At 36.0% G+C, this 576,716-nt stretch overlaps 34 protein-coding genes and 1 long non-coding RNA gene across 55 annotated transcripts in view; 21 read left to right on the top strand and 14 right to left on the bottom strand.

Annotated features, from left to right (window-relative positions):
* The window catches only part of LOC148958257 (uncharacterized), a 2,327-nt gene extending 1,363 nt beyond the window's left edge, over positions 1 to 964 (top strand). Inside the window, exon 2 of the mRNA XM_089112938.1 lies at positions 427 to 964. Coding sequence (XP_088969064.1) covers positions 427 to 964 — 538 coding nt within the window. The remainder of the gene's footprint in view (positions 1 to 426) is intronic.
* A 9,736-nt stretch (positions 965 to 10,700) lies between these two features.
* LOC135682820 (uncharacterized) lies at positions 10,701 to 66,038 on the top strand. Of its 3 annotated transcripts, XM_065197877.2 has the most exons (71): positions 10,701 to 11,002; positions 19,498 to 19,514; positions 20,642 to 20,689; positions 22,469 to 22,513; positions 22,847 to 22,939; positions 24,085 to 24,156; positions 24,865 to 24,909; positions 25,583 to 25,636; positions 26,099 to 26,152; positions 26,615 to 26,668; positions 27,006 to 27,059; positions 27,832 to 27,885; positions 28,444 to 28,488; positions 28,837 to 28,890; positions 29,229 to 29,273; positions 30,689 to 30,886; positions 31,364 to 31,417; positions 31,816 to 31,860; positions 32,261 to 32,314; positions 33,770 to 33,823; positions 34,186 to 34,239; positions 36,365 to 36,418; positions 38,026 to 38,079; positions 38,385 to 38,429; positions 38,662 to 38,715; positions 38,969 to 39,013; positions 39,268 to 39,321; positions 40,180 to 40,233; positions 40,366 to 40,419; positions 42,123 to 42,176; positions 42,682 to 42,735; positions 43,267 to 43,311; positions 43,633 to 43,677; positions 44,286 to 44,339; positions 45,734 to 45,787; positions 46,068 to 46,121; positions 46,738 to 46,791; positions 47,290 to 47,343; positions 47,910 to 47,963; positions 48,408 to 48,461; positions 48,568 to 48,621; positions 49,023 to 49,073; positions 49,951 to 49,998; positions 51,011 to 51,064; positions 51,277 to 51,330; positions 51,489 to 51,542; positions 52,035 to 52,088; positions 52,784 to 52,837; positions 53,366 to 53,419; positions 53,648 to 53,755; positions 54,086 to 54,139; positions 54,604 to 54,711; positions 54,937 to 54,990; positions 55,553 to 55,606; positions 55,924 to 55,977; positions 56,401 to 56,454; positions 56,893 to 56,946; positions 57,120 to 57,155; positions 57,805 to 57,822; positions 58,681 to 58,698; positions 59,177 to 59,221; positions 59,861 to 59,896; positions 60,080 to 60,115; positions 60,799 to 60,831; positions 61,774 to 61,866; positions 62,013 to 62,042; positions 62,723 to 62,855; positions 63,305 to 63,408; positions 64,481 to 64,558; positions 65,021 to 65,245; positions 65,664 to 66,038. In XM_065197877.2, the coding sequence occupies exons 1-71, from the start codon at positions 10,918 to 10,920 to the stop codon at positions 65,808 to 65,810; spliced, it is 4,317 nt and encodes a 1,438-aa protein (XP_065053949.2). In that variant the 5' UTR covers positions 10,701 to 10,917; the 3' UTR covers positions 65,811 to 66,038. The 3 variants fall into 3 exon arrangements, with proteins under 3 accessions (XP_065053949.2, XP_088969160.1, XP_065053952.2); XM_089113034.1 differs by lacking the exon at positions 60,080 to 60,115; XM_065197880.2 differs by lacking the exon at positions 60,799 to 60,831.
* Positions 66,039 to 68,256: 2,218 nt separating this feature from the next.
* Positions 68,257 to 81,712, bottom strand: LOC135682818 (uncharacterized). Of its 2 annotated transcripts, XM_065197871.2 has the most exons (11): positions 81,573 to 81,712; positions 79,320 to 79,418; positions 76,209 to 78,712; positions 75,419 to 75,657; positions 74,297 to 74,471; positions 72,781 to 73,313; positions 72,192 to 72,397; positions 71,044 to 71,204; positions 70,595 to 70,724; positions 70,173 to 70,298; positions 68,257 to 69,841 (listed from the first exon to the last, which is right to left on the bottom strand). In XM_065197871.2, exons 1-11 carry the CDS (start codon positions 81,637 to 81,639, stop codon positions 69,411 to 69,413), a joined length of 4,671 nt encoding a protein of 1,556 aa, XP_065053943.2. In that variant the 5' UTR covers positions 81,640 to 81,712; the 3' UTR covers positions 68,257 to 69,410. The 2 variants fall into 2 exon arrangements, 1 of the variants encoding a protein (XP_065053943.2); XR_010515724.2 differs by lacking the exons at positions 68,257 to 69,841; positions 70,173 to 70,298 and having other exon boundaries at positions 70,600 to 70,724; positions 70,952 to 71,204.
* Positions 81,713 to 83,114: 1,402 nt separating this feature from the next.
* On the bottom strand, positions 83,115 to 92,109 carry LOC135682827 (uncharacterized). The gene is made up of 11 exons (XM_065197892.2): positions 91,948 to 92,109; positions 90,199 to 91,005; positions 89,034 to 89,105; positions 88,359 to 88,458; positions 87,975 to 88,012; positions 87,280 to 87,388; positions 86,590 to 86,675; positions 84,835 to 84,948; positions 84,454 to 84,476; positions 84,078 to 84,178; positions 83,115 to 83,418 (listed from the first exon to the last, which is right to left on the bottom strand). Exons 1-11 carry the CDS (start codon positions 91,993 to 91,995, stop codon positions 83,360 to 83,362), a joined length of 1,557 nt encoding a protein of 518 aa, XP_065053964.2. The 5' UTR covers positions 91,996 to 92,109; the 3' UTR covers positions 83,115 to 83,359.
* A 2,427-nt stretch (positions 92,110 to 94,536) lies between these two features.
* LOC135682830 (nascent polypeptide-associated complex subunit alpha) lies at positions 94,537 to 100,568 on the top strand. The gene is made up of 6 exons (XM_065197897.2): positions 94,537 to 94,688; positions 94,837 to 94,907; positions 97,685 to 97,995; positions 98,576 to 98,608; positions 99,657 to 99,872; positions 100,266 to 100,568. The coding sequence occupies exons 2-6, from the start codon at positions 94,838 to 94,840 to the stop codon at positions 100,278 to 100,280; spliced, it is 645 nt and encodes a 214-aa protein (XP_065053969.1). The 5' UTR covers positions 94,537 to 94,688; position 94,837; the 3' UTR covers positions 100,281 to 100,568.
* Positions 100,569 to 104,434: 3,866 nt separating this feature from the next.
* On the bottom strand, positions 104,435 to 126,179 carry LOC135682824 (alpha-N-acetylglucosaminidase). Of its 6 annotated transcripts, none has more exons than XM_065197890.2 (8): positions 126,060 to 126,179; positions 115,843 to 116,061; positions 115,233 to 115,500; positions 114,777 to 115,023; positions 114,069 to 114,230; positions 113,106 to 113,496; positions 110,112 to 111,593; positions 104,435 to 105,399 (listed from the first exon to the last, which is right to left on the bottom strand). In XM_065197890.2, exons 2-7 carry the CDS (start codon positions 115,974 to 115,976, stop codon positions 110,966 to 110,968), a joined length of 1,830 nt encoding a protein of 609 aa, XP_065053962.2. In that variant the 5' UTR covers positions 115,977 to 116,061; positions 126,060 to 126,179; the 3' UTR covers positions 104,435 to 105,399; positions 110,112 to 110,965. The 6 variants fall into 6 exon arrangements, with proteins under 6 accessions (XP_065053962.2, XP_065053959.2, XP_065053958.2 ...); XM_065197887.2 differs by lacking the exon at positions 126,060 to 126,179 and adding an exon at positions 125,649 to 125,814; XM_065197886.2 differs by lacking the exon at positions 126,060 to 126,179 and adding an exon at positions 116,576 to 117,370 and having other exon boundaries at positions 104,435 to 105,394; positions 110,095 to 111,593.
* Positions 118,016 to 161,236, top strand: LOC135682819 (CLIP-associating protein 1-A). 5 transcript variants are annotated; one of them, XM_065197873.2, is made up of 43 exons: positions 118,016 to 118,507; positions 121,578 to 121,656; positions 122,634 to 122,677; positions 123,096 to 123,155; positions 123,331 to 123,422; positions 123,764 to 123,839; positions 124,256 to 124,353; positions 124,721 to 124,788; positions 137,225 to 137,274; positions 138,256 to 138,358; positions 140,653 to 140,720; positions 142,120 to 142,212; positions 143,251 to 143,343; positions 143,725 to 143,774; positions 144,143 to 144,233; positions 144,719 to 144,763; positions 145,079 to 145,152; positions 145,437 to 145,496; positions 145,892 to 145,969; positions 146,406 to 146,450; positions 146,828 to 146,998; positions 147,415 to 147,449; positions 147,562 to 147,732; positions 149,858 to 149,969; positions 150,439 to 150,578; positions 151,609 to 151,646; positions 151,921 to 152,061; positions 152,301 to 152,404; positions 152,628 to 152,691; positions 153,296 to 153,459; positions 153,734 to 153,812; positions 154,322 to 154,397; positions 154,714 to 154,781; positions 155,217 to 155,303; positions 155,863 to 155,898; positions 156,197 to 156,685; positions 157,035 to 157,125; positions 157,425 to 157,615; positions 157,724 to 157,852; positions 158,173 to 158,310; positions 158,444 to 158,512; positions 159,163 to 159,282; positions 159,704 to 161,236. In XM_065197873.2, exons 1-43 carry the CDS (start codon positions 118,322 to 118,324, stop codon positions 159,758 to 159,760), a joined length of 4,323 nt encoding a protein of 1,440 aa, XP_065053945.1. In that variant the 5' UTR covers positions 118,016 to 118,321; the 3' UTR covers positions 159,761 to 161,236. The 5 variants fall into 5 exon arrangements, with proteins under 5 accessions (XP_065053945.1, XP_065053944.1, XP_065053947.1 ...); XM_065197872.2 differs by having other exon boundaries at positions 118,017 to 118,507; positions 157,419 to 157,615; XM_065197875.2 differs by lacking the exons at positions 118,016 to 118,507; positions 121,578 to 121,656; positions 122,634 to 122,677; ... (3 more) ...; positions 124,256 to 124,353; positions 124,721 to 124,788 and adding an exon at positions 126,351 to 126,614 and having other exon boundaries at positions 157,419 to 157,615.
* A 1,467-nt stretch (positions 161,237 to 162,703) lies between these two features.
* LOC135682828 (sperm-associated microtubule inner protein 4) lies at positions 162,704 to 177,728 on the bottom strand. Of its 2 annotated transcripts, none has more exons than XM_065197894.2 (6): positions 176,016 to 177,728; positions 171,852 to 172,031; positions 171,449 to 171,520; positions 169,569 to 169,881; positions 167,447 to 167,677; positions 162,704 to 164,383 (listed from the first exon to the last, which is right to left on the bottom strand). In XM_065197894.2, exons 1-6 carry the CDS (start codon positions 176,096 to 176,098, stop codon positions 163,682 to 163,684), a joined length of 1,581 nt encoding a protein of 526 aa, XP_065053966.2. In that variant the 5' UTR covers positions 176,099 to 177,728; the 3' UTR covers positions 162,704 to 163,681. The 2 variants fall into 2 exon arrangements, with proteins under 2 accessions (XP_065053966.2, XP_065053965.2); XM_065197893.2 differs by lacking the exon at positions 176,016 to 177,728 and adding an exon at positions 174,212 to 174,627.
* A 184-nt stretch (positions 177,729 to 177,912) lies between these two features.
* LOC135682823 (uncharacterized) lies at positions 177,913 to 191,454 on the bottom strand. Its single transcript, XM_065197883.2, has 12 exons — positions 191,237 to 191,454; positions 188,456 to 188,629; positions 188,020 to 188,080; positions 187,749 to 187,819; positions 187,290 to 187,391; positions 186,222 to 186,423; positions 185,597 to 185,824; positions 184,394 to 184,886; positions 183,669 to 183,871; positions 181,345 to 181,815; positions 180,279 to 180,403; positions 177,913 to 178,956 (listed from the first exon to the last, which is right to left on the bottom strand). Exons 1-12 carry the CDS (start codon positions 191,372 to 191,374, stop codon positions 178,822 to 178,824), a joined length of 2,403 nt encoding a protein of 800 aa, XP_065053955.2. The 5' UTR covers positions 191,375 to 191,454; the 3' UTR covers positions 177,913 to 178,821.
* A 139-nt stretch (positions 191,455 to 191,593) lies between these two features.
* On the top strand, positions 191,594 to 193,122 carry LOC135682829 (nicotinate-nucleotide pyrophosphorylase [carboxylating]). Its single transcript, XM_065197896.2, has one exon. The coding sequence runs from the start codon at positions 191,594 to 191,596 to the stop codon at positions 192,515 to 192,517; it is 924 nt and encodes a 307-aa protein (XP_065053968.2). The 3' UTR covers positions 192,518 to 193,122.
* On the bottom strand, positions 192,847 to 204,249 carry LOC135682822 (uncharacterized). The gene is made up of 8 exons (XM_065197881.2): positions 200,699 to 204,249; positions 199,478 to 199,679; positions 198,608 to 199,184; positions 198,038 to 198,222; positions 196,507 to 196,662; positions 195,756 to 196,165; positions 193,291 to 193,518; positions 192,847 to 192,985 (listed from the first exon to the last, which is right to left on the bottom strand). The coding sequence occupies exons 1-8, from the start codon at positions 201,424 to 201,426 to the stop codon at positions 192,847 to 192,849; spliced, it is 2,625 nt and encodes an 874-aa protein (XP_065053953.2). The 5' UTR covers positions 201,427 to 204,249.
* A 4,088-nt stretch (positions 204,250 to 208,337) lies between these two features.
* LOC148958256 (uncharacterized) lies at positions 208,338 to 209,138 on the top strand. Its single transcript, XM_089113134.1, has one exon. It carries the CDS (start codon positions 208,338 to 208,340, stop codon positions 209,136 to 209,138), a length of 801 nt encoding a protein of 266 aa, XP_088969260.1.
* Positions 209,139 to 210,004: 866 nt separating this feature from the next.
* On the bottom strand, positions 210,005 to 211,075 carry LOC135695147 (uncharacterized). Its single transcript, XM_065214136.2, has one exon. The coding sequence runs from the start codon at positions 211,073 to 211,075 to the stop codon at positions 210,005 to 210,007; it is 1,071 nt and encodes a 356-aa protein (XP_065070208.2).
* A 41,050-nt stretch (positions 211,076 to 252,125) lies between these two features.
* LOC135682744 (methionine aminopeptidase 1D, mitochondrial) lies at positions 252,126 to 303,874 on the bottom strand. Of its 2 annotated transcripts, XR_016144702.1 has the most exons (11): positions 302,344 to 303,874; positions 300,381 to 300,636; positions 299,889 to 300,037; positions 299,186 to 299,228; positions 298,583 to 298,746; positions 297,613 to 297,710; positions 295,212 to 295,259; positions 294,196 to 294,274; positions 274,628 to 274,694; positions 258,815 to 268,512; positions 252,126 to 253,801 (listed from the first exon to the last, which is right to left on the bottom strand). XR_016144702.1 is itself a non-coding variant. In XM_065197760.2 (10 exons), the coding sequence occupies exons 1-10, from the start codon at positions 302,379 to 302,381 to the stop codon at positions 253,703 to 253,705; spliced, it is 1,041 nt and encodes a 346-aa protein (XP_065053832.2). In that variant the 5' UTR covers positions 302,382 to 303,874; the 3' UTR covers positions 252,126 to 253,702. The 2 variants fall into 2 exon arrangements, 1 of the variants encoding a protein (XP_065053832.2); XM_065197760.2 differs by lacking the exon at positions 258,815 to 268,512.
* LOC148958255 (uncharacterized) lies at positions 270,584 to 289,189 on the top strand. The gene is made up of 2 exons (XR_016144703.1): positions 270,584 to 272,272; positions 286,569 to 289,189. It is a non-coding gene; the product is annotated as an uncharacterized LOC148958255 (long non-coding RNA).
* Positions 303,875 to 304,074: 200 nt separating the features above from the next.
* On the bottom strand, positions 304,075 to 324,711 carry LOC135682743 (V-type proton ATPase 116 kDa subunit a 1). 2 transcript variants are annotated; one of them, XM_065197757.2, is made up of 24 exons: positions 324,450 to 324,711; positions 321,468 to 321,488; positions 320,645 to 320,723; positions 320,398 to 320,495; positions 319,012 to 319,140; positions 315,778 to 315,893; positions 314,998 to 315,207; positions 314,635 to 314,728; positions 314,435 to 314,512; positions 314,067 to 314,201; positions 313,346 to 313,496; positions 312,305 to 312,444; positions 311,757 to 311,908; positions 311,087 to 311,189; positions 310,559 to 310,677; positions 310,306 to 310,351; positions 309,845 to 309,928; positions 309,134 to 309,220; positions 308,865 to 308,966; positions 308,364 to 308,492; positions 306,501 to 306,618; positions 305,819 to 305,920; positions 305,254 to 305,323; positions 304,075 to 304,639 (listed from the first exon to the last, which is right to left on the bottom strand). In XM_065197757.2, the coding sequence occupies exons 1-24, from the start codon at positions 324,543 to 324,545 to the stop codon at positions 304,546 to 304,548; spliced, it is 2,553 nt and encodes an 850-aa protein (XP_065053829.2). In that variant the 5' UTR covers positions 324,546 to 324,711; the 3' UTR covers positions 304,075 to 304,545. The 2 variants fall into 2 exon arrangements, with proteins under 2 accessions (XP_065053829.2, XP_065053830.2); XM_065197758.2 differs by lacking the exon at positions 315,778 to 315,893 and adding an exon at positions 315,653 to 315,717.
* Positions 324,712 to 329,751: 5,040 nt separating this feature from the next.
* LOC135682745 (zinc finger protein 830) lies at positions 329,752 to 344,652 on the top strand. Its single transcript, XM_089113124.1, has 11 exons — positions 329,752 to 329,906; positions 331,733 to 331,828; positions 332,558 to 332,596; positions 332,936 to 332,977; positions 333,550 to 333,589; positions 334,387 to 334,455; positions 337,598 to 337,682; positions 341,627 to 341,708; positions 342,475 to 342,552; positions 343,747 to 343,823; positions 344,220 to 344,652. The coding sequence occupies exons 1-11, from the start codon at positions 329,829 to 329,831 to the stop codon at positions 344,380 to 344,382; spliced, it is 849 nt and encodes a 282-aa protein (XP_088969250.1). The 5' UTR covers positions 329,752 to 329,828; the 3' UTR covers positions 344,383 to 344,652.
* Positions 344,653 to 348,256: 3,604 nt separating this feature from the next.
* LOC135682882 (rac GTPase-activating protein 1) lies at positions 348,257 to 384,668 on the top strand. 3 transcript variants are annotated; one of them, XM_065197962.2, is made up of 24 exons: positions 348,258 to 348,429; positions 349,420 to 349,520; positions 351,610 to 351,650; positions 352,260 to 352,320; positions 353,399 to 353,541; positions 354,978 to 355,053; positions 356,300 to 356,350; positions 356,859 to 356,909; positions 358,200 to 358,235; positions 358,627 to 358,774; positions 361,333 to 361,417; positions 362,035 to 362,082; positions 362,189 to 362,258; positions 362,602 to 362,652; positions 363,438 to 363,483; positions 363,620 to 363,705; positions 364,018 to 364,074; positions 365,105 to 365,169; positions 379,164 to 379,224; positions 379,779 to 379,890; positions 380,886 to 381,118; positions 381,730 to 381,865; positions 382,665 to 382,746; positions 383,748 to 384,668. In XM_065197962.2, exons 1-24 carry the CDS (start codon positions 348,303 to 348,305, stop codon positions 383,809 to 383,811), a joined length of 2,031 nt encoding a protein of 676 aa, XP_065054034.1. In that variant the 5' UTR covers positions 348,258 to 348,302; the 3' UTR covers positions 383,812 to 384,668. The 3 variants fall into 3 exon arrangements, with proteins under 3 accessions (XP_065054037.1, XP_065054034.1, XP_065054035.1); XM_065197963.2 differs by lacking the exon at positions 348,258 to 348,429 and adding an exon at positions 348,943 to 349,113; XM_065197965.2 differs by lacking the exon at positions 356,859 to 356,909 and having other exon boundaries at positions 348,257 to 348,429.
* Positions 384,669 to 389,343: 4,675 nt separating this feature from the next.
* LOC148958254 (uncharacterized) lies at positions 389,344 to 392,602 on the top strand. The gene is made up of 2 exons (XM_089113296.1): positions 389,344 to 389,964; positions 391,067 to 392,602. Exons 1-2 carry the CDS (start codon positions 389,816 to 389,818, stop codon positions 391,518 to 391,520), a joined length of 603 nt encoding a protein of 200 aa, XP_088969422.1. The 5' UTR covers positions 389,344 to 389,815; the 3' UTR covers positions 391,521 to 392,602.
* A 4,274-nt stretch (positions 392,603 to 396,876) lies between these two features.
* On the top strand, positions 396,877 to 403,156 carry LOC135682893 (cyclic AMP-responsive element-binding protein). 2 transcript variants are annotated; one of them, XM_065197977.2, is made up of 5 exons: positions 396,877 to 397,025; positions 397,620 to 397,941; positions 399,188 to 399,434; positions 400,644 to 400,777; positions 401,390 to 403,156. In XM_065197977.2, the coding sequence occupies exons 2-5, from the start codon at positions 397,622 to 397,624 to the stop codon at positions 401,532 to 401,534; spliced, it is 846 nt and encodes a 281-aa protein (XP_065054049.1). In that variant the 5' UTR covers positions 396,877 to 397,025; positions 397,620 to 397,621; the 3' UTR covers positions 401,535 to 403,156. The 2 variants fall into 2 exon arrangements, with proteins under 2 accessions (XP_065054049.1, XP_065054050.1); XM_065197978.2 differs by lacking the exon at positions 396,877 to 397,025 and adding an exon at positions 397,047 to 397,275.
* Positions 403,157 to 403,296: 140 nt separating this feature from the next.
* On the bottom strand, positions 403,297 to 416,774 carry LOC135682887 (uncharacterized). The gene is made up of 14 exons (XM_065197971.2): positions 416,664 to 416,774; positions 415,907 to 416,016; positions 415,264 to 415,446; positions 414,646 to 414,786; positions 414,282 to 414,329; positions 413,651 to 413,719; positions 413,145 to 413,236; positions 412,824 to 412,918; positions 412,128 to 412,188; positions 410,215 to 410,299; positions 409,304 to 409,418; positions 408,817 to 408,863; positions 404,710 to 404,773; positions 403,297 to 403,503 (listed from the first exon to the last, which is right to left on the bottom strand). Exons 1-14 carry the CDS (start codon positions 416,707 to 416,709, stop codon positions 403,346 to 403,348), a joined length of 1,314 nt encoding a protein of 437 aa, XP_065054043.2. The 5' UTR covers positions 416,710 to 416,774; the 3' UTR covers positions 403,297 to 403,345.
* Positions 416,775 to 416,838: 64 nt separating this feature from the next.
* LOC135682885 (26S proteasome non-ATPase regulatory subunit 3) lies at positions 416,839 to 426,178 on the top strand. Its single transcript, XM_065197969.2, has 15 exons — positions 416,839 to 417,054; positions 417,189 to 417,338; positions 418,257 to 418,426; positions 418,566 to 418,702; positions 419,576 to 419,630; positions 420,769 to 420,825; positions 421,183 to 421,261; positions 421,632 to 421,735; positions 422,024 to 422,138; positions 422,395 to 422,488; positions 423,929 to 424,058; positions 424,553 to 424,615; positions 424,946 to 425,038; positions 425,437 to 425,487; positions 425,999 to 426,178. The coding sequence occupies exons 1-15, from the start codon at positions 416,949 to 416,951 to the stop codon at positions 426,071 to 426,073; spliced, it is 1,479 nt and encodes a 492-aa protein (XP_065054041.2). The 5' UTR covers positions 416,839 to 416,948; the 3' UTR covers positions 426,074 to 426,178.
* Positions 426,179 to 427,428: 1,250 nt separating this feature from the next.
* On the top strand, positions 427,429 to 430,673 carry LOC135682895 (enkurin). The gene is made up of 5 exons (XM_065197980.2): positions 427,429 to 427,577; positions 427,987 to 428,056; positions 429,245 to 429,320; positions 429,670 to 430,030; positions 430,341 to 430,673. The coding sequence occupies exons 1-5, from the start codon at positions 427,507 to 427,509 to the stop codon at positions 430,555 to 430,557; spliced, it is 795 nt and encodes a 264-aa protein (XP_065054052.1). The 5' UTR covers positions 427,429 to 427,506; the 3' UTR covers positions 430,558 to 430,673.
* A 1,259-nt stretch (positions 430,674 to 431,932) lies between these two features.
* LOC135682888 (uncharacterized) lies at positions 431,933 to 436,107 on the bottom strand. Its single transcript, XM_065197972.2, has 4 exons — positions 435,955 to 436,107; positions 434,390 to 434,477; positions 434,095 to 434,136; positions 431,933 to 433,543 (listed from the first exon to the last, which is right to left on the bottom strand). The coding sequence occupies exons 2-4, from the start codon at positions 434,475 to 434,477 to the stop codon at positions 432,504 to 432,506; spliced, it is 1,170 nt and encodes a 389-aa protein (XP_065054044.1). The 5' UTR covers positions 435,955 to 436,107; the 3' UTR covers positions 431,933 to 432,503.
* A 3,607-nt stretch (positions 436,108 to 439,714) lies between these two features.
* On the bottom strand, positions 439,715 to 446,883 carry LOC148958253 (uncharacterized). The gene is made up of 5 exons (XM_089113294.1): positions 446,636 to 446,883; positions 445,611 to 446,081; positions 445,048 to 445,428; positions 441,198 to 441,575; positions 439,715 to 440,055 (listed from the first exon to the last, which is right to left on the bottom strand). Exons 1-5 carry the CDS (start codon positions 446,724 to 446,726, stop codon positions 439,856 to 439,858), a joined length of 1,521 nt encoding a protein of 506 aa, XP_088969420.1. The 5' UTR covers positions 446,727 to 446,883; the 3' UTR covers positions 439,715 to 439,855.
* Positions 446,884 to 452,497: 5,614 nt separating this feature from the next.
* On the bottom strand, positions 452,498 to 459,416 carry LOC135682017 (rhamnose-binding lectin). 2 transcript variants are annotated; one of them, XM_065196715.2, is made up of 5 exons: positions 458,821 to 459,416; positions 457,617 to 458,027; positions 456,613 to 456,750; positions 454,358 to 454,750; positions 452,498 to 453,905 (listed from the first exon to the last, which is right to left on the bottom strand). In XM_065196715.2, exons 1-5 carry the CDS (start codon positions 458,915 to 458,917, stop codon positions 453,604 to 453,606), a joined length of 1,341 nt encoding a protein of 446 aa, XP_065052787.2. In that variant the 5' UTR covers positions 458,918 to 459,416; the 3' UTR covers positions 452,498 to 453,603. The 2 variants fall into 2 exon arrangements, with proteins under 2 accessions (XP_065052787.2, XP_088969421.1); XM_089113295.1 differs by lacking the exon at positions 456,613 to 456,750 and having other exon boundaries at positions 458,821 to 459,405.
* Positions 459,417 to 463,466: 4,050 nt separating this feature from the next.
* Positions 463,467 to 470,212, top strand: LOC135682018 (uncharacterized). Its single transcript, XM_089112937.1, has 5 exons — positions 463,467 to 463,617; positions 464,286 to 464,352; positions 465,646 to 465,708; positions 466,074 to 466,748; positions 469,499 to 470,212. The coding sequence occupies exons 2-5, from the start codon at positions 464,289 to 464,291 to the stop codon at positions 469,966 to 469,968; spliced, it is 1,272 nt and encodes a 423-aa protein (XP_088969063.1). The 5' UTR covers positions 463,467 to 463,617; positions 464,286 to 464,288; the 3' UTR covers positions 469,969 to 470,212.
* Positions 470,213 to 476,088: 5,876 nt separating this feature from the next.
* On the top strand, positions 476,089 to 484,389 carry LOC135682890 (ankyrin repeat domain-containing protein 54). Its single transcript, XM_065197973.2, has 2 exons — positions 476,089 to 478,004; positions 480,328 to 484,389. The coding sequence occupies exons 1-2, from the start codon at positions 477,189 to 477,191 to the stop codon at positions 480,397 to 480,399; spliced, it is 888 nt and encodes a 295-aa protein (XP_065054045.2). The 5' UTR covers positions 476,089 to 477,188; the 3' UTR covers positions 480,400 to 484,389.
* A 4,409-nt stretch (positions 484,390 to 488,798) lies between these two features.
* LOC135682884 (insulin-like growth factor 2 mRNA-binding protein 2) lies at positions 488,799 to 502,752 on the top strand. The gene is made up of 16 exons (XM_065197968.2): positions 488,799 to 488,994; positions 492,535 to 492,577; positions 492,914 to 492,968; positions 494,794 to 494,915; positions 496,119 to 496,205; positions 496,376 to 496,418; positions 496,954 to 497,051; positions 497,514 to 497,569; positions 497,952 to 498,021; positions 498,588 to 498,750; positions 499,083 to 499,172; positions 499,314 to 499,436; positions 499,645 to 499,821; positions 500,451 to 500,579; positions 501,187 to 501,294; positions 502,419 to 502,752. Exons 1-16 carry the CDS (start codon positions 488,799 to 488,801, stop codon positions 502,485 to 502,487), a joined length of 1,629 nt encoding a protein of 542 aa, XP_065054040.1. The 3' UTR covers positions 502,488 to 502,752.
* A 124-nt stretch (positions 502,753 to 502,876) lies between these two features.
* Positions 502,877 to 508,537, top strand: LOC135682886 (uncharacterized). The gene is made up of 4 exons (XM_065197970.2): positions 502,877 to 505,170; positions 505,642 to 505,770; positions 506,404 to 506,877; positions 507,089 to 508,537. Exons 1-4 carry the CDS (start codon positions 504,781 to 504,783, stop codon positions 507,425 to 507,427), a joined length of 1,332 nt encoding a protein of 443 aa, XP_065054042.2. The 5' UTR covers positions 502,877 to 504,780; the 3' UTR covers positions 507,428 to 508,537.
* A 136-nt stretch (positions 508,538 to 508,673) lies between these two features.
* LOC135682881 (uncharacterized) lies at positions 508,674 to 519,467 on the top strand. The gene is made up of 15 exons (XM_065197961.2): positions 508,674 to 508,788; positions 509,457 to 509,595; positions 509,722 to 509,861; positions 510,041 to 510,210; positions 510,712 to 510,774; positions 511,353 to 511,374; positions 511,656 to 511,703; positions 511,892 to 511,958; positions 512,380 to 512,426; positions 513,059 to 513,125; positions 513,508 to 513,553; positions 513,831 to 514,001; positions 514,714 to 514,840; positions 515,195 to 515,358; positions 515,639 to 519,467. The coding sequence occupies exons 2-15, from the start codon at positions 509,496 to 509,498 to the stop codon at positions 518,778 to 518,780; spliced, it is 4,374 nt and encodes a 1,457-aa protein (XP_065054033.2). The 5' UTR covers positions 508,674 to 508,788; positions 509,457 to 509,495; the 3' UTR covers positions 518,781 to 519,467.
* A 2,482-nt stretch (positions 519,468 to 521,949) lies between these two features.
* LOC135682883 (activin receptor type-2A) lies at positions 521,950 to 531,433 on the top strand. Of its 2 annotated transcripts, XM_065197966.2 has the most exons (7): positions 521,950 to 522,102; positions 523,208 to 523,525; positions 523,646 to 524,367; positions 526,221 to 526,359; positions 527,323 to 527,379; positions 527,613 to 527,743; positions 529,236 to 531,433. In XM_065197966.2, exons 1-7 carry the CDS (start codon positions 522,036 to 522,038, stop codon positions 529,449 to 529,451), a joined length of 1,650 nt encoding a protein of 549 aa, XP_065054038.1. In that variant the 5' UTR covers positions 521,950 to 522,035; the 3' UTR covers positions 529,452 to 531,433. The 2 variants fall into 2 exon arrangements, with proteins under 2 accessions (XP_065054038.1, XP_065054039.1); XM_065197967.2 differs by lacking the exon at positions 527,323 to 527,379.
* Positions 531,434 to 537,198: 5,765 nt separating this feature from the next.
* Positions 537,199 to 552,644, top strand: LOC135682894 (myeloid differentiation primary response protein MyD88). Its single transcript, XM_065197979.2, has 6 exons — positions 537,199 to 537,965; positions 541,510 to 541,551; positions 542,821 to 542,871; positions 546,233 to 546,496; positions 548,710 to 548,890; positions 551,056 to 552,644. Exons 1-5 carry the CDS (start codon positions 537,653 to 537,655, stop codon positions 548,868 to 548,870), a joined length of 831 nt encoding a protein of 276 aa, XP_065054051.2. The 5' UTR covers positions 537,199 to 537,652; the 3' UTR covers positions 548,871 to 548,890; positions 551,056 to 552,644.
* A 9,481-nt stretch (positions 552,645 to 562,125) lies between these two features.
* On the top strand, positions 562,126 to 565,018 carry LOC135682897 (rhodopsin, GQ-coupled-like). The gene has a single exon (XM_065197982.2). The coding sequence runs from the start codon at positions 563,494 to 563,496 to the stop codon at positions 564,502 to 564,504; it is 1,011 nt and encodes a 336-aa protein (XP_065054054.2). The 5' UTR covers positions 562,126 to 563,493; the 3' UTR covers positions 564,505 to 565,018.
* Positions 565,019 to 572,187: 7,169 nt separating this feature from the next.
* LOC135682891 (blue-sensitive opsin-like) lies at positions 572,188 to 575,183 on the bottom strand. Its single transcript, XM_089113150.1, has one exon. It carries the CDS (start codon positions 573,209 to 573,211, stop codon positions 572,258 to 572,260), a length of 954 nt encoding a protein of 317 aa, XP_088969276.1. The 5' UTR covers positions 573,212 to 575,183; the 3' UTR covers positions 572,188 to 572,257.
* Between the last annotated feature and the right edge of the window lie 1,533 nt (positions 575,184 to 576,716).

Genomic DNA, 576,716 nt, shown 5'->3' with positions numbered 1-576,716 from the left:
AGTGAGAGACAAAAGTCCCAAACTGAAGAAAAAGTCAAAACTATCCACAGATCAAATCATCTCCCCATCTCTGAGCCACAGCTGAAGGAATACAGCGAGAAACCAAATGTGACAGCACTTTGCAATCACTGAAGGAAATAATTTTGAATGGGTGGCCAGAAAGAAAAGAGACCCTTCCTCGATGTATACACCCATACTTCTCAATTAGAGACGAGCTAGCAACACAGTAGGACGTATTATTCAAGGGTCAGAGAGCAGTTGTTCCAGCGCCAAAAGATCCGGCAAAAACTACATGTGACACACACAAGAATATAGAGCTGCCTCAGAAGAGCCAGAGAAGCAGTCTATTGGCCTGGCATGAACAAGGATCTTATCGACTTCATCTCGAAATGTGAAATCTGTAACACATCCCAAAACAATCCCAAGCCGCCCCTGGCAAATAATTGCTGGTGACATTTTCACAGTCAACAACAAAGACTTCCTCTGTACTGTGGATTGCTACTCCAACTACTTTGAGATAGATCGTCTATTTTACAAAACTGCTGAGGAAATTAAGAAGAAGCTCAAGAGACACTTCTCTACTCATGGCATAACAGATAAGCTCATGAGTGACAACGTACCTTTCTCCTCTAAAGAATTTCAGGATTTTGCCAAAGAATATGAATTTACCACGGGGCTAAGCTCGTCAGAGTACGCCCAAAGTAATGGCAAAGCAAAAAATGCCGTCAAAACTGCAAAGATGCTAATGAAAAAAGCGACTGAATCGGGCAATGACTTCTATCTCGTGCTGCTAGAATGGGGAAACACGCCGTCTGAGGTGATGAAAGCTCTTCTTCCCAGCGTATCTTTAGTAGACGAGCTAAAACTCTGCTTCCCGTGTCGAAGAAGCTCCTTAAACCAAAGGCTGTCACTGGAATCCAAGAAAAACTTCGAAAGAGGAAAGAGATGCAATCAAGGCAATTGAAATTTTACCAGCCAGTAACGACAGGGGTCGACCGAAAGGTAATTCTGCCTGACTACCTCGCTGGAGACAACTTCTGATTAGCAAACGTTAAAGACAATCAATTTTATTATGTCACTGTTCTGTGGAGGAAAGGTGTGACGTTATTAGCCTCGTATTTACGATATGTTGTGCATGCACCCATCTCGTTATGTTATGTTGTAGGCGTGAGACTACAAATTGGAGTATTGAAGTCCGAGTTGAGGTGTTCTTCGTTGTTCTCCACCGGATACTTTTACACTGTCCAAATAAATCTAATATGAAAAATGAAATAAAGAAATAAAACGAATGACAAAATTAAAGCGTTTTGTTTCTACGTTTGAATTTGTAAGAAAGAGTTTGTAAGAAACTGCAAAGCAAAAGATTTAGTTAATTTTAAAAGACACCCCTTCGAGATGAAGGAAAAAAATCATTGCAAATCAAAGATCAAACAATTGACACCCTTCGAGATCAAACCATTGCAAATTTGATATAACTCCTCACTTTCCATCTATATCACCATCAATATTTAGCTTAAAAAGAATTGTTGTCAAGGCTGAAGGGCTAGAACCACTTAATTTCTATCTCTGAAAAAGATACATACGATTGCTTGCTAACAAGATTTAGGTTTCTGAGTTTGTTGCAATTTTCAAGCTCCCACTGAGATGAAAAATATGGAACGAAAGGCGATTTTCTTATTTGGCAAAGAAGGTACTTTTTCGTGTAGAAGGAAAACGGCATCCTTTAGGCAGCCGTCGTACATTTTTTGTCAATCAACATAGATCTAGCATTCAGTATTGATTATTTTTTGTCGATAGCTAAATCCCCTCTTTCCGATTTCAAATCCCATCAGGGATACCGCTATAAAGTTGTTATCAAAAAGTCATGAATGTTCTCTGATGTTCTAAAAAAGAGCTCGTCCGGGCGTGAAATAACTTTGGCGAATAAGTATAAAATATTGACAAGAAAAGCTCAAATATCACGTAACTCTTTGTTTTACGAGATAAGGTGCAGTTGTCTTGCATTGCTAGCTGGATGCTTCAAAGCAAGCATAAAGTCAAGTGTATAGCAAGGTTTTGAAAGAATGTATCCCGTCATACATCTTTGCATGCCATTCCATTCTTGACTGTCTTGTAATTCAATTCATTTTTTGCCTTCCAGCTATCAATGCAACAGGCCAGTTGCGTTGCCAAGGGGTGGTATGCCCCCCCCCCCACTTTTCTGAAAATATGGTCTACATATTTCTTCTAAAAGCGGATTTAAAAGCACTGGGTACGGATAGATTTAAAAGCAATTTTTTAAGGAAAGTTAACGTGGTACAAATCACTGAAACGAGGCAAAAGGGGCATTGTCCCACTGGCCGCGCCCATTACCCTCCCATTCTTTAATAGCTGGTGCCGCCACTGCAACAGGCTCCAGTTAAATCGTCATGTACGTACTGTATAAAAAAATTCTGCCACCCACTAGGTCACTTTGCTGAGTTAAGTAGCAGTTCGTTGCAATTTTTTGATAATAAAAAAATGTTCTTTTGATTTGTTTAATTTTTTGACACTCGTTGCACTTTCACTTGGGTAGTGAACAAAAGAATTGCAGGGCGGAGTTCAGTCCCTACGTTTATTGACGTTTGTCGAAAAATAATTTACAGCCAGCCATTACACGGAGTAGGGTATTCGGTTGAAAACAAAAATCAGATGTTTGGTCAATTTTCAAAAGTCAGAGGTTTTAGTGGTAGGAGCAGGAATATTGAGGTATCTGATAGTAATAAAGGGGAAGGTATTAAAGGCAAGTTGAAAACGTTCTTTGTTCTGGTTTTCATGGTTTTAACAACTTCTTTGGTGTTCCAATACTGATCGTATCTAGATTTTTACTGTATTCGTGGCTTCCCATAGTAAACGAATGTTTTCTTTTGGATAATTCTTGAGAACTCTTGTCAAGACAGTTTGGTTATTGCAAATCCCCCGTGGTTCTGCTATGGTCCATTAGTGCCCAATAGAACTGACCGCATTCGTCGCCCACAGCAAGGAAAAACCAAACAGAGCTTGCCTTATACCGAATCCTTGTTCTCCTTTTTTCTAAAAGTTACGCCCTTTTGCTGAAGTTTTGTTTTTCTCAAAACAACTGTTTTTGATGATGGTTGTGATGGTTGTGTTGGTGACGGTAACCCTCCTCCCCAAAATAGGGATCGCTGTAGAGTTAGAACTATAACTGTATTGATGGAACCATTGAGCCACACGGGGTCTTGTTACATGATGTACACAAATCCCATGTAGTGTACCGACTTTTTGCAGCAACTCACCCCTACCCCCAAAATGTCTAGATTTAGCAATCGGAGAAAAGTAATTGAAAATCTGTATGTAAGAAAAAGAGTTTGTTTCAAATTGAATATCTAACGATTATTTGCACGAAGGTAACTAATTTTAATTTTATCAGGACTGGAACAGGCTCTTTGTCGCCAATTTCAGACGCTTGAATTTCACAATGCGCTGCCAAGAGATTGATACGAAGTCCTTTGTTTACAGCAAAAGTTCAGTATTTTCAGCGAACTTGATTTTTAATATTTTCGTTCATATTTCACTTGAGAGTACACAGGATAATTACAAAGACAAGAAAGACCTGTCGCTTTATCATTCTTGGTAAAGTGTTTGTTACTGATTAATTTTTGATGTGCATGTTAATGTATGTTACAGTTTAAGATAAATGTTTACAAACGCTTATTTCAATAACATCTTTTAGTCGCGTTTATTGCTGCTGTATCTTTGCTTACAAGTACTGGCTTTGTCTGAAATGAGGGAAAGAGTCAGGCAGAATGAATTCTTGAATATTTTTGACAAACGTGCCGTCACTTCCAATGCATTGTTTGTTGTATCAATTCCTACGTCCCGGAAACCCAGGCATACATATTATCGTAAAACATTTCACAAGATGATTCCCCAGAATTTAAAAATACCTTTTCAGCCCAAATTACAGCAAAAACCGTCAAGATTTGTGGCATCATTTTGAATCATGGCATCATTGTATCCAACTGTTATCTATTACATCAAGTATATCGCTTATTGTACAGAATGATTCAAGTAAGTGTTGGATAATATTAATTGTGCGTGTGTGCCAGATTTTGGCTTTTTGTGCGTGAACTGGGCTGAATAATATTTAATTTTGGCCTTTTTTGCATACACTAATTTTTTTTAGGAAACAAAGGTCAATGTTGAGTACTCCAGTTTCTTAATGTTCTGGAAATTTCACTATTAAATTTTTCTTAAGAGTTTCTTGATTATGATGTCATGAATGATATTATGAAATGTTTGTGACCTTTTTTATCACGTCAAAAGATTCGCTTCCGTTCTGGTGCTTTATTTAGATGTGGGAAGTATAATTTTGTCCCTTGTTTCTTAAGTTTTAGGCCAACAGGGCAACCATGTTCTTGGATTTTTCCAAATTTCGTTGTTCTCAGTTTTATCATGATTAAATTGTTTCTTAATTTTTTGCTTCGAGTAATGAAGTTTCTTAATTTTTTCTGACTGTCCTGTACTCGTTTTCTTATAGCTAGTTTCTTTTAAAAAAAGTGTATACCAGCATCTTGAGGTAAGTGTAAGTGTATCTTGAGGTAAGTGTAAGTGAGGTAGGGGGGGGGAGGCTTCAGCCCATTTTCGGGCAGCTGATTTTTTCGGGCAAAATTTCAGGCAAGAGACTTCTCTAAAAAGAACTAGTAAAAATGCACTTTAAACATATTTAAAAATCTCTGAGGTGAAAAAATCAAGTGGTTGTAATCGTGAGCGCTTTCGGAAGTAACGTAATATGGTAAAAATCTGTTGGGTGATAAAAACAAAAAAGGGACAAGAACAGCAACAGCCCAATTAGTGCCTGAAAAGATTGTCGAAAAAGATAAAGAAAGCGGCTGTAATGCTAACATAATTGATGAAATATCTTACTTTCGTCAGCACGAATGAATATCAGTTTGTGTCATCTTTGCACTGAATGGTGTCCGAAAGGAAGTTTTTGCTAAATTCTACAAAACTCAGTCTTCAGCAATTGTACAAATTGGGGTTGAAAGCGTATGGAGAAACTTGTTGGCAAATGCTCCGAAAATCTAAAATGAGCGGCAAAGCTGAGGACTTGGGAAAATGAGCGGAGGAATGTTTTCCGCTGAGCATCACTGTCCACTGCCTTGGCCATTAGTTGAATCTTGCAGAAAGTGAGTCAATGAGAAATGGACTTGGTGCTATTCAAGGTCTCTACAATTCCATTGAGGCTGACCCCAAAAGACATGTTATTTCAAGAAAAAAGGTGAACATGAACAGTCATATAGACAAAGGGGACAAAGCGCAACGCACTGGGCTTGCTAGAGGGGGAAGGCAATGGACAGGACACTTACTTTCTTTGCAAAAATAGATCCCAAAACCCATCTAGAAAGCAATGTAATGGATAATGTTTTGGAAGAAATCCATGCGCGATTTAGTGATAGTGACTTTTGCATTTTATGTGCTTTGGCGTAACGGCGGCATCTCGGGAGCTAAGGAAAAAACTGCTAAGGGACTTCTATTCACGGACAGCAAGAAGGTCACATTAAATGGTTTAGAGCATGCCAAACAAAATAGAAAAAGATAAAAATGAGAGTTATTTTCTCGTTAGATAGGGAGAACTGAGTTTTAGAGCTTCAGTTGAAGAGCTTTCAAAGTTTTCAAAAGTTATTTGAACTTGAGAAAAGCTTTAAAGGTCTGGACGTAAAAGCACCCTTTTGGTCAGGGCCCTTGGTTCTCATACTAAGGCAATGTTTTCAACCACTGTGTCACAACATACCAGCGTGCCTTGAGGTATAGCCTAGTGTGCCATGGAAAAGTCTCCAATTTCACTGAATTGGTTTATAAAATTAAAAAAAATAATAACTATCCGCAAAAAATGTACAGTGGATAGAAAAGGTTGAAAAACGCTGAATCAAGGTGCCCTAAACTGCTTTATGGCACTGGCCCGTGATAAAGGAACGCAAACGTGAATGCTATCTCTTAGATAGAAATCACCATAAAGGTTTTCTTTTCTACAAATAGATTATGAGTTTCTGACCACCCTGAAATTAAACATAAACTGTTCAATGATCACAAGAATAGGCAGGTAAGCAAAAAGTGTACAAATTGCTGAGAATGTGTGAAGTTTGAAAAATGCTTATTAGTTAACATTATTTTAATTACGTTGCATTTAAATCTTTTTGACTAGTATTAAAAGCTCACATGTGTTAGAGTATACTCCATAAAAATTCGGGCATTATTATTTTTCGGGCAAAAAATTTCAGCCCCCCTACCTGAACTCACCCCGTACGCCTATGCACCTTCTTTTTGTATTCAAAGGCGGCCTGTATATTGATACAGGGAAATATTATCGTGCTTTCCACTGAGAGTTGAGTGCGCAGATCGCAGCAAATAATTTTCGTTTAAGAGAACCTGTTATCTGCGGAACTAACTGCATTACGTCCAATCTAACTTGGATAAGGAATTATTCGAAATCCCTGAGAGTAAGTATCATTTCCTTTCAAACCCTTCTATTCTCTGCCAATCATATTTAATACCATTTTCTGTGATTGTGAATACTGGAGAATCCACATGTTGTAAAAAGTTTACTGATGTATGAAAATATAGTTTTTCACAAGGGGAAGTGGAATCGTTTAGGAAACAAAGGGGAAATGTTAGCTACCGGCCAGAAGTAGATAGCCAATCAGGTACCATGATGTTGATACCCAATAGAATACAACTAGTTGATAAAATGGAATTCCCCATCGGCCAACAAATATTTGTTGTTATCAGACATGGCTGAACAGTCCAGGTCTATCAGTTCAACGTATTAATTGTATATATACCAATCTTTGTTAAGACTTAGCATATTTCTTGCTTTAATATATCTCTCACTTAAAGTCATTTTTATAACAAAACTTTCTGTAAAATTTATCTGACTGTAAACATATAGTCATTGCTAGCGAAAACCATGCCAGAACTTTAATATCTGACATAATAGAATTGACTGTTTTAGCCCTGTCAAAGCCTTCAAACCACTAAAGTAGTTTTGACTGGTTTTTGACAATGCGGTACTTTTACTCAAAGAAACGTGAAAACAATCTGCTATTTTAAGTGGTCTGACTTAAGAGCTAAATAGCTTCAAACCCTATGACGAAAATCTACTTTTTATATGGACATTAAATCTACAATGTGGACATTAAAGTTAAATTTTATTTCGATTTAACTAGATTTTAGCTTTATGTTAACTTTCATTGAAAGTGTCAACTCTGTCAGGTACAGCCTTTTCGTCCGGTTCAATACATAAATTTTAGACTAAAGATATTGCCAAATATAAACATTGATTTACAGGTCTTGTTGATTCACAACCAACAATATACGATCTTTTTTTTAATGCCCCCTGTCATTTAAAAAAGTTAAGTATATCAATTGCAATAGCTTTCATTGTGAAGGTCTTGAGTTCAAATGCAGTGTGGTCAGTCTATCTGCTACAACAACCATCTGTTGTCAGTGTTTTGTTCATTTATGTTTAGCATTCAAAAGCATATGTTAGTGACTTATTTACAGTTGCTGTTGTTAAGAATATTTGCTGATGCACAAGAGGGAGGGTTAACTGGAGCCTGTCGGTACTGCATTTAGCACTGGAATGTAGGGCACTGCATCTAGGGAAGGGGAGAGTAAAAAGGAAGCTCGATTGCGGCAAAAGGTTTTTTCAAAGTCTCTCTGAGAAACGTGAAGTGAATTGCCAAAGAAAGTTTTTGGAGGCAACATCCAGGCCTCGTCACAAAAGCAAGCATTAAAACCTTCAGGTTTGTATGCTTGAACTGCACTCATCAAACTCAAAATGGTAGAAATGGATCAGATGATTGGGATTTCAGACTGGCGTCCAAGCTCAGTTGTAAAGAAATTCATGCATTTATTGCAGTCATTTCTAGTGTCTCTCAGGTATACAGAGATTTTCGAGCGGCATTTGATAACAGAACGTAACTTTATATTCCAATCTTCGTCTGGATTTGGTATATATTTGCGAAACGTGGTACAAACGTAGGAAATTATTGTCAAATAGCTATATGCTGAAAGATGGAAGAGTTCTGGATTAGAAATTGGACACTGCAAAGAAAAGAAGAGAGGTTGCAAATAGAAAAACAGCTCAAAGAGAACAGATTTTGTATTATTCGAAAAGGGGAGGAAATGATTTGATTCTTCCAATGAGCGAATCAATTAATTGAATTGCGTTTACTTCGGAAAAATAGTGCATACGAAAAGGCTAGAAAAATATACAAAGACTGAGTTGAGATTTTTCCACTTTTGTTCTGGATTGCGGTAATGTGCATGCATGACAACAAATCATTCAAATTCAAGTAAGATTAAGGAACAGATGCGCTTGTTATTATTTATTTATTTTTTGGCAAGCTGTACAAAAAATGATATTTAAAAGAGGAGGCAACAAAAAGTACATTGTAAGATGTGTGTGACTTCAACATAGAATGTTAAAGAAATTTACTGCAGAAAACATTACCATCATACACCTTTGTTCGGGGGACTAGCAAATTACCGTCTGAAATTCAGGCTAAAATGTACCATTAAATCTGAAGATACGATAACAGAAATAAACAGAATTCAAGAAATCTGAGTTAAAAGATTTACTTTGTAACAAAAAATCAATGACCTGTATCTAGAAATCAAACGATGTTAATTGATGCTCAAAAGACATTTCATGAAGTTTGTGCAGTTATGAAAAAGTTATTGAGACCTCTGAGAAAGACCTATCCTTTGCCTTAAGTTTGCTAAATGCTCTTTCTCCTAAACCTTGTTCCTTCTCCTACAGAAAATATTATTCCCTGTTATGAATTGGTGTAATACAAAGCATGCATCACTGAAGCATTGTTCAATAGTGTGTAGCGAACGATACAAACTTGAGCTAGTTTTGCTTGTCACCTATTTTGTCATATACAATTTCAAAGCCTTTCAAGAACTCGAAGATAGAATCCTAAGTATCACAATTAAAAAGGAGGGAAATTTGATCCTGACTTCTTCAAAAGTGAATTATCATTAATGCAAAGGATTACTTCACAAGGAAATCTTATCCAAAGCTTCATTAAAAATGGCTTAAATAGCGATTCAGATACGCATGAACGACAAAACAAGGCGATTTCAAAATATGACTGAGCTAGATTTATTTTTCATCAACGAGAAAGCTAAAATGAAACAAGTATTTTTAATGAAGAACGTCAATCACTGCAAGAGACTTTTCATTTTTTTTAAAACATAAAATTGAGCATTTCTATTGGTCATACACTATTGCAGTATTTACATCTAAATTTTCATTGGAACTGACTACTTACTACTATGATTTGTATGGTTAAACAATTTACTTTGTAGACTTGAATATAGCCTCTTTTTGGGGTTACGGAGCAGGAACGAGGAAATTTCAAAGGGCGGTAAATTTCAAAGGTGAATTTTCTATCAAAGTAGCCAGAGAAAAAATGGAGGATCCGCAAGAGCTAGTGAAAACGTAAACAGGTGTGTTACTTTCTTATAGCATTTTGGTTTTTGGCAAAGATTCGAAGGCTAAAAAATATAGCTATTTCAATGTTTTATCTTACGGGCCTAATTGTGCTTTGTTGAATGTACAAAAGTTGGCCTAAACCAATACCTGCAACAATCTTGAACTGGATGGAATGATGTAGCACCTTTTCTGGTTGCTTGACAGGTCGATAAAGCCTGAAATTTCCCATTAAACCTGCATTTAAGAACATTGGCATCATGACTAAACAGCTCAGGTTTAAAGGACACTTACAATTTACAAGGATATTCTTGTTGCCATGTGAAAGCAGGCTCGTACCGGGGGTGGGGTGGGAGGCTGTTGGGGGCTGGAGCCAAACTGTAGTAAATGTCAAACTGTAGTTCCTATTTCCTTTATAACAGTGTACTGAATAAGAAGGAATAAAATGGGTAGCCTCCAATATGAATTTCGTTCTGATAGCACTGTAAAGGCAAATGTCCTCGATGTTGAAAATCTGTAGAAATACAAACTTCTGATTCTGACTCAGCTTACATCCATCGGGGCTTTTTGACGTAACCAACAAAATTAATTCCATCTAGGACGAGAGAGATGTCCTCTATGAAAAGAGAAGTTAGCAACTCGTTAGCAACCACCTGCCGTAGGTACTCCCCAAAAATTGATAGGGAAGACCGGGTTTGCTATTGATAGGGAAGATTGGATCAATTTTCTAAACGTTTCCCAGGTAGAAAATGAAGTCTTGCCGATGATTTGCCCCCAATTCATGTTCCTATGTGAGCGTCAAGAAACGATCGACGATCTCCTCAAATTGGACAAATGACATATATCTGAGATAAAACATGACAGGTTTTTAATTTCCCAAATGTTATGTGGTAGCAGACGTGTTCTCTGTAAAAGCTATTTTGCTGAAGGAACCAATATAAAGTGTGCCCTCCCAAAAAGCACTTTCATTTCGAACGGATCTAATGTATGCAAAACTAACCTATACAGTTAGCTTTTATTCTAAAGGCTGAAAGTTACAGTGAATCTCCGCAAATAATACAAAAGGAAAGACCTTCGCCGCTGATATCCAACCATGCGATCACATTGTGTTCAAACTGCTCCCTTCCCTTTTCACGTCCGGTCTCCTTCTCAGGGTTGGACTCGAGCACGTTACCCAGGAGATCAAGCCTTGCTCAAGATTTTTCCTCCAGGCATTTAGCCTTTTTATAAAACGGCCAAGTATCGCGTTTATATGTTTTGAGTGTTTCTCCATAGATGAATGCACAGGAGCCGAATAAACATGCTTGAAAAAGCCTGAAGGTTTCGTTGACCTTTAAGTTTGTTCGGAGGCTGGTTAAATCGCTATATTTCCATTGGAACGTGCCTGGCAAGTTGCTGTGCTTGTAACACGGTAGCTACTGCCTACGTTCGAAAGGATGGAGAAATTTCACACAGTTTCTTGGCTGTTCTTTCTCGGCAATTTGTTCATATTGGCTGTTATTTCTGGACACACTGCATACGGTATGTACTCACAATAACATACATTGTTTATTTACTTTCAACCGATCTGTGATAGGTTATATTAAACAGATACTGTTGAGGTTAATTTGACTGAGAGCAAGTTTCAGAACTAATCTTAGACCAATGACACGCCGTAAGAAATGTTTACATAGTAAATCGATTCAATTACCTAGGCCATGCACTCGTTTATGAACGACGATGGCTTGTATCAAACATGTCCTAAGAGGAACCCCCGAGGGAGGTACAAAGGCCTCAGTCATCTCGGTAGTCAAGTAAAGATTATTTTTCTTTACCAATGTATACTGTTGAATATAAGGATAATGTAGTTTTCGTAGAAGACTAGTGTCAATATAACACATCGCTAGGACGGTTCCTATGAGTATGAAACGTGAGAATGGCTGACATCGTCACTGACAAATTAGCCTATTTTGGTTGGATGTTAAAAGCATTAGAATATATCGGAGCACTTCAAGAATTCTGTAAGGATACCCAAAACAGATCAACTGTGGGTAGATGCGGAGGGTCACCGGGTCAACCCATATGATTGTCGAGTGCTTATTACTAGGGTTTGAGTTCGCGGTGCAGGATTATTCGCATCAAACATGCTTGAATGTCGCCATGAGGAAACCGTAAGATTAAGGGCTATAAACATCGTAAAAATCTTGCATCGAGAACAAAATCGCCAGGCTGCAATGATCTTAACTTTGACGTCCAAAAACTTGCCTTGGAGGCATTCTGTAACAAAGGCTTAGTACCAGTACTATTAAGTTTAGTGATCGACCCTCTGCTTATCCGACAAGGGCCTATTCTGATTACTTGCTTTCATATTTCGTGATGTGCAGTGCTTAATGACATTGTTAGCTGCCACTTCCTGTATCATAATAGGTTTCCGGGGATTCCCTCAGCATACAGTTACCAAACCGCACAATAAAAACTCCCATCGTCAGAAAGAAAGTAGACGCCCTCTCTGTTCTTGGAATGAAACTGTTATCATTGTTACCAGAGTACAGCATAGCCAAGACTTCTAGATCTTGTTTTTGAAGTTTTCACAAAATGCCGATAATCTGCATCATGTTGGCCACTCTGGCTGGGTCAATGAAACCACAGCTTTAAACCTCTGCGTTCGTAAAATTTCCAGCATAAACGGAAGTTTACAAACTGAATTGGTAATTTTGGCTACTTTCGGAGCTAAATCCTTCTCTCTAATAGGCTTATCAAGGAAATACCTTTGATATTACAAAATGATAACTTTAAGGCCTATTGTGAAAACATCGTGACATTTACTACAGGGCAGGGCTCCCTTTAGTCAAGAGCCGCTAATTTCTGACGATTCCACTACGTTTTTATAACGATACCGTCGATTCTCAGGAAATTATTTGAGTCAAAATTCTGAAGAATTATGCATCTAGCGATCCTGAAATTTTATCAATCTTTATAGAACATCAAAAAATCATACTATAGAGAGAACTTCTCAACTCATCGTAATGAAAGTGAGTTGATAACTTACCAGCCACATTTCGAACACTATGCAGTTCGAAATTCCTGTGACTAAGATGCAGGGGCGGACACTTGGTTATTGGGGGGGGGGGGGTAGCAAGCCTATAGTTTTGATCACGTTTTGCAATTGTTTTAGAACAGAAGACCATTGTCCTCCAAAGTATTGGGGCGGGCGATAACCCCCTCGCCCCCAGGTGTCCGCCACTGCTGAAGTGGTCAGGCCCGTCGCTAGATCGTTCTTTATGCCGACAAGTTTAGAAATTTGACGACTAAGCACCCTTAGGTGGCAAAAAACTCCTTGTTTTGCAATGCACTCTGTTGCGACGGACCTGGAAGTGGTATACTGTAAATTAATTTGATAAATGTTTTGTTAAAACCCTGCAAAGTAACTTATATGCGATAGCATAGGGTAACTATTAAAATGCTCCCTTGTGCCCTCACAAGCCATCCTTTTTGCATAAGTTCAAATCAAAGGCGAAAAGTAAGCGAGGATGACTAGGAAGGGAAGGGATATGCACCCTAATGTTTTATGCTTACCAGGCCTTTTTAAAATCTTTGATGTATTTTATATAAAATCTGTTTGAGAAGCCATTCGCCGTCCGCTAGTGCAAAACGTGTTACAAATAGCAATTTTTTTATCATTGATCATTTTTGTAAGATGTTAAAATCAAAAAGTGTTTCTACCAAAATTGGCTTTTTTCTTTAATTCTGAAAGGCTGACACAAGACAAGATGTCCAACTCAATCATGGTTTCACAATACTTGTCCAATGATATTTTAAAAACGTATTAGGTCTACATGGAACAGTTTTCAATATTCCGAGTCTGATACAAACTTCTGATATATTTCGTTTGGGTCGAAGTGAAATTTTCGGGTCTATGTATTTTAGGCCGGACTTGCACACTCCGTACTGCTCGCATCTATCTAGAAAGACACAGAAAAGGTCACGAGGCAACATTGAAACTGTAACCGACATAAGTGTCAAGTCAAGGCTTATGCTCTCGGTCAAGGTGGTCTGAGTTTTCATTGTTAAATGTGTCAGTAAAAATATGTAGCTATAACGGTCGATATTTCGCCCTTTTGGTTTTCTTTCAAGATCGAGAAATAGTTTCTAGCTCTGTAGCATTACTTGCTGGGGATACGAATAAAGGAGTCTTTTATTGAGTGAGGCAACCCTCCGTTCTGGAGTCAAAGAACATGTGCATGAAACGAAGTCATTATTACGCGTGCGTTCTGCCTCCAGGACATTGGGTTGCCCCATACATTGAGGCAACCCTCCATGACATTTAGGCAACCCTCCGTTCTGGAGTCAAAGAGCATGTGCATGAAACGAAGTCATTATTACGCGTGCGTTCTGCCTCCAGGACATTGGGTTGCCCCATACATTGAGGCAACCCTCCATGACATTTAGGCAACCCTCCGTTCTGGAGTCAAAGAGCATGTGCATGAAACGAAGTCATTATTACGCATGCGTTCTGCCTCCAGGACATTGGGTTGCCCCATACATTGAGGCAACCCTCCAGGACATTTAGGCAACCCTCCGTTCTGGAGTCAAAGAACATGTGCATGAAACGAAGTCATTATTACGCATGCGTTCTGACCCTAGGACATTGGGTTACCCCATACATTTGAAAATTGTCTCTTCTGGTTCGTCTCCCCAACAATTACCAATGATAATTCTGCAACTAGAATTATATATGAAAATTTTCGAGCAATGTCTTTCTAAAGATAATATCATTGCTCCGCAATCTGTTCTTTTTTCCATTTGGACCACAGTATGATGCAGGTCAAGCCAATGCTTGATTTTCTAGGTTACGAGGGTGTTTTCCAGTATAAGAAGGTATTACAAAGAAAATGTGCATTTTAAGCCATTTTGCTCGGTCTTTGCGAGACCTATGAATCCAGAGCGGTTTGGTAGATTTAAGGGATGCAAAAACAAAAAATATAATTCATGGAATGTTTTTCACTAAAACAATCTCGTCGTTACTCTGAAACATTAAAAGTATCTCCAGCTCTTTACGAAAAATGTTATTTATTTTAAGGATATAAGAAAAAGTTTCGCTATCGTGCAACTAAAACTTTAGGTCATAATTTGCCATTATAATGCTTTAGACGAGAATTCAAAGAATCAAGTTTTATTTTCAGTACGACACCCCTTTTGTCTCATATCAAAATCATCTTTTAATAAAGCAATAAGGGCTTTTAGTTAATATTTTGTAAAATTTTTGCTTTTTTCAAAGCCATTTTCAAAAAATCATCTAAAAGATTTCGAGCTCTAGGATTACTAAAGTATTAAGAAACAAAATTACTGATCACCTATTCATTTAAAAATGGGGTGGAAATGATTCTCTTCACGATTAGACACCTATTTCCTTGTTAGTCGACGTAAATGAAAAAGGAAGATCTCCTTGTGACCAATAAGGCGTTCTTCGTGTTATCTCGTTTTTGTATTTTCAAAATGTGGAACGTTAGAAATTTGTATTTAAGAAACCTTCAAGAACTTTTAGTGCCAATTCTGAGCTGGGTTTTCTTTTAAGTAATGAGTATATTTCAGAAAAATACGACAAGGATTAGTCAAGTTAAATCTTTTATACAATGACTTGATTAAAGTTGCGACGCAGAGCATGTAAAATAGTGTAATAGGCCTTGTGTTTAAATCCATTTTCATATAAAGTCACATTTTCATCTGCAACATGTTTTTTGAATTTCTTCTACGCAAGCTAGGTTTTTATAACTATATTTCCAATGAATGTCCATTATAACCAATGACCAGTGTTCATGTCAGTGCTTAATCTTGTGTCTATACATACGTTTTATAGTAGGCCGTTTATAGAAGTTCACTCATGCGTACTGTCAAAGAAGGTACCTTTTCGTTTAAATAGAGGATGATAATTGTTTTCAGACACATTTAAAGATTTGTGGTTGTTTGCTTTGGAAAGACATGGACATCAGCAAGGCCTTACTGATGAGCTTTGTGTCCTTATAATGTGAGACGGGTGATAAAATGATCCATTTAAATAATTGTTGTGTAGAGAAAATGGATTTTGGCACGTTTTTTCAGTAACAAAATTAGGCAGGACCTTTGGTCTTCGTTAGAGCATTATGGTTTGAGAGGAATTGCACATTCGTGATTTACGTCGACTTTATACGACAGAACTAAAGCAGTATAAATAGTATAAATGCAAATAGCTATCAATTTGGTGTTCCACAAAGCATTGTACTTGCGCCACTACTGTTTCTACTTCATATGAATGACATTATTAACTCTTCCCAGACTCTTTAGTTTTGGCTATTTTCAAATGACTAACATTTCACTTGCCAACAAAAGTCTTGATGTATAAAAAGAAACGATCAATTTTACGGAATGGTTTCTAGCCAAGAAATCCGTTCTAAATGAAACCAACTTCCTTCTTATATGCTCTTGTAAAATGAATAAAATCACAAACTCAAAAATCAGCCATGAACCTCATTTAAAGAAGATTACAACAAATATATTTGATGTACTTATTAAAGTAGTGTATTTTGCTGTATATACATTATCTGAAACACAAGTGGTTTTACTTGTCAAACAGAATGAGGCTTTTAGTTCAAGTTAATTTTCACCCTAGAACTTTGTTGCCATTTTCATTAATGCTTAAATGCTGAAAGTATTTTCAAAGTGAACGCTCTTTCTAGCCTGGAAATTATTGTTTTCGAAATACGATGACTAGCCTCTTTAAGTGTATTGAATTACAGTGTATGAAACCTCTTGGTAACAGAAACCTGTAGGGCTCGAGCAGGATCCTAGTTAGAGGCATGGGATGGGGTGTTACATTCCCTTCGAAAATTTCCGTTTCAGAAACGAGGGATTTTGCAATTTAGGTGTGCGTTGCCGGTGAATCCTTAATCTTGTGGACAAATAAAGGCCAGTTCACCCGCTTGTCGGCGCATTGGATCAAGACACCCAATCCCTATTTCCTACCCTTAGCTAGGAAATAGCTAGTGATGGGCCTTGACTTTAGTTACCATTGTAGGGATGCATCCGTTGTAGGAGGTGTACGTCGTTGGGTGGTGTTCGTTATATAGAGGTTACTAGTTCCTAGGCATGCCCCCTTTACCTCTGTCGTCAAGGGCCTTGTATGTTACTCAAGGCTGTGATGGCTTGAATATAATTTTAGCGCAAAATTGTTCGTCTGTCGTTTGGAAGTGTCCGTTACTGGAGGTTTTGCAGTATAACACGTAAGCCTGCACTTAAAATACTTATTGAGATAGATGAGAAGGTCGATGCAAGACTCAAGACTTTATATAAAGCCACAAGATCCAACCACTAAGCCCATTTAACTTAGCTTATTAAAACTGGATGACAAATCTTCATCGACTGAAGCAACCAAAGAAATTCGCTTTTTGTCCGAGAGCCTGGTTGGTCAACAAGACTTGAAGATCTTTATCGTTGTTTTACAGAGGACAGCCATTTTATAATCTTTAAAGTATTTGGGACCATGATTTCTCGGAATTTTATTGTAAAAGAAGAAATAGTTAGTGTTTTCACTCGCTGCATAAGAGACAATTCAATCAAAGTGGGAATCGTGGAGGATCTCAGGGGCTAATTTACCAAACCTCTCTCCACATTAATGTGGTAAGAGATTAATAAATGTGGTGAAGTTATAAATATGGCTTATTCATCGTGTATGGTTTGTTGGGATAACTTTTAAGGCCCCTCCAATCTCGGTGCCTGGCCTGCTTACACCACTCTATACAGTGGCAGATTAAAGGGGGGGGGGCAACTAGGGACAGTTGCCCCTCTCTCGCCGATTTGAAGCAAGTCTGGCGCCCTTTTTTTGAAATTATGCGCCCCTTTCGAAGAATGAGAATCAAGTGACAAAGGTTTCTGAGACTTAAAGGTTAATTTACTTCAAGGATTATCTCACAGTATGCAACAATTATTGTGAAAATTTCCTTACAAAGTGAATAGAGAGCCTTCTGTCAGTAGTAAGGGTCTGAAATTGTTGTATACAGCTTACACTCATCACCAATTTCTGAAAAATTTTCAGCGCCCTCACTACTTTCTGCCCCTTCTTCAAATATGCTCTGGATCCGTCCCTGACTCTAAAACAGACATTGACTGTGTTGGCTGCAGTATAAAGTAAATGTCTCTGGGTAATTTACGGAGCTCCGGGTAAGGCTGAGTACTGAAAATTCTTTAACACACGACCAAATTTGGGTACTCTTGGCAAGTTGTTCCTTCGTATTATTTCGAAACAGTTTCAGGAGAAAGTTTATATAGACTCATAAAGATGTCAAAAGACAAGTATAGTGAACAATTTTGAACTGTTTATGCATGTATATGATCAACTTAAAGAAACTTAATATATTCAATGAACATATTCAGTGCATTAAAGGTTCAAATTTTCATGAGATTATAACCTTGAAGATGAAACTATAGGAAATATGCACGAAACTATATAACAGAATCAAAGGAGCATCAATGTATAAGTCGGCGATCAAATAGACGAGTGCCAGGCAGAGTTGATCTGAACGAAATCCTGCGAAGTTGTATCGCCAATTAAAGGCTTTTAATTCAAGATACTCTTCATATTTTTTTGAGGCAAGTGCCTTAAATTCTTTGTCCAGTTAAATTGTTTGTGAGGAACTTCTTTTAGATGATGAAATAAGACTATACAGAAATGAAATTAGACACTCAAGTTATAGGAATTTTCAAAATCTGGTCGTTGCAGTAACAGGCTTTTTGTTATCCAAGAAAGGACATATTGTGTACGATTGAAGTGCCCCTTGCGATTATTGTCCGGTCTGAAGGCACAACAATCGTGCAAAATATGATACCAGCATGAAAACTTCACAACCTATGTAGTTTGAGATGTAGAATATGATGCGAAACAGACCCAAGCTGAAAAATGCCGCTAAAAGCTATTTTTAGAACATTTAACTTGTTCCCAGTCCTCATAATGAAATAAGTCACTTGCGAACGATTTAACAAGTGTATATCTGCAAAATTTGATATTCATATACAATCTGAAGTTTAAAATGTAGCCTGTGGTAAGTTGCTTACATGCCAAGAAAATAAGGTCCATAAATTACCTTATTTCATATTTTTAGAACATTGAGCTTGGTTCCAGTCTTTGAAATGAGAAACGTCACTTTCGGGCGATAAAACGAGTGTATGTCTGCAATATTTGGTATTGGTATACCATCTGAGGTGTGAAACATCATGCCAAGCAATAAGGTCTATAAATTGCCCCATCTTCTATTTTTAGAACAATGAACTTGGTCCCAGTCCTCAAAATGAAAAAGTCGCTTGCGATCGACTTAATGAGATTATGTCTGCAAACTTTAATATTTATATACAATCTGAAGTTTGAAATGTCATGCCATAAATATGAGCTCCATTTTTAGAATAATTTGGTCCTTACCTGGTATCATATTTTGCACGGTTGTTGCAAAATTTTGTGTTAACAGACCTAACTGTTAGGGTTTTCTATACATGGCAATGATATAGAATCGCCGAAGGCGCTAGATGTCTAACTCGAGATAATATGTATCGTTGAGAGTGAGGCAAAATCACTCAAGTGGAACTGCTGGCAAGAAGACGATCTCGCATAAAGGGCTCAGCGCGGGGCTTAGTATGGGAAATGGCAAGGCGGACGAAAAGAACCAAGAGCTAATTAATCAGCAACGTGCTAAAGACTTTTTAATGATGGAGATTTCGATTCTCTATTTTAAATTTCTATATCTATCCGAAGATTAAAATGTATCAGAACATTAACCTGCAACTGACAGTCTTTGCTTGGAACTCCACCTGTTTTTCACATGCAAAGCATGTTTCTTCCTTAGCTACTTTTTAGATTATTGCAGGATTTTGAGAACACGTATAAATCCACTTAGTTCCATATAGACGAAACAGATTATGTTGATTTGACTAGCCGGTTCTCGTGGGAAAGCCCCAGGCTTCTAGATCCCACAATTTTGAGTTAATTGTAATCTTGCTTTCTTTTTCTTTTGCAGCTCAAGACAATTCTCAGGTGAGGTATTGCTCGTATCTAACTAAACAAAATTCTGCGGTAGTACGATAACCCAAGGCAAAGGACAATGTCACCTGAAGCTACATGGAGTACACTCATTTTTTTATAATAAACAAAGGTCGATGTTGAGTTTTCCAGTTTCTTAATGTTCTGGAAATTTCAATACTCAAACGATGTTATGAAATGTTAGTGACCTTTTTTATCACGTCAGGAGATTCGCTTCCGTTCCGATGCTGTATTTAGATGTGGGAAGTATATTTTTAACCCTTGTGTCTTAAGTTCTAGGCCAACAAGGCAATCTTCCGCCAACAAGCTCGTTGTTCTCAGTTTTATCACGATTTAAAAGTTTCTTATTTTTTTTGCTTCGAGTACTGAAGTCTCTTAATTTTTTCTGACTGTCCAGTACTCGTTCCTTATAGCCAGTTTCTTATAAAAAAATGAGTGTACTCGAGCAGCCACAGCTAGACTGGTTGGATTTGCGAGTTTATAAGTTGACGAGACCAGTTGCGCTGACTGATCATGTTTCTATTCTGCTCTTGCAATTATACGAAATTTATTTCAATATAAAGGAACTGCGTGCAGTAAAACCTCTTGAAAAAAATTGAATGGATCTGTGTTCTCAGGCAAAAAATATCTAATGATATCTGAAGTATGTATTCAATAACAGTTCTTATCTCTTAGACAGCGGTATTGCGGCGGGTCAAAGAAAATGTTTAAAAATATGTTACTGCCATTTCATTTAATGTTTGGAAATATCTGTCCACCTTCTACAATATATTATTGATCAATTTACATGTTTCTTACTAGAGGCTTTTTTCTTTTATTGCTTATTTACATCTGCGTACAAAATAACTAACGGCAACAAATTTCATTGAAATGTATTTTCTCCTCAAATAGAGACGCAAAATTTATTAGAAAAATTTTAAGGTATATGAAAAGAATGTATACACTTCCGAGAAGTTAATTAAATAGTATCTTTGAAGTGGCTCAGTACAAATAATGATTTCTCATCATCAATGCTAAGTTAGGTAGGACACACTGCCTGAGTTACACTTTTAGATAAACATGGTCAAACTTAGATGAAACGAATGCCTTTCTTGTACATAAGCTGCTTTCTTTCATTTCAGGCGAATGGAGCCGTTATAAGAGGCGATCCTGGTCCAAAAGGAGATCAGGTGATTTTCGACAGAAATTATTTGTCGTTTTGTTACCATTGCAAAGTGTATTTTGGAAACAAAACATGGGGCAGAAAACATATATTTATTTTTTGGGGAAGCGGTAATCGTCATTTCCTGGAGTCGGGAATCGGGAAATGGCAATTTTTGTGATCGGGATTCCGGAATTATTAACACCGGGATTCGAGAATTGATGATTCGGAATCGGGCTAAAATCATAGCGGGAATTCGAGAGTCAGGGGACCTATTGGGTACCCTCACAAAACAATGTCCAGCAACATGTCAAAGGCATAGCACTTTAATACTGGAAATTCCACAGTCCAAATAATGTTGTCTGCTACAGTCATTGACATAGATACAAACTCTCTTCAATCTGCAAAACTGCAGTTTCCCCCATCATTTACTTATTGTTAACTTACCACGCTGCATTTGCCAATTTATTTATTCATAACATTGATCATATTTGTTTCTTACATAATTTTTTACCAAAAACTTCTTTACCGTGTAGTTTTGTGTGGAGTAAAAATTTACCTAATGTATATATATATATGATTTATTTTTCTATCAGTAAGATAGTATTTAATAGGATGCCAGGGTTCAGGGCAAAACTCGAGTTCGTAAAATACTTTGCTAGCTATGATGCATGTATTGATCTTCAGAATCTTTGCCTTAGAGTATTTTTGACCTTGAACGTTAAGGACGGGATAACCCGTTAAGATCTGATGTTATTATTACCTATGAGTTTTGTTTTGGTATTAAGATGTATTTCCGGTCTCATTGCAATCTGTTTGCAAAACACAAGATATGATACAGAAGTCGCTAAGATTAAATGGATAGAATCCTTCTCTTCTTTATAAAGCAATTTAATGATGAGCCGGGTAATGTAAAGCTTGCTATCACATAAACACGACGTTAACAAAACTAATACTCAATCGCCTTTAAATTCCAGCCAATGGCTGCTATATTCTTATTGGTTCATTTATCCTTTTAGCTAGACCACGAATAAATGAACCGAAAATTCTGATAAGCAACGTGTCATTTATTGATAAGAAATAGACCGTCTTCAATTGTTCGTTTATCCGACAGACGAGAGGTGTTATCTTCACTTGCCTCCCAGCTCTTTGCGTTATATAAGGGCTGATTGTAATGTAAATCAAATTAATTACGTTGAATTTTGAGCTCAACGCCCAAAATTTCAACGAACCCTCTAATTTTATTGCTTAGTAAAGCTAAAGATACGACTTTAATGGAAGGAATTAGCCTTGTTGTATTCAAACATCTGCGTAGCTATGAGTTCAGAACATGTAGGAAGGAAATTTTCAACCAAAAGTTTGAGTAAAGTCCAGTATTGAGGGTTTCATGGTCGGACAATTTTTCCATTAAGGATTTGAGTGTGGGACAATCATTGATTTTCCAGCACAATTCTAGGATGCAGTATCGATAAAATTTCATGCAAAAGAATTTCTTCGATGCCTTCGCTATGTATTTCTGCAATGTTGGTTAGTAGATTGTGAGTATCAGCTGACTCTTGTCTTACTATCTGCTGTGTTTATCTGACGCTGTTCTCCCTCTCTGCATTCCAGGAACGCATCTTGTTCCTTTTCGATGAAAATTGCCCAGTAAAGCTTATAAGGCGGTTAAAGAAAAAAGGCTTCAGAAGCTGTGTATATTAATCCAATTCTTAATATTATCAGAAAGGGTTTGCCTTTCTCTGAAATGCTAAGATAGTTGTATTAATGTAAGATTTGAAGTAACAAGATAAGGTTAATTCATTTGCAGGGCAGTCGAGGGCCCAAGGGTGATAAAGGACCGAAAGGCGAAAGTGTGAGTCATATTATTCGTAGAAAAACATGTTTCGATGTAGCCTTCTATATTGATCGAAAAATTTACTAGTTCGCCTAACTGTAATATTTAAATTCATGTTGAGTTATTTGTATCATTTCACATCCTTAAGGACTTATCAATGTACTTTTGAATTTCTTGTGAAAGATCGTTCCATCCATCCAATTCATTTTGCAAACCAGATTTTAATTATCTTTATCAAAGCCTACTCGGTTCAGCAGACAAAGTTTTTATGTCAAAACGTCGAAGAGTAATGTTATCTCTCTTTGTTATTCATTGTTATGAACTGTTCAGTGATCATGTGTTCATTTCCAGGGAGGTTTTGGTCCTATTGGTGATTCTGGATTGAAAGGAAAAAAGGGAGAGCCCGGAGAACGTGGACTGCCTGGTCCACCTGGAAACATCCTTGTCAGTAAACTCTTCAAATTTTATTTAACCTCTAATGACCATCTCTTTGAAGCAGGTCATCGAGCAGGGCAATGCGATTACTTTGGGGCTATGAATAAGTGAATATGAATCATTACAACACAATGTTTATCTCTAGCTTAAAATAAGCATTGCCCTGCTCATCATATTTTCCTGACCTGCCTTTGACGTATATTGAAAAGCCTCTTAATAATAAAAATAGCTATTTCGTTGTATTTTCTATCATTGGGAGCTTGATGTTTTATCCATTTATATTGTTAACGAGAAAACAATATATTTTAATCAATTGACTTGTATTGATATTTTCAATCCCTTCATCGAGGTTGTGCATATTTTGCTTAACCGATACAGGACTTGCCGATGAACTCATCCTGACCTGAAAAGGCTAGAGATAAAATTGTCTATTAAATAAGATTCTTCTATTTCAAGAGAGACAGCACTCGAGTAAACGAGACACGATTCCCCTCTTATCATATTGACATCACCCTAGGTTAATTTTTCAATCCGCATTTTGAAGTTTCTCAGTTAAACTTCCCTAATTTAATAGAGTTTTTCAATTTATATTTACTCTTATCATCCCTTTTGCCAAGTTAAAGACCCTTTCGACCAGAATCAAAAGATTTCATGAAGATTATAACTTGTTTCTGAATCATTTGACAATTTGGTTTGCAAAGCATTTCCGCCATTATTGGAAAAGGATTGTCAAATTCATGATTGCTTTGAACTATGAACTCTGAAACTGTTTTCGACCGTGAAAGTAAATCGTTTGAGAGCCAATATTACGGTGGCCCACAAAGGCAATACAAACATTTTTAAACGCCTACAAATATTTCGAAGCTAGCACAGGAATCTAAAACTTGATGTAAAACACTATGGTTTTACTCGCCATCGAACGTTACTAAACAACAACAATATTTCCTACTACAAAAATAGATTCCACTACAAAAATAATTGTAGTCGTTTAAACATTTTTGTATTGCCCTTGTGGGCCACCATACAATTTGACTTATCCAAATAGTGGGATTTCAAGTTTTGAAAAGTTAGAGAAAAACCAGAAAAATATGAAATTACTTGCTAGATTGTTGTTTTATTCAGCAGCACGTACTTATTTCAAACTTGCTTTTTAGGAGAAAGGACCGTCTAGTCTTCTCCTCCGAAAAGGCGTCTTAGGCCAAATTGTCTATCGTGAGGGCCCTCAGGTAAATTCGATGTTCAATCCTTTTGCATCGCTTTTGCAGAGCTGTTCAATCTTAGATTTTGTGTGTGTTTTGTATCAAAACTACATATAGGGTTTATTTAATTTGTTTAGCTAATCCAGCACTACCAAAGCTGTCAAAATATTATATACACAAGAGATTTAGGGGCTATTTCAAGCCTGTATATCATGCGAGGCCTGTTTTCACTAACTTACCAATCAAAACCTCCAATTAGCCAATGGATAATTGAGTATTTGCCGAATTTGCTACTAATGATTAGCTACTTTCACTGAAAATCAATGAATGTCTTGGTGAGAAAGTCAACTACCATTAAATACTTTTTCTATTTCTGGTAAATGATTATTTTCACAATGGGATGGGTTTTACGAGGGCTTGGTTTATATATCCGTATGATAGGTTATGATATATTAGATGGGAGTTCCCTTTCTTGGAAAGTGGATTATTTTGAAAATCTCAACATTGTCAAGAAATTTCAGCAAAAATGTTAAATTCCATACAACCAACCTTTCAGTAAAGCGGAAAGCAAGTTTATGGAAGGTTTCCTCAGCAAATACCCAAAGAAAATCTGACAAAACTCGAGTGTTGAATAATACTCACAAAGGAGTTCAAATGTTTATCAATCTTACAGAGAAATAATTCATCGACTTGTTTTTGTGTTTCCCGAACAGTTAGCATATTGTTAATTTGTAGGGACCACCAGGAAGTCGTGGCTCACCAGGCCCAAAAGGAGAGAGGGTAACTAATTTAGATTTTATTTGCATCAATCGAAACCAAACTATTTGCATTAATTCGAAACTGTTAACCAAATTCTGTTTTGTAAAGTTTTAGAATATCAGGGGTTTCAAGGACTTTTACTTTCTGTGCTCAAGAGAGAGTTTGCCAGCCACCAAATTCTTTTATCGATGCTCAAGTGACCCCTTTCTCCGACATGCTTTTGTACCTGGAATTTCAGCATAATGATGAGACAAAATTTGGTTTGATGGAGAGCTACTGTTGATATCCTTATATGGTAGGAAAACTTCATGCTTCCACCCCCTCCCCCCATTTATCCGTGCCAGTGTCAGCTATGTTTTAGAAATCGCTCCCCAGTTGTTGAAAGTTTCTCTATATCCGGTTTTTCTGTTATAGATCTCATCCCTAAATATACCATATCAAGATCTTATTTTAATCTTAAAGAGAAAGTTAATTATATATTCTTGCAAAAGTTTCTGAAAGTAGATTTCAGATTTTTGAAAGGCAACAGTTGAAATATTACTGCAGATTTTGGGGTCTCAATAAGTTTTAAAGATGGCTTTATTGGAAAGCACAGCTGTTTCCTGACTATAGAGTAAATCTCCTTTAATTAATTATCTCGCGTTTGTGAAGTATGTTGAAAACAGAAAGATCAGACGATTAAGTCGATTTTCAGGGAGATAATGGCCCAAGAGGAGACAGAGGAGAAAAAGGAGAAAAGGGAAGAACGGTAAGACGTTTCTTCGTGGGTGTTTTTATTCGCTTATTGGAATGAATCTTTAATTTTTCTATGCTTTTGTTATTGGTGTAATATTTATATGCCACATATTTCCTTTCAACTAATCCTTTAAAATTTGCCAATCCGTTATACGCCGTGTCACAAAACTTTATCGTTGCCAATTTCTCTTAGAAAACCAAGAAGGTTTCGTTATTGCATAATTTTCTCACGAAGAGTTCAATTTTGCAATTATCCCATGTCCAATTTGTCATTTTTTTCTTTCAAGTTTGGTTTTTCATGCAAATATGGCATCAGGATCTATCCTTTGCCACATTAATTCTTTTGCCCTTTCTACGCAGGAAAGCCCTTATGTTTACCACCAACGTACGTTAACTTTGCCTCTTTCTTAAAGAGCTTTCAATATGACCTTATCATGCAAGTTATAGAAATTGAATGTCAATTCCAATCATATAGGGCAATTATGGACCAATTGGCCTTCCAGGTAACCCAGGAAAGAACGCGAACAAGGTTAGATCTTTGTAAGCTTTACTTTCGTTTTTCTTTTGTCATACACCGGCAACCCTTCTTGTCCCTGACTGATTTTGCTACATTCCTTACATTTCATCTTGCATATCAACATCTTAAATCATTCTTTTTTCTGGAATGCGTAGAAGAACTGTTATCTTTCTGCTGTCACAGCTTTGAATGAAAACCTGCGCCTCTTTTTCCTGACGTAGGAAGGTAAACTAAGCTATATTTTTTCTACATAAAATCATTCAATTACTTTGGCCAGTCTTTGCGGAGAGTGCAAGAAGTGGAAATGCAAAGTGCCCGAAAGCAGTATACATTTGAATTTCAGTTACTTTACAAATTCTTTCTCTTGGCTTGATAGTTAACTAAGTTGTTGCCATTCACAATCACAGTTATATGATATAGACATCTGAGTTCACCTCTAAAGTCCCTCTTTAAAAAGTCAAGTTTTCCCCACAGGGAGCCAAAGGAGAGCAAGGAGAAAAAGGTGCCCAGGGACAAATGGGAATTCCTGTGAGTATATCTTTGGTTTTAACCGTAACATTATTCAGGAAACAAAAAGAAGCACAGGCCCAGGATGGCTCAAAAAATTACCGAAACGATTTCAAGATTAAAATATATTAAGGTGTAAGCTTCTACATTTAAAAGTTTTTTCTTTTCTTGTTTTCTATTTTGCTAGAGAACAAAAGGTGTGTACAGTAAGTCTAAAGGAAGACATTGATTAAGAATTTTCTAATTTTTGGAAATGAATATCGCTCAAAATAGGAAATTATGGTTAAACAGTTTTCATCATCACCGTATTCCTAGATCTTATCAGTTATAGAATTGTTATGCTGATGTTTTTTTATAGGGCATGAACGGACCTATGGGACCACAAGGCCCATTTGGCTGGAAAGGAGGTTCTGTAAGTTTCGTTATCGCTGACTGAGGCATTGATAAATAATTATGTAACGTTTTGAATCAAATTATTACCCACAGTTAGAGAATTATGCTTCAGCATGTCCTGGTAGAAGCATTGTTGATTATCTATACAATTCTCGATGATTGGGTTTTGAAAATTGAAATTGGAGCCTCCTTTTTTCAAATATCTTCCTGTGAGAAAGATGGAAGCTCATTTTGACGAAATTTTTTATTACGTAATAGACGTATGAAGTAGGCTGGCTTAGTCGTCAGTGTTTGCGCTTCCTGCAAATGGGAAGTCGCAGATTCATTTAAGTGTTCTCACCTCTTACGGGAGAAGTCACGGTTTCAAGCCCACAATCCGGAGAAGTACCAACCCTTTCATTTCATGTGGCTAGCATTTCATCTGCTGGCTTGTCATTCTTAATAAGACCATAGTCAATAGAAAAACCGTGGTTGGTTTGGGGAGGCCTATTGTTCTGTAGTTTCACGGGATTTTGGAGCTTATTGGTGCACAAAAGCTTAGATAGTTTTATCAACAGTATATTAGGCGAGGTTATTTTGATAATTTAGAAACCGTCTAGCGAATGATTTCATATACTTTTGTGGTTTTTTTTCTAACTTTGCCAAACCAAAATATTCCAACTGATACTACAGGTAAACGAAAGTAAGTACTTTGAATTGTATAAAGTTTAACCTTACTGCCCCAATAGCAAATCCTGTGAAACTTGAGATGACAACTCTTGTTTACAATAAAGTTGTTTTTGCTTTCATAGGGTATTACTGGCATGCCTGGAGTGCCGGGAGACCCAGGTAAACCAGGTGAAAAGGTACAGTTACTGTTTTTGACATTTCTTAAACCTCAGTCCCCTTATCGTCTCGAGAGAACAATAACTATTTTTTGTCAAGAGACAGTAAGTTTTTCTCCAGTCACTGAAATAATATATTTTTGTTGTGATGTCGTCACTGTTTTTTCCATGACTGTTATTCATTCCTATTCTGTTCAGCTCATTTAATCACCTTTGGAAGGGAAAAGTAAATATGAAAATTACGTAGCTTGAGGGAGATCTATAGCCACCCTCCCTGCTCAATATTTTTGTTGAATCTGGATCTTGTATAATAACTACAATTGATCCTTTCACATAATATAATGTATTAAAGTTTCACATAATATCTTTCCAAGGACCAAGTAATCAACTCCTTTATAGCATATTTGTCATCTTAAAATATTCTTTTTTATCGTCAAAAGGTGTATAATTTCATGTCCGTAAAACTTTGGACCATAAAGTAATGTTTTAGATATCTATCCAAAAACAGTCATCTATCCAAAATGCTTTGGGAACATTTAGATATGGACCATTTTATTGTTTTGTTTTCATTGAATCAAGGGAAAACAAGGAGACAAGGGCAAGACTGGTGACTATGGCAAACAGGTTTGTCCTTTTCAATTGCACGAACTTTCGTTTACAAAACGGGGTATTTCTAGCATAGAAACAATGTTATGAAGAAAAAGAATGTCTGTAACCTGGGGAAGGGGGGTGATGAATTTTGGCGAACCTACCTCTTCAGTTGCAGACATAGCTGACTTGCTACAGAGGTAAGCAGGCGCAGAAACTGTCTGCAAATTTGACCATAATTCTTTCTATGCTATTTGTCAAATTGTATCATTTGAAAATCATTCACAATACTTTCCTGTCTAGTATTATTATGTCTTCTTCTTCGACCCTTTCTCTCCAAGTTAATCATACAGAGTTTTAGATATCATCGATGCTATTTTCTAGGGTGAGCAAGGTGTTCCAGGTCAAGATGGGCCTTTGGGGCGCAAGGGAGCACAGGTTTGTACACCTAATCTTGTTCTGTATTCTTTTTGTCAACTGATATTTGCATTAGTTGTATTCCACTTGAGTATAACCTAGTCGGCACCACTACGTCGCTATCATGGTGGGCCTAGTGAATGCTGACACGGATTACACACCCAGTGTGTAGTTTCGATAAGATGAACACCTATATCAAGTTTTACGTTACAAATGTTTATCTTATGTATATTAAATATTTTCCATCTAATCAAAGTATCAGTTATTCTATCAAAATTATTCTATTTTAACAAAATTGCAAGGTAGCATTTTTTTATCTCATATTATTGCATTGTTATATTATTGCATTGCTTCCCCAGGGTATGAAGGGTATTCGCGGTGCACCCGGAGAAATGGGCCTTCAGGTACTGCCGCTAGGTATTGTTTTCCTTAAAACACGCATCTTTGATTTCATATTAAATACCTCTTTGACATCAGCAGTCATATCTTTGCTCATTTTATGCATCCATATTTGAAAAATTCGTCTAAAGCTTCATTATTGCTTGTAAAGTGCTATATTTGTGCCCGTAAGTTGTTCCTTGTAGAAATCTCCGAATGATTTCACTGCTTTTTTTACCAGTTACAATATAGCATTGACTGACGGTTAAACGCTTTTAACTTACACCTTGGGCACCTGTAAACAAAGGACATATGTCTCTGTCCCATTTTTTGGGCGATCAAAGTCTTGTAGAAGATAGACATCGGACACAGACCTAACGTATAGATATCTTGTAACGGACCCTAACTTGCGTCCCACCGGTCTCCAAAGAAAAAGGTTTTTGTGTTAAATGTCTTCATATTGCACTAGCTTATCAGTTTATTGCATCATATTATTTCAATATTCGGCGCATTTGATCTAAAAGCAAAGTCCTTGTACCAACTCGCCTGTATTGATTTCATTTAGAAGGATATGATTTTATAAATAGCCTGTAGTAACAACATTACGTGTCAAGCTTACCTTTTAAAGACACGGATTTGTGTAGGTCTATTTTCTGTCATAACCTAATTTAATATAGCCGAACAGAATGTTTGTAAGCCCTTTGAATCGAAACCACATGGTTCGGTTTCACGTTCGGATGTAAATGCAAATGCGATATTATAGAAGACAGGTGTTTCCTGTAAAACTGTGGTAGTTGAGGAATATTAACCATGTACTGGGTAATCACTGATGCAACTCCTTATTAACAAACTTTGAAGTATATATTGGCTTCAACATGTCAAAAACATATTTATCACGTTTGAAAAGACTGGTACTGCTTGTTTCCCCCCTTTTAATATTACCCATGCAAACCCACATTCAAAAAACATCAAAAACACCTTCTACCGTTCAGTTTTAATATGGTTATATTGATCAGGGCACCCTCTCATCGGAATCTGATTGTCTGTTTTGTCAGGAAATGTTGTGATCCTGTTTCGTCATATAATAACCTCTAACTTAGATTTTTCAGTTGATCAAAAACTTTTTTGCCACAAAGATATTTTATATAGATGTAAGCTTTAAAATGCAGGATAGGAAACGGCTACTAAGGTGGCCAAAATACGTTTAACTTGACTTGACAATACACAACACTCTCTTTGACAATTGAAACTTTTTAAGATACAACCGTTTTGAGATCTTCCTGAAAAGATTGTTTTAAAAGCTGAAAATTTATTGAACCTAAGCTAGTCTTCATACACCAAAGCATGTTGAGCGAGAAGTTACAGTTAGCGTGAATATGTTGCTTTGAGTTGTTAATTATTGATATTGATACTCTCTGACGCTCATTTGTTCTACTACTAGGGTCTCAAAGGACTTCCTGGTATCCCTGGTGAAAAAGGAGAGTCTGGAAGGTCAGGAGTAAAGGGGCTCGCAGGGCCACTTGGTCGACCTGGACCGCCTGGATACACTGGTGACTATGGCCCACCAGGCCAAAAGGGTGTACCTGGTTTGCCAGGCCGGTCAGGGAAGCAAGGTCCAGTTGGGCCTAAAGGAGAGCGGGTAATTCTGACTGCTTTGTCTATATGGCATCGTGCATTGTGCAACAGAAGGGTCAACAGTAGTCTTCGTTTATCTTCGCACTATACATTTATTGCTATTCCTATGCTTCACGCAGCGTGGTTCTCTTAACCTCTTTTTTGACAGACTTTTTCCCAAGATTATAGCAGAGAACACTCTAGCTTTTTTCCAAAGATGAAGAGCAGGTTGATATTGCAATGTCGTGTTATTCCTAGACACAATTGGTTGTTTCCTATAGAATCCGTGCTTTTGTAACTGTGTTTCTTATCAGAGATGACAGGTTACGCACTTTGCGAAAAACTCATTACTAAATTGAAACTGCTCGGTGGCATATTGAGAGACACAACTTGACTGATGTATATGTGAGAAATAACACCATGAGATAATGTAGACTGTGTTTTTTTTTTACTTCATGGTATTCTTCATTAGGCTAAGAGCGAACATAACTATCCCTTATAGGGTGCTGTAGGGTCTCCTGGCATCTCCGGCATTCCTGGACCAGATGGCGAGACCGTAAGTAGACATGTTTATCTTACTTGACACTCGAGAGTCAAGAAGGTATTCATCCTACCTCTGGCCATAATGTCAAATGCTTCAAAACTTTCCTACTAGGAGCAATGAAAACAGGGTGTTGCTAAGGTGTGGTACTTAAAATTCATTGTTTTCATTGGCCTTCCTCCTGGCTGATGGTCGTTTGATTGCCATTCTTTCTTGACTCTGTTATTTATTTACCCTCATCACTCACTTACTTGCATCTATATCCCAACTCTAAAATCTTCTAAACGGCATATTTAACTATTTTCAAATAGCGAAAATTCGAAACTCAACGTTTTATCTATATACATTGTTGATTTGCCTAATGTATTATCGTATCATCAATTTCTACAAATACTGTTTTGAATTTTGTACAGGGTCCTGCTGGTAAAGATGGAGAAATTGGTCTTACAGGAGACCCAGTAAGTAATCGCTTGTTTAACTCTGAGTAATCGCTTGATTATCTTTTGTAATGAGACAGTCCAGTGTTTCGGTTTTTCTTTGAGGTATTTTCTACAAGCAAATAAAAGCTCATGTAACTGATAAAATATGGTTTGGTATAAAAGGCTGCATTTTATGTGGTGCATCATTTTATTTTTGAGGACTGCCACCTGTTATCATGCAAGCATCTAGAAAGTTATTTTTAAATTAGTGGCGCAACAATTTTTCAAAATACTGACTCTCTAGTATTAAAGCTTTTACCTTTCTTCAAGTTAAGAGAAAAGCTATTTTATGATGGTGTTATTTTAAAATATTTCTTATTGCTTTGCACTTGGCAGGATTCATCATCCCCTAATCATTGTTTTGCATATATTAAAATAGGGAGCGATTGGCAGGCCTGGGAGCTATGGAGGAACAGGACAAAAGGGAGACCCGGTATGATAAACATACCTTCACATTCTTTATCCATGGAGGGTAAACGTACCTTCGCATCAAAAGCATTCGACCGATAATTTAACGGCTTTATTTATCTGTCAATCAACAAGTGGCCAATCAATTAAGCGTCGCACTACACCAAGCTTGTTGACTGGGACTAGTTTATTGACGGATGGCGTGTTACTGTGCATGGTACAAACCGAGTAGCTCCCTTTTTTCAAGACATGGGCGAACCCAGCATTGACGTTGTTTTCTCAGCTTGTCTCAATTTTCAACTTCATCAAGAAGTAATAATGCAAGCACTTTGAGTGCAGTAGTCATCTTCTATCTTCCTAAATATCTCCTAAAGTTAGTTGGCTAAGCGCGCGCAGTTGGTTAAAAAGCGCCAAAATTCAATCATCGCATCGTTGTTGTTTTCTTGCGCTGGTTACGTTCGTTTCAACAATCGCGTTTGCTTACAATCAGTTACACTTTAATTATGGACAATATAATGAAATATAACAAATTCTGTGCGAAAGAAGAGGCATCAAGCGTCAATGAAGAAACTGTAGCGCAGAGGAGCTACAAGAAAGTGCAGGGGGACTGATTTAAGCCACGGCTTTGATGAGAGATGCAACGCTCATCCTGAAAGACCACGATGACTGTGAACATATCTGAAGAGAAAGTGAACAGATAAGGCCGCGATTGCCTTTCGTTTTTCGGATCGTAATGTCGCAAAACTGTTCAGCCTTTAGCTCGCCTTTCTCGTCGTCGTATAGTGTCTTGTCAGATTCTGACATTACCTGTCACAGCATGATATAAAATTCTTTTTTCTGCCAATCGAATAATGTCTACGCCTCTTCTGTCTAAGCATTTGCCTATCCAACCGAGAAATGTCTGTCTCTGTCTTCCTCTATCTCTTTTTCCTTCTACTTTCTCTTTTACCCTTTGGTATTCGATACCTCTTTTCCTAAGTACGTGAAATGTTGGATCGTTTGACCACCAACGTTGGATCACATTCCAACATAAAAGAAAAATGTTGGGCAAAATGTTGGGTGAAATGTTGCATCCTTTGACCAGGACTTTACGGTCACATGAAAAATGATAAGCTTAAGAGGTGTTTGCCGCCCTTTCAACCAGATGTTCACGATGTTGTTCATTACGGTAGCATGATATTGATAGGCTTGTTATGTGTTTGCTTGACTTTTCCACTTTGTATGCTTTTCAAAGACCATTATCGAGATCTTGTGTATTTTTTCTTTGATGACTAAACACTTCATGATTTTATGTCAAGTTCGATTCAGTCTTCAGTTTTTCACTATTTTTTTTATCTTTTGGTATACTTATATATGTTGTATAGTTAAAACGAAGAATAAAAATGTTTTGCAACCCACGTAAGTGCAATTTAATGAGACAAGACGAATTTGAAATTCTTTCCTATTCTGACTTTTTTGCTATAAAAAATTGCTTTTACAGGGTGAATCTGGTCCTCCTGGACAAGATGGGGAAGCTGGCTTGCCAGGAAAAGACGTGAGTTTCCTTGTTGCTATCGTTAAAAAAATGAGGGTTTGTTTAAGTTTCAAACGTACCTTTTTTGCAGTGTGCTTGAACTAAAAAAACTGACAGATTTGCAACTTTCAATTTTTAATGTACTACAGGCAGCGCAAGTGACTCGTTATTTTATTTTGATTTTAGATTGAGGTTTGGTGAAAGTACCAAATCTTAAGTATCAAAATTGATTGATAATTATGCTTGTGTTGGTACCTATATGACCAAGTCATTCAGTTTACTGTACGGGTACTAGATATTCCTCATTCATTCAATTCCAACCGTACCTAACTGGTTTCTGATGACTAGTTGACAAAAAACCTGAGCTGATTTTTGTGTTTTAGGGAGAGACTGGGACTCCAGGAAAGTCTGGTGTACGTGGAAAACAAGGTCCTAAGGTTTGATTGAATTACTCTACTTTTTGCTAATGTAATGTCGTAAATGTCCCTGCGATTACTCATGCGGCCAGTATTAGACAGAATAAGCCGCTTTCGTTTTAGTGTCGCTGTCCTAGATTCCGTATTAGCCAAGATTAGTTTGGCTTGTCTAGGTTTGCCCACAGTGATTCATTTTCCATCGTTGTGTTTTCATGTGAGATTCTTTAGAAATAATCAATTGGCAGAGTCAAAAGCATTTAATCCCTTCAACACAGAAGAGTCTGTTTTGATGGAGAAAGAGACACAAATTTCTAGTCTGATATGAATAAAGAAATTGGCTATTAAAGTTTCATGATCTGAAAAAGTATGCCAACGGCTCGGGGGAAAAAACCAAACCAAGAATAAAACAACGGGGAGTGTCAATGCCTATTGATAAAAAAAAAAGTTGGGGAAAGAATGATAATTTATTGTCATCAATTATTCTGAACTTGGTGTCAAATTTCACCCGATACACTCAACGTAACATTTGATAAAATTTTCTCATCTGTTATCTAAATCTAAACATTTTCGAACCAAAGTTATTTTTTTATAATGTTTTTATAATATTTTTTGCAAATTACATGATAATAAAAAACTTTAATAATGCAGTGACGTAGAAATGGTGATTTCTAAGATTGGTTTTTTTAACTATCTGATACAGGAAATTTGGTCTTTCAATGTTTGAAATTAAATCATTTAATAACATATCTGAATCCATAAAGCCGCTATCAAAGTCGCTCCCGGTAGACAATGCCCCTGGGGAACTAACGTCACTTTTGGACGCAAGCTACTGAAGAAAGGTTTTACACTAGAAAGACCACTGATTGAATTCATTAAAACAGTATAGCCCTCATAGTTCCACTATGTAAATCTGTTCGCATAACGCTGAATGCATCAATACTTTAATAAAAATGTTACATTTTATTATCAATGCAGGAATATTTTGCATTTTATTTTAGCTTCCCCTGGAGCATTTTGATCAAGCCTTAAAAGTGGCTTCAGTATCATACTATTTAATGGCTTGGTGAACCTAATAATATATGAGATTATTTGTGGTACAAGACTTTAAAATGGCTTCGAAAAAAGCAAACATTTGAGTATACTAAAGCTTTTTATCTTACGCTCTTCAGAGTGTAAAACGTCTGAATATAGATCGAAAATTAAATGCTAGAAAATGTATATACCCAGTTGTGAATCGGAATAAGCCAATCAGAAACGCGACCACATAAATGCTGAGGTTGCCCAATCAGTGCCGCTTGCCTATTGGGAATGTAACCAATGGATTCCTAAGGTGAATAGCGGTTTTTTCATGCTTATGTAGATAGATTCCAAAACTGCAAGATGGAACAGTAATCCGAAACATGTCGCCATTATAGTTTTTCGCACAATCTGAGTTTTCCAGTAAAGTGCTACCCGATAGCGGAATCGCACGTTTTAGTTGTAGTTTTAGATATATATATTGAGATTCTAGATTGTCTTTTCTTTTGTTTTCCAGTAATCCTGCCCCCCCCCCCCCTTGGTATTTTTATGTGATAAAGTACAAGTTTCTAACTGTGAAAATTTTTCATGTATAGCCTCATTTACCGGTCTACCATAAAATGCTCGTGTGAACACTAGGCATCTGTTCCTCATTTGTGTAAAAGTTAAATTTTTTATTGAATTTTCATTTATCTGTTAACAGAATTAGTGCTTTTCTATACCCGGCACCTTTAAGCCGTCGAAACCTGTCTGGTCTAAAATCATAGGTTTTTATTCACTGGCCCATATCTTCATACTTAAAGTAACGATATCTGAAAGACATCTGAAAGATATCTGAAAGATAGCAACATTTTGGAACAAATCATACTATAATAGGCCTTGAAAAAGCAAGTAGGTGATGTAGAAAGTCCAATTAGAATTCTGGATCCCGAGAGTTTGGTATGAGCAGTAACTAACTGCTATTTTGTTAAGATAAATTTTTCATTGGATTAATTAACCAATCTCCATTAGGAAACCACAGTCCCTCGACCAGAATGTTGCAGCCACTTAGTGGCTGCTTTTAAGGTCAACTTCATCTATTAATAAACGTACCGATTTTTTTCTTGAGATGATTGAAATTTTCTTGTAGGGTTCTCACGGAAATCCAGGGAGAAACGGATATCCCGGGAAACAAGGTCAGAAAGTATGTATTATTATTTTCTTCTGCTTGCCACTGTGCCATCTGTTCAACACAGCCAACCAATCTTCCCTATGAATGTTTGTTAGAAAACCCAATCTTCCGTAGCCACTGATTTTATGCGTCTGCGTGTTTTTACCAATAAATATCTTGAATGATACCCTTTGAATTGAAACATGAACCCTTCCGTTGAAGTTGACTTAATTGAAATATTTGCGAATACGTGAGTAAAAAATTGGAGGAGCCTCGGCGAACTCAGGTTAGAGTTCTACGAGGATCCTAGTAGCATCGATGTCGGCATAAATTATTTGACCGTAAGATGTCTCCTAACAGAACGTAATAAACTGTGCTCAGCACAGTGAGCCTCGATGCGAAGAGGAGGTGAAGTAAAACATTGATTCCAAAGGATGACTAGAAGTGCTTCATTTACCTTATCGCTGTCGGAATTTGCCTTTTGATACAGTAGATTTAATTCAGTAATAAGAATATTGAAATGGCGGAAACTTCAAGATATACTAATAAAGTTGAAAGAATACGCCAAAAACGCATGATCTTGAATCGATTATCACCATCCCAACAATTTTCTTGTTCAAAGACCGCTTTTAAAGTTTGATTTAAAGTCCTTTCCTTTTTGGATAGATATGATTGACTCGGGTTTTTATTCATGTGGTTCGTCTTTGTACTTTGCTGAAAGAAATTGATTTATGCAATGATAATTTTTCATTAAATCGTCATTTACGCAACCGCACAAATTATCTTAGAAAATGAAAAATAAAAGCTAGAAAACCTAGAAAAATTTCCTTAGAATTGTTTTTTGAACTTTAGAAAGCATTTCCAGGAACTAAGCCAGGTCAAGTAATAGAGAAAGAGGTCAACCTTATTATTGAATAATTAGATGGAAATCGGGGTCCTTATGTTTTGCTATAATCCACAAAACTCAAGATAGACTGCAAAATTCATAAAGTAAAGTATTAGGATGAGAAAATAGCTGCCTATTTTGAAGTAATGCAAGCAAACTATTTCAGATTCAGCATGCTGTCTGTGGCCAATTACTAATACTCTGCTCAGTTTTCATAGTTCAGAATCCTTAAGTGGTGACGTCGCAAAAACCTGTCTTTCGTATTTTAAAGTGTTGACCTGAACCTGAACGACCAGTATGAAATACCTTATGTGCCAAATTAGTTTAATATGTTACAAATTGGCTGAGATATGTCCACCTGCTGACAGGATATTGCTTCAACCAACCACATGCCGCAAAGAAAAAGACAATTTTCTAAGATCTATGGACCAAGCCAAAATAACCGTACTTCATTAGCAAAGCACAGTTCTTTCGCTTGTTATATCTCAGTCAACTTGCAACATATATAACTGATTTTGCTTTAATAGTAGTATTTTGTGTCGTTCTTTGGGGTAATTAATAAAAAATCAAAACTCTTGCGTTGTGAATTCTTTTATAACTTCACACTAAAGGTTGCATACTGAAAGCGAACAAGTCCAGTCTAATTTTTTAGGTTCTATTTTAGTCATTGACGGAGGAACATTTTAATTCTTTGAGTATAAAGTAAACGAGAAAACAGGCCCAACTATTGATCACTTATGCATTCTCGTTTTAGGGTGATGCTGGGGAACGAGGCGGTTTCGGGAAACCTGGGCTAACAGGAGAGAAGGTAAATTCCCATCACTTCTCACTTTATTTGCAAATTCTTAGACTCAAATTACCAGGAACTTGAATAATAGTATGAACACTTTAAACATCAGTTTGAACGATGCAATAATATGAACGCTTTAAACGTCCGTTTGCCATTTTTTCTTTATTTGAAGCAAGCCCATACTATCTTAAACAAAACTATATAGGCCTTTTTTCAATGTGAAGCAAGCTCTTCGTTTTAGTGATAACATAGTAATGATAAAGAGCTACTCGTTGATAAGATTTGATGATTGGAAAAGACGATGACTGACTCTTTTCTTGCAGGGCAGCACAGGAGAGCCTGGAGATCGTGGAGAGAAAGGACTAACAGTACGTGAAATGTTTTTTTCAGTAAATAGGCCATGTATCTATACTTTTTCCATTTCATTAACACGCTATTCATTTTCAAACAGGATACATGAACGATATCTCAAATACTCTTTTATTTTGTTTCCTTTACGACTTTCTATTAATCTTGAATTGTCTTTTCTCATAATGAATTTTGATGAAAGTAAATTCTTTATTTTTAATCTCAAATTGTTTTCTTCTCTCTTATATCAAGGGCTCACCAGGCATGAAAGGCTCTGATGGTCGTGACGGTCGACCTGGAATAATGGTATGTATACCCAATTGCAAAAACATTACGACTTGGAGTCAAATCCAATGTTTTGCAGCATTTATGTACCCTGTCCTTTTAATCACAATTACAAAATTTTATAATCTGCAAAATACAGCATGTCTTTCAAGTATATAAGCTCAAGTCTACTTCCGCGGTTTCTTAGTATATATTATTTTCCACCCCCTTCTCTATTTTTTCTTTTCTAAGTGATTATATCGTCCAAGAATCCCTAATGAATCGTTTCTTTCAGGGTTCTCCCGGCCAGCCAGGAAAAGTAGGAGCTCAAGGACCAAGGGTATGTTCGGTCAGGTTTTTCGACAAATTTTGTTTTAAGTTTGTCCATAATTGTTGACGGTTCCAAATATATATGTCAAGCAATGTCGTTTCCTGTCTTTTGATAGTGTGATTCATATTCAGTATTGCTCGTACAAGTTATAGCCGCCACTATTGTCGTGTCAGTTAACAGCATTCAAGAACATGTTCAATTTTGCATTGCAAACACCAATCGCTACAAGAATCACATCTTATTTCGTTTTTATTTTGCCACAGGGACCATCAGGACCTCCTGGGCCTATGGGAAGTAGCGGTCCTCCAGGCGATCAGGTAAATTTCTTTAGTTTTGTTAGCGATGGTGGCAGTCATTTGGCTTGTGAAAGTGCTTATGGTTTACAAATTATTGATAGTTGACAGTAATGACAAGATTGAATTCTAAGTTTAACTCTTTCTCTTGATTCGCAATTCCTGATCCTCTCTCTAATCTCTTCTATCCATTCAAATTATTTCAAAACCTTTTGATAGAAAAAATTGAATATAACTGTTTTTTCTGTAATGCAATTTAGTTCAAATATTATTGTTCATAGATTTTGAGTAAGATATATTTATTATCGCCATTAATTTTGTTTATTAGTAAGTACTTGCATACAGGAATCTACAGTATTGCCTTTCATCAGTAAGTTATTTTTTGATCAAAGTTGAACGGAAAGTTTATCTAGGTTTTTTTAAGCTACTTATCTCCATTTCCAAGGTTTAAGCCATTGTTTCTTTGGAGGCTTTTTGAAAATAGTCGAGTTGCTTATCATTCTTGGACTAAATTTTTAAGAATTCTTCAATGCACTCTGCTTAAGAATGAAAGTTTTCAATTTTGTTTATTATTTTTAGTAGGTATCTTAAGAAAGGTCATCAAATATAAACTTTTAAATTTTCAAACTAAATTGATCCTTATTAGGTTATGGCCCGATTCCAAATTCTAGTCTGTAGGTTCCTAATCTAGTAGATTTATGTACGCGGGTGTTTGCTGTAAATTCCCAAATATTCTCATATTAATGTACTTCAAAAGTAACGTTGCATCTTGTTAACATTCTTAACATTTCTAATCATATATTTATAGAACATTAATCTTTACTGCCTTTTTATACGCTGAAAATTTTGTTCATTCTTTAACGTGTATTTCTTCTGTCGCAGGGAACGCCCGGTAAAAATGGCGAAAATGGCAAGAAAGGCCAGAAAGGCACTACGGTGAGAAAAATAATTGATGCGTTCTAGTTTGTAATTATAAATTGATTTTTGCCTTAGCAGAAACACTATATTGCAGTATTGCCTTAGTATAAACTCCTATTCCAGAATACTGTACTAACTTCTATTTTTAAGGGTCCTACTGGTCAAATTGGGGAAACTGGAAAACCAGGAGAGCAAGGCGAAGATGTAAGTTGCACCATTTAAGGATTTCACAAACTTATATTTAATTTAATTTACCAGCACTAATCTTCTTATATAAAATTTGATTCCTTGCACAAAAATTTGTTTTTTTACGTTATCAATCACAACCATTATTAATCACCACCACAATAAATCACCACCACTATCAATCACTACCATTATCAATCACCGCCCTTAATCAATCACTACCATTATCAATCACAACCATTATCAACCATCACCACTATCAACCACCACCACAATCAATCACTACCATTATCAATCACTACCATTATCAATCACCACCACTATCAATCACCACCACTATCAATCATCACCACTATCAACCACCACCACAATCAATCACTACCATTATCAATCACCACCAGTATCAACCACCACCACAATCAATCACTACCATTATCAATCACCACCAGTATCAATCACTACCATTATCAATCACCGCCCTTAATCAATCACCACCACTATCAATCACCACCACTTTCAATCACCACCACTATCAATCACCGCCCTTAATCAATCACCGCCCTTAATCAATCACCACCACTATCAATCACCACCACTATCAATCATCACCACTATCAATCATCACCACAATCAATCATCACCACAATCAATCACAACCATTATCAATCACTACCATTATCAATCATCACCACTATCAATCATCACCACAATCAATCACCACCACTATCAATCACCACCACTATCAATCATCACCACTATCAATCATCACCACAATCAATCACCACCACTATCAATCACCACCACTATCAATCATCACCACTATCAATCATCACCACAATCAATCACAACCATTATCAATCACTACCATTATCAATCACCGCCCTTAATCAATCACCACCACTATCAATCACCACCACTTTCAATCACCACCACTATCAATCACCGCCCTTAATCAATCACCGCCCTTAATCAATCACCACCACTATCAATCACCACCACTATCAATCATCACCACTATCAATCATCACCACAATCAATCATCACCACAATCAATCACAACCATTATCAATCACTACCATTATCAATCATCACCACTATCAATCATCACCACAATCAATCACCACCACTATCAATCACCACCACTATCAATCATCACCACTATCAATCATCACCACAATCAATCACCACCACTATCAATCACCACCACTATCAATCATCACCACTATCAATCATCACCACAATCAATCACAACCATTATCAATCACTACCATTATCAATCACCGCCTTTAATCAATCACCACCACTATCAATCACCACCACTTTCAATCACCACCACTTTGAATCACCACCACTATCAATCACCACCACTATCAATCACCACATCTATACATCACATCAATTATCAATCATCACCATTGTCATTCACCACCATTGTCAACCACAGCTTCTTTTAATCAAAGCAATTTTCAATCACATCCATTATCAATCATCGCCATTATAAATCGAAATCATCAACCATCCACATCGTCATCAGTTATCATTGCGCCATCATTTTATTGTAACCTATTTTTGAAAGATAAAACGTCTTATCAAATAGCTAAATTGCTTCCTTATAATCGTATTTTCTAAACTATTTGAATGATAATTAAGGTAACCAGCATTTGTGCTATATCAATCCTTCAAGATGTTTATTGCTTCATTTCTTTTTTCAATGGTCTTAGGGACCTGCAGGACTCCAAGGTCTTCAAGGGGAAAGAGGAGAAGCTGGACAAGAGGTGTGTAGCTATCTCACTAATATTTTCAACACATTTTTAAAGGATTTCTTTCTTAATCATGCTAACATTGAAAGGCATGAATTTGTTGCCATTGCTATTTTTGTCATAAACCTGAATCCAAGGGACCTATGGCCTGTCCACGTTTGTTGCATGAACGATAGTGATATTGTGAAATTGGTTCTCCAGGCATTCATTTGCTTCGTCCCATGACTACAACTGCCAATCACAGATTCAAGTTTTGAATTATGATCTTCATCAGTCAATGTCCTTGTATTGGATTGTATTGGATTGATCTTCAATTTATGCCAATGTCCTTGTATTGGATTGCAAACTTAGAACCTTCATCTGTAACGAAGGCCGTGTACATTAACACTCAGACCTTTTGCTGTCTGAAAATTCTTCAAAAACAGTTGCTGAGTTCTTTCTGTCATTTTCACACTTTGAGAAGACAGGAAAATGTATTGTCCGCTGTTGATACTAATGAAAGTCGTCTTTTGTTTCAAAGGGCCCAGTCGGAAAGCAAGGACCTGCAGGGGACCCTGGCAAAAATGGAAAACCGGTAAGATGATTAAAATGCATAATTTGATGATTACAAATAAAAATTATACTTGTAAGTTAAGGACTGAACGGCATTAAAACAATTTTGAATTTAAGCACCTTTGTTGTTGCGATCCACTCTGTAAAAAGGTGGCCTAAATGTTAAGTATCGAGAATGAATAAACATTCAGGTCTGTACACTAATGTTCATAAAGGAGGGCAAGGTATGAAAAAGTATATTTTTATGCTAAATTTCATGTTTATTTTTCTATCTTTAATCATAAATATTTGTTAAGTATATTTCATCTTCTTGTTAATCAATGACGTAGTTTAACAGCTGATATGTTTGGCAAAAGTTTCTCTCTAGACGTTGTTTGGTCTCTAAGGCCATTTGTCCCTCACCAAGGGAGGGGATGCTGTTTGGGTAGTTTGGTCTATCTGTGTTACATTTACCCCCTCCCCCCAAGACGAAATGATTAAAGTTACCAAAAGCTGTGTTAAGTTTTACTGTTTAGCAATGTTGGACTGCTGATCAATTCAATATTATTTTCAGGGTTCTAGAGGAAGGAACGGCAGGACTGGACCTCCAGGGAAAAATGTTTGTATTATTTATGCATGTAATATCTGTTGCTTATTTCATTCATTTTTATGGCAGATAGAATCCAAGTTATTTTATTTTTCCCGATTCGCGCTCAATCGGAAACACGCTGCTGAATTTTTGAGTTAGTTTTTCAAGCAGAAGACACAAGAGAAGAAATTTTGCAAAAGCTTATTAGAAACCACAAACATATTTAACTAACCACGGCTTAGTTATTTAACATCCACAGATGTTCGTTAGAAGTTTTGTTAAATATCGTTGTGAACACATAAACTTGTATGTTTATAAGAGTTCCAGTTGAAAAGTTCCAGTTACTCCTAGGGACCGCGTGGCCCGCCAGGAAAAATGGGTTTTCAAGGACGACACGTGAGTAATGAAAGCTGTGTTTAGTAAGATGCCTTTATTTCGTTGAAAATTTTTATTTGAGGGCAATAAGAGAGCACCGCCTTTAGAAAAGCTAACTTGTTCCTGAATTGTTTATCGATTACTGTTTATCTATATGTCCATACAGTATGTCCATATCCTCAAACGATGAAGATTACTGTTAATCGGTTTGTTGCAAAGTACTGTATAATGTATGGATAGGGCTATACACATTTCCAAGTGCAGCTCTAAGGTGCTAATCTTGCGCTTCACCCTTACATGTTCTTATATAATTAATCAACAACAATCGCTCAGTTCGATGGTGACGTCATTCGTCGGCCAGGACCGGAATGTGCACTCTATTGAAAGGTTGCCTCAATCGTAAGAATTTTAGAGAGTTCCAGTGCAGCCAAACAGCAAATCATCACCACATTATGATATACATAAATGATTGGCTGACGTAACGTTTACCGCTTTGCCAGTGGCAATATCCGAAATATCCCATTTACTTGAATTCTGTTTCAAATCTTACTATTTCATAGGTTAGAGAATGCAGTAATGTGATATTCTAACCTCAAGTGTGTTGTCATTAATGTTTTCTCGGGTTACAGGGAAGGACTGGTGAACCTGGAGAAAGAGGTGAAGATGGTGCGCCAGGATCACCCGTGAGTAATATCTATAAAATTTGGATGTTTTTTCAATGATACTGTTAAGTTGCCAGATTTTGCTTTCCTTTGTTGACCCTGTTTTGCCCCAGTGTAGCTGTATGATCTCTTTTGAAGGTACTCGAGCCTTCTCAACACAAGAACAAATGTGCACCGTTTATTGTATTCAGTTCTAGTTTATAGAATTCAGTTTCACGGAAACGGTAGGGTTGCACATTGCCTTGACTTTCAACCTTCATGGGAATCATAAACTAGGACCACTTAAGCTAATTACATTTAAGGAAAATCACTACAGAAATATAGATTCGTAGGGAAATAAAAGCTTTTTAAACACCGCATAGAGACTTTTTAAATCTGTATCGAAAGTAATAGAGGATCGTTTGTGCTTTTTTCTCCATCTCATATTGCTCAACAGACTTTGTTTGAAGTCTCCTTAGTGTGCTAATTTAGATTCTAATCTCTGTGAACACCAAAATCCTTTTTACAATTATTCTAGTCTCTTGAAAACCATTTACTTCATCAAGTTCCCCTAATTTGGTAGTGTTTCTCAATTCGAAAGAGGCACCATTAGCGTTTATTCACCTGATAATAACCTTCACTTTTATCGTAATGGATCTAGGGGTATCGTTCTACTTTTGTATCACTCCATAATTGTTTCAATTTTTGGAACGGGAGGATACTACTTGACTCATTTCCGTGTAACCAGACTCCTGTGCGTTCCATTTTTTGGAACAAACTAGTAGAAATCTAAGTTATTAAAACCGTTCTCGTGTAAATACAACCTTAGTATGAATGGCTTACTCAGTAGTACATTAGTTTTTCTGCTGTTAAAGTACAATTATGTTCTTAATTATCTAAAAGGAATATGGGCGTCTTTGAGGATAGCAAACTATGTTTAAATCCGCCAAGTCAATCAGATGTTTCTTGGATATACATTTTTTCATATGACTTCCTGACATCTTGAGCAAATGACAAATTTCGTCCAGGCGATAAAGAAAGGCTGTCAAAGTCGGTTTTCTGATTACATTCAGCTAAAGCAGACCAAAATTGTTGTACTTTCAATTGACAGACAAAATGGAATAAAGATACACTCCTAGAGTTGGTCCAGGGTGAATGAGTCCTTTTTTAGGCTAATGTCTATCCGCGTTCAGAAAATTTCATTCCAAATTAAAGATGTTATTACTGATAACCTTACTTAATTACAGCCTTTCTTGACCTCTTTATCTCGTACATTGATAGCATTGTGGTCCTCCTTTAATCGAATTGTTTACAGATTGGCTGCACAGGTCTTCTACACTGTAACCAAAATGGTTGTTTTAGTTTTTGAAATAGTTAAATTATAAAAATATTTGTGTAACTTTATCCAGTATAAAAAACATGAAACTTCTTTTCAGGGTGATCGGGGAGAGGTCGGAGAAAAGGGACACAAAGGGCTTCCTGGAAAGATGGTAGTGATTTGAAATTGAATTTAGATATACATATTTTGTGTCTATTACTTAATCATTTTACTTGCCTATAATTAAGTGCTGTGTCTACAATTTTATCTAATAGATATAGTTAGATAAGTTACTCTACTTTGGTTTATCACCACAATTATTTTTATTGAAACTGCAAACAAAAATTTCTGATAAGATTTCTAATTGAATAGTTTTTTTGTGCGAGTAAACCTTAGACGATGAATCCTGAAAAATTTGATAATAGAATTTGATTTGCTGTTTTTTAATCCAGGGTCCGATGGGATTACCTGGCAAGCAAGGATACAAAGGAGCAAAAGGTGAAAAGGTGAATCATTTTTGTGATGCACTGCAAAGATGAATTAACACTAATCGTTTAAAATATGAAATATGAAGAACTATGACAAAGCATTTAGAATTATGAAGTTCCCAGTAATTTTACCCATTCCATAAACAGCATTTCGTCAAACAAGAACTAAATCTACACAAAACACGAAATATCCATGAACAATTATTGAGGGACCAACCATGATATGTAACATTTTAGCCGTGGCGATTAGAGTTTTGTTTGGTGAGATTTTGTCAAGTTGTTTTATGCAGGTAATGTCTTAACGTGAAGATAAAAAGAGACTGTTAAAAGATTTTCACCTTTTTCAATGGAAATATTTCCTTCCCTCTATGTTAGTTCCTTAAGTGGTTCTTGCTTTGGTAAAGCGAATAAGTCGTACGGGGACAATTTTGTGTTGTTTTTTTGTCTTTCCTTAGAAAATTCCGCTTAGAAAATTCGGCTTAGAAACTGCCATTTTGGCTTATGAACAAGCTCAAAATCTTGCTGCCATACCGAAAATGGTCTCATTGTGTGGCACTTGCTTTTTTGAAACCTTCCTTCCAATCTTTGCTTTCTTTTTTGCCTTTTTATAATCCATTCATTCATTATATTTCAGGGAACTAAAGGAGAAATTGGTCTCTCTGGTAAACATGGCAGTGAAGGAAGAAAGGTAGTTTTATTTTCTTACATTGACAAACTCTTAGACGCTGCCGAACTTTTACTCACTTTTTGTAATCTAAGTTTTTTAAGAAAAATAATTTATTTTGAATTGAAGGACTAAAACTATTTTCTTCCTCTAAGATGGATATGTTCACTTGTGAATGCACATGATCTACATTTTCGCAAAGTTGATCATCAATGATGATAAGCTTGTGTCTCTAGCTATTCATGCAAAACTTAACTACATGCGACTAGACAAGCCAAATAAACTGATCTATTTCGTGGTTTGGTTCCAACAAAGTTGTCGCAGTTACATAACATATCTCTTTATAAAGCTAGCCAACAGCTTATTGGTGAACAATGTATTTCAGTCGTTTAAAGAAACCACATTCTATCCAGTTTTTTATGTGTCTGTCTGAGATTTCTAAAGCCAAGAAGCTTACGTAGAATGTCAAGAACATAATTATCTAAGATATTCTGCTAGGTAATTTGTTTCCTTCTTCCCTAGGGTGTTCAAGGCGATCCAGGACCAAGAGGTTTGCCTGGAAATCAAGGCCCACCCGTTAGTATGAGTACATGATATTGAAACATTAGTTAGAATGAACATCTTTATAACAAACTTCAATTGAAAGACCACGAGAAGTTTAATAATAGGCTTCATATCAGAATAGGTTATTACTTTTGAAACAGTTTATGCGTCTATTTTATTAAAGATTAAAATCGTTTATTACTACTGAACTGCCCTACGTTAAAGAGCACTTTGGCACTCTATCCCTCTGTACTCAATGTTATGTTTAGTGGAGGAATTTCATGTTTGATTGACATTGCTGAATAAAAAGCAATAATAGCCAATCAGAGACGACGTTAAACAGTCCAAACCTCTTTGCACTTATCAGCAATTTATTGATGGGACTGGCAACCTTTCTTAGGTCGACCTTAAAAAAGGGGAGGGGCATTGCTTTTTCAATAGCACCCAAGTTTTTGTTTCTATCAATGCTCATCACACCCTGTTGTCAATGCAGTTTAAGTAAATCCACAAGCACTCTTCATTGTATAATTGAAGTGTCTTAGTAAAATTGCTATTGCTTGTTCGTTTATAAACTTAAATAAACCTAACTTTCAATACAGGGCTCTGAAGGTAAAAAAGGACTTGATGGTATACCCGGAGGCGTTGGTGAAAGAGTGAGTATAGTTTTCATTTTTTGCCCATGTGATTTATAACCTTAACAGTTTTGCAGTTATTATCCAACAGCAAAGCTGAGGACGTGGAGATCAGGGAGAAATTATCAGTCCATGTTTCCTCAAAATTTATCTGTATGATTAATTTTTACGAAATTTGGAATCCTAACATGAATAGGTATTTTATTTAATGCTAAGGAGCTTCTGCAAAAGGAAACAAAAGCAGCTCTTCTGTCATGATTTGAAAACTGCTGTCAGTGCTTTTCTTAATAATCACGAAAGCATGATGATTTCAGTCAGTTTTTCTAGCATATGTAATTTCCTATTGAACGTACTGTTTAAATTCGATTTTCCAAGCATTTCCTGTTAAGCATCGAAAATCAAAGCCTTTAGAGGTTTAGATCATATTAGAGTCTTTTTTTCAGTATTTTTTCCCCCAATTTTCAGGGCGAGAATGGTGAGCCTGGCCTAGTTGGAGAGAGGGGAGCAGCTGGTTTCCCGGTACGTGCTTATTAAATATCTTAATATTTGTTTTGTTGTTTCCTAGTATTTTATACAGCTTTGTTATTCAATTGCATTATAACATTTTCTCTGTCTTTCGTTTTAGGGAAACACTGGATCCCCTGGCTTACCAGGACCAAAGGGGGAGCATGGAGATCCGGTAGTGGTTTCCCCCTTTTTCAATATACCTTTGACATACCCAGCTTTGTGTTTATGTATTAATTTTTTGAGTCAATTTATCACCAGAACTGGCTTAAATTAGCAAGATTAGAAGAGCTGTTAGGAGTATGTTTTGTACAAAGTCTCCATTTATCGCTTTTTCGAAAACCTTGTGGAAACATGCAACAAGAATGTCAACGCGGGGATGTAAAGGAGAGCAGTTCATTGAGTGAATAGCTCTTTTGCTTTTAATTATAGGTGTAAATAATAAAAGCTTGATCCAAACCCACCACGATGTTATCTTTATGATCTACCGGCTCTTGTTAAACTTACTCTTAGGTAGAAATTGTGTAAGACAAGATACAATGGCATTTAAGTGACGTCATTTTTCTTTTTGATAAGGGTAAAAAAGGCAGCAAAGGCATCGTCGGTCAGACAGGCTTGCGTGGTTTGGTAAGTGTATTTGCCCCGGTGTGTTTATCCCGGTGTGTTTATCCCGGTGTGTTTGTCCCACATTGACTCTTACGCACCTCACTTTGAAGATCAAGATCAACAAAACTTCAGCTTTCAGAGAGTGAATTTTTTATACAGACCATAAAAGAAGTTTGATCGTTGTTGTTACAGAAGGCCTTAGTTTGAGATAGTTGCCACACAAGTAGTTTGGCATTGACGTTTCTTCGACCTTGGCAACAAAAATGAGGTCTTTTCTTCTCGCTGTTGCGATATCACAACCAAAAAACCAAATTTAAGTAGTTTGTTTTACAAATTTATATTTGTTCTACAAGTTTAAGCTGTTTCATTTCCAGTAGCTGATATCTTGAAACTACGCACACAAATCCAAAATTAGTTTTTACATTAATTTGGAGTCGCAAAAACGTGAGGCTCTTTACAACTATCAGTGGCAAAACAGTTAAGATTTTTGCGATTGGTATGCTGGAGCTAATCAGGGTGGCTGTACCAAGTGCCCTGGTAAGGCCATCCAGCCAACTGTCAGCTGCCATGATAAAAAAGAAAATGATATGAAGGGCTAGAACTCAAAAGACAAAACAACCATTTTACTTTCAGCTGCTACTTTGATGAAGTAAACCTATGTTTCTTCAGAAGGGTAATTTGGGGGGGAGCTGCCCATTGTATTCCGTCTCATTCAGTACTTCAAAATACGATTGAATATTTTAAATTATGTTATTTATTTGGCAAATGATTATGACATCAATCTTTTTCTAGTTATTCTTTCTTGTAAAACTTTTGTTACATGTTTCTTCATTCCAAACATTAAATAATTCAATTTGAAAAAGTACTCGGTAGAGATCATGATGGCTTTCGTTTACAGCCAGGTTCACCTGGACGTCGTGGCAAGCCCGGAGAACCTGGCGAGCAGGTAATTTGCTAAACAACTGTAAACTGTTGATATTGGAATATTTCATGTTACCCAATTGGATTATTTTGACATCCTTCCTCTTATTTTACAAGAAATTACTATCTTATATCTAAAATAATATCTAAATAATATCCGTTTATTGTATCTATTAATACTTTTTGTAACCACGCAATTATATAATTAGATCCAACATGCTTTCTACTCACTTTATAAAATTCTTTATGATATATAGTAATCTGTAGAAAACTATTCTTTCCAAAATCTTTCCAAAAACTGAAACCTGAAAAGTACAGATACCTCTTAACAACGAACTCCTCCCAACAGATTTCTCCTAACAATGGATACCTCCCAATAACATACACCTTCAATTAACTGATATCCTCCAATAACAGATAACTCCCAGTAACGGATCCTCCCAATAAGGAACACCATCCATTAACTGTACAAGTAACCTCCATGCAACGGACATCGCTCTACAAACCTCTGTAATTCTGGTCACACCATTCTCCGCCACGAGGATATTTCATTGCTGAACATATTGGTAGATTTGAGCACTTTCATTGACGCCCTTTGAATCCAGAACAGGCAGCGAAAAAGCACACTGCTACAGTACCACAAAACCAATCGATTCTGCTTATCCTTCCAGGCAATCCAAGTTGCTATTTCTAAAGGATGATGGCATATGATCATTCTCAAATGATTGGTTTCTTCTAGACCAATGTGAATAGAACATCATGGCCAAATTCTCAATGGCTGTTAACACTCATTGGGACCTAGCTTTAATATTTTTTCAATTTTGCATCCAACAAATATCTATATTTGATGGTGCTGTTCTTGCAGTACGAAGAGTTATTTCCCCTGTACCTTTGTTGGGTATTATATCAGAGCATTTATCAACTTCCAATTGAACATTTTTCTTCATGAGCAGTTCAAAATTAGGTCTATTTTGATATAATGTTTATGTAAGGAGAATCTTTTCTCGGATTCAACCCGTTTACTTGCTTTCTTCAAGGGACACCCCGGGCTGAAAGGACGACGAGGACCAACTGGCAGTCGAGGAGAGCCTGTGAGTAGAAATAGCAATATAGAAACGATGTTAATACAGACTAAATACCTTTGATCATCTATCAAAATAAGTAAAAGTTTGGTGATGCAAAACTTTTTAAAAATTCATGCATAATTCATGCATTAGATACCGAATTAAATCTAAAAAACAAGGCTATGTATAAAAAGCACCTGATTGCTACCAACGCTTTGATATCGCTGTTTGAATTGAAGGGAAAAGTTGGGGAGCCCGGTCGGCAAGGTGAAATGGGTCTGCCTGGCATGCCTGTGAGTACACTACTACTTTCATTTTCTTAGCTTTATGTGTATCTAATATTCAATAATGCAAACCTCGAAACAATCTGCGAATAATTTTCACATGCTTTTTCACTTTGTTTCTGTTTGAGTGTTTGATAGAAAATGACCAAAATTCCTTCCCTCACAAGGGTGAACATGGCGACTATGGAGAAAGAGGGCAAGCAGGAAAACCCGGTGATCCTGTAAGCTTTTGTTATTAATTGGAATATATTTCATTGCTCGTCACCATAACTCGTCTGGTGTTATGAAATCAAATGATGCTGCTTTTATACTGTACCGGTTTATTCAAGTCTTTTCAATATTGTTACGTATGCAAGTGTATCATGGCTTTGCCATTGTTTTCGAAAGGCTAATGGATCTTCTCTCAAAATAAGTCAACTTTTGATATTTTGATGCAGAGAGGAGTAATAAAAGAAGTTAATCCTATCATATGTATGCGCTATATGTATCCCCTTAAGAACGAAAACACTACCTATTTCTCCAGATAACCAAGTAGAATTACATTTCCCAAACGTAAAATGAGAATGATGAAGTGATAGTGCTGTCTGTCACTACGCATCTTATTAAAAAGCCACCAGAACTAAGCATGATAGCTTTGTCAATCAATCTCTCTGCGATTAGGTATTATATTCAACACTTAGTTTAAGTAACAGTATATCTTAATCTTACTTCAGGGAATCGATGGAAAAAATGGCGTTCCTGGAAAGAATGGCGCAGACGGCAAAAAGGTATTGACACTGCTGTGGAAATCCACTAAATATTCTTTATACAAACATTGAGGCACCTTAAACTCCCGGCACATGTTATTTGTTCTAGCTCTTCTTTAAAGTTATTAGCAAAATATCACACTCGATTTGATGTTTATAAGCTATATTTTAATGCTCACAGGTCCATCCTCTAACTGAATAGCGCATACTTTCAAACAAATTGAAAATTCCTTCTACCTTTTTGACATTCTAAAATTCACGAGAGTCGATGATTTTATTCAGAATTTACTAATGGTTAATCATTATATTTTAACACATTTGAAAAGTATGTTTTATTATGGTAATATTTTTCAACAGTTTGTTCAAAAATTTCCTTTGGTCTTAAATATCAATCCAAGATATTCAAATGAACCAACATTTTTTTATCATTTGACAATAGCTTTTACTTCTTTGGACCCAAAATATTTTCGACCATAAAGGATATTGGTATTTTCCTGGAAAGCATCAGAAAAGCGAAATACACGACCTGGTTATTCTGGTTCAACATGACCCAAAATAATGTTACAATTTGCATAGCGATGGATAATCCAATTACCAATTTCATTTTACATTTGGTATTACTTCCTTGGCTGTTAATTTAATTTTTCTGCTTCGCTTTTTCGATGAACTTATTTTGTCTTCATTTTCTTAATATTCACTTTAATTTCTTTCAACAGGGTGAGGATGGTCCAAAAGGTTTTGTTGGGCTACAAGGCTTCAGAGGAAAGCCGGTACGTTATTATTTGAAGTGGCAACTTTAAGTTTAAAAGGATTAAACCACAAATTGATACTTTAAAAGGGAAACGGAGGCAAATGCCCATGGGCCTGTAAACAATGAGGGGCTGGCAGTTAATTAAACTGTCTCTATTTAAAACATGTCGCTTAATAATATGTTCATTACAAAACATATTTGTATTTAGAAAATTTGTCAATGGTTTACGAATATAAATTAAATAGAGACAATTTTATGCAATTTAAATCCATATAAAACACATTTTATTTTATTTTTTGAGTGGCAAGGGGCCTAAACATTATGCCAGTCCCAGGGCCCCGCGTGGCTTTCTGCGGCCCTAGAATATACCTTGCTTAAGCGCTTTTTAGACAAGTAATAGCAGATGACTGAATATAAAATATATTGTAATACAAATCTGCTTGTGCTTGAATCGTGATATATTTAGCTTGTAGAGTTTTAAATTTCCTAGAACAATTTTTTACTGAAATAGTTTATGCAGTTCACTCTTTGATTTTCATTGTCGTAGGGCAGAATGGGAAAACTTGGAAGAAAAGGACCTCATGGTAACCCAGGACTAAAGGTATTTATACTCCATTACGGCCTGGAAGAGAAGGAATATGCAGCGAGGAAGCTCGTTTTAGTTAAATCAATCATCAAATTTAGCAACTTAAAAGTTTAACAATTAATAAACGCTATTTTCTGTTATAGTCATTTACTTTATGATCCAACAGAATTGCTGGTATGAGTTTAGGTAGCTTGGCAAAAATTTAGATTAACCTGTACATTCCATAGTATATTTATATTTTAGGGTTATCCTGGAAGACACGGGGAGCCAGGAAGAAACGGCTCCATAGGGGATCCAGGAATAGCTGGTGCTAGGGGATTCCCCGGGGCAAGTGGCGATCCTGGACCATCGGTATGTGCTAGTAGTTCTTTGCCAGATGTTTAAATTTGTTCAAGATGTTCTTTTTTTCATTGCCCTTCTGCTTGCTAATGCTGATTATTTCGAAAAGCGCTTGTAGGGTAGTGTAGAGGTAAACTCCCGCGTCCTACATTTATTCTTTGTTTATTTTTTTATAACCCAAGTCTCAAAGACCTGCAGTAAAAAATGATGGACAGTTAACCAAAACAAAGTTAACCAAATATTTGGTTTAATTACTCTATTTCTGTTTCCTTTCCTTTATCACTTTGTTTCGCTTTTTCAAGTCAAATTTATTGTATTTTCATTGTTTATTCTATGTTTCAGGGTATACCAGGACTACCGGGGAGGAATGGTACGGACGGAAAAGATGGACCAAAAGTAAGCGTTCTTAAGACGAATAGAGATAAAGAGTTTTGTTGCAAAAAACTTCACATTGTGATTAACAGTCAACCAGATTATACTATGTTTGTGTTTCAGTTTCCTTTGTCTATACCTTCTTTGTGAATGTTTGAATATAGCCTAGTATAACAACAACCACGGTCTGTCAAAAGCCCCTTTTTAAGGCTGCACGACAAAACTAGAGAACGAAGCCTCCTCCGGTAAGGAGGGGAGAAACCACTGGTAAACTTTCAGACAATATAGGCAGCATGAATTCCATCTTTGCAAAAGAGAAATGAAACGAGTTGATCTTAAATTCTTAAATTTGTCTTTTAATGCCAATTTCATGCCTGCTTTGTTGCTTTTCTTTGTTTTTCTCTTTCCCTTCTTAAAACAAATACCTTTGCATTCCTTTGTCAAATGTGCACCTTAGGGTAATCTTAAAATTCTGCATTTCTTCCAAGGGAATAAGGGGTAACAGAGGACCGATGGGAAGTTATGGTATTCCTGGAATGGAAGGAGCAAGAGGTACAGATGGACCAAAAGGGCAAAAAGGACGTCAAGGAGGAACAGTGAGTGTGTTTTGCTATGTTGCCAATAGTGCTCATAGAATTCTGGTAGCGATGATTGGATGATTGGATCACAGGGGTGTAATAATAAAAAATGTTCCTGCTATTTTATAAAGACTTTTTGAATCATTCCTATATTGCATTTAAAAGTCAACAACCCAAGTGAAGCCTGTTATGTTAGTTATGATTTTTACTGCAATAAACATCGCACTGTTTTCATTTTGCAAGGGTTGGCCAGGAGAATTCGGAATGCCTGGATTGCGAGGGCTGCCTGGATCTCCAGTAAGTAGTCTAAAAATTTTCATACACCTTCAATATCTTTCTCCGTCCAAGGAGTAATTTTCTCATTTTTCCAAGATGAGATTTCTTCCCGAATAATCCTATTGTGTCTCAATATGTGTTTCCTTTTTGATCAGGAAAACTTTGTTGATTTAGAGCCGCAACTGGCCAATAAGACAGTCCATTGTGTTGGAACATCTTGGCAAATCGTTTGCCACACCTTTGCCATTAGTGATGTATACGTTGCAGTTCCATCACTTATTCTGACTTAATCCCCAGTTAGTCTTTGATGTCTATTGTTGAGAAAATTAAAACTTCGAATATTTCAAACTTTTAAGATTCCATGTTGTATAACATTAAGCAGAAGATATCCATCACAATAAATACCAGAAGGAGCAATACGTTTGCTGTTTTTTTTATAGACCATATTATTTTCTTTATTGCACTTACTATGCCGTTCTTTTATATCTCTTCAAAAAACTTTTCTTGCATATTCAAAGTTTGAATAGTGATCTATAACAAATCAAAACCTCATTTCTGTTTAAATTGAGGTTTTTTATGACAGGGCAAGCCAGGTCCTAAAGGCGAAATGGGCTACAATGGGACCCAAGGAATGAAGGTATTGTTTTGATCACTTTTGCTCTGATAAAGCCCCGTATGCCGGGGCGAAATATTAGCCTTCATTAATTTACGTGTCTTTATTGTTGTTCATTCTCATCGCATTGCGGTGTTTCTTATTTGCTACATTTTCATCGATTTTTGACCGCAAGAACTCCTTGGAGTCCGTCGAGCAGACTGCTATCGTGACCTTTTCTTAATTCACACATTGTTTTGTAGACTCTATAAAGAGGGTAAATTTTTTTGTAATGTAAATGTGATTCTTCTGCTCAGACAGACAGGTACTAAACAGCGTAACAATGTTCTTAAATTTTGCAGGGAGAGAAAGGTGCCCGAGGTGCTGACGGAGTACCTGGCAGTGCAGGAGATTTTGTAAGGATTGCTTTTATCTCTAGTGCACAAAACTACACTTTGACTTGAATTTTGTGATCAGCATTTTGTTTGGTGCTCTACCAATGGCAACAGAATATATTTAAGAGTCGACAAAGTTTTGATTTTATTAATATACCTTTATTTTAAATGATGTTCAATATTGCTTGAAGCTGGTGGTGTTCTGTAAACATGCTGACTCGGGGGTGCTTTGAGCGCACTGAAAATGTAGATGTCGCAGGGAAAACATAGAAAGAAGGAACACTGTACCAAGTTAATCTACAGTCATGTTATTTTATTCATCCTGTCGACTCCCGCAGTGTACAGTGATTTATTTTCGCCTGTTAATTGAGTTCTACAGCAGTTTCTGGGCACTTTGATATTAGTTTTGTTGTATCTTTTAATTTGACTGATCTTTGTTCCTAGGGTGATAAAGGAAATAAAGGTCGAATGGGAGCTGAAGGAGACCCGGGAAGGCCGGTAAGATCATAGTTTCGAATTACATGAGCCAATGCTTAGTCATTTCTATTTTACCCTCTCCTGGGTCAGCTGCTACGAATCTCTGGTTTCATCTGAATAAGCAAATGACGTTTATTTTATTCAAGGCGATAAACACATCATAGTAAATCAGCCCAGAATGTTTGTTTGAAGGTATTAAAATTATTTTCCACAAGATAGACATAAGGCAACCTTTGACCTAATAATATTGTTAAATTACATGGCTGTTTCTCATAAAGTATTGTTCCTGTGCCATTTTTATACACATTTGCATAGCTCGTTTCTGGCAGCTTACCTTTGTTTTGGCAAAAATTACTTCCCTAGCAATTTCATTGAAAAAGCAACACAAATTTGGCCTAGATAATCATTTGGATAGAAAGGTAGGAAAGCTTTCTAGGATGAATTGTTTATTAATTCTAGGGATCGAGAGGCAGACGTGGTGAACCTGGCCCGACAGGAAGAAAAGGCCGACCGGTAAGTATATGTGTAAAAATTATATGTACTTTGTCATCATTCTACTTTGTCAACACTTTATTATAAAGCAAAATTTGTTCTTGATATATGTGTTCATTGAATGACTTTTTTGCCACTGTCTCTCTAACGTCATGTCACTGTTTCGATCAAAATTAATTATAGATTTCTTTCAGGGTCCTGAAGGAAGAACTGGGCGTGATGGCAGTTCGGTATGTAGCCAAAAACAGTACCAAATTTCAATGTTCCTTTTAAGTCGTCTTTTTACAAATACGTAACGTTAAATCTTCGGCACCTGCTTCAGCGTAGATTGTGTGATCAACATTAGGCATTGTTTAGCACTTTTCATTTGTCAGTCATCAGCTATTTCCACTTATAACCTTGTAACCTTTAAATTATTTCCACTTACTATGGTACCTATTTTATGCTCACTTACAGATTGCTTCTGTCTTTGCTTAAAGATGAAAATCTTTCTATAAAGTGCTTCTATATTAGTTAGGTGGAAGATTCTTCTTATTGTTAACATCACGGATATTGACAAATAGATTATAGGCATTGAGTCCTCATAAAGAGAGAGGGTCTACCCAAATGCACCGAGTCTGATTCTCGTGCTGCAATACTGCTGGTCGACCTTAGACTGATCACATGAAGTTCCTTGTACTGATTTTGAAAATAGGCTTCGTTAAAGGCCAGTATAAGCAAGTATAAGCAATGGTTGTCAAAATCACATGAAGCTACAGTGATCACACCGATAGAGAATGATTTTCTGCAGAAAACACCTACTTACCATGACTCGATGCCTTCGATACCCCGAATATTGCTTCACCTTATTTTATTATATCTTTTGTTTCATCATTCTAGGGGAAAAGAGGACCATCGGTAAATATGACTCTCGAAACTTTCATATTGTTCCTTTATTCAAGATTTTCCATTTTACAGTCAGATATGACCTGTCCAATAATTATGCTACTAGATTTTGCCATGTTCGCATCAAACTTTCCATAAGCAGAATGTTCGTTTCTTTCTCAAAAAATAATGTTCTTCTTTGATTAGATCGACTCCACTTGGTAATAACTATTTACTGGTCCATTTGCCAATAGTATATCGAAGTGTGAAGCAATCAGATATCTTTTTTAGATTTTCTTAAATTTGACCACATGATCTGAGAGAATTGCATAAAATACCTCTTAATATGCAAAATCAGTTAGACTCAGATGTTCAAAATTGGGCGAGATATGGCCAATGAAAAATTTAACGGAATGCTGTTATCCTGGCCTGGTTCATAAAGTTATAAACCAAGACCAAACTCACAGAGGTTTGATGTGACAGGAGCCAACCCCTCAAATCGTGCTCATGTGGCCATTTCTCAGTCTATTCGTCATGTATTTAACTGATATTGCATATTTAGAGGTATTTCATGATGCTCTTTCAGGTTCTGGGATAAAAATTCGAAAATTCTAAAAGTGCATTTTTATGACATCATCACACTAGTACTCTATGTCAAGTGACCTCTAAGTAGGGCGTCAATAAATTATCATTACCAATTTTAGCTTTAATACACTTCAGAAATTTTCAAGATTTGAACTAAAGAATCTTTATTCCTCTAGCTAACTGAAAAACTGTTGTATGTTGAAATAGAGAGTTTGATCCTCGAATGTATTTCATGCAAACTTTAGTTCCTAATCTTCCATGTGTTTTATTAAAGACTGATTACATTTCATTGTATTTATTCAACAGGGAACTCCTGGAAAAATAGTACGTGGTTTCTTATTATAGTTGTTGATATCCATCCAAATTTTATACCCATCATTGCTAATAAAACCATGTTTGTGATGGAATCAAAATATATAGAAATAGATTGTTCTACGTTTTGTATCTTGCATTACAGAACGATTTTATGGTCAGTGCTAAAGACATTGTTATTCTTAATATTTTTATGCTGTGTATGATTTTGTTTCGTTAGTTATACATATACAACAAGATGATTGTGAATGTGAAATCCAGCTATTTTTGTAAAATATTCAAATTAAATTTTATAGAACATAAACTGGCCTTCTATCAAATTTTTTACCAAAGCTAAATTTTAGCTTTCCCAAGTATATATTCATTCTTAGGTTTGGTAGCTTTAGAGTTAAGATCTTTCTTCGGCGATGACTCAGGCCACCTAACAGTAGAACATAATGTTTCCGAAACTTTGTGCTGTCGTTTCATTCAATCGATGTTTCTCTCTTAGGGAACTCCAGGACCGCCAGGACCACCAGGCCCTCCTGGCATACCAGTATGTCTTTCAAATTACAATAATTCTTTAGTTCGATAAAAATAAATTGAAATTAGATTTTGATGACTGCTCCAAGACCCGCGTCACAGATTCTAATCTGGGGGCAGCAATGTCCACTCCCCCTAGCTCTATATGTCTGAAAATTTTTGCTGACGCTGTTTTACTTTTGGATTCTGGTTCGGTGTATTTTTCTTAAAAATGAGTTACCAATACACATTTTTGGGCTCATTTAAAGTTTTTTATTAAGAAAAAAGATGGAGAGATGTCTCTTACTTAGCCCATTGTGGTGCATGCCCTGAGTATTGCATAGGACATACAATCAAAGATAGACAAAAGCAAAACACAACGTGGATCTAAGGAATGGATCCAGCCATCGTCCTTGCCTACTAGCCATCGTGAACAAATCTTCTGCATGTCATATAGCAAGTGTTTTGGCTCAACAAATAAATAGATATCAATGCCGAAGATTCGTTTCAAAAAGATAAAAGCAAAACACAAAATGGATCTATTAAAACAATTTTCTTATTGTTGTAAAAGCTGATCAGCAGCCTTGAGGGCATCAATGCTGTCTAGACAGCGTATCCATAATTTTCACCGAAATAAATAATTTTCGTAGCACCCTTTATTTTGTCGTTGCAGAGTGGATATTATGGAATGTTTGGATATGGAATGTGGGTAAGCGAGCTATTTCGATTATTGTAATGTCGATTGAATTCAAGTGTTTTAATTCAATATTTAGGCGTTCGATCAATGTTTCTAGTGTTTTGTAAACTGGCCTCGTAAATTTTGATCCCCGGGTGAAATGACAGAAAAGCAAGTCGAACATTTGATTATTGCAATTTGAATTGATCTTTTCAGCAAAATGGAGGACAAAAGAAGGCTGGTGGTTATCAAGTAAGGTTTTAAATAATGCGTTTGGTCCAAGCAGCAAAAATCTTCCTCAATCCAAACGGCAAAAATTTTGTTTTGCATCTTTAGAATCCGTATATATTCCGTGTATTAAATTGCTCCCTGATTATACCTTTTATCAAACTAAATATGTAGCAGTTGCTCTTAACATGCACATTGCACTTTAGCACATTTTATGATCAAATCTATTAAACAAAAAGCCCAATTTTTTTCAAAAGTAACCCGTTAGCACTTTCTTGAAGATTCAGGTAAGGGGAATTCACATTAAATACAAAGTCTCTTGTTGTTCCTTGTTGTTCCAGAACTAAGAGATAGCTTAGAACTTTGTAAACTCAGAAGGACGGGCTCATAAAAACAAGTGTGGGCTGCAAAGGCAACCCATTAAAAGTGAAAAGATAAAAAACACCCTAAAAAGATATATCAGTCAAAACGTGGTCAGACGAACAATTTTAAAAACTGTAGAGACCGAAAAAGCAGACAATGTGTTCTGAGTAGTAAGAATTTACATTATTTCAGTGATAAATAAATATAATGGTGGAAAACTGTGGTTCGTTATCTAGATGTGTTCTAGGGATGTGTTCTAACAAAGCAGTGTGCGTAATCCAGCTAATCTCGATGATCAATTAGATAAAAGAAATCAAGATATAGATAAACGTTCTATTTTGTAGCCATATCCATATTATGGAGGATATCAACCAGTGGTATGTCACTTTTTCGTTCTTAGAAGAAGGTTTGACTGTACCAGATAATGGTCCTCAAACTGGTGTCTGGGAGCGGTAACACGTCATTGTATTACAAATAGGAATTTAAGAGAGCGTTCAGTTGATTTATCGTTGGAGATTGAGTTATTCGTCGAGTGCAGAAACTTGTTTTTTCGCCAAAATGTGTGCGTGATCTAGACGCTATTCAAAATCCGTGTGCTTGACAACAAGCTTCTTCTCCTGTATTTATTTGCAAATTTTCAAGATTAGTTGTGTTAAAGTTTGAGGATAATGGTAACACAACCTTTCCTTGTAATGATTTTTTAAATAGTTGTCACATTACAAACCACGTAAGAAAGACAGTTAATCCTCTATTGTCGTAGCCCTATTCTTGGGATCTTTACACGTAATATGCAAAAACCAAGTAAGTCTTTAATTCCTGAAATTAAAAAGCATTAAAACCGCTTATGGTTAAAAAATTGGCCTGAAAAGTATCAAATACTTTTGGATCTTTCATCACAGTTTAGTGCAACTTGGAACAATTTTATAAGCCAAACTTAAGCATCAATTTTCAAAAACCTAAATTACACTGCACTGCACTTACAATGCACTATGCAATCTGCACTTTGCACTCTGCACTCTGCACTCTGTTCTAACGAATATACGTCGACATTTAATTAATAGATTCTATGGTATTAATGTTTATAGCAAAAGTGTATCATTTTTGGTCTCATAAAGAAATAATCTTAAAACTTGTTTTTAAATTTTAAAACTTGTAACGAAATAATCGATCTCAAAGCCTTGTTTTTGTAAATACACGGCAATGTCCTTGCTGTTACTTTATGTCATACTTTACCTTAAATATCCTCGCCAAAATTATTTCATTATTTTCACTCTTGGTAGCTTGATTCCTTACGATATCTTTATTCCTGTCCCCCACAGCAATGGCGACCCGTTCAGCGAGACGTCAAGAAATCTCATGGACAGTTTCAATCGAGACACCAGTTTTACCGCAGTAGTTTGAATTTAACAGATGTAAGCCCCCTTTCTTTGTGGTATCATGACATTTTCTAAAAGACAATTTTGAAAATACAATTTCTTATGCTATCATATTTGTATAATTCTTCTATGATATAGGTACACTTCAAATGTTACTTCATCCCCTATTATTTTGTTTCTAGGATGCTGAGATCGACGATCTTATAAAACGGGTAATGTATTTTTTCTTAAAGAAGTCGAATTCAGTATAGTCTTCCTCTACCGCTACATCAGACAGTAGGGAAAGGGGCAGCGTCATACTTCATCTTCAAAGAAAACCAGTCTATCTGAAAATTATTTCCAATTTATGTCTGCTATTTCTCTATCAACTTTTTTGGAAATTCGATTTTAATTAGCTTTCTTTCAAGCTTTTAAGAATGTTTCGGTCGCCACTATATGACGTTTGAAAATAGAGACCGTAACCTCTAAGTGATTTAAACTTTTGAGTTTGGACAATATAGCCGAAAGGAACCATTATGGAATACCACTAAATGCGTGAATTAATTAAATTTGTTAAAAATTGGCCACAAATTGGCAAGAGATATGGTCTCATTTGCACGGGCTCTTTCCCAATCAAATCACCGAACTTTGGTTTTTGTTCTATAATCTATGAACAATGCCAAAACAACGATATATCTCAATCAATTTGCAATATTTTTAATTAATTCTATTTTTTAGAGATATTTTAGTGATTTATACGTAGTGTTTTTTTAGATTATGTGGTAAAAGTAAAAATTTATAAGAATAACTTTTCGATTATGTCAGGCTTTGGTATATGCTCACTTGTAGGTAGATCTTGTTTATATGAATTTCACAATGCTGGAAATTCATCAGTGAATTGATTATTTCGCAGGATGATGAAACAGAGAAGAGCTTTCACGAGGTTTACAGTCGATTCATTGATCTTCACAGAAAACCAGGGAGTGTCAGAAAGCCAGCCAGAACGTGCAAAGACCTTTTTATGAATGAGCTTGAGTTGCCCTCAGGTATCTATCCTTTGAACATACCCTCTATACCTATTCTTTGCATTTATTTTTTCTTGCTGTTTAGAACGTAAGGCACAATTTATTTCAGTCAAAGCAAAGCCCACTGCTTCAAATATTAAGCATAGAAAACCTATTTGCTTTGCGGGTCATTTGCAAAATGGGGCAAAGTTATTAGATCTTCATTCTTCCGTAGCAGTCCACATCACAACTCTTTTATTAATTCTACTTTAATAGCTCGGTTGCTCAAACTCATTTGAAAACAAGATATGGTCTTTCTAGAGATTTCTTGTCCGTAGGAAATACATTTTGAATTTATTGGAATGTTTTTACGTTGCTTTTATGAGATTAAGTTTCTAATAACCCCCATAAGGATAGACGTTCAAAATGTTCATTCTAACATGCCCTAAAGTTTTTAAAATGCATTTTAAAACCATGCTTACAATTTTAAGGTGACTATTGGATCGATCCAAATGAGGGCTCCCCAAGAGATGCTGTCTTGGTATTCTGCAATAAAACATCAATGGAGACATGCATTTATGCAAAAAATCCACAGGTATCATTTTAGAAAGCGTTTGATTTGACTCTGAATCAGTATAATTAGACAATGCTACAATGAGCGTTTTTCACAGACAACATTTTATGAGATGCTGAATTTGCTTTAAATTACTTTTCAGCCATGATTTTACACAAAAATGCATTCCCCGATGCAGTGAATAGCCTTTGTTGAACTTGCACGTTTAGACAACTATTCTTTCATTATCCAGACATTATCTGAAGGTCACCAAAACATTATTTGACCACTGATTTGGGTACTGTCTTTACTTCAAAGTGCCACCTCTTTATTCTGGCTGTTTGCTTTCCCCTTTTTTTGAAAAATAAAAAATAATTTCCAAAAATTCCATTCAGTCTCCCTAGATATTTCCCAATCAACAAAGCTGTTTTGTATTCCCGGATAACTTGGACTTTGACTAAGACGAAGTGACTTTCCATTTCCAATGGATTTTTATACCAAATCTTTATGTAAATTGTACCCTTACATTCGCTATGTCGGACGATTTCATTACCCCCTTGAACGATTCAACTTGAATCTCTCACATTACATTTAACAATTATAAATTTTGTAGAAAGGCAGAATAAATTTCATGTTTACAAAATTGCTAATTCCGATTTTGCCAATTACTGACAAGCCGAACCACATCAACTGCATGACAAAAATTTGTTCACGCCTTAAAATCTACCGATTAAGAAAATGTCGGACAATTAGAAAAAGTTATCATTTAATATGGTTCATTTCCGGTGCAAATTCAAGTTCCTCTCAGTTAACAGTTCCTTAACAAGCAAATTTTATTCAACAAGCAATAACAATTATAACAGGCTATGCATTCAAACAAAGTACCATTTATAAGGAGATACTCAAACGACGAGCTCTCTCGTTAGATAAATAGATCGAGGAGAGAGCGCCACTCAAATTTCCAGTAGTGAAATTATGTACTACAAATACTTACTCTGGCAGTTTTCTTTTTGCTTAATTTTGATCCGTTATGATCACCCTGTTAAGTATTATAATAATTTGCTAATTACTATCACTCAATTTGCTAAATTATTATATTCGATCCTTTATCTAGATTGAGCAAGACCAGTGGTTAACTGGTAAGGATCAGTACGTATGGCTGATGAAAGATTTATACTTTTCTCCTGAGGGCGTACGTTGTTATTGCTTCTTTTATTCTTATCATTTTATTCAATTCCTTTAACCATATATTTATATGTCTTCTTTGCAAACATATCTTTGTGAAAGCATCGCGTACAAGAACAGAATATACATTGGAAATTTTTGCATAATCAATTTTAAGGTGTGGTATCCTCTTGGCATATATTTCATTTGGCGTTTGTTTTTAAACTTCATGGAAGATGCCTGAATGCAAGGAAAGGAAAGAATTTGTAATGATATTTCATCCCGTGTGAATAAAGCAAAGGCATTCAGTGCAGCATGCATTTGGTCTATACGAGTCTCTGCTTTATATCTATGTACTATGCTTGATGCTTTAGTCAGGTTTTGCCTTGTATGCCTTAAATGATGTCTTATGTGCCTTTAAGTCTCCTTTATACATACGCAACATATACCAGTTGCTACAAAGATCAGAATACGTCAAATTTGTTTTTAGTTCCAATACGCAGCAGACGTGTACCAAATGAAAATGATGAGATTGCTAAGTAACCGAGCAAGGCAAAATGTCACATATCTGTGCAAGAATTCTATCGCATGGTCGAACGAGGATAACATTATTCATGACCGAACAATCAAGGTTCTCACAGACGATGAAGTTGAGTTACATGGCAATGCAAGGGATACTGGGATTTTCCTCGACGTCAAAAAGGACGAATGCAAGGTGATTAGATGCCACAGAAAATTCAAATTACTAATAAGATTCGTGCGTAAAACTTTAACAATCAAATTTTCTTAAAGAAAACTTTGGTATTTTTCCTTATCATTACTTCATCTCCCTGAAATTTGTTTTTTAAAATTTGGTATATCTTAAATTTATCTTTTTTTGTTCCTTTTCTTTTATCCTACTTATTGTTATACTTATATCAATTTATAAAAACATCAAGATCTCTTTTTAAACCTTGCGACTTCCTTACCTTTTTTATTTTATTGTTAATTTTTGAACAGTTTTGCCTGAATTTATACTTGATTGCAGTAATGTAGCACCCTTGAGATTTGACTGCAGTAAAGTATTTTCCTTTTGAAAAGTTTTCCATCTTAAAGTCAGTTTTGAAATTCTTAAAACTCCTCTCATCTTCCAGGATAAAAACGGCAAGTCGGGAGAAAGTGTATTTGATATCAATACAGACAAAACGGAGCACCTGCCTATTCTGGATTTTGCCGCTTTCGGTGATGGTGAAGGCAGCGAAGAATTTGGACTATTGCTTGGCCCTGTTTGCTTCTCATAACAATGACAAAATATCTTGTTATTGATTGTTGGGAATTTTGATGGCTTCGAAAATACTACTTTATTCATTGGGAGGCTATTCTAAGCACCATTGCATTGTCAAAATAGTTTTCATTAAGCGGAAAAACATTTGAATTTTTGGGTTTTAAGGGTAATAGTAATTTTAGTATGTTGCAACCATAGGCCTTCTCAGTAAGATTATTGGAACATTTTGATATTTTGATATAAATTTCCTCGCAGTCCTTTTTACCAGTATCTTATTCTGCGACAAAGAATGAACATGATAAAGAATTTCTGCTCTGGTATCTATTTCGCAAAAACTGAGTTTGTTATTGGTCAAAACTAGCCGATATGATCGAGGTTTTGCGACTTATCGGTCGTATTTGAACGAATATTATAGATAAAATGATATCTGCATTTAGATGACTTCAAAGATCTTTTCGGTCAACTTCTCTATTGTAACAGCTTTTGATTCATATAAAACACTGGTTTAATGAAAACGTTGAGATGGAACAAAGGAGCGAAGACGTCTTGTCTGTTTTATTAAATGTGAAAACTGTAATTTTAAAGACAGAATTTGTAATACGCATGCATTTTCCTTGCAATTATACGAAAACCCTCTCCGCGCTTATCTTGGTTAGATTTCAAAATAAATCCTGTTTACTTCGCTTTGAGGTTTCATTGTTGGTTTAACGGATTCCATGAGGATTCGATTATTAGCCGCTTATTCTCCGTGATCTTTTCTTTTCAACAAAATACTGCTATCTTGGCCGTTTGATTACCACACAACGCCCAAAAACACAGTTTAAGATTATTCCTTATAATTGTTGTTTTAATCTGCCACTCAGTTATTGATATGCCTGTTACCGTCGAAAACCAACAGCTTAGATCAGCGATAAGACCCTCGGAAAGGCCTGAATTCGAGGGAAAAAGTACCAACTTATTGCCGGATAATATTACTCTACCTGTGCGGAAACTCCACAAAAGTTTCTTGAAATTTTCCGACCTTGTCATTGAACGGATTATATCCAATCTTACTGTGCATCGCCTTGTTTGGTTCATTCTGAACCCTGTAATATAAAAATCCTAATGTACGTTTAAAAGAAGCATACTGGTACTTTGAGATTCAGCGAATTTAAAGCTCTGCAAACCAAGTAAGTGTTGGTACTGTGATGAAAAATGTATAATTTAAACTTCCTCGGAGTATATAATTTGCTCTTGGAAGGCCTACGAGTAATGAGTTGATAATTATTCGGGTTAGTTTCATCAGCACATGATTACATGTGTCAGAAAAAAAGTTTTCTGGTTACAACCCTAAAAACTAATTTGATAGAATATGTATCAAGTCTACCTTAGCTAGAACTATCAATCCACAATTTTTGTATGATGACAATCAAAGTTACTCAGCCCAGTTTTCTTTACATTAATTGTATTGTCCAGTCATAACTGAAATATTGGTTGTTTGACTGTAATGCCTTGGAGGTTTTGGGTCAACTTTGTTTGGAACAAATAAGAATAGATACAGGATACGCTGGGGCAATCTCTCAGAACTCGAACGTTTTAAAAGCAGTCTGTCCCCTATTGTGCTCAACTTTATTTTCACGGGAGTGAAATTCATGCACCGTTGAGCTTCATCGATAATTAAACGATTTAAACCAATCAGAGACAGGATACAGGATAGATACAGGATACGCTGGGGCAATCTCTCAGAACTCGAACGTTTTAAAAGCAGTCTGTCCCCTATTGTGCTCAACTTTATTTTCACGGGAGTGAAATTCATGCACCGTTGAGCTTCATCGATAATTAAACGATTTAAACCAATCAGAGACAACATGGATTCCAGAGCTTTTGAATCAAATGGCTGTGTTCCCGTTGAAGTGAAGCTATGGCTAGAAAAATTTTGTTCCCTGGTTGGTTTTTGCGACAGATATGTCAAAAGCGAAAGGAAATGCTTCCGTTATCATCAGTCAATTCGAGTAATTAAATCATTTTGCCATTACCGATATCTTTTTGCTCGCAGATTTAAATGTCGTCCACTACCGCAGCTAGGCCAGCCAATCCATTAGGGCGAGAAGACCTATTGTTCATATCATGGGGGGACAGACTGCCTTTGAATCGTCGAGAGGATAAAGTATCAACGCATTGATTCCTTTGTGACTTTGAAAATGCTTAAACACAACAAAAGCTTTGTGTTGAATTTTGAAAGTGGTTAATGATAAGAAGAATCCTTTGTTTTATTAAATACGCTAGAGATTCGCAGTAATGCTGAATTCTAAATCTGTCTTCCTTTGTTTTTGAACCAGAAAAGTTAAAGGTTGGTCTAATTTTTCTCGGAGCTTTAAACAGTTTCATTGCCGCTTTACACCATACGTTGATAGAAAGCATAGTGTCGATTATGTTTCCCTCTAGCAAGAGCCTGAAAGATTCACCTGCATCAACCATGTGATATGCAAGGTAAGATAAATGCTAGTTCATTCGAGTTGATATGGTCCAAATTCATTACGATTCGCTCTTCAGCAATCAATCATTTTCAATCCTCTGAGGTTCAACTGAGTTGCTATTAAAAGTAGACTGTGATTTGTTTGAAATTTTTAAAGACTCTAAAACAACGATTAGACCTTTATCTAAGGAATAAGCATGGTTTAATTCGGAAATTGTCCCGAGTGAATGTATTTTTCACTGGCCAAAGGATTGTTGGTTTAGTCAAATGAGCTCGCAAATCAACATTGAAAAGTTTGGTTAGATCCAAAACTTAAATTACGGAAATTAATACAATCAGTGCGAGATGTACATGACAAGTTTGGAAATAATATGAAAAAGAAGAAAGAATAGGATACTTACATTTGGGGTTTAAAAAATCAACAGAAGGATATGGACAGCTTCGTCTATCTGAACTGTCTAGCAATCACTTCTCAGACATTCAGATGTCAGTATAAGTTGCCAATACGGCAACTAAGAACGGCAACTAAGATTTGGGGCAGTTTTAAAGACAAAGTCATGAACAAGCTTTTTCAAAGCTTTAAATTACTTCTGATAGATAAGACGCATTTCAATGCTATGTACAAACCATATTTACAACAAAATATTAATTAAAAAGCCCTCTTAAAAAATCTTTAATGAGGCTGGATTAAACGACCAGCGTGTGCTTTGTTTGATATTTACAAATCGTATCAAGGTCGCATTACAGAAGTAAACCCACTTGTGTACCTTAAAACTATATACAACTTTTTGTCCAACAACGCACGCATTCAAGCATTACCTACTAGCGGCCTGTTAGTGTGGTTGCTATGATGCGGGGCTGACTTATAACAGGGGACAACGTCTAACTAACATGCAACCATGGGACTTGAATATTAAGTATTCACTCATCTTGTAAAACAATTAAATTCTGACTTTTTACTGTACTAGCTAAGGGGGTATTGCCGCTTCTTCCCTAGCGGTGATTAGCTAGTTATTCAAATAGCAACTTGAATTTTGACCCTTTGTCAAGCCTATGCTCCGTAGGCTTTTACGACCGCCCGTAATGCCATTCGACTTTCCCGCTGCTCTCACTCCAAACCACTTTTTAAATGGCTGTACAATGACAACAGTAAACCCAAAATCATATAGTTCTCGGTGACAGGTACCCGTCGTCTTTCCACGATCCTTCGTCTTGGATCTCAAGATTCTCGTCAAAGTCACAATCGGTTTGCAGACTAAATCGAACTTCTTTCAGCTCCTTGTTTGACATTTGAAAATTGAGCTCCTGCATTTCTAGCGTCTCCTCTACGCAATTCGCCGCTTCTGAAGAGCGATTGTGGAGACTGGACAGGGTGTCGTCTTCCCGGTGCAGTTGCCTTTGATCAGAGAATGAGCCGCTGTGGCGAATCAGTCGCTGAGTGGCTGCTTTCCTCGTTTTGTAGCATGTATACAATGCAACGACTATCAAGAATATAAATACACATATGGCTATCGGAGCCAGAACAACTACAGCAACCGGCAAGTTCAGCTTATCCATTTTCGCCGTCTCCGTTTTTGTTTTCTTGGCCAAATCTATTGTGAATTAATTATTATTCCTTTAAGCAATACTTCATAATCTTGTAGGTATACTGAAAAATATATATTAAGATTTTCTTCGAGCTGCTTTTAAAAGCAGCATGCTAACGATAGTGCTTGTAAACAGGATCGAAATAGTTAAATGAAGCCGAGTATCTCCTACCAGCCTTTGTAGATACACCTGATAATTGGTCTCCAAATTGTTGCATTGCAATCGTAGCCACTGCAAATATTTGTTAATTAAACTATCGCCCTGAACGAAATCAATATGGTCACCAGAAATATATACAATAAGCAGTAAAAATATTTTGCTATCTAGAATACATACCATTGCATTTTCCCTGGCGCATAAAGAGACCAGAGTCACAATCACATTTGTATGTTCCAGGTAGATTTACACACGTTTGGTTTGGCCCAGTACAGGTGTGGGCTCCAGCTAGGCATTCATCTTCATCTAAAACAGAAAAAGCTGAGCGTGAATGCTTTCACTTCTGAAGAAATCTCAGTTGTCCATTCCCATTATCCTAGATTTCGATGTAATTAGCACTTTAAACCGAAAATTCAAGTTTCATCAATAATTCAAAAATGTTTTTATCCAATAGGTTGCTGAAAAATTAATCGAATCTCCATTGATTTATCTTATGCCAGTGCTTGTTTAATGAATTTCGAAGTAAAATGTTACGTGTTTAAATATTGAAAAAAGTAGAAAAATAATTGCATTGAGGAATTGAAAATAAGCAGTTTGCTGACCATAAAATCCAATTTTCACAGGTTTCGACATTATTATTGTCCCAGATGCCATAGTCTCGCAATAGTATTCACCAGATTCATGAAGTTGACCATCGATTTTGATAACAGGACTGTAACTTGACTGTGCCAGCTAAAATGATTTGAAGTTACTCAGCACAACCAATAAACGCTTACAAATTGAAAAATAAAAGCTCCACGGCTTTATGGACACTTATCTTATGTAAATTTATTTTCCTTAATTTTGAAATATTTCTTTTCATCATTCAAAAATATCACGAGTTCAGAAATTTGGTTGCTAAGATTTTCCTACACAAAAGAATGCAAGATCGTGGTATTCTGTGTGAAAATGATAGGCACCTAAAAGCACTTGGACAGTTTGTCCGTTGTATCAGCTATGATCGCAACGATCTAGGGTGTTCCTTTCAGGAGCCTTTAAATATCATGCTTACATTTCCATTCCTGAACCAGTTGTAAATTATTTTGTCGTCTGCAATGCTGTAACATGTCAAAGAGAATGGGCGTCCAAGAGGCAAGGAATGGTTGCCGGGGGGTAGGATGTCCTTATATATGACAGGAAGCAGCTTTTCGTCAACATTAAAATCAAGGTCCTCTGAAAGAAGATGAAAATGCTCACAGTTCAAGATTCAAGAGGGAAATCAAAGACACCAAGCAGCTGATGCAAATAAAATGAGGCTAACATTGTCAAAACATCTTTAATCATCAACCTTAATAGTATTTACACTGATCGCTGTGACATAGATTCAAGATTTTTATGCTTGTCATGGGCTCCGACGCAGGCTGGAAATAAGGGGGAGCTAAAGGACAATTTAACACAAATTTAACTTCCGTCGGAGACCTTGCTTGCATGAATCATTGTTCAGAGAATAGCTTATCAAGCTAATATTTGCATTTTCAAGAAGACTGAACGCTATAGAATTTCTTCCGAACGTGTAGGTTGAATGCCACTGCTGATATTAGAAATGTTCAATTGTTTTCAAATTCACTGGTACGATAAGGTGTGAAAGAAACAAAATATGGGCATTACGTAGTCAACGTTCTAAATTTTCAACTTTTGGATACCTTTTAGCTGAATACACTTTCTTTGACGAATAAAAGGATGAATATGTTAAAATTTAGGATTTTTTGTACAGAGCAGAAAATGCAAGAAAGTCTTACATTAGAATAATGTACCATTATGGCGTGATCTTTCAAATCAAGGTCAAGTTCTCTAGCGGAAAGCTTTTGCAGAACTTTTACCAAAAATCTCTTTTATCAGAATTTTAATAAAACTTTACTTGAACCAATTGCTTTCGAGACCGCCAACAAGTTAATTAACGTTTAGATATATTCAAAATAAAAAAGTTTAATAAAAATTGATATATTTCTCATACAATGCAAATCTCTTCACAAGGGTGATAATATAGTTGGCAAATAAATGGAGTACCAAAATTAAACAAATTGGTTTGATAGTTAAAAACACGACGTTTCGAGCATGTACTTGCTATCGTGTCATCACACGCAACGGACAAATTTAATTAAGCTCTTCACAAGGGGAAGGTGATAAATCAAATTGCCAGAAAACGTTATTAATACTTACTGATTTGAACGATACTCAACGTTGATCCAGGCATTACTTCAAAAGATGCCCTCCTGCTTACTGTTATGAATGTGTTTATATACATTCCACGTTGCAAATACATCGAGTTCATAATAGAAATTGTGCCTTTTCCAAAGATCTCCTGCACTGCATAAACAGTAGCCTTTTTATCTCCACTCACCATGAGGCAGACCGTGTAAACTAACCTAGAGTGTCAAAATGTAAGAAATTGTAGTCAAAAAATTAACACTATCAATAAGGTTTTGTTACTCGCCTTTGAATATATTAATAATTCTTCAAAGCAGATGCAGATGCCTCTTAAAATATGCTGAGCTATTCCATTTAGTGACAGAAATAATGCTTATAACTTCATAATACTTTTCATAAGAGACACCTGTGGAACGTGAAAACAAATATGGTGTCCTTTGTATGGTACTGTCTCTCATTTGGAGTCTATTCGCAGAAAAGAATTTCTTAGGCAGAATGATTATTTCGTAGTTTAGAAGTAAACGTTAATATTTGTTAATTAAGGATGTTCATTGATTAAGGCTTTATTGGAACTGCCATGATAGAAAACGAAAAAACTTGCCTTTTAAAAGAAGTGATCAGCACTGCCAGTGACACTAGGTAAATGCCAGTTCTTCGAATGAAAACCGTGTCTTCAGCCACGATGATGCCATTTTGATTCAAAGATGGTTGCATGTTCAGTTTTATCATGGAAGTTGTACCAACATAATGAATTGTTGATGCTTTGAAAGGTAAAACTACTCTATGGCTTAAATTATCTCCAATTGAGGTCACTTGTATATTAGACTGTCTTGTTATATTGACGATGTCATTCCCGTTTCCCTGAACAGACACTCTCACTTTACCGGGTGTTTTAGGTATACAAATGCCAGAAAATATATAGTTATTTAATGAATCTGTTTGTTTAGATAGCATTCTTTGCATCAATATTTCACCTCCGGCTGTCTCAACTAACACACTTAAATAGTTCGTTTTTAACCTTGCAGCCAGAGTCACCGTTATTATGTAGGCTGAATCCTGTTTCAAAAGTTCATTCGTTTTGGCATTCCTGACCGCCCGTCGTCGGAGTGGCAGCCGTCCAGTTTTGCTTAAACTCTGCAAAGAAGTAGAGAGTTCAGATGGTCGCCTGGTAGCATGACTGCAGACAACAAGCCATGCTTTGATCGAATTTATAGAAACAGAAATGTTTTAAATTACTGTGATATCAAATTGTTTTGTTGTTCGTATTTAATGATTGTGCCTTGGATGATAAGGATATATGACAAACCCTTGAACAATGTTCTAAAGCCTACAGTTTCAGCAAGGTTATGACAAATGTTCGTGACTGATTAGATTTACGACATCTAGCGTGCGATTACCTTAACGGAAAAATCCGTCTAAAAATGTAATTATATTACGCTGGTATTGAGTGGTTTATTTACTGAAAGAGGTTTAAATTAATGAAAAGTATCGATAATTAATCCAAGTGATTTTATCTACAGCTATTCACAAAGCCCATAGATTAAAATATCGTCAATTTTGAAGCTTGTATAAAAACACGTCGATTGTACAAGAGATTTTGACAGCATTAGGTGCCTACAAGCATACCAAGTCAGCGTAAGGCATGTAATAAAAGACATAATAATGAAATGCTTTTATTTGCAGAACCTGGTGATTTAATTAACCAATACCCTGAGCCTAAGAAATAATAAAAAATACTGCGCTAGTATTTGACAAACACATTGCGAATGCAAACGCAAACAGCTGGTCGACTTGAAATCGAATTTAGTTTATAGATATGTTTGGCTGATTAAACTACTTCGCTTTTGTTTTTAAAGTGAAGTGAGTTGATTTTTAGACAGTTTAAGAAAACTCTGTGCATAAACATCATTGCAATGTTTTGTGCGGTAGGATTTTGAAGATTTTTATCACATAAGATCAATGCAATCTAGAATTCGCCCTTCAAAAGGTCCTTTATTGGAACTTGTTTTACAATAGGTGTTATCTTTTATATTGTTTCAGCTCCTCAGATATTTCATAGCACATAAAAACCTTCTAATAATATATCAAAATCAATCATAAACAAAAACAGAATGTACCTGATTTACATCCATATTCAGTGAAAATCTTTGTCCATTTGACAAAATTGGAAGGCGTGTGATAGAAAACGATGATGTCTTGCTTATGAAAAATCCCTGTGCATCGATTGTCTGGCTTATTCTACCCGGCGAAGATTCAATCACACGAGAAAATGACAATGTGGCTTGACCAATGCTATGAAAAAAGCGTCATAGTTCGAATACATTTGAATAATGTTATGGAAATTCACCTTACAGAAAAAACTTGCATGTTGCCATGAGCCACATCTGCAAATGATTTTTTGCTATAAAAGTCGAAAAAATGTCCTAAAGGCGTACGAGGTACAAAATACGAGGCTCAAATTCCCAAAATATTATAAACATTTAGAAAACACTAGTAGTCTAATTAGGAAAAAAGCAGGCTACGCTAAAGGAAAGCTTATTCAGAAATGATACAAGGATCAGACATTGCATCACTGTTTATACCAGTTAATTATTGATAATAGAAAGTTTTATTGAAACATGTATTTCTTAAACCAATTGAGACTGTAATGGTTTAGAAATCAAGAGGTATAAAGCCTAAACCCATATGATGTGTTCTTGTAATAGATATACTATTACAAAAATGGGTATACCAATAAATAAACATGAAAATTAATGCAAATGATGGCACATTCAGATATCTTGTTACGCGAAATAACGGATGTCACTTAATTAAGGAATGCCACTTTCCAAATTCCTTAAAAACACACCTTAAATAATGCATCCACTTCATTTCTTATGCCTTAATCGTTGTAATCCTAAATTTACAATTTCAAAATTTTTATTTTTTTCTAAAGCGGATATAAGAAAAAAACGATCCAAAAATACAGTATGTCTCTTTTAACCTTAAAGATTTTTCACAACTATTTTTCACTTTAAGACTTTTTTCAAATTTCTTGTCTTGTTCCCTCTTCTTCAAAACCAAGATTTTCCAAAATGTCCTTGCTGTCAAATTCCTTAATTGATATAACTGAAAGACAATTTCTTTGAAAAGTTCCTCAATTAATGTTACCTAATTTTTCATTCTTAAATAGGTCTCACCCATAATGTTGCGTAATAAGGTAATTGACAAATTGACAGTAAGGTGAAAAAGTGGCCAACCTGCTCGCATTGTAGTGTGATGTTAGTTCCATATGCGTTTTGTTGCTAAAGGCATCACTTATTGCTACGGTGCACCGGCCATTAGTAACTTGGTCAAACACAAAGTTAGCTGTCACCAAAAGCACCTCCCTGGCATCTGACGTTCTTGTCAAGCCATCGTGCCCCAAGAGTCGTCCTTTTTGCGTCTTTTTATACATCCAGGAATCAATATTAAGCTTACTGAGTGGTTGAATATTTTCCTGCAAATCCGAAAAATCACTGATTAATTGATAATCTATGTAAGGTGCTGACAAATGTCTAATCGAGAAAGCTGAATGATTTCACGAAAATAACATTTTCTACGTTTGTTAAAAACATGTCCTAAGGAAAAACAATTTTTTGAAAATATGAATACAAACAATGATTTTTATTCTCCTTGCTGATTATTTCTTTTGAAGGCAGTGCTGTTTATTGGTTTACCGGAACAAAGAACAAAATTTCTAATTCATTGAGTTTTTATGTCTTAACATATGTCTCTTGAAGGACCCTCAAAATTCAACAAACAATTGACAATAAACAATAAACAAGCGACACACTACTTATTTAAACAGAGCTACTTTTCAAGTTATAACGACCCATGATGCAAGGTAGCGAATTGAGGTTTATGGTTCTATTCTGAAGCAGAAGAAAACCACTTTTCAAGATATCGATGATTAAAACTATTTTCGTCCAACAATTGATATTATCTTTAACTTTTTCTTGTTTATTTTCTAAATGTAATGATTATGAAAGTGATATGGCATCAACGCACCTGGAGTTCTGCAAATAGCCATGGGTACGCCTTGGGTCTTTCTATTTTGTAGACTGAAAGAGTTGAAGCGGGTCCAAAGATAACAGAATGATTTTCAAGAGGTCCCATTAACGAAATTTTTAACCTTGTACCCTTGAAGAGGATGAGTAGCAAATTGCAAACTGCAAAAGCCTCTTTGTATATTCGTGTGCTTTTTAAACAGACCTTTTTGCTATTTAAGGAGACATCTATAAGAGCCAGTTCTATTTCTTCCCCAATGTTTTCTTTTAACTGAATATTTATTAAAATTGCAAACATCCCAGTTCTCTTAACCAGTATTTCGTCACCAGAAATCTTTAAACTATCTCCAAGACTAAATTGTATGTTGTTATTGCTGACTATTGTCCAGTTCCCAATGTTTTCTTGTGACGGTACTTTAGTGGACACATTAATATACCGCGCTAGGAAACCATTCGGTGAAGGATTGCTTAAAGCCTCTGATAAAAGAATCACCGAAAAACCGCTTTCCTTGCGAATCATCCAAACAACATCGGATTTTGAGCATATCTTCACAGAGATAGAATCATTCGTCTTCAAGCTAAGAGCAGTTGATATTGATAATGTGAATTCACTAACAACGTCATTTTGAGACGTATGTAATTTATTTGACTGCTTTGTATGAGGTAAATACGAATCTGTTTGATCATTAATTGAAATCATCCCTATGAAGAATGAACGGTCGTCGATCAAATTGGCTTTTCCAATTATGATATTGGTAGATATGTAATAAAGGCCATCTGCTGGCACTTTGTATGACCCAAACATTGAAGGGCCTCTTTTGGACGCAAATGACCAGGGCTTTGAAGCCATGTACTTTGGCTTATTCCAGTTAGACGGTGTACGCCAGCCAATAGACGTATAGGTATTATGATCTAGTAATGTCGTTTGGAACCCTATCACCAGCTCCCTTTCCCCAAGGTATATCAATGAAATGGAGCTGTTCTTGTCTATGTTCCAATTTTCACGACCTTTAGATTTGACAAACACCGCTAATCGCTGTTTCTTTTGCAGATAAATGGCGGAAGAAATCGTCAACGTATGCTTTCCACTGACCGCGCTGTTAGTAGCAAAAAGGCCATCAGGGGACGAGGGATCTCCATCGACTGCAACACAAGCAGATATTGCAGCTTGTTTCAAGTTTGTAAATATCAAGTTGGTGAATACTTTGTATATTCCCGATCTAGAGATTATGAAGTCTTCACCATTGAAGCCACTGGATAGCGTAAAGTCATGGTCATTGACCGATAGTTTCGACACTTTAATCCAAGCGGCTGGGGATGGATATGAAGTAACATCAGAACTGAGACTAAATGCGGGAAAAGTTTCTTGTAGTAAAGCCATGGATATACTTGATCGTTCAATAAGGTACCATTCATTTTTGCTCTTTATTTTAAATGATAGATATGTGCCTTTGTACATGAAAAGCATCCTACAAGTTGATGCCTGAATGTGATGCAAACTTCTCACTGAATTTAACAGACTGTGTTCATTAATACTGAATGAAAAAGTACAAGATGGTGCATTAGAGCAATATACCTCCAGATTGACACATATAAGGTACGTTCCAGGCTTCTCAATCACATACTTCTCTTTCTTCATCGTGTCAAATCCACCGCTATGAGCTGCAGTAAATTTACTTAGATCAAGAGGCTTTGAGCCCGGTTTAAGTCTTTCTTTAACAAACGATTTCAAATTGAATCCATGCTTTTCCAAAGTAGATTCTCTAAGCAATCCAACAGAGTAACTAGAGCTTGGTAGAATGCTTGAAACTGACTTGCCATGTTTCTTAACGTGAATGTACAGCTTATTTCCTAGATCTAAGTTTACCAAAGCATTCAAGCTCAATGTAATTGTTTCAACACCTTCGTCAACTCCAAATTTTCTCTTCATTAAATTAACGTTGCCACTAACGATGGTTACCATATAAATCTCCTTTTCACTGCTTTTCCTAATTACGACATGCAACCCGATAAAATACAACCCAGATTGAAGGACCGAAAAAACACCGAGATTTATTGACAATGAAGGTGCGCTCAGAAAGCTACCTTTCACCCTAGCAACATCCCAGCTTCGTACGAGTTGCCTTTGATTAGCTAAAAGTGGATTTGCGGAGCTGGGAGTTACGTAAAAAGCTGACGCCATTCCGTACTCATGCAGCATGTACCCAAAAACATTTGACTGTTGTCTCAGTCTCCATGGGACGTTCGATACAACACGGACCGAGACAAAATCACCATCAAAAAGCCTCATCAACCCTGTTGCATGCAGTGAAATATTTTTTCCTTGTTCTGTGTTCGATTTAAAGCTGAATTCTGACAACAGTGCCTTACAGTCCGCTCCATTGTTTACATTGATGCAAGCCTGTATTGAGCCTGGTCTTGATTCCTCTGCATTGACTGTGTACCCGAATACATACACACCGTGTGCCTTTACTTTGAAGCCTTGACCCTTCCGATACCCCATCTCTAATGATAAAACATAGAAAATAAAAGCTAAACTTACAATTTTTCTGGTCATTCAAATCAATACAAATGGTATCAGGGTGGGGTAAGGATATTATGTTGCATTGGCTGTGCAAGAAAGAGCCCCGTTTGCCGTGCGGGCTGAAATCCCGAAGCCTGCCAAGCCATTATATTATGAACAGTGGATTTGAAAGTGCTTTAGAACCTTTTGGCTTTATACTGCGGTTCTACTGTAGAATTTGTTCAGATCTGGTGTTTGATTTGCTTACACCGACTTGGTATTACACAAGGAAACATGCTCTTGTATAAATAGGGCTATACAAGGGCTACAGAAAGGCCCATCTGTCTTCAAAAGTTATGCTTAGTAAAAATAGGAGATTAAAATTGTTGATTAAAGTGCCCAAAAAGATGCAAAAATGGTGTCAGTCCCAAACTTACATGGTGATGTATGCCATGCTAAAAACGATTCAGGTCAACCTCGTTGCATCAAATACTGGACAAAATATTGAGAAAAAGGTGTGCACATGAAAAAAACGTTAATCTGCTCGGTAATTTTTTAATGTTGTTTGCTTTGTATACGTCAAGGCAAACGTGGCATTTTCAAGCTCACCTTGTAAATCCTTCTCATCCCAGTCGTTGATATCAACTGCTCCACCATTGTAAGTTCGCTCTCTGGATAGCCTAGCAATGAAGGAGGAGCCTGGAAATCCTAGAGAACAGCAAATGTAATAAAGATCTCAAACCAATGCAAAAAGAGCACAAAAAATAATATAGAAAGGAATCTGACAGAGCACGCAACTGTTGGGTTTCACGTTTTTGGCAAGGGGATCGTAAAAAGAGGGGGTGTGAGCTTCAATAAAATTTCTATTAGTTGGGATCTGATTCAAATTTCTTGCTTGTCTTTTTGCAGTAGGCAACATAACATACTTGATTACCAATTCTGTTTCATCAGTTTGTATTGTTAATAAGGGAAATGGTTGTTGAAAAAAGTCCAAGACTAATATAAGAATAATATAAGACTAATATAAATATAAGGAATAATGTTTTTTTAGATGTACGCATCTTGAATATATTCAAACTATGAGAAAATAACTGTACCATATTATACCTCCATAGGTTTTGTCTTACTTGTAATCAACATGAGATGTCAGAAACTTATATGCGTCTTAATTGATCCTTCTTATGATGTTTGCCCACCCGCTGTAACATCGAAAATCTCGGGCAGGTGATATACATCTGATCCTTCTATCAAGAAATTTAGTTTCTACTAAAATATTCGGTCGGTTTTTATCAAAACCTAGTGAAAGAATGTCGAATGTCTCTTGCCAACCTTGAAACAGCTTTAAATCATTCCTATAAGTTAGGTTTATTTTCATTACTATGAAGTTCGATTCAATAAAGCACATGATAATCAGAGAGGCAATGTGTCTAACATGTTGTTACCTTAAAACATGTTACCGTGAATTTCTTAGATTATAAAACAATTATTTGATGGTTTTATTCATGGTACCAGATCGAAAATATCTGTTTACGTAAAAATTCATTGATAGACAATTGTATCAGTTGGGAGATTAGAAAAAAATTTAAGTGAGTATTTGAAAGATATACTTCATTCTTCAAAGAATTTATACATGTTTGGCTAGAATCTTTTCGCTTTCAAAGTAAACACAACTTGGATGCTCCTCTTCAAAACGGGTTTGTCTTCCTAAGAGAAGAGCAAATCCCTAGGCAAGATGGCAAGAGTCTTGTCGATATTTTTCTAAATTGGAGAAAACTCTGTAAACAGATGTTCATAATTTCACCAACAAGATAGATCGAAATCAAAGCATTGGAAAGACGGCTGAAGGTCCTATTCAAAAGTGTGCGACTTTAACTTCATATTTGCTCCAGAGAGTTTAAATTTTTTGGAGATTTTCACGATTGTCTAGAATCAAGCTCAAAGGCCTGCTGAGCAACAGAGCTCAAAGTAAGGCGTTCCTCTGCCTGTCTCTCAATTAGAAACACAAGGCATAAAAATGCTTAAGACGAAAAAAATTTGAATCAGAAGATACAACGGATATCGTCTTTTATCATTTTGTTTTTCGTGCTTTCCACAGAAAAAATTACATGGTACTAATAAAGATCACATGAGCAAGTGCCATTTCTTTTTATCTTCTACTTGCTGCAAGAATCTTTTAAAACCAAATTATTTAACTAACATACGATCATTAAACTATGAATCATCAAACAAAGCATGGTAGCTACGAAAACAAAAAAGCAAAAAACATTTGAAAAAAGGTATGTGTTACTTAATACTATTGCTAATGAAAATAATTTGCTTGAATTTTATCATCGTGTTACGTTTTTGGGACTAACAAGCTATTTTATACATACACGGGCTCGTCTTATAATAAATACCGATGTTCTTTTGATTTAATTGGTTATCATGTATTAGTCCGCTAACCATTTTGATAAGAATTTGCTTAGGACACCCAGGTGTTTGTCAAGATGTATCAATGAGCCTTTATAAGAAATGCTATCACTGAGTGTGTTTTTCAGGTCTCATATTGTGAAATGCTCGATACCAGTAAGCACGCTTTTCATGGAAATTAGGCTAAAAATTTCGCCGGAATTTAAGGAAGTTTCTCAGTCTTTTTGTGGCCTAAGGATGCCGCAATAGATGTCTGAACGACAGAAATGATTCTGCTAATACATCCTTATTCGATTGTATGTCACTCATACTTCAAGCCTGTAGAAAAGTTTACAGAATGTTCAAAAACAAACTTCATATATTTGTGTAAATTCAAATGGTTTATTCATAATTTCATTGATTTATTAGAATACTTCCCGTTCGAAGAGTATATGAATGATTGAAAGTACTTACCATGAGTTGTAATACTATGAAATGGCAGTATAAACACGAACAAAAGGACGAACTTTCGGCAGTCCATGGCCAGACACGATTAGTGTCACCGGTGCAACGCTAAAATGTACACCACAGCCAACAAGAGTCAAAACCTGACCCCGCCATTCCAAATGCAATCGTTCCCGAATCTTAGCCCACGTCGCAAACGATCTCCAATGCAAACATTGCGAACAAGGCCTAAAAACGTTAATTTGAACAAGAATATTCCTTTCCTTACTACGCAAAGGGTGCAGGTATACTCACGGGGACCGCATTCAATGGCGACAGTTTAGACCGAGCAGCAGATTAAATCAATATGGTTTCGAGGACAGGTGTTCGTATAGTAAAGACATTCTAACCACTAATTCTCTCCCAGATGATGGATCGCTCAATGCTTTGTTAAATATTAATAGAAATTCCCGCTACATCAATAGGGGTATCTACTCAAGTGATTTCAATATTCTTCAACTATAAGAATTACCTTGTAAAACAAATTGAATTGATTATGCAGTTGTCATTAATAAGAATTACACAAGGAAGCAATAACCCTTTGCCAGATTGTGGAGAGCAGAAGCAAAAGAACATTGACAGATCCACAAACTACTTTTATATTTAGCTTCGGGTTGTCTACACAAATTATCGATACTGAAAGCAAGTTAGCCGTCGGATTATAAGTAATTGTTTTCTCAAGAGAGCACACCTGCTCAAATTAAGAATACGATAGCTAGGGACACACATGGCTGCATAAAAAAATTCCTATAATGAGAATAATGGCCATGAAACTCTTAAGGTGTATCCTGTTCCCGGTCCTTTTCCTACTTTCAAAAAGATGGCAAATATGGTCCAAACGAAAATGAAATTAAAGTTGAACTTCATAACTTCATGGTTAACAAAACAGTTCCAAAACGTGATAGTATACAAAAGAGTGACACCGTTTTTCATTCTATCGAAGCAGAATTCCAATACATCAATACACATTCCATTGCCATTCAACTGTAGGCATTACTTTCTTATATCCTTGGAGTTGATCTTGCAATGTAATTTGGCTGACTGCCATACTTCGAAACTGGCGTTCGAAACTATAATCACAAACAAAAAAAGTTCAGAGTTTCCAAAAGCATTTTTTTCAAAAGGTCGAAAAATCTCCCCCAGTCCCCAATTTCAACGTTGAAGCTGTATGTTGCGGCTACAACTCCAGCAATGATTTTGGGTGAGGGTAAGGTTATTCCTGTTATATCATTCTATTGAATTTTTCAAAAATTAAAGTTTCTCTCAACAATTTGCCAAGATTGTATCTTTTATCATCGGGAATCACACGCGGGATGACTGCCAAGGTATAACGATGTAATTCTAAGGATAAAAGTTATCAACTCCATTTGCCAGGAAATCAGTGATGGAAGTAAAGCAGCTGTTTTTAGTTGTATGATTCAGATTTTAAAGATTGCGGGTAAAATGTGAGCTATTATTCGTCAAAAGGATTTCAACAAGGCGTACAGGGTATCAATAAAGAAAACCAAAATCTTTCATTTGGAGGTTCAGATCACAGTGGTCATTAATAAGAAAATAACTTCCCTTCAGTGGCTACAAAAGTAGATGTGTTCAGTCGACAGAGATGTGATGAACGTGGGTTTTAATACAATGTAAACACAACAGAACTATGAAGATACGTTATTCTATTCACAAAACACAAATATTATTTTGAAACAAAGTAATGACACCGCCCGTGTAATTTGTCTTGACTGCAGCCTTCTTTCCAAAATATCTGTTTAGAGTATCAATTCTTCCATAATTTCTTCAGAATCTTCAAACCAAGAGGCAAAGTCATCTAAGAGAGAAAGGTGAGACAAATGAAAAAATCTTCTTCTACTTTTAATTCAAGTGGGCCCTGAAATTTGCTATTACAGCCAAGCGTATATCTTTCTATATTGACAAAATCTTTATTTGCTTAAGATACTGTTCATCTTTCTACCAGATATAAGATATAAAAATAGCAACATCTTGATGAAGAAATCAAAGGTACCAAAGATAAAGATATAAGGCAAATAAAATTAGATAGAAATATTTCATTGAATTTTAGCTGTGGTTGAGATGGGGTGTAGCTTTGGCTAGCCAGACCAGTAGGAATCCATTTGAGCTACCGAATCTGTTAACAAATGCTATGTGAAATTCTAATAAGAAGGACCATATGTTTCCCTTGCAATAAAAAAAACAATATGACCCAATAAAGAGCATTATTTCTCCTTGTACCAGCATAGTAAATCACCCTATATTAAGTTAGACTTTTCAAAAGTCTGTTCTTATGTTTAAAGCATGGCAGTTGATGATACTGCTACTGCTGAGGAGAAATGATCAATGAAAAAGTTTTTCTCCTTCTCTTATTCCTCCTCCGCAGTTAACTTTCAGAAAGTCTACTGTCAGGTGACGTCAAGGAAAGTAAGCAAGCATAAGTCAAAAACTTTGATCAAGAAAAGAGATAACTGATACCATTTTCCGTGAGAATTTCATCTAGGTCTTCGTTTACATCTTTTGACACTCTACCAGAATGGACATTGGACGAGTCGCTATCATCTCTGTTTTTGTCACTTCTAATATTGAAGATACACATAGAAAAAATATCAACGAAAAAAGAATGATAAATCAATCAAAAAGTTTAGATTGCCATTTGGAACAAAAAAAGAAAAAGGATCTAAAACGTACCCAAAGAATAAATATTTCAAGAAAGGCAATTGCTACAAGTACAAACTGATCGTTGTTTCACTCACTGTAAATTATGACGTACAAGGAAATATTAAATACTAATAAATGAATAACAAAGAGTTAGTAGCTACAAATAGATCAAGAAAAATAGCATTCCACTCACGCAAATTCAAAAATGGGCTGGGCCTATAAAGGAAGGATTGTTGTTAATTTAGAAAAAATCATAATATGCTAGAAATTCTTATAAATTCTATATCTAGAAAAGACTTATAAAAGACATTGGCTAGAAGATATATGTGGCTTAATATGAAAAATACAGAATATAAGGTAAGAGAATATCAAACTGGCTTCTTATGCGTCAAAAACCAAATACTCGAATGACAATGCTGAGCACTTATTATGCAATAACTTTGATCGCTTGATTACAGAAAGCAAAAATATGCTTACATTATAAGCGGAATTTTTTATCTCGCTTAGCCTGGCAAAACATGTAAACAAATTCTGAACACCTGCTAAGGTTTATCCATTCTCAATAGATACGTACCGGTGAATATCCTAAAGAAGCAGACGACGGCAAGTCAGGAGACAATAATATCACAATATTGGAAGGCGTGATGTTGACGTAATGTTTGCGAGATGTTGGACTGAAAATAGAAACCTAAAAGACAAAAAATTACAAAAAGCACCTAAAAGGTTGTTTCCATGGTTTTGCCGCCTAAGAATTTAGCCCAGGGAGGAAAAGGGCTGGAAATATTGTCGATAAGTTGTAAATCTTTGAATATTGGTATGCTGAATAACAAGATTTAGTTGCATAAGTGTTGTATGGTGAATGACAATACACAATCAATACCGAAGCAAGGCTAGGCGTATTTCAATAATTCAATAAATTGAATGAACGCTCTAATGTATTTGCAAAGCATTTCAGTTACGAATCAGCAGCAAAAGCACAGTATCACTGTAACCGCATCGATACAATCAGATGCATGGCTAGACGGCTACATTTGATTTGGTTTGATTCGGTACCTCACTGCAATGAAATTTCCAATTCATTTGACTATTTTTTTGCGAGCAGGTAACACCGATTGCATATTCTAAAAAATTGCCTTCGATAGCAAATCAGATAAGAAACAAACACAGTAAGACCTTTAAAATCTTAAAGCTAAAAATATTTGACACAACTCTTGTAATCAGCGATCATACAATCGATGACCACCAGAAAGGACATTGAAAACAAGGAAGTTCAGGTGTCATGCCCAACTCAGCCCCCGTTTCATTGCTTTCCTAAAGGCATTTGTCCTAAGAAAGCTTCGTGGACTTTAAACAACCATAATTAATCAGAATTTACAGCGACAGCATGCCAAAAATGACTTTGGTTCAGATCAGGACAATAGGAAAAGCCAGCACGAGTCATTGAAATATGATGGCTTAACAATAATATCAAGAAAAATAGCCAAAAATAATTTAACTAAAATTAGGCCTATTTGCTGGATAACAATTTTAAAAACTTTAAAACAATTTTCAAGAAAAACGGTTTTCAATTTTCAAATATTGCCAAATTTTGTTCATCTACATGTCTAACCTGCATTAGGCTGTCTGGCTACATCAGCGTCGATTTGTCTATTAGATTTTATTTATAGAGAACTGGTAGAACGTCTCTTTATCCAATTTACTATAAACAAATGAATATTTTATAAGCCATGCTTATAGACGTGCTTTGGAAAAGACAAGTACGTCAATTGATTTAAGCTGCCAATACGGGTGTGTCATAGCATATATAACAATTTAATGCACCGAGGGAAAGCCTTATTCGGAGATACCGTATTGGCAGTACTACGAAATCAAAATTTCATGCATCAAGATAGTGCAGCGTATGATCTGGAGGCTGAGCACAGATTCAGCCTTAATCAAATTTCAATTCAAGGCATTCAATTAAAAATAAAGTTCCCTTGATGAATCATAAAATCCAGCTTGGAGGTACTTCTTCATTCTAAACACCATAACCATAAAAATTGATTGTTCCAGGGCTTAAATCAATTATCAGCTGTTACAGAGCTACTTATATACTTCCAAGAACCTTTAATAAAAAAGATAAATGAAAATAAAAGGATCGAGAATACAGAAAATCCTTCAAAAGTAACTGAATTGGTCATTAAGTGTTAAAATATTTAGAAAGAATAAAGCTCTAGATTATCAACTGAGCCACTAGAGATAAATATCCTATCAATTCCAACATCATGACTCTTCTAAGAGCTCAATAAAGATTGGATTGATGCGATGTTTGGGATTGCAAAAATATTACCTGTCTAAGAATTAATCCTGCGCCGGGGCAGAGCCCAGTTTGACAACCCTCCAAAACAGCTTTGTGAATCGTTCCATGAATTTCCCCTGCAAAGAAACAGTGACCTTGAATCGAAACAAAAGCTGCACTGGAGCACCATATTAACGAGATGAATTTTTAAAGTCCAATCGCCCCTTCAATATCAGCGACCGTCCTTTGTCTCAGACGATATAGCTACTATTTATGGTCCCCCTTTTTACAAGAACAAAGGTCCTATCACCTGGCTAAAGTCCCTTAGAAAAGACTATGCTTTAAAAATATTAACTTCAGCATTTGACTATACTAAATGCATGTCAAGTACAATTAATTCCAACTTCAGACAAAATGGCATATCTTAACACTGAGAACTTTCAATCTAGGTTACAAAAAGTGATTGGTCATCAAGGAAGTTTTATCGGATTTTGCCCACCGCATCTTCTTGACTCTCTTCTGTACTTCAACTTCATTTTAAAAGCTCCTCACCAGTTATGCTTCGCTTTTCCCAATATTCGTTTGTTCATTGGACATAAGCTTTATTAGCTCTTTGAGTTCAGATACAAATAAACGAACTGGAGGAAACGCTAAACGCACCTATGAAAACAATTTTTTCAGACTTATGACGAGCAGCTACGTATCAAGAAAACAATTGGAAATATATCTTATATCACAAACCTGTGGGATCTTTCAGTATTATGCTTGCATCTGAACTATTCAATGTGAATGTTTTGATCAATGCACACATAAGAGGCACCTTCCCCTTTACCAACTGCTTGGCACGGGCCTGGAGTTATGAAAAATGCAAAATGTATAAAGCAAAGCAAATGCAATAAGAGACATAGCGTAGCAAAGAGGTAAGTAGTGTACTACCATAAAACTAGAAAACCATAACCATTTTCACTAATTAGCCCCTGTATCAGCAGAGCGATAGAATCTTTCTGCTGCCCTGTCAGCAGCAACAGATATGAAGACACCTTGATAATAATTGCGGTTTTGCTTAAATTCCTATGGTCTTGTGCAAATGAGAGGTCTTGGGAATAAAGTGCGAGATGAGGAGATAGGAATGTTCATTCACCAGTTCATCCATAAACTGTATTGCCTGTTACTCATGAACAGAAGTAAATAGTCAAATTAGGTACTGGGTTTGAGTAGGGCTGCTCGCTGTGAAAACTAGCGGAAATATTGCTAAAAGAATATTGTTTTTATTCATTCCATAGGTTTAACAATATTCCGCCTGTATCAGTTGATTATTTGTTTATCATAATGGATGACAAAAATGACATAATGATTCATTCCAACTGTAGAAAACGCAAAAGCTCTCAATTGGCTTTGCTTCATTAGCATAAACAATTCAAAACACAAATCGCTACCTTTTTATGTATTGTGGCAATAGAATGATACACCAAACCTAGAAGGAATTCCATACAATTGCCTATGAATACGTTGCATTATGACTCATGCTTGGAAAAAAGATCACAAGGTTAAAAGATACTTTTGGCTTACTTCAAAATACCAAAAAGGTCAAGACAAATCGTCATTCACGATAGTGGGCAGACAACACCCTCTTTGCATTCTTTTGGCCAAAACAATGCTAATTACACAAACACTAACACATACAACTGTATCTTTTTTTGCTTTGCGAAATTAGCTGCTGTGTCTTTTCGAAATTACAAGTTCTTCTAAAAAATTTATATAAAAATAAACTTACAATAAAATAAAAGTTATATGAAAAGATAATAGGATCATTTGAGAACCTTTGTATTTGTTCATAGCATCCTTTTGAAGTTGCAGCCAAAAGGGCTGCTTGAAGTCTTTATCTGCTTTCCTAGCAAACGCAACTTGCGAGTTTTCTATCTGTCGATTAAAATTCTAGGATTAATAAAAGTTGGCAGAAAAATATAAAATTGTATTTCTATTTAACATTGTTTATTTACAATATACAATATACTTTCACATTTGTCTAGCACAGCATTTTTTAAAGGAAACTTTTTGCAGCAGTTACTTTATTCAATTCTGCAACAACAAATTTTAAATAATCTTAACATGATGGCTTTAATTGACATGGTACGATAAAATGACATGACACTGACATGATAAATGTAAAATATCAATAAAATGCATTATTTAAAATTAGTAAAAGATTAGAAGTCTCATGCATCAGAAATTTTGAACTTCAACAAACTATTATCTTATACTGTTGCTGTTAACGTTGTTGACATAATTCGATCTATGTTTCAAGGCAAAATTGAAAAACCTTATAAAATGGCTTTAACATACATATCAATTTGATATCTTAATCTTATATTTCTTTGCCAATTCTAAAGAAGGTCTGGAACATTATTAAAACAAGCATATTAAACATAAGAAAATAAATATTCTAGAAGCATATAAGATTTTACAAAGAACAAGTGTTGTGGAACTACTCAAACCTTTGGTGTTTTCGCCCTTTTCTTGATAGACTTTGTTGGTGTTAGAAAGTTCTTTGTATCAGATATGTTGGTCTATGAAAATACAAAAACCGCCTTGCTTCTTAATGTTTCAAGAAATATTTGTTTTGCAAGTTTTAAGAAACTTTTAAATATTTGCTTTGCAAGTCCATATAAAAACTCTATAATCTGTGCATAATTGTGTTGGGAGTACATAAAATGTTAACCACATATGGGAGTACAGATCATAAAGGACAATTATTTTGAAATTTTTTTATAAAGCTTCCTGTATGCTATGAACTCCACAAAATTCTTCCGTTTTAAAATAAGTTTTTGCCATGTTTTACAGCCCAAGACAAGATAATTGTCTCACTTTAACTTTAAAAATATCTTCTCAAACATCTGAAAACTCCTGCCATTGTGGACTTTTACTAACACACTTATATCATTTGGATTCAGCATGAGCATTCCTCCTTGAAAATTAATGAAGCAGACTAAACTAAAATAGTCATGATATTATGTTTTGCTTTAATTATATTATTTGTTGAATGATATGATGTTCTGTTCTGTCTGCGAGGTAGCCTTCTTAAAAAGACAAAGGCCTGGTATTTTCTCTAGCATCATCAAATGACTAAATGTCACAGCCAGATCAACTGCTAGCGGTCAGGCCAGATCAAAAATTTGCATGGTGGGACAACTTTGCATTCGTTTTTGATATTTAAAAGAAGTTAACAAGTGGACAGGTTTTTACGAATAGAAAAAATTATCTAATAAATTTTTGAAATATTTGAATGCAGGTAGACAGGGGCTTGAAAAACCACGAAAAAATAAAATATCTGTCTCAACATTGATGCTGGTAATATGATACTTGATATTTCTATGCAATTAACATAAACATGCCATTGTTTCTCAAACAAATAGAAATAGTGCAAATATGTCTAGCTTAAGATGTTAATAAAAATCTAAGGCAGGTGGTATAGGTTTAAATTGATCGAGAGGAGGGTATTTAATCGCACTTCCCGAGTGATCTAGGAGAGTGCTGAGGTGCATGCAGCCAATCGCCTGCCTCAAACAACCAGGCCAGATTTCATGTTGTTTTATGGTCAAAATCTTAAATTCTCTAAGAGATTTCAGTTTCCTTTTTCTAAACATGTCAAGTAATACTTACCAGCTTTGGCAAAAGGCCCGCTGGACCAGGGAATTGTCTTTTATTTGAAGAAGTTAAAATACTTTCATCTTCACTAGAAAACGATGTTATAATAATTTCTTCTCCATGAGAAAAACCTTCCAATCTTTGTTCGTGCAAAGTTCCACTACAGTCACTGGATCCAAGAGACTTGTGTTTGTTGCCCATCATCAAATCTTCAAATGTGCTTTCATCTCCAAGGAATTTGTTATCAATACTGGTTTCTGACTTTTCAAACAATTCATTACTTTCTGTTGAGTTTTTATTATTTCTATTACACTTCCTTAACCCATTTTGTGTATTGTGAATGTCCATTGGCTTCTTTGGCATTGCTTGCATACTTTTGTTCTCATAATTTCCATTTATCTTATCTTTTTTACAATTGGTTGTAACCGTCTTTTTGAAAAATTTAAACTTTGGATTTACATTTCTGTTGTGATTTTCTGGTATCAAAGGTGATTGGTCATTATATCTTTTTTGAGAATCCATCATACAAGGCTTTGTACTCCAACTGGGCTTAAAGATATCAAGTCCTTTCATAGTCAAATCAGATTCTGTACCATTTGAAATGTCTTTTAATCTTTTTGTTGAAATTGAATAGTCCTTAGAAGATTCCTCAAAAGGAATTGTTTCTGTGTTATTCAGCTTTTCAGTATTCAAAAAGGTTCTCAGAATTGGACCATTTCCAAAATGTTCACTTGAATCACTACCATTTGTGCTTGATTTATTTCCCCTCTCCAATTGAAGAGAAATATTGGAATTTGTGAATATGCTGCCATCCAAAAGGTCCTTGAAGAAAAAATTTAATTTAAAATTATTTTCTTACCTACCTTAAAATATATTCAGTGCCCTGGCCCCAGTCTGGAAAGTTTGGTCTGAGCGGGGAATGCTTTTCTGATAGCAAGAAAAAACAATTAATACAAGGTCTCTTCGAAAGTCTTTGCTTAAAATTCTGCGCACAATATCGCGGGAAGTGTTTGTTATCCGCAAATTTCAAAATTATTGTTCTGGCATTCCCCGCGCAGAAAAAATACTTTACATTTAGGTTTGTTTTGTAACAAACCTAAGCTTTTTATAATCAACAGGCCCTGGCCTGTTATAATCAACTTTACCTACCAAATTTAACATTATAAATATGGCACATGATAAACAATGAATGGTGGAAGGAAGAGATAACTTCCAATAATTTTTATCCTATAAAATAATGAAAAATAATTGCATGTATAAGCTGCAAAGTAACTTAAAGGCTTGTAAGTGTGTACAGAGATGTGGTACATATGAAGATTAAAAGCAATCATTTTTAGCTAAAATCTCCAGCATGAAACCATCATTTTTCATTCACATACCACAAAACAAGCCTAAGTGTACAGTAAGTACTCGAATTTGCCCCCAACTCAAAAACTGTTTTGAGAAATAAGCCGCGGGGGGGGGGGGGGTTCGTGCGGACATACAGTAAGCTTTTGGTAGACTAGGGGGCTATAAAAACAATTTCATATAGTTCACAAGATTCAAAAAGCAAGTCGGGGAAAGAGTGATTGTCTAAGAACGAAGCATTTTTATTTAAAACTCTAATCGTGCAATGTTTGGCTTATTTTGCTCATCTTAAAATTGGAAGTTCAAAAAGGGGTGCAAACCAAATTGTCTACATTTCTACAAACAGAGTCTCCCACCATGTCTTCCGGAAATAAATAAGGACACAACAATTATTCTAAATCTGGATAATAGACTTACGTCGTCTGAAAAGTCAAAATCCTCCTCGGTATCAAAAATCGAATTCATTCCAAATCCTGCCAAATTTGTAATGGCATCTGATGACTTTTCAAAAATTTTACCGCCGATATGAACTGTTTGTTACCCTGATGTTAGCTGCACAAAATTAGCCTCGGTATCAGAATGGTGTTGAAGTTTGGCACTTTGACACGGGCTATGCATCTCTATCTTTCATTTTCTTTCCTTTCCTTTCCTTTCCTTTCATTTCATTTCATTTCATTTCATCTTTGATTTCATTTCATGTTTTAAGAAATCAATTGCAGGGTTAAATAAACATAAAAATAATGTTTAAAAAATAATCTTTAAGATAGAATCCGACTGTTGAATGTAACATCATGAGTAATAAACAAAGTGCTGACGGTCAAGCTTTTTAGCCATAGTCAGTTTCAGTTTCACAAATTCAATTATCAATCAATCCTAAAAACAATTCTACATAATTACTGTGCAATTACTTATTCACATGGAACCATACAATTCTATAAGACCAGTTTTCAGCTGAGTTCCAAACTCCAGGCTCCTAAAGGAAAGAAAACTTGATTTCGGAACTTGATTTTATATTACGTAATATTATGTCCTTTGGTAAGCTTTCAAAGACTTGACATTTTTTATCTGCAACATAGGCCTAGTCTTGATATGCAAACATGAAACAAACCAACACGGCTTGAGTTTTTCTCAGGTTGAATTTTTTTTTAAACATGATTTTTTTAAGGAAAATTTAGAGTTGCACATTTTTCTCGGGAGCACTCTGTTGAAGGAATAATTATTGGTTCTTATAAGTATAAACAAAATGTACATGATGCGCAGGTACAGATAGCTTGTGCTCCAGACCAGTGGTGTAGCCAGGGTTGGAAGATTGGAGGGGCAAAGAGAAGTCCGACAGCAGAGGGTCCGGGCTTACCCCCCAGGAAAATTTTTGCTGTCCACACCCTTAAGGATTTGCAGAAAAAGCAAGTAGATTCCAACTCAACTTGGAAGCAAAACTATACAGAACATTATAATAGAAAACCAAATTTTTGAGCATTTGACAACCAATGTGAGTTTTCTTGGCTATATAGAGTCACAAGAAACCAAAGTCAACTGTATAGTATCTTGGAAACAAAATGGTGTTTGTTGAGTGACATTTAATAGTGATGTAATATCTAATGTTTTAAAAACTTTAATAGCGTCTTTTTTCGAGCTTTGCCAGTTAGACGGACGAAATTGATGACAGTAAAGCAAGGTATAAATAGCAATTGCACAACATATTTAGAAGTAAATGTTAAATTTTCTCAAAGTTAGCATTCTGTCTATGTCCTTTGACCATACAACTATGAGATTTAAATTCGAAACTGGTGACATGGTTTATTTTTTGCTCTGAATTTTTGATGTTCGCTTATTTGAGAGTTTAAAAAGGCTCTCTTGCTTTAACACTATCATTTTCGTGTTTTCTGTTCGTGTGACTCAAAACGATACAGCGACTATAAAGTTTCGCAAAAATTATATTTCCTCTACATCGAATGTCTTTCTATATCTATAATTTCTATACCGCAATAGGTCTTTGTTTAATTTGAGCGCCATCTTTATTATCTTTTGTGTTTTATAACTAAATTTTTTTTTGTTTTTTACTGCAAAAGTTTTCCTGATAAGTAAAATTTTAGAACTGCACAGATTTTTCTTTAGAACTGCACAAAAAAATCTTTTAGAACTGCACATTTTGTGTAGAACTGCGCGTTAAACCTGGTTTGAAAATCTTTTTTTCTCAATCTAGGGCGAGTCTAGCTTGCTTTCAGCCCAGTTAAAATTTCGCCATAGGCCGGTTTCCACACAGCTGCACTAATTCCCTTGAGCGGAAAAAGCTCGGGAGCTTTTTGACGGCGCATGCGCAAAATAAGGTAGGGCTACCGCTGCAACAGAGATTTCTTGTGCGCTTCAGATGCTCTAGAGCTTTTCCAGAAAGTTGATTTCATGACAACTTTTCAGCACGTTGCTATTCTCTCTAGCGTCAGATAAAGCTTATTGCTTTCATCTGTCCAACTGCGTGAATTCCTAGACTGGAATGAGCAAAGTCATGAATTGGACATTGCTCGAAACCCAAGTCATAAGGATCCACCTTGCTCTTCCATGGGACCCTGCAGAACCGAATATTCTGTCTGAACCCTGCCATTTGAGCTGTCAATGCGAAAAACTACACGTTATTTTAATACAATAATCGCAGACATCGAGTTCAAGCTTGACGGTTCCTACTTTCAATTTTTTAGCCTAAAATTTTTATTAGGCTATTTCTTAAGATTTCAAAACCAATCTATTTTTTAGCAAATCGTATGTAAACTTCCTTTCTTGGAAATATCATGGAAATATACCGCTTTTCTGGAAATTATTTCGTGAAATTGGTCTTCTTTATTCTTTTTTCTTGAATTTGAGTTGCCCCAAGTCCAGCTTACCAAATTTTTTTAACTTTCAGTTCTACTGCGCTTTCAATTTTTTATCTTTGTACATAGAAAACTTTGAAAACTGGAAATAAAGCGCGTGAATTTAATTCGCATCTGTTTTGACAGTACACACCTTGCGCTTGTGAACGCCGCGTGCCTCGTTTACGCAATGTCTATTCTCTGCATCCTCCTTTTGCGAACATTTCGAATAAATGTGGTGCCTGATGCGGTAGCCTTGATAAAAACATAAAATCGTTGTCTATCTTCAACATCTGCCAAAGAATAAACTACCAGGTTAGTTCCTATAGACTTTCTTATTATTTGTGTCTTCTAAGATACTTCTTTTCGTCGTACAGCCTTTATTTTTAGAGAAATATTGCGCTAAGGTCTTAGGCCCACTGTGTTGCATTCTCAAAATATGGTGTACTTATCTCCTTTACAGCATGACGGCCGAAGTGGAAAATCCATCACTGAATACTGAAACAGTGAAGACAGAAAATAAAGAAGAAGAAGGTTGGTTCTTGCTGTGTTTTCCTTTTGGTTTAGCGTAAAATCGACTGGCCTATGTCCCAATAATATTTAATTGCTTCATGTACTTTTTCCACGGAAGGAGGTTGGTTGTTCAGGGTCTTCAGGCTTTCATTCCAAGCGTAGTTATCCAAGCTTTTTAGCTTTTCGTTTCCGTAGTTATCCAAGCATTGTTGTTAATTTTTTGTTGTTATTCCTTAAAATCTCTTATTAGTGTGGTCATGATTATTTCAGTTTTTCGATCGATGCAAGACACAATCGCTTTCTGCTACAATCCTCAAGTTTGTTCTAGTCTCAATCTTTCAGTGGAGACGAGAAGTACCTGACAGAAGCTTACAACCGGCAATACGATTCCTTTACTTTTACTAACATAAAGAAGTTGCTCTTATACACCTCACCCTTTCATCAGATATAATAGATATATAGCATTCCAAAGTGAGGGTACTGTTGAAGGTAGTCAAGTAATGCAGCAGCATTTTGTTATGTGCATACAGCAATAGAAAATGCTAGAACAGCCAAACCCACTTCATAAAAGATCAGTGCTGATATCTTCATTTGAACTAGTTCAATTTATACATATAAATCCTAAACCCTAATATAATTGCATCAAATGATTCTTTCCTCTAAACAACTATAAAATGTTCAGAAAGTGTTTACAAGCAACCAGAACTTCAATCCAGTTCAAACAAGTGCTCACCAGGTTGAGCATTTGGCTACCCCCAGAGCGCCTAATCCATCATAGTTGGTAATACAAAGTGAGTAAATTGCCAGACCTTGTGAAAAGGGTTGCTTGAGCTAAATCAAGGGCTATAGTTTATGTTGTTTAAAAGTAAATGCAAAAATTAAATTTTTCATTGATGTTATTTGATGATATTTATTTGGTTTTTTTGTTATTCTGTAAACTGAAAAACAAACAGACTGAATAAGCATCAAATAGATAAGTATATGCAGGCCATTTGGTTACATGCTGAGCTCTTAACCTCTTCAAATCAATATTTTCAGCTTAGGCATAATTCAATTCAATTTTTAGCTCATATATATTGTTAATAATTCTGACAAACAATCAGCACCAATTACAGTTTTTAAATAGAATCTACTTGTTACACATTAAAGAAGCAACAATTCATCTCTCAGTTATCATTAGCTACTAGTTAAAATATTAAGCTATTGAATTTGGCCATACATTTTTCAGGGACTCCAGTACCTGCTTTTTTGTTCCTTCCAAAGCCTGTAAATTGTATGTTTGTAGTATACCAATTCAATTTTTGACCTTGCTTTAAAGAATATTTAAAACAATTTTGAACTAAATTTTTGACTAGAAATTCAGATTAAGTACCATAATGTTAGTCTATGTGTAAAGACCCTTTTCTACTTCATTCATATTTTGCATTTCACAGGCAATTTCCAATTTGCGAATTGCAAACAGATTCAAATCCTATACACTTTTCATTTGATCAAATGCGATGTGAACCCAGTTTGAGAACCTTGCTTTGAACCAATGAGATCATGTTCTTCAAATTTGCACACCCTTTCCTGTCAATTGTGAAAATTTTAGGGGTTGGCATTGTCATTTCATGGTGATAAAGTCTTGTAGCAGCTCATTTGCTTTGGGATTAACACTTTCACCCCATTTTCACTTTAATTTTAAACAAAATTCCACTGCGATCTGCATTCTTGCTACTTTCGATACAATTTTGTTAATATCAAATGATGGTTTTCCACCAAATGACGATTTGCCAGCGTTCGCAAATTTCAAAGAAAAGATTGCATGCGATTTGTGAATTGCAAATGAAGTGGAAATGGGCCTTAAGTATTTGTGGTGCTAATGTTTCTGCTGTTGGTAACATTCAACATAACATTCACACTAAAAACATCAGATTAAGTCTGGAGTAATTTCAAAATAAAGACTGTAAAGTGAATATGTGTATACCAGGGGTGATTTTGTGGATGTTATTGTAAATTTTTTAGAAAATGTTAGAACAATTTAATTTCAATAGATATGTATCAGTTTCAATCATTTCCAAACAAGGAGGCTCATTTTATTTTTCTTGGAAACTTCACAAACATTTTCATCCATGATTTGTACTGGTAGTTCCCTTTGTTGTTTCATTGCCTGCTATCTTTGGGAGTCCATAGATATTAGTAATACTGACAGTTTTTGACAAAAATTTCACTGTTTCTGTATAAATACTATAATTAATTGATTGTAATGCACTATAGTCATCTCAAAACATGGGTTGATTTCAAATCTCCAGAACTAAATACTTTGAACATTGGGTTAATTGGCCTAATAACATAACATCTCTATTGTAATGTCTATATTCTCTGTTGATTCAAATAAATGTTGTTCTTGCCACAATCAAGATTGTATTTGCATAGAGTTCTTAATTGTAACATCGCAAAAATATATATTTAGATTTTCATGGCATTACCATTTAAAAATCCTTTATCAGCAACACCAGTTTCATTTAAAATAATATTCCCTCAGCCCCTTTCACCTAGAATTTGTAATTTGATTGCTGTAAGTCAGTTGCTCCGTCACTGCTCTCAGATGTAGTTTCTAATCTAGCCAATAACCAGCAAGGAACATTCTTGATGCACAAGTTTACCTAAACATGTGCAAGTGTATATCACTGAAATTTTATCCTATTCTTGTTCTGTAAGAAATTACTCCAAGCATTTTGACCAAATTTTAATTTTCCTGTCATCAGAAGTCTTTGTAGCTTAAATTTCTATCATTTAATTTTGTAACCTAATTACAGTTACAGTACACTCTGAGACTGAAAGCGACAGTGATGATGAAAACCCACCAGAACTTGAAGAGGCTATTGGGGAGAACCAATCCAACGCCTTTGCTGCAGCTGGAATCCAAGAAGAGCCAGTGAGCAAAGCAAAGCAAAGTAGAAGTGAGAAAAAAGCAAGGAAGGCAATGTCAAAACTTGGACTAAAAAGTGTTACAGGTGTTAACAGAGTAACAATAAGAAAATCTAAAAATATTCTGTTTGTTGTCAATAAACCAGATGTATACAAAAGTCCAGCAGGAGACACATACATTGTCTTTGGAGAGGCAAAGGTATTTTCAGAAAAACTTTCTTTAAGATTCAATTGTGGCTTGCTGTTATTTAGCCATGTTATCCAGAAACATATCTCTTCATAGTAATATTGACTTGAAATCACCTGTGAACGAGTTGGCAAAATACAGATTGCTCTGCATCTAGTTGAATCAAACAGGCTCAGCAAAATTTCTTGGCTCAGACATAATTCAGTTAAGGTCTAGTTGTTACAGCATACAAATGAGATTTCTGATGGTGATGTGCTATAAATTACTGACCTTTAGTGATTTCTATGTTTCCAGGAAATGTCTTTTCAAACAGCATCTTGAATTCCATGTTTTTATGTTTCATTAAAGTGCTAGGTATTAATGTTATGTGATGAAAACTTCCTTATAGTTGTTTGACTTGGAATGAAATTCTTAATCAAAATAGCCAGAATTTATCTAAGAAATTCAACTTATAAGTTGAAATTGTAATGAGAAGAACAAAACTAGGACATTCATTTTACTTAAATCAACCCTTTTAACATAATGAGCTCGTATACTGTAACCTGTGTTATCAAGTTATATATATATTAGCTTATTTTCATTAATTTTTAAGGTTGAAGATCTGAGTCAGCAAGCCCAAATGCAGGTAATGTTTTAAACTTTTTTCAAAAATATGATTTCTTAAAAAATCATCAAAATCTTTTCTTTATTAAGGAGACATGCTCCAATGCAAATTATATTAGTCAGGATTTTTCAGGGGGTTACTGTCTTTCCTTCCATCATTTCGTGCAGCTTCTCAACTTCACTCGGTTGTTTGCATCCTCAAAGGTCAATTCAACTTTATGACACTCCTTCTTCATCATTCCTTTCCAACTCAGCTTTGATCTTCCTCTCCCTCTACTGCCTTCAATCTCCAAATTCCATGCCTGTTTACACAATCATCAGCACCTTCTCTCAGTACATGACCCAACCATCTCTGATTTTCTTGCTTAACAGTTTCAACAACTGTGTCCTCCAGTCCTAATCTTTCCATCAACTCTCTTGTATTTTTTTTATCAGCTAACTTTAATCCACACATCTTACAGACCGTACATCTTCCCATTCTTCTCAAAATATCTTCTTCAACTGATCGTACCACCCATGTTTCCGATCCATATGTCATAACAGGTCTCACACATGTCCTGTAGAAAGGTGCCTTTAGAAGTTAAGATTATCTATCAAATGGACCTTTTCAGATGACTTTTAGATCTGCCTTCTTAAAACTTCTTGAATAATATTATCCCTTTTTTGTAGCAATGTTTTATTTTCCAGTTTAGAGCCAATCCTAGATAAAATAAGAGGCATTTGAGTGTCAGACTTGAAACACAACATTGTAGAGTTAGGTTAGGGCTACTAGTCCAGGCTTTCTTCTTCAAGCTATTTGAAGATTCTGTTTTGAGATTTTGTGTAATTGATAAAATATGAGATATTGTAACATTTTTATGAAAGCGTTCATTTTTTAAACCAAAGACAGAACTTGCCCAGATTTGATTGGTTATGAGTTGTGTAGACCAACAACATCGTCTTCCAATCTTCCATTTAAGTTTCCTTACTAAATCGCTATAGATATGATGTCCTCTTTCTTTATCAAGAAGAATAATAGAACTGCATGTGTCTTTCCAAAAACCTATTGATGGTCTGTTTTCTTCCTAAAGGCTGCAGAAAAGTTCAAAGCTCCAGAGCCAGCTACAGCTTTAGCTGACAACAAACCCCAACAGCTTGATAACGAAGAATCAGATGAGGAAGAAGTCGATGCAACTGGAGTGGAAGAAAAAGAAATTGAACTTGTTATGACCCAAGCAGGTGTTTCGAGAAACAAAGCCATTAAAGCTCTGAAGAAGAACGATAATGACATCGTCAATGCTATTATGGTATGTTTGTGATCAGTTTGTACTATCCATTGAACTCTCGCCAATGATCAGCCTTATTCAAAGCCTTGCCTGGCACGAAGAAGCCTGGCATTTCAAGGTCATCAGTAATTCATATGAATGAAAATAAGCAATAAGATTTTAATCAACATTAATTAAGCATGCATTTTGCTAAATTGTTTAGGTTTGTCTTTTTTATGTTGTGGCGCCACGTTGTAGATTACTAGCTTTTTTCTTTCACCTGTGTATTTAAGTAGTTAATTTTGAATAACTGAACCATCAAAATACGAAGCAAGTCAAAATATCGTAACCACGCACCGCCATCAGTCTAGCGTTAGTGGGTTTTCTCTGTTAATTTATGCATGCAGCTTTAAATTGTTTTTATTTCCATTTTAGGAACTCACGATGTAAGCATGCTGTTACTGAAATGACACATCAAAAACTCGTTCGTATGTTTGTAGTGGCGAAGAGTCCATGTTTTATACCCCTTATGTTTTTGATCGTGAATTTTTAAAAACAGTTTAAATTTTAGCGTAAGATATCTGCGAAACACGAAACAATGTTTAGATAAGTAAAATGCTTCACACATCCACTCAGTTTTCTTCAACACTGCAAGCATACGTTTCCAGTAGCTAACATTGAAGTTTCGTCTCAATGTCATTAATAATGTAAGAAGGATAAAACGAAAAGGTAGTCAGCTGCAAGTCTTTCTGTGTTGTCTTTTCTGCAAAGGTTTTTTATTATTTCTAGCGTGAAATTGACCATAACAGGGTTTTTGTTGCTTCTTTTCCGTTGGAAGGTCAGTTTCAAGCGCACAGTAGCTGGTGATATGAAGCAACTTTAATTAAGTCTTTTTAATCTTTGGAAGTATAAAGAGAGAGATTTGCTTTTGTCTCCAAGAAACATAGATTCTTTCTGAAGGTTTCAATAAAATTTCCTAAGGTGATTAAGTGAAAGCCTAATGTACTAGCTTTAGTTCTTTGTTGGTTGAGATTTTTGGCTCATACAGTGGTTGCGCTCTCACCTTCCAATAAAGTCATCGAGAGTTTTAAAATTCTAGTTAAAAAAGGTCAAAACTCTAAGAACTAATGAGAAAATTTTAAACATGGAAAGGAGTACGGTCTTGTCCCATGTCTCTGAAGGGGACACGCAATGAATCATAGTACACGTGCATAACAAAGTAGCACGAACATGTTGATAAGGATAAGTTTAATGAATAGAAGATACATCTTTCTGAGGTTTGTGAATAACTCTACAACTGTGAATAAAACAAGTATGCATTAAATTTATTTAATGCAATGCTATAAAATTTTTGAACCAATCAGCTTACGCGAGTTTTGATTGTACGGCAGGGATATGCATACGGTGGATTTTGCCCCCACTACAGGAAGTAACAGCCCTGCCTCAAAAGGAATCTCCAATTTATTTTTATGAACCTAAAAGTTCAGTTTTTTACACTTTGATGTGAAAGGTACTCTTCCTAGAAGTTGCTAGGGGCATGAAACTGACAGCGAGAAGTAATTTGTAACCGAAGTCTGTTTTTCTCACTGAGTGTTTGTTGAACAAATATAATGAGCTTGTTGTGTGAACCCTAATTAGTGATACAGGTTGTCGTTAACAAGCTTGAATAATCGCACCAGTCTTATTCCTTTCGCATGAATGCAATCTGTAAATTTTTCCTGAGGTAAGTTCGAAATGTACTTTATAGAGAACTTTGCCGCTTTGCCTAGCAATTTTGATGTCTCAGGGAAGTATGGCAAGATTCTGTATCATTTAACTGTTGCACAGTAATTTTCCAGAAATATTCGGTTCTGGCCTATTCCCCCTAAACACCCGTAGAAGCGAGTTACCTTTGCATATAAAACATACCTGCAGCCCTAGACACTGCATTTAACTAGCATTAAAACTAGATCTATCACTAATACAACTCAAGTACCCAAGGGGACAGGAACATATATTAAAACCCCATAAAGGGGGCACAGTACAGTACCCTTCACTGATAGAATTTATTATGCTTGCAAACCATTGCCATGATACTGGCAACAAAATACGGATCACAAAGCTCAAAAAGACCTCATCAAATCTTGTTACTTTCCTCAACTGTGTTTGAAGCAAGGTACACTCTCTTGGTCGAAGGTCGAGAATTATCAAACATCTCTCTACAGTTGTTTTCTTTCTTGCTTCATAATAATTCGTACCATTGCTGGTTTTTAGCCGGCAGCGAAAATTCGAGATACCCGAATACCCATTTGCTATTAGGTGACGTTATCTACCCAGCTGTCATTTATGGCTCCAGAACTCTCCAGCACCGAATAGATTTAGAGGATGATGAGTAGTAGGAGAAATAGGGTCTATTTTGCCATTGTTCCTCCCCCTTTTAGTGGGTGTTGTTTGTTCCCTACATCTATACATAAGTTATCCTACAAAAGTTATATATGGATCATCTCTAGTTACAATGTTCAAGAGCTTATCAACAACGATCATCTCAACAACGGGTGTTTTAGGCAGATTTGCTCGTTTCAACTAAAGGACTCAAATATAAGGTTTGTCTGTTAATAACGTAACCTTGCTTGTGCCAGGCTGATCATTTGCCGAGTGAAAGATACCTATTCAACCTGAAAAAGTAGTTTTGATTTGATATATACTTTGTTTTCAATAGAAGAGAGATATCATTTTTTCAGAATGAATCTTAGCAAGTGACACAGGTGTAGGCCAGCAATGGTTTGTTGTGACCGTTCCAAGTACAAAGTATCTTCTGCATGCAGACGTTGGCTGGAGTTGAGCCCTGTTCTTACTATTACTCGCAAATTACAATAATATATCGATACTAATATATGTAACAACAAGAAATTCTCAACATCTATTTGTAGATTATTCAATTTGTCAAACTAAGTACCCAACAACAAAACGGGGATTTGTCAAACGCGAGATATTGCAACATGAGAACTTGCTTTTATGTAGATGATTTGATTTCTAGAGAAAAGCAATTATCTTTCTGTTCTCTTTTTGGCTTATTTTTGTTAATATTGGTAAAATTTCAGTTTTTTCTCGGGATTTGAAGAAACGAAATTTTAAGAGCGATTACCAAAACAGAAAATGATATTGTAGCCGGCAAATGTGATAACTCCCAATTTTTCCTGTAGATGAAATAATCAAGGAATGTATTGAATAATGACGGTCCTAGTAAAGAGCCTTTGGGGTACATCTGCTTTTGTTTTCAACCAATTGCTATAGGCTGTGTGAAAGTTCTCATTTTAGCAATGTCTTTGTGGATCCATCTGAATCGTGCTGGCAGCAAACTTCAATTGCATCGTCCAGTCGAATAAATTCAACACAATTTGCTTGATATTCTGGTGGTGAAAAAAGAAATTATCTGATGCTCTATCAAGCGCAGGAGTACTTTAGAACTGCTGACCCTACACGAATTGGCCCATTAGTTTTAGACAGTCGTTCAAGTAAAAAAAATTACCCAAATAGAATACAGGCAAATTATAAGCGGAACTTGAAGAACAAGTTTTGAGTTCGGAAAACGCGAGTCCCGAAATTTGAAATATCATGAAAAGAGTATTAAGTCTGTCTCTAAATCTTGCGTTTGTCATTATCTTTATCTACTTTTTTGTACGAGATTGTGGAGGGTTTATCTTTATCTTTGAATGGGGGATTTTTTGAAGAGGTGTATAATACGGGGTTGCCAGCTAGGATTTGGGTATACACGTTTCCTTAGACTTACTCCATGAGCCTATGTTTCGCTATTGCCTCCAGTCTAATATTTTCTAGCGTAGACTTTTCGAACTATGTTCTGACGTTTTAAACACTGAAGAGTTGCAGACAAAAAGCTTTAGTTTACTCAAATGTTTGCTTTTTTCAAAGCCATTTTCAATTTTTGTACAACCAAAAGATTGTTTGGATAATTATTTTGATTGCCTCAATATTTGTGAATGTAAAGAGGGTAATTATTTTCTATATTTCATGGTGAAATCAGTGGCGGCGCCAGGGGGTGGTATGGGAGGGGTAACTACCCCCCCCCCCCACTTTTTTCGAAACATGGTCTATATATTTCGTCTAAAAACGGGTTAAAAAGCACTAGGTAGGAGTAGATCATATTTCCTAAGGAAATTTCACCTGGTACAAAGCACTGAAACGAGGAGATTAGGGCGTGGTCTCACTGGCCACGCCCATTACCCTCCCACTCGGCAGTAGCTGGCGCCGCCACTGGGTGAAATAGGTTGATAATCTTGAAGGTATGTTTCGGTAGCACATAGAGCTTGCATCTGCCATATAAGTAATATAAGACGTCCGTCCCGCGAGAGGAGAGTCAGCTATGCGCAACGAGCCCTCCTTCAACAAAAAAGTCTTGAAATAAAGTATAATGAAAATTACGGTTCACCCATCAGTTACATTTTTAATATGGTCATGTGCACAAGTTATTTAAAAACCACAGGCAAAAAGTCGTTGGGTACTTATTGTTCTGCCTCTGACCACGATTGTCATTTCCACGCTTGAAAAGAAGTGCTTTTTCTTAAACCTCTTACAAAAGGAAACTCTGCACCCAGATATACTCAAAATAATTAGTATTGATGAACATGGGAAAATAGAAATTAAGTATACGTTTCAAAAAAAGTGTATAGTATATAATTGATCAGCCAATAAGAAAATTATTTAGGCGGGCAAATGGCGTAAATCCCCTGAACGTTTGTTTCAAAAGGAGAATGCCTCTGTTCCAAAGCCGAGAACACATTTATAAAGCGATTAAGGCAAATGTTACAGATCACTCTCTTTATTTTATAAAACATAGGACCTTTTTTACTTACACTAATCATGCAAAAAACTAAAATTTATGTAGATATACATTTTGCAGAATTCCCCAAACCAAATATAAAACTAAGCAATATACATTATGAATTTACCAACCCAAATATAAATACTTTAGATTAAATAAAACCGTAAAATATTCGATGCCCAATTTTATTGCTACCTTTCATTTTACACGATTGCCATAATCTTCATTTGAAGGAAACAAAGTTCATTTGAATTATGATCGACTTTGTTTGTCTCTCTCTAATTTGATCGAATTCACTGCCATCCCTTTGCATCATTTCCGTGCTTTACCTCCTGAACCTTGCATTCCTTGTAGTTCCTATCACAACTATCTGTGCATTTTTTCCACATAGCATAACTCACCAGTGACTTTACATTGTTGTTTTTACCACAATCAAAATAACAGTCCACTTCGACCTTTCTACAAAGTCGCAAGCATTTTAAAAATGCAGGGTTCTTAGTGGTCTTTACTCGCTGCATTGTTCCAACTGCAAGTTGGCAACTACATTGATCCTTCCACAGTATAATGAACAATAAAGCAGCTAGTAATAAGTTTGTTTTTAAATTCCTTGAAATGTAGGGCCACTTGGAAAAGTCCATTTTCAGAGCATTCGTCATCTGTTGTCCAACGCCTGTTGGTCCAAAGTGCTCCTCATGCTGCTAGTTACTTTTCCATCGACAAGGTAGATTGGTTCACTGGTCGTTTGCTATGCTTGGAACGAGAAACAGAATAACATGAGATCGAATAACAATTGCAATACAACCACAACAAGACAATAAGAAGTGGACAACAGAGCTGCCAAGTTCAATGGGTGAAAGGACTCTGAGTTCTTCCTATACTGTGTCTAGTATGAATGTGTATATTAATAATAAGGCTGGTTAAGGTACAGGTGCCTCCAGCTGTGCAAGTAACTGCAAGGTTGCTTGCACAGTGTTTTTCTTTTGAAGGTATAGAATGTCGAGTGGCAAAGTGTAGTATGCTCTCTTGTGTTGCATAACATTAGAAAATTTTCTGGGCATGGTTATGCAATAGCACTTCAGTCACATGCATCATATTCTATGAAGGAAGTTGGGGATTCTATATTGTATTTTCAAGTCTAAACGAAAAATGTTGTACGAAAAATTTTGTATTATTCCAGCTTTCTAGATTCTGACCTGGTGCATGCTATAAATATTGCGAGTGCCTTGCTCAAGTTATTAACTGATGTAGATGAGTTGTTGTCCTCTGCATCTCTCAACTTAATTCACTATCTTTGTATAAAAATACTATACATTTTGTCCAGCCTCAGTATTCCTAAGAAATGTTCGTTTTGAACCTGAATATATTCTTGAAGTATTCTTACTTTTCCATGTTAGAGATGGTTTCAGGAGAACATCGCCCACGCTCAAATATAAACCATTCTTTTTTTAAAGAAGAGATATGTCAGCCGTACCCCCGTACGATTCTCTGTTATGGAAATTTGTTATACAGGCAAATGTTGAAAGTGAAGCGCGAAAATGCAAGCTGAGGCTGAGCATTATACGGCCTCCAACAAAAGGGGGGCCGGGGGAACATGGCCTCCTCACTATTTTGCAAAACAAAATAGCTTTTTCAAAATCTTATGCTATGATTGTTAAATGTTCCCTTGACCCCCCACTCTCTAACCTGTGTCGGAGCCCTTGCAATATTTTTTAATATTTTTATAAATTGGGTGATTTTGAGACTAAATATTATTATAGACAATATTAACAATTTTTTTGTGGTACAGAATTTGAAAATGGCTTTGAAAAAAGCAAACATTTTACAACATACTTAAAGCTTTTTCGTCTGACACTCCTCAGAGCATAAAACGTCAGAATAGGTTCCGAAAAAAACACGATGGAAAAATATATACCCAGTTGTGGATCGAAATAGGCCAATCAGAAAAACGCAAGCACAAGACCGGTATAGTTGACCAATCAGTGCCGCGAGCCTAAAGAAAAATTACCAATGGAGTCCAAGAGAGAAAACGAACTCCTTTTGTCTACACAATGGCGGCTTTTTCGTTTTTATGTAGATTGACTCCAAAACTGCTAGATGGAAGGACGACCGGGCTCTGCCAATTATCCGAAACATGTCGTCATTATAGAGTTTTGCACAATCTGGGTTGTCTAAAAGATGTTGACCAATGGCAGAATCACTTGTTTTAACAGTGTTTCTAGACCTACAAGATCGAGGAGGCTGTTCTCTTTGAGGGGCAGTTTTGTTTCGTATGTTGGAAGGAACATGCTGTTTTATCCTATCCCCCAATCTTTGGGTTGTGCGCCCTACGTAGCCAGAATCACACTGGCACGTAAATTCATAAATGTCATTTATGAATTTACGTGCCAGTGTGATTCTGGCTACGTAGGGCGCACAACCCAAAGATTGGGGGATAGGATAAAACAGCATGTTCCTTCCAACATACGAAACAAAACTGCCCCTCAAAGAGAACAGCCTCCTCGATCTTGTAGGTCTAGAAACACTGTTAAAACAAGTGATTCTGCCATTGGTCAACATCTTTTAGACAACCCAGATTGTGCAAAACTCTATAATGACGACATGTTTCGGATAATTGGCAGAGCCCGGTCGTCCTTCCATCTAGCAGTTTTGGAGTCAATCTACATAAAAACGAAAAAGCCGCCATTGTGTAGACAAAAGGAGTTCGTTTTCTCTCTTGGACTCCATTGGTAATTTTTCTTTAGGCTCGCGGCACTGATTGGTCAACTATACCGGTCTTGTGCTTGCGTTTTTCTGATTGGCCTATTTCGATCCACAACTGGGTATATATTTTTCCATCGTGTTTTTTTCGGAACCTATTCTGACGTTTTATGCTCTGAGGAGTGTCAGACGAAAAAGCTTTAAGTATGTTGTAAAATGTTTGCTTTTTTCAAAGCCATAGACAATATTCTTAAAAAAAAAATTTGTAACAAAATATTTGGCCACAATTGACCTGAAGAGCATGTAACAGCTTTTTAGATAGCCAAGAGATCCTTCGAGGAACTGTCGCAGATTTATACGATATTTATCGAGGATTCCTTAGTTTTCTTGCATCCTGTATGTCTAGAGTCAATATTGGTATCAGCTTTATGTTTGCAACTGCTTCCTATTCCCTTTACACTGAATAGATTCAGTTTTGGATCTTGTTTACACGTAATTGCTGATCACTTGCAAATTTGTATCTTTCGTTTCAATTTCTGTACAAGTACAGGTAAAACGCCCTTTCATTAAGGAGAGTGGCCATTCTGCTAGAACAAAGATATTAAAAGAAGAAAAAAATTCTTTTTGAACAGTTTTTTGGCGGTACAGAACTTGAAAATGGCTTTGAAAAAAGCAAACACTTTACATCATATTGGCTAAAAGCTTTTTCATCTGAAACTCCTCAGAGCATAAAACATCAGAATAACGGTCCGAAAAAACACGATGAAAAATATATATGCAGTTGTGGATCGAAATAGGCCAATCAGAAAAACGCAAGCACAAGACCGGTATAGTTGACCAATCAGTGCCGCGTGCCTAAAGAACAATTACCACTGGAGTCTACACAATGGTACCCTGGGTACCAGACTCACTATATATAAAGTGAGTCTGGTACCCAGGGTAACACAATGGCGGCTTTTTCGTTTGTATGTAGATCGATTCCAAAAGCTGCTAGATGGAAAGACGACCGGGCTCTGCCAATTATCCGAAACATGTCGTCATTATAGAGTTGAGCACAATCTGGGTTGACTAAAATATGTTGACCGATGGCAGAATCACTTGTTTTAACAGTGTTTCTAGACCTACCAGGTCGAGGAGGCTGTTCTCTTTGAGGGGAAGTTTTGCTTCTTATGTTGGGAGGAACATGTTGTTTTATCCTATCTCCCAATCTTTGGGTTGTGCCTCCTACGTAGCCAGAATCACACTGGCACGTAAATTCATAAAAAACGGAACATTTTTTGTTGGTAAGAGCGCAATCCTTTTGAATGGATGGAAGGCAATCCTTATTCTGACGTTTTATGCTCTGAGGAGTGTCAGACGAAAAAGCTTTTAGCCAATATAATGTAAAATGTTTGCTTCTTCAAAGCCATTTGGAAATCCTTTTTGCTTTATTTGAGGTTTTGTCTAATACTCAAGAAGTCAAGCTCGGATAAGTGGACTTTTCCATGGCAAATTAAATCAAATTCGTTTGCTGATTTATGCTCTTCTGCTACATTAACCTATTTCCTGGCGTTGGTTGTTTAGGACACAGAATACGACAGAATACGCCAAGGTAAGTTACATCAAGTATGCTGAAAGAAGTTGTACGTAGGTAGTGGTGAAAGACAGTCTAGAGCACCGTTGCTCGATAACTAAAGAGCCCGTACCAAAAGAAGCCCCCAAACTATTTGTATAACCATGTTTTAAGACTTCGCTCAAGCTCACCCAATTTTCAAAAGTTCTTCGACTGAAGCTTCTTTAACTCAGCTTTTCCTAGTTAGTGAGAAAGAATAATCGTTTTTACATCTTACTTTTGTGTTTCTCATATTATACAACGTTGGGTGGAACTTTCTCCCATTCCGTCAATAGGGATCCCGCTTGAGTTTTTCCTATAGGGTGCCAGATGCTTCCATTAGGCCACTGCCTGTAGGTTTAACGAATCCAACTAACACTGAGGTTGCGGTATTCGCCTATTGATGCAGTGACAAGAGCTCTTATTTTCTCATACATAATCATATCAACTTCTCTCGAAATATCTTACAATAACTGCAACGCGAATCGGAATAAACGTATAAACGATATTGAAAATTTTAGGTTATGTGCTTTGATTGCCATCTCAGCTCACAATTTTTATGCAATGAATTTCAATGGGCTCGATTTTTGATATAAAGACCAAGTGGCAAAGATGCAAGCTTCAGGACAAAGGGAGCTTGAAAAATTGATTAGCAAATTTTCAAGAAAGGACTGCATTTTGAATGAAAACTATGGGTTTTTTTGGTCAATCAACCTCTTTCATAGGTAACCTTCCGTGAACGAATTCATAATGACAATTGTCAAATTCTGCGTCAGTGAGAAAAGAAGCTAGAAAATGCGGTCTGAACAAACGTGGTTTCAAATCGTGGTCTAGAAAATGGGTTGGGTCGAGTTACTGGAAAAATAAACCTGCCGTTTGGCGACCACATTTTGTTTGGCGAAGTTGCGTGGTACCAGAGCAGCTTTGTAACCATTTTGAAGGACAAAAGCGATTGATGATAGAACTACAAAAAGGTGAACAAGTGATGAACTGCTGTGTATATAAGACAAAAGTTCAACACTAATTTAAACCCACCACTCACTCTGCTCACTCTGCTCACTCTGCTCACTCTTTGAAATGGAAAGAATTTGTCAAACGTTTAAAGACTACTGCAACAATCCTACGTGTAAACCTTGCAAGATAAAAAGTACACAAACCATCATTAGTTCATTACCTTTCGCTGTTGCGACTGTCACCAAAAAAGGAATTCTCATCAACAAGTGAACCTGCACAAAATGACGAAATGCGAAGGTTTTCTATATCCTAAGGTCTTTAAAGGTCCGAAAAGTTCTCAGGCACGAGATTATTTGCGTAATAAGACTAAGACAGGATTTAGTATGAGTTTAATGGAGATAACGCCATATTTCAAACGATATTCATATTCTAGAACGTTTAAAAATTTAGTCCAGCAATAATTAATAACAACTAATGACACGACAGCCAATTTCAGCCAGTAAACATATATCAATTAAGCAGAAAGAAAAGATGACAACACGCATCTATGAATATTAGTAGGTGGTGAACAACTCTTTATTTCTTTTCAGAATCATAGTTTACATATTTCTATTTTTTATAGTTATCTTTTGATAGATTACTGTGTATCTTTGAATATGAGACTAAAACTGGTAACCTAAAAGCAATCCTGATTCTATAGATAATATGATGAGGTAAACAACCCCCAAAACGGGGCTTTGAAGGTAAAGCGTGTTTCGTATAAATATTCTGTCCAAAAGGTCAGTTTCTTTTCGTATAAATATTCTGCTCAATAGGTCAGTTTCTTGCATTCCTGTAATTCGATTGAAATTTCTTACTTGAAATTTCTGATGTAACTCAACCACGTCTTTACTGTTGGTCGACATATATTGAAAGATACACAGTATATTGTCTTTTATCTAACTTTTCATCAAATGTTTAATGTGTAAAATATGAATTTTTATAAATTATTCAAATTAATGCTAGGAAACAACAATAATAGCGGAATTTCGTAGGAATGGGTGGGTTACTAAATTCAAATCTTTTCAAATTCAATCAAAATATACTGTACGATCTTCCACTATAATCTTCTCGCCAGCTTCCATTATCTCTGTATTCCGTATGCTGAGGTAACCAAACAAAAGCAGAGTTTCCATACTTAGCATAAAGATACTTCGAAATTGCCACAACATCGCCACTTGGCTCAACAGGGTATGAATCTAACATGTGATTCCAATTGCGTTCAAATTCCATCACATTTGATGTCAATTTCTTTATATCAATAGGCAATTTGTGTGCGACAGTCGTAAGAATGGTGTCACAAAAAATATCCCATCTCTTGCGGTAATACCCATGCATCAACCCACCCCACATTTTATTCGCGTAATCTTTAATATTATCATCAGGACCCCACATTGTTATTTGATTCCTGGCGTTAAATTCGTAAAGGGATTTCTCAGCACTGGTTTTGCCAAGGCTCTTTGCACTTTCAAGCCACCTTCCAAGTAGGAAGTGTTTGTCAGAAGACAGCAACTCATCCGCATCATTCAACAATCCGAGCAAGGCACTTGTAGAATTTCTAGCATGTACCAGGTCAGAATCTTTATAAGCTTGAATAATATCCATATAAATTGAATGTGATATATCTTGAAGAACTTGACGGCCAACATCAACAAGATCGTACCTAAAGAAAAATATCCCAAACGCATCAAATTATCAGAATAAAACAAGTATCCTAAAAACTAAAAACTATTCGTTTTGGAAGTCGCTTAGATTAAGGATTTCTTAACTTCGCTTCCTATTTCAAAACAATGTTGATCTTGGAACAAATAACCTCGAAGAACAGTATGAAATAGCTCTAAGTGTGCAAAAGCAGTTTAATGTGTTATAGTTTGGCTGAGGTATAAATGGGAATTAATCGCTTAATTCGAGTTAATACTCGCGGGGAAAGTGCGCAGGTTCCCCATTTCTAGAATCGGGTGGTCCTACACGTATATCTTTAGTAGACTGTGAATGTCAAGTTACCTTAGCTATTTGCAAATCACCTTGTGGTGTTTTCTACGAGGCCTTGTCCTCGCATATTTTGCAGCACGAGTCACGCTATGATGTATGCGTTTTCCCCTCCCATCCCTGTCCCCTTGTACCGTTACATACTTCCTCCTGCCTTCTCCTGCCTCATTTCTTCTCACACAGTCATTCGAATGCGTGACAGGTGTATCAGTATGATTTTCGGGGTAAACAAATAAGGCAGATTTTTCCCTGGAATCAAACACCGATCATAAAATTGCGTCATTGCTCAGGCAAGACAAGGGCTGATGCACCAAAAACCCAAAATATTTTTCCTGAGACTAGGGTTTTGTTTACCATAACTAAGGGGTCCCCGTGACGGAATCAACTACACGAGCACAGAAATGGTTTCCAATCAAATCATTGTAGTTTGTACTTGGTTCAGAAATTTCAATATCAGTCTTCCATTAGCAACACTGCCATATTCCAATGGCATTATTTCAGTCAATTCGCAAAAGATTTGAATGGTTATGAGGTCCAAATAAAAATTTCTTTAAATATATTTTTTGTCATTTTTCAGAATCTCTAATAAACGGACGTTGACATAGTAAACATAGGTTCAGCTCAATACATAACAAGACCGGACGCTCTGATAAAATTGATTCAAAATCCAGACCAAACTCTTAAGTCCGAACTGTCTTGCAGATCAAAGCTAATCATTAACCAAAATAATGACAGTTAACTTCTGACTACCAGACCGGAAAAAAGAAGTAAAAGCAAATCTAAGAACATGAAGCGAATAAATGGAAGAATCGTAAGAATCATAATAATCATAATTATAAGAAAGTAAATTTTTGTTTCAGTGTGGCACATAGAAGTAAAGATGCAAAACGTTGAAATCTAAGATAAGGTATTCATAATTAACGGGTACCCAATAGTTCCCTGATTTACGAATTCCAGCTACGTTTTTAGCCCGATTCCCCCCGATTCCTCACCATCAATCCAAAATCCCGGCGCTACGATTCCTGAATCACGATCACAAAACATTGCCGATTCCCGACTTCCGACTCCAAAAAATTCCCGCTTTCCCGAAAAAACATATAAGGTATCCTCTTTATGTACATTGCAATAAAATCTATAAGAGAATAAAAAATGTTAAGAGCTTGAAAAAAGGGGACAGATACCGTACCTGTAGGTTTCAGACTGCTGAAACTCGTCAGAGGCATCTAGTAGTAACTTCCAGACACTGATAAGATCCTTGATGTTATACCAAATAGCATATTTCAGATTGATTGAAGTAGGTCTTGTCACTGGTATTCCATGATTGTGATCAGAATGGGTATCGCTACAGTTATAAACAGTGGAAAGAAGTATTTTCCAAGCTGCCTGAGTCCGTTTGTCCTTTAGACCGTAACGTCTCTCGGCGTAAGCATCTGTCCAATCGTACACGTCAAACTTGGTGGACCGCCAACCCATTTCAGACATCAGGTCATATATAAAATCGTTTTGCTCGATCCCTTCAGGCGCCATCCCAGTTCCGATTATGGTTGAACCTTTCGTCGAATGTGCTTCAATAGAGCCTGGTGAGTAAATGAACTGCTTTACATTCTCATTGAATACTTTTGTCAACGAGTCAGATATTCTACAAGAAACTTTTTAGAAAGCTGTCTTAACTTTTTTATTAGGTATTCCCTCCTCAAACATTGTTTTGTTGGATGATCTTAATACGCAGTTCCAGCTACAATCTGGTCGAAAAAAGCTTTCCAGTTAAAAATTGATACTGATTTAAAGCCTGTGAATTTGAGCCAGTTTATTCACCCTGACCCAAAACAACATTATCTTTATGATAAATGTCTAGAATACTGAGAAATTCTTAAACAGTTCAGACTGTCAGGTAATTCTTTAGCAAGGTAAATTATATTGATAATAGTGGCAAAGATAAATAACAGTCTTTTTTACTGTACAGAAAATAAAGTGACAGACAAAGACAACGGGAGAATACTTTAGGAATTTACCCACGCTAATTCCTGTCCCCTTTTTCTTCATTCTAGATACCTTCATTGATTATGGTATCACCATGAGCCAGACTTTCATAGTCATAAGCAGGGGAGCTAAAACACACAACAAAATATGATACAGAATTTAAACATACCACTAGCCACCTCCTCGACCTTTCCGTACAATCCAAGGTTGCCACCAAAATTATGAAGCATGCACCAAATAAATGGCTGACCATAGAAGCTTTCTGTTTCCTTCCATATAGGTTGTACTTCAGCAAAAAGGTCCAATATGATCATTTTACCTACAGGAACACCTATTGCAGGCAAAAATGATTCAAATTTTCAAAGAACAGAATTATTATTGGAGTTTCTAATGAATTTGAAATGAATCTTAAATGAGTTTTTTGGGTTATTATTGATCTTCCATTTCTGACAATGATGTGTATTCAGTTAAATGGGTAAAACACATATTACTTCTAAGATCCTATACTTTTAGTGAATGACGAAAACATCACAATCAAGGAAACTGTATATTTAAGGCATTTAGTAGCTAGAATTTTCTATGGCTGAAGATGTATAATTAACAGATATATCGACTGAAAGGTACTTGCCTACCTGTCAAAAATTGCTGGAATAAAAAAAATGCTGAATCTTCTAAACATTATCTACTTTTAAGATTGAACTTCTTGAGCTTGAAAGTTTGATACACAAGTAGACCAAACACTTCCAAGAGATTTTGAACCTTTCTAAAAGTTATTGAGGATGGCCAATAAAATAACACTCAGGAAGAACTGAGTACACCAACACCCTAATTAGGTTTGATAGTTATCAACCAACAGTCATGGTTAAAGAGATTGTACCTGTGAGCAAGGCCTTGATTTGTGTTTGCTTCCAAAACGCTCGGTCCTGAAAAAGCCATCCTTGCATCAGCCATATGGCATCTGGATCTGCTGCTTGCATTGCCTCTAAAACTGAACGACTAGAAGATGCCAGATAAGCTGGGTCACTTGAAGGTGGGGTCATCTCATTGAACGAGTCAGCATTGTATATGTGGTCAGTGCCATTGTATTCCTTCATCTGTTCATCGATGAACATAGAACCTATTTTCTAAATCAAAGGAATAAAAATACAAATCATTAAATAATTCCTTGAGACATGTCTTGCATGCAATGAAAAAGTTATATGTGAATTTGTTTGTACATTACAAAACTTTCAGATCGATCTCTCTCCAGCCATCACATTAATATGAGATGAGTAACCCTGTAGAAAAACTTAAAAACAACTGATGGACAAATTAAAGTAGAAGCTATACTTACATGGAACAACGGATCACTTGGGTCAAGAAAATAGGTACAACAGTATGTTGAGTTGAATTTTCCCCAATCTCCAAGCCTCATAATCTTTGCATCTGGATGGAGCTTCATAATAGCAGGTGGTATGTGACCAGCAAAACCAGGAAGGACCGGTTTCATTCCAAAACCTCTCATTCTCTTCAGTATCTTATGTTGCAGTGCAAGCTGGTTGTTATACCAAGATGGATATGGCAAAGGACCACCCCAACCTCTCATGTTTCCCATTCTTCCCCTTGAAAAATAATATAAAGAAATGCCCTTTAAATTCTTTCTTTAAAAGTTTCTTTTAAGTCATCAAAAGTCATAAAAGGCAGGTAAGCTTCCTTGCAATGAAGGGAACAGAGAATTTCTGATAATAGGGCTGACAAAAATATCATCCTGAATATATGCTAATAAAAGCCAGCTTGATTTTGATCTTCCCTGTAAATAATTAAAATTTTTGCAGTATTGAAAATAATGCAAGAATGTAGGCAACCATGCAAGATGGCATCAAAAATTTCTCTCCTTTACCAAAGGTAGCCAGAATTTCTAAATAAATGAAAGTTAAATCAGAAATTGTAAGCAACTGAAATACCACGCAAGAAATGCTGGACCTGCAAAATGTTCATCTAGTTCATTCTGTGTAACACCAAGCTCCTTGTAAACTCGTCTGAAAATCTCTTCTTGTGCAGTAAATGCTAGTGGAAGATTAATTCCATTGAGAGCCATCCAGTCAATTTCCTTTTCCCATCTTGACCAATTCCACCAAACAAACGAATAGCTTGATGTACAGACATTTTGATAGTATCTATATCTGAGGAAATCAGACAAAGAATACGTAACTGACGCTGTATATGACAAAAACCAGGCTTAAAAAACTACTTGTTGTACTCTAATTTCAACATTATTATCAGTTCTTATTATATGGCTTCTTACAACTGTTAGCATAATATCCAATGTTTTGAAATAAATAATGTGATCATCTTATAAATAATAATCAATACAGTACAGTCACGTGAAATATTACTTGAAAAGCTGCAACAGTAAGCAGAGTTTGACTGTAAACTGTGCTTAATTTAACAGTTCTTCCTATATGGGTTTAAAATATTATTTGTCTGTAACTGGTAGTGTGAATTTACGTGGAGGGACTTTAAGCGGAATCGACTGTAGCAATTTCAAAGGTACTTTTAAGCAGGCTATCACCATTTCATTAACAAAAGTGCATATTGACATGCAAATATTGACTATAAGAACTGGCGAGAGCTGTTGCAAAATGTTTAGGTAATAATACTAAAACAAATCTGTTGCAAGATATAAAGGGCTTCAACCTGTTAGGAGAACTGACTTTAACAGGCTTTGAGACAGCCGGTAATGTTTTTGATACGTTCAGCTGGCTGCCACTCCATGAAATATGAGCATTGCAAAAATATTTCAGGTAATGGTTCAAGCCCCACGCAGCTGCAACGCCAGATGTGGCTGTTATTTGCAAAATAGATTTATTGACTGTATGAAACTCAAAACTATCCAAATGTACAACATTTTCATCGTCAAAGTATTCTTTGTCTATTACAATTGAAAATTCTTTGGTTCTGTCAGGTAGAATTCTTGCAATTAAATCTTCCACATTCTGTTTTTCTGTATTTTCACTTGACGTTATCGCTAAATTGCAAAGCAAAATATTGATAACAACCGAAGCTAGAGCCTGCACTTTACAGAATCTGGCCATAATTGTTGTAAACACCGTCACTTTTCCGTCTTTTCCCAACAATCCTACTTCCGCAAAATCGGAGGAAGGGGTCCTATTGTAAATGCCTCGATGTGATTTAATCGCTTCCAGGTGTGGTTGCTGTTGCCCCTGTTAAGCTCGGAAAAATTGCTTTCTCGTAAAATAATTTCATTATCAATGAAATTATGCGCTTTTGGATTCAGTTTATAGCTTGGAAAACAATCTATTTTTTTGTTTTAGAGACAAAAAGTTTCAGAAGGTGGACTACAACTTCTGAAAAAGATTATCATCTTGCAAGGCAAGAATATTGAAAATTACCGTATGCTCAATGACTTAATTGAAGCTAGTTTTTACAACTTTCATCAAGCCCATTTAATATTCAATTTCATTTAAAAGTTGTTTCAAATATTAGAATATTAATCAAAATAAAAAGTTGACAAAGCGCTTAGTTTAATTTCATTTGTCCCATTCCCCCTTGAAGAACTTATGCATTATGGATGAGACTATTGTCTTTTCTGTTGCATATCTATTAAACCATCACGGGGAATTCATCTATTCATCCGAGGAAAAATTATAATCGATAGACGTTAATTTTTATCAAGTATTCTGCAAGAAAGGATGTTTCTGTTAGTTGATAAAAGCCTAGCGCCCCCATCACATCACAACACCCACCTCGGCCCTTAATTTTTATCCCCTCCATTTATCTCAAAATTTTTCTCTATCAAACGCTAATTCTAATTTGAAAGCCCGACATTACTTATTGTGGGTGAACACAACAAATAATTATCATCGAAATTGACTGAGACGTTCTACACCAAAACTCGCAGGAACTCGCTCAGGGAGAGTACACTATGGTGGTTCTTCATTCAGATTGTGCATTTAACCAATGTTACATGAATATCATGGCCATGAAAATATATTCTGAGAAGAGTGGGGGACAGACTGTGAATCTTGGTAACTTTAATCTTTTCCCCACCGTTAGCAATTAAAGGACCCTTAGGAATTTGCTCCTCCGCACTATATAGAAATTTCGCTGTTCAGTACCTCCGTTCTCCTTCAAGAAACTGTGAATAATGGCGGGCAACTTTTTCAGTTACACGTTGTTGAAGTTTAATTCGGGACCTTTTTTGAGATTAATGTTTTATTTTCCAAGCAGTTAAATAGCCAAAAAACTTGAATACGAAGAAGGTTGGTTAATCCAGAGAATTCTAAAGAAAAGCGATACAATTTCACGCTGTTGGCGACGTGAATCAAACTTCGATACCAACTGCTGATAACCTGTATAATGCAAATTTATGGTTGGTGATAAATACACAACAGCAAGGAAGGAAGAGTTATTTTTACAAAAATGAGAGACACTAGTATTTTAGACAATTTTGTGACTGCAGTTGAGCAGCAAGACACCCATAAAAGGTTGAAAGCCGCCGAAGAAATAATAACGTACGTGAATGATCCGGAGAACCCCTTCGACTTCCCTGGTGTCGATCGACTCATTGACGGCTTATTGGGATGGGCTGGAAGCAGCAATTTTAAGGTTTGTAGTGAATTTTATAACAAAAAAGCAAATTATGTTTTGCAAAAATAAATGATAAAGTTTTCAGCCAATAAACTTGCCATCAGGTTAGGCCCTATTTTTCTTTGTCCAACAAAATTTGAAAGTCCACAAAGAATGTAGTAAAAGACAATAAAACATGATACTGTTGAGAGTGATGTTCATTTGTTTTTTTAATTCTTCGAACCCCGTCATACTTCTACAGAATACTGACAGCATACAGTTACCCTCAAATCATTAACTTTATACCATTTTTTCTGCCAAAGATAAAGTGATATTTTTCAAATCAAATTGCCTCTGTAGAATTTCATTCAAACTACACAAGGGAATTAGTTCAAATGTACCAAAACTAGAAATTTAGAAGAAATGCAACAAAACACATCAGTTGCCCAGTTATGATGAAGTGACCAAGTTTTATGTGAATTTCAGTAGAAGCTTGTTAGGCATATTTTCAGTTAAGAATTTTTTATCTTTTGATAGTGTATGAGAGGTGCTTGTACAGTTCAATCCGGCTATAACATACTTTAAGGGACCAGTGTATTGAGTACGTTATATCCAAAGTACGTTGTAACGAAGGTAAGTAAAAATTGACTAAAACCAAGCACATATTTTGCCGGGAACAAGCACACCAGTACGTTATATCCGAAAGTACATAATAACCGAGTATGTTATAACAGGATTCTACTGTACATTATTTTAATTGCCAGATTGAATCAATGCTTTCTACTCTTAAATATTGGCATATTTACCATGAAATCAGGTACTGATGGTTTTTGGTTTTTTCAAATGTACACTTGTTTTCATTAAAATCTTAATCATGAAATTGCCATAACAGCCATACATGTCAATTTTAAAATGAACCATAACAAACCAAAGGGGAAATATTTGATGGAACATAAACTAAACAATGGTAAACAAAATGGAAATTTGTTAATGGTTAATAAAAGATAATACAAATTAGTTAATGAAACTTTCGACCTGTTGTAACCTTAAGTGAATAACGAGGAGCTAGGTTGTCCCAGTTCTTTGATTTGTTGGATAGCTTTCTCACAAAATGTAATAATTGCTGTTTTATTTATGTAAGATAGAATCACCTTCTAAACCATGGTTTCAAAGATTTTGCCTAAAATGTGCATACTTTTCATTGATATATGCTTTGTGACATATGTATTTCCATTTTGCTGTTAACCCAAGTAATTACCTTCATGAAATTACCCTTAGAAAATTAGTCAGCTTCTCTTAATGGTATTTTCTCATTGTAATTTAATTAAATTGCCCAATTATGGCAGACATCTACTTCATTGTACAATTAATATAAATGAAACATAAAACTTAAAATATTCCTAACTTTTTAATATACACTAGTGCCACTTAATCCATTTTTCCAGAGGATGGTTTGGGGAACTGTGTTGCACTGATGCCATAACTGAATTTGCGGTAATTTTAGGGGGTTTTTGTCTTTTCTTTCAGGGGCAAATTTTCCTATAATTCATCGGGGGCTTGGACAGAATTCTTGTCTTTATCAAGGCTAATTTTACTATCATTCACTGGGGGTTTTAAGAGAATTCTTGTCTTTTCCGAGGCTAGTCTATGTACCCTACCGTAGGGCCACTGGCAAGCCCGCAAAGCGGGCTTTGTAGGGGAGCTACTGGCATTCTAATTTTTTCAATAGCTTCTAACAGGGCTTGAAACTATCACAAAATATTTCACAGCCCTTTCGACAGAAAGCTTAACCTTTTAAAACCTTTGGGTGAGGCTAAGAAATTAATTACATATTGTTTCTATCCTTTGAAATAATAGTTTTTCTTCTTTATTAAGATTTCAAAAAAGAAAACCACATCTGTATTGAAAGCTACGCTTGGCTAGGTTCAAATCCTTTTTGTTTCTCTATCGATTTATTGAATTTCTGTCCAAAAATGCTTTGTTTGCTGGTTTCTTAAGGGTGTAGTTTCTTCAAACAATGACAATTATGTGATTCACAGCCAAATATTGGCAACCAATTTTTTGGAAAAGGCTTGAAGATAAGACTGTGTTCTGTCACCTGAGGGGAAGCTTGTAGCTAGTTGAGTTTTTGGTAGTTTAATTGTAGCTAGTTTTGTTGTCCTTCCTGTATATGCAGGCCTTTACCTGTACTGTGTCTGTTATTGTTTCAAGCTTTTTTCCCACCAATGTTTCATAATATCACCAAATTAGGTATTTTGTGGCAAAACATCAAGCTTAAAAAATGCCCTATCTAAACAATTGAATTATTATACATTAGGTTCACACTATATTATCTTTAGAAATTGCCTAATCTATTTCTGTATCTTGTTTTGTATAAATTTGTTTCTGTGGTTAGTGAAACAGTTATAATTCAAGTTTGATTATGAATAATGTCATTCACACTTATATCTGTTTGCAAGTAATTTAATGTTTATAAAGGCATTTACAAAGGCAGTTATTTTGATGACCTGGCAGAGGATTGATCATGAGAAAAAGTTTCTTCACATGCAGTTTTAAATTATTTATGAAAATGCTAGAATATTGTTTTGTAGGTTTTTGTCATCTTTAATTTCTTCTCAAATGATCATTGTTTTGATTTGGAGAGCATTGTACATTTTAACACTTTTATGTTTTGAACAAACCAGAACTCTTCTGTCTTTTTGCAAGCAATTTTTAATAAGTTTTCTGTTTTATTGGTGTCAGATGTACTTTATTTAACATGTTACAAATTCTTTTAAATGAAGCAATAGATAGATTCTTCTCTTTATTCTTCAATTAAATGGAATATCGCAACCTCAATCTCTAGTTTTATGTGAGAAATTTCAAAGTAAGCAGTTCAAAGATCTTTTCAACTGGCAAATTTCACAGCAATTTGTTTCCCCCTATGCTTTTTAATTGGTCTTCTGTCTCGTATTTTTCTATTTCTAATCAACTAACATGTTATATATTGTCAGACAAGTGACAAAGCATATCTCTACTAACAGGTCTGGATTAATAACCTACACTGATATGTATCTATATATTTATATAATGCATGCATGTATAGTTCTCCCTGAATCTATTGTTTTAGGTATCCCAATATGGCCTTGAAATATTGGCTGCTCTTGCTGAAAAACTTGGTGGGAATTTCAAATCATCTCTGAACTCAGGTTTGAATCTATCTGTTCATATCAATGTCTGTTTACTGATGCTGCTGGTCTCACAATGTTTTGTTTAAAGAGTGCATTCAACAGCTCATGGTGAATTCATGAAAGGACCAGTGAAACTGATTTCAGAATGTTATCTTTTAATCAGGTTTTTTGTGGGAAATTTTGTTTTAAACTGGTTCAAAAGGCACTAATCCTATAATGGGTCTCTAAGTTTGCAATCTCAAGCTCCATCACAATCAGCTGTCTAGAGAGAACTTTAGTGATGTTTTCAGGAACTGTTAAAAATATTTTGTCTTTATTGAATTATTGAAGAAGGTATATATGTAAATGAGATGTTTTAGGTAGTATTGAGTGTCTATTAGCTTAGTTACAGAGAATGGAACTGAATAAAGGATGACACAAATATAAAATTAGTTAAAAAATAGCTTCTATGTAAGTTAGCATTAACAGTGAATGTTGGGTAAAAAATCAACACAAGTTAATAGTTATGAGTAATGCTGATTAGACAAGGCTTTACTCAATCTACTTGAATTGTTGACTGTTACTGATGATAAACTGTGGGCTGATTGGTTGTCTTACAGACTGCACCAATGATTTTATGTGTTCTAAGGGTGGGAGATTTTTAAAGGCAGTATGCCCCATCAGGCAATTATTCAGAGTGAGCAATGCAGCATGATTGAGAAAGTGTTTGGATTTTGTCTGATGTTGCGAATTAGTATATAGGTATGTCATGTAGTTCAACCTATGGGAACATAGTGTCTTTAGTCTAATTCACTGTCTTTAATTTTATTATATTCAAGTGAAGTCTCTCTTTTTGAAACATTATACAAAACTCAGCTTTAATTATTACCACAAATCCAGTTTTCATTGTTAGATTTAAAGTGTTTTTAAAGGAAATTAGACCTAGTAGAAAAAAATCTGATTCACCAAGTGTGTAGTTAATGGTCCAAGTTAACCTCATCTTTCCTTTTTTTTAGTAATACCTGTTATTGCTGACCGTCTTGGTGACTCCAAATCTCAGGTAATGAATATATAAGGCTTGATCTTTACAAGTTGTATTTATATATAATTAAAGGGAAGTGTCACTGATAATACAAAGTTAAATTATTAGTTGCAGTCTTTCTTTTCTAAAGCACTACCCAGCTATTTTACCATTTTTTTCATTCAAAAGAAAGAAATATCCTGCTATGATATCATTTATTTTCCAAAGCAACTGTTCTTTTTGTATTCTTAAAGTTCTACAGTCTACAGTTTATAGTTGCTTTCATTTTAAAGTTTGATATTAATTTCAAGTGGATTTATTTGTCTGTGTTTTCTTAATTCTTTCAAGTATATTTTTGTCTTAATTATAGCTTTTGCTCATTTCCTTTTTAAAAGAAATGATTAAGTTGTTTGATGTTACTGATTAGCAACTGTTTCAAAAATTACAATTTATGTAGGTCAGAGAACAAGCCCACAATGTATTGATGAAACTTATGGACCCAGTATCTAGCCCTCAGGTAAGTGGTTTAATTGTTTTATTAGTCTAGTCAGTTGTAAAGGTAGAAACTTTTAGTAGAAACTTTGAGTCAGTTAGTTTTATGACTAGTTAAGAGCATGCCAGGAAAATGTCCACTTTAATCCATTTTTGCTTTATATTCTGAGCTGCTTTGTATATGATCTGTTTTATTTTAGATGGTTTTTGAATTTCTAAATCCAAAGTTCAGCCACAAAAACTGGAGGGTAAGAGAAGAGCTGATGATCTGTATGGTAAAAGCAATTGAAACGTAAGTGTGTCATTTAAAGATAAAATAAATTAAACAAATGGCTACTTAAAAACTTGTTAGTCTTTACAGTCACCTTTCTTGCTTCATTTCAAGGATAATTACAGGAAATTTTTGTCGTTAATTGCATTATCCTTCTTTTCTCCGTCCTAAACGCCATTATCGTTTTATTTTTGAATGAAAATCGTTAGTGTTTAATTAAAGGGAATTTTTTCTTGGTTGAGTGGTTTACTAAATTTGTCACCTAGTAACCGTAATTTACACGACAACCTAGAATTTATTTGAAAATGCATTGTGAAAGTATCCCTCTGTCTTTAATTCCTTAATTTTTGTTCCATTTGTAGATTCGGGGCCTCAAGCTTGACAATCAGCAAGCAAATGCCTGCAATATGCAAGCTTCTCAGTGACCCTACAAGCAAGGTTTGTTTAATAACTCATTTATGAGGATGGAAAATATCATATTTTGAAGTATGTTTATTTCTAAACGTCGTGGTGGTATTTTATGTTCTATTAACCAATATGCTCGTGTTTCACTCGTTCCATCCCCTTGTGGTTTCGATTAGTTACCCCCAATTTGAATGAATTATGCACATTACTTATTGTATTGGTATCAATCACTACCACTGCTACCACCAATTTAGCTGCACTGCAATGAAACTGCTCTATAAATTCAAAGTCTAGATTGATAGTTTTGTTTCCTACCGGTTGAAACAAGCTGTGAAATTATTTATCATTTGTTTCAGGTTCAGAGTAGTAGTATAGAGTAGTTAGCACAAAAGCTTAATAGAATTCTGCATATAATATGTTGCAAATGTATTGACCTGGTTCGTTGATAGGTCAGAGATGCAGCTGTTTCTACTATAGTTGAGGTTTACAGACACGTTGGAGAGAAAGTTAGGAGTGACTTAAGTAGAAGAGGGATCCCAGCTGCAAGGTAGGAATGAAGTTGATTTATTTATTGTGTATATAATTGGACTTGGGTTTGCAATGAATATGTATGACTTTGGAAAGTATGCTGCTTTGAGAAAGCATTTCTTATTATGTAAACGCTTTTGGTGTGTTGGTGTATAAAATTATTGTTTTATCAGTCTGTCATTAAGTGCTCGATGCATTATAAGCAGAGATGTACACATTTTTTGTACACATTTATAGGCCGGTTCTTAGTTGCTTCTCCAAGTTTCGCGCTTAATGCAATCACCAGGCAACAGTTCCTGATGATTGCATTAAGCATGAAACTTGGAACAGCAACGTAAGTTTTTAAGTAACAAGTAATTTTCTGAAATTTCGTCATCTTTTCTCAGGTTAACGACAATATTTGCTAAATTTGATGAATGTTTACACTCTGGCAACATGCTTGTAGAAAACAACGGTAAGTATTTTGTATTACAAAATTTTTAATTAAGGGTTCTTGAGTCTGAAGCTGCTGCGAAGAAAGCTAGCTCGATTTGTTCTTTTATCCCTAAACAACTTTTCTAGAAGGTTGGTATTTGACTGGAGATCATTGGTATTTGACTGGATTTGAATCGCTGCCCGAAGTGTCACTTCAAACGAAAAAACATAACATACACTTCACTTATGACAGCAGCATGTGATCTGCTTATTAGAACTGTAGATGGACCCGAGGGACGATTCACTTTTGTAAATAGCCTTCGAGATTTCCACCAAAACTGATGAAGGGATTTACTGATAAAGCATTTATAGGGGTTTCCACTAAAGGTGTAAGGAACTTCTATGGGGTGATCTGCCTCTCGGATTGACCTACTGCCGAAAAGTGGAAAGTAAAATAAGCCCAATAAAAAGTCGAGGTTATTGAGTATTAATGTGAATATCGTTGAATTTTTTATCTTTTATTTTAATTGATGTGTGGTTATTTAAGACTAATCAACTACTTCTTTCGAAAGCGTTCATGATCAAAAGCTTAGGTCGACTTGCTTCAACCTGTGTGAATGGACTGTATGAAGAAGTTATTCACAATGTTTTTTCAATTACAAATTATCTCCATTTGTCATTCAGTTCCAGTTGCTAATTTACCACCCCCAATGCGAGGACATGCATCACTATTACCGTAAGATACTGGCTTGCAGCACCGAATTATTAACGCACTCTCAAACAAAATTCCTAACATCAATACATCAAATCAGCTGTTTACTTTATTCCTGTGATATTCCAGCAGCATTTTCGTTTGCCATCATTGACGCTTTTTTCATCTGTATACAAATATTTACTTACTGATTTCTTCGAGTTTCTTGACCTGGTGTTTTTGTTGACGCTTTGCAGTCGTCGTGTCTCCTTTACTCAAATTGCAGCTCCATCACAGCAAGTTTTTAGCTCCTTGTCTATGCAGGCTGTTATCACAACAAACTGTGGAACATCGCTTTTCACCTGCTGCCTGTCGTTTTCAATGCAGCTTTGATTTTCCTTAGTATACATTATTGAAGTTGAAGCCTAAAGAATGTTTTGTTTTATTTAATTAAACTCACTTTTTGGTGATCGTTGTTGGTCAACTGTCACATCGTTTGATACGATGTTAAGACGGAGTTTTTGGCTAGATCAGAGATTCTTGAGCTGTTTGTAGGAGCTTTGACTGGTTCATCTGGACGTGATAATTCAGGAAGATGATGTGGTTTAAGATCTACTTACCATACGATTCTATGCTACCAGCCTAATCATTTGAATCTTATTTCCCTGAAATTGGTTTAGAATGTTTCAACTCGAGAGTATAATGCGTTGGACATTTTATCTAATATTCAGAAATTTCGCTTGCTTTGAATGTCTTTGCGCATGCAGGTAAATTATTGATGTAAATTCTGATAACAACAATAGAAAAGACAGCAGGCTGTGTAATCCAAAGTATGAATTTTAATGAGGTTTAAAATCTTTGTAGGAATTAGGCAGGGCTTCAAGAAGTAGGCTGCTTGTATGCAGACGAGACAAACTTTTGTATTCCTCTCGCTACAGGTATAGGTGGAGTGTTTGTAATAAAACGGTGTGTTAAAAACCTCAAGGCTTTGAGGTTCTGTTGCAAAACCTACACGGAAATCGATACAGCTAACTAACTGCATATTTCAAACGCGGGTTTTGGTTTGGTGACGGATCTGGTGGCAGTGCCTAGGCCCAGTTTATTTCTGGACGGAAGTTCTTAAGAACATTCTGCAAATGTCTGATCGAATGCATCTTCATAAATCTGTTGTCAAGGTGAGATAATTAAGACACAAACTCTGAAGAACACAATTCTGTCTGTTGTTTAGATCACCAGGCTTTGATTTATTAGTTTAGTCTCATGGTGTAGTTTAATTTACATACTAAAAATGATAGTGTCATTGTTGGTTTCAATCGTGTCCCCCTAGCAATAGATACGCGCTGACTAATTAGAAAGAGGTGTTATTTATGCAACCAAAGTTGTTACTAACAGCGAGTTTGGTCTTTAACCATATTATTAATGACCTTAACAACCTAGACCTCAGTGGGTTTGATCTAGCTTATTTCGTAATCTTTTTTACACTCTAACTTTCAAAATCGATCTAAGGTGGCCAGCTGGCAACATGATTCATTTTCGTGTTTGATTTAGAATTTGGCGCTTTGCATTCACTAAAGCGTGCCAGCAGACGACTTTGGGCGATACTTAATTTGTCCATGTTAGAAACTTTGGAAATCCCATCCATGCCTTTGAGGGTTTTGATTTATACCGAATGATATTCTTTTGTTGTTAAATTAAGATTAGGGCTACTTTAATTATGGATATTAATCAATATTGGATGTTGATGACAAATTTTGTTTGTAGTGCATCATTGAACGATCAGTCTGGAAGGTGACAAAATTGTGAAATGCGATTAAAACGATGATTCAGACGAGTCCATTTTTTTATAAGAACAATTTTATAAAAATACAAGCCTTGACATTGGTCAAAAGTTAAGAACAAATTAAGAACAAGCCAATGCTAAGCTACTATAATATGTAATTTTGAACAATGTTTCATCTCAAAACGAGGATTTTTAGCAATTTAGTAGGGTTGGCCTTTCCGGTGAACTTTCAGACTTGTCTGCAAATGAAGGTTGGATGGAAATTGCTAGCAATTGCACTGCTTACACCTTATAAAATTTAAGAGCAAATTTAGAACAATCCACTGTAAGATTTTCGAAAAAATTAAGAACAGCCAGTCTGAACTTAAATTTCCTGGTTTTTTATAAAAAAGAGTGTATTGGAAAACTTGCAGGTTTTTCAGCTTTCATTTATTTAAAGAAATGGCCCAGTTGTTATAGCCAGGATTTAGAACAGTTTATCTTAGGCTACCACATATTTTGTCAATAATGCTGAATTTGCATGAAGCCTTGAAATTTTTGAAAAGCACTGCATTGAAAGGCCAGGCTTTGCTCGAGGATTATATTATTTTGTATATTTTTACAAATAAAAACATGGCTGATACCTTTTCTGTTGCAGCAGATGGTAGCAGAAAGAGGTTTTGCAATGCACTTCCTACTCTTTATCTGAAGCCGTTTTTTATTTCTCTTACCGACTTCTGGAAGATTCTCACCATGAAAAACTCGAATTTCGTATTTGAAAGACAAAAATACTAATATTTAGGGAAGACAGTCATCAATTTTATAATAACTGAACCTAATCTTAAAAAGGCAGAACGCAACATTGAAATATTTGAGTTGTTGTTGGTTTAGGATGGGACTTTGCCAATGGTGTAGTGATATATGCAGTTGTTGTTGCTGTAGCTGTTGCTGGGAAGCTCTATCTAAGTTCACTCGTAAACGGTCTATAAATAAAGAGCAATTTTTCAACATGGCTAGAATGAGTTTTAAGTCAGGTTGTCTAGTGGCCTGGACTAGAGTTTGGGACGTCATCCGGATCCAAAGCTACCTTAGCTTCGTTTTTGTGAACGAAGAATTAAGTACACTATGTAGTGGGTCGCGGGGAACGCATACATATACCCATATATATATATATATATATATATATATATATATATATATATATATATATATATATATATATATATATATAGAAATTTGTCTTTTGATACTTCCGTAGAACAGTGCTCAATACGTTAGCACGTAGAGCGTGATATATCAAAGAGTTGAAGAAAGTAAAACTACACGATTTATCTCTACAAGCCTGTTTCGTGAGTAACTCACTCTTCAGGAGATGTTCATATTCTGAAGAATGAGTTACTCACGAAACAGGCTTGTAGAGATAAATCATGTAGTTTTACTTTCTTCAGCTCTTTGATATATATATATATATTTCGTTTCCGTGCTTGTGTTCAGGCCTGTAGCTACGGAGACATGAAGGTGTAACCCTGCTTAAAAAACCATTCCGTTCCAAAAATAAGGAGTCTTCCTATCTAGGAGTGCGAGTGGCTCTTTACTTTTGCAAATGGCGTAGGGAATTTCCGCCAAAACAAATGAATTGCAGATTGTTGGATAAAACAATAGGATTTCAACCAAAGGATGTACGAGATTTCCAAAGGATAACTTGCCACATGCCACCACCTTAAATTTTATACTGTTTTAGTACGCATGTATGTTGGATTAGATGTATGTTAAAGTTTCACGAAACATTTTCCTCTTTTTATGTTTAAATGGCCCCGGGGTAGACATAGGCTGCGGTCACACTATACTCGTGAAAGCACCCTTGTAGTACTTTTCTCTTCGGGGTATTGTCCTTAGTAGTGTTGTAGATTAATTTCCTGTTTGTAAAGTATTTTATGATATTTACTTTGAAGATTTTTTTGGATTATATATAATACTTTTTACTTTTTCATCAGTAATTCTTTAATAAAAAAGTATTACTGATGAAGACTTCGGTCGAAACGTTTAAGATATAGTGTTTTTTCTGAATGGTTATGTCCCATTTGTCCAAGGGACATACATATATATATACATATTTATATATATATTTACATCACTATATATATATATATATATATATATATATAGTGATGTAAATATTTGGGCCGTTTGGCTCAGTGGAATGAGCGGGGGTTTTCGACGCAGCAAACTGGAGTTCGATTCCGACCAAGAGTAGTTCAATACAATTGGGCAGCACCCTTGTGGAAAGAATTTTCCTCCTGTCAGCATTTGCCTTATGATAATATATATATAATATATATATATATATATATATATATATATATATATATATATATATATATATATATATATATAGAAATTTGTCTTTTGATACTTCCGTAGCACAGTGCTCAATACGTTAGCACGTAGAGCGTGATATATCATAGATTGAAGAAAGTGAAACTACATGGTTTATCTCTACAAGCCTGTTTCGTGAGTAACTCACTCTTCAGGAGATGTGAGTATACATCACTATATATATATATTTATATATATATATATATATATATTATCATAAGGCAAAGGCTAACAGGAGGAAAATCTTTTGTATTGAACCACTCTTGGTCGGAATCAAACTCCTTATTGACGTGATTTTTAATATCAAGTCATCGTACTAAGGCCAACTTTGCCACGGAATGCAACAACTCGCCGCCGTTGAAACAAATAAAAAATTCAGGGGTTTCAATATAGCATTTAAAATCGCCTGAGTTATGCAGTGCAAAATTGGTAGCCACCGCTGTTTTTACTCTCATACAAAAAGGGGGGGGCACACAAAGGGAACAAAGGCGCTTACATTTAAGTGAGAATGTGAAAATAGAAGGCTACTAGAGGCGCATCATCCGCTGTGGTTAAACTGGAGAGATGCGCTCCCCCCCCCCCATTTTGTTCTTTTTTCCCTTTCTTTAATGGATAGAGAGAGACTTTAGCAAGTCCATGGTTAAACTGACTTTTTCCCATATTGGCACTTGTGCAGCCCATGGTGCTTTCACTAAGCTGCGAGAAGTAAACTATGGGAGTAAACAGTACAATTCTCATTCATCGGCTCATTGTTAGCAAATACTTGTTCTGTTGCTGTTGTCGGTAATCACATTGAGCTATGTCAACAAGGCCCCTCAGCGGCCACAAAGAAACAAGATTCCTGACATTGTCTTGGCCTGAATTGTAATCCCGACTTGAGCTCAGACTACAATACTAGAATGAAAAGTGATTAAAGGACATGGATGGATAATGTGAAAACTGTTTTATTGAAAAATCTCTGAAATTGCTTGTATTTGTATGGAAACGACTTCGAGGTGTTACCTAAGAAGAGATTCTTGTTGCGTGACTTTCCAATGTTTAGATGGTAGAAAATTCAAGCGGGCTATCTGGCTAAGCTCAACGTCAACAAAAACCTACCGGCATTTCAAGCGAGCGATGGTATGAACTCGCCCCACCAGAAGGTCAATAGGCCTAGCAACGTAATTAGAAGCAGATAAAAGCAATACAACTCATCGATCGATAAGTTCCATGGGAACATGGAAACTTTTGTGAAGGGCTGTTCTATTCCGGTGATGCCAAGATTCAGGTTTTTGTAAGGCTGATTACATTTCTTTGTTGTGGGCACATGCTGTTTTCTGGGAATATACGGATAGCTTTGTTCCATCACAAGAATCACATTTTACAGACATGAAATATTGAAGTCGAAGTTTTGAGAAAGGAAAGATGTTCGAATCCTGAATACGACTTCATTACGAGCTATATATTTTCCAGCTTTTAATCGCCAAAATTTGCCGGTTTCTCCGACCGCTCAATCCAGAAAAGACCGACAAATGAAAATGCTTAGAAGATGTATTTGTCCCAGAATAGTAGCCTATTCAGGGCAGCTGCAAAGGCTGATCATTCACTTGGGAATGAGAAGGACACCGAGAGTTTTACGATGCAAGATAGTTTCAACTTTTACTTCGGTAAATACTACGCTTTTTCTTTCACAAATTCATGTGCACCGGCTTACAAAATTCTGTAGGCCGCACCTCGCTAGTCTGATATTATATTTCATTTATTTAACTTAAACTGTTTTTAGGGCTTTTTGAAACACCTTAAAAACGTCTCAAGTATCAATGTAACCGTTTCTACTGTTCGTAATCTGCGGCGCGGTTATTTCTTTTTTGTTTGTGAGTGATTCGATAATCACTGCATTGTTATGCAAGCCGGTCGGCGATGGGTTGTACGGTATTGATTGTAGGATTGGAAGATGGAGTACGATAGAAATTAATCCTTTTGTGAGCCCAGTCGTCGTTTGTAAATGTTTTTCGGTCACCCGAGCTTCAAAAAGTCCTTTCAAAAGTGAAGACTTACTAAACTTACATCTTTTTATAAGAACAGTTTTATAAGAACACGAGCCTCAGAATTGTTCAAAAGTTGAGAACAAATTAAGAACAAGCTGAGGCTGAGCTACTCTAGAATGCAATTTTGAACAACGTTTTATTTAAAAAACGAGGATCTTTAGCCATGTTTGGGTGCTTTTTCAGTGAAAATTGAACCTATTCGGCAAATGAAGGTTGTCTCTATCACTTTGTTGGCAAATGAGGCCTGAACGAGGTGTACCTAGAGGGAAAAAGGTAGCAATCGCACTGCTTACACCCTGTTAATTTAAGAACAAATTAAGAACAATCCAGCCTCCAATCTAGCCTCAGAACAATCCAGTCAGCCTGAACTTGAATTTACTGGTTCTTATAAAAAAAAGAGTGTAAATCGTTGAAGAGTTTGTTAAGAATGATTCAATTTGGAAAAATCAAATATGGGAAACGAAAAGCATTTCGAAACATTGCATATTGGGTCATATAGATAGGCAGTAATTGGCATTCCGAATTGTATTGTGGTCTGACTGTCAGAAATGAGCAGATTTTAGCCCTGCCTGTCTTCAAAAGCTAATGAAAATTTTTCATTCAGCTTAATCTTAGATAAAACCCGCTTATTTTATCTAGAATAAACTGCCTAGCCAACCGTCGCCGCTCTCCTTTATTTAGACGTGTGTTGTTTGGCGTTTAGTAGGGGATATCGTTGAAAACGCCAATTATCGATGGTGGCGTAAATTATCGTTGAAAGCGCCAATTATCGATGGTGGCGTTCGTTGAAAACGCCATGTTAATAATGAGACTGTACTTTTATGGTGGCGTAAATTGTTTGAAATTGAATGTTCTCTGTTCCAACTTCATGCTAGACTCAGTTTTGTCTCAAAAATTGACCTCTGCTCTTCTTAAATCCTTTATCATCTTTGAATTGGTAACATTTTCAGTTATCCTTATTTTATCTATGAATTATAAAATATTTCAATTTGGTGGTTTTGGCAGGTAGTAGATACTATCGCATTTGTGGATTTTGAAAAAATTTTCGAGATTTTTTTCAGTTTCGTTTGTTGAAGACATCTAGTCTGTGTTGAGGGAGAGATCTATATTTAAACATTTCACTGATATGGGATGTGAACTGTGACCATGCATTGTAGCTCTAAGTCTCCCAGTTTAGAGCTCCAAGTCTTTATTACAAGAGTCTGAGTTAGTCAAGGGTGCACCTGACTTCTCTGCTTCTGCAGACAATGCTGTTTAAGTTGATGGAGAACAAAAAGTTTCTTATTTTTAGATAAGCATTTAACATCAAATATTGCGCTTTCCCTCGCACATTACTTGTATTAAAGTTTATAACACAACAGTAAGTTTTGATATCGTATCTCTTGTTCATTATTCTTATGGAAACAGGGGTACTTTTTATCGAGACACCCGGTACAGTGTGCTTAAATTGTTGTAATCCGGGAACAGCCTATAAAGCGATAATAATACTTAAAATTGTATGCCATTAGGCCCAAGAATAAACGTCAATTATTGAGGAAATCCTTGTCTACTCCATTTATGTCATTTAACCTTATATACTGTTCGCTTTGGTCTTTAGCAAATCTAAATCAAGCAAAAATTGATTGTTGACGTATTATTTTCCGGCTCAGAAATTCATCTTATTTTTTTTCTGAGTTTCTTAAAAATATTGATTTTCTAATTCTAATAATTAAAAATAGTTCTAAAAGTTTCTTGAAATTTGGGGCTCTAGTACTAGGTTTCTTGTAAACCGGTTTCTTATGAAAAAACATGTAGTTCCTTCATTTGTTGACCATCTTAGGGTTCGGTTTCTTATAGACGCTTTTTTATAAGAGGAACTCTGATAAGAAACAACAGGCTGGGATTTGCCCAAAATATAAGAAAAACAAAAGAAACAAGGCAGGTTGAAATTTAACAAAACCCAAGAAATAAAATATCACTGTCAGCAAAAATTGAAAAATGAAAGAATAGCAACAGAAAAACAGAAAGCGATAAGCAAAATAACACTGATTACTTCATAATGTACAGGCTATGTCCGGACACCACTTTGCACAGGAAATTCAATAGAAAAAAAAGAAACAAAATAAATATCTCGTGAGGCTGAAATTTTGTGAAAGCAAAAGAAACGTCAAGCTTAAACTGGATAAAGAAACTAAAAAGCGTGTATAGAATTCCGGAGAAAAAGTTAATTTTGTCTGCGTTAGTGAGATTGAACGTCGCTTAAGCTGATCTTTGTTGGGGATACGAACGGCCAAAGTTTAAAATGTAAACGAGACTTTTGAAAAATGTATTGATGGAACATGCGCAGTAAGGTTCGGGAATGCCAGCGTTTTGGAGGGAAAGTTTGTGAAACTTCTATCTCAACGCAAAGTGAACCAAGGAGCGATTCTAAGCGAGTTAGGCATCAATATTCAACAGACGAGCAAGGGAAAAGAGTTTCAATTGACCATACACTCCTAAAATTGTTCTCTATGCCAGGATGCTGTCAGTCTGCATTAGGCCTGTATCGCAGCTACGCGTAACAACCAGAATCGCAAATTACCACGAGGAAAAATCACTCCGTGGAAATCGGATGCACCTTTTGTTGAAAATCCCATTGTTTTGTTTTTGAAAGCCCCTGGAAATCCTTTTGTTTTCTTGGAAATCTCGCACTTCAAATTCTGATGATAATGCCCCTTCTCCTTTATCTATTTTTATTGTTTGAAACAACTGCTTTGTTGCAAATTGCATAGGAGCAAGAATCTTTGTGAACACGGTATCCAGATTGAAATAACTTAAATTTCGTGCTTTAAAGGACCCTGAGTCCCACATACAGCTAATAACCTGATAAATTTTTTATACTGGGCAGGACTATTTGGAGTTGTTGCACAAAATTGTTGCTTATGTCTTTTTCTAAATAAACTCCTCATGTCAATAAGCAAAGGTCTTATGTCAGTTTTTACAATATGTTTAAAGGAAACATCAATTTGGTTACTAGTTTTTTGCAAAGTTTGTCCATTAGGTAGTCTAAAGGAACCCAATGTTTGTTATTTGTAATAAAAGGGAAACCCCAGTTGATTGCCAATTGCACCAAGTACAAAGTAGGTATTTGGCACAATTTCAGAAACATATTTTGCTGTATCAATGAAAAAAACAAATGAACTTAGAAAGTTACCATGAGGTGCATGTCCACAACTGTCAGGATATATAGATCAAAGTATTCATAATTAATTTGATTTCCAACAGCAGTGTATATTTTGATTTTGTTGATTCAATGCATTCTTTTCCAACCTATAAATTATTTGATAAAACATTGATCATTCATCACTGCATAACATCCTTTTATAACTACAGCATGGACTGCACCATAACTACAGTTTGTGCAAGTAGTGTATTTTCAATAATACTCTACTACATTTCCTTTAGAACTATTTGCTGAATGGGGAGTAACACTACGGGCAGCACCCCCCCCCCCCCCCCTAATATAAATTTGTTCACCAACACTGTAACTCCAGTTCAAAGTATGAAAGACAGAAGGCTTCATTCTAATGCAGAAAGATAGAAGAGGAGGTCTGTCACTCTCTCTGTTATTTAGAAAGGCTGCATGCTTTAAGTAAGCAATTTTTATAAGTTCAGCAGTCAAAAGATAGTGCTTAAAATGCTATAGGTTACCTCATAAGAACCAATAAATTATGTTTCTATTACTTGAATTTTCCTTCACTTTCCCTAATAAATCAAGAACATATGGCATTCACTGAAGTTATCTGATTGACCATTTCTCATTTTTGCAGATGTATGTGCATGATTTAAAGTAATCTTTCACTGTTCTGTTCAGTGACATGCAAGTTAAAGAAAAGTTTTTAATTCGTAATTCAGACATTTTTGAATAAAAAAATAACAATTGGTTGATCCAACCCCACCAAAAACTTTTTTATTCTAAGGGGTCATTATTTAAGACAGGCAAAGGGATTTCTTATGATGAACAAGACATATTTTCAAAATTCTGGTAATCTCAATGTTACAGTACCACTTCCATTTTTGGAAGTGACAAATAACATCAAAAATATGACTCAAATTAGACCAGTCTAGAAGGGATAAATCTAGAAATGAAGAGTGTGAATACTTTGTCTTTCTTTACAATCAAAGACTTACGGGGGTGGGTTGCAATTTCATTTATGTTGTTAGGCCCAGACGAAAAATATTTTTCCGTTCAAGATTGTGTATAGCCAACATAGTTTCCAAATTTACAGTGATAATACCCGATGTCCTTTTTATTCGATTCACAGTCCTCACTAAAACAAGACTTCTTGATAGATAAACATAACGGAACAATTCTGCACCCGGAACCCCGCCAAGATAATTCCTTCGGTTCATAATAAATCCAGCTACAAACACAAGACTAATTTCCTGTGAGCTGTAGCCTAATTTTGCTTAGAGGGCCACTCCATCTAGGCCTCTGCAAGAAAGGTACTTTATGAACAACAACAGAACGATAAAACATCGTGCAACTCCAGTTTCATTAAAGCGAGTGAAGCTGCGAGAGCGAGATATGAAACCAGTATTTCGCGGCAAAATGGAAGCGACTGCGCATGCTCTATTAATACACTTTTCTCTGATTGGATTTAAACTTTAAGCGACAAACAAAAGGAAAGACAACAGCCGTTTCAGCTCGTATCCCCAACAAATCTGAACTAGTTTCTTTTTGACGAGGCTGTTTATCAAGTCAGTTCATGGTTTATTTCGATAATTCCCACGGCAAATCAACAACAAATACGAGGAAGGTCCCTAGTTGGACATCCTGTTTGTCCGGACAGGCATGTACAGAAAAGAGTGATTGCGCAGCATTCCTACGCAAATCTCTGAATTATTCATACGAAATATGATGAATTCTTTTACCCTACTTAGTTGACTACTTATGATGCAAGCTAGGTCAAAACAATTTTCAAAATTTGTTGGCTTGTTTTTGTCACTTTGAATTGATTTCCTGCTTGTAACCGCAAATCAGTGTGGGGCTTTCTGAAGTAAAGATAGATTGTTTCCTCCCCAAATTATTTTTGGTTGTTACGTAATTTTAACTTAATTGTTTATCGCCTTGCGAATCCAACTAGGAAATACGCGTCCATTAGGGAGTTTAAAACCATGTTGCTATTCATTACTTTGAAGAATACGAGCAACTGTTGTCGGCCATGTTATTTTCGAAGTTATAATTTTTGTAGTCACTATCGTGGTCTAAAAAATTGCTGGGCCAATTGCCCTTATTTAATGTCCCAGTTTCTTCAGCAAATTTTTATCAAGTGATGATTTTTAGAGTAACTTCCATAAATTAATCAAGGTTTTCGATGCATTGATAAGCCAAAATTAAGTACCTGTCCCAAAAGGGTTTTCGGGGGGCCATTTAAGATCTCATCAACCGCTTATTCCTCATTAGATCAACATTTACGTTATAACGTCTTAAAAGAAGCTTTTCTGAATTGGTTAGAGTTCTCTACTTTTTAACGAGTAAGAGTTACTAGTAAACTAGCCAAAGATAATATGTTCTGTGGAAATTTCAGAGTAATGAAAGCAGAACTTTTAAATTTCTAGAATAGACTATGATCAAATTTGATTATATTTCTTTCCATTCAAGGTATTGGCAGCTCAAGTTCTAGCGAAAATGTAGAAAGAGAGAAGCCCAAGGTATGTCACCATCCATTTTTACATGTGCAATGTTAAGGACTTTTCTGCTGTTTCTGGTACCTAGAGTTTTTGGTAATTTGCAAAACCGTGTGGATATACTATAATTGCAGCCCGAGTTATAGCAATTTCAAAACCAATTTTAACACTGCTGAATACAGGCTCGAGGGGCGATTCACTCTTGCAAATAGCGTACGAGATTTTTCCCAAAACAGAAGGATTTATATGGATTTTCAGATAAAACAATAGGATTTTTACAAAAGGTGTACGAGATTTTCTTAGAGTGATTTGCCCCTCGCGCAGGCTGATTTTTTGGGAAGAGCCGTGAAAAGATATTGGCAACTAGTCACGGGAATGTTGGGAAGATCATTAAACTACATAAAGGTTTTGCACCTCATCAAAATCATTTTAACTTCTTTCTGGGAAATGAGAAAATCTTATCTATTTTTTGAGATAGCACTTGCAGGGCAGACGATATTTAGATGAAGACAAACTTTATAGATGCGTCCATTTTATAATTTGTCAGGTTTCGTTATAGCGGTGTTTTTGCCCTGCAATTTCATCGATATATAAGCTATCGGCTTGTTGCATGATGCTTGTTCCATTGTAAGCAACTTGCTTTCTGAACTGTTTAAGCCAATCTCGCCCAAATTATGTTATTAATTTGCACTTTTAATCTTCTCCTTTTCTTTTGAAAATACATGCACTAGTTTTTGTCATTTACTAGCAAGCAACTATAAAGTGCTGGTGAAAAAATATTTTTGCATCTTGAATAACCTTCTCACAAAATTTATTCTTTGTTGTTTTGTGATTTTAGGCCCCGTTAACAGTTTAGTTTTATAGCTGACAGGTATCTCTCAGCTTATTTTAAGTCACAAAGTGTGGGTTTTTAACAGCCTTACAGCTCTTGTACACGAGTTAAGCAAATTTGTCATTAGGGTTGTTTTTGAGTAAACCAGCAAAGGTTCCGTTTATCGTTTCTAGGCGACTACTAGTCAAGTTGTGAAAGGGTCAGTCAGGAGAAGCGCTAGCTTTACGCAGCAGCCAAAGAGGTCTTCGGTAATGGATCGTGGTTCAGGATCTTCAGGTAACTTTTCGTCTGGTTTGCACAACTGGGATTCAAAGAAATCTTGCTGATTCAGTAAAAAGTCATGTTTCTTAGAAATGCAGGCGAACCGAAAGTTTGCATGTTCTCGTGTAATTTTTACGGTTTTACAAGAAAAGGACGTCTCGTACGTCGACTCTTTAAAGGTTGGGATTCATAAGCTGCGAAAAATATTTACACTGTGCCAGTTTTTAGATAAAAAGCCATTGTTTTTTATGTTGAAATACAGACGTCATCGTAGCCGAATTTCGACTCGAAACCTTTTATTAGCTTAAATCCATATTCAATTGTTGATCCGTCGGACCAACTATAAATCCAAAAGATCTAGACACAAATTTTATCTTTCGATGAAAAATCCTTTCTGAAAATTTCCCAGTAAGTCGCTGCGCTTATAGAAAATCTATCCCGTTTTTTTCTTATTTTATGATTATCTTTGTTTTGATGTTTTTGTCATACTGCTAGAGTCATATCAACACTCTGACTGTTCTTATGACACTCGCTATGCCTGTATTTATGATGATGATAATGACCGTCTACAGTAAGTGAGTGCTCTAGCGTCTTTGTCGAGCCATCGATGGGATGTTTCTCAAGACAGCTTCTACACCATGCATGAAATTCAACTGTACTGCTGTTAATATAAAACAGTTTCAGGCTCGTTGAATACACACGGACCTTTCAGCTGGGATCGTGCGAGTCGAGACCTTTTTTTCTCATTAAAAATTGACTCACATTTGAGCCACTCTCTCCTCTCAATATTTATGCAGACACTCAACCGAACATTCTCTTCGAGTGACTGGCGGCATCGTTTTCTTTCGAATGCATCCATCTTAAGACACACGATTTCATGTTAAGCTCTCAAAGTATCATTGTATTGTTGTGCTGATCGAACTAAGACGCTAAACGAACGTTCGCCGGCCATTTCACTACATGAAAGATGTTTAGCTGCTCTCTTTACTAAACTATGAAACGGAAAGGTAATAGTTTATTTCTAATTGCGCCTATTTGTCTCGATATTCACTGTGTGTGGCTTGTGCTTTACTAGCACGATGAAATAAGACGTACAAGAATATTTTAGCAGATTGTTTTTGTTGGCTGACACACAAAACGTGTGAAGACGAAAAGTACACGTTTGTTTCGAATTCACGTGTCATTTTGTGTTTTATGTCTAAGGATAAAAGTGTAGCATTTATTAACACGACAGAAAGACTTGATGTCCTTTGATCTACTAAATTTTTCATAAATATATAAACAGCCTGTTTTCATTTGTTGCTCGGCATTTTGTAATCGCATCATACGCCACGTGCTGTTTGAACCATCGGGCTTTCAGGTTTTTAGCCAGTAAATATAATTTGTTTTCCCAAAATCAAACGTTAGCTAAAGGCAGATGGTTTATAGTTTGATCGACACGTGCTAGTCTTAAGGAAGAATGAATTACTTCATGACTTCAGGTGTTTTCTTAAATCTGAAACGCAAATATTTTCAACAACAAAGATTGCATCATTACGTTAGCCCCATTTCACTTTCTCATTCCTATAAAGAATACTTTGATTTGACTGTGGTAGATTCTGTAACCCTTGCCATGGCATTCGGATCAATTTTTAACCACTTAATGTCGAAAGTCCTGTGTTAAGTCTTGAAATATTAGTTAAGTGAAGAGGTCCGAATATTTTCAAAAAAAATCTTGAATATCACACCACTCAAAAAGTATTTTTAAATCATATTTCTATCATTCAACAAACTATTGCTCTTCGCAATTCTGCTGCCCATGGTCTCTCTATATATTATTGATTTTCTTTACAATTTCTATGGAAAAGGCTCGATTCTCATTTCATCGTTTTTATACAATACCGTCCTACTCTTACGTGAATATAAATTTTATTACCAATATACTTCTCATCACTGAATTCTTTGATTGTTTCATCAATCAGCTACATGTATTCATATAATCAACTCGAGTAGCTCTTTTTTTGAATCTACCCAAAAAAATCCACACTGGGTTTTTTGTTTGGTCCAGTAGTCGTTAGTTCTTGTAATGAGTGTAAAAAAGAAAAAATACTAAATTTTTTGGTAGCTCTGATGAAGCTTTGTATGCCTGGGCGCATATCAAAACATGAAAAATTTTTAGCTTTGAGTTGTTCCTTTCCTTTTGGCCGCGAGTTTTTGCTTTGAGTCTATCGAGAAGTCCTTCTTACCATGACCTATTCATTATTTCAACTAAAAATACAATTATGGTTTAATTTTGCATTTTTGCTCAATGCAAATCTTTTTTTCTTCAGGTAGTGGAACTGGCGCACTCGATGAATGCGATTTCGTGTCGCAGTGGGAGGAAAATGTTGATCTCAGAGTATGTCTTATAGTATTTGATTATCAGCTGAAGTTCAGATTGCCTGTTAATAAAGGACATATTGAAATAGCTGCTTTTAGGCTAAATCTAGTCATTTACTAAGTTTGTAATTTGTTAAAAATGTTGCAAAATTTCAAAGCAGGAAATTCATAGCAACTGTATGTATTTGCACAATATGCTAGACAGCATTTATGTTATCAAATGTTACCAAACATCCAATCTACCACCCACAGAGAAAACTAAAGTCAATCCCAGACCATAAAATTCTGGATATTGGATTTGCGCAGTTTAGAACATAATTGTCCAAACTCTCGTTTGTTTCATTTTTTGTAAATCAGATTTCAAAAATGAAATTTTCTCATTGATACAAAGGAATTTAGGGAGGCTTGTTGATTATCAGATTCTGGAGCTGTTCTCACAAACAGCCTATTCGGTATACGTCATTGAAAAGTGATTTCAATCCTGTTAGCCTCAAGGATGATTATTCGTTTAAGCATAGCGTCACGTAAGAATGGTTTTGTCTGTGATATCGCATTTGAATCCGATTTGTTATATAAAGGCAGACATCGCCTATTGCTAGGCTCTAAACATAAGTAGGTTTTATATTACTAGAAATTGAAAATATGAACTTTGAACTTATAACAACGTTGTTCAATCTACTGCAAGGACAACAATGTTTGGTACTGAGGTTATTAGATTCATTGGCCAAAAGCAATCGCCTTGGCTATCTGTAGAATGAAATGAAGAACTTGATATGTTCAAAAACATTAAAAGAATAGACAACTTTGATTGCAGCTGTAGATTTTGTGAAACTTTCTTGTATATTTAGGCCTATGTCATAATTACTGTTTATATGTATTGTAAATAGTTGGCTCTAATCAACTTAATACATAGCTAGATCGCCTCGCCAACTGTAAGAAACTAGTTACTGTCATTCGTTTTTATCATTACCTGGATCTTTGTCCTGTCAATGCAAAATAATATTTTCTCAAGTATGATTGCAAAAGGCGTCTATTATGGCCCCTCGCTGTAGTTATTTGCATTTCAATGAATTCCTAGTGCTGCGGTTATTGTAGGCTCCATGTAAACCCAATGTGACTCCAGCAAGTCATTTTTACTTCTCTTATTTTCCGTTCAAAAGCGACGGAGAGCACATATACCTATGTTAAGTCTTGATTATGCCAGCCAAATATCTTGTATCTTTCTTTCAGCAAACCAAGTATTAGTTTCAAACCAAAATGACCCTTCAAGCCACCTCTTTTTGCGTCAATACATTCGTCTGTTTTCCTGTTATAAAGACGTTTTACCGGATTTTCTAATGTTGTTGAAAAATCCAGGAGTTATTTAGAAACTAGCTTTCTTTGATTCTCAATTCGATTTCAAATTTTTTTCTGCCTAGATTTATTCAATAAAAGATGCGCTGGAAGAGATAAACAAAATCAATAGTACTTTATCAAGCGCAAATAATGATTGGGAACTCAGAGTTACCGCTGTGAGTTTTTTACTTTTCAGCCTAAAATTTTTTTTAGCTATTGAATTAACTTTTTCCATGCAGGATGTATGAAGATTAATGTGAATGAAATTTCCCGATAGTTTTCTTCTTTTTTTATCTTGATAAACATTCGAAGAGAGCTCCTCTTGCTCCACAATGTGGACTGTCAACATACCAGATATTTTGCCTATCCTCTTCCTGGGTCTTTTCAATCCATATTAGATTTTGCTACTTTGGTTTTAGATGATTCAATTTATACAGGTATCTATGACTGTTAGTCCCCACAAAGAGCGTTTGTCTGGAATTCGTTGTTGTTAATCAAGTTTTTTAATCCTCATTTGACATGGATCATTTTGATGGAGGATTATAAATGCAGATGGTAAAAAGTCTAACACTTCGCAAATAATTTGGCAAAACTTTTTGTTCAAATGTTTTTAATGTTTGAAAACAAAGGCTTATTTTTCTCTTTGACTGTTGGGATGGAGCAGCTGCACTCTTTCACCCAGTTGCTTAGCGCAGTTTTTGGTACCTTAGGTCGATGACTAAGAGCCCCCGACCAACGGGGGCCCCAAATTATTTACATATCAATGTTTTCAATAACTCGTTTAAGTTGACCTCATTTTTACTGTTTTCCAATTGGAGCTTCTATAACTCAGCTCCCCCTAGTTAACAACAATGGATCTTTTTTACATCTTGCTTTTGTTTTGACATGCTCTACAGTGTTGGATGGGGCTTTCTTGCAGTCTGTAAATAGGGGCCCCGTCTCAGTTTTTCCCTAGGGCCCCAGACGCCTCCGTTACGCCACTGCCCTTACAAAGTCGCCCTTATTGACGAATTCTGCTAGAAAGCTGCATGAAGGTTTACTCAAACTATTCCTGACTTAGCTAGCTATTGCTAATTATTGCTCTTGCTGTTATTAAAAAGTGCTTAGAATTATATAAATTGCCTTGCCGAATCACAATTTTTTTGCTTCGAATGAGACATAGATGAAAATTAATTCAGAGCACGACTTGATATCTAGTTTTGTATCCTTTTCAGCTTAAAAAACTGCGAGAAGTTATTAAACAATATGGGGACCACGACCAGATTTCAAAAGTACTCCGTGATCTTGAGGTCTGCCTTCGAGTGTCTGTAAGTTTCATTCAATATTTGTTTTTAGAAGACATGCTCATTTTTTGACATGTCGTAAATTTTAACACTTGAAACTGTCTTTAACACTGCGTTTGAATAAGTGCTTTCTGTATAAGCCCCAAGTAAGTGCCACCCTTAAAACTTTGTAGCGAACACCGTGTCAAGAAACTATTGGTTTCTAGTTTTGGTTGATGCCATAACAGTTTCGGTTGGAAATTAACTTACTCCAGCTACCCGACTGGACTATGCTAATTGAGATGATCCGTTGCAAATTTCTGAGTAACATTCCAAGATTTTTGGCCTACGAGTAAAGAAGTTCATTTCATTGGATGTTATTTCTTTCATCATTGGCTCCTAACCCCAAATTTCATACGATTTCAGGTAAAGGATCTGAGGTCTCAAATCGTCAAAGAAGCATGCCTAGTATTAAGGTTGGTTGACTCTATGCTCACTCTAGGCTGCATTAGTTTGATTACTGAATAAATTTTCTTTCAAGATCCAAACAAGACTAAAACCTACATACTATTGTGAAAGCCAATTCTTTTATCTAAAGTTAAATATCTTCGGGGGTCAGCAAATGTCCGACCTAACCGGGTTACGAAAAAGGCTAATCTCTTGGACTTGAAGAAAACCAATAGGAATTGAAAGTCAGTCCGACTTTATGAAAGTCCCAGTTAACCTGGGTACGACTTCACGGGATTAATAAGTATATATAGTTAACGTTAACGTATATATAGGCTTTGTTTCTTCAAGCCAATTTTAACTGGACCGATTATTACTCGCTTTGTTTTTGTTTTAGTTTTTTTGCTTCAAGACTACATCGAGGTTTTGATTATCTTGCCGAAGCACTAATTCCGGCTTTGATTACACTCATACCCAATTCAGTGAAGGTATGTGTTTGACATTGTTGTTTTCTGAATTTACAGCAACATTAAATGATTTGAAAGTAGCACGGACACAGAACAAAGCATAGTTGAGTTCTTTTCGTCTTCAAGGTACAAAACAGTGGATAATGACTGGATAATGTAAGCTGAAATTTACATCCAGATGCGGAACAAGATTAATATGAGAGGAAGAGTGGCGTGTTTGATTGATTCCTTGTTTTTGACCAATCGGGGCATGCTAACCTCTCGCCTAGTTTGAAAGTCCAAGAGAGAAAACAAACTCTTTCCTCATCTGGACAAAAATTTCTGCTTACCTTTAGGCATTACACGACGTTTATACTCGAATGAGGAATTTTCGAATGAACAGTACCTCAGTATGCTATGTTTAAGCTTTTCCGTGCTATCTTCAAAATCTGCAGTACCAAATGATGCCTACGCCAGAACTTTTTTATAATTAAATATCAATGCTAAGGGTTCTCTCCATATTTCAGATCATGTCCTCATCTGGAAATGCATGCATACGCTTGATAATAAAAGTAAGTCTCTGAATATTTGATACCCTTATTTATATAACTATTTACTCGACTTTTCTAAAATATTGCATCAAATTACTCCGCCAAAATCAGGAAAATGTACTATCGAGGAATTTTTAATTTAGTTTGCATGTTCAACTGTTAATAATTGACAATTTCATGTAAAATATACCTTACTGCAATAAGAAATTTTGTTGTCTAATGTTGTTGTCTTTAGCAAATTTTTCTGCAAACTCTGATGGATTTTCAGGACAATTTATTCCATATGCCTTGTTGTGTTTTTCACCTATTCAGTTTTCTATATGGAATTTTTTACAGCACACTCATTGCCCAAAGTTGATACCAATCTTTGTAAGCAACTTGCTAACAAATAAATCAAAGGAAGTCAGAAGGTAAGCCAACAAAACTATGTGTTTATAGACAGTGGCAGAAACCTGGGGGCGAGAGGGGGCAGTCGGCCCCCAATAATTTGGAAGGCAATGGTCTTTTGTTGTCTTTTTTGTATGATTCTGTATTTCAAAAGAGATTCCTGAATAGCATACGTTCTCATTTTGGTGTAATTATAATCTGCCATTTCACTAATACTTCATGTTTTTTGAAACGCATTTTTTGAAATCCTAGTTTGAGATGCTCATCCTCAGCTGCTTCTTTGTAATCAACTGATTATTTTTTGCAGAAAATGTGGAGAGTACATCGACTTATTATTAGAGACATGGGAAACAAGTTCAATTAAAGGGTACCAAAACCGATTATTTTACATTTATTATTATTTCACATAATATTCTTATTATCTTACTGTAGAGTGTAGAGATCCTGTTGAGGGAACCTTTTTGAAATGATTAGGATAACTGGTTTGTTATTCACTATCACTGCCGCATCCCCATATGCTCTTTTGGTGTTGCATATTATATATATCTGGCAGCTTTTTGGGTAGTTTAACCGAAGCTAGATAGGGATGCTACTTACCTTGGAGTCTTGATGTGTTTTATATTTGTTGCTACAAGTTAGGAAATGTAATGCCACAGAAATGAAATTTGGAATTAACAGGGGCATCCGTCTCTTATTAATTTTTATCTTTGGAAGCATCTGATATTTGACTTTTAAAACGAGGACTTTGATAACCTTTTCCAGCCAAGTGTCACTCATCGAAGAAGCAATCAGGAAAGGCATCGCCGATGCTGATTCAGAAGCAAGAGCTGCCGTTCGACGGTATGTGCCTATATGTAATAAGGTTCAATTACTGATTGTTAGTGTGTTTAAATTACGTTTTCAAGCGGCCTAAGGTCGATAGAAAAAATTCGTTTTCTTTTGGGTATAGGAATTTTGGTAAGTAAATAAGAATGACGGAAAGAATCAAATGATAAAGTTTTGGAAAAGAGATCCTTATTTCTTACCATAAGTCTATTAAAAATATATATCTAAAAAACATTGTGTGAGCTGGTGATGAAAACATGACATCCTGGAAGAACAAAAGTAACCTTGTAAAATAGATTTTTATCAAGACTGGAGATCGAATTTCGAGTATCTACCTATGAGGAATGGTATTCTTTGCAGCAATGATTATTGTGGTATGATATTGTTGTATTTTATCGTGCTATAAAGCGCTGGAGAAGTTAATTTATTACAATTTCATTTTCTTTTCCAGAGCGTACTGGCATTTTGCGGATCATTACAGGGACAAAGCGGACGCGTAAGCTGAACCCTTGGCAAACAATTTGTTAAATAATTTGCATGTTTACAGTTTTCCCAGTCAACATAAGCAAGAAAAGGCATTTTCATAAAACTGTCAAATAGAACTATAAGGAAAGTGTTTCCGAAAGGTAAAGTGCCTAGGGGGTCATGTGTCGGGCAGGTTAAGTGCCAAGTATAAAGGTCAAATATGTTACTGATCCTAAATCTGTCATTTAGCATCGAGTCATCTTTTCATATGACAATATTTGTTAGAAAACGAGAAGGAGAATAGAAAATAAGAAACGGTTGTGATGAACTATACCTTATTATAGTGATGTTTTTTAATATTTTTAATTGTTGTTTAAAATTATATTTTTTGGCGAATTTTTATTCCAGCTTGATGCAAACATTCGACAGTTCAAAGCAGAAACTGCTTCAAAGCGACAAAAACCTGTTGCAGGCTGGGCTGACCAGACCATCGTCTTCAATGGGACGGTACAAAACCAAGTCGACGAAAAGTTCTCGAACAACTAGTGCGTCTTCCTCAAGTGACACCGAGGATCGAGCGTAAGTATCAGTAAAGAAAGTCAAAGCTTGATATTAAACGCCTGTTACGGTGTGCTCAATGCCGCGTAGACATAGATGTCCTTAGTTCCGTGATGATGTCACTAAGCCTGAACGTGGAAACAGCAATTTATTATCGTCCTGGAAAAAGATTCCTTAATGTTTCAGGAGAAGATCATTGCGGTGACTCGAAAATATTAATCTGACACATTACAAGAATACCTTTGTGATGTAAATCGTTTCGAGTAACGAAATAGGCAAATTCTGGTCGTCATTTCGACAAAAATCAGTTGCAAAGGAGTTTTTCTATCACGTTGTCAGTTTTTCTTGTTATATATTTTAATGTAAGTTATATGTTCGAATTTAATTGATTTCCAGTTTGTCTTTTATACTGACAAAGATTTTTGTTTGCATTTCAGCATCATGCCACCGCCCCAACAGCCTATCTCTCGTGGTATGTTGTTTTATCTGCTTTGTTCATCTTTTGAAAAATATAATATTTTAAGCTTACTTTAGAAGGATTACAGAAAAGATATGTCATTTAACATGGTTATTTTTATTTTTAGATGGGTACCGCCCTCCTGCCGGCATGCAAAGGTCAGCAAGTCAACTGGAAGGGAAGAACCTACGAACCCCAAAAATGGAACCACGCCAGAAGTCATGTGACGACTTTCTTCGATCAACTAATGGTAGAAATTCGACTAGAAGACAGCCTAAAAGACCCGTTGCTTCACAACGTAAGTTCTTAATCACGTCTTCTTGTTAATATGAAATTGCCAATATATCACTTGCTTGTCAATTTGTATGCAAAAGTCTAATCCTGGACCAGTTGGTCGCGTTTTCAATTCTGATTTGGATTTCATTGGATATTTTAAATACCAAGACGAAGTGGCCAAGTGGCTAGTACACTTGACAGCAGTTCTAAAAGCTGTGATATTTAGGCCTGGTTTTACCCCTGATGTTAGCCCGACATCTCTTTCAATCTTCCTGTTCTATCGCGCTGTGAAACATCGTGATCTCATTGGCTCCTTGCAGCTTTTTGAGTAGAGAAACAGTCTACTACCAAAGCGAACGAAATTTTTTATCTGCGTCCAAGCGATCTAAAAATACGCATGGGCACGATGAGTCGAAATGCGCCCGCGAACAAAAAGATTGATGTGAAGATTGGCGTTAAGGCGCTCGCCCCCTATCTTTCACCAAGCATTAGCAAATCGATACCCAGTGGCAACACAGGAGGAGTTAAAGACAGCGAAGAACGAAACTGGTCACCAAAGCTCGTGATACTGTTTGCCCAGATGACTTTCACTTAAAGATACTCTGATTCATACGAGGATCACTCTTTTAATCTGACTTCCATAATGGGAAATCATTTCCTTCAGGCAAATGAGCAAATTTTAAGGCTGTCTTTTTTCCCAGTTATCCGGCTTCTTAAAACCAAATTAGCGTCTCTTTTATTTCTATGAAGTTGCGTAAAATTTTTACTTGGGAGTCTGTGAATGTAATGTTTGTTGGTTGCTTCAGGCAGCACAAACTCAAATTTCAATGGATGTACGCAACCGCTCGACAGATAAAAGCCTTCGATTCCGTACGCGTCTACTACATGGGGTTCCGCTTTTTTACAAATCCTTGTCGTTTTCGGGTTTTAGCTTAATAGCTTTAGTTTTCAACTACATTATTTTGGCTTTTTCGAAGTAGTATATGAAAAGCCATAAGTTATGCAACTCCAGTCGTTGAAGTCTTTTAAAGTTTCGCAGCAATATGTTTTTGAAAAATCCATTTTTGGTCTGAAACTGCTCAGATCTCTTCCATAGCGACCATCAATGGTTGAAATAACATATAGGCTCTCCTGCTGTCACCCCTACTATTCACGACTTTGTAATTGCTTATTTCATTCTTTTGCTTACGTGATTTATCAATACCTGTCCTGCCGAGCTGCTTCTCGCTTAAAATTCAGTATAGACAGGGTTGCTAATTTTGGCTATTGAAAGAACAATCGCTGATAGATCATAAACAGGTTTCTGAACCAGAACTTGCTATCCTAAAACATCTTCCGGTAATGTTTTAATTATAACAAGTTGAAAAACTGCTTCATTTTCGCTTAAATTTTCTCCTTCCTATCAGCACATTTTGGCAAAATAGCCTTCTTTGTGGTGTCAAGATACCATTAGAGGGCGGGCGTTAGTGCGCTTGTTTAATATATTAATTAGATGGCATTCGTGGTTTTCAGTTAACAATAGGATTCACGTCTGCCCAATCAAGCTACTTGAAATTGTCATCAGAATGGAGGATGCGTTTATGATAACGAGATTCAACTTTCTATAAAATCAAAATCGTATTGAGATTCGAATGAATTCGATTTAAAGTAGTCAAGCCTGTTTTCGAACTTCCAAAAGCTTCTTGTGCTATGGATTGTCTGTGAATTTTGCAACCACGGGCAAACCGAATTCATTATTGCAAATTGACAAGTAATTATGATTTCAAGTGTCGCTGCAAAGATGGTGGCGTTCGGGAGCACATCAACATCCTGACATTTGGCTTCATCGCAGATATAGCGTTTCTTTATTCTCGTGGATCTATGGACTTACGTGGGCGGTGCATAATGTCGTCAACATATAAATCGAATTCAGATCATGCAATTTGACTTGCAAATGTTACTTTCGTGAATGATTCTTCGCTGATTCAACGACTTGATCATCAAATTTGTGTTTCTGTTCTTTGAAGTTGATCGAATTGAATTTATTTCGCTAAAATCCAAAACATCTGTTGGTGTATGGGTTCAAGACCTGTTGTAGTACTAATGGTGAACCAATCGTCAAGTAAAACAAGTCAAGATGTACGATAAATTCCAATTATATTTTGCAGCCTCAAGCCGGTCAGCCTCGCCAGCGCGAAGAATGCCATCTTTTTCAAGAGAAAGATCAGAAGATTACATGAGGCGCATCAGTCCTATGAAGACTAGAATTCCTACTCCAAGGTGATGACTTAGAATGTCTGGGTTTGTTAGTTATTAAATCTTATGTAAACATAGAGCCATAGCATCATATCGTCTTTGAAGCATAATTGTGACACTGGAATTTCAAATTATAAACAAAACTCATTTTTCCCAGTAAAAAACTTGCCCTCACTATTCTTTTTAGATGATGAACTGAGAATGACAAGTTCTACTTATATCCTCAAACTTTTCAAATTGCCTAGAAGTGACCTTCATAGATACGATTCCTCAGTAATGTAGCTTGGTCTTTATATGCCAATTTATATCTGATTGCAAAATATATGATCGGAATCGAATTCACGGACAAATTTACGTACCCATATTTCAATGTTTTTTCAGCGCGACCCCCCTACCCCCACCCCCTTTGTTACTCAAAAACTTAAATGTTCGGCTATTTTAGTCCATTTTAGATTTCTTCCTAACGAAAATTGAATTTTTCATATCTGTTCAGAAAAAGCTCTACGTCTCAATCAGCATCCCGGTCCAATTCGAGAGCTGGAAGTCGCGATTCAAGCCCGGTTCGTTCCGGAAGGGGAACTGGCAACGCTGTTTATGTTGGCGATATGAAAGGGAGATACAACGGAGTCTCAGGTAAAATTCAGTTTACCAACAAATTCAGACATCCAGAACAGATGTGTTGCAGATAAAAAAACAAATTTAAAACTGAGATGTATGGTTCTGGGCGTAGAAAATTTGTTTAATAATTACCTCAGATACTTCAAAGCCGCATTGTTTTATGCAAAAGTAGTTTATGCTTTAAACCAAATTCGATTATTTACATTCACCATCCGGTAACTCAAGATTTCAACAATAACCAAAATTTGTTCGCACTATTATATCAACATTTTGCTTTAGATGTTGTTGCGACTAGGCAAAGTCGATTTATGCCAGGTGAATCTTGCTTAAATCTAAAACTTCATTAGCATTAGCACAATGTTTTTGCAGTAACTCGGACGGTTTCAAAATTCTCTGATGAACGAGGATTAATTTTCTTAAAATCATTTTGACACGTGAATCTTTGTTAATTATTTATGAAGAAACTTTTTCTTATCATTTGACTGACAGCTGTTTCGCTTCATGTTTTGGGACTGGCATTTTTTTCTTACAAGTGAACCGTGTCTATCGCAGCAATTTGTCTGTAGAGTGATCTTGATGTTAACGTAGGCGAACAGTTGATCAAAAAATTTGTCGTGGCCTTGCTTTCTCGTTGAGATTGACAAACGATATCTACTGTAAACAAACCATTCCAAGAAAGCACTTTATTCCTTTAATTGTTGCTCCGAACCATATCTTTGGGGTTATAACATTTAGGGTCGCTATAAACATTTAGAGTCGACTAACCTTTTTTCCTGAAAGAAAAATATCCTGGCCCTTTTGCTTTGAGCCGTTTTGTTGCAAAACATATCTTCTGTGCCAAGGCTTCCCTGGTAATAAAAGCTATCTGGTAATGTTTTGTCATAAAATCGTCGACACGAGATCAAAATTTCATCCCATTTCTGATTAAATTTTTTGTGACTTCCAAATGGGCTTTAGAATGATATGCAGCGTTAAGTTTTTATTGTCAAATCAGTTATTTCTTCTGACATATTGGAGTATTTCCTTAATTCTGTTACCTTTTTAGGTGGAAGGGTGACTGAAGGGGATCTTTGGGACGCTTATGTAAGTCATTTTGCATTTAATCTAAGTGAGATTGATAACGTTCGGTAACAAGTATTTATAATTTCACATATACACCCAGTTCTTGCAAGAAACTTAGGAATGGCCACCTTAACCCCACTCTCAAATCACTGTTTTCCCCTGATTTTCCTATTCTTTATGATGTTACAATGAAACTACCAAGTAATTGAATGGTAGGGATGCTTCTTAGTTTTAAAAAACTGATGCCTCAGTGCCTAGGTAACAAATATTTTAACAAAATAACTTGTCTACAAAGGAGCGAAGTCCAGGAAGACGAAGGTACGACTCGGCAACGTCACAAGAGCAGCATTCAAGCGACGATGACAGTGAGACTTCGAGCTTAACCTCGGACAGGTCAGGAAATGCAACGGGAAGCAAGCAAGCTCCAGCTACTCAGGTAAAGACCCTTTCTCAGATTGTATCAACAAAGCATTCGACTTCTAACGTGTTTTTTGTAAACCGTGTTTTTTGTAAGAAGTACTCATTGGCTTTTGATTTCGGGTCCTAGTTTTATACCTTGGTACCCTCCCTTGTATTAAAATGAATAAAAAGGTCCCCAATGAGTTAAAATATCTTCAGTCAGTCACCTTTTGCCCCATTGTTAAGTTTCTCATGTATCTGATGCATTGTTTGTAGGATATCAACGAAATCATTAAATTACTCAGCAGTCAAAGCTGGATTGAGAACAAAGATGGGATGACGTCACTGCAAGCGTATTTGCAAGGATCGAAAAAACTAAAGTACGTTGAGTTTGAGTCGTTCAGTTGAGTTTCAAGTCTCTTTTGAAATTCGTAGATCTTGCGTCACAAAATTCAAATCAACTCCCTTCCCGGATTAAAGCTAAAGATTTTAACTATGAAAGATCTTCTCGTTTGTGTACTAGATTCAATGTCGAGCGTGAAAACTTTTATTTCCAAAATTCATCTCATTTATTATTAAACAAGAAATGAATTATTCCAACAGTTTGGATGAGACTCTTCGACTGCGGGATGTTTGCAATAAGTTTTTCTCAGACCCACACATAAAGGTAAGAGCGTTTTGACCTCATCACTCATTTTTTTCTTTCAAATTTCTTTCATTCAGAACAATAAAGAATTTTCAGGTTGTTCTCCAAATGACAGTTCAAATGTAAATTCATTTCTGTAAACCTGGCCTTGTTTTTATGTACCATCATTTCTGTTTCATTAATAAAGAAATTCTGGGTGGTCAATGCCGTTTTCTTTTGTAAAAACCCAAAATCTAAGCTTTTCATATGCCATCTTTGCTGACTAAATATACTTCCCAGTCAGTTCTATGAAACCAGCACGGAGTTGTATTTCTTAATTATATAAGGTTAAGCAAACGGAGTTGCTACTGTGTATTTTTTTCTATAAACTCAAATATTCTCAATTCTGTGCCTGATAATGGAATTTCTGCAAGACATCAAGGGTGAAAACTGTTCACCTTGCACCCAGTTCCGTTGAAGGGATAGAAGTATTGAAAGACCACCTTTTTCAAGAACAATAGGAAAAGTAAGGATTGCTCGTGATAATTAGAAGGGCACGAACAGTAGGAGTTATGACCCTGCTTGCACCATACCTTCTGCTTACTTTGCTATGCAATGCGCCATAAAATTATCTTTCACACTACAGGTGTATCGTGTCTTTCTCGATGTGCTGAGTGAGTTCATAATCCAGTGTCGAGTTCATCTAAACGACTGGCTCTTCGTCTTGTTGACTCGCTTGTTACACAAAATAGGATCAGATATCTTACCATCATTACATTCCAAAGTGGCGAGAGTTCTTGACATTGTCCGGTAAGTCAATAATTAATTTAGCATTGATATCGATTTGATTCAGTTCTTGGCGTCTTTACCATCAATGTTACCATGGCACTAATCAGCCATAATTTCATTGAATAGTTACATTACATAATTAAGTGTTTCCAAACTAAGTCAACACTCGACCTTGATTCGTACTTGGTCATAAGAGATAATGCGCTAAATGTAAAAAGGTAGCTAAACAAGGAAAGGTTTTTCCTGGAAATTGTAGTGATGGCTTTTATTGACATTCACGCTTATTCATTTTCAGAGACTCATTTCCTTACGATCAACAGTTCCAGATCCTCACCAAGTACATCACAGACAGCACCCAAACTCCAACTCTGAAGGTGGGATTTTTAAATGAATTATGATCTAAAGGTGGTCATCTTTCTGTGAGACTGAAAGTAAATGTTTCCCAGCTTAGAGATTATTGTATTTTCAACCCAAAGGGCCTTTCACTAAATAATATTCGTTTATTAGTCATAATTGACACTTGGCAAATTCAGTGGAGAGATTTTGAAGTAATCACTGTTTACCAGACAATTATGTTGACCTCTTATCTCAGGTATTAATCATTTATTATTAGGCAAAACCTGACTCATGATTAAGTGATGACGAACAGTATCAGAAAATAAGCCCAGCAATTAAAGTCCTCTGTTTCAAGAGTCTGTGGTCATTTAGCCATAACTCAGCCAATTTGTAACACATTTAACGTAATATTTGGAGATTTTTCACGAAGCTCTTTCTAGCTATGTGGTCCGAACTCAAAAGTTCAAAAACTAAAATTTTGTGACGTTCTCACTAAATGGCTCTGTTAAGGTCATCTGTCTCTAATTCTCGACCTCTTTTTTTTCAGATGAAGGTTGCCATTCTGCATTATTTGCAAGGTTTAATCAAACTTATGGATTCTAGTGACTTCTCAAATAATGCGGGTGCGTGAATCAGTTAAACCCATTTCAATGTTTCTATATCAACGTGAAGCGATTCAATTGTCTATTGACAGCTAAATTTTCATAGGATTTCTAAGTAACTGATTTTAAACTGCCGAAAGTAATCTTGGCTTTGTTTGTTGTTGTTGTAGTATTTAAGCAATCTTTCCTGTCACTATTTCCTTTGACATCTTGTATGAAATGGCCGCAGCAAAAAAGTCCAGCACCAAGGCGAGTGTTTATTGTAAGGTATTTTAAATGTTATATATTTTAAAATGCATTTGTGCTGGTAACTTATGCGTTACTGTTCTTTCTTTAGCAACGCGTTTAGCTGTATCAAGAATCATCACTTGGACGTCAGAGCCAAAAAGTGCTGAAGTTCGAAAAGTATGTAGATTTTTTCCAACACTTAATCTGACATCAGTTTTTTATTATCACGTTTGTTTATGGTGGTTTTTCTTGGCATGTGTATCTGATAATGAAACAAAAGCGTTTTCGCATAAAACTCAGGTATTATTTCTGTCTGAATTAAGTACTTTCTTGATATTCGTGAGATCAATTCGGTATTTTCTGAGAGATGATGGGCATCTGGGGCTACTTTGCAGATTATATAGTGGCCGGAAGTATATTTAGCCACCACACGGTTGCAACGAAAAGCCTATGCTAGTTCGCAACGTGTGAATTGGTTGCAACTGCATGTATTCATCTTCTGTTGCTTACAAATGGTTGTGTAAGACAAGGCCAATTGTGCATTTTGAAAAGCTTGTTGTGATAAAGTCTTTGTATTTGAGCATAATTTTACGATTTAAATCTTTATTTCAGGAGGCAGGATCCGTCATCGTGGCATTGTTTGAACTCAACACGCCTGTGTTTAGCACCATGCTTGCTGTGCTGCCAAATTCTTTCCAGGTTTGTTGATTAAAGTCAACATTGTTTTTTCTGCTAGGTAGTTTACCGATACTCTTTTATTGGGTCAGCAATCACCTTTAGAGAACACTGTCAGCTTAAAGATTGCATGTAAAAAACTGACCAGATTAGACCACCGAACCTGTCCCTGGCTTATGTCGATCCTAACAACACCAGTAGAAACTAGTGTGAACTGATGGTTACACACCAGCAACTTATTCTTCATTGTTATTCTAGTGCCCCGCTGCAAGCTCCTGAAAAACCGCCAAATGATTTTGGTTTAGTCAATCCTAGGCTCTTGCTGCATCTGCATCTGAGTAATTTTGCATTAGGACTTTTGCTTCATCTGCAAGCCACTAAATTTGACTGGAAGTGCCATTCACCAAGAGCATTTTCAAATTAAAATTTCTTTCTTTAAACTTCAAGAGCAAATATTGAAAGCTTTGTCACCAAAATATTCAGAAAACCTTGATTTATTCAGAAAATTTAAACAGTCATCGAAATAAGCCTCTTGCTATTTTTGAACTGGTTCTCTAATAAGTTTATGTTAACTGTATTCCAGGATGGCGCTACGAAGCTTCTTCACAGTCATTTAAGGGTAAGTCCTTCTAAAAGCTTTGGTTTTTTTCAGTCTAGACTATTTATAAACGTTCCCCGATAGTAAATCAACATCTTATTTACTCTTATGAAGCCCTTTATGCCGGGGCGAAATATTAGTATTTATTAAAGTTAATTGAATTCAAAATTCAATTTCACTACATTAGATTCTCGTCGTCTTGTTGCTTTGTTCCTGACTATTACCTTCGTATTATTACTAATTGCAAGATGCACAGAATCCGGAGGACAGCATATCTTGCGATTCTTCCTTCTTACAAATATTTGTTTTGACTCTTCAGCCAATGGCAAACCGAATGGCATCAACTCCGAGGCCGGCTCCAGATTATGACGTCGAATACGAAGATTATTCTTCAAGATACTCCAGCCCACAGAAAAAGGGGCAAAACATACTAGGATACAGAAGCATATCACCAAATAAACATCACCCGGCTGGTTATGATACCGTAGATTCAGATAGTGGTTACTTGCCAGCTGCATACAGTGCTCCTCTGCATAGGAGCGCAAGTGGTAGACCTGACGTCCGAGATGGTGCCGAGGCTGGTGAATCTGTCAGATCGAGACTGAATTTCAGTGATGGTGATCAGGAAGGAACTCCCGATGTTTATCAGACGAAAGGAAACGTCTATAGTACTCCTATCTCTGACAAAAAGTATGGGAAAGGCTACCCGATTTCCTCAGGATCTCAGTCTCCAGGGGACGACTCTCCTTTCTTGCTTCACTCAACAACAGCCACTCAGCAATATGACCCCAAGCATTATCAAGACAAGGTACCGTTAATATCCTATTCGAACGTTGTGTTAAATCCTATACATGCTCAGCTTTGTTTAAAACTTTCAATTTGTTGACTTGCATTGTTTCTTAAAATTATCACATTCATGACTTTGTTATTGTGGCTATCATCCTTATCGGAAACTGTCTGTTAAAAAATAGCAAGACATTACCTCGATAATTGCCATTAAGTGGGGGTTATTAAGGAACACCCGTTTCCTACCAACCTCATTGGTTCTACAGACTTATGCAATAGAACCTTAATCTTTTGATCTCTCTCTAACCTTCGGTCAGATCTAATTTAAAAAAAGGCTATATATAATATTATGTTTTTAAAATTTTATTCAGATTGTTGCGGGAGATGGTGGTAAAGCTCTCCTCTCACCTGAGATGGTACGTGTTGCCGACGGTGCAGAAGAGCCCGATACTGCTGCTGAACGTAAGCCTTGGCTCGGTATTAAACCTCCTTGCATAATTTATTAGATTTTATCGATGCTACAATGAAGTTTTACAGTCTTTTGTTACCAATTAGAAGCACCTGTGTCGATAAAGGCTACATACACATTTGACATATATACAAAAAACGATCTAGACCTGTTCTTTTGCACGATGTTTACTTTTCAATGTGAAATTGTAGACTTAAAAGCATTGAAAATAATCTTTTGATTCTTTGTAAGCTACGTACGTGTTTGTATGGCTCCTGTGCTTTATGAAGGATTTTCTTGTTTCTAGCTGCAGCGCCTGCCAACATAGACATCATCAATCAAATAACAGCAGTTTTGTCTGCCTCGCGTAATGATAGTGGATCAGAAGATGTCAAGAGCGCCTTGATTGAGCTGATAAAACTGGCAAGAAATGGCAACAGGGAATACGTCCATGAAATAAAAGGTCTTCTTCCCATTGTAACAGAGACGTTAAAACATTCCGAGGTAATATAAAGTTTTGATGTATCTACGCCTCTTTCCGCTAATTGGTTTTTGTATTATTTTCCAGTTTGCTATTTTCGCATCTTATTAAAGAAATATTTTTGCCAACAGGGTGCTATTCGCTGTCTGGCTGCACGTGCATTGCGTGAAGTAATTCGCTCAATGCCAGAAGCGTACAAAGATGATGTGAAACTTGTTGTAACCAAACTGGTCGAGACCCAGGCTGATTCCGTAAAAGAGGTGGGCAATGATTGCAAATTAATAATGTTAACACACGTATAATTGAGTGAACAACCTGCTTCTTGTTTTAAGTGGTTCTTGTTGGCAAGCCTACAGCCTCAAAGTACTTGAAAATGTCAGTTACTGTACAACTGATCCATAAAAGTTTTAGCCAATGTGCTTACTGTATGTTAGGAATCAATTGGCTAACGGTGAGGCGGTGATCAGTGGTGCTGAGGGATTGTCAATGAAATTCTGCGTTTTTTAGGGTAATGTCCCGTTAATTTAAACTTGCTTTTCTATCTGGCTTGGGCTTTCTCTAAACGCTTCATTTTTTGCAGGTTTCTAACACTGCTGAAGAATGCTGTAATTTGATTGCACAGAACCAGGCAGGCAAAGACCTTTTTGCAATACTATGCCCGATTATTGAATCAGCCGACTTTCCATCAATTCTTCCAGCCATCAAAATGATAAACAATGTAAGTACATGAAATTGTTCGTTTCAATTGTTTCTTGCGTTTTACTCATTAAGTTTTAAAAAAACCTTACTTCACGTTATTCTATTACCTATTTAGTCATTCGGTATTTATATGGTAACTTGATGTCTCCTAGGTTGTCGATCATTCTCAACCATCCTCAATTGCACCCCATTTGCCAAATGTGACTTCCGCTTTACTGAAGGTAAGCTTAGTCCTATACAAAGTGACGCTCATATCATGTTAAATTAATTTTATTTCATATTGGTTGGAAATGCCAAAGCTGTTTTGAATGAAAACAAAGATTTGAAACTTGAAAATTGTTTAGGTATATTCTTGCATATTTCTCCCTGGATTGCTGATGTAGGTCTTTTCTACACAAAAAGAAAGGACAGGATTTATGATGACAGTTCTGTACTCAAGTGAAATAATAACACAAATTTGTTATGTAGATATTTTAAACAGTATATATGTTTTCTGTTGTCGCAAAATACTTAGATTCTCGGCAGCCACATTTGACAGCAATGGTTGACTTAACATTTTGTTGACTTGACATTTTGCTCAGTTCACATTACTCTCCTTAGGTCATCAGTTGACACTTCGGTTGTTTGCATTTCAGCTAAGATACTTCAGAGACAATGTAAGGTTCAAGGCTAGATTTTTCAGTAATCAACAGAGAATCAGCGCAATCTGATGTTGCTTTAGTTTGGTGTTTGTCTTAGACCTAAACAGCCACTGGCCTGAAATCACAGTTTGTATGACCAATCATTTTGAAGAGGATCTTAGTGTTGTAGTGGATTTGGTAAATTGGGTTGGAGTTACTTTTTTGTTGAAAAGAATCATTTTTTTGTGTAGGGTTATGATCATTCTGAAAGTACTGTCAGGAAAGCAAGTGTGTTTTGTCTTGTTGCGATTCATAATTTGGTGGGAGAAAATGTCCTTTTTCAATATCTCCAAGAGCTCAACGGATCAAAGGTATGGTTTTATGCAAGTGATATTGGTTTATTACTTAACAAATGAAATTTGTGCAATTTACAATAACCTCATGCATTATCCTTAACCATAAATGATTCTTTCGGTCCAATTTATCTTATTACTGAGCTTCCCATGAATTGAAACGGTTGGGACTAGCGATTTACCAACTAACGAAAAAGTTGAAAATGCGCACAGAGAAAACTCGGGACCTCCATTTACTTCAACTGAAGTATCATTAGCTTCTTTGACTTTTTCCCAGGCAATTTTGTCTGTAGTAGCAAGCATGCTAGGTTGTCTTGTCACTTGTATTGTAATGACTAGGTCGCTGATCCACATTGTCTCTCAGCCGAACGCCTGTCCGTACAGTCCTGCTTCCACTTCTCCTCGGGTTTTAAACTGACGCAGACATTTTTCTTTCCAGTTGAAGCTGTTAAACCTCTACATCAAAAGATCTCAGTCTAGCAAGCAATCAAGCTAGAATAGTTAATTACCACCGATTTTCAACAATTGCCAACTCAAGGTTGTTGGAAGTCATGGGGTTAAATACGGAGTTCCGCCGTCCTTTTTCTAGATGTTTTCTAGGCCCATTTAGTTAAATTACCCGTTTTGAGATGATAATTTACTTCAATCACCTAGAAAATTTTGAACAACCATCTTTATGCCCAACAAGTATTTGTTAACTCTAAATGCGAAAATATGTGTTTTGTATCCAGCACTCTATTATTCTAGCACGTCTAGGCGTTCGTAATTCCGCCATTTAGTGGTTGTAGTTGCATGGCATTTTGCATAGTTGTCTGAAGATACGTGTAATTGTATGTTACATTTGATAAGCACGTGTGTCGCAGATTAAACACATGGCAAACTGATTCTCTCGTTGAAATTAAACGGGCTGGCCTAGATCCAATAGTCAATTTTTCTACAAACCGGTAGAATAATACTCTTTCTTGTGGATTCATCCATCATATTGCAAACCAAGCTAGAACTACAGATTTATCATCAAAAAGTCCATTGTTTTCTCACAATTCTCAATTTCAATGTCAAGTAAACCACATCAGTTTTGATCAATCCCATTTTTCTCTTATCCTGGTAAGGGGGGGCTGAGAGAGGGGGCAGCCTTGTGTAAAAATGATAATGACGAAGACCTTTCTTGAGCTGGTGGCTTTCAAAAACCCTTCTTCTTTATATTCTATACGTATCTTCCCTAGAAGACAAAAAATGTCTCAATTTTGTTCCAAATTGAACTTCAACAATGCCTCAAGTTTTTTTAGTTATGTTGCATTAGTCGCAGTGTTGCATCCGACGCAACAAGCAACTTGTGGTTTTTCTATCACGAATCTAAACTCACTACAGATGTAATTCCCCTCTCTATTTGATGAGTTTAGGCCACGTGTATTATCTCCTTGTGTATTATGTGCTCCAGGGGTGTATTGTTAATTTCGTAGAAGCGTTGTGAACGTAAAAATATGGGCCATAAGTTCTATGTTTTCCTTCTCAAATAGGTTATTTAGGAAACCTCCATGGGAGTTATTTCTTGACCAAGGCCTTTGCCTGCAACATTTTATACATCATTTTTGCTCAATTTCTGGCAAGGATACAAATTCGAGAGCGTCCATCCGTCCTTAAGTTCACGACTGTTTGTAATCATGTATAGTTATTTGAAGATTTTGGAAGTAAAGGTTAAAGAGAATAGTAGCGGGGAGATATTAAATTGATCTGTTCCCTTCTCGTATTGTAGGTTTATTAGTCATTTTCGTTGATCAATTACTTATAAAAATAAAGGGAAATCTAAAGTAAAAGCTGTTCAGTTTCTTTATTTTATTTGTTTTTAGTAAATTAGCCATTTCACTCCTCGTTTACTTGCATGGAGACACGCATGTACAGCGTTTGTAGGTAGCTACAGAGTTCATATTTTGCGCAGGTTATGTAACTTAATATAAATTATGGCTGGGAGTCAGTTTCATTCTCTTGATGTCGTTCGACAGCTGCTTTATCTCTACTCACGACGATGGTTCGTTTGTTTGTTTTAGCAAGACTCTCGTTGAAACAACTTTTACATATTCAGGCATTTGGTAAGAAAAAATTCAAAAATTGGGTCGACCTTATGTGTATATGCGCCTCTTTTACTATTTATGAAAAGGCAGTGCTGTCTTTAAAGAACAGATTTTCTATGCCTGAATAGTGCCGTTTAAAGGGCGAAGCATTCCAGGAATAATGCTACCCCCAGTCTGGAATAAAGCAACCCCCACCCATCCAGGGACATCATAGTTTCAGAACCCTCTATTCTTGTTTTGGAACGTATTGAGAACTGGAAATTTCTAGAACCACGATTTCAACGCTAGGATATTTTTTGTTGACAAACAGGACCCTGCAACTATTTCAAATTTTTCAAATTCTCCTTCATTTTACCACTAATTATTAGCGTTCTATTGATTATTAAGTGTTTTTGTTCTTTTTCATTTTTCAGGCTACTAATTTGCTTTTTTTACAATTCTTACTTTCTTCACAGCTGATTTTTCGTCAAAACAGTAAGGCTATAGGCTTGACAAAACTTTCAACACTGGAAAATTTCTCCCCAAAAATCAATATTACAAGAAAAAAATGTGTTTTTACTATTAATTCATCTCTCCAACTAAAAACTGGCTTTTCATCACATTTTTCAAACAGTTTCTAGAGTACGGATTTTTAGTCAAAAAGTAAGCCTATAGGCTGGACAATAATGGCAATTTTATCACAGGGAATTTCTTTCTTAAAAATCAATGATTAAAGAAGAATAGAAGTGTTTTTACTGTTTCTTCATCTTTCTAACTAGTAACTGGCTCTGTATCACAATATTCAAACATTTTCTAGATTACAGATTTTTAGTCGAAAAGTAAGCCTATAGGCTTGACAATAATGTCAATTTTAGCACAGAGAATTTTTTTTTTAAAATCAACGATTAAAGAAGAATAGAAGTGTTTTTACTGTTTCTTCATCTTTCCAATTAGTAACTGGCTTTTTATCACAATATTCAAACATTTTCTAGATTACGGATTTTTAGTCAAAAAGTAAGCCTATAGGCTTGACAATAATGGCAATTTTAGCACAGGGAAATTTTTTTAAAATCAATGATTAAAGAAGAATAGAAGTGTTTTTACTGTTTCTTCATCTTTCCAACTAGTAACTGGCTTTTTATTATAATATTCAAACATTTTCTAGATGACGGATTTTTAGTCAAAAAGTAAGCCTATAGGCTTGACAATAATGGCAATTTTAGCACAGAAATTTTTTTTTAAAAATCAATGATTAAAGAAGAATAGAAGTGTTTTTACTGTTTCTTCATCTTTCCAACTAGTAACTGGCTTTTTATTATAATATTCAAGCATTTTCTAGATTACAGATTTTTAGTCAAAAAGTAAGCCTATAGGCCTGACAATAATGGCAATTTTAGCACAGGGAATTTTTTTTTAAAAATCAATGATTAAAGAAGAATAGAAGTGTTTTTACTGTTTCTTCATCTTTCCAACTAGTAACTGGCTTTTTATTATAATATTCAAGCATTTTCTAGATTACAGATTTTTAGTCAAAAAGTAAGCCTATAGGCTTGACAATAATGGCAAATTTAGCACAGGGAAATTTTTTCCTAAAAGTCAATGATTAAAGAAGAATAGAAGTGTTTTTACTGTTTCTTCATCTTTCTTACTAGTAACTGGCTTTTTATGACAATATTCAAACAGTTTCTAGATCCTTGATTTTTTGTCAAAATGTAAGCCACTGTATATGCTAAGTCGTTGGCTTTTTCAAAAATAAAAGAAGGCGTGGTTTTTAAAAAGAAAGACGTTTTAAAAAAGGACATATCGTTCATAAAAAGCAAAATGAGTAAAATTAACTTCCGTTAAAAACTATTAACCTCCGTCAATTAATTAACTTCTGTTAATGAATTTAATTATCTGCTGTTTTCATTAAAAATCAGATTTTGCCAGCAATGTGAGAGATCTTGACATAAATATTTCACTGTCTATAAGCAGTCTCATTGTGCAAATAGAATCAAGTATAGACAGAGCCTCTCAAGGCAATTCAAATCATTGGCAAGAATGTCTGAGTTGATCGTGGGATGCTAATATTAAAACAGGTGTTCAACTTCGAATTTCCAACGGCGTGAAGATCTCCCATTTCACATAACGTAGTAAAATCCGGTAAAATATTTTTTGCGTGAGTTTAACATGCACCAAAATTTGTATTCCACTAGATGGCCAGAGGTTTGCCATATCTTGTCTTCTTGAAGAGAATACATGGTAGACATTCGGTGTGTCTTATTTACAAAGGACCCTTGACAAGCTCTAATATGGTAGTATATATTAAAGACAAGCCTAAAATGTTCGATCTTCTAAGTCTATTACAATCCTAATGGAACAGAGCTACTTTACAAATGGTCTGCCCCACGGAAAATATAGGTGTGTGCTTTTGCTTCTGGTACTACATGCCGCTTCTCATTGGTGGTGAAACGTAAGTCCGGCTTTCGTCGTAGATCAGGAGTTGGTTCAGGATAGGCTTCGTGGAACCTGCGACTTGCAGCACTTTTGGACCATCTGTCGTGAACGTTTAGTAAATCAGTTGTGGAACGATAACTGCCAACGGTGTGCGGTCGAAAGTACTTTAAAGGGCAAGCAGGGTCGCCTTTAAGAATGTCCTTTTGTGCTATCTGTGAAGGCATATGGTTTATAGATGTCGAAGCAGGAGCACTTCTTGATAACCTATCAGTAACATGTATGTCTCTTTGTAACAAGTCGCTAGCTGAATCACTGTTGGCAGTGCCTGGTAAAATACGAGTTTTGTTAAATGGGGTCTTCAAAAAGTCTCGCCTCTTATCACCAAGTGTATCTGAACCACTGGTGAGCGGGATCTCACGAATGCTCATTCCATCAGAAAACGTAACACTGCGATTGAACTGAACCGATTTAGGGGTCATGGCATCACTTAGTCTACGACTGTCAAAAAATTCGGCGTCCCGTGTCTCTGGCATTTCGGTGTCGGCTCTTGATTTTGAACGAATGGTCGTGCTGGCTGAGGAAACACGGCTTTTATCTGGCTGACAGAACGGCGTGTACGCTTCTATGAAATTTTCCTGCGTTAAAAGAAATACGCATTAAAATTTATATCAACTTCTTAATTAACCCTAAAATGAATACTGCTTTATCTAAGAATATTTATGTTCATAACGCATTTTTATGTTTAATGCCCTCAAATGGGGGTGTTCCCGGTTATTTAATGAGGCGGGCTGGCCAGGTTTACCGGGATAAATTCTATACCGTTATAAAAACATGACGAATCAGAGTATTACTGTTTACGTGTAAGCGAATTCACATATCAGGTGAAATCACCCCGCTTTACCGGGACCACCCCCATTTGAGTACGTTTAATTGTAAAACGCTTATCTCACTCATGCGAGATATCGGTCAATTCAAATGAGATCTCGGCTAGAAGGGCTGGCCCGCTTGCTATTTTTTTTCTTTCTTTATTTAAAGTTGGTACAGTTTCTAGATATGCATTCTCAAGCTAATTGGAACCAACCAATTTAAATTACCAACGCTAAATATAATATAAATCAAATATAACCGACGTTGCTAAGGTATTCCTTGCAAAGATTACAAGTACAATTAAACGATGTAAATTCTGAGATTTTTTTCTTGAATATTAATAAATTAGGGGAGTACTTTATCTCATTTGGAATTGAGTTCCATATTTAGCTACATCTGTATGATACGGTATTAAATCTATATATTTTGTAATGTGGCTCCGCTGTTTTGAGTTGGGAGTTTCTTAAGTAATATGGGCATTCATTTATGGAAAATATTTCATCCATAAAAGGTGGATTCAATCCGTTAAATGTTTTGTAAACTTCTATCGCAAGATATTGTAAATTTTTCTTATGAGAAGTTATTGTTTTATTCTTTATCATGAGCTATTCTTATTGCTCTTTCATGAATCCGGTTCATGCGGTTATTACTTTTCCTACTGCAAAACATCCAAATAAGAGGATAATAATTAAAATATGATAATATGAACATTTTCATTAAAAGAATTCGCTTAGATTCGTCCATATACGAAGCAATCCTGGCTAGAGCGTTTACCTTTTACCCAGCTTCTTTACAAAAAACTTTAATATGTTCTTCTAATCTAAGTTGATGGTCTAGTGTTACTCCCAAAAGTTGAATATGCTTACTTTCTATTATAGTAGAGCCATTTATTTGAATTCTAGATTCCTTTAAATTGGATCGATTGGCTTTAAATGTTATAAGCTTGCTTTTATCGCCATTGAGCACCAAAAATCTTTCATAAAACCATTTATTAAGAATAGCGGCTTCCGATTCTAAGTCGTCAGTTAGTTCATTCATATCAGTACTTGACAGCCAAATTGTATTATCATCTGCATAGTTGCATAAGTTGTTTTTGTTCAAATGCAGAAAAATATCATTTATGTAGATATTGAAAAGCAACGGGCCTAAACTTGATCCTTGAGAAACTCCCTGCTTTGTTTCCATCCAATCACTAAAATCTGAGTTTATTTTTACTCGTTGTACTCTTTTATCTAGATAACTATACATGAATTCCATTGCGTTGTCGCTGAAGCCATAAGATTTTAATTTGGCTAGTAGAAGTATATGGGGTAAACAATCAAATGCTTTTGATAAATCCATAAGCACTACACCAGCCATCTTTTTTATCCAAGCACTTTTTCAGACCTTTAATAAGTCGTAAAAAAGCGTGTTGTGTGCTATAACCTTTTCTGAATCCACAAAGCAAAGGGAACAGTTTAACAATGATGTAATTGTAGATTTGATTGAACATTATTCTCTCAAATATCTTTGAAGCTGAGGGTAGCACACTTATTGGTCTATAATTCTCTTTACTAGTTGAAAATGGGGCACACATTAGCCATTTTCATAAGAAAAGGAAACGTTTTATCAGAAATAGATCGATTGAATATTTCAGTTAGTGGTCCAGAGACATCGTCTATTGCCATTCTAAGAACTTTTGGGGGGATGTTATCGGCTCCTGTGGATTTGTCTTCCTTTAGGTTGTAAATTATCTCTCTTACCTCCTTGGAAGTTACATTTTCAAAGTTAAACTTAGGAACTTGATCAAACATTTCCTTGATTTTTAAAATACTACGGTGGTTTTCAAAGCATTTCAATTGATTTAATAGTGACGACTGACGAGGCTGTCCTTTCGTCAGACGTCTGTTGCACATTATCAGATAAAGGTTGGGCTATATTGAGGTATTCAGTAATATTTACGAAGTGATTATTCAACGTCTGTGCAACTATTTTGCTGTCAGACAGGATTTCATTGTTCTCTATCAGGATGATTTTTTTTGCTTTTGCATTTTTATCATTTAATAAAGGCTGGATAGTTTTCCAGAATCTTTTATTATCGTTGACGAATTTAACATCTAAATTTTCGAAATATCTTCTTTTAGTGCGTCTAATAAATGTAACACATCTATTTCTGATTTTTTGTACTTCTCCCTATTAGATACTGTTTTATTTTTGTTGAACTCTCCTTTTGCCTTAAATCTCAGCATTATCAATTCTCTTATATCTTTAATCATGAACGGCGCATTGTTTGCCATTACTAATTTTTTCTTCGGAGGGGCCTGTTTATCGAGAATTGAAATCAGAGTTTGATTGAAAACATCGTACGATACATTTTCTTTAGGTTTCTTAGCTAAATTAAATTGAAGATCCTCGTTAAATTGATCGATAGAAAAAGTTTTATAGCATCTGTATGAAATAGAAGTGGGTTCAAAATTTACGAATTCAGTTTTCAGTACAGTATAGGTTAGCTTATGGTGGTCAGATAAACCTGTCTCCTATGTACCTGTATTTATATAGCTGTATTTCTTGTCAAAACAAGAGAACTTCCTTATACCAGTCAGATCTCGGTTAAGCGAGCCAGCCCGGCTTCCTGCCTCCTAAAAACCTCCTAAATCAATTATAAACAAAATTCGAATCTTAATTATGTTTCTTTACCAAAAAACACAAACAGGGGGCGGGGACGGGAGTCAAAGACTTCGAAAGTTAATATAAAGTCTGAAGAAACTGTATACCCCTGTATTTGTACAAACGTTTTAGAAATACAATTCTAAGCCTTGTCTTACAAATTTAAGAAGCAGGAACTCTCTTACCGCACTTGTCTTGCTATTATCAGTTACAGCATTTTGAGTGTCCAAGGTTGCTGATCCTTTAAAGTCCTTTCCATATGTCGATATCCACATGGACTTTTGCAGATCATTCAGAGTGCTGGCTGTCCTTAGAGAAACAGAGGTATTTTCGAGCACCTTTCCACTTGCAGGGCGAACTGTCGATGGTGGGCAAGGGTAGTAATTCTGTCTCTCTTTATCTGGGCCTTTTGGCAACTGAAATAGAGTCATTTTGGCGTCATAAAGAAGCAAAGCCTACGCATAAGCCGAGCAGATTATGTCTCCATGCAAATCATTATTCTGAACAGATCAGAACGATTGAAAATCTGACAATCTTCATTGAATCTTGTGCTTTTACAAAAATTATCTTCAACAGCCTTCTTATAGAGAAAAATTGAACACCTTCCATTGAGCTTCACGAACTTTACTTTCTTCGTATAAACATCATTGGCAGAAAATGTTTGGATAACAAAATTTCCATTGAATTTCTTTTTTGCATGGCTAGATGACGTATCTGCTGCACAATTAGTAACATTGATGTGTGAATGTTCAAAAGAAAATTTTAAATAAGAGAAGGTTTCTATCAGGGTTGCCTTAATTCGTTTCATTTTGGAACCTCCCTCATAGCTTAAAGATGTGTCCGAAAATTTACTGTTACGCCGAAAAGGTTTGTATTAATTGCACTTGCACAATAGAATTTTGCTGAAACAACAGAAATCAAAGATCCCTGAATCTATAATGAACCCGTGTTTCCATTAAAAAACAAAAGAAGGCTATAAGCTTTAGATAAGACTGGGTCTACAATTTTTTAAACATATTTGTTAATGGTTACTTCAGTCCAAACAAATAACAATGATCTATCAAAAAGTCCCCGTCACTCTTTCTTATGATACAAGACAGTTTCAAAATGACCGGAATTGATGATGCTATAGCATTTCAACTCGAGTCAAAAGACCCTTTCGAAGATTTAAATGTGTAAGCAAACATAACAGTTATACCTCGTAACAGTTATAAACATATAACAATTATAAACAAGTGACAAAAATATGAACGTTAACAAGAAAATTAGTGATTTTTCTTTCCTTTTCTATGTATGTTAGAAACTTTGATCTCGGACGGGGGTGATGCTCTAGAAGGTGCTTAGTTTCAGTACACATGCACTGTATGGGAAACTAAGAATTTAAACCAGTTCGGAACTGAAATTTTCTAAACATTATCACATTTTAGTGCTTAGAGTTTCTTGCAAACTTCTCACGACTTCAATTGCAGTTTTAAAAATATGTGTGAAGCAATAATCTGACTTTGCTTTAAACATCCAAAAGACTGGTTAACATTTTGTCCGAAAACTTACTTGTCCAAAATGCCAAAATATATGTCCGTAAATATTCATCCCGAAACTTATTGTCCGCAATTTTATCCACTGAAAATTTTTGTACTTAATGTGTACATTGCCTTGAAGAGGAATTTTTCAATTTGACACGTTTGAGTCTAATTTGACATAATTTTGTCATCAATTAGCATATTTTGAAATTAAAGGCAGCCTTTCTACTAGCCCGAGTAAAAAATTATCCGTTTTTAAATGAGTCGATGGAAACAGCATTTTTCTTCGAACCTTGTTTAATGTGTTTTTGATCGTTCCTACTAAGCCGGGTTAAAATATATTCAGGGTGAAAAGTTGTAAGAGAAATCAGTATTTGTCTCAATAATCCTTCAATTTCAATCGTTGTGGGCCAATGGAAGCAACATCGACATCGAGGATTTTGTTTTTTGACTCTTGGCGCCATCTCAATTTAGTAAACGTTGCTGTTGTTGCAAGTGGGTCAGAAATTATCCGGGTTTCGGCGTTACCATTAACCAGGAGGGTCGAAAGAAACCCGGGTTAAAACTGACCCACTCTGAGACCCGTTTCCAACTTATCCGTTTTTCAAGTGGGTTAGTGGGAACGCGACGAAGAAGCGGATGACTTTTAAACCATTTCTGTTTTAACCCGGGCTAGTGGAAAGGCTGCCTAAAACTGACTGCCACACGCATCAAACGTTTGGCAAAAATTGAGCATATTTCGTTTGAAAATAAAATTAAACAGCTTAATTGGAATACTCAAATATACCTGAAAATAATTAGGCCCATCCAGCCACCTCAATGGGCTTCTGCTTGAAGTTGGTGACACTGAAACCCGCTCATGGCGAGCAGGAGTGCCCTTGGCTTTACCAATGATGCTTGCCTCGGGAGCAGAAGCAGCAGTTTCCGGAGGTAGTGTAGGTTGGAAAAGATGTGCTGCATCACCTTTGCTCATGTCGGTCGGAACATCAAATTGGGGAAACAAGGCAAAACGCGATGAATGCGATGAATAAGGATGTTCAGCGGGAAACTTCTTCTCAATCTTTGAGGTTCCAAGATTCTCCTTGTTTGGAGCTGGAATACTGAAATACAGAATTAATCGAGTTTGTGATTAGCGAACATGACGAGTTTGTAAATCTTCTATCTATATTGCATGATCCACAACGAGAGATTTGAAAAGTCTAGAATTAAGGTATTGAGATTACCGACGCTTATCAAAATACCATCAGTGTGGTTCATGATCTTGATTGAAGAATGCTGAAAAACTAGACAATGAAACCAATGGATTTTTCCTTTCGTTATTTGACGATCTGCATACAATTAATAAACTTCATTTCACATGGAACGGTGTTCAGCTACATTTATCACAAACTAGGTCCGAGACTTGTAATAAGACAAACAGGGGGATTAACGGAACCTTTATAGAAGTTCAAAGCAACTTCATGAAATATTTTACGTGAAGAGAGGTACCCAATAAGCATAAAAAACACATACCAACCGTTTGTTCCCCCGGACAAATTAAACAAGGTTCAAACTGGTAGTATAAGTACAACTATCCTGGCTTCGACTAGATAAGTTTATGAAAATGCAGCGAGAATTTGACTTGGGAAGAACCAAAAACGGTTACCATAAAGTTAGGCAGAAGCTACCCGAGCAGACGGGTATTAATTTTATCCTTAAAACCGTTTTTCATCCTGAAAGTTCTAATTCACGTACAAAGTTGATTAAAATTTCAGGCGACAGTTTTGTACTTTCTCACGAAATCTAGCGCGTATTCTACAAAAATCTTCCAAATACCATCTGCCAAACATAATTACAATTTTTCTGATTAACACTGAGAAAGCGAGGTGAGTTGCTACAATAAAAACCGCCACAAATAAAAAATTTTCAACAAGATCAATTGTGAGGCGAAACACTGAAAGTGGTTTCAGCTTTAATGGAATGCACGTAAGACTGCAAGACCAAAAGCGTTGGTTGGTATTAAAAGTTGATGAAAAATTCCAGCAACTGATGCAAACCTCGCTTAATGAGACTTAAGCTGGTTGAAGATGCAAACATAAAGGTCCTTTTTTAAACTCCTAATCCGTAATTCACATGACGAAAGACATGATAAAAACCAACCTCGCATGTTTGCATCTTTTGGTATTTCAATCAGAAAATCAATTTCGATGTATACGGATTTTCCTAACTGATTACAGAGAATAATACGCGCGTGTCTTATCCTTGAAATTCATGACAGCTACCTAATTTTACAGTCTTAACCCAATTAAACATAGCTTCATAACTTAACTTAAACATAACATAACTTTACTTCATTAAAAATCAGGCACTGCGCTTTATATGGAAGATTAATATATATGTGACATGACAATGCTTTGGAAAACGCAATTGAACCCTAAATGTACGTCATGCAAAATGAAATAATAGCTTCTGGGCAAGTATAGTTTAAATTCTCCTTTTAAAATCATTATACCAACCCCAAAGAAAAAGTAGAAAAACGGATTACTTTTTAACCTAAACAAGAATGCTCTGCCTGGCTCTTCGTCTCTGTTTACCTTGAACGCTCTTCACCCAAAACCCACAGTTGCAAAAAAAGACCGAATGTTAAAGATTGCTGTTAAGAAGCTGGCAAAATACAAAAATACTCACAGCTGATCATTTGTCCGAACATTGCTTTTGCTTAATGGCGTCAACGTGTAGAACTGCTGGATTGTCATCGCACTATAAATAGAGTATATATATATAAATACCGTTAAAGTTAGAAGAAAAATACATTTTGCACATGTGATTGTGAGTATATCACTTTCTTGAATTGTACAGCTAGTTTCATGCGCTACGTAGCTTAGAATAAAAGCAAACATTTGGGCTAATGTCAAATGAGAGAAATGGGGCTACATCGCCACACAAAATAATATGACATCAGGTGACTTCGAAAACGAGGGTGTGTTAAAAGAGGTTTGATGTATATTTGTTAAATGCAAAAGCTGTTAATTCTATATCAATGCTGAAAACAAAAACGAGTCTCCATAATCATTAATTGTAGATTGTTTACCTTGGATGTGGCATGACTCCAGCGCCATAATGCAAGTGCCCTTTTTCCACACGCACAGGTGGCTCACCTTTAGGTCGGTTACTGCTTGGCAAACTGATCGGGCCCATGCCGCCATAGCTTAAATGTCTCCCCCAAGGTGTCTTAGGGACTTTCGGAGTTGCATTGAAGTATCTTTTAAAGCTGGAATGAAGGATACTCCGGTCAGAACCAACAATAAGGCAAACAGGCTCTGTTGATACTTTTACAGCAGTGCCGTCGGAGCGGAGGGGGTAGGGGGGGGAGCAGGTTGACGTTTGCTCGCCTGAACTTTTAGACAGTACGAGAGCACAATGTTGAGAATAAAAAATGCGCAATAATTCATAACGTTCTTTTGCAATCAAGATTTGATTTTGATTCCTCTGTTATTGATAGTGAACAACTGCTATTTCCGTGGGAAGCAAGGTCTGATGTGTCGACTCAAATAACAGCTTACAGCCATCTTCGCACATTGCTGCCATCATTCCTTGCCACTTACTGTCGGTGGTATGATGCATTGGACAAAACTTCAGAAATTTCTTTCTTTTGAACATTCGCCAAAAAGATGCTAATTTCAACGAGTTAAAAGAAAATAACCTTAACTGAAAAAACAGGTTTCCGAATGCCTAACTAGGTGAGCAGATCCTGCTGCATCCTTAAAAAGTGTAGCCTACGTATGGAAGCATTATACGTAGAGGCTGCATAAAGAAGTGCGGTTGACAATTTAAATGTTCTCCAAGAAATATGGGATTGCAGTCTAGAAATTGAAGGGGACATATTCTTGGTGTGCAACATCAGATGGAATTGATCAACTTTTTCTATGGCGTGAACGTAGGAAATATGTGACTTTCTCAGAAATTGTAGCTTTGGTAAATTTGCTTCTTATTGCCCTTGCACCTGCAACAAATGCCATCAGTAAAGATTCCTGTCCAACTTCTTGAGAAGCGTCAAAACATATCTTCGAGCAAGTACGACCACGACGAGATAGTTATTTTTGATATTTTTGGATGGGGGCTTATTCGAGAGAGGGCTTATACGAGGGGGGAGGGGGTTATAAAATTATTGTAGACATCAAGAAGACATTATTAAAAGGCCACAGGCAACCTTAGATGGCAAAAAATATCAAATTGAGGGGTCCAATTTGAAAATTGATGGTAGCAGTGGGGGCTTATGCTAGGGGGGCTTATTGAAAATTTGTAGTTCTAGGGTGGGGGCTTATTCGAGGAGGGGGCTTTTTCGAGGGGGGTGGGCTTTCAATTCGAGGATTTACGGTATTGATAAACGTTTTTCGATATTTGCCGAATTCTGCACCTAAATCTCAAGCAGCTGGCCTCGCTTGTAAAGAAAAGCGGGTTTACCAAGAACGAGTACCCTTTACTGCTCGGCAACAATGGTAATGTTACATAGGTTTTTTAATTTTACTATAAGATGGTCCTCTTATGTTTTTCGAAAATATTCTGAGCCCCTCTCTTTAACTAAAGGATGAGCAGTGTAGCCTGGAAAAAAGAGTTCAAGGTGGAAGCATGTCGAAAAACTGCCGAAAAACTGCCGCAATTGCGCAGTGAAAACATCCAACTCCACAACCATCATGGGAATTATATATTGAAAGAGCATGTTATCTTATTGTACAATGGGTCAAAGTCACCGTTTCTCTCTTTCAATACCTTTGATCCGCAAAAAGTTAAACATCTATACCTCCCTTTTTGTCAATATCTGTTTTTTATATTCCTTAGACGACAAGCACCCACTTTTCGTGCTTTTTTCTAAATCGTATATTTATCCAATTAAAAAGGTTTTCTATTTTTCAAAGGGGTCATTCACCCAGGGTCCTTTTGGTGCTACTATATACATTTGGCAAAAAGGGAAATCTGTAAAAAGGGGATGTGTAAGCAAGTCTGCAGTTGCAACAAAACAAAGCCTACAGTACCCAATATAAAGACAGCATTTCATAATGGTTACAAAATAAACACTTGGCTGCTTATTTTCTTTGGCCTATCCGTAACAATCATCACTATTAAAACCAAGAATCACACGTGACGTGAGCATAAAGCAAAGCTTTAATAACTGATCAATTTAATCGTAATAATTAACAGGGAGTAGAAGGTCAATTCCCAGTTAGTCTAATCCAGCTGATAATGGACACTGATATCTGCGTACACTGGTTCAAATTTCATATTGAAGTGAGTGTCGTCCTAAATAAGATATCATGTGGATATATGTTAGATCTGGATAAATGCAACAAACTTTTTCAAGAAAAGTTGACAACGAGCAAAAAACTATGCCACGATACGATAGCAAATGCAGTTTCCAAAGCTTGAAAAGAACAATGAAGTTGAAGACCTTACTTTGCATCGGAAATCGTGCATCGGTCAATTTTCTTTGGGGTGAATACCTGGTTCGACTGAAATTTAGGCTGTAGGGTGCTCCGTCCAAGATGCTCTTTATAAAATGCACTATTTAGGGCTAAAGTCGCCATCTTTCAAAACTTCCGGACCGGCATCACATCGTGGGTTCCTCTCTGGTATTCAAAGCTCCTTCGGGTTTCTGTTCTCCAAAACGAAGGCTACTTTAACAAGCTATTGGGCTCGCTCTTTCTCACGATCTCTCCTTAATTATTAATGTGCGATATGATTTTCTACGATTTCTCAGACGTCAACTGACTTGACCATCTCCACATGCCAAACATCAGACACAGGAGAGTTTGTTTGATTCGGTGAGACAATAAACCATGGTAACAGGCCTTTGTCATGTCCTATTCAAACATTTCAACAGCGGTTGTTAGTCACCCCCTGAGAATCGTCAAGTGTGTACTTCCCCGCAATATTTGGCGGGAGCGAGACAATAACACCCGTGTTTTCAAAAAAGGCGGTCTCATTGTGCTCTGGTTAGCTACATATTGAAAGATTTGAAAGCTTCGTAACAGGTTTTGCAAAGTTAACAATAACATATATTGAGGTTCATTTTAAACAAAACGACGAAACTTCTCACAGTGGAAATTTCAACTTCTTTCAAGGAAGACAAAAAGAAACGGAGCTTCATTTGTACTCATTGTTTAATATAACCAAAACCAATGCTCAAAAATGTACTATGACATTTGATTTCATATACACTCATAGGGACATAGCAGGAGAACTCATTATACTGTTGAAGAACGACTTTGTTTATACTTTGGAAGAGTGATGTTATGTTAAATGTGCAAAAGAAGAATGCACTCCTTTTTTATAAGAACCAGTAAATTTAAATTCAGGCTGACTGTTCTTAATTTTTTCGAAAATTTGAGGCTGGATTGTTCTTAAATGGTTCAAGCAATGCGATTGCTACAATCCTGGCCAAAACTCATGAGACTGCTTCCCAAATGAAATGGATTTTTCATGCAACGTGACCCCCTCCCCTATATCAATGTTGGGGTGTTTGTATAGGCTAAAATCGAATGCTGGGACATTAGCTCTCAAACGACACCAACATTGATATAGGGGGAGGGGAGAAGTTAATATGTCCTAATTTTTCTTAGGTCTCTTAAAATGTTGTTCAAAATTGCATTTTACAGTAGCTCAGCCTCAACTTGTTCCTAACTTTTGACCAATTTAGAGGCTCGTGTTTCTATAAAATTGTTCGTATGAAAAAAAAGTGTAAAGGAATCTACACTCCTCTTTTTTCATAGAAAAATTGTATAAGAACACAAGCCAAAAGCACTATTAGATACTGTTAATGTACGATACTTTTTTAAACAATGTTTTGGAACCTACTTGAAAAATTTCATCTCAAAAACGAAGAGTTTTTTGCTATCTAGGGGAGCTTTTAAAGTGAAATTTCAAACTTATCAGCAAATAAAGGATGTCTCTCTCACTTTGATGGCAAATTAGGCCTAAACACCCCCAAGAGCACACTAGCTAGCAATTGCATTGCTCACACCCCAATATGATAATTTTCGGCAAAAATTAAGAACAGCCAGCCTGGACTTCAGTTTTTTAGTTCCTACAAAAAAGTGTGTGCTGTATTAAATACTTTAACATTGAATAATCCTTCTAGATCCCTTTGGCATCTATCGAGTGATTTATGGTAGAGTTGAATAGTCCTAACAAAATCATACAAAAACAACTAGACGAGTCAAAAGATCCAATTGAGAAGTAGAAGGAAATCACAACTTACTTTTCTTGAGAAATCGTTGGCCTTTTCAACTGTCCTGGGGTAAATTCTAAGTTAGACTGGAAAGTAGGCGATAGTTCGGTCATATTGATTTATTCCCACACGAGCTTTCTGTTGGTCAATGTTGGCATTCCATCTTTCCAGTAAGAAACTTTGAAAGCATATCTCGATATAAAGGCAGAATTCTGCTTTACCCTGTCATATGCCAATTTGGTATCAAATGCAGTTATTCACTGCTTTTGCAACAGTGATTTCTTCTTTCTCTCTGGATACGATCCCTTGGCTACAATCACAGCAGTAGGCTTCGTCTCTTGACAAAATCTCTCGGTATCATAGAGTAAATACTTTAGTCTTAATCTTGCAACAAATTAAACGGAATGCTCTATTTTTCTATCCTAAATGAGCTTTGTAGTAGGAAGTTTTTATGAAAACGCCACCGCCCATGTTATAGTTACGCAGTCAATCTCAAACATTTGTTGTCATGAAAACATACGAGTTAATATAAATTCAAGGCTTGATGTTTAGCATAGCGACCAGCGTACAACCTGTATAGTATAGCATGGTAGCTGATTTATGCCAGAATCAGCTCATAAAAAATTTACTTCTCCGACAAAGGTTGACCACAAATGAACTAGAATCATGTTTTTGTCGATATTCAATCGCTTTATCGTGCTATAAAATTTTTGAATTTCGCATATCTGCTGTGGGCTATGGCCAAATATCAGATTACAGTTGCAAAATGGTTTCCTTAATCCGGCATAACTTGCAAGTTAACTACTAGGATAAACACCAATCAATAGAAAGGCGTTTCCAATAGATTTTCTGGCTTAACAGTAAGGCATTTACTGATTCCAAAATAGAGGATTTTGATTCACCGTGCAAACAGCTGAAAATGAACGCAAATCATGACCCAGCCGATTGGGCTTTTGTCGAAAACAGCTTTAACTATGCACAGATACTGTGTTTCAAGGATTCTCTGTCGTCAGAGAATCTGTCCTTGAGCCAGAAGGTCGCAACCTGGAATCAAGGTATGATTTCAGATGGAGTATGGAAGGCATTAATGAAAAAACGCTTTTGAAGAGTCATCAGGGGGCGAGGACACGGAGGGAGGGGGGCTGCGGGAAGAATGGCCCCTCAATAATTCCTGAAAAGTATTCGAGGTCACATACTAGCTACCCATATCCGTTACATTTCAAAGGAGGTAGTTGCACTCTGCATTGTGATGACGGGGGCTTTTTGATGAACGGTGAACAAGTTTCTTCCGACCTTAAAGGACGGTGATTAAGAAACAACAGATTTTCCCCAAACTTTTCTTAGTATTTAGAACAGTTTAACGCTACTGGTCTAACCCCTCAATTCAAAAAGACTTATATCCAATCAAATAAACACTATAAATATGAAAATTAAGATATCCCACAAGATAACGATACAATTTCTTCGATTTTGGTTTCGCTTAAGGCTCCCTATTTAGAGGGCTGATTTCTTTGGCAGGTTCCTCAAAATTTTTAGGTCCAAGTTGCTTTTTGTACACTCTACAGATTTTCTGAAAAGGAAGCGTCTATTTGTAGATTTTTGTAAGTTGTTGAGGATAATCAGAGCTTACATAGGCAGAGATTTTTAGACAGTGAAGATGTTGTCTCAACAAACGTGCATTGACGTAGGTCTTCATTTTTTGAGGCAACGTTCTCTTCACTTGTTTTACAACATGTAAATTAATTTAAACAGCAAACTCAAAGAGAAACTTATTGTGCCGACTTTACACAAAAATCACAATTCTGTTATTGTCTAAAGACAAAGAGTAGCTATAACATCTTGCATCATTCATGCTCATGGTTGCAGCATCAGGCATACGATCTAATGCGATTTCAGCAATGGCGTCTTAATAATAGAGGAAAATCTTGAAAAAGTTTAATGAAAACATCTCGATTGTCTCTAAATGAAATTAAAATCAGAATAAAGCGTAAAGTCTATCCACGGTCGTAGCAGATCATCTTAATACTTATTGGCCTATTCTGCTGCAACCTATTGAAGGCTCCTGAGCAACCGACATGCTTTGCGGTAGTGGTATTTTACACGAGATGCAATAGGCCGTATTTGTAATTTCATGCAGTACGTTATTAGGCCGGTTTTGAAAATACAGTCGCAAAGCATGCCGGTTGCGCGAGAGCCTTCAAGCGTGTAATTGAATGTTCAATATAAATCTTTACATAAATTTCATCTTTGTAATAATATTATTCTTTGTAACGATTATCTGGAATGAGCATCTTATATTTAATGACTAACATTTAAACATACTTTAAAATTTTTATTGCGAAACATAAAATTTAGAAGCGTATGAAGAAGTCGAGATTTAAGAGATAAAACATAAAATCAAATAAATTTATAGAAGTGTAAAGCATTTTGAAATCACTCATTCCAGATTTGAACAAAGAATGAACATCAGAAAATCGCAGACAGCTTTCAAAGGATTAATATGCTCTTGATTCGCAGGTGTTTCTATTCCCCAGAAAATAAAGTATTTCTAATAAATTTATTGACAAATAAATAAATTTGTCAATATCAATAAATTTATTATGCGAAAGGACGAGGGGAATCGTAAGCATTAGTTTAAAATGTTTATTTGATCTCAAGCAACAAAGTCTGTGAATGTACTAAAACCTGACTGATACGACCTTCCAACAACTTATGGATCTGAACCATCGCTCAATTGAATCTGCCGACATATATAACTGCATAAAACTATTTGTGAGAAATTTATCAAATGTAGCAGCTGGATCGACAATTTTTCAAAATTTTGAAAGGAAATTGATCAAAGCAAAGAAGACTTGCTATCTTTCTCCTCAGTTCTTTCTTCGGTGCCTTCATCTTTGTCCCAGACAAACTTATAACTGTCTTCCATACTTGACTGTCTTTTTTCCTCTTTAACTTTTTCTGTTCCGCCACCCTAAAAGCAAAGAAAAATGTAATTTAAAAAATACGGTATGATGTTCAAAACCAAACTTGCGCGATGCAGGGTAGGACCGCTTAAGTAATAAGTCGTATCTAGGAATTTGAGCAAGCTTTGTCCTTAAAAATATCTTCTATAGTTATTAGTAGCCTTTGCTAACGCAGAGACTAGGACAAAATAAAATAATGCTCAAAGGAAAAAAGATCTGAAAGCATGATTTCGCCTGACTATTCGTTTTATGACTTTAAATCACTATATTAATAAGAATTGACGAAATACGTGATTAGGAATTCGATTAGGAATTGGTGTAAAGGTTTTTACACCAAAAATACACCAATACCTTAGAACTAACTAGTGAGATGAAATGCAGATCCAAAATTAAGAATCAATGCCAAATAAACATTCACTATAGGACGTTTGATAAAGTATTCGAAGCTTATTCCCTGCTCTTGAAGACAATGTCACTGAACCATCTTCAAGCGACACAAAAAGGTCCTTACGGCTTCAAATACAATTTAAAACACATGTTTCAAGAGTACAGAGAACTGCAAATCAGCAAAAACGGATCGTGTAGGTCTTTTTTGGTTAAGGACAGTTTTTTGCTGAGAGTGAATCTCTTGTAAAATTGATGTGCTGAAGGTGTTGTGAATAGTTGAAAAGCTGTTTCGATTATAATATCAACTTGTCTTTGTATTAGTCTATTCGTCTGAATTCTCCAATGAATTCTTGTATATGCATGAAGTTGTGCTTCAGAACTAATTTCACCATTGTCCCGCCCTTGAATTGTAACATTATGGATAAGTCGAGGCTTCAAAGGGCAACTTTACTTATATCTATCTGAGAAAACGTTTGAAATATCCGTTTTAATTTCATGAAGATATTTGCAAACGTTGGGTTTGTAATTCCCTCATTCTCCCATTCTAATTTCACCGTAAAATAATACTTTGTATTTGTTCTCTTGTCTTTGAAGCGAAATCGTAGTGATGTTTGATTTTGGATTAGCAATAGAAATGCTGCGATGCTTGAGAATAATCTGCCCTTTTCAAAGGTATTTTTGTCAATATCAAACCATACGCTGAAATGGTAAGCGAGAAAATTTGGAAAATAGACACATTCTCTATGTTCTAGAAACATATAAATTTTTTCGGGATAAGTTAGTTGTAATTTAGCCCCCCAACGTTAAATCTGGTGCTAGGTTCCTTCTGCGAGATGCTATATCAAACATTTGAATAGTTTTTAGAGGGGAACTATTTGAACTTGGAGGACCTTTACACATAGATCAAAATGTAAATTGCAAACTCAACAAGAATAATACATACCAACATGTTGACAAGCATGTCTTTGAACTGCGTTGCGGTCTCATCAGTGAGAAAGTCTGTTTTACTTTTCGAAGATAAAGATGACAATGGCCCATCATTTGTTATTATTTTTATCTTTATGTTTGCTAAAAACATAAGAAGAATAGAAAAATGTAAATGGAGAAAAATCTTGATGTTGACCGTTGATTACTGAGACAGCAAATGTGCGTAGGTGTTAGCGAACAGTGCAGTTGGTGAAAAACCTAGCTAATCTCTTACGTCATTCAGTCGTCATTATCATTCCTTGCCAATCAATTGTTGTTATACATTTGGAGTTATTTTGCGAGAACATCAGTACAGTTTTACCTCAAGCGTAAAAAACCGCAAAATTCATTTTTTTGGAAAGAATACTGAAGAAATTAAAAAATACCTTTGCTACTTTCATCAAGAAAAAGAAGATTGGAGGATTGAATATTGGTCTTCATGCCGAACTTAATTGTCGGGAAAGCATAATGGGAAACTCGTGGATTTCAATTCTACAAAACTGGCTACAGACTTTAAATACATTTCTGATATCTAGATGCAAATTATGAACACAGAAGCTAACAGGTTATTTAGAAATAATAGGGAAAATCGAAATGAAGGTGTCGAATGAAAATTTTTGCTTTCGTAGATGACATAAAATGACAGCAATTCAACATTCAGGGAGATGCATTGAAATCCCATATCACTTTGTCTCGTGGCTTAGGTTCGGCAAATATTTTTGTGCCTATTTGTGACAAAAAGAGATTTGGCACAAAAGGACCCTCAACTTCACAGGATTCCTTTGAAAACACTACCGTGACGAGGACCTCTTGTGCAATGTTTTTTAAAATAATCAGAAAAAAATTAAACATATTCAAGAAAAAATGTTTTTCCAGTGCAACAATTTGTTGCACTGAGGACTTTATAGAAAATGAGACTTTTTTCGAAGAAAGTAGTTTCCTAAACAATCTACAAATAAACATAATCAAACAAAAAATGCCCGTTAATTTAGCCCAAAATTTTACATAAATTGCTATCTAAGATTAAAATCGTGGCAACTCACTTCCAAGATCAACACCAGCTTTTTTCAACTTTTCTTTAACCATATTCTCGATCTTTTTACCAGCTTTTTTGAGCCTATTGTTTGCATTATTGGTTCCAGCAAGCTCTTCCTGCTTTTCATCCTCTTCAAGTAGCTTCACGTCATCGCTGCCAAGATGAGTGATCTTTACCTTGATTTTATTGTCGCCTATTGTATCGCCTTTATCTGTGCCCTCCTTAAAAGACAAAGGTTCTGACGGCAAAGAATTCTTAATCTGTTTCGAATCCAGGTCATCTTCACTGGAGCTCCCAGCTGACTCTGACTTGCTTGCCTCTTCCGCTTTCTTCTCTTTTTTTCCTCCAAGTTTAAGCATCTTAATTACAGCATCAAGAATAGGATCAACCTGCTTTTTGGCTTCTTTCTCTGAAGTGTCAGCCACAACCTTTTCTGTATCCACATCATCTGTATCTTCGGGTGATTTTAATTCGTCCCCTAAACAATAGAACCTTAAATCATCAAAAGCACGGGAATAAAAGTGACAAAAGCTCCACGAAGAGACTAACACAACCGACAGGGAGACAAGGTAGTGACAGAATTTAGTCTTTTTTTATCATAGCGAAAGGCTAGGCAGTCAGTAATATTGGAAGGAAAAGATTCATTCTCAAATGGATCATTCTGAACCTTTAGCTTTTTGGCAATACTGCTATATTATCAGGGTAGGACCTTCGGAATCATTTGTGTCGCTAGCAGGGGAGCAGCTCTTTAGTATTCATCAATTACACATAGCAAATGGTGGCCAGGATTGCAAAGAAAATTTTAGGATTTAATTCCAAACCTATCCTAAGCAAAGCTCAAGTTTCAAATGAAGACATAGGGAGCAAGTGGTTTCTGTAACAAAAGGTGTTAATAATAGAAACGAAATAAATTTATCTTAATACAGCAAAATTCTATTTCAGTACATTAGATTCTCGTTGTCGTGTTGCTTTGTTCCAGACTATTTCCTTCGTAATATAACAGAGAATCAAGTGGACAGCATATCCTGCGTTTCTTTCTTCTTACACAAAATTCTTAAATACTGAAATTTCAATAGACTATTTCTAAGAAAATGCTTAAGCGGTTTGTTTAAGTCTACTAATGAAACGCAGAGTAACGTGACTAGAGTTTATGCTATATAATTCAAGCTTATAAATCTTTCAATGCTATAGTTCATATCAATATACTTGATACTTACTTTAGCTTCAGTTATGCACAAGATGAAAAGAAATGACAAACTTTGTGAGTAGCAAAAAGGATTGGTGGAAACGAGAAGAATTTTGCACACCACAAACAAGTCCTACATATTACCTAATTCACGAAAATCTTCAACTGACATCTAAAAGCCTGCTAAATACATGGCATATTCTATCTGATTGAGATATAAATGCCTGCGTAACAATTAAAGAGTATTTAGATTGCAGGAATGCCAATTCTTCCATAAGTCACAATTGGCTTAACCAAACCACGTGATGTCCTAATAAAGATGAGCGATTGACTCATTACCCCTAGGCGTAGTTAACTCTTTTAATCCCCCCAACACCTATCCGCAAATTAATAAACAACCATTCATGAAACTTGATGACCAATCTAACATTATTTGTTTGACATTTGTAGACAAATCGATTAAGTTCGTTGAAAGAACTATTGTGAATTTGTCTAATTATTAAGTAAACTTGGGCTAAAATTTAAACGATACAGTCGCGGAATAGAACTATGACATTAAATTGAAGACAAAGTATTCCGAAAGTAATGACTCAATGTAATGAGTATTTAAATGTTTATAGTGGAAAACAGATCGCGTTACCTCAACATTTTTTAATACAGGATAAAAGATATGTCAAAGCCTCAATGGTCAGAAGTAATAAGCAATGGTCATTCATTGGGTTCGATTCTTATTGCTACACCTATGGTTTGCAGATTTAAGTATCACCTGGTGAACCACATTCAAATCGCCTCCTTTAACTGATAAAAATTTTGGAAAAAATAGAGAATGAAATCACGTTGAATGTAGAACTTTATGATTTTGCATGAAACACTAGTATAGGTATGAAACTGGTTACACTGCGAAAAAGCAATACTTTTCAAAGTGTTGGATAAAAACAGTATTGTTTCTCTTATGGTAAAAACGATAAGGATTCTAAAAACCCATTTGTGTAAAACTTCAAACTGGTCTACTTTTCCAAAACCATTATCTCCTTAAAATTTTAGATTCTTCAAGTACATAACACAATTATTTTATCATTTCAGTAGAAGGCTTTCATAAACCATCTTAAATAAATTGAATAAAACTGTCTCAGAAAAAGACATACCTGATTTAGCAATTCGATCCACTTCATCACGTTCATTTCGAAGGCTTTTCAAAACTTCATTCAGACTAACAAGGGGCTCTTCCTTCGTTCGAGGGTTTTTCTTGGAAGACTTGCCTCCACTAAACATGTCTTGTATATTTTTGTATCTCTTTTCAAACGCTTCACTTCGCTTCAAGGAGTTCTCCATCTTTTTATTTAGACGGCTAAAATAGATATGCAAAAAATAGCACAAAGCGTAAAAGTATTTGAGGAAAAGAAATAAAATGGAAAGTATTTATAAATGGCTCTTATGAAAAAACACTACATATAAAATAGAATAAATATATGAATGTTGATCTTCTGGTTCTAAGAAGAATCTTTCCAATTTGATCAGTGTAACTTTAAAGGGTATAGAAATTGCCAGGGATATGTTGCTAAAATGTGAATATTATAGAAGGTTCCGAAAACGGGTAATGACAAGAAATTAGGAACATTTGTTGCTTTTAGTTGAATAACTGCATTTGTTTAAAATGTTTGCTTTTTTCAAAGCCAGTTTCAAATAAGAAACAAACTAGCATTGCAAAAAGCTCAAAAAAGATAGAATACCTTGGGCATACATTTTTGAGCAACTAGGCTCCTAGATTAAGAGAGACCGAAAAATGAAAACTCAAGATCCTGACAAAATAAGGGTGCAATATGTCAAGAAAACTTAGTAACGGGCAGGCATTAAAATTGAAAGGACGTACTCAATCCGCTGTTGAAACAATCGTAGGTTTTGTTCTATTTTCTTGATCATAAGTTCCAAGTGCTGGGCATTCTTATCACCCTTCTCACTGCTTTTCTTAACTGTCAGTTGGTTTAACAACATTCTCAAGTCGGTTATTTGTTTTTCAGCTTTTTGCTTAGATTTCCCAAAATGGTTAACAAATATAGTTCTTTTTTCCCTGTCTTTTTTTATCAATTCTTCTGCTTGCTTATCCACTTCATCAATTGCTTCCTGTAAAGAAAACAGCTTCTTGATCTCATCTGTTAATTCTGCAACTGACCCATCCTTCTTAAGCTTCTTTTCAAACAGCTTTCCCTCAGTGGAAACCATGCCATCTCCTTTGCTCATTGGATTCAGTTCTTCCACCATTTCATCAGCTTCAGTTTTATCTTTTGAATCAGTTTTTGTCTGTTTTTCCACTTCTTTTCCTTTCACCTCTTCCTCAGATTTTGCTTCAGGCTTTGCAATAGTACCTTGAAAAACACATGGATGATAATAAAGCATTTTTCTGGTGTACCAAATTACCTTAGCGATAAGCTGGAAAATTTTGTTTTTAAGGTTGAAATTTCGCATTATCTGCCCATAACACAGAGTTGAGGTTACAAACAATCTTATCACTATCCCAAAATCTTATGGCATCCAACACACAAATTGCCATACTAGATAAGGACCGTCAATATGTTTTCATTGTCAAATTGCTCCCTTAATCACATGTCATTTGACTTTTACCACACGATATCTGCTGCCATGTTTACGAAAAGCTTTAAGAAACTCAGTCCAACTTTTGAATACAAAAGTTCTTAAGGGAATTAATTTATAGGAATGATGTGGCAATGCTGAAAGCGTGACAGAAAAGTATAGCGTGGCGAATCAGGTCACTTGAGACAAATTTCTTCTCATTTTCATCATACCATCTTCCAAAAGTCAATTTTGGCAAAAATTTGATGAATGTTTCTATCTGAACGTCTGGTGCTCTAAAAGTAGGCACCATTGATAGGTCCAATCGAGTAATTAAACGATACTTTCGATAACAAAATAACTACTTTCGAAAGACTGACCAAGATATCACACATGAAATTACAAATAGATGATTCAGACTTAAGATTAAACCTATTTACTTCATCTTGGGCCATGAGAAGCTTTTTGGATATCACCAAATTTAAAAACAAAGTTGATAACTAACCTGATAGATCAATACCAAAGTCTTTCCAGAAATTACTCAAGTCATCTTTTGGTGTGCCATCCTTCGATTTGTCTTTTGCAGCCTGTACGGGTGTTGTTAGAAAGGACTGAAAAGCTGTTACGAAACTACCAAGAGGATCGGACAAAGTTTCTTCGTGGAGAATTTTTTTTCGCTTTTCTGCCTCAGCTGCACGCAGGCGTTCTTCTTCTTTCTTCTTTTTTATTTTTTCTACAGATGCAAGATATGTCTTCGAAATTTACAAGTTCCATACCGTTTCACTTGCATTCCCAACATAAGACTTTCTTGTCAATACAAAATGAAGTAACGCACGAGGTTCCATTATGGAAAATACTACAGAGAAATCTGACTTTCTTGCTCAATTAAGCTTCTAACGCTTTCCTGTCTAGCCCAAGGCTCTTTTAAAAGGTTCTCAAAAGGTTCTTATACAGGGTTCTTATACAAAAATAGCCATTTAAGCAAATCATTAACACTTCTTTCTTCTTAATAAAAGTAAATACACACACCACTCTAAGAAAGATATAATTTTTCTTTCAAAAACATTGTCAGATACAAAACGAGAAACGGTTTGCTAAAATATTTTAGATGAAAAACAAACAGCTCTAACCTTCTTCTTTTAGGAGATACTGGTCGTACTGGTGCTTGGTTAAAGCTGGCGAGCAGGTTATATCCTTAGCACTTTCTTTTTTCGGCGGTTTGAAGAGTGGTAGTGTACAAAGTGATTTGCTTTGCACATTAATCCTGTACACACAGGTCTCTGGTTCATCAACGGAGACAACAGCATTAACCATATCTTCGTTGCAAAAGAACTACAAGCAGAAAAACAATAAAATGGGCTGAGGTAACACCAGAATCCTAGAAATAAATCAAAATCAAATAGGGATTTACGTATATAAAAATTTCTAAAACCATCTATTATAGCAGATCTTTTAACAAAAATAAGTCGATGAAGAATAGATGGCAAATTGATGTAGAACAGGCTTTGACTATTTTAATTCAACATCAAATGGTTGCACTACAAATTCTGTAAGCTTAAATAGCCGACAACTAACAACTCAACCTGTAGAAAGTCTCTAATGGTTACCAAGTAAATACATGGTCCGATGTCAAAGTGTAGCCAAGAACCAATTTAGTGATTAAGAAGCATACTTAAGCTTGATTACGAACATTTTTAAAGCATCTGGCTGAATTAATCCCATAAGGTGAATTACAAGTTTTAATTATTCCTCTTTTGTATGGATAAGACTTGAGAACTTCATGACAAATCAGAAAAAAGGGCGCATGATTGTTGCTAGCAACACAATAAACCCAGCATTGTACAAAGCAGTACAAGTCCTTTATCTATGGTTAAGCAAATGCATTGACAATATGGTTAAGCAAATCAATTGACAAATAACCAGTTTGCTTTTTGTCACAGATTAGTTTCATTTGCTGGTTTTTTGTTTGTTATTTTATTTTAATACAAAATTCAATCTAATTTCAAAAGAAACTAATCTAGATCACATATTTAAACTAATAACAATGCTTAGTTACAATCCAAATGCTAACTCCAAATACTACAGCTGCAAGTTGTCCTACACCATTATTTTATCAGTTCTTAAATGTTCGTTCTCAAATAAAAACACCAGTTTGGATAACAATAAACATAATACAAACAGTGTTGACATAAAATTACCTTGACAGTGGTTTCTCTCTTTTTCCCAACAAGATCACAAACTGAACCATTGACATACTTATGATAATGATATTTGATTTCTTTTGATTTGCTCTGTGAACTCTAAAAAGCAGAAAAATTATGTTTTTAAATAAATTGACAACATATCTTACAGGATGTCCATGAATGCTCAAAATACCTATATAATACTTTATATTGCTGCGTTTGTGGTTTTTTAAACGAGTTATTTCTATATTATCAATGTCATTTAAGGCCATTTTAGTCTACAGAAGACAGAAGTCTCATGCAGCTCTTTTTTCATAAAAATGCAATGCTTCAAAAATGTGCATATTGCTGCAATTAACATGACACATTTATTTCAAGCTCATTTACAAAACTTGATAAACAATAAAAATGTTAACTGCAAAGCTAATTCTCTCAAATCAAATCAAAGGAATTCTCTCAAGCATAAAGGGGTACCGTATTATTCCATTCCTTTTCTGAATGAAATGTTCCAAGGCTTATGACATCTCCATGTACAATGCCATTTTCTGTAATAAAACATATATTCCACTAAGATTAAATTGACAAGAATTTAACCAGAAACAGAAAAAATCAAACTAAGGCCTTAGTGCCCTAGAAATTCCATTATTCAGAAATATCACAAAATTTTTAAATAATTGAATCTATATTTATAAATAAATATATATTGTAAGGACGAGAATAAGTTTGGATAGAAAAAACTTGATACCTTCATGATACTGAGTTATTTCCTTCTTGTAGCAAACTTTGTAGGTCCACCAATTAAGTGTCTAAGTAAAAAAGATGGGAAAACTTAAGTGTCACATTAAGTTAACCATTGAGCCTGCTGCTTTTTGTAACTAGTTGAGGGATGAAGTCTTAAATAAAAAACTATTTCTATCCAAAGACTTGTATCCAAGGTAAGCTGAGCACTAAACTTTTTGTGCAGGGAATGGACCTAATTCCTAAACTTAAAAATCACAAAACCTTTTTCTAGAAGAAAATAGGGAAATGAAAAGCACATTACTTTCAACTATGAAGGATACATAACATCAAACTTGAAAATCTTAGCATACTAGAAGAATAAATTATCAGTACAAATTGTAAATTAGTAGAGAAAACCAGTTCAATGAACAGGCTTAAAATTCATTCAAGGTAAAACTTACATAAAACAAACAATGCCCTTGAAGTGAAGAATCCAAAACTGACTGCACAGTGACATCAGTGTCATTTTTGGAATCTGTATCACTTTCCTTTGGTTTTATATCTCTAATGGGAATGGCACATTGATAGATTTGTCCATATTTTGAAGAAAGGTGCAATGTGTTTTCCTTAATCTCCTAGAATTTCAAAAGCAATGAATTAACATAAATCAATGTGAGGCTTTAGATTAATGAATAGAAGTCAATGGCATCATGAAAAAAACCTTTGTACTTATTTGGATATTAGCAGCAGCTTGTACTCATTTTTTGGCACATTTTGCTGTACTTTATAGACAAGGGGGCTTACATCATTTTGTTGAATTCCTGTCAAGCTTTCCTGCTACCTTGAAGCTGCGGGTGATAATGTAGAAGGCGAAGAAGAATCTGGGTGCTACTGATGATCCCATGCTGGATGATAATGCTGGTTGATTAAATTTCTAGTGCCTATTTTTTTATTTAAGTACATAATCAGGTTTTTATTCCTTTTTGTGTCTGTCATTTCAAACCAAGTATTTCTGCATGGTATTGTAAAGGTGGCTTATAATCAAGGGCGGCTTTCATTTTATATCTACCCAATTTGCTGTGGCTTATATAATCATGGGTGGCTTAAAAACAAGGGCAGCTTACAATCGAATAAATATGAAAAGGCTCTTTTTGCCATCATAAAATTTCTTTAACAAAAAAGAAAAATTTTATGAATATTATTTTGGTACTAGAACAAAGATTGATGTCAAAATAAGGGGGAAATTATAACATCTAATAAATTAGATGGTTTCAATTAAACCTTATTTAAAAAAAGAGATACATAAGTAATTTACCTTGTAGGCCTTGTCAAAGGAAACAAAGGAAAGAAGCCTTGTATGCAAAAACATTTAAAAAAGAGGTACAATTTTAAGGAAATTGCTTTGAGGAAATAGATGGAAATTTTAAACTGAAAACTATTTTTAACAATACCCTTACTTGCTTTGAGTAATGCAATGATATTATGAAATGAGCAGTAAAAATCACTCATAGCATAATATCAATACTTTATTTGTAGCTTTAGTAAAAATAGTACAAATACCATTTGTACCTCTTCTTTAGCATAATTGCTGTGAAGCTAATACCTAATTCCCAAAGATCTGATAAGATTTTGTTTGACAAAATACATATTTTGTAGTTCATTTTGATTAAAGGTTCCATAAAGTGAATGGAAAGTGTTTGTTGAGGCTTTTGTTTTCAATTCTTAATCAACTCTACATATTTTCTTGAGATATTTGTAATTGATCAATAGCATGATTGTTATAAAAAACAAATGTTACCTAAAAATATCTGATAAATATGCAAATGCTCAACCAAAAAACTAACTTTAAACCACTACAAAATACATAGTATCAAATATTTCCTAAAAATAGAAATGTAGCTTCTTATTCAAAAGATGTTTAAAGAAATCCAATTTTTTATGTAATTTTTTGTTCTCATAATTAACATACCAGGGCAATTACCAATGTATCATTAGAGAATTATAACCTTTAAAAGGCCTGTTTACATGAGCAAATTTACCCCCCCCCCTTTAGTCAATGAGCTTCCTCAACAAAGCTTTGTAATTTCCATCTATATTTATATGAAAAACACTATTCTAATGGCAAACTAGATCCTGCTCTTACCTTGCTAGATCTCACCTCTTGAGGAGGCATTTTCTTATATAAACACTAAACTGGCTTGAAGGTGGGATGAAATTCTTATTTATGTGCATGTATTCGTATTCCATAAGGAAAAAATCGCGAAATAGGAAAAGCTGAGAGATGGGATCAAAAAGTTGCTTGGGGATGGGATAGAATTTGCATTTAAACATGTGATGATTTCATTCCACCTGCCGGCTGAAAGGTAGGATAATTTGATCATATTCACCATTCCAGGTTGATATCATTGATTCTGTATCTCGCTATTTACACACCTTTTTCAAAAATGGATTTCAGATTTGAAATCATTGTTTGAAATTAGTTTATTCTGAGAACTTCATGCTGTTTGGACCATTCGGTCCAAGATATCTTGTTTTGAATATTTAGATATTTCTTTAGATTTGACCCAGATGTGCTGCTGTGGTGAAAAATATTCGCTACAGCAACAAACTCCATTGAAATGTGTAGGAAAAGCTAAATGCTAAAAATAGGATAATTCGCTGCCTGACAGCCAAAACAACATGGAATTTTCAGCACAGCCTAATTTCAACATGTAGATTCCAAATCTATGATCCATTTTTGGCAAATACAAAGACACAAAATTGCCCATGACAGAATAAACAGGCTCTAACAATACTTCACATCAAAAGCTCAAAGTTTCAGTCTGTTATATAGAATGATTTGATATACAGTTTCATTTAATGTCCAATAAAACTTTCCATCCTCTCTATCTGCACTGGGTCTATTTTCATTAAGCATAGTTTATTGACGTTAATTCATTTTATACATACTGTCAAGACTTAAGCGTATTTATGTTGTTACAATTTCACTAATGAATTGGCGGGATGAATATAGTTTTCTTAATTGTATGCCAGTGAATTCTTGGAGAAAAACAAGGCCCTTTCGATTCACCAACTACTGACCGATGTAACTTCAAGTTATAAGAAAAATTTAATATTAATTGAAATTTTTACAATTTAACCTTTAAAAAACAAGTTATGCTCTCATCCAGAAGTAATTGACGACATCATTACTTAAACTGTAAACATGAGCAAAAGACGGTTATGCTTAAGTCTTTTCTTACCGATAATAAAACTGGTTTCTTCGTGATTTCGATTCCATATTTCAGTTCTTTTAATTCTTCGATGTCCAGAAAACCAGTTGATATTTTAATTAGTTTTAAAATGACGAATAAAATGTTAACTAATGAATGCCTATACATTTTTCAAATTCATAATTTTTCCCCGTTTTGATCTTCTTCGTATATTACGGTTCTAAGGCCCTTACGTGTTGTTGTTTGTTGTTTGGTTGAAATTCTGAACGAGGCAATACAAATATGCCGACACGGTCGTTGTCGTTCTTAGCATTATATTTGCCAGATGCCGGCCGGCGTTCTCATCGATTTCTTCGTTTCGTTTGTGTCATTTGATATACATTGGTCATGAGCGAGAACGTCATTTCTCATAAGCAATGTCTGCTTCCTCAAATAGATCTGGTCGCAAAGGTAAAGGATTGGCTCAAAGAAGACACTCCTAGCTTCGATTACGGAGGTTATGTCGTAGGAGATAAACAAGAAAGGGCTGTGCTTCTATGCAAGTCACCAGGCGTACTGAGCGGGGTTCCTTTCTTTAATACTGTTTTCAGTGAGCTTAATTGCACAGTAAGTTGGGTCTATGAAGAAGGAACAAGTCTGGAGCCGATCTGCAATGTTGCGTATATTCATGGAAAGGCCAAAGACTTGCTTTTAGGCGAAAGAGTGGCACTCAATATTTTAACCAGATCCAGCGGCATTTCGACACAATGTAGAAACCTTAGTAAGATAAAATTGAGAAAAAACTGGCATGGAGAGGTTGCAGGCACTCGAAAAACTACTCCTGGATTCAGAATTGTTGAGAAATATGCTTTGCTTGTAGGTGGTTTGTCAACCCATAGGTACGACCTATCTTCAATGATCATGTTAAAAGATAATCATATTTGGTCTGTCGGAAATGTCAAAAGTGCCGTCAAAAAAGCCAGGGAAGTGTGTGGATTCTCGACTAAAATTGAAGTGGAGTGTAGGAGTGTTGAAGAAGCAAAATGTGCAGCTGCTGCAGGTGCAGAAATTGTGATGCTAGATAATTTTGCTCCTTGTGCTTTGCATGATGCTGCTAGAGAAGTGAAAGAGTCATTCCCTTATTTAATAATAGAAGCTAGTGGAGGAATTACCGAAAATAACATAGAGGACTTTATGGGGCCAAATGTTGATGTTATATCAATGGGACGTCTCACTCAAGGATATCCAGTTGTAGATTTTTCAATGAAGATTATGAAAGAAGACAAGAACCCTGAAAATCCTACAGTAACAAATGGGGTGAACAGTCACTGATTCAGGGATTAAGACTTTTTCCCTAATGGCTTTGATGTAATTCAACAAGAACATTTATGTGGGATATTTCATATTTAGTGTACCCAGCCTGTAAAGTGTTGGTACACCATCTTCTGGCTTTCATAAACAAATAGCTACTTATATTTGTACACACAATTTAAATCACTTTTATTGTAGACAACACCAATTGAATAAGTGATAAATTTAATTTCATAACATCTCATCATACAATTTTACATTTTGCTTTTCAAATTACATTTAATGACCAAGAGAATTAATTTCGTAAATAATAGACTTTCTGTATTTTTTAACAAAATTTCCTGTACTATTTAAGCAAGTTTTTGAGCAGCCAGTTGCTGTGCATTGAATCCACTTGCCAGCATATCAACTTCAGCTCTGCTTTGTTGAATTGATGGTCTTGGCATTATAGGCATGTCGTTTTGTGGATGTCCAACAGTTATCTCTTTTCTAGAAAAACATTTTTACGATTGATAAAACCAAATGCATATTTTTGCTGCATTGCCATGGTTATGGTCTATCTTTATAAGTGTTATTGTTTACTGTAATTTGTTTGAATGTGTAACAAGAAAATTGTTTATTTAGAATACTAATTGCACATGTTTGTGTGTATGGCTTGTTTTTACCATGAGGTAACCCTGATAAGTCCTGTGTACCTGAGGTTTACATGCCTTCTGATTTCTGCATCGCAATAGCAAACTGCATAAATATCATAGTTATAGATTTAAAACAGCATGAGAATCTTTGATACTTACTGCACTATTGGAGGAAGATGTTCATTTCGCCCTTTGTAAATATGACCATCTCTGCCCATGACATCCTTTTCAAAAACTGGCTCAGTAGCTGCTTGTATTTGCAATGAATCTTCTCGATAATAAAGTGTTGTCTTAACAACAGATTTCTTTTGAGGGTCTAAAAGTGTGTGTGATCCACCACAAGATCTAGCACTTCTGGCTGTAAGCTCATCAAGATCATGGGCTCCACTAAAATATAAGATATGAGACTTTATTTATTTTGTTAGAAGAAGGTTAAATGTTAAATGGTTTAAACATTCCATGTTTTACACTATTTAAGTATTTAAATGATATTAAAAGCTTAAGCTTTTATAGACATCAATTTTAGGAGAAGGACTGTGACACAAGTTAAAAAGTTTGTGGTACGGCAGGCCAACAGCTAAAAATTATGCACCTAAGTTGTTTTGACTTGTCAAAAATTGGCGAGCTCAGCTCATTCTTCTGTGTAAACTCTCAAATTCCATATCTGCAATGTGGGCAAAGCTGGGACTCAACCTCATCTAAATTACCCTGGGCTAGTTTTTGTGTAAACAGAAGATTCTTCACCCAACCAATTTCAAGCACTTTAATCTGAAGAAAAACCGTCTTAATTTTTACATTAACTTTCTCTTCTCAATAAATAAAAATGTTTAAAAACAACGTCATTTCATGACTCATTCATTTTGAAGCTGTTCAACCCCGTTTAATCTCTTCTCTGTTCATGAGCACAAAGAAGTATTTTTATCGGAGAGAGTGATCATACAGGGGTCAAACTCCTGACGAGATGGTAGGGAGTATTCTCAGTTAATGTTAGCAAGAAATTGACTACCATACTCTACTGTTATTTTCCTCTATAATAATTTAGACTGTCCGTTTTAAATGTTTGGAGAATGAGACACACTTTTTGACTGTTTTTTAAATGAGCGTAAATATTTTCTGGGTAATGAAATACACTAGTGTAGATTTTTTGAGTCTGCATATGCATTTCAGATCTCTAGTCCAAAGTCATGATTTTGGAGTTGTTAGATGGTGTTATGACTAAGCCCACTTGCCTCTTCTCACACCTGGCTTTTGGAAAAATTTATTTTGAGTATTATATGTATGGTCTGTCATCAGGCAACGGTTTCATATAGGAGTTAAAAGAATAAAACGCAAAAAAATTATTGATCGTAGATGGATGTTGACAAAAATAAGACTTAATATTGGGTACGGTTTTCATGGAAAGGGAGAGTCTGCCTACGAGCCTTATTGTCCTCCAAAAAATGAGATCACTATTGAATGAAGCATAGAAAAGCTTTTCTGGTAAACTCGCATCGCAAGGATATCAAAATGCATGAAGTTTTTGCTTTGAGCTTATTTCTAATGTGATAAATCTATGAAGCGTTTGATGTGAATACAAGACAAATCTATATAAATAATCCTTTGAAAATTAATTTGTAGAAGATTAAAATTTCTTTTCATGATGGTAAGCTTTTTAAATAATTTCTTCAAAAAGGAATATTGTGAAAGGAAGCAATTTAGACAGTAATTTCTTTCTCGAGATAATCTTGGGCGAGGTCGATTTATTGAATTTTTTAATGAGCGAAAATTTCATTGGTGCTTTTCCTGACAAGTATGTTTTCCTGGCATGCCTGAAATAATCGGGCTTACAAATATATGTACTTTTTTAACAGGACAAATATTTCTACATTTGTTTGCATTTTTCATGGATATATTGCGATTTTTTGGTTGCTAGATCATAAATTCAAGGTGAATTGAATTCTGGTTGTAGCTGACTTGTCTGTTGCTCACTCCCAAATTTCCATTACAATTTCAGCGAGTCTCAAATTTTGACTATATTCCAATTGCATAAAGCAAAATCCCCGCACCTTTAAAAGTTTTCAACCTCCTCCAGGAATTTATCTTAAGTTCGAAAACCTTTTTCAGGAAAAGATGAGGACTTGTTGGGGTTTGGTCATCGTATTTTAGTTCATTTTTAAAATTGCCCTCCTTGCAGTCTTTGGCCTTGTGATCCAGGGGATCAAGCTCCCCCCAAAGCATTCAATAATTTGTGCGATTGCTGTGGCCACTATGTATTAAGACTTTTCGAATACCCAATAAATTGTTTGAGCTATCACACTTTTTCATCACTGAAATTTTGCACATGGGGTGTTTTTTTAATAACTCAAATAGAAGACAGCCTACACGCTAATGTTCGACTTCTGTATTCTATTGAGGCGTTTCTTATCAATTAAAACTCCACATTTTCACTGTTGTTCTCAGAAAGAAGTGGTTCAGATATGTTTCGCTATTTTGAGGAGACCAAAGCTGCAAATATAATTAAACATAATCAAGTCTTTTTTTGCCGTTTATGTATGAGCTTGGAGAATTCAGACTTCGTCAACTGCATCAGTTAAAGCCAATTTCTATCCTTCCACTTGCACTCAAAGGTATAATTCAAAACTTACCACAATCGAAGCAGCTGTTTCTGAAGTCTCTCTCGCTCCTGCGCTGCTTCATATCGATCCTTGTTGCTACCAGTGCCACGAACATGTTTTCTTATCTGCTCCAGCTCAAATGTTGTGTACGGACGGATGGCCCTTGAGCCAGGAAGCGCTTGGCACATTGGCAATGTTGGCATTACATCTTCCTGCAACATTTCTAGGGGTCTGTCACAAGAAATGCAGTGGAAATTTCGCAGTAATGGCTTGCGAAATCCGGCGGCCCCGTCTTCAGGTGACATTGGTTCTTGAACGCTCACCTTGAACGTTTTCATGCGATTTTCTAGGTTGTCTTTCAGCTTTTGTAAGTCATCTTGACCTATTGTTTTTTCAAGCCTGGTTTCCAACTTGCAAATAAACTGCTTCAGTATTGTTTCCTTAAAAAGTTAGGAAGGCAAAGTCGTTGCAAAGCTTTGTGTGAAGCAGTAGTCCACAACAATGTTACATGCAATGATAAATTGTAATAGTTATGAAACACTAGTTGAAAATTAGTAAATCCTGCAAGCTATATATGAAGGAGATTGATGCAAGTTATGATACCAATTCTGAATAAGACACAATTCATCGGACAGTTAAGTCTACGAATGATACATAATAAAATCATATCAAAATAAATTGGTTTTGTTTTTTAATGTATGAGAAATATCTGGCTTGAATTTGTAAGTAATACATAAAAATAAAAAAATGCAATTGTTCTTTGCCAATCTGTTTACTTTACCTGCCCATCAATTCTCTGCATAACATCCTGGATGTTTTTGTCCAAATGAACCATACAGGAATCAAACTGCTGTTGGGTTATCTTGTCCTCAATTTGACTCTTGTCGGCTTTTAGGCTCAGCATTTTCTCTATTTCATCTTTGCCAAGCTTTTTGATCTGTTGATAGAAGTTGAAAATTGTTCATTGCTAGAAGAAGATTGTCTGGGTTGATATCCGAAATGATCTCAGCCTTGCTATCAAAGAAATTTGATATGCTTAAAAAACAGAGTGAGGGAAATAAAACTATTCTTATGGAAAGATGATTTTGAACTTATTTTGTGACTTAAATATCACTGAATAATGGTCTTGATAAACGGTGAAGAATCTGCAATTTCGATTCAGACAGCTTTTGGTTTTATCGACCTACAAGTCTGAAGACTGTATTTTGAAACATTTTATTTATAACATACATAAATTTATTTATAAAATTTATAACAGTATAACCCCAATTAAATGCTTGTAACAGATAGCCAGTAATGAGAAAAACATTTTTAAGATGACAATGTACCGATATCCTTTTTTCTATCGAATAAATGAATTCTCTTAGTTTTAAATGTAAAAGTTATTTAAATGTTGCGTGCCTTTTGTATATCATTTTCGATGAAGAAATTTCAAAAACGTTTCTTCTGATCATGAGAAAACTAAAGAGGTTTGTAAGCAGTTTCAAAAATCGTTGAGCATGTAGTGCGTTCCTTGAGTATAATCCAAAAGATAACCAGAAAGGCGAAATGAATTGGAATCCAGTTCAGAGCAATTCACAATATAGACAACAAAGAGATTGGGCACATGTTGTAAACATCTCCTATTCATCATAGCTACCAAAGCCTGGATTTAGCTACTTTGATCAAAGCAACACCACAGATTTTTAAATCAACATATCTGTGCTATAGGCATTTTCTTTCCAACAGTAATTAATCTGATGATTACTGTTGATATTTAATTTTGCAAAATCTGAAGTCTTTAATAACTAGGTTTTAGAACTGTTTCTGGTTTTACATTTTTGGTTACGGCATAATAAAATTCCACCTTTTCTAATGTCATTAGCTACAACAGACAAATGCAATACCAAAATAGAAATTCAATATTACATTCATTTCCATCGTACTCATAAACAAGTTAATGATCAAACTTAATAAATCCAATTCTAATTCAATACATTTATGCAAACTGCGCTGTCACAGTGCTAAAGAACAATCATCATCACTCGCTGATTACCAACAAGAATGACTTAAGAGATGGCTTTTTAAACGGTTTTAGCCTATAACAGCCTTCATTGAAAATAAGAAACCAGTACCAAAATATTCCCTTCTTTGTTGTTTCTTGTTTTGATAACCATGTTGCTCAAAATTTGTAACTCAAAAAAATAAGCTGTATGAAGAAACAGTGCCAAAGAGGTCAACTCCATTTAAAGCCATCCATTTATTAAATTTCGAACTTGGCAATGACTTCTCCTCCGAACTCAGAGAAGGAAGCATTGTCCATAGAAAATTACCTTCACGTCTTCTATGGCACCTTCAATCAGCTCAAATCTCTTACTTCCTTCTTTCAATTCTTTTCTTAGCTTGAGAAATTCGTCGTCAAGTGAGCTATGTTCCTCTTTTAAGGCTGAGAGCATTGTTTTTAACTTTGAAATATCATCTTGCTCTGATTTCGCTGCGTAAGTATTTACTACCGATCCTAAGAAAAAGAAAAACTCCATTTCATTTCAACATTTCAACATTCAACGCATTTCAACAAAGATCTCCACAAGAATTTGGAACCTTAAGTCTCTCGACTCAAGAACTTGAAGCGGATAACAATTCTTTAAAGGAATTAACTTTGATCTTGTGTCGCTTAACTATGCAATATCTGATGTCGAGGTAAAGGAGCGATGAGATGGCTCTTTTCCAACAACAATTTTTTAAGTATAAGAAGACGCCAAACAGTTTAATCTGTTGCCTTTGTTTTGAAAAAGAGACAATTAGCTTTTTTCAAGCCGTCCACTGTTTTAAAAGGATACATCCATTGTAAGGAAATTCAAAATTTTAATATACATTTAATGCTGCTTTGAAGCAAGACTTACCCATTTTTGTATGAACTGTGTCAGTGAGTGTTTCCAGTTCTTTTCCTATCTTGCTGATGTTACTGGACGTTTCAGATTGCTCTTTGCCAATTTGATCAGATATGTACTTAAGTGTATCTGCAGTTTCAGACATATTCTTGATTTGCTCTTTCATTTCATTCACGTCTCTAGCTACAGGTTGCATCATAATCATATCTTGCTTTAATTCGGCCACTTGAGTTTCAAGTTGTGCAACTTTCTCCTGATCCTCCTTCTCTGCCTTCATTGACAAAGCGGATTTCATGCGCTCGAATTCTTCATTTAGGAAAATACTTCCTTCTTCCAGTTTCATGATTCTACTTAGAGCATCTTGAAGAAGCTTTGTTCGTGATTCTTTTCGTTTAGGAGGCTGCTCTGAAGCTGTAGGTGCAGGCTGACTAGAAAGTCGCTCTTCGATCAAAGATTCAACTTGGGATAATGAGCAGAAATCACTGAGATCAGATTTTGTCGCACAAGTCTTCATGAAATCTTCCATGTTTTGAATAGAAGTTGCCACTTGATCAAAGTACTCTTTGTTGACTTGCATTCCTTGATCATCCTTTGAAGAACAAAAATATTTTAATAATGCTTAATATCGAACAACTGCACAAAGTTCATTAAATAGTACTATGATTAAGTGCTTACTCTTCCAAAAAAAATATTTTCTGAAATTTTCGACAGTTGCAAATATTTTGATTGTGATAAAAATATTGGACACCTAAGTTATATCAATCCTGGTATAGTGAAATTTATGAATTGCATGCATTTATTTATAATAATTAATCGGTAGAAGATGCATCCTTAGTTATGCATATATTAATTCTTTCTACATTCTAGATATCTAATTTTTACCTTTGGTACAATCTTGCTCTCATTTGCAGTTTCTTTTGCTGACTTAATGCTGCCTCTTATTTCACTGATATCAGTTGAAAGATTGTCGATGAGACCAGTCATCCCCTGTATCGTTGCCTCAGCCGCTTCAAGTCGCCTGTTTACATTCAAGATTTGCCACATGTCACCAGCCGGTGTTTTGCTGTCTCTTCGATCCAGTGACCTTAAAGTTTGAGCAAAAACGAAGGTACAGTGAATGTTTAAATGTTATTTGATGCCAAAGACACGAAAAGATGATACCCCAATCGTTAGTAGTCAAAATGTGTAGATGAGACATAAAAAACTAACGCAATATCAAGGAAAATGCAATTAAATTCTAACTGAGAATTAACAGGAATATTTCTATTCATTTGCAAAACATCATACTTTGGTATACTTGAGACATATAAGTACCAGTTACTCATTAAAAAGTTTGTGACAAAGTTTACAAAGCCTGATAATAATGAGCAGCTTGAAGGCTTTGATAATATTTTTGCAGCTGTAGTAAAATAGGTATTTAGTCTGCAAAGATACCTAAAAATTTATTTGTTTGTTCAAATGACGGCAAGTGCTTTTGTCAGTCTTTGAGCTGTACTTATTGGAAAAATTAAAACTTCAAAATAACAACCAAAGCCAGGAAATTTAAATTTTTGACTCATTAATTATAGAAAAAATTAATGATAGCATTACAAAGATCTTTCGTTCTTTGCAAAGTCGATTTATGAAAACGATGGATAATCTAATAGATGTGTGATTTGAGCCCACGATATTTATTGGAATATGAAATAAAACCAATTAACTATGATGTGGATATTTCCGCAAGCCAACATCTATGCAATAACACATCAAGTGTTTGATCAATTGCTTTTATTCAGAAAAAAAATACAAAAGTACAAATATTGATATTAAACCATGTAACATAACTAACAACGCTTCTTATGCATAGACAATAGTATAGAAAGGTTTACATAAGGGAAATTAAGGGCTACCACATAACGAGTAGATCAAAATGGCTGTTTTGGCACAAGTAGAGTTAGAGCCTGGCGTTGCCATCCGAAAATATAGCCTCATTGATTTAACTTCATAGCAACTATCTGTAAATAGAGACAACGCAATGTAACAGCCCTACCTATTGATCAAATTCAATGTAACAACTTCTAACAGGCCTATTAGATGCAATGTAACAACTTGTAACAGCCCTACCTGTTGATCAATAAGATATCCTGATTGCTAAGGATTGTACCATCATTGGCATTAGCGACAAGAGATAAGCGTCTCTCGGGGAATCCAGCACTTGCATTTGATCCTCGTCTTGATGCTGTATATCCAGTTGGGCTCACGGATTGGCGGCGCACAACCCTTTCAGTGCCGTTGCTTGATTTTGCTGATGTAGGCTTATTTTGGCTTGCATGGGTATTCTTTTCGGAGGTGTCTTCCTGTGGAAGTTTCTTTTCAGAACTTTTTCTACTTGCGAGTGATGTTTCATCTTTCTGGTCCCTTGAAACATGATTTTGCTCATCTGAATGCGAGCTCCGCCTCTTGGAAATGTCTTGATGAGAGCCTTGTTGCTGATTTTCGTCAAAGATAGTGGGCTCTTTGATGTCTGACAAATTTGAAGACGACTTGGGGTCATTTTCCTTAGCCATATTTTGTTCATCGCCATTTTTAATAGCCTTTTCTGATTTAAGAGCAGCGTTGTCAGTTTCAACATTACTTTCTTCTTGAACTTCTGGCAGTGGTGTTGATCTGCCAGAAAGTGACTGAACACGATAATCAAAATCCTCTACAGTACCGGCCTGCTTATTGGCAATTCCAAGATGTTTCAGTATCTCATGTATGACTTCATATAAATAATTGAAATTCACTGCACCTATCTCAGGAGTTCCAAGTGATAGATTCAGTAAATCTTCTAGGCTATGTTTTGAAGCCATGCTATCATATGTTTGAACAACCACAAAAGTTTTTATCGACTTCTTTGCCAACTAATGACATTCACAAGTGAGTTGGCTACTCTGTGTCTTCAGCATGTAAATACTTAACGTCAGATTAACCTAATGATTAATGTTGCAATGACGTCAAATTAAGAACAAAAGATTACTCTGCATAGCCACGATGTTATCGCAGTCACAAGCTTTTTCTTGCTATTCCATACAACCTTACTTTAAAAACCTTGAGCAAAAACTACCTTTATTTTGCTGTTTTCTTTAAAAAGCTTCTTTTTCAGATCTTGATTCAATGGTGCCAGGCGCTGTTACCTCACTGCATGTGATGAGAATAAGTTAAAGCACCTGCGATAAACTCTCAATGAAGAAACGATTCGTGGCGCTTTAAACTATTAGCGAATAGCAGAACAGTTTTTGACCTCTGATAACTATTCACTTGCTTGAAAATAATTTCATCAATTCTTTCCTAGACATCTAAATTTGCGGCAAGTGAAATATGAGATATGATTAAATACGTATTCCAGCTCTTCAAATCTCATCTAAACTTTTAAACAGGAGAGTGCAAAAATGCTTCGAGAATAACCGCCTCATGTACATCTTCATTTTCATCATTTTTAGTAAGATCCATAAGGCATTATACTGATGAAGATTGAATCCATCAACCATGCACACCCATTATATATCATGAAGGTGGTGAATTGATAAAATGCTCCGAAATTTAGCTTATGTTGGAAAAGATTTTGTCAATAGAGCTGTTCCAAAAAAAGTTCAAAAGACATTCTCAATTACAAAATAATCGTTGAGCTGTGAAAAGTTTAAAGGAAGAATCTTCTAGAAAGGCAGTACTTATGGTCTCGTGTTTATCTGACAAATATTTTTGTAATGAGAATACAGAACTGAAATCTGTTATCTGTCTTCTGTAAGTAATCACTCCTCAAACCAATGCTACTAATACTATTTAGAATCTTACCGACCCTACAAATCTCCAGCATTGTAATTTGCAGTGTGAACTGTTAAAATTCGCCTTTAGTTGTAGATATATAGCAGAATGTAGTGATCTGTATTCAGTATAACATTTTCACCTACTTTGAGTTTTCTTTGCTTTTTGTTTCAAACAAAAATTCGATAAACATCTACCTAAAAAGCAGAGTCCGTTTTTGTTGAGGAGAAGATAAGTTTGAAATAAACTGAACATACCCCCCTCCTTGTAGGTAAACTGCACACGTACTAGCTTTAGGTAGTCGAAACTTGAAACATGGAGGAAAATAGGTTGGAAATAAAATACTATTAGGCCCGCCAAAAACCCCAACAATAGAGTTGTAAAATGATTACGTCACAAAAATCTATTTTTAGAATTTTTGAATTTTTTCCCCATAACCTGAAAGAGCATTTTGAAATACCTCTATATCTGCAAAACCAGTTAGAGGTATTACGAATCGGCTGAGATGTGTCCAGATGAGCACAACACAAGCTCTGACCCCATCAAACCTTTGTAATTTGGTCTCAGTTCAAAACTTTATGAACTGAGCCAAAATAACAGTAATCCGCTGGCGAACTTCAAATCTTCTATTTACCATAGCTCACCAAATTGTTTACAAATTTAACTTATATTGCATATATGGAAGTATTTTATAGTGTTCTTTCATGTTATGTGGTCAAAATTCAAAAATTCTAAAAGAAGTGCTTTTGTGACGTCACACTTGAGAACTCTATTCATCTAGATGATATCATTCTCTGGAAAAGTTTCACAGATAAAAATTAGATAGGTAGGGTTTAGTTGCAGCATTTCAGTGGCATTTGCATTTGCCTTGATCACAGTTTTTGACCTCTGACCGTTTTGTTTCTAAGCTCTGCTTAAGAGGATTTGAGACTTATCTCCAAGTAGAACCAACAATTCTTCCAGATCTCGCTAGTTAATTCTTTCAAAAAAATTTTGGATTCAAATTGTTATGAGCTATACCCGTTTGAGAAAAACACGTGAGAGATAAAGGTAACCCGCATGTTTAAGCAGTCTTTTTAGAACAGGACGTTTTCGAGAATGAGTCATGAAAAATTCTTATCTCAATCTCCAGTGGTGATAAGCTTTTCGTGATTCTCGTCTCGAGACAAAGTTCCTTTCAGATTTCCACTTTTATTTTGCTTTTCTCTTTTCAAGCAAGTATATCCGATAACGAAACAAACAATTTGACTATGTTTTGTGTATATTAAGGCAGCTTAGTCCATAATTCGATATCAATTAAAACAAATTCTAATTTGTATCATGATACGCCATGCCTATGTGCAACAGCATTATAGGCATAGTAGCTCCTGAGTACGCAGCAAGACCTTACAAACATCCCTGTCTAAGTGCCCCGGCAAATCCTGCCCCGGCGAATTCCCCGGTGAAACAATTTAAGCAAAATCCTGCCCCGGGCAAGGCAAGATCCTCCCCGGTACAAAATTACTGTCCCCCTGGTTAGATCGCCTCAATTAAATTCCTCGGTCACAAGTCTTGCAAACCCCAGTACCAAAAGCGCCTCAAAGTTTCCCCGGCAATCCAACATGTAGCAAATTTAGGAATCCAGGCTGGAACCGATAGTCATTTATGGCTGACGCATGCGTAAACTACCTTTCAATTTATTGGCGCGGATTCGCATCTCCTGCAAGCTGACACTCAATTAAAGTAGACTATCATATGGCTACTTATCGACTATTGCTGAAAAGATCAGCAATGCAACGGTATTGCCTTTTTTACTGACTTGAGTTTCGGACCAAGTTATTGAATAGTTTGAAGGTCATGCAAGGTAGTATTTTTAAGAGCTCTAAACACCTCACAAGTCATTGCAAGTCACTGCAATACCCTGTAAGATCCTGCAAGGCACTGCAAGACCCTGTAAGATCCTGCAAGGCACTGCAAGACCCTGTAAGATCCTGCAAGGCACTGCAAGACCCTGCAAGACCCTGCAAGATCCTGCAAGTACTTGCAAGAGCTTGCAAGATCCTGAAAGAGGCAGGTGTACATTTGCCTTTGTTGAGAACAAGTCATGATAAACATTAACAGAGTTGAAAAAAAGACTTTTGAATCTTCTTGAATCTTGGAGGAGAAATGATGTTTAAAAGTCTTCTCTTAGATTGAAGCTTGTCAAAGACAAGAACTTTTGGTTAAAGATGAATCGTTAGCAACTTATTTCCTTAATAGATTTAGCTTTATTGGCTGAAAATTTCCCAAATCGGAATCTTTTGCCACAAAGCATGTAATTGTAAATAAAATCTTTGCCAAGAAACACGTCTTAGCTATTTCAGCCGATTCCAGTTAGCTGTGTTGAATTAGCTTCTGTTAAATTGTAACATGGCGGTCCTTTTGAGCCTTTACAGCGGAATAAGCGCAAGCTTTGCATCGATAGACCCGTTGCTCTTTCCGGGTAATGGCGTCGTCCTATCTAGAAGGCAAAATTCAATTTGAAACATCCAGTTTTACTCACAGCATATAGTGACACGAACTGCTGCGTGCTGCATGTCCCACAGGTGCCATAGAATTCGAGTATTACGTGTACCGTTCTATTATTTAGTAAACCATTGATTTTTGAAATTGTTAACTGCAAATCAAATTTATTAAGCCGACTTGACAAAAGGTAATCTGATGTAAAGGTTTTGCATTCAATAGCATCATTCATAGAAATGATGTAAAACGATCATTTTCTCTGTGTTGTGAAAAGCACCTATATGTAAGTTTGAAGAACGTAGATACGTAAGCTGACTGACCAATTCAGCAAAAACAAGGCACATTCTCATCTTTCTTTTAGCATGTCATGTAAAAATACCCTATCTAATATTTAACAATTGTAATTTTCGTTGCTTTGCTGCTTGGAAGCATTGGTGTTGTTTTTGTTTTGTTATTGTGTTGTGGTTGTTGGCGTTGCTTGCTCTTCCTTTTTTTTCTTTTTTCTTCTTTTGGGTTTGTCACTGTCAAAGCATTATTGAAATTCATTTTGTAAACTCTTTGTAAAAACCTGAGTTCTCAAGACCTTAGTTTTCAATTGTTTTCAAAAAGTATGCATGAATATCGATTTTTTAACAAATTCAGTTAATAATAAATGGGCTCATTGCAAACTCACAATAATTTATTAGCATAACAGATATTTTTTAGACCTATCTACTATCTATGCAATAATACAGCAACCTAAATTTGTTATTGCGAAACTATTTAATCAGCACTGCTAAAATGTTAATTTTTCAATGCGACAAGACTTCTTTATCATTTATCAATAAGGAACTTTTTTTTCATTAAATCATCCATAAGTGAAAGTGAAAAGTTTTAAATGAATATTTTGCTGTTTTTTTCCAATTTACATGATTTGCTGGTGATTTACCAAAGAAAGCTTTGCATGAATCCATTTCTTCGTCTAAATTAGTTGTGCATGATCTGTAGAGCTGTTTAAAACTGCTCATATCCTTTGGACTCTTATATAGGCAGGTACAGTATTCCCAGGGGCAAATCACTCCAAGAAAATCTCGTACACCTTTTGTGCAAATCCTATTGTTTTATCTGAAAATCCTCGGAAATCCTATTGTTTAAGGGAAAGTCTCGTACGCTATTTTAGATCGCTTACAGTAATCCACTTTGTTGCTGCTGTTAGAAAGTATTAAAACCAGTAGGTCTCTGTGCCGCTTGAAAGTAACTTAAAAGTTGCTTGATTTCTTGTACACATAATATTTTAGAGAATAATCCTTGTACATGGATTGTTAAGAAACTTTGATATCCTGTTATTGCTTTTGACGTTGCTTTTCTTTCATTCTTCTTTATCATAGCATCAGAACAGGTGAATCTATAATAATCAAGTTGTTAACAAAACTTGAAGCTCTTCTCAGAAACAATTATAGCCTTCAGTATTTGGAAAGGTATGGAGACCCTAAACTATTCAAGATTGTTTCTGTGCTTTTTTAACTACCCTTTTATAGCAGCTATATTTAACTTTAACAAATCTTGTGTACCTTTAACCACTGTTCAAATTTTAGTGTCAGGAAGGCAATTTGCTGAAAAGTCTTAAAGCACTAATTGTAAGAGTGTGACTATAATATGACCAATGATATCGAACGTTGCATATCGATCAAGGCTATTATGCATAATCTATTACACTCTATACTCAATGATGTTAAAAAGGGTTGACATTATGAAACATGTTGCTAGAATCTTTGTAAAAAAAAGGTACTATCTGAAAAGAAAATCATGAAGTACCTATACTTGTGAAAACTAATAAAATCTGCTCCAAATTAGTTGAGATATGGTCATTGAAAGTCCTGAAGTTTACTAAACGATTACTATGGTTTTGGATTGCTCCCTAGAGCTTGGAGCCAAGACGAACGAAATTTTAGTGATTTAATAGGGAAAGAGTTGAACGAATAATCTGATTGGTTGGTTGGGTTGATTTGATTCAAATGATTCATGGATTCAAATAATGATGATGGAATGATTTGAATTAAACAGCTATACAGTGACATAAGTTATAATTAGCTTGATTCTAATTTTTTAATTTGGAATTCAATTTTCTGGTTGGTTCTACAGTTTATCATATGTGCAGCTACTTTGAGTTATCTTATTTAAATTACATGATCAGGCTTCAAAAACAAAAAACATAAATGTTCATGACATAATGAGTTCTTAACTTTAACGCCAGTTACATTCAGATATTTAGAAAAATCTCGACATGCATATTGTACGCAAAATGATAAAAATTAATCATTTAGGTCACGCTTTTTATGAACACTGTGTCACAATCTTTGAAACGTGTGCAAATGCATAACTATGTCGTGGGTTTACATAATTCAAACAGGGAAATGAATTTCTTCAATGCTCTGATCAAGTTTAATTCAATAGCCAACTGTCAGTAATTAAATAAACCGTTATGCAATTGAGTGAGCGTGATAAGGCAATCCTACGCTTACTAATACTTGAATAAATAGAGAGTTTCCGATTCACGACGCGGGAAGCGAAGACGGCTCACAGGGATCTAGAAACTAGCGCGGTCAAGGGGGATCCCACTTTGCTTGAGCCGTCTTGTTCCTGAAGACGACTCAAATTTTCGATTTTTACGTTGCGAGCTCGACGCAGAAATAAAAGGTGAGTTTTCTTCAACACTTTTGTAATACATCGTTATAAACTTAGATAATTCATTGACAGTTACCTGATGATCGCATTAGGTGTGAAAATTGGAGTGTATTTATTGCGTTTTTGCTCAGAACCTTTCTTTTCTACACACCACGGAGTGTTCAGCTCTGCCTGTCCTAATGGCACTGAGCATTATATGTTTTTCAAGTTGAATTGTTGGTAAATATCTAAATTTCCAGTGCCACAATAGACATATAGTAACGTTGTTTTTACATCTTTATTCCAGGATACATTTAAATCGTTCAAAATGGCCGCCAATTGTGAAGATTCACACAAAAGAACGCTCATGTTTGTATTGATTCCATTATTAAACAAATGCATTGAAACTTACTTATCCTGAAACCGAAATCAAGTGGCATTTACCGTTGAGAGACAGCAAAATAATGGTCAAAAGCCTGCCAGATTTCCTGATGTTTTGTTGAAGTTATCAGTACATACAAGGAGAAAGCCTGTGTATGATCAGTATCTGAATGGTCACCAACTTTGTATTCTTGAAGTACTCTTAAAGTAAAAAGTTAACTTGCTGGAATTACTTGCTTTTGTACTTGATGCATTTTTAAATTTACATTTTGAATAAACTTTATTTAAATTGTAATCTGTTTTATGTTGTTTTGAGTAGAACAAGTGGTTAGTTTACCTTGCTGAAATAGTTGAAATTTTTTCCTGGTCTCTCCTGAAATGGATGGGCTTTAAGGTCTCAGCCAAAACTTTCCTGTATATGTGTTGATATAAACTTATTTTGAATAGGCCTAAAATGACATGGACTAAAGATCATGATGTGCTACTTTGCCGTGAAATTCTGGCAGAGGAGCCTTATCAAAATAAGCATGGGTCAAGGGAAAGGGGGAAATGCTGGGACAAAATTGCAGATGCATTAAATGGAGTAGAAAGGCCAAAGTTCAGTGTTGATCAGAGAGCTGTTAGGGACAGATTTGTAAAATTAGAAAGGGGGTTTAGAAGGAGAATGAACGAAGAAATGAGGGCTAGTGGGGTAGCACCAGAACCCAGTGAGCTAGATGAAGCAATGGAGGATATTTTGGAAAGAAAAGACAGTGCAGAGCAGCAGCAAGCAAAGTGTGATGATGGTAAGAGACAGGCAACAGGGGCAGAGAAGGAAATGGCACAGGCTGTGAGGAAAAGGGCTATGGAGAGTCTCTCAGAAACTAAGGCAAGAGAATGTTCTAAGAGGAAAAAGGGTGGTGAGACAAGTGAGTATGTTGGGTACCTGAGAGAGAAACGTGAATCAAACATGAAACTGAGAGAGAGTGAAGTTAATTTGGAAAGAAAGAAAGTTGAAATAAAGGAAAGAAAGTTGGACCAAGAAACTGAGTTGAGAAAGAGAGAACTTGAGTTGAGGGTGAGGGAGATAGAGGTGAAAGAGAAAAGTCAAGAATTAAAGGCAAGGGAGCATGAACAATTTGAAGAGAAGTTTAAAGTATACGAGGAACAGCAAAAGATGATGAATGCCCAAATAGCGTGCATAAAAAATAAATTGACAATTATTGAGGAACAAAATTTAACTATTTTAAAAATATTAGAAAGATTTGAAAAGTAATATTGTTTGCTGATATTTGCTTAATTGTATTAAAAAAGTCAAAAGGTAAAATTATGTTGAATTTTTTTATTCTAAATTTTTTTCCAACTCATTTCTTAGAGAAATATTGGATAATTGATCTCAAATTTTAACTCTGTACAAATACAAATGTTTGGGTATCTTCTCGTGCTCCACCCAAAAGCACAGAGTTGTAAATAAGCACCATCCCTCCCCCCCCCCTCTAAAACACAGATTTGTATAAATATGGTACAGTAACATCACTTATGAAAGTTTTGATTATCTCTATTCAGTGCTATTTATTTAATTGGTTGTTTCAAATAAGTTAATCTTCAATTTCAGTTTAAAGAGCAGGTACTTTTTGCCTTAAAAATATTTTTTTCTTGCCTGTGATTAACAATTTATTTTCCTGTTTGCCTTTTCACTTACACTATGCTACATGTCTTTTCAAAAGATTCTTTAAGTTTGAGAAACAGGCAAACAAAACCAGGACCTTGATTTGAAAGTGAATATTTCTATAATTCTTTGTCATATGGTCAAGAGATTGATGTTTAAATTTTTAAGTGAAACCTAGGAACGATCAAGTCAAGTATTAATGGTTAAAAATATTCAAAATGTCAAAATTTTGGAATCTGTTAAAGCTTTTGATTTTTTTACATACTTTGGTACCCAAAAGGTTTGATCATTACTTTTTAAATATTCTACAGCAGGAATGCATCCTATGGTAGTTACAAAAAATTTTCCTTTCCATAATTTCTTTAAAGAGAAAAACAAAACAGATAATCGTGTGCTGTGTGAAAGAAAAGGAAAACTTAGAATTCTTGGTAGCTTTTAAAAAAGCTGTTTTTTAGATCTTTGATTGGTACAACCTACTGGAAATACTCTTCGATAGTTGGAGGATCGACATCAAAAAATTTTGAGGTGTTGTTGCCATATAAACATGTCAATCCGTTGCGTAGCAATGCACACACCATGTAGATCTTGCCAACTGCGCTCAAACCAATTTTAAGATCTTTTTTAAAATCTGTGAATTTAAAGTAATTCACAATATCTCCAAATACCCACTCAACAGAAATTCTAACTTGACTCATTGATTGGTTAAATGCCTCTTCCTCTGGAGTAAGGTCAGCCCTTCTGGCAAATGGGCATTGGAGATGCACTCTGTGGGGATAAGCTGGGTCACCATAAAGACACAATGCTTGGCCAGTTGGGGAAAATGAATGATGTTCCAGATCATGCAAGAGTCCTGACATATTTAACATGCCACTGTCATGTCTTCTTCCCTCAACTGGACCAAAAAGATTTGCAATGAGACCATTGGGAGTCACAACTGACTGGAACTTAAGGGCATGAACCCGTTTGTGTCCATTGTAAACTTCCCTCTGGTTGTCCTTGGGCCTACAAATCGGTCTTACTGTGCCATCAATGAATCCCCAGCAGTTATCCAATGCAGCACCTCTGTTGTGAATTGCCTGTGCATACATCTTCAGGTGTTGTGGGGAAAGCCATGGCTGGTTCAGGTTTTGAAGCCGGTCAGAAAATGAATCATATAAAAAATTAACAACAAGGTTAGTTATCATGCAAAGTTGAGGCACGGATCTTCCAAACCTTGGTATCAGGTCTGCATATCTGCATGGGTACGCAAAACGTTTCAGGCAAACACATAGTGCTTCAACTGGCCCCACTACCACTCCATTTGAGCACTTAAAAACATCTGGAAGGTGTAATGCAGCAGCGAGCCTAGCTATGTCTTGTTTCTTAAACCGAAACTCGACCTCACATTCGTCCTCTCGCATCCCATCCAGATTAAAACGTTCATATTTCCAATATGGAAGTCCAACATGCAGGTTTCCGTGTCTATTTGCCTCATGAAAAACAAGGAATTCGTCATCATCGATCTCGCCGTCATCGTGCATGAGAACTAACATTTCCTCCTCCATTTTCGATATAAAATCAATTTTGGCGCCTATTCTGAGTCGTCTTCCGCATTCGTAATTGAACACGCGAATAAGGGCGCCTCAACTCAGTTAGTACCCAGACCTCCATGAGCCGTCCTCACTTGAGTCGTCTTGAATCGGAAACTCTCTAATATTAAATTTGGGACAACCCTACATAATCATCCATTGACGAGACTCGTCTCAGTTCGTTACCTTGCAGCCTATATCTTTATTCAAGTTTATTCTTCTGTGATATCGTCTACGTGACTGGATAATGGCTCCTTACAATTATCACTCTAGATAATTTAATGGGCCTTTTTTCTAGTCTTTCAGCAATTAATGAGCGTTATCTCACTTTACTATGAAACAGCTGCAGCACGGTTTCATTAAAAACAGAGGCTCTTAACGCTTCAAGAACTACACTTTTCTAGCGACAACATAGATGTCCTGTCTTGAAGTAAGATAATAAAAGTGTATAAGAATAACGAAGGAAATCTTTGATTTATCACTTTTGATATCAGCAATGGAAAAAATGATATGGACATAACCGACATAAATTAGTGTGTTTCAAAAATTCAACTTTCTTATCAAAAGCGATCTTTTTACGGGAGGGGCCAAATAGATATCTCGACGACCTTTGGAGATATTGCAAATTTCAAATCAATTTTTGGAAATATTTAAAAGTGCATTCCTAAAAATTGCTCAAGCTGAGTATTGGCTTTTCTAAAAGAATTTGTGCAGCTTTTAATGAAAGCATGGCTTGCTCGACATTTGTGATTAAAAAGGGAACCTTTGTTTTGTACGAGGTCAGCTAATGGTTAGTCTTTCCAGACGTAGCCTTTACTTCAGCCTTTACTCCAGACCCCTAGTCTGGAACACAGGCTTGCCAGACCTTGCTCATCTGCATATTTACAGAACGACCTACAATAATCTACTTCACGTTATCACAATCTGAATCAAGCTAGAACGACCTACCATCACCTATTTTACCTAACTTGAACTCTACTACAACCTTGTGACCACAATAGGCAGGACATTTGGAGGAGTGAAACTTAGACAAAATTAGAATACAAAAATGTTCGTCTTCGTAGGTAAAGAACATGGAAACTCTCCGCGTGGCGTGCATAAAAATTAAAGAGGTTTATCCACTGGAATCACATGCAGAAATGTAGAAACCTGTAAAGAAATTTTGCTAGGGACTTATTAGATGTTTTCAGTTTGTATAGAACTGTTGTCGCATTTTCGAGCCAAAGGGAATGAATATGGACGCATGATTTCCCTAAAGGCACAGGAATTTGCGCATGCTAATAAAATTTTAGACTTATTCTAGCTTTCGGCCTTAAGTATAGTCATAGCACAGAACAGAAAAAGCACATGTTTCTATTTTATGTCCTTCTTTAGTTTTAAAGCGTTGATCTTGGCTGTTTTACCTACTTTCTTGGGTCGTAATAGAGTGTTGCAGTGTTAGTTTGGTTGAAACTGGAGCAATGTGGGTTGATGCCATTGTTGCTGGTAGTTGCGCACTTCAGCGGACACCATTTTTGATGCCATGTTCAGTGGCCGATTTGAGGGGGCAACTAGGGGCAGTTGCCCCTCCCTCATCGAGTTGAAGAAAGTCTAGTACCACTTTTTGGAAATTGTGCGGCCCTTTTGAAGAATGAGAATCAGGTGAAAAAGTTTCTGAAACTTCTAGGTTAAAATTACATCTAGGGTTACCTCAAAGTATACAACAATCATTGTGAAAAAATTTAGATAGAGGCCTTTTAGATTAGATGTTTGAATGGGTAAACAGATTCAGGGCAGTAGGCGGTGATGCAAAGAGTTCCAGAGCCCATCAGAGCAAGCTGAAGGTCACAAAGGTGTCAAAAAGACTTCTAAATACCCAATCTTTTCATTGAAATAATCCATTCATTAGCTTGCAGCAGTTGTTTAAATCTCTCTTCCTTGTGTCGATATTTTTATTTCAAGAACTTGTCAGTCATTTAAGAAAAACAATCATTTGCAATGCTACTGGTGTTAGATTAAACACATTCTGATAACTGTTACATATTTATACAGAGAACCTTTGTTAAATATTCCAACTTGAAGTTGATAATTTTGATGGTGCACCTACTACAGGCTCACTAGATAAAACTGCAAATATTCTTCTATCATTTCCAGATTTTTGCGTTTTCTAGAATCCACGACAAATTCGTACCTTTTCCTGAGTCCTTGGCAAATAAACTTATGCCACTGGTTTGGAAATTCAAGAAGCTCCTAGCAACTTTTCAAGGAAAAGCCTTCCAGAATCACAACACTTATCCTTTTTTGCAACCTTTTTAGACATTTTAGAACATGCTCAGGCTTTATGTCTGATTCTTAGGAGCTTTTACACTCTTCAGAGTATAAGACGTCAGAATATAGATCGAAAACTCAGAAACGCGAGCTAATGTGTGGATTTTCCCTTTCCACTATGTAATCTTGTACTTTGGATCTACGAGTACCTTTGGAAGGAAACCGAAACAGCACTCTTTTATTTATGTGATTGTGGATACGTCCCAATTTAAACACCCAGCACATTTTTATACATATAAAAACTGAGTGATAATCTTTCTACTGAGACAAATGCAACAATACGTGACCTAGACTTGTGCATAATCAGACCTCATTCGAACTTACGCCGTGAGCAGAGGTTTGGAAGGTTCTCATATTTTCAAAGATTTCTTAAAAGACGATAATTTAATTAAGTTCTCTTGGTAGACTGAAGTTCAGGATTTGGTTTGCAAAGCCCAAAAAGTAACCCACGCGAGATAAATCCAAGGATCATCGGGTAAATAAGTTTAAAGCTAATAGCATAGACATTTACATATATAACAGGCCTAAATAATTTCGTTCCAAAAAAGAATACAGTTAGTTTCGGTATTCATGTCCATTGTTTTTTCTTCTTATATGCAGTTGAGTCTATCAAGGAGAGTTTCCATGAAATAGTGTACATAACAATGAAAAATAGTGATAAGTATTCCCCTCAAAAGGTTTTGATTAATCATAGGAATAATAATTTCCAAGGAATCATAAAGCTTAAATATTTTGAAAGATTATTCATAGTATACACAAGCTAGCATAACTGCATCATGCCTCTCCCTTCAAAAGATGTCTTTATAATTGATATTCACAGATATTCTCGTTTCCTTCTTGTTGTGAACGTATGCGCTTCAGCCAACCCTGTTTTGTGAGAGGGATGTAAAGCTTCTGTTACTTTTTATGATGGAGTATTATAAGGACTGAGAGCAAAGCAACATAATCAGCTGCTAACTATGAATAAAACAGCTATGGCCACGAACATGCTGCGTGTGGATATGTTTGCTCTCTTTGAAGTCTGATTCACCATGAAACTTAATCTGATACTAAACTGAGGTGTAAGCATTGCATGTAGACTGCGGATACATGTCACATGTTCTGCATGATCACTGGCAACAAGCTAGCAGGATGATTATGAGATAAGCGTCAAAATCCTTATGCGCATATCTTTTTGGAAGCGATGTTGTTCGTAAGTCGTTTGGGATTATCTGGTTCTATTATGCAGCACAAAGGGAATTTCTCAAAGATTTCAGCATCGAGTGGCTTTATGCAACGATAACATTCAGCATATTAACAGTTGCAATCTAAATGTCAGCTACTAGAGATGGATTTTGATATTAAAAAGACTTATGTCATGTGCCAGAACGGCTATTGACGTCAGTTTGCATTGAAAAGCAGATTGTGAAAAAATATTTTCAAATAAGATTCATATTCACGGCTCGTTTGATAATGAATACACGAAAATAAATTATTGGATAAATGTAAAATGCAGAAGGAAAGTAAGTAATACGGAAAGAAAAAAACGCTGTCAGTCCAAGGGCTGTACGACTTCGCCAGATTCTTATCAGTATGCAGTATTAACTCTGAGCAGCGACTCAATCAATAGAAACTGGCATTGTGTGCAATGAAAAAAGGTTTGCAATTCATATAATTAAAGTGCATAAAGCAAAGCCTAGAGTGCTTATATAATCCTTGCTTTCTGAATAAGGAACCATGTATACATAATCTAAAAGGATTGCTTTAATAGTTGGCTCCCACTACCTATTGCAACATTCTTTATAGGGTTTTTAACCCCTTATTACCTTCCGACAGGAGTTGTTCTTCTCAAATTCATGGTTTAATTCAGGTCAGTAGATACAACACCTAACATTAGAAGACAATAACTAATGTTAAAGTCAAAAAGAAAGGCACCAAAAGCAGAACCTTGTGGAAAACATGATTCATTCCTTCGAGATAATTACCGATTGTCTTTAATTGAGAAAGCCAAATATAAAAGACCTCTACATGGAAAGAGGTTTGAGCTTTGAAAACACTAGTTTGAATATTATGCTTCACTAATTAGAATACTATATGAGCAAGTAAAACAGAATAGCATATAATACAACTCTTATTCATAATCTTTGGACAGAATTATTCTGTGTGTAATGTTAAAAGAAGCCTACTTGCTAGGAAGCATTCTTTTTTGAAGAAGGCCTTGAGTTGATCTTGGTTAGCGACAAAGAGTTTAAAGCTTTGAAGAGAAAAGGCAATAGCCTTAAAACCTGAAATTCTATGTTGTTGCATTTTGGAAAATCCTTTGCCTGGCGCATCAATCCTATCAGAGATTAATTGTTTAAGAAAGCTTTGGTAAAAAAGAACAAGAATTTGCTCTTTTCCCAAGAAAAAACCTCAACACTAACGCAGGCTAAGATTGTCTCAATGCGACAAGAATGGTTGACAGGCGTGTTTGTAGCGCAGCAACGGGGTTTTATCATTGCTTAAAGGCTAAATGCTTGATATTTCGTGAAGCCTGACTGGCGACTCTGTCTGAATACGATGTCTACAGACCTTGAAAGGATTGATGAAGGGTCATTGGTCGTTATCTTCAAGAAATTAAAAAAAGTACCAGATTAAACATACATGGTAGATTTTGTGTCAATTCAGCATTAGGAAGCAGTTTCCTTTCCTTTCAAATCAAACCACTGGAATGATGCTATTGAAATTCAAAAAATCTCAGCCAACACAGAGCAAAGGACGTGAATCATTTGCATTTAATGAAATTTTATTCTCCATGAAATGTAACAATTGCCCAAGTGAAAATGCTTTATATAGGATACGGATATTGGAATTACAACAAGACAATACAAATGATGTTGGTAAGCCACCCATTTCATCTGAATAATCTATGACCCCTACGATATGCTGCAGGGAAACTTTCCTTTGGGATAAATTTAGAATCGATGTTACAGTCGCTTACAGTCACATGGTGACTCCATAGTCAGTTTTGAGTCAGTTTCAGACTGTTATGGCCTATTCTTTGCATTTTGCCACAGCATGAGACATGGCCTCAGAAAAAGTAAGTGGTAAATGTAAGGAACCTAGTTACACACAAACTACTAACATACTAACATACTAACATACTGACATACAAAACTTTATCGATAAATGTGTACTGTTTTCTCAAGCTTAGGGTAAAAATTGAACACAATCTTGCAGCTTAGATCTACCGTTTGCTACTTTGATAAAATTGATGATGGGGTATAATTGGTCCCTTCTTCTGATCTATCAACAACCACTAACCCTTCACGTAATTAAAACGGAGCAGAAATGGGGGAAAGAAACCCTTTCTGCTTTTATAAACCTGGATTTTTTCTTTTGGTGATAGCAGATTCCAAGGTGCCTTTTTTAAAAATGGTCTTGCCTTTCGAATGATTAAAAGATCCGAGTTTTGCAACAGGTACAAATTTAAAATTTCCGTTTCCAGTTTTCTCAAACGCGAAAACACTATTGAAAGAGTCCGACATCAAACGCATGATCCCAATAACCGTTTTCATACAGTGCAATAAACTTTTTTTATCAGCCCCTCACTTGTTGAGCTTTATGACATTACCTAACGCTCAAACAGTCCATCTGCTTCCTTCGCATTCAGTGAACTAGATTCTAGGCTATTCCATTGGATAGTGATCAAATTTTTATTCCATTGGATAGTAAAACAGGGAAAGCTTGCAAATTGCCACCTAAAACTCAGATCACTTTAAAAAATGCAAATGAAATTTATTTGACACATACATTTACTTGACCAGCATGAAGGTATCGAGAGCCGATGCTTGTGGGAGCCATTGCAAATCTGATTTGTCTCGTTTTTTTTGCAAAGCACTATTCATGGTCTTGATCAATAAAACAATCAGGCATTGAGCCTGAAAAATTTTTGTGTAATTTTATCAATAACTTGGTGGGCAGATTAAACCATGGCATTTGAAAGCTTTTAAGGCGACTAATTTGGCAGTACTTACACATTCAAAAAAGCTAAAAGTAATATTGCTTATCGATAATTTATAAAGAAGATGATATCAACCTCTCTGTTTATCAAAGCTTCAATTCACTTCTTGTCTCTCATGACCAGACAGCTGAAATGATTTCAACGTTTAAGTTAAAGCAAAGTTAAATAACCACTTTTTATTTGACTGGTTGTGTTATTGATAGCTGATAACCAGTCTTTATAATCTATTCTAACAGGGCCCTCTACGTAATCTGTAGGTAGGGAGAGTGTCGCTAAGAGAGGAGACCTGTTTTAGGCCAAAAGCATGGCGAAACAAAGTAGCAAGTTCCTTCTTTCACTGCATTTAGCCTCTCAAGTGCTGCCATTAGGTACTAGTTTGCGGCATTGTGAACAAGTGGTAAACGACCAAACCCGATTCCAATAATGTTTGCATACCTCAAAAAACTGCATTCAAGCATTCTACTTGTCCCCTCTGCCTCTGCCAACTAGTTTTGACATTCTGAGTCAATTGGCTTATGTGGTGAGTACTCTTACAGTAAAAGTTGCATAGTGGCTTTAAGAAAGAGGTTTAAACGGTCTTTGTCTGCTACTTTCACGTTAACTTGCAGAAGCCTTTTCATAATGCGTTTTGAGTAGAGGGTGAGTTGTGCTGTGGCATTTTTCCGGATGCCAGGCTCGTGACAATACTTGAACCAAACCCTTGACATTTGCTTTGGTGATTGCTGCCCTTGCACAAAACGGAATTAACGCTAACTTAATCATCCTGGAAAGCTTGAGCCATGTCAAGGGTGTGGTTCATATGTAACTTGCTATTAAGAATTTTGCGTTATTAAATGAATATATTCTTGAGGTAGCCTGCTTTGTATGGAATTTGATGAACCAAGAGCTGATACTTTCAGCTAATTCTTTTACAAATTTACTCCAACATAGTAACCAGAAAACCAGAAAGGAAACCAAAAAATTTGTGCTTGGCTTCTAAAGCTTACACAGGCTAGCTAAATCAATTCAAAATCGCCTGGTGTGTGAAAGACTGAAAAAATAAGCAAAAGCTTTTTTGTGAATATGAAGTTTATTCTTGATGCATAAAGGCAGCTTGTGTTTATAACTGTTATTTTCTTGCAAAAGAAAAAATTGAAAGTAGTGAAAAAATCCAGGAACCTAATGTTATCCATAAACTACTTGGTTATTATATTGCATACAGTTAAAGAGATTTCAAATATTTCTTTTCACTGAACATAGCTTATTTGTTCTCTTTCATTCGCGTGACCCTCACCTGTGTAGCACGGGCATTTTAACGTCATTGAAATTATTCACGGTCATCATGACTTACGAGATGCCACGTGATGTCAAGCGTAGTTGCCATAAACCGCCTTTTCTTTACGTTAGAGAAACCAGAGTCCAAGTCTTGAAAAAGAAGTCAGTTTTTCCTTTGAAAATTATGTTGTCTTTGATAGGCTGTTGGATGATTATGCAGAGATCTAGCAAAAGCAACAAAGATCTTATCGCAACTGTACATGTGTACAAGCAAGGACATTTGAATGAGACATGCTGCTAATAATTACTGACAGATACAAACCCTCAAGCTCGGCTGATATTAAACGGTGATCAGTTGACAGACGTTGCGCTAAAAAGAGGCTAGGCCGTTGATAGAATATGGTTGTCATATTTCTGTCGTCTAAAACATCTTAACCGTCGTAATGTTGGGTATTCCATAGAATGAAGATATTATCAGCATTTACGGGAACAACGTTGGTTTTGATGTGGTGTAGAAAGATATTAACCTTAGCCCCAATGATGATCGATTCAGTGATTAAAGCAACCAAATCGTTGATGTTATCTCGATTTCAGGAGACACAAATCTTTATCTTCACCGCTAAAAGCCAAAACATCAGGCAGAAAAGAGATGGTTTGCATGTTTGGCACAACAAGCCAAGATTGCTTCAACTATTGTTAGAATAGTGCAAATTAGAATTATAAACGTAGCATAAAAACCATGTAAAACTTGGATGGCTCTTCTGCCTTTCATGTCAAATATGAGTCACGGTAATATTTGCTGAGCTGTTGAATTGAATAGTGAACTTTTAGCAGGCTCTTATAATTGCGTAAATAATTAACCTCAGAGTAACATCAATTTCAAAGTTGCAAAAATGCAGAATCTCGTTATATACTGGTTCGACAGACATTCCACAAAGCAAAACACGTCGGAAGTATAGAAGAGTTATGGCTAAGAGGTGAATGAAAATTTGTATCTGTGTAGAAGCGACTATTTGATTGGCTCCTTGCTGTTACCAATCAGTATCCAATAACAAAAACAAACATGCTGGTTCAATCAGCTGATAGTCAGATTGCAGGCAATCTTTGTACCGCTTGGTTAGCTGTTGTTGACGCTCCATATTGTGAACAAGCAGGAAAACATTTTGGCATAAGATTCAATATTTATGGATTGATAATGGCTTCTGTACATTGAAAATTCTACCTCTGTCCAAATAAATTTGTTTTGAAAAAGACAAAAATAAGAAGAGCTATTTTGCAAACTCTGAATTATCCAAAGGGTGTGAAAAAGACAATTCTGACAAGTTTATGATTGAGATCTAAGCTGGTTAGTTTGCAAATTGAAATAACTGTAAAATGTCAAAATTAAGTATTAAGCTATAGAGTTATCCACCATCTCACCAGCGCAAATATTACCATGACACTCTTGTGAAAAAAGAGTACGTTGGTTGTCATTAAGTTAACGCAAAAAGTTGCAAAATCAAAAACCTTCTTAACTCAATTTTAAAGACCTTCTTTCACTTGCTTTTGGATTAGTCAACATAGCAACTTTTTCACGAGAGAGTACTATATGATTGATAAGAAAAGAATAAACTGCACAAAGTAAACTTCGAGTAGCCAATCTAGTCCTTTCGTTCATTATATCATGATCACTTGTTTTCAATCGTTGATAATGAATCATGCTTTTGCAGGTTGAAGCACATCCTCTGGTGCTATCCACAAGTTCCGTTTTAAACTCCAGACTAGGCTTCCAGATATTTGGCTTAGAAACCAGAGTTAACCAAACTTTAAGAAAAAACCTCCAATTTACACGACTTTTGACACGTATCCAGATTGGCGAACCGAAAGTAAACTAACCTTTTTTCATCAGAAACTGTCTTTGCACATTGAACTATGTCCATACAAGAAAAATATTTATGTGGTAAAATCATAGGAGGAGGCAAAAGCTTGTACAATTTTGAGACGTCTCTCTGTTGAACGAGACACTTACTGCAGTCTTTGTAAAGTAATTCATGCAGACATATTACTGTTACTTCAAAGCTAGAATAAAACCCGTACATTTTAGGTTGCAGGTACATTTAAGGCATCGAACTTGTCAAAATTATGTTGGAAAATCTTTCTTTCTTGTCAATGGTTGAAAATTTGCAATTTGAAATTATAATTAGCATAATTTTTTTCTGTATAAGTAATGTCTTCAAAAATTGTAGGTATAATGTATCAGTTTTACAATACTTCCAAGGAGAAAATTCCAAATCAATAAAAAAAAGAAACCATTCAGATATGTGAAAAATACATAATTGTATAACACAAAATTTTCCTTTAGGTTGTTCAAAGGCATATAAAATTCATAAAGTTTAATTGAAAAGATGAATTATTCTGGAAGAGAAAAAACTAAAATTGATAGAGTAGTTGTTGGTATCATGGCTATTCTCTTCAATTTTTAAGGCAATTTTTTCATACCTTAGCTTCATGTCTCTGTTAACTGTTCAAATAATTTCTACTTTGCAAACTTGAGACATATAATCTGAGGATCTGCGCTTGAAATCCATCATTACTCGTCTCAAATACGGCATGCTATTATACTTAAAGTCATACTTGCATTGCCAATTCAAAGGTGATGATACCTCTTAATCAGCATGCTTCACGGCTTATGTAAGTAAAGTCACTATTGTATTCTTCAATAATCTAATATTGTTTAAAAATAATCCACCCACTTTGTCTGATCCCTATAATATGCCATGTTATATATCATTCTGATTTAAAAAGTGAATTTACACTGAAGGCTGCTTACATGGTTTCATCAAGCCATGGCATTAAACGGTTACACATTTACTGTCCAGGCAAGAAAGATCAGCGTGGCATGGTTGCTCGAGAATTTTATTTTAGTATGTTTCATGCAATTTTATGAAAGATAAAATGTTGTCAGTGTATTACCAATCTATGTAGTGAAGGAATTGAAAGATATTCATGCAAATAAATGTTAAATCCATCTGCAAATGCATGGGAAGTATTCGCTTTTTTCAAATGATTCTAGATTTATCATATTTATAATTTTTTCTAGCTTGTTTTTAAGAGAACGTTTTCTCCCAACTAAAATGCCTGTATGCAGGGTAATCACATCTAATATCAGATAATAATTTCTCTGCATTACTACATCGGTATCAGACAACGTGACATTCTGATAGCGCGATAACAGAGAAAACTGCCGTTACTAAATTGAATACGATTTTTGCTGATAGTCAAGATACACCAATGGATTATAAAAAATAAATTGCTGCTTCAAGAGAAGTATTGTCCTTTGTAAAAATGCACAAATTTTAAAACTAAAGATTTTCTAACGTCTTTCTGTTAGTTTAGTGTTCATCATTCTCTAAAAAAGGAGTTCACTCATTTTTTAAAACCACCACATTTGACATTGTTTTATTTAATTTAAGTTGCCATTTAACATAAATTGAGATGAACTGACAACTTTGTCAAAATGCATTGTCGACCTCATAATAAAACTCAACGGCCTGCTTAAAAAGTTCTTCTTTGTATCACGGGCAAAAATAGTTATTCTTGTTTTTTGATAAAGCAGAACCCTTGTTTTTGCATCTCATTCCAAATGGAAATTAAATTTGATAACATCCTGAGCTTCAGCAGTTACTATTTCGAAAATCTAATGACATAGTAAGGTAAAGAATAAATTGGCATTGGCACGGGAACGGTTTTAAACTGCAACGTTTTTGCTCCAAAAGACAGATCAAGACATCTCAACATGCATTTTTAACAATGAAATCACTTACATCCTGGTTGTATTGTCTTATCTTTTCCTGCCAATGTTTAATTCAAAATATTGGATCGTTATATTTAAATCCATTGTAAGGCCAAAGAAACGTTTTCCCGCTTACATATGCAACGGAAGATGTCTAGTGTTAACAGTCGCTGTTTTACGGGAAGGAGGCTTCTGTGAGTCTCTGTGAGAACCGTTACACGATTGAATTAGAACTCAGCCTCGTGCTGGCAAAGCAAAAGTAGCATGGGTCATGTCACTTGAGGAGGGATATCAAAGCTGTTTGTTTATTTTTAGGAGATGAGCATAGGGTCACCTTTCAAAGACATGTAGAGGTGAATTGTTTCAGCTTTGAAAAACCAGCATCTTAACGGTTTTAAAAGTAGGGCAGTAACAGAGGTTTTGTATGTAACTGAATGAGACAAAGAGAACAATCGATGATTCTTTAGCGTACTGGAAGGCAAAACAGAACATTGTCTGTTCTCAGAATGTTGAACGCAGCAAGCAATGACCAATTAACAAAAATCAACAACTAGAGAGCGAATATAAAATCACTTGTGGTCTGTGATGCTGCTTGCAGATTCGAAAAACGTTATTCTATAAGAAATCGTTGTTGTGAATAGAAAATATACTTTATGTTGCTCATCAGAGAGAAAAGTATGCTTAAAGTGAAGAGAATGTTAAGTTTAAATGTAAAAAGCCAGTCAAATGCTAATATTTCATGTCACTGTCAAAAAATGCTGCTTAAGCCTATAGTATCGTCGAGCTTCGAGGCTAGTGAGGTATTTGGTGAAAAATAGCCATTTGCTAATATTTGCTTTTTTCCATTTTCTACAGTGCTTTGTTACTTATGAATGTAAAAATTTGTAATGTCTTAAAAAAGGCATTCATTGCTGAGAAAAAACACTTCGTCGAGTTCTTTCTGGCTTTCTTTATTGAACTTTGTTCTATTTACTTCTAGTTATGAAGGCTTCCTTCTTTCTGTGTAATTGTGTACAAACAACTTTTTCTTGGAGGTGGACATTTTTTCTTAATTACAAACAGAGCTTTAATACCGGCAAAAACAATTTCAGAAAACACTTTCTGAATTAACAATAGCAAATAGCTGCATGAAAGAACCCAATATTTTTTAAAATACCATGGTGCCCTGAAAGTCCAAGCCAATATTGGGTATTTTGTTGACGCTTTGGCTTCTAGCGAGTAGTTTAACCAGAAAAAGAAACCAAAAAAGCCGAGGCCTAGGGGGGTATCAGAGACACGTATTCCCAAACACTTGGAAAAATTCTTCTTTCCTTAGAAGCCTCCATGTTAGAATATTAGGAAATGTGCCCCTTTTTGAAACACAGTTACACTTGCTTCCGACATTTCTTGATAAACAAGTGCAACAAACAGGTATGGCAATATCTCGCTATAATTACATGTAGCACATGGCTGTTAAGGAATACAATTTTAGACTTTTATTTAGCAAGAGTTAAAGTAGGTATGTTAAATTTTGTCACACTAAGCTACTCTACATGTGTCTGTAGTGAGTCTCTTCTTTATACGTAGTGCAAACTTCTGTTTGAAAACCTAAACCGTAATTTCCTTGAAAATATTTTGCTAGTTGCAAGTACAATCATAAAAATTTGATTTTGATTTCAAGTTATTTAATCTGTTCTATTCCAATTGGAGGTACTTAGTTATGTATCTTAAAAAGTAATGTATCATAATTACTGATAACGTTATGATATGATGCGTTATCTAGAATCATGCTTTATGTTTATATTTTTACAATTATCTATCCCTCTTTATGCTAAAATCTACTTACTGTGATGGATGTAGAATTAGTTAGCAAATAGAATGCATGCAACATAAAGTCTTTAAAGATAGGCAAGGAAGCATGCACGATAAATATGACAATATCGTGGTTTTACATGATTTACCTCGATGAAATAACCCCTCAAAAATTACTATTTTAGCTCACTTAAAAAGGTCATTACGGGAATATCTTACACTGATATAAAGCACAGTTTAGATGGCTATTGGTAAATGATATATTGAGCAAGACTAAATGAATTAAAACGCTTGGTTCTAACATCTGAATATTTGGCTTTTGGTTTCTTTTCATTAGACTCAAGCAGTATTAGAAATCCATACTAATCAATCCACTAGTTCTACAGCTAGAATTAAGTTCATTTTTTCTTTCGTGAATGGATAAACAGGCGTTCCAAAATCGACGGAATTATAATCCAGGATGTATATAAGCCTTGTTAATAAGAATCACAAGTAAGAATCATAATATCCTTTCAGCTGCAAACGTTTTTGACTAACGAAGCTGTCGTAAGATGGGGAAGAAAGAATAGCTTCCTTTGATAAATCTAGTAGAGAGAAAGGTTCTAATAAGCTTGATTCTAATCCTACTGTGTACAGCTATTTCAAGTGAAGATTTTAAGGAATAATTTGGAATTTGGTTCGTGTCATGTACGAAACAGTTTCTTGTGTTTGTAAATATTGGAACTACACCATACATCAATCACATCCATTAATACATTAATCAGAATAGCATTTCAAAACTTCTATCAGTCGCATCACAAAAACAGTGAGAACATGCTTGCAAAAGCCTAACAACTATGACATTGAACAAATTCTTCTCTGTTTTTAAGGCTTTTTACAATTGCGATAAGAAAATGAGACCCACATTCTAATGATTTTGAATAAAAGAGGCAGCTGAGTTGTGGATCCAAAATATTTTGATATCATTTGTTTTACAAGACTTGGTTTTACAAGTTAAAAGATGGCAAATCAAACAAGCTGACTTGAAATTAGGATTGAAATTAGTTGAAGACCCACCAAGAAAAGAAAAATAGTGAAAAGAGTCTTAACAAAGAATGTGGGTGGTATTGAGATACTATGAATATATAGAATGTTGTTGGCTTTCATGCCTTCAAGGAATTTGTGGCAATCAAAAACACGAAAAGTTTCTTAATTCTCACAGTTATTTGCTTGAACGCCTACATATTTCAGCAGTTTATAAAACAACATTAGATTAGGACGGTAATTGCATCTTAAGCCTCAAGAAACACACCCCCTCAGATATTGTCAGCCAGTTTCGAATGTTTCCGAGATTCTTCCTGCTTGTTTCAAAAAGTGTGCTCTATCATATCTACGAACTATTTGAAAACATTATATTAGTATAACTATACTTATGCATATCAGTATGCATGATGAAACAGGCAATCTATAGCAAAAGGTTTGGCAATCAAGTTTACCCTCCTCGCCTAATGTTAATCTAAACGATTCTAGTAAAATCATTGAAAAAAACACCTCCAAAGAGCTTGAGCCACACAAATGTTTGTTTGCTGAGCAAGTTTATTAGTTTCTTAAATTATCTACGAAAGAAACCTTGGAACAAATAAATATGTAATCTTTGTTTAATGCGACGCTGCAACCTGTTGATGAGCCTAAAAAACCGAAGCAAAACAGTATTTGCGTGGTTTACTTCTAAAATTGCCACTAGATGTGCAGTAGAACTTTTATTTCAAGATGGGCAAAAAGCTACAATTCTCTGAAAGGACTTTTTAATTCCTGAAAGCAAACATACATTAAGACCAAACTTTCCAATGACCAAAAGCCCGATGGGAACTTGCCGTCTCTCTGTACCCCCTCTTTTGGCAACAGTTTCCCTGACAGCAGCGCTACCGACTCTTGACCAGATTGAAAGTTCCCGGTGATCTTTCAAAGATACCAATTTCCATAAGACTTCACTTCAGATATTTGACTAAATGTCACTTTGCAAACATAGGATGGATAGGATAAAATGCAACAAATACTCAATAATTTGTGTTTGGCATATTTCTTGACGTTCTAATGTTATCTATACTTTACACTCTTGCAATACGTTGCTATATCTCGATTCATACACTGTAATACGATTCCTAACCCATATTTTCGGTTACAAGGTCATAATTAAATAATATGATATACACCAGAGTGCCTGAAGAAGCACATAAAATTTACAGTATTGTTCGCAGGTTATTCCATAAAACACTAAATTTATAATTTCATTAGTTTCATTCACTAGCTTACGAAAGCTAGTAAAATTATCGTCTACGTAAAACACGTAAACAGCAATGCTGTAGAGACTTAACGAATGAATTAAAATCATTCCAATTAAGATATGCCACCGGTTTCAATCAATGCTGAAAAAATTTGCCATTACGTCTTTAAATGCAAGATATGATATAAAGATGGGAATACTGAGATGCGTGCACAGACAAATTTACCTGCTTGGCAGTGAAATTCGCCTCAAAGCTACTTCTCGATTAGCAAATCCTAAGGCCCACTTTTTCATTCTGTTTAGTAGAAATGGAAAGACCACAGAGCTCATTTTGCTTGGCCTTGCAAGAATAACTGAGAATCGTTGAAAAGAATGTGAGCATATGAATATATGAAAGGCTTTTGAAATATCCTAAACGATGAGGAACTCTAAACTCACGCTTATCATTTTAGAACAACATTAGACCACTAAATAAAACCCTTTATTTGCCTAAATTCTAGAATTGAGATGAACAATTTTTGGTTTGTTAAGTCTTGTTAAACATAGATAATGGCATTGCAAATAAATAGGCTGTTAGACTTTCTTTGAAGAACAGGACTATTTTCTATCGACAGCAAATTACATGTATTTGTGTGATTTTGGACTTTTTGACAAAACTCTTGGAATCTACGTAACAGACGGAAAGCTCTGTCTTGGGCGCAAGTTGCGATGTGATAACTTATGCTTTGGCAAAAAAAGGGAAGGTGGTAGTCTTGGCGATCAGTATAACTGTTTCTGGCGTCATGTTTTAAGTAAAACCAAATTCTCTTTGCCACATGCTGTTTTTTGCTGTTTAGTTGCTACATGAGATAGCTATATAACACTCTCAGTATCTCAGTTGAACAACAAAAAGGCAGAAACACAGGTATAGAAAAGGAAAATGTCAGCTAACCTATAGATCAGTTTTCTGACTAAGGGATCAAAACTGACTTGAAACCTACTGGGAAAGCCATTAGATTAATTGTTGTGAGACCTTTTGTAAGGGACTGTGGTGTCCCAGTTTCACAGCCTCAGCCCTGTGCAATGTAATCCGAATCATTGAATACCAAGAGAAGTTTTTGTTGATGCCAGTTATGGACTGGCCGCAAATCACAGCCTAGTGCCGAAGCAAAAGAGCTAGTCAAAAGATCGATAAGGTCACCGTTGGTTAGTCACACACGCACAGTCAAGGCACTCTTTTATGCTGACAATTTCTAATGGATATTAGGGCGACGTTAGATTCGCTTTTTCCGACAGGTGGCAAGTGAGAACTGCCTGATTAGAGGCCAGGGACAATTGCATTTTCAGTTCTTAAGCGCTGCCTCAGTATTCCCTTCTTCGCTAAGAGGAGTAGACGCGCACTTAGGCTGTTTCAACTGATCGGTAGATTATTACGAGAAAGTGGTTAGATGTCACTGACTGTGGCGTGATGCTAACTAGCTACGTGTAAATAACTGATAACTTTAACTGATAATTGATGAAGACGAACTTGTTTTTACATTGGATTTCCTACCTTCGTAGAATTCAATAAATTAATCACATAAAGACCATCGAAATTGGAATAAATAAAATACTAATGACGAGCTTGTTCTACTTGCTACAGCTTAAGAGTTAAATTCGCGTCATAGACAAAACTAAAATGAACTACAGGTTGCAGCCGACATCCATGGATATGAACGATCTCGGGAAGCCGCTTTGAAATATCTCAGAGCATTTGTACTCCCGGTTGAGAGTTTTAACAAAGACTCGCAATATTACCGTAGGCGGGTATTCAACAGCACCGATATAATGTACTAGGTACAATAAGCTGAGCCGGTACTTGCTAACTGAAAAGCTATTGCCATTGCATCGTTTAACGAGGGCTTTCAATATTTCCGTGGTCTACTTTGGAGGAAATACGAAATTTAGCCTCGGGAATGCGACTGTATTGGAAAATTTAGGAAATGATATTTTGCGAAACTAATGAAATTGCAATATTCAAGTGAAACTGAAACAAAGCAAGCATGGGTGGCTTAGAACTAACAACAAAGCCTCTCAATTAGATTATCTTATTTTCCTTGTTAATTCAACTGGTCGCTGTACGAACATGAATCGTAAAGTATTAGGATTAGGTAATGGGCACGGAGGCCAAATCCGGATAAACACGTTACAGGAATTCTTGTGCATTTTATTTGATTTTAAATCCAGTTTGCTTCAAAAACGATTAAAACAGCCACTTTTAGATCTATAAAATTAATAACCACCAAAAACCACTAAGTGCAGCAAAATCTATGCAAAAATTTCCCTTTCCAGTGTTTTGCTATTAAATTTTATTCAGAAAGTAAGAAACTCACCAACGAATGCGCCGAGTGAGCCCAAGCGAAATGTCCAGTTAAAGTAACAGTTTGTTATCATAACTTGCCTTCCACCGTTGGCTGCTGTGTTTGATTTTGCCTCTGACCGCCACAATCCGATAACGTAAACTGGAAATTTAATTCGAATCCACAAACATGTCTCTACGAATATTAAGGGAATCTCGAAGTCACAATGACATTGAAAATGCTTCTTCGACTTTGAGCAACACGTGCCTTCAGAAGACCTTTGGTCATATGGGGCCTCGTCATGCTCCGAATATGTATGAAATAATTGAATTGATCTGTTTACTAAGGTATTTCTAACTGACTGAAAACGAATCCTCGCAATTTGCATGAATTTTCGTTTTGACGGACATTAAAAATTCTTGAACCGGATGGAAAGTTTTTTGGATGTTGATTATATCCATATTGCATTGGTCGTAATTTCAGGATTCTCTCAAAGGAAATGTAAACTGATTCTCGTTATGAAGATCTGTATACACTTTGGCCTTGATGTCCCGCTACCGGGATAAGGGAGAGCAACTCCTGCACTCACATCCCACCGCTTCTTCGAAAATTATCCAAGGAAATTTGCTCCCACAACGCACTCTCCGCCTGACTCTACGACGATCAGTCACGTCGCAACACTTGCAATGTTGAACAAATTCTTTTCGATCCGTCAATGATAATGTCTCTGATTCGCAATAGCCACTACAGAATTTAATAGCGATCTTGGTACTGCCGGCACATCCAGGCCGCGATGCCCTGCCTACCATTATTCTTGGTTTACAAGGTCTGAAATTTGCGATTCGTCTACCCTTTGCTTGGGCCATATTCAATAGCTGTAGGCAGACAGTAAGTAATAATAGAAGAGTAACTAAATTCCTCATTCCACTTTCGGTTACAATCTTAGCCGCCGTGCGTACAGGACATCGGCTGACCGATACTGTTCGGAATATTACGAAAATTGTGGTTAAATCCAAGTGAAAATCAATGACTTTCGCTCTGTTGTCATCGTCACAAATAGCTCACGATAAAGTTTGCTGCTGCTTCACGCTCAGTCTCTGGCTAAGTAGAATCGATAACAGCAACGTCACCAAATGATCATGAATTAATAATAGTCGACGATAAGGCGATATGGGGCTCTGCCACTGCTCAGACGAAACAGACGAGTGACTTCATCCAGCAGTCGGAACATCTAATGGAACCCAATGTAAGTCACCATAAAACACCAAACGAAAGACGAGGGTAAAAATAGCTGAAATCGTTATCCGGCTTCTGTGTGTATCTTCCAGACGAGTAGGGTCAGTTTCTCTAGTACAAAGTTGGTAAACCTTTCAAGCATCTCGAATGGTTTGCTTCACTGACATCCTTTACCGCCTTACTTTCTTAGCAATCTTTGGCTAATTAGCCTTATCGCTTAATTTAGAAAATTACATTCCACTGATAGTTGCGTGTACGGAGGGTTGTCACAAACGGACAGAAACACAAACGAGACAACGAGCGAGCTTCAACTCGTGTTGATACTGAGATTCGGCAGACAATAGGCCCGTTTGTGCGAACAAAACGTATTAGAGCTAGCTAAGAGAAAGTATTTCACCATAAGCACAAAAAGACTTTGAAATCTCATGGGTTGTCGTTAATCTCAAAAGCGCTTTTTCCAAGTGCAGCGCGCATTACATATGCGATCGAGTCTACGAAGCATTTGTTCATGTGTTGCCGATACGCTGCGTTGATCCCATTGCCAGCAGAGAAAAGAGCCGCATTCAAGTTTCTGATTATGAGAACTACAACTGTATTGTTCACTCATAAAAACGGACACACAATAATGTGTTTATCTGCACTGATGTGGAAAACTTCTAAAGAATATAAATAAGGAACCCTTTGCAAAAAAGCTCCATTTCTACTATGGACTGTAAATTGAATGAATACCCTCGTGGGAAAACAAATTCACTTGTTAGGAACTTGCTTTTATTATAGGATTAACAGGAATAATGCATCTTGCTTTCAATTTTTTGAAATCTTTGAAGTCAGAATACAAAATATTTGTGCAAAATTAATATGTTTAAATTGATTGGAAAAGGCATTATGAAGACGTTAATTTATCAAAATTCGTTAAAATTTTGTTGCTATATCTTGATTGCAAAATTGTGTCAGGTTTCTCTATCAAGTTTAATTATTTACCTTATTTTTGTTAATTTAGCATGTGTCAGTGCATGATTAATTAATGAAAGCAAGTAGCGTCTGGCATTAAAGATCCTCCTGAAAGGTTTGATTACTTTCCGTTAAAACAATATCTTCCGCCTTTTAGGGTACGACTGAAAAATAGTCCTAAACCGTTACTCGATTAATCAAACAAATGGTGAACTGGTTTTCATTCAATTTTTCCAAATGTTGATGGAGCACTGTACAACCTCGACGCAAGGTGCATTGTTTAGCGTTTCCCTTTCTTTGTCAACTCTGTCAAATGTTGCACCGTTTGCATCAATATTAAAAAACAACATTAGCTGCAAACACAGTCGAGACGTGCAATCTCAACAATTAATTTGGTTCCATGGATACTTTTCAAAGCCCTCCCTGATTGTCATATAGGTAATGACTGAGCACGCTTTTTGGAAATTTACATCCTTTTCCTTTGCCTCAAACATTTCCTGAGGACAACACCCCGGATTGCGTAGAATCACATAGACTATGGTAGAATGGCGTCACCCATGTCCTGATACGGTACATTGGAATGTTGGAACGAAATATTTCCTGAGGCGTGCACAGATTTTCAAATAATAATGGACGTATCTGGAATAGCACAGTTTAGACCATCATCAAAATTTGTAAATCGAAACAAATGTAATTTATCAGATCGATTTTCCAGTACGTGGTTTCGTCAACGATCATGTTTGATTATTCAGGTGGCAATGAGAGTTTATTCTAATTGCCACTTTGTTAAACCCGCTAATTACTGGAGAGGATTATGACACTTCTCTTGTTCTTTATTTTTCATAATGAGCAGCGATTGTTTAAAAATTTCAAACAGTGCGTAGTTGCGTGTAAATACGCATTTATCATCGTCAAAGGCACAATAGACGAATCAACGTCAATATGGCCCGTCTAGGGACCATGCTGTTTATAAAAGAAGTACACACTAAATTGTGTCGTAATACGCAATATACAGTTATGAATGACTGTAATATGATACAAGCTTAACAGAGGGCGGGAAGTGATTTTCAGTGTACTTAACAGTCACATTTACGCCCAATATCAGACTTAGTTCTTAAAACGTTACTTCTCAATAAAAACACTACTAGATGTACAGGCAACTTACCTTAGTTTGCAGCAAGTGCCAAACAATGACTGAATACGCAGACAACAAGTGGTAGGAAAACTGTTTCAGTACCGCAGAATTAAGGGCGCCTCTTCTACTTCTAAGTAGTGGAACTGAAAACTAAAACCCTTAAGTAGTGGAACTGAAAACTAAAACCAAGGTGTAAAATGTGTGAACTTTTTCACATGAGATTTGATAAGCGAGTTTTAAGCAATTGGCAGCTACTAAGTTTCCAAACAGTTTGAGACGGTGAAGATTTCTTTAGAGGCTCAATCAAAGGACAATATCACAAGTTTTAGATTATATCAGACTTTTCTAGGGGGTAAACAGAACAAATGAGAAGCAATATGAAACACTGAATCTTTTGAAGTTTGATTTTAACTACAGTTCTGCAGGAATAGCACAATTGATCCATGGTGTCGACTGCAATTGTTTCCATTCTTCCGAAAATTCCCAACAGACAACCATAGATAATACACGCATCAATAAATTTTCACTAACAAAAAAACATCATTTCAAACTCAAGCTAAACGCTATTCATTGCTCTTGCGCACGTTTCTAGAAGAAAATTTTCAATTTGCCCCCTCCGGATTTGGAATACAGCCTCGAATAGGAAGCTAGGACCCTGAAAATGAGAGGCTCTTGAAGAAGGGCTGAAGCTTTCAGTGTACCAACTGAACAAGGTTATTAACAAAAGAGAATGAATGAAAAACCACTAAGCCCAGCTCTTCGCTCTCGATGCTCAAAACATCTTAAGACAAATTAATAGAACGGATTCATGGTTTGCTTTAATCTGAAACTGGTAAACAACAATCTTTGCAAGCCACCTTAGATTCTCTTTTGTGCAAATGGGCGGGCAAGGCTGCTTGTAATCTTTCTTATTAGCACTACTGGTCGCTCATTTCCCTGTTGTGATAACGGATAGCGTCAAAACATAGAAAAGCAGGAGAAGGCAGACTATTTTAGCTCAAAGGCAACTATTTATTGATATGCTCACTGCTATTTTGATGCCACGTTTAGGCCTCTTCTTTGTGTATAAACGTCAAATGCAGCCTAGATGCGGATTTAATAAAGAATTCAAGAATGCAATCAGAGTTCAAGAGGGAATTTCTAGCTTCGTAATAACACAGACATTGTGGATTTTTATGCTGTTATCATGTCTGAAAGGTTTTTCTTAAAAGATAACATACGCCAGATGTGGCTTTTCTCTTTAAAAAATATAACAGCAACAATTTATAGAAACAGGAATCTTGAATCGTTTGCAGAATTTCAAATTGGCTCAATATTTTGCGTACTACAGTTATTTTCTATGTAGTGAAAAATTTTTCTGGTTCATAGAACGTTTCTGTTTCTGCTCAATTCTGAAGCGGAATATAACGATTTCTGCCGTTGTTCTAAGTCAGCATGGCAATCTCTTACAAAAGGGTATGGCTTAAAACGCTTTTTTAGAGGAAAAGACCAGAAAATCTTCAAGTAATATGGTTAATGACACCTGCCTTTGAGTAAATAATAAGACTTAATCTCCTGTTTTAAGACAGTCCTGATGTTGTTATGTTATGTTCAAGTTTATAAAAAATAAAAATCCTCATTAGATTTTTGTTGAAAATCTAAATTTCTCGCCCCTCCCATGAATTTTTGTATCTACGCCTTTGACTAAACCACATGACGTCCATTTGAAAGTTTAAGTAAGATTACCTGTCCTGGTTACGTTGTGTCTACGTTTGCCTTTGAAATTAATTCTGCTGTTTACGCAAGCAGGGCAGTTCATATATTTGACAATGGAAATGAATGGCAGCATACAGCTGCGAGGTACAATACAATATCCAGATAGGGTCCAAAATTGCTTCGCACTTAGAGAAACTGGCTAATATCTTTGTGGGTGTTGCTTCCAAGCGTAAGTTACAGGCTAAAGAAAATTTTCTTGGGTTTCGGGCCACTTCTTCTAGGACGAGAAAGGGATGTTATTGGCAAAATTAAAAAGAAAATAATGTATGGCTCTTGACTTTTCCCATCCAGATATAGGGTGGACAGGGATTGTCGTATTTTCATTTAGGAGTTTGACAGAAAGAAGTCGACTAGTTCTATTGGAATCTTAAGCTAGGGGAGAGTTTAGCAGTCGCTGATTGGTAAAAACAAAAGAACCAATCATATCAAACGCGTCTTCCTTCCTTTCATGTTACGTTCGATCCATATTTGGATATAAGCTAACTTTCAGTCACAATCCAATGTTTGTATGTAGTGCTTCAGTAAAATCTTTAAAGAAATTTATTGTATCTATACCATGGAGATTTTGTTACATTGATAACATAGAGGCTATTATATGGCTATATCACGGTCCATCTTCGCATTTACTGTAGAGTTAAATAATCATTTTGTGATTGATACTCAAATATCTTAGTGTATATCATGCATTAAACGTAAAATGGCCTACATGCATGCCAAGCCAAACAAAGGCCATGTGACGTGAGTAGCGGAACAGTTCTCTATAAACGTAATCAAAATAACTGAAACTACTGACAACGCGAAACCAGAGTGGTAAACATAGCGAAAACCTATTTGATAGTGAAAATTTGATTTGTGTAGCGATTAAATGGAGACACTGTTCAATTACGTAAAATTTAGCATGAAGAAACACGACCTTTAAATAGGTTATTGGAAAAATAATCATATTTCTAAAACGGCAATTTAATGCAAAGGAAATTGTTCTAAATATACTCTGCTTGCAATGAAAACGAGAACGAGCTATAGATAGGGCTTAAAATATGAGATATCTCAAAAAGTCTGCATGTAGCTTTATTTTTCGAGACAAAACCTTAACTGAGTGATTGTAACAGGTAGACAGAAATTGGAGATTAAAAACACCGCTCAGATATAGATAAGAAAGAGAAAATACGTTGAATAAAGACGAATGCTTGATTAATTTTGTCTTGGTGTGGGCTGTAGGCGGTTTATCATCTTTCGATAGATAGTCTGGTAGAAAATGTTCGTTTAACGTGGGGAGGAGGAAGGCCTTTCGAGAGATGTATGATAAAGTGCTATTGCTATGTAAGCTGGTCTTAATGAAGTATAAAAATTGAATAAATGCTTAGAAATACATTAAAAGCCGCTCTTATGCCAACAAACCTTTTTTAAAAGATCTCTGAATTACATATAGACGCAATATATTTGTTATACCTAGAAGATTTTGATAATTTATTATGATAACAAGAGAATAACAATTTGATTGAAACAGTGCATAGTTTATTAGAAATATACGTTTTCCAAAAAAAATTGCACCTCCGCAATGTCCCAAAACGTCTGTTTTGCTGTACTGTATTGAGTTTTAGGTTGTTTGTAAAACGGACACCTATCTTAAACAACCTTCCGTTTGGAGACAGTAGGGTAATTTGTGTTGAGAGGAAGATTTGATTTGAGACTTATGTACCTTCAGGTACTCAACAAAAAGAGAACTTTGAGTGATCTATTTGATTAAGATATTAATCCTAATTCTTTCCTTATTTCATTTTGATTGTCTGTCATTTCTTCTCACAGCATGCAAAGCAGCATGAAGATGAAAACTACTGTTTATGGTAAAAAATATTCGAGGGGGTAGGGGAGTTGGAGAGGGGAGGGTGGTTGAGGAAGATGTAACACAGTTGATAAAGATTCCATGAAAAATTGCAGGTATAGCTGAATACACTTTGCTCCTCGGGAGCGGTTTTAGCTATTGCCAAATAATTGATTAATGACATATGAAACTGGAACTGGATACAACATATGAGACTCTTGAAGTTACTCGAAATTTGTAACTCGAAATTCATACAAAATTTTCAATATTCATTCACATTTCCAACTCTATCAAGATATATCTAATGGTGTAAACATTTATTGACTTTATAAAGTCAAGAAAGCATGTAGATTTTAAAAAACATCGATGGCATTGATGGTTGCTCAAAATAGGTCAGAAATGCTTTTTTTGTTTTGATCTTATCTTTATCTGTCCGAACTCGGCTAAATTTGGCTGGGATTTATCGCTGAAAATAAAGATTAACTAATTATGAATAGGATTATGACGATCACAGCAGTTCGAAGAGAATCAAGGAAGCTGGATAATGAAGCTATTACTTGCGAGCTATTGAAAACAACCTTGTTTTGCACGATTACATTTCAGTTTTATCACATTTTTTCGCAGCCAATGGACTTCGAAGAGGGTAAGATATAAAAATTTGGAAGAGCTACTATTCCTGTCTATATCTTTGAAGAAAAACATACAGTTTTACTATTATCTATTATCATTCATAAATTTTACTTGTTTGATAAATTTTATCTCCAATCGCCTTTAAATTTGTTTCTTTTGATGGCAAATTCAACGAAACAAATAGATAATATTGTAAATATTATTTGTGATATATTGTCATTTTTATCATTTTCATTGCTTTTCGAAGTTCTTGTTCAACTATGAAAATGTCCTGTAAAGCAGGGTGACGTTTTTACAATAACATCTACATCCCACTTATTAAGGGGGGGGGGGGTGTTCGGGGCTGACGGTATTGCGGTATTTGCTTCTTTCTTGGTCGGTAATTCGGTAATCTTCCAAGAATTGGGCGGTATTTCGTAATGAGAAAAATTGGCGGTGAACGGCTATTAGTGAATTCAATGCCCAGTGTGCGGTATTGGCAAGTTCTAGGCGAAATGCTAGCGGTGATATCTTCTTGTATCCATGTTGAAACCTTTGTGATTTTATGCCGATAAATACCAATTTTTTTTATTCTCTCCGTTTTAAATAGCGTTACCCCCAGTGGTGGCGCCAGAGAAAGGGTATGGGGCTACAGCTCCCCCCTGTCGGAGCTGCTTAGCCCTCCCGTTGGAAGACATACGAAGAAAATTTCTAATTTGTCGGAGCAAGATTTTGCTACCGTTTATAAATTTTTACGAAAGAAAGGAGCAATTGGGTACAGAATTCCATTGAGTATACATGTACAACCAGGTAACTCCCAAGTAACTTACGCACGATATCGGGGAACTCAACCCTCTCTTTCGGCAAACCTAACGATAATCGGACTATCAAAAAGACCACTGGGACATAATTTTAAAAGAGAAAAAACTAAAACAAGTATGGAAACAGCCCCCTATACTAGAATTGAAAAAATATGAAAAAAATTGGAGATCTAATAATAACATTAAGGACATGTGGGTGACACCCGCCCAAGAGTTCTGAAATTGATCTTAACTCGGCAGATTCGGTATTTTTGCTGCTTACTAGAATAACCCGTCAAATAGCGTTCCGCCTGTAAACATTAATTCTAAGAGTAAGGTTGTATTGTAAGGTAGAAAAAATTGATCCAATGAGTGTATTTTTCAGCGAGCTGGGATCATCAAAATCCGAAAATTTTTCCACCTTTTGTGGCATTCATGGTGCCCCTTTGGGTATTTGATACACCCCAAAGACCCCCACCCCCCTTAAGATTGCTTGCTTTTGTGCCTTGCAGAGAGCTTGGATGCCCAAATAAGATTTTGATTAACAATTTTGTTGTCAAATCTCTTTTAATGGCATTGTTTCCTAATTTCTGCTATAATGAAGATTTTGATTTAGAGCCTAAATTTATTCCATCTTAATTTGAAATGGTTTTGCGCACGTGAGTTGATTCTACCTCGACACTAACTTACTCATTTCTAACTCAACAATTTTTGACAATAGCTTCTTCAAAAACAGCAAGGCATTCATATAATGATTTGTATCTTTATAAGGCAATGTCCTTTATAAAATTGACATCTTGATATAAAAACCACCTCATTTGTTATATATATATTGCCAGATATTCTCAAAAGAGATCTTCGGAATCAGCTCTAGCTTAAACACTTAGTTCGATCATAAAGAAACAAACTCTTTTACTTTGCCATTGCCTTTAGCTTTCAGTAAAAACATAGTTTAAAAGTTGCTTTGAAAAATCCCACCACTTTACGCAAACGAAAGCTTTTCATTTGAAACTTCTTAGAGTTCAAAATGTCAGAATAAGGATGAATGAATGCGAGTTTAAAAAATATATACCCAGTTGTGGATCAAAATAAGCCAATCGAAAATGCAACAACGTTTTGACGAATTTTTATCAAGAACTCGGTATAAATTTTCAAACTTTTACATTCTTGGTCATTATTCCAACATCTTATTTTCTAACATCAAAAAAAAGCTTGTAAATAAGTTTTATTGCTCCCCTCTTTATGTTCTCTATTTTTTGACAATAGTAATTACATTCCACAAGCTGGGATTAATACGAACCGTTTTGCGGAATACACTTCAATTTTCTCGCATGAGCAAATCAAAATCAACCAGAAAAATCGAACCAGGGACACTAAAGTAAAATTGCAAAAATGATAATAATCAAATTTTGATCGACAGGATAGCAAAGCGCATACAGAAAGGTAACCGTATGACCACACAAATCGGCTGTCAGACTTCAAACAATCTGTCATTTATGAAGTTATCTGTCACATTTGAAGTAATTTGTCGCATTTGAAATTTGACATAAATCTAAAATTTATCTAGTTAAGGGGATTTATAACAGTTACTGTGCAGCGGTATGATCTTTGTTGCTAAAATAACGCACTTTAACAGCAGTTAAAGCTATCTCTCAAATCTAAAGTGATTTGCATGTGCAACATGTTGTTTATGCTGTCCTCGGAGTTTCTAATAAGAAATAACACAGGACTCTTTGATAAGTTAAGTAGTGATGAAAACCAATAGAGTCCCACAATTAATATGGCTTATGGTTGGAATAATGGAAGGCGTTGCGACAGCATCAATAAGATAAGAGGAAAGAATATATGGAGTGAGATAAGAAGCTTCAAGATTTTGATTTAAGTAACAGGTACCAGCATTTTGATCAGAAATGAAGAGGTAAATTTCATCATTACAACGCAGTGAACAAAAGAAATTGTGGTATTGATGGAAATTGCAAATAGTCTATCCTTCCCGCAAGCTGATTCTAAGCAAGTCGGAGGAAAAAACAATTTACTTTTTGTCTCATCTTATTCCGAAGAATCGATCATTCATGCAGCAGGTTTTTAAAAACACCTTCATGACTGCAGAAAACACTGCTGCAAAACTGCTCGATGCAGCAGTCAGTATAGTTAATAAATCCACAATGACTGAATGCATTGCCAACTACTTATATCACGCCAGTGCTAAATCAAGTAATAGTTGCAATCATGGAGCTCTTTCTGTTAAGAGTGCAAGTAAAAACGAAAATTAACATGCATCCCAACTCTAGTTTTGTAATATCCTTTTCAAAGTACATAGTTTTAGGGCGAATAAGCTTTATGGTCAATCTTAATATCTTGTAAGGCATCAAAATATTTCCAACTATATGACATATTGGCCTTTTCTGGATAGTTCTGCGAAATTCTTTTCTATTCATTCGATGATTGTGCAAGGTATTTTTAATGGCCTCCTTTGAAGATAATTGTTGGTGTGAAAATTCTCAAATTACTCTTGAACTGGACTCTTTATGGTCCATGCTTGAAACGCGAATGAGGCCAACTAACATTCTGGCGCCAAAGCTAGTGACAACGGTTTGGCATGCTGAACTAGAAGAAACTTGTTCAGCCTCTTAAGAGGGCTTTTTATTTGCCTTTCTATGTTTCTTAATTTTGTGGCTATACCAAGATTCATAATCTTTCAGCCAAGATCTTTCAGCTGAAAGTTTATCAGTAGACAATACAATTTCTAATTCACGTCAGACTTGGAAACCGCTTTCGAAGATTGCTTTCAAATCTTGTTCACCACCACTCTCTCTTCTTCCCAATGTAAATAAGATCAAACACAGCTATTTACTGCATTTTTCAGAGTGTTGGTGAAAGGTGCGCCACCTTAACGATTACAACAACAGCATAATGTCAAATGATACAAAGGTAATGTCATTTCTTGAGTAGTATGCTTAATGGTCTTTGGCTATTGAAATCAACTTTAGTCAAAGCAGTAACCTTTCGATAATCAATCAAATGATTCAAATTGGGCTCTTCGACCATCGGGACACTTAATTTAAAGCATTGTGGACATTTCGATATAAATCTAGCTTGAATAAGCTTGAAAGAAGCCTTTGGTTTTTGATATCAATTTAGAACTGATGACAATCAGATCAATTGAAAGTCAAAGTAATGATTATGGAGATCAACTAGACCACAAGTGAATAATTTCTACTGTGATGTCGCTTTGAGCTTAATAGACACGACTAATTCTTGTCAAGTTTAGAAGCAGCAGTTGAATATGCCGTGATCCAAAGAAGGAATTTAAGGAGACAGTTGGACTAAGCATATGAACAATGTTTTATAGCAGTTCTTTAAATAAGTATTAGACTACCAAATACATTGACAGCTTCGTATCTAATGAAAGAAAAGAAGATATAACTGACGCTATATTTTCATGCATAGAATTAGCAGAATTTGAAAGGGCATTTGAAAGGAAGTAAACTTCATAAAGGATGACATAAAAGGTAGTATGAGAATTTCTGATCAGGATTCATCCATCAAAATTTTTCTTTAGAGATGTACGGCCAGCCTTTAGTCACCATCAATCCGTAATACATTAAGCTTTCCGGATAAAATTCGGATTTAATGCCCAGCCTTGGATTCCTTTGTCATGGTATTGTGTTGTGGCAGAAATCGATGGATTAGCAGAGTCGATTGACATTATCCCGATTTGAAGACAAACACTCTGGATGCAGGGGAATGTCCCTATCTGCATGAAATCGTCTTCGGCGTAATCAGGGCTCATTCCTTTGATTTTGGCCTAGATTCGTGCCAACTGATTCTCTTTCAAACAGCAGCTAAAATCTTCAGACATCTTGAGCTGAATAATTGACCAGAGGCCATTAATGATAATGAAACCTTAAAGTCTTTGAAGAATAAATTTTGTGGTTACACCTAACCATCTTACGGTCGCTTATCCCTAGATGGAATTTAAATTTATTATTTTTGGCAAATTCAGCTTCGATGTGTTTTTTAGATCAATCTACTGATGAGGAAATCTTTTTATTAAGAAGCAAGCGAAACAAGTTGCAGTATATTGCTAGAGATCAAAGGATATGCGAGCGCAGCTGAAGATGCTTTATTGATGCGTCTTCAAATGGAGTTATGACAGATGATAAGGAAATCCAGCTGCCAGAAGATAGATTAACACGATGCACCAAAGACACCGCAGCATGTCATGAACTGTATCCTTTTTCCAAAGTCACTTTGCTACGTGCAACCTTTAGTAATCATTAAAAGTAGAGACGCTGGTAAGCAAAGTCCTGGTCAAAGCAAAGGTTAGGACAAACATGACCAATCTGCAGGTGTAGTCTTTGGTCCTTCAACATAACAGCGTTTAAAACTAGACCCATATATATGCAACGATAAAAAATAAAGTACTTGCTAGTTTGTTAAATATGTGTGTAATACTGCCATTCATCTTATTGACTTAATATCTTAATGATAAAGCACTCGCTCTAAATTTTGTCATCCAGAAAACTTATCATGACATCTCTTCCAATTTGCCAGTGAGGTAATACCATTGCTATTTCAAGAAAGGAAGTTTCGGATATGTAACATGACAATAATCAGTGCATTTAAACAACCATCCTAATCGCGCAAGACTTTCTCGTTCCAATGTTCTTACAGTGTGATTCGCAAGAAGTTATAGAGTTAAGCACTTTAGGAGTGTGACATCATAAACATGACGTCATAATTTTATAATTGAAGGACTCTTAACTTTAGACCGCAGGACCTTGGGAAACACCCCCAAAATAAGTTAAATACGTTAAATCAGATATTGCCAACGAAAGACTGTAGGTTTTTTGATAGATTTTTTTTATTTTGGTTTTGTTGATGAAGTCTAGAAAAGAGACAAAACTAATAATCTGAGTGAGGAATAGCCTCTGTGCATGGGGCCACATATCAGCTTACTCATTGCATATAACTAACTTTGCACATTTAGAGGTATTTCACATGCTTTTCAGGCTCTAAATAAAACATTCTGAAAATTGACTTTCTATGACGTCATAAACGTAAATTCTGTGAAAGGAAAGTTGACATTTAAGAGGGAAATATGCCAGAAATAAGTGAATAAAACCTCATACAGGCAATAGTTAAAACCATGAAAAACAGACGAGAAATTGAAAGTATGGTTAAGCTTTTTATCTGAGTGATTTTGGAAGAAAAATCAATGTTGGAACAATGGTATTGCTTCTGCTGTGCCTTCATATACAAATGTCGTTGCAATGGACGATCTGGATATCTACTTGCAAGTTATAAAGCTTATGGTTCTGTCATATCACGAAAGAAAATTTACCCAACCCTTCATGAAATCGCTAGACAAACGCGAGCTTCTTTGATTGAAAACGGTACTTTTCCAGATGGTTGGATCTTAAGCTTGGACTCATAAACTTTGAAAAAGTGGGCCTTTGTCAGTGTATTAAACTACCCCTTAAACTATACTGTACTTTATTTACAAAAACAAATCATTATAAGTAAGAATTTCATTTGTTGCGGAACTCTTCTGCAATTCAGTTATCGAGACTTAAGCAAGGGGCTTCTGGATTGTTCTCATGAAGATTGCCTTGATGACTTTAGAATGTCAGGAGTCGAATATTTTTAAGCATGGCTGACATAAGAATGTCAGGAGTCAAATATTTATAAGCATTACAGGCCCGTCGGAACCGGGGGGAGGCTGGAGGAGCTGGAGCCCCACAATAACTGTAGTACGTTTTCTTTATAACAGTGGGAAGGAAATACAATGGGCAGCCCCCCCCCCCCCCCCCCGTATGAATTTCGTTCCAACGGCAGTGCATTATGCTGTAAAACGTTGGTTATATTATTGTTTGTTTGCTATATGTCTTTCTCACTGTTTTATCCATTTTTATTTTCAATAAATGCTATGTTTTTGCTTTTCGTGCTATCTTCATTGTCATTACTATTGACAGCCTCATTCTTATTATTGCTGACATCAATGCATTATTTTTATTGACATCGCCATCTTTTTAAGACAACTTTATAATGATGTCATAACTACCTCAAGCGATACCATGAATATTCGCTTTTCAGGATCCAAAGAGCACAAATTGGTTATATCCTTTTATTTATAACAAGTATATTTTACAAACAGTTATTCATTGAATTACAGTTAGACGGCTTTCTTTGATGCCTAATGATTTTATAAAGTTAAGCAAGTATATCATGGTCTATGGTTGTTTCTTTCTTGTATATGAAATTATATTAACATGCGGTCAGAATTTTGCTATAGGGGAATCGATAAACAATTTTTGCTTCAAATTGAGTTTTTCTAAGAGAATGGCCTATCTTTAGAAACATGGCGGTCTGTTTTAAGGCTAAGAGTAAAAACTAGATCGTGTGCATTTTAAAAAGTACCTTTTATAAGCATACGCAGACTGCAGGCCGAATTGGCACTGATAAAAGGGTTAAAAAAGACAGTCCAACTTTCCAAAAAAAGTGGTCGCAAAACGACTGAAAAGATGTATCTGCTACTGGTTTGTACAATGAGCACGTCCATAGGAGAGATTTATGACGACTTTTCTGGATAACAGGGATTTAGATACAAATTAGATTTTCTTTTGTTTAATCTGTAAAGCTTTTCATAACTTCAAGATTAATGTCTAAGATACGGTTTTAAATCGCTTTAGGACAAAGAAATCACGACAGCTTGTTACATGAAGCTTTTTTCTAATGAATTCTGGGTAACTTTGGCAGAAATTCTTATTCGCTTATATTTATTCTGAAAGGATAGAGAATATTCTTAAATAGAGACAAAGGAGCGAAACCTTCAATCATTAATCATGTGCTCAGTAGCTAGACACACTTTATGCTTCATAAATTGAGACAGCCAGCGATTTCTTTGAAGAGTTAACTAACAAAATTCAACTAAACGACGAAACACTTCACCGTTCTCGTGAAATTCTCTACACTTCAAATTTGATAAGAAATAGGCATAAGTTCATCAACAGGCAAGCAATGAAAACAAGCGATTAATAAACGATTTAGTTTAACGAAGCTGTTTCACAGTTGCATTACAAAGCACAAATCCTCAGAAGTTATTTGCACTCAAAATCCAATTGCACCTCCGCATAAGGAGCATTTTCCATTAGGGTATGGAATTCAATAATTTCTATGGAGTAATATTTCCTCAAATCAGGGTTTATTTTAAGTACTTTTTGTCACTGCAAATATTCAAAAATTTTGAAACTTTGAGTGTCGCCCTTTGAAATTTTTATGACCACACCCATCAAACCAATGTTTAAACCAGTGGTGGAAATTAATTTTTCAGGTGGAGAAGCAAAACTTACAAAAACAAACAAATTTGCCGACAAATGACAAATAAGCTTTTTATGCGTCTACTGGTAGTTGCTGAAATTTTGCTATTTCAATGCCAAATCTCTTTAACTACGTTTTATCACTGCACAAAATTTGAGTTTATCACTGCACAAAAACGATTTATCACTGCACAAATTGGTTATCACTGCACGTTAAAATAAACCCTGCCACAAACTTCAAAGTAGGAAACTGGCAATCCGTTAAAAGGTGAACAAGGCAATCAAAAAAGGATATCTAAGGATGAAGCAACTTGGGCTTATTCAAATGTGGAAGAGATTTTCTTATTAAAGTCACAAATGAGTACTGGAGATTCTCTGAATTAAAAAAGGCGCTAAAACTAATAAGGTGATAGACAAACAGGAAAAATGGAGTTTGCCAAGCTTTTCAAAAATATAGAAATGAACTATTCCTTTAATATTGCCTGCCTTTTACGGCATTTTTGATAAAGTAACTTCCACCTGGAATGAGAATACCTTTTAGCAGAGTACAAAATAGCAATTTCCATTCGAATTTAAACAGTCGTAAGAGAAGTAGAGGTGACAATTCCAAGGTAGAAAAGGGCGTGGATACACAGGCGATGTAGATACATTATTTCAAATGAGAAGCAGAGAAGATCGTGATAGAAATTATGATATCGTAGTTGCCAGTCTGAGTCTGTAATCTTGTGACTTTTGACTAAATCAACAAGGAAATTATATGCTCGTGTTTTACACGGTACCTTTACAACCATCTTTGTTTGGACGAAAAGTTCGTACGGACGATGAAGAATGGATTTTTTTGGATGGAAGATGAAAACTCATTTCTCCTTTTTCCTTACACATATTAGACATAAGGTATTTTGATCTTAGAGTTTAGCGTTGCACATGTTGATGCTAATCCTAGACTTTTCGTTGACCGTAAATCCATAATTTTGTAAAATAATGTATGTATTGTTCAAATATTTGCTTGAACCATGCTGATGATAGGAGCAGAGGCATCTGAAATTAGATGAAATTTTCGAAATTTCGTTAAATGGCAAATGAAAAATTTTTTGTCAGAAACGTTTACCTTTAAATTGCCTTTCAATTATAAATTATGAAAGGAAATGGAAACTTGGAAGGTCAACCGATGATAAGCTTGTTTTCCTTTGCAACTTGCAATTTAACTGCAGTATGCAACTGAGGCCTTGTGAAACATGAAACTGAATGTTGAGTAGCCAAAGAAGAGAGAATGGGTTTAGTGTGTTTAGTATTGAAATATATACATAACATTCAAGCACCTTGTTACGAATGAATGAAAACTTTCACAGCAGCGAAAGAACGATAACAAAACTTAGACAGACGATACAGATCCTGGTCAAGGCACCATTTTGTTGTGTAGCCAATGAAGAGGCAGTGTGTTTATTAGCGAAATGAACATGACTTTCAAGCATTTACACTAAAACTAACATAACTCACCATTAAGGTCGTTAGTCGTTACGAATGTCAAAGCGATTAATCAAAGCGATTACGAATGTCATGTGAGTGTCATGTGACTCTACTTGACACTGAAGAACGGCCATCTACCGAAACTTCAGTAGCATTTTTCAGTAGACTATTTCTAGCATTTAGTTCATATGATTAGAAAGCTGTCTCTCACTTAGAGACATGCTATAACACTGAAATGCTGTTCTTACGGTTATTTTGCTAGTATATTTTGTAAGGCATTATTTCTAATTTCCAGTCGTGGTGCTACTTTATATCAGCAGAAGAAATGCTAGGTATTTTTGTCATATGTCATTAAGAACGAAGAAGATTACATATCCATGAGTTTTAAGTCCATCTGTCAAAGAGTTAGAGCCTTTAATACGTATTAACAACGTAGAGTAAATTAAAAGAAGAAGGCTAAATTAAAAACATTGACATGAGCATATAGAGAGCTAGGCCTGGCTTTGAAAGCAGTTACATGAACATCAATAGTTAAGAGTTGGTTTTATTATAAACACAGGGTCTTGGGGAAAAGGTATAAAGGTGGCTTCAGCTGCTAAGACCTGGAGGTCAAAAACTGTGTCTGGTTTGTTTATGACTTTTATTGATACAAATATTAGGAGTTGATCTTCCAAAAATCAATTACAGCTTTATTCTTAAAACAATGACAGAGGATTTTCTTAGTAAAGCATTAAAGTTGAAGAAATAGAGCAAACAGGATGCAAACAAGGACATTCAAACAAATACAGAATTTGTTTTATAAATTCATCTGTCTACCAGTTACGATAAAATATTTCAACATCCTTAAAGAAATCAATGGCCTGTCTTTTCTCACAACTGTATCAATGTTGAGAAGCCACAAAAAGCTGTCTAAATATGATAGATAAAAGGATGTATGATAAAAAAGCCAAAAGAATTAGTAATGCCCAATAGTCGGTGGTGCAAACACAGTTGGTTTTTGGAGCAATTAGCTTAATTCGTTTTTCACTCTTTGACGTCCAGCCAACCAAGTCCAAAGGTCAAAAACCCGAGACAGCCTCTGATATGCACAAGGTCCAGTGGTTTTAAAGTAAAGTTTTGGGTTATAGGAATTCGAACTGCTCTTGTATAGCGGATGTTACATAAACGTTTAGTGAAAGATAACTTCGATATTTTCTTCCAAGATGAATTTTCCATGCTGGACAACAAAGGGGAAAAACTGATTCAACTTTGGACAAAATTGTGTAGAAACTTTTTTAACACAAATGTGCAAAACGTATAGTTCAGCAAAGCACGAGAATGACAAATAATGCACCACCCAAACAGATACTGCCCACTAAATTCCTGAGCTTGAAAACATCATTTGTCATGAAAAGCAAAGTTTCGCCACAAAAATCTACATGACAAGCCTTAGGAAGATAAAGTGAAATGAATTTATTCTGCATGTTGTAAAGAGCCCTTGGACGGTAAAATATCCAATGTTGTAACGCTCTGACTTTGAGTCTTAGTTTTTTTGAGCGCCACTGTTACGAAGCCTAGATTAATTTCAAACAATGGATATTTTTGCTTCAGTTTCTGATAGCAGGATTTGTCAAGTGAGGATGCTTGTCATACCAATCAAATTAGGTAGACACAAGACGATTGCCTCGGGCAACAACTTTCGCTTTTTAAGAGCTAGTGCCTCACTTCACTAAAACTCAAAGTGTATAGGAATAGGATTTCTTTAATTGTATTGAAAATAGAAATCTCTTTAAAGATCTCGATATGATTTGACTTCTTTTGTGAATGTTTGCCAGACGGACCACAGAAATCTTGAAAGGAAATGACGCGGGTTTTTCCAAGATGCTATCACAGTCATGTGACTTTGTGAAGTCGAGAACAGGAGCGAGCAGCACCGTCACTGAATGCTTGCTTTTCTCTGCAAAAACCTTGGCAAGAGGAGGAAACTTGCACTTGATTAGGGCAACAAACTAAAAACATCTTGCATACGCAAGCTAGAAAAGCAGAAGTTGATATAACCAAATTTACAATAACGATGCCACTGGGACTACAGTAGTACTGAAGGCTATGCCAAAATTTCGTGCACGTCACTTCTTAGAAATATGTTTGTACTGCGCTACATTTCAGGTTCCAAAAGGTACTAGAATCAAGTTCAGTGGCGGCATCAGCTCCTGCAGGGTGGGAGGGTAATGGGCGTGGCCAGTGAGACCATGTCCCTTTTGCCTCGTTTCAGTGCTTTGTACCAGGTTGATTATCTATAGGAAATATGATCTACCCCTACTTAGCGCTTTTTAATCAATTTCTAAAAGAAACAAGTGGGCCATATTTTGACAAAAGCGGGGCGGGGGCTCATATCCCCTTTAGCGCCGCCACTGGTCAAGTTATTAATTGAATTATATTGAATAAAAGTTTTGGTCCAATCACTAGATTTGTCAAGAAAATATCGGTTGATGCTACCAGATTCGACAAGCAGCTCTGATTGGGTAACCACAACAGTCATGCGCTTTCGTTTCTCATTGGCCAATTTCAATCCACAACTAAGTATATATATATATTTCCTAGCGTAGACTTTTCGACCTAACATATGTTCTGATGTTTTATTTGCTAAAAAGTTTCAGACGAAAAGCTTTAGTATGTTTAAAAATGTTTGCATTTTTAAGCCATATTTAAATCTTGTACAACAAAAAGATTATTTGCAAACTTAGTTTTGCTCTGTCCAGAACTTTTGATGGTTGGTTCTCGTTTGGTAAAGCTTAATTTGAGTTGTGAAATTCTCATATGCTCTGAGAACGACTGGATAATGAATTCTTGGACTTTGCAAGCCCGTTTTTTTTGTTCTTCTTCATTAGGGCACTAGATATCAGTCATTAAAAGGTTTGTTGTTATCCTGCCTTAACATATCTTGTAGCAAATAGCAATTTTGTAGCTCACGACCTTCCTTTTAATGAAAAAAGATCTTACATATAAATTTTAAAAAAGTACCGTGGCCGCAAAGAAAGCCGTAGAAATAATTGAAGCACTAGCAAGCACCATTTTAACCACTTTGAAAATATAGCAACGCACGCTTTCATGGCTGTAGAGAGCGATTTTTTCTTCCTAGTCAATGTTGTTTAAACCTGGGGAATTTATTTTCTTTCTACGGGCCTAATCGAGGTGCCTTTTTACCATAACCTCCAACTGATCATAACCCATGGGACCCTCTTAATTATATTCGCCAATAAATCATATTGTATACAAAAAAATGTCGACAATAACCAGAATGTTTTTAGCAGCATTTTTCCCATTTCGCAGCACTGAAATGGTATAATCTCAGTTATCTTGTAAACAGCGGAAAGATGCTCTCAACACTTTGAGATAAACATTCCTTTGTTCCCGTGAAGTTCTATTTTTCTTACCTGACTCTCCTTCTATTTGAAATATTTGATTTTATGATATACGACTTTTGTCACATCTGCTCAAATCAATTTTTCTAATTTCCGTGTAGTTCATCGAGAAATGTTGTTTTTCTGTCATTTCTTGAATATCTAAAGCTGCGAAGAGCATAAGATATTATAATTCCTAAATATTTATTTTATTCAATGATTAATCTTAAGATATATTAAAGCAGACCGCCTTTGTGGAGCAATTAATCGCATGGATTTCTTGGTCTCTGTAATTTCTTGCTTTGCCAGACAAAGTTTTTGGTGGATACAGCCAAATTCATACGGAGAAAGGATTTTAAATTGGAATCTGAAGATCGACATCGCTCTATCGCATATCGTACAGAGAAGGCGTTCTTCTAGAGCTCTACCTCCATTAGATTTACTGTTAACGGATCTACTGCCGAGTGTTCGATGCCTTGAAGACATAGCTTTATACCATTTTCTATGTAGAGGAGGACAGTTCTAAATTGATTGTACCAGTTTCATGGACCATGCGATGCGAAAAGCAACTAGACAGTAACCTATAACCGTTTTGTTCTACGCCCCAAAGCGTAGATTAAATTACTAAGTATGACACTCACAAAAGGTTTTGCTCCGCTAAAAATATTAGCTTCATTCATTTGCGCTGTTCCAAGAATTCTTTTTTCCTTAAAAAGTTACATCCGTTTTAACTCATCCCAGCATCAGAAACACGAGTGCTATTTCTTAGAGTTAGATAAATCTTTAGCGGTAACAAACTTTGAAAATATTCAAAAGACAAAACGGAGCATGTTTAAAGGTGACATGAAGTATCTGAAACTAACAGCGAGCTGATTATTACTTCAAATCCCCTTAGCAGGCGCAGCTCCCCAAGGCACATAGTTCGGAATGCAATTGATTCTTCGACAGTTACTTGCCCTTTTCTACGACTTTCCTGGAACTTAGAATAGGACAACAAGGTTACCTTCGAACCAACAACTCGGCTTGTCGTTACACCTTTGCTCGACACAGCACCAAAACAACAAATACGCATGATTAACTTTGGATTTTCCGCTGATATAAGAATAAAAAAAAGCACAATCGAAATCAAAGGAGTATTAACCAGGAACTTTTTTCCTACTATGCAGTTGCAAGGCGACAAGAAAGAAGAAGCCTAAGACCTTGCAGAACTTGAAGCAAAACATACTTCCCTTGACATGCTGGCCTCAATGTCTCAAAAGTTGAAATTGGTTCATTGCATACTATGAGGCAGAAAACATCCATTAGAGTTAAGAAGATTATAAACCACGTTTATCAAATGAAATTGCCAACATTTCTATATCAATTTTGCATGAAAAGTTCGTTACTTGGTTACGTAACGACTGTGAACAACCTCAAGATCAATCTCATTGACCTGATGAAACAAAATTGTTTAATTTCAACATAACATTCCAATCATTATGATAACGTTTATTCTAAATCTTTCCGAATGGATGGCTTATTCTTCGATAAGTTACCAAACATTCCTTTGACTTTGCAGCAAAATTACAAGGAATCGCTGCATTAAAATAAAGAGCAGATTTCGTTAGTCCCAACAATGATAATCTGTCTATAACTAATTCGAAATGGCCACCCATGTACAAACAGCCTCCCCACGGTGCGAGCCCATCACAAGGCATTTCACCTTGCGTAACCTCGTTTTGAATGAATCAACAAAGTTGACCAATGAGAATTCATTAGGATTGACAGGTTTGCTTCATTTCGAGACAGAAACGTCGCTACAGTTGTAATTTGGCCCAAATTCTTAAAATTATGTGTTTTATTTTCCCGATGTGCCACCTTCAAAGTCGATCGTCTATAACGTTCAAAATTTTCTTTGAAAAAGCAACCCAAATACTCGTTACGTCGTCTCAGAATGAATTCCAGAGGTGTCATCGACTTAGGGATGTCATCGACTTCCAAAAAAGTATGAAAACACTGAAGACACGTCGAGTTGCGCTTACTATCATAGAATCTTATTATCATTGATTGCTTATTCTAGCATCCAGAGAACAAAACTTGTAATCCTCTGTCTTCATTTTAAGGGGTAATTGTAGTACCCAGCTTCATTAACATAAAGATGGACTGAAAAGACCCAAAGGAGTTCCTAAAGTAGGCAGATCTTGGGAGCCAACTGAAAAGACCCAAAGGAGTTCCTAAAGTAGACAGATCTTGGGAGCCAACTGAAAAGACCCAAAGGAGCTCCTAAAGTAGACAGATCTTGGGAGCCAACTGAAAAGACCCAAAGGAGCTCCTAAAGTAGACAGATCTTGGGAGCCAACTGAAAAGACCCAAAGGAGTTCCTAAAGTAGACAGATCTTGGGAGCCAACTGAAAAGACCCAAAGGAGCTCCTAAAGTAGACAGATCTTGGGAGCCAAAATAAATTGAGAAAAACATACAAAGAGCCTGCTTTCGTGCTTAAAATGAATTCGTGTTGTGTGTGAAAATGAAAGAAAGAATTTTGATTTTTTTTGTTTTGAAGTCAAAGCATCAAATAAAAGAAATGCAGTGAAACTTTACCCTCCCTCGGTTAAAGAGTTGCCGACATTTTATGAACATATATTAAAGAACTTTAGTTTCCAAATTGTTTTTGTATAATTTTTCACTAAATGAAGAAGCTGACAAAATAAAGGTTTACCAAAGCTTAGCCATCCGTGGGGCAGCTTTTATGTATATAAACAATTGTGGCTAAATTGCTTGCAATAAGTAGTGTTGAGGTGTAGGCCTAATCTAATTTTCCCAGGCCACCCAAGGCAGCCATTATTTGGTACAAGAGCTTTAACCAGGAAAACCATACGCAAAAATCCAATTCTGTATGTGTAAATAATTTAATTAACATGAAGGCGACAGTTTAATTAATATCTATTTTCAAGTTACAAATTGAGGTTTACATTAAACTTTACTCAACGAATTTTGGCTGGAATATATTCTAAGCTCTTCTTTTTATATTGAGTGGGCAGACAAGGTGATGGTTGCGCTAGGCAAGAATCACGTCCAAGTAACCCAGGCAAACAAGTCAGGGCTGTAATTAGCATAACATAAAGATTGAAGGATCACCTAAATCTAACTAACATAGTCACATTATGATCACGATTACCAAGACAAAGGAAGCCAGAATTAATAAGATAAACATTATGAAATATGAGGAGCTAAATTAGAGGTATCACTTATTAGATCATGTTAGATCATTAGACAGAGACACTATTTGCAAATTATCGTGGACTTCCAACACCTTGCGGCATAGGTTTTCTGATACATTTTACCGCACAAGAAGCCATCAATGAGGGAATATCAGAACTTTCATCGTGTTGAATGAATGTAATGTAATAGAGTTCCCCTACAAAGGCTAGTTCAAATGACCATCTTACTAATATCTTAGCTATCATCTAGGCTCTTGTGGGATACTACGATTAGTAAGAGAATTCTACAAGGAAGAGGATTACCAATACAACAGAAAATCGAAGAAAGAAGTAAGTCAGTCAGTCATTCCAAGAAATAGCCATTTTGCTTATTAAATAATTAGGCTCTTAACAAGTTATCCTTAGAAGGCGTTAGGAAGTACAACTGAAGTTCGAAGGAAACAAGTTTGGTAGCGTGGTTTCTAATGCTAACACAGTGTAGGAAAGTATAAGTAAATAATAATGCTGTATTAGCATTTCAAAAGAAAAGCTATTCTGAATTTGTTCTGCCAGGTTGGCATTATAAATGAAGGGCAAATACCACTATGTCAAAATTAATCTGCACGGCAATGGCTGAAACATTTAAAAGTATGCAACTAATAATTTAGCGTAAATATATATGCAATCTTTATTAGGTTATGATACAGAAAATTTTCATTTTGACAGGATTGACGCTGTTCATTTCACATTACGGCAACCGCCCACGCTTAGTAGGAGCTTCGTATTAGTTTCATAACATACTATGGTTCTGCTGGACTTGGCTATGTACGCGTATCATAAGGCTGCAGCCATCAAATCTATGTAAGCTTGCCTTTGGATGCCTGCTCAATGCAAATATCGACCAAGCACTGACAAGATTCATTTCATCACTGCACTGGTTTCAAGTGCTAGTGCCGTAGTTCTAGCCACGATCATTACCAATGGTAGGTAATCAAAAGCACTTTCTGCAATGACATCGCCGTGCGGTTATGATTGGTATTCTCCGCTCAATGCCACCAAAACTGCAAACCAATGTGGCATTGACACTTGAGAGCAGGTATGGCTGACAACACTGACAATATGGCACGAAAGCAAGTCGGTCCGTGAGAGAAATCGTTGCAGATCTGCAGGATCCGATGCAGCCGTAGATGGTAGGTAGGTGACCATCAATACGACATCGCGAGTCCTCTAAATGTAATCTTAACGGTTTCATTGTACATTTATTAAAAGTCGTACTTAACCTCTTCTCCTTCCGGTGGGCGTTCGAATAAATAACAAGGCAAGTCAAAACGAAGAAGATCGTCAACATCCTCCCTCCAGTCCTGCGACAGGAAAAATTCAAAATCAAGATCAAGATTGTTAGATGATTAACCATGCAAGTTTTTAATATCTAAAGTGAGTGGAGTACGATCATAAAGACTCAGAAAAGCCACAGCACTGTACCTCTGAAGAAGCACTAAACAATCAAAGATTGCCACATTTATATATACAATATTACTATAGTGCATAAAGGTCCTTCATAACTTTGTGTTTCTAAAAGAATCATTATTCGTCCTGATAGAGACTCTATAAACGCTATAGAATCTTGGTATCTCGCCATTACGAACCAAGCTTGCTTTTCTTGAAAGTATGGTACAGAATATATGAAACCAGCAAACAACCAATTGCAGCCTGTCAGCAAATAGAATAGACAGTCTCATTGTATCTTATTTCTTATAAATGATACAAAGTCGAGAAAAAATATATCGAAGGTGATCTTTGTTCCTGAAAAGACCAACTGACACAATTGAAAAATAGAAGCAATAAAGCATAAATAATAATTTCTCCATATACAGTCACGTTTGTTTGAAAGTTTGAAAAAACTAGTCGGCAAACCCCTCTGGCTGGATTAAAATATGAAATTGAACTTGGGAAATGGCAACTTGATTCAAGACCACGTACAATGAAATTTTTATGCTCTTATTCTTTCAATGTAATCCTAAATATTTTTCACGCCCTTATATGATTAGGAATCCCAAATACAGAATCCTCATTTCCCAAATACGATATGAGTCTTGGCCTAAAGTAAGACCCTACTCTAATGGAGAACACAGCACTTAGAGCACTAAAATGATCATTGCAGTATTTGTGTCGCTGTGGACTGTGTATTGCAGCACGAAAATCAGCCTAATGCAATCCTCGTTCTCGTTTTTATGACCTCGCTATGACATGAGCTTGTCCTGGTTTTACAATAACACGCTATTAAAGGACATAAGAATTATTCTTGTACAAGTCAAGAAAAGTTTTTCATTATCATCAGCAATCTGGAATAATGCTAGACAAGTGCTTAAAACTATGCAGCAGCTAAGCAAACATTGGTTGCACATTCTTAAAACAAACTGGTCGAGATATCAGGTCTTTCAGAAACTGGTGCGAAATTTAATTATGATGAGTGAAATTATCCTTAAGCAAAAAAAACCTTTAAGCCATTTAGTTGCTTAACGTCTTACGTGCTTTCAATAAGCGATGACCAACTTGTGTTCAAAACAAGCGCTATTATGACATCAGACAATACTGCAACATTGTATTATATCCTAGGTTGAACGAACCATAATCGTTGATAAAAGTTGAAGTGTGCTGTTTGAGGAGCAAAATGCAACCGTCAAGTGCCACCGTTGATCAAAAAGCATAACTAAAAAGATAGTTAACAAGAAAAGTTATATGAGAAAACAAAAACCAGGTAAAGGGTTGGGATGGACTGAACGTTGAAATTTGGAATCTATTTACCAATATGAAGTTAAGAGCAAGGAAGACGTTTCAACTCCCTGGACTTTCGGACAAGGAATTTTTGGTGTTTCGTTCTTTAATAAACGCAAAATTCTCAACTTAGCTATTTTTCAAATTGTTAGTTTAATTTCAATCAATTTAAGCCTTGTTGTGAATACTACAAGCCTTATTTTCTAGTAGTTGGAGGATACTCAAACAGGTTTGATTCCTTTGACGTAATGCTACCAAAAGGCAAACAAGAGGTACAAAAAGAGACGAAGACAAGTTTTTGAAAAAAGTTTACTACACATAGAATTGTCTCTTGTTCGATACTTGCATTGAATGCACCTAATATGGGCCTAAGATTCTACTAATCACAACCCATGCGTCTTTTTCTAAACGTAGCACAAACACTCAAAAATTACATGATTGATATTCTGTAAGCTTTAGATCTGGCAATACCAGTTAGAAGCCAATGGTAAGGAAAGTTGTCTGATGATCAGATTAAGCGTGAAACTTGGAGTTGCAGCTTAGAGACGTCATTTTCTACACACCAAAGCCATTCTGCATAAAGTCTAATTAGCTATTATTGATTTTGAGAACATCGGGTTGCAGTCAATTTTTCTTTTTCATTTTGAAAACAAAAGAAATACTCAAAATCAACGGACATTCTTCATTTTCATTTCAGAGAACTCGCATGTTTTTTTCTAAAATCTAAAGCCATTAAGAGTGTCACCAAAGGGTGCTTTTGCAGTTGGAACAACGAGCCTTTTTCGCAGATAACGGGCTTAGTTTGTTTAAAGCAATGGTTAGCTATTGAGCTTACAAGAAAAGAGATTAGCAACCATTAGCGATGCTCAGTAACTTGCTGACTGTCGCAGCTTGATAACGACTGCCACAGTTATCCAAAGAGAGCAGAACAGAAAGGGGACTAGCATCTATTCTTAAATGAAAAATTGAAGAGGCGTATGCTGGCAGACACACAATTTTCCCACAATGACTTGCCACACAAGAACCATACCGTACAGTGCAGGACTTTCAAAGCTATTTCTCACAAGAAACGATGCTGAACTTTCAGATGCAACAATGGCGCCCCATGTGTGGGTAGCCAGTGACAGCTCAGCCCACATGCTGCAGTTTGAGCGCAACGAGAGCGTGCAACCATTTACCTTCACCTGTTTATTTCCATCGACACAGAGCAAAGCATTGTCAATTCACTACACTGTCTTCACCAGCAAGACACCCTCTTAAGAGAATCCAACAACACGCGAATGACAGTGCTCACTGACCAACGAACTGTTAGCTTTTTGGTCTCGAGCTAGGCTTTTCATATACTTTTTATATTCTTAGAATTGTCTAGCTGTTGTTGTTAGCACAAAGCTTGCATTCAGAATCTTGTTGACAAATAAAGACGCACTTTGTGAGACATACAAAAGACACAACTTAATGAACTTTCGATAGTAAACAAGGGCGAGCAATTTCAAGATATCGCTTTCTTCTGGACAACATTCTCTTTTTGCATACATTGAAGAGATTTGAAGTAAACCAGAAGTATATTTGCCAATTGTGCTTAGAACATTGATCACGGAGAGGTATATAATTCTTTCTAGAGGATATAGTACTTTAGTTTATTTAAAGAAAACTTAAGCAATATTTGGCTCCTTTTAGTAATACTTTCATATGATATATATCTAGTTAACTCATCTCTGCAACTTTTAGCCTGCCAACTATTCGAGCGTCTAAAACAACCGGAATAAATTCTACAAACTGCAATTCTACGAGGCACTTGCGAGGGCCACTGCAAGAGACGTTAATTCTTCAAAGTGAACACAGCATGATGCTATTTACTCAATTCTCTTTGCATTGGTAGGAGACATCAGTTTACATAGACATAGGGTGCTGGCCTGCTTCGTTAACGAATTTTTGCAAAAAAACATATCCTCTAAATGAACATGGGTACCTGCCAAAGAGTCACAGAAATTCAAACAACAAGGCCTGATCCGAACTTCTCATGATATATAAATGCGAATTAAACTAACCCCTTGCACACAAAGGTCAAAGCAAGATATGAATCTGCTCGTGAAACCATTTTGCTACAGCCTTATCAGTCATTAAAGCCTCAATGACGTAGGCCCTGTAATGACTAAGTTCTGTGTATTGTAGCTGAAGGCCTTCTGACATCAACAAGGCAAATGCAGTCAACGCAACGCAACAGCTAATCGTCACAGTTGGAGTAATTAGTAATAATTGCAGGCATGTATACTTCAATAATCTATGCTCATATTTTCTTGTAAAAATACCACTCATATCTTCCTCGCTTTAAAAAATCTCCAGAAAAACTATCGGGAGTATGGGCTTTTGGATCAATCAAAAGTTGATGCAGTTTAAACAATAGAACCGCAATTTAAATAAACTCCCCAAGTTTGCATCCATCTTTGGAGGCGTATCTGAGCATTCATTTTTTAGCAATATCTTTAAACTCAGAACCCTTGGATTGTCGCCTTTACTGGAATAGCTTCAGGCCTTTTACAGGGCTAGCAACATGCTCTGTCTTTCATAGAACAATTGAAAAACATTAAGTTTATTGTGAAAAACATTAAGTTTATTGTGAAAAACAATCCTCGTCATGGATGGCTTATGAGAGAGTGAAACCTAGGTGAAAACCCTTGTTTAAAATCGACTGGTTAAAGAGTGCCCACGAGCCTTTTTTCTCCTTAAAACATAAAGTCGCGATCAAGAAGCTATGTTAAAGTTCTTGTCAAGTTCAGTTACTTTTCAATACGAGGAACACTCCTACCCGTTACTACACTTTCTAAAATAACAAGTAAGCCCTAGTACGAGACAAACCATACAATGGTTTCTGTTGGTCTGGTCAGCAAGGTGTACACACATGCCCCCAAAGAGCCTCCTTGTCACCATAATTGGAAGTCATTCCTAGCCTACGACACGCTTCACAGATAACACACCACATTTTTCTGATTAAAATTTGTACCACATTATATCTAGTTTATAACGAGAGGATGTTAAGCAGATGCAGCACCAATGAGAATATTTCAAAGCTATAATTGCTCGCATCTTAATTTTGAAAAAAACCCTATATCTTAAAGATGTTACCACAACGTATCAAGACCAATTATCTATGAAAAACAGTGAAAACGCAAATTATGCGTAGGTTGCAATGATAAGAGCGATCTCTTAGGGAATATAAAAAATCATGAGATAAGTCGATTGTAGTTACAAAAACGATAAAAGTGTTATAGATAATTTCATATCTTCTTCTTATTTGCAATATCAAGTGGTAAAGTGTTTCTATTGAACATGATAGAGACCCTTAAAATAGAAATCTTGCATCAACTATCAATAAACCACAGTTAAATGCATATCAAAAACCAGAAGAAGCAACTTTGTCCTGTTCGCAATTAATCTAAACGAGAAAAAAGCAATTATAACACAGCTTGGAATCACACTAGCCTAACGTAAGAAATCTCTAAAAAACTCTCTTTGGCTTTAATTGAATAGCAAATCCAGCATTACGAAATCTTTGCCTCTAAACATCGAATAACTGGCATCAATTACTTCATTAAACTAACCTGCAAAATTTATGACACGACTTGTTTTTCCTAAAACCGAATATATGATGACCGAGCCTTATTTTCAGCTAGACGTCTGATTCGTTCTTTTCGAAAGATAGTTTGTTCATATAGACACTACTTGTTCGCCATTCTTAGGTTTACTTAAGAAACTTTTGCTTGAGCAGTATCAACAACACCCAGTCATCCACAAGCCAAAAACCATGAACAAGAAACCACTTAAAGTTTTATTTAACAAGAGTGCAAAAAAGTAAAACTTAGCTCATAATGAAATGTTTTTGTCGCATTGTGAAAGTACCTCAATGGATATCACATCATGAATGTTGCATTAAATTTCTGTTAATCCGGAAAGCGGAATATTGTGTTTAATTAGTCAGGAGAGAATAAAAACTTGGCACGTAAATATGTCTATGCAATTCAGTAAGATCACCGAAAAAAGTGACGTAGAAACCTTGAACGTGGGGCAGCACAGTGACGTAGCACTGTGTGATATGTTATGCCCCGGAAAACCGATCGTATAAAGATATGAGGGACAGGTATGAAAGTAGTACGGAAAAAAATGTAACCTCTACAGTATTTCGAATTTCACTTAAGCAAAAGGGCTAAATACTGTAGAACGAAAAGAAGGTACCATTCAAGTGCGTTGTTCTTCTTCTCGTGCTACTTGCAATCCGCATTCGCAAAAATGAAACTAATCAGTCGTGCTATTAATGTTTTCGACCCGCATTAAAAATAGGTACAATTTCCAAAAATGACCCCCAACCCCCACCCACCTTGCTTCTTCCCTACATAGAGAGCCAGGAGAGCCAGAACGGAAACTTAACTCTGAATGTAACTGTTTGTGTTGAAATTCTTAATCAAAGAAAGAAAACGGACTGGTTTTTGGTTTCATATGGACAGATTCCAAGATACATTAGATTATGTTATAATTCATTTAACTTATAGCCCTAAAACAATGCAAGTTTTTCAAAATGAAAACGATTTTCCAGTAAGTTAACCGCTAAAACTAAATGCTAACAAATAACAAGCAAAAACAGTACAACTGTTGTATAAATTGTCTAACATGTGACTGTGTGGTCGTGAAAAGAGGGTTCGAAATAAAATTTCCTGCGGAGACCGGTCTCTGTTTATATGAAGAGGTGGTCAATTGCCTATTGTTTGAAACAATAAAAAGTCACAGGGGCAGGAAGGGCAACTGCCCCTCTAGTTAATAAGTTAAAAAAGCCTTAGTAGTTCCAAAGGGGTGTCCAGTGTCCAACCCAATCAATCTTGATTATAAATACTAAATTTACCAAAAGGGCACCCTTTTATTAACCCCGTGTTGCAAAGCGATTTTATAAGGGGTTGCTCTGTGTTTGATTCTCCCTGAGTGTCTTACAACGGGAGCTTTCTTGTTGTTGCTGCTGCTGCTAGTCTTGTTATGCAATTTTCATGCTTTACACGGGAGAAGCGTCAGGCTTCTATTACTGCGAGTGTTGGAATATCTAGATCAGTTGCCAATAAAAATTTTCGATATTGTATTTCAGTTTAGAAGGTCAAGCTATGAGATTTCAGTAATGAGCTTTCACGACCGACGAAACAGACATTTTTGGCAAATGCACTTTGATACCAGAGCAAACCGTTTCAAATCGATGAAGATACCTTACAAATAAAAGCCTGGCATAACCACGTTTTAGGAAACAGAAACAATCAAATCATGAGGAATATTTAGACAGGCAAGGAAAATGGCAGGACAGTAAATGGAACAAAATGATTAAACTAACAGCAGATGAGACAGACGCAAACAAATATTCACAAAACGTTGAGATCGTGTCCTTTACTAGTAAAAATCGCCCGAGACTTGAAAAAATCTTGAGAAAATCAAACACCGCGTTTGTTAGAGACCTTATCACTGATTTCGAAAACACAGAATTAAAATCCGCTGAAGAGCGATAACATAATGGTATAGAAAACATGTAAACCTTCAATGCTGACAAGTTGTATTGCGGTAGGCAGAGAAAGTTGTTCGCTAGCTTTAACCACTTGGCTAGAATAATTTGATTTACTTTTAAAAGTGAGCTTAGACATTCGAATTTCATCGTTTAAAGAAAAGGATCTAATGAATAATTGAGGAAGATAGAGATTGGCACCAGCGATAAGGAATCATATCCATTTTCTTAAGGTTAAGCTCTGCTACACTTAATGATACATCTTCTGTAACCATGACATAAATAATCGGAGAACGTCCATAATGCCTAATTCATGCATAATGCAATAACAAGAGTCAACAGACTAGAAAAAACCTCGTATTAGATTTATCCTATAGATCGGATGATCAACGCACTGCTCTGGTTTGGACAATGCAACAGTTGAAAAACAAGCGATAATGCACTCAAATAAGCTGTCCGCTATAATATTGTTTGCCATTTTTGCCACGGCAGAGCACAATATTGAAGTGACCTGACAGGAAAGATTAGGGCGAATCATGATCTATTCCTCATTTCAATGTGTGACTGTAAACAAGCAAGATCGGGTATACACCAATGCTACACACACTGTCATTTCCGCATAGAAAGTGTTAATACCAATTCAGATTAAAAGAAAATATGCTTTTCTCGCAAGTTTTATCATTTATGTATGGAAGATACCATCGTTATTGTGCACAGTGTATAGTTTCCTTTCTTTAAAATCAGGGGCGGATCGAGACATTCTCAACATTCTCAATTGAGAATGTCAAATTTTCCCAGTTTGATTATTCTAATTAAAATGCTTAAAGTAATGAATGAGCTCAGATTTAAGATTCAAGATAGGCATACATCTTTTTATTATTTATTTAAGGTATCTATTTCTACACCATCGCCGTATTTGATATATTTTACTCCGTTCTGCCTTTGCGAAACATTTTTAGATCTTCTCCGATAAAAAACCAAATTCTCCTTCATTCAACCTAGTACCCAGGAGAGGCCGCGCCGCGTCCTGTATCTAGGCATGATTTTGAGAATGTTTATCGACTATTGCCATGCATTTAGAGAAGTTCCTTCGCATTTTTAAAAAGTTGCACGCAGTTTCTGCATGCGTACGCAGAGAATTTCAATTCATTTTTGTCCCTGAGAAGAGGTCGACCTGAAAGATTTTAACGAGAGGAAAATTTCGCCAGAATGACGTATTAAAATCATTCACTTTTAATAGGGTATATCTGGCATATGTTTAACATATATTTTATGAAGTCTTGCCTATGTCACAGTTTGAGAATCTTAAGAAGTTGGTGGGCTGGTCCACAAAAAAGCGAAATTTGCATGGAAATTTGACAGGGAACACCAACCCCGTGTGATCTAGAATCCACATTCCACTCCAGACTACAGTGGCAGTGGCAGTGCTTGGTAATGATATGTGTATGTGCTTGATAATTTCACAAGAACTCATTGCAAGTATGGATGTATTGGAAGAATTGAAACAGTTATTGACCAATTGTGATTTGGATACCATCGAGGAGTATTTTTTACGCTGACTAGAGAATGGTTTTAATTACAAGTCTGCCGAGAGGGCCTGGGCGCCAGAACCAGATCCCAAAATACAAACATCGACATTTATTGTGGCAAAAGAATTGTTTCATTTTGCTGACTGAACCTTGCTGAAAGAGCGAGGGTCAGACTTTAAGGTACTGCTGATCAATTTTATATAGGGGTTCTTTTTGTGCTGCTGCTACTGGGCCTAGCGGCTCAGTTGGTAAATTACTGCAAAAAGTTTGGTTTATTTGCAGACTGGCCCCTCTGGATGCTGCTAAAATACTTAATTTAAAACCGATACCTCGCCATTTTCTTTCTGTTTTTGTGTAATGTACTTTAAATGTAAAGTTCACAAAGATTATACTGTTCTGAATTTAACAAGAACTAGAATATTCCTTCAATGATTCAGTGGTTGCATATCTTTGTTTTAGTTTGTTTGAATAGCTACTTGATTTGTTTTAGATAACATGTTATTTATTTGCAAGTTGAATTTCACTTTTGCTGAAATTTAATCTAAAAAACAAACTGTAAAAAAAAGGTTAAGAGAGATTTTAACAGTTAGAGAAGTCATTACTTTCTAACAGTCTTGTTACTCGTGTTGTTACCTAGCAGAATAGGAAATGTTGTGACAGCCTTTGGTGAGAAGGTTTGTGCTATGGTGGTTTGTTGTGTTCCATTTTGCATTACATTAGAAATGTTGCATCTTTGAAAAATTTTATGTGGTTAATCATGAGCTATGTGGGCCTATTGTCATACACTGCACTCTTGTTTTGGAGATGCATCTCCTTTTTTGTTACATTAATACTAAGCCAATAACGAACAAGGTTTATTGAGAATGCAACACCAGAAGTCAAAATCCTTGATAGATATTTATTTGAACAAGGTGGTACTAGGACATGAAAATGCTGTCCGATAAAATATGCTTTTACATTATGTTAGTACACATAGTAGAGGCAGATAAAATCTGTTTTTTAATGCATGTTAAAATGTAGTAATTGGTATGATGTAATGTAGTATGACAGGAATAGGAGTTATGGAGTAATCTTTCACCAAGAAAAAAGATTAAGAAATGCATTAGTTTGCTTATTTCATTGAGCCTATTATCTAGACTAAGTTTTGATGGAATTATGGGTTGGATAAGAAGCTAACTTTGGTTAACATTCCTGTGGAAAGGAAGATTATTAAGCCAAAAAATTCTATTCATTTTCTTGGCAAAAGAAAGTGCCTCTGAAAGCTAAGCAAAGGGCAGTTTATTTCTAAAGTGTCAGGCCTCAGAAAATTCGAATCTAAATTTAATGGATCTACTAAATAAACAGTCATCCCAAAGTAATTCTTCTTCCATGTATTTCCAAATGATGAACAACAAATCCAAAACAGATGTACAAACTTTGACATTGATGTAGAAATATTTTACTCTAAAGCAATGCAATTATCATATGCCCAAAGATATGATGCATTTAAGAGAGTTAGCATCCAGAAAGAAGTTGACTAGCCTTAGCAGTCTATTTTTGTTACAAGAAAAGGTTTTTACCCAATTCTTTGCCCAAGTTTCTATGGCTTCTTTACTCTGAAAAATGCCTGCATTTTTAGTAACTGCACTGGTCAACTTTCGTTAATAATTCTCTTTTGTAATTAGTCTTGTGCTCTTAAATTTTTATCAATAATTTAGATGTCCACAAAACTACACTTCTTTCTATAAAATTCCATATCTTAAACCATTAGAAAACCAAGCACAATTTGCCACACACATTTTGTCTTGATCTTTGTGTTATTTTTCCCACATTACCCAATGTTCAATTACTAGTGTTGCCATGCTTATTGAGAAATTCTTTAATGTTGCATCATTGTTGTTTTGCAAGCCTATTGATTTGACAAGATGACATCACGAAACCCTAGTGCATCAGGATCACTGTGCAAGCACAAGTTAATTTATTCTAATTGGAGATCACCCGAGCGCTGGATAGAGGCAGCCAATCAGGAGGTATCTTCAATTAGAATGAACTAGCCTGTGCTGGTACAGTGAGTCTCGATGCGAAGAGGAGGGGAGAGAGAATTCCCGTGCAATAGGTGCGGGTCTCTTCATTCGTTTAAGGGCAAGGGGCGCCTCTTCTAATCAAACAACGGAATTCAATTATTAAAATTCTTGCAAATTTATTAAAATTTTTAAGATAATCGCCATGAATACGAATTTCCAGCTTCTCCTTCGTCTAGTAAGTCGCCATGAAAGTAGAGCATGTATTCTTTCTTGCAGCCACAACACTGGGTCAATGACTGCCGAATCAGTTTACTAACAGTGGAGTTGGCGCCTAGGGTTTCGTGTCACTGTTGTCGTGAGGCAATCAGATAACGATCCTTGCAATTAAGGCCACCAATTTTGAAATACTTTTTAGCGATTAACATTTTGTACTTGAAACATTGAGCCTAATCAGGGAGGGCAACTGCATCACACACCAAAAGAAATGACGTAATATTTGCTAGCCATGAAATGAAGATTCAAGTTGAAAAAGTATTAACTCGTAAATGAATAGAACGTAATAAAGCAGAAAAAAATCAAATAAATACTTGCTAAGAATGAGATACCAATTATAGTGAGATATCCCGTTTTAGGCGATTACTTCTGTAAAAATCTGGGTAGCAAGAAGGGAAGACTTTTTATGTCAACAAAAGTTTGGCCTAAAATATAGAATACGATGATGCGGCATTTTTATTTAGTTTTTCCGAACTGGCTTTAAATCCCCGAAGCAAAGTACCCAAGTATAAGATGTGTTTTCCACTGGAGCTTAAAAGTAGACAAGAATGGTCATCGAAAATGAATATGTAGTGAAATTAACCATAGCTCGGTAATGAATTCCGCGAGAGAAGATTTTGATATTTCAGTCTATAGTGATTTTTCTTACACTTCGGACTGATAAAAAAGCAGAACAACTCTAAATTGGAAGTGTACGATTTCGACATGCTTAGCTGTTCCAGCGACATTTGAAGGTTGTGTGCAGATCACGTTATACAGGAAGACTCCAGCGACGGACTGCAAGCACACTTGATCGAGACTTTATCTCGGTTTTGAGTCTATATGATTACCCGTTTGTATTCTATATCCCCTCAATCCAATGCCATTTGCTGGTGTTGTAACTCTTCGGTTGGTCTTATCTGAAAGACATTAAATTACAGTGGGAACACACATGGCGAGTTCCGGAGCGCTGTTTTATGAAAGGAAGAATGGGTGTGCCTTGTGGCAAGTCTTCGCAAATCTGCCATGTCAGTTGGTTTAGAAGAAACATGATGTAAAAAGACAACGATCAAACCAGTACTGGAGGCAATGTTCTCCCCAGTCCTCCAAAAACTGAAAACAAAATCCAAGGGCACTCTATCCGGAGCAATGAGGAGGAGCCCTACCTAGCTCGATAGAAGTCAGTTGGTTCCAGGGTCACGGTACTTTTCGAATGCAAGAATCTCAAAAAAAATTGATTGAGATGAAAATAACGTATGAAGTAGAACAGGCTGAGAGGAACTGCCTATGGACATCTTTGATGTTGATAGAGCACTCAGTGACCGTAAAATCAGTGGCAACTGTTGGTGAAGCTTTTGCCTTTTGCTTCAATAATTGGGGCTGACAACTATCAGCCAACCAACAAAACCAGATGATAAGAACAATTATTAAGAAAAAAACCAATTCATTTTGCGGTTTCACACATAGAGCTCGCCACATGGGTAGGGCTGCATAGGAGTTTTACATAGGCATTGCATCAGCATGACGAACTTACGTCTGCAAATGATGATCAGGAAGAGGTTGGGTTTAGAGAATTTTCAATGACGTAATTTCAGCATCCTGGTGAAATTTGGTCTACAACGTAGAAAACCTCACTACTGAATCATATTATTACTGAATCATAAAATCTGATTGAACTTCAACTTTCGCTTACCAATTTGCCGAACAACAAAACGACAAAACAGGTTTTTACCTCAGAAGCATAGAACATAAAGCATAACATAAGCTTGCGACTGGTAGAAAAATTTATATATTCAAGAAATAATTTGAACATTGTTAATGCAATTATAGAATGATTTTAACACTGTATATTTTGCGAATTTCGTGATTTTTCGTACGATGTGAAATTGGCTTGTGTCAAAACTACGTCGTACTGAAGCCTCCATCAACGGGCACACCTCAATTACGGACACCTCCGAATAACGGACATATCTCTAGAAACGGGATAACGGACACTCGCAAACACTAGACAGGCAGTTTGGTGATAAAACGTTATTCTTGCAGTTAAATCCTTGTTAAAGTGACTTCCAGACAAGTTTGTCACTTGTCCTGCCCTGCAATATCTTTATTGCGCAACAGGTACAGTTCACAGAAACACAAGTTTTAAGACTAAAAAAATGGAAATATATCTGTTAAAAGATGACAATGCTGAACTGCATGGAAGATTGGGAAAATCAATGGCATTTGACACTTGAGCATAGCAGAAACTACTGATTAAGCGTTCTTATATTAGCTTCATGGTCCACCACACGCCAGTGCAAGAAGAGTCGGATTCACGTGAACGGTGTAAAACTACACACACCACAACAATTTGCAACATTTCTATACCCAAAATCGTCGTCTATACGTTTTACTGTGATTGATGAATAACCTAGTTACAAAAACAGCAACAACGACATTTGAAAGAAAATCTTATTAAATGGGTATATCGATCACGGGTACTGATAGGTGAACCACTAACTCATTTAAAAACGTTGTATTATTCACGCCATAAGCCCGCTCACAAACTTTGCAATGGAGAGAAATCTAATTAAATGCGGTGTAGAAAATGTCATTTGCATACAATAGACCAGAGAAACCAAATTTATACTTACAAAGGTGACATCTGCCCTAATGAATAACATTGGAGAAACATAAGCATTGAAATAACCATATTATGACGAAAAATAATTATCATAATAACAGCAGAACCTTTAGCATTTTGCTTTTGACTAGGACCAGCTGCAATCTTTTCAAACGAGATGGTACCTGTCCCACAACCCACACCACCCCTCGTTTTACTAAAAATAAGCTTTTTCTAACACGACGCCCTGCTAAACCAGGGCTGAACCAAGACCTAAAAAGGAGGCCCTGATATATAGTGAGCAGCCTATATTTTGCATCTGCAAAAACTGAAATTTCAATTTTCAATTAGTGAACACACTTGATGGAAATCAAAAACTGAAATTTCAGTCGTATCAAAATAGGTTCAATTCGTAAAAACTATAGTATTAGGTAAAATTACGCATGCACCGCATATCTCATGTAATTACTGGTGACGTAATTGAATGACGTAGAATTATATCAGTGAAAAAAGAAACGATGTTTCAAAAACGGGTCATGAACTCCCCAGAAGAGCTGTAACTTTCAAAAATCTAAAGAAAATTGGTAGTCCATTCTACGATCTAACTACAACAAAATAAGTGTATGGTACAAGCAGCGCACTAATTGTTACTTGAAAGGGGAAAAGGAGAGCTCAGGTACCAATGAGGTACTTGCCAATGGTGCATTTTACAAAAGACACGTCACGGTGTAAAGCTAACTCAAGTATACTCAGGGTACCAGCGTCACAAAATTTCGAAAGAGGAAACAGAGGGTAGGAGCGGAGAAGCGGAGGAGCATCTTTCTACTCCGCTTCTATCTTCTATTTTCTTCCTCCAATTTATGTAGCGCTGGTACCCAGGGTGACTCGGGTAATGCTACACCAAAGGCAAGGCCCACTTTCGAGATTTATGAACAAAGAGATTGTTGCGTGTCTTTGTAGGCGTGTCTTTGTAGCCGTGTCTTTGTAGGCGTGTCTTTGTAGGCGTTTCTTTGTAGGGGTGTCTTTGTAGACGTGTCTATGTAGGCGTGTCTTTCTAGGCGTGTCTTGTAGGCATGTCTTTGTAGGCGTGTCTTTATAGGCGTGTTTTTGTAGGCGTGTCTTTGTAGGCGTGTCTTTGCAGACGTGTCTATGTAGGCGTGTCTTTGTAGGCATGTCTTCGTAGGCATGTCTTTGTAGGCATGTCTTTGTAGGCGTGTCTTTGTAGGCGTGTTTTTGTAGGCGTGTCTATGTAGGCGTGTCCTTGTAGTCGTGTCTATGTAGGCGTGTCTTTGTAGGCATGTCTTCATAGGCATGTCTTTGTAGGCGTGTCTTTGCAGACGTGTCTAGGCAGGCGTGTCTTTGTAGGCATGTCCAACGGATGGGCCTTCAATCACAACATGCAAATCAAAAAATTCATTCTAATAAAACTGATTTCCGAGTTCTCGCTATCCTGAGGGAAACATTAGAGTGAACCTGCTGCTAAATGGTTCGATTAGTCTTTCACCCTTTTACTCTTGTCTGACTTCATCACATTCAAGCATAGTCAAAAATTGCAGACACAACACGAAAACGTTTTCAAAAAATTTAACTTCAAATGAAAAAGGCCTGCAAATGGATGTCAGGTATAACAAATGGTGAATATCATCATGTCTGAGCCTTTTTCCACAACTAGGACTTTGCATTTTATTTCACGGTTGGTTTTTCAAGTGCAGAATTGGGAATTTTGAACAGGTTAAAATGTCTCGTATTGTGGTGTGGTTAAAATGGGGAATAAGAGGCAAATGACACAAGGAAATGTAAGAAAGGATGAGAAAAACCTCGTTCATCAAACAAATAAAAACTGGATAACGTCGTAATCTAGTTCTAGTTCTGACGTTATGACACTCTAGTTCATTTTTTGGTTTCGATTCAATCATAATCTTCATTTTTATGTCTTCCACGATTCATTTAACTTCAAATTTTATCACGATGTGCTTCACAAAACAAATTTTGCCTTTTCATTTTACAAATTTTTATTCAGACTATATGGCGCAGTTGTGAACACAGAACATAAATAGCATAATTCAGCAAATTGAATCTTCGGTTGTTATATGTTTTCCTATTGGTCATTGTTCTAACCTTGATAAAAAATGACAAAACCAATGTTGACTCTTTTCGAAAAAAGAATAACGTATTCTGTGTGCCACCTAAAAGAACCAGTCATGTTATATTTACTTCAAAACCAATTACGGATGTCAGCGAAAATTGACGAAAGAATATGAATTCGATAGAAGGAAGATCAAAGGAAAAGAAGAGGGAATAAAGAAAGAAAGGCAGAGGATAAAGAGGGAGGAAGGAAGTAATTAAAGAAGAAAAGGAGGAAGCAAAAAAGGAAAGAAAGAAAGAAACAAAGAAAGAAACAAAAAAAGAAACAAACAAACAAAGAAATAAAGAAAGAAAAAAACAAAGAAAGAAAGAAACAAAGAAAGAAACAAAGAAAGAAAGAATTCGTTATCACACACTCTTTGTTGAAAATTGGAGGACTGCTGGATGGAGTTACTGGATAATTAGCAATCAAAAATACATCTCGTACTTCAATTTTTGTTGCTGAAGTGACGCTTCACAACAAAAATTCGTCAAAATACAAGGAGCAAAAGTTCAATATATTTGCCTCCAGAAAAAGCACGTCGATAAAACTAGAAGGTTGAGCCTCATACCTAGCAGATTAACGATAAAACTATTAAGGCAATTAAAAATGGACTCATAGTTTGCACAACTTGGCACCTTGCTGTCAAATTAATTATTGAAAATCCCATCTATGCAGCTTATATAATTATCAAATAATCAATTTGATAGCGTCGATGACGGTTTTGCTCTATCCACCAATGATCATTGAATACAATTAAAACGTCTACTGCCATGAGCTGATCTTGCTGGGATGCATTATTGTCATCTTTCATTCAAAAATGCAAAAACTAGCTATGCCTAAAAGCAGACAGCATGGGTTGGCCATACCTCTTTTATCTGCCTCTTAAGCCCCTATAGATTATTACAGCTAATCCAATGAAATGGTATCATTAATCGGTAAAGCGATCAAATAATGCATTTGGAAGCTTAATAACACTGCATGTTGCCAAAAGGAGGGAAAACCAAAAAGAATACCTTTTGGCCCTTAGCTTGACGGCTGACCCCTATTAATAAGCGGGTTAGATGTTTGTCATCAACAGGAAGTGGCATGTAAGAAGGGCATGGAAATAACGGCAAAGATCACGTTATAACAAAGAAAGAGCGATGTGGATTAAAATTTGTTCAAATTAAGGTATCGAACCAGCAGGGCAACCCATTAACTTGAGTTTTGACAAAACAAAATCGATCATACTAAAAAACAGCTTTCTACTAAAGAATAAGGATTTATGGGATTGTCCATTCTAAAAGTTGATTTATTTCAGGGCTTGCATAACAATAAACTTAAAAAAACGAAAACCGAAGCATGAATGTCCTTGAAGAAGTTGAAGAAGTAATACAAAGATTTAAGGAAAGCATCGCTAGGCCGGTGTAAACTAATCTTCATGCTGTGCAATTTCTAAAAGCGTTGAAGACACAACAAAAGCATTTCATGTGCATAGCACAGTGCATATGAAGACATATGCAGTAAAAACATAGCATAAGGACTTCATTTAAATAAAAAAAGACAGGCAATCACTAATAACTCAAAATTTTCGTCTTATAGATGACCAAATAAATCGGGCCAGATAATGACATGTAATATGAAGAATTGGAGAAACGAATTTTTACTGAATCAACTACAATGTTCACCACGTTCCAAAAATGTTTTGGAAGATTGTTGTCCTTCCACAAACATTAGTCTTTAGCTAGTCTTGTTCTCCATAGCTTTGTCAAGGTTGGCAATACCTTTCATAATTTCACAACAACTCGTTAATGAAAATAATAAAACGTTTGGGCACGGTAAAAATATACTCTGATAGCAGGGCAAAAATTGTTTGAAGATGGTAGTTGATCAACGACAAAATTAAGCTCCTTTTTGTATGCAACGGCAAGCGATGATTTTTTAAACGTGAAGACAACAAAGTCGAATCACTCTCTACAAAAAAATCTGCTCTGATCCACTCGGATTCAATGGTCATAAATCGTATTTACCTTGATATCACGAGTAACATACTAGAGTGGACAAGCAAGACTTAAGGAAAATTAGTAGCAATGAAAGGACCTATACAATTTATCAGAAATCATCATCATCATCATTATCATCGATTGCCTTATCCCCTTGTTGCGAATTGAGCATCACATTTGTCTCCACAAAGTTCAATCACCAGCAGATGGGTTCAAGGATAGAAGGTCAGTTCCAGGTTATGAGTGGACACTAGCATGAGTGGACATTTTGGCTGTTACAAGCAAGCTTTCTTTCTTTTACAAGCAAGCTTATTTGTGAAAATATCTTGCTCACACCGTTGGTTGACTTTTTGCTATTTGATATGCAACATATTTAAAAACATACACAGGGCTGATGATGCAATAGCTGTTGGTCGCTTTTGGTTGCAGATGATAGCTGACAGTAATTTGTGATGGTAAGTCGTAGTAATTCAAAGTAACTTTGTAGCTGACCTGATGTCAGCAATCGTGACGGTGATTGTAACGGCGTTAATTATTGTGCTATGTTGAAGTAACTTTGTTAGAGCGTTACTATGGTGGCAACTAATAACAGCGTTTTCTGGAGGTGCTAAGAAACAAATTGATTAAAAACGAGGAAAGGTATTGTGACGATAGCTGAAGTTCTTTAGCTTCATTGACGACTGAAAGCAGTGGCTTTGCGTTTGTTGTTGCTGTTGGTGATATAGGTAAGCCATGTTATGAGGAAAAATTCATCATGTTAGATTTGACGAGTACTGCAGCAAAGGGTTTTGTGCTGCGAAGGTGGTAGCCTTTCATGGAAACTGTAATGGCGGTGACGGTGGCGGTTTTGACGACAACGGAGGCGTCAGGGATCTATGATGTAGGACGTTCTTTGCGAAATGGTTGGCTGTTGATGCTAGCTTAGAAAGCAAATAAATAATGGTTATGATGAGACGCTATGCACGTCACGGTGACATACAGAAATGCTCGAAGGGCTGTACCAGTCGTAGAAGAATACCTGCCTGCTATCTCAAGTAAGTTTTTGAAGTTTCTTTAAACCAACTATTAGGAGGCAAATCGTTTCAATCAGAAGTTTGAAAAGTTTTGGCAAATTTTCAGAAAGATATGATTAAGATGTCTGGCAGATAACATATTCAAAATAGCACCGTGTAAAGTATTCAATAAAATATCTTTAGAAGCACGAATACCTTAAGTAACTTAAGATAAAAATCATTAGTTTCTGGTAGTTTTACATTAACAAAAAGATTCTTTGGTAGAAGCCATCTGCATCTCAAGCAGGAAAGGCAGCTGATCCGTGACATATCTCTCTTAAAGCCGAATTTCGTTCAAAGATACTCAGCAGGTAAAAATCAGCGAAAAGAACAGAGAGGGAAATTTAAAATCTAATCTCTTTTAATATGGTAATAACAGGAATCAGGTCTTAGTTCATAGGCCTTCAACTCTTAATTTTGAATTTTCCTAGCAGTCGCAATATTTGCCTGCCATATAACCGGTTCCACCGAAAAATCCACGTCACCAAGCCCAAATCTAATGATGTAAAATGTATATTTGATTGCTGCATAATGTAAAACATGAGATTCAAGATAAGGGGAAAAGGCTAATAAAAACAAAAAATTTCTTTTTGGCTTACCAAATACAGTGGAGATGTTTGCCTGGACTTAAATCATAAAACACACAATTTTTATTCAAAAATGGAAAATATGCAAACGAGTTACAAAATTTCGGTACTCCCGACTCACTAGCAATGCTTGTAAGTAAGAAACCAGGGGCTGAGCAGTAGGTGTGTAAAACGAAATAGCATAGATTCTTGAAAGGAATCCAATTTGAAACGCATTACAGCAAACGAAGAAGCAAAACTTTATAATTCAAATTTATCACAGTCATGTTCACTTGGCAGTAAGGTTTAGAATTTAGGCTACACTTTGAAGCGAATTCCACTGAAAGCTCTAGAATCAGCAGCAGCAAACTTCAAGAGAACAAAAAAAATTTGCCTGAGTTGAAGCGAGGAGAAATGAGAATCTAGCCAGTGGAATGGCGATTTCTGTGTGAAAAATAAACTTTAAAGGGACGGAGCTGAATGGTACGTAGACGTATATAGGAAGTGGTATGTAAAAACACTGGCACAAAAAGATATACTGGCAGGCTATTTCTAGAGTGGTAACTAAATCAGTTTTGAAAACTTTCGTTAATGGTATCATTTAAAGGGAAACTGGAAGAGTGTTGGAACGACAGTGGAATTAGAGGTAAACAGAATTACTTTGAAGATGACAACAAAGATGACAAGGGCGGTGGTTATAAATATGCTTTCATAAAATACAGGATTCGGTGACATGAAGGACGAGAAAACTGAAAATAAAGCCATATTCCATAGCCTCAGGTATGAAGAACGCCATTATCCACACTACCGATTTCTTATTCTGTCGTAGAAACAAGAACAGAATACAATCATCATTGTTGTTGCTTTAAAACTTCTAATGCTATGATCAGTGAAACTTATCGTTAACGTTCTGACAAAAAGTAAAAGTATTCTGAAGCATTTCGCCCCAAAAGCGACATTACGGCAGTCAATTCAGCCAAAAACAGGAAATCAGATTTTGTCAAATTAATCGAACATGTATGCAAGGAATTTGTAATCTGGAGTAAAGCTGGAAGATAAAAGAATCTTCCATGGCAAAGATTTATAGATACAGCGCTATGCGCTTAGGAAAGGGAAGCTCTTTTATGACAAAAAAAAGATTTTTATCAGAACTAGACATTATCAGAATTAGACATTAATTATTGACAATAATGAAGGAGGCTTGGGAAATGTCAGATTATCTTCAACGCATTAACTAAACTAAAAAACTGTTGCTTAATCTTGCCGATCTATTGTGATGAACAGTCACTTTTTCCCCGTCAACGATAAGAGTTACATTAAACGACAAAAGCATTCACGTATCAAATAAGATCTGAACCTGGTGCGATCGAGGAAGCCTACAAGAGTACCAGTCATTGATGTACTCAGTCTAAAAACACACGAAATGAAAGAAACAGAAACATACAAACTACACTTCACTCTAAATGAGCATCGACAAAATTACTGTTAGCCATTGTAAAGAGGCTATCCAGACAAGACCATTGGAGTGTTTGTGTCCTAATTATGCTTAGCAGTGACTCATCATACTGGTTCAATTCTGCCGAAGCCGCCTTCAAAATCACCTCCATGCCTCTAGACGAAAAAGGGGCATTGGGTGGAGGACGACTCTGCTACAAACCAAAATAAGGTATAACGGTAGTGTAGCAACGGTAATCGGTCATGCGCACATAGCCAGCTTTCTTTGCTTTGGTCATGTACAGCGAGACAGGAAATGATGAAAGTGTACACTTACCTTGTCAATAGTAAGAACTTCAGCTCCATAATCCGTTATCAAGATAGTGTGCTCAAACTGTGCAGCTCTAAAATTTAAAATTCTCAGAGTCATAAAAAGTCCAGACAGAAATAAATTAAATAGTTTTGCATTAAATTGCATAGTGGCGAAAAAAATCACCTGTTGGTCACGCTGCATAAATGCATTTTAACTGTTGGAAGCAGAAGATACGAAACTTATTGTGCTTGATTAAAAATAAAGGCTTTATGAAAGAATTGCTACTATGATAAGGTCGAAGGGGATAAGAACGAGTAAATTTTGGACTACGTTTGACGTTTATTGGCACACACTAACTGTGGTAAAAAGCAAGGTAATAGAATTTTGAAATGCAACATACGTTCAATGTTAATTGATCAAATAAACAATGCACCCATCTTTTCCCACTTGTACAAATACAAAAACTACATTGTAAACCTGGGGCACTGGTTTTTCTGATCCATTTAAGCGATAAGTTAATTAAGCTGTCCTGTATCATGCTTCTATGCTTGCTGCATAGTCAACTTGCCAATATTTATGTTTATATTTGTTCCTTCATGACTTTCTATTTTTCTCGTGTTTAATTTGCTTACTATAATTTGTTCACCTGTCTTAATTTCACTGCCGAGATGACCATTGTTTGAATAAATATGATATCTGTGCTTTGATCAGCTCATTAATTTATACTTTTACTATCGACTGGCGTTTTTTTGCTCGTTAGCGAGTTTGTTTACTTTGTTTCTGGTTTCAGTTATTGCCTACTTATTCTTCTTTGACTCATTAATTTGTCGGTTTCGTTGCTTCCACGGTGATTCTTTATCCTCTTCAAAGTCAAATTCCCTCTTCCTAATAAATTATATGTTGTATATATAAATTATACTATTCATTCTTTTGCTTGTTGTTATTTATTTGATCCCTTGATTCTTCATTTGCTTATTTGTTCGATCTTTTATTCTTTGTTTTTAGAGTATTTACATGTTTTTCCACCACCTCCTTTTTTCTCCCTAATTTTGGTCATTTCTTCCGTCATTCTTTCGCATTTTACTTGTTTATCTGTTTTTGTCTAAGTTTATACGTCCATTATTTTGACTCTAAACTTATTTAATGCGAAATTCTTTGTGATTATTTTCACAAAATTCCTGGAAAAAAGTATTCCCTGCCAAATTGATTAAAAAACCTAGCATAAAACCTTACTTTGGCAACAGATACTCTCGTTGGTAACGGCTGGCGATTTTACGAAGCAAAACATATCACACGAAAGAATGACCTTTTCCAAAGAAAACAGACCGACAGAAAAACAAGCACCAGAACAAAGAGAAGAGGGATCGAATTGCAATATAGATAAAAGAAACTAAAAATATCAATCAACGACAAAGTTATTTAGAAAAAGCTTGAAGCCAAATGAATGTGAATCTAAATGTGATCTCGTCAACCCCGCATTCCGTGAAAAAGGAAATGATAGTAGCAATTAATGGGATAGGAATAATACCATTCACTCCGCTGACTTGAACTTCACATAAGAAACGTAAGTCAAAACGAAAATTACATTGTGACGCAACAGTATAAAGACTTGTCGCTTAAGTACGAACATGTCAAGACTTTATATGTTGATGATCTCGTCAGCGGCACAACTCATTTCTGTCAAAAATAGTTTATTTCTACTGCAAATCAATATAATAACTCGGTTGCACTAATTACCTTCTCGTATATCGAGTTGAAGCATAAAATATTGCAGGAACAAATAACTATCTTTTATATCAAACTAAGAGGTCCCAAATAGCAATCACAAAGAACCAAAGTTCAACACAAACAAGCCTGTTAACATACTCTCTGTGAACATACTCTAACAGCCTTTAAAAACAAAATACTAACTTCATAAACGATATCATTTATTCTAGAAAATCCCATAATTACCTGATAACAAGTTTCATTCAGCAAAAAGCTTCTTAAGATGCAGTTTAGGCACTCAAAGTCGCTTGACCTCGGTCAGTGTCACTTTATATCTACAACAGCTGTTTATTGAGGAAAAGAGCGCCTCTTCCTTTTCTGGATCAGTTAGGTAGCAGCTTTATACCACGAACGGCAGAGTGTTAGTGACGGGAACAAAGTGTGATCGAGTGGTTATCGTTTGCATAAATCATAAAACTTGGACAATACATGTCATTATAGATTGTTGATATGGCACAAAACCGTTTTATCCATAGCGGTTTTTTCTTAATTGTCAGCTGATTAGGGTGATAAAAATCTGAGTGAAGCTGGTCAGTTATCCATTACAATTTTTATAAAGAAGTAAAATTTTGACCTATCAGACAGAGACTCTCATCTACTAGTCCGCCAACTAACGGGCTTAAGTGCTTAGTCATGGGGTAATTTCTTTTCGTAATTATCCTGTACATTCGATCTCAATTTTCAGGAATTGAACAGTTTTTCATTGATAGCTTTCAGTCTTATAACGGTCTTTCCACTCAAACGACAGATAAGCAGGAAGTTCTAGGTGGCATTTCTGTCATTTCGAGGTCTAAATCTTGAGACGATTTTCGTGGCAGTCATTCTGGAAATGCGGGCTTGTCGAGGCGAGTAATAAACAGCCTAGCAGACTGAAAGGTAGAATGTTGTGCGGCTGACGCTGCGAGACCTACTGATTCGGCTCCTGAAACATAGCACTACCAAGATATTTGTGAGCTTATCGATGTGAGAGAAGGAAAGAGGATGGCAGCGAAACATTAGTGAGATTCTTTTACTTGGAAATTTACAGCAAAAAAGGGTTATCAGGGCTAGGCATTTGAAAAATGAACAAATCTTTCAACAAATAAAGGCATAAGGAAAAATAAAGCAATAAGATTTGCCATAAAATAAGTAAACGTCAAGTAAAGTCAGGATTGTTTCCGGAGCAAAACATAAGATTCATAGCTGTTTAGAACTATTTTTCAAGGTCATGGTTAGATACAGTTACTTCACAGCCTTTCTTTTAACTTTCCCAGTAACAAAGTATTTAGAACCCAAATGACAAAACTTTCAGGAAATTAATGCCAACAATCACCAGGATGTAGGTCGTACGTTGTTTGATTAAATTCATGGCAGCCTGGATTTATTCGATTAAGGGATGAACATTTTTAACATTGTGACACGCCACCGGTGTGCTGGGGTAGCCATGGCCCCTTCATTTTTTGTGCGAAACAAGTAGTTTTAAAGCTGCAGTAAAAGGGGAAAAGACCTTGCCCCCCCCCCAATTTCAAATTCGTGGCGTGGACCCTGTGTATAACTGATAACAATTAAAGACAACCAGATACAAACATTCCGTTCAAAAGTTCACTACATCAGTAAAGCAGTTACGCAACCTACATAAAATGTTACTGTTTCGTCTTTTGAGCACAGACAAACGAATTTTCTCCTGCTTCTATCTGGTAATGTTGCTTCATATCTTTTCATGTTATAGTCGTTGAGAGTTTTCACGAGTTTTCATGAGTCTTAACAACAATTTCTGACCCGAACTGAAGCATGACCTTTCTTTTCGATTAATATGAATAAGTATTAATACTATCAATAAGATCTTTATATATTTATAAATTAAACAAAACCATGCATTATATTACTTTTGGTCTTCAGCAAAACCTAACTTTTTGTTTCGATTAACCAGAACTCCTTAAATTCTACTTGCTAGTCCGATTTTCTCTCTTTAAATTTATTTGAAGTTCATATGTTTTAACCTGTTCCCGTGTCTTGTTGCTTATTCAATCACGCAAAAGAGCTAGACACTTCCGGGACATTACTGGCAAATAGCAAATAAAACCAAGAAAATTTTACAAATGAACCATGTGATTGCCTGGGGTATTTGTTTTATAAATTACGTCTTCCTGAAAATCTATTAAAAACCACAACCTTGAAGTAGTGATAAAAACAACAACATAATATAAATATATGAAAAGGCAATTAAAACGGAAATAACTTTCATCGAAGTCTTTATAGGACACAAAAAAAAAGAAAAATATACAAAGCATGGGTCCGCTTCAAAAACAGCTTTTCAGGCTCTCTTATCACTAGTTTTGCGTCATCACGGTCTAAACTGTTTATTCAACAATTGCAGGCTGATATAAGACTATAACCAACAATGTTTTACATTGATACAGAGAGTATAACGATACAATAGGACTTCAAGCCATTGACTGTTTCACTTCAAAGCCACTAAACTATGCTAACATGGCTTTAGTTGGATTATTAGAGATGTACACAGGGACCAACCACCACGGTCTTTTGAAGTTGCTCTTAACTCAACAATGGCTACTGTTGATGCATCACCTTTACGAGGTTCACAGTACAGGTGAAATAAGAAGCCACCTTCTAAATTGCAGAATACTGCTAGCTTATTTTTTTTTCAATTAATAGCGTTCGAGGATCTTTCTCTGGCTGTTGGTTCTCTGAATCTTTCGTGCCCCTCCTATCTTCTATGCGCCATTGAAATGCATATTAAACAACGCACATGAAATGGAATCGCAAAAAGCTTGTGGATCACCAAATCGATTTGTTTAGGTTCAGGGCTTAGAGAAGGCCAAGATTGTTCCTTTCACAGAGAGAGAGAGAGAGAGATCTTTTCACATGTTAGATAATACCTGATTCGTCTCGTTTTCCAAGCTTTGATTTTATTTAACCAAAAAGGGACTTCTGGCAGTATTTCGCCGAAACTGGGCCCTAAAATAATTACTAAAGCTGGCTGGTGTTTAAGGATATCAATTGTCGGACAGTACTAGTTTACACGGAACGACAATCAAAATATTATGCAGTTATTTAATGACCTGTATTCTGAATATCTAAACAAAACGCTACTAAGGTAGTCACTGTTCTCGCAGCTGAGCCATAAAAATGTGCTATCAAACAATCTTGAAATGAACCAATCAGCGCGCAATATGAGCTTGCAGTAGCGCCTAGCAACTTTATCGGCGATAAACCATTCTTGACTAAAATGTGAGTTTCATCCTAAAGTAATACTCTGATAAATTTTAATATTGGATAACTGTAAACTCTATCGATGCCAAGAAGATATCAAAACAGACGTCAACAGAACACATCAAATTATACTCATGATCATATCGATTCTTTAAAGGTATATGCCAAAAGTCAATGTCATCATGAGGTGACAGCGACAATACAAGAGCATAGCATCATACAAGAATCCCCGCTGATATTGATTTGAGAAATAGGAACAAGTTTTTAAATCACCGAAAGACAAAAAGGTTATGAAATTTGGGCGAATTGAGATCTCAGGAAACTAAATCTAACTTGCATATTTGCAACTTGACAAAGATGATTATATCAGCCTTTCAAAAAAGGACCAACAACTAGAGACAGTTTTAAAAGGTCTAAAGAATAAAATCTCTCTGTAGCGCCCCGTACAGCCGGTTGTCTTTCATGACGTTATCAAGAAACCACGAAACAGAATATACAACACCTAAACTTTTTTCACGGAAGAGAAAGAGAGGAGAAAACAGTCTACCTGCATTGACCAAAAACTGTCTCTGTTTTACTTTTAATCCACCTTCGTTCTTCAGAAGCTAATCAATTGCGCTTAGCGATATCAGTATACGTTTATCAACGTTCTTTGGAAACTACCTCTTCACAGGCTTTTAAAAATAGCAGCATCAAAGATGAAAGGAATACATATATACAGAATGATCTCAATGGAGACATTGTCCTTTCAACGAAACCTTTAGTGGTAACATAACGTTACGATGGCTGACCTATGATTTGCTCATACAATCATTGTCAAGTTACTGTTTACCGCAAATGCTCCACGAGAGATAAGGACTACTGGTTACTCTCATCGCAGAAATAGCTTGGCTTATTTCCAAATCGATTGCAATGTGTCCACTGCTTCTTATGCACAAGTTATAACAAAGTCTAAATAACTTTGTTCACAATTATATCCTGTTTTTGGCACCTTTCTTCAGAAATCCACGATTTTAAAGGAATATTCAGTTTTTTACGGATTTCTGGCTAACTTCATCAGACAAAGAATTTCGAAAATTGTTTAAGACATTTTTAAGCAGAAATTCTCCATTGTCACTTCTAAGACGTTAACGCTGCTATTTCATATAATGGTCAACACAGCTAAAACTGCATCTTTTTTAACTGTGAAGTAATTATTAAAGACAAAGGAAACAAGCTACATAAAAACGGTACAACGTTGGTAGTAATTAGACATGATAGCAAGAAACGACGAAATCTGGGAAACTCACTCTTTAGATATAACCTAGCCTTGAAATTCACAGGGATGCAAACTTGTTCCGAATTTTGATAGATCAAAAACCTTTTGGTTTTTTGAAGTGAGGATTCCTAATTTTTTCCCAAGAAATATTTAGACAAACGTCATTCCTTCAAAGGTGAGCGCCGGAAACTTTCCTTGTTTTTTTATGAAGCTATGTTTTGAAGTTTTATGTTTCCTGAGCAACCGGCAAGGCAAAATCCCGGACTATTTTATGGAAAAACAGCCAACTAATATGAATACTGTTTTTAATGCCCTGAAAAATCTAGTAGTGTACCAACTTTTTCCTAAAGAAATCGCTAGGTCGTGATTATGGAAAGCTTAAAATTGACAATCGGCCACCGTCTGCCCAAGTGAACTTTATCTAAAAGACGTCGTCATCGATCAAAATGAATTGCTGTTCCATATTAACAGAGAGAAACACATGGCCAGACGTCAAACCTTAATTTTCATCATTGAATTATCTTATTAGAAAAGCACAATCTAAGTACTGCTCAATGCAACATTGTACAAAAAGGACAAATGTCTCTTATGAAGAAACCAATATGGGATGAGAGACAGCTACAGACAAAGACTAAAGTCATTTTAAAGCTGGAACCCTCAAATATTAGATATTACTGATAACCAATTCCCTTGGTATTCAATAAGCTTGAATTCAAAAGTCATTGCTTGCTGTTCATTCCCTCGTAATACTTGTAATAACATGAAATAATAAAAAAAAATTATTTGCAAAGTCTAAATTCAAAGCACTTTTCGAATTGTTCTAGATTTCTACATGGGCTATAGACAATTTTCACGTGATCGCCCAGCGTATTCACGCTTTGACTATGCAAGGATGGGCTAAACATACATCCTATAATTAGCTAACTCGGCACTCATATGACTAGAAACAAAATGAAGGTCGTTAAAAAGAAAAGAAATGCAAGCACACGCACAAGACACATCATCAATGCACTTCATAAAAAACAAAGCAAACATCATGTCTCTTTGCGTCTACTGTGCAGGTTTGACTCAGTATTCAAGGAAGGATGACAATTTTTCCTGTCTGATCTGGTTAGCAATAGTGACTACTAATTAATAGAATAGACACAAGATCAAACCATACGAGCATGAATGCCAAGCGTTGAGCAATTTCCGTTGGTTTTGCGGAATACATTACGATATTGAATTGACAGTTGGTAGAAAGATGAGTCTTGATATAAATTGGGCAGATCCTACCTTAACATCACGAATTCTGAGAAAAAACCTTCAAGAGACAATTAAAAACCAAGCTGGAACTTTCAAAAATGATTTCCTCGTCTCACTTCACGGTGAAACGAGTAAGCATTCAAAACCGTTATCGAGACAGTGTTCTTTCGGAGACTCTTAGATTTATTAGAGACGATAACTAGATTTAGGTCTTGTTCAAGAGCTTTTTCTTCGTGTCAAAGCTAAAACAATTCAATGCGAAGAATTGTAAAAGCAAAATGACCTGCTGTTCACGTAACCAGTTACTTTGATTCAATTAACAAACATATCTTTTGGTCACGAGATTGTCTTTATCTAAACTAAATTACACTTACTCTAAAAAACTATTCTTGCTGGACCGACAACGAACATAAAAAGAACAATTATATAGCCTCTGGCCACGAGGAAGCGTTCATTCACCCATTCTAGACAACGGTAGATTTGTACTGCCTACATTCCTACTTCTACTTGGTTAGTTAACAGGATTCTGAAACTGTATGCAGTGCTTGTCAAACAGAAAAGAAAGCGTGCAAGATTCTTTAGTAGAGAAACCACTTTAAAACAGAAATATGAATGTGAGCTGCACAGTACAACACCTCTACTATACGGCAATTTGCTGGACCGGCATTATAATAAGCGAACGAATAATACACACAGGCATTGTAAAAGGATTTAAAATGCTTCTCATAAAGAAGTTGTGAGAGAGAATGTTACCATGATGCCCAGATATAGAAGCATAGGCCTATAGATCTGTATGAATACACCGATTGAAATATCATGACAGTTTCAGAGCAACAGCCTACACCAAAAATTCCCTTTTACATAATAACGTTTACTCCGACTACCCAAAAGCCCACAGGTGCTCGAGAACTGTTTAAAAGCCACTTTCGGCAACTATGTTTGATTCACTAGCTGTATTATCACAAGTAACAAAACTGCGATTCTCAAACTTGAGTTCAATGTTCTGATTTCATCAACAAAAGGAGAAAGAGACAACTTCGATTGAGTGCTTTCTTTGCTAATGGTTGTAACAGGTTGTTCTACTAACGAAATAAAGAAATCTATTGAACTTTATCCGTAGATTGTGCAGAGGATTTTTTTGCTTCGTGACGTCACGTTGTCTATTTGTCGTTAGGTAATATCATTTGCTGAGTGATGACGGAGCAGCTCATGATTGAACAAGATTTTAATTTGAAACAACTAATTGGGCTTACTAAATTGCATAATTGGATATAACTAACGTCAGCAGTTTTGTTTGTGTGAATTCGCAATAGACTAAGCAGATTGGCCTTGGACATGATCATCTTTGAGAATGGAAAGAAAGAGCAACAACTATAAAAATTACATCTTCGATTGTGGACAAAAGTTGTATATTAGGCCTTATTTTTTCTTAGAGAGAACTTAGACTTAGATTTCAATGAGATTCGAATATTAATGGACTTCTTTTGAAATAACATCAGATTCACAAGAATCGTTTGAAATAAACCGATATTGTGCATATTAACCGAAATCCCACCCCTTCTTTATGTTCATTTGTGCAGTTGCTCGATATTGGATGTGTGAAAGAAAGAACACAGGCAACGTTGCTCTCTAAAAGCATTCTCTAGGTGAACAATGCCCATGTAATGTACGGTGGTTACATGGAGAAAACTACACTTGAACAAAATTGAAGAAAATGGCTGATCGTGTTTTAGTTTCAAGTGCAAAAGATTCTGAAGATATAACCTACAGTGAAGTGAAATGCTTTTTCATTCGGGGCACACTTAACTGAATAGCAATAAGAAAAAACGTTCCCAATAATAAAAAGAAAACAAGCAGGATTTGGAAATGGAACCAAATAGCTACCCTTTTAAACGAAGACAAAGCAGAACGGAAGGGTTTCAAATGTTAATGCAAGGGTAATCGTTGATGAGAAGCACCTAAAATCTTAAATTAGAAACTAACTAGAGATTCTGAAACACACTATAGGTTATTTCTTTGAATCTTTTTCCTTCCCCTCACAGGGGCCATGTCAAGAACGGGACTAGAGGGCAAAGACCCCAACACTTTCCAGCAATTTGTGTTGTTAGCAACTGGGAGAACACAACTTTATGAACCTCTAATTTGAAGATCATGTCATGTCAAGCGAAATAGCAGCCAAAAATTGCTAAATGCGTGTATAATAAAAACTGAAAGCCAAAAGCCAACCAACGAAAAAATGAATTAAAACACATACATACGAATTTTCAGGAAACCATTTTAGTTATTTTGATATTTTGCAGCAAAGTGAAAAAATATTGGCATGACATTATAAATGGCTTGTGACGTGTTTCTGAACTCCTCTTAACCTTGATTTTAAAAACTAATAAAAGACAGGGACGTTATGTGCGATTTGATACTTTAACTCAAAAAAACGACAATTCTCTCCAAAAACACGCTCTCCTATCTCAATAAGACGTTTCTCTAATAAAGGCCGGAAATCCCCGTAGACACTGTCTATCATGAATTTTGTTCTAGGAATTTCCCAAAAACGGTTTTAAAAAGTCGAGCAAACATCAAAATTCTCGCAAATATTTACAAACAAGTAAAACAACGCACTACTTCACTAATGATTCACTGAAAATCACCATAAAAGCTAGATTTTCTTCCAGTAAAAGCAAATGAGTAGCGGTAATTGGGGAAACTTTACTCATTCCCATGTACTGCAAAAATTTTAAAAATTCTTTTAAAACCAGTCTGAGCATTGTGAAACATTTTAAAATAGCATCAATATCCTAATACGATAAATAGTTGGAAATCATCGCTATCATGCTTTGTAACCAGATATTGAATGGAATTCTTTTGAAGAAATCGTTGAAACCATCTCTATATTAAAGGAACATTTTATTGTAAAATACTCTTGCTATTTCCCTCACGAAAATATTTGAGCTCGAATTTCATGAAATCTAGACCTGTTAAACTCTAAGACTTTAAAAAGAGCCAACGAAACATGTTGACGTTAAATTGAAAAACTGTACAAGCATAAACAATAAAGAGTAGATACAACTAGACTTCTAGCATATGCATATTCAATTCTGACCCCATAACTTGAAAAAACACCATGAAATGTTGCTGTTTGTGCACAATCCAGTTAATATGTTGCAAACTGCATGAGGTATGGCCACGCAAGCATAAGATCTTTCCCTGTCAAATCACTGTATGGCATTTTGGTATTCGTTTTAATGAATGAGCTTGGCCAAAGCACAGTAATCCATTAGCAAAACCCATTCCTTCCAATGGCCATGTCTCAGTCAATTTTCAACATATTCATAACGGTCATTCGAGTTATATAGCCAAAAGTGAAAAATTCGAGAATTATTTTGATGACGTCATCACATTGCCAATATCCGGGAAGAAGGCAGAGATGTAGCAACGAGTTGAAAGTCGATGATTTACAGGTAGACAAATAATAACACATTTCTAGTTACAAGGTAATTGTTCTCCGCTGCAGATCAATGGCATCAATCAAGTCATCACCATTGAAATCAACTAACCTACCAACAAACCTTCCTCAGGCAGGTATAGTTATGGAGTCAACTTTCGTCAGTGTGTGGTGAAATACTATCTGCAAGCAACATCTAATTTTGAAAACAAAATAAGCAGCACTAGTATTCGTAATCTGCTTATCCCCTAACATAAGCAATTTTAGCATCAATAAGTTTATGGATAAACCAATCTGCAACCATTGTTAACTAATGGTGCAAAGCTGCTTTTCTGACGTTGCTAATACTATTCAAATTTTCTGAAAACAATTCTAGAACTATAAGAGCACCGGCCAAACACCACAACATAATTAAACAGGGCATTGTAGTCTAGTAGTTTAGAATACATTGATAACCAAAGACGATTCGAATTTAAAGTATTTGTAAGTTAATGACAAAATAATCAAACGGCTTTTATTCAGGTTTATGGAATTCGCTCACAAAAACTGAGGAGAAGATAAAAATTGGGTTCAACTGGGAATAGTTTTGAAGATTTTTTCGACCAGTTAGTGGGCATATGAAGTAAAACGGTAGAAAGTACGTGGACAATAAAAGAGGTGTACATTGAAACTAACTTGGTTGCCACGAACAAACACACCAATGTAAAACCTGATACTGACCTTCCCAAGGGCATTGGTGCAAGCATTTGGTGCAAGAAAGTGGGAGCACAGAGAGCACGTCCCTCCCGTTTTGAACCTTACGGTAGTTTCACTTTTTGTCTAATGTGCCATCTATTTCCTCCCCACTTTCCATATGCTTTTCTACGTCGGTGCCTAAGGGGATTGTGACACCTCTATCAAAATAACACGAATAACATGGATTGTTCGAGAGGTTCATCATGTAACTAAAATTTTGAAAAATTTCCAATTTGTTTATGGCTTATCTAAAATCGTAGCGACAAGGGTATGTCATTTGTCAATTATCCTTCGTGTCGATTTTGTAGGCAACAAGATGAACTGGGTCAGGAAGACACAAGGCTTTTACAAAGAGAGAGAGAGACAAACCCCAAACACAACTAACAAAGAGAAGTGTTTCATGTGATAGAGAACACAAAAGTTTAACATGGTGCTAAAGGGCAACCAAAGCAGTGAGATTTGAGTTCAGATTTGAACTCAGGGCAAACGCTCGCATTTTGAAATATTTATTGGAGATAAGCACGATTGAGACCTGAATCAATGCAAAAAAAATTCTGAATTACGTCAAAATTAATGCAGTGGTCAGTCTATCCTTTCCTTAGGTCGAAGACTCACCACTTGAACGCTCAAACAGCCTCGTATGACGTAGGCACGAGGAGGGCTTTGAAAAAAGCAGGGCGACGGAACTAAATGAAGGACAATCGACGGTAAAAAAGTGTTGTAAACTAAAGAGACACAGCGAAAGAGAGTGTCAATTTCTGGTTTAACAATAGAGATAGAGGGATACTCGTGTGTACTATTGAGAAACAATGTTCGAGGAAAAACCAACAACGTTATTCATCGTTGCTGTGATAAGGTTGAGGCTTTGTTATAGTCATAGTGACGTATCAATAAAGAAAAATGAGATAAAGAAAGAAATCTTTTAATGGAACATTATAAGGAAAATGAGGCTATCAATGGAAAAAGTAAAGAAATATTTTTTGGCCAGAAGATTTTTGACAAAGGAATATGGGATGCATGTATATGGTGCTCATTTTTACAGGCTCTGAAGAATCAAGAGAGGTTTAGTGGTTCAGTCTATCCTTTCAATAAACTGTTTAGTTCAGAAACAGCAATTTCACTGCCTATTCATTATGAATCGAGAAAGTTCTGTACCAATAATGTTGCAATGGTACAAAAATGTGGTAAAAAAGAATAAGTTCAAATTTGAGTTTGGTGGTATCATTGGGATCAAAATGGTACACTTTTAGAATTTAAAACAAAACTGTCACAAAGCTGTTACTTATTGCGAAGTTCTTGATGATTTACGTGCATGCCAGCTTGGTTTGCATAGAGCAGTAAAACACCTTGATCTAAAAGTGATAGGTAAATCAACCCATCTTCAATTCAGACAATAAAAAAAAGCTTTCGTAGCTAGAATCCCAAATACAAAATCTGTTATTATCAACGACACTAATTCTCAATAGTTATTATCGACTGTACTTCTTACATTTCAATAATAGCTGTGTACCTTAAATTGCCTTTCTGTGCTACCATATAATCACAGACGGCACAAAACGCAGACAAAGAATACCGAACTCATGGCAAGGTCAATTGTTACAACGGAAAAAATGCCATTCAAACTCACAAGAGGCCAGCACGTTCACTGAAAGGCATTGCAAATGGAATAGCTGAGATTAAACTATTTGGGAAGAGGATATGCTAACAAACATAAACAACGTAAACATGTAAAAAATTAGCACTCACGTGATGTGGGACTTCACCGTAACAGAATTTGGCCATCTACGAGCTTTACGTTAAATCACTCAATCTTCAGCGTAATATTTCTAAATACTGATACCTCTAGTCTTGAATAACAATATACAGCAGCCACTGGTATTTACTTGATTGAAGACAAGCACTGTTGAAGATGCATAGAACACCCTGCACATGATTCACTTGAGATACCGGACCTGCATTTTAATAGCCTCCGCTTTACACGTGAAATTTATAACGGGCAGAATTATCAGTTAGAAAATCAGTCTTCAGCCAGCCAGGCCTTGACGGTACAGTATGCCTAACAATGTTCGCGGTACGCTTGAGTCAACTTCTACAAAGTCAATTTAATTAGATTATTATTCGACTTTCTTTACCGAGGATATTTCTGATTCACACAGATTTGGAGCGATCCTATAAACCGTTTCTAGCAAACAAATTCTATTGTCTACAGAAAGTAATTCTTTGATCTCTTTATACACTGATAAGCACTCTGAACACCGTTTCGCTAAAGTCTTGACCTTAGAAATCACCCAACACCAATCTCACAAGACAGAGAAAAAAATAAAATGTAAAAAAAATGTTTATAGCGAAAAAATTTTGAATCGATCCTTAAAAGTAAAGGAGTTATCTATTCTTGAAAAAATGCAAATTCTTCTGTCAGGGGCAAATTGCTGCTGTTTTCGCTTGAAAACGGAAGGGTTAGAAGTAAGCTATAGAAGCGTTAGAAGACGTCAAAGGGGGTAGAGGTTCTGCCAGGGATGTACTGCAATGAAAAGAGCACAGAGTCCCAGTTTTTGTCATTAATAACGGGGCTCAACTTCCCTTTAGCCCTTGGCACTTTTGATAATTAACTGCTCAGCTGGGGTGCCCTAGATGCAACTATATGCAAATTACACCCATCTAGAAATCTAGAAATTTTATCCATTTTTCTCAATGGCTTTTTTATAATTTAAAAAAAAAGAAGACTATTGGTCCCCAAAAAAGAAGACCATTGGTTTTTTCTTTCCTACTGCCCTTAAGTTCACGGTGCGTCCCCATCTAACTAACGAACACTTTGATCCTGCATTAAGTTCGCTATTGATACTGTATTGTATAACTATGATGAACAGTATAAAAAATGCTCAATCTGATTTTCAATATCGTCTTATTTTCACAGCCGTGTCCCATTATAGCAATTCTATAAAGAGCTCCGCTGGGTGGGGGGGGGGGGGATGGCAAGGGCAAGTTTAAGACCCATATCAACAAATTTTGTAAAAAAGTCTTCAGTTTGGCGAAATTCTATCTGAGGCCCTTCATGTGATTGTGTGAAACTTTCCATTAGGATCAACATAAGGTGACGCAATAGGGGAACTTGTGCTATGTACCTGTACAAATGTGTACTATAATGGTGGTTTTGTAGGTTTTTTGCGTGCAAAAGTACCATATATCAATGAAGTTTGAGGGTGTTACTTTGCATACGTGGATTGCATTGTACTCTACGATTGTACTGTATGCATATATGTGTACATCATGTTGGCGACCATCGTCCACAATCTGCTGATCAGTGTGCATATGTGAGACTGGGTGCCCTCTCATTGTTTTATTAAGAGGTGATTACAATGATTTTGTTCTTATGAACATGATCTATATCGATATAAGATAACAATAATTTTGGTTTAAAAACATAATATAAAAAATTCTAAACTAATTACGATTCCTAACTATTTAAGGACTACTAAGTCTTAAGTAAGACCCCAAGCTAAGAGCCACGACAATTTCATCAAATTAACTTTAGTTTAAGTGGAATTATGAAACCGTGCTAGGTTAATTGTGAATTTTGATACAACACCATCGTACATCATTGAGTTTAAGCAATGTATCAATTGCGTTATGCTGAAATTTTTTGGCATCACTTATAGATGAAATGTAGAGCAGAAGTGATTACACGCAGACCACTAAATTGTGATTTACACGCAGACAACTAAAGGAGTCTGGGGTTAAGGCTTCCTTTTTGTTTATCACAAGTCACAAAGTTTGGCAGTCATTCCCCATAAAACAAGAACCGTCTTCTTCATTTGTCTCAATTGGTCAATTAATCAACTTTTCTGGAATTTAAGGAGTCTATTCATTTCCATCACATTTTATAGACTTTTTTTGGAGTATAAAGACAGAAAAAACCTACCTGTTTACCCCCAGCCCTATACAAAGAAACCCTAAGATGCTATTGTTACCTGCATCTAGCTACTAGAAAAACGTGATCAAAAAATGACTGCAATACCAGGAATTTGGCAAAACTTCCCCTGTCCTATTCAAAAATAGTCCAAATAGGATGAAAGCTTTAACTGGAATTCTAGAATTCTAGTGAAAACCCGCTGCTAAGGAACAAAAGAACATGGTATAATGACGATTCTGAAAAAAATATCTTAAAGGTAAGATCAAGTGCTCTCGTGAAGAGTTAATGCAGCTCGATGGAGACAAATTTAATCAAGTCCCACGGGGTTAGATTTGCTAAACAGGGATTAATGGGACAAACATGTTGCGTAAACCAAAAATATCAGGCAAATGGCGAAATCCTAATTAAGTTAGTGGGATGCATTGAAGGAGCACGTAAACAAGCGTACAAAGGTCAAAAATTGCACAATATGTACCCAGCATACAAAGTAGTGACCAAGCTATGTGATATAGAAAGGCAAAACCAGCCCTCGCTATGGCGCCGTCACGAAAGAATGATACAATGTTTTGACATCACTTGAATAGAGACTGCAATAGCAGTAGGTAACAAAAAGATTTAAGGTAACAAAAAGGTAACAAAAACTTTAAAAAATAGCATAAAAAAGTCGGCCAAAGAGAGCAAATATCAGTGTAAGAATATACGAATAAGGTATCCAATGTACCAGTACACAAATAAGGTATCCAACCATACAAGGCGCATGATTGGTTGATTTGAAGTGGTTGGTTTGATCGCTTATCAATATACGAATATACGAATAAGGTATCCAAGGTATCCAATGTACCAGTACACAAATAAGGTATCCAACCATACAAGGCGCATGATTGGTTGATTTGAAGTGGTTGGTTTGATCGCTTATCAATATACGAATATACGAATAAGGTATCCAAGGTATCCAATGTACCAGTACACAAATAAGGTATCCAACCATACAAGGCGCATGATTGGTTGATTTGAAGTGGTTGGTTTGATCGCTTATCAATATACGAATATACGAATAAGGTATCCAAGGTATCCAATGTACCAGTACACAAATAAGGTATCCAACCATACAAGGCGCATGATTGGTTGATTAAAAGTGGTTGGATCGGTTGGTTTCCTTTTTTGATTATGATAGTACAATGAGCGAATAAATTAGGTAACAATATGAAATAAATTTAGCTGTGAATCAAAATTAACTTTATTCATTTTGGTACTTAATTCATTCGCTCATTACATTATCGTTATTTGGATAAAGTACCACGCGCAACTTACATATCTAATTTGGGTTTCTCTTTTTTAATAGCTAACGTTCACCTAAGTACTCGCATGGCTTGAAAGAACAGTAGGTACCTGAGAAACACTCAGCAAACAAATGAAATTAAGTTGAAAGATCTTAAGCAAAGGAAGATCGTCTTGACATAACTATAAAACACAGTTGATAAAAGAAAGGTTTTAAATCTTATGATTCTTTATGTAGTCTTGGGGTGATGGGCTGCGAGGGGGGGGGGTAACAAATGACCTGTAATAGCAGAATGATTGTACATGGCAGCTATGAAAATTTTGAGGCCTTTGTTGAAAAACGAAGTACAAGGCGAGGTTCGTTACCATTGGGAAAAGCAAAGGAAAAAAATAAATCATCAAAATAGCCACAATCCTTGATATCTCGTAATGATGATCAAAATATTGATATTTGCAAGCCTCAAACCCTAAATGAGGGGAGGGGATGTTACTAAGAAAAACTTTCGTAATTTATCTTAACAGATGTGGCTAAGACTGTCAGAAGTCCAATTAGAAATTAATCTTCTAGTATGATGGGTTTAAATGCTAGAATTATTTGTTTCAATGCAGTTATAAGATAAAGTGCAGCATAAATAATTTTTAGGCAAGTAGAAAGGTACAATTCACAAGAGCATGACAGACAACATGTTGGTTAAGAAATCAGACATAAACAAAGCCACAAAAAGGTCTGATACACTCTCTTTGCCCCCTGTCGTGACTGTCATTTCTTTAATTGAATTGGATGGTTTACTAAGAACCTAAGCATGTGCCTGTACCATCACACTAAAGCTACGGTTTTCAGAGTACCATTACATTGTTTAAGAACCAATCAATGTGAGCTGGAGGAATTATTGCAAGAATTTTGTATCAATTAGGAGAAGAGTGCCATATTTCTTGGCGATTCTCGTTTCAAAAACCAGATATCTTGATCATGTGTAAACATGTAAACATGTGCATCTTCTGCCTTTGCTTCATCATGTGATCCCAAAATTCAATTGTATGATGAGTTTACAATGCGTTGAAAACAAGTAAAAGTGGGCTAAAACTTGATTGTCAGGTCCATTCATAGGAATTCACAGAAACAGTAATCTAAACAAAAACCAGCATAGCCTGCATCTGAGCACTAATGGAAAAACGAACCCGTATTATTGAGTTGGGTAAGCAACTGCTAATACAGGCGTGGAGTTGTTATTATCAACAAAACCGAATTTTGTAGCAACACAAAGATACTTGTGATAAAATCTATACATTGAATACAGAGTTAAGATGCTTTATTTGTGGTGCAGGATGAAAATGCTTTCTGATAATTGGGAATATGTTTATCTGATATTAAAAGCTAGGTCACGTTCAGGCTTGTTGAATGAAGTGAAGTTCGACAAAGCCTTGTACTAGCGCAGAGGTTGAAGAAAAAGATGCTAATTGAGGCAACGAGATTGCAAGGCAAGCTAAAACGATAGGAGATTTGAATCTTTGCGAGTCCCTTTTCTAAATGAAATGTGTTTCTTTTACTAATAAGATTTCCCTTCTAGAATTTCTAAACTGCCATTTGATGAGAGTATACTTAGTCTGGTGCATTATTTGCAGTGGTTTGAAGTAAGAGATGAGACTCAAATCCCAACAACACTTTGATAAGGTTGGTAGGCGAAAAGCTTTAAATTGCTTGGTTAAACCCTATCTGCACAGGCAGCCTTATCCTGACAACAAAAGCGGAAAAGCTGGTTGTGTAGAAAGAAATTTCTTAAGACGCTACGATGATGAAATTCGTTAAACAACAATCGCAAAGCAAGAACTGCGGTATTTTTTCGAAATAACAAGAATGATAAGCAAAGTATCAAGTCTTGTCTAATGAAGGATGATCATGCCTCGCCCGAAATTTCGACCGATGTTGGAACGTAAAAAATTATGATAGGGCTAATCAAGAAGCAATTAAACTCTTTGATCCGGAAGTGCACCAACGTACGTTGTATCATAAGAAAAATAAAACTCAAAAATAACATGGAAGGGAGTCTAAGAGGTGCAATCATAAAACGTATGCCAAAATATGCACAGAAGGCCGCAAAATATAAGTAAAAACTAAGCCCAGCACAAAAAGGCCGACTTACTTTAAGGGCAATTAAATATAAGTAGTGCATTCACCTCCCTGTTTGACATAGGATATGATGAAAAAAGTACATTATCAAATATGGCGCCAGCTGTTTTTGAAAAACGACTGCTCGACCAAAGATAAAATAATTAACACCATCGCGAAGGAAAAGCACTTGTGACGCAACTGCAGGCAACAGCCGGTGAAGTGTCAAAATTTAGTCATTGAAAACATTAATACTTTCGATGCTACTTTCTTAATACTTACAAAATCGAAAAAGAGATCCTACTTCTAATTATTTTTCACAGTTTAAATTTCCTATAATTTTTCACAAAGAGCCTTTGGGTATCTCTTAAAACAAGGAAAAAACTAGAAGCCAGAGATTGTGTGGTTCTTATAGGAATGAAAACGAGGCGGCCATTAAGACGCACTTGCCATGTGCACTGAACAGAATATTGAGACCGCAAGTACAACATCGTATTTCTGTGAGTCCGTGAGTTGACATATAAAAGTGTCTGCCCTGAAAACACATCAGCCTATAATATTTACCACATTATTAACACTCATAGCTACATAACTGGAAAAAACTAGTGGAAGATAAAAAACCTGGCCAAGAGTAGCGTACCTTTTATTGTCAACAGTGACAGCTGTCCAGCCGTCGTCCCAAATTTCTATATTCGGAGAGCCTTCGCAAATGATTGGTTCTGGAACATCAAATGAACAAATTAAATTAATTATATGTATCTATAATCTTGAAACAAGTCCAACAATTCACTAAAAGGTCCATGTCACCTCTTTTTCTGACCTAGAAATGTACGTAAAAGATTTTCAACAAGCCTAAACATGCTAAAGGTAATTGTGGTTTGACGTATGACTGACGTTTCAAGATTTTTACGGCAGAAGAAGGAACTCTGTTAATAATAAAGAGCTTTATAATAAAGAGCTCAGGATTTCGATATCGAAAAATATGGCACGGTTAGAATAGGGCCTAGCAACATTTATTATGATTTAAAACAAGTTTATCAACTACAAAAATTGCTGCAGTTAAATTTTTGCGGCTCTGGTACCCAGGGTAGTACATTATGTAATATTGGAAAGGATAGATATAAGATACATAAATGAGCAAAAAACTCAAAATTAACGAGCATTCGGAAAAAATTCAGTAATCAAACTCTGTTTTGAAAGAAAAATTTCTAAATTGGAAGTATCTTCTTCTCAGTCCCTGAATATCTGAGAAATTTAATTTCTTAGATGTTATAATAGGGTCACAAAAGTTTAGTTGAAAAAATACATCGACGAAATCCTTGATAAACCTGAATTTCTTAGAAACAACATCAAACACTTTCAGTCTTTTTTGTTTTGCTAGATCAACTAACTTTGATAAATGCGAAGGGAGCGTTGCACTTAGACTCCCAATGGGCGGAAATAAGGTACGTAGTCACATAGAAAAAACAAGCATGCACTTGATTGGATTGGTTTCAGACATGGCCAAAGGTGACTTGATACAGAGACTAGCGTGTTGTTGTATCTTGATCTAAGACAAAATGCATAATTTGACGAGAAAAAGAAAGATAGGGGACAGTTTTTATCTTATAAGAACAAAAGATCAGAAGAAACTATTATTATTAGTAGCCAACATACCGATTGTAAATGTCATCCCTGGCCACATTTTGCCAGGATATGGATTTGCTGTAACAAAAAGAAACGGTTTAGAATATGCAACAGAGAAAAGTTACCATAATTGATATCAAATCATAATACACTAAATCTGACAGAAAATCAACTGAAGTAAAAATGCACGAGTTACAAGGACAGATGCAAGACATTATTAAATGTTGAAACTCACGGAATAGTTTTGTGACCTTTTTAATTACAAACAAGATATTGGCAACAACAACCGCAGCTTCAGCCTAAGCCCCTTAACAAGATGGTTCCTAAACTTTGAGTTTGAAAATCTGAGAAAATTGTCGAAGGGGTTGAATAATAAACTATCATTTTTCAATTTTTCTACAACCTACTTTTTAGAACGAAGAATATAACAGACTTGGAAAAAACTTAAAAGTCAATCTAAGTAAAACGATCTTTGCAGACCATAGATTATCATATTAGTCGTGAATCGAGACGTTTCTAGTTGCACTCGCATCGCATTTCTAGATAAGGCAATGTCTTCAAATTTCAATCGAAAAATTGTAATTAATAATGTTGTCTAAATCAAAAAATCTTTTCTTTCTATTATATTTGTCTATTATAACACTATATACCGTTTACCAAAGAAACGAAATAATATAGATATTAAGAGACCGATAATTCTCAACCAACATGAAAGACTAGATTCTTTAAGTTACAAAATTAGTTTCTAGACCTTTTTATAGGCAGGCCATCATAAGCTATCAAAACAAGGTAAATTGTAATATTAAAAGATTGCAGCTCAGTAATAATAACAAACGTTATAAAGAGACTCATATAATATAGCGATGGACTACTCAATGCTTTCAAGACAAAAGACTGTTCTACTATGACATAATCTATATTGTAGCTATGATGTGTTTTAGATAAACAACAGGAGTCAACATGTGGATGAGAATCAAAGTGTAAGAAATCAGTATCTTCGAGGCCACTTGATTATATCAATGGCTACAAAACTGGTACTATCAACAACGGGTAGATAGTGACAAGAAGAGTACACTGAAATTTCCAAGAGCAGAGATTTTCTGTCCATTAAAGTGGGAGTGATTCGTTTTCGGGAGGCTGCTGGTACATGACTCTTTCTGCATGAAAGAATTTTGTTTCTCTTGAAGATTTCCCATTCAAGAGAGTGTCGATAGGAGTTTTACTGCTATTGAAACTGTGTGTGTTCGAAACAAACATCAAAGAACGAGATGACGGTATTCAAATCAAAGGACCGATTGAATGAGCGAATTACAAGTTGTTAGTACCTGGTCGTACTTGAAGTAAACAGTAAGAAAGCTTAGATAAGAAATTACGTTTGTTTAGTAGATATATTAGTTTACAAGAAAAAGTTACACAAAATCGAGCCCTTTGTCGGTTTTATAACGCAATAAACAAGTAGACATTTGACTTAGTATGAGAAAGCTATAACGCTAAATTCATCTGTACCAAGGAAAATCTAACTAGGTATCCAATTGAGGTTGTCCCGCAAGAATTTATGAATTGCAAAATAAGAGTGAGATCAGTACCAAATCGATCAGCTTGGGACAATACTAAGCCACAAACTGAAGGACATGCCCGATCATGTTTTTAAAAGGCTCCTGCGCACAGTATCAATATGAACTAAACCAGACTGCAGCCCCATAAATGCTTAAACAGCGATTCAACACAACATAGGGATGAGCCATTAGGGGAGGGGCTTCACTCAGGATAAAAGACTCTGCCTAGGTCTTATATGACACCAGCAGCTTTTTAGATTTGTATGACCTTCAAGAAAGCTCTACAACAAAAAACAAGCAGACTATAGTGTTATGATTCCCTGGACGTTCAAAATCACGGATATTTCTTCGCAAAGTCACCTTGGTAAACCAATTGTAAGAGATGAATCCTGAAGATAATGTAATCACCAAAATAATTGCAACTTCTTGGATCATAAAGTCACAAACTTTTAAGACAAATATAGAATCCTCACGTTTAAATAACAATTTTTTGGTTGCACAAAAATTGAAAATGCCTTTGAAAAAAGCAAACATTTTGAAACACACTAAAGCTTTCGTTTGTCTGACACTCATCCGAGCATGAAACGTCAGAACATTATTCAAAAACTCTTAGGTAGGAAATTTATATTCCCAGTTTTGGATTTACATATACCAATCAGAAATGCAAGCACATGACTATTAAAGTTATCAAATCAGTGCCACTTGCCTATTGAAAATATTACCAACGGAGTCCTAAGGGTGAAAAAGAACTCCTTCTGTCTAAACGATAAATTTTTTTTTAAATTTTTTTAGATGGATAAATTACTTATAAATACAATTATTACTAATAATCGTTTTATAAATATTATTACTAAGAATTTTAAAAAAGGGGATACCTGTATGAATAATCTGTGGCGGGCAATGAAATTCTCGACCAATGCCATGTCCGGTGAAGACATCACAAACACTGAAACCAGTTCCCTTCACAACTTTGCTGTCAAAAAAGGGAGTCATTCATATGCTCATATTGTTATGATTTGAGTCATTACATACATTGCAAGGCAACGTTTGTTGATAAACCTCTGGGCAACGAAGCTCTTCACCAACAAATACTGTACTGCTCGAGTTGATTAGGCCTAGTCGTGAAAGAAATTCGCTTGCTTTTGAGTATTATGAATAGCCTCTTTTGAAAAATGGTATAAACACCGACAAGGTTAGGAAAAAGATAATGAAGCTATTGTTTTTATAATTCACAGTAACCTCTCTTTGTTTTTTTCTTTATTTGGCTATACTAATTGAACCTAGTTCACTTATGTCTAGAGGCCTATCTGTCAGGGGTTTAGAGGACATGCAAGGTGTCAAATTCCTTAATTTCCAGTAGTTTTTATGTTTTTTATGTTTTATGGCTTTTTTCTTTGCTTTCTACATTTAAAGTTGGTTACGTCTCTACATACCTTGCAAAGGTTACAAGTACAATGGAGCGATGAAAATTCTGAGATTTTCGTTTATGGAGTATTGTAAAGTTGGGGAGTACTTTATTTCGTTTGGAACAGAGTTTTGATGTCTGACGCCTGACGGTAAGATAGTGACAAAATCATTTTCATCCTTATCTTTGTCCTATATTTTGCTTTTCAAGAAACCAAATTCCCCAAGTTTTGAATGGTCACGGTACCAGCAACGCTCGTATTCTATAATTTTTTTAACAGATTGGCATTCTCTTGATCAACAAGGAACGTTGTATTATCAAAATTATTTTTCATTGCATGGAGCGACATTTATATCTCGAACTTCTGAAAATATTTATTTTCTTTGCTTATTATGAATCTAATAAAATTATCATCATGATAACAGATCAAAATTACTAACCTAATAGTTCTACCAATTTTATTAAACTTGACACCGGGACCACAGACTTCAATTGCACTCTCGAGGCACTTTTTCGTCACTTCTACAAGTCGCTGGCCTTCGTTATCAACATTTCCAACCATAACTGTGTCACAAGTATCGCCATGAAACCCTCCTTTAAAACTCTGCAATGAATTTTAAAAATGTGTTATCATGAGAAGCACAGGATTTAGAGCCAAGGGGACTTAGTAGGGCTGAGCCTCTCTAATTGATGCCAAAAATGATGCCAAAAATAGTCGAGCAGCAAGGATAAGAAAGGTATTACCTTCAAAACATGGATGCCATTAGAGAAAGAGCTTTGCACTCTCGTATATTATCGCTAGCTTTTGAAATACCCAGTAGCCATGCAAGGGTGGTTAGATTAGAAGGGAAAAAGGTGACTAGAGCAAGGGAAAATGGGGTCTATATCCTTAGAAATGCCAGAAAATGCCTGTTTTCAAAGATATTTTTTGCCATTGAGTCCATATTAGGGTATTATTTTGAGATATTTTTCTTCACATGAGACTGAGAATCCCAAATTTGCAAAACTACGTCTCTGCAATAAATAAAACCAAAAATACTTACTGAAACATCGATACTTATTATGTCGCCATCTTCCAGAGGCCTGCTGCAAAGATAAGTTATTTGCATTAGTTAAAAAGATGTACAATGAAAAAAATTTGGATCTTGCACTGTCTTGCTGAAACAGATGTCTGCCATTTTTAGATGATCAAACATAAGTGTGAAAATAGGTTGCATTCATCATCAAATACAAAATATATTCTTCTTTGTCTATATTTTATATTGCCTACTTTTCTATACCCAAACCTGCAATATGTAGATCTCTTACAACAAACGTAACATCAAGAGCCAGCTTTGGCCCATGGGCTGTAAACAACATGGACCCTTGTGCAGGAGCAGTGGTGTAGGGGCAAGGTAGATAAAACAATAAATCAAATGCCAAACAATAGAATAAATTTGCAAACAAACAAGTCCTTAAAAGATTTAGCAATTGAGCATCTAACAAACAGCTTGTTTTAAAAATGTGCTGCATTTTGCAAAACTTTTTGCAGACCCTTCTCAAGACTCTGACCCCAGAAATGCATGGCTACCCTATCAACAGTACTGGACAAACTTCACCAAAGTTATCTCCTTGAATCCAGTGAATAACTGAATCATTCTCTGAATCATCATTGCACAAAGAAAATTCAAAAAGTGCACCCAATATAGGCAAAATTATAACAACAAAATTACAATATGGATTCTTCAAGAAAAATTAGGAACTTACTCATCAGGGATGCCATGACAGGCAACATTGTTGACTGAGGTACAGAGGTCTTTTGGAAATCCTTTATAATTTCTTGGAGATGGATAAACATCAAATTTGAGGCAAAGCCAATGAAGAAGAAAATCTAGCTTTTCTGTGGTAATACCTGGCTAAAAATAGAAAGTAACTGCCACACTAACGAAAATAAAAGTTTTAGATTTTAAAGATCATATAAGACCTTGCATACACCATGGTCATCATTTTATTGGTGAAATTTCATGATCAAGTTGGTGTTGAATGATTCACAAGGGTCATTCTGTTGTTAACAGTACTTACCAAAAATTTCAAGATTCTCATCTTCTGTTGCAAAAGTTTTTGAACAGTTAAACCAAATTTCAAAATAAAGGACAGTAGTAAAAAAGGTTTCAGATAGCAACACATAAGACTTGATTTCAATAGAACATATTAAGCTGCTTTATCTAATGTTTACAAAACATGAATTGTGGCAATCACCTTAATTCTGTGCTTCAATGTCCACAAAAGTTTTCTGGTTACTTCACAAGAATCCCTCATCAACTGAATTTCTTCCTCTGTCTTTGGCTTTATCCTCTCAAACGAAGGTGGCACAACTCCAGTTTCTGCATAAGGTGGCTTGTCAAGTGAAATTGGTACTGCATGCCCAGGATGTATATAACCTGGCTTCATGATAACACTGTAGCCATATCTTGGCAGACATTTCTTAAAACCTCTTTTTAAAACTTGAAAAGAACTAAAAGAGACAAGAGTATACATAACATAAATCTACAGAAGCCTTTGAAAGCATCAACCTGTGACACTTGTGGAAGCCCTCTGAAGTTGCATTGTTAATGTGTTCTAATTTCCTCTGAAAGTAGACTACGTTCAGGTCCATCTAGTGTTTCCATTTTCTAATATAGCAATTACCCCTGAGGAAACCATGACATGAAGGAGGAATTTTTACTTGTCTTACTTTTACATGTCATGTAAACTTTTTCAAAACTTTCCTCAAGATAAACAAACAAGAATGGACCTAAACCTAGTCCAGAAACTGTTGCACAGGCCAATAGTCTATTTGTGATGTCATTATCAATTTAAGTATTATTATTTGTATTAACTAGGGTAAAGGATTGCACAAGTGACCGAAATATTTAATTTTTATCTAACACTTTTTAACATAGTTTCAAGAGACCTAGCAAACCTGACTTTCTAAGCAAAGTTTCAACCAGGGGTGCAATGGGAGCTCAATTTTAGGGAGAGCTAGAGAAAATATTTTCCAGCAGATTTTGACAAATTATTAGAAAGTTTGAAATTCTCTGACACATTTGGTGCTTGGGGTATAGCTCCTTGGCCCCTTTAGCAACTGTGCCTAAATTTCAACTGACCATTTCCACAACAATTCATCAGAATTTCAAAAAGGTAAGATTGAAGCATTTTTAATTATCTTTAGGAAGGGTTGTCATCAACCAAGTGAGGCTGGCAGCTAAAGCTAAACAGTGGTGTGATCACACAGATACCTAATGATGTGAACCACACAGGGACAGATCCTTCAAAGTTGTCAAGTATATAAATAATTCTATTAAGTATATACAATCTACAAAAATATAATATCTGGAGACTTTATCCACGATCAAAGGGTCTCCCTTGACTAGAGTGTAAAATATTCCTAGTTTGGATATCTAAAGTGTAGAAATCTTCTTTTAAAACAATCTTTTTTTAAATTATTGTAATTTGATATCTTAAGAATTTTATGAAAGGGCAACTACAAGATTTTTATGCAAAGAGCTAAAAGATGTGAACAGAATTTGTTATCATTTTTAATATGCATGATTTTAAAAAGTGCAATGTTTGAATCTGGAATCTATGTGGCTGTATCAAAAGAACTATACTTGATAACCTAAGTTTCAAAGAGCAAATTAAATACGCGTATGAAGAAATAAGAACCATCTTACACACCTAGGTTCTCAATGAAATTGGCCTTACTTGTTTAGTGCAGTCATCTGTTTTGATAAATAGGTAAAGAGAATTAACAAGTCCTTCATAAATCAGCTAGAAACAGCCTAAATTTTGCATCAAAATATTTGTATTGAAAAATCTTGTCAAACTCTCATTCACTTTAAACAAGGGTTTATCGTGCTTGGATTCTCAGAAATACTATTCTTAAAGTCATTTCTCTTATCTGTTTACATTGCTCGATTCAAACATGTTTAACGGCATTGGTACTTATGCTCAACTGTATACAATATGAAACAGAAAACTACCCCCTACTAAACATGTTATGTTAATCAAGTCAGGATCACTGCTCACGTCATGAGGTAAATCTTTTGTCGGGTCAATCGATAAGTTCACCAAGTTAAGAGAAGTCTCCATGTCTTTACTTCAACAAAACATTATCATTATTTTAAACTTATCAAGCATGTTAGCAACATTTTTGTTGCGAAATAGCTTTTTTCAGACTTACTTTAATCCTGTCTTAACTGAGGTCCTGATCCTGTTCATTTTTTTTGCAAAACCAAATACCACCTACGTGAATCGTCCTATTGATTTTTATACCTAAGGCCCATAAGGCCTCATATTGAAATACCCATACGAGGCGGATTTTCCCGCGAAATTCTGACAAGATTAGGCATATTTTGTACATAATAAATTGGTTATAAAAGTGTAGAAACTTAAGTGCCCGAAGCAAAAAAATTTGTAATCGTTTGAATTTGAAAAAGCAAAAGTCCAAAACTTTGCCATTTTCCATCACTGTGATTGACTGGTTGTCATGAGGCTTTGGACGAAAGCAAATAAAACGCCAAAATTTAAAATAAAACTTTCTCCAACCGTTTACAATTAAACAAAATTTTAAATTGATGCAAGTGAAATTAAGAATCTGAAATTGTAGGGGTCACCAAATTAAATCAAGATTCTAGTTGCTATGCCATTGTAATAGTATTTCAATATGGTTCAATTTCCAATCTTTAATACTGTACTGTTCATATTTTATTTCGATTCTAGTCTTCGGTGGACTCTTTTTTCTCAAAAGCCTTCTGTGGGTAATGGCACTTTAACTAATAAATTTGTAATCCGCTAGAATTTCAAGATCTTTAGCACTAGAAAACACGTCAAAATGCTTGAAGTTTGAATTGCTAAAGCCCTGCATCAAAAAAGAACCGATTTAAGAGCACATACAGCCTTATTTCCCACGAAGTATCCAAAATGTAAGAACCTAGTTAGGCTGACTTGCAAAATTCTAGCTTCTTATGCACAGGTGTTTATGTACTTAATCTCGATCTTTGTTTCTAATAAAAACATAAGTGCAGTTAGTTCTAACGTTATATAATTTTGGAAGAGTAATTCTATGTTTCAGAAAATTTTGAAAACTTTTTGGACAAAATTTCAGACATGGTTAAAATAGAGATTCGGATTTCGGACAACATTAAGCAGTGAGTCGTTTATCTAATACATATCTTCAATCTAGCATCATTTTTATAATCGCCAACAAAGTCTATGGATGTTCTATGTCATACTGGATGTACCAAAAACAAGCAGCTACTCCTCTTTGATCAAACACTGTCAATATCTCTATCATTTTCAAACAAAGCTAATAACCATCTGGTTTGGATAAGTTTCATAACAGACAAAGTGGTTTTAATCTCAAGTAACTAAACGTCAGTTTCTGCATGAGCCTGCCTTGCAACTGCTTTAGCATGAAATTTGCCGGTGAAGATACTGCTATCAAGTTCGTCGACGGCAGATTTGGGATGTTAGAAGTACTGAAAGTGCTTCAATAATGATAATAAAGATTGATCATAACAATGTTGATCGTGGTGATGATTTGCCAGCAGAAATATCTTTCAAATGTGAATTTCAGGTTGGATTGACTAAACTGATCCTTGTAATTTTTGAATAGGCGTTCTAGAACATATATTTTGGACTGAAGAATAGAAGTTTTCCAAAAGTTTCCGGTAATCCCTTCAAACTTTGAAACCACCAAAACCATTATGAATCAATTACGCCTTCCTTTTTCTATTTTCAACAGTATTATTAATCCACAATTTTTTTTGTTTTTTTAGTTGCAGTTTAAAAATGTTCACTGGAGGAAATACATATGAGCCTCTATCGCAAGGAATTCTATGCAAACTAAATTTCATAACTTTCAAAATCATACTATGGATAAATGAAGATTAACAAACAACAAGAAAACTGATTCATTATACTTTTCAACAGAGCTGATGATTTCATTCTAATTTCAAAACTGAACATAAACCGACAAAAAAAGGTGAAAATGTCAGAGACCATTTTTTCTAAATCAGAGCATGCTGTGGGAAGAAGGATGGGATGGTAATAGTTGACGTGCATTCATAAAAGAAACATCACTATTAGTGGAAGGTTTTAGCACAGAGGAAGAGTATCAGGGGTATATTTTGCTTCGGTTTGTTTTATCTGAATCAAAGAACAGGCATTGGTTACGCAATTAACCTGTAAGTACTGTTGATGAAAAAACCTAATAGCGCAGCTGGCAACATTTTTAGCAGCATAATGAATATGCCAACGTTTAAATCATTTAAGTGCAGCTCCTTTGGTTGATTTTAAAGAAAAATGGTCTCAGTAAATGGAAAAAAGCAAGATTGGCTCTAAATTTTCAATCCATAATCAATACAAGGCTTCTTTAGGATGTCTAGATTTCAACCTCGCCAGAGAGAATCAATTTGAACGAGAACGGCTGAAACTTATGCCCAAGTCCAGTGTAGAATTTGTTCATGAATTCCACCCTGTAAAATGTATAAAAACTTCGGTTAATAGAAATGCGAGCATAAAATAAAGCCAAAAAATTGCAATAATGATAATGAGGGGACCAAATCAGTGGTAGACTTTCCTTTTATATGGAGAACCGACTGAGATATTAAAATGCAAAGATTCGAAATTCAAAAGTGATTCTTTGCCCTGGTAAAGTGTTTGTTGTAATTATTACGTTTCAATGTCTTAATGGATGATTCGACAATTTTCCTTGCATTTATTGCCCGTTGCGAGGGCTTAAAAGGAAGAAAATTGAAATCATGTTGGTTCTAAATGGCGGTTTCTTTACAGCAATTTTTTGTCAAAGAGTCCGTTCGCCAATAGAAATAAAGGAGCTGAAAATCAAGATTGCAGAGGCCTGCAAAAATTATCACTGAAGAGGGTTTGAATTTAAATCCGTTTAAGGGCTATTCATAACCAAATATCTTGAGCGAAAAACAACATCAAACCAAATCAACAAAGCTTATGCAAAATTTACTGTAAAACATTGTAAAATCCTATGATACTACTCTCAGATGTACAAAAGCGGATCTAGCCTTTCTTACGTTGAAAATAGGTGAAAAACTACAAACTAAAGGGCTCAACTTACCAGTGCAAACGCAAAGTATGGAGGAAAGCAGACAAGCCTTCCATGACAAGGAGAATTGCAATTGTCAAAACTGAAATAAGAAAAGTTGATGATAATATTTTTAACAGATGTTCAGGGCATTGTCAGTCGAAGCTCAGGCAGAAAAAATGCTCAACATCTTTAGTCTAATTTTGTTTTCTGGGGCTATATTTGGAACCGAAAGAACAGGCCGAAAGAAGGCGACCAGTTAAGTACCTTCTACAGATCTCCTGGTAAGGCCAGTTAAGTACAATATCGGAAAACACACAATGAAACTACCAAGACATTGTCAAGATATATCTGGTCTTGAAACTAACCACGATGTTCTTGTGTTGCAATTTGAAGAGGTTCCGAAGTATCTAAAACGCTGCTAAAACGCAACTCAGAAAACCCAGATTCTATGAAATTTTTCTGTGTGCAAAAACTGTAAAGATACTACAAAATGTTCACTGTCTCAGAAAGCAGATGACTGCAGAGGCAGAAGGCAAGAAATTGGAAATATGTTGCAACGATATGCCTGGCAGTATGGATGAAAGAAGACACTTACCAGCCCATGCACCAAACAGGGCAAAAATTGCAATAAAGCCAATGGCCCCTGTTCTTTTAAGCGACATCTGGAAGACCATGTTCCACAGCACCTCGGACAATTCTGCAAATTGATCAAATATAATGAGGGACATGGATTATACTGTACACCGAAAAATTCACAAGGACCTACAGGCCTTTAATCTATTAACGGCAGTGTCACAGATCTAAAACCACAAACTCTTTTAGTTTGTACTTAAACAGTGATATTTGCCTTTACCAACATTGTGAAAAGAGCATGAAGAGTCAGAAACTGATGCAACACAAATAAGCAAATTTTATGACATCTGATTACGAGCACTGAGACCAGTGGCGTAGCGGATGCACCTGTGGCCCTAAGGAAAAATGAGACAGGACCCCTAATCACGGACAGCCAGAAAGAGAACTTTAAAAGTTTTAGAAAATGAGGTACACTTGAGCGAAGTATTAAAGACATGGATATGAAAATAATCTTTAGGGCCCATTTAGGGAACTTAGGTGCCCTAAACAACGTTACGCCACTGACCGAGACACATATCACTGAAAAAGAAACTTAAATCTATTATACACATACCAATTAATCTAAACAAAGCATAGCAAAAAACATTGATGTATCACTACTCAAAACTTAAATATTGCTAAGAAACAGTAGGGTTTAAACTTACGGGCATGTGCAAGACTAAGAGCCCAGAGACGCAAGTACGAGGCAGTGTTTGAGATGCACCCGAGGCAGTACTCAATGGTATGAATTGCCTGATGAACAAATACTTCACCGAAATCAAACTATAGTAAAAATAGAAATCCTCTTGTTTACTATGCAAAAGAAAAAAGTTAGCAGCAATGAATTCAAGGCGTGAGTAAATCATCATGGTAAAGACAGATTCATACATAAAATAACCAATTTAACAAGAAAATTCAAAACTATCTAGCCTATTCGTGTATCCTTCTCCCAGTAAGGTCAATATCAACTTAATCAAGAGGAACCTGAAAGGTGCTCTACTGCCTCAAACAATCCCTGACTAACTGTGCTAAAAATCTGTCTTCGTCATACTTCGATTTAGAAAGAGAGCATATTGGAGTGCTGGATAAATAAAACAACTTTGATTCGATGATAAATAGAACAACTAATAGGACAATTCTAAAACCTTTAAGTACTAAAGACATTTTTCGTAAATTTCTTATGATTGTATGTGCCTGATGACCGCATTAAACTTGAAACGGGGATTAGCAACCTAGGATTGCAAAGTAAGACATAATTTCTGGGATTGCACAAAATATCTTGAAACTGGGATTGCACAGTAAGACAAATTTTAAAGTCCTAGGTTATAATACTACCTAGGCTACTTCGTGGCAATCCTCACATTCCAGGGCCGGCGACACGTATTTAAAACTGGAGGAGCCAAAATATCAAAGTTTTGAAAGGGTTTAGGAAAGGCTGCCACCATGGTTGGCGGCAAGAAAATTTTTAGAATTATGGTGTCTTAGGGATGGCCAGAAACTGCATCTAAAATGAATTTTAACTGAAGGTGTCGCATAGTCGCGGTTATTGTGATGTTGACTTGAATATAAAAAAATTTGCAAAGTTTTAGAATAACCACTATCATATAGCGCGTAATGAGACCTTTTCTTAGATTTTAGAAAATAGCAGAAATAAGATGGGGGAGAAAAATAAATGAAACACGGATTAATAAAAAACATTAACGTTGAAATATCAACAGAAGAACTATCAACTAAAAATAAAAAGTAACTTTGTACAGTTAAGATATAACTTTGTAACATCTTATCTTAACTTTATCCGAAATTAATTGATTTAACAAAAATTATTAAAATAGAATTTATAATTGCGTCGATATTTTCTCTTTCTTAGTAGGAATGGATTATCGAAATGATCAAACTCTGAAGTTTTCTTGATGATACTTTTTAAGAACAAATCTGTCCATACTTTATTTCCCATATCCTCAAAAAAGTTCTTTCCAGCTGTTTCTTTTCCTGCAACAGCTGCTTTTTCTCTTTTTTGTAATGTTTCTGAGAAAGTTTTTGTTAACAAATAGACCCTGTGTGCCAAGTTTAGGCAATGGAAAAAACGAAATTCCTTCAATTTGTGCTGGCACCAAGTTATTCAGGACTAGATTTCTCGATCAATTTGCTAAACCAAGCTGTCACTCGTTGTAAAACTTACACAATGACCGATTTCTTCGACCTAATTTCCATATTCAATTTTATGTATGTCTTCTATGGTAAAGACATAGCAATCAAGGTAAAGCTAAGGACACATTTAAGAGAATACTAGGCAAAGTTACTTACAGAATCATATACTACATTTATTTTCACTTTTGCCTAAAATTTTTCTTTAGCTCTGCAGAAAAGTGGGGGGGGGGGCATGGCCCCGGTTTTTCCGGCCCTGCATTCCACGTAAATGAATGTATAAACAGCGTGTTGTAGAATATCTTGATTTTTAGTTTGAATCACTCCTGGAATGAGCTGAAATAAAGCGACAATAAAATGAAAGAAAAGTTTTTTTCAATTACCTCCTCTTCCTCATCATCTTCAGCAATGAGATGTTGGTCGTCATGATGGATTAACTCATCTTCGTTATGGTGGCTCTGGTCCCCATTGTTTGTAGATACTGGTGCATTGCTCTCTATCTTTTTGAAGCTCTGTTAAATGATACGTAGGGCTATTTTCAGCTGAAAGAACTGTCATTTGACAATCAAAATAAACAAGTAACACAATGTTTCGGTTTGCTAGTTGCAAAAATTTAGGGGCCCGTCTTGTTATCACCCACAGTCGAGGTTTAACAACAAAAGAGAAACTGGACACCCTTGAAGCTACAAATTTGAAAATAAAAAGCCTGGATGATAGCTAAACGTAAATTGAAAGCAAATAATGAAAGGAATGGACATTACAGGAGTGATAGGACACCTTCCAAAAGTTAATTGAAAAAAGTCAATAGTAAATTATCATAAGGCCACTTTTCCCACAAGAGTTACGATTATAACGATTTGAAAATAGGGTGCAAAGATCCTTACCGCACTGCTCTTTGCTTTGTGGCGCAAGTAAAATGGCTTGACAGCCAACATCCACGGAATGCACAAAACTGCCACAATGACGAGGAGAGTTTGGACTGATTGCTAGGAACAAAAGAAAGAACGAATGAGATCAAAAGCAGAAAGTCTGTTAAAGAAGCGACTTTGGTAAATAATAATCGTGAAGAAGAATAGGACAAGTTGAGTAGGTTTGTGGAAGAAAAAGAAGGATAATAAACTCCAAAGTGAAAGTTGTTATGACACTGAAATACCTGTCCCGCGTAGAGCTGGTCTTCTGGCTTGATGGCCTTCCCAAAGTTCAGGAACATTCCAATTAATGCTAGCAGCAAGCTTGGCAGCTAAAAGTAGGCAATATGGCTATGAGTCGTTAGCTGAAAAAAACTAAAGGGGTATGTTGCAAGCAACTCTTTAACGACGCAGCTAGCTTCGACGCTTCAACAGAGGGCTTTGGCTTGGTAGAAATTTCCAAAGTTTGCTTTTTCAGAAAGTTTAAAAAAATTGGTTTTCTTTATAATGTAGAAGCCCTTGGATTTTTCGCACTAAAGACGTTGGAGATACAAAAATTAGCTTTGTCTTTACCTATTTTTTTCAAAAATTTGTGCTTCGAACGTACAAATAAATGCACCAGATATATAACAGTGCACACGCAATCGAGAAAACTTGTAATTGGTCTGTTACAGAGTGATTGATGTCGTATAGAAATAGCTGTGCAACGCTGTGCTATACAGAACAACACGGTCCTAGGTTGCTAATCTCAGTTTCAAGTTAATGCGGTCATCGAGTACATACAATCACGAGAAATTCACAACAATTGTACTATTCATGCTTTCCATTGTGCCAATATTATAAAATAAAGGAGAATTACAGGTTTGGTAATAGACAAGGTCTCCCCACAAAGGACAGGTTCTTGAAATTCAAATTTTAGATTGAAGTAAAGCAGTATATTAGGATATTACACTTACATTCTTGCTGTGTGTGTTGTAAGCAATCCATTTGTAGAAAATCATGATAACCAAATAGCCAAAGATGCACATCAAGAACAAAACCTAAACAAAATGTGACGCTCAACGGAGGAAACAAGATGAATACTATATGGAGAGACTTTGGCCGTGTTTAACAAAGGAGAATGAATCCTTTGATATAACAAAAGATTCCCCCTTTGAAATGTACTCAAAAATTGAAATTATGAGAAATAATATGAATCAAACACTTCCCATGGAAAAAATAACTTTCTGAACAAATTTTTATCATTTTAGAGAGAACCGGGGTTGGAGGCAAAATAAGCAAACTGGCTCTTGAAATTTTCAAAACATCAGGTAGGAGACTTTATAGATATTTACAGCTGTTATTAAACCATTCCTTACAAAATGAATGCCGTATTCATTCCAAAGAATAAGTCTATATGACTTTGACTAGTACTTACTTGTGGTATGAATTCGCAAAAGATATTCACAGGCTTATTAAAGTGTCTAAAAAGAAAATGTTGGAATCTTTTAAATATAGATGTTAAAATGTTAATATCAAAGTTGATGCTAATATACTTATAATATTACATAGTCCTAAAATAGGGAAAGTTTGGCTAATGGGTTTGATTGACTGGCCCACATGGACAAACAATATATTGGTGCGGCAAAGAGCAATCCAATGATGGCGATAATGGCGAAAAGCATGCTTACTTGTGATTGTAAAGGCTGAGGACAACACCAAATGTCATGTGAATCACACCAAAAATGATAGAGAGCTTCATTTTGAAGGAGTTCAGGAAGTTGAGTTTGTTGGTTGCGAGCTGCCATGCCTTTAGGAATGGAAATTTTATTTGAGATTTTAATATTACGAGACAGCTGAATAAGGAATTTAGAGAGACATACTTCCGGAACAATCAGAACCTTTCTAGACTTAATATCTTTTCTTATATCTCAAGATATAGCTTTTCTACTCTTTTTTGATATAATAAAAGGTGTTTCTTAATAGCAAAAAATGCGAAAACAAACAAGGGTGATGCAATAATAAATGAAAAACTACAAACAGTAAACCAAGCTTTGTTCTATTCTAATTTAGATTACAGACAACCATACTTAGCATGCTAACTTGCCAAGAATGGAACCCCTTTCGAATCTATTCAATGGGATTAAAGCATTCAATAAATTACTTTTCATATTACCGTATTCAAATATATCTGCAGTATAAAACGATAAGGTACACACCGGGTCAATGCCAAAGTAATATGGTACATCGCGAGTGACATTTTTTGGATCCAAAATCAAATTTGGGACTTTTAACTCCACCTGATGTTCCAAATACTTCAAACTTTGGGTGAAAATCAAAACAATTCATGTGAAATAGAATATGAAGCTAGTACACAAATAACCATAAGAGAAGAGTAGCAAAATTTCGAGCGTTCAATCAAGGCATTGTCCGGATAGGACCGTCAACAATTAAAAAAATAAAGAACGTTGGTTACTAGGATGATATCAGTGGCGAAACGGATAGCGTAACGGAGGCATCTGGGACCCTAAGAAAAACCTGAGACGGTCTGCAAGAAAGTGCCATCCAACGCTGTAAAGCATGTGAAACACAACAACAAGATGCAAAAATGATAATATTTTCTCGCTAACTAGGGAAAGGTGACTTACAGAAGAATCAGTTGAAGAACTTTAAAAGTTTTAGAAAATGAGGTGAATTTCAGCGAAGTCTTGAAAACATGGGTAAGAGAATAATGTCGGGGCCCCATTATTGGTCGGGGGCCCTTAGCTATCGAACTGCGTTACGTCACTAGATGATATCTTGTGTTACGTTCATTCATGTTGCATAATTCTTGGTAAGTCAAGATTTATCAAACACGATTGACATTGGGAGAAAATTCTCTTTTCGTACCTGTAAAGCTCGTTGTTGCCAAACTCAGCCCATCCGGTCCCAAAAATATTGAGCGATTTTGAGAAGCAATCATTGTATATAAGGCCAGAGTAGATTGAAAAGAGGCCCATCAACATGACTATGTACCTGCCAGCGAAGATGGTATCAAACATCTGCAAAATAAACATCAGGGAATAAAAAAACTGAAAATGGAACAATATCAAAAAAATACAGTTGAACAAATAAGAAGAACTTTCAATACTTTAACTTTACCGACTTCCAAAAACTTTTCCCTACGTTTATACGTGTGCGCTTAAACCACGTTTCCGCTGATATAATTTAACTTGCTTGAATAAAATTACAAAAACATAAACTGAAGAGCACAAATTTAGCAAAAATCAAACTTTGTGACGCATGATAAATCGCACTCCTGAAGCAACAGGAGCATGTGGACGTACGCATGTGTAATCTCACGCCATTAACGGCAGAGACTGTGATGACACCGGCGAAGAGACTGTTTATCCGCACCGTTTGCTTATCTTTGGTAACAATAAGTGGCTAAAATATACCTCTCCGCCTTCCTTGAAGCTAGCTAACTTCTTCTCATTCAGAACCAGCCAAAGTGCAAACACCAACATGATAAGGCCGTGTCCGCAATCACCGAACATGACAGAAAATAGGAATGGAAATGTGATGACAGTGAACAGTGCTGCAAAATATCAATATATATATATTTATCTATATTTATATATTATAGTAGTTATCATATTGCTGTCTAACTGATCGGGGCGATTAGATAGGCTAAAATAAACAGACTATTGTGACACAACTCTAAGTTTCATGTGTAAACAAGGATGATTGTTTACACTTGAAACTCGGAGTTGTGTCACAATAGTCTGTTTATTTTAGCCAATATATATTTATACATATATAACTATAATACATTTAACTATAATTACTGTTCTCAGAATGCTTGAATATAATAAATCGTTTTTGCTTTATCTCTGTTATTTAAAATGAGAATGAATTGCCACTGTGTTAAAGAATCGGCCACGTTCAACAAATCCATTGTTCTAACAGCCTTTTAAGAAAGATAAAACAGCAATTCAAAATGTAAAGGCAACCAATTTCACAACAATATGGTTACCATCGCTTTTCGTTACTGTTCATGAAAAAGTAATAAAGGGTGCCACAATTTTGCTAGTTATTACTGTACAAATGAAAATGCCTATATCTGAATTGTAGTTACAGGTCGATTTGCAAGTGCTAGCTGTGGAGTTTAAAAGAAACACGTTTTTAAATGAACAATCGATCCTGTGTAAAAAAAGAAAGTCGATAATGTAAAGAGCCGATATATCCTAGAAAAAGAAAGATGCAGCAAAAAAGTGATATAGGTTTTGACCAAGGTTTCTGTCTAATGTAAGGAAGTGTCAGGCTATTCAAGGTATAAAGCAATGAAAGGAAATTGGTGGACTCAACTTCTGTCCGTTGTTTTTTTAAAATGTCCGCTAATATAAATTGTCCGTTCATGGAGAACGTCCGTTAGCGAAGAATTCACTAAGAAAAACACGTCTAACAAAACTAAAGGTTATACAGCGCAAAATTCATACCTGGATTCACCTCTTGGTAATTAGCCACACCATATGCATCAACAATTGCTTGGAAACCAGAGGTAAACTTGTTCACACGATTGAATGTTGGTGGTTCGTGCTTGGTGTGCATTCGGTTTAATATGGAGGGGACTGAAGAGCCACTTCGCTCCTATGTTGAGAAATAGATCTTTTTAAATACAATAACTGTTCATAGCATGACCTTGCAATATGATTTTTTATCTCGTTGATATACTGAAAAGTAACAACTTTCACTTGTATCTTCCTTTGAGTCCACTTAAATGGCCTCACAATGTTACAGTCACTGATATGAAGGCTCTCTTTGTAACTTTTCCTATTAAGTTTCGTACACCCAGGAAACCCTTCCGAATAACTGCCAGATGGGCATGGAGCAGTTTCACTGCTCATTACACATGAATGCATCATATTGCAAACAGCAATTCTTTGACCGACTTTCAAAAGCCACAGGCGAAATATATGTAGCGAATGTCAATTGATTATATTACCTACGTTGATTGAACCTTAAAGCACCGCTAACCATAATGTTTTAGCAAGTGCTGAATGGTTCTAGGAGAAGTCCTCGCCAAACATTTCACAAGAAACAAAGGTAAACTCTATAGCTTTCGGTTTGGAGGCAAGTCTGATGAATAGGGAATGAACAAATAAAAGAGGTGAATATGATGCATTACCAGTTTAAAAACCCTTGTATAATCAGGCTTACCGTTCCTCTTTTAATGGCCAATTGGATCTTATCAAGATCATCAACTGGACACCAACATTCAGCAATCAAGCATTTCTGAGTCACATCCAAGTTGAACATGTTCATCGTATGGTAAATTGACTTGATCTTCTTCACCTACGATTTCAAAATATTAATGACTGGATGATTAGGAAAATTATTTTCATAAATTTTTTCAAGAATTTGCTTCAAATAATTACGGAGAGCAGCAAAGGAATAAAAACAAATACACGGCATAGAGCCGTTTTCGAAGAATTTGGTATTTTTCTGTTGTTTTAGGAAAGAACAAAGCAATTATATTTGGTACTTTTTTGTTGTTATTAGGAAAGTACCAAGCAAACAGCCATTACCTTAATGAACCAAACATTCATATTCTTTGCCATTGTTTGCAAAAGCCTATGGCGATGGTCGAATGTTTGCGTCAACACCTGAGAACAGAGAACGGCAAACGATTAAATGTAATGCAATTGTTGTATAAAATAAAAAAAATTGGATAGAAGTGCGTGCAGTGGTAATTTTGTAAGATGGAACTTTCTAAACAAAGGCTTACCGTTTGAAGATCACTAATTCTTGTCATAACACCAATTGCCATTTCTCTTCTTTCCGCTGGTGACTCCGGACAAGGATAAAGTGTGGCTCGAAACCTGGAACCAAAGATGAAGAGGGAAAGTGATAAACGTACAGGCGGACATGGCTCACAACTTTCGAAATACCAGTCCTAAGGCGGTAATTGAGCAATCTGTTATCCATATACTAAACCTGCCATTGGTGGAAATACAGTTTCCCTTGTAAATACTTTAATACTAAATTACATGTAAAATACTTTAAATACATGTAAATACTAAAATTTCTTTACAGTCTCTAGTAAATAAAAATTATGCTGAGTACATGAATAACAAAAATTGCTGCATACCCTTCACAAATCTTCTTCACACGCATCTTAAGCTGATCTCCTTGGAAGAAAACAATAAACACACATTTGTGCACTTCATCGCCTGTCCCTGGGTCTTCCAAAGCCTCTTCAATCTCCGCTTGCTTGAAGAATACGTTACCTCTGCAAGCACGCCACAACAGCCTTTCAAATGCCGGGACACGCTCTCGTGCAATGACACCAGCAACGAATCTGCGAATTTAAGGTTAAATATATACAGGAAAATATTTTTATATATTCATCCTCTTTTAACACAACTGTCAGTAAGGTTGAACAAATCAACATAATAAAAAACCTGAAAGAAGAATGAAGTATACAAGAAGTTGAAACTTCAGTATCATAACCAATCGTATAATGGACTAAGAACTAAGATCAGTGATATAAAGTTGAAAAAATACAACGTTATATGCTTAGAACAACGAAATTGGTCTGTATTTTGAGATATGCTAAATTTTTAACGTAGAAAATTCAAAACTACCAAAGACGCAGAAGAGCAATAATGTTTGATGACGACGTACAAAACACAGGCTGCTGCCTTCATAACTGACAATATTACTTCGGTGGCAAGAAAAGAGGTATTTATGAAGCTGAGAAAATGGTTACGCAAATAAAAAATGTAACCATTATTAGGACTTACCCGAGCTGGGCCCCAGAGGCACCGGGCTCTTCTGCCAGAATACCTTGAGTCTCACCATATATTTCCTATTGATAATGTAACGTGAAAGCTATTAATGAGCACCCAATGACAGACTATAAACTCACCCTAAACGACCAGCTGCAGTCGTAGCAGCTAGCTCTGATTCACCTAGTAAGGTCATTTCTTCGGTTGCGTTATGAGCGCCATCGCCAATGTGCTGATGTTGGACATGTTGTTCGGCCTGTGTTGACATACAACGCAGATGAGTTTAAAGCCTTGTTTATCATAAAGCAAATTATCAGCCAATGCAAAGTTTTATTTTTAAATGTACTCACGAGCAATTGCCAAACTCATGAATTTTAAAGATTTAATTTTTCTTACTTTATCAACAACAAAAAAGTTGTAAAAATTTTATATTTAATTTTAAAAGGTGGTAAAACGTAAATTTAGTCTAATTATACAATGAAAATTTATTGGTGGTAATTAAAAGAACCTGTCTAAACGGTTTTAAGATATCTTATTGAGAAAAATGGTTTTGCGAAATAAAGTTTACCATATAACTTTTTTCATTACTTTCGGGAATATTCAGAAATAAAAGAAAAACATGCTACCAATCTAACAATTTTATCAAATGAACATTTCATGAACAGATCACCAGAAACTCTAGATCAGGAATGTAAACAAATCTACAAACACAATGCATGCTTAACTGTTGCATATCCCTAAAAGCAAATATACATGTATTTTGTGTTTTGACCCTACCAAATACATCAAAGAAATGGCAATGAGTAAGAGTAAGAACTTCAAAAAGAAATGACACAACATCACCCACGTCTAAAACAAGCATTTCAAGTACCCTGACATTTAACGTATCTTTGAAAAAAACCAGCCGGATGAAACCACGAAATAAACCCTCAGAGGCAGCAGAGGGGAAAGCTTTGACCTCTCATTCAAGAGAGAACGCAAAATGGAACATTGGTAACAAAATTAGTTAAAAACTGTAGTAACCTAATAGAATATGCGCAGGAACATTACTTCATGTGACCCATGTTTAGATAGAGTTTCAGATTACTGTTGACAGTATTACAGTTTTGTGTGTAGGCCGTTTGAAGTTAATACAAAGTTATCGTTCTGTTCTGTTCAACCCATGCGTTGTTCTATCTCCTTCATGCTCTCGAACCTCAAAATTAGCATTTAACAGTGCAGCATTGCTTGTTTTTACTCACTGGTTACCTTAGATTTGATTTTCATACATGTAGGAAAAGTAAACCACAATTCCATCAACGATTATACCGAGCTGCTGATTATTAACGAAATGATGTTATGGTTCTTTACCACAGGTGAAACAAAACTATCAATTTTCATTATTTCTTTATCAACAGCTAATGTTTAAAGTAAGAAATGCTTTACCAAGCATATCACTTCAACATTGATAAAAGAGACTGAATATCATGAAAGGATTAAAATGATTATATGCAAATTAAACTGAAAATTTGAGATTATTTTGTTTAATGAAACATCAATGCTTAACATTTAAAAGCATTTTCAAGCGATTGGAATGAGATATGGTGTTTTATCTAAAAATCATATTTATTTATTTATTTATCTATTTATTTATCTATTCATTTATTTATTTATTTACTTATTTATTCATTCTGTGTATTCTATAAAAATATTTATGTTTAGCTTTACTCTAAAATCTAATTAAGTACACTACCCATGCTGAGTAGTTATGGCATAATTACAGATGTAAATATGTTGTATTTCAATGAAAGTAAACAGGCATATTGATATTTTTATTGCTGCATTATTTTGAGCGATTCAAAACCAACCAAAAAGCTTTTTTAATTGTCCAACACAGCACTGCCAAAACAAAGTTTTCATAATTCGGGATTCTAACAAGTTTCATTGCCTATTCAACAACTCTATCTTCAAGAACCAAAATGCAAAAACACTTAACAAAAAACTATCAATAACTAAGCTAGATCACTAAATCTTTAGCACATTCTCTTATGGCTTTTTGACACAGTAAGCATATGAAACATACTACTGTCATATTCAAACATCTGATTTACTTTAATTTTACAGGTATGTATAGTTCTGTATAGTATGTACAGTACCAACATGTATAGTTCTGACTCATATGAATTTCACTTTTCATTTCATGCCACTATGGTAGCAAAAGGGAGTCCCTGAAGGCCAAACAGAAGTACCAAAAAGATACATAATAAAATCTTCTTTGAGTAAAAAATATTTTCTATTTTTCTTTGGGTTAAAACCTTAATGATTCATTATCAGAGAAGTGTGAATTAGCTAAAAATTTGCCTACATATCAAAGGACAAAAATTTACTAACAAAATAAAGCTTCTGCAGTTGTGAAAAATAAGCTAAACAGTTAAGTAAGAAATGAAAGGGAAAAATACTTAATTTGAAATAAATCTTCAGTCAAGAGTACTAATTAATGAAAAAATAAAATATATAGCAATAATGTTAATGAAATAATTCAAAGCCACTTGTTAAGAAATCTAAATTAGCACATGCTGTTACTCATATAAAAGACTGAATCATTAAATATTATACAACTATTATTATAAATGGTTATTCAGGCCATGTCCTTTAAGACAGATAATTGTTCACCTCTACCTTACCACACACTATAAGATTAAAGAAGGATTAGAGTTTTGATGGTTTTTCCAGATCATTGATTTGTTAACTGTCTTGCATGGAATTTCTTTGCTTCAATTGACAACTTAATTGTTTTGGCAAGAACTGTCAGATTCAATCATCTAGAATTCTGAAACTGAGAAGGCTATTGGCTAGTTTTCACTGTTTTTGAGAGACAAATATCTGAAGACCTCCCTTGCTTCCATGAAATAATATTTGTCAGAGGAAGTTCATTGAACAAATGATTTGTTTGAGTTTTTAAAAATTTAATAAACAGGATTAACTGTACCATGACCTTTAGGGTGATTTGCCTTACAGGAATTAAGCCTAACAGATGACAGGCCAGGCAAAGATACCAGAAAAATGTTGGCACTCTTCAGACTGATGTATATATAGCAGGTAGAAATTTTATCAGTTGAGTTAACTTAATCAGACTGAAACAGAATATATCTGAAAAACTGTCTTTGTGACTGTCACTTGACTACTTGACTACTTGACTACTTCCACCATTGAAAGCCAAATATAAATAATATATGCACTTTACTTATCAAATACCATGCCCTCTACTCATTTAAAATGTTGTGTAATCCACTAAAAATCAAACGACACAGCCTGATTATTCATGATTAGATTGGTTAAAATATTAGAAATAAGTTGAGTTATATCATTATCAGGTTTTAATATCAAGTACATACCTCAGCAAAAAATGTCTGAGTTTTTCGCAAGATGTGCTTTAGCTCTGTCAACTCTAAGAAACTTCTCTGCAATGCTTCATAGTTAGCATTGCTATCTTTCATTTCATTTTCCAAGTCTTCAAACTGTGCCTGAAATTGATGGAAAAACACTCTGTCTTCTTTGAAAAGCTCAAAGGAATACACAAGATCAGGCCATTTACAGCAAATAAATGGATCACCCTCATCTCTGAGCAGGGAATCCAAACTTAAAATGAGAGAAGAACTGATCCCCTTGGATATCACAGGATATAGGTAATATACAAAAATTTATAACAGTGGGATAATTTTGATCAAGCCACAGAATAAGAATAACCAGAAGGGTCACTCTAGGTGGTTCCTTTGTTGTTTTTGAAGCTCAGAATCTTTGGCACCAGCAATAAAATACATGCTAGAACTCGTTTTCACCTCAAGATTATACAAGTCTTGTCGATGAGAAATGAGTACACCATGAGAAAAATTAGAGGCCCAGAAACTGAATTTTCTTGTTGATTTCTCAATATTTTTCGCGAAAATAGTTTTTCAAAAATCAGAGCAATACAATGCTTGTTGCTACGAGAAAGAATGTTTACTGTTTTTACAGATTCACTGGCCATGAAAATGGACAACAACTTAGAGGGAGCTGAATAGATTTTGCAATTTGAAATCTTTATCCAAGTTCTCTTGTCAGATACTTCAGACTGCTTGATAAATTCCATGTGAGGTAAGAGACAATCTGACAATTCAAGTATTCCTGAAACTCTATCCAAAGGGTCGAGCACTGGGAAGTATATTGTATGTTATGTAGCAATTACTGCCTGAGTACTACCGCACTTGTGGATGCCCAGCCTGTTTTGGGAGTTTCCTTTGACAAATACAACATTATTGTAGCAATTGTAGTAAGCAGACTAAACACTTTCCAATGCACATTAAACTTTCACAAAGCTTACTTACATGCTAATTTTCATTTTCATGCCAAGTTAGCATGTAAATTAACACATGCGCGAGTTAACTTAGGCTTCAGTCAAAAACGCTGAGTGACTCTTCTGGTTACTCTTATTCTGTGATCAGACTTCTTAAAAAAAATTGGGGAGGTCATTGTCAATTCTTCAAAACTAATGGCATTGAACTGGTCCTCTAAAATATTGGATCTGCACCAGTAAGAACATCAGGTTCCATGGAATGCATTCCCCACCTCCTAGATGAAATTCGGGACGATTTTCTTTGTTGTTCAACTCTAAAACATTTTTTCTAGGTTGTATGCAAATTACTGTCACATGGTTTAAATATGAACAACTGATGTCAATGTTTGAATATATACAATTTAAACTATGTTGTAGATGCCAACAAAGAAAAAATAATCATCCATACCTCAAGGTCAATCATTTCTCTTGGATGTGGCGCATCAGGGTTTTCTCCTGTATCAGCAATTGGGATCTCAGCTCTCTCAATCTCCTTTTGAAGAAATCCTGAAAAATGTTGACATAATATTTATTTACATTAATCGTTGAAGTAATGAAACTTTTTGAGCTGTACATTATCATACAACAAATATCAAATAAAACTTTACATAAATTTTCTGAATATAACAGTATCAAAAATATCTCTTGAAACTTACTCAGTTTTCTTTCCATTTCATCACATCTTCTGACTTCATTCACGAATTTTCGCTGGAAAGCATTGACATCAGGGTTCAGCTGCAAGAGGAAAATAATTGCATTTATAAAATTTACATGCAGACTTTTCCTTCCGGAATTTTTGTTATGGAAAACGTTTCTACTCATTAATCCTACACTTTAGGTAACTGGTTTGAATTTCCAATGTTACCCTAGGCAATGGAAACTTATCAATCATTGCTACAGAAGTGCAGATGCTATGGTTCTGTATATAAATTGTTACTAAAACACAGGGTTTGCAATGAGTTTATATAAATCTGGCTTTGCTCTAAGTAGAACGAAGAGGCTTTATAATAAAAGCCCCTCTGGGCGCTCTAATTCACACTTCTAAATAAGATGTTCTTGAGAGCATCCTTCGAGAGCTTTGGAAAATCAAGAGCTTCATATCGAAAGCTTCTGAAGAGTGTTCAGAAGCTTCTGAACATTGAAAAGGAAATTCAATGGTGATACCAAAAAGCACTATTATATGAAATAACAAAACATGCAACAAACAATATGTTAATAAAAATATAGAAATATAATAAAACAAAGTCTCAAAATTGTTCAGATTTGTCTAGATATGTAAGTTGCCATCATTTGATGAGCTTTTGTCACTGTCAGTATCACTACTGTTATGTTCAGCTTCACATGTTGCTTCATCAAAACGCATGGCTTTAAAATGACCATTTAATTTGTTTCCTTTTTTATTCTATTCATTCAATAAGACATTAGAACTCTGGTGTTAAGTGCCATACTTTACATACAGATACAATAGACAGTACTTACATCTCTGAATTCCACCAGCCCCTAAAAAAGCAATAATATATATATACATCATCTATAAGCCAAAGAGTCATATGGAATCAAATAGATTTTCAGCATGTTATTGCAAAAGAAATATCTAGATTTGGATAAGATGGTGGTGGATGGATCGTTGTAAAAAAATGGAAGTATTAGTGGTGGCTCGCAAATGTATTCAATGTATCAGACAAATATATACATAAAATTTTTGAATTGCACTTTAAGTAACATTAGACCTGGTTCATTACTTTGTTGAAATCGAGTAACTCAAATTTCTTGTCTGAGTGCAATATTAAATGTGGCACTTACAAAAGAAAAATTGTGTAGCATTCGAGCACACTTAGACCGATAATCATTGATTGTGCTGTATTGGATTACTGGTGATTAATGCAAAAAAAGACCCATGTAAATCTGCAGAATGGCCTCAAAGTATTAGGTCTCTTTTTTAAGACAAACACTCAAAATCTATTTGTGCTTGAGGGCTCTGTATGATGTCAAGTTATTGACCTACCTATCCATAGGCATCTGCCTGCCCAGGGAATGTATTAAATCTTGTTTTCTAATACACTGGAACTACAGCTAAGCATTTCAACAAGAAAAGGGTTAGGGGTATTTAGGGATGTTGCTAAATGGTCACACCAGCCGAAACTTGCAATCCTTATTGGCTAATCTTAGGGTAAACGTACTAAATGATCATGAGTTACCTACTTCAAATGTAGACATGTTTACATTTCTTAACAACCTCTGTTGTTAATAACAACCTTGTTAATAACATTTTTAACAACCTCTGTTGTTAATAAAGTACAGTCCAAAAGGGTGAATTATTGAAGCACGAATTCAATAGTAAGAGACGTATGTGGTGTTACTTTTTTCAAACCAACTGAACTTTCCTAAATAAACACAGCAGTATATATGTACAAGCAGTGAAGCGTAGCATGAAAAACACAGCAGGAACAAAACAATGCAAACAAGGGCTTAGATGTTATCACTACACATTCAAATGCTGATGTGGTGATAAAAATTTCCTTATTCCATAAAAATAGTTATGTAAGATTCTATTTGTTAGCCCAAATACTAAAGGGAAAAGCTGAAAGGCCTACCAAATTAAATGTACAGCACATGGTTCAGTATATATCAACTGTGATTAAAAGGATCAAAACCAACAGTCAGATTTAGAACTGTGGATTTTTTCAAGAATTATTTTCAAACTAACAAAAATATTTTAAAGGTTAAGGTGCAGTGCCTGTTTTCAAAAGCGAGCTTAAGGCCTTTAAGTGGCGCCAGGGGCGGCTTGGAGCAATATTAGATTGGTATTCAAGGTACTAACAATCTACTCGATAAAATGCCACACCCAAAAAAAAAATCCCCCAAATGCCACACCCCATTATATAGCCCTACAGAAAGGATTTTCAAAATTGGTTCTAAAATGATGTCTAAGTAGTTTTGATAAATTACTTCACCTTGTCCACATTCCAACAAAAAATAGCAAGAAACCCAATTGTTTGTGGTGTGTTATAGATCATATTTAAAATGTTTTACTCAAAAGGGCTTATTTGCTAAATATCTCAGTTATCCAGGATCAACTTGCAAGAAAACTAGATCTCGTTTGTATTATGTACCTTCCACTTGAAAACAAATGCTTTGTTGCACTCTTGATAAACACGTATGAAAGGTTATCAGGCAGTAAAAACTGAGGCCTGTATCCAAGACCAAGGCACGGCCAAAAGCCTTTCTATGAAGCCGCACCATATTCGAAGGTATTCAGTTTGGATTCTGAATAGTGTGGCCACAAAGCTGTGACAGTTTGTGGACTGAGGCAATGGCCGAATGAGGCCATTAAAAATGAAAAAAAGCCAGATAAGGCCAGCATTTTATTCTGATTATCTGTGTTGAGCATACTTTGAAACTTGCAAATTTCCAAGCAGTATTCGGTTCCGAAAACACAAGCTAGAAGGGGACATGTACGCTCAAGGTATTCGGACAAGTTCTGAATACCTTCACTTTCAAAATTCTTTGTTTAGCCTCACAGTTATCTCATGTGACTGACGTCAGGGTCAGTCAAAAACAATGCGGGTGTATTCAGGATGGCCTTTGAATACCTTGTGACTGCTGGCCACTGGCCTCGGAAAACAAAAGGGATTAAGAAGTCTCTATACCCACCGCCAAAACAATATCGATTGTTAAGGTCATTGATTTTTTTTAAAGAAACTTTGCCCGCTTTGTAATGGCATTGTATGGGCAAAAGAAAATTTTATTTGGATTTTGATTTTTGAACATATTAAAAGCATTAAAAGTTGTTTGGAAAAAAATTAGTATTCGTGAATACCTTGAATACCCCAGCGCGTCGCCCCTGAGTGGCGTTAATGCAGTTTCACACCTCTTGGACACTGATCCTTACCTAAACCCTATCCTTATGTATGGAACCACACGCTGAGAGGTCCAAAACTGCAATAGCCCCCTTTAAGTGTGATTCACAGCAAATGAAAAGCAAACATTGTAACATAGTGTCACCAAATTGATTTTTTCAGATTTTTCATGAAAAGGGGCAACTTACCAGCCTTATTTGCTGCCAAATAATAGGAATTTAGCAGTGAGAACAGGTTTATCACATAACATGCAGGAGAAACTATATTTCAAGTCAATGAAAACAATTGTTGGCTGTAAAGACATGCCAAAGTAACCCTTTACTACTTCTTGTTATCATTTTTTTACAATTGTTTTTGGAGGGGCAGAGGCTTCCTTTATATATTCATAGCATGGCGAGAGGTCACCTGACTCTTTTTATAACATTACATCCCTGCTAGCTGGGCGAATTCATCACCACCAAAGTGGTTGCAGTTTGAGCTTGTTTAAGAAACCTTAACAGAAGAGGCAGCGGCAATAATGTTTTCAAAGGGTTGGTTTAGAGCTAGAACTGGGGCAATATTTAGCGTAAATAAACCACGGGATGAATCATAATATACATACCAACTCCCCAAGTTCACTGACACAGGCGTAGGCCGACTCCGACTGGAGGAACAGTTGACATAAAGTCATCTCTTCTGAACGAAACAAAGACGTCATTTTGGGTACTGATAATAGCCTAATTCACGTAACGAAATTTCTTCTTCCCTCTAACAAAGTTATTGCAGCCTTAGATTCTTTAGATCGACAAATTTCAACGATTTCTGCTTGCAGGTCACAAGACCAAGCTTCCAGCTTGGGTCACTCGGTTGGCTATTATCTCTACTGCGCTTGCGCTATGGCAAATATCTCCTCCGCTGGGTGATGATTGAGTTTGCCCCCAGGCACTGCGCAGCCATTGGGCTAGCAGGGGCTATTGCCCTCCACTTTTTTGTAATAGTAATAGGCTAGAAATTCTTTTGGAAGATTTACTCTAACGCAGCTTTGGATAGTTTAATCCTGTGTAGTAGCAGTTCTTTTCAACTGGGAATCTTTTTTATAATTTTCTAGGTGTTTCATCTTGTTTAATGATATGATGTACTTTCTAACTTGGTTAGCTTCGTGTTCACTACCCTGAAGCTAATTTTATCTATTTTATTGACATCTTCTCTGAACCAGACTGTTCATAAAAATTAAGAAGAAATAAGCAAATATTTCCTAAAAAGGGCGTTTTCCAGCGTTCTGGATGGAGTGGCCTCAAAACTTTTTCGGGCACACCCATTTTAGCCCTTCCACTTTTAGACTGGCGCGTGGTCCCTGGCCTTCCAAGTTTGGCCCACGTCCCAGAGAATAAAAATCAAACGTCGCAAAGATGGGAGCAGTTCAAAAGAAAAACTTGTTCACATGATTTACTCAATCAAGACATGTTTCAGGCTTTTGCTAATCTTTCCAGTCAGGCACACCGGAAACAGTGAGATGAAGTTCCCTCCCCCCCCCTTTTTGACAACATATGACATTCAGGTTGTGGCATTAAATATATTGGTGGCAAACTACTAAAAAATATTGTTAAATTCTAAAGAGCCGCAAAACTCTAAAATAATATATTTATCAAAGATCTGTCTATGCGGTATCGACAGGGACTCCTCCATGGTTTTGCTTCCAATGTCAACATTTTATGAACGTACGATAAAAGAGCAGATTTTCCCTTTCTCACATCTCTTTTTGTCCAAATATCTATATACCGTTTGGAAAGATTACAATTCACAGCAAACATTTACCAGGCTTAATGAGAAGTGCAAATCATCCCTAGGCATGAACGATATGCTGAAGCAATCCTAATGGATCTTTCCGTGGCTTTTGCATGCCCCAATAATGATCTGATAGCAAGCATAGGCATTCAGCAAAGGCACCCTAAACCTTTTTGCATGAAAATCCGCAAGGAATGGAAGTAGATAGTTCATTCAGTACTTGAAAAAAGACCTTCTTGGGTGCTCCACAAGACTCAGTGCTAGGTCCCCTGATATTCAAAGTATAAATTTATAAGCCAGTCAAAGACTTCATGCTCTAAAAAAAATTTCAACCTTTCGACATACATGAATGAGCCTCAATTAGCAATAGAAATAATTTTATTCATGATGTTTCATTTATAATACATATAATTTTCTTCCAATACCTTATGAAAGCCTGTGTTTTTTAGGTATGGCGATAAAATCTTCCCCACAAACCTGATCGTATCGATTAAAAGAAAAGTTCTTTCACCCTCGTTAATTTTAGCTTATTGAAACACCTTAGTTATAAGGTACTCACTTTATTAAGCTTTATTATATTTGCTTCATCGATTAAGGATTTAGATTCGACTTTCGTTTGTAGATTTCTACCATGATCAGCTTCACTTTCTTCTGAAGAATGGTTACCAAATAATTATCAGTTTCCAATAATTTTTCAAAACTAGAAACATTGTCCTTGTATGAATCCCTCGAGGACCTTTCATGAATTCTATATACCTTATTGTTCAAATAACTATCGTGAAACATCCAAATCAACGGACAATAGGTAAACTGAGACATAAACGTCTTCATCAACAGTTTTAGCTTCTCGGGTTCCGTGAAAATTAAATTATGAGTAAGGGCATGAAGCTTGTTACTTGCTGTTTTACATAGCATTTGGACGTGTTTTTTCAAACTGAATTTTTTTATCAAGATTGATGTCTAGTAGCTTCTCCTCATGTCTTCTGTCGTCAATCTGGGCCTCTCTAATTTGCATATTGATTAGCTCTAGGTCCAAGCAGAATTAGGTGATATCTATCTTCATTTAATTTCAGATACGGAAATTATGATAAACATTATTCACCAAGGTTTTTTAACTTGTAGCCCTACACAAAATGTGCAATTCTAAAAACTTTCCTGCAGTTTTAAAAAAATTCTATGTTTATTTTGATGAAGTAGACGTCAAGAAAATTGTTGCAAGAAGAGATATAATCAGAAAAAACAAACAAAAGATTCAATGATGAAACAAACAAAAGTTAACAAATATGGCACTGAAATTGAACAAACACCTTTGTGGAACGTTATAGGTATAGAAAGACATTCGATTGCAAGGAAGTATGATGTTTGTAAAACATCACTGTCGTTCTTCGTTAAAAAGTCACGCACACGCTCAGCACAAAACTGATAAGGTCAAAGCAGGAACCCTTTTTTGAACATTTAAATCAAAGAATATTAGAAAAATCCGAACCAAATAAAAACATGCTACCAGTTTCGAATTTAAATGTTACTGCTATATGATCAAACGACAGGGACAGACAACTAAATTGGAGGCAATTTTAACATTTACTTATATAAAATCATTAACTGGCAATAGTTCTTATATGCTCAAGACTTGGTTTTCTTATCTAATCTAATATACATATGTAGTACAGGCCCCATCATGGGTATTGCATACTAGTGGTTTGTAGTTTAGTGTTAGCTTAAGAGAAAAATGACAATATTAGAAGAAAAGAACAAACTGGTCAGCAACAGCAGTGTCGGATTGCTTAGCGTTCATTACCTTAAAAAAACCCTGTTTAATGAAAGTTTTGCACGCAATGTTATGCTAGACACACTCACTGTTGAATAAAAGTATACTTTCAAACTTTGCTTCCGGGGTTAGTTAGAATAAGCTATTTTACTGAAATTGTTACTACAATATAAATCCATTAGGAAAGATTTTTTAAATGGAGTGTTAAGGAATATAAGGAATGTAAATAGAACATATATTTTTACCCCACAAGTGTATGGCAACGAAAGATGCATAATTTCAGTGTCTACCTGTTCGTACACATCATGTCCGTTTTGCTTTTACTTGTGCTAGAACCAGTAGTTTTTTTCAACACGTACTCCCAAGAATAATGTGCAACTCTAAATTGTCCTTTAAAAACCTTGTTGTTTACCACGTGTCTTTATTTGTGACTGGCCTGAGCATCCAAACTTCTCCCAGCCCAGTTACAATACAAGTAACACGCTATTGCCAGGGACGCTATTGCCAGGGACGGGTGCAACACCCCCCCCCCCCCCAATATTTCTGTGTCCTTCGGTAAATTTTGTTTCATTCGGTAAAATCCTTTTTTGGTACACAATAGTAGAAAAGTAAGGCCATTATTTTACTTTACTTTTTTTATTAGAATTTATCTTTTTATCAGTAGCGTAGCGGGGGGGGGGGGATATTCTCAAATGTATTTTAAGCTGATCTTAGGGGCATCGTCGCAAAAAATTTCTGCTCGCAAGAGAGCCTCAGTGTTCAGTAATTTCCCCTCGTTTTGGGGTTTGTATAGAAAAGTCTTCACGTTTTTGAGACATTCCTGATAAATAGAAACTAAAATGCTAAAGCAGTCCAATCTTTAAAAAAACTGGATTCTGAAATGCTTCTCTTTGATTTTGCTTCAAGGAAAACGGACTTGGTTTAAAACTTTTGAATACTGTTTACTATTTTTGGATATTTGATAACAACTTTGGAAAGTAACTTTTTACACTTAGTGCTTCCTCGCCTTACACAATTCAGGATTTAAACGTTAGCGGAATTGTGAAGGAAATAGACAGTTGTACAATATGGTCAGCCACCTATGACGCTGAATAAAGGGAAATTAAAAATGTCATGGCTTTTTCAAACACAATTACAAAATTGGTGTTTTCTCAAATTCTTAGGGGTGTGATTAGCAGAAATATCTTCCTCTTCGGCCTACCAATCTTCCAAATCTGGCTACGCCACAGTTAAAACCAAATTTCAAAAATGGGCGTTTCCATCATTTACCAATGACCTGAAGGGTGTGGTACCAAAATTATTGTCTAACACCCCCCCAAATCATTGTTGCTTAAATCCGTCCCCTGGTTATTGCAGTTGTTGCTACTGGTCTCCCGCTACTGGTTCTTATAACACAAAATAATATTTTTTCAAACCTCACATCCTAAACTATAGCTTTTTATCTGAAATTTCGAACTCCAAAAATTTTATGTTTTTAAAAAGATGAAACCGAAAAGACACGAGAAAGATAATTAATTTATCGTTTAAAAAAGTAGATTAATTATAAATTTTTCCAATTTAGATATTTGTGTAATGTGGTTCAAAATCATCTATGCTTAATTCATAAGCAGTGCTCGTCCTTTGAAGAAGCTTTCCAAAGAGTCAAGTAAAAATTGCTTTTATTTTCTCGATTGATGAGTCAATATATCGTTTAGGTATGACTTTAATTATGCTAGCCTGCAGTTGACAGATGAACACCATGAATTTTCACCTTTGTCTCCTTTTTTGAAAATTATAGTAGCTATATAGAATTATGTTAGTTAAGTCAAACAGGCCAAAGAACTTTCAACTTCACTTTTTCTACAAGAACACACTTAATAAGAACACTGGGTCATGATCTGCAAAAATATCAAAAAGATGTTAGACTATGCCTAACCTTAGATAAGAAATAGTGTATGCCTAACCTAAGTAGAAGACGAGCACGGTGATTTTGAAAATATTATTTTATCTTAACAAGACAGAAAAGATTTTATCGGCCAAGCCATCGTGCATTAAAAAGTCATGCGAAACTGTTATTTAGTGGTCGGGGAAGCAATTTTTGTGTGCAAATGTAGAAAAAACAATATTGAAGTAAAAACAAAATTCAGAATGAGCCTCAGCAAAAATTTTCTGGTTCTTTTAAAAAGAGTGTAGATACAAGGCAAATTTTGTAATTAGCAGTGGATATTGTCAATCCAAAAACACTCTGAAAATTGAACTTTCTGAAACAGTTTATCAAAATAAAGGAATTTTGTGTGGCAGGGTGCCTAAAAGCAAAAAGGAAAATATGTTCCAATAACCTATTGCCTGCTCCAATTCTTATCTCAACACATAGAAATGTCATTTCTATTCTGTGACACAGGGGTACAAACTAATGATGTCCTATACACAATATGGCGGCGACAAGGACAGTTTGAAATAGAAATTGAAATGGATGCCAAGCAGGGGTTTCGCAAGTTGCGAGAGCAGCAAAGTAAACGAAGGATTGATCACCCTTTGGCAAAATATCCTTTTCAATGCCTCTAGGAAGACAAGCTGCTCTAAACTTATAATGACAAGTACAAAACGTAAAATAAACATGGGTACATGTGACGAATTTTAATCACGACGACCTTTATTTGAACAGCATCATCAATTTTGCCATCATCAGTCATCAATAATTATGATTTTTGTACCATATTTCTTTAAAATATTAAAATTCAAAGTTAACATATATATATATATGTATGAATGAAAATGTTGTTTCATATGTTGTTTTTTATTTACACAAAAACCAAACTGGATACTTCTTCTTGCCAGGACAAGTCCACTTTGAAAATCTTAGGCCGTATGCCCATAATCATATACACTTTGTATTTTGAATTTGAAGTTTTGATAATGTTAAAGGCATCAAGTCATGGTAAATAGGCCTTCTCTATAGCCAATCTGCAGAGTGTGGCAGTTCTCGACAAGATCTTGTATGTGCAAGAGCAAATATAAATATGTGCATGTGCGCAAGAGTGCTGACAAAGTGTGCAATGTGTGCACACTGTTCAGTTTTGATCCAATGTGTGCAGGAAGCTTCTAGTGGGCAAAGTATTTGTCAATTTGTCTGGCAATGTGTGCATAGCAATTATTTCCTGCAAAAGACTTTTCAAGCATTCCACAGATTATAATTCAGCATGGAGTCAATCATATATTTTGTATGATTAATTTTCAAATATTTCGACCCCATCCCTTGCATCTAGCCAAACTTCTAGGTGGGGGTGTGGGATTGAAATGTAACTCCCCCCCAAAAGTTTATTCAGTCAGTTGATTTCAACATAATTCAGTCCATAGAATGATCTCTACAGAGTAAATTATTGACCCTATAACCATGATTGAGCACAAGTCAGATACTGTAGTTTCCCAAATAATCTTACTTCCTTTGATTCAAACCTTTTTTTGCCCCTTGTTAGTAACAGAAAGGCCTCTTCTTACCATCCCTTGCTTAGGAAGTTGAGAATAAGTTGAGACCTAAGACTGTAGTTTCTCAGATGATTGAAATATGCTTATCAGTAGATTTTAATTCTGGGCATCAATGGCTTTAGGACAAGCATAGCTCATTTCAAAAAATTAAATCAAAATACTGACATATGAGATGACTCCAGGGCCATTCTGCAATAATCTATAGAGTGTGGCCCTTAAAAATTTTCCTTGGGGAGTACTCTGAACCCCCTTTCTTCCAACCCCACAAGGCTTTGAGATTTCACTGAGCAACCCTGGAAAGCTGTGCCTCATATTTCATTCAATACATTTGCATTCCAGAGCTTTTCAAATCAGGAGGAGAATATCATCTAGAGAAATTCAATCTGCTCACAAAATGCACATAGCAAAAGTGGTACATGTTCTCTAATTTAGTTATAGACAGTAACTTTTTCAACTTGTGACAATCAGATGGTTCTATGAAGTTGTTTTATGAATACTAAAATCCCAACTCATTTCAAAATCATTTCAGCATTTCAAAATTTCAAAGAAAAGGTTGTTTAGCATCATTTCAAAAAGTGCAATGTCTAATAGCATTGCAGTCATGGTCCAGGTCAACCAATAGCATTGCAGTCATGAAAGCCATGACTCTGTGGATTTTGGCACTTAGGGTATACCCAATCCATTTTATCATGATTCAATGCCTTTAAATGTTATTTTGGGCAGCCAATATTGAAAAGCCCACAGCTCTGTGCACAGGTGATGTTTAACAGGCATTCTGCTATTTATCGTGTGACATTCATCTAGACATTCAAATGGACATTTGCATAGACATTCAAACTTTGATTGCTTACTATACCTTATTGTTGCGCTTAACAACTTCTACATATAACAATTTGGGACAGGTTACCTGTGTTGTTTGTAATCTGCCATTGAAAAATGATTTACTGTGGCAGCCACACCTTTTGAGCAAGAAACATAAGGAGGTAAGAGACATTAGGAGCTTGAAGAATAATTTTGGCCATATTTTGATTCAGTTTGTAACTTAAACTATGAAAATTTGCTTCATTGTGTGATATCAGGCCATCTGATTTTTGGTACACTATGTTGGAAAATTTGTAAATTCAAACTCAAAGCACAAACTACCCCTAATTGAACATCACATTATTTTGTTGACGGACATTGAAATTGTCTGCTTATTGCCTAATTTGTTCCCACTTGCAGCTTGTCCAAATAGGACAGAAAACCCAGCGTCCAACTGCACTTAATATTGAAAGACTTTCTCAACCCAATAACAACATGATTCCAATTAAGTGTATCAAGTCGAAAATTAACAACATGATACACTTAATGAGATATTTAATGAGATATTTAATGAGACATTTAATGAGACATTTAATGAGACATTTAATGAGAGGAAAAGATTTTTAACGTAATTTCCAGTGTATATTTTTGATATTCTGGTTATAAACAACCTTGTTATTGCACTAGCCTGTTTCATTTCTTCAGAAGCTTGTAAGCCTTGAATTCAGATTCTGTTATTTTCCACACACTGAAAGATACATCTACTGTATGGTTTGGAAGTCTTAGTCTACCATGTTAACTGTAAAAGTATTTAATTCTTTTACAAAATTGTTGTTATAATGTTGTTATAAAACCAAAGTTTTTTATAATTTTTAATAAATGCTTTTTAAATAAATGATAACCTTTTTTAGGCTGTCACTGCCTTGAAAGTGAAATCTTCCCAGATGAAGGTTTGTTATTTACATAACACCTCTATTTGTTTTATTAGATACATGACTTTTTAGATATTTATCTGTATTTTAAAGTATTTAAAGTGACCCATGACATGTTATTTAGTGTCCAGTCTCTATTAGTATGTTATTTAGTGTTCAATGCCATATAGGAAGAGCAGTATGTCATTTGGAGTGTAGAATAAGATTGTATAAAGTTTAAACGAAAGTTTTTTGCTAAATGCAAGTTAGTGATTATATTCTTGTTTGTATGATATGATATGTGCTTATTTCAGCATTTTATGTCTGCATACTTGGAATAAAGTTGATTTCTGCATGCTTTTGATTATTTTCTTTCAGGAGAGCTATGCACCTCCACCAAAGAAGATTAAAAAGGATGTAGTAAGTGCATTCTATTGCCAAATGAAACATTCATTTATAATTTATGGTAAAAATTAGCAAAAACAAGTTTTTGTAAAAAATGCCCCTTTCAAAGAGTAATTGATTCATAGTGTTTCGACAAATTATGCTCTTTGTGTTATGTGGAAATTATGCTCTGTGCAAATTTAGTTTCAATTGAAAAAGTCATTGATAGAGCTGCAGGGCCCACACCAACGATTCTAAAGTGGGGGGGGGGCAAAAAGGGGGGCTATCTATTTGATACTTAAAAGGGAGATTTAACACCTATTAGCAAGAAAAGTGAAGAGGGCCATACCCCCCCTGTGACACGGGCTCTGAGCTGGCGTATGTAAATGTGAATGCCAGATCAAATACTAAACTGGACAGCATGTTTATGTCTGTAACTAATCATGTAAGACATATTTTTTTAAAATTTGAAATAAAACATTTGGTGCAAGTAGAGCTTCATGGCTCTACTTTCTTCGCTATTCTTAGTTATGTTTAATGGCAAATGTTTAAAGTGGAACTTCACCAAAAATTGTTATGTTTCAAGACATTTTTTTCCCTCATGTCAGGTGAATCATTCAGCATCATATAAGGAACCAAAAAATGAAGGTATGTGTTGACAATTTTTTTGTTCCAAGATAATAAATATTTACTATATATATATAAGAATGGTTTGATACCATTGGGCAGCACGCTTGTGGAAAGAATTCTCATCCTGTCAGCCTTTGCCTTCTGATTATTTGTGTATGTAAAAATGTATCTGATGAAACAGAAAAGACAACTGCCTTGCCTACAGCCAGATCTACACAGGCACTGCAAAGCAGGGGGACTGGGGGGCTCTAGCCCCCCACTTTTTGCATGAAATGCTAAATATTAAATACCAAACTACCAGTAAAGCCTCTTTTTATACGGTTTTAGCCCCCTCTTTTTTAAACCACCCACTTTTCTCAACGCTCTGCTGTGCCTGATTTAGTGTTCCCTTTGAAAATTCTTCGCTTATTTCATTGGGTCGTTTGGCTCAGTGGAATGAGCGTTTGTTTTTGAAGCAGCAAACTGGAGTTCAGTCCTGGCCAAGAGTGTGGTTCCATACAATCAGGCAGTACTCTTGTGGAAATATTTCTCCATTTTTCAGCCTTTGCCTTGTGACTATATCTCTTTTCAGGACATATGTATCTTTATATGTTTTATAGATGTTTTAATGAGGGCTAAATCTGCCATTGGTGACACTGAATGTTGAGATTTGCTTGCAAGATATGGCTAGAAAACACACAATTATTCCTAACACATTTTAGAAAGATGAATACCAATATCTTTTTTCTTAAGCTGAATGATGTTTAAAAGTTTTTGCAAACTTCCCTTAATCATTTGTTTGGTAAAAGTTTTGTCAATGCACTTCTGTATTTCAGAGATACCAAAAGCCCCAACTGCTGAATTTAAAGGATCAAAGCACTCTGTAAAAAGTGCACTTCCTGCTGGTGAGTTCTAGCCCCAACTGAAAGAGTTTTAACTTTTGTACGAATGACTTTTATACTCAATATCAACATTAAAGATTATCAATTTGTTATTGTAGTTGAAGTTGTTAATTCATTATGGGGTCATTCCATGTCAAATCACAAAATTTTCTGGAATTGCCTATGGGCACTATCTCAGATTCTGTTTAAACTTCTATCATATGGACCATACCTGTAAAAAATGAAATGCTGAAAATTTCAGTTTCATTGCTCAAACAGTTCTAAAGTTATTGAGCTTTAAAATCTTGTCAAAATCAGCCAAAATTTAACATTTTAGGCTTTGAGCACAATTTTGCCAACTTTGACATTCAATAACTCAACAGTGCTAAAAGATATCAATTTGAAATTTGGTTCCCAAGTATTTTTCCATCCAAATGAGTCATTTTTGGCATTATTTACCACTAAAAAGTAGTATTTTTGAAGATATAGCTTGCTTAAAACGATAAAAACACCGTTTTAGGGGGGTCCTTTAGCATTTCAAGAGGCTACCGACAAAGCATGAATACACTATCTCCAAATCTAGGTCATGTCTGGGTCATGTTTTATGCAAAAATGCATTAATTCAGTAGAGATAGCAAAGTTTTGTTTGAGCTCATTGTTAAATGGTTGCTTTAAAGAAACCCTTTCCTGTTTCAGGACTAATGAATCCAGCATATTTTTCCAGCTCTAGTCTCCTTTTTGGAAACATAGTGTGTATGCAGTATCTACTTTTCCAGTAGCTTTATTGAAGTGAATCATTGAATGCTGTTGAGTCAGCCAAACCCCTCAACAGCTTCATCCAATTATTTAATGAAACAGTAAAGGGTACATGCTGTCTATTAATGCCTGGTCTCAGATCAAACATTTTTCATTAAAAAAACATGGATGTTTAAAAGGATCATTTGGGTTTTCAATAACACTGTTAAGGATTTCCACAGGACTCTTATTTAGGTAATGTTTAAGGATACTCCAAACTCTTTGCTATGTCTTGAAGAAATTGAGACAAATTTGCAATCTTTGTTCTTACTTATTGAAAGATTTCTGGGAGGAAATCTATATTGCCATAAGTGTTCCGCTTAGTTGTCTTTTGTGAGTGAGGGTTTCACTAATTAATGTTCTTAATTAGAATGGCCTCCCAAGTTGTTGAAGTCAATGCCATTATCTTGCAGTTGAATCTTCTTTTAATAATTTTTTGGTTAGTTTACAAACAGAGAGGTAATCTTAAACTAATAAAGATGCTTCATGGGGATTATTCTTTGAATATTGGATTTATCATTCAATTTTTCAACATGTATTACAGTCTCCCTCATTTGAGGTTTGTAAAGGCACTTTGATTGATAAGTTTGTCTTCCCTATCAATCTGTTTGCTTTCAGTTCCCTTTTCTAGTGTTCCTCTCCTTTATTTGTGTGACAAATGCATCATACAATTGTTACGATATATCAAAGGGTCTGCCCTTTTCACACATTTGACTGGTATCAAGCTTATGGGTATACTGAAACCCAATTACGATCGTTTCTCTGATCAGTTGCCTGATACAATTGAATAGGTTTTGGGTACGCTTTAGACTATTATTCGGTGCTCTTTCTCACATCATTGCATCTGTTGCATACATGAATTGTTTCTTTATGTGCTATTTGCCATGCGAATTTCAATTATTTTACTGGTGCTTTTGAAAATCATTTTTTATATCTTGAGTAGCTAGACATCATTCATAGACATTATTTAAGGCACATCACCCATGAGAAACGAGTCTATTGCATTACCTCGTTTCTTTGTTGACTTTGTCATATCATCTTTCTTCCTTCTCATTGGAAAGTTTTATTGCGGAAAGTCAATTCTCAGACCTCTTCCTTCTTGCATCTGAATAACATTTTGCACACAATGGTTTTTCATTCATGACAAAAAAAGTTGTTATTGCTTGATTTGTAATCGTTTCGACATTCATTTTTGCTAATAATTTCACTGAGAAGGGTTAGTCTAATCTCACATTAAAAAGCTTCTAATTACAATATCATTTCATTCTCCGTTTAAAAGCTCATTTTTATAAAAAGACCACAAAGTAATTAGCTCTGCTCTTATTGGTTGAATCCTGCGTTGATTAGGGGAAGTAATAAGCTTCTAACAGCCTCTTATGAAGTTTAATATTAGTTAAGAACACTTATACATTTTCTAGGGTAGCTAGAAATTAGGTTCCGGTTTAAGTACAGTTTTAAGCAGATCAGGAAGTTTTAGGTATATCAGTTCAATCCTCGTCCCACTGTATTCCACTGTGGCTCAAAAATATGATGGTTTTTGAAAATTAGAAGTTGGCAGGTTTTTATTTAAGAAATGGGACAGTCATTTCTTTGCGGATTTGTCAACTCTAATATTCTACGTTTGTTTTTTTACCCGGAAATTGGATTTATGTATACCAGACTATTCTCAAAACTGCTTTAGGCGTCTAAGTCGAGCATTTAATAAGTCATCATTCCCTGGATTTGCGTCTTATATCGTTATTAAAGTCTGTCTGATCACACTTCTATCTGATCTGTCAGAACGCTTTGAAAACTTGCTCTGTGGGATTCACTAATAAGAACATCAGTGGTCCTCGATAAGAACAATCATTACAATATTGGCAATTTTATAATAACAGTGATCTTATCAAGGAACTGATTCCTGCCTACAGCAGCGTTATCTTTGTTAACCTTTCCGTGAGTGCCCTTGGAATTCTTGGAACCTCATATACCACTCTCTTTGACATGATACATCAACTCAACTTTGACTCCAATCAAACTAAATTCATTATGATTAAACTCATGAACATTTCTACCCGTTGCACCTATTATACCTTCTTTCATCGAAGCAAACCACCCCGAACAGATGGAGTTCTAAACATTGTCAGTAATGCAGATAAGCCAGTTATATGATGCCTGTAAAAGTGAATCGTTTAATTGTGAATTTATAATATATTCAATACAAGTCTGATGTTTAAAAATAAGTGAAACGGTAATTTTTAAAATTGAATATGGCTCAAAATTTCCATTCTGCTCAGGATACCAAAAATTGTATGAAGCTTTGCCATCTCTAGCTATTTCAATATTAGCATTTATAGCACCGTTATGAAGATCATTTTTTCGCATTCTTCAGATTTCTTTGACAAAGACACATCAAAAGAAATGACTTCAAAGAAGGAAATTGAGGAACATCCTGAAAAGCCCGACAACGATGAAAGGTAAGGATCTTTATATGACTTGCCTACTGACTCAGTCCAAAGAATGTTACATGCTACCTGCATTATCATAAACTCGTAAAAGTCTTCTTCTAGAAATAGTTTGATTTACATTTAGTCTTCAGCCTGTAACTTCAGCTAGCGACCGTGAGATATACAGGGTGATGAGTGGGTATTTTCATCAGGATCTTTATTTATATTTGCATATTAACGCTTCTAGCAAAAGTCTTTAGGAAGACACTTTAAAACTGTATATTGCCATGCTCTCCTTTGATCCTGCTCCTTCGAAGGGACCCATTCTAACCACCTTAATCATTATTTTGAATTTGAAATGCTATGCGTTTTAATGTAAATTTCACAAAGGTATCTATTTAAGCGCTTCTGCTTTGCGACTCTTCATGCGATGACTGTTTTCTTCTCCTCTTTAAGATAATACGCCGATATATATAGATATTCGCCGTTAATCCGGTATTCCGGCAAATTGAGTAGTCTCTTTCAGTTGAGTAGGTAACCCCTTAAATCAACCACTGATTTATTCAGAATAGGAAGTGTAATAAGCCGGCGTGTGATTTCATTTAAAAAAATTTCATGTTAGCCTTAAATCACTTAAAATTTCATTTATCCTTCGTTGGATTATCCTTGTCGTAAACGATAAACCTATGATATCCATATTTTCTTGATATATTTGTAAAGTACCTGTTCCTCTACAGTAACAATCAGATAAAATTTCATTGTATTTTAATCGATATCAAAAAGCCATAGCGGAAATCTTCATGTTTTGACATGGCGTCACTGAAACTGTAATTGATGTCCTCGCGAAATGACAACCAAAGAATACGGTTCCTTTGGGGTGGCTTTTTCATCATCAACCGTATGGCATTTTCTTTTATGCCGTAAATAGTACATATTTGTATCTTAGATTTTTATTATCCGTATTTATACATAAATATCATGCGGATATTATAATTTATATCTTTTGTATCATATCATCAAATTCTTACCACAGGTGATTAACCCAGTTTTCGAATTTTGCTACCATTTAGAGAGGGCCGCTGACTTTTTCTTCCTTTTCGATTAGCAGTGTTTTAGGCTCAACAACTGATCGACTGTAAGGTTAACACGAGGCTACTTAGGATTGGGCAATCCTGGGTAGTACGGTTAAGACCTTGAAGATAGGATATTATAAAGCTGTTTTAGATAACATATTCGCGACGAAGGAGCTTCTGTTATTACGCAAGGTATCTTTGAGGCCGGTTTCCACTTGATTCGCTTGATTCACAATCAGCGAGACGGCGAACGCGACCAGTCGCCCAGTAATTTAACTGAGCTGAACTACTCAGCGGATGGTTGCGTATTCACAGCGAATGAGGAGGTCACAATTGCGCATGCTCCAATGTACATTCGCTTAGTCGCGCGACCGAAGAGAATCAGGTGGAAACCGGCCTTTTTCTTTGTTAAAGGTCCCTCATCTGCAGCTAGCATATAATCGGAGAAAAGAACTTTTCGAATGATTAGAACTATGAAGATTACTGTTTTTCCCGTAATCCAATCACGAGGCAGTAGTCGATAGCGTATTACAGTTTCCCAATAATCGCGTTAAGCGTGAGTTGGCGGTGCAACTGAAAAATTTCCTTTTCCACACTCTCTGGCATGTTTCGCTGCCTATAGGTTATTTCTGACTTGAAGTTCGTGTGACTACTGCCTTACTGTTCAGAGAAAGTAGCTTATAGTTAAAACGTTCAATTTGGGTCTAGACTGTAACTTGCAAGAAGTCTTATTTATCAGCTTTGAACCTATTTTCTCAAGCAGAAGTTCTTAATGTTTAATGCTTAGATGTTATTGTGTATCTCTCTTTTACAATTAGTCTGCTTGACCTCAAATAGTTAGAGTCAAGATCAAAAGTAAACTACCCAAATGCAGCTATGACTGTGTTAACTATAAGGGTCTGTGGTTCCAGGGGCGCAGTGGCTGGGGGGGCAGGGGGGGCAGCCGCCCCCCCTGGCAAAATTTTTGTCGGATTGTCGGAAAATCCAACGTTTGTCGGAAAATTTGAAATATTAGACAAAATGTAAGGTTTTCATCGATCCTGTCTAAAAGGTCGCATATTTTTTTAAACCTGTTGTAAAATAGTGCATGATCAACCCTTCTTACTTATTTTCATTAGAGTATTTTTCGGAATCATCGCATTGCTGAAATTTGTAAAGGAAATTAACGCTCTGGTCTCAGTTATTTTATAAACTCCCATTTCCGACAGTTAAAATTCAACTCAGTTCATTTCGAAATGAATTCGCTGGTGTTGTAGAAGACGCAAAAAGTTATTATTTTCGCCATGACTTAGAAGAGGAAAATTTTGTCGAGCGACGAATACGCAGAAAGAAAAAGATGCCAGGGGAAAATTGCATAGATGAATTAGAAGGAAATAGGGAATCCGTATATCATCGTGATAGTAGATACAGCTATCAGCTCAATGAATACAAGATTCACGTCTCATAAGGCGATTTTGACAGATTTTGCCTTGCTCACCCCTGAATGTTTTCAAAAAACAATTGAAAGGCAGTTGTGTGCAGTGTAATTAAAAAAGGTTGCGAAGAATTACGGCCTGGATGACGAAAAATTAAGAGATGAGTACAGCTCTTTCGCCAATAATTACCGTAAATTTTGGAAAGTTAGAGAAAAGAGCAACCCTCTCCCGGCTGCAGGAGAAAGAGAAAACTTTTCAGTTCCATTCAGTTCTTCAGTTGATGATAAGTATAACCTGCAAAGTGCCTTTCCACAGCTGGTCCTTCTTTACAAGGTTCTCGTCACTTTGCCAATAGGTTCAACAAACTATGAAAGAGCTTTTTCAAAGCTGAGGATTGTAAAAAAATCGGCTACGGTCAACGATGGGACAAGACCGCCTTTCCTCTCTGATAACAATCAACGTCGAAAGTGATATTTTACAGTCGATAGACTTTGGTGACATCATCGATTTGTATGCTGCCACACCTCTTTTGAGAAAGATGCTGCTTGAGTAACAGTTTATATAAATTCAGTTAAAAGAAAACTATTCTTTTGGACGCGTTATATCTATTTAAGGTTTAGCATAAATAAATGCAAAGTAATTATGATGCGATTTAAAACTTGCCAAAAAAACTTTTTGCTATAAACAGCTATAAACACTAACTTGACAGTTTATTGTCTAGTATAGCGAGAAGACTTGTAGAGTGTAAATTTATAACTAGTTGCAGTTTTGTTTATAGCGATTTATATTTGGTAAGTTTTGTTAGAAGAAAGGCTATTGTTGAACTTGAAGGTGTATAACGAACGATCCATTCGTTAACGATTTCCAGATCCATTCGTGATATTGTAGTATCAAGTGTTGCAGTATATGCAGCAAGGGTAATCTTCAAGGAATGTATCGAGAAAAAATTTTGTCGGAAAAATCATAGTTTTATCGGAAAATTTTCAGCTTTGCCCCCCCAAAAAGGTAACTCCCACTGCGCCCCTGTGTGGTTCATTGAACTTTCTTTTGTGTTAACGTAAGGTTGTGGTTCACTGACCGTTCCAACACCAGTGTAGCGAGGAAGACCAAGACAAGCTCATATGTTCATGTTATATTCAATCCAACAACTGAACTTTACAATTTTGATCTAATCATTCTATACAACATCACAGTTTGTTAATCAACACATCAAGACAGAACAACAGACATACTGTACAAACAACAGAGTACAAAGATTCAGATAGAGACGATGACATTATTAAATTATATACAATAACAATCAGTTCCGGGAAGCACATGCTACACCAGTAAGCCCGATAATTTGACAGACTAAAGAACTGAAAAATGATCAACCCATTTCTTGCTTCCAAACAATTATCTGTAGTCTTTAAAGGCAAAATCAATGTAGTAATTCACAAATATTTTCCTTTCCTGAAAGTATATCCATAATCTGTTGATTTTACAGCTCACCCGTACCAACGACTTCAAAGAGTATTTCAGAAAAACTGCCGGAGGGTTTTTTTGATGATGCTAAAATAGATGCCAAGGTACTGCAACTTGCTCAAATTCTTTCCTATTTTTTTGAATGATGAATTTCGAGCTTCTTGTAACTTAATTCTTCCTTCCTATGACCTGTTTTAAACTTCTCAGTCGCAACAAACTACCACCAGGTTGTTTGTATAAAAAATCTTCCTGGTGACATCGTTAAAAGTGCTGTCCAGTTTGATTAAGACTTTTTAGCTCTCTTAGTACGCTATTTAGCATCAGAAGGCCTTACTATTTGTTTTCCATTTTGCTTGTCTTGCCCCTTTACGTGGCCACCGCTCTTAATGAAATAGTCCCGGTGCTGCGTCCTTTGTTTCCAGTGGGTATTTTATAAAGAGCCTTTGTGTCCGTTATTAAACATTTAACAAACTAATCTCTCGCCCCCCCCCTCCCTACCCCGCTTAATATCAGCAAGGATTTTTCTTTGGAGATGCAATCTCCCACGTCCACACATGGAAATTAAGTTATTTGTAGTGGTGCTTCATTTACATCACTTGGTTTTATTCTTTATGCAAATTCAAGGAACAAGATGAGGCAATTTCACATACTTTGTAGTCCTTCTGTTATAAATCTAGGAGTAAATTTCTTCAATCTATTTTTGCAGATATTTTATTTCAAAAGCTTTTCTTGTTGTTCTCTGATCTAAAGAAGCTCTAAGACTTTTTATCGACAGGTGATTTAGTTATGGATATGTATATAGACGGGCGTACTTTTTTAAGAAAAATCTTGATTCTTATTTAGATAGCACCAGTGTTTTTTTATTTGCAGGTCAGAAAAGTTGAATATGTGGATAAGAAGGAAGAAGAATGGGAGCAGTTTCAAAAAATGATTGCTGAAGAAACGAAGGTTGGATGGCTAAGTATAGTAAACTCTGTCAAATGTGAACATGTGTTATTCGAACCTTTGTAACTCGAACTTTCCCAAATATTACTGCTGTTATACTTATTAGCTATCATTCAATTTGTATCCGTCAATATTGCCAATATGGTCTGCAGCATTTCAGTAAATTTACGCCCGAAAGACTGCATAGCATTGGTTAACAACACTGTTGATTCGAAGCATTGCAGTAGCTCATTGTCGTTTGCTTGATTTGTTATGGGCGGCATTGAGAATGTCGGAAGACTGATGCAGGTATGCTGTAAATATAAGAGGTACAGGTTTTTATTAAAAGTAGGGGGTCGGATGGGATTTTGGGATATGCGTGTGCCAGGCTTGTAATCCACCCAGTTTGGTACAAACAGCGTACAAAATGGGAGAAATGATGGTTAACGTTGATTAACATGCACAGAGAGAATCTTTTTATGTACTCTTAATATTCTAAACCCGTACTACAATCCCTAAGCCTACAATCCCTGCCAAAAGTCCTTAGAACGCCCAGTTGCTTAAGTGTTCTTTTAACTGTATCTATGGAATGTTGTAATAAGTGTTCTTTTAAAACAGTGAACTGAATCTGGTAGGAATGACCAACGACGGACCCTATCATTGTTTATAGTGTTACTTAAGAGACCAATATAATAACTAACAGAAAGAAGTCCACTTACCCGGAATGAACCTCTTTACATTGGATGAAACCGTATTGTTTGAAGAGGGGAGAGGGGAGGATATGCTAGAAAATGTTCGTGATTTTGGTCAACATGTTCATTAACTATGTACCAATGTGAACCAAGAAATAGTGTACCAAGAAATAGTGTACCAAGAAATAGTGTACCAAGAAATAGTGTACCAAGAAATAGTGTACCAAGAAATAGTGTACCAAGAAATAGTGTACCAAAACATTTGATGGCCGAGATTATACATGTATCCATTAATGGAGGTCTGATGGAATGGTGCGGGTATTGAATTGTAGTAGCTTATTGATACTGGCAGCATACGTTTGTCCATATCGCTTTTGGATCAGAAAATCTTGAATGTACAGTGTTTTCAGATGAAATAGATTTCGATGTTCTTTTTTATGTGCAAGGGGACCTGCTTTCTGGAAGTTGATTTCCAAATTATTTTTCTACCAAACCGAGCGTTTTAACTTCTCTTTTCATTTTCAAGGTTTCAGAAAACCTGCAAGCCGAAGAAGAAGAAGATTTGAAAGTAGAAAGAGATTTAGACGAATACGCAACCTTAAAGTAAGTGCTCTTGCTTTTGACCTGTTGCTGTAGTTATTTCTCAGTCAGCTTGCTGTAAAACGTCACTTGCAAGAGATGAATTGAAACATTGTACTTGTATTTTTTCATTGTAAATGATATCTCATTCTGCACTGCAATTGATGATCCAGAGGCCCTGGGATGAGACGATGGTCGGCCTACTTACATCAAATTGAAGCTAGGCCAATCTGCTTGAAAAGGTTTGGGGCTTCCAAGAGTTACTGTGCTTTCTAACAACAATATGCAATGATTAAATGGGCTACCTAAATGGGACAATGCTTTTGATGTAATATTTTTAATATATTGAGAAAAAACTGTTTGTTTAAATTCATTTCTTTTTGCTTACACCATTACCAATCTGATACCATGCTTTTGCAGAAAATACGTCTCAAGAGTCGAGCTGCTAAAGCAAAAGCGGGAAGAAAAGAAAAATGTCGTTTCGACTAAAAGTAATCAAAAAGAAAAGAACGAGGAAAATTATTCTGAGGATTCTGATGATGCTCTAGATGATATTCTTAACTGGCGTGCAAAGAAGGCTTAGCATATCTACAAAGTGACTTAGATGTTTGTAGTAGTCAAAGCCTGGCCAACAGGTCGCTTTTCTGTTTTCCGAACCTCTTCATGATTGGAACGACTTTGAATTGATAACAGTTTGACGGCCAATTGAAGTTATTTCGTATTCTTCTGTACGTTTAATACTCGGAACTCAATTGGCGATGGCAACAAGACATAATTTCTATGTCTTGTAAAGATATGCTGTAAAGATATTACTTTGTAAAGATATGCTGTGTTTCAATACTTTTAGCCCTTATATTGCCTTTTGTTTTTTTCTTTTCTCTCCAAGCCTATCTTACGAACCTTAGCTTTGTTTTCGAATTTAATCAGCCCTAGTGTAATAGAAAACCAAAGAAGACCACGGTGGAGGGAGGAAAAATATTCTTGTTGATGTCCATAGCAAGGCCCCATTTAACATGCTTTCTCCAAAAACCTATTTTTTCAAATGGCCTCCCAATTATTCGGTTTTTAGGCTACAGGAGGACCAGGCAGAATAGCGTGAAAATGTATAGAAGCGCCAATTAGAAACTTGAAAGTTTTTCAGTTCTGCAGATTTCTCCCTTTCAAAAATCGACTCTCTAAAACTCATGTTTGCATGGTTTTGAATACGTACAGATTTCTAGTGTCTCCTTCACAACAGCACTTCAGGAGATAAAAGTAATCAGCTGGACCCCTTAATTTTTTCTACACGTCAACGTTTCCTGGTGTAGAACCTATCTTTTAATTTCTTTATGCTGTTCATCTCTACGAACCAGACTACATAAGCAGCGTTCTTCCAATCAACATTCTATTATGAAGTTCTTTTATGCCCTAAAAGATTGTTTACATAATTGTTCAATAACCTAAGAGATAGCTCAGTAATTATCAAACTGTAGTATATTACCTTTATGACAGTGTACTGAATTGGAAGAAATACGATGGATATTATTATAACGATGTCTCTTTAAAAAGTTCTTACAGATTGTTAATAAACCAAATTTGAACCTTTGTTTACGAAATGTTTAAGATCAGGAACCAAACTAGAAAAGATATTCCGTTAAAAATTTTTCAATGAAGAATCTGGGTGTCTATGAGAAATTTCTAACAAAGACTCAAGAAAGGTTGAATATGGCTATTTCTGGAAGCCTGGCTACAATGATATCATTATCGGTCTAACTGTGAACAGTGTCGTCGAGAGGTTTTGGAGGCCGTGTCAAAATGGAAAGATGAGGGCCTTTGGATGAGCTAAAATACATTCCAGAATATTTTTTGCAGACATTTTTTGCCAGTGTTTAAAACGTTGTACAAATTTTAGGCATAACTTTGTTATCTCTTACTAATTGTTTTCTTGAACAGGTCGGAAATCATCATTTAGGCAATGACAAAGCCTGGTTGTAGGTGAAAGTGCTGTCAAGGGAGGGAGGGTCGGTGTTCTGGGTGCGAAGCCCCTAGGGAAATTTTGCGTTGCTGCGTCTTATACACTCTCGGAAATGAAGGCAGCACCCATAATGATCGTTTGAATGAAGACTATAGACAAACTTTATTCTCGAAATTTCTTTCACCACAACATCAACCATCAAGAGAGACTGGATCTAATCTTGCCATACATTAAAACAAAATTTTGTTCTGATGACCATTTACATGACTTGACAGGGTTTATCTTAACGTGCAGTAAAAACCAATATTCGCAGTGATAAATCGTAATTGTGCAACGAAAAAACTCAAATTTTGTGCAGTAATAAAACTAAAATAAAGAGATTTGGCATTGAAAAAGTAAAATTGCAGCAACTACCAGTAGACACATAGTGCTTATAAAAGAGCATTACAATATTAAAAACGACAACATAACAGTAACAATGATCTTAATCTAGGAAATCTCTTTGAAATTTGTTCATTATCTAAATGCTATTGAGTTTTGTTCACAATCCAGTTAGTTTGATAGGTGTGGTCATGAAAATTTTCAAAAGTATACACCAAAATCTTCAAAAATTTCGAATATATGCAGTGATAAAAATTCCTTAAAATAAACCTGGTGGCTTGATATAACTTTTGGACATAGTTCCTCTGAAATTACTGTTTTTCTTTCTTTATTTAATGTTGGTACAATCTGCAGATATATACAAGCTAAATAAAGCAAACTAATTTGGATTATCAACGCTAAATATGATTTGAATCAAATATAACTGATGTTACATACTATTTCTTATAAAGTTCACAAGTATTGAACAATGAAAATTCTGAGATTTTTTCTTTAATTTTTGTAAAGCTGGTAATTGTACTTATTTCGTTTGGAACTGAGTTGCTTATTTGGTTCAATCTGCTTGACAAAGATCTTGAGAGCAGAAGGAATCATATCATTTCATTATTGCTAAAAAGGCTGTTACATAAAGCTTGGCTATGATGATATAGACTTTTTCTGGCCTAATTGTTTGTAGTGCCACCGAGAGGTTTCGGAGGCCTTGCGGTAGAACTAAAAGAGGAGGCCTTTTGTGAGTGAAGCGAGAAGAAAAATTTTGGCGACCATTGGCGACCATGCCGTTTACATTACCTAAAAATTCATTTCAGAATTTTTTTTGCAGTCACCTTCTTGCAATCGTTTAAAAAGTTGCACAGTTTTGTTATGTCTTATTAATTGCTTTAACAAACTGGAAATCTCGAGAGCGCCCTAAACCTCAAGGCCCATGGCCAACTTTCCATCGCCACCACCTTTCGGTAAACCTTGTTGTGGGCTTGTTTCTTGGTGTTTCTAAAAGCAGTTCGAAAAGATAAATTTTGGATCATCGCCTCAAAACGTCGCCCCTTTGCTCATTTCGTACAGCATCTAAGTAATCCAATGGCACTTTTTGGTTATATAGTTGGCAAACAGAGCCACTCGGTGAGCTGCAAAGGGGTAGGAAAACTGAATTTTGGAAAAGAGGGGGATACGTGCACACTGTTCCTACGCCGAATTTGTTCGGCGTGATCACGAAAGTTAAAGAGAATTTATCAACGAAATTATTTTTGTTGGTCAAATTGCTTTGCAAATCGATTTCCAGTTCTCATCCAAATGGAAAATATTGACTTTTGTCTTGCATTCAAAATTTTTAAATGAATTAATTTTGCTTGGAAAACAATTTCTTGAAAAGAGCACTTTGCACTTTGCTGTGGCTCCGGCGCCATTGGTTTTACTGTTACCAATTTCTCTTTCTTACTATCACAGTGATGCATATCAGGTATAAAACGAAAGTATTTCAAACCTGATTTCAAAGTTAATTTGTTTCTTCTTTTAATCACAAACTCCTCTCAATTCATGTTTTTATCTAAGTGCCTCGAACTAAGTACAGCCTATTTTGCAATCAATGCTAAAGTGAAAAATTTTCATTTACCATTCAATGATGATAATTTATAGGATAACCGCCAGGCACACCGGAGCCAGGGGGCTGGAGCTTGGAGGCTGGGGGCTGTAGCCCCTTCGCTTTTTTTGCAGAAGTGTGATATTGATATTAATGTTGTGGCATCAAGGATAATTGTAGGAAAAGTACCATAAAGGTTCGCTAATTTGTCTAGAGCCCCCTCACCCCACAATGTGTCCTGGTGTCCCTGTCTACTCAGTCCATCAATTTTGTTTAAGGAAACAACAAGGACAGGCTTTATTCAATAAAACATCCTGAATAACATGCCTAGAAGTATTTAGCTAAAAACTCTTGTGAATTTGATACAAAAGAATCCTAACGATATAGTCAATGCTGACCTTTGTTGGCAATCAATCGAGTCACGAATCTAGCAGCTTCAAGCGTGAATATCGGGACTAGTGTCCCAACGGAGATCCAAGATCCTTTTCGGTATGAAGGGCAATGGGGGCTTCGATTGGAAACTGGCATGCATTTCTCTGCATTTTACTTGGAGGAAGGATATTTGAAAACAACACAGCTAATTTTTGTCGTCGAAATGAAGAAAATCCCGGAGAAAAGGCTTAGAAAACCTAGCAAAACAGACGAATCACACCAAGGGTTGATGCCATCATTTAACTTATTTACGGATGCTTCGACGGTTCTGAGTGAAGGAATTGAAAAAGGTAATTTAAATTGTGTATTGAATCAGTTGTAAAAGCCATGTGCTGTATTCCCAACCAATGAATAACTGAAACTGCATAATTACAATATGTATAGACAATAAATAATGACTGAAAAGGAGCTGAATTTATATATCGCTTTAGTCATTACCCCATATGCTGGAACGGGTTTAGAGAAAATGAAAATTTAATAATTGAACTGTGTTCCAAACATTCCGAGAAATGACATCCTCAACAGTGTACTTGCTCTAGCGAGAGGGGCAGCTCTGTTGGTAATATTCTGTCCTCTTGTTTATCTGAATGAAATTGAGATCATGTGTTGTTATTAATGTACGATTTTAAAGTGAGAATAATTCAATTAGTTCTTAATGACCAATGCTTATATTTACATCATTATAGTTTGTTGTATTTTATACTTGTACGGCACTTTTCTAAGCAACTTATCTCTACGAATCCTTCCTCGTGAAATCGCGTGCATCCCGCGGGCGTTCGATTCGATTATGTGATTGGGAGATTACGTTAGCGCGCGAAAACGACCGTTGGCAACTTCGTGCTGTGGAGTTCTCTGGAAAACTGTTGTGTTATTGAAAATAATAATTTCCAACATGTCTTCCACTCAGTCGATCATACGGAATTTCGATGATCTTGTAAGATGCTCAAGTGTCCTAACTGAAGGGATCGAAGGAGGTGCGTAATTTATTGAAATGAGCAGCTAAATACTTTGTAAATTGAATATAGGCCTAGCCCATATGAATTTTCCATTAAGACCCACCCAGAGCTTAGTCATTGTTGAATCATCTTGTGCCTGTGATTTTCGCTGAGAATTTGGTGATCGTGTAAGTGTAGATCAATTGAAACCGAAAACCAATGATATCTATTAACAACAACCGAAAATTGTATATAAGTATAAGTATAAACATTATCCCGCCATTCTTTGCTTATCGATGTTAGATCTTAGTTTGGAACTCAGCAGATGTTTTCCTTACCTTGCAGAATTTCTTAAGTTTGTTAAACACCAAGAAGAATGCAGACAGAAATGGATCCGTGCAGAGCAAGAAAATGTCTCCATGAAGCAGAGCATGGCCAAACTAAGAGTGGGTTTCAATTGTTTTTTAGAAAATTTAAACAAAATGTTTGCTCTTTCTCGCTTCAGGTAACGATTAATTTTGGAATCTGACTCTAATCTTAAATCGTATATTAAGTGAATTTTTAACAGGATTTTGATGAGAATCCAGACAGCAGGTTATTGCAGGTAACACTCCAAAATCTGAAATTGCACACCAAATTTGCATTAGCATTATTGTCTAAAAGTTTTTAATTCCATGCCATATGATTGAAAAAAGGAACTTGGCATGCAGAAAAAGTACCTAAAATCATTGTGTACAAGCATCTATATCTGCAATACTCTGTACACTTGATGTGAATGAAAAATAATCTTTGTAATATAACCAATAAGGCCCACAAGGCAAACTGGTAATAGGAAAGGGAACCATACAACCATTCAATTCTTAGAACTGCTGATGGATAAGTCCTTTTACACACATTGCAGATAAGTCCTTCATTAGCATTTAGAGGGAGTTAAAAGTAACTGGTTCACAAAAGTAAACATACCACATGGCATTGTCAGGGTAGCAAGAATTTGGATAAAGTGAAAGGCATTTAGACAAAATATATTTCAGTATATGCTGCAAGTCTGGTTGGAAAACGTAACTGACATGCAGGTGCATGGAAGAGGCTTGACTCAATCTCTCATCTCAAACCACCTTGAAGTTTTCCCAAAAAACAGCTTTCTGTATAGACCTCGTTACACAAAAGAACATTCAACAAGAATAATACTATTTTATGCACAAGAATTTATTCTTTGAATACTCTTCCTTATATTCTGATGAAGAATTTTTCAAAGAATAATTTATTTGCATTATCATCCTATTGTTTGAATATTCTTGTTGAGGTGAATAAATTCAAACTAGTTTGATTTTATTCCTGACTTGAAGAGTATTCAGACAATAGAATTGCGGATGTGTACGAATGTAAACTCTTTTCTGTGCTTTGGTATGCAATTTGAGCAACGAGTGGATATGGACCCCAGCAAATGTCCTCAAGACCTTGTTAGAATATTCTTGCAGGAAAGAATTGCCAAAAAAATCTAGCCCCAACTCGCTAGGGTAGCTTTTATTAGGTTCCAGATGTTGTTGTATGTTCCTTTTTCACATAGCATGGTAAACATGGCAATCGTTTGGTCAGTGAACGTGAGGAAGGCGAATAGAAAACGAATCAAAGTGCCATTTAAGAGCAACAACTTATTTCTTTCTTGTGAAGGTTTCCAAAGCTTATGAATATTTTCCAGATTGGAAATGGCAGGGCGTCCACCGTATAAATAGGTCAGAGAGAATTTATTCTTTCTTGACAAAAATATTCTAACAATGAAAAAATGAGGTGATAATATTTTTCTTTGAAAAATTCTTGATCAAAATACAAGCAAGAATGATAAAATAATATCATAATTCTTCTTGAATATCCTTTCGTGTAGCCAGGCCTTGAGACATGTGCTGTCCAGAAAGCTAGCTGGCAACCCAATATATTTTATTTGCTTTATGTTTAGGCAATATATTTTATTTGCTTTAAGCCAGTACTCTAAGGAAGTTTGTTAGGTCAGTACATAATTTGGGATATTTCCAGCCTAAGGTCGGTGGATTCCACTAGGCTCTCCTAGAGCCATAGTTCTTGCTCCCCTCCAGGCTGTCCTCAAACACTAGAGGAGAGCTACAGATTGCTCTACTAAATTGTTCTAAAATACAAATTTGCTCTCCTTGAAATCACCTGAATACTACTAGGAGAGCTGTTTACTGCACCCCTAGTAAAAGCTCAACAGCTATGCCTGATTCCATCCTGTGTTTGAATAAAGCAACTTTTATTAGCTTTTACTATCTAATCTTGAATTCTAGCAAGATTCTAACAGGGCAAAAGCAGACTGCAGTTCTTTCCAATTGTCCATTGTCTAGTTGAGATGAAGGTATATAGTCTAGAGAAACAGCAATTAATGTTATATGCAAGTACCAAAGACATTGTTTATTGTTTCAACCCTAGTTAATTTTTTTGATAAGCTAGAAATTATGGTCCTCTATATATAACAATCTTTTTTATTTAAAATATTAAAACTGAGTTTATTCATTGCAATTCCAGGCAGAAAAAGATACTCTTAATGTGCATCTAAAGCATGCCAGGTATGTTGCAAAATTATAATGAGCAAATACAACTATTTATATGTATGTTAATACATCCGCTTTTTTGAATGCATTTCAAATGAAAAAGTATTTTCAAGATTTGTTATTTATCAAGCTTTAGTAAAATTTTCATGGTTATTGTGTATTGGCTTTATTATAATCAATAAAAGCAATACTTTCTTGTTTGTTTTGTTATTTTTTGAGTACATAAATATATATATAGATATACAATATTTTTTTGTTTTTCATCTGTTTTTGTTTGTATATCATTCTAAACTTATTTTGTAAATGGAAGTTCAGAGGAGATATTATCTTTCCTTGAAAAAAAGTTCCATTTATGATGTCCCAAAACTTACTTTGCTGTTATTTAGTTTTAATAGATTATAATTATTATTGGATTGAAATCCTTGTAATCTATATATAGTAATGTTAATAAATCAAAGATTAAATTGTAGCTTACTACAACATTGTTCAGAATTTAATCATCAATATCAATTAGGAATAATTTCCCTCATCTGTGTTTGCCATCATTGTCAAATTTCAACATTGAATTCTGTTTTTGTGTTTTATGAAATGCCTTCTCTGATGTAATGTTTTTTGTTTTGACAGAAATCAGTTAGAAAATGAAATGCAAAAGAGGACTAGAATAGAGCAGGAAAAAGACCACTTGGTATTTATAGTTATGATGGGTTATTAACTGTTTTGATTAACTTTATAGAATGTCACTTGGTTTGTAAACACATTCATGATGATTTACTTGTATTCAATGATATATATATATATATATATATACTCAATAAAAAAACAACTTGGTTGACGTTTCGCTATAAGCTTCTTCAGAATAACTAGCACATACATCTGGAGCGTAAAATAAGGAATACGAAACATTTTACAAGCAAGGACAATAATAGCTAATTTAACAACATAATGATAGTTTCTAAGCCCAGCCGGAGGTGAGAAAAGATGGATAAATATAATAGATCAAAGAACAATAGAACAAGTGTGATAGCAGATGGTATAGCATGCAGAAAAGTCCAAGAATAAGAAACGGTAAATGCTGTCTGTCCCAAAAAAAAATGAAACTAGGTAAATAAATATAATAAATGTAGAATGCAAAGAAAAGAAAGAAAGTAGATAGAAAACGTGGAAAAAATAAAAATATATATATATATATATACAAATGCTATGAAAGGAGCATTTGAAAGCTATTTCAACTCCAAAAAATATATATAGAAACAAAAACTTGTTTTTTGTCAATATAGTGTTACTTTTTCTTGAAGGATTTGTTTCATTGATGCAAGGCTCCTTTGCAGATTGTATAATTTTTTTAATGCTATAAAACCTTTAAGTAATAATTACTTGTTAAATGCAGAAGCCAAAAATGTTCACAGAGACAAAATCTGCCCTCTTTTGCAACTTACAAGGAGGATTATCTTTCCCATCCAACCCTCAAGGCCCACAGGAACTTATCAATCAGTATACATGTTTAGCAATTGTTTTCTGATGGATTGGTTTCTAGATGTGTGATTTTACCACAATTTGTAAACAAGGTATTTGAGATTCAAAATAAATGCTTGCACAAATGATTCTGATATAGTAATAATGAACAAAAGGGCAATAACCTGCATAAAGAGAAAATGATGAGTTTTAATGTTTTAACAAATGTAATTTTTCTAAATACATCTTCACCAAAAACATTCAATATTTGTTTGCAATGGACAATACAAATACTTTTTTCTAATTTTTAGGCAAGACAGTTGTCGTTGATAAAAGATCTGCTATGTGAAAGAGATAGTGGAAGTTTAACATCAAAAGAAAGGGACACTATTGCCCTTCTTGGAAATGTCCCACCCCCACCTGTCAACAGAGGTAGCTATGGATTGAGTGAAAGGTAAGTTTTCTTAACTCAGATTTACTATGCATAACGGTGGCAGCTGGCATGCAAAATAAAATGGTACTAGTAAAGTAAACATTTGTGCGTGGACCAAACCATCTTATGGCATGGTGGTGCAGGGGATTTGGAATGTTTTTTGTTTTTGTTCATGTGATATGGTCAAATTGTAATTGAATGGCATACAATAAGCTTTCTAACATAGTTTTGATTACCTCAGTTTGTTCCACATAATTTTGATATAGATGAAAAGTATGCAGAGTTAGATAGCAACACAACATTATACCACTATGAAGAGGAATCCAGTACTGCGAACAAAATGTCAATTGTTGGGTAATAAAGCACAAAGAGCTTTATGTCACCTTAATTTTTGATTGACAATGGAACAGTCTCCTACAGTACTGGATGAATGAAGTCTATTACCATGGTGTAAATAAAGGGCCAATGGTTTAACTAGAATTATAATATGCAGACCTGGCCATTTGAGGCGGGCAAGCTATTCATTGCTTGTCTCAATGTCAATGTGACTCAACACGTGAATTATAAATGGAGCATTTTTAAATGCAATAGGGAAGAGAATCCTTTGAATCCTTTAAGTAATTTAAAAACAGCTATGGTTTCTTATAACTGGCTATAATGTTGATTAAAGTATACAGGAGATCCCCCACTTATAGATATAGGTTTTTAAAGACCGATAAGAAACTGTCATCTCTCAAAATCTTTTAATCTTAAAATTTCAACGAAGTGACAACGAACTCGTAAATAACAAGCCTTCAAGTACTTGAACATCAAAATGACAGTTTTCAAATGAATGCTAGTTTGTATTAATGTTATAACAAAATCACACTATGTGATTTAATTTTGGTTCTATTCAAATCTTGCTAGTGGGAATGTTGTTGATTTGCAACTATACAAAATTATCATTTTATTTATGTTGGAGAATCATCATCTTGTTTTTTCGTATACTCTTATTGACGATTTCCAAGAGACTAAAAATCGCCCACCTGACAAAAAAACCAAAATCATTCCATATATATATATATATACAGCAATATTTCGAGCTTTTAAATTCTAATGGTATTAGACTGGTACCACTAGTACCACTAGTACCACTAGTACCACTGCAAGCTGCCACCGATACATGGTTATGTTATGCATCAATGCAAATTTATTACCTAAAGAAAACATGCCTTAGAAATAAACCTGCTGCAGTAACCCAATTCTAAAAAGATACATAGTGCTTGCAGTCTCTACCTGGCACATACCAAAAAATTCAAATTTGTATGTTTTTTGATATGGCAACAATTTTATTCATATAAACCTTTTCCTTAAAATAAGATAAGAATAATTGCAATTTTTATGCGTTTTTGTAATGTGCCACTAATAGGCGTAATCAGCTGCTTTTATAACTGTTTCTTTTGTCGTTTCTGTTTTAGTTTCACAACTACCAGAGATTCAATTGGCTCAATGCTGTCAGAATCGGAATATGATAAATCTGGTGATGATATCTTGGTAGGATGAAATGCAATTTCCTTCAATATATTGACACCAGTCAGTAAAGCTAACAAGACTTGTAATATATGAAAGATATTTCAGTTAAATCATTCGTTTGTAGCTCAGTAAATATAGGACTTTTGAATTGTACAGAGATACTATTTATGTTTGTTCACCTAACTTATTGAAACATTAAAAAAGATGCTAGCCACATGTGTCAAGCTTTTTGCATGCTGTTTTTCACAGTGTTTCTGCTGCTTTGGATTTGATGCTGCTAAGAAATGTAAAATTGCAAAGAACTTCAGATAGATTAATTAGAAAATTAGTTTTTATTGATAAAAGTGGGATACTAATTAGCGATGAATAATTGATGACAAATATTCTAGAGACGAATGATTTTGCTGATGTTCTGTCATATTTTACATTTCTTTCTCATTTATTTTATTATAAGAAAGCTTTTTCCTTGTTAAACAAAGCATTAAGGTGCTCTTTTTCATGAAATGTGGGCAATTTGACAATAACTGAATATTGATAATATAGTTAGTTGTAAATCATGAAAAGCACAGATTGATCAATCCCTTGCTTGTTAGGTGAAAAGTAGCTGTGGTTAGACGATTTTTGAGTGCTTTAGGGTTAATATTAGTAAGGGTAATTATTGGTAAGGAAATGGGGAATTAAAGGCAAGAATTGAATCAAATATTGCATTTTATATGTTGATTACAATATTTAAAAAATGTTAATATTAACTGAAAATTAACGAAACCTGCAATAAACATGTTATATTATCAACCCTTTCTGCAAACTCTATAAGGTTATTCAAGATATTTATATATATATATCTAAATAAGGAAGTTTTTAGAAGACATCTTGGCTACTTGACTCAACTGGAGCTAAACAGTATGAACTGTGCAAAGAAGTTGTAACTTTCTTCATTGGCTTGTGCACTGCAAATTTTCTGATGTACTTTCCTGTTTTTAAACCTTATAATTACTATGAATGCAGATAGTTTGGGCAATCATTCTAGCTCCACAAAAACTCGTTTCTTCATGACTTAGACAAGGAATTTTTTAAGGTAATGCAATTTCAGAGTTTTCATCCAATCTAGAATTGGTTTCTTGATAATTTTCTACCATTAATATTATCAGAATACTACTTAATATATAAAATTGAATTCCCAATTTTTAGGGTCCAATTTTCGGGGCTTCATGACAGACTTTATTTGATTCACGGATTTATATTAAAAAACGCACTTCATTTTCTATAGATGGACGACCGATATTCAACTGATGGTTCCTTGAAAACCGGATCGAAAAGGGTGCGTTTCATTACTTCCCACTGTTTATCTGTCCAAAGCTAACTTGATATGTTTGTAGGGCGATTCTGAGTAAACTAAGCATGGACTGTGATTGATGATTTGCGTGGGGGTTTAGAGTGGAGTGCGGGTATGGGGGTGGGGGACAGGGCAACGAATCTTCCGAGTCACTTGTTTGAACAGTCGTTTCCTTTTTCGCGAGTCACTTGTTTGAACAGCGGTCACATTATCTCATGTCTGACACAAATTTGTCAAATATTGCTTCCAAATTTTCAAAAACCCTTTGTTGCCAATTTAATAAGAAGTTTACATGGGCCAAAACCTCTTTAAAAGTGAACTATGGTTAAAAAATATTGGAATATATGTGCGGTTAAAAAGACGCCCTTTTAAAAATGATTTTATGCTGTATCGACAGCGCTACTTTGTGAAAACAGTCTTCCTTAAATGAAATTTGATATTGGATGCTCGATATTCAGATTTCCTCGCGCTATAATAACTGCATTTTCCGTAGGGGAAGCCCTCTGCTCCACCCGTTAGCGATGGAACTGAAACAGATGACCTGGTAAGAGCAGTAGAATTCGAATGCAATAAAGCACGCCAATCGAATGGTTTGAAAAATCGAATGCCAAATACTATGAGGCACTGAAGCCATTGATAACAACATAGAATTCAAATTTTGAGAAGCTGGGAGGCTTTTGCCATAAATAGACCAAACGCTTGAATGAAATATAAATAGACCAGTCCACTTCATGGTTGCAACTTTGTGGCATTTTTTTTGTCTTAAGGCAGTTCCCATTGTTGTGAATTTTGAGAATTTTCTGAACATATGCTACATAAATTTGTTCATATTTTTCTCAACGATATTTTTTACATCATTGTTTCCTTTGCCTGCAGAAATTGCAAAGGAAATGTTAAATCTTTTCCTGTGTTCAAGTACAGTTGGAAATAAGGATAATGAAAATAATAATCTTGATGATAATTCGAGAAGTTAGCTTCTTGTGCAAAGGTTTCGCACTTTGCAATTAGCAATGAACGAAACTAAACAAGTTCTGCAATTCTGCCACATTTTTTATTAGAATATTGGTTTTTGGTTATAAGAATATTTAGACTCAGAATCATCCAATTTTTAAGAGTATTGAAGAATATTGCTCAGCTTCAGCTCGCATACCGTAAAAGTTCTGTTAAGCCCCCGGGGTGCTTATTTGTTTTTCTCAGTCCTAGAGGGGGGATTACAAGAGAGGGGGCTTATTAGAGAAAGGAGGCTTATTAGAAATTTGAAGCAAAAAATGTTTCAAAAATGCCCTTGGCCTGATAGAGAGAGAGGGCTTATTTAAAGTTTTTGCTTAATAAGGGGGGGGGGACTTAATCTAGAGCTTTTACGGTATTTGTGTCGCGTTTTTCAGCAGCTGCCTGTTTTGCGATGCTCATAACAGAGAATCGCAGAACTGACATATCTTGTTTTCTAAAAGGCTTGATTTTTCTTCAAGAAGGCGATGTTCTCATGAAGCCATTTCAGATTTTAACCAAATAAGAATATTTTAAGAATGTATACAGGCTGAGAACATCGAGACTGGAAAAAATAATAGTATCCTTTAATAGTGTGTGTATCCCTTTTCCGCCTACTTTCACATTCATAGCCATATGCTCGATTTTTTCGATTGCCTTTTTAAGTTTTTCGATTGCGATTAATTTGCTTTGGATCAATCAAGACTTGAAAAAAAGGACTTCCATATTATTTCACCTTGACATGGAATACTCTACTTTGGCATTTATTGGAAAAATTATTGTGCTAATTTGCACATAAACGATATCACGTTGTTTAATGACTCCAATTTTTGTTCGTTTTTATCAGGATGTGAATATAAAGAAGACCAGGGTAACTGAAGAGGTTCGTCCATCTTTCATAGTCAACGAATAAATGATTAAATGTTGTTGTTCGTCTATTCACTTTAATTATCTTTTACAATAAAATGACTGATTGCTGATGATTAGATTATATTAATTTGATACTTTCGACCAGCATACCTTATGCCTTGTTTTCATGAGTATTTGGAATCAGTGGTGATAGGCAGGGAGCAAGAATAGAGGAATTTTATTATCATTTTCAACCTTTTCTTCCCTACATATATCCATAAACTATTAGATTGTATGCTACCCCCTCCCCCCCCACTCTGACAAAATTTTGTAATATTATCAAGAATCTTTGTGCTTATCAAGTTTTCATCTCCAATAAACGTAACCATCTCGCTGCCTTTTTAAGTATCTTTGTTTGGTATTAGGTTGTAGAAACAGTCAGCTCAAACATGAGACTAACCATCAGCCCTGGGGTGCGAACTGAGAGGCTAGACAGGGACTTCAATCGCCCACCACCCCAAAAGAACAGAAGGTTGCCAACGAAAGGGCATTTACGAAGACATGCCAGTGACAGTAAGTGACAGTTTTTTCTATTGACCTTTAAACTTGTCATATCTTGTGTTTTTTAGGTGACGAAATGAGCTAGTAGATGCGACCCCCTGCTTTGTTATATACGGATAATCAAACAATAAAAACACCTGATCCCAACTTCATAGCAAAAGGCATCATGCTGTGAATAGACGCGGCAAATACCCTGAAGTGCGGTCTTTGTTTGAAGATTACAAAAGATTGGCTAGCCATATTTTCCAGTTTCGCATTACCATAAATCCTGTAATTAGCCTGGTGGGGCTTATTATTTTTTTAAATTCTTTTAGGTTTGGTCTGAACTCTTTATAAGAACAATTTTATAAGGGACCGAGCCACAAAATTGGTCAAAAACGAAAACAATGTTTGTAAGAAATTGTATAGTATGACGACCACTCCATAGTTGTTGTTGTAGTCACTTAATCTACACGTTGGAGCATGCGTTAGAAATTAGATTGGAATTGAATGTGATTAGAAAAGACATAAAATTAAAACGGATCGAAGTTGGAACCAGGGGCGTCGTGGCTGGGGCAGGGAGGCCGTGGCCCCCTCTGCTCTCAAAATTTGATTGATTTTCGGAAAAATCATTGTCGGAAAATTCTCAAACTTGAGCTGTGGGTAATTCTCAAACTTTTAGCAACATAAATTACTTGGACTAAAGTACTTACCGTAAATTCGAGAGGCAATTCACTTTTGTAAAGAAAATACTAGATTTCCACAAAACAAAATGATTTCTCAGGATTTACCCATTTCTTCCATAGAGTGATTTGCTTTTCGGATTTTGCCAGTTAAAATTCGAAACTTCGAGGGCCAAATTTGGTTATGGAAATTGGTCAAAATTGGTATAAATTATATCTTTATTTGATATTGAAGACCGGGACAGTACCAATCTTGTGCGTATCACAAGATTTTTGAAAATTGTGTCCCAGATTTGAACATTTATGCAGTTATGTTGCGTAAGGTAAAACAAGGTGGAGGTCGACGAAAACCATCGATTTCCCCCAGTGGATATTCAATTTAAGAATAAGATTTTATGATTAAAATTTGCGTCAAATAATGCGATTTCCGAAGAATTTGAAGCATTAGATCATAAAAGATTTTTCGCTTCGGCGGCAAGGGGGCCACCTCAGGTAGTAACTTCATTTTACCCTTGTCCTAATCTACGGATGTCAGGGGCGTTCACTGTAGATATGAAGAAACAGAAACTAGATAAAAAGTTTATTTTTGAATTCTTTCCAGCTAAGGCAAAAGTTATGAGTTTTTCTACCCCACCCCCCTTTACACTTACATGAAATGCTTCTATTTCATATAAATCAAAGAAATTTAGCGGAAAATGTTTCTTTCTGGCCCCCTCTAGAATTCATTCGCCACGACGCCCCTGGTTGAAACCTTACTGGAATTTACATTATGACTGATCGCAGTTGTACAGTCCTTTATTGGAGTTAGAATTGGAGCCTAAACAATGTATCGTTGTTTTAAGCCTAAACTGATCCTGTATCTGTAGTACCAAACTTGAGCCACCAGCATACAGCAATTTCTCACAACGCTTCATCTCAAAAACGAGTATTTTTCGACATCTAAGGATATTTTCCAGTGAGTTTTCAAACTTATTGGCAAATAAAGAATGACTGAGTCATTTTGTTGCCAATAAGGCCTAAAAACAACCCCTCCCCCCCCTTAAGCACACTCTAGCATTTGCACTGCTTACTCCCTTATTAAGAACCAGTTACGAACAATCAAGCCTCAAGTTTTCGAAAAAATTTAGAACAGCCAATCTGAACATAAACTTATTGGTTCTTGTAATAATTTGGAATAATAATTCGAAAAGTAAACATATCTGAAATAATCTTAAATTCTCTATACAAATAACTTGTTTATCAAATTCTAATCCACCTTTATTCAGGCCTGTAGACACTGGGGGCAGGGGGCAATGCTCCCCTTAGTAATTTGTGAAAATTGTGTTTGAAGAACTTGTAAGCGCAGCTTGATCTGATAGTATTTCGTAAGGCAGGTATAAAAAAGCTATATTTCTATCCATGCCCCCCCCATCCAGTTTGCTGTCTACGGGCCTGCCTTTATTCCAGTTCACTTTAGGCAACACAACATTTACAAAGTCAATTTAAGCAACAGAATATTGCGAAAGTGCTTCATTCTTTCTAGATTTTAATTTACCGTTGAATATGTGATTTATCAGGACTAAATCATGTATCGAAAAATTGGTATGTTAGGTTGGGGCCTATTAACAATTTTTACTTCTAAAGTAGGGGGATAGTCTTGTAAGAGAACTTGAAAGACTGAAAATCCGCGAGATCTAGTCGATAGCTGACAAACACTGCAGACCGTACAAGCGGACTTTGTACGGTCTGGAGTGTTTGTCAGTTATCGACTAAATCTCGCGGATTTTCAGTCTTTCGAGGACTTTGTTTTTATTCTTGTTTTTGCATTCTGAAGGGAATTCTCTGCGAAAGAAGCATTATTTCTATCTTTCATGTACAAAGAATGAATCAACTGTTGTCAGGTGACTTGACTGTGATTTTTTCTTTCAGGTGACTTGAGCACAGTGACTGAGTCAGACAAGGAAAACAACACTATGCTGTTGGATGACCAGCAGATTCCCACCAAGACCACTAGGTGATTTTTTCTCTGACGTCTTGAAAGAAGAATCGCAGAGGCAGTGATCAAAGCATGCCTTTCTTTTTAGAAGCCAGCTAAAATTTTGGGTCCAAGTCGTTTCGGAATATGATTTACAGTTTACCAATTAGCATCTTAGAAAAAACTTTTCCCTTGAGTAAGGACGCGATCGCGATTCTTGCCCACGTGTCTGTCTCTTTTATTGTCTTTTCTTCGAAGAAATCTGTTGCCTTTTGGAGTGCTACTTGTGTACTCTTGTGTTAATATTTTACTTGAAAATCAGATATCGAATGTATTTGGGTGAAAATTGAAAAAGCAACGAGGAGCTTTTTAAGTAGCACGAATGAAATATACTTCCAACTAGCTCCTTAAAATAAAAATGTCTTCAAAATAAGGTTTTGGTTTCCGCCAATGAACAATCGTGTATTATTTGAATTTGTAGGTGCGAATGACAATCTTTGCAATCAATGGAGTTTATAGTTATGCTATTTCTATCGTATCTCATGTTTGCTAGTCTCTGCTTTGCCCAATACTTGGCAATCCCCAGCTATACCAGAATGCTGTCTCCAAATCTCCCGTGGATTGGCTTTGAGTCTTGCTTTTGTTACTCTTTACAGACAAATTACGAAGCAGGTCACCGATTCCAAACTGTACCCAAAAATAAGGTGAGTCATTTCGTCCCACTTTTGACAAATTCTATTATAATTTTCCAAACCAGTGCAAACTATGTGTCCGTCTGCCTATCCTTGATTGGGTGTCATTTTTTTCTAGTGACAGCTCTCCTATGCCGCAGAAGGTTAAATATGCGACCTTGAACACTCCAAGATCGCGACGGGAAAAGGTAACTTGTCGTTTCAGTTCTCTTTCACGTCGTTTCGTGATAATCTGTTTTCTAGTGCCGTTGCAGTTGCGCCATCCCTAAAGCCATTTCACTGCAGCTTTGAAAGCCCATTATCTTTGAAATATAAAAATCTTTCAAAACTGGATTTGCTCTTCTTGCGATTTATTCAGCGGATGTGCTGATTTGGAAAATCTCCATGATGGACTTAACGCTCGCAGTTCTTTCAAATTAACAGTTTTTAGCAAAGATATGGCAGAAGACGTGAATCTCTTTCCAGTCATGTCATAATACGTTTGCGATCCAATAATTTCATGACTTTCACCTACTGTTTCTTCTTCCCCAGTTTCATTCGTTCGTCTCAAAGACAGTTGTCAAGCCAGAAACATGCTTCCCAGTAAGCTATTGACTCATTTGTCATTCCTATTTTACTGATGTAACTCCTAACTTCTGATGTAAGTTACTGATGTGACTATTTTGCATTAAAGTCTAGTAACCAACGTCTAGTAACAAACAAAGACCCGTGAACAGTAAGAACTGCCTGTCAATGACTCTTTTGTTCTTACCCAATGTCATCTTTATGCACAACCGTCTTACACTCTCTTTCATAAGAACTACAATAGTAGATTGAAATTCAGGCTGGCTGTTCCTAAATTTTCCGAAGATTTAAGGCTCGTTTGTTCTTAATTTGTTCTCAAATTACTAGGGTGCAAGCAATGCAATAGCTAGTTAATACGCCCTAGGGAGGTGTTCAGGCCTCGTTTGCCAGCAAAGTGAGTAAGACATCCCTTATTGCCGACAAGTTTGAAAATTCACTGAAAAGGCCTCCCTACATGACAAAAACTCCTCGTTTTTGAGATGACATTTTCAAGGATGTTTTACAAGGTTGTTCAAAATTGCATTTTACAGTTGCTCAGCCTCAGATTGTCTGATTTTTTTCTCTTCTTTTGACCAATTTTGAGGCTCGTGTGTTCTTATAAAAATGTTTTTATAAAAAGAGTGTTTTTGCCCGGTTGAAAAAGTACTATTACCGACGATATGACTATCTAGACAACTCAGGCAATACGAGAACCTGCATCTGCATTACTCGAGGTTTTTTCAAGCATTGTCGAATTTAGCTTAAAATGTTTTTAGCTCGTTGCCAATTTAACTCAAAAGTATTTTTTCTTTACCTACCTACAGTGTGGCAAGAAAATCAGCTTTACCAAGACAGTTCTCAAATGCAAAGGTAAAGATAGGCATATATATGTATAATCATTCTTCGCTTCCTCTTTAGCCGTTTGACAGCCGTCCGCCCAAGAAATTGGACTACACCATTCCTGTTTCTTGAATGATCTAAATGTTTGTATTCTTTCTGTATCTAGACTGCAAAGTGGCCTGTCATCCGGATTGCAAGGCAAAGGTGCCACTGCCTTGTATCCCTACAAAGGAGACTCCAATGAAGAAAAAGGTGAGCCAATAATATCTAGAAATAGTTACTTAGGACGTGGGCAATTGAACGGTGGTATGTAACAAAATTGGTGTAAATAGCACCCAGTTGTGCCCAATCCACTGTTTTTGCGGTTGTAACCCCCCCCCCCCCCTCAAAACTGATTTTCCAAAATATTTTTCAAAGCTGCTTCCCTTTCAAGCATTCAACTTCGAACTTTGATCACATTGTACGCCCTGCCTGCCGTTTCTTCCTTTCGACTAGGAGTTTTGCGTAATTATTACAGGCTAATTTTATCAATAGTTTCGATTACATGTAAACTTCTTTTTGTAGGAAGGGACAATAGAGTCTTATGTTCCGAGAACAGAGCCAAAAATTCCTTTTCTTGTGGTAAGTTTTCTTTACCGTTAGCCACAAATGCTCCTTTATGGTAGCTTTGACGAACTTGCAACCATTTTGGCTAAGCTGAGCTGAGCGAGAATTTCAGGAGATTGTTTTGGCTTTCGAATTTCAAATATTTTGAGAGAGCGTATCAGCCAAAGGCATGTCTGGATGAAGAAAGACAACGCTGTTTCGACAATAAAGAAAAAATAAAACTTCCATTTGAAGAGCATTGTTGATGATATGTTTGGATCTTCAAAATTATTTATAATGCTACATCCAGAAAAAACTGCCTGTAGATATTAACTTGAGCCCCTTAGTTTAAGGTATGGTAACAAATTCGATCTTTTAAATAACGGTGCTTTGCCATATGTCTACCATATACGTCCTGTCTTCTTTTGCATTTCGCACTAATGCAAGATTCAAAGAAGAGAGAAAAAGCGAAAACATCAACATACCACGAGAAGTGGTCTTATGTGAACAAACACAAGGAAACGGTCTATTTTCTTTCTCTCGCGTAGCTTTCAATCTAGCGGCTGTATTTTAATTTCCATTTAACTTTTGGCCATTATCTGGTGTTCATACCTAGAGCGGTGTCGAATGAAAAGTGCTTTTGTCTTACATATATACACATTCCAAAACGCCTAAACGAAAACACGATCAGGCTTGCCCAAAACACAGTCGTCACTATACTTGTTGGCGCACTCTGCGTTCTGGAACAAATATTGACCTATGCCCGAATCGAAATTTATTTGGGCATTTTGACTTTTGACTTTTAATCTCTTTTCTGAACCGTTTTCCCTACTCCCCGTTTTCGACATATGCTGTTTGATATAAACATCGAGCAGTGCATCCTGCATACCCAGTTTCACATGGTCAGAAAAATCGTTTAACAGCTACACTTTTTTTATGGGTAGGCGCTTCGTGTTTTTTAAAGACGGCAGCATAAACTTAGACTTAGTACCAAAGGCCACACGAGGCTTTACAGTGGGAAACACATTGTTATTAAAAGTTTTCTGCAATTAATTTATCTTTGCAGGTCAGGTGCATACAGAACATAGAGAGTCGTGGCTTGGATGAATGTGGCATTTATCGGGTCTCTGGGTAAGTTTTCCGTTTGCAGATTATTGTCATTATTTGTAAATTATTGTCAAATTAATGCCAACAAAATCCTCTTATTTAGACCAGAGGTGAGAGGGGGAGCATTATCACCTGAGCTGGCAATTAACCAGACTAACTTTTTCTGACTCAAGTTTTTGTGTAGATTACGAATCCGGGTGTTGCTTTGGCGTTTAGGGGGCGTTTTCTAGATATAGGGGGTCAAAGACCAAAAACACAAATTGTCCCAATTTGACCGTATTTAATTATTGCACTTTAAAAAAAGTTTAATTTTATTAAAAATTGGTGTTTTTTTATTTGAGACGTTTTTAAAGGGGGTGGGCTGACTTGAGTAAGGGGCTTAAATTGGATTTATGGTATTGTAGAATAACGTCAAATTCGCTGTACAGTAAGCCATTTTTAAGCATTTTTATATTTTCAACTGAACTTCAAGAAACAAAAATTGTACAAGACGATATTGAAAACAAAAGCGTTGAAAACGGTTTGTCTAGTTTACTAATTATCACAGACGAAATCATGTCAAGGTAGGCCAAAGTTGGGCATTTCAGCAGGATGGGACGTATTCGATAGTGGGGGCTTATTCGATGGTGGGGGCTTGATTAATATTAAACTTCAAAGACTGGGGGGGGGGGGGAGGTTTGCTTTCCGACAAAAAATATGTGCCATACATTCCATGCTGAAGACACAGTGCAACCATTGTAATTAAGCTTGCTTTTAGTGAATGCCCCTCGATTATTTCCTTATTCGAGCAGCTTGAGGCTGTTTGCTTGTTTTTTACAAGCAATATAAAGAGATATTCAATGATGTCAGAAAAGACCAAGGCAGTTGAAAATGACCTTAAGTTTGGAGATCCATCAAGAAAAAGGTGGATTGCCCGTGCCCAGTCAATTCAGGCAGTATGGGTTTCATAAGAAATCATCATTGAATCGCTGCAATATGTGAATGAAACTTCAATTGGGCCGAGACCAGCTGCAGATGCTGACTCATTAATAAGAAGGAACGTTTTCATTTCATTGCATGATTTATGTTCATGAGAAATATTCTGTGTCAGACAAACTTTCGCATCACATCTTCAAGAAAAAAGCTGCACATCATTGAAATGTCAATTTACTTCAAAGGTTGCATTCTTAAGTTGACGAACTTGACAACCTTACCCAAGCAGCTGTTTAAGCATACGAATTGGGGTGAATCTAGAAAAAGAGTATGAAAGGTTTCACAGGTCAATAAGGCGATACAGAAGGATAGATGGTAACCCAGAAACAGCTTCCTATTTAACATTTCAAGTTGTTTGCAAAAGCCTGACGAGAAACGTCCTTGGCAAACTGATTACCGAATTCCCAGATTACTTTGCATAGAGCTGTCTCTCCTCTCTCTCTTGTCTATCATTTAATCACCAGGATGCCTGGTGCAAGGAGTCTTTTTGCTGAAATAGAGACTCGAATTTGTTGCTGTAATGTCGCTGCTGAAAGACCAGAAAACATTGCAGAAGCCGCGGAAGAAGTATTTGATAAAAGAAAATTGTTTCAACTTATGAATCGGGCATATGCACTTGCTATCAAACCACCCATTTCAATTGTAAAAAGCGAAAGGACATTTGGCCGTCTGAAAAATGTTAAAATTTTCCTTCGGCCAATAGCAAAAGATCGAAGGCTTAATTCCTTGATGCTTCTTTATTGTGAAAAATATATTTTAGTTAAAATTGATCAGCAGCTAATGGTTTTAAATATGGGCGAAGAAGAGAAATGTTATAATTTTTTATATCCACTAGAGGGTTGCAATACAGATTTACAATGTACGCTACTTTACAAAGTTGCTATGCAATTTTACGATACTACTTTGACGATACCCCTGGGGGCAGAAGGCTATGACTATCCCGGGGCCATTTAGACACAGAGATTAAGACCCCGTTTACACTGTGCCGGATAAAATGTATTCGCATAAAAGTTGTTCGGATTGATTTGCGTTTACACTGTGCCGCACAAATTCTGTTCACTTTGCCCTCCCGTTTACACTGTGCCGGATAACTGCAGTCACATACCTTAAATCATGCACAGAACGCCCAAAATGAAGTCTTCTCTGGGCAACAAAATAATAACAAAATTCCCGCCAAACGTAAAAAGATTTTATTCTCTCTTCAGAATCATCTGGTTCTCTTTTAGACCAAATCCAAAGATATTGTCAATGCAAATTAGGCCTAGTTTGTTTTACTAGTTTGTTCATGAAAAAAATGACACTGAACTAGCAACGAAAGCAGGGAAAGCTGACAAGGATGCCAATTTTACGTGGACTGGCAAGATACTACACTTTTAACACGTATTTATCGACAACAAGGCAGCCAAGATGGCAAAAGGTCTTGATTGGGAGACAGTGAAAACTAAATTGGATGAATTAGCCAATCGCTTTCGAGCAAGATACAATGTGGATAAAATTTATACGAATAAAAGCGTTTACACTGTACCACATAGCTATCCGCACTAATTTAATCCACTTTCCTAGGTGAACTAATTTTGTTCGGATAGCCGCTCTTAAATTCGTGCGGATAGCTTGGGTCTAGTGTAAACGCGACGCCTATCTGAACTAATTTTGATGCGGATAAAATGTATCCAGCACAGTGTGAACGGGGTCTAAAATCAAACCTTGGACGTTAAATACACAGCCTAAAAAAAAAAGAAAATAATACAAAGAAAAGAAGAATACATTTACCTAAATTGGCATGATGGATGCATCTGTGTGGTTTATTAAGGAAAGTTAAATTTTCTAATCAAATCGACCAGTATTTCGGATAAATTCTAGAGTTAGCAGGGGTGTATTTTTATATAGTTTGTTGCGAAAATCACTTTACAATAACATCTGCATTAAAGTATTTTTAAGATTTTTTATCCAATTATTCGTAATAAAGCAAAAACTCCAGTGAGATCTCTACATGGTACTGCAAGGGAAGGGCAGAGCAGCAAGAAGTGTTCTGAATCATCGATACCATCGTTTGTAGGGCACATTGGGTTTACGGTATCCTGAACGTTGTGTTTGAATTTGTTAAAATTTGTTTTGCTGAGACCAACTCTGAGTTTAGTGATATATGATAGACCTGTTGGGTCATGAATGCCAGAGGTAAACTTTACAGGGGGTCTAGTTAATGATAAAAGCTTGTTCTTGAAAACATCGATAGACCCAGAAAGTCTAGACTCGGGATCAAGGTCATTCCATTCAGATAGGATCAAGGTCATTTCATTCAAATAAGAAGCGAGGATAAAACTGGATTTAAATTTTTCTGCTCTGGCTTTAATTCACCCAGCGACCTCCTGATTTCGAGCAATGTAACTGTTGAGATGGTGGGATTATTGCATCCTTGGGATTATTAAATTATTGACGATTTTGTAGAACAGAGTAAGGCCTCTGCTCAATCTTCGGCATCTTCCCAGCCTGGTTCTGTGTACAGCTTTTCTCTTGATGTTCCTCTCCATGTTCCCAACATTGCTCGTGCAGCAGAGTACTGGGCGGACCCTCGTTTTTCCATTAAGCTCAGTAAAATCATGCTACCAGTGAACTCACTTCCTTTCGCCGGAACATGGTAAATAACATTCGCGTAGTCAGATACGATCGTACATAGAGCAAATATAACTCGTTTAGAGTGTGTTTGGGCAGTTATTTGGAGAGATATATTAGCAGGCAAATAACCTCTCTGGATTTACTGATTTTTAATATGGGCAAAAAAAGACAGATTTGAATCTAGTGTGATTGAAGATGTTGTTAAGGAGAATTCCTGAAAGATACGCTTTTTTCGTGAAAGTATGAGTTCAATTCAATACCTTGTTTTTGTGGATCAGAATTGAACGACATCCCCCAGTCATGAGCCCACTGACTTATTAACTCAAAAATGACGGTAAATTTTGATGTGTCATCAGCAAAAAGCTGAACATTGTACTTCAGATTTTCTGTTCGGTATTTATATATACAAGGAAGAATAAGGGTCCTAGAATAGAACCCTGGGGTACACCTGCCGAAATACCTCCTTTAAAACTTAAAAGCACCTTTTCATTTCTTATTTCTCTATGCTTCGTATCAAACTAAAGTATCCTATGCCTAGGCCTATTAAGCAAGAAAGGAAATATTTACAATTTTTTAAGTAAATTTTAAAGCGTTCACGAATTTTCCGGCACTGAAGGCGATATTTTGCAAAAAATTTGAACTTTTTTCTATAAATATACAAAAATTCAGGATGCGGCATGGTGGAAAATTTTCACGATCGTGCATTAAAATGCGGGACATGCGCGCGTATAAAAAACATATTTGCTCGTCCCAAACCATTGAAAAAGTCAATTATATGTTAAAATTGCAAAATTAACTCCTTTAACATGCACAAAATAAACATTTGTCCGCAGAATTTTCTTAAAGGTTTCTATCGAGAAAAACAATACGTGCTGAGAACATGTCACTTGTGACGTCAAAGATGATTGACCTCTCGTGACGATTTTCGCCTCGAGTCTCAAGTTGTCGGAACAATTGTTGTTTCTCAACTTAAAATGCCTGTATTTCAAAAACGGCAACTGTGATTTTAAAAATTTTTCAATCCCAGAATTTACTTAAGTCACAAATTACCGTTTCAGCCAAACTTATTTTCGCGTGCCAGTTCTACTTTAAGGAACTCTGGTACTACAGTTTTGTGATCATTGCTGTCAATCCGAATCTGAGGTCAAAAATTGTGTACAAAAAAAATTTGAAGAATGTATTCTAACAAATCTAAAGCCGAAAGCCCACTCCGGAAAATGATCCGCGGATCGGATCAGATTTTGTGTTGCGCAAGCGCTTTGGATGCTAATATGGTCACATGACTGATCCGCGAAGGATCGAAACGGATCGAAAAATAGTTGAAATCATTTCAACTTTTTTTTAACCGTTCCGGTACAGTATTTTTTTTTTATCAAAATCGAATTAGAACTTTTTAAACAATGGGGCACTTGCGTCATGAGGCAAGAATCCCGTGGAGATAATGTCAACGTGCATCTGACACGATCCGCGGATCGAAAGAACAACACGGTCTGATCCGATCCGCGGATCATTTTCCGGGGTGGGTATTCGGCTTAACAGCTCATTATTGTCATCCTTGTTAACTATGAGGGTAGAAAATGGGCAGAAACTTTTGCTCCTGTTCGCTTAGGTTCTGCAGTGTTAACAGTTTCACAATGTGGAGAGCTCCTTATTGCGGGAATCGCCAAATGCATTATAACATCAAAAATTATTCTATTAGGTGGGCATTGGGTGATGCCTTTCCTTGACGAAAATGAATATGAATAAGATATTCTGCGAAACAGTTTTAGCACTAGAAGTTATTCTGAAAAATTTTGCAAAACAATTGAGCTTTTTTCAAAAACTTTTCGCATGGGTGATGATTTTTTCCCTTGGCCCCCCTCCACTTTCTAACCTGTGTCGGAGCCTCAGATTCAGAGAATAGATACCTTGATTGTTTAGAATTAGAGTAGAAACGATTTGTTACTTTCAAAATCAAAATTTATTATCACGATTATCATTAATTACCGCTTGTATTTTTAAGAAGCTGAAAATACGATTACATTCATTCAACATAGCCGTATATTATATGTTACCGCATGCCTAAGTTCTGCGATCACGCTACGCCACTGGGTTCAAGACTGTATTGTTTCGAAACAAAGGACTGATAGTTTCGTCTCCCGAACAAGAGCAATGCCACAGAATGCAATTCAAAAAGGCTCATATTTACAAATTTACAGGCCATATATACAAAATGTTTATTTTCAAACAGTTTGATTCGAATGTTTGTTTGACTGTATTAGGGCCTGTTTATATGAGCAAATTTGTCCCACCTTCCAGCTGTAAATGGAGAAAATCAATCCACCTTCCAGTCTGTGTGCCGGAATTTGATATCGTTTATATGAACATTTCACTCCATCTTCCTGCTTCATCCCACCTTCCCGCGTTTATATGGAAAAAACCATCCTACCCCAGTGAGATCCCACCTCTCATGCAGTTGGATCTCATCTAACCGGGCTGGCTTGTTTTGCACATAAACGCAAGACAAAAAACACAAAGGATTCTGTAGAAGAGTGGAATCTCACACCTCAGCTCACAAGCTGGAAGGTGGGATAATTTTCTATACATAAACAGGCCCCTAAAGCTTGGTTTCCACTATGGGTCAAAACTATGTCGGATAATTTTGTGATCCGACATGGTTTGAAAATTATCTCATAGTGGAAACGGTCATTAAAAATTATCTCATGAAAATTAACTCGTGTTATCTCACGTTAACTCATGAGCTTGGAAACAAAATTTTTTGATTTCAAGCTCATGAGTTAACTTGAGATAACATCTTATCAAAAGAAGCCGATGCGTGGGAGGGGAATGTGCTATAATTTGCACTGAGGTTCTTACGCAACTGAAAACAGTTTTCTTTACTAAAAAAAATTAATTGTGAAATAAGAGAAACATTTTCTCATTTCTAAGATCCTGTTGCAAGTGGTCGTATTCACCAAACGCATATCTTTTTTTGGTAGACTTTCCGTACCGAAAACCTTGGCGCAGATCGCGAACGGCACTTCTAGCAAAAAATATTTTCCTTCTAAATATTCTCAAAAGCAGAAGTAAAATAAGTTGTTCTTGTAAGACGCCCGCCATAGCTGCAAGACTCAAATAAAATGTGATTTCTGAAATTTCCATACTTAATTCTATCTCAAGTGGAAACCGAATCGGTGCATGGGTTAATTTTGAGATAGCTCGCGTTATCTCACGCTATTTCACACTATCTCAAGTTAACTTGAATTTAGACCATGGGTTAATTTTCAATTTAGCTCAGAATTATCTCACGTTAACCCATAGTGGAAACCAAGCTTAAGAAGTGTGCAATGCAATGGCTCCACTGTGTCTCGGCTTATTTTCGAGGTCAGCCTGTTTTTCCTGTATTTTCTAATATTTTACGGCATATTTTCGAATCGGCTTATTTTCGAAGGTCGACCAATTTTCCAGGAAATACGGTTTATACTTTTTAATGCGACTCAGCTACACCTTGTGTCGCTTAAGAATAATTTAACTATGATCTTAGGCTCAAATTATTAAAAAAATTAAGGCTCATCAAAAATAAAGTATTCCTATGGCTCGTACGTAAAGGCTTAGTAAACTTAGAGTACAAAATTACAATTGGCTTATTGTCAATCGAAAATTTCAAACTCTTCACCTTCCGAAAATACTCGTCAATTTACGTCCCCGAGAGCATCATCAAGTTTTCTTTGAGTCAACAGGTAAAGAAAATCGCAATATTTGTTGCAGGAACCCATATCTTTTTAAAAATAACTTTACTAGAATAAAATAACAACTTTTCCGTTTCTTTTGCGAAAATCTACACACAAAATTGATAAAATAGGGAGAGTCGCCATTTCTTGAAAAAATTGTATGGGCGCAACACGAGAACAAAGGTCACCCCCGTCTTCTTCGGGACGGGCTCGGAAATAGTGACCTGCACAACTGCTGCGTAAAATACGGTTTTTTCATTACGAGTTTGTTTATGCTTGATGAATATGCTTGAACGAGTTTGTTAATGCTTAAATCTTGGCATTGAGAAGACGGATTAAATCAAATAAAATAGAAAGGATTGTCCTATTGAAAAAAGGATTCTATCAACACAGAACCAAGTACCTTCTAAACTTCAAACAACAATGTTTTTTTCTTGCTGCTATAGGACGCCACTTCCTCTTTTCATAGCATTTTTGTCATGTTACCAGTCACTGACACGGCTTTTGGGTTGGAAGGGTTTTTGGCATAGGGTATTCGCGCAAAAATTCGATAAACCAACGGCTCAAAAAATTGTAATCCGAATGACCGGAAATTTGGGTCAAATGAAGGTGCATCATATTTTTCGCAGAAATCTACTGTTTCTTGAAAGTGTGGATTGGTCTTATAAATGTCTCTAGCGTTTTTATCACCCCCAACATGGTGGTAGTAGTAGAAACCTTGAAAGACTTCATGGTTGGCCAAAATCCAATACCATTTCTCTGAGATGTATGGTTTCAGAATTGCTGCAGGGATTTCTCCGTGATTACTTGGCGATAATAGCTCGCCGATATCATGAAGAAGGCAACACACAACACCTTCCTCATCTTCGCCATTTTGATAAGCTCTTGTCGCAGTTTGCAAAGCATGCTCGTAAAGGTCCACTTTCGCACCGCCAAAAATTCCGCGTTGATCAAGCAACATCCCAATAACTCTTTTTGTCATCTCGCTTGGGCTGCATAAAACTTTGTAGCTTTCAGCCATCACATTGAAATCTTCCCTTGAACCATCTTGTAGTTTATCAAAAGATACCGTTGCCATTTCGCCGGGTCTTGTGATCGTGATAGTAGATTCTGGTTTCCTCTACAGCGCATGCTCAAATATATTTCCCCCACTGCCAAATCTAATTCCTGTCAAAACCATCTCGTTGACAAATATTTTCCTTTCAGTTATTGTAGTTTATGTATGAATGAAAGGCCTTCACGGACACTGCCCGGTTCGATTTGGATTAAAACGTTTTGCTTTGTTGATGCTGTGGGAAACCCTGCGCAGGAGCCACATTTCCAATACCCATTCGCGTGACTTACTGATCGTGACTAATTTTTTTCGCGTTTTTTAGGGTGACATGCTTCTGCTAATTGTATAGGAATTGTTAAAATATTATTTTATTGCGTAATTTGCCTTTGTTTTATAGAATTGACAGGTATTTCCATTTAGTTGTCACGAGATTTGTGAGAGTTGTGGCGTAGTCTGCGATTCGATAAAAGCAGCCTTTCGAATCAATTGTGTATATGAACAGTGGCGAAGCCAGAGGGGTGGCTGAGCCTGACCAACGATTTTCAGTGATATGTTTTTCCCATAATGAAAAAATAACTCTAAGAAAGAAAAATATCCCTTTTTCATGTCCCTCTCTATCATCTTCAGATATTCGCTATTCTGCGGTAGAGCGCTTTTATTTATGGAGCATTGGTTCACCGCTGATTATGATTATGACCAAGGTCAGGCTCCCAGAAATTCGCCTGACCAACGTTATAGTTTTAACTCAATGGAGCTAGGTGATTGGCCAGAAGTTTCACGTGGAGGCATTGTTTCTGACATTTTGGTCAGGCTGTTTCAGAATGGCCTGACCAATTGTTAAGGAAACAATATGTTCGAGGGTAATAATTCTTGTCACTGTCTTAAGTTGATGTGTGGAAATATCAACTTAAACCGTGTGAATAGTATGTTGTTGACTAATGAATCATCACAAACAAAAGGTATCTTTTGTGTACTACTGTACTTGTTGAGAGGCAGGGGGGGGGGGGAAGAGTAATGAAAATAAGAAAATTATTTCTGTGTGATTTTCTTGCTTTATTTTAAACAAATTCAAAATTCCTTCTAAGCTAAATGAATAAATTACTGTACTAGCCAATAATCAGAAACCAGTCATTCTGTAAATTCTACATACTTTTGGTTGACTTTTGACATTACCATATGAAAATGAAATTTTCTGCAGAGTTCTTTGACCATTGCTTACTGCTGGTAGCTCACAAAATGAACTAAATTTGTTGGAAAATTGTTCCAATTCCCTTGTTCCACCAGTGAAAATTGTTCCACCATGAATAAATTTTCACAAATTAAAAGTAGGCGTCTTATTATTGGGCGTGGTCAAAAAGGGCGTGGCATATTGTATCTGAGCCTGACCGTCCCACCAAACCTGGCTTCGCCACTGTATATGAATTTTCAAAATGTAACTCCTATGCTTTCATGTCTGCCAGAACCAGCAAAGTGTCTTCCTATTTTGCTAAAGTTTATTTGTAATTATAAAAATACTCAAATCATGCTAGGAAGATTGAATTCAAAGTTTTAAAAGCCAATTTTCTGAGATTGGGCCACTTTATAGAAAAAGGAGCAGTAAATCCTGAGGATAGGCAATTTTTCCCGAAAGGGATAGCTTTAAAAATTAAAGCTTGTTCAGGCTCTCTGCCTGGTATTCGTTTTCCTAACATGTCAACACAAAGAATGCAAAAATGAAAGTCTCCACGCTGGCTAGGTTTGGGCTACCTTTAAAACAGGGAAAACGAAATCTGCAATCCTTAATCCTATTTTTAGAGAGGGAAATATTTGATGATGAAATGACAGCAAAACTAATTAATATTTTATGCAAAACGGAACGTGAAGTCAGAGTTAGTTATGCTTACGTTGAAAATAGACGTTGCAAATAGACTATAGTTTCAAATTGCAAAAAGGCGAAGAAATATTGAGAGAATACATGGAACACTCTTGCAATGGAAATAAAAATTAGAACATTCAGACAGTCATCGCCCAAGTTGCTACATTTTCTGACACGTGAATTTTGACACGATGGCTGAGCCCACTGAGGTCCCACAAGACTGTCTCTATCCAAGCAAAATTGAAGATTATGAAATAGGCAATAACTGTCTCAATGTTCTAATTTAACCAACTACTATAGGCCCGGTGAACATAAAGCAAAGCTCTCGCGACTAAGTTTCGAGTCTTGTTCAGAAAGGTAGGGGATTCCCTGTAAATCAGCAATGATTGCTGGGATGGGGGGGGGGGTAAGGTCAATAATAATTCTTATTTTTCTCAAAAACGCCGAACTCTTCATATTCAAAGGAACAAAAACGCTCTACGTGTGCAATTGGTAACATAATTTCTTGTTAAAAATTAATGAAATTCTAGCTTTTATCGTTCCGCCACCAAGAGGTTTTTATGAGTTTTATTAAAATCTAGATCTTTTGAGCATATTTGAGACTTTAATCATCGACCGTCGAGCAACAGCGGCAAGTCGCGATTTGTGCACGGCCTAAGCGATTCATTGTTAAACTCACTTATCTCGAATAATAGCTAACAAATTGATATAAGGCTCTGGGCGCACTGATTTCTGACATAAAACTCATTATCTTTGTCAAAGTGGAAAATCGAGAATGCTTTTTCAAGTTTGACAAAGATAATCCGATTTCCGCTTGATAATTCAGGCGGAGTGCAGTTCGTGTGTGAAATGGTTGTTTGCTGTTACTGGGATTACACTGTTATTTTCCCTAACAAACTCCTTACAAATTCTGTAGGTATAACGAACCCAGGATATAACGAACTCTCGATATTACGAACCTCATTTTGAGTCCCTTCATCATACTTACCCTCAATATAACGAACTTTTTGTAAATTTTTCGTTTATTACTTTCTCTTTGGTGAAATCGTTATCGACAAAAGATACACTCTTCTTTTATAAGTACAATTTTTTAAGAACACGAGCTTCAAAATTATTCAAAAGTTAAGAACAAATTAAGAACAAGCTGAGGCTGAGCTACTGTAAAATACAATTTTGGACAACCTTTTTATCTCGTAAACGAGGATTTTTAGCCATTTTTGGGTTCTTTTTCGGTGAATATTCAAACCTGACAGCAAACGAAGGTTGTCTCGCTCACTTTGTTGGCAAATGAGGCATAAACTGCAATCTAACATGTTTTTTAAAAAAAATATGAAATATTTTGAACGTGCCATGTTCAAATTCACGAGAACGTACTGGTTAACCAGTGAGTTACTTCTGTATATTCTGACAAAATATTGAAATTAGAAGACGTTCGTTATTGTAATTTTGCCAAACATGTTCTTAGTAAACTAAAAGTTTTAATTCGTAGTTGCTATAATGAATCTTTGTTATCTGTGCTTTTTTTATTATTTAGTGTTCATAATGAGCCATTTGTTTTTGTTATTAACATTAATTTTTCATTCTGGATTATTTTCGAAACAAATGAATCGCGAATGACAAGAAATAATGGTTTCTTAGCATTTAATTGCCTTTTAATACCAAAACTTATAGTTTTAAGCGCAAAATCGTATGGCAGAACACCGTAGCTGCTTGACAGCTATGCATTAATAATATTGAATCCAACTTGTTTGTTTTGAGTAAAATATGCACAGAAGTTGGGGATAGCCCAAACAAGCCCAGGGAAGGGTTTTTAGACATTTACTGCGAAAAGAACTAAAAAAAATTCAGGGTAGTATTTTTTCATAAGCTTGGTAATATTTTCTTAATTTTAAGACTATAGTGACCTAAGAAAGGTAGAAAGACCAAGAAAGGCTGTTTATTACTGTAAAGATAAGAGGATTTAGTAACAGGTTTAAATTTTTTGTCAAAAAGGACCCTAATTATCCTATCAACCAAGGATTTACGAAAACAGTTATCACTAAAGCCTGATTTACACGAGACGAATTTTTTCGTGCGAAGCGAATTTTTCGCCGCAAATGCGCGCGAAAGTAGTGATTAGAAAATTCACAGCGAAAAATTCGCTGCGAAAAAGTAGAAACCATTCCTACTTTTTTGCTGCGAAATTTTTCGCCACGTAAAATAAACCAATCAGAACAGCTTTGAAAGACACCTGACTTCTGTTTTGGTTTCAGATGGCCTTTCTCTTTCCGCATTCTTTTTCTCAAACACCCTCGCCTTTAAAACGTCAATAAAATAGGTTGATAATTATTCATTCCCTGTTCCTTGTACACAATCCATGTATGTGGATTCATATCAGATTAATATTCAAACATTTGAAGTTCAAATTGACGAAAACTGGCTTGAAAGTTTCATCAAGCTTCGATGGCGACCTTTGAAAGTATTTGAAGAAGTTATCCTGGTCTTATAAATGTAAACGTAAATCTCTCTTACCGAAAGATGGAATTCCCCCTTCTGAAGACGTCCTGAATAAATTTTTCTAATCCAGTATCGCTTTTTGCTGTTTTGCTCGCTTTTTGATAAATTTAAAATTTAAAGCTTTCTGATAAGAGCACTCTTCGGACAGTCGCTATATTCTTTTGTAATACTCGCAGCGAATTCGCATAAAAATTTCTGCCAGTGTCAATTGAACTTCGAATTCGAGAGAAAAATTCGCAGCTAAAAAATTCGTGGCGAAAAATTCGCTTCGCGCGAAAAATTCGTCTCGTGTAAATCAGGCTTAAGGACAGAGTTAATTATGGAAATTTTCATACAAAGAGCAAATGTTAAAAGCACGGTAGACAAGTACGCTAAGAGGATTAAATTTGTATTTAATAGGAGACAAACTGGCAAAATCAGTGTAAAATCCAGGAAATTTTTCTTTGCGGTAGAGATTAGTAGAAAACAGATTAACATTTTTGAATATCAAGACATCAAGAAATGGCAATGAATTATCATTTTTAACTACAACTGTGAAGTTGATATTGGGGTGAAATTTGTCGATATGTTGAAGAAAAAGCCTAATATTTAAGGTTTTCAAATAAGCAGAGAGTATCATTCAAATAACGTCGATAAAAGACAGGTCTGAATTCCGAGTGGCATTCATCTAAAAACGGGCTTTTAGAACACAAATAAATATATTGGCTAGGATGGGACCAAGGGGAGAGCCCGTAGCGACACCATCTATTTGAGCATTAAAAATAAAGTGGTTGTTTTTAATAGCAGAGCGAAGTAGTTTACGGAAATTGTCACGGTCGAATTTGAGGTCTAGATAGTGGAGTCAAGGTTATCAAAAATACATTTTACACAGAGTTCAATGCATTCATCCAGGGGAATATTAGTAAATAAGCTAGAGATATCGAATGTGGTCACATCAGTGCGCGGTTAGGAAAGAGTGTGATTTCATCAATAAAAGAGAAAGGATCTTTAGCAGTGCGTTGATTAGTAGTATGCAGTTGAAGGGTAGGAACAAGAAAATTTAGCAAGATTGTAGTTGTATGTTCCAATTGCAGAGAGAATAGGTCTAGCAGCACAGTCAGTTTTATGAACTTTTGGTAGTCCGTAAAAGATTCCAGGGGTGCTACCAGAAAGAAATAGTTGTTGATATATTTTATCAATGTTTTCCACTGATTTGTTTTCAAAACCCTGTGTCTTCAGTGAATTGCTCGCTTCCACGCCGGTAGAGGACACATACCGAAGATATGTCATTTAACTTTAACTTAAACTCGTTAACCGAATGATTTTTTTCCTCGTTTAGTGCCGAAAAAGAGGTTAAGGAGCTGCGAGATAAATTTATAAGAGGCAAGAGCCCTGATCTGGTATGTTTTCTTCAAATATCTAGCAGATTTTTAAGGCTGCTACCGGGCATGGTTTAGGCCTCTATGCTTTGAACGTTCTGAACATAGACTTAGGAACCAGGGGTACAAGGGACACGTACCCCTCCCAACTTTTCAGAATTAGTGGAAAAGCACCTATTAGTAGAGGTTTATTACAACACGGGAGGTTCCTATTTTTGTCTTCTTGTGTTTGACCTGTCTGTCCTTTGACCCGTTAGCCCGGTTTTGCAACCTATATCATTGCCTGGTGACCTCTTTTCGCTAAGCTGACCTCTTTTCTTATTTAATCGCTAAAGAATTTTAGTTGTTAATGTTAATTTATTAGTTAAATTTTCATTAAGTAAATTCAAGTCTTGGGTTCTCCACTTCGAATAGAGATTTACATTTTCTTGTATATTATTTCTTAAAAGAATTTTATAAATTCAGTCAAGCCTCAATATTCTGAACCAATTTTCGTTTTCAAGCCTGTTTAGTTTTAAGAAAACTGTTTCATGATTGTATTGTAACTGTTACTTTATATTTTGATCACATCTTAGAGCAAATACAGAGACATCCACGTTATTTGCGGCACCCTGAAGGACTTTCTTCGAAGTTTGACCGAACCCCTTGTTACCTTCGCTTTGCACGAGGCCTTCAGTGATGCTGCCAGTACGTGATTTCAGTATTTTAACCTTTCCTTTAATTAATCATCCCCTTTACCCCTTATCGAAGCTCACTTACAATCGCAGCTTATGGGCAAAAATCTGTTCTATGATCGTATAAAGTTTGATCATATAACCTAAGAGCATCATTTAATATCTCTAATTGTGCAAAATCGGTTGAATGTAAAATGTATTGGCTGAGATATGGCCTCATGACCACAGGCTCATTCCCCAACTAATCACTGTAATTTGGTGTCTCTGTACATAACTTCATAAACTAAGCGAAAATAGCAGTAATCTGCTCGCAAACGTCAAACCTTTCATTGGCCGTACCTCATCCAATTTTTAACAAATTCAATTGATTTTCGTATTTAGAGATATTTAATAGGGTGGTCAAAAGTTAACAATTCTAAACATGTTTTTTATGACTTTCTTAAAACCCTTATTACTTTATGATTAGGGATATATTCCCTTTATCGGCTATTCTAACTCGTTCTTGGCAATGATCAATAAAATTTGCAAATTTCTTACCAATACACACCCGCACAGCGACCTCGATGCTATGAGAAGGCTAGAGAGTTTGCCGGGTCACCTTCGATCAGGATCTCAAATGTCTGTTTTCGTTGTGCCAATACGCCACCCCTTTACTTTTTCATTCACCACATAATGAATTTTTTGTATTTAGCGCAAAAAAGACCAACGAATCTACGCGATAGGGTTAAATTTCGGAGGCCAATATTTTGAATATAGAAGCCTAGATGTAGATCAAAATTGACATAGCTCTATTTCTGACAAATATCAATATACGAATCAAATGTCAAGAAAATCTAAGAGTTTCAGGCTCTGCCCCTATGTTGATTTCATTTGGCATGACCTCATGAGATTTTTTTGCAGTTTGTCATAGCAATGGAAGATTTATTTTATCAGTTGTTATTTGGTTAGAGTTAAGTCTGGGTCGTGACTCGCTTCCTGTGTCTTGCTTGATGTTTTATTTGATTTCAGCCTCGTCTGACGTCAGCGACAGTGCAATGTTCCAGTGTGTAAGTGAGCTCCCTCCTGCAAACAGGGATACATTGGCCTATCTTATGGTTCACCTCCAGAAAGTTGCCCAATCACCAGCCTGCCAGATGCCGATAACAAATTTGGCTAAAGTGCTTGGACCGACCATCGTTGGTCATCGCTCATGTAATCCGACCCATCTTGAGATGTTTGAAGACCTTAAAGTACAGCCAAAAGTAAGTCACTTTATATTGTACGTCAATCGATTTTTTACCGCCGCGGATTTTTACTTTTTATGCCGCTGAATGTGACATTTATAGACAGCTAGTACAGCAGTGAACAATCAACAATCAACTTCACAGAAATCGATATGCATATAAATGCAGTGGCGCGCAGTTCTTCTTGTAGTTTTAAACTTGATTTTGACTAGCTTGCTAGCAAGACACTGCACTAGAAGGCAGATTAACATCGAAAAATGTTCAAGAATTTTCATTTATACAAATGTTTCACAGAAATAAAGTTACGTCTTTTATTACTTTTTCTAACCCCAATAAAGCAACTTGATACCCCCGCTTTCTCTTTGGCCTCTCCTCATTTTCTCTTGTTGGGCTTTTGCTATAGGCCTCCGGATCGTTCCTACAAAAAAAGGACAATCGCCCCACAACTAGCACAGGACTGACGTATTTGCTCCACATATGTGGACATTTGAAATACAGTCCTGAGTTCACATGTAGTGGCGGTTTTGTACTGATACCTGGGTTGAATTTTCCTAAGCCTTCCCCTCCCCCATCCAAAGAAAACCTCTTTGATATTCGCGTTTAGCAAACTAAGTGTCTTTGCTTTTAAGGTTGTCGAGCGCCTGATTTCATTGCCCACGGATTACTGGAACCAGTTTCTGTTGCCAAAGGGTAGCAGACAGATACCCTACAATCCAGGAACTCATCACCCTGATGGGACACCACTTACCCCAGACATTATGCCAGGTTTGTATCTAGTCATATTTATGTTTCAATGCCATTGATAGTTATCCATTGACATTTACAACGTGCCTAAAACTCAACATGCACAAATATAAAATCCACCATCTATCATTTCGCTCTACTTTTTCTTACATTAAATTTCTTCCAGTCTCTACCTTTCTTACATATTCTCCGATGTATCTTTTAAAAGCAAAATAAAAGGTTGTTACTTAGCAGTAGAGGCCATCCTGCTTCTAGGCCAGTTTATTCCAAATGTAGGAATCTTGCTAAAGCGACTCTTTATATTGTTCAGTCACTGATTGATTAACAAAGCATAATGAATTAGTGCTCAATGCATGGTCATCTAAAAGTGAACATTATCGTGTCATTTACTGTAGAATTGGCTGCCCAAAGTTTGCATAGAGAATATGATGACCACATAAGACCTTTTTTACCTGATCTGAGTCCCTTCACTGAGGTGGGGCAACATTTTTAAGGGAAGATCTCTATAAGGTTGGAGGCTAAATCAATGTGCTATTTGTTTTGGTCTCGATGGCTCGATTCCAGCCTAAGGGACCATTTTTTCTCGAATCTGGTCTGCAGTGTGTGCAACCTTGATTGCAAAGGTTAATGAGAACATATTCAGAACAATATAATTTAACGATATTTTTCATCAGACAGAGTTCCCATCACATTAAAAATCTTGTGGCCGATGCCCCAGTCAGTGTATTGATCATTAGATAAACTACAACTTGCAAACTCTTCAATATTTATTTAACCAACGCATTGTCGTGACGTACGTGCTCTATCGTTTTACCATTAGCTCCCGAAAGCATGCTTGGTCCAGTCGAAAGTGGGTTAGCTAGTGTGAAAAGAAAGGGTGGAAGGACTCCATACACGCCAAAGTAAGTTTTTACTTGTTTTCTACTTGAATGGTAAGGAAATAGCCAACCAGACTTGGTTGTTTGATGCGCGACGTATGCATTCGTTTAGGATGCTCCCATTTTCAAGAAGCTGTTGTTAAACGAAAACCATTGCAATTTTCCCCCATGAAATCATTTACCCTGTTTTTATACAATGCTATTCTTGTCTCTTGGAATCGATTTCATTGGCTATAACAAATCGATTTATCAGTGCTGCCTTTTAAAGCCATACAAAGATGTTGCCATTAATGTTCTTTCAGTTTTAAGGGACTTTCAAAGCCTTTGTGTCCTATTTGTCCTTTTTTGGAAAAAATAGCTACTAAATACAGTCTTGTAAATTCTAATAGATGCTTTTTAAATAATTCCGGAGCAGTTCTTGTAGTTTATGTGAGGTTTCGATAATGATTGTTAGTTAACTGGGGTGAAGGTTCGTTGATTTATTGGAAGAAGGAAAGCTAGATGATTCTTGTCCCATCTCTTTTTAGTGATTTTTAGAGAAGCAGTCTTATAACCTACCTGATAGTATGACGAACGTAGACCTGCCATTTGCTTTGATGTTTAGAGCATAGAACGACAATTCTAAGTTGCTTACCAAAAATTCCTGTCCACTCGGATAGTAACTATGAAACTTCCTGTTTTATACAATAAAGTGCACAGGAACTCTTTCTATACGGCATCGAAGACCATGCAACAGTCATTTGTGACGACATCCATATCTAACTATTTCGAGTTTCTCTTAAAAACTTTTTACTTCAATGTCCATTTGGCTATGGTTTTAAAAATGAGTTCGTGCCTGGCTAGCTGCGAAAAACAAGTCAATTAATCTCAACCATATTCTTACACAACTTGCTCGACCACTTTTCGGCTGAACGACGGCGTCTTCAATTTAAAAATCCGTGACAATAAGATATGTTTTCATTTGATCATAGGTAGGTGTTAATTCAAACTTAACTTGCTCTTAATGTTGTTCTTTTTTGTCACAGGTACGCCCCTAAGGGGAAAGAGCCTTCCAAAAGACCAAAATTGTTTGAGTCGCCACATGCATGAGATTTCGTACTAGATGCAACTGGATGAAATTTCTTCGTTTACGTCACTATCGAAATTTTTGTAGTAGCATAGGGCAAAAAACCTGCGTTATGCAATACAGCCGTAGTCTACAATCAAATCTAACATTTCAAAAGAAACTCTGGTATATTTATAATTTGACTAAGAAGAGTTTATAATGAGCAATTGATAGGCATTTGTACTGCCATAGAGATGCAGTACCTGTAGCCCTCTAGAGCAGAAGGCTAGATCATTCTCATGGTGTTAATGACCTTGCTCCTTTTGGTAAAAAAATTACAAGAGGAATCTTACAGCTGTCGAACCATGTGATAAAAGAGTCCTATAATGCAATTCGGCAACCAATTGACAAATCTATGTTATTTGCAGTTTTAGTTAAAAACAGGTTGAAAACCTTGAAGATTAGAGAGAGTGTGCATAATTCCAATATTCGCTGATTTCACACTGAAAGTCGTTAATTAATCGAATAACGCAAGCACATTGGAGGATTTTCAGATGTTTTATTATAACTTTTCCCTTGGATATCTGGTGTTTTCTTAATGTCATTTCCCACACGTAAATTCATAAGCAACTGATTTCAGCCCACAGGTCTTTTCAATTTAAACAACTCAAGTATTTTTCGTCAATAGAGCTTTTTTACATGATTAATCGTCTCGCTTTTTTCTTCCGTTCTCGTGCCCATTTTTCTTGACATCACTTTGTTGTACATTTTAATCGAAAAATGCAAACTGTTCTTTAAAGCATAATTTTGTAGTATGAATTTTCGTATCACTTTGTTTGCAAACTTTTAGTTTGTGGTCTGCATTTTGTAATCATAATTTAAGTTCTCATAATCCACCAAATTTTTTAATCTCGATCTTTTTCCTTCAATGACATCAGAATGCTACTTTTGGCCATAATATGAATAAGAAAATATTCCCTTCCTTTGTTTCATATACATGTGAAACGATTAACATCAGTCTTTGAAATTTTGACCGAAGAGGAGAATGAAAAAAGCCAATGTCAAAGATGAAAAAGAAAATGTTACTCAAACACCCTTATTCGACCCCAAATGTAACTGTGAATTCAGATTACTCTAAATCATGATATCATAATGTCGAAACACTATTGCCATCGGTCGTATTTTGACAGATACCAGAATCCAAATTTTTTTTATCATCGAATACTACATTATTCTATTCCCTTTTCGCAAGAGTCTATTTTCATAAAAACGTGGCTTTCAAGACTTGTCTCGGGAGCATTTATTTATTACCACCATTGTTAGATCCGGTGCTAATTACTCATTAACTCGTATTTCAACAAGGAAAATCTAACAGGTATTTTCTATATAACATTTGAAGACGAAAGGGGAAAATGGTAATCGCTAGATAAATATCAAAGCACAAAGTAAATGCTCAAGCATATTTATTTGCTGTGCTTCGGGAAGGGTGCTAATTTTTCTATGTTCCATCTGAACATGTTAATAATGTCTTGTTTGTAATGGGATATAAGAACGTCTTAACACCAAGAAAGAAAAATTTATTTTGAAGAATTCAAGAATAAACATGTTTTGGCTGAAAACTAATGAATGTGCCTATCTCTTGGCAGTGGTGCAGAACTAAGGTGAGCCACTCGTGTCTAACTTGAAACATCCGTTTTTATAAGATAAATTTTATAGAAACACGAGCCTCAAAATCGTCTAAAGTTGAGAACAAGCCGAGGCTCAAGTAATGTTAAAGTAATTTTGAACAACTTTTTGCTACCCCTTAAAAAATCCCGAGTTTTTTGCCAGCTTTGGGTACTTTGTCGTCATGGTGGATGCTGCTGGCATTCATCATAATGACCTTTGCATAGATTGAGCGAGCTTTCAACTGATGAAGCCACAGCAGTATGACGTCAATACTGAAAATGGAGATCTCCCTATTTCTAAACACAGTTGGCTGCATGCAGGCTTCTCTTTTTAGTTAAGGAAGGCTTTCATACTTTAGAGCTTTCTTCGTAATACAGAAACCGTAAAATATTTTCATAGACTCAGCATGCTTTTAATGTTATAGCTACCTATTTTGTTTTTCATTTCCAGTAACTCGCGTGGTCGTTTTGTGTCCCATTACGTCAACGATTTTTATTTTTCATGCATATCCAGAGCCGTACATCTGTCATGTCAATTGAGGGGTGGGGGGGGGGGTCAGCAGAGCAAAAGAATATAAAGTGTGCAGTGGGTCATGGCACCACAAAGCAATTTATGATAGGTGTTATGGACAGAGTTGAGGGGCAAACGCCTTAGAAACCAATGATCGATATCTTTTATTTTCTAGGACTTTTTCACTTCCATAGAAGTCATTTACAGCTAATCATCAGCGTTTCTTAATTAGTAAGAAGCGACTTTATCAGGGAACCACATGAATATTTTTGTAACTGCAAATAATCGAAATATAGAAATATTTAATTGTGCAGTCAAAATTTCGCATAAAGTTTGCTATGCATCAGGTGTTTCTTGAGTAGTTTCCGGCTTACCTGTCTCTGTTCACAATACATTTTATATTAAAATATTGTTTATAAGAAATTTCAGGCCCAGGATCATCCACTTTTTAAAAATCGCATATTTACATCATCTTTTTACTTGTTTCGCAATTTTCAAAACAGAGAATCGCAATTCTGAAATTTCTTTTCAAAATTCATGTTGTCTATTCGAGAGCGAGCGATTTTCTCTTGAAACTATACCAGATTTAAAAATATATGAATGGTGCAAGAATATGTTCAGGTTCAAAAAGAAATTTCGTAAAATAATGGAGGCTGGACAAAATTTATAGTGTTCTAATAAAAAAGAGTATAGTCGTTGCCCCTCTATGCAAAAGTACTTCTTGATTGACATTGTACTTTTACGCAAATCAATTTTCTTTCATGCTCTTTTTGTCTTTTGGCCTTTTTGGCTTTCTTGCGGTCTATGCTTTTTTCATGGCACTAAATATGCAATTTAAATTAAGGAGCTATTATGGAAGCTTTGGTACCGCATTTTGATTAATAGAGGTCCAGAAATAAGGAACTTCAGGGACTAGTTCTTGAGCTAAGATCTTTTTTAAAAAGGGTTTAATGAATATTCGTGTAATGCGGACTTGTCGAAATTTATGAAGACCTTTACGTTTCTTATCTTGCATATTTTTTTAGATATATTCAAGGTGTGGATAAGATATTTGGGGCGATTCGCTTCTTGGACACAGTCAACGACCCGAAACCTCTCTGCTTTCGTAACAACTTGCGCTTGACACACGGACAAACATAGTTTAGTTCTGACACAGCTGCCATGAAATCCATTTTTTGGAAAGGAAATGACAATAATTTCTCAAGCAAAATGGTCTTGCTCCAGATTTTTTGAGGGGTGTCTAGTCGCCCCCATCCCCCGCCGTGATTTACGGCCCTGTGCATATTGATAGTGATAGATTCGTCAATATACTAGACCAAACTAAAATATTACCAATCGTTTTCCCCTTCATCATTGTGCATTGGCGGTTTTAGGGATTGCGGGGCCCAGGGCCAAAAACATCTACGGGGCCCTTGTTCTTTACAATTTCCATCTTTTTTCGTAGGTGTGGTGCCCCTTTTGGCTATCATAAGCGCGGGGCCTATCATAAGCCACGGCCCCCCCTGGACCCCCCTTAAAACCGCCACAGTCATCGTGGTGACTGAAATGACATGCAAAATCTAGAAAATGTTTACTTTGAAGCCCAAACCTATGGCAGCAAAAGATGGCCTCGGTGACTGCAATTTTATCTGTAAAATGTGTATTTTCAATACAATCCGTACAAAACCATAGCCAATGTTTTAGTCGGGCACTGAAAAGGTGGGCGGGCCACAGGGGCGGAGCCGAAAAATTCTTAACTACAGCATAATATAATACAATATGCATAAATCTTCAAGATACTTTTTAAGTATTTCTAAGTTTTAAGTATTTTTATTCCTTCACCAAGAAAGGCTAGTCTTCCTTCAATACTAATACAAACAAATATCAATAACTATAAGTAACAACGTATTTCAAAGTTTTAATTCATTGACATATTTGGTCAAGGATGAAATACCACCGATCCTCGAATTTGCCTCCTGGGACTTATTTTTTTATATTGGTAGTTGGGGGTTGTTCGAGGGGGCCTATACAAGGGGAGCTTATGAAATTATAGTAGACATTTAATTAATCATCACCAAAAGTATGAATTTTTGTGGTAATTCAATAAAACGCCAAAGGCAACATCAGATGGCAAAAATCAACAAATCGAGGGGGGCCAATTCAAAATAAAGTTAGCTTTAATCAAAATATGTAAACTCCTCCTTTCTATTTGGCATTTTAACATAAACTGGAGTTTTAATTACAAGTTAACTTTATTTTTTTAAAGAATGTAATTAATGTGATATATTTTAGTGAGTAAGCCTCTGATGACATTAAGGGGACTTCCTTTCTTCAGGAAAGTGACACGCTTTTGGCGCCAATTTTTTTTCTTTTAACTTTAAGAGAAATGCTGTATGAGAGTTTTGTTGAAATATTTTACCTTTCTGATTTCATTTTCTTACTTAAAAACCCTTTTCAAATTATGGCGGGAAATGAATCACGTGACACCGTGACGTAGATTGTGATAATTTGTTATTGCTGCTACTGGTATATAACGTTTACAACACGCTTTTAAACGAATTCAGAGTTAGTAATCAGGTCGTTCTTTTGCAAACTGTTTTCGACATTAAGTAATTCTTGCAAATAAGTATAAATAGTAATAAAATCCGTCATTGTATTGCTTACGGGTGCACACCAAAAGTAAGAGCTGCAGCCATCGCCGATGGGAAGAACATTTCATTTCATAAATTTCCAGAGGACAAAGCAGTTAGAAAGGTCTGGCTTGTCAAAATAAAACGCGAAAACTTTGTACCAAGTCGACACTCCAGAGTCTGCTCCCTTCATTTTATGAATCGTTTCGGAGATCGCCTGTTGTGAACAACTCTTTGGAAGTGACGATGAAAGCACAACTTTTGCCAGATGCTGTCCCCACGTTATTTGTATATAACAAAGTTGAAAGGCGTACATATGGTGCCCGCAAAAAGAGAATACATTTAGGAGTAAGTTTTATTTTTTATCATTTTCTAGTGCCACAATTTTCTAGGTCGTCCTCGGAGCTTGACGTTTCCATGATTGTTTTCGGGTAATTGTTTTGTATTAGAGGTTCAAATTGGTATGGAACGATTTCCAAAGAGTTATTCTCTGCATAATCGAAATCCGTTTGAGAATCTGCCATGTTTTTTCTGAGTTATCCGATCTTTTGTCCACGTATTCCTCAAAATGCTACTTGTTATCAATGACAGGAAAATTCCGAGTTATCACAATGTACGTCATAGGGTCACGTGATAAAAAGCAAAATCGCGCCCCATGCGCCCCCTGATTGGAATTTTTTATTCTAAACCAGGAAAAACTTACTTCCAAATGATGATCTATAAGTTAATGAAAAGAAAAGATAGGGTGAAAAATGTGTCACTTGTCCTTTAAACTTACCCTACAACAAATTTATCTAGCCTAGAATCTTAGTGGCCTTTAGATAAGAAAGACATGGTCAGCAATAGTTGACATCGAAATGAGCCCAGTTTCACACTGGGCAGGACAGTTGTTTTTTATGATTATGAAACTTCATAATGAGTGCACTGTTTTGTTTTTCTGTTTGTTTTTAACCTGGGAAATCGTATTTTTGTTTCGACTATATTGAACTTTGCACCCTTTGTTTTGAAACTGGATCCGCGAATATGACATGGGGAATCCCCCTGCACGTTGATTGGTCGCATCTGATGGTTGGTGAGTCATGAGTCATAGTCATAGTGCTTGTTGATTGGCAGACAGTCTTTACGATCAAACCGAATGTGATGAGCTTGAATTCTGCTTTGGAATTACATCGCGAAGGCCGTTATCTTTCCAGTTAACCTACAGTGTACCTGTGATGACAATTTGTTAAGGTATTTATGACGCCTGTCATTTTTGTTGAGAATGGTTGGGCGAAGGATAGATCAGATTCTAGCAGAGAAAGCCAACGCAAGAAATGGGAACTTTTACCTTCTCCCGATCGTTGTCCCAGTTGTGTCAAGCTTCAAAAGAATTTACAAGACACGACTGTCAAAGAATGGAATCTTTAAAGGGTAGGTTACTCTTACAGTTTTAATGGTTGTTAAATATATGTTACTTCTCTTGCTGGTGGTTTGTGACTTCTTGTTTCGTTGATATTACTGTATAGAAAAGGGCCTAAACCTGCTGTCTTTTCTCTACGCCCACTTTTCTTGAAGATTATGTCGAAATGATTATATTATGTCAAGATTATAGTTTACTTGGTTGATAAGATACCTAAATTTGGTAATCCTTCATGACTCGCTATCTTGAAATAATTTTCATCTGGTACCGTTTGAAATAAGTTACCTATCCTCTGGACTCGTGATTTTATTGGCACTGGTTTCCGCGCCAGTTTCCTGCTTTACTGCCTCGCCTCCCATCGATCACGTAGTTTGGAGTTCTAATGCCAAAACAAATTTTTCACTTGTATATTTTCTTTACAAAGAATACACACGCAGTTTTCGTTTTCATTAGTTCCTGTTAACAAGGAAGTTATTTAGTTACAATTATTTATAGAATGGGTCCAACTTACCACTTTTTTAACAAAATTTTTTTTTTCTCACAGGCACAACCTAAATTTCAAACATAACAGTTTTCTAAATTTAGAATTCCATTATATAAAATGCAAGACAACAGAAATAAAATCAATATTGAGTGCAACATATGAAACAAAAATGTGGAGAATTCACAATGATAAGAAGATAAGGTTTTAGAGCCTTGTGGTAATTGTAGATGTCTTATAAATGTATGTTGTTGTGTATTAATGAAAACCTTGTTGAATAAGCTTTTTTATAGCCTAGCTGGAAAACTTGAATTATTAATTCCATGGCTAAATAAAGGGCCCTGGGGCTGAATCATAAATTGATTCCCCTAGAAGATTGATAGGAAATAACCTTTCTACTCTAAATTTTATATTAATGTATAATGTCTTTTTATAAAAACATGTCACATTTATTTCTAAAATAAACTGCCTTATGACATGGCACAGGAAGCTATTGAAGAAAAGAAATGTTTTGTCTATAATTTGGATGCTTAAGTTAATTTTAAACAACTAAATTTGACATTTTTGGTCTTGATTTTTGTTATTTAGGGGGTATATATTTGTTTTTTGAAACAAAACATTTTCTGTTACAGGAAACCACTGCATACTATTGAGGAGTCATCAGAAAATTCTCAAAATGAGTTGATGCTTCAAGCAGCTAATTCATTTATAAATGAAGAATCAAGTACTGAATGGAATAATTTGCAGAACAAATCTAATCTAGGGGAAGCTGATGCAAGTCTTTCCGGGATAAGGTATCTCTTTGATGTTCCTGGGTATAAAAATTTACGCACTACCCCTGAAACTTCTATATGCCAAGCTGAACATGAGTATCATGGTTGTCTTGATTCACCAGGTAGTGAACGATCCCTCGCACTGAACAGTCCAAGTGTAAGTTTAATGCAGCAGTTTGAATTTGCAGCAAAATCTGAGGCAGCTATTGTCATACAACAGTGGTATAGGCAAGTTAGAGAGCGAAGGAGATTTCTTGACATGAAACAATCTGCTATCATTATTCAGAGATTTATTAGGAAAAGATTAAAGTGACAATGAATCAGAAATTGGGTACAGTTTCACATTAGGGCTACCAAAGAGCATCACAATTTGTTTATGAAAACAGATTCCATCTTCTGGATGTTTGCAAGTTAAAATTTCTTGTATGGAAGGATGCTGATCTCTACAAAAAGCAGACATCTTTTTTGTTGGTTATTTGCTGGCTAAAATTAATTTTGCAGAGGGTTCTTCTCAGTCATTAGAGGCTTCTCTGCATCATTAACAGGCATTGCAGAATCCTGCTGTTATTGGCTTTACATTTCATTTGTAATTTCCTTGCAGAACACTCTTCCACTAAATTTGGATTAACTTTGTGCTATTTGTTACCAGATGACTTTGTGTTAAATTATATTACTGTCTAGATCACTTCACGTAAAAATCCAAAGTGAAATTTATTAGTACTTGTTATCAAAGGAATTTACAGGGTTTACCCTACCCAGCGTCATGAAGAAACTTCAGCTATCAACAGTAATTATGGTACAGCTGTGGTAGAAAACAATGTGTTTGCTACAATCGGTCAACTACTTCCTATCACCTCCTGGCCACTAATTATTCTAACTCATTAGCAATAATTTTCTTCTATAGTTTTAATGTTCCATGGTTGTTTTGTCTGTCAGTTGTTTTAACTGTAAAAGTTTATATCTCTGTTGTGGCAGTTTAGTCAAATATTCCATCCCCTATGACAGTGCCAATTCTTAGCCTCCTTTTCTATTCAAAATGGAATTTGTAAACTCCTGACTTCATTTCATCTGGTATTCTGTTACCAGACTTAACTAATTTCAACTGATTTTTTGTGAAATGTGTTTATATGTTAATGTTGATTTAAAATTATGATAGTTTAATATTACCTGGCATTGCTTTTCCTAGAATTTAGTGTTTAATTTAAGACCTCAAATCCATTCATATTTGTCATACACAATTATAAACAAAAGTTGATTTTTATCTTTTACATTTTTGTATCATTTTGTAAAAAGGTCTTTTCTATTTATTAAAGCATGTTTATGCATTTTCTCAGTATGAACTGTTATAACATTCCTTTTTGTATAAACTTTTGTTTAAAGATGCCTTTCACCATCTATTTGGTCTTTGTTCATTGACCTTTTTCTGCATTACTTTAAGGCCCTGTAACAGATCAGAACCAATTCTTGGTTAACTGTATTTAACAACACTACAGTTATTTGTTTTTATATTTTTTGTATTGAATAAGGTGATATTTAAAGAAAATTCAGTTCTCTTTTTATAAAGGGCTTATGAAGAGCTTCCAAGAGTATTCAAGGATGTTTCAATGCTATCATGTCTGAACACGTTGCTCTTCAGAGCCATATTGATGTAAATTGTTCACACAGTAAAATGCCTAGTGGAAAATTGACTACACTGTCTGCCTTGGATGAACTAGATATGTAAGATAAGTAGCTACATTTGATTGAAATAATTTCTACGCGGGGACCTCTTAGTTATGCTAAACGAAACCCTAATCTCATGAAAAACATTTTGGGCTTTTGGTGCATCAGCCCTTGTCTTGCTCGAGCAATAACGCCATTTATGGTCGGTGTTTGATTCAGGGAAAAACTGCCTTAGTTTTTTGTCCAGCCAACCAGACTGATACACCTGTCACACAATCGAATGTTTGTGTGAGAAGAGGTAAGGCAGAAAGAAGTATGTGACGGGATAAGGCAGAAGAAGAAACGGGAACAAGGAAAGGAGGGGAAAACGCATACAACATAGTGTGACTCGTGCTACATAACTGCGATGAAGCAAATATGCTAGCTAGGGCAAGGCCTCGTAGACAAGGTAATTGCGAATTCTATATCATTGCGAATTGCTCAGGTAATTTGATATTGACAGCCTGTTAACGGTATACATGTGGGACGACCCGATTCTAGAAAAGGGCAATTTGCGCACTTTCCCCGCGGAAATTAACTCAAATTCAGCGATTTATTCCCATTTAATTTACGTCGAGAACGATGAGTAATTAAAATGGTTAGTGAATCATTCATTCTTGAGATTTTTTGCTCCTCTTACTTCCTACAGAATATATAGAGCTAAAACTACATGTTACTAAATTTGTCATAAAAGTTTCCCTACCCACGGGTAAGGACACAATGGAACCAAGGGTTAAAATTACTGCAAATGATGCCAAATTGCAATATTTTGAAAACATTACATCATATGACGGAGGTTAAATACGTGAAAACAGTTGCTGATTTTCTTAAATCAGTAAAAGCAATCAAATGCCCTGAGGTCAGCAGCAACGAAGAAGGGCCTTTGTTCCCAAGCACTTTGAGGATTTTGTTCCATCGCAGTGGCTCATGAGAGACGCCTCATTTTGCAGAAAACAGTAACTTCACAAATTTGTAATTTCTGTCTCGTGAATTGTATTTTTAAAAGTTCTAAACATGAAAAATTGAGCGAATTAGGTGGGCCCCACAAATAAACCTCTGAAATAATTCTAAACTTCTGAAATAATTTTATTTCCCTGTCTTATTCGATGACCGTCACCCGTTATATTCCCTTTCACCTAACTCAAGAAATTGTTCCTGGAAAGTTATATTTTTTATCTAGTTTTGAAACTAATTTCAAAACTTTTTGAAACTTTTGAAACATTTAGGATTGGAGAGTGAAACATTACGGTAGCCACAATAGAGTTCTCAATGTGACATTTAAAAAAATGTTTTTGGAGCTTCAACTTTGGAACACTTATCCTAAAAGAACACCACAAATTACCTCTAAACTTGCAAAATCAGTACAGTATGTTACAAATTGGGCTAGATATGACCAATGCACGATATTAAGGTTTTCTTTTTCTACAGATTTCTGCTGTTTTGGCATGATTCCAGGGCCGGCAAAACGTATTTGAAAGTGGAGGGGCAAAAAAATCAAAGTTTTGAAAGGGTCTAGGAAAGCCCGCCACCATAGTTGGCGGCAAGAAAAATTTTAGAAATATGGTATTTAAGGGATGACCATAAACTGTATTTAAAATGGATTTTGACTGAAAGAAAATCCGAGGAAATATCTTCAAGCTTTCTTTTATCGCTGTGTCGCACAGTTTCGTTTATTGTAATGTTGAACTTGATCTGCAAAATTTTAGAATAACTTTATTTAACTCGTAATCAAGCTTTTTTAGATTTAAAAAGGAACTAAAATGAGATAGAGGAGAAAATAAATGAATCACGGTTTTAAAAACATTGACGTTGAAATATCAGCAAAAAACATTTGACAACTCTGGATTTGAGCACTTTCATCCTGGGCTCGTCAAAGCGAGTTTGATGGGATTTTTAATTACATCTCGATTTTTTCTTTCTTAGTAGGAATGGATCATTGATACAATAAGACTAGAAGCTTACACGATGATACTTTCAAAGAACAGATCTGCCTATCTATCATTTCTCATATTCTCAACATTTTATTTCCACAGTTTCTTTCCCTTCAACAGCTGATTTCTCTCTTTTGTAAAGCCTGGTTCCCACTTGGTCGTTTGGGTCGTTTGAGTCGTCAGAGTCGTTCCTGAAAGACACGAACGACCCAAAGAACACATTGGTTTCCACTTGGTCGTTTGAGTCTTTTGATTCGTTTGTTGTTGATGCTGTTCAATGCTTGCACCATGCATCGCTTATTTAATTTTGGCGGCATGCGTGGAAGGAACGATGGTAGCATTTGATAAACAACAACTGATGTTGCAAAGTCAACTATTTCTACCTCTGGTGACTTTGTACTGACGACGATGTTAGATCACTAAATTTCAGTGCAATAGCTTGCCATGATTTGATATTTTTGTATTTGTTTTTAAACTCTTTCCAGTAATTGTTATTATGGCACTCGTATTTTTGAACTTCTTCCATAAAGCTTGCTGTGAAATATTCAGCTATCTTGTTCTTGTTCTAGTCAAACACGCGGTTACAAGAAAATCTTCTATTCTTGAAGAAAAAGTTACTAAAGCGTGGGTCGTTTGAGACGTTTGAGTCGTTTGTCGGTTTCCACTTGCAAAAATCATTCATGCGTGGGTATTTTGGGTCGCGGAGATAGAATTTTTTCTATCTCTGCGACAACTGTCGTTTGAGTTTTTCGGGTCTTTTGGGTTGTTGGCAGGTATGTTTCCACTGAGTCTTTTCAGCGGTTTGGGTATTTTCCAACGACCCAAACGACCAAGTGGGAACCAGGCTTAACGTTTCTGATTAATTGTCCATCAACAAATAGAACTTGGAAAGCATAAACTATAGTTAAGGCCATAGAAATAGTAACGACATAGTTACCAAGCTTTAGCTAAGGTCATATTTAAAGATTACTAAGCACAGTTCCTAAGAGAATATTAGGAAACTTTGCGTAAAAAAATCATTTTTTTTCAACAGAAAAGTGGAGGGGCCATGCCCCTAGGCCCCCTGGATTCGTCAAATTTAGAGCAGAGACCAAAATCAGGGCCGCCGAGAGGGGGCAGATTTAACATGGTAAACTTAAAAAAGTAAAACATTTGAAAGAAATGAATGAATTTTAGCTTTTTCAAGTTTTGTTCTAAACATGTGTGAACCGGCGGCCTTTCGGTATATAAACAGCGCCAAATGTTGAATCATTGATGAGAAAAAAAACTTATTTTAGCTGTTCTAAAAGGCGTGGTTGCAAACATTTTCTGCTCATTACGCTCGCATGGGGCCTCGTCTTTTGCTTTGGTCCCAGGGCCTCGAACACCTCTCGCTCGGCCTTGACAAAATTACTGCAATTTGACGGGGACAGAACGTTTGCTCATCATATCACAGTCAGTTCTTAACACATTAAGCAGATTTCGCATAATTATAGATCTTTAAGATTATGTGATCTGAATTCAAAAGTTAAAAACAGCTCTTGGCAATGTCTTATCAACTCTACGAAGGAGAGTCCTTTGTCATTTCTTTATTTTCAGTCGGTGTGTATGTGTACAAAATAACTAAAAAAGGCTGATTAAAACCAACCGACTAAACTAAAGCAATATGATGCTGTTTGACTTTGCCAAATCAGTTTACGGGCCAAAGTTTGCATAACCTTGAAGCTCTTCTTGTGTAATTGACCCTCTTATTGACTGACAAGGCAATTTTCAATGTTTGTAAATGCATTTCAGCAATTTCCTCTCAATTTCGAACTCCTTCTTTTTTGCTTCCAATCAGCCAAAAATCCTGAAAAAGGATTAATCCCTCCAAGTAGTGGAAGCACTGCTTCCCCTTCACAATGACTGGCAAAATTTAATAGTCTTCGAAGGAGCGTTCTTCTGGCGCGCTTTGATTGGTTGCCTCTCTCTGGTTTCATGACAAATATGGGTGGACAATCATTCGCTGGGATTGTGTGAAGACAATAGAAGGCCCCTAATTGGTTAAAATTTATAACGTCACGCTTTGCGCAGATTGTTCTTTTGTTCTCGACTGGGCATGACGTTTGAAATGACGACACTTCGACGTAGCAAGTCGCAGACAGCACTGATCTGGTAGTTTTGTGAAAACTCGCAATCTCTAATTCAAAGTGACGTAGAAAAGTGACGTAAGTATTAGCAAAATTTCCGTAGCATTTCTTGCCAAACGAACAGATTATCTTCCAGTTTTGTACAAGGTGAAATAATTGTTCCTTCTAATTAGACTCTTTGGCATGATAGATGTCGGGCTAGATCCGTTTGTTGGTAGCCAGACAAGTCGCAAACTGTTCTCTTCGCTAGTTTTGGATCTGCAACCGTTGCTTTGTATACTGTCCAGCATCTATGACGGCAAAAAAACGGCTTCTAAAGGCTGTTAAGGTATTATCGACTCGTTTTTCATTTATATTATTACACTACTGTTTTGGCTGAAAAGGCTTGTATGTGGCCTTGTTCTTTTTGAGCTAGGTGTAGGATGGTCCTAGGTTTCCTTAAGGCCGCCCCAGCGCACCACAGACGACTTGTTATCGTATCCAGACACGAAGTTTAGGAATTGTCTGGCCATTATTATAACCCGACAACCTTTTTTGTTTTTTTTTCTTTTAGAAACTTTTTCCTATATCAAATTCAGCATAATCGTTTAATATCTGGTTTTCACTCCCGTCCAGCCCCGTTTGTGGGTCACCCACTTGCTGTTTTCTTATACAATTTACGTCATCGTTTAGGGATGGAAAATTTGACGACGTCAGTGCCAGTTGCAGTGAATTTGATTCCTGCAATTTCCACATCCAAACGTACACCGAGTCCATCATCTATAAGCAATCAGACAAATCAATCGATTCTGGCAGCGACATCCTCGAGCTCTTCGTCAGTAATTCAGCAAGGGCAACAACACTCAGTCATCCAGACTGCTCATGGGAACCAACTCCAACAACAGTTACAAAGCATGCATGATAACCCCGATCAAAATTGCAATCAACAAGATGGAGTGTTAGATGATGAGACCAAAAAGAGACGTGACATTTTATCCCGCCGTCCATCCTACAGGTAAATTCGATAGGCAGATAAAAATCAATAGAAGCACTGTCTAAATACTACTTAATAGTAGGCCTATAGAAGCTGAGCCATTGAAATTCCTGCCATATCAGCTTGTGCTTTTAGAATATGAATATACCACAATGTTGTGGCTCACTGTGTAAATTAAGTGGGATGCTGAAATTGCTTTTATGAACATGGAAGCCCAGCTAATATATTTTCCTTGGTAAGATCACTTGTTTATTTAAATAGTTTTTAACACATATGTGAAGGTCACAGTCATTCTCAATCTGTCCTCTGGACAACAATAAATTTTTTTAGAAAATGAAGAAATTTTTCATTATAAGGTTTGGCTGCTTAATCTTATATTGTGACGTTTCTGTTCAGACCATCTGACAATCGATTTTTTATAGTACATCCACTCACAGATTTATACTATCCATTATCTTCCTAGGCCAGGTTGAAAAATATCTTTCCCCACATAGAAACTGTTGTGCAAATTATAGTGTGCACAAAAGTCATGTTGCCATTGGCACCACAAATAATGAACCAGTCATGTTAAGAAAAGTTAGATAGACTTAAATGACGTAAATTCTTCCCAAACACACATCAACATTCATAAACAACAACTCATGATAATACTGAACAATGTTGACCAAAAACAAGGAGCAAAAACAGAAATTAAGAACCTTGCAACCAGTCACAACACACAACTCTCAAATGAGAACAAGAATAAAAGGCTGACTCTCCAAGCACACAACATGCCCCCTGATCTCATGATCATAAATCAAACTTAACCTCACAAAAGACTACAAAAACAAGAAATAATTTAATTGTCAATAACATAGTCAGTAGTCCACTCTGAAAGTTTTTGATAAGACCCACCTTCAAATAGGACCCACCTTCAAATGAGCCCCCAGCCAAACATGCCATTTCACATTTTGATAAGATCCCATTGGGGCTTGATCTAAAAAGTAAGATTGACATTCACCAGGAAACTAAAACAAGCAAGAGATTGATGGGGATACCAACAGAGGACAATGCAAATATTAATATTTTGGTTTAAAATACCTAAAAAAGTGAAATTGCAAGTGAAATGAACTTGAAAATCATAGAAGCTACAAAACAAGCCATTTTTATGGCAATCTGTAGCTGGTTTTTAAGCCACTAAGTGTTTGGTGTTTCATTATTTGATAAGCAGTTGTGAGGTCTATTGTGAGGTATATGTTATAGTCAAGGTTTGTATTTTTCATTATAGAAAAATTTTGAATGATTTGTCGAGTGATTCACCTGTAAAAGTAGAACCATATGAAGAAAGTAACACTGGATCAAGTGAGGCAACTGGTGATTCTCCCAGCAGTGACGTTGGTGAAGTAAGTGGAGGGTCTGCATCAGTTCAAGTTTCATCAACCGATGGTATACCAATGCAAAGCATGCAAGCTATTCAGATACCTACTGCCAATGGGCAGTCACAGCAAGCAACCGTTGTTCAGTTTAATGGACAGGTGAGAGTTTGTTTTGTTTCTTTTTTCCATAAGACAATGTCATAAATGGTTTAACAAATTTATTACACAAGCTGCTCTCTTTGTGGAAACTGTAAAGTGTATTTTGTCTTTATATCTGCAATTGTTTTGTAAGATTTTCCTTGGCAAGTAATATTCTTAATTCAGAGTCTTTTTGAAGAAAGAAAGTGAAAGTTTCAACCTTTTGACAAGTCTTTTGGTTTTACACAGCAATTGCCCTTGCCCTTGCAATGGCATTAACCAAATCATTCGCATAGGCTATTGACCCAATTGTAAGAACAGGGGTCTCCTTCGCAAGGGACAGTTCAAGTTGCTAATGAAAACAAGGAACTTATTCGCATCATAATATTGTTATAAATCAAACAGTAAATCAAACCTGCAAATCCACCCATTGAGAAATCATGGTCAGATAATACCCTGGTTCCCCCCCCCCCATCAAACCCTGGATGATATCAAACATATTGTTGAATGGGTGGTCACCCATGTAAGCTCATCCCTGTAAGCTCATCTGCTCAATCAGTTTGTTGCCTTTGCAAATTTCTTAACAATAAACCTGATTTTGGTTATATGAATGATCCCTAAATTACTGTTGATTGGAAACTAGTTGTTTGGTTTCATATATTTTCTTGAGATGCTGTACATCGGGGTATTTTATGCCCTAGTTATAATACCAGATTAATGCAAAAACAATGAATATTTATGATCGTAAGTTAGGCCTACGCTTTGTGTTGTTTATGTTCTTTAGCACCTTTGGAATAGTGATTCATTTTGAGGTAGCCAATGTAATGCCTGTCTATTTGGCTGCCTGGTAATCTCTTTGTCCTCTTAGACCCTAAACATTGCTGTTGTGAGCTTGGGCACAGAGCCCTTGCTTAGGTTTAGACAAAGAAAATACACAGTGATTAAGCTGTAAACTCCGTGAAAACTATATCCAAAATCGATTGATCACAAGCACACATACTTAAAACAATTTTTCCCTGGTATTTTTGTCCTCTCTTCCTGTAATGGGGGTAGTATCATGCATGTTACTAATGATGCTAAATCAATGAAGTCCAGTTTTAGTCTTTCTAACACTGTCAATTAGATTTCAGACTTAATTGTAGTCTTCTTCTGTGTGTAATTAATTGTCTCCAGGATGTTAAGCGTTAATTTAAGTTTGTTTGCTATCATATCCATCTTTCTTTGTGATAGGCTTATGCCATTAGAGGACAGATTCCCCAGACAATGGTAATGGGATCACCAGGAAGTTCCCAGTCATCCCCACAACATTCATCCTTAGCTGAGGAAGCTGCAAGAAAAAGGGAGCTTAGACTGTTAAAGAACAGGTAATTTGCTGGACAGGTTTTTTGTTTCTACATTATAACTCATTATAGAATAACTAGCCTTCAACTTCTTTTGAGTAATTAAACAATTTGTTATGCATTCGGAAGGAAGTTGCAATACAGGTTGGTATTTTGAACTAGAAACCTGTAGCAAAGCTTCTAATTTGTTGTGTCATGAAATGCTTTAAAAAGAAATCATAAAGTACTATATGTGTGCTATGACAAGTCTTTTGTTTGTTCTTAACTATTTTGATGCTGAAGGCAAATGTGTCAAACTTGTTTTTAACTATAAAATTGTTAACAAGTGATTAATCACATGAGAATAATAAGTGAATAAAAATTTAGTAATTACTAGGCATTGAACGATAGCCAGAGTCTGCAACTTAGTTGATTGTTAATGATAAGTATAATTTATAAATTACACATCTTGAATAAACAAGGCACAGGGAAGTATTGGCTGTTGATGGTGTGCATAAAAGGAGGCCTGTACTTATATCTAGGACCTATTTAATTACAGTATATTAACTATAAGATACATTTTGGGGTTGAATTGATTTTATATATACCCTAAGTGAAAAGTCGTCTAAATGGTTTGATAATGTTTCTCTATTGCAGGGAGGCAGCAAAAGAATGTAGACGAAAAAAGAAAGAATATGTCAAATGCTTAGAGAACAGGGTGGCAGTTTTGGAGAATCAGAACAAGGCCCTCATAGATGAGCTAAAGGCTTTAAAAGACCTGTATTGCAACAAAACTGACTAAGGTAAAGCTGTGCAAAGTTCCCCAACCCCAACATTTTATCTTCATATTCAATATGGTCTCGAGTACACTTCAGAAAAATCTATTTGCTTTTAAAATTTGCATACAAATTTAATGATTTGAATAGCTGTTATTTGCTTTGGCATTGAAACCCTCAACGATATTATATTGCAGAGAGCACAGCCTCAAGTGCTTGATTGATAAAATGTCACCTCCATAGTCTCTGTGCATGCATTGGTTTTGAATTGGTCTATATAAATATGTTAGATTACCCTTTTATTAACAGGAAATGTGGTGAATAGTTTTTAGTCCATGTAACAACCTAGACTCCTGATTTGTTTGCTAGGCTTAGAATTAGGTTTTGTTGGTTCTGTTTTTTGTTAGAAAATCTGGTTTTCAAGTTTGATACCAAACTTTCAGAACTACTCACTTTAATTGTATTGATAGAATGTAGTTATATAATGTGTGGTAAGGAGGTTCATTGTACCAATATAAGTTTTTATTTTCAAGGGTTACTTACTGGTAGTGTAAGTCAAAGAACTGTCTTAATGTTGTTGTTGTATTTTCAGCCTGTGAACTCTTTCAGTTGTATTCTAACAACTCACTGAGTAAAGCCTATTTTATTAATTTTACTGAATAAAAACTCCTAGTTTTTTCAAATATATATATATATTCAGCTCCTATGACTGAGCTGATTGTTTTCATCAAAATTTGAATCAACTCCTTATTTCCTTATATGAAAGTTTCCCTTAGTTCTTACTAGTCATCACAAGTTCTTTTACCAGGAAGTTACAAGATTGGGTAACTTCTTGAAAAAGGTAAATTGGTCCATTTTTGACCATTTTGCAGTGTCTATGGCAATGAATTTTTAACCTGCCTTTAAAAACATACAGATAAATTGGCTTGCTACAGATTCTATCAAAACAGTTTTCATAAATGAATAGAAAATGCGTAGGTAAGGAAAATAAGGAAAGTTTATGTATCTCCAGTTAAAACCAAAAGAATGTAAACAGATGAAAATATACAGTACATTGTTTCCCAAACCTATTTTATCTCTTCACCCTTTATTGTAAAAGTTTTTAATTTCGCTACAAACATACAATGTGAAGAAACAAGTGTAAATAAAGCTGTTTAAAACTAATAAGAGTATCAACTTCCTTCATAAGCAGTAAGGATTTTATAATAAAATGTTTGCTGTTTTTCAACAGAACTTATTTAGTATGTTTGAAGGTAACCTTTAAAACAGTTAGTTATTGAATTTATTTATAGGCCTTGAACTATGATTCCAGCACTTAAAAATTTTTCATGTTTTTCAAAAAATTGAGAAAGTGGATATTGAATCAAATGTTACAATAGACACATCAAGGCTTCTAAATTCATTCATCCATTCAACTTGCTGTGTAAATTACTTGTCTAATGCCTTAATGCCTCTGTCAACTGCTTGATGCAGTCTTGTAATAAATGTGTCACATACTGAAGCTATGAATTACTGTATCATCTTGATTTTCGTATATGTTAGTAGATTTGTGCTTGTATGTGATAATATATCATGTTTTATCAAATGTTGTAGTTTTCAGTGATAAGTCCTTATAGTGTAAATATTAGCAAGATTAGCAGTAAATTGATTGGTTGTCTTTATGCTTCTTCACTGCAAAATAAATCCTTGAAACTCTTGAATTTGATTGGGTGAGAGACAGTACATCGTGATGATAAAGTATGTCAGTAAATAGACAACCCTAAAAACAAATGAACAATAGAACGATTAACAACAATTACGGAATGTTAAGAGAGATTTAATGAGTGAAAGGCTCTTCCTATTCGTCTAAGTATGCTGTGCTCTTGAACAGGGCTCCAAGCAGGCTAGAACTTCTAAAGTGCTTCCTGGTGTAGTACTCAGGTGTAAGGTCAACCGAGTGAAGGGATGATGACACTGACGCGGATCTGACTGTAGAAGAGTGGCTGCGAGATTCTTCTGTAAAACAACAAATGGTATGTCGTAAGAAAGGTGGTCAAAGTAAGGAAGAGATTACACTTCAGGTATCGCATCCACTATCGCACAAGATAATCGCGAGTACAAATATAGAACGGATGGGCGGGTCCCACGGAGCACGGCCTGCAACCATTTCAACATCTGCAAGTACAAGACTTCCTTAGCGAAATTGAGACAATATGTTCTGATTTACAATTACAAATCCACAGCCAGTCCATCATTTTAATTGTGATTAAGCTTGAGGGAAGGGTATACCCGGTTATACATCAGGCTTTTTACGAGATCTCTAAAAATGAAAACTGGCAGGGGATTTGAGTTCAAATAGAATCGTCCCTAATGAAATGAGTTCGTAGACTTCTGTAGCTGTTATGGTTTGCAGCGTTTTTTGAAATTATTTTCCAACTGAAGCGATCTCTATCAACAGCACTGTGAACAGGTATTTGCTTATCAAATTAGAAAACAGAACTCTCGCGCACCTATTGATAAAAGTATTCTGTTTCTCCTGGGCCTAAGCATCTCGTTTTACGCAAGCATTTTCTTGTTTTATTTAATTCTCCTAGGATTCATGCCATTATTTCACGTTTATGCAAATTTTGGTCCTGTGACAATTTTCCCTGTTTGGGTGTTTGGGCACATCGACATTCCCACTTTTGAACATGGAGGCAAGTGTTTGGAACTGATGTAAGTTTGCGCTTCGTTTTGTTCATTTTCTACGTTGTGTATAACTTCAAAAAATACAGCCGTTGCACCCAGCGAACTTAGATTGGAAAAGAAGTGAAACGAAATTCAGAGGAGAATCAAGGTAACTATTTGATTCTGGTAATGTAAGAATTGAGTACAAAATGTATGTAGTAGGCCCACCAGCGAACAGTGACCAGTTAGATTATTTGGCCAGGTATTTAAAGGGGTGGGGGCCATTTAAAATTTAGCAAGTTTCTTTTTTGTGTGTAAACAGTCTAGTATAGTGCAAAAAATATTAGTGTTTCTAAAATGTATAACACGTACTGCAAAAGTCATGGGTATTTAAAACATGAACAAGCATCACAGACTTCAAGGAAAACGATTTTCCTTCCTTTTCGTTCTACTTACCCAGTTAAGTACAACAAACAGGATACTAACATTTTATCTGAGGCTATGTATCTCGAAAAATCTAGATTGCAAATAATACAGTGTCTGTCGTAAACACACCTAGCTGTTTAATGCCCTCCAGAAAATGCGGAATGGATCCTGTATCTTCTTTATCCTCTAGCTCCTAAAGCGGAAAGCAAAAAATAGTTACTCATCTTGACGAACATTTCACTAATATGTTCAACTACAGCATAATTGTTTTGCACAATACCTAGGGCACTACCCGACCATACATACATACATACATACATGCTGATGTGGAACTGCATCTACTTCTAAGTTATTTTATCTAAAATGTTTACATTAAGAATCTAATCTAGAACTAAAATCTAAATATAACACCCAGAACTACTTAAACAAAATCAATACTATCTTACTGAGAAAAGTGTCACTATATGTTGGGAAATAAAATTTTGTAAAGCCAAGCTGCAAGTTAAAATAAACATAATCTAAAAGTAAGTATAGTCACTCTTTCTACTTGACGCTGACAAGCAGCAATGTTCCTTTTCGCATGTTATTGATTGTACAGGCACCGCGGAGCGTTGAGAAAAGTGGGGGGTCTAAAAAAAATGGGGGGGGGCTAAAACCGTATAAAAAGGGCTTTTCTGGTAGTTTGATACTTAATATTTGGCATTTTTGCAAAAATTTGCTAAAGCCCCCCCATCCCCCATGCTCCGCGGTGCCTGTTGTACAGTCTTTTATTTTACTTTAGTTTCATTTTGAACTTGGTCACACTTTGATTAACTTTTTTTAATTCGTTCGGTATCAAATTCCATGCAATAGCAGCTCTGTGTCGAAATGACTTCCTACCAATTTCTGTTTTAGGACGATCCACCAGCAATCGGAGCTAGTTTCTCAGATTGCAATTCGGTTGTTCCTTTTCAATAGGACTATTTATTTCGGGAATTCCCAAACCGTAAAATGCACTATGGGACAAAATGAGTAGCCTTTTAGTATAAAAATAGTTCAATGTTTGCCAACCGACAGAACTAAGAATGTCATGTTTCATTACTCTTTGTGGAATGTTGTGGATCACTCTAGCGACTCTGATGTGAATTGTCTCCAAGTCGTCTGACAGTGAAGAAGAGCATGATCCCCAGACAGCAATACCATATGTTACACACGGTACTACTGTCTTAAAGTAGATGGTTTCTAAGGTTTCCTTAGGCGAGAATTCCAAATGTCTCAGCATTTTGAACTTTTTATTATATCGCTTGCAACTTTCTTCAATTTGTGGTTTCCAAGATAGCTTACTGTCTATCCTTACACCGAGACAGTCTGAGAATTTTTGTAATTTATTACTTTATTTCTAAAAGTTATTGGCTGAAGTGGACCTATGAAATTCTTTCCATTTAGTATCACTGCTTCTGTTTTGCCCCCATGAACTGTAGTTGGTTAAGAGAGCACTACTTCAAAACTTCGTTCATGACATCTTGTAATGCGATGCACACTTCATCAACACTAGATCCGGCCGTAAAAATCGTGGTGTCAGCAGCAAACATATAAAGTTCACCGTTTACTACACTGTCTGGAGAATCATTCACATACAAGCTAGAAAGTCTTGGGCCAAGAACAGAGCCTTGTGGCACTCCATATCTGATTTCTTGTTTACTTGAAACTTTTCCGTTGACTTTGGTATTTTGCATGCGATTTTGTAGATAGTCTTTCAGCCAGGAGAACAATGATCCAAATATCCCAACTCACTTCAACTTTTGCAATAGTATTTCATGGTTTACGGTCTCGAAGGCTTTTTGAAAGTCTAAGAAGATAACCCCTACTTTATACCCATTATCTAGAGCTTTCCTCCATTTGTCAGTTAGATGTAAAAGCATACCATCTGTGGGGTGACCCTCTTTAAATCCCCATTGCCTGTGGCGTGATAGTTTATGGCTATTCGCATCATTGTCTAAAGAATGACAGACGACATCTTCAAGGAGTTTGCTAGGAACACTCAACAGAGAGATTGGTCTGAAATTGGCTCTATCCGTTGAGCTCCCTTTCTTAAATAAAAGACTGAGGCAAGATATCTTCCAGCCCATGGGGCATTTTGAACATTTTATGCTCTTTTTAAACATGTAGTAAAGCCCACAATCAGCTGTGCTACCAAGTAAGTGTAACGTTTTCGGAGATATCTCGTCCGGACCCATTGCTTTATTTGGCTTAAATTTCTTTTTAATTCTTTTTCTAACAATTTCTTGGTTAATACTGATTTCAGAGATGGTTGGAGTTACTTTCGTTATGAATCTAATAACTTCCTTTTCGTTGACAGGTACATGTTCCTTTTCTAGATTTGCTCCAATTCCTACAAAGTACTCATTAAAGCATTCAGCTTTCTTTTCTTCATCTTTCAATAACTCTCCATTTGCATCACATAGAGACCCTATCAGTTTTTTTCATTATTTTTCTCTGGGCCTGTTTGACTATCCTCCAACAATCCTTTGGACTTCTTAATTCATCTAGAGTTCTTTTCCAGTAATCCGATTCTGCCCTTCTCAATAAACGGTTTACTTCATTCCTTTTCGCCTTGTAAATGTTCCACATTTCGTCATCTCTTGGTAAGAACTGTGCTTCTCCAAGGTATTTATACCTTAAATTCATTTCCTTCCTTATGTGAGAGACAAGGATTTCTGTCTTATCTTTGCTCTTCTTTTCCTTACATGCTGATTTACTATGTGATTATACAGACAGTTCCAGGCAAATACACTGTCCTCCACTTCTTCAAATATATCTAGCAGATGCCAAGGTGCATCTTCAAAATCTTCCTTTGAGGCTGCGCATTGGTTTTTTGTAGTCATTTACAGTTATAAACTTTGGCTTTGATAGGACAATGCTTATAACAGAGATAGCTGTAGCCTGCATGTAGACTCTGAATCATTGTACACATGTGAATGTAACCGGATTCCTAGTTTTCGATTCTTTGCAGTGTTCAAAATATTCAGAGTTCCTTAGGGATCCATACATTACGTAGTGGTTCCTGTTAAAAAAAATTATGTGAAGAGCGTCCTGCTCCTTCTGGAGTTCCTTGGCATGCCTTGGGTACCCGGAGCTAAAAGCCACCTCCAAATGCGTTCCAGGGTCAGGATACTACAACTTGCATGTTTTTTTGGTACTTAAATATAAGGACATTGTATCCTTAAAGGAAATAAAAATAAATTCCAGATTCGAGATTTCGCGAAGACCAATCAAAAATTGAAAATTGCTTCATGATGTCTTAATGTCTTAATTGTGTATTAATTCACTAGCTTTCCACTACTGATAGGACGACCCAAGTTCTTGAAAAATGACCACGCCTTCTTTGGTTGTCTTTTCTGGAGGAATGGTTTTATACCCTTGATGGTTTTAAAAGGGCAGCTGTCACCTTGCAAGATAAAAGACGAGAATTTCTTGACCTCTTATTGCATACAGACTAGATGACAAGGGTAACCTTTAAAATGATCTAATGTTTGTCTGGAAATCTTTGAATGTTTGCCTTGTGAAACGCTGATAATATGAGACGAGACCAGTGTAGGAGTCAGATATCCTAACTAGCGTAATACCACGTCATAAGATCGTAAACACGTATTGCATTCTGTTCCTCGTAGTAGAACGTGCTCATGTTCTTTGCAACATCAGCCTGGCTTATACTTTTTGGATTTACTTTTGAAAGGGTTCAAATGTAATAACTTCAATAAAACCGCTACATAATTTCGTTGACTTCAATCTGATTTCTGAAGTATGACACCCAATAGGCTTCCTTTATATGAATAGATATTTAATTAGTTGCTATTTTTTTCGACTAAATACTTGTATGCTGCCTGTTTCCTTAAGTAAGCCTGTGCTCCTGGTCCTGACTCCTTTTTTTGAGTTAGTTTTAAGTTACTCATAGTTATCATGAAGTATGGCTCCAAAATCTGAGCATCTATCATAAAGATGAAATCCTGTGACATTAAAATCTACAGCAATGCCAAGGAGGGGGAGGAATTCAGCACTTTTTCTCTATAGAGACGTGGGCAGTATAGAGTGGATATCAAACTTAGCTTTCCAGGATACTATTACCTGACAAAATTTGAAAAAGGGCTTGGAATAAATATATTTCTTACGATTTTCTATTCCTTGATACGGTGTGATTCTACATTTACAATTAGTTTTTGCTCCCTTCCCCCGTATTGAATAAGCGTATCAATATACCTGATCCTCTGAAATGACATGAAGTCCGTCGTTCAGGCTGACAATATCTGTATTTGTGTGAAAGAAAATTTCCACTTTATTCTAAGTTTTCTTAGCAATTTTAAAGAGCACAAGATAGCATTAATTCAACACAGTTAGTAATGCTACAAAGAAAGGTCATTATAAGATTAAGCTGATTTTTCGATTCGATTTGCTTTTCTCGTTGCTTTTCGTGTCTTTGGATAGAAAAATTGCATGTGAGATATAGATTTGCAGGGCCATCGAAAAAACAATTCATTCTGGAATGGATCGGGCTAATGGGAGAGCGAAGGAACTCTTAGATTAGGCTCTTTGGCACCAGAAGCCTTCTCCCCGATTTAAGTTATCAAATCGTCATTACTATGACGCCGTAAGATTTCAAACAATGATAAATGAAAGATGAAACCAACTACTGTTAGCAATACCATCTTTATTTTTGAAAAGCTCAGTAAAATTATTGATAGAAAACCTGCTGATTGAGCCTGTGCTTCTTTGCAACTGTCATTTTTCTGCTTAGCTGGTGTTGCCTGATTTACAGGCTTCTCGTTTGCTTCGTTTAGGCTTAGATGGTTGTCAACCTTGTCCTACAACATGAAGCAAATGGTATAAATTGTTAGACATTCACTTAATGCGATAAATATTAAAGATGATCATACGATGATCAAAGGTGTGATCTCCTTGGCGCGATCAACGAAGTACTAAAACTAAATAGCATTTCAAACCCGTCAAAACAAACCCTTGTGCATATTATGTTGTATGGTGACGAAAGATTTTCACATGATGAAAACAAAAAATTTTAGAATCAACGCTAAATTTCATTCATACATCAGAACGTTTCTTGTAGCACCAGAAAATACCACAATTGTTTAACTTATCTAACATTTCATCCCTCTCTATTTATCTTTTAGCATTAAATGTATAGTAATGTAGAATCAGCACTAAAGACCACACCAAAATCTGGTCCTAGTTTTATCTTCTTTTCAAGTTGTAGCCTTTTGTCTTTTGATCGAACCAGCTATCCGCACGGACTAAACAGGATTTTGGTATAGCCTTTGGTGCTACTGTATTGTTTTTTGTTTAAGTCAATGGATAGCCATGCCTATCATGCTCCCATTGGCATCGTCTTTGTAATCTTGTTTTTGTAAAATGTACTTATTTTAGACTGTGTATAAAAAAAACATTAAAGATTTCTGTTTAGAGCAAGGTATGACTTTCTTGAATGAAAGGTTTTTACATGTATTAAAACAGCAGGGTAGGAGAATAGAAAATAATCTCTTTCTTATTCAATAAGCAAGCTTAAGGACAATTCTGCAATGAATAAAAAATCAAAAATCGAGTAACAGCCTGTCTCAATTACAAATACAAGTGCAAAAAGGTTACCAAATATCGAAGAGTTCCACGCAAATAAGCAATTCTTGACGTTCTCGTTTTTTGCTGAAGGAATCCACTATGCAGTGCTGGAAGTCTAGAAAAGGAAATGATACAATTTGCTACTTATATTGGTTTTGAAAACGCGCTATAGTTTTAATTTTAGCATCATTATACCATTGTTAATGATAATAAATGAAAATATGACATGGGGCGATCACATTGCTTCATTGCAGCAAAAAGTAGAAAAAAGAATAGGTTTGTTAAAAAGAATTAGTCATCTAATCCCCAGGGCACAACGCTTAACTTTGGTAAATACTATGATAATACCATTGTTTGATTATGGAGATACTGTTTGGGGGGATAGAAATAACCAATGTACGAAGAAGACTCTGCAAGTTCTTCATAACAAATGCGCCAAACTGGTATTGAACATGAAACCAAATGACTCAAGCACGAAGGCCTTAAATTTACTGCACTGGAAATCTCTAGATATCAGAAGAAAGTTCCATCGATGTGCCACCATTTACAAGTCGAAAAAAAACGATATAAGTTACACTTTCAGCAATAAAACAGGACACCATTTGCATAACATCCAGACAAGGAACAAAGAGCAATACCATCTATCTAAAGTAAGGACAAATTGGGGGAAGCAAATGTCATCCTATCTGTTTGTTGATGACTGGAATAAACTGGACACAAACATTAAGTTGGCAGGAACTTTTAATATTTTTAAACAAAGGTTTTGGACAATGTGAACTGATTTTATCCACTATGATGAACTTTTTTTAATTTTGTAATGTTTTGCTAAATCGATATAATTAGTTAAATAGAGGACCCTCATGAAAAGCACCCCCGAGGGAGTGAGGCCATCCTCTGTAAATATTTGTATTATTATTATTATTATTATATTGTTGCAAAAATTAAAAAGATTGCTCACAACGCTTCCCTACGCATTGCAAAGCTGAGTTGTTTTCTTTGCATATCACCACAGCACTGGTTGTGCAACGTGCTTTTTAAATCTAGTTTTAGTTGAAGAAATTATGGATATCTTGAGGCCAGTCCCCCCCCTCTCACTCCTCATTTCATGTCTTTGTCGAAAAATTCTGGCTTTCCAACCCCTGATATCCAGCCGAGTCCTCAAATTGACTCGATTGTCCTCAAATCGTAGGCCTGCGCCCTCTAAATATAACCTGAATTTCCGCCACTCTTCGCGTTGTACGAATGGGTAGATCTAGTCTAGACTGAACAATAATCGGGTATTTCCAGAAAATTTTCATTGCAAAGCAGATACACTCATTTTTTTATAAGAAACAAAAGTTGATGTTCAGTATTACAGTTTCTTAATGTTGTGGAAATTTCAATACTCACTTAAGAGTTTCATAATTGTGATGTCATGAATGATGTTATGAAATGTTTCTGACTTTTTTTCACGTCGAGAGATTCGCTTCCGTTTTGACGCCGTATTTAGATATGGGAAGTATGTTTTATATCCCTTGTGTCTTAATTTTTAGGCCACCAGTGCAATCATGTTCTTGGATTTTACAAAATTTGGTTGTTCTCACTCAGTTTTATCACGAATTAATAGTTTCTTAATTTTTTTGCTTCGAGTACTGAAGTTTCTTAATTTTTCTGATTGTCCAGTACTCGTTTCTTATAGCCAGTTTCTTATAAAAAAATGAGTGTAGTGCCTAGAAATCAGGGACGTAGTGGTGGGGGGGGGGGGGAGGGGGGGCTCAGGTGCGCGGCCATTTTTTTATAAAAAAAATGAATGTAAACTTAGATACATAAGAGGCACTTTTGAAATTGTTCACTTTCGCCATATATAGTTGAGGTTTTGATATCTTTCTTGGTTTCACTTTTACAGCTACCTTCAAAAAGTTAAACCAGCTTGACAAAAAGAATGACATCTACTTACTACCTACCTTGTTAAGCGACTGGCTAATACTGAGAAGGACTTCTGTGTATGCAATAGTGGCTTCATTCCTTTGAAGTTAGAAGGAAGGAAGGTGAGAAAGAAAATTTATTTTATTCAATAGATTTCATTATCTGAAAAAAGAGCACTGTCTTAGGGTAAAGACAGTCCCTAGTATTCAAGAAGCAAAAATTATTTGACAATCAATTTTGTTAGGATTTCCTTAAGTTGTTGAAATCGCTATAGAATAGCTATAACTGACACACAAATGCATACTCATTTTCCCGTTAGTAACAGCGTTTATAAGTTTTCTTGTAAATAATCAATAAAGCTTTATAAATGCTTCAAACCTCAAAACGAATATAGTAAATCGTTAGAACATCTTCTGCATGCGTGGTAAGCAATGCACCGACCCAGAGAATCTTTCCTATTAAATCGCCAAGCTCGATATACCTTGCGATTTATAATTCATAAAACCCTATTTGAATTGCCTCAAATAAAGAATGTTAAGAAATGTAAGAAAGGGAATGGCGCACTAGATGGCATACTGTTGCTCGGTCATCTGCCCAAAAATTGTTTCGTGTGTCGATGAATTTTCTCTTCAAATCTATTTAGTTGATCAAAACAGATCCTTTGTGTTAGTATTTTTCTTAAACTGTTTGAAGCATGCCGGAAGCATGAAATTGCATTTGGATTCAGCTCTTACCGTGTGTTTCACTGATTGTCGGTTCAAAGTTCTTGGTTCTGTTGTTGAAAGGAATTATCGAAGATGGCTGCACTTTTCTTGGAACAACGGCTAGGCTAATAAAGATCAACGAATGTTACAAAGAGTAAGATTTCCGCGTCCAAAATATGTGAATCAGATAATAACAAGATAATCATTAGATGTAAATCATAGAATTAGATTCTTGACTTTCAAATGCCCCATAGCCTTGCTGAACTGGGTTGTATTTTTGATAGATCAACTGACGTGAGCTAGTTAGAGCTAAATTCATCAACAACTAATATGATAGAGTTGCTTCATTACCCTCTGCAGTGAAATCTTTCATAAGATGGCGCTATTCTTGGGTATAAAGAACATTTCACCATTTCTTCAGGAGGATGTAGATTGTTTTCGATCTAAGGTTAAGAAAGAAATTTTAACTGCAAGAAACCAAGAACTTTATATACTAGTGAAAACAAACTTTTACTCGGTGAGGGGGATGAAAAATCAATATGCACAAATAACATGAATACACAACTTTCCAAGGTTTAGTCATATTGTCTTCTTTGCAAAGCTTTTTCTTTGCTGCTTAAGTGGCCTATGATATTTTACATGATAGCCTGAGGATAGTGATCAGTCATAAATCAAAAGGATATCACCAAGTCAAACTGGAAACAGTCAGTTTCTTCATCATTAGAAATATTGCATGTCAAAAGTGTCTTCACATTGCTGTGTTTCTCTGCTTCTCAAGTACTTCTTGCGTTTCTTGGAATACGTAAAAATAATTTTTATATCTACAGTACTTATTCATAGCCAGACTGAATGTTTACCTGAAACGCCTGACCAAATCCAAAGGGACCAGAGACCAAAGCCATTTCAATCTGAAGCTGGCCAACGTTCTATTAACAAAATAAAAGCTCTTTTAGATTATGAAATAAAATCATTAAACATCTTCTTCCTCGCCATTTTTCCTTTATATTTTCCGCTTTATAAAGGTGCGTGGAGAAACTCCCTTTTGGACTCGATTAAATTGAGCAGGGATCAAATTGTATTGAAATTATTCTGAGGAGCGAATGTCTTTTGGGTTGAGGCACAATCCCTACAAGGAATTTCGACTAAGACCCTGATTAACATAAATGAAGCAGTTATAAATTAGTTTCGATTTCTTAATAAGTTTAGAATATGTTGACATTTTCTATATGCAAACGAATGTCTATTTTTCGATAAATATTGGTTTCTAGTACTGGCATAAATTAATTGTTGTCTTTTTACTTCATATAGATTATGTTAGAGCTCGACAAGAAAAGGCTATAAACTATATCAAATATAAATGAAGACTTCTTTAAAATATTTTCAGCTTATTTGAAAAATTTGAAATTTTTTTTGACATCTAAAAGCTAGATATCAAGAAAGGGTCATTGTGGATTCCACATTGAATTTTTTAATTTAAATCAAACAAACCTGTTGCTTTCTGTTTGTGATGTCAATAGTCTCGAATATTTTGATGTGCTTTATCGAGGGAGATATAATAAAAAGAAATAAAAAGCAGAAGAATAGTTTCATTATCAATGCAAAAGCGTGAAAATTAGGAGGAAAAATTTTTCAAAAAGATACAAAATTCTATATGCAATTCAGATAAAAATTTTTTCAGAAGATTAGAGCAACTGAAAATAATTTGAACATTTTTGAGGTTTAAACTCATGAATCGTGGTGTGAACCTTCAATATAAATGCTTCAATAATGAAATTATTAAGTCAATATAGTACGTTAAGTCAAAAGGCTAATACTATCAACACAAATCATAAAAAACACAAGGTTTTCATACCCTTGCTAATTTGTATAGCAGAAATTCAGCTTTCCCTAGAAGCTTATGACTCGATACTCCAGTTTTCTTGTCCTGGGCTTCATCTCGCCATATGATCAAAACGGTAAGTTTATTTGATTTTGATTTTGGATTTCCAGTGAGCTGAAACATAACAAGGAAATACATTTGCTAGAAGGCAGCTTTTAAATTTTAACAATTTCATGAGTAAGGAATATTTGTTTAAAAATCTGATCTTGCGTACAGCTTCTCTTTAGAGGAAAACACAAAAACGCGTTCTTTCTTTGCTTATCAATAATATCCACTGCTGCAATTTTTGCTAGTATTTTTCTCCGAAGCAAGGGGTGGCGAAGAATTTTCCTTACCAAGCACAAATACGTTGCTTTTGATACATTTTCTTAAATGCAAAGTCACTACCTCTCTTACCAAATCGTAAGGCCATATTTACTATTTTCAAAGGAAAGGGGGTCGTACCTCCCCCAAAATTAATAAAATCCCTCTATTTCGAATGAACTATTTATTTTGGTCCTATTTCTTTCAAAAAATGGTGTTCTTTGATAATTCTGTCATTCCTACAGCACTGAAATCAATAAGAGTACTTTAGTAAAGTAAGCATCTTACTTGCACAGGAAAGAATAGATATTCATTCCATACAGGCTTCCCCTTTGCGAATGTTGTATGGTGTGTACTTTTCCCCAGTGCTCCAGATATCACACGTGCATAGACCAATATGTCATCAACTATTTTGAAGTCAGCATGTGAAAGATTTGTACACCCATAAATTCTTACAACCAGAATGCTCGTCTGCAATGTTGAAATTAGTAATATGTTTTTATACTAAGAGAGAGCATTTACGCAGATGCAACTTCATGTTCAAGCAAAATTCATGTCCTTTTGAATCTATTTTTCATTTTCAACCAGTACGATAATGTTGCATAATCATTACAAATTATATGGGTTGCTGCGGAATGGTAAGCAAGAATTTATTTGCCTTTGCAATGCTGATGCTCGGGCAATGTTATTTGTATGACTCCGATGTCAGAAGAAATTTTATTCCAAGCCTTTATTGCGAATCAATATTTTGTTGGAATTCATTTTCATTCAAGTAGCCTTTCGAAAGACTTTCCTGAAAAAGAAAGTCAAGCTCAGAATCTCTACATCTCCTTGAATACAAAATTGTTATTCCACATAAAAAAAACCAGAACTTTTATAACTCGCCATAGGTATCATTCTCTACCGATCATACAATGAAAAGCATTCATACCGGCAACGTGACAACTTTGCTGAAAGCTTCGTCCTCATCTCGATGGGACTCGTTCGTCAAATGGATTTGTATTGCAGTATCAAATTGGACTGGCAGCTTGTACTGTGCGGCTAAAAAGAATAAAGATTAATGAAAAAAAAAACATTTTGATTATCTTGTACTTATTAAGGATGTCATCAGGCAAGTCGGAAAGGGAACACTTGGGGAAAAGTTTGCCTATTCTCAAAGTCGAGAACCATCATTTAAATGTTCTTGTCCTAAGCCTGCTCGCTTGCCCCTTTGTCGTTCCAGTATCACTGGTTGTCACTGTGCTTTTTTGCAAGAGCATTATTTATTTTTCCTTCGAAAGTAAGCCGATAGTCGATACAATTAATGTATATATCATTGGGAATTGTTGCCTGATGACTGCATTAAGCGAGAAACTCAAAATAACAACTTAAAACCATTTGTTCGGCACACCAAAAGCGAAAATGGCTGTAGATTTGGTGTAGATAACAGTCTAACAGTAGCTATTGCGAGAGTTGCACGAATGACTGGTTTAGTCAAAGTTAGGTGTACTCCTTGTAGCTTAGCCACCCCAACACTGTATATCTGGCATCGAGACACAAGCGCAATTCCTATTAATACTTAAACAAGGTGTTTTGTAGTATACTTATTTTTTCAACTTACAAGAACTTGCGTTTAAGTTCTGCAAAAACAAAAGCTCATGACTTGAACACAAAGATTACTCTACCCAACAATGACTAAGAATACTCACTGAACTCTAAAGAGGCAGATAATATGGGCCAGGAACTTGTTGCCATTTCTAAATTTTCTCATCTGTTTTGAAAAAAAATTAAATTTCCCACCAAAATTGTTTACATCGGCAGGCCTTTGTTAACGTTTGTGAAGGGGCGCATGCGCTAGACTCCTTTTGAATCGAAATTGAAGTGGAGGCAACTCTTTGAAGAAAAGCTAGGCCGGCCAAATACGAAGAAACTGCTTTGCTTTTCAAGAGTCTTTTGCACAGGGGAAGCGTTTTCGAACATTCTCAAGTTGAAAGATGGCAGCAGAAAAAACAGAAGATGTTGAAATGCAGGGTGATGAAAACAAAGAAGTTGAGAACAAAGAAAAATCACAAGAAGAAAAAGATGCACTAACATTTGACGGTAAATGCTTTTTGAATTTGTAGTTTACCCTGTAAATCATAGAAAGAGATCTCATGACAAATTTTCTAAGCGTCTTTAAAATTTGCCTCAAAACCCGCCTTTATAGTTTGATAAAGAACCCTTTAATTTTTTAGAAATTAAAGAGCAAATATTCCAGATCGAAAAAACAGTTTCGTCCAAGGAAAACAGATATCTTCTTCGCGTCTTAAGGTCACTGAATTCAACCAGAAGAAAGTGCAATCACAATGTCCTCAGAAGACTTATCAATTTATTCTGCCTTCCAAGTAAGTGCTACATACTTTTTGTGTACGAAGAATGAGTACACTGACGGTAATATAAATAGGCTGATGATTCCTCGTTGAAATGATGAAACGCCTTCCGGGAAAAATAATAAATTGTCTTTTTTCATTGCCTTTCTAAAACATTTTTTATATATATATAAATATACATGTACATATAGACGCCTTTCCGTAACTTTTTTGCTTTGCAAGGCATGCTCGTTTCCCCGTAATTAGTATGCCTAATTCTATTGCGGCCACAAATTGATGATGACTCCAGGTTGTCAGCAGGCCAATGATCCTAAAAGCTATTGTCTCATTGCCAGAAGGGAAGGTGGCACAGCTTTTAGCAATATCGGTCAACCCTTTGTGGCATCATGTAATTTAAGATACAGATATAGTGGCAATACAAGTTTTGATTGGTAAAAATGTATTGCTATTATCAGTTTTGTCATTGTTTGTCATTGTTGTTCAAGTTACCTTCGCAAGCATACTATTTAATTAACATCCAAGCAGAATCCTAAATGCGTCCAGGAAATACCATAAAGGCACCAAAATAAAGCCACATTATCCATCTTTTATGGTTTTGACTTCAAAAAGCAAAAGCCCAGAAAGGATTTTCACAGCCAAGTTTTTCAATCTCAGGCTAATAGTTAGGCCAACTGAAAAATAACCAGCAAAAAACTAGTTAATCAAAAGAACGCAGACTATTGCACATGAAATGTAGAGGTTCTACAACAGCATCTTAAGATTACCAGCATACTTCAGGATACCTTTATCGTTTTGCATACATACTGGTATAGAGTTATCTCTTTAGACATTGACAATACATTTTCAATTTATTTATTTAGTTTTAGATATATACTTAAATATTTGGTAACAAAATTAAAAATTGAAAGTGTTGGTATTTTGCTTTTCTTTCAGCTTCAAAATCTGAATTAAATGAATTTTTGGAGAAGCCTGACCCAGAATCATCAGATAAGCCAAGACCAAAGAGCACAAAGCTAGCAAATTATACACCTATCCCAGAAGTTGATGTATTTATTCATCTGTTGGTTTTGTTACACTGTTTGGATAACAAAGTATTTGAAAAGGTAAACATTTTGTAGCAAACAATTCATATAACTTTGGATTGTAATTATATCAAGAAATTAATGCAGATTTTGTTTTTCAACTTTTGACAGATTGGAACATGTATTCCTATTCAGATTTTGATGATATTTTATGTTTTAGGCTGTTAGATGTGCTGATGCACTGACAAATAAGATAACGTCATATAACAGAAGAACTCTTGACCCATTGGCTGCTGCTTGCTTCTTTCACTACTCAAGGTCGTATGAAGCTCTTGACAGGCTGAAAGAAATAAGAGGGTATGGACATTAATAAAAAATTAATCATATAGTTAAGGAAAATAGTTGACTTCATTGCCTTCGTCACCTTCCAGCCACTAGGTTTCTTAACCTTGCTAAATATGATTTAATTTAAGCAGTATTAAGACTTTTTAAAGATTTCTTTGATTTTTCAGTTTTAGCTTATCAATGTGTTTTTAGTTATTGCTTGACTAAATAATATGGAATTTAGCCAGACTTTTATTTTGTCAAATTTAGACAAATATAGCAAACTAGCTATTTGTTATTTTTTGAAATGTGGTTATAGAGAGATGTCTAAAATTTAGTCACATTTCCCTTATTTGATGTTCACAACTAGTTGCTTTTCCTAAACTATCGATTTAAGCATGCTATAAATATCAAGTTTAATATAAAGTTTAAATGATTTATATAGGTTAACAAAAAGTTTTCTTTTAAACCTTAATACCAATATTAAAAATTCAATCCTTTTGTCTTATGTCACTGCTTTGGTACCTCTTAGGTAAAGATTATAAGGATGAATAAATATTTGGGAAAAATTAAGTCACATAAAAATTTTGTCACTAGCAAATATTTTAGTTACTTTTCCGGGTGTCTCATGATAAGGTAATGCCAATATTTATATAAAAAATCGACTTTTTTACAATCGTTGATAGTTAAGCTAGCATTATTTTATTCATGTTGAATAATATGAATATTTTGCTGTACAGAAAGTGTTTCTGTTATCTGTATCAAAATTATATATTCCTACATGGAAATATATCAACAAATATATCAGAATTTTTGTTTTTTGATTATACATTTGTAGTTCAAAAATTGTGCTATTTTTCTCTGATCAATAACAGTGACTATTGATCAATAACTAATTATTTGCAGATTTTTGCTTGGTCGTCTAAGAAACTCCACTTTACATCATGATGAAGAAGGCCAGGTATTGATTTTGTATATTTAAAAACTTGTAAACCTAATTCAAACTATGATATGACTTCTAAATAACTGCTAGAAGCAAGTTTTATCATGAATAAGGGTTTTTCTTAAAACCAACACACAAATAATAAATAAAGAAAAAAGCATTTGGTGTAGCAATGAGTCTGTATAAATGAGTAAATCATCCCACTCTCTTTTTTTACCCTGTTGAGTTTTACCAAAGCAAATTTGAGTAAAGCATCTCAAATTTTTAATAAATGAGATCATTCAAGATAGCAATGTCTTTGTATTTAGAGTTTCTAGCCCACATTATTAATTTTTTTTTTCAAAATCAATAATTCAGTAAAAATTCAGAAAATTTATTGAATGTCTAGATGCCTGTGTTTGTAAAGTGGGCACAGCATCTCATAATATGCAAGTACAAATAAGTAACTTACTGAAAGATAAAAGTCCAAGTTTATTGTACAAAATTTGTTTATAAGATCAAGCAGATCTTTAGGTCCAAGTTTTTTGTCCCCAACTGTTTTATTTTTGTATCTTTATTCAAAAAAATAAATGTTTTTCTCCATTCTAATTGTGATGCCTTGCTGACTGCACTTTTAAAAATAAGGAGTGAGTAGCCAGCTGTCAAAATTTTATTGAAATTCCATGAAAATCCTATGTTCCTAATACAGTTTATGTTGAGTAGTGTCCTGTAAAATCCTGTTCCTCAAATCCTTGTGTCAGAGAAATTTTTTGCTTTATAAATCATTAAGCTGGAAAACTTTGAGTCAAGTTTTGTTATACCCTTTATTTACCACGCTGTATAGGTAACCGTTTAAGCATTGTTTTTTTCTGTAATTAAGAACAAGAAAAGGATTTGACATCTGTTTAAGTAATCCAACATTAAAAAAATTTTCAGACAAAAACTTATTCAAAAGATACATACTGTAAAACATTTATCTGTCTTCTGACTAGAAATTGCAACAAAATGTTGCATTTGGGTTGCTTAAAAGCTTTATTTTTTTAAATGTAAAATAAATTATGCTGGTTGATTTAGTCTTTCAGATAAGTAAGTGTCTAAGGTTGTTGATTGAGACAACGGATGCGTAATTTAGAAGAAGGTATAAGAAGATATTTATCTTTTTTAGTTTTTATTTTAGGCTACTATTCTGAACTTGTTATTGAGAAATTACCTACATTACAATCTATTTGATCAGGTAGATATTTATTTTTGCTCTTCTTCTGTACATATGTATATTGTTTTCCTTACCCTATATTCTATGTCTGTTATGTGCTTACATATAATGCACATTACATTTTGATTCTTGCATGCAATCAATATCACTCTTTTCAGTAGGCTATACTAGAATTGAAATTTGCGTGAATCATACAGCACAATGTTTCTTGTCATGCTATCTGACATGCACATTGTAATTTGCATATTAATTTTTCCCAGCTCTAACTGCATTCATAAACTTGTGCTTTGTTTATTATTTAAATATGTATATATAATAACAGTGCCTATTTAAACTTTTTTATTCTATGAAAAGTCACATCTTTGATTTGTTTTGAAGGCTGATAAACTTGTCTCCAAATCAACTTTTCCTGAATCAGCATCAAACAATGAATGGGCAAGATTTCTTTATTATCTAGGTAGGTTCAGCTTGCTCTAATTGCATTTTAGGTAAGATACTGTTCAAGTATACCTTAAAGAAAGCAAACCAATTATTTAATGTAAAAAGAAATCAGATACATAAACTTTGGTAAATACTTTAGGTAATGCCATCTCTATTGATGTTTTTTTATTGTAATTTGCTTGTAGGCAAACAAAAAACAAACATACAATAGCGTGCAGATATTAAAATAGTTAATTTCCAACATATCTTAGCCTGCTTAGTGCTGATTTTTGCTATGACATCCTGAACTCCACAATCTGACCATGTGCTTGCAGCTGGAAAGCTCTAATAGAGCTGCTCTCCAATGATATTTAAATTTTAGTGAAAAAACTTTCAAATTTTGATAGGTCTTATCAAAGCTATACAGTTAGACTACAGTGAGGCAGACAAGAATCTGATGAATGCAATAAGAAAGGCTCCTCAAAGTACTGCAGTTGGTTTCAAGCAGCATGTGAGTGATTACAGTTTGCTGAATTAATTTCAACTTTAGTGCTATGGAGGACTAATTTTCCTCTGGACCCTTCTTTGCAACCTTGAATAGTCAAAGAGGAACGTTTTGCATATCTTTTTCCATGAAGCCTTTCTTAAAATAGATGATAGGGTCTCCTTTGGCTTTGCATCAATCTACAAAAAGTAAATGAGCAGAGAAGAATACCAATAAAGGACTGATGCCAGCAAATACTCTTTTCAAGAATAATTTGGTTGCAAAATATAAGTGTCGTTTGAATATTTTTTTCAGGTTCACAGACTGTCAGTGGTAGTTCAGCTGTTGTTAGGAGAAATTCCGGATATCAAAACTTTTCGAGAAGCAATTTTGAAGAAGACCTTGGCCCCATACCTGCAGCTCACTCAAGGTTTTAACTCGAATTCTTCAACTATTTCAGACCATTACTAGAAAACAAGCACTCAATTTTTATGTAATAGAATTACCTGAACCTGAGAATGATAATTTGTGAGTACAATTTAAATGCAAACTAGCAGTCGACGACGAAAACAAATGGCTGTTAAGCTCCTAGTGTCGAATTTGCGGTGAAACTGGAGCTCCGTAAGACCAATGAATACGTATTTTTGGATGGCAAGGCTAATCTATTCTCTTTCATTGTATTGTAGCTGTTAGAACTGGCGATTTAAAGCTTTTCAACAGTGTTATTGAGGAATACAAGGAAAAGTTTCATGCAGAGAAAACCTTCACGCTTATAATCAGGTATGCTAGATTAGACCAACCTTCTCCAGACCAAACTTCTCCAGACCAAACTTCTCCAGACCAAACTTCTCCAAACCAAACTTCTCCAAACCTCACGGTAGGGCTTTTTGGAGCCTAGGTTAGGAATTACCTCCCAACTTTCAGTTCTAATATATTTTTTCTGGCTAAGATTGTAGATTATATGAGGATATGAACTTTGAAACTTTTAAGGAATTGTTAAAAAATTTCGAAAAGTTCCATGTTGCCGAATGAAGTTGTCAGCTTAGTTGTCCTCAATTGTCTTGATCATGAGCACTTGTGTCATGAAACGTTACAGGTAGACTAAAATTCTCGTCCTCAATCCGATTCTGAAATGAAAATGGACAAAGAAATTTCAATTGCTTGTTGAAAAGAAGGTCATAAGTTGAAGTTGTTGGCACGCCCTTGATAACAAACGTTGTTGAACGCAAAACCAGTTATAGAGCTAAATAAATTGGAATTTTAAATTCAACGTTTCTAGATTATGATTGATTGTTCGCTGATAATTCTTATTACACCATTTCGATAAAACCTAGATCAAACTGATTTAGGCCATCATAATTTTCAATTGAAATGTTTCTTGCTTAACATAAAATGTGTGGCAAGCGTAGATAACGCTTAACGCCTGTTGACAAGCTATCTATATAAAAGCGGATTTATCTCTGCGAAATATTGGAATTTCCTTGCACAATGTGGGTTTTGTCTTTGCAGTTTGGAATGATATCCGTCAAACCTCCCAAATACAACTTGCTTCTTTTTATCGATGAGAGTCTTGGTATTTGGCTCTCATTATACCAATTTTTGATTGCTAGTTGGATTTTGGCAATCTAGAGAATACCGTCAATCCTCAAGTTAGCCCCCCCCCCAGGGGGCTTATTTGTTTTTTATATTTTTGGATGGGGGATATTCGAGGGGGGCTTATACGAAAAGGGGGGAAATTATCTGAAACATGCCACATAAAAAATCTTGAAAGAATACTCGAATAATTGCAGTTAAGAAATCACACATTTCTGATCAATGCGAACTGAATTTCTGCAGAGTTTTGAAATTTCAGTTAAGGTACTGATAACCTGATATTACCTACTAATAAAAAACTAGCAAGCCTCTAACTTTGCAAACTTGACCTTTTTATTGTAAATTTATGAAGCTAAAAGCTGTTAAAGGAGGAAACGCTTGTAAAAACTTATACCCTGGTCTTTTGAATTACTTTTTGTCAGTGAATTTAAACAATTTTTACGAAATTCTTTTTACAAAAATCAAAAGATCTATCTGGTAAAAAATTTTGTGACATTGATGTTTGAAAGTAAAACAGCGATTTATAGTGTGACGATAGTTAATCGAGCTGCGAATGTTGATTGTGTGGGTATTTGCGATAACACTGCAGCCATTTCATTGAATGCAATGTCTTATTTTCCTGCACAGGTTGCGCCACAATGTGATCAAAACTGGAATTCGAATGATCAGTCTTTCTTACTCGAGGATTTCGTTGTCGGACATAGCAAAGAAGTTGTTGCTAGACGGTGCCGAAGATGCCGAGTTTATTGTTAGCAAGGTAATGTCTTCGTTACTTGGGTTCAATCTGTTTCCAGTTCAAAAGGATAAATGTCAAATCATCAGGATTAATTTCAAGATTGCAAAAGTGGAACCAAGTAACGAAAATATGATTCAACTTTTTTCTCTTTTCTTCGAATTATCGAAATGAAGTGATAGTTATAAATGATATTTTTGTGTCTACTTGGATCTTTGCCTGAATGGTTTATTCTTGACCGTCATCATTTCAGAGCCTTAATCAAAAATTCAAATGAAGAATCCCAATTACACTTATTTACTTGAATTTCAACCCGAGGTTTCTTTATGAAATACTTGACAGCCATTTTCCAACTTTCACTACCCAGCGGACTCGAACGAAGTTAATTAGTCCTTTCCATATAGGTGATTCCTTTTCTTTCTTGCTTTTGGTTGACCGAATTGTGGCTGTCAGAGTACCACGTTGGATACAACCGCTCTGGAGGTCTCACACAATAAATTTTTAATAACTTTTTCTAGGCCATCAGAGATGGAGTCATCGAGGCAACTATTAATCACTCCGAAGGATACGTCCAATCAAAGGTTACTGTGCACTTTTTAAAACAATCCTCTTTTTCATTTTACTATGTTTTCCCTGTTGGACACGTCCTTGCAGCCAACTGCAGATCTGTTTTGTCATCAGGAACGGGTCAAACATTTACCTTCTTCTGATGTTGGTAGATTTTTCGATCGTTACCACTGTGTTCTTGAATAAGAGAGAAGTTTTCTATGGATGATATCTCGTTTCTGTCCCGTTCATACCAGACTGTTGTACAAAACTGTCTATACGGCATCCAACACTCTACAACAGACCAGTTCATAGTAATCTTATTTATAGCTTTGTATTTTTACTACGGTATTCTCTATGAACAGGAAAACATCGATGTGTACTCCACCACTGAACCTCTGAATGCCTTTCACCAGCGTGTCAGTTTCTGTCTCGATATTTACAACCAATCTATCAAGGTGAAGTTTTTTTATTTTCACGTTTATTTGATTTTTTTGATTCTATTAGCCACGATGTTGTAAAACAATAAAATACTATTTGCAGATCGATGTGTGAAAAGATAAACATGCAATATTTCTTTTGAGATGAGATTCAGAACTGATTAATGAGAATTATAGAGTCAGAGCATGGTAATTATTGACACCATCAACGAGTTGTATTGCACAAAATTTTTAAGAGCAAATTAATGTTAATAGACGGACGGAACTCGCACCGACCTTATGAGAATGGTTTTGTCCGGGACCACGTTATATAGAAAACTCCATGGACCATTAGGTATTTATATATTTTCACAAGTTTGACCACCGAATTAAACATTGTTCCCAATTTTTGATCAGTGTGTTTTTTTAAATTTCAGGCAATGCGGTACCCTCCTAAAGCGTACAACAAAAATCTTGAAACTTTGGAGGTAAAAAATGACTCTTGGATCGTTTCATTTTGGAAAAATACATTAAATTTTTCCTGAATTGTCATCTTCGATATAGCCTGTAGTTCGCCTCTTGTAAATGTTTTACCATTCCCAACTTGATCGTTGAAAAACTAGTAATAGATCTACACCAACGAAGAGCGTTGTTTGGAAAATGACCATAGTTAGTTCTCATGCTATTGAAATGTTAAATTGAAACTGACTTCCTGTAGCTAACCTCGCAGCAAACTAGAGCTTGCTGCCTACAAGTAGGGAAGAAAAAACTGCTAACATTATCTCATTGGTCTGTTGGAGCAGAACAGCGTTTTTAGGCTCACTCCCAATTTCATGTGTAAATCATATTAGGACACACATTTGGTTTCTATGTGGGGAATTATATGGGTTTAGGATGAAGAAACTTTATTTAATGTTTTTGAGGATACTACAGCAATGAATCTTAGTTTTATAAAAGTTACAACGAACTTTTAACTCGTTTCAATGTCACTTTGTGCAGGAACAAAGAGAGCGAGAGAAGCAAGATTTGGAATATGCCAAGGAAATTGCAGACGAGGAAGATGATTTTCTGTAAGCTGCAAAAGAAGATAGTTTTTGCAACTTGTCAGCATAGCTTCAATTATATGTTCTAGAAGTGTTAAGATGTTTCTGGTAGAAAGGTAGTTGTTTCTTTTCAAAACTGTGTTAGTTTTCTTTTTCGTCAACCTGCACCAAACTTAACTCCGTCCACTCTTTTGAGTTACAACCTGAACAAAATTTAATTGTTGTTCAACCTTTCTAAACGTATGGCGTTTGTATATGTGGAACAGGTTAGGAAGTTTAACTCGCTCCCTCCATCTTCAACTGTGTGATATGATTTATAAAGGCCATTTGGTCATCTCTCGGCAATTGCGAATTTTACATTTTACAGTATGAGAGGCAGTCACCATCCACGTTGCTTCCATATCTAAGCCCATCGCCGAACGTATTGTTAACCACCGAAGAAGAGTTAAAACATAATATTTGATTATAAACTTATATGTAAAAGTCACAGTAAATAACAAATAATCTAATAGAATTGAAGATTGTAAATAACCAAAGACTTAAAAAGTCCAAAAAGATATTCCAAATTGTTTATCGATTCAAAATATTTCTGCCTTTACTAATTGAAAATATTGGTAATTGAATTCTTTAATCCTTGTTTTCCGAACTCGTAGAATATCGGATTTTTAACTTTTCAAAGGTCATTCCATCCTCAGTCAGTTTGGGCTAACTTGCAGCTAGATTGCTTGTAAACTCTTTACATTCTTTGCCCATACCTCTATTCGTCCCCATTATTAATGGCGTAAATAATCCATGATCAACACTGATAAATCCGTGTCTGACCTTACCCTGGGAACCAGAGCCATTGGATTTCGAACACGTAAACCGAAGGCCAAGCAGAGACGCTCCTCCGCTTCTGCACTCCTATCTATTTTCGCTCTCGTATTTACGTGGCTCTGGTACCCAGGGTAGTCTGACCTTTGTTTTTATCCGCATTCTGTTGAAATATTAGCTCTTTGTGTTAATTTGCGAAATGCAGTTTGCCAAAGCTATAGAAACCATTTGTTTTGCTGTCGAGACGAGCTTCGCTGGTTGTGTGTGTGATGATCTAAATGGTAAGGATTTGGTTCAATTTGCGAAAGTCACCTTTTGACGTTAAAAAGAAAAAGGCTTGCGAACGGTTATGGTTAATGGAGCTATCCCCTACTTTTCTCATTATCATAGTTTGCTAATTGCTTAAATGAAAATTGACTTGCTTTTATTTCGGGCGGATGTTACGTTACTTGAGGCTGTTTTAAAAATTCATTTTAGAAAAATCATTGAAAAAATAAGGGGGGATTTTCTGACTCGGGTGTCAATGCGAGGCTAGTAAACAACAGTTTCCTAGCAACTTGTGAACCAAGTTTGCTCGTAGCAACCCGAACACAATAATCGCAGACACGAAGGGCAGGGAAATCATTGAAGAAGGACGCGAAATCTGGAGCCATGTATTTCGATGAAGAAAGCATATATAACTTAATACCAAAAGTCTCAGAACCACCACCAAAACCTCCAAAGTAAGTAAGCTTTTGTTTAGCTTTGATTTTCTTTTTTACATATAAGATATGTTTAGTGGAGTAAAAGTTGTTTTGATAATTTTTGTAGGCCTGGCCTAAACTGACTGCCTGAAGCAATCCTTCTTTCTAATAATTTTATTGAACCCAACACAATTACGCCATACACATGCTTTACTCTTATTTGTCTATCTATTAAGCATCATTTTACATTATAGAAGACTTTCCTTAAGAGCTATTTTTTATATTGCCGATATTTGCTTTAAAAGTGTTAATTTAAAATAAAGTTCTGTCTCGGTTCAGTTTCATTTATTTGAAACTTTCACATCATACAATATTCAGCATTGAAACTAAGATCTTATTCCGACAACGATAAAGATATTAAAGATAAACAACAAGTTCTCTCTTGCAGACATGTTTCAAAGTTCTCAAGCAGTGTAAAAACTGGTTACAAGAAAGATAAACAGATGAACAAAACGATGGTAATTAGCTATTCATTTGTCATGTTAGAAATAAAGCAAAAATTTCAAGATGAGATAAATTATTTTGATCAAATTGAGGAGATAAGTTTAAAAACACTAGCTACATTTACAAAGAATTACTATTCTCTTACAGTGATTGTGCATTCAATATTTTAATTATTTTGAAATTCTATAAAAAATATTAATGTATCCATATCAAACACAGCATCAAACAGAGGTTGGAATGTAATTTTATCAACATTATCTTTACCATATAGTAAATATCATAAAACATCAGAGAATATTTTTATGTACCAGAGAGCAATTACCTGATTAAGCATTCTAGCACTGAACATTTGATGCAGTACTTCCAACTGACTTTGAACATCATCAGTTACATATTTTACATCTTATTGACGGCTCATTCAATTTGACAATGCCAATAATTCACAATGCGATTTACATGGCTTTATTAATTTAAGTCCAGTTTGAAGAGCATATAATGATGTCCCAAGATGCAGACTTTGCACTAAGGGGACACGTTAACCTTTGATTTAACTATGGGTTTCAAAAAAGCTCATACCCAATGCCCCATTTTTTTAATCCCAAACTAATGTTATAAATGCAATGGAACTTACCCATGACAGTTATAGATTTTGAATATGTTTTTACATTTTTAAAATATTATATGACCATATATTTGAATATCTTATAAGAAGCTGAACCAAGCAGGATCTTTTTTGTTAAATCAGGATTGAGGATTGTGAATGCATCAAAACTGTAAGAAGAAGCAAAATTAAAGGAGGTTCCTTTCCCGAATTTCTATGCAAATATCTTTACCACATTAAAATACCATTGAAAACAATTGATTGGTTTTTAAAACTAAAAGCTTACAAAGCTGAAATTCTTCAACATCTCTACATTTCTGTCTTTGTCAATTATGCAAGACTGTTATTGAATAAATGTGTCAACCCTGCATTTTATGACAACAATCCCAAATGATAGTACACATGGCCAATTTGGATGATTTTTGTGCACCTGAGGGGGCTGTTGGCATATCCAAGATCTCAGCAAACTCAGCCATGCTATGTAAACTGGATTTAAGTTGTTTCACAATTAAATATATTGCTCTTAATTGTTTTTATATGCTTCTTGGCATGTTTATATGGTCCGAACCACATTTCTAATTTTGGTGGATATTTGCATTAGGGTCCAGCTGAAGTAAATGTCAATGAGCCAAAAAGTTTTTTGAAGAAGCATGAAAAGGAACCAAGGTTGCCAGACAGTAAGTATCGTCAGCAATTTATGATGCTTTGAAAAAACAGATCTTGGCTTTGTTGTCTTGCTTAAACTTGTCTATGTGGCTTGGTGTTTGACTACAATGATGCATGCAATTTAAATTCATGTCTCACTTGCAATTTTGATGCTTTCTTCCTGTCCTTTTATAAGCACATCTGTAGTAAGATAATGTGAAAAGAAAATGCTCTCTGGCAATTCTACATTGTTGTCTAGGTAAGATGTCATCTCATCTTCTCTAGGTTGCTAATTGTATATATGGCTCTGCTTTATCTTAAATTGTATGTCAAATTGCTTTTTTATCAGAAGTTACCTAATCTTTCCATATGCTTTTACAGAGTCATCTTTTAATTACCCCGATGAGGAAAGGAGAAAGCCCGCTGTACCAAAACATACAGAGAAGCCTGTCATGGGGTTGAAATCAAACAGAAATTTTATCACAAACAATGCAGTAGATAACATTATGTCTGTACCCAAAAAGCCAGTGGCAACTTTTGTAGACACAAGAGATGGGAAAAAGCATGAGCTTGAACCATCTGGTCTTGTTCCAAAATACATAAAGAAAAAAGAGTATGGAAAGACACCTACCTATTTGGCCAAACGTAAAGAAGATATAGAGCAAGCACAAAGAGATTATGATGAATATATCAAGGAAAGTATGAAAAGAGGTGCCATGGATTGCATATCAGATTCTGAAAGGTTTGTAACAAAATAATTTGGTTTTTATATAAATGAACTTTGCCATTAAACTGCTCAAAATAGCAATTTCTATTGTCATAATTTCAAGACTGTCAAGGATCTTATAAGATTATCAAATCTTTTGCAGCATTTATTCATTGTCACACAATCATTTCACTTCATATATTAACAGGAAATGATATTTAAACTGCAATTTATCTGAATTATCTAGTTTAATACTTTTAACAATCCAGAACATGCTATTTTACCAGCATTATATCTTGGTTTCCTCACCAACTCATGCTGTAATATAAATGGCATTTACTTACAGGCAGGCAATCATAGATGGCTTGAAGCGAAATTGGGAAGAAATTCATCATCAGTACCAGGGCTTGTCAGTTGTAACTGATACAGCTCCAAAGAAAAACAGAAAAGAGAGAATGGAAGCAGAGATGAATCAACTAGAGAGAGATATTGAACTATTAGAAAAGCATTCAAACATCTACATTGCTTCCAATCAGTTTGGTCTAGGGTTTGGTGGTTACTAAAAATATATTCTCAAAATCTCTTAAACATATTCATCCTCAATAAGTCTTTGTACAAATCTGTTTCTATTGTTTTCTGTAAATAGCTTCTTGTTTATTAAATCGGTTTTAAAAAGAAATGGAATTATTTCTGATAAGATCTAAACTGTAGGTTGACTTGAATTCTTTCAACCAGGATAATTACTATGCACGATTATAAAATTTGCTTTTTAAGTTCTATTTTAAGAGCAACACATGGTTTATTGGAAGTTTTCTGTGTAAAATTTTTTTTAAACTTTTTAATGAGACACCTTTAAAATATTCTATACTCTGTTGCAGCAAACTTTCTTGTAAAGTAAACTTAGAATTCTTGTAAAGTAAAACTCCGAATTTACTAATGCATAAGTTCTCTAGAAACACACTGTTCCATAAGAAACTTCTTATGGAGAAACTAGAGACCTTTAAATCAAATTCAAATTTGATAAACTGCGTTAGCAAACTGGGAAAATTTTCATTTAGAGAAGCATCTAACCAGATTTTGGTTACCTAGTGTTAAAAGCCTTTTCTAAGTTATCTTGAATTGTATTCAATCAGCGTTCAGTTCTTTAATAGTTTTGAAATAGTGCCCATTGTCAGTTTCATTTCAGTGTTTATTACAAAGCACGAAAACTTAAAAGTTGCCCTGAAAATATTCAGCAAAGCATAGTCTCAAGTAAACTTGACTATCAGTTTTATTTTCTCTCAATTTTAATGCCAATATAAGGTTGTTAGAATGTGCAAGCAGTGGTACACTTGTGAACTGAATTCAGGAAATTTCGGAGACAACTATAAGGTGCATGGAATACTGAAAACCTCATACAGATATCGTTAGCACATTTTGTCAGTGTGTAATCTTCTGTCAGATCAGAGGCCATCAGATTTAAAAGCATTTGTTGCAAATTCAAGCTTTCAAGAATTTGTTACTTTGTCCCTAGTGCTAAAAACTCCATAATGTTGGACGATTTGAGATTTAGAATCACCAAGCGGAAATTAGCAAACCAGGCCGAAACATCGCGCTGTAACATTGGTATTGCAAAATATCTTCTTAATGTCTTTCAGCAAACAGCTGTTTTCATTTAATTGCATGATGAGGTATATAAGTATTTTTGCATTCTGTATAGCCTGCTTGTAGACTTTACAAATAGGGGACATGTCATGCAGGCTACATTGTATCCAGCTGGTTCAAACATCTCATGTAGTTATTCAATCCTTTGCTTTCTAGAATGAGTGCAGAATTCATCAGTTTCTTCTTTTGAGAAATATAGTCTAGGCAATTTAAATGTCTACGCTAAACCTCTTTGATATTGTAACCATTTAATCAGATTGTAAGAAAAAGTAGAGCACCAAGAAAGACAAATGCTTCTAAAAACAATATGATACATTTAAATAATATTTTCGTCTTACATAGGGATACTAATAAGCTATCAACACAGATAATTCTGTAGAATTAAACCTTACTTTTCTGCAGCCTTTAAGAGAAAGACTTACATCTTAGGCGCAGGAAAATCTGTTTCTTCTTCTAACTTACTACTGTTTTACAAAAAACGTGTTAAATACATAATCACAGCTGACAATATCATAATTTCAACAAGGTTTAAACTAATTGCAGTATTTACAGGATATCTATCCTTTGCTGCTAGACGTGATTTCAATACCAATGTATGCAATACTGAATCAGAATTCTTCTTCTTGAATATACGTGATGCTAAGTCATTGACCGAAGCTATGTAACTTTGATGTCGATAGCATAAACAAAGATGTAGTTATGTCATTTATTGAAGTAATATACCAATACATGCAGTAATCTAAGGATATCATATACATGCAGTTAGAGTTTTAAGACCAATCTCATAGTTCACAGCGGAGAGAAATCCTTCATACGAGCAACGTGAAGTAATAACGTTGTGAAATGAACTATTGGATCATCATGTTTATTGCTTTTCTTCTGACGAGCGCTTCCTACTGCAACAGGCTGGAGTACATGCTGGAGCACAGCTTGCAGAGCAGCCTTGTTGGCACATTGCTGGGGGAGGAGGTGGTGGGGGTGGTGGGGGTGGTGGGATGATCACTGGTGGCATGCAGCACTGTGGTGCACAGGATGGTGCACATGCTGGGGGTGGTGGGGGTGGAGGCATCATGATCATCTGTGGTGGGGGAGGAGGGCCCATCATGATCTGTGGTGGGGCTTGTGGCATAGGTGGCATGCAACACTGAGGAGCACATGATGGCTGGCAGCTTGGCATCATCATTGGCATAGGTGGTGGCATTGGATTACAACAGCCTGGTCTGCATGCAGGGTAGCAAGATCGTGGGCATCCAGGTGGGCACTGAGGCGGTGCTCTTGCTGGCAATGGGAGCATAGCGACTGGAGGTGGTGGTGGTGGAGGCATGCAACACTGAGGAGCACATGATGGCTGACAGCTTGGCATCATTGGGGGAGGTGGTGGTGGGGGCATGCAACATTGAGGAGCACATGATGGCTGGCAGCTTGGCATCATTGGGGGAGGTGGTGGTGGTGGTGGGGGCATGCAGCATTGAGGAGCACATGATGGCTGACAGCTTGGCATCATTGGTGGTGGTGCAGGTGATCCACAGCATCCTGGCTGTTGCTGACATTGGGTAGGGCAAGAGTATTGTGGAGCAGGTGGAGGGGCTTGACGGATGATTGCATACCAATGTAGACAGATGGGTGGACAAGATGCAGCTGGAGGGGCAGGAAGTCCTGGTGGGCCGGGTGGCCCTGGTGGTCCGGCAGGTCCCATGCATCCTGGGCAGCCAGGTGGTCCAATAGGCCCTGGTGGTCCAAAAGGACCAGGTCCACCTGATAGACCAGGGGGTCCTGGTGGTCCAGCTGGTCCTGGCATTGGTGGAGGTGGTGCTGCTGCTCCACAGCATCCTGGTGAACAGGCAGGGGCACAAGCAGATGGGCAGCTCATTCCACATGGATTTGCACTTCTCTTTTGAATATAATCTAGAAAAGCCAAATGCCTTCCATCAAACATGTTCTAAGCAAAATGAATTTATTACAAAGTTAGTTTTGCTTCATCCTTCAGCCATTTTCCAGCCACTTTTAGGCAATATTTTATCCCCTGTAATCAGGGGTGTAGAGCTAGGGGGGCTTAGGGGGGTTGAGTCCCCCTTGTTGATGCTGAAAATTGGCAAATCTCTTCTTTTGCTATTGTTTTCATTCATTCAATAGAATTGTCATAAAAGTGCCAGAATGATTTTTCCTGTCAAAGTTCCACTTACCAGTGCAGAAATGATTAAGCCCATTACACAATTAGCTTTTTCAGGTCCCCTTTACCTTATCCAATCATGTATCATTCTACGTACACAATGATTCACCGATGATTTGCTTAAAGCGAAAATAAAAATAAATCAGTAAACTGAAAAAGAAACCCTGCTGCATTCACTGCCTCAGTCCTTACAACAATTGATAACTTATATTTCTATTTTACTTAGGGCCATTTTCTCAGTATGTTCTCAAAATTAAAAATCGAAAAAAGCCTAAAATATACATACCAGCTCGATCATGATAGTATTCCTCTCTGTGCATCAAGTCCCCTTAAAATGGCACAAAAAAAGATTTCAATTTTTGTTGTAGATGACTATTTCATTAAATTACATAAAAAGCCCATTCATAATTGCGTTCATATGCAGCTGATGATGACGGGGGGAAGGTTTTCCTGTGCAGTTAACAATGCTTTCTTACTAGTTCAGAGCATCATTCATAATAGCGGTTAATGATGAGGATATTACTGACGATGACGATGATGATGAAATATAAGATGCAGAATTAGCAATCGACTGTACTTACTTCTTGCTCTTATTTTGTGATGTCTTATTGATTCTACAGAGGCACACACAAGTGCAACGGTCAGCAGTATTGCTAGTTTAACCGACATCTGCAACAGCAACAAGAGATAAAAATGAAATCAGTGTATGATCTAAAACTGTACTCAAAGATATTTTGATTTATGAAAACAAAGCTTAAGTTCTATAAATTACTAAAATAACTTTTAATTGACATAATACTTCAGGGTTTTCAATAGATAAAACTTCGCCAAAGCTAAACAAATACATAACGAGAAATAAATATCAATTTGTTCCAAGATACCAGTTTATAGTTTCTGCTTGTACACTGCCTTATACACAACAAACCACAAACACGTCAGGCTATTAAAAACACAGTTGTAGAGATCGAGGGACAGAAAGGGTGCGTCCCCCAATTTTCAAAGACAATAACCCTATTTGCAGCTGATCAATTGCTTTGACACGTTTGGTTCTTCCTATTTTTAACAATACTCTTTCAATACCTATAATCCCGGACCGGACAAAAATGTTGAGACAAAATGCAATTTATGTAATTTTCTACTTTACCTTGCCTCTGTTAATTCGAATCCCCCCTTTTCCCCACAGCAATGTTGGATTTGTAGTTCTATCATTTTTGCGTCAAAATCATGCATTCAACATTGATTATGGGGAGGGTAAAAGCTATCTTTCAAAGGAAAGAGAGAACATAAAGTATTTTTGAAAAGTCGCAACTATTTTTGTCCGGGAGTATAGCTCTAATTTTTGCTGTGTCAAAAATGACGTATTCATATAGGCAGCACTAGCCTGACATGACACATGATTTTTCTGCTTAGCCCATGAATTTATGCCTGGGTTTTACAATGCTTGTCTACTTTTTGCTGCAACATTTAACACGTGAAAAGAATGAAAATATGAAGGTCATTTCAGGGTTAGAGAATATGAACAGTTTTTTGGCGGTATAGAACTTGAAAATGGTTTTGAAAAATATATACCCAGTTGTGGATCGAAATAGGCCAATCAGAAAAACGCATGCACAAGGCCGGTATAGTTGTCCAATCAGTGCCGCATGCCTAAAAAAAATTACTTCTGGGGTCCAAGAGAGAAAACGAACTCTTTCTGTCTACACACTGGCGGCTTTTTCGTTTGTATGTAGATCGATTCCAAAACTGCTAGATAGAAAGACGACCGGGCTCTGCCAATTATCTGAAGCATGTTGTCATTATAGACTTTTGCACAATCTGTTTTATCTAAAAGATGTTTACCGATGGCAGAATCACTTATTTTAACAGTGTTTCTAGACCTACAAGATCGAGAAGGCTGTTCTCTTTGAGGGGCAGTTTTGTTTCTTATGTGGGAAAGAACATGTTTTTTTATCCTATAGGAAGACTAGAGAATGGTTATTCAACACACTCCAGCAAAAGGAATGCTTTTTTATCTCTGTGGCAATCACGCTATTGACAAGCAGAATGCTGGAAAAAAGTTTTCCCCTTCGTTTCTTGAATTTTACCATCTTTTGCAGCAATATTTTAACCTTGTACTAAAATTCTAACCAAAGATAAATGTACATACCTTTGAGCTTTTGTCGGTGATAACTTTTTATACTCCAGCCAGAAAATAATTGTTTATTAACAATAAGAGGGGAGAAGAAAGATTGTCCTGCTCTTCGGTGAATATCCGTTTGTGATGCAAAGATCAAATGGTTAGTTACGCTTGACCTCTTGCGCAGAAAATTGACACTGATCAATGAATGCGCCAACCTGCCTGTATACTGGGACACCATAGAATCACGTCTCCCATTTAAGTGCAAATGGCTGGTCATCTCATTTCTGTTTATAGCTATAAAGTTTGTGCATCGCGCCTTTGTAAATGCTCTCGCTGCTAGATTTTAAGAGTTTTTATTTCATATTCTAGGCAATTTAAAGCACGTGATTTTGTACGGGAGTTCATTTTTCTTCTTTCTGCCGAAAGGAAAAACGTACCAACTCTTAAGCAAGCAGAGCGAATTCGAATTGTATTTTTTTGCAACTCACGTTTCGTTAACTTGTCATCTAAGAAAATCATTTAACTGGGCCTATTTTAGAAAGCTCACAAAAAGGACTAGTTTTTACGAATTGATAAAAAACAAGATTGCAGAATTTCAAGAGGATCCTGTTTGCTTTTTTATATCGTATTCAAACCCATTTTTTAAATATATATATCTAAGCTGGTGGTACTTTGCCTACCCTCTAAACGATACAGATAGACGTCTTCCGTTTCTCAGCATTTACTTGACTTAATTGTGTGGGGAAAGAACGAAAACTGAAAACGAGGCAAGAAAAGGAGCCACTTCTTTCTGTCTCGCTGTCAGGGCCTAAAATAAGTGTGGATCTTACTCATTTTGTGAAGTTATAAATTGAAATTGTGGAACTGTAATTGTAAAAAGTGTTGATATGTAAATAGCGCATTTTCTCAAAAGTACAGCATAAAATACCAATTGAAATGCCTAAGATGGAATTAGAAACGTTTTTTAAATTTGAAGTTAAAGCCCAATCCCAGCCTTATGGATTGCACTCATTTTTTTATAAGTAAAATGCTACAAGGAACAAACAATGGACAATAAAAAAAATTAAGAAACTTCAAAACTTGTAGCTTCAGTTCATGCGGAGAAAACGCAATTGCGCTTTTTGATATTGTCGTGCTGTTTTGAAGTAAGATGGACTCGGTATACATCTTCAACTTCAAGACATCATCTCAAGTTAGTGTGATTTTATGACTTAATAAGCCTCTCGGTGGTATCTGGGAGAAAAATATAATTGGGAATGTTTCATAACAGGGGCTATAGTCCTCCCTAACTTTTTTGCAATCATAGGTTAGAAAATGTTTTTAAAGTTTACGCTAACGAACCCATTAGTAGCAGTTCTTTTTGACTGGAAACCCGTTTTTGTCTTTTTCATGGTGCTTTAACTCGTTTGATCAAAGATAAATTTGTATTTTATCTAAGGCGGTGTTGTATTTTTATAGTAATTGAAATCTTCTCTGAATCGTTATTTTTAAGAATAAGGACAGCAAGAAGCAAATATTTTCCGGTGTTTCAAAGGGTGTGGCCATAAAAATATAGGGCAAGCCCCCTAGCTCCATCCCAGCCATTTCCCTATGGGCTGGTGCGTGGTGTTTGCGTTACCAGCAAGATGGGGGGAATAAGCATGCTTTCAAACTACACGAAAAGAGAATAAAAAGAGACAAGCACAATTTGTACATATGTGAGAGAAGAGATTATTTGCTATCCGTAACAAGGTTCTCGTTTATAGTATCAAATTTTTTGAAAACAAGATTTGATGACAAAGAATTTGATGGGCTGAATGGAATTAAAATGCCTTTTGAAGGTCTCATTCAGCTTTAGCCCCGGACAAAAATTTAGCAAGATTTTATTGAAATTCGAGAAATAAATAACTAAAATCACAGAGATCTGAGACTTGTTCTCAGAGGAATTATACCAGGGGAGACAATGGCACGCATTCTCACAGCAAACCCCAATTCTGACGATGTAGAGAGACTGATTCCCATCTACAAAAAGATAGTAACAGGTTGGCAAAGCAAGCAGTATAGCTCCAGAAACACTTATCAAATATATGAATATCGCAAGTTTCGAGTTCTGTGAACAGCTACAAAAATATGACTCCAGAAAACCAAAAGCACTAGAATCTGGGAAGCAAGACTGATTTAAGTTGGTTTTCGAAGGAGAAGGGAAAGAAATATAGTTTTGACGGAGATCCAAACAAACCATTTCAAAGGGTTACCTTTCGATAACTTTTTGCTCACAAGCTAAGACATCACTATATGTTGCTAATTTTGTTATTAACCCAATCCATATACTGTAAAGAATTAGTTTCTTATACTTCATTCATTTAAACTTTGGCTAATTAAAACATACTATTTGCACTATGATGGCAGTTTCTATATTTGCCACGTCCATTTTGCCACTCGCAGCAAAGTACCACGCCCAACTTTTATGAAGAAATGTGGATCTGTAAAAAGTTCTTATTTTAGGCCCTGCTCGTTGGCATGGAAATGTGCAGCATTTTTCCACATTCATCCTAAAATAAGGTTTATAGAAGAAATATACGGAGATAATAGGCTTGCTCTTCCTTTTGTCCTCTTTTCATTTTTCCTCATTTTGGTTTTTAACAGTGACACTTGTGACTGAAACAGTTCACCCGCTATCGCATCGCAGCTCGTTGTTGGTGGGAGATTCTTGTGTACGTATTTGTACAAAAATGTTAGTAGGTTTTATTAAAAGGCAGAAAAGTTTTATAGCGGATACTTCCATACGTATTTGACATTTTTTAAAGGATGCTATCAAATGAGGAATTCCATATAAAGTCAGTATAACAATAATGACAATTTCTAGTACTGCGAGGTCCTGCACAACTGGATATATTTGTTTTTTTTTCAAAATATACATTATGCGTTGAAGAACCAAATCATGTTGCTAGCTACATCTATAGCCGATATTGAAGTGGATAGAAGGTCTTTTGGGAGAGTTCATCTTTGCTATTCTTTAGAAGACAGCTTTTGGATGATTTGAATCGTCATATTTCAGAGTGACGGCAAAATTCATATTTGCTGGAATGCTTGTAAGGAAGTATCGAAGACTTCATTTCATTTTTACACGAATATTGAGTGTATCTTACCAGGTAAATACCGCCATTTCGAAAATTTAAGGCAGCTGCGCCCACTAATAAGATCATCAGTAAAAAGACAGTCAATTATGTGTCATAAAGAACTTTATATTGAAAAATATTTACAGATTTGTAGCTAAGATATTGTAAAGCATTAGTCATACACAATGTTGAGGAGAATTTCACAGAAGTAGTTGTAATCTGATATAGCTAAAACTCAAAAGTTGTGAACAATTGTTTGCTGCAGAAACCAATATCAAACTTAACCGTTCTTTGTCAGCTTTCACTATCTGAAAGAACTATCTAGAACTTCATCTTATTTTACTAATCACATTTCTTCTCTTTAATGAGTCGAACATTTCATTGGTGTAGACACAAAAGCATATTACAAATTAAACGAACATTGAGAATATCAATGTACTTCTAGATAAAATCTTGAGTGTTTGAAAAGACTAGCTTTCATTTGAAAAAAGTGGTTTCAAAAGTCTATCATTGATCGTTTATTTATGCAAGTGATAATGTCTTCATGGACATTGGTAATTCAACCTTTTCAACTCGTCTGTATTTTCAAACTTTCACTTGTTATTCTTTAGTAATTATCTCAATACATAAGCAATGTTTAAGCAATATATGGTCCATTGTTAATGAATGTATGTTGATGACTTCTTTACTCTTGTAATTTTCATATCAGCAATATTGCTCTGGCTTATACGTTTAGAACAATCCACATGCTGTTGAAGTAATATGCAGCATAATACTGTTAAATGCAGTATTTTTGCTGGCAACGTCAAGATATTTTAAAGTTTTCGCGGTTATCGTGAATCGTCCTCCTCATCTTCGTCATCACCTGATCCATTTCCACTAGCCGAACCATCGTCAGCTTCCTCTTCGTATGTTTCCGATCTAGTTTTTTTAGGGTTTAATTTTCGCATCGCTTTAGGCAATTTTGGAACTGGCCAAAGTACCATACCTGATAGTGCCATCTCATGGCCCATGAAACTATCATGGAACGCTGAAAAATATTTATATCAGTTATAATAATCTTGGAATAATCAGATATATATTTCATTGAATTGACATTGATTGATAATGCTGTATTCTGATTAAATGCATTTGTATTCATATGTTAGAAAAATTATCTTTATGTAATATTGTGAGTAATGCTGAATAGACAGAGCTGCGCACGCTGTAGTATGTAGCACAGGACGGTTCTAAACTACTACTTCCAGTTTAGCTTAATGCAGTCCCCAGGTAGCCGTTCTCAGGCATCAGACAATGCATTAAGTGTTAATCTCGCAGCTTTAGCCTAGAGTCGTCCTGTTGTACAGACCAAAATGCACAAATTTCCCCATGAATTGTCAAATCAAAAACGAATACTAGTCTGATTGATCAGAAAATGACAACCATATGACAGAAACCTTAGGATAGGCAACCACAGGATAGAAGCAGTGATTTGGCTTCAAATTAGATCGTTTTCCTCTAGCAGGAAAACAGCATGGGCATTCAACCAATGGTTTGCTAAGGTGGTAAAATTATAAATTCTCTTCTGAGAATGCCCCATGCTGGCAAGAAATTTGACGTGCAGGATTCTCGTACTTTGTCAAATTTTACTGGAAACTTCTTGAAGGATTTTCACTTTACTTACTCTATGCTAAGGCTGATATACTTGCATTTTATTCTTACAGTTCACTATGGCAGAGGAAAGTCATGCTACACTGTAACAGACCATTGTGAAATTCTGGTAACTTTGAAAGAGATGGATCAGAATCTAGATGGTCTTTGTTATGGTTCAACTACACTACAAAGGACCTAGCAAACAAAGGGTCTTGCAAAACAAGAACGTGGAAAGGGTAAGATAATTTCCTTTGGGCTGCTTTGCCGTGAATTGCTTTGATTTTGTGCAAAAAGGTTGCCAAATGCATAAAGCTGGCGTCATATAGCGTTTTATTGCTGCCTCTAAGTTGTAACAAATATGAATAATGCATGGTCTGGTCTGCACAGTGGACCTCGCCGATGCATATGAAATTTGTTTTAAACACGGCAAATAAGCTCTCAGTCGAAGGCGATACGGGTAAAAATCGCTTACTAGCAAGACTGCAGGTTCAAATATTGCTTGTTATAAGAATGACAGGTATAAGTAACTTCGGGACCAACCTGCATCTTGTCTTTGGTACGGATACGTATATGTTTGCTGCACAGCCTGTGGTGTCTCACAACCTCCACATCCAAAACAAGCCCAGTTGTTACAATCACCGTTGCACATGTCACAAGAAGGTGAAGTGGTGAATGCATTGAATGAATTCAATTGCTGGTTCATCGCAGGGTTGTACTGCGCAGGCTGGTAAGGGTTTTGCATTATCTGTCGTGCAGCTGGTCTCTGATAAATGCTCGGGTTTGGTTTTGGGTAGAAGGGATAACGCGTTACTGGCCGTACTGGCATAGTACGAGCCGCAGCTTGTTGGTACCAAGGCCTTTGGGCGTTTGCGTTGAATTGCGAAGGAGCAAAACCAGCAGCGTTGGGCATGGGCCATCCTGTGAAAGATAAGAAATTGTAGTTACACAGAAAATGACCACCGAGAAAACGATAGGCAAATGCAAAGCTTATCTCCTCCAAATCCGTGATGCAAATTATGTTAATTTACATTATGAATGATAAATACAATCATACCAAAATATCAAATAATAGATTTACTTTCGATTTGGCAACTCTGCTTGATATAGTTTATAATATACTTGCTAATCAGATATACCATTAGAAACCAAATGCAAGTATCCTATAACAGTTCTTCAACTTCTGTAAGCTAATTAAGATGCATTGAATAATATGCAAAAATCTTAGACATCCTAAGCAACCGCAATCCTTTAAAAAACTAAAAACAACAACATAGCAAGGTAATAGCTGAAACATTTGTTTAAGCTACTCCCGCCTTCCATATTAAGATTACAGACCCAAAAGCATTGATAGAGTGGTAAATATAAGTAAAAATTTTCCATGTGAAAGTCGAGTGCTGCTTCAAAGCCTAATGTTTGGTCTTGGAACTTCGACTTATGGGCAGCCGGTTACGAAAACAAATGTGATTTATAAAAACACAATGCTCAATTCCTTTTGCAAAACTTTAAAACAACTTAGATGGAAAAATTGCTAAAACTGCCTTACAAATTTACGTTTCAGTGTTTCAGGAAGAGAGGGTTTGCGACATTTACAATTGCCCGCGAGGCAAACAGGAGGCCTGTGTGGAGCGAAACGCCAATGGAAAATAGCAATCAACTATTATTTACCATTTTATTGCAAAAAGAGATGTTTAGCATGTGCATAGTAGCTAACAAGCACTTAAAAAGATGAACTACTTTTTATTGATACTTTTTCAAAAGATTTATTCTGATTGTAAGTGACTTACCGCTATAATAGGGATAGGCATCTGCTAACAAAACAAATGCACAAAACAATATCGAACTGATTAGCATCTTCTGCGAAAACATCCTGCTAAACATCTTTGCATTAAATTGATTATACAATAATAACAGTTATTCGGTAGGCCAGCATGCAGGATTTTCTGAATAGAAGCTGCACAATAAGCGTGATCTATGAGACATGGGTCGACCATTGGCTGGTGTCCGTATTGTCAGGAAGTATTCGAAAACTGATTTGCTTAAAGAAAAGTGTCTTTGCCTTCTGGAAAAGCGCGTTTAACATAAGCATTTATCAACCATAATCATGATACCATCACTTATGGCTATTTGAATAAGGCTCTCTAGGTTTTTTTTGATGATCTGGCACTTCTGGCGATTTTTCTTCCAAAATGAGCTTGTTTTAGATGTTTGGTAACCTAAACATTTTTGAATAACTCGTTGCTGATGTTTCAGTAGCAAGATTTGTTAATATGAACTTCTTCTACAAATCCATGGAACAAAGTTTCTTGTTCTTAGCTCAAGGATAGAAGTGGAAAGGATCTTTGACACAGTTACCACAGTTTCCACTCAAATGCAGCCTAAATTGATGCTCTTTCATTTTGTATTTCTTCAGTCTTTGCAAAGAGGTTTTATGTACAGAAATTACAGGAAATCGTAGGAATAGTCGTCTTACTTACTTCACAATAATTTTTGTCCTCCATGAAACATCTTCTACGTTAATATGATATCGATATAAAAAGAAAGCATATTTGAAAGTTCTTGCACAATTTCTTTTCTTTGATATTGATTCTTGGTAGATATTGTTGCATCCGCACTCATCTAGCTCATCATGATAGATTCGATATCTATTCAAAGTTCCTGAAAGGTCTAGAGCCTTTCATACCATATTTACTGTCAGTCCCTTTATTTTTCTCAATATTTTCACATTCTCTTTTCAATTGTTCTGCATTCTAGGAAGCATTTCATTTTCCACTCAAGTGGCAGTTTCTCTTTTACTCCACAAACATTTCATGCAAAAATAAAGGGAGGGAATAGCACAAGCCACGTAACCCACCCCTATGTTTGGTCATGGAAGTGTGACAAGAGCCTCATTCTAGTTGAAAAAAGAATTGCTTGATTTGGTCACAGCAAGGTTTGCAGCATTGGCAAGTAGAAACGAGGCAACGAAAATGCTGCTCAACGAGGTTATCAAGTCTCAGACAGCTTTCATTCTAACAGTAACTATGGCAAGACCTAATACCGACAGAAGAAACTGACACATTGAAAATGCTTATGTAAAGCCAAATTTTTTCACCTGCTTGAATTTGGTTTCCTTCCGTTTATATGAATTGAATGGATTTTGAAAGACTTTGTGAGATGAAACTTACCAACAAGACCTAAACGAGCGATTTCAACGCTCACAGACTTGCTAAGTCGATTTGGCAAACGATTAGTTTACAACACCGTTCGCATGCAGGCTAGGCTATGGCATTCGATTACCCTTTGCTTCTAATCATGATTCCTAGTTATGTGACGTTACATCTGTCGCAGCTAAGTTCATTTCTTGCACATTGTTTGAATGTTTGAAAATTAATAAATGTGGCAAATAGATAGAGTAAGTTTGTACCTAGATTTTATGCAAATCGTATCTACTCCTGGTATGTAATAAGGCTGCAATGGAACAAAACTGTACCAGTGAAACATACACGCGAGCAGAGGCTTACAAATTAATGTCATGCAAAAGTTTTGTCTTTGCCATGCCTTTGTTGTTTATTTCCGTGATTTAATATGAATCCGCGAAGGGATTTAAGAAATTTTGTTTAAATGAATCTTTTTTGGTAAGGACTCTTCTACTTGCACTAGCATACAGTACATCTTTTATTTACCATCTATAACTTTAGGCCGTGCTGCTCTTGCAGTTTATAAAGGTTCATTTTTGAAGGTATTTACATTCATTTGATACTTTGACTCAGGACCCAAATTCGTTCAATCATCATCTGGTTTCATCTTATCTACTATAAGAATGGATCTACCATGTATGTTTTCAAAGAAGAAAAAATTTATCATAATTTCTTGAGCTTGAAATTTCTTGGAAGGAACGTGCTTGTGCTTCCCACTGGTTTTAGACAGTAACGAATATTCTTTCGTTGATGGAAAAATCATCATCTTTGGTTTAAAGTGATGAATACCTGATAAATGGCTTGAAAAATACCTGACGTTCAGATAGTATCGATTTGTGTTTAATATTTGACTTTTAAAAGATGTTAATTATAGTCAGTGCAGGCGATAGCGTCATGAAGGTCGTGTGCCTAGTAGAGCTTTACCAAGGCTGTAATATGAAGTTAACGTATATAGTCTTTGTTAGTTGAGGATATCGCTAGACAAAATAGAAAGTTAGGAAAATCATATCATAATGAAAAAAGAATGTTATTTTAACAGAGTTAATTGGTTATTAGCGAGTGTGTTAAGATTCCAGTTCATGGACTTACCTTCTTTTCTTAAAGGATGTAACAGCAATTCAGGGAGGTTGTTAAAAGCTACTTACAAGTGGTTACATGGTAATTAATGCAAATAGTTGCATGAAATTATAAAATATGTTTATTATTGACTTTACCCGCTCTTCCTCTTTGCTTAATTAATTGCAGGTTTCTTTCCAAGTTCGAATGCCCTATGCACGAGTATGTCACTGAAAGATATTTTCTATCTGATGCTGGGCAGGAGCTTTTTCCGTACATGCTGGGTTCAGTATAAAGATCGCACGACTGTTGCCCTTGGCAAATGTCCCTTACAGTCGTTATTGCGTAAGGCGCAAAACAGGTCGGTATGTTGTCACGTGTGAGTCGTCCCAGACAGTCTCGTCCGGTCTGTTTGCCGAAGAATGCCCCGTGAATTCTAATTATGCGCAAGTTGGGACATACAATACTGCCAGCTTTTCCGTCACACACAGACATCGAGCGAATATCTTGTTGCTGTGGTGCTTTGCTTACCAACGGAGCTGTAATAAAGAAGATGCAAAAATAATTTTATTGGGGCAATTAGAACAAACAGCTCCAATCTCAAAATCCCGCTCTATCTAATAACGTTTTACAATGAAAATCTTCCTTAAGTGAGCAGAATAGAACTATAATTTATTAGTAGCTCTCTCCGGTACATATGAAAATGCCGAGGCAATCATACCATTAAGTGTCCCTATTGATGTTGCTTCCTGCTGTGGCATCGGTGCAAATGGCATCAGCTGAGGTTGCCTCTGCAGTTGCATCTGCGGTTGCATCTGCGGTTGCATCTGCGGCTGCTGCATCTGTGCACGGCTTTCGATGGACCGCAGCTTTCCCAGAAGATCGCTATGTCCTTGGCAAGCGTATGACACAAAGAGATACTTCAGTACTTCAGGACACGGATTATCGTAAAGAGAGTCTTCTGCGTAAAGGTCACATGACTGTTGACCATGGCATTCTTCTCTTACCACCTTTGCAGCGTTTTTGGAGCTACATGTCGGGATTTGTGACCTTGGAGACACCATAGGCTCTTCACAGTCTTGCCCACTCATTTTGCCATAAAAAGCCGTAAATATATGTAATAATTGTAGTTTTGGACAGGCAATAGTCCTACGGCCTCCTCTGCAGACTGTTACGGCCATGAACTGATCATCTGTTGACGAAAAATACGATTTGGTATTTTCTCAATTAATCGCAAAATACTTGATTGGATCGGAAATTCTGTTACCAATTCCGCTATGTGTTTCTTGGAACACAAACTGCAAATTTAGCGATATTTCTGTTCTAATTTATATAGATCAGCCTTACTAATTTGTAGGATGCATATTTCTACAAATGCTCCGCAATATGAAGCTAGCTGAGGTGTAGCTATTTTGATATCGGTGTAGCAACTAAGAACCGCCTTGCAGTTCTACACACAAACGCGCGAAAAGTGCGTATGGTATTGTTTATACCTGAAACAGGCTGGTCTACAGTAACCAAAATTTTTTTTTATTCTATGCATGTACATTCAAGAAATTAAGCACTTTTCAAGCTGAGAAACTGAAATGGCTACCAGGCAAGGCAATGGTCTGTGAAAGATGCATACTTCATTGAAGTAATGAATGTGCCTTTCTTTATTTGTAACTACTGGCTTCATTCTGAAAATAGCAATGAGCCTGCACTAGCAATACTTGCTCCCAAATAAAGTAATTAATTGTGTCTTACCTTGGCGTTGCGAATTGCTAGGTAATGCCGCTTCAAACGAGAGATTAATTGACGCGAAGAAGAAAATTAAACAAATCATCTTCTCCTCCATGTCAAATTTGCAGGCTTTCACCAAGATAAAGTCCTTCTTTTCTGCATAATGTTTAATATTTAATCGAAATACTTCTTTATCTTAAGTCTTATCCTTATCTTAAAAGTTTGCACACAGAGATGCCTGGGAAATTCGGTGGCATAGCACCCAGTGGTAATCAGTGGCTGATTGAGTTGACCGGTGATCACAAGCAACTCTTGCAAGTAGCCTTGCGCAGCAAGTAAACAGTCTTCACATAGCCACTGGCTTTTGTTGATCTTCGATATGCTTGAGTTGGTTTTTCCACAATTTCATCGTCTGTGTCTGTACGCATGGAAGATCAAACGGATGGTTCAGTTAAGCTGCCTAGTTTTGATTCTATGTGTTTGTAAATTATCCACGACCTACAACCTTGTTTGTGGCCCAATACGTATCTCAAAGCCAGTCAATCGTTTTATGGAAAATTCTTTTCACCTTGCTTCTAATTCAAATCCATGATAAATCATTATATAACCGCAAACTAGATAAGATGTGCCTTCTGCAAAACAGCAGCTCAGCTGTTATTAAGAAATGAGGCCGCATTTCGCCCTGCTTCAAGTAGTTTATCGCTTTGCAGAGCCATTCTGCATGTTCTGCTTTTTCTTCAACTGCTGTCCAGAACCCCAATGCTGCTCTGCTTTAAAACTGCTGTTATCATTGCTTAAAAGTATTTCTTTGTTTTCCAGGGTTACGTTTAAGTAACATTCTTGGAAAGGTAGGGAAATTAATAAACATTGAGTTGGCTTGACATTACAAAAGTGTACTAAAAATGTACCAAAGTGTACCAAAGTGTCTTTAGTCGACTTTGCTTAAAAATACATTCAACAGCACCTTTTTTATGAAAAGGGACTGAAGTAGAAACGTGCTCTCGTTACATTCGACTTTCTGTAGCAAATATGTGAATAAAAAAAGACCACGATAGTAGGCTGCTCAGCGGACTCAGATGGAAGTCTTGCGGTGAAAAATCGATAAAATGTAGTAAATAAGTAACAATGCAACGTGGCAAGAATGAACAACAACAAACACACAAATCAGTAGTGGCTACTTATGTGTGTGTTTTCAACCTTTACAACGTAGCCAGTCTATTGGCAGTTTATATCATTTAACAAAAATATATTGCTACCAGCCTGTTCATTTATTCCAGCAACTTTCTAAACAGTTATGTAAATTTGTTTTATCATTTATCTTGTCTTTTGCAATGAATTTTAAAAGCAGTGATATGCACTGTTGCCAAAATCAGATAGAAGGAATAGTCAGTGCCTGAATACTTAAACCGCTTTACAATTAAAATTTTTTAAATATCGAGTAATGCTTTTCCCATTATAATTTCTCTCTTTTCAGAAATGTTTTTATTCTAGCTTTCGACTTTCTATGGCAAATTTTTATTTTCTCTTGAATTTCACGCTAACAGATTTCTACTGAATGGTAGCTGAAAAAAATTTAAATGCGTAAAAATGAAACATGAAAATGTCTTCGCCGGTGCAAGACATGTGTTTTGAAACAAGAGAACTTGCCCCGATTCCTGCTTTAAGGTAAAAGAATTGAAAGACAGAAAGATCACTGCGAAAATGCCACTAAGCAATTTTGGAAAGCTTCAATTATAATCTTCGCTTCAGGTGAAGTGTTTTTTAACTTTATCAACTATTAGCAGTGTTTATTAATTGGAAAACTCTTTGTTGTGATGTCCTAAAGGCACATAATTGGGTTTTCGATCATGTCTTTAAACATACTATATTGAACAACACAAGCTATAACAAACAATTCTGATATATTGTGTATGTAGAAAATTTATTTGCATAGTAAATTTTCTATACAATATTCATATTACATTTGGTCATCGATCAATAGAATGTGCCAAACTGTTAGCACCCTACACTTTGTTAAGACAACTTGCGTGAAATATAGCAGTGCATAAAAACAAGTATAATTGGATGTATAAAGAAAAAGACAGGAACTATAGCCCTTTAGAAATGGCATGGCCGAATTCAGCATAATTTTGTTGGCGCATGAAGAGCCTTAGGCTTTCGGAAAATTTACGTGATTGGCAAAAAATTGGCCTTTAACTCTATTGTTTTGTGCGACATCTTGGCATTCATACCCTCCCTTCTAACTTGGATGACCTAAGCCTAGAAAAAAGATATAATCAGCCTATATAATATTCGTCTATCTAAAATTTTAAATTTAAATTTAAGGCTTGAAATTTTTGGGTGGTAACTTTCATAATGTGATAATAAAAGGCACTGAGCATTAAAAAGTATTGCTATACTGGTTAAAAAGTGCAGGTTATTTATTTTAAGATCTCGCAAATTTCAGGAGCGTTTAGAAATATTCAATTCCTTGGCTTTGCAGTGTGTTTTATATCAGATTAAACAGTCCTCGAGTCATTTTAGCTTGTCATCTGCTTGCTTACGATGATGACATCAAAGAGTAAAAAAGTGGGGTTGAAGAAACAGCGATTCCTCTTTAATATATTTTTCTCTGTTATTTTGGAAATGCAGAGTGGGAAATTTATAAACAGCAAAAGTACAAGTTTTATTGGACGCCTTACTTCCAAAATTTGATCAAAATTTACAAAGGTTTACAAGAAATTTTCAAACATTGCTGATGCCCAAAGAAAGATTCAAAGAAAAGCAACTTGGGTCTAATGAAGTCAGAGAAAACTGATTCAGACTTTCTTCGATATTTAAAGCAAAATTGCATTATCTGTGCAGCAACCAACAATTTTTTAATCTAGATGGTCCCTTTAATGCACTCACTTGTTTCTGAACGTTCTCATCGTCTTTAGAGTTTCAATTATTTAGCTCTGAAATGTATACAAATATCTTAAAGATGTTTTAATCAGGAAGTTTAATATATAAACAGTTTAATATATACAAATATACATAAATATGGATGCAAGTATATATACATTGTGCTCATATACCTGTACGGGCAACTGAAGATATAGCATATGGAAAACCAAAATATACGTAGCACACCAGTTTTGAAACATCTTCACCAATAATCAGACCTTTTAAACAGCTTCTTTGCCCCCTTTCTAATGTCGGTTGAGCGAAGACAGTATATCAATGGGTTGATAACGCAATTGATGTTTGTGGCAAGAATTACCACGTTGGTCCAAACTAACATCCTATCATTAGAAACGTTGCCTGGTAAGAACCATAACAAAGCCATCAAGCTTGGCAAATTTCCAGCAATGAATACCATTACCTCGATTACAATAAAGAATGCTTTGCCACCTTCTCGTTGACGACGGCCGCCCGTATTTGCTGTCCCTGAGATTTTACCAACAGTTTGTACTCGCCTTCGCTGCTGGCGAACAACCATTAGAATCTTTGTGCAGCAGAATGTAATCACACCGAAAGAGAAAGTCATGCAGAATCCCAGAGTGCAGTATATGGCTGTATCTGATCGTGATCCTATTACAATTATACAGAGACCGGTCCACACGCTACAAACTGACCCGCAAATTGTCAAATATTTCGCTACCGTGACTCTTCCTAAGTAGAAGAAGGGTTGGCAAACGGCGGTAAACCTGTCCAAGCTGATCAGCGCTATTATAAGGCAAAGTGTCCCTCTGCACAGAGCAAACATTACAGCAAATGAAATAAAAGTGCCAATGCTGGGCGTACTTTCCGATGAGAGCGTACTTTGAAGCATGGCTTGATAAATGATTTGTACGAATATGGCAACAGCAATGTCCACAACGCACATAGCACCTAGTAGGGAATTTGATGCAGTTTGTAAAGACCTGACGAATATCAAGGTTATCAACGGGAACACATTAAGAAGCAGTGTTGCTAAGAGACATAACATGTTTAAAACTAGCATCGTAATTATGAAACCCCGTAGATCTTCCGATACTTCATGGAAGAACAATCTCATCTGGCTATCCCAAGCCATGCCGAGTGAGCAGCACAAAATTTGCGATTTTCACAAGCCTTTTGTTATCTTTCTACAAAATAATCACTTCTCAAATAATTGCTGCCTGTCTCAAATAAAGTTGCTTATCTTAGTCCTCAACATATAATTCCGAATACATTAATCAGCAGACCATACCAACTTTCCTGCGAACACTTATGGCCTTCCAATTATCACAGCAACACCACCCAGGTCAAAGTTCTATTTTCCTTTGAACGAGATAAACTTCCAGATAATATACTCCAAAAATTGGATAAACTTGAAGAGCTGTAGAACATAAGGACTTGCTTTAGATTATGTTCCATATCTCCTTTCCATACCACTTTCTCCCTGTGCTTCAATTTAGTGTTCCTGATTACCAATATTTTGCTTCATAAAGTTGGGAAAAATTGTTAAAATTGTCCGTTTTGAGGCTTCATTTTCAGAAAATTTCACTGTTTATACTTTCATGGTTGTTGTTACATTCCAATTTTTCTTGATTTTGTTCAAGAAACTTTTTCTTGTCTTTTCAATTCTGCACCTTTTTTGTGCAGAAAAACCATAGTCTGTCGCTTCTCCTCTTGTCATCTAGGACATCTGTATCTTCTGCTGATGCATCGTTTAGAACAAGAATGGGTTATATTTCTCTCTTATTATATGCTGCGAAGCATTTCACATCTGCTCACCGTATTTGGAGACTTGACACAGCCAATCGAAATGCAGATAAGTTCGTCATTGCTATGGTGACCAGCATTAGCAAAACTTATCCTAATTATTAACAGAAATCATATTTTGATTGACATGTTTCTTCAGCTCGCATGACATAAGCATAAATTATTTCCAGGCTCAAATCACCTGGTTGCCCAGAAAGTATTCTTACTCTTGGTCTTTTGTCAGAAATTTTACAATGTTTATATAAAAATTATCTGTAATATTTTGATGTCAATAAGCCTTTTCAATAGCTTTATTGTATTCATTTGTTAAATATAATTGTACATTTTACAAGAAAATCTGTCGTAATAAACCTTTTAAGGATTAGCATACAAGTTATACAAATCTATTTTAAGATATGTTTGTATCAGTGATCGGTACTATTTTTTACTTAGCTGTGCATTGGAGACATGGTTGCTTACACAATTCATTGATAAAAAAATACGCGTATGCTTTGTCTGAATACTATATTTGACAGATACAGATGTGGCATCGTCCGTTGCCAATAGCATTATAGTAAACAAGTGGAAACTAGAAGCATTTGAGATAATACGAATTAAGTTGTGAAATTTTTCTTACTGAAAACGTGTAAGTGTTTTCTAGAAGCAAATAAAAGGCGTTTCTAGTGCCTTTGCTAACGAATATCTTTTGATGCAGCTATGTGATACCATTAATTGATACTCGCCTAGTTTTTGAGTGCATTAAAAGCACAGTGAGGCTTTCTCTGGCTATTAGCAAGGTCCCAGTCTCAGAATTCTTCTGATGAGTCAACCAATCAGATTGCTGATTGAGTGAATGTGAAAATTAGAGAAGAGTATATTCTGTTTGTTATTTGATTCCACATGTGAGTGTACCGGCTAAAAATCATAGCGGGGCATCTGAAGTTGAAATACCTATAATCCACAAACTTAAAATTTTCATATTGGCATGGTTGATTTTCTCACTTGAGTAATGAATTATAAAATCACACATCATTTTACAAAAAATGACGCCTTAGCAATAATCCTTAAACCGACCTGTCTCTTCAAATCCGTGACTCAAAACCTGACATTTGAACTAGACTTTTCAGCAAAAGATCATTACCGAATTTATATTGCAGGAACTCAGGAAAAAATTCTGACGTAGTTTAATCACAATGAGAACTTTTATTAGTGAAAAATTATATTATACAATAAACAACAAACTGCTCAAACTATTATATTACACTGTAGTCAAAGTAATCAGCATTCAAAATCAGGGTCTTTCACATTTGAATGAACTAAAAACTTACCTTATCTCGTAAAATAAAAGAAAGTTTTAGCAAATCCACGACATATGAACTTTAACATAGATATGCTACAGACTACACAGAATTCATAAGACTTCACGAATTTAAGGAATGACGAAACAAGCAATAAATGATATCTTTCCACAAAGCTACTTTGCCATATTTTGATTTTATAAATATTTTTATCACCATCTTGAATTTTGATATGGAATAGTTTTCATCACAAAATGACATTAGCAATGACATCAAATGGCCGCTGCACAAATGAATATCCTTTCATTTGAACCAGATTTTATCTCTTATTTTTTCAACTCTCACTTTCAAAATTCCAGATCAAAAATTTTTAAGTACACTTTTTTCATCTGACCCCAGAACAAACGTATTTGCAACAAAATTTGCACTGATAAAAATATCCTGTAACTTTCTTTGGATAGACATTATTAGGATTATTATGACGCTTGTTAAATAATTGAATTTATTCTTAAAAATAATGTCTCTGTATGTAAAAAATCACTACTTTTTTCACCAGCTTGGGCATGAATCACAATAGATACAAAAAATGTTGTCTCGCAGAATGTTAAGCAGAGCTTTGAGTACATTAACCTTTCTTTTTTGTTGATTAGAATGAATTTTAATCAAGAGGGAGTAGACGATTATTATTTTTACTAAAAGATGCCTGGCTGTGCCTAGAGTTAAAACTCTGGAAATGCAATGTTCCTAATGTAGACAAAAGTTGACCTCCTAGAAATCACTTGTATTCTGTAGAAACACTGGGGAGTTGTTGTTTGAGACTTTGCTCCCATTTTGGAAGAACCTTCTTAGACTAATACATCACGACTAGCAATGATGAGCAAATAAAGACAAGTGATGGGTTTGCTTTTATGATAGCTTTTAAATTTGCTTTGTTTTGAATGGCATCCAGCCGCGTAGCTTTCATTCTCTCGACCCAGTCCTTTTAGTGTTAATGATGTCATTTCCGTCCTAACATGAATACTTAACTTCTAGGTACTTATTGACGCCCGGGCAAGGGTCTTCCCCAAATAGCGCGTGCTCAGCTGCCAAGTCACATGACTGTCGTCCGTTGCATAGATAATTCACAGAGTCGAAGGCAGTATTTTTGATGCAGTCAGCAACACTGTCGCGATATCTGATGTGTCCCCTGCAATCCTGTCCGTTCCTCTTTCCATAAAAGGCATGATGAATTTGCATTGTCTTTGACTTGGATGTGCAGCTGATTGTCTTGCGATGACCGTTACAAACGCGAATTGTCCTTGGGATGTCATCTGAATTTTTTTAGAAAACATATCATTTACTTACTTTTTTCACTAATGATAAGTTAGAATCAATAATTTCTTGAAGGAAATTCATCATTCAAACACTAGAAATTGCCACGACATTCAGCAACATCATGGTTCTCTTTTTTTGCCTTAAACTTTAAGCCTAAAAGCACTTGAAATCCTTATTATTTCTGGCGATCACCTAAACTCTCATTGGGTTAACTTCACAATAGGTGCCTTCAAGAGTTCCCTCTATTGTAGGCCATGTAATTGGATTAATGTGACATGACCTCACGTTCAAGCATTATCAATAATACTATCAATAGTAATATTTTATGTAATATAATTTTTTAACAAACCATCCTTTTCACAACAGGGTAAGAAATTTCCGTATATCTATCTCTAAACCCATTTAGTTCCAGTACTAACTGCATTGAATAAAACAACCCATTACATACCGTTTGCTTTGATTTCTGATCTGGTCACCGCATCCTCTTCATAGTCAACCTGAGGTGTAACGACGGACGACCTCGCTTTGAAATCAGTTGGCTCTTCGCAGAAGTACGTAACATGCAAGTATTTGTTGATGTTCGGACACAGGCTTCTTCCGTATGTTGTGTCGTCAGCATGCACAAGACAGAATCGCCTTCCTTCGCAAAACCTCTGAACGTTGTATTTTGCGTCTAGTGCTGAACACGTCGGACTTTCGTCTTTGTATGGCAAAGAACCATGGCAATCTTGACCACTCTTTTTCCCATAAAAGGCGTTGTTTATCTTGATTCGCTGCTGTGGCTTGCAGGCCAATGTGCGACTCTCTCCATTGCAAACTTTTGCTGAATGCAGTGCTATGTCTGCAAATATATGTTTCAAATTGTAAGGTTGTTTGATATAAATACTACAGATAGCATTGTTTAGAGCCTACCTATTGGCTGCTCACCCCAAACGTGCTGTATACGTTGGCCTTGATTGACCGAGTGTTGACAAGTATAAAATGCAAAATAACCGTGAAATAGAGCTCCACTATCTGCGACTCTACCTGTTCAGGTGTATGCTAAGTCCAAAGGCAATGCCTCTTCTACGTTGTTGGGGAGACGAGTCTAGATTCCAACGGTTTAGGATTAATATTCAATGAATTTCTCTGTACCAATTAGAAAACGGATCATATGCACATGCACATTAGGGCAAAGGCTTTTGGACAAAATTTACATTTAATGGCGCTTGACAGCATTTCATCAAGCTATTATGTATCAATGTATACAGCTTATAAATCAGAGTTTTGTTCTCACTCTTCTCATGACAACCTTTCCTATAACATTCCACTGTCATTTGATTCAAGGCTTGCTTTTTCCCATAAGAGCCACGTTGTTACCTCGGAACAAATTATGTGATGTGAAAATAGTGTCGTTGATTTTAACTAGGCTGGTGCATATGATGGAAAATTTTGAAACCTGTCGGACCTTCGTACAAATGCTGGCTCTTCTCACCAGTACTACTTTCTTCTATTACTTTTTTTAAGAGAACACACTTAGGTTTCCATCGTCAACGGAGTTCAGGGTTTGAGAGGACCAAATTCAAGTCTACAACTTTCCTCAACATTCATGTCTTTGGCAATTTTTCTTATTATGATTTCATATATAAATCGTATCGGAGGAAAATGCTCAGTATGGTTTTCATCCGAATTGAAATCTCTTATCTTTTCGCTAACATCCAAATGTTCTTGAGATTACCAACTGCAAAGGATCAAGGAATGCATTCAATAAGTAAAGGTGCACTGCAATGGATAACTGACGATTGGCCTGAGATTGTAGCGTGACAAAATGAGAATCAACAATCATCATGAAACATCAATTTCCAAAGCAGATCAGAGCAGCTTATCTTTATATTCGGTGCATGCTCAGTGATCCAAATGCTTTTGATTGGTTAATGGGTAAATACAGGCTGAAGATACCGTACAGGTATGAAATAGCCCTTGGGAGTATCAACACTGAGCAAGCTTAACAATATTCCCAGGACCAATACACGCAGATCATCGGACATAAATGACCTTGTTAATATTTGAAAAGCGCCCATCTTTAGGATTAGTAATATATACGATTTGAATAAACAGCAATAGTCGAGATATTAGTTTAACATTAAAAGAATTCATAAGTTGGAAAGAATAAGAGTTTGAAATTGGATTATTCAGAGGCCGAGGTTAAAAAGCCATATGCATGCAACTTTAAGCATGAGCATATCACTGCATTAAATGGTTAGTTGTTAGCTTAGCTGTTTGTCCAGAATTAATGCCAATTATGAGAATCACGTTTGAATTTATATAAATTATCAGTTAAAGGGAAAATTTTGAGTATTTAAAAACTGTGTCAGTTGCTATTAGGAGGCTGTCACTGTCATGGCCGCCGGAAGCAAGGCAGTGCCCCAGGGCTATCAATATGTGTAGACCCCTCTCTTAACAACTAAAATAGATTCCAGAATATGAAAACTAATAAAGATTCCATTATAAAGGGCCCAAGAATGGGCCTGGGTCCCAAGGCACTTGCCCCGGCTAATGTCGGCGGTCCTTGTCACTGTCATTACTCTATAGTATAAAAATGTTGGTATTCCAGTTTGTAAATTATCAGAATGATAGGAGATCGAGGATTCATTTGTACATAAACGTTTGAGAGCACCCAACGAGGCCCTTTAAAATCGACCTCTGAAATGGATCCTCACTTACTAGGAGGGTATAACTCTTCCGACGCCAAACGTATGACTTTTATGAGTGGACTGTTGAGCAAGTCCTCAGAGCCAGGCATGTCATCTAAAGTCTCTGGAAACTCGGTTTCAGGCGCTGCTCCCTCGTTTGGGGTTTGGTCTGCACCGAGAAAGCAGTGAAAGTGATAACATCGGGGTTTATAAAAGTTTTGCTCATCTTAAAGATTCTGTACACCGTCTAATTATTGTATGATCTTATTGAAAAGTTTCGGATGACGTCTGCCCCAATGTGGTAAATTTACTATGAAAATAGAGCACTCGAGTCAAAGGGTACAAAGGTTAACTGTTATTTAAAGGCAGATAGAGTTACATAAGTAAAGCAATTTAATATTGTCATACAGTGTCCTGTGTTAGTTGTTTTCATAGTCATTTGTTAGTGCAATGCCACAGATGTAGTGCTTACTCTTGATTGCCTAGAAATGGTAATGGACGTCAGATCAATTGAATCAATGCTTTAATCTTGCCAAAGAAGGCTGATTTCGGCTGTTTACTGTGTTATGCACAATATAAAGATAAAAGTTCCTGACCTGACACAGCCATTGGCTGGATTAGAGCATTGGCGTGGATAGCTTCTTCCAGTTATGTAGCATTGCGTTATGTATTGTTTACTGTTATATTACATCTAAAATACACCAACTCCATAAGCGGCCTCGTTTGCAATGTACGCGTCTTTTACTAGATCTTTAAATTCAAATTTGATCAAAGACCATGATTTTAGCCTACATGTAAGTTTTCATGATGTTTGTGCTTGTGACATTGACGACATTTTGTGATGATTGAAAGATTTTATAAGATATTAGATTAAAAAAGTATGATGGTAAATCCTAATTTGAGCTCAAAAATTAGCACTGTCAAGTGAGGAGTAATTACCGAAATGAGGCCGTGTATTGAATTGCTGTATGAGAACAATTTTCTCAAGTTATCTCTTTGTTATAATATACCAAATATCGAAAATAGATTGGATACCTTTTTCTATATTCTGTCTAAGGAATCCGCGAACCTCACCAGGTGATACGTTTCCTAGTAAATTTGAAATCGAGCGGCTTGGCTGGGTCTTCTTTCTTGAATGGGAAGGTAAACAGAAGTACGTCACATAAAGATACTTCGATAGTTTGGAGCAAGGATCACCGAATATTGTTTTGTCCGCGTATAGTTCACAATTGTTTTTTCCTTGGCATATGTCTCTTATGATGGCTGTTGATTTAGGTCGCTCGACATGGCATGTCAGGATATTATCTTTGACGACTAGTGGACCGTGGCAGTCGTGGTTTCTCCACTTCCCATAAAATGTTTGTAGTATGTGGATATCTTGTGTCTGTGGACAACTAATTCGTTTTGAACTGCCATCACAAATCGTAGCTTCGAGGTAGTTTTCAACTATAACATATAAACGAATATTAGCTTTATAACTTAAATGCGGTTCTTTTATTCTAGAATTGCTTCAAACGCCAAAACGGTAAAGCTTTCAATAACGGAAATCTCCCAACCCAATAAGAGACATTTTAACGACGGACAGCTATAACTGAAGTATGTCGTGGTAAACACCTTCTCACTTTCAGAATCTTATAATATCATCACAACAGAAAATGCCAAAAGTAGCAAGGCACGGCTTAAAGGACTTGTATACGTGTTTTGTTACCACAACACAATGCTTTCATATTGTTTGTGTCCATGTATGTGACAGAGTGACGAATCACGAAGATCTTTTTCTTGCAATGGAGGGGCGGGTAATTGTCAAATGTAAATGGTACTCAATTTCTTACAAATTGAATCCAGCTGTGCTGGGTTCTATTGAAAGCAGTAAACAAGTTCATCAGAAGAAAGTAGACATTAACGGCACAAGTAAAGATCCGTGAGGCATTTAAAAAGCATACTTGAAACTTTCATCGATTTCAACAAGCTGAAAGCCGCTGGAAGTCAAGTGATATTATGGGAAAACATTTACCGATTCATTTTACTTATAATTCTATTACTAAATGCAGCAAAATTGAAAAGCAAAATTGAGGAATTTGAGACTCAAAACTGCTAGGGTCGTTATAAAATTTGCGATTAAACTTTGTAAAGGTTGTATCGCCTTTCTAAACAAAAAATAAATTTTCAACCATGCAATTTTTTGCTTAGGTTCATCTTATAATCTCAATTTGATGACAATAATAAATTTTGGCCTTACCATGACTTTTTGCAGGCTCCGCAAAGAATAGGACGAGTAAGAAGCACCATGCAAAGTCACAGGTCGTTAGCGATAGGTGTGATAACGAACGGTGCATTGTTATGTTGAAGAAAAGTCTGTTCTGTGCACCGGTGACTAGCACGTGTGCCTGACAAAATTTCCAGTTGTCTTTTTCATTTCCTTTCCATAATGGTTGGCATAAGCAAAATACTTAGGCCTATTTTTCTGAGATCCAATCCGACGCTATACACCTGTTATTGTGAACTTAATGCTATAAGAATTTCCTTGGCCTTGACTGAGCCCATTGACTGTTTGCAGGTTTTGGTAACGAAGCGTATCTGCTGCCCTCAGTGTCTACAGCAGTAACCGATTCTTAATTTGCCTAGATAGTGGCCTATCAAGGTAACTAAAATGCGCAATTTGAAAATGATGAACGCCTTGTCAACTTGCAAAGCACAACAAACATCTGAATGATGAGTTCGTTTTGCCTTGCCAAAAATATTAATGGCGTTTTTTTAATTTCTCTTGTCAGCAAGCTTACACAGTTGACTACTCCTCAACTAACCATAACATCCCAGCGCTTTGAATAAATCTTTGTACATATGCTTTTCACAACAACATTGTACCCCGATATTATAAATTTTCTGCTTTTTGCTTTGTAGCTTGAATTCAACCCCGTTTAGGAGCAACCCACCTTTAAATAGTTAGAAAAAGTCACTTATTTGTGCTCTGTTTATTCCTTAGTTCATTGATCTTTATAAACAAACAGCAAAGCCGCATTCAAATGTGTGTTCACAAAGAATGTGATTGTGACATTAAGGTTCTCTTCTTGCAAGGGACCTCAAATATCTCAAATCAGCTCTAATCGATTCCTTCCATAAAATCGAGAAGACTTTCCAAACAAAGCAAAATTATTACAAAAAAATTTAATCCTTCTAGCTTAAAACCTTTCTTTTAGTATGGGAGTCTATATTTTCTAACAATATGTTACCAGAAAGTTTTGCAAACATGCGGCACTTATCTGCTAGTTCATTGCTAGTTTATTGCTAGCGTATTGATACCTCAAGTATTGGAGGGGGGAGGGGGGCTTCCATTGATTTCCCGAAAATTTAATTAATAAATATTCCAATGAAACAGATAAAATAGTTAATGTAATATATTTCATCAAAATTAATATACGTTTATATAATAATAATAATAATAATACAAGGAGTCGAGGGGGTAGAAAATTCATGAAGACTTATAAAACCCTGTTATGATCTATCAGGTTGTATCTGAGTGTATTTAAATTTGTTCACATATTTTAGCCGATCGTATATGCTTGTTCGAATTGTTGCACTTTCAAATGATAAAAATATATTTATATAAGCCTAAATATAGATATGAAGCCTTATGTTTATACAAAGCCTAATATAAAGCTAAATATATATCAGCTAAATATAAAGCCTTACTCTTGTATGAATATATAATCCAAAGTATAGATAATTATACAAATAAAATAATTATTGATATTTGGGTTGCTTATTTGTGCCCTTAAGTTGTATATCAAGAAATAAAGAAAACTTTTCCAATGCCCGAACATTATATTTCCGAGTATTTGCCCGAATTTTGCCACTGTCTTGAAATATTGCTGGGAGGGGGGGTGGGGGGCGTGTGACAAAAGTGTAGTTTTAATACACCAAAAGCTAGACTCTTCTTGTTTAAAGATCGAGTTAAACATAGAAAAATTTGCTTGGTTTGCGCATTGAGAAAGCTTTCTCTAACAAGAGAAATCTTACAGGTCGATGTAACAGGCTGGTAACTAGTGTAGATGCGCTTTTGCGCTGTCACTAAACATGATTCTGTCTAGGATTTGCGCTTGAATAGAGACTAAATGAATAAAGTGGATTTTGAAATGAGTAAAAACGTGGTAATGAACAACCAGAGATAAGATACAATAACAATGCAAAAACAGCCAAGGTTGAGTGGATACTAAGATTGATTTTGACTTCATGCTGATAATAGGTCTTCTAGTTATTCGTTTATGAAGGCAAGGAGGCATCAGGCATTTCTTTATGCTAAAGTTTTTTTTATGTCAGTAAATTGCAAGAGTTTATCTCTCCAGGGAGATCTTTCAGCTAGCAATCTTCAAAGTATGCCATTTTAAATAGTACTTAACGTGGTTTCAAAAAAGTGCAAACTCAAGCTTTGAGAATGTATCAATGCATTATGGTATAAGTATTTATTAAAACTAGTAGACCACTTTTTAATTACAAAGTTAGAGAAATGTCATTAATTATATGGTATCATCTTTTGGCGAACTATCTTCTAGCTTTTGAATAGTTATACAGAGTAGTAACCCCTAAAGAATACTCAGCACGTTCTCTCTTAGAATGAAGATGCCTGGTCTAACCTCTGAGCTTAAATGCTAAAAATGGTAAAAAGATTGATAAGATTCCTTAAGTTTCATTTCTGCTCAGATTCCAGGGCATACTCATCTGTCCTTAGGTTTTAGTCTGCCAACGGGTTTCTGAAAAATTCTAAAGTTGCTTATGTGTTTTGTGTAGCAGCATAACCTCTATAATTCTCATTTTTTCTCATGGTTTCTAGCTTTGAACCTACTTCCTCGACTTAACTCCCAATCTTTCTTATCATATTTCATACCTCTATTGATCTCTTTTCCTTATCTGAATGTAGAAAACTATATCACCTCTTTCTTATCAATGTTGATCTCCCCTTATAAACATTCTCGCAGCAACTTTGGATAGAATGTGGGGCGAGGGTTTAGATAGCGTAAAATACGTCCAGCATGCGTATCAGTGTTTATTTCAATAGATGTCTGCAATTGTATATATTATATTTTTTGCTGGCCTCTATGCATAAACGATAATAAAGATTTCAAATAACGATAATTTAGTTAGGAAATAAAAAAATTTCGATGCATTAATGTCTATAGAAATTTTTTGATTATGTTAGATAACGCTATCGTTTATCTGTGAATATTAGTTAGAGCTTCGAACAATTTAGAACATTTTGTTTAATTTCATCGAAGAGAAACAAAGTCCTTGAAATTGTGTTGCTATTTTTAGAGTTCATTTGTTTTCAAAGAGGTCTAGCGTTTTGACAAGAAACTGGTACAAGGAGTTCAAGTTCTGAATTTTCAATGCATAGTTTGAATTACCTCAATAGCTTTGTAAAGCACTGAGTACCTGTCAGCAGACAGAGGCAATGAAGCGTCCTAGCATTGTCTAGATATTTCTTTAGAATCAGTGCAAATATTTATAAGCAAAAATAAAACTTAGCAGAATATAATTAATATTGAAGAATTCTAAATTTTGCAATTTAAGTGGAGCTGAACTGCAATAAAGCTATGAATAATCTTTTCAGAGAACGATACCATGTCTAGTGCAATGTTTGCTGCTTGTACACAAAGAAAAAGCTTACTTAATTTAATTAATAAAAATAATAGAAAGAACAAGCCTGTAACTTGTTGAGAAAACATTTCAGCTTATCTCGCAGCTGGTATTTGAAAGTTTTGAAATTAAGATCTTTTTGAACTCATTAACTAATGATGTTAGATAAAATAACAAACAGCAGAGTGGCATTTAAAAGTGGGCAAACGGGAATGCCAGATGACAATAAGTGCCAGACATTTTTACCAACAGTAAAAACACACCTTGGTGTATCACAAACCTTAGTAGAGAAAAAAGTCAATTAAACTTTTGAGTTGCCTTTATAAGATTCTGTTAAAGCAAATCAAAAATTTGCTTAATATAAACTTGAAAATTAATCCTCAGTGTTTGATTTAATAAATTTTTAGAGCCATTTTTCAGTAAAATAAAAATCTGCAATTCATGCATATTCTCTCCCTGCTGAAACTGTGCTTGCCCAACAAGAAAGGGAAAACTAAGACTTTGTTTTAGAAAAGTTTGTTACTGAAAACTTTTTAAGGAAAAGTTCTAAAAATCACCTTTAACATCGAGCTATTTAATTATCGTAATAATCTAGCATAGAAACAGAAGTAGAATGTTAGAAAAATAAAATTTGTTCAAGATGAACATTGGCATGCTGAAGAAGATAAATCTGTATTTGTTTTTTCAGTCCAGATTATAATTTACTTCAAGCAATAATGGATATTTGAATACTGACTGTTTAACGAAGTAAGCGAGTTATGTATTTAGAATTTTGTATTCTTTTTGTAAAAGCTTTTTGTATTGAGATTAGCACAAGATTTCTGTTTAGCACAATTTGTGATGTTAGATTTTTCTTTGGCAAATGATTTCTGTCCATCAAACTTTGATTTTAAAAAGGCATTTTGATCATTTTTTCCACAGACTGTTTACAAACTAAACCAGAATACCTGAAACAATAGTTTATGACATTTGCGTTAATTATCTAAATAAACACTTGACTTGGAAAGTTTTGTTAACAGCCACAGGTTTGACGTTCCTGCCATGAGTCATCACGTGAATTTATTTACTGGTGTTTTGTATGATTTGATCACTCAATGTACAAGAAACTTACTAGGTTGTAATCAATTTTCTTGGTGATTTCATGCACAACCCTTCAAAAAACTATGGTAGAATATGATCTTCTTGCAAGCGCATCGTGGTCACTGAACATGATCAAAAGAAATTTTTCTACAAGCAATTTCGATCAAATTCGTCTACTGGTTGTATTGTTCATGATCACTTGGTCAGAGGTGAATAGATCACCACATGAATAAATAATCGCCAAGGGTTAATCTCAAATGCAATAAGCAAAATTCATAGCAGTTGTATCCTTAGCTCTACTTTGGGTGGTCAGTCAAAATCAGAGGTGAGTCTTCAAGAAATCTTTACACTTTAAATTTAGGCCAGTAGTTCCTTACGATAAACACTAAGACAAAAAGAAATACTAACCTTAAAGCTGTTTGTAATCTTACACAGCAATTCTAACGTATACTGGCTGCTGTCTTTTCGAATGTTTTAACATATATGTATCTGAAGGTCTTATCTACAAAGTACAGATGTTTTCCAAATTGTGTACCATTTTGAAACATGATGAGCTGGATGACAAATTAGAACTAATATGAGAAATTACTTCACTTGAATTGAGCTATTTCCACGTAAACGAGCAACGTTTTAAATAAGTTCCAATTTACAACTTTTCCAGACGTTTAGTGTCTATTTGACTGCAAAAGCTTTTGTATATTGCAAGTACAATTTCAAGCAAAGCAAGATAATTTTGCAGTTCAGTGCATGACAAAATATTGAAGTTTGATATCTTTCAAATTCCTTCGACATTTCAACTTGGGGCCAGAAATAGCTACTCAAATTTCTCATGAGTAGAAATCAATTGTTGTTCTAGGTGAAAAAATCGAAAGTGAAAAATAGAAACCTGCATTCTCTTTTGTTATTGGTCGCAATATGGTACTAGAAGGATTTGCTGCTTCGTTTTCTACCAATCTTGAAATGCAAGTACTGAAAATTTCTTTTCTCTTTTAGAAAATGGCTTCAAAGTTAGTTATTGCAGTTATCCTATTCTGTGCCGTATCGGCCTACGCAAAGAAAGGTGAGTTTTCTGTACTATAATTAGGACTTCAGTATTTTGTGTTCTACTAATAATTGCTTTCACCTGACACTACTATTTTATCCCTTCCTGGGGTATACCCATCACATAGTAGGGTGCATAAATCGATAATCAATTAAAGTTTGGGAAGGCTATGGTCTTAATGCCTTGTTTTTAGCTGGGTATTGTTTGTAAGCATAGACATAAAAGAAAGAAAAACCATCTTTGTTGTGGAAATTTTGCTTTGCATCAACTGCTTAAATCTGAAAACAAAGCCCTAAATTCAATTTCTGAAAAGGGTTTTTTCAGGATTTGCCTTTCTATTTTCCAAGCTTGCTTTGATCATCAGAATTTTTGTTTGCCGAGAATCGCAAAAACTTAAAAGATGAATTGTTTCCTGCAATATTTTTAACGAGGCAAAGATGCCATTTTTTGGATACATACGTCACAAACAAATAGATGATCTTGGGTTTCTTGACCTGTTTCGCTAGCTCATGCGCAACAGGTGCCGTACCTGTGACTCACATTTCCGTGTAGTTTTGTTTTGCATTTCGACTGCTAGACCATACTTACCTGCTCCGGAGGCACTGATCTGTTCTAAATTCATTGATTTTCAATTCTCACCCTTGTTTTGGCATGCATTTGATTAATACCATTGGCCTGAAAAGCAAAAATGTGATCTTTTTATCGAGCTCAACACTAGTTCTTGAAAAATGTGCAACCTGAATTACTGATAGCCCTAATGTCTTTGGTACGATTTTTATCCCATATTTTGCTTAATTCAAAATAAACAATTTTTGCATTTAGGATTGAATAATTCTTTAAGGCCTACCAATTTATGAGATTCTAAAATCCCTTTCTCCTGGTATCTCATTATAATATTTATCTTCATAGCTATTTAGCTTTGCCATAATCCACTCTTATATATAGTTGCTTTAAAACTTAACAATTTAAAAATTGTTTACACCACACTAATGTACTTCATTTTTGTTGTAATGCTAGCCAAACTATTAAGAGCAAGGTTTCATTGAACACAAGCATCACTGCAAGCAAATTATCATCATCCCTTGAGTCATTCAAAACATGTTGAAATAGTTCACTTTAGTCTGTCACCATATTGTCCATTATAGGAACAAATAATTTAGCTGAACTGCAATTTTGCTTAGGCATGTTCTTTAATAAGCAAACAAGAGACAAAACGTAGACATTTTCAGACTTTTCTTCTGGTAATTAGAAAGCAAAATTACTAAAACGGAAACTGCAATACTCATGCAAAGATTTTCGTTCTATTTCTAGTGGAAGAGGCGTATTTATATCATGGGCGCATAATTAAAACTGTGAGAGACGTCAAGGATGATGGTTAGTTTCCTTGCTTTGATGGAAAATTGGTTTTCTATAGCTGATAAGACGGTAATTCATAGGAAAAAAGCCAGAAAGAGATTTACGCACCTTGAAATTTGAAACAGTCTGTTTTATCTTTAAAGCACGTATGGCATAAAGCTAAGGTTGCCTAACTAACTAACTTTTTACTTTACTTGGATCTTTTCTTTGCTCAATCTTGCTAAACAACAAAAGCATTTTTGAAGCTATAATTCTTATCAATAGTACAATCATCTCTCCAGAGCTAGGACATATTATCCCTTGTTGTAATCAACACTTTTTACTTTAAATCACTTTAGATTCAATTGACTTGTGTTGTTAATAGATAAATTCTTCCTTTCCAGACAAGAGAAGTATTCCAGGAGACAAGAAAGAGGAATCAGCCGGTAAGAAGAGATACTTCTGCGGTGCTTCGTGTGCTCCTAGTTGTGCTCCTTCTTGTAGTGCTGGATGCTGTGGTGGTTACGGTGCAGCACCAGCAGCCATGGCCCCACCACCACCACCACCACCTCCACCACCACCACCTATGGTCATTCCAGGACCACCAGGACCCCCTGGACTTCCCGGAGGCCCAGGTTTTATGGGACCCCCTGGCCCTGGTGGACCAATGGGAATGTCAGGACCAATGGGACCTATGGGACCCATCGGACCTATGGGACCAATGGGACCACCAGGTGCCCCTGCTCCTCCAGCACCACCATGCCCACCAATCTGTCTGCACTGGATGGCTATGATCAAATCATTGCCTGCTCCACCCGCCCCAGCCCCACCAGCTTACGGCTGCCCTGCCCAATGCCAGGCAGCAGCTCCAGGATGTTGTGCTGCTGCTGCCCCACCACCTCCACCACCAATGTACATTCCACCACCACCACCACCACCCCCACAAGTAGTGTACCTTCCTGCACCACCACCACCACCAGCAATGTGTGCCCCTCCTGCAGCATGTGCTCCACCGCCACCACCACCACCGCCGCCAATGGGATGTATGCCTTCCTGTGCCCCAAGCTGCTGCATGGGATAGAGTGGAGTATGGTGGGACTAATGTTGTGTCGTTGTTAACGAACTTCTTCTAATCAAATTGAGCTAAATAACCTGGATTACAACGCAGACTGACACACTGACATTCTTCCTAACATGAAAGCCTCGACGTTCTTCGTGACATGATAACAGATTTTAACAAACTAACTAGCTACATTTAATCGTGTACATAGGTACCTGTTATCGCTTATAATTTCCACACAATTTCTCCTAGTCTCTACAATGGAATAGTAAATTTTTTCTAATGTAATATAGACTAACAAGAAATTGATCATAAAGATTAATATAATTGCATTCGATTACCGAATTATGAAACCAAAGTCGGCTGACTCATCTCTAACGCTTCTTCTAACAGTTTTTAGAGAACTGAGAAAATGCTTGGGTATTTGACATTCTCACTTCACATTGGGTAACAAAGACATGGCCTGGGTCCTTAAAACTGTACTTGTTTTACTCTCAAACACTGTTTCCGATTTGGAAATACAGAAGACTGATAAATCTCTACTCTGAAAAAGTTACGTTTTGCTGGCTAAGACTATTAGACTTTGTAAGAGTTATCCCAGTCGATAATCACAGAAGTGATTGTGCAAATGCTCAACCAGTTTCTCAGTATTTTCATCTAATCAATCTGCAAGTACTTTACTCTTGGCCAAAAGTCAGGTAAAGAGGATTTATAACCAACGCGAGCTGTAAAATTTTACTTACACGACGTGGGTAGATTGGAAATAGGTTGAAAAAGAATTAAAAATATACAGTATTTTGTGAAAAATCAAATTTTTGAAGAATTTCACAGTAAGAAATCCAAGAAATCTTTGACTACAGGGCCTTATGTCTGCGAGGTAGTTTTCATAAAATATTCTTAGAAAGCTGAAATCGCCTTTTAACCACGAATCATTGCAGTCACAATCTTATGCCCTAACGTATTGATACCTACTTAGTAATAATAACCTTTTTCAATATAAAGTAAAGCTTATTACCTAATTTCTCTGCTTGACTAATATTTCTATGTATCAGTGAAGGTCCTCTAGAAAGAGAAGCATCCAACATGTTTCACAGCTGTCTTAGTAAGATATTATTTGCTTAGGTTTTCATTTTTGAAATAAACAGGGACGTTAAAACATGTGGCAAATGAATGCCTTTGTCCAATGCTCTGCTAGAAGGCATTAAAGGATTTTTGCGATATCTGAATGAAACGTACGCGCTAACAATAGCTGGGCCTAAATGAAAAGCTTTTTTGACTAAAATGGCATGCAAGAATCTGACAAGAGATGGATTTCTATTTTGTGGAGACTGGTGGCCGATAACAGAACTGGATTTTTGCTGCAGGAAAAGAGAAAAGGTGAAGTTCTTTCACATTTGTTAAATGTTTGGATACATTGTTTGGAACACGCGCAAAACAGCTGTGATTATATTTACCAATTTGGACCATTTTATTTAAAGTGTCTGGCTTTTTCGATGCTTTGCAAAAAATGTTTTGAATGACTTGAGGTCCTTCTCTGAGTAACTGATGTTTAACACTTTTGCTAACACTTTTAACCGTCTTTTTAACGTTCAAAGTAACGTGTGTGTTCCTAGCAATGCTCACAACTTTGTTATTCATATGATTTTTAACTTTCATTTAATAACACAATTATGAACAGTGAGTTTATCATTGCAATAGATTACCGTCAAGTTTGGCTTTTCAATGTCAAACCAATTGACCGCCATTTCAATTTTTACTTTATTCTAATCAAAAATCAATTGGCTGTCAAATTGCAGCAAGACCAAGTTTTCGTCTAGAACCAGAGAGCCTGGCCGCTCTGATCGCATGCGGCATACTTTGGGCGAATCGCGCACATTTTGAAACGCTGCGGCAGGTTTTAACAGCCCTTTTGATACCAGAAGCTGCGTAATCAGTTTTAAAGATGACATGCTGAAGATTATAACTGCTAATCGCTAACAAATGAAGAAGACGCCGAACACAGGAAGAATAACTCATATTTTCAGCTAACACTATTCTCGCAACGCTCCTTGCTAACCAAGGTAATTCAACATACTAACATTCTAATTTCTTTACACATACTCCTTATTACTCACCTTAATATCTTTCTAAAAACTTTGTGAGACACCATAACTCAAAAAGTAGGGCCTAGTTTGAAATTTGCAATCTTAGCTAAAATGCAAGAGGATGAGTCACAGCTTAACATTTGACAACGTACAATTCTCAGCCTTTTTTTCTAGCAATGGGGTCTTACTTCAACTAATTAATTGATAACATAACTAACATAACCTTTACACGCTTTTGATTTCGTCCATCGTAACAAATCAATGCATAAACATTTGCTTCGCATTCATCACTGCTTACACGACATGTATATAGAATTTCTTGAAGTGGATTTGCACATCTTGTATAAAGACGTAAAACCATACTATGCAAAGTCAAAAATTGATTTTTTTAATAACCTATTAAAACCTCAATGGGTTATTAAAGATCTTCTTCAAACTTTAGTCTTAAAGGAAATTGCTTAAATTATCAGACTATACGCAAAATTACGAGCTCATAAGTATATTCTGGAATGCATCCTGTCTAAGATAATTATCAAGCCATAAAACCTTTTCATAAAATTTAAAGAAAAATTCTAAAGGTTTTTATTGATTTATATCACAATTTTCAGTCAAGTTTAGGAATCGTATATGATAATTTGTCAGTTTTGATACAAGACAGACTAAGAAAACTTTTATTTCTTTGTAGGCGCCAAGAGATTCTTCTGTGGAGCTGCCTGTGCACCATCATGTGCCCCAGCATGTGCTCCTATGTGCTGTGCTGCACCTCCCCCACCAGTTATGATGCCATGCCCACCACCCCCACCACCATGCCCAATGCCATGCCCACCCCCACCAGTTCCAGGACCACCAGGCCCCCCAGGACCACCTGGACCACCAGGAATTCCTGGATGTTGTGGTCTCCCAGGCCCAATTGGACCTCCAGGATGCCCAGGAGCAATGGGACCTATGGGACCAATGGGACCAGCTGGACCCCCAGGCATGCCAGCCCCAGCACCTCCACCATGCCCACCAATCTGTGTCCAATGGCAAGCAAGTGCACGTGCATTGCCTTGCCCAGCTCCATGCCCAGCACCATGTTGCATGGCCCCACCACCACCACCACCACCCCCACCAATGTGCATGCCATCATGTGCACCTACATGCTGTGGAAAATAAGCAATTTATTGAAGACTTTTATCGAATGAACAATCAACGGACTGCATCCACCAAGATAGACTCAATATCATTTTAGAACTATTTCTGCTACTTATCATGCAGATTTATAATCTATGCGTAAATTACACGAAAGCAATACATTTTGTTATATTTTAATGACATGTGTGTAAATGGTGTATAGCTATAATGGTGTAAGAAGTAAATGATATTTGAAAATATTGAATGAAATATTCTATCAACCAAAGTGAATCTTTTTTGCTGTCTGCCTTCATCAAATTCAAGTGGTACTTGTCTTGCTTTGATTCTTTCTTTTGGATTCAATTCCAAAGAAACTTTCAAAAGATAATACATAAAGGCATCTTTAGTATACTAAATTGACATTTCTTAGCAATTGAAGCTGCTTATGGATATGTTTCGAGAAAGCAGACTACCCAATGTAAAAAATTGTGATTACACCTATTCTTCGTTATTTCGCATAATTCTTTAGTTGGAGAAAATCCCCCTTTAGCATTTCAAGTAAATCCACATATTCTAATTTTTCAGCTATTTATAAAAAGCACGTTGTGAAAGTTCAAAGTGCAAGCTCCTTTTGCTTATTTTGATAAAATTTACTATGTTTAATCAACTTGCAATTCAATGCTTACTTACGAACCATCATGTAACAAAGTGCATTTTTTCTTTTAGGAAAAAGATTCTTCTGTGGTGCTAGTTGTGCGCCATCATGTGCACCCGTATGTGCTCCATCTTGCTGTGCAGCTCCACCACCACCCCCACCTATGATGATTCCCTGCCCACCACCCCCACCACCACCATGCCCAATGCCATGCCCACCACCAGCAATTCCAGGACCCCCAGGACCTCCAGGACCCCCAGGATGCTGTGGTGGACCAGGATCTCTTGGACCTCCAGGACCAATTGGACCCCCAGGATGTGGTGGCCCCATGGGACCAATGGGACCAATGGGACCAGCAGGAGCCCCAGGAATGCCCGCCCCACCAGCAGCACCATGCCCACCCATCTGTCTCCACTTCCAAGCTCTCCTTCGTCAAGCACCCCCACCAGCACCCGTGTGCCCAACTCAATGTGCACCCATGTGCTGTGCCCCACCACCACCACCACCTCCACCAGTCTGTGCTCCATCATGTGCTCCAACATGCTGTGGCAAATAAACAGTATAAAACATCGTTAAAAGGTTTTTTTGAAACCGTCAACGAAGTCATCTCTATGAAGACCAAGTCAACGGATTCAAGAAGCGCTATTCAATTTCACCTATTAGTTTAAGAAGAATCAAATTTTAGCTTATTGCATATTGATTGTATTAGAATTGATTGACCATAATGGTGTTTTGATGATATATTTTTTCTGCAATGGGTATAATTTTTTGTTGTCATTCGACAAAAGAGATCTAAATGGAACTTGTTATAGCCACAAACTGGTGTAAACTGGTTGAAAGACGGAACATGAAGTAGAGAATAAAGTTATTTCCCAACGTTATTTCATGCTCATTTACATGAGATACCAATTTTCTTCTCTACTGCATTCGATTTCGAGCACAAGTGTGCTTGAAGAGACGTGTGAAATATTTGGTGATTCACTCATCTTAAGGGAAAAGACAAGCAAAAACAGTTTAATCAGTTTTGTTCAATGAAGATAACAGCTATATGTACCTTGGAAAAGTATGCTCATTACAAGAAAAACAAAATTACAGTATATCAACTATCGTTTTGAAGTTTGGTAGTAAAATTTAACAAGGATTTGAACTTCTACCAGCTTCTGTTGCAGACTTAAGTCAATGATAGTCATTCACAGTTGACAGATCTTACTACAGCGTAATTTTGCATCTTGCTAAGTTAGAACAGGCGACAAGGCGACATTTGAAGTTTTTTCTTGAATAGAGAACTGACAAAACTGAAAAACAAGCAGTACATGTAAAAAATCGTGAATATGATTATATTTGGCAGAATGTAAGTTTCGTGTTTTGGATACTACAAAATGGAGAACTTGTAACCAAAACGCGTTCGTAGTCGATATTTGAGCTTTCAGGCGTTTTCGTCTCTGGCGCATATGCTGAAAACTACCCACGTCGTGCCCCCTATGCAACTGGTAATGACATTCCTGTTCCCTTATGATCATTGCACAATATTTTTTCAATCATTTGTGGTTTCAACTTTTGTTTGATTATTCTGAATTTTTAAAGCTTATAGTTAAAAAGATTTAAAGGATACGGACAGACTTGTCATCTTTTTTTGACTTTCAGTTAACGGATTGGCTGCGTATCTCAGTGTGTTATTCGTAAGCTATGTCTAGCACTATCTGTATGGCAGTACTGCAGTTTCCATGCTTTGACTGGAAGGAAACTTTAAATGGAAAGGATTGATAAAATATACAATTTTTTGCTCTATAAAGTAAATCTTGCACTAGATTGTTCTAGCTTTCAAAAATAATCCTATTTAAAAAGACATTTTAATTGCTTCGCGCTATAGATATATTCTACATCAGGAATCATAATGAAGACAATATAAGCATATGATTCCTTAAGAAATTATCAGATTAATCGAATTATTATAATTCCAGAATATAAAAAACAGATTTTAGTCCCTTAGCTGTTATATTCCTCAAATATAAGTAAAATATGAACAACTTAGCTATTTTATTTTCTTGATATATCCAAAATGTATTGTTGCCAAAAAGAAAAGGAAGGACACTAAATTGTGCTTTATAGGCAGTAAAATATATCTAGGATTATATTTAATGTTCAATGTCATGTTTAAGACATCGATGGATGCATTTATCGTCAAGGTTAATAAAAGTCGGTTTGTTCATTAATCAGTGTTATAGAGTGATTTAGTTCTTAAAAAATGCAGATGGCACCTGTAAATAGGAATTTACGCGATGGTGGTAGAGCTGGCGGGATTGTTGGTGGAAGAGCTGGCGGGATTCATGGCGGAAGAGCTGGTTGGGGTGGATTGTGGCTCTGGTAGTGATCGAGGGACACTTAGGGACTTACGTGGGTCGATATTACAACAGACTTTGGGACTCTCTTGGCACTTTTTATGGATATTTTTTCCTTCATATTATTATCAGACATATCACTTTCTAAGATCCACTTTCTCTAATCTTTATTTTTCAAGACTGACACCACTTGTTCTCTATAACTTTAAAAAGCTCACATCAATCTCGACAACACAAAACAAGACTGCTAAACCTTCTTTTTCTCAAAAACTCATGTTTGATTGTTTTCTCCTAAGATAGCCAACTTATTTCATTTTATTTGCGTTTTTAGGCCAAAAACGATTCTTCTGCGGTGATGGATGCGATGTTGGTTGTGCCCCTGACTGTTCACCGATGTGCTGTGGAGCCCCACCACCAATGCCAGCTCCTTGTGCCCCACCACCTCCTCCTCCACCACCACCACCGCCACCACCAATTCCAGGCCCACCAGGTCCCGTAGGACCACCTGGTTCACCTGGTGGCCCAGGAATGCCAGGACCAAGAGGACCCAACGGATGCTTTGGTCCAGCTGGACCAATTGGACCAGCCGGCCCCCCAGGACCTCCTGGTGCCCCTGGCTTAGCTGCTCCTCCACCACCTCCTTGCCCTCCTGTTTGTCAACAGTGGTCATATATGATCCATCCACCTGCACCACCACCCCCACTCCCACCACCACCCCCACCACCATGTCCACCAGCCTGCCCTCCACCATGTTGTGCTCCTCCACCTCCACCATGTTGCGGTTAGATCGTTTCCTGGTTTAACAAAGCTAAGCAGGACATTATTGAAGACCTACAGAAGAAGCCACATGTGTACTGGTTAACATAACTGCGTGCATTATTAGAAAGATAAATTTGAAGCCTGAGACAGGCAAAAATGTATATGCAATGCTTATCATAAAGCAGAGGATTTTAGACAAAGTTTGCGTTGCCAAGCCTATTCAGTCCGTTTAACGCTAGCAAACTAACATAATCATTCATTTTGTATCGTTTTTCAGTTCCATCTTTTAAAAATTACTAGATATTTGTTTATCTATCATTTGCTTCAGGTGTAATCAAAAATTATAAAAGAAATATAAAATGAATCAATCACTGTCTTTTTATCTTATGAAAGTATCAAGATAGGCTATAATTCAGTGAATTTGTGACCATAATTCACAGGCACGGGTTAACCCATATTGTGAAGCCACCAAGATTCCTAGTTCCTTGACTTTAATTTGAATAATTGAGGTTACAATACTCCGTTCACTATACTGACTAAAATAAGGTAGGAAGGGCTCAAAGTTCTTGTTGCATTACAGTTCTTTAGCAAACTGATCTGCTAATATCTCATCATTAATAGAACGTATCAAGAAAATCCAATTAATGGTCAAAATTCCTTTGTCTTCTAAACACTGATCATTGTCTCTTCTTCATTAGTTAAAAATCGAACAGTCTTTCAGTCTCTACGCATTTGTTGCCTCACGTTTTGCTTTGCATGAACTTCACTTATTTTATAAAAAAGACAAAGCTCAGAATTTGTACCAAATACCTAAGAGCTACTTTTTAGAAGAGAAAACCACCTTAAAACGAGAAAACATGAAATTGAACCCCCACCAGGTTCCGCAGGTTAAGGACTGCAGGTTTTTTTGACTATGAGAAACAATTATCATGAACAGGCGCCCCTTCCCCCCTCCCCCTCCGCGAATAGACTATCCTTCAAGCTATACTTAAAATTGCCGTTTCACCTAAACGCACTATTGTCTTGTGATTTTCTTCGTTGATAGATCTTGCTTATTTAGTTTTTAAGACCTAAACAAATGCACCCAAAACTTCTAAATATGAGCGGAGTGAAGGGAGGGGTAAGGGGGCGGCCGCCTCCCCCAATCCTCAGAATGTTGGTCTCCGAGGAAAGTGCAAATCTATAATAAAATTAGTACCTTAGAATGGGGGGATATATAAGACAAAATTAAAACATTTTAAAAGACTGCAAGCAAACGACTATAAGAAATTCTGAAATGTATTTTAAGCTAGTATGAAGGGCGTGGTCGCAAAAAGTTTCTGCTTGCTTCGCTCACAGGGGACACTACCGAAGTTGACACTACCTCTACCGAAGTTTTAAAGTTTCCCCTCGTTTAAGGGTTTACATAGAAAATTCCTTCGCGTTCTTTAGACATTCCCAATTAAATAGAAACTAAAATGCTAAAGCACTTCAATCGTTAACAAAACTGGATTCTGAAATGCTTTTCGGAGATTTTGCAGATTTTGCTCCAAAGAGAACGGATTTAGTACTGGAAAATCATTTTTGTTGGAAGGAACATGTTGTTTTATCCATAGGTTGGGAGATAGGGTAAACAACATGTTCCTTCCAGCATAAGAAACACACTGCCTCTCAAGCTTGGTTTCCACTATGGGTTAACGTGAGATAATTCTGAGCTAAATTGAAAATTAACTCATGGTCTAAATTCAAGTTAACTTGAGATAGTGTGAAATAGCGTGAGATAACGCGAGCTATCTCAAAATTAACCCATGTACCGATTCGGTTTCCACTTGAGATAGAATTAAGTATTGAAATTTCAGAAATCACATTTTATTTGAGTCTTCCAGCTATGGCGGGCGTCTTACAAGAACAACTTATTTTACTTCTGCTTTTGAGAATACTTAGAAGGAAAATATTTTTTGCTAGAAGTGCCGTTCGCGATCTGCGCCAAGGTTTTCTGTACGGAGAGTCTACCAAAAAAAGATATGCGTTTGGTGAATACGACCACTTGCAACAGGATCTTAGAAATGAGAAAATGTTTCTCTTATTTCACAATTAATTTTTTTAGTAAAGAAAACTGTTTTCAACATCTAAAGTAATACTCAGTGCAAGTGCGTTGCGTAAGAACCTCAGTGCAAATTATAGCACCTTCCCCTCCCACGCATCGGCTTCTTTTGATAAGATGTTATCTCAAGTTAACTCATGAGCTTGAAATCAAAAAATTTTGTTTCCAAGCTCATGAGATAACGTGAGTTAGCGTGAGTTAATTTTCATGAGATAATTTTTCATGAGCGTTTCCACTATGAGATAATTTTTAAACCAACTCGGATCACAAAATTATCTCAAATTAACTCACGTTAACTCATAGTGGAAACCAAGCTTCAAAGAGAACAGCCTCCTCGATCTAGTAGGTCTAGAAACCGTGTTAAAACAAGGGATTCTGCTATCGGTCAACATCTTTTAAATAACCCAGATTATGCAATACTCTATAATGACGACATGTTTCAGATAATTGGCAGGGCCCGCCGTCTTTCCATCCAGCATTTTTGGAATCGATCTACATACAAACAAAAAAGCCGCCATTGTGTTGACAGAAGGAGTTCGTTTTCTCTCTTGGACTCCAGTGGTAATTTTTCTTTAGGCACACGGCACTGATTGGACAACTATACCGGTCTTGTGCGTGCGTTTTCCTGATTGGCCTATTTCGATCCACAACTAGGTATATCTTTTCATCGTGTTCTTTCAGACCTTTATTCTGACGTTTTATGCCACGAGGATTATAGAAGAAAAAGCTTTTAGCCAGTATGTTATAAAATGTTTGCTTTTTCAAAGCCATTTGCTGTTCAAGCAAAAGCGTTAAGTTATTTTCTCAATGCCGAATGCATTCCTCATGCTTATCTCAATTTCAATGCATCTACAACAAAAAAATGTTTTCTTCGCAAAAGAGTTTAAGTAATTTCAGCTCCCTATAAAAGGATTATCCAAGCTCTTAAAAATCATGTTTACTGGAATATATTTGTGAAGAGGCTAGTTTTCTTGAATTGTCTTGCACTACATTCTCTCTAAATTTTCATAGTCTTGAGTAATTTTCCTAAAGTGAATAGAAAATCTTCCAAGAGGCTTTAGAGGACCCTTGCTTTATAGCTTAGTGTCTTTATGAAAAGTACAGTATTTAAAAATTATTTTTAGCAACAATGAGTTGTTTTTAAAAACTGTTCGAACCACGGTATGAAGTCGGTTGATGGTAATACTGCAAGTAACCACCAACCTCGCCCTCGTCAACGGTCGCTTACATTGGTAGCGAGGCTCATGAAGAAGATCGTCTCAAAGCTGAAGTTGACAAGAAGAGTAAGGTGAGTTTCCGATGATTTATACCAAGTCTCCGGCTATGTGATTTATATCATTTTAATGTTAATAACAACAGAAAGGGATTTGAATATTTTTCCTGAGTTATATGTAGAGGTTTGATTTTTAAAAACTCTATTCCTATAATGGAGGAAAGCGGGAAAAACGACGAATGTAAACAACTGGTCAAAATTGTTGCTCCTATACCAAGCCTGTCAATGCCAAGTACTTTCGAAGGGACACAAAATAAAGATATTGATTTTCCAAAGCAAATGTATCTTCGGCCTGCAAATATAGATATTGTTATAACGCCATGCGACAGCACTGTACAGAGCCCTTATGAACAAACTAATCTAATGACAAAGCTCATGAGGTCTCACAAAAGGATTCTTAGGAAGAATCGGCACTCTAGGCTTGATTGGCTATGCACGTCTGCCAATGAGAAACGGCTGCGAACTGCCGCTTCAACCAAAGACGTAACTGCAGCCAAAAATTTAATAAGCAAACACCCAGATGTTGATTTGAACTGTTCAGATGAAAAGCAAAGAACTCCCCTACATATATGTGCTGCTAATGGCTGCGAAGAAATTGTGAGATTGTTGCTAGAAAACGGAGCCAGTCCCGATGTCAAAGATGTCAATGGTAATACACCTTTACATCTAGCTGCTTGTTCCGGCAAAGTTCCCATTGTCACATTACTTCTTCACCATGGAGCAGATATTTCAGCTACTGATTCTTTTGGAAAAACACCACTGCATCTAGCACTTGCACGTCTCAGAGTATTTCATAAATCGGATGGTGGTGCAAATGAATCTTGTTTCAATTATTTGCAAAGAAGGACCCACATCAAGGATATAGCAGATTTGTTAAAGGAATATTTTTATAGAAAAGGAACTGAGAAGGAGAAGGCAGATATTTTGATGCTATCGAACCAGATTTCCAGCCTAACTTCAAAAGAGCAGGTAATGTGGCACTCTAATTCATATATAGCTTACTACTTTACTTTTTGTCTCATCAAGATATATGGACCACATTTGATAATAACTATTGGTTAAGCAAGGTTGTCTTTTCATTTAGGGGTTTTGGAACCTGTCTTCTCTAAAAAAGATTCCTTACTTGTATAGACAGAAAGAGTTTTTTTTATCTTAGTCTGTAGATTTTTGAGAGGTTGGCCTCTGTGAAGGTCACTGATTGCTCAAAAACAAGGAAACAATCAAATAGGTTTTTGTTATGCCCACTTTACTTTTTATCTGCAAATTGTTATAAGTTTTTGTTTACATTTTGGTCATTAGCAAGGGTTTTATATTGGAAACATGCCTGACAAAAATTATTTTAAGTATTCTAGCCTCACCACTTTTCCATGCTATTTTGAAACTTACATATATATATGTTTATTGTTATGTTATTTTTGAAATAATGTTAGAGGCCATCTTGGCCTAAATACCTTGTTTAATTAAAAGAAACAAAAAAACAAAAAAATAATTGTATATAGTTTGTTGTTTATGATTTGCCTGTCAATTTTCCTGTACCAAGTGCTAATATTTGATTTAAGTGCTTTGCAGATTTTCCAAGAGTGTTTCTTTGGACAGGCTTCAGAAAACATCAAACAGAATAATAGTTATATGTGAACATATAAGTTATTATCTTTCAGGTTGTTAAGGACAGAATTGCAGTTAAAAACTTTTTTACAAGCAGATTGATAAAAATCTGAATGATGATTGGAAGCTCAAAGTAGTCTGCTTCTGAAATGCAAATCCTACTGATAAATGACATGGTCTTCTTCTATGCAAAGCCATCTTTTGAGTATGAGTAATTTTTTTAGTGTCTAATACAAGCTAGTGATCAGAGTATCGATAAGCTTGAAAAGATTTCTGCTAATTTAAGACTAGAATAATGTCATGACTGCTTTTCCTGTTACACACACTTGAACCCCACGATGTCAAGATGAAGTGATTTTTACTGGGCACTAAGACAAGTCAGCAACTTATTACAAACATTTTATATCTGAGGAAAAGTATTTATACCAAAGGCTAGATTAGAATCAGTTGTGTTCAATCCAAATTTTTCTGAATGATTGTTGCCTTGAAAACTTTTGCTACATATTCTTTTTGGTCTTTCTATTTCTCAGATTTTTAGATTTTGCAAGGGACGATCTTTTTCAAAAGCTTGTAAAAACTTTAAGGAAATATCTCTAAAAGTTCCTGGTGATTTCATGAAATTCATTGCTAATATGTAAAATGCCCTAAGGTATAAATCTTACAGACCATGAGCCTGCCTTACATTTCCCAATATAACCACGGGAAAAGACAATCAAAATTTTCAGTTTTTTTAGCTGGCCTGTTAATTACAAGTATTTTTGCTTAAAATTAACATTCTTCGTGAATCAAATGCTTTTAACTAAAGGTCAAGCTGTAGCTTTTAGGTAAAATTTGCTCTCAGTCTTTAAATAAGTTATAGAGTACCTAAGTGATGACGTCATAAAAATTTATTTTTAGAATTTTTGAATTTTGATCCCAGGACCTAAAAGAGCATCATGAAGTACCTCTAAATATGCAAAATCAGTTAAAGGCATTACGAATTTGGTCTAGGTTCAAAACTTTATGAACCAGGCCAGAATAACAGAAATCTGGTGGCAAACTTGAAATCTTTCATTGGCCATATCTCGCCCAATTTGGAACATATCTAGCTAATATTGCACATTGAGAGGTATTTTATATTGTTCTTTCAGATTATGCGGCCAAATTTGAGAAATTCTAAAAATAGATTTTTGATGACGTCACACTTGGGTGCTCTATTGGGATAACACAGAGAAAAGCCTTTTTGTTTTTAGTCCCAGTTTGTAGATAACCTTGAAGGGAATGTTCAACTTGAAATGAATGAAGGTCATTATTTTTAAGATAAGAGAAGAAAAAAGAATTAAAGCACTGATCTCGAAAAAAAACTTGATTGACCTTATGGCCTTGAAATGCCAAAGTTTGAGGACTGATCAATTTCTAAAGGAAGAGATCTCCAAACAGAAGGGGAAGCTTTTTTGATTTATATGAGCTGCATTGCTTTGCATATGAGTGCAGAAAATAAAACCACAGAAGAGGAGAATGCTCTTAGGATTGATAGTAAACGGTACTCTCTTTGAATGGGCTGCTCACAATTAAAACTCAATCAAGTCTTTTTTTATAGATCAATGAATTCAAGCAATACTTAAAGAGGCACAAGTTCATGTTTATAGATAACAATCAAAAGTAATAGTCATGTTATATTTTTAATAATGGTGCTTTTGTACTGCAGGTTGATGAAGTTGGAGACTTGTTACTGAATTTTACCCAGATGGCAATTGATAACAAAGATAATATTTCCTGACATTGGATTACATTCCTCCAGAGAAAATTGTGTATATAGACTTTGTTATGCTTGTATGGTAGTGTAAGTTTAGCTAAATTATATTTCAAAAGCAATTGTTTATTATTAATTATATAGAATAATATGCATGTGTACATAATAAACTCAAGTAATAATGCTATAAAGAATAATAAAAAAGAAATATGAATGCAAAATTTGATATTTTTTCGTTTTCAATAAGAACTGTATCACATTTATGTTGTTTGATATTTTATTTTCTTAATTATAATGTTGATTATGAGTTTAATATTCTTAATTATATTGTTAATTATTTTACACAGAACTTTAGAATGTCTTCAACATAGATATTCTTAAGTATGCTGGTATACCTTCGCCTGTCTTTTTGGGTATAACACCGCACCATTTTTTAAAAGTCTAAATCACCTTGCTGCAATTTCAATTTGCTTTTATCCTTAGCATCCCTCCATCACTGTGATTGTCCTCTTTTTAATTAAGAAGATACAGCAAGGCTAATGCAAATATTTCCGTTAATAATAAAGATGCTAATGAATAAATCCTTGCATTTGAAATCATGTCACAATGTTTCTTGATCCTGTTTGGCCCTTGTCATTCAAATATAATGATCGCCCTTTCGACTAATCTTGTTTGAATATATCCGGAAAAAAACCAATAAATCACCGCGGGCAAAATGTGGTCTTTTGGGTTGCGAGTTCTCGGTCTTCCTTCAAAGAATTTACCAGGAAAACCCCTTAACAGAAGAAAACCGATAGATAATGTTTGCATTGTTGAGTGTTCTCTTTTGTTGACCTTATCCAGCAGAGGCGGCCTGGCCTTTTTCGCCTGGAGGGGCCAGCAGCAAAATGGCGCCCTTCATAACTAACATTATTGTCTTTTTTCTGAAAAGATCGGCATTCTGGTAGTGCTCTTATATTTTTTAATCTTGTATGTCAAGAATAGACTGACCCCCACGTGAGAACAGGGTCCCAATTATAAAATTTTTTCATGGGGGTGTCAGGACAATGTTTCATGGGGGTCTCTTCGAAGCCAATTTAAGCAGATAAACTAAATAAAAATGTGTCAAGAACATGTTTAGGGAAATTCCAAGAGTTACCCATACGATGTGGTAAAATGAGGGTTTTGTTCTCTTTGTAACTGTTGTGTTCATTTGGCACCTTGGAGGGGAATCCAAAGCGCCAGATAAAATATTTACCTTTGTTTTGCTAAACTTGTAATTTGGAGGAACTTAATAAGCTCAAAACATAGATATAACACAACTTACAGTGAGGGGGCAAACTAAGGGGGTTTCGGGGAAAAAAATTATTGAAAGTGTCGGTCCTAGACAATAAGTGGAGGATTCCAGTTACTCATAGGGCTAGAAAATGCGATTTCTAACTTATCTGTGAATTCACTATGGCACAATTGAAAGATGCTAGAATTGATTATAAGGCATTTGATATAAAATGAAGTAAATATTTTATCTAACTTTAAAGGAATATTATAAAAGACCAAAAACGCAACCGTTAAGAAAATTAGGCCTGACCCTTGAAAAGAAACCTTAAGTACCTACTAAAGGAACGACCAAGGGGCGAGCTTGAGTTAAAGGGCATTCGTAAGATAATTCTCAGCTTTTACTAATTCCTTCGTATCTGCCATTTTATTTCGATTTTCTGTACGTATCTGGAACATTGGCTATCTTTTGGCTTAAGGAATTTTTTTACAGGTTTTGAGAAGTGTCGTCATGAATAAGGCACTATTTACAACCAGAATTTAATATGAATATATCTGATCTTATGATCTTATGGCTGGTTTCAAGGGCACTTAAATGAATAGGGCACTCTGGCCCCTTGCCCATCCTATCAAAGGCAACAGGGGCAGTTGACCTCCTGCGCCCTCTTCCCCGGCGTTCCTGAGAAACATGAAGTCAATGTTTTGAGTTAAAAGTAATCTGTTTAATGTTTCCTTTTTGAAGAAACATAATAAGAGCTGGTTTCATATGATTTAGCGCTGGAATATGTTTTAGCTTTGAATGCACTTTGTAGCGCTATTTCTTCATATCTTGTGCACATAAAAAACTGTACGTTCGTGGAAGTGATTTGAGATAGCAGACGGACTAATCTAGGATGAAACAGTTAAACAACCGAATGTATGTTAATTAGGTCTCTGAAGGCCAGTAGAGCCAAAGAGACTCATTGAAATTCAAAATTTTCCCTAGAAGAGGGTGGGGCATGAGTCCGGACACCCTAAACACAGACTGTCTTCGGAGTATTTCTGTGTGCTCCATAAATGCTGTGCCCTCCACACAAAGGAATTTAACAACAAGTTTCCTGACACTGCTCTAAAAAATTTATTAATTTTTGCCCCATGCGAACAGTACAAATGTTTTGTCTGGGTAATACAGGCGGCCCAAGTGCCCTAAAATGACTGTTAGAAGGGGGTATGGGGCCATGCACCCAAAGAAAGTTTTTAATTTTAAGGCGTCTCCTTTGTCTCTGCTGACCTCATAGAGACCTAATAATCAGACAAGTCGGCCGTATCAAACTTTTTTCGGCACTCTATACAAGCTTTAGTGCCCCTATAAAAAAGTCAGCTGGGGGGTCCTGGTCCCCCCGCCCCCCTGCCAGGCCGCCACTGTTATCAGGTCCGTTAAATTGTAATTTGCATTGCAGCTGATTAAATAAGTCTATTTTCATGAAATTTAGTCCCATTTACAAGACGACAGGCTGTATTTTCCCAGTTTTGTAAAATCTCTACAGTTTTCTACCCATTATGATTTAATTTTAAGCGAAGTTTTAGCATTTTCGCATAGAGGAGTGTTTTTTTGCGCATTTGCAAATGGAGTGTTTCATCTGAAAAGACATCAACCATGAAAATATGTTAGGGTTGGTTCGTGAGTGCTTTTTTACTCAATCGCACCTGCAGCTAAAACCAGTGGACCCGAATCATCAAAAGAACACCTTCCGTTCTGTTAATTAAATTTGATTCATAAAACAGAGGATTTATTTCTTTTCATTCTAAGCAGCAGTGCTTTTCTTAGGCGCTTTTCTTTGTATTAGTATTTGTATTAGGACAGTGTTTAGCGTAAGTATTAGGACACCTGGAAAATATGCTTATCGAGTAGTATCTTGGCTGCCCTCTCAATGTCACCACGCTTCGAGATTCCTTCGCCTGGAAGTGAAAGTCTGGTCATGTCAGGGACTCGAAGCCTAGATCCTTGGGTCTTTTTTTCGCGACCATAACCAATGAGCCATCCTCGCACTCATTATTGGCCTACTGAGTTACATTTTTAGCTGTTTGAATTTATTGTGTCCAGGGCCCGCGTCACCGGGGAGGGTGTGGTGGCCATTGCCCCCAACTTTTTCGCGAAGAAAGAAGTTTTAAAGCTGCAATAAAAGGGGAAAGAAGCTTTGACCCCCTTCTTTTGCTGGCCTTGCTCCCCCTCCCACTTTCAAATTCGTGACGCGGGCCCTGGTGTTGGATGTTGAATAATTATATGCAAAAAAGTGTTTCAATTGTTCATAATAATCGAATGCAAAACAAACAATACTTGTACCTTGACCAACCATGGGTTAAAGTTTGCCAAACAGGAGACGCAACTTGGAGAAAGATTGTACCCGTGTGTTTCCAGTCAAAACCATTCTGGCCAGTTTCACGACAACAACTTGGTAATCACAATTTTCATGAATGTTACTTAGACAGATGATTGACAGTGGGAATATGAACAAGGTTAATGGGAACAAGCTTAATCCTGTTATTGACTGAGGGTATCTCACCCCTTTCCTACCAAATATGGCTTGTGTTGATAAATTTTCAAATATGAATTAATATTGTGTGCACAGCCAGATAAATCTAATGCTAAAACATCAATACAATCAACTTAAGATACATAAAAAATATTTGTTAGATTTCCTCAAATATTAATTTTTTTAATTAAACATGGAAGATCCAATCCATAAAACGTTTATTTTGAAGTTATTCGATTGCAGCATACATAATTTTCTGCTTTATTGGAAGACGGGACGAAGGCCATGTAGTTACAGGACACCACAGAATAGAGGCTTTCATCATTTTCAAAATGAATTATTGTGTAATACCTAATCATGACGAGTGAATAAAACCTAATAAAAAGCTACATCAAGTTCCTTTCTGCCTTTCCAAAATCATATCATCTTTTGAAAGACCATGCACTATTTTCTGATTTACCTCAATCTAGGCTTGTTGAAATCCGTTTATATTCCGAAAAATTTTTATCCTTGTGCATGGAGAGGTAATTAATTTCCTCACCAGAAGTACTCAACTATGCGACTAGTTAGAGGTCGCCGATTGGCCAAAAAAGGAACAAACAAAAGCTGTCATTCTCCTTTGAAGTGTTTTCGATCTGCACCTGAACATAAATTTCCTTTCACCTTTGACTGTTATGCAAGGCAATTTCGGAAGAAAGATTGCTTAAGTGCGAAGCAAAATTTACCCATTTTCTGTGCAACCTGGAAATTTTTATTATTCTTTGAAAAGCCTTTTTGGACAACTTTCCACACAAAACCTGTAAAAAAGGAAGAACTTTTATAAGGAATCGATATTTTTGTTTCTCTTAGGCAACCGAAGCCTCCGTTTTTGTGTCGAAATGACACTCTACAGCCTAAACACAGAAATGTTCTATCTTTTTATATTTTTAAACCAAAAGTTGGCACCGTGAAAAAGTTATAATGGAGGAGCAATATGTTAACTCTTTAGTAGGCAGAAATAAATTTACAAAGGTATTTAACCGCTCTTAGACCAAAGCATTAATGGTAACTGAAACTAATGCAAAAAATGTTCAGGCTCATGCGAAATGCAACGATTAAAGAAAGAAGCAGGATAATTCATAGCTCCATATGGCCTAATGATATCATCTCTGCATAGCATTCTCATTCAAATCAGCTAGACTACGGTGCGTGCTTTGTGAATCGCTTTTCTAGATGTTCCAGAATTCAACAGTGGACAACAAATTCAATAGGGCCCTGTCCGGTCTGGTTCATTTTCATTTTGGTTTAAAACGCTAATTTTGGTTTTAAGGTATTTTTGTCGACACTAAAGGGACTATGGGTGCCTCTTCCATCGTCTCTGCTTAGAGACCTCTTGTAAATATCTCCTTTTCCCATCGTTGTCACCAGGGCCGTCGCGAGGAAAGCCTTGTTGGGGGGGGTGTGGACTACAAATTTACCTGATTAAAAAATTTTTGCCTGAAATTCTTTAGTTGCTGTCACAAACCTCTGCAATGCATTTTGTTAATCTAACTCTGTATATAACTCACAACTTTCATTTTAATTTGATAATAACGGAATTTTCCTAATAGTTTTGTCAAATCTCTATATCGGAACGGGGAAAGGTTATAGTTACTACCCGAGGCGGCACTGGCTGCCGCCGAAGGAGCAGAAAATTTTCGAATTTTGATGCTTCTAGTTCCCTGGAAAATGCACTCTTTCAAGCCATGTTGTCATTTACTTCTATAGCTAGGTAACAAGCAGCACTGGTTGTCAATTTAGATCCCTCTCTCCATCTTAGCATGCCTTTTAAATGTAAAAAAATCTGGAGCTCATAGTGAATTGCAGTTGACGCTTCTACCGAGAAACTTTAGGGGAAATGGACACAAGACGCAATTTTACCTGAAGAGGGCCCGAATTTTTCGATTTAGTGCCAACAAGAAATCTTCAAAGCTTCAAATCATTAGTTTGTTTACCTTCATTCATATCAAGGAATATCATATTTAACCAATGGAGCAACTACCTTTGCTTGATCCTTTATTGATTTTATGACATGAAGGTCTCTAAAATACCTAAAGCGTTTCTTCCACCAAGCGGATTTTACCTGAAATTTCCTATTGAGATACTACTGGGGGTGTGACAACCCCCGACACACCCCGGTCGCGACGCCCCTGGTTTTCACTTGGACCAAAAGCAACTACTTGTTTTGGCATCCATAGTTGTTTACTGGCCTGCTTGACATGGTTTTGAAATATACATTTCGATTATTTTTTTAGAAATGAAGTTTTCAAAAAGTAAATCAGTTATTTGTAAGAAACATTCGATAAAGAACCAAAAGTTCTCAGGAGAATCTATACAAGCTTGCACACAAGACTGTAGATTCGATAAATATTTTTCATGGAATGGTGATTTATTTCTTAATTGTATATCAAGAAATAAATCGCAAGAAACGGAAAAATTCATTTTTGGGTTTACTTTTAATTCTAAATGTATTTTTTGGGTTAGAATTTCATAACCCAATATGGCACTTCCATTCTATACCAGAATATCCCATTGAAAAAGAATCACGCACTAATTTTTTTGAAAAAAAAACATTACTTGGTACATTTAAGACATTATCTGGGATCTTAGCAAACAATTAAGAGATATAGTGACACAGGGCCAAGGCTTTTCAAACTTAAATACCAAATAAACATTAGATTATCACTAGAAAAGACTTTAAGATTTCAAGGTATGAGAAGTTGAAGGCATCTTGCTTCATTACGTATCTTGCTCTCAGTGGCAAGGGAGATGTGCATTGTTTATGGCAGGTAACAGTCTATTTACCGTTGAAAGGGTATTCTAAAGAAGTTAGGGGAGGGGGGATTTGGGCCTTCTGCAATGTAAATTTTAAAAGAGCCCTCCACTATCATAACTTACAAACATTTTTGTGTTATATGTAAATAAGTTGACCCTAATTAAAATTCAATATAGATCATAGATATGCTAATTCAATATACTATCATAAAACCCTTCTTTCATCTAAAATAAGTAACTGGAACAAATATCTACGATGAAACAACTAAATGACAAACCCCTATTTACATTTGTGCAAGATATCGTTTCAACATAGACACTTGTGCATTGTTTATGGCAGGTAACAGTCTATTTACCGTTAAAAGGGTATTCTAAAGAAGTTAGGGGAGGGGGTATTTTGACCCTCTGCAATGTTAATTTTAAAAAGGCCCTCCACTATCATAACTTACAAACATTTTTGTGTTATATGAAAATAAGTTGACCCTAATTAAAATTCATTATATATCATAAATATGCTAATTCAATATACTATCATAAAACCCTTCTTTCATCTACAATAAGTAACTGGAACAAATATCTACGATGAAACAACTAAATGACAAGCCCCTATTTACATTTGTGCAAGATATCTTTTCAAGCTGTTCGCGGGGCATGCCTGCACCCAAGGTCTAGCACCACTAAACTAAAAGCATTACTGTCAATTTATGGAGTTTTCTTTGGTAACCTTAGGTCAGTTTTTGTATTCCTATGATCCTTTTAAGTTAGTTGGAGGTTTTTGTGAAAAGATTGCACATGTTTTGTGGATCTAGCCTATAAAGAGATTTGAAGACATTGAACTAAGTAGTAATAATCTCATCTATGGTCCTCCAGGCAAGGTTCTTTGTGAGAAGTTGGTCCGAGCATCTAAACTGCTGCCAGTCATAAAGCAGGTATGTTTTGGGTGTCACGTTTTCGCCACGCTTATATTTGTAATCGAACTGGTGGTTTTTTTGCTAATGACATATTTTGTACACATAAGATCAAATTCACTGCATTATTTGTTCTAGAAATAATGAAAAAGGAAGGAAAAATCTTATTTTCCATAATGGGTAAATGGTGATCAGTTGTGAGCACACACTCGAGATACTCGCTTGTGGATTTATTGCCAGAACAACGCTGAGAGTTTGGTTTGCGAGAACGTGTTTACCTTTAATAAGAAGCTCGAAGTATCCAGGTCTCCTACAGTCATCTATAGGCTGCATATGGAAGCCCCTTCTTTCACGTCAGTTGTGCATTCGTCACTTGCTTGACTTTTCAACTTTCGATCTGCCAAGTAGGGTTGATAACGGAGAGTAGCAAACCATTTTATACCTTTAGGCAGGTTTGTCGCGGGATCACAAAGTAGCTTTCCCTTTGAAGTTTTTGAACCTCAGCCAGAAATTAAATACTAGCAATTTCCCATCTCTATTAGCCATCTTTGTCCGTTAAGGGTTTAAGAAACCCACAAATACAACTTCCAGTTAAATACCTCCTTAGGTTGTTGCTTTTTTTGTCACATTTTTGTCAAACGAAAAGCTTTGTCTATTTTTGCAATAGTGAAGGATATTGTTGCGTCATAACAATTCCAGGAACGGCCACAGTTACACAACAAATTAACAAGGTTAGTTCTTTCGTGCATCGAAATGCGACAGCCAAATACGAAATCCAACCAATCAACAGAAGATTAGACATGTAAAACGTCACGTGACACGTTGTACAACCACTCCACTTGGCAGCACGTGTCATATGTAGGGTAGGTATGAGTCTGTAGTTGTTTATCTGTTGTCCTATTTGTCCTTTTTTACCCCTCTTTTCCCTCATTCTTCAAAAAGATCCCCAAGCAGAACAATGTCACAAGTGGTCATCGATTTGCACCAGCATGCTTTCAATCCGAGTATCGAAGCAGAGTCAGTTGGAGTCGCTTTAGGCCAGTTCCTTGCAGAGAACGGCTTGAAGTACCTATCTCTTCGGATGCATGGAAAGATTGCTTTTGTCGAATTTGACGATTCAGAGAATGCAAAAAGGGCTGTTCAGGACCTAAATGGTATGTCCACTTTTAATAACTAGATACCTCCTTTTTATTTGGATTTTACATGCCCAGCGGGCGAGAACCGGCAACTCTTGCAACTTGACCCCTGGGAATGATAGTACAAACTGGTTTGTTGGTTCTACCTTCCGAGGTGGCATCAACATATCAATCACTAATAAACTTGTGTCTGAAATGAATCTTGCTTCATGAAACGACATCTTATGGATAATTTTGAATTAAAACAATCATTTCGTAAGCCATTTATAGATGCTAGATAATGATGTCGTGAGACGAAATTGCAATAATGTTAAAGGTTAACCCTTTGTATGCAACGTTGAAGCTTCATCCATGCGGAGAGCCTGCGTAATTCATATTAGCAATAATTCGCTCGAAATGCTTTAGTCAGAATATTCTAGCTATTTGTGCACGTTTCCAGTGTTTTTAGCATTGTATAAGATTCCACTATCGCGTGGATAGTGCGCGATTAACTACTTTGATTGAACCACCTTTAGTTTTGTCTGGAAGTTCCAGCTTTGTTGTCGCACCAACAAACCCATGAAATCAAAAAGGAAATTGTATAAATGATAATGAGTCAAAGTCTGTTTTTACTTTTGTTAATTATTATTGGCTATGGCTTCATATAGCAAAATATTTCCAAACTATAAAAAGGTGTAACTATGTCATGTGATTGTCTCAGTTCAGGTGTGGAATTCAAATAAGTAGATTGAATTGTCAAACTTGCAATAATAAAGGAAAACAGTGTTTTAATCACCAAATATTTTTTAAATAACCCAATAAATTTTCTGATAAGAATACTGTTTTTAGAATGTTTTGATTTCATGAAGTGCATGCTGTGTTGAAGTCACAGTTGTTGGGCCAACTGCTTCTGGTCATTTGGGCAGAGCTAAACTTTTGCAAAGTATACAGGAAATGGTTTTAATACTTTACTAAATAACTTATAAAACTTTTACATCTTAGAATTAATTTCATTAGCATCTAACAATTGATATACACTCTATTTTTTATAAGAGCCAGTACATTTGAGTTCAGGCTGACTATGCTTAATTTTTTTCTCGAAAATCTGAGACTGGATTGTTCTTAATTTGTTATTCAATTCAAGGTAATGTGTCCATATAAAAGGACTGCATATACCCAACTTGTCAAGCCATCCATTGAAATAACGGCTTGCGATTGGTCAGTTTTCTTGCGATGCAAAATTGCTCACAATGTATTGCGCTGTAGATAAACAGAATGATCGTAATGGCTGTGGCAATCACATGAAAAATCACATGTTTCTGGAAAACCCCTGCAGAGTTGCTTGCCTTAGCTGGACACATGAATAGGATGCAAGCAGTACAATTGCTAGCTTTTTCGCTGTAGGGGGTTGTTCAGGCCTCATTTGCCAACAAAGTCACTGGACTAGCTTCATTCGCCTACAAATGTGAATATTCACCAAAAAATTTGAATATTGGCTAAAAATCCTCATTTTTGAGATAAAACGTTGTTCAAATTGCATTTTACAGTCGTTCAGTCTCAGCTTGTTCTTAATTTGTTCCTAACTTTTGACAAATTTTGAGGCTTGTTTTCTTATAAAATTGTTCTTATAAAAAGTGAGTGTACTCCATGGACAAAAAACAAGAAAGAAAAGTGGCATTTACCCTTTAAATGTTGTCTTTGTGTTTAAACAAAAATAAATTAATATCAAAACAAGGAAACAAAGTGCTTTCAGGTAAACATTCACTGATATAACAAAAGTTACAAAATTATAGGTTCAAAGTGAAAGTGATTCATTGTTTGATGGCTCATGACTCGAAATTGTAATGACAGCATAACACTGCAAACCAGATATTTGATATCAAAAGTAGTTCTTTGTAAGCCTTTGCAAGCTATCATACAAATTACAAAGATTTTATTCCTTAAATTTGATTTTAGATTTGCCTGATAAGAATATTTTAGTTGAAGTGAGTGACATGTCTTATCTTTGATAACAGATAACAGCATGACGCTCTATATTTATTGAAGTTGAAATACATTGGACCTTTTGGCCTGAAATAGAATTTTCATGTAGGACTTAAAAAAGGGAAATTTTGCAAAGACCTGCTCAGCTATAGCCACAACAGGCCCCTAAACTGACTTGGAAGACTCTGGTCAAAGTCACACCAACATTTGCCTAAACATTTGTGACAATTGGCAGAGTGTCACTGTGAACAGACCTCAACTGAACAGTTCTGCATATTTGGGTCAGAATTTTTTGTGACTGTATATGCTAGCGCAACTTTTAGCAGGGTTACTTTAAGAAAATTTAACTGTACTGGTTATCTTCAATTCACTTTATTTGCCTGAACTTCAGCGATTATTACTTTTGTTCCATCTTTCCTTCTACAATTCAACTCTTTTGTTAGGCCTTCACAAACAGCATTCACTTGGTGTCGTCTTTAATTTATTTTTGCCAAAAATAAGCAACAAAAATACAAATCAGCTTGTAGAAATTTCCAATTAAGGTATGCTTGTATGCTCATAATTGCTTGAGAATAGCATTTCACTTGACCTTTAGAAGAACTTCAAAGCTTGGTAATGTTTTTGAAATCCATCAAAAAATTTCACACAACATTTCTGTTACACATTCATAGAAAATATTTCCAAAAGACCCAATAGACTGGACACCAGATGTGACAGTATGATATTAATTTGTAAAATGTTTACCACAATTATGCTGATTTTGACATTGACTTTTTAAATTCAATTCTAATTTTGTCTCTGGTGCTGAAAAATCATGCATGTGTATGTGAACCACCATGGTTTCAGTAATACATGGTGGGAAGCTTTATCTCTTTTAAAAAACCTAAATCCCTATAACTAACTTTGTCAGAGAAAACTTATACAAAATATATTCATCGATTTTGTTGGCTTGATCGATTCAGTTGACAAAGTTCTACCAAAATGTGTTTTCTTTCTACCAAAATAAGAGTGTCTATGGCAAACAGATGTTGTTTGCCCAATAAAGAACTTTCAAATCCTGTAAGGCTAGAAAGTTTGATCCATGTCCTTGAAGGTACTTATGGTTATCTTTTTGCTCACACTCACTGATCTGTTCCTGTTTGTTTGATAACCAGGTTATGCAGTTCTTTTTTACCACTTTCATTTAATATATAGTAGGCAGCAGCAATTAATTCTATTATTAACAGTCATGATACTGAATTTGTAGTTGTCTTTTTATTGTGGCCAATATATACAGGCTAAATTTATTTTAGGGAGAGAAATCTTCCATTAGTCAACTTTTTCTATGTGGTTAGCCAAAATTTCACCAACTCGTATTTTGGCAAAGCACAGAGCCAGAAGGGCTGCATAATTTCTTCAAATTAATTGATTTTAGATGGGATCATTTGACCTAGTCTATTGTACTGTGTGATTTTTTATTAAGTATTTGATTTATATGTCTGATTACACTCGTTTTTTATATTGGTCCTTGCTTTTTCAATTTTTAATGGCAAGCCATGTATATCTGGTTTCTTGATTTCAGCACAATTTTATAGAGTTTATTTTGTCAATTTCTAGAAGCAATATTCATGGACTTCCCAATCACAGTCAACTTTCCAAGGTAGATAGATTATTTTGGTATTTGATCCTGTCCATTGTATACTTGACTTACTTTCTTGTATATTATATAATGTTTTATATAACTGTGTATTTATTTCATTTTTTTTGTATAATGTTTCTTCAATTGGCTCTAATGACTACTCTTTATTTTGCTTCCAACATGGGCAGCATAATGATTTTCTTGCTCTCTGTTTTTAGCCCAAAGCTATTTTAACAGAGAATTTCTTTATTAGCAAGTAGTCTAGCCTAATAATGTAAGCAAAAAGTTTTTATAGGATTTTCTTGAATCAATTTAGGCAATAACCCCATTTTAACAACTAGAATTGACTTATTCTAGAGGACAAAGGTCAGGTAGAGAGCCCTTTATGGACAGAGCAGATCAAGGTGAACGGGTATGTGTCCATATATTAAATAAAATATTTGATTAAATCAATGTGTCTCTTTTAAATATTTTTTATTTAAAGGAAGCAGACTGCTCATTGCTATATTATGGAAGCATTTTGCTAAAATATATGTTTAGTTGACAATCATGTTTAATAGTTTCTTTTTGCAATCATTAACTTCATGTTTAACAACTATGTAATAACACTCATTAAACATAACATTTGCAAACATTCATTTTTAGGAGTTTCTTTTTGCAATCAGTTACTCATTTAACAGTTGTCTATGCTTTTGACTTAAGGGATGCTAATTAATACTTTGGCGTTATGTAAGTTGACATGTTTTAGGTCAATGACTGAACTTATTATTTGAAATATTTATCCACCAAAGGATTCAAACTTTGCAGAATGTCAAGTGAATTCATTTTTTATTTGCTATCTTCTGAGTTAAAACTAAATTACTTTCTTAGTTTTCAAATCTACCCATAGTAACCAGCAGCACCACCAGTAAGCCAAAACATGTAACTTGCATTGGTCAATAGACTCTTTTGTAAATATGTTCATCTTTTTTATGTTTCTTTTGTGTCTGGCTAAGCAGATAAAATTTTGTGAGTTAGAGACTGCGAGAAGCTTAGGCCCAGTAGCTTTTGTTGCTACCGCTCATGGTAGCTTCCATGAATTTTTTATTCTTTTGCCTAGTAAATTAAAGTAAAATCTCTGAATTAATGATATTTAAGAAGTTTGATAACTATCATACCTTTCACAAATGTTTCAAGCCACTTTTGGTACATTTAATGTTTTTTGCGACCAGTTTTGGCGGTTTCCCTGCAACGCCAAATAGACAAGGTCAAAGATCTTTGTCTCAAGTGGCTGGTGGTTAATACTTTGTATCAATGACTTTATCTGTTCACTGTTATTCAAATTGACCTGTGATGCTCTAGACATTGTTACATTGTCTAGCCATTATCTGGGAGACAACAAAGGATTTAAGGATTTCCTGTGACCTTTTATTGGCTTTGTGAATTTTTTCTCAAGCAGACTTTTTAAGTTAGTTGTGATTAACAGGGTCCAGTTTTGATGAAGTGCTCTTTTTCAAATTTTGCAATTGCCAAAAAATGTTAAAATAACTTACACAATGACACAATGCAGATGTCACTAAACAAAAGACTTTTGGGCTGTTCTTGTTTACTTTTTTCCAAATTTTACATGAAAAATTTCAGCAAAATAGTAACTGGACAAGAACACCTCCAAACCATTTTCTCTCAATTACTACTACTGCAATCTTAATCAGTTTAAAGTGCATAAATGTGATTTATATTCTTATTTAGAAGAGATTTTTCTTTTTACTTGTATTAAATCCCAACTCATCTAGCTTGAAATAATCTTTTTTTATCGATCAAATGAAATAATCTTTTTTATAGATTTCAGCCAAAATTGAAATGAAATTTTTATTAAACAAAGATTTTATGGGAAAATTCTGCTAGAAGAGAAAAATAGATGATAATGATGATGATAATGATTTGAACTTGACTATTTGTTTGCATTCTTTTAAATCTTTTAACCAACAATGTTACCACAAATTTACAATAACAAGAGCTAAAAGCAACAAAAGAAGTATCATTCGCAAACAAGTAACTCAAATTTTCGTCAGACAGTTGACAAATATATATATAATACAAATACTAGCAAAAACAGGCAGTCTAAATCTGTGAACATCTGCAATGGCTTGATGGAAGAATATCAGGTTCACTGTGTTTAGTATTGCATTCTAAAATTGATATTCTCTAATGTAAATGCAAACTTGGAGTTGTAGTATTACTTTCATTTGTGACATCAGGACCGAGGGATAAGGGGAAGAAGACCCTACAGAAGAAGCAACCCCAGAAACACCCCTCCATACCAACAGCAATATCATCAACAGCATCAGCAGCAACAGCAACTTGAACAGTACCCTTGCCGGTAATTTGATAAATTTTATAGAAACATATATTGGTTTCTACTAGATTACGAAAAATGATAATGATGTTTATTTTAAAAATGTATGTTGTGAGCTGTTTGATTTTGTTAGTTGTTCTATCAGCATCTTAAAATTTCCCAAATTCTGGGTATTCACTGTTGCTGATTCTTTGTTATAAGAATCAACTGACGATAATGATAAATCATTACTCATCGTCATCAATCATCATCAATCACCATCAATCATCATCGAACATAAGGATTAACAGTCAGTACCCTAATCCTTCATCATCAATCAGCATCAATCATCATCAATCACCATCAATCACCATCAATCTTAATCAAACAGAAGCATTAACAGTCAATGCCCTAATCCTTCATCATCAATCACCATCAATCATCATCAATCACCATCAATCATAATCAAACATAAGCATTAACAGTCAGTGCCCTAATTCTTCATCATCAATCAGCATCAATCATCATCAATCACCATCAATCACCATCAATCTTAATCAAACAGAAGCATTAACAGTCAGTGCCCTAATTCTTCATCATCAATCAGCATCAATCATCATCAATCACCATCAATCATAATCAAACATAAGCATTAACAGTCAATGCCCTAATCCTTCATCATCAATCACCATCAATCACCATCAATCATAATCAAACATAAGCATTAACAGTCAGTACCCTAATCCTTCATCATCAATCAGCATCAATCATCATCAATAATCATCAATCATCAAACAAAAATAACTCTTGACTTCCCTCATCAGTCATCCGACAAAGAACCACAGACGATTTCAGTCCTCCCGAGGGGTAATTTACTCTTGCAGATAGCGTACGAGATTTTCACATAAACAAAACATGGCCTCCAAGGAAGAGAGGGCCAGGGACCCTGTCCCCCGCCCACTTTTTTGGAAAACAATGGATTCAAAATTCTTTGTTATGATTGTTAAATATTCCCTTTGCCCCCCCCCCCTCAATTCCCAACCTGCGTCGAAGCCCATGCAAAAGGATTTCCAGGGGTTTCAAGATAAAACAATAGGATTCCCACCAAACGTGTACGAGATTTACAAAGCGTGATTTGTCCCTCGAGTCCTCTAATGGCATGCTAGTTATAGCAACATAGCTTCACAGTGTAGCCACCTACTTCTCTCCATTTTTGCAGAGTTCAAAACCAATATCTCTTGTTTTTAGAATTCTCATTCCAACAAAGATGATTAAAGTAGTGCTTGGTAAAGGAGGCTCTACAATCCACGAAATTCAAGAGAATACCAACACAAAGTAAGTTCACTTGCCTAAATTTGCGGGTGTTTTTGTTATGATCGATAGAATCCTTTCTAACTGAAAGTCATTATCACCATTTGTTTGTTTGATATTGTTATTCTTGTTTTTTTTTCTATCTTTGTCATATGAAAGATAAATTTATACCCTTTGTCTTATGTTTTCTGCAGAATAGACGTGCACAGAGAAAAGAATAAGGGATCTGAAGATACAGTAAGTTTCCCTAAGATTCATTTTTTTAGTCGCCCGCAAAACCTTAATCCAATTTTTCTGTAATAAGCTTTATTTATTTATAGTAAACCATGAAGTATTTGTTATTTGACTGGAAACACAAGAAATCTCATGATGAATAGGATTTCTATATATATATACTAAACTTGTTTTTCAAATCCAGCCTCGACTTGGAAACAGGGCTGCATATTCTGACAAAACTAACTCACTTAGTATAACTTTGATAGCAAGTCATTAGCCGTTGTGCTGCAGCACTCCCATCAAAGGTTAATCAAGTTGTAATTTTGATTGAACGATGCTATGATTTTTCTTTTTGTTGTTTCGAATTCGCAAAAAGGCTCTCATTTGGGAGCTTACACGCAAGCTGGAAATTAAAAATGAATTATTTCGAAGCAAAAACCTGACATCTATTTGTTGTTTTGATTATAGTTAGCTATGTTAGCTAGTATTAAGGCTACGATGAATGGTGTCCTAATTTCCTTTGCCTGTTAAATTCACATTGCGTCTCAATTTTCAGATAACTACAATCAAAGGTAGCCCTGCAAACTTTTCAGAAGCATGTAGCCAAATAATGAAAGCAATTGTAGAAGAGATGCATAAGACAGGACAAGATGAGTAAGTCTGAAATTTTTTAAGCTGAACAGTTAGCTTGATCAGTAGGTTCAGCATTAGTTAAAGATACGTATCCATATGGACTCTTAAAGACAATTCATCACCCTCCTTTGCTATTGTTTATAATACCTGATCGTTCAAAATTTATCCATGAATTTATTACGATATTGGAATTTTATGATTTTATGACCCGTTTTCAGACATGCGAATTTGTTAACTAAGGGAAGCCCAGAATTAGTTAACTTGGCTGATTAATAGCAAATGCTCATTTTCTTGATTCATAATTTGTTCGAATAAATGCAGTCTTATCAATTGTTTTATGTTATAAAACCCTTCTTTGTGCTCTTTCCTTTGGAAACCACGGCTACATTATTGTTTACCAGTGGTAATAGTGTGCTTTCTTAACAGACTTTCGGGATAATTCAAATACTTAATTTCACGTTTTATCTGCTGTTTTCTTCTTAGAAAGCCACCTCAGCTCAAGATCCTTGCACACGATTCCTTATGTGGTCGCCTAATAGGTAATTTGAATCTCTGTCTGATTTTTTCTTTTATCTTACACCTCTAAGCAAAATCAGGAAAACCATTTTCCTTCGTCTGGACTTGAGACTGTATGGCTTGTTGAAGCCATTCAGCAGGCAGGTGCTATTGTCAACCTCCTTTAAATATTTGAAATTCGATTTGTTTATAATAAAGTCCCATTCGCGAAGAACTAAATCTAATTCTACTTAATTTTTTACTTTCTTATCGCAAGTTTCTGTTTCTTCGCATTGTCTACTTTTCAACCCATTCAGAATAGTAATGGAATTATTGTTAGCCTGTTTAGTGAATAAAGGTTTTTGTTGACCTTGCTAGCTTCCATATCCTTAGATTTGAGGAATTTCACCTCTTTTCATTTGACAGGAAGGAGTGGCGCTAATTTGAAACGCATACAAGATTCTACTGGTGCAAAAGTAGTTATTTCTAATACAATGTAAGTTGACACGTACAAACTGTTCGAAATATCAAACTGACTCTTAAATGGAGATAAGAGATTTACTCTTTCATAATCTAATTTCAGAGATTTACCTGTTTCATAATAAAAACCTGTGTTTTCTATTGAAGCATGTTTGGTAGGCCTGTTACTGGATGGGTCAAGAAATACTACCCTACTTAATACTACAGCTCTCAATTTCATACTAATACAGAGAAATAGGGCTTTTTGTGGTTCATTCGTTGCTTAGATGGTTGATTTGTTGACATATTGATGACGTAATTCTACGATTTATAAGTGTTTCTTGTCTCAAGGTAATGTGGGCACTTGAGCTTTGAAAAGACTGCTTAGTCAACTGCGGGTACTGAGCCAGTGCGGGGGTACGAGGAGTCTTGAGACATATTAAATTTTGAATTTTAGAGAGCGAGTGAAGAAAGAAGAAACCATTCTCTATTTATCAATGTTTCCCGGTTGAAAGTCTTAATGATTGACATTAAGTAATTGTTACGTCAACATGGCTTATTTTTCTCTAACTTCGTCCTCTTTTGACTTTCTGTGTTTCTTAGGTTCGAGGAATTCAGCCCATTCTCCTATTCCGTTGAACCTTTATTCAGCAATGAAAGAGTAATAACTGTCGAAGGAAATTTAGATAATATTTATGAAGCAGAGAAAGAAATCAGTAAGAAATTGAGACATTGCATGGAAAGAGACATGAGAACTTTAATGTCGGTAAGCATACAATGATGCTTATTCCAAAAGCTTAAGTTACTGTATTCTGTTTATTAGCAGCAGTTAACATAGTGCAGTGTTTAGTACATGGCAGGCACATGAACTAAGTTGTAGCATTTCTGCACTGTCTAATTTTTATGGAAATTTTTTGATCTTGTAGAAAATATTTTTGCTGACGTTTTACATTTGGTAATTTCCAGTTATATTTTTTTTAAGAAGGTTCATATTTTTTCTCTTAAATGCACAGTTTGCAGATGCTATGCACACAAATTGTTATTATACTTTATGTGAGCTGGTATCAGTAAAAAGTAAAAACGAGTTTTTTTTCATAGAACACTCCCTATCCACAAGGTGGCATGGGCCTCTTGAACACAATGCCTTACAGTCCTTCAGGATCAAATTATGCATACATGGGCCAGATGGTATGGATGCCTTAATTAAATCTGCTTACTTTTGAACAAAATCACCTTGCGTAGTGACGCACTTTGGCACAGTTTTTTGTTGTATCGAGTTATACCCTTGTTGTTTTTGCTTTTTAATTCCGTTCAAATTCATTTTATCAGCCTGGAATGAGCCCCATGTTTCAAGGTTCGCCTGGAATCCTCAATGGCTATCCTGGAGCACTTGGACCAGGGGGTTCACCTTATCAGATGCCCAGCGGCTATTATGGCCCACGAAGCAACGTGGTACGTTCATTTAAATATTTCATTTACCTTTTTGTATATTTATTCATTCATAGCTCAGTCCAGGAATTTTGAAAATTGTTCATTAACCAAAGATTAACTTTAGGCTGTCGCTCTAAAGAATTTTTATTTTTTATGATGATTCCTTTGAACAATAAGTGGATTGATTTAAATAGATATTCACCATCATGGATATCTTTTTATTTTCAAGGGCGAGCAGGTCACAATATCAATTCCCACTCGAGCAGTAGGAGCCATTATTGGTAAAAGAGGTAGTCATATAAATAATATGAAAATGTATAGTCAAGCGCAGGTCCGGGTTATTAAAGGAGAGGAAGGAGGGGAAAGCAAAGTTGAAATCAATGGACCCCCAGAAGCAATATGGAAGGTATGTATTACTGAATGCTAGAGAATTAGGTACTGAATGCCCGTGACAGGTTGTTTGCTTAGCTAATCTAATAATGCTGTAAATGATAGATCGACCCAAAAAAGGCAAACCCAAAAAGGAGGAAGGTTGCAGTTTAGCAAGAGATGTAAGAATGAAAAATGTGATTGATCGTGTTTTTATGTAAACCCTTTTCTTGTAGAATTACAGCGTGCTACTTTGTGAATGCGCTGTTTAGTCATGTTCTGATATTGATGACTGTAAACTGTTCTTTCGAAAAGTTTTTCTTTTCATATACTCGGGTCTTTTGGTTTTATTTTTCAATATCTGTTTCACAGCACGGCGTTTAATGTGTCATGCTGATAAATTTACATGCATTAAACAATTCTGCCAAGGTTGACTTTGTATCTCGAGGAACTTTGTCTCGGGGGACTTTCAATGGGGGGGGGGGGGGGGCTATCCCTTCATACAGAATCTGTTCATAGACACTCTAAGCGTTCAAATCCAACCTACAAGAACAACGTCATTGTCTTAAGGTACTTTGTTAGACTAAATGGAAGATAAAAAGTTTTTTATTTCTCTTCTATCTTTTATGCATTGTTGGTAATGATCATTGTATTGTCCTGTTGTAGGCCTCCTTGTGCGTTTTCAGCAAAATAAAGGAAGGTTTAAGAAGTAGCTTGTATGATGCTGAGCTAAAAACGGAATTGTTAGTTCCTGGAAATTGCCTAGGACGAATCATTGGGAAGAAAGGTTCAGTGGTAAGGATGCAAATAAGCCACAATTTACTTGTAGCCACATGTCTTTAATGACAATAACTTTTGATACAAGCAAATGATATAATGCCTCAAAATTAACAAGAACAAGATTTCTCTGCTTTTTGCATTTGAAGCTGGTATATTTGATTGATTCTATGCCTAAAACCAGCAGATGGTGTTTGAGAATATGTCTGTGAATCACTCACTTACTTTGGAACCAATGGGCAAAATTTAAAATGATGAAAGGACCCCGATATTTGAGAAAATGAGCTGAGTTAAGAAAAACAATTGTAAAAGCCTCCTATTGACATTGCATTTTGAGTTAATATTTATATTTTAATCTATGTTTATATTTTAAAAATGTTTGTTTGATAGTTTATTTATATTTTTATTTAAAATTTATTGTTGGATTTTCCCGCAAGTAGCAATATATCTTGACTGAAATATGTCTGCACAAAACTTGTATTTTGTCATATTTCAAGCGGCTGTTTTGATGGTGACAATGCTTGTCCCGTGCTAGTTTTCACTTGCTTTTTAGTGTCTTGTTATGTGCCTAGACCTAGTTATTCTTAACAATGCAAAATTGAAATCAAATCTCGTTTTTGTTAAGGTTCTTAGCATTCAGGATGGTTCTGGAACAGAAATTGAAGTGCCAAAGGACAAGCAAGGTGGAGCCAAGGCACCAATTTACATAAAAGGAACATTTAGTGGAACTCAAGTGAGTATTTTCCAGTACTGATATTTCATTGTACCATATATTTTTTTAAAAAATTACCTTTTTTGCTCCCTTTTATGTGATGTAGTCCTCACAAAAATATGTCGGGGTTTGCTAATTCACTTGTGCTTCTTATTTTTGTTCTGTTAGCTATATATTTTAACTATGGTGTCCTTTTATTGAGAGAAACAATCGCACAAATCCTGTAAGCTTAACTGCCGATATTGAAACTGAGAGCAGAAAATACAAGGTCAATCATTCTGTGTATTTAAGGGTTAATGTTAACCGGCTTTGTTCTTAATTTCAAATGCTATTTCAATTAGAGATTAAGTATAGTAGGTAAATTACGAGTATTTGCCCACAAATTATGATTAAACCTACTATGATTATAGTGTATTGATTCATGTATCGTCCCTTTTACGTAAGATTAGCAAGCCTATTAAGGCTGTCTTGATCTCCAAAGCCACGGGGTGTGCGATCGCACACTATGGTGAGATTTTGGGAAAGGCTGGTGAAATTTAGTTATGTTGAGATGAAAATCAGGAATGTTGTTCACATTACCTGCTCATCGGAGAAGACTGGGTAATTAGCACAGGCTACAATCTTATCCTGGTGCGCAATGATGTTGCGCAAAAAGTCTACCCAGTTTTCATTTGTTATTGTAAATGATTAACAACTCACGTTGAGTATTTCGCAAAGTTTATTGGCTTTTGTTTGTTAAATTTCGAGAGTCCTCAAAATTTGAGAAGCGTGACAAATTAGTACTGTTGTGACTTGGGCGGGACATAGGTAGGGTACCACAGAGAGAAACATGTTTTCTTATAAGAAGATATATGTATATATACTTATTTATGCTCAAGAGAGACAACCTCTCTCCATGCCTTGTGCTTCTTACTCTGTGGTACATACCTATGTCCCGCCCAAGTCAAAACAAGCACCACTCATCAATATGGCAAGTAAGAAACCTCCTTTGTTACGAAATGAAAACTCATTGAATTAGAAATTTTGTTCTCTGTTCCGGTAAACCAATGAACGGCGTGACGTACCGCCTTTAACGACCGTCCGTCGATTGATCCGCTTTATGTAAAGAGTCACTAAGCAGGTGTTATTGTCTTCTTGATTGGCAGGCAGCATTGGGCCGCATCCGAGGTATAGTGGCACGCGTACAGCAGCAAGATGTCACAAAACAAGACTGATGTAGGTGGTAATACCTGCTTGAGAACCCTTGATGTTAAAAAAAAAGAAAGCTTGATCCGCCTCTCAAGGGATCACTTGGACACCACCCACCGGAGTGTTAGACTCTTCAATATCTAATTGACCCTTTCAATAGCTTGTAACTGTAATCGCTCATATTGAATGCTTCTTCACGGATTTCATCCGCAGACCTTCTTTCTAATCCATTTGAGTTAAGTCGAATTTTGATAAAGAGTATATGTTTGTATATCTACATTATATCTTTCCCATCGTGTTATTTCTTGGTTTCTTTCCTTCCTGGGATATCCTGGTCGATAATTAGATATAGCTTTGTGACATATTTGGGGTGTACAGAATTCAGTCGCTCCTTTTCGACTATTTAGAGACTAAAAACCGACGTGTTTGTGAATTCAAGACTTGCAATCATTCACTTCAATTTCAACTGACTCCTTTCTTAACATTGGCCATCCATTCTCAGCGGAGAAAGAAGTTGAAAGTTGTGCATGCGCAGGAACTCGTTCTCCTTTAGCAGACTTAGTATGTAGTTGCTATTCTGAAGAACAGTCAGGTCGACTCGTCTCTTAAATTGCACAATAGAAGATTGAAAAGGAGAACCACACTTCAAACGGCCCACTCGTGCAATCTCCCAAAAGTAAAAATGAATTATAAACATGTACCTTAGCAGTGCAGGGCCGGCGAAACGTATTTGAAAGTGGAGGGGCCAAAATATCAAAGTCTTCAAAGGGCTTGGGAATGGCCGCTACCGGTTAGGGATGGCCAGAAACTGTATCTAAAATGAATTTTGACTGATAGTGTCGCATAGTCGCGTCTATTGTGATGTTGACTTGAAATAGAGAAGTTTTGCAAAGTTCTAGAACACCGATTAATAAAAAACATTAACGTTGAAATATCAACAGAAGAACTATCAACTTAAAATAAAAAGTTAAGCAATTTTGTACAGTTAAGATATAACTTTGTAACATCTTATCTTAACTTTATCGGAAATTAAGTGCTTTAACAAAAATTGTTAAAATAGAATTTATAATTGCGTCGATATTTTCTCTTTCTTAGTAGGAATGGATTATCGAAACGATCAAACTCTGAAGTTTTCTTGATGATACTTTTTAAGAACAAATCTGTCCATACTTTATTTCCCATATCCTCAAAAAAGTTCTTTCCAGCTGTTTCTTTTCCTGCAACAGCTGCTTTTTCTCTTTTTTGTAATGTTTCTGAGAAAGTTTTTGTTAACAAATAGACCCTGTGTGCCAAGCTTAGGCAATGGAAAAAACGAAATTCCTTCAATTTGTGCTGGCACCAAGTTATTCAGGACTAGATTTCTCAATCAATTTGCTAAACCAAGCTGTCACTCGTTGTAAAACTTACACAATGACCGATTTATTCGACCTAATTTCCATATTCAATTTTATGTATGTCTTCTATGATAAAGACATAGCCAGCAAGGTAAACCTAAGGACACATTTAAGAGAATACTGGCAAAGTTGCTTACAGAATCATATACTACATTTAGTTCCACTTTTGCCTAAAATTTTTCTTTAGCTCTGCAGAAAAGCTGGGGGCTATGCCCCCCCCCCGGTTTCGCTGGCCCTGCAGTGTGTTTGTGTAAGATTTTCAAATTGAATTGTAATATTTCGGACAGAATAAGCCACCATTTTGTGAAATCAACATTCATGTCTATGATTAAATTTGGTCTAGAGCACCTATGGTTTAATTATTTAAGAGCAAAACCAGGTAAAGGATGCCGGATCCATAATATTTGTAAAACAAATGCAAACTTGTAAATTGAAAGTTGCAAGAAGAACTGAACTGGTGTTAGTTGTCTGAAAAGATAGAAATTCATGGAGGTAAAGGGTTGATTAAGACTGGACCTGATATTTGGGTATAGAGACTGGAAAGGTTGGATAACTGCACGTTTTCTCGTTTGTCGACAGTGCAAAGAAGCATTATTAACCATCAATGCCAACTAAAGATAGTCACTCCAACCTTGTCCTCAAAGTAGTTGATCTTTTCCAAGGCTAGGTTTCTGGGACTCGATGAAGTCTTTTGTTGTTAGATGAATTATTGATCATTTGCCTTAACCTGTGTCATTCTAAATATTTACAACTTCGTTCGGCATACTAGAAATGACGATTAAATGGAACCAGTTTTTAGCACACCTCTCTAAACAAAAACCTGCTGTTTTGCAGCCCTGCTGTTGGGCATTTCTCTCGATGCATGCAGTGCCATCTTTAACTTTAACATCTAATCAGGCAACGTATTGCCAGCATTGGTATTACTATGTCAGGTAGAACGTGTGTATTTATTCTCTTCACCCTGTGTTGGTTTATTGTAAGATACTGCTGCCATAAAAGCAGTGATCTTGTTTGTCCAGTCATTTCGACCGCTTCAGGCAAGCTAAACAAGGGAGATCTGAAAAATACGCCAGTATGTACACAGACTGACTGCACGGCAAACTGCACTTGTGTTTGGGCAAATTGCTCGCAGATGTGCAATGAGCATCAAGTTTGTCCCATAATGGAATGTCAAGCAAGCGATTGGTGTCAGCAAAGGGCACATTCTGGAGCAAATGCGCCAAGGCTGCACTGCAATGCAACCCACGAATGCATACAGGCAATGAACTATTCGACTGCTGACTTCATTGTTGCCAGTGCTGATAGTGTCATCCAGGTAGGAAAAGCTTTCGTAAATAAGATGTATTTTTAATCTTAAACTAAGTAAATCTGTTAGTAATATATCAAAAATATTATTTATCGTGTGTCTCTCTATCTCAGTCACAATAATTGTGAAGATCCACAAATTTTAGAGGAACTGAGAAAAACTTGATGCAAAGACTCAAGCAGTTTTTCTTGGATTGTCATTGTTGACGTACTTTTATGCTTTGAACCATTTAATGGTACCCATTTCAGGGCCTCTGAGAGGGGAACAAGGCCTAAAACGTCATTGCTGTTATGACGTCATCACAGGTGGTGGCTATGTCTTTTGCCCTAGGCCCCAGAGAAGCTCTCAGCGGGCTTGATCAATGTTATCGTATCAAGAAAAAGAACGGGGCCATTTTTATGTTCCTCTCTTCCATTCCTGCACTGTGATTCTAGTAACCAGTGTTATCTTTCGCATTAAACTCAACGCTTGTTCATGCAGGTCTACAAAAACCAAGCTCACAGGCTTGCAAACATGACTTGCTCTTCTACAAAAGGTGGTTTTGGCGCTTGTAACCAATCGTGTGAAATTTGTGGCTCAACAGTCTGTAACGCCGACAACTGCTTTATTGTAAGTAATTTTAAATAGAATTTGGTAGAGGCAAATAGGCAACTATGCTATCATTTGAATATTGTGTAAAAAAATTATGGACTCTGACCTTTCAATTTCGACATTCATGACGGGATCAAAAGGCTGTCCTCGTCGCTCTTTGCCCTTCGTCATTCGCCATACTTCTTTATTTCTAGTTCATTTTTCGTTCACCTCTGTTTCTTCTCTTGGCGCAAAATCAAGACTTTATTGGGAACATGTATCCATATCCTATTGTGACATTCACCTAAAAGAGTATAGGTGGTGGCAAAGTAATTCGAGACATAACACTTTTAAGAAAATTACCTCATGATCCAAGTTAATTTCGTCTTATGGCACCGGACCTCATCATGCAATCGCTCGCTGCCTTTACACGATGCTGGATAACCGGATAAAAACTTATACGGATAGGTTTTCCGTTTACACGAGTACTAGGCTGTCCGTATCAAAATTGATTCGGCTAGCCGTACAACTTTTGGTCCTTCTAGCTAGACGATCTCATTGTCATCCGGTATCGTGTTAACGGGCTATGGGTTGACTTTATAGTGTTTGCTGATGACAGATATTACATTCAGGTGACATTTATGATTTGTAAACTAACTATAATATTTCAAGGATTGTACTGACTGTGGAACGACTTCCTGTACAGGAAGTCAGACCTGCGCCCACACATGTCACAAAGAGTGCAACCAGACTTACTGTAATGCAAGGCAATGCAAGATGATATGCGGGCCTGAAAGCAAGTGCAGTGACGTCAGGTGCATTGACGCGGACCTCTGTTCCTTGGACTGCAGAGAAGGAGCGATTTGTAGCCTTAACTGCTCCACTGCAAAGACGTGTGAGCACTCTTGTGCCCTGAATGGTTTGTGCCACACATGGGTTGGCGAGTACCATGATGTACATGATGGTCAGTGCCAGAAGTGTAATTGCACTCAAAATGTTCGTCATTGTGTACAGAGGTGTGAAACGAAGACTGGTAGGTGTTTGGAAATGAGCTGCAATGCAAGTAGCCTATGCGAGCAGTTCAGCAGCTCTACTGGACAAAGTTTTATCCATTTGATGAGTAGCACAGCACCTACTACAAGACAGGTACGAGTTTGACGTCGTGTCACTTATATATCTACATCTTCAATTCTCGACTTGTAGCTTCGCCATCAAACCTTCATTCGCTACTTCTATAGAAAAAGTCAATACAATCTTGTCTTATCGCAGATTATATACATCGCAGTGACTTTTAGGTTCCATTACCAGGATTGGCTTTATACTAGAATTAATAATCTTTATCAAAATTTCTTTGAAGACTTGTGACAACCAATCAGATTGCTGGCAAATGACATGCTACGGGTCAAACTGCACTTTGATTTGTGATAATAAGGCGACATGCGGGTACATGGTATGCAAAGGAAATAGCTGTACGTTCATTTGCAAAAATGGTGCTTCGTGTGACGTCATGACCTGTTTACCTGGCTCAGGCCACTGCACATATAATTGCGATGCCAGTTCAACTTGCAGACATAAACGATGTCAAGGGCAGCATTGTGTTGGTGCCAAACCCTACGTTGCTGCAAGAGCACGTCACATTAAAACAAAATGGACAATTGTTATGCTACTCATTCTTATTAACAGTTGTATCTTTTGACGTAACCTCCTTGCATTTTGTAACATTTCGTTGTTCAAAACAAAGAACAATTTACATAGATACAAACACACACAAAGAGCAATTTACATAGTTGCAAACACACACATATTAATTTTGTAGATATGCGTTTTTCATGGCAATAGCCCCATTACCAAGTGCATCAAAAGCCTTGTACACTATTAAATTTTATGATATTTTTACCCTCACCCCTTTGCCTACATATACAGAGGGTCGTAGCTAGCGGGGGTGTAGGGGGTCTATCGGCAGGTGAAATAGTACCCAAATTTATCTTTATCTATGTCTTCGTCAGTAAATTTTACCTTTGATTACCCTCCATCCCCCTAGTCTGGAAGGTCAAGCTACGCCACTGCATATACACTCTGCGAAGCCTTAGTTGCTGAAGCTAAAGCGGAAGATAGAACATACACAAATACATATAATACACAGTATTGTGTCTTGTACTGATTAGAATCTCAAACTCCCTGCAAATGTCCTTGCATCGCAAAATAGCACAGAATGATTGAAAAAAGCATTTGAAGCCAAATGTTTTCTTAATTTGTACAATTAGATGAAGTTACTTTCCTCAATAGTGTGGAATTCTCTAAAAGAGAAATACTTTTCTACTTGGACCGATATTTACCGTTGAGGGCCCTTTGCAATGCAAGGACGGTCACCCATAATGACTCGGTTTAAGTTGTGGCAGAGACAACATTTTAACCACGCCTGAAAAAAGTCATTTAAAATAGATCCAGTTAATATTGAATTATCAAATTAATACGTAGCAGGGGCTGCGGAAGCGGTGGCTACGTACATCGCTAATTTTTGGAAAAGTGAAGTTTTCCTTTCATCATATTCTGTTATTTATATGAAGTTCTTAAATGGTAACATCACAGAAATCTATCTTTATGTTACCCAGATGGATACAAATAGAGTTTTGCTAAGAATATACCGCTATTTCTTCTGTAATTATTTCTTTCCTTAACAGATTACAACCTAATTGTTGATGAATAAGAAGGGGGGATTGAAAAATATTACAGGGTTAATTTGTAAAGGCGGCCTATTTCTTTTCATTGTTCATATTTAAAATCCTCCAAAATACAATTCACGCAACAGAAATTAAAATTTGATAAGTTATTACATTCTACAAAGTGAGTTTGAATAGTGCAAAATTATTTAGTGCACAATTTAGTAGAATAAGCCACCCTGTCCCTCCTCTTAGCATTTTCTGGGCCGTTTCTGTTGATGCCACTATCCCATGAGCCATTGCGACCCAACTCCAACAATCCCTATTGGAATTTTGGCGCCAATCTCAGAGCAAGGATGGTGGTTGTGAATTGAATGTTGCTCCTAAGCGTGACTTGGTAAATATCTTTCTGCAAGTATTCTTCTCTTTATTTTTACCAAAATTCAGCTGATTGTTTCATTCTTTTGAAAATATTTTATTCTCATTAATCTTCAGGTATTTCCAGCTTAAATGATCTCAGGACCGTATGCTATTTGGGCCTAAGGCTAGCTACCGGTAACATGTTGACAAACAGAATGCAATGATTTCTAGTTCTCGTATCATGATTTCTTTATTGATAAGCAGAAGGCAAGCTAGCTGGCATGAATTTCGAGTGTTTTCATTTTCAAAAAATGCCAAGCCTGGTAGTGATACATCAACTTTCGAGACGGAAAGTTTACATACATATCCATATAAATTTAATGCAGTTTACAGCAGTTTCCTGAAGTTATGTTGTTTAGATGTCGTACAACCTAATAATATCCACAATGCTCTGTTTCTTAGACTGTTAATTTTCATAAATACAATTACCACATCTTCATAAAACACTGGCAAAGTACAAAAAAGTATAGCTCATATTATAAAGGTTCAACTCAACAGTTGATTTTTGCAAATTAGTCATCAAAGCATTTTACGGTCAGAATAGTAAAATCAGACGAGGATTGCATTCATTTTTCATTCACTACATGTTTATAAAAAAATTATGTATGATTGATTGATCGATTAAAAGAAACAATTTATTTTCAGGCATTTTGATTTTAACCGTTCTGGTACTTGCATATCATTATGAGAAACAAAAAGCTACAGTCATTGACAGTTTTTGATGTTGGAAGAAAACATCATGTCTTAAAAGCTCAAGAGAATACAAAGAAAAGCCCGGTTAAAAGTGAGTTTTTTTCTAAATTGTCTTGATGCTGCTTGAAACTTTTTACAATAAAATAAGCTTTTAATTCCAAATTTATTTTTCCTTTTCAGTTTTTTGCTCATACTTCTTTTTTTGATTGAATTCTAGAGCCAAGTCCAAAATTTAAAAGAAAACTGAGCTTTCCTCCCAAAAAGCCTGGAATACTGAGTAACAAAAAGTTTTTCCTGGATCTTCAGGGATCTGCAAAAGCTTCAACAGTGAAAGATATAATTTTGCAACTTGGAGGGGTAAGTGTTTTTAGATTTTTTCTGAAAAAGGCTGTAGATAATGTGCTTTGTGAATAAAGGATAGGCCATTGTCACAGAAGTTCCATTCAACCCACCCAACAAAAATTTCACAGTCAAGCTTAAGATGTTACACAAGCCTCTGGACAATAATATAGGCTCACATTTTGTTTTTATCATAGATACTGGAAGAGTTTAACTCCAAGGAAGTTTACTGCATAGTGACAAATCGATTTACAATAGATGAGATTATACAACACAGGAATCAAAGTAAAAGTGGCACTCCAAGTCCTTTACCAGGGCCTGTTCCTAGTCCAGTATTTGCTCCAGTTCCAAGTCCATTGCAGCAACTGTAAGTATGAAATGGGTAAAGTTTCTTAGAAAGAAACCTTATTTAAAATCTGCACTGGTTTTACTGGGGTAAGGCTAAGGAATCTAGAACATTGCTGCCATGTCATGTTAGCCCCCATACAGGAGGTAAAAAGCCATATCATTGTAATAAGACTAGGACGAAAAAGATATTTTGGTATCCCTGTCAACATGAGAAGGCCATACTTTAGGTAAACTTCTGAAACAACCACAAAGCTCTGATAAAAAACTGCCACTTTTCAGATATATGGAGTTAATTTTTACCTTCACTAGATCTAGGTAATATACTGAACTGGATAGTTTTAGTGTCATTTTGCCCTTTGTGTCATTTATATTTGTGTCCCAGCATTGAAGACAGAAGCTGTGATATTGCTCTGTACATAGTTGCCACTTTTAAGCCGGTTTTCATGAGTTGTTTGTTTAGAATGCTTTGTTTTCTTTTGGCTTTGGCTTTCACTTCACCAATTTGTTTTTGTTGCCACAGATCTTCTAACAAGTGTCCACTCAATTCCCCACTCAGCACAGATTCCCCACAAACACAACAAAGGTAAAAATTTTATTTAATTCTGTTCCTGATTACCCAAGTATTAAAGATATATACAAAAATGAAAGTGATGGTTAATCTAATGACATTTTTTGCATGGGCTCTGACACAGGTTTGAAAGGGGGGGGGGGGGAGGAAAAGTTAATACCATAACACCCATAACAAAAAAAATTTGAAAAGCTCTATTTTTTTGCAAAAAACCATGGCCCCCATCCCCCAGCCCCACCATCAGAAACCCTGATTTGACAACTATTGTGTTCGAATATTTTTTAATTGGTTTTCATGTAAATCATATCATTCTTGTGATGTAGTAGATTACTCTGTTGCCTCTGGCCACAGATGGGCAGACATGTAGCGTTTTAAGCCCACTGCTTGGATGTTTCAATAGAGAGAAAAATTAATGGAAATCAGGTTAGTGGCCAGGAAGGCCTAGGTACCTAAAAGTGAGAGAAAAAATAAATTGTGTGAAATAGTAATCAACCATAATTAATTATTAGATAAACATTTTATCTGATAAATAATTAGATAAAAAAGTTTTGTCAATCTTGTCCTCCTGTTAACTTTTAGTATTCTATTTTCAGCTTGGACCCTAAAGGCCTCAGTGTAAGTAGTATACTTTTTTATGTGATAGATTTATATTGTAAGTGCCCTTTCTGAGAAAGTCCTATCAGGATTATTTGATCTGGAAAATTACAAAAGTGGCTTGCAGTTTAGAAATAGCCCATATTCTTACAGTTTATTTATTTAAAAAATTTAAAAAAAATGAAATATATTCAATATATTTCATGTTTTTTTAAAATTATTGTAATAAAATTGTGCTTTTCAAGATTTTTCAAACAGAGATTTTTGCAGTCTGTTATTTGCAGTATTTTTGTCTTGAACAGATCACAAGAGGAAAGTCACTTCTCAGTAAAGCTGTGAATGGAACACAGGTAATGACACCAAACATAAACGCTTTTGTAGGGCACCTGTAGATAATTTATTTCTATTCTTTTGAATCTTTAACTTCAATTTTTGGAATTGCTATGCCAGGAAATTATCTTTACTTCATTCTAATGATGCATTTGGTTTTGTGAAATTAGTTGCAAATTGTATGTGTTTTTATTTATTATTCATATAGAAACAAGGCTCATCAAACTTGCTGCAACTGGCTCAAAAATGGGGCACAAAAGTACTGCATTTGGAACGTATCCTTTTGTTTTGTTTTAATAGTAGTTATTACCATTGAATGTAAAGAATTTGTTTTCAGAGCTTATGTTAGATTTAAAAGTGATGAAAGTTGCAATTAGTTGTTGGCCTGGCCATTTGAGTAATAGCTCTTGCTCCCCACCAGGCTCCCCCCCCCCAATTGTTCGTGGATTTTGAAAAAGCTACTTGCCCTCCTTGAAAATTTTTCTTTTTTTATTCTTTTATATACCTATGAATAGCTAGTCTGGAATTTACTAGGAGAGCTGTTTACTATTCCCCTGCTGGCTAGGCCTTTTTTACCTTTTTATTTTCAAGTGATTTCTTCAATTTATATATGCCTTTACTTTCTCATTCTGAGAGTAATAGCAATCAATTTGACTTTGATCCATCTATTTAAAAGTTTCCATTAACTGTCATCAGAGTTTTTAAAATGGACCAAAGAAAAGAAAGTTGCAGAATTTCTACAGGTAGGAACTGGATTTGAGTATCTACAAAATGAAGTTTTTTCAATGGTTTATGTATTGAGAAAGTGAAATTGATTTTCCTGTCAATGCCTAGTCTATTTAGAGTTTAATCTTGTCAAGTCATACCTCGAAGGAGAGGGGGATAAGGTAATGGTCTGATGTTGCCAATTCCGATTTATCCAGGGTAAGACTTAGGTAGTTGAAGGAGAGGCCACGGTAGCAGGTTGCTCAACAAACTTCTATGGAATGCTCATGGCAAAAAGTCGATAAAAATATAGAAAATAAGGAACACAACACAGCAAGAACAAATAACAACAACACAAGTGAATTGAAGGCAGCCAATATTTTGTCCCTGCATACGAGGCTTCATCAGGGCAAAAAGCATCAGAGCTAAGACCAGAATACTGTAGGCAAATCCAACTGGATTCAAAAATCAGTCAAACTTATTGAAAGTTTGGCTTGTCTGGGTGCGACTTAACAGGATTCAACTGTACAATTTTGAACACAATACTCTCTTTCCATGTGACAAATGTGCAGCTCTTTTCAATTTTCTTTATTCATTTTGTTTCAACATTTTTAAGAAATTTTGTGGTTTGCAAACCTTAGTCAATTATTTATTCTCTTATTTTCTTCAGCCTCGGGACAGAAAATCCACAGAATCTAGTAGCTCGTCTGGCCATGGAAAAACGTCTACATTTAGAGGTAAGTTTAACGATTTTGTCTGAAATTGTGTCCTTTCAAATTGTTGATAAAGAGATACTTGTGACTAAAGTTTTCGAAGTTTTCAATGGTTCTTTGCCTAAGCTAGGACTTTTGGTAGTTAGCTGCACTGTCTACTGGGCATCTTTTGTAATCACTAGCTCTCTGGCCAAAACGATTTTATGACTTTCTGTAAATTCATTGCTTGATTTGTGAATATATTGCTAAGGAAAAGATGCGCTTTTCAGACTTAATAGTTATGTCTATCCAAGTGTATTTCTGTTGACTCAGTGTTACTCTTGTATTTGATAGAATGATTCAAAATGTTTTCTCTTGATAAGCTGTGACGCAATCGTGTACCTTTTTGTGTTCATTCTATCTCCAGTGAAAAAGCTCAAGTCACCGTTTATCAGAGTTGAAGACAAAACAAGGTACTTTGAAAGGTGTTTTATTTCTAAAGTAATTAAAGTTGTCATTTGTGCAGCGTTTATCAAGAAGAATACTTTCCAAATAATAATCAAAGGTTGATTGCTTAAATTTTCATACTTTTCTACGATTAAAGGGCATAAATGCTCTTTTGAAAGCAGATTTAAAAGCTACTTAAGCTTTTTTTATGCCTCGTTTATATATATTCTTTAAAAAAATTAAACGATGAATAACAATGTGAAATTTTTTATTCTCTTTCAATTTTGTATGTTTACCTTCCAGGAAATATCGGCCGTTTTTCTTGGAACTTGGAGAATGGCCTTCAATATTTTTTGAATCGAATTCGGGCAGTTGTCCGTTTGAAAAACCAACCGAGAAGCACGCCTTTGCTGAAACTGTTGTGCAAACCTCAGATAAGGAAACCAACGAAGATGGATCTTCCAAAAATATGAGGTATGGTTTTTTTACAAAGACATTTTTTCGACCCTTTCTTTGCATTAGCAATGTTGCTTGAAATGCCAACCGGCTGCTAGACCATTCAACGTACTACCAGAGACTATCGATGCAAAGATCTGCGGACGTACGCTACATGGACCGAGAGCATTTTCCTCTACCCTTTACAGGTGCGCAAGAAATCAGGTACAAGCCCTACGGACAAAAGACTATTGCCTGAAAGCTTATGGGATAAATACCAGCTGAGATATTTTCACTCGACCTACAATACGCAGCAGTGTAAAGGTCCATAAATGTAGGATAGAGTTTGCAAAAAAGGCTTTCATCACTTCGCTGTCAAGGAATGGCAATACTACTCGAAATTCGTGAGCTACCAAGAATAAATCGTTTTAAGAAACAACTTTAGACGTATGTAAGAGCTAAACTCTAAAACACAACTCCTTTGGAAGGTCATCAACGATTAGGTTTAAAAGCTATGTGTATCATTCTTAAGATTTATACATTGTAAGTAGTTTTTTATGCCTACATTATCAGAATAATCAATGTAATGATCAGAATGCCCAAATAAAATATAGTTCGGCCATAAGTCGAATTTACGGTGCCAACGTCAGGTAGAAAATTGCATTTGGTCTCAAAAGTTTTATCCGGGATCGTAGTTCAATCTCAGGTTTTAGTTTGCTGTTACTTTCATGTAATTTTTTGTTTTAAATAGTGAAAATGTCTCAGAAAAACAACAAGAGAAACCATTGGAGCCGCACGTAAAACGGATTGAAGCCAAGGAAGATGTCAGAAATGGTTACTGCGAATGTTGCTCTGTGCGATTTAATGATATATCCAAGGTATTACAAGTCAACCTTTTGGCATGATATTTTAGCTTTTTTATCTTTTGAATCCTGTATCCTATTAGCTATTTTAGAAATACCCTTTTGTAACTCTTATGTTGTGAAATGTGACGAAATGTGTGGATCATATTTCGTTGGTTTAAGAAGATAGCAAATATTTTTGGTGAGAAGTCGTAACAGAGCTCTAGTTTTGCTACATTCGCGCTGTTCGTCTGTTTTAATCTATTTCTAAATGAAATTTCAGAAAGCGCTTGAAAGCATTTGTAAGACTTTTCATAATTCTTACAGAGAACGCCTCGGCCTAGCTTCATATTTAAAGCGATTTAGCAGTTTTTTGTCCTTTAATTTCAGCACCTGAAGAGCGATCAACACCGTGCCTATGCTCGTAATGACAGCAATTATGCCGATCTCGACTCTGTTATCCAGCAAGGCTTCTCTTTTGATGACTTTCTCTCTGCTGTTCGTGATAAATACAAGGCTGCGGCCACTGTGCAACTGCATGCAGAAACAGAAAGGTGAGTTTATAGCTCTGTTGATTTTGGTTATATTCACACTTGCACATTGAGACTGATCGCGTGTCGATTGCTTAAAGAAAGTTCTGGATAAGATGTACTTTGTTCTTATATTGCTTGTGAATTATGAAGAGGTTGCCGTCTTTACTTGTAGTACACGTGTGTTGCCTATCCCAATACTTAGCTTTGTATTTTGTCGAAAGCCTCAAAATCTGTTAAATTTTCGGCATAACTTCTAACCAAGTATGGTTTCAGTTTTTTCAAAACCTATGATCTTTTCTAGCCCTTCACGTAAGAACATCATGGCAAAATCGTTAACCTGTGACCAGGTAGCAGAAATTGTTGATTCAATAAGTAGCCCCACTGATTGTGATGTGAATTTGAAGCCACAAGTGGATAACAAAGATACTGAACCAATAAAGAAAGACGGGTTCCTCATATCCTCCTCCAAAAAACTTGAGGTAAATTCTGAGTCACGAACTGCACTATGCTGTGAGTTATCGATGACAAAACAATGTGTTGTCAAGGAAGAATTAGCTATTTCGCAAAGCTCCGTTAAGGGGACAAAAAATGACCCTGCTGTTGTTAATGGAAGTAAAGAACTTGGTGACGAAGATGCTTATGAAAAAGAGCGATTAAACGAGAAATGTTTGACGAAAGAAGAGATTATGCCAACCACGGTGCCCCCTGCAGCACAGGCCCACACACTTGAAGATAAATTAGAAGGTGAAGCATCTTTCGCTGAATCACAAGTTAAAAAATGTGCCCAACAAATAATGTCAGTAAATGCAGAAGTGGAATCAGAATCAATTAGTGCGGAAGTCGGCTTGTCGCAGCTTGCAAGAAAGAATAATGGGAAATCTGTCACAGTAAATAGCTACCCAACGAAAGAGCCAGTTTGCGATTTCAATACCCGTTATACCAAACTTGAAATAGGTACTCCTTCTCTTCAAGTGAACAGCGATTCAATCAAAATGCGCATCATCTCTCCCCTTCCTTTAACACCTAACGAAAACACAAGAGAAATGGTAGATGAAGAGTCTAGAATGCCTTCAGATGAATTTGTTCAGTGTGGTTTTCCTGGAAAAGAGCTTTCTGCAGTTGAAGCTCTGAAAGATACGTTAAATAAAGAGAGCAACGAGCTTAAAAGCAATGTTTTTGTTGAAAGCATGGCTGTAGTTGCACCTTCAGATGATTCTAGGTTCCGCTCTTTACATCCACGAAGCTCACTCAAGAAAAGCAAAGACCAGGTTCTCAATTCGAAGAATGAAGTTCAATTAATTACATGCTTTGAAGAAAGTTCCCTTAACGATAGCAGAGATTCAAGAGATGACATTGAAGAGGGCGCCGATGACAAATCGGATAAGGGGTCTTGCTACAGTCCACCGGAAGCCAGAAAGTGTAGGTACAAAAATGTAGATTTGGAAGAAGAAAGTTTTTCAGAGAGCTCGACATCAGAAGTGTCCACTGATACTAGCAGCATAAGCAGTACAAGATGCACTGTGGGTGACAGTTCAGTTGGAAATGTCAGTGAGGTAGATCATGACACTGATAGTATGCCTGATATTTGTAAAGAAGACCACGATGTTGTATGTGCCACCAATGGTGACAGTTACAGTCAAGAAGAACATGTGGCAGCCAAAAATATTAACCAACATAAAGAACAAGAAATTACTGATAAAAATGTTGTAACCAAGAGAGATTCCATCCCTGGCCATTACGATGAATCTTCATATCAGATGCCAGTTGAAAGCAAAATTACTTCTCCAAAAGTGGATGAACTACAACCAAAAGTCCATGTTATCGACTCTGATAGAAAGACTGGTCTAATGTGTGATTCAGAGTCAAAGAATGTTAGCAAAAAGTGTTTTCCAGCTAGCCTTTCCACCAATAGGTTATGTCTAACAGCAGATAATGAAGTGTTTAACAGTCCATCAAAATGTCTCCCCCATTCACCAAGCCAAAAGTCTGCTATGGCTCGAGATGCTCTAGGTGAGTTATGCGTATTCTCCTCTCCTACTTCTGAAATGGCACTGAAGAACGAAGTTAATGATATTCTTGTTGGACTCGAATGGTCTTCAGAGAAGCAAATGGAATTGAATTGTGGACAGCATAGTGACTTTAAATCCAAGAAGTCTCTTATGGCATCGTTGATTCAAACTGAAAAACAAGGACAAAATTGTGGGAAAAAATGTGGTGTGAGCCCGATTCATCCAATAAAAGAGGACTTCAACCATCTTAATGAGGTTGTAAATTGCTCACCAAAGTCAAATGTAAACCATAACACTCAGAAAGGACTTGACGATACTTTAGTGGCATCACAGGAGTGTAGTGATGGCGACGAAGTATTTCTTGAAGAACCCATTGATAGTAAAGTTTTGTTGCAAGATATTGACCATCAAGATACGTTGTGTTCCGAGAAGAAAGCTGACAAGCCTGTTAATGAGATAATACCTTTGTCCCTTTTAGACCCCGAATTAATATCCCAACAACCAGGTGATGTATGTGAAGTTAGCAGTCCCACTATCAACCAAAGTCTAATGGAAAACCGAGTGCTCAAAAACCTGCTGCTTTCTAATCGGCTTGATTCAGACTGCAATTTGATAAATGACGTCAGCACTTTTCTTGATGACGATTTAAGAAAAGGTGTTACAATGCACGAGCGGTTGAAAATGAGGAAAAGAAACGCATCCTGCATTGCATCCATTTCCACCTCTGGTTTAGCTACTCCAAAGCAGCCAAGGAAAGATGACTTGAAAAAACAAAATTTGCAAAATCAGAGGAGAAGCAGTGAGAGCAAAGAGAACGTTGACAGCACAGGTCGAAGAAAGTTGCTGAAAAGATCTTCCACTGCTGATGCGTCGAGAAAAAGCAGATGTGGCTATTTTCGTGAAATATCTTCGGAAGATGAGGAGTATGTTCCAACTATGCATAACAAAGTCAGAAGGTTCTCTTCGACGCCAGCTAAAACCAGTCATGGCTACAATAGTAATGCTGTATGCGAAAAGCAGAAATCATTCACACAAAAGAGTAGAAATAAAAGAAGGTCCTCTTTGCGTTACCAACGGCAACAATGTACAACAGACTCAGACACAACTGACACGTGCTATTCTTCATCCCCAGATAGAAAACTTCGACCCCGTCCTTCCAGCGAGACGCCCGGGGGCTACACAAACGCGTCCTTCTCACTAAGAGTCAGCAATACTAGTTTGCTTGATTCATCCGATACGGCTGGTCTCAGCCCGGCAATGTCTTCAGCTGCGCGAGCACAGCGGTCGAATCACAAACCGGTGACCCGGGACACCCCAAATACAAGACTGAGTAGCCAGCAAAGAAAATCTAGCACAAAGCTATCATCTCCGAGGAGAAGTCGCAGGAGCTGTCTAAACTATGCTGATGACCCGTATTGGTTCATCGACTCTTAGGTGTTATAAATAGAGTTTTTAAAGGTTATTTGGCTTATTGGTATCTTATGACCCCTTGTCTGCTTGAGATTAGAGTATGGGAATACCTTGGTATCTTATTACCCCTTGTCTGCGTGAGATCTAAGTTTGCAATACGTATGGAAAGGTGAGGAAAACGTCTGTATTAATTAAACCCTGCTTTAGAATGAATAGCTAAACTATTCGATTTTCTAACAGAAATTAATCTAATCCGCATGAATCTACTAACTTAATCCGCATGAATCCACATTCTCCTCATGAACAAGAACCTAGAAGTCTGCACAACAAATGACCCGATTAGGCTATTTCTCATGAAGTCTTTCGATATTTTGCAGCAAATTTCCTGAAAGCTCGCCCAGAATAGTTTTCAGAGGAAGCTCATTCTTTCTACCTATGGTAACTTGTTCTCGTTTTCTAGCTTCCGTGATTATTTCCGTACTTGGCGTCCTTATTGGTAGCTTTTTTAAACCCCTCTTGCTTTTTAAATTTCAATTTTCCTCCCCACCCTTTTGTTAAGATAATTTTAAATTTTATGTGATAAAAACAACGATTCTCTTTCTAATAATTTATGAAACCATTTTTACTATGACATTAGTATCATATGTTTTTTCAAAACAAATTTTTATCTTTAGTTTTAATATTTTGATGTTCATTTGTAACAATATGTTTTAGTTCTATTCATGCACTGTTAAAAGTCCTTTCTTGACATCTTGTCTTGTGCATCCAGTGTCATGAATAGGGTTCATAGTCATACCCGCACTCATTAAGACAGAAAGTAAAAATGAATTCATAATGTAATAAATCATTCTAAAAAAAATTTGAACTTGATTAGGGATTTAGATTTCAACCCGTTTTAAGGATCAGTTTCCGCTCTTAAAAACATCGAAACCCTTACTGACCAAGATATTTTATTTTGTATCCGAATATTTCAGCACAGAAACATAATCCATTTGGCAGGCAGCATAGTTTCCAAGTAGATAACTGGTGACAATCAAATCGTATATCATTTTATTGTAAAAGTAACTTTCATCTAAAAATAAACAGCGAAGGTTCATTTAATTGAATAGACTCAATGAGGCCTATGAGTTTCTGGTGTAACATGCTTGGAGGGTAACTAAGAGGGGGGGGGGTAACTAAGCCTAATTTTGGACAGGGACGGGCCATTTTGGTTAAAAAAATCGACCTTCATAGTACAAGACCTTGCGAAAATCTCTTCTTAATGCTAATTTTACTAGCTGTTCCTGCGCCCGAAATTCATGAATGATCTGTTCTTATCTATTCCGATAACGATTCAAGACACCCTGCATAAATTGCTGATTCCTCAGTGAGGTTTCTAATACTCTTCATTTGGGAAATAAGACATGTTTGTGTCGCCATCAAGATTTAGTGAAATTGCCACTCTGAATGTTGGATTTTTGTAGCTTTTTCGAGAATCTTTCCTGCGGACTTTGAAAACTTTTCTCAGAAAACAAATATAACAGGGCAGGTTAGGGGTGGCATCAATTTCTTTAATTTCAATGGCCTGCTTTGCGTGTGAACATAGTTTAACCATGGTAAGATATACCTAGTTTTAAGGTGCAGTGATAACCATTTTGGGCAGTGGTAGAACGGTTTTGTGCGGTAATAAACAGTATAAGTGTGCAGTGATAAAACTGTATTTTATAGGAAGTGAGCAAATTTTCCGTATTTTACACAAACTTGGAAAGCCTAAAGATACACAGAGTCACAAAGAGAGAGGACAACAGTTCTAGGTGTAAGGAACATCGTGAAGTAAAGAAGTAGATTTAAACGTACAGAACTATGGCTAAAAATAATTAACTACTTTAAAACGAAAGATAATAACTGCAAAAATTATTCTGAAATGTTTTTTAAGCTAAGGGCGGGTTGGTAAAATTTGTCTGCTCGCTTCGCTAGCATGGGGATCTGCATTTTCCAGTTTTACCCCCAGGTGCCACTATTACCTCTGTGCCCTTGATGCCAGTACAATATAAGCATATTTCTGATGCAATATTAGCAAGTAATGAATAATCAAACAACTAAATTATGACAAAGTCAAATCTGCTTGCGAATCAATTCGGTAAAAATAAGCCGAACTTCATTCATGAATGACTTATCAATAGTGTAATCGGTCGACCGCTTGTATCATCAATTGCCTTAGACGAGATGTCAATCGTCATATCATAAATCATTAAAGGGTTGTTCTTCTAGCTACTAGATTAAATGGCGTAGTTAGCAGTGATCTGTGACGCAGGCTAGGCGTGGTCAGCAATGACTTATTAAGGTTCCCACCCAAAATTACCAATTTTTTTAAAAAGAGCAGTGATAAATTTTCCTTGAAATTAGGCGCGACCCAAGATGTTATCTTGTCGGAAAATCGTGGGCCTGACCACCCCCCCCCCCCCCCACCAAATGAAATCCTAAATTTCCGCCACTGTCACAAAAGTCTGTTACTGAAAAGTTGACAATAGCTATGTTGTGATTAGATGTAATAGAGCACATTAGAAGCGTCAGTTTTTCGCTATCAATTCAATTTCAAGTGAGCATGTCAAAGAGAAGCTTTGGCTTAACTTTTACACACATTGGAGGGTTTACACACAACTTTTATATCGTCAATATCTTTCATGTTTATTTGTTTAAGAATCTGGCAAGTGCCAGGCAGAGGAATAGAATTCAATTTTATCATTTCAAGGTTGACAGAGACTCAAGGAGAGGGGTTCTCTCCGTATTTTCAATTTCTAAAGTTTTTGTTTCATGCAATGCTTCATATCAGCCAAACAATTATTATCTGTCGTTGAAGAAGATTTTTTTACGAAGAAAATCTGCTTCCATATTAGCAGAATTTTTGTCAAAATGTTTTCTATATGTTGATAAATCCTAGTGAGAACATTTTAACTGGCTACATACCCACTGGCCCAGGACTTTTTTCATCACACTAACTAGTGGGCAAATACCCTTGCAGCCAATAGCTGCGCCCCACAGGAGGGACACGTCCCCCAGATCTCATCAGGATCAATTTTTTATTTTGTCTGAATTTTATAAGAAAATGTTTGGGGTGCGGTAATATTTTGGCAACATACTTTCTGTGATCTTATCCTATGACTTTCAAACTTAGTGCTCATTTTTCTCTTGTCAAATTCTTAATTGAATTGAATTCGAGAATCGAGATGCCAATCAACTACATCCGGGACATTTGTGAGGTAGGAAGGTTATGCTGCTTTCTCTACTGCCAGCGAGGAGATGAAGCCTTTATTGAGTTTACTGTTTGTTATCTTTGTGACGATTCCATGTAGTGGCGTTCCAGAAGGTAAGTTGGTTTTTTTATCTTTGTTTTCTTCAAAAGTAGTACTTTTCCAGTCACCTTTACGCATGAATCGACCCTGTGCTGTCGGGTTGACGATGGCTTTGTTTTTAGGCCATGTTGACATTTGACAATTCTTGATGATTGTTCTTTACAACATGCTTTTGGATTTTAGCAGATATTCAAGATCTTGTTATTGATAACAAATTACAACTTTACAAACTTTATGAATACATAGAGTTCCATTCTGCTATAAAAGGACCGTTAAACTGGGTATTTGCAAACTTAGTCCAGACCCGTACAGGCCGCAAAAGAAGCACCTTCGTGACTGCATGCTAATATCAAGTATGCCGTTTTACCAAACAATAAGGGCGATGGGAAGTTGAAACCGATCGTCCCTCAGTTCAATGCTATGGCAGCTTTTATCCTCCAGGTTTCAACCATGTCATCCTAAGAAAAAATTCATTGTAAAACGTTAAAAGCTTGCTTGTAACGCTTTGTTTAAATACATAAAACAATAGCTTTGTGCTTTTCAGTAATTTAAATGATCAAAACCTAGAGATATAGCAAGATGATGGATGATGGATTGTTGCTTATTATCTAAAAACAATAGCAATCTGCCAATTTTTATCATAGACGCTGGGGCTAGTACAAGTATGAAGCTAAAACCCTCTTGAAATAGATTTTATTTAAGTCATTATTCTCATCTTCCCCTAACTTCTCGCCCTTTTCCTCAATTTCCCTGTTCCTCACTTTTCCTTAATGAAAATGCACCACTCGCACCTTTGTAATGTGATATGTCATTATGCTTTGCTAATAAATTTAAGCCTTAACCAGGAGTGATGATATCTTATCTGCAATGCAATTTGTCAAAAACACTGCAAAGTAATATTTTCCCCTCTGTTTTTACATAATCTTCTAAGATTTGTATGCTGTTTAACGGGAGAATGGAAAATGCATATTGATGCCAATTTGTTTAAAACTTTTAAAGTATCATGATTTGTGTTGTTTTTCTGCTTTACTTGCTAGAAGAAACCCCCAGAAAATTTTAGTTTACCTCAATATATAAACAAGCATTGTTTTGGTTTATCACCACCTTTCCTTTTTGTAGGTGTCATTGAATGTTCTCACTTGGATAAAAATGATAAACACTGCACTATAAATTCTGGACCTGGAAAAATATGTAACCATACAAAAAGCTGTGAGCATGGAAGTGGCTGTTTTGCCCTGTGGAAAAACTCATCTGGTGAAGTGATTTATGAAAAGAAAGGATGTTGGCCGATTAGAAGTTGTCATGATAAAAGAGATATTCCAGAAGATTGTATTGGGACTTACAACCCTAACAGTAATCTATATTTTTGCTGTTGCACTGGTCACCTTTGCAATGCAAATATCAGCAACATTACAAGATTGAAGTCTGAACATCCAGGTGTGCCTTTTTGTTATTTCAATCATTGCTACATAATTTTTTTGAAAAATATTACTTTCAGTGATTTGATCTCAAAGCTTTATATATTTATAACAGTTTGCTTTCTATTATTCTTTTCAGTATCCCCATTAAGCAAAGATGATGTCCCAAGTAGAAAGGAAGATCCAGAATATTTGCCAAAGTCTCTTTTGTATTACATTCTGGTACCGGGCTTTGGGTTTTGTGTAGTCATTGCCGTTATTATTTATTTATGGAGGAGACACAAGAGAAGTTTGATAGGACGACAGATGAGGCTGCCGGCCTACTCACCTCCTCCCTCCCCTGCGATTGGTTCACACCCAGTGCAGCTCGAAACGATGATTGCCCAAGGACAATTTGGATCTGTGTATAAAGCGAAATCAATTGATAAGACTGTTGCTGTGAAGGTTTTCGCTCAGCAAGAGCATGCTTCATGGGTAACAGAAAAAGAAATTTATACAAAGTATGATATGTCTCATTGTGGAATTTTGAAGTTCATTGGCATTGATAAAAGGAAGCACAATATTGGATTCCAATACTGGATTATTACTGAATACCATATGTATGGCTCATTGTCTGACTACCTGAAAAACAATGTCCTCAGTTGGGAGCAGTTGTACAGAATGCTTCTAAGTATGGTCAATGGACTAGCCTTCCTTCATTCAGATGCCCCAAACAGTGTTTTGCCAAAGCCTGCTATCGCACATTGCGACTTCAAAAGCCGTAATGTTCTTGTCAAATCTGACCTTACTTGTTGCATTGGTGATTTTGGTCTTGCAATTGTGTGTAAAGCTTGCATGGACCAGAATGAGTTGAGACCACAGGTAATTAGTTTATATGCTCAATGATATTATTGTAGTTGGGCAGTACTGGTATGGACTAACTATATTTCTATTTACTCCTCTTCTAGTTTCACCTATTTGTCATTGTTATACATTCAACAATAGGTAGGATCCCCTTTGGTGCCAATTGTTTGTATTTTTGTACTGTGATTTAGATTGATAAGTAGGCTCTTCAAGCACAAGTAGAAATGGTACAAAGGGTGCAGAGCTGATTTGTAAGAGGTTCATTTGTGCCAAGGGAAGGAAAAGAGGAAGGAAAAGAAAAAACAAGAAGTGAGAGGTAAAGCCAGGGGCACACTTGAGCTGATAGCTCAGAATGTGCACACACTGTGAGGAAATGTTCACTAATACGCAAAATCATTCAACATGTTGAATATCCTGTACCAATGGCAAGGGTGATGAAAATCTCATAACAGGTAACAACACACTTGAGAAAACAGCTTAGGCCAACAGTCTTGAGTGAAGCTCAGCGCAGTTGATAGCTCAAGTGTTCCAGGCTTAAGCAAGGGTTAAAATCCTTGTTGATTTTTTGACATTAAATGAAATTAATCAATAAAAATGATTTGAAAGCATCTATAAAATCTCAAGTTTTTATGTTGGAAAGAAAAACAAAAAGGTTTGAAGACACGAGAATTATAAATATGTGTAATTTATATAAATTCATCCATCTTCTCAACTGCCCATAAATTCCAACAAGATCATTTTGGATAGAAGTACTTGACCATGTCTTCCTACTGAGATACATGAATTTTGAACTTAAAACTGAAAAAGACTTCAGTTTTTTTGGTGTCACATGAAGTCTTATTGCAGTTGAAGCCTTAAGTTAGAGCAAGTTACAGTATCCCAAATGAGTATAAGATCAATATGGTAACAAATATTGTTTAGGTTTCATTGACAGCATAAAGCCAAGATAATTGGTAATTAACTGCCTCTCTTGAGGCACTGCTAAAAAGGAATATTTTTCACCACTATCCTAGGATTCTGTGAAATTTATTCCTGGTGAACTAACTTACTTTAGTGAAAATATGTTTAAAAAATATTTTCTTTGATTTTATATGCTAACCTTTAAAAATAGTTAATTTCTAAAATTATCTTTAGAAAAGGGTCCTAGCAGTTTCTCATGAAAATTTCTCAAGTTCTGATCCCTAAATTTTTGTAATTATAAAGATGTTTGCAAGTTGTTTACATATGTGTTTACAAAATTTTTATTCTGTTGTTGTTATGTTATTTTACTGTTGCATAATTCAATTCATTTGTCTTAAAAGTTGTTGTTTAATTGAGGAAAGGGCAATTGGCTCGATAGCTTTTCTGAGCTTTTTCCAAGCTTTTCTGAGCTTTTTTACCATTAGTATATTGTAATTAACTTGAATATGAATTGAATTAACTTGAATTGAATGTGTATTATTATTCAGTTCCAAGGTTGGCCTACTCTCTATAGGCTTTGGTCATTTAATGAATCTTAGAACACTATGATAATTATATGTATTCAAAATGCTGGCTAACACTGGTAAGATGCCATAAAAAGATCTATATCTATATATAAATATCTATATTTAAATATCTATTCCAGATTGTGTTGTGTATTCTGACTTAACAGTGCTTGATGTGCAAAAACACAGAGCAGAAGCATTGATATAATGGAAGATAGGCTAGAAATGAGACATGTTCTCTGTTACTCCGAGTTTCGTGCTTGCGCATTCATCAGACAGACCATAATTATAGTCTGTATGATGAGTGCACAAGCACAAAACTCGGAGTAGCAGAGAAGATGTCTCATTTCTACCCTATCTTCTATTATATATAAATATCTATATATAAATATCTATCTGATTTAGGTTGGTACCAAAAGATATATGGCACCAGAAGTCCTTGATGGAGCAATCACATTCCAACGGGAATCATTCATGAGGATAGATATCTATGCTCTTTCTTTGGTGATGTGGGAAATGGTGTCCAGATGCACTGCTACTGATAGTGAGTTTTTATTTTTCAACTTTTTTCAAAATGTTGAGTCCAAAGATCTGAACTAACTTGGTAGTGGATTATTCTGTCTGTAATTGTGTCCTCCATTGTATCACTGTCATTGATGCCCTGAATTGTCTTTGTATCCACTGTCACCTAACCAATCATACCATGCTTTTGTTCCTATTTTTTCAATCAATTTCAAACAATTGTATAAATGCTTTTTTAATTGTTTTCAAATCATACAACTGTTTACTTTAATTCAGAATGACTCTTAACACTGGAAGGTCAATGCCTGACCAATTCATGGAATCACCAAGCTCTGTCATTTTGCTATTCATATCATCAAGATTTAAATCACAATCTTTTAACATAGGTCAAAAGTGCTTAGTTTATCAAATGCCAGTTTTTTGCTCTTCACTCTCAAATCAAACATTTGTAGCATTCTATGGTTCTCTGTGTATCCACACAGTTTTGTATTCTATGAATAGACATATAAAGATGTGGCATAAAGATGTCCCATAACAATCTTTTTACTGGCTTAATGTTTTCTGCACATTAGATAAGATCGTAAAAGTTACTGAACCTACACATGCCTTCACTTTCTAATTGCTCTAAAAGTATTAACTTTACACAGATATGTTGTGGTGGATCATCTAGAAACTAGTAGCATAAGTCAACGTGGATTTTCAATCAGGCAGGGCTAAAATTTTGTTTGGAAAACAGATATAAAATATCTCTTTGTCAAAATTCATGGAAAAGTGTAACATGCTGGTGATGAGGCTTCCACATAATGACAATTTGATAACCATCAAGCCAAAAAATGCACATATTTAAATTTGTCAAGTAAATACGGCCCAGCAAGAGGAGTAAACATAACGTTGGAAATAAAACCTCATAGATTTTGTTTTCATTTATTTGAGACTTTATTTGATTTGAGACATGAAACTTTAACAGAAACATGTTACATATTAGACACAGAGCGAAGGGTGTTGACAAGTAGTGAGAATCCAGACAATTCTGAATTTCATTGTAAGTTGATATTAATTTTTCTTGATTAAAAATATTTGGAATACTATTTATTGGATTAAGCATTTGCTTTGTATATACATGTTTTTATAATGTACTAAGTGACTATCTTTAGTGCAGGTTTTGAGTGGAATTTGCATATGTACTTTCAGTATAGATATTATTAAGTCATTAACCAGAGTGGCCGTCCTTATGATTTTACATGTAGGCAAAGTTTTGATTTTTATTCCACAAAGGTGTATTTCCCGAATACAAGCTTCCATTTGAAGAAGAGGTTGGTCTGCATCCATCAATTGAAGCAATGCAAGATGTTGTTGTTGACAAGAAGCTGCGTCCTAAAATCCGTGGGGAATGGAGGGCACACAAGGTGATTTTGTCCACTTTTGAGCAGTTTTTCACAAATACTGAAATTTTGAAGGCTCTTCTACAACCTGCATGCTTTGCGACTATATTTTCAAAACTGGCCTAATATCATACTGCATGAAAATACAAAACATAATCAATTTCTCAAGGCAGGTGCTGTTAAGCATACTGGTTGAGCAAGAGCCTTTAATTATTTTAAGCGAAACACCAATTCTGTAAGGAAACAGTTTTACCAGCTGTTGACACATAGATTTCAGTGTCGGATTCCAATTGAATAAAGGCACACAATTTACTTCATAAAGCCTGATGAAAGCAAGATGTCCCTCTTGAAGAACCAAGCCACATAACCTAAAATATATTAAAAGGTGATGTTTACACATTCAAGCCCATCACATAATGTAAAATTATATAATAAAGGAAAACCACAAAAGCAACATGTCACAGCATTGCATGAATTACTGTTGTAAAGATGTGCTATTCTTGTGGAGTGCAGACCAGCTGGCTTTCATTTTTAAATAAAGGTGACAGTTTTTCTCCTGAGGTCACATTTGAGTTGAAATTGCTGAGTGGGTAAGCTTGGTTCTTTTTCAGTCTTTTTAGGAACACAATCTTCAGAGCATCAGAATACAGCATATGGAGTCTTTACGTGATTAGTCTAGCTGTTTTTTACAGATAGCTACAAATATTTAGATAGACCTGCAGTTTCGGTGATCGTTACATTTATCCAATAAGATCAGCTGCGTTTGTTATGGTATAGGGTGTCATAAAAGTTAGAGCAATGTAAGGAGTCAATAGAACGGCTGTCGCCATCCGGCAAAACCTCTAGAACGACGAGCAAGTAGCAGACGATAAAAACTCCCCCCCCCCCACTTATTTAGAAAACCATTAAGTCTTTGAAAGAAACACCTAAGAATTTAAGAACCTATTGTATGTCTTTTTTGTATTGAGGACATTTTTAAGTCTGGGGGGTATATAAAGTTCGCAATATAACAGGTATCTTTTTGAAATTCTGCATGTTGACCAAGGACAATTTTCAGTTGTGCTTAGCGTGTTGAGCTACACATGCCCATTGAAGACTGTATTGTTAATTTCTGTTAATGTAAGTACCTTTTTACAAGATATGTTTACTCTTTTCTCCCCCAAATACACACAAGGAATATAGCCTTTCGAAAAAGAGCCTTGAACCTGAAATAACCATATGTGTCTTTAAATTCAAAACCAAAAACAGCCTGGCTTTTGAAATTATGTATTTTTCTTTGCGGGGTTAACTGTTTTAAAGGCGCAATAGCCAGATTGACCACAAGGTCTTTCTGCATTGGAAGTGTGTCCACAATAGGGACATTTACACTTTGACTTTGTAAAAAATTAGGTCTACCTGTGAATGTGTTTTTGAAAACGGCTAAAATTCTGTCTAGATGTATTTAATAATATGTTGCTTAGTGTTTCTATTTTAAGAACAAAGCAAACAAGTTCTAATGTCGTGCAAATTCCTACAGGGTATAGGTGTTATGTGCGAGTGTATGGAAGACTGTTGGGACCCCGATGCAGATGCCCGTATCACAGTCCACTGCGTGTTCGAGCGGCTCATTCAACTTAATCAGGCGACAGAAATGGGGAACATAGCAAACATGTCGGCGTCAAGTAATGACGATTTAGCTTCTAGTGGAATTTCATTGTGGAGTCTGTCCGAAGGAAAGGAATCAACTTGCTAGCCAACACTTTTGTTGCATTTTTACCAATTATTAGATGAAATATTGCCTAACGGCTTGACAATTTATAGTCTCCTTTCGGCCGTCGAGTAGGTGATCTGTCAAAAATCGAGAAGTTGGACTACGTGGACGGCAATAAGGTATGACGGATACAAAAAAGGAGGCTGGCAGAAATTTGAATGCAAGTGTTAAGGATATCACTGTGTTTGCTCAAGATAGTGGATCTCCAAGGGATAGTATCGTCCTATGCCAGTTTGAAGGGTTGGTGAGCAGATTGTGTGTTCTAATGTGGTTCATTTTAAAAACAGCTCATGCCGCTTCGAATAACGTATTCGGGCGATGATCGCGAGAACATTTTTGGGTTTTCGTGATGTTTTAGGCAACTTATAATTGCTGGTTTTCTTAGATATTATTTCAATAATCGACCTGTTTATTCAAGCATCTTATGGCGGTGATATACACGAAGATGGAGAATGACCCTCGCCTTAAAGCAACTTTACTTTTTTTATGTAAATTTCACTTTGTTGATGTTTTTTTCTACATTTGTATTAGAGCTTGTCATTTTAAAATCGTGTAATCTTATTTAATTTTATTTACCTAGGCTTTTAAGTGTCTGAATTAACTGACAACGCCACTTTTTTCCAAAAAAATTGCCCTCGATCCAAACCATTTTTTAACTTCCATGACCGAAGCCTGATTCCCTTTAAAGGACCTTTTTCGAGTAACATGATGGTTCTAAACCAGTCCACATTGCGTCTGCTGTCAGATTTGTTCTATTTAAACGCATACTGTGTCGCGTTTTTCAATCATCCCCCACCTCCCCCCCCCCTCCCCCGAAAGAAACTGTAATTAGCAGACTAGGATTAAGATAATGCTCTCGACATCCCTTTTTCCTTCTACAACTTTTATCACATGTTACTATGTATTATGAGCTATGCTTTTTCTTTAATTGAATTTCTCTATTAAGCATCTGTAAATATTATTTTTATCGTTTTAACTTTGATTTTCATTGTTATAGGTTTTCTAGATTTAGCTAGTGTCAAATAGCCAATTCAAAATCAACTTAATCAATCATTTAGAACAACAATTGAGGGTCTAGCCTTTATAAAGCTAGCTAGCTATTATCAATCCTTAGTCAGTTGCACCCCAGTTCAACTTCAAATTTGTCCTTTAGTAGAACATTAAACAGGAACTACTAATTCTTAGGCATTCGAATACCATCATGTTGTATGATAACTTTACATATCATGTTTATTTGGAATGGCTACTATCAGCCATGTAGTCGTCCCCAAAGTCAGCTTTCGGTTACACTTAGGTTTGGCTCCTTTGGTTTTAGAAATAAAGTCAGAAATGAGTTGTTCTAGAGGTTATTGCTCTCTGGTCAATTTCATTTAAAAGATGCAAGCGCTTTAGATTATTACTTGTACGCTAAATAATTTATTGTCGAAAAGATATAAGCGCCCAGAGCAAGTCCCCAATGCTTGAAGGTCACAACTAGTAGCGTAGTGTAGATAAGGCAAGAGGGAGCGGACGTGTTCCAAAGGGTGTGACCCCATTTTCCCTTGCTCAACTCTCCTTTGCATCCCCAATCCTGCCACCCTGGCTATGCTACTGCTCATAACCTCTATTAAAGAAGGATATTTTCAGAGGCAGATCACGACTACCGTTTGCAACTATCAGACTTGGGGGTGTACCAGAGCACCCAGATTTGATTAACCAACAGTGGCTACAACCTTAAAATCTTATTAACTATGTTTTATTTTCTATATCCTATTAGACATTTCTCGTATTTCAAACGCATTTATGTAGATAGGAATTAGCTGTGTAATGTGTATAATAGTATTGTGGCATCATGTTGTTTTGTGCGTCTTAAATAAACGGTTAACTGATTGCTTGATTATTTACCCTTAGTGTATCTGTTCAAAGATATGTATCTTGTATTTAAGTCGGTTGTTGCATGATTCAGGATTCAAAATCTCAGCCTATACTTCATGTTTGTGACGTCTGTTTTTTAGGCCAAGCAAAAAGTTTGGGCTAAGAAAATGTATTTTGGTTCTGCTGGTGTAGCCAGTTAGTATCTTGTTAGTTTTCCTATAGATAGGGCCGACGCTAGACATTGTGCTCAAGGGGGATGCTCCGGTCTTATTTACGGATAATTTTTTTGTAAACCGTTTTTGTCGACGAGGCACCCTTGCATGGCAAACAACTCCTCGTTTTTGCAACGGATTTTTTAAAGGGTGGTATCACATCCCAACGTCCCACCGCTGTTTTAAGATGTGGGAAGTATATTTTTATCCCTTGTGTCTTAAGTTCTAGGCCATCATGTTCTTGGCTTTTACAAAATTTCGTTGTTCTCAGTATTATCACGATTTGATAGTTTCTTGATTTTTTTGCTTCGAATACTGAAGCTTCCTAATTTTTATCTGACTGTCCATTACTCATTTCTTATAGCCAGTTTCTTATAAAAAAATTGATCGTATTGCAGGGACGCTTAACTTTTCAGATGGAAAGCCCCTTGTTGCTCAAAATGTACGAAACCTTTAATGTGCCATTATCAATTTGACAGACATTTTTAGAAAAGATTAGCAACAGTTGAAATCTTCCCAATTGTTACAAGATGTCGGTTAAGATAGCGCTTTCAGTTTATAATTCATAATCCATGCAGAAGAAGGAAACATACCGTAATGCCTCGAGCAAGCGCCTCCTCGAATAAGCGCCCACCCTAGAGGTGAAGTTATTGAATAAGCGCCCCATGCTAATAAGCGCCCAACCCTCCAATAAGCGCCAATCCTTCAACCTTCAGAAATATGCGCTTATTCGAATTTTCAACGAAAACATAATTGGAAAGCAATTCGACAAGACAGATTAATGAACAACATAATTTGCACCCAAATCTACTTTTCAGATAAGCGCACCCTCGATTAAGTGCCTCCCTCGAATAAGCACCCACCCTGGAGCCTCAAAAATTAAATAAGCACCCGGGCGCTTATTCAAGGCATTACGGTACATTAACGGAAGCTAAAGTGCATGGTCAGGCTGAATCAAGATTTGATGGAATCATTTGATCGTGTTTATAAACCGCAGAAAGCTTAATGGTTGATATAAAAACATGTTGGACACGAAAGATTTCAGTGCAGACAAAGGAAAGGAATGATGAAATTTTTGAACTGGGAAAAAATAAAATTTGGCATTTGAATGAACCCTTTCGTTTTGTGAGTTTTGAGCTGCATTTATATTCAAGCTAGAATTTTTTAAGCGCTGCCAAAATATTTGATGTTTTTATATTAGCTGATAACAAACAAAACGTACAAACTTTCCCGTTGCCTTTTAAACTACTTTTAACAATCATCTAAAAGTCATGTTGTACTCTTCCACATTTCTTTTCCTTTTTTCCACTTTTGCTCAAAGTATACTTAATAACAATGTTGATGGTCTCATTGTTACGTTTATTCGATTTCATAAGGGCGGCAACGTTTTCGCTCGGTGCTCTGTGGTTTCTTTGCGCATATCAAGTACATTTTCCCTATCTGTTCAGGAAGCCTAGTCATAATTTCATGAACCTAGTGATAAAAAATTGGGTGGCAATAAGATATGGCCTCTGTTTTTCGCACTATCACGGTGCTGACAAAATCCGGAGAACCACTTATGTTCTGTGCAGCATTCTAAGGCTACAAGGTCCTTAAAAAGTGGGTACAACCACAGCTGAAAACTGAGAGAAAGCAAAAGAGAAAGCTCACTGGAAACAAAGCAACCCTCGTTTCAATATGTAGAGCACTTCTTGTTTTAAAAGTTTTTTGGGGCAGATTTTGAAAGTTTTTGCTCATATGCCGGAGAAAGAACTAACCTTTTTTCTAGAATCTTGCATTAGCTTTGTTCCTTATAACAAGGACGTTATCTGAAAATTATTCAGCACAGGCATTGAAGTTGTAGCAATAATGCTGCTTTAATTTTACGTTGACTGTTGCAAGGCTGTGAGTGCAAAAGCCAGATTTATGATGTCCATTAAAGAACACAAGCCTCAAATTCGTCAAATAATTAAGGGCAAATTAAGTACAGGCTGCGGAAATGTAGTTTGTTATTCTATCTCCAGGAAGAGCGTCATTAAAGATGTATCTTTCATGACAATATAGGGTGTGTATTTTTGCAAATAATATTAGAAAATAATAACCAGCATTACAGTTGTCAAATAATGTTGTGTAGTTAATATTGTCTCCTTTTGATACACACTAATGGTTTAAGAACAAAGTATTAACACAAAGTTTTAGAAACTTTGAAGCAGAAAAATTTAGCTTTAATATTCTGGTTCTTCTAAAAGGAGGTAAATCACACACTTCACATTTGATTCTAATACTTTGGTGAAAGTTATAGAAAGGAAAGAAGAAAAATATTTGGTGAAAGCAGCTTTGTTTTATTATGTGAGATAACTCTAATATCTATTTACAGATTCAGTATCATTATTTACAAATACAAAACACTAAAAGTGAATTAGAAATTTATATGGGGTTAGGGGAGTCATTGTTCCCTCAAAAAGGCAGATTTCGTCAGTTGCTACATGTCCAGCTTTACCTCCTCAAGAAAGCAGATTGTCATTTGAAAGTTTCTGAAGGGCAGCATCAAATGATATTGATAAAATGTTATAGAACTTATGCAGTCTGCAAAAAGCAACTATTGGCTAAACAAATGATTATAGGCGTTTTTGTTGTATTTTATAAACTATTGACAGGAGGAGATGAAATTTCATTGTATCTTTGTATCTTTGTAATCATTGAATCTACTACCATAGCTACAACAACTGTCACATTCTTTCAAATTTTCATAACTTTGAGAAGTTTTCAAATTGATTATAAGCCTTCGCATCCATACTTCTGAGCGCCTGATTAAACTTCATCATCACTTTGAATGTCGCCAACTGTGTTCAGTATTGGTTCCCATGCGTGGATAACTTTGCGCTGTTTTATGACTAGGTCCACTAAATTAGCAAATCTCCTCTTTCTCTCGCTTTTGAGACTGCCACTGTTAGAATTCATTTGTTGACAAACCATGAATGCTCTTTCTAACGAGTTCGGCCCTCTATCCTGCCGAGTCGATCGAAATTCTAGGGGGATGGATGGTAGCACCGGGTCGTGTCTTGTTTTGTGAAAAACGTCCCGCTCCAGCACGCCCGTTGATGTGCTTGATAATTTTCGAACAACAGATGACCCACAGTGGGGCACGCTGGAAGCGTTTGCTATCGATGTAGCTCCGGTTTCTTCCCCTGTTAGGTGCTCACCGAGTCTTGCTTGATGTCTTGCTTTCGCATCTTGTCGGTCAGGCGTGTGTTTGCTTGTAACACTATTTTCTATCTCCTTTGCCAGTGCCTGTCCAGAAACGTCTTTCCGGAGAATTGATAACGAAGAAAAATCGGCTGACAAATCCCCATCATTTTCAGTTTTTTGCTCTTCTATGTCGTCTGAAATATGTAACTTTCTTAGACTTTCGCCTCCCGAAGACCGTTGTGAGCTTTTTAAACCTTCTCTCTTTCTTTTGTAAACAGTTCTCGCAGTTTTTCTTTGATGCTTTTTGTCAAATATCTCTTTACCAACGTATTTACTGCCAACTTGATGGAAACGCGATTTGATCATGAGTTCGTCTCTTAGCTCTTGGTTAGTACGGTATTCGCTTTCTGACTTTCCTTTGCCACCACGATACTTCGGATGGCTGAGGGGGTCAATATGTGATTCCTGTTGCTGGTTCTGCCCTGAGATGTATTCCAAGGCCGCCTCGCTCTTGCTACCCTTCAATTCAATCCGTCGTCTCTCACTCGCAATCAGATTATTCAATGGACCCATGTCACTATGAAACCTCGGTCTTCCTCGTCTTGTCTCTACCGCGGGTAAACGAACCTCAGGCCTTGCACCATTTTTTGCTTCCAAACCAGCTTCTTTCGGTGGTGTTTTTTCCAAAACTGATTTTAGTTGTTCCTGCAAAGCAGTTTTGATTTGTTTGATCTTTCGTAAATCCCTCATTATTTCTTTTCGATTTTTATCCAGTTGGGACAGTTCTGCATGAAGAGATCGATCTGTTCTTTCATTAAAAAGCATCGTTCTTCGTGAATTGTCGAAGATATCGTTTCTCAAGGTGTCCTTTGGTCTGTTAGTCCCCATCTCCAAATAATCCAATAAAATCCGGAATTAAAAAATATGGAATGTAACAGTTATGAAGGCATGTTTATGGTTTACACACCGAAGTGAAAGCTTGGGCGACCGGGTCCCCAACTGACGCTTTGAATCTGTTCCTATATTGGTTGTAACAAAGTCCCGATACCGATTCGCCCACGCAATGAATGCAGGCTGAGTTTCTCATGTAGGATTCTTTTCATTTGGTGTTTATCATATTGGTTGATTGTCTTTATTATTTTGTCACCGCAGCGAACTGTTTCTATAATAAGTTGTGTCACGCTTGGCATGGTTGCCCTCAATAATAAAAGGTAAAATCCTCTGGAATCCATCCTATTCATTTACTTCAGATTGTTCTTGTTAAAACCAAAAACAAAAGCATGCCTAGCAGTCCTATTAATCTACTTTGAAATAAACACTGAATACTCATTGAACACGAGATGTAACAAGACCATAGATGACAAGGCTTCAATGGCTTACATTAATGAGATACCTTGATCATTATTTTCTTAATCTAATTAAGATACTGATAATGCTTTCGTCGAGAGTTCCTTCAATGACAATGAAATGCATGACAATAGTTGTTTGAAAAAGATCTTGTTAACATACTTTTTACTATCAATCAATATTTTGATTTCTCAGCAATTTCTCGTTGAAAGTATGCGGAAGTATGGTAACAGAAAACAATAAGGGAAGCTGAGGTCATGGCTTACATGGGGCATGGCACTAGAAATTTTTCAATGTGCAAGTTCAGAGCAAGTTTTGGTTTGAAACACATTGTGGAATTATTAGGGCGTTGAAGCCCCTTCACCCCTCCCCAAAATGTATCAGCTTGCATGAATTCTCCTCGTGTAAACTAAAATACGAATAAATTTTATTAAAAGTTCAGCGCTTATGGTTATGGAACGAATACTGTAACCTAAAGGTGTAATGACAATCTACCTCTCGCTTACAATGAATAAAACTACGGCACTCCTTACACACAACCCATTCCATTGTGACCATTCCACTTTTTTAACTGCAAGTTTGTTTGACAAAGTTTAGAAGATTTGCAATCTTTCTCCAGTAAACACCGATCACTGATCCCAATACTGTTCTTTCCTTAAACGTAACACTAGCGCTTCCAACTACTCCATGTGCATATATAAAATGATTTATTGTTCAAAATATCTTATATAAGTTGTTACTGGGAGGGAAATATGCTCGAAGTTTATTTAGAAACGTCTTAGTCCCTTCTGAGAATCATTACGTGGCAAGAGTTGTCATTACTTGCGCATCTACAACTGGTTTTACGTGACTTTGTTCCGCTTGAAAATTGCTACCTCAGCATATGAAGGGATAATTTCCTCATTTTTTCAGCAGAAGTTTGTTTTCTAATCACGTGCTAGAGAGGCCAATAGATAATCAGATAAAAAATCTATTCACAAAGCTAAAACATAATCGGGGATATTCTTATGAAATTGCTGCCTTTTGGCGTCACAAATTAACAAGCGGTGCCTATAATATAGATATGTGTCTTGAACATGATTGGCTAATGCAATACAATCATCTTTTTTGTTTAGTACAAAGCATAAAGTCAAGGATCCCATAGTTCACCCGCGCTACGCCAGGGTGCATTCCATGTTAGACCCACGCCAGAGAAATTTCAACCTATTCTAGTTGCTACGCCAAGTGTAAAACATACAAGCTTTCGATTAATCTATAGTTTGCATTGCTTTTACTGTCCATATCAATATAATCAGGCTGTCCACGTATTCTGTACAAGTACCGTTTTTGCTACGCCGATCGCGAAAATTTATCACGTACGCCAATGCGCCAAGGCTCGCAAATAGCAAATTTCACGCCGCTACGCCGAGGAAAAAGGTAAGTCCACGCTGGAGATCTCCGGCGTAAACTACATGGAATGCACCCTGGGCGCTACGGCTCTGATGAATAAACAGACACTAGCCTCTTGAAGTACACAACTTCTTCACTGTTCGTGAACAAAATCTTTGTCTCATCATCAAACTGAGGCTCTTCAGTTTGCACCAGCCGGAAACTTCCACTAAAATGGCGGGAAGTGCGCAACCAGTACAATTGCAATCACAGAAGTTAGTGAAAACATTATGCTTCGAAGCACTTAATCAATTGTCGCTTCTTTTAAAACCTGCAAGGTTGGGAAAAGACTGGAGGTCTTTGGCAGACTTGATCGGTTTCAGCAATGAAGACATTATGTACCTTGCAGAAGATAAAGAACCTGTTGTTGAACTGATGAAGGAATGGGTAAAACGGCACCAAGAAGGTGCTACGATAGGAAAATTAACTGAATATCTAAAGAAACTTGGAAGGCTTGATGTCATTGAAGATCTTCAAGATTATTTTGGTATTTATGATTCTCAAATTTTGTTAATCCTTTTATATTCTATATCGTACAGTGTTTCTTTTCTGCGAGACTGCATGGAATGTGTGACAATGTTCGGCGAGATCTCGAGTGCACCAGAAGCTCTTCAAGGAAAGTACGATGCAAAAAAATTGGCTGGAGTTTCTTCAGGTTAAGACAAAAATTGGGCCACACAGTTCATCCAAATGTTGTTTATGGAATGAGCACCATGGTGGAATCCATGTAGACCTCATGCCGGATATTGGCCAGGCCAATATTATTAAGCTGCGCCAGCGATGCTAACTCAAAAAATTGTATGATGCAGGGCATGATAGAAACTAATAAATATCCTTTTCACCAACAAAGGTTTGGTGCACTGGCCTAAAAAAGAAAAATGTGTTTATGGGTTGGCTGCTTGTGTTTAGGCCAGTGTATGATTTATGATCATAGGCCAGTGCATCAAGGAATTTAGTAGATCTCTGGCACAAATAACATGAATACCACCCTGGAATAAGCATCAAGTAGTTAAACTGCTTGAAAAATTCATCTATTTGCTAAGAAAAATAAACAAAGTGGTTATAGTTCAGGACCAATTATTCAGACTTTTATATTAACCCCCCTAACAGAAAGTGCAGTCATTGAAAATGCCAAAGTTATCTAGGCCAAGTTCATTAAATATCTGTCATTGTTACAATCTTGAGTGGACTCTTGACACACTTTTCAGTCTGGCCTTTTTAGGTCTTTCCCCAGCTCAGGGACCATTCCATGTGATAACACCCAAATATGACCAGTGTGGATTTACCAGAGCACTGGTGTGCTGGCATAACTTGTTTTTCCTGGCACAAAGGTATAAGCAAACCATTTATGTTGTGTAAAGTTTCCAATAAGAAAGGGTTTTGTTTTGGTGAACAGATATGGATCACCTATTGTTCCCCTTATCATAAAAATGGAATCTTTTCACTGTTAAAATTGCCCAGCCCATCCTTAGTATATGGGGATTTATGATAAGTGATAGCAACCACATAGCTGTAGATTTCGGCTATGGGTGGGCAAACTCAAGCAAGAACCATACCTGAGGGGGGGGGGGGGCCAGGCTTTAAAAGAAGAAAACAGATATATAACAGACATATAAATGTGGACTAAATCAAGATCACGGAATTATAATTATGCCAACATTTCAAAATATCACTTGGAAAATCTGTAGCCAGAGGGGTGCAAGTTGTTGTCAAAATTTTTATTTAGGGAGGGGGGGGCACAGCCTGCAGCTACGTGGCTGAGTGATAGGGAATCAATGGAAACTGTCTTCAACAGCTCTGTGCTCAGATAATAAATTACATGCATTTATCTCAATATTCACTTGTTTTTTATAAAAATCCCTTTGTGAAAAACTGGTACTGGACAATCAGAAAAAATTAACCATTAAGAAACTAAGTTTTCAACATTGACCTGTTTGCTCCTTAGAAGAATGAATGCATCACATCTACTGAATACTATTCTAAAGTCTTGAAAGTTTCACTTTAAAAGCAAGTAAATTTTCATTTTGAAGACAAAATTATGCCCTGAGGCAAACTGGCCTGTTGGGCTACCATCAGTGGTGAAGCTAGCAAAAAATAGTTGCTCCTTCTGCATGGACAGGGCCATGCCCTTATTCAGTAGGAAACACCCATGAAAAAAAATATCCTTTTTTTGCTAAAGAATTTTTTCTTAAATTCAGCAAAAAGCAAATTATAAATTGATGTCTTTTGAAAAACAAACCCATGTTTAGAGGCGTGCTTTAGGGTGCTTACTTTTCAAACAAATCTATGCTAAATTGTAGTAAGCCTCTACAGCTGAAAAGTTCAAATTGGTGATAACTAAATTTGGCAATATAGGGAGCAGGGTTGACATTTGAAGTTGCATGTCATGTATTTCTGGTAGTTGAAATAGTGTAATTAGACTATTCAAGTTTTTGGTCTTACAAATCTGACAAATCTAGATGTTTCATTTAAATATATTTAATAAACAACAGAGTTTGAAGTCTGTACAGGCAAGTTCACATATTGTGCAAATCAATTATTCTGCAGATGATAAAGAGAAGTACACTTGAATAATGAGTCGCGTTATCAATGAAAACAACTTCATTAGTCAAACCATTAGAAGAGTAAACAATTCAGGTAGAGAAATACACTTTCATACAAGCAGGTCAGCGTTCAGCTCATCTGTATTCAACATAGCAATCAGTCACACAACATCAGTTGCTCATTAATCTCTTACAAATACGAATTCGGCTGAAATTGGTTAATTCTCCCACTCCAAAATTTCAATCACACAACAGTAAATTGAATTATGTTTCATCGTCGCTATCACCTAGTCTTGCAAAAAGACCACCCCCCCCCCCTCCAAGTCAAACCTGTTTGCAAAAGAAGATAATGGGCCAGTTAATATTAACAATGACATCTAATCAGCAACTCAAATACTTTGACTTAGAACTCAAATTCTTTGACTAAGAGCTGAGGGCCTATTTTGTAATTCCAGATATTTTCACTGCTTCAACCCCTTATCTGTTTCCAAAAATTCTTCACACCCAGTGAAAATGGCATATCATCCGCACAATTACTGCTTTCAATCCCCCATTAGTAATTAATATCACAATAGAATTACATTAAAAACAGATTATAGAATGTTACATTGGTGATGAATAACTTGCATTTCAGTTTAGGTCATAATAGTTATGTAAGTGAATTGGGCTGATAGGCCCTTTCCAGCCAAACAATTAATTTTGATTGATTGACCAAATTATTTTTCGAATGATATGCTGATTTTTACATGTTTTAAAGGGTGTTCAGCCGCTAAATGGGGATTTTATGGCTTGTTTTTAGGGTGTTCTTGGGGTGCTCAGCCTGTTCTTGGGGTGTTCAATCTTTTAGAAATGACAGCTGATTAGGCCATACAGACAAAGTTGTTTGGTGGTTGGTAGCACAAACTCAGACTGCTGAAATTTCCCAGTTGTGTGAAACTAAATGTGATAAAACTACAATTCAGAGTCTAGCCCTGCCTAAATTTTAATATTGTATGCCTATTCCTACATCTCTGATTGTAATAATTTGAACAATGGTAATATTTTCAATGGCATTTAAATCCAGTCTAAAAAAGTGTTGCCTCAAAAAAGTTTAGGATACTTTGATTTTGGGGGCCCTTTCCTTGTATGTTATAAAAGTTAAAATTGCCCGACATAATTGCCCAAGCCTAAATTTGGAGCCAGTCTGCCCCTTATTATGCTGTCTATAAATGGAAAGAATGGACAGATTTAATCTTATTTAAAGATTCTGTTGATGTTGGCAGGCTATTTCTTTGAATTAAATTTGTAAATGTCATGTAGCAACTTGCAGATCCTTTCTTTGCTTTGGGCCTAGGATTATCTGTCCCTACCCCCTACTCTGTAGTTGGCCAAGTGATGCTTTATGGGTTTTCACCCAACTGAAACCGTGCATGTTATGATTATTTGTTTTATTTTTTAATGAATAAACCTAAAAGTTTTTTATTAAGAATATTAATCTGTTTATTCTAGATAAAGCTCTTACGGCCGATGAATACAAGCAAAGTCAGAATGGTAGGCCATTCTTTGGTTGGCTATATCTTGGTTATTATTTCCTCATTTAGACACTCCAGTAATTATGAAATTTTCAAAATTTTGGTTCTGCATTTATTAGAGAGAAACATTTATTTTGTAGCTACATTTCCAAACACTTTCTGCCATTAGGAGAAACACATGCTTGTAACTAAACTTTTATAATCTCGAGTTCTGTTTCTTATGCTAGGTGCACACAAGAGATTTTAGCTGAGCTGAATGTTATGTATGGCAAAATTCTTGCAGAAAACTGCCACACATGTTATGCAAGTAGCTGGGTTGTGCCATTTAGCTCAGCTAAAATAGTTTGTGTATGTCTACTATTTAAAGCTTTCTTGTGCTAGCGGCAGAGAACGGAAGACCCATTGATATGATATTTATCAATTACCTTTTATTTGTTATAAATGTTGCATTAAGGTATGAGACTTTATTACAGAGCAGTGTTTATAGAGGGAGGCAGTCATTTCCCATATCCACTCTGTATGTGGGGTGTTGTATTTGAGAGCATGGTCAAATAGAGTGCAGTTGAATAGGGGACAATGAAAAAGAGTTTCTTAATGAATTAAAATCTTTGTATTTTTTGCATATTTTCTTTTATGCTGAGATGCCAAATATTGGCTTTCAGACAGTTTTGAAAAGGTCTTGTTGTAATGGGAAATGTAGAGCATATTATATGTATTCCCCAGTTGGCTAGCGTGACTTTCGGGAGTGGGTTGTGATTATACAATTTCTGGTCCTATGGAAGTTATGTAATACGGTGTAGAGCTAGGGGCTCAAGGGGCTGAGAACGAATTTTTAATGCTTAAAAGTAGCAATTTTCTTCATTTAAATATTTTTTTTTGAGAAATTTGCCATGAAGGTTAGAAAAAAATTGAAAACCATAACATCTTATGATGAAAATAAGAAAAGGATCTGTTTGAAATAGCAGATTTTGATATTGAGGAGAATCTATCAGCTGATTCAAAAAAAGAGGAGGATGACTTTTTAACAATTGATTAGATTTTATACTTTTCAGAGTAAGTGCCTATTGATTTGAAAAAATGATTTTATCTTGCAGAGACCAAATGTCAATAAGTGCCCGTCGCAATCCAACACCCCTCTCCAATAATCAGCCTTCCTAAAAGCCAAAATTTTCAATGAATGCCTAGATGTTTGATAGATCAAATACGTTATTCAACCTCTCTTGAGCATTCAAATGACAAGACAGCCATTTATGTTTCTCAGATATTATTGATCAGTTTTTTGTTGCAGAGTTAAGCATGCTTTTAAAAAGTGCAGCACTTGATGATTCACCTGTCACAGGTAAGTTGTTATGATATTTTCCCTCGTTTAGAAAATCACCAAATGCAATCTAGTATTAAGCGCAACTCATGAATTATATGTCATTTTGCATTATTTTGGCATGCCTCTAATTTTCAAAAATCAGCTTTAGTTTGAACCTCTGCTTTCAATATGAAAAGTGGTCACTTAGCTATGCCGCTAAACCTGACAGGTGGAAAAGAATCTTTTTTGCCTAGTTTCAAATAATTTGCATGGTTGTGTCTTGGTAACATTCAGACTTGTAAATGATTATATTTTGTCAAGTTGCAGTTATGAATTAACCTTACTTGAAATTTCATTTGAAAGAACACTAAGGCATTTGCTTGGTGAAAGATTTGTTTGCCTTTATCATGGAAATGTAGTACTACAGCTATGCCCAAGTCACAAGATTCAAAACTTCCTTCCTCTCCTAGGCCAGCGATTACTGACAAACCAGTTGAAAAAGAAATCATTTCCTGTCTCATTTACTCTAATTCAATTTATCACTGTCATCTTGTAGTCACAATTTACAAAACGAAATCTATAGGAGTGCATTCTTTTCAGTCTTTCCCTGTCACAAAACTGAGGGATTGCTTTTTTCATTGTCTTTTATGCTTTGTTTATGGATGTTATCAGTTTTTTAAGCTCCTTCCAGAAAACGCTAAAACGAGCTTAAGGGCGACAGACAGAGACTAAATTGGCTTAAGTCATCTGCCAATCAGCAAGTGGCCAATGAATGAATGTGATGACGCTCAGCCTCTTAATGATTGGGCAGTAGTTGAATGACAGATGTCCTAAACCACTTTATTATCTGTTGACTGCTTTAAGGTTTTCTCCTTTTTTGGAACCAGATCAAAATATAGCTTAGACAGTGACAGACAGAGCCACATTAGATTAGAGGCAAGAAAACAGTCAACTGTTGTAGATAATCATCATCGTTATATGTAACAGATACAGAATTCCATTTACAGACATTCAGAACAGCACTTGGTTTTATAGCCAAAACATTTATTTACCCGAGAACTGTTTTCCCAGTATCTTTTTTGTTTCCATTGTATATCTGTTGTATCCTCCTAGTGTATCATTGGTTTTTAAGCCACGGTTAAGATCTTTTCTGTGTCAGAAAATTGACGTGATATCAGACGAGTCAACATGAACTTATTGCACAAATTATCTCAATGTTTTGCGTATCTTAAGTGTGAGGCTTTCAGGACATCGCATACACAGTTAGCTTGAATACAGGCAACACTTGAAATGCTCTTTTTAGAAATTTTAAGCGAACGTACCAATTTTTTCTTTTATAAAAATTTTGTTTATAAAATTATTGAAAACCTCGTATGATTTAAGGATATATTTCGAAAATTGGCGGAGCTCAAACTTGATCAAATGTATTATCTTAGTTTTTCTCACAGTTTTGGAACTTGAATGTTATTGAAATATATCCCGGTGCAAGATCAAAAGATAACCTTAAGTTTAATCATCCGGCCTTGGGACTCCCTTCCTCTTTACCATTCCCCTTAATAAAAAAGTTTCCAATGGTGTCGTTTTTAGAATCATTTAAAGATATATTCAGGCTCAAAGTTGCGAACGTTTTAGTATACAGAGGCTGATCAAAATTATTTTCTTATAAAAAGTATATGTTGATCCAAAATTTCGCAACCCGCTTCAACTTGTTTCTGGGAATTTTATGGGTTGCAATTAATATTGCCAGTGCCCGAATAAGCCAAAATTGGGCCTGATGCTGCAGCACTAAGAGGGCATCTTCCTGGGTCTATTCAGTAATAGCCGCCCACAACGTGATGCTACTGCACCAAAAGCACTACCTAATCCTGCTAAGATCACCAATTTTTAATATGTTCAAGGCTCAGAGGGGGGTGGGAGTACAAAACTCGCGGTTTTTGGGGCATGCCAGACGGGATCTACCAAGTAACTTGAAGATTAATGCCCATGATAAAATTAAAGTTGTGGTCCTGAAAGTCTTGTGTAGACAGAGGAGTTGTAGTACGTTATTGTGTAGACAGAGGAGTTCGTTTTCACCTTAGGACTCAATTGGTAACATTTTCAAGAGGCAAGCGGCACTGATTGGGCGACTTCAACAGTCGTGCTCGCGTTTCTAATTAGCCTATTTCGATCCACAACTCCACAACTGGGTATATATATTTCCTAGCATAGAGTTTTCGACCTATGTTCTGATGTTTTATAGAGTGTCAGACGAAAATCTTAGGTTTGTTCAAAATGTGTGTTTTTTTCAGAGCCATTTTCAAAGTCCTAAGTCATGCTTGTGTTAAGTCTAATCCAAAATGCCAGTTAAAACTATTCTGTATTTTAAACAACTATGCAAAGAATGTATGCTCACAAGAAATTGATTTACCATCGAGTTTGAGGACGATAAATACATCTTAATTTTTTGTTAAATATGTAGAATGGGTTGAAAAAAGAAGGAGACGTTAAAAGAGAGATACGCTAGACATTGATTAAATAATCATGCCTAACTGCTGAATTTTATCAGCAAGATTATCTAGAGATGTAGTTCTTTAACTATATTAGGGAAATGTGGCGGATGTGCTGATATTTTGACATGATCTAAAACCAAGATTCTTCAATTTTGGAGATTCGTATAATCATATCTGCTAAAAATTTGGTGTTGGGTTGTTTGCATTTTGCGCTAATTCTATTTCAAGACTAATCCAGCATTCACAAACCACACTTTTGTCTAATTTAATTTATAGAAATCTTATTTGTTATTGTACAAATAGAAAGAATTTAAACTTTCTTCTTTACTTGAAGAATCTCGGCTAACTTCAACCAACTGTTTTTGATGATTTTCACCTGCTTAAAAAATCTAAGATGTTACGATTTCCCTTAGACTTCATTAAAGAGTTTTGCGTTCGCTGTCAAGGATCAATTTTAATCAATTTCAGAGTTGAGTTCTACAAACTGTAAAAATTTAGAATTATAATGGAGACGAACTTGTTGCTTTAACTCTACTTCTTTTATTCCCGCGCTTGAATTTATGTGGCCCTGGTACCCAGGGAACTGTTTTATACACGAAAGCGCAATTGCTGCTTAAACGTGTGAGCAAAATTCCTTATTTCAGGAAACGCATTTGCCTGTGTCTTTTGGCTTTGAAATCGTAGAGCAAACACTTGCTACTCTAGCATTGACAGTCTGCACCGATAGTTTAGTTTAATCAGCTAGTTACTTCAAAGAGAAGGAAATATTACAACTATCTCGATCTCTTTAGTTTTGTTTGTAAATACTTTTTGAGATCATATTGCTACACCGTCTTCACAAATCACTTGGCTGCGCTCTCCTTACGTAGTTTTCTTTTAATGTCTAATGTTCTTTCCTATTTGTTTAAAAGTTCATGAGCGGTATGATGTCTTCATCTCGTATGCTGCTGCAGATGTTAACTTTGCCAAAGAAGTAGTATCACAGCTGGAAACAAAATACAGAATCAGAGCTTGCATCGATTTTCGAGATTTCCTGCCTGGGCCACATATGTTGGATCAGATTGTAGAAGTAATTGAACAGCGCTGTAGAAAAGTGATTGCCATTTTGTCGGAGAATTACGTCAAGTGCGATGACTGTGACTTCCAAGCAAAGGTGGCGATGAAACTCAGCCCAGGTTAGTTGCCGGTTTATTTAGTGAATTGCTCGATAAAGCTGGGGGTATTCATTCTAAAAGGCCTGCTTACCTAGTACTTATAGGAGTGAAAAACATAAGATAGTTTTAACCTTAAGGTGAACAATTCTATCTGTCCAAAGTGACTGCCTCCTTGTTTTGACCAAATTAAGTCCCTAGATTTTAGCGGGTTAAATAGGTTGGCGTTTCTGGTTAAGTGACACGTACAGTTGCATTTGGGATGTCTGAAAACGATAATCTACACCACTCTTCCCTTTTGGTTAGTATGCAGTATGCGAAACGAAATCAAAATCTTCAAGAGAATCCAAGCAGAATCCACAGAAAGCTGTTGTTGCAGCGTTTTTAAACTCTCCCGCCAATAAATGTTCCCTATGCAGTAGCTCCATTTGTAAACGTACCCATTTCCAACTTTGAACATCTATTTTTAATGAATCTGTTGTTGAACTGGAGGGGGTGCTTAGTGCTTAATATTTATTTTGATTGTGTGACGTTGAGTACCGCAGCTTTACATTAGCATAAAAAACGAGAGAGTTTTTAACCATTTATGCTCAACCCTTGGCCAACTTAAACGTACCTTGAGAGCGATAAAACGTATATGCAAAATGTCGCAGCTGAAGAAAAAAATGGTGGATAGGAACAGTTCGGATTCGTGCAAAGCATCGGTACGTGCAGCCGAATTTTAGAGGTCACGGGACTAGTGACGTAATTCTTTACTCTAGCTAATTACAACTTACTAAACACAGGTGTACAGATATGTTGTCTTTTCATGCAGATGATGCTAAGATTGTATGAGACCAGCTTGTTTAATGCCCCTTTTCCATTTTACATTTGAATCAAGTAAATAAGTGCTCAATTTTTTAAGGGTTTGTTGAAAATTAGTTGAGGGAAAATTTATTTGATCACAGTCTGCAGGCTTTTTTGTGACTGCTGTATGTTTAAAAGCGATTCTAGACAGAAAATTGCTGTTTTTCTCTGGCAGCTATTTGCATATTTAATTTCTTTCAATAATGTATGACCATTTACTATTGTTTGTCCGGGCTACTATTAAAATGAATGCTCCATTTTCATTAGTATCTGCTTGCTTTTTAATAAGCGTCGCCACCCTCTATAGTGGTTTGTTCATTTTCTTCTGATTTGCTCAGTCAACTTCAATTTCAGGCAGCGCCTAAATTCTTAATTTTGAGCCTAGGTGATGACACAAAAAGAAAGCAATTCTATTTTTCAAAGTCTCCGATTTCAATTTTTTGTTTAGCGGCTTTACCTAGGCAGAAGGTTGAGATATATAAAGATACTGTTTGATTGTCTTGCTGTCAAGAGCCTTGTTTTCTTCTACACCTATAGTTTCTACTCATGCTAGTTGATTGTGATTGGTATTTTTTTGATCGGTTGTTAGGTGGGTGGTTTAAGCATTTTGTAACTGGAAATGAATTTAAGTTGATTCTGAATGTTGCCAGTGGTGGTTGTATTGTGATGGGTTGATGTTGAAAGAAGTTGATAGTAACTGGATATTAATGTTGATGGTTATTGGGAAGGCTGGCTGGTGGGTTATTGTTGGTGGTGGTTGAATGATTTTCAAGTCTCTAGTGGAAATAGTTTTTCGGTTGCTTTTCTGTGGTTGATAAAGTTGATAAGAGTTGTCGTTGATTTATACTGGTTTTTTAATTTGTTATAGTGGCTGATGGAGTTGGCTAGCTTTTCATGATAGGTGGTGTTTGAGTAGTTTATAGTGTTTCAGGAGGTGTTTTCAGTGATTGTGATGTTTGTACTGGATAGCATTGATTTTGATGATTTGATTGGATAAAGTTTTGATTATTGGATTGATTGTGTTGATTAATTCATTTCATTGGATTGTGTTGATTTTGATCATTTGATTGGATTGTGTTGATTGTATGATTTGACTGGGTATAGTTTTGATTATTGGATTGATTCTGTTGATTGTGTGATTTGATTGGATTGTGTCGATTTTGATGATTTGATTGGATGGTGTTGGTTGTATGATTTGATTGGCTGGTCGTTATTGTGATAATTGGATTGGATGGTGTTAATTGTGATTTCTGCTTGTTAGAGCTTGCTGCACTTCTTTTAGCAAATGTCAAAAGCTTGCTTTTTGCAACATTTCCCTGTTGCTATCTTCCTTGATTACTCGTTACGTCTTTGTTATCCAGTGCTTAAGTCGAATAATCCTTCTTCCACAGGGTGCAAAGGACGAATTTTAATCCCCGTGCTCTACGAAAGCTGCGATATACCTTCATATATGAATGGTATTTTCTACTTAAAGTACACTGACGAAGACTATCGAAAAAATTTCTGGGAAAGATTGGGTAAAGCTGTAAAGGGTAGGGAAAAGAAGGATTAAAATGGGCAAATTTTTACCAGGTATTTTATACTCTTGACATTCTGAATTTAATATTTTTTGACTGTTTTGTTCTGTGGATTTAGAATGCCGTGAAAGGAATTTGGAGAATTCTACGATGTTGCCCTGAAACCAAAAGAACCGCCATTGACATGTTTTTTCCGTTGCGTTCTTTACACTTCTTGCGAAAGGGCTACTTCTAGAAAATGTTCTTGGTTTTGAATTTTTAGTTAAAAACATTATAAAGCTATATTGAACTGCGTAGAATCTTCTACGAGTTCATCGTTGGTTAATTGGATACAATATATAATGGAGCATCACGTGACGAATGTTCTCAAAAGGTCCCCTTGGTATCACACGAGAATTAGCGGAAAACACGAAAATATTTACGAAGGAATTCACATCATTTATAAAAATCCCGTATGGAAGTTCTAGAATGATCCCTATATACTTGCATGAATATTTAGATGAGTCAGATTTTTGGCGGTCAAAAAACTTTTTTGAGACACAAAAAGATGTTTGCACGAATTTTTCTAACTCAATCGTTACAATTTTTCCTTGTATGATGCCCTGAAAATACGGTCAGTTGATGCAAAATTTTAATCAATCAAGTTTTATTGACAAAAATTGCAATTCTAAAGAATCCTAAAATAATAGCTTCTTGACAATGCACGCTAGTTCTCTTTTCTCTAAATGCATGGATTCTTGATGTTTTTGCTGAATCGATGCAAGATGGAATTCACAGTTCAGTTTCGATCTTAATCTGCTGCCGCTTATTAAAGAGCTGACCTACGATTTGTTTTTAAGCCGCTAAATTCGTGTCTGAGATATAGTCAGCTGTTCTGCCAGCCGACTGCTGTTTCTTCCTCGTCACAGCATTGCTTCAAAGCAATAATTAGCATGTCAAACAGTAACAATAACACTTTTTTCAGTTTTTCCTCGAGAAAGAGCTTACCTTCAGAATAAGCCGGTTCGAATGTAAGCCTAGAATTCTCGTGACCAGTAGACTTCTTGACTTTTGTTTTCCTTGACTTATTGTTCGAAAAGCAGCATTTTATAAGACCCCGTCCGCACGTATGTGTTTATTTTCTTTTAAGAAGGCATTTCACAAAATGCTAAACTACATGCTACATTTAACTGATGCCTAATAAAATCAAAATAAACAGAAAAAACAATTATTTACTACTAAGTTTTTTAATAAGATTTACAATTGATAAAAACTGAGCAATGTTTTGACGTATATTTACAAACGACTTTAAGTTTAAAGTAACAAAGATCCACTCAATAACCCAACCTGTGCTACGTACGTCCTGCCTGATGCATTCAGTTGCATTCATCGCCCCGTTTGTAAACCTATGATTTTGAATACGCTCTTCAAAATGGATACTTTTGAAAAAGCTGTTTATACAGCAATCGAAATAAAGACCACTGATCGGTGAAAACCGGTAGAAAATTACAAAATCGTTGAGAAAGAAGCATTTGTGATTTACAGGACAAAACTGAAGGGAACGCTAGGTACTAAGGCAAACACAAATATTAACCCATTAAAAACTAGAAAAAGATCATGAGATAACCCAAGGATAGCCCTAAGCCTATAAGCAAAAAATTGCCTTGTTGAGTTTGCATTCGGACTTGACGAGAAGAAAAATTAATCTTGTGTGGCAAAGTTTACTTCGCGACGCAAGAAAATCGCTTCGCGACCCAAACGGCTGCATAATAAAAGAAGGCCTCTACAATTTTGACTCATGTCACGTCCTTTTCTAGCCGTTTCAGCGTTTGCAAGTGGACAGGCTAAATCGCATTTTAAATGATCAGCGTGGATGGAAGTGCTATCGGTTCGTTTAAAGAATAAGGCGTCGAAAACGTTAAAGTATAGTCTAGAAGAGGCCTAAGAATGGTAATTTACAAACATTTTACGAACATTTTCCAAAATGGGTGTCATTCTTCCTATCCCTTATTTCAAATCTCTTTAAAAAAACAACTCGAAAATAAGCCGATTAAAGAATCGGTAGAGAATTTCCATTTGAGAGAGAAAAACAAGCCGTGTTTTATCGAGAAAATACGGTATAAATAACAACTTTTGCAGGATTTGTTAGCAAAACACATTGTAAGGATTCTGTAATCGCGGTGTTTTTGGTTAGTTTTGATTTCTCCGCCGATTGTTGATATTGCAATTCTCCATTTTTAGTGCGACAGATAATCCCCTGCTACAACCTCGTGAAAATGGTTTTGGCATTCTTTGTTCTCATAATGGATTTCACATCCTGCGGTGAACATAATATTTTATTTTAGAAACAGTTATTATAATGGAATTTTTTGTATGAGCTGGTTTCAACACTCTGCACTCACATGAATTGGTATCATCGTTTCACAATTTGAAATTATGGGTACCTATCAGAGATTTTTTGCCGTGTTGTGCTATGAAGTATAGAAATAGATAACAATAAATAATTTGTTATAGTTGGCGCATCAATCTAATAGCTACATAGATGCTAATTAATACCGACTTTATTTGATATCGGCTATATTTATTACTGACTATATAAGTTTTTAAATGATCAAAGGGGGCCTCGCGGTAAATTTCACCAAAGACCAATAGCAGCAAGTTAAACAGGGCTATTGCTCCGCATTTAGAAAGAGTTGCAGTCACCCTGAGCCCCCCCCCCCCCCAGTATTACACCCCTGTTCAGTGAGTAGCTTAAATTAGATAGAATACATAAGGCTTTTAGATTCATTTAATCAGAATACTTGCATGTAGCTTCAAATATAGCTTCAAACGTATATAGCTTCAAATAATTAATGTACGAGTATTCGCATAAATTGAGGCGTGTAGAAAAATACTTTAGAGATTTAGATAAATGTGATTTTAGCGCTTAGATTGTCACAGTTTCATTGCATTATTGTGCTGTGATGCTTAGGTTTCTATAGTTCTGTTTCTCTTATTCCGTGGAATAGTAGATATAATGAAACTTCTTATAACTGTAATCAGGTGTTATCTTGGTATGTATGTTTTGTTTATTGCGATTGAGGCACTGGTTACTAACAGTTTTACACTCATCAGACAGGCTATCTTCTACTATCGCAATATACTATCCGTATATCACTCTTGTACTATCGCAATATACTATCCGTATATCACTCTTGTACTATCGCAATATACTATCCGTATATCACTCTTGTACTATCGCAATATACTATCCGTATATCAAGCTACTTGTCGTAGTTCCCCCAGAAAACCATCAAAAGTGTCATTGCTTGATGACACCACACAGGAATATCTGCAAAGCATTTTTGTCTAAAAACCTATATAAAAAAGTTCAGTCTCTTCAGATGAGAAGTGCCCAAAAGTGAGTTGAGAAGTGCCAGCACATTAATGCTTTTTGTAAATGTAATGATGATTCCACGTGCCAGCAATTTCACTTTGATATTTACATATTCCAGTACCGTATTTCTTGAGAGTATCTAATAACCATTCTATAGTAAGTAACTATTGGGCTGCAATTACGGGAGTCATATGTTGCTGGTAAAATAGCAGTTGTTGCCTTTTAGAACCCAGAATGGTAAAATTTGTTGATCGTTTTTGCACAAACACAAGCATTTATTTTGTCCTAGATAGACATTAATAGGTTGATTTCAAATGAATCGTATAGAAATACTTTTGTTGATAACTATGTTGATAAAAATTGATTTTTACTTTTTTATTGTACCCAGGGTCATTTACAGTATGCTAGGTAATGCATATTTGATGTACGGTGATCATGAAAATGGCTCGTTAGATTCCCGAAGTCTTCCTTACAAATGGAATATTACTTTGCCTTGATTTTAATCACACGTAGTTTCGATTATCATGTCCCCTTTTTACGTCACTCGCAATTCAAAATCTTGATAAGGGATACGTTCTCCTGAACTGATCTCAGTACCCGTTTAATATTCTGATTTTCGATCGTTTTATAAACATTACTTTGCTAATGGAGATGGTTGGCAAAGGTGCTTAAAACGGTCTGTCAGTTTTGCTTTTCTGTGGCTCCTCTTATTTTCACCGCAGTTTCCAATGTTTTTATGATTTCAGTCCATTCCGTTGAAACTTGCATCAAAATTACCTCCCTTCTCCTTGCAATGATAGTTTCCCATCTTTTCCACTTTTTTCCATCGAAAGTCCAGAGGTATTCCTATGAATGACTTCTGAAATTGAGAATACAACATTATGTGCGAAGGGTTGATTGGACGAGTTAGAGATGTTGTGAAAAATTCCGTTAATTGTGCACGTCTTTAAAGGCATTGAGTCATGGTAAATAGGCTTTCTCTATAGGGGGTCATTTGGTTTCGGCGTGATCGCTGCTGTTTCATGTGATATTGGCATCCGTTGTTGACAACTTGCTATTGATGGAAACTGTTATGTTAATCAGTACAAGGTGAGTTCATGTGACCAGTTCAAGGTCAACCAATAGCATCGCAGTCATGGAAATCATGACTCAGCGGATTTGGCACTTAGGGTATACCCAGTCTATTTATCATGACTCAATGCCTTTTACCATCATTTGCATGAAATCAAGGCAAGCAGTGTTTACCTCCTTCAACTCTACATTTATTGGACACATCGGGTCAACTTTGTCTCGAGCCTACCATAGCTCGGTGAGGAAAGCGACACCTTTGGGCTCATAAATTCCACAAACAGGTTTCTGTTCTGTCTTTGGGATGTCAACAATTGGGATAGAATCTTGACTGGAAACGCTCGACTCTTGCATTTCACCCAGCGACAGACTGCTTTCGAAGTGTGTGATTGGACAAGTAAATTTGTGGGGTGGGATATCTCGTAGCTTGTGGAGCAAGTTTATTCATGAACTGAAAGAAAAGAACAACATGCCATTTCCAAAACCGTTAAAGATTCGTAGCCAAGCTTCTCGGATATTTATCACTTTATATCTTCCAACACGTATCTTCCAACACACTAGCTTTAGCTAAGCCAACCGCATACAGATTCAGAGCTTTCCATTTGGCTATGATTATTTCATGGCTGAAATATTTTTGTGGAATATGACGTATGCACAGTCTATCTTAGCAAGTCGAAATGTCAAACACTGCATCTAAATGTTGCTATTTGTCAGCTTTCATAACATCTTCACCATTGAGTCACCAAATGGAATGTCAGCGTGAATCTTTTTCCTAGAAAAGTCACATCGATTGCTGACTTTGCTAGGCCAGATCAGATCATTAGTCTAAGCAAGGAAGAAAAGAGGGCCTAATATCGATCCCTGTAGAACCCCGGCAGAAGTTTTGAAGGTTCACAATATGTGCTTTCTAAAATAATTAGCATCAATTGCCCACATGACATCTATGATTTGATCATTAACAACTCACATACTGGCAACGAATACATCAAAACTCAATTCTACGTCACCTCCAATTACGTCACCAGTAATTACAAGAGATATGCGGTGCATGCGCGTAGAGGTTAGTTGCGAAACGTGCGTCATGGTGTCAATCGACCAGCTTCGAGCTCTTGGTTTTTATTTTATTTTGCTGATCAAGAATTTGTGTGAATGAAGATAATGAACAAAGAGTAAGCTCAGAAGCAAGACGGGTTTGTCTCCTCGACTTCGTGCGAAGAAGAAACCAAAAGGTCAACTTCAAATCTACGGAAGAAAATATCAATGAATGAGTGGAACGGACCACAGTGTAGTCAACTACCGCAGAACGAACTTTAAAATATGAATGAATTGAAGGATTCCATAGCCACAATGGCAAATATGTTTAAGGAATTCATGAAATTAAACAGGAGGGGCAACAAAGCCGAAGTCAGGTAGCACCAGAAAGAAACGCTCATGGAATGACAAAAATTCCAGCAGCAGCGTGTCTTCTTCCTCTTCTGATGATGGAAGTAGATGCTCTCACAGCAAGAGACGTCGTAAAAATTCATCCTCTTTGCATTTGTCACACAAAAAATGACCAGGAGAACCTGCAAGCGCCAAACGGCGAGGATGCAGGGAAAGTTGCAAACAAACATGGAGGTGAGTTTCTCGATGATTTAAACGAGGAACTTAATGAAAAGATGATGAAATGGATGGCCCAGTGTCTGAGAAGTTGGCAAATATCATAGAAAAACGCTGGAAAAAATTAATTCCAGGTGAAAAATTGAAGACATTGCATTCTTCATATAAGAGGCCATCGAACTCTTCTCATAACTCATTGTGCCTAGAGTGAATAGGCCAGTTTGGATGAGAATGAGAAAAGAACAGAAAGATAATGACAGGAGAATAGCACACATACAAGAAAATGTAATTGCAGCCACAAGTGCATTAGTTCAGGGAACTGAGCTTGTCTTGAATTCAAATATCAAAGAAGATGATATGAAACAAATAGCCAAGAAATCGGTAGACAGCTCAGCACTGCTTGGGCATTCAAACAGAGAGTTAAGTGAATGAAGAAGGACCATGGTAAAGCCCTATTTTAAGCAGGAATACAAAGATCTTTGCTCTGAGGAAACTAAGATAGCAAAGCTTATATTTGGCGATGAATTCAATCAGCAAATAGCAGATTTGAATGAGTCTAGTAGTATCACTAATAATCCTATGATAAGCAATGACAGTAGATATCTATACAGAGATAGAAATTATGAATACAAACGAAGAAACTAAAATTACAGTAGAAATCATAACAACAACTATCACAGCCAAAACGAGTCTTTTTTTCCAGAGGCCAGATCACAAACTTCAAAAAGAAAGCAAATTACAGTGACTACAATAGACGGGGAAAGCAGTGACTGCCAATCCATGAACAAGGTGAGAAACGTATCTGAAATTATTCATGATATTAAATTGTATCTTGAAGATAGAATTGAAAAGTCTGAGGCTGGTTCTTTGAGGAATTATAATTAGAAAGTGGGAAACATCAAATCCAGAAATCCTTTCATATATATCTGGTGTTCAAATTGAATTTATAGGAAAACCTCATCCAGGCTCAGTTTTCACTTGTATCTGGTGTTCAAATTGAATTTATAGGAAAACCTCATTCAGGCTCAGTTCTCAGATTGATGAACAAATTGAATTGATGTAAAGGAGGAAGGAACATGCATTGTCATAGCACCGGATTGGCCAACCCAAGTTTGGTATCCAAAATTCATGTCCCTTCTGTGTATGAGGCCAGTTATGCTGGATCATTTCAAAGGATTGTTGGAGATGCCAGGGAGGCAGGAGGAGATTCATCCATTTCAAAAGGAATTGAACCTGGTGGCGGGACTTTTATCGGGGAACAAAAGATTACAATCAACCTATCAGAAGAAGCAACAGAAATCATAATGGCTTCTTTGAGGCTAGGTACACTAAACAATACAATGTTTATGTTAAGAAATTTAAAGAGTTCTGCAAGAAGCAATCCTGGTAATATGAAATTTGGCAGCATGATGGTAATCGCACCTCTTGAAAAGTTTAGGCGTGCGATGGCTTGCGATGACGTGCGGTCCATAAAATGGAGACCTTACAATTTTTTAGAAGACCTGATGTCATCTTTGTATTAGAAGGTGTGTTTGAAAAAGCGTATGAGGTTTTCATGAAACCAAAATGTTTTTATGGAATTTTAGAAGAAGTTTCTTGAAAACAAAATAAGTTAAAAAAAAGGATACAAGCTTTTTGGCCCTGTTTCCATTACTCGTAGGATTCCAATCAAACTTCACACTTCCTTCGGTAAGTGCTTGTTTGATTTTCCAATTTCAACACTTTTTCAACACGGAGATAATGTTTGTGTTGCTGATCAACGGAAGGGTTCCACACATTGCAAGGACGGTTTCACAAGATTTGTTAAAGATAACTGATTGGTTTGCATTTGTATGGAGCTAATAAAAGCCACCCATTAACAATCTGTATTAAAAGTAATGGTCACGAAAGCCTAAATGTACAATAAAAGTTTGACCTAATCTATAGCTGCACTAAAAGTTATCTTCAAATTGCATGGACCATGGTTCATTTGAAAATGTCCAGTTATTGGGACTATTTCATTTCGTTCGGTAGCCTTTGCCATAAGTCTTGGTCGAAAAATTATAATGTTCTCAGTGCCTTGTGTTTTGTTCTTGCAGTAAGTAAAGCAATGTTGCTGTTTGTTCGCAGTTCATATTGTAGATTTCTAGTAATAAAAACATCTTCCATTAATATTAGATTTAGGTTATAGACAGTTTTGTTTATTTCGATCAAGAGCAGCTGTACGTTGGTGAACGGACACTGATTTGGTTTTAGTTAATAATTGATTAAAGGTGGAGGTGCCGTCTTTGCATATGATTCGAAGGACTTGTAATTGGATCCTGTTTATTTTATTATTCAATTTCCTATAACAGAACATCCGCACAAGTGGGTAATAACGAAAGTGAGACGTCATAAATAAAGATAGTTAATAGTAGTTGTGGCTCATTAGAGGCTGCTCTACCTTTATTCACAAAAATCAGAAGATAACACTTTTCTTCGTTCATTTTCATGTATAATCTCTACCAGAACTTTTAGAACACTGACGTCAGTATTCAAGGGCAAATTCAGCCATCCTCCTCTCCCCCTAGGAACAATGTTGGTTTACTATTGATTATTGGAGGGACATTATGAAGTATGTTTTGTCCTCTGACTTGTATGATATTTGTCTAGACTATCGACGTCGTTAGAAGGGAAGGGAGTTGGAAGTAGAAGTATTTGAGAAAAAATAGATATAGATAAGCTCAACGCAAATTGCTTGGTGCTCAATATAATTTCTGCAGGCATTGTAAAGCATCCCTTTCAAAAAACTCTTATTTTTTGTCTAGATAAGATCAACAGGCAACGATTGTTGTATTATCTGTATTATTCCATAAATAAATTTCAAATCACTATATTTTATTAGGAAACAAATGTTGTTTTCGTAGATATTGAATAGTAAGGGACCTAATACTGAACCTTGTTGAGCACCCAAGTAAGTCAAATTTCCCTGCAGCTTAGCGTCCAAAATCTAGCTATGATATGTCCAAAATCTAGCCGTAATGGCTCCAATTAAAGCTGCCGGTGTTTAGTCACTACACCTGTCGACGTGAAAGAGAAAGGAAATTGATGATGCTTTGTTCTGCACATGCTCTCTTAATTGATTTTATCGTGTAATTATCATTATTTGTAATCTTCCCAATCCATATTTCCTGACTAGTCTCTTTTTATATTCAACATTTTACAGTTAATGTTCTATCTAGATTCCTTTCAAACTTTCAAAATGATTCAACCGGATTCAACTACTGATTTGATTTGATTTTCTAAGTTAACCGGCTCTTTAATTAAGAATAATTCATATTCAGTCAATCGATGTTAAAAATTTTCTGCAATGGCTTGAGTTTCATTATTTTTAAAGTTGTTTTGATTCCATGTTTCCTTATTTCGGCTATCCTTACAGTGCCATCAGTGTTTTGTTGATCCACCTTGGTTCGATTAAATTGTAAAGGGATCATCGGTATGTCACGATGCTAAGTCCTCGCCTTGAGCTCACAAAATAGTTTCTGCTTTAGGGCAGCGAAAAGTTGGAACGAATTACCACAAAATATAAGAGGAATTAAGACACGATTTGTTTGAATCTGTCATTTCAAATTCAACAAGGTCACGATGTCGAATAACAGTATTTTCAACATGTGCACTTTGGGAAGATGCAGCAAGAGAAGCACGAATTTATTGAAGATTAATGCAACCGAGGTTTCGGGGGAAGTTTGTCCGGGTCAAATATTTTCAACTATTCATGGGGACATAGTCACTGCAGTTTTCAACGAAGAAACAAAAATACAAGCGGAGCCACACAGGTTGGGTTACGGTCTCGACATTGATGCAGCCATTGACTGGGTGACCACAGCCCATGTTTATGCCAAAATCAATGGAAAGTTGCACAAGCAAATGAAATTGTCAACATCCTGTGTCCAAAAGGAGACAATTTCAGGGGAAAAGCTGTTTCATTATGGCACCGATCCCTTTAAAGGAAAAGCAAGAGATATTACAACAGGGAAAGAAATATATGAAGCAGTGGCTTAACGGAGGCATCTTTTGCTCTAAGGAAAGAAACTGAGAGGGGGACCCCCTATAAAAGGAAAACAGGAAAGTCCCCCAACATTCATGTGAATTACATTAGGAAGATGAGATTCTTTATTCAATTGAAAACGTCCAAAAATTCTATTGTTCTGAAGTGTTAAGTGAAATGTTGGGTCGTTTGACCGCCTTAGCCAACATTGGCTCTGCGCAAGCGCAGTTGGCTAAAAAGTGCCAAAATTCAATCATCGCATCGTTGTTGTTTTCTTGCGCTGGTTACGTTCGTTTCAACAATCGCATTTGCTTACAATCAGTTACACTTTAATTATAGACAATATAACGAAAAATAACGAATTCTGTGCGAAAGAAGAAGCATCAAGCGTCAATAAAGAAACTGTAGCACAGAGGAGCTACAAGAAAGTGCAGGAGGACGAATTTAGGCCACGGCCTTGATAGGGGATGCGACGTTCGTCCGGAAAGAACGCGATGACAGTAAAAATATCTGCAGAGAAAATAAAAAGAGAAGACAGTGATTGCCTTTCGTTTTTCCGGATCGAAATGACGCGAAACTGTGCAGCCTTCAGCACGAACTTCTACCCAATCCTTTTTCGATCTGCGCGTGAAAATGTTGGGCTAAGTGTTGGATGAAATGTTTGATCGTTTGCCCAGGGCTTTACAAAGCTAATGGTTTTGACTTGACTCTGAAGTAAACATGTGTATTGAAACTTTCTTTCAAGAGCCTCATGGACCGATTGTAATGCCAGTACTCAACTGCCATTTCTATAGAACTTTCCGCTATGACCTCTGCATCAACAAACCATTTGCGAAATCCCAATCAGGCGTTCATCTTGAGTAGAATCTTCTGCATAATTATCACTTTGCGGAAACGACTCGTCAAAACTAAGATGTCTTTGTACATTAGCGAGATTTTCCCCAACAATATGAACACTTTTGGCGTAACTCATCTGCAGCTGCTAATCTGTGTGAGATTTCAAGCTGGAAAACCTTGGAAAATATAACCTTCAAAACCATATGAAAGTCAAGTAATTGGTTAATTTAACCATTTGTGTCTACTGTATGCCTTAACCCTTTATATATCCACTGTATCATCACTACCAGTTACGCCTCACACGATGTCAACATAGACGGCGGAAATTACCGATTTCCCGTACTTGTGACTTAGCATACGATGACGTCATCAACACTTTGACATGTGACAGTTTATAACTCGTTGACTTTAGAATATAAGTTTCTTAGCATTTTTTGTTCAGTTTTTTCATTCTACCGTAAATCCTCGAATTAGCTCGAATTTATTTTTGATATTTTTTGATGGGGCTTATTTGAGGAGCGGGGCTTATACGAGGGGGGGGGGGGCTTATGAAATTATTGTAGACATTAAGAAGACATTATCAAAAGACCTCATCTATTTTAGTTAATTACTACCAAAAGTATGAATTTGTTGTGGTAATTCAATAAAACGGCATAGGCAACCTCAGATGGCAAAAATCATCAAATGGGGGGGGGGGGTCCAATTCGAAAATTTACGGTAGCAGTGGGCCTATTCGAGGGAGGGCTTATTCATAATTTGTAGTTCTAGGGTGGGGGCTCATTCGAGAGGGGGGGCTTTTTTGAGGGGGGGCAATTCGAGGATTTACAGTATTTCGATTGATTTTGTTTGTTTTTGAATTGAACAATTTTAGAATTTTAAAGTATTAGCCAAATTTGTTGGGAAAAGTTCCCTGTCTGTTAGGTATAGTTGCACACATTGTCAATCATAAACGATGAGCTTGTATCGATGCAATAGATAGAACTTTACAGAAAGTTTGCGTTTCATTTCTTAAAACGGTTGTGCCAATAAATGTAATTATTAAAAAAATATGTATCAATCGGTATTCACGTTTTGACCGAATTTGCAAACAAGGTTTATGATGTAGGAAGATTCCCAGATGATCTTTCCAAATCTATTTTCATAGCAATACCAAATAAAATAGGAACAACAGAATTTGAGTTACATCGAAGAATAAGTCTGATGAATCACGTGACAAAAATAATTCGTAGTGTCGTCATGCTAAGAGCAAGAAACAAAATCAGAGCAGAAATCTCGAAAGAACAATATGGTTTTATGCTAGATAAAGGGAGTCGTAACGCCATCTACATACTGAGAATATTGGCAGAAAAAGCAATAGAGATGCAAAAGGATGCATATTTATGCTTTATAGACTATTCCAAAGCTTTTGATGGGTAAAACACAAAGAACTGATGCAAATACTGATAGAATTAGAAATAGGTGGAAAAGACTTACGTTTGATTATAAACCTCTATTGGGACCAAAAAGCAGCAATTAGAATCGCGGATGAGATAAGTAACTATGTTAATATCAAAATAGGTGTCAAGCAGGGCTGTGTATTGTCACCGGACCTGTTTTCTCTATACAGTGAGAAAATATTGAGAGAAATTAAAGATCTGAATGGAATTAAGATCAATGGCATCAATATCAACAATATTCGACACGCTGATGACACAGTGCTTATTGCAGGGTCAGAAAAAGAGCTACAGGATCTGTTGGACAAAGTTGAAATAGAGAGTGAGAAGCTAGGTTTACAGCTAAATGTAAAGAAAACATACAGAATTGTCATTTCAAAGAAGCAAACAATACCAAAATGCGATTTAAAATAAAAAAGAGGTGACATTAAACAAGTAGAAAACTTTGTCTATTTGGGTAGTAACTTAGAAGGAGTGACACAGAGATAAAGAAACGTATAGAGAATGCAAAGAAAGCATTTAAAGATCTAGCACAGGTTTTAAAAACAAGAAAGTCGGTTTAAAAACTAAGAAGAGAATTTTACGTGTGGTCTACACTTATGTATGGATGCAAAAACTAAGAAGAGAATAAAATGCTACGTGTGTATGTATGGATGCAAAAGTTGAACTATAAGCAAAGCAATGCAGGAACGTCTAGAAGCGGTGTCTCTTACAAGAATGCTTGGTATATCGTGGTTAGACCGAATTTCTAAGGAAACAGTATTAAGAAAGGCAGATACAAGAAGAGAACTTATAAAAATGGTAACTGTGAGACAAATGAGATTTTTGGGCCATGTTAACAGAAAGGAGAAAATCAATAATTTAGCAATAAAAGGAATTATCGCAGGGAAACGAGCGAGAGGTAAACAAAGGATGACATTGACAACATGTGAAGTATTGCAAGCATCAAAGGATAGAAGGACTTGGACTGACATAATCGCCAACGTCGAAAGACACGGCACAAAGACAGATAGATTTAAAGGAAGTGATAAGAATTTTGTGACGTTTTACGTTGATGATCAAATCCGTTCATTTCCAATCAAAATCAAAGTTGGCATTCTTTGATTTACCAACGGTTAACATTGTTTGTAGCCTACCCCCAACTCCTGTAAGCCTCAGCACATAACCATTTATTTGATGTTAAATGTTCGTTAATGTTGAACAGCAGGCAGCGTTGAACAGCAATAAGCAATGAGAACACCTGCTACAACTTCGAGCCGCTGAGAAATGAGCGCGATTCCTTTTGTCATTCACAACGCAAAGCAGGTGATGATTGATTCCATGAACAAGAACAGCGTTTTTCATAATCTATTGAAAATAATTTGTACTAAAGATTCTAAATTGTCAGCGTCTATGGCAAACATAACAGTTTTCATTTTAACGCAATTGCACTAGTTCATGACAATCTGGCCAAGCACAAAATGTCTGTAATGTGATCAGTAGATGTGAGTTTCTCCTATTCATTTTTTAATTAAAAGCACCACGTTTTTTCGGCGGAATTTGTTCAACAAATCTCCCTTTGTTATTCAGATCTCATTGGCAGGAAAAAATATAGTCAAAGAGTTTTATCTTCAACCGTATCTGGTCTCGGTGTCTTCTGAATTAAACCAAGCTGGCTAGTGATTAAATGATAAGTTCTATATCCTCTCGTTCCACTTGATTATCTATATTATATATTTATTCTATTTTAATTACCTTATATCTCAGCTGTGTTTATTGAATTAGCTGACCATCGTTTTACGATTCACTCCTTGATGCAAGAACATTGAATCACCCGACCGGTCAACTGGGTAAAGGAACTCGGCTAATCTGCACTTAAGTCAAAACAAAACTTTCAAGCCCGTTCAGTTTGTTAATGTCATGATTGTGATTGTGTGGTTGTGGTTCTAATTATTCTGTTTCAAACTCCCTTTTTTCAAGTACTTTATGACCACGATCGTTACTATGGTTACATAAACAAAGATAAGCGTATTATTAGCTTCCGAAATCTCTATAGTTAACGGTATGTCATTACTTACAATGTGCAGTGCAGATACGGAAGTGTGGTTAGTTGTACTGATTGAAGTTAGCAGGTACATTATGCTTCTTGTGATGCAACTAGTAACCTGTAACGAAAAAATGTATCGCTTTTCAATGTTTTTATGAATAAATTATTGCTTTCCACCAAATTGGTCTACCTTGTATGGAGAAGCAGTGCCTTCGTTTTGACTAAATACTTACGCTAAGCAGGTAACAGGCGCCACACATCAGTCAAATGGATGATGTCGTTGTGGAAGATAGCCGAATGAAATACAGTTAGGACATCACTTGGGATACTGAAAATGGCAACTATCACTGTTTGGATGAATGTCTGGGAGGCTGTTCTTCTCATAATCAATGCGATATTGGCAATCATCCTAAATTGTGTAATCGTATACTTGGTAATCCACGTTCGCTCGCTTCGCTCTTCATTCAACACAACTATAGTGAACGCGTCAGTTGCTGATATTATTGTCTCGTTGAACATATTGATTTCAACTATTGATATCATATCTGAAAATGGGAAAAGCATATCGAACATGGTTTGGTGTGATTTTACAGGATTTATTAATCTGATATCATTTGTCGCCTCAGTTATGTCTTTAGCGGCCGTCAGCATAAATCGTTACGTTCTTGTGTGTAAAAGTCAACTTTATGGAGAACTATTCACGCAGACTGGTACTGCGGTTTATATTTTTCTAGTTTGGTTTATTTCAGCCCTTTTGTCCATGCCACCTTTCTTTGGTTGGGCAAGATTTTCTTATCACAAGGGTAAGTCCGTCTGCTTCGCCGACTGGAAATCAAGCAAGTCTTACATGCTGTTCATGATTTTCATATGTTTTTGTGGGCCAATAACAGCTACTCTCGTCACGTTGTTTCTGATTGTAAGAACAAAGAGGAAAACAGAAGCTTCCCTCGCAGGCCAATACACTGGGTCTCCTCGCGACATAAGCCCTGCAACTATGTTAGCAAATAGAAGAGCCAGGAGAAATGAAAAATCAGAGAGGCAAATCACATTATCGATTGTCCTCGTAGTATTTGTGTTTTTCGTCGCATGGGGACCGTTTGTTATTGTCATGTTCTTAGATGTTTTTGGTGACAACAAAGTACCGCGGTGGCTGGACATGGGCTCTTTTTTATTTGGTTGTTTTAACAGTACTGCGAATCCAGTTGTCTATATAAGCGTAAACAGGAACTTTAGGAGGGCTGTACGCCAGAAGCTTGGCTTGACATCAAGTGTCGGACTTTCACCTTCTAGCAGAGCTCAAAATTCAGTTGTAGGTTCCAAGCCTGCATTCGTGGTCAGAACCTGAGGCTATATACCTAGCAGCAGCATTCTATTGCAACTTTGTTTTTTTCAAAATACATTTCAAAATACCTTTTGCAGTCAATTATTGAATCAAGTTTCGAAGATTCATTGGATAGCGATGATAATTCAAACTGCCCAAAGCTCGATCAAAAACCAACTTAAACAGGTATGTTTATGAAGAGAAGATTTCTATACTGGAGCCCTTCCGAGTTCTCAGGAACTGGAATAATCAGACATCAATGGCATCTATAATATTCCAGGGGCCTTTCTTATTCAATCTTTTTTTATTCAGTGCTAATACGACGGGGAATTGGAACACCAGAATTTACGATGAAGATTTTGAAATCGAGAGTTTTTTTAGAACTTTGTTAGAATTATTCAAGATTAACCAATGTAACGCATGACGAATCTTTTGCTACGTTGTTGCTTTCAAGTATACACCATATGGTATACACATCCAATTTTGCCATATTTACAAGCAAAGACCTAAAACCAGAATATTTCAGTTAAATTACGAATGCTAGCTGTTTTCTGAGCTTCATGTCTTCCACAAAGCAGTGACGCCAGAACGAACCTGGGGCAAGCTTGAGTCAAGGGTTTAGTGGCTATTGCAAACTCTTTCAGCCCAAATTTTCAAATGGGTAAACCTGTAGATTAGAACAAATATATAAAACTAAAACCAACAGGTAAAAGAGCGTCGGTAAAAGTTTTGCCAGAGCTGGGGCTAAGGGTGCAGCTAGGCAATTTGCTCCGCAAACTCCACCCTAGTTAGCGGCGTAGATAGTGTTGTCTCTGGTTAACAGCTTCAATATTAGTCTTTAGTTTCTATGAATTTGATCATACCTCTTTGCACACACGGATCCCATAAGCTTTACTTCTGTGTGATTCTACAGGACGGGTAATTCACTATTACAAATGGCGTACGAAATTTCCACGAAATCCTTGGGACTTTCAGGTAAACAGGCTTTCAAAACAATAGGATTTCCACTAATTTTATACGAGATATTCAACTGGTGCTGCCCATCGATTCTACCAATCTTTATATTACTTGCAAAATTTCACTAAGTGTCACATCTAAGCAAGTAAAAATGAAAGCTTGGAAAAAAGATTATAATTTGAAGGAATGGATTTTAAAGGCACCACCTTTGTTTTTAGTGTTACCACCACTAAAAAGATTTCCCTGTCATTATACGGAAAGTTCTCTCTCCTTAAAGACAACCTAAAAAGGACGATATGCTTTTAATGCCGAGGTTCAACCAGATAAGGGTGCGTGGGGCTTCATCGTAAATATTTTGAGGATAAAAGCTCCGAATAACCACATTTCACAAATAGTATGACATTTTGGCTTGAGGACTGGAGCAGTCTTACATTAGCTTACCTTGTATCAATATGAAATAATAGAACTGTTAATATTTTATCTATCATTGTCTCCATCATTTTATCTTGCTTGTATAAGATATTTCTTGAAAATCATAGAAGTCATGATGAATTATTGAAAAGAGCGAGCAATTCTTCATAGTACTCGAAAGAAAACGTCGAGTTTATTTTTGATTCATGATGGTGCAAAGCAGATGTTTTGAGGATCATTTTCGCATTACTTAACAGATTCATGCGAAAAACATCCACCAACAGCCTAAAAAAACACGCGATAGTGTTCTCAACGGTATTGGCCATAAAAATGCCAATTTTTTGTTGATATTTCGTGACGGCGGAGGTTTTCTTTTTCAACAATGTTCATGTTTCAAGATAAAGATAAAGTTAGTCAAGATAAAAAATTCGTTCAGGAGGAAGGCTTCTTCTTTTTTTGTCCATGATTGAAAGAAGATTGAAAGAAGTACGTTCTTTGCTGATGGCCTAAGCTATTGCTCTCAATCCTTTCCCTCTACTTTAGTTTTCTTAGTTTTTCTCTCCAAATGTGTTATTGCAGCAGACGACTTTTGGTTGCCGAGATTTCTTATAAACTATCGCACCAAATTTGCAGTTTCGGTATGATTTCACAAAAGCAGTCAACACATAGCATATTCAGCGGACTCTTACAACACCTTTCTCGGCGAAAAAACCTCTATCAGTCAAGAAAGCGTTTATCTCTTCAAACAAACACCATCTGGCTATCTCAGTAAATACAGACATTATTGAAGAACTCAACCAACTCGAGCAAAGTAGATGCTTTTCTTGTTTGCTATTTTTCACCTACAATACCTCATCTGTTTCTCACCCATTTTGGAAAACTGCATTGGCAACCAATATTCATTGTGAAGCATATGTTAAATATTGTCCAGTTGTCATTCCCCCATTTTTTCTAAGAAAACCTTAACCAGCGAAAGAAAGTGTCCTCTTTTCATAGTTTCATTTTTCATCAGTTATCCAAGAGAACCGCCTCTTTTTTTCATATTGCCACATTCTGTCACATGTCATGATTAAGAATTTCTTTATGCTAATAGTACCTAAAGAGCAAATATTCCATATGAGTGCAACCAAGGACTGAATGACAGGGGATAACCGACTAACCAAAGTCATTGTCAATGACTCCTGAACCAAAATAAGAAACTGAAAATTTTGAGTTTCGAGCCCTCAAGATTTAGCGAGGTCCCTTTCTCAAATCCGTTGTTCAAGCAGGTTGAAAATTGCGTATAGGGAAGAGCGTAAGTATTTTTGAAAATGATGCAGATGTTCTTGAAGTGTTGCGATTGACCAGCCAGGTTTGTTAAAAGCTGTCAAAAAATGCTAAACGTAGCTGATTAATACTGATAAGTGGAAACAGTGAAGAAAACAAGAAATCGCTTCAACATTTTTATCTATAAAAAAAGACGCAGAATAATTTGAGGAAATTTGAACCGGTTCACTGTGCTGCAAGTTTTTGAAAATCAGTTAAATTAATTCCGGGAAATACAAAGTCGTTAACTTCAAAGTGCAATCAGTTAGCAAGGAAATACCTAAATCAGGTAAGAGTATGTACATCGCCAAACAGTAGAAAAAGTATGTACTTCCTGAGGGAATGCTGCCTAGCTCAACATTTGGAACTGCAGTTTGGGGAGCAGACGCCTTTTTAGAGCTTCCAGAAAAGCACGCTAAAGAGTAGCAAAAGAATCCACCGGATACCAAACACTGACCTCCTTCTGCCATGGGTGAAGTAATTGCACTCCAGCAGTACAACTTCACCCAGATAGTCTTACATCGCTTTAGGAAGAAGCAATACCAACATGAAGTCTGTTTACCTGAGACCAATGCACACGCGCAGCTTAGTTGCTATGCAATTCTAAAAGATGAAATAGAATGCTTATTCGAGTATTGCTACATTAAGGACAGACTGGAAACTTTGTCGCGCGTCCGCGATACATTGCCCGCGCATTCAAGTTTTCCATCCGCGCACTTTTGCATTTTTGCCGCGCAAAGTCCCTATTTGAATACATTTCACATTAATAACAATACAAATTTCTTAAAAATGCGTGATTTCAGGCGCGCAGTCGTGCAGCCAGGCGCGTGAACTTGCCCGCGCAAGAAACAAAGTTTCCCGTCTGGCGAGGACAGACTCCATTATCATGTTATCGGTGCCAAAAAACCTAAGGGTAACAAAATGCGAATCCTGTCAAGTGTCACAAATTGTAAACTAAGCTAAACCCAGCTTTTAGCTATCTTTTTGTAGATTTTCTGTGCCTATTAAAAAGCTAATTCTTTTAGGCATTCATTTAACAAGGTGCTTTAATAAGACAAATGAGCAGAAACCGTTCTCAACTTCTTCTTTCAAAGCAAATTGAAAGAATTCACCGAATTCACAGGGAATTGTAAAACGTTTTACTTTGGTTTCAGGATTGCAAAGTTGGTTTCAGGCCGGCTCAGAGTTTCCAAAACAAAGAATTTTTCATAATTTAATATTCTCTGCCATCCACAGGACAGCTATGAAAATTGCGAAGGCAAACATTTCTACGTATTCAAATAAATCGATTGCGAATATAACCTAAATATTGTTTTTGCTCCCTGTGTGCTATTGATCTAGCTGATCAAAGCAGCTTTATTGTACTGAATTGTGTAGTGTAGTACTCTAAAGTGGGTATGTCATGCGTCACCTAAAAATTCCGTTCTTTTTACTAAAATGTAAACGGGGTCAAATTTGGTTCCGTTCGTTTTTGTTTCAGTGTAAACGCGATGAAAAAGTGGTAGCGTGCCCAAACAAGAACGGAACCAAGAGTCCCGTTCGTTATCTCGCATCTATTGATAATTTTAGTCAATTATACCGGAAAGTTCGTTACATCTGGAGCTCATTATTACGGGATTCCACTGTATTGCATTGAGCTTCTGTTGGAAAAGTTGCTAGATTCGAATTTGCTGTAGCATTTGAAACTCTTGAAAAAACTCTGTCAAAGCTTCTGCTTTTTGGACAAAAGCTCATCGTGGTGCCCAAGCGTAAATTTATTCTGAAAGTATTGGAGTTTTTGCACCAACTTCTTAAACGTTCTTCCCTAGTGCCTATTACCACTATAGTATAAAGTGTTGTTACATGGACTTAGTCAGAGAGAGACAAACGATGCGGACATGCCCCATCTTTTTTAACTACAAAACCAAGTATTAGAGCCTCCTCCCTCTCTCCATAGATTTAAAGATAAACATTTAAAGTAAAGTTTTTGTCAAAAACAAACATACCGTGTTGACGCCAAAAACAGAATAAATATTAATTGAAATAGCTGGTATCTATATGTCCTAAATCATAATCGGACGTTCAAAAGTTTCCACGTGCAGGTTAAAAAATGAATGCCATAATGCAAAAACAAATCCAAATTCAGATTCATCTCATTTCAAACAACAAGAGATACAAGTTAATGTTTGAATACATATATTCGAAGAGATTCCATTGCAAATTCTTAACAAATGACAATAATTGCTAATGCAAAAACAGTAATACAATAACTTCATATCCCTATAACCAAAAAATAAATGTTGATTATGGTGTTCACCCAAGATACCAACTTGCATCTGATGTACCTAGCACAGAAGGGTTCAAAGTTTCCACTCAAAGTTCTATGTTTTTATGCGGTCATCAGCGAATGTTAGTTGATCACCTACTGGTATCAGTGTGACAGGACACTTCATTTGACCTTATTTCTATTACTATCATGTCTCCGCCAAAAAACCAAAAACATTTCGGAGCTGTAGATTTGAATAAGATTTGCAAAACAAGAGACGAAATCTTATAATCTATTCAAAGATTAGTGTCATAAATCATACAAATTGAAGGTTGTTCGTCTCCTCAATGAAGCAATTTTCAAGTATCATATCTTATTGAAAGAGATTGCCAATCTGATTCAGAACAACGAAAGAAGTCTTTATTATGAGCTTTAAAATCTTTCTTCTCAAAATGTCATAATTAGATAAAAATAGTCAACCATGATTCATTTCCGAAAATATCTGAAGTTATCCGACAAAATAGCAGTTCAGTTTTTCAGGAGGAGGGGGGGGGGGGTTTTCTCGCCCCCTCTGACCTCCCTCTATCTGTGCAACTGATTGTATCATTCTTAAACTTGAAATTGGAAAGAAAAGTGTTAGCCTCATTTTTTGGAAGGGTAGTTGTTTGGTTTTCTTAAATGGCTCAAAGCATCTGAGCCTGCAAGCATCAAGGCTTTGAGCTTTCTCACTTGGTCCGTATTCTTTAAACATATATAATTTTCTCTGCTTCAAGGAAACATCTATTCAGTTTTCGCACCACGTTGCTCTGATATAGCTTGCCATATCAATCAATGGAGCCAAATCATACTCTTGTTGATATTCCAAAATGACCATTTGAGTAAGGCGCGTTGTGTCAGATAGCAAGCATTAATTCGTATACCAATTAATGCTATTGATGCGAAGCCAATATTTTACAGCAGGGCCTCCGACGAAGGATGAGTTTTTTCAAAATCTTTTGTTATGGGTGTTCAATTTTCCCTTGGCCGCCCCCCCCCCCACTTTTCAACCTTTGTCGGAGCCCGTGTACAGGCAATCAATTTGTCGTTGGCATGCACAATATACGTTTTATTTAAGTTTCAACTGTTTTTGCTGAAGTTTGTGTACAAACACTGTGTTTGAGATTTCGTGATTGTTAAATGGTTTTATGTTTTTTATAAATGGACTTCACATGATATTTCAAATAAGACAAAGACTTTCTTTATCAAAGAAATGGCGCTTCTTTCACTGGTTTCAAATCTCGTACTGGTATCTACAAATTATGACAGCATCTCTTTAAAATTTAATTATTTTGTGCTGGAAGAATACATATTATGCTATTTGTGCAGCTTTTTAAACATGTTTACGTAATCGTGCCATAATCAATATTGTGCCACAGCCAACCACGCTCTTGCCTAGAGTTTTAACGAAATAAATCCTTTTGCCTTTTTAGAAAACTCTAGAGCTTGTTCAGTCAGAAGAAGTGTGAACTTAAAGCTAACCAGCTAATTGTTAGTTGGAAAAACAAACATTTTAGTTATTTGTCTCCTTGAAAAGTTTCCTCATAATTTGCTGTTCACCTTCAATGGACAGGCGTTTTAAAACGATTAAGTAGTCTCAAATGCCTTGTTGTTTGGGAAACGAAAAACAATAGTGGCAGGATCATTTTATACTACCTTGGGTCATTGCAAAACCGAACCCTCACAAGACACCAATGGTTAAAGCTGAGAGACTATACTGGCTAGTGCTGAACAACGCATCAATCAAATCGCTCAAAGCCTGGGGCCGGGTTTCAAGAGGTTTCAGACCCTTTACATCTTAAATTCTACAACATATATTTCCACAAAATACTAGAGAAAAATACAACAATTTAAAATCACAAACAATCATTATGTTAAGTTTGGCAGTCATTATGTTGAAAATGATGATTGGTGATGAGATCAAGAAAAAAACTTTTAAATAAAATTTTCTACTTGTTCTGAGATTCTTTGCCAAAGTAATAATCAAAATGAAATTGATAGGAAAGCCACAGTAGAAAAAAGTGCCTTATCACCAAAAGTGCCTTATCATATTTGCCCACGTAAAAATTGAAACTTCTGAGTTATTGTCTCCTGTTTGCATTCTGACATTCTTTGCTTCATCTTGATTTCAAAGTTGCACTTAAACAGATGCAGCATTGCTAAAGACAGCATGTACTTCTTGTATCATATCGTCCTGTCCTGTCCTGTCCTGTCCTGTCCTGTCCTGTCCTGTCCTGTCCTGTCCTGTCCTGTCCTGTCCTGTCCTGTCCTGTCCTGTCCTGTCCTGTCCTGTCCTGTCCTGTCCTGTCCTGTCCTGTCCTGTCCTGTCCTGTCCTGTCCTGTCCTGTCCTGTCCTGTCCTGTCCTGTCCTGTCCTGTCCTGTCCTGTCCTGTCCTGTCCTGTCCTGTCCTGTCCTGTCCTGTCCTGTCCTGTCCTGTCCTGTCCTGTCCTGTCCTGTCCTGTCCTGTCCTGTCCTGTCCTGTCCTGTCCTGTCTTGTCGTATCATGTGACGTATCATGTGACGTATCATGTGACGTATCATGTGACGTATCATGTGACGTATCATGTGACGTATCATGTGACGTATCATGTGACGTATCATGTGACGTATCATGTGACGTATCATGTGACGTATCATGTGACGTATCATGTGACGTATCATGTGACGTATCATGTGACGTATCATGTGACGTATCATGTGACGTATCATGTGACGTATCATGTGACGTATCATGTGACGTATCATGTGACGTATCATGTGACGTATCATGACCTTCTGTGACCTGATCCGGTCTTAAGTTAACTAATATGATGGAAATGAAATTATGGCCTGTTTACATGTAATGAGAGTTGTAAAGATTGAATTATTTTTCTCCATGCTTTGGCTGCTGCATTTCGGAAGTTTTTGTTCATTGTAAGATGAATAACAGGGTTTGTTGTGCTGTTGATGCTACCAAGAATTATCCCCAATGATTTGAGCCAATCTGGAATATGATAAATCAATGATGTTTCCAAAATAATAATAACGACAAATGGCCCCCATGCCAAAAAGAAAGTCAGTGCAACGGCAAAAATTGACATTGTTATTTTTCTTTCAATTTGATCATCTCTCTTTTTTCTTTTTTCATGAATTGTCCTCCCTAAACCTTGTTTCCTTACTGCCTGTGAGCTTTCTTGCAGATTTGCAGCAACAGCTCTGTGTCTTTTGAGAATCAACAAAGTTGAAGAAGTGATGATAATTATAGGACCAAGGAAGCAGATCAGGACCATGAAAACTGTATAAGAAACATCTGATTTCCAATCAACAAAACATATCAGCATTCCATCCTGTACAGAAAATTTACTCCAGCCAAAAAGCGGTGGTACTGAAATCATCAGTGTAAAGATCCATGCAGCCATGATGTAAAGTTTTGTTCCGAATCCAGACAGGTATTTCAAGTACATATCATTCTTGCATATCATTACAGCTCTATAGAAACTATTTGCAGCCAAGCCGATAACAGATCCTCCAAAACCAACCAAACTTAACAAACCATTTATATCGCAAGCTGTTGGTCGTTTCAATACATTTTCGTCGACCATACTGGCGATGGAGAGGGCTGATATTTGCAGTGAAACGACAATATCTGCAGAGCAAACACTGAGAATTGTGTAGTTGAAATCAGTTCGGAGATTTTGATAACCGTATACAAGAGCAAAGAGAAAGCTATTCAGCGTGATCGCTGCAACTGAGTTAATGATAATTGCTAGAAACTGCAACATGATTGTTGTCGCCATTCCAGTGTAATATCGTGGTCAGTTTGTATCTTGTTTGTCGAAATGAACTTTGAAGGACAAAAAATGGTAGGCTAGATGGAGGTTCGTGCTAGAACCAACTAGAAGCTGCAACTCATTTCATGAATTTACCAATTTCCAATACAGGTAGATGATATGCCTGATCCTGCGTTGTAGCCCAGCTTAAAAAACTATTCTACAGGTGCTCTCGCTTTTTTATACGAACGCTTTTAACTTGGTTTCGTTAAGAGTGTTGCAATAATCGCTGCGATAAACCAGCAGAGAATGTATATGGCCAACATATGCACCTGATTTTTTCTTATTTGTATTGGAATCAGGGGATTTAGACAAGAATGACCGATTTTTCTCATGCGGTCTGGAGCGACACAGTCATGAAACCACGTGGTTGTTACGTCAAATGTACTGTTGCCAGACACAATTCATGAAGTTAGTAGTTACAGTCCAAAAAATTTTTGTTTGAAATATTATTTTTCTATTGGTTGCCTTTTCTGCGTGTGACTAGAAACAGGAATGTGGATGGCTCGCGAGCGGGTTCTCAGATCCAATTTTTAGACTTGTTTGGCTTATGAACTAAAATAAATTAGACATCCCTGTTCTTGTGCAAAAAGAAGCACAGGACAGCTCACTAAAATACTCATTGTTTTACAGTATTCAATTATTCGAAGCTATATTTTGAATTATAATGCATATTGTTATTTGACAAGGACCAACGCATCTGTGTAAATTTTGCATTTACTATGAATGCATTCCGTATTAACAAATATTCTTCTAGTTAACGTTGATCTCAAATAGTTTTCTGTACCCAGTTGTTGATAGATACATTGTCAGCCAGGCTGCTAAGCAATTAATCAAGAGCTTTCAGTGCACAATGTTTTGTAGATGGGTTGTATACCAAGATGCTTGATTTTTTCGTTTCATAAATGATTGATTACGCAGCATTGCTTAGCAACAACCCCTCTCAGCTCAACCTACACAAAATAGAAACTAATCTGCTCAGAAACAGTTTGGAAACAACCACTTGCTTCTCAAACTTGTAAATCCTTGTTTATACAAGTGCGTGTTTTCACAGTTTAACGACTGGCTGGCAAGGAAACTAAGATTAAATCTTTACATCGCGATCTTTAGCTTTGTTTGGACATGATGATTGAAAGTCTTCAACTGTTGATACGGCTAAGCGTTTTCGCAAATGCGAGTCCGCACAACCACCGCAACTGTTTGATGGATTTTAGTAGTACGTCGATCGAATGAAAACTCGACCGTATTCAGTTATTGTGTATCGATACGAGGCAATTTGCTATATTTCTGTGAAGATGTGGATGACCCTAGATAAAGAGCTGCCTTATATTTAGATGAGGGATTTCATCATTAACTTGACCGTCAGTTGTCACCCAGGATGAAATATTACGCCAAAAATACTTGAAGGCTCGTAATTCTTTAGAATCAGATTTTCTACAAAATTCAACACCTTGAATACTGTATTTTCATCTGGTTTGCTACCTAAACTCTACAAACTGAGTTCACATAATATTTAGGACAAATCAATTGTTCGAAAACTCCCCAAGCTTCCGGCTTGATTCGTTCATTCATTCATTCATTCATTCATTCATTCATTCATTCATTCATTCATTCATTCATTCATTCATTCATTCATTCATTCATTCATTCATTCATTCATTCATTCATTCATTCATTCATTCATTCATTCATTCATTCATTCATTCATCCATTCATTCATTCATTCATTCATTCATTCATTCATTCATTCATTCATTCATTCATTCATTCATTCATTCATCCATTCATTCATTCATTCATTCATTCATTCATTCATTCATTCATTCATTCATTCATTCATTCATTCATTCATTCATTCATTCATTCATTCATTCATTCATTCATTCATTCATTCATTCATTCATTCAATCATTCATTCATTCATTCACTCATTCATTCATTCATTCATTCATTCATTCATTTATTCATTCATTCATTCATTCATTCATTCATTCATTCATTCATTCATTCATTCATTCATTCATTCATTCATCTATTTATTCATTCATTCATTCATTGATTTATTCATTTATCCATTTATTCATTCATTCATTCATTCATTCATTCATTCATTCATTCATTCATTCATTCATTCATTCATTCATTCATTCATTCATTCATTTATCCATTTATTCATTCATTCATTCATTCATTCATTCATTCATTCATTCATTCATTCATTCATTCATCCATTTATTCATTCATTCATTCATTCATTCATTCATTCATTCATTCATTCATTCATTCATTCATTCATTCATTCATTCATTCATTCATTCATTCATTCAATCATTCATTCATTCATTCACTCATTCATTCATTCATTCATTCATTCATTCATTTATTCATTCATTCATTCATTCATTCATTCATTCATTCATTCATTCATTCATTCATTCATTCATTCATTCATTTCAGGTGGCAAATATGTGTACCGCAGGTTGCCTGAGTTGGGTGTCAAAATCTAAGATGACAAGCATGAGAAAAATTTGCACTTCCAAATGGGGTAGAATGATAATGATAGCAATGGTGTTGACAATAATTTTTTGAAACTTTATTCATATTCATTTCATGTAATGATACAACTGCAGGCTTCACAATAGTATGGTAATTTTCAATTGGCAAACCTGGTACAGAGGGTAATGCAAGCATAAAAACTACAGTCTCAAAACCTTTTGATGGAGGGAAGACATGGTTAAGAGGAGAGTTCAGGAGAATCTAAAGACTCATTTCTTTTTACAGAAGATATAGCACAATGATTGAATGGCCATGTTTTGATTTTTTAAATGATGTAATTTTGGCGTCTTGTTGCAAGGCTGAGATTGTCGAATATTGCATTGAATGAGTTGCATGATTTACAAAATTTGCCAGGACAGCTGATGGAGAATTTCACAAATCTAATGGCAGAGTACTGAAAGATGAGAAACTTGTGGAAAACACTTTGAGCCTTTCTTCGCAGCGTTTGAATTTAGATTCGTTGAGAGTCCCACTGTCAGTTCAACTATGTATAAACAGTTATTGGTGGTAGTGAGAAGCAGATTAGGGCGATATCCGTCTCCAGCTATGAAAGAAAGGGAAACGAGACCAGATAAATCAACAAGTGATCAAGAACAGTCAATGGCTGGAACCAGGGACGCCGGAGAGGGGTCGTGAAAGGGCAACCACCCCTCTTTCTCTTTTATAGAAATTGCTAGAGGGTCATAGTGCCCTTTTCATAAAAGTGTCTTCCAAACTAAAATGATATGAAATATTGCATGCGATAACATAATACCTTTTTATATTTTCATTTTACAATAGTGTAAACAATAGTGCGAAGCTATCGTATATTTAAAATTCTGTAATGTAATTGTCGTTATTACCAACACTTAGCGACTAAAATTTAGATGGATTGGCTGTCATATGACTTGAAGAAAACCTGCCAATGCATTTATTG

This window comes from Rhopilema esculentum, chromosome 16, assembly GCF_057945365.1.
Source record: "Rhopilema esculentum isolate cy_ngs chromosome 16, ASM5794536v1, whole genome shotgun sequence".
In the NCBI taxonomy this organism is placed as follows: Eukaryota; Metazoa; Cnidaria; class Scyphozoa; order Rhizostomeae; family Rhizostomatidae; genus Rhopilema; species Rhopilema esculentum.
Note: the sequence above shows the minus strand (reverse complement) of the source record. Positions and strands in the feature narration are given on the sequence as shown.

Excerpts from the sequence above, each read along its gene's own strand:
- LOC135682885 (XM_065197969.2), top strand. The coding sequence starts at position 416,949 with ATGGCAGCAGAAAAAACAGAAGATGTTGAAATGCAGGGTGATGAAAAC. Across the intron at positions 419,631-420,768 it reads ATCATGATGAAGAAGGCCAG|GCTACTATTCTGAACTTGTT; the intron begins GTATTGATTTTG and ends TTTTTATTTTAG. Across the intron at positions 424,616-424,945 it reads AAGGATACGTCCAATCAAAG|GAAAACATCGATGTGTACTC; the intron begins GTTACTGTGCAC and ends CTCTATGAACAG.
- LOC135682819 (XM_065197872.2), top strand. The coding sequence starts at position 118,322 with ATGAGAGACACTAGTATTTTAGACAATTTTGTGACTGCAGTTGAGCAG. Across the intron at positions 137,275-138,255 it reads TAGAAAGAGAGAAGCCCAAG|GCGACTACTAGTCAAGTTGT; the intron begins GTATGTCACCAT and ends TATCGTTTCTAG. Across the intron at positions 149,970-150,438 it reads ACTAGAATTCCTACTCCAAG|AAAAAGCTCTACGTCTCAAT; the intron begins GTGATGACTTAG and ends ATATCTGTTCAG.
- LOC135682891 (XM_089113150.1), bottom strand. The coding sequence starts at position 573,211 with ATGGCGACAACAATCATGTTGCAGTTTCTAGCAATTATCATTAACTCA.
- LOC135682895 (XM_065197980.2), top strand. The coding sequence starts at position 427,507 with ATGTATTTCGATGAAGAAAGCATATATAACTTAATACCAAAAGTCTCA. Across the intron at positions 427,578-427,986 it reads CCACCACCAAAACCTCCAAA|ACATGTTTCAAAGTTCTCAA; the intron begins GTAAGTAAGCTT and ends TCTCTCTTGCAG. Across the intron at positions 428,057-429,244 it reads AACAGATGAACAAAACGATG|GGTCCAGCTGAAGTAAATGT; the intron begins GTAATTAGCTAT and ends TATTTGCATTAG.
- LOC135682893 (XM_065197977.2), top strand. The coding sequence starts at position 397,622 with ATGGAAAATTTGACGACGTCAGTGCCAGTTGCAGTGAATTTGATTCCT. Across the intron at positions 397,942-399,187 it reads TCCCGCCGTCCATCCTACAG|AAAAATTTTGAATGATTTGT; the intron begins GTAAATTCGATA and ends TTTTCATTATAG. Across the intron at positions 400,778-401,389 it reads CTTAGACTGTTAAAGAACAG|GGAGGCAGCAAAAGAATGTA; the intron begins GTAATTTGCTGG and ends TCTCTATTGCAG.
- LOC135682828 (XM_065197893.2), bottom strand. The coding sequence starts at position 174,342 with ATGGCGACTTTAGCCCTAAATAGTGCATTTTATAAAGAGCATCTTGGA. Across the intron at positions 172,032-174,211 it reads TGCACGATTTCCGATGCAAA|CTTTAAAAGATACTTCAATG; the intron begins GTAAGGTCTTCA and ends CCTTCATTCCAG. Across the intron at positions 171,521-171,851 it reads GGAGTCATGCCACATCCAAG|TGCGATGACAATCCAGCAGT; the intron begins GTAAACAATCTA and ends CTCTATTTATAG.
- LOC135682745 (XM_089113124.1), top strand. The coding sequence starts at position 329,829 with ATGGATGCCAAGCAGGGGTTTCGCAAGTTGCGAGAGCAGCAAAGTAAA. Across the intron at positions 331,829-332,557 it reads TGAGCAAGAAACATAAGGAG|GCTGTCACTGCCTTGAAAGT; the intron begins GTAAGAGACATT and ends AACCTTTTTTAG. Across the intron at positions 334,456-337,597 it reads AAAAAGTGCACTTCCTGCTG|ATTTCTTTGACAAAGACACA; the intron begins GTGAGTTCTAGC and ends CGCATTCTTCAG.
- LOC135682886 (XM_065197970.2), top strand. The coding sequence starts at position 504,781 with ATGTCAGGTAGAACGTGTGTATTTATTCTCTTCACCCTGTGTTGGTTT. Across the intron at positions 505,771-506,403 it reads ACGCCGACAACTGCTTTATT|GATTGTACTGACTGTGGAAC; the intron begins GTAAGTAATTTT and ends TAATATTTCAAG. Across the intron at positions 506,878-507,088 it reads CAGCACCTACTACAAGACAG|ACTTGTGACAACCAATCAGA; the intron begins GTACGAGTTTGA and ends ATTTCTTTGAAG.
- LOC135682827 (XM_065197892.2), bottom strand. The coding sequence starts at position 91,995 with ATGAATTCGATTTTTGATACCGAGGAGGATTTTGACTTTTCAGACGAC. Across the intron at positions 88,459-89,033 it reads AAAGGGCGAAAACACCAAAG|ATAGAAAACTCGCAAGTTGC; the intron begins GTTTGAGTAGTT and ends TTTAATCGACAG. Across the intron at positions 83,419-84,077 it reads TGAAATTCTCACGGAAAATG|ATGACTTTGCCTCTTGGTTT; the intron begins GTATCAGTTATC and ends TTTCTCTCTTAG.
- LOC135682897 (XM_065197982.2), top strand. The coding sequence starts at position 563,494 with ATGGCAACTATCACTGTTTGGATGAATGTCTGGGAGGCTGTTCTTCTC.
- LOC135682830 (XM_065197897.2), top strand. The coding sequence starts at position 94,838 with ATGACGGCCGAAGTGGAAAATCCATCACTGAATACTGAAACAGTGAAG. Across the intron at positions 94,908-97,684 it reads AGAAAATAAAGAAGAAGAAG|TTACAGTACACTCTGAGACT; the intron begins GTTGGTTCTTGC and ends ACCTAATTACAG. Across the intron at positions 97,996-98,575 it reads TTGTCTTTGGAGAGGCAAAG|GTTGAAGATCTGAGTCAGCA; the intron begins GTATTTTCAGAA and ends TTAATTTTTAAG.
- LOC135682818 (XM_065197871.2), bottom strand. The coding sequence starts at position 81,639 with ATGGACTGCCGAAAGTTCGTCCTTTTGTTCGTGTTTATACTGCCATTT. Across the intron at positions 71,205-72,191 it reads GTTGAGTATCGTTCAAATCA|AGGACCTTGATTTTAATGTT; the intron begins GTAAGTATTAAT and ends ATCTTCTTTCAG. Across the intron at positions 70,299-70,594 it reads TGTGAAAATTGGATTTTATG|ATGAAGATGAATGCCTAGCT; the intron begins GTCAGCAAACTG and ends TTTCTGTTTTAG.
- LOC135682017 (XM_065196715.2), bottom strand. The coding sequence starts at position 458,917 with ATGCACCGTTCGTTATCACACCTATCGCTAACGACCTGTGACTTTGCA. Across the intron at positions 458,028-458,820 it reads GGAGCCTGCAAAAAGTCATG|TTGAAAACTACCTCGAAGCT; the intron begins GTAAGGCCAAAA and ends TATATGTTATAG. Across the intron at positions 453,906-454,357 it reads ATCAGAAATCAAAGCAAACG|ATGACATCCCAAGGACAATT; the intron begins GTATGTAATGGG and ends AAAAAAATTCAG.
- LOC135682887 (XM_065197971.2), bottom strand. The coding sequence starts at position 416,709 with ATGGCAACAAGTTCCTGGCCCATATTATCTGCCTCTTTAGAGTTCA. Across the intron at positions 414,330-414,645 it reads TGCTATACAAATTAGCAAGG|CACATCAAAATATTCGAGAC; the intron begins GTATGAAAACCT and ends CCCTCGATAAAG. Across the intron at positions 409,419-410,214 it reads GTGGAACTCTTCGATATTTG|GACAAGGTTGACAACCATCT; the intron begins GTAACCTTTTTG and ends TTCATGTTGTAG.
- LOC135682744 (XM_065197760.2), bottom strand. The coding sequence starts at position 302,381 with ATGAACAGGATCAGGACCTCAGTTAAGACAGGATTAAA. Across the intron at positions 295,260-297,612 it reads GCCACAGATTATTCATACAG|CAAATCCATATCCTGGCAAA; the intron begins GTATCCCCTTTT and ends TTTTTGTTACAG. Across the intron at positions 274,695-294,195 it reads GTCACTGTTGACAATAAAAG|AGCTGCACAGTTTGAGCACA; the intron begins GTACGCTACTCT and ends TTTAAATTTTAG.
- LOC148958253 (XM_089113294.1), bottom strand. The coding sequence starts at position 446,726 with ATGGAGGAGAAGATGATTTGTTTAATTTTCTTCTTCGCGTCAATTAAT. Across the intron at positions 446,082-446,635 it reads TAGCAATTCGCAACGCCAAG|ATGATCAGTTCATGGCCGTA; the intron begins GTAAGACACAAT and ends TTTCGTCAACAG. Across the intron at positions 440,056-441,197 it reads GTACCAAAGACAAGATGCAG|CGTTCCATGATAGTTTCATG; the intron begins GTTGGTCCCGAA and ends AATATTTTTCAG.
- LOC135682743 (XM_065197757.2), bottom strand. The coding sequence starts at position 324,545 with ATGACGTCTTTGTTTCGTTCAGAAGAGATGACTTTATGTCAACTGTTC. Across the intron at positions 311,909-312,304 it reads GCTTCAAGGAAGGCGGAGAG|ATGTTTGATACCATCTTCGC; the intron begins GTATATTTTAGC and ends TTTATTTTGCAG. Across the intron at positions 305,324-305,818 it reads CCTGTTTGGTGCATGGGCTG|TTTTGACAATTGCAATTCTC; the intron begins GTAAGTGTCTTC and ends TTCTTATTTCAG.
- LOC135682824 (XM_065197886.2), bottom strand. The coding sequence starts at position 116,973 with ATGGCCAGATTCTGTAAAGTGCAGGCTCTAGCTTCGGTTGTTATCAAT. Across the intron at positions 116,062-116,575 it reads AAAGTCAGTTCTCCTAACAG|ATATAGATACTATCAAAATG; the intron begins GTTGAAGCCCTT and ends TGATTTCCTCAG. Across the intron at positions 111,594-113,105 it reads CAGCAGTCTGAAACCTACAG|GTACGATCTTGTTGATGTTG; the intron begins GTACGGTATCTG and ends ATTTTTCTTTAG.
- LOC135682890 (XM_065197973.2), top strand. The coding sequence starts at position 477,189 with ATGGAGGAAAGCGGGAAAAACGACGAATGTAAACAACTGGTCAAAATT. Across the intron at positions 478,005-480,327 it reads GCCTAACTTCAAAAGAGCAG|GTTGATGAAGTTGGAGACTT; the intron begins GTAATGTGGCAC and ends TTTGTACTGCAG.
- LOC135682823 (XM_065197883.2), bottom strand. The coding sequence starts at position 191,374 with ATGTATAGGCATTCATTAGTTAACATTTTATTCGTCATTTTAAAACTA. Across the intron at positions 188,630-191,236 it reads AGAAACCAGTTTTATTATCG|GAGATTAAGGAAAACACATT; the intron begins GTAAGAAAAGAC and ends TTGAAATTCTAG. Across the intron at positions 183,872-184,393 it reads TTGTTTCAACAGCGGATTGA|CCGTCTAAATAAAAAGATGG; the intron begins GTACGTCCTTTC and ends TATCTATTTTAG.
- LOC135682884 (XM_065197968.2), top strand. The coding sequence starts at position 488,799 with ATGTCACAAGTGGTCATCGATTTGCACCAGCATGCTTTCAATCCGAGT. Across the intron at positions 488,995-492,534 it reads GGCTGTTCAGGACCTAAATG|AAGCAATATTCATGGACTTC; the intron begins GTATGTCCACTT and ends GTCAATTTCTAG. Across the intron at positions 496,419-496,953 it reads ATAAGGGATCTGAAGATACA|ATAACTACAATCAAAGGTAG; the intron begins GTAAGTTTCCCT and ends CTCAATTTTCAG.
- LOC135682882 (XM_065197962.2), top strand. The coding sequence starts at position 348,303 with ATGAAGAAAATCCCGGAGAAAAGGCTTAGAAAACCTAGCAAAACAGAC. Across the intron at positions 349,521-351,609 it reads AGAGCATGGCCAAACTAAGA|GCAGAAAAAGATACTCTTAA; the intron begins GTGGGTTTCAAT and ends TTGCAATTCCAG. Across the intron at positions 365,170-379,163 it reads GGCATTTATCGGGTCTCTGG|TGCCGAAAAAGAGGTTAAGG; the intron begins GTAAGTTTTCCG and ends TTCCTCGTTTAG.
- LOC135682883 (XM_065197966.2), top strand. The coding sequence starts at position 522,036 with ATGAAGCCTTTATTGAGTTTACTGTTTGTTATCTTTGTGACGATTCCA. Across the intron at positions 522,103-523,207 it reads ATGTAGTGGCGTTCCAGAAG|GTGTCATTGAATGTTCTCAC; the intron begins GTAAGTTGGTTT and ends TCCTTTTTGTAG. Across the intron at positions 524,368-526,220 it reads AGAATGAGTTGAGACCACAG|GTTGGTACCAAAAGATATAT; the intron begins GTAATTAGTTTA and ends TATCTGATTTAG.
- LOC135682888 (XM_065197972.2), bottom strand. The coding sequence starts at position 434,477 with ATGTCGGTTAAACTAGCAATACTGCTGACCGTTGCACTTGTGTGTGCC. Across the intron at positions 434,137-434,389 it reads TCACAAAATAAGAGCAAGAA|GGGACTTGATGCACAGAGAG; the intron begins GTAAGTACAGTC and ends TGCCATTTTAAG. Across the intron at positions 433,544-434,094 it reads ATACTATCATGATCGAGCTG|ATTATATTCAAAAGAGAAGT; the intron begins GTATGTATATTT and ends TGGCTTTTCTAG.
- LOC135682820 (XM_065197877.2), top strand. The coding sequence starts at position 10,918 with ATGGAGAAATTTCACACAGTTTCTTGGCTGTTCTTTCTCGGCAATTTG. Across the intron at positions 25,637-26,098 it reads AAGGAGAAAAGGGAAGAACG|GGCAATTATGGACCAATTGG; the intron begins GTAAGACGTTTC and ends CCAATCATATAG. Across the intron at positions 52,838-53,365 it reads AAGGCTTCAGAGGAAAGCCG|GGCAGAATGGGAAAACTTGG; the intron begins GTACGTTATTAT and ends TCATTGTCGTAG.
- LOC135682822 (XM_065197881.2), bottom strand. The coding sequence starts at position 201,426 with ATGGCTTCAAAACATAGCCTAGAAGATTTACTGAATCTATCACTTGGA. Across the intron at positions 196,663-198,037 it reads GTGCCATAGAAGACGTGAAG|ATCAAAAAGCTTGGCAAAGA; the intron begins GTAATTTTCTAT and ends TTCTATCAACAG. Across the intron at positions 193,519-195,755 it reads AAACAGCTGCTTCGATTGTG|TGGAGCCCATGATCTTGATG; the intron begins GTAAGTTTTGAA and ends CTTATATTTTAG.
- LOC135682018 (XM_089112937.1), top strand. The coding sequence starts at position 464,289 with ATGGCTTCAAAGTTAGTTATTGCAGTTATCCTATTCTGTGCCGTATCG. Across the intron at positions 464,353-465,645 it reads ATCGGCCTACGCAAAGAAAG|TGGAAGAGGCGTATTTATAT; the intron begins GTGAGTTTTCTG and ends TTCTATTTCTAG. Across the intron at positions 465,709-466,073 it reads GAGAGACGTCAAGGATGATG|ACAAGAGAAGTATTCCAGGA; the intron begins GTTAGTTTCCTT and ends CTTCCTTTCCAG.
- LOC135682829 (XM_065197896.2), top strand. The coding sequence starts at position 191,594 with ATGAGCGAGAACGTCATTTCTCATAAGCAATGTCTGCTTCCTCAAATA.
- LOC135682881 (XM_065197961.2), top strand. The coding sequence starts at position 509,496 with ATGAGAAACAAAAAGCTACAGTCATTGACAGTTTTTGATGTTGGAAGA. Across the intron at positions 509,862-510,040 it reads TAATTTTGCAACTTGGAGGG|ATACTGGAAGAGTTTAACTC; the intron begins GTAAGTGTTTTT and ends TTTTTATCATAG. Across the intron at positions 511,959-512,379 it reads AAAAGTACTGCATTTGGAAC|AGTTTTTAAAATGGACCAAA; the intron begins GTATCCTTTTGT and ends AACTGTCATCAG.
- LOC135682894 (XM_065197979.2), top strand. The coding sequence starts at position 537,653 with ATGGCGGGAAGTGCGCAACCAGTACAATTGCAATCACAGAAGTTAGTG. Across the intron at positions 542,872-546,232 it reads TGATGATTCACCTGTCACAG|TTCATGAGCGGTATGATGTC; the intron begins GTAAGTTGTTAT and ends TTTGTTTAAAAG. Across the intron at positions 546,497-548,709 it reads GGCGATGAAACTCAGCCCAG|GGTGCAAAGGACGAATTTTA; the intron begins GTTAGTTGCCGG and ends CTTCTTCCACAG.
- LOC135695147 (XM_065214136.2), bottom strand. The coding sequence starts at position 211,075 with ATGGAGGAGGAAATGTTAGTTCTCATGCACGATGACGGCGAGATCGAT.
- LOC148958254 (XM_089113296.1), top strand. The coding sequence starts at position 389,816 with ATGGTTGGGCGAAGGATAGATCAGATTCTAGCAGAGAAAGCCAACGCA. Across the intron at positions 389,965-391,066 it reads AAGAATGGAATCTTTAAAGG|GAAACCACTGCATACTATTG; the intron begins GTAGGTTACTCT and ends TTTCTGTTACAG.
- LOC148958256 (XM_089113134.1), top strand. The coding sequence starts at position 208,338 with ATGACATGGACTAAAGATCATGATGTGCTACTTTGCCGTGAAATTCTG.